Raw genomic sequence first — 487,587 nt, 5'->3', positions numbered from 1 at the left:
CAGGGGCTTGGAGCAACCTGCTCTAGTGGAAGGTGTCCCTGCCCGTGGCAGGGGGTTGGAACTGGATGAGCCAACCCAAACCACCCTGTGATCCTATGAAATTATGGGTATGGGGTTTTTTGTGCAAAAATATTCTTTTCCCTTGTTTGGCAGCAGATAAAGGTACTGCACTGTAAAGGTGAGGCTATTTAGATTTTTATTAGGAAAAAGCATATCGTAAGGAATCTGAAGGCTTATATTTATATTCTTACTTAAAGCCAGGGCTAGAAAAAGATCTTTCAGCAAAAGAGAGAACAAAAGCAGCATTTTGTGACATGTTCTGTTCCTTGCTTGGGTTAATTGTCAGGTCAGAGCACTTCTGAAGCACCAGCCCATCTGCTGTCCTGAAGGGCAGTGTAGCACACTGCAGTCACTACTGAAAGGTCCATTTGTCTGCTCTTCTGACTGCAGGTTTCAATAACCTTGGCTGGGTTTTCTGTCTGGAGAGGTGCTGCTGGAGGATTGAGGGCACAACCTGCTAATGGGCTGCTTGGGCTGGGGGCTAGACACGGTGGTGGGTGCATGTCAGCTCCTAAGGCTGGCATCATTGCTTTGCTTAACGGATCCATTTGAGCAGCAGAGGAAGTGCTGATGTGTTAATACCAGCAGTAACAGAGCATAAATGGTAAAATGACCTGAGAAATATCCTCTTGGTTTAGCCTATCCTGTGGGATAAGCGCAGTATGTGTGGGCTGGTGGATGCAAGGAAAGTGGGAGTTTGCTGAATGACACAAGTCTCCTGCTAAATAAACCAGCTGGAGGACTGAAACAGAAGATGTAATTTGCTTGACAATGTAATTATTTCACTTGACAAGGTAGGGAAGGACTTTGCTACAAAACATCCTAGAGCTCTTCTCTTGATTTCTGTTTTCATTCCGTCAGGAGGATGGAATTGGAAAGGAGTTGAGGAGCTGACGAGGGAGCAAAAGAGTCAATTTTCCAGAATTCTTTAGAGTGTTAAGAAGTTGAGTTATTGCTGATATAACTAAACAATAATGTTCAAAATAAGCTATAACATGGTGAAGCCTCTAAACAAGTTCGGTAACTCTGCTTTATAGTAAAGGAACCTCTTAAAAGCCACAGTACCATCAGGGTGTCGTTGGCTTAGTCCTCATGCAGACACAAGAACAGCAACTCCACCAAAGAGCTTTTCAGCCTAATTAAGTCTCACTCAGACTTGCAGGATCTTGAATTTTTTTGCATTGCTTTAACACTAAAAAAATTCTATTACATGCCCCCAAAAAAACCCCTCTATAAATTGTTAGCCAAAAAATCTTCTCACTTTAAGTTTGCAGTCATAGAGATAGAGGTTTTAGCTGATATACTTGGCTCTGCAGTGCTGTTCTACAGATGAGAGTAAGTTCCCTTGTCTTTCCTCTATTTGCAATAAAGCTGTAGCCAATATGCAGAGTGAGAGCAGTAATTCCATTAAAATCATAATCAGGTCAACAAAAAGGTTATTGGCTAAAAAATCATGGGATTAAGGTAATTATATGTATACAGATGTGTAATAAATGAAGCTGTATCAATTATTTTCTGGGTTGGAGTGTGTAGGATGGATTGATTCGAAAACCCTGGATGTTCAGGCATGACTCTTGGGGCTTGGAACAGGCTTCCATCATGAAACAGAAAAAGGAAACAACAAGAACAGGAAGGCAAAGGACAGAGCAGACTCGCCTGTAGGAGCTCAGCGTTAGGAGCCATCTGCACTTGGCAACACCACATCAGTGCCAGAAAACCACATTATCAAGGGGATGAATTCCTGGTGTCTGCCTGGCTCTGAATGCTTTAAACACTGCTGTTAATGGGAAAGGATGGACCTAAAAAGAATCAGAGTAAAAAACAATTAAACAAACTGGTTATTTTCTGATGGTTTTTATGCCAAATTCTGGATTAATGAGCAAGATTAGCCTACAGGCCCCTGACTTGGTAGAGCACTTGATACCTACACATTTTCAGTTAAATCTGCAGCTCAGTGGATGTGTTTGGTGCTTGTCTCCGAAGGGAAGAATTACTCACTCTTAAAATTACTTGCTGGCTGCTAGCATGGAAAAATGTTCTTTGTATTTCTCTGCCCTGGACAGGAAAGCTTTCAGATGTTTATTTTAGGTACCAATATTTCCCTGTTAAATGATATGTGAACATCTGACAATCTGTTTATGTGTTCCTTTTCAACGATGCTCCTGTGAGATGAGTAAATGTGATTAATCTATTTTACAGGCAGGGAGCTGGAGCAGAGAGAAACCAAGGCTAAGATCCATGGGCGCCTTAAAATGCCCAATGCAAAATTTAGAAATAAAAATACCAACCCCTCAAAAAACCCAACCTCAGTCAATATCTCATTGAAATCTTCCAGCATCCCTCTTGGTAGGTTCATCACTGTCCTAGACAAGGAAGGAGATGAATCTCCCCTGAAAGTCCAACTTGGCATATCTGCTCTAGTATCTAACCAGATAACCCAGAACAACTCCAAAAGAGGCAAATCAGAAATAGAGAACAAAATAGTCTAACCTTTCTCACCTTTAGCATCACCACTGCTGCTGTACCACTTCCCATCTGCCAGGGCCCTGCTGTCAGCAGCACCTACAGCTCCAGAGCAGGCAGATGAAGGCATTTAGTTTTATACTCCTAATTATCAGTGGTACAGCCAAAGAGGTGTTCAGAAACCCAGAACCTCTCTCAAATCAGGGTATATCTCTTATTTTTGGAAAGGTACCCACAGACTTACATTGTTCTGTCCTGACCTACTTTGAAAGACATTTCTAAAATAGCTTATTTTTTATGGCAATAATTGAATAAGCAGACAAAAAAATAATGCTGTGGTGCCCATTTTCCACACAGTTGTGCAAGCACTGTAAAAATGTGCCTATTAATAGGAAAAATTAAATTAATCCTTTGTTCCAGAGGGAGAAAATTGTCAATAAAAGCTAAAGAAAAGGACAACATTTTCTAGTCTGCCATGCAAAAAGCACCGCAGAATACTTTGGATTATGAAATAAGAAGGAAAAGTATAATATAGGAGGAGGAAGCAGCAAGGATTGTCTCTTTGCTGAGTCTTTTGGTGTAGCATGTTCTTTCATGTCAAACTTGCTCATGGGAGAGTAGCTTCCTTCTGCACCCCATTTTGGGAGTAGCTGAGGAGGAACAGAGGGTGCATTGCACCATCTCCCTCGGCTTGTTGTGCCTTTCATGCTGCTTTTTTGCTTCAAAGAGGGTCCTCTGCCTTAGATACTGCAGCCAGAAGAAGCTACAGTGAAATTTTTGCTTTCAGCTGCCTTATTCCTGGTTTTAAGACAGTACACAAAAAAACCCGCCATGAAGTGTAGAAATGCGAAACTGCTATCACTATGGCTAAGCTAATTTAGGTGGAAAAATATCCAACCCAAATTCCAGACAGGATATAAAAACTGCAACTTGACTTGTGAAGATTAAACCGAGGGCTATGTAATGTACCTATTTTCTCACCCACTCCATCAGTTGAATGCATAAAAAGGACTTCAAGGATGGGGCTTTGAACAACCTAGTGGAAAGAGTCCCTGCCTATGGCATGGGGTTGGAACTGGATGAGCTTTAAGCTCGCTTCCCACCCAAGCCATTCCATGATTCCATGACTCATTAAATGCAATGCTTTGCAGGCAGTAGCATGTTCTTGAATTAAGACTTCCTGTTGATAATGCACCTGTATAGATAAGCAGGTAGAAGTGAAGAGGCTCACTCAAGACACACTCCTGACATGCAGACTAAAATCACCACAGAGTTGGAAAAAGAAACCAATGACCAAACCTGAATCTGCTGGTCCTGCTAGTCTTTCTTTAGAAGCTGGATCTATTTGAGCAGCATCTCATGATGAATATAACAACCTGAAAATTATTCTCCAGTTCCCAAGCAACCACTCATTTGGAGGGTGGGGTGTGGCATTTTCCATTGACCTCCGTGAACCAATGGCAGTTGTAAAAAACTAAGAGGAGTCAAGTTTTATTCTATTTCTTCAGTCAGCGATTTTCTACAGTGAACAAAATCAGTACAGCACCGAATCTACATAGGGTTTTGGATGAGTAGACTGTAAAAAAACCCCACTGAAATGTTCAGAAAAGGTCAAGTAAAAGATGAAATGGCAAAACCTCACCAATATCTTCCTTTAACTCTTTGCTCTGCTTTGGTGACTGTAGTACGGTTATGGCTGTAACACTGAAACTGCTTGGCAGAGGCATATCCCATTATGCAAACCTGAGAATCTAGTAGTTTGGGACAGCCATTTGCTCTGCTCCTGATAAAGGTAGATCTACTGGCTTGTGTCTCAGCTGGTTAATTAGTAGTATCTTGCCCCATGAATGATGTGACAAACAGCATCGCATTGGCATAACACAACGTACATAAAATTCCCTAATGGAAAATAAAGAGAGCTCATGTTTTACAAACTGATATTTTTCCTCCCTTGTATAGTGCTAGATAGCAAATGGTAATGGATACAGGTTGAGGAAAATCTAAGGATGTTGCCTACAGCAAAAATGTTGAGACAGGCAAAACATAATAGTAGTTTTCTTCCCCATGCTGCAGATGTGTTATAGAAATACTGCAAAGTATTTAAGTGAGTACTTCTGAAATGTTCAATGTTAGGTTACAGAGAAAAGAGTTGATTTGGAGTTCTTGCTTGCTGTGCTGAAAGGTCACTGCGACCAGCTTAGGTTTAGATGTGCTTAAAAGCTCTGAAACAAAATTGAGGAAACAGCGACTCTGCAGAGGAGGTTGTGGGAGAATCCAGGGACTGGATTTGTGTGGTTGTGATTTTTTAGCAGTATAAAACACTTTGCAGGGAAAGAAGTGCCAGGAGATGGCAACTTGTGCCCCGAACACACATATATCCGTGCACAGGCACCATGGGTGCTGTTTGCAAAGCACTGGTGGGGCTGGAGGTGGTGGGGCAATGGAAGTTACTTCTAAACTCATAAATACAGCAAAACCCCTCTGTTAGTGCAGGATCTACTTTCAGGCAGGACATGAAGAAGAAATTCTTTATAATGAGGGTGATAAAACACCGGCACAGGTTGCCCAGAGAGGTGGTGGATGCGCCATCCGTGGAGACATTCAAGGCCAGGCTGGATGTGGTTCTGGGCAACCTGATCTAGTTGAAGGTGTCCCTGCTCACTACAGGGTTGGACTAGATGAGCTTTGAAGGTCTCTTCCAACCAAAACCATTCTATGATTTACCTGAAAACTGCCATCTTTTGCATTTTAATAAAAGATGATAAACTTGCTGCTGCTGCAACTGATTGGATTTGAGCCAAGCTGGGTTTTTTTCTCCATTCACACCTGAAAGGCTGTGAAGTCAAGTCAGGTCCTGATGATGAGGAGCTTTTCACATCAACTTTAAAATGCCTTTGAAGTCAGTACTGTTAGAGCACAGAAATGAATTGTGGCTATAACCAGACTGGATGAAACACAAGCCAGGACAGTGATTTTACACAAAGCTCTGTGCTGTTCAAACACACACGTGTAGCTCCAGCACACAGCATTTATAGGAGAGGGATTTTTGCCTGTAAGAGATGTCAGGCAGCTGTCAGTTTATTGCTGGAAAAGCTCTTACCCATGTGAAATGAGTATGCCATGTCAATGTGAGGTGAATAACAGGCATGGTGTGGGTACAGCCATTGGAAAAGCCAGCCTGTGTAAAGCAATTCATCTCAGTGCAGCAGCAGCAGCAGCATCTTCCTAAATCCTGATTTACAGTCTGGCCCCCATAGGTTAAAATAAATAAATACCACCTAAATATTAGAGTTGTAAGTGGATGCATAAAGCTGAAATTAAATGCAAGTGCAATGCTTTATTGAAATAATGTTTCATTATCTTGTCCATAAGAAAGAATTTGTGTTTTTTTTAAAGCAAATAAAAGTGAGGGTAGCGGCAAAAACTATGGAGTGACAACATTTTTATTCATTATTTTTAACCTAACAATTCTACCATTTAAATCAGACAAAGGGTATTATTTTTGTGATAAAAGGCAATTGAGAATCTAAATGAGAAATCAAATGCTTTTTCATGCTGATTTATTTTAGATTAGGAAAACTTAAACCAGATGTAAACATGAATTACTGAAGCATGAAAAGGGAATCACAGTGGAGTGATAAATATCTGAGCTGTGTTGTTATAGGTGAAGATGTGCATTAACTAAAATAAATGGATCTGTAAGCTTTCCTAAAACTTAATTAATGCTGCAGAACAAAGCAGAGATCAATTATCAGCTTGATATCTTGGCACAGATAAATGTGAACTAAATTAGCCATCCAAAAATATATGTTATCAATATCATATTGAACTGATTACTGTCATAGGGTAGAAATGGATCCCACAACAGCCTAAACACAGAATCCTCCATTATACCCAGATGTTGGAAATATAAGAAGTATATCCATAAACTCTAACTTTCCCTTTGCAAAATACACATCTACTGAAATAAATGAGGAGCAAGAGACTAGTGATGTACAGATATGGTAAATATGTTTCTAAGCCTACTCAGGAGCAGGCACGACTGTTTTTTTACTAGAATAAGAGGATTTACTGCTGAGCTCGTGGACAACTATCATGAAATTGTTAGTTACTGTCGTAATTTGGTGGCAGTATTGCATCGGTGAGACTAAGATGTAATTTCCTTGGGTCTGGTAACTCTTCAGATACTTTCTTTTTTGCTACTTCTTTCTGCTCCTCTTTAGGCTTAACTTTATTTGCTTGTAAGTCTGCAGTGGAATTGGGATTTTTCATTAGTCATTTTACAGTGCAATGTTGTCTTCATCATGAATGAAAAGCAGATTTCCTGGTTAGGAAGTTCACACGTACAGGTAAAATGTTCAGATGAAAAGTTGTCCTGGAGGACATAGTTTAAATTTCTCTAGATTCATTTATTTACTGCAATCTCAACATTATTTGTAATGAGGGCAAACCAGAAACGTCCTATATCAAAGCATCCCAACTAAGACTTACGACTCCAAGAATGCGTTTATGTATTTATATAAGAAATATAAATTAATAGTGCATTTAATTCATTGCTTCTGAATCTACCTAGATCTTCACATGTTAACATGCTCGATCTGAATTTGCTGTTGTATTTATAAAACAGATTAAAGCTCTTTGCAGTCCAATCAGTGCACAACCTGGTATTCACATGGGGATGGATGGATGAATGGAGAGATAAATGGATGGATGGATGGATGGATGGATGGATGGATGGATGGATGGATGGATGGATGGGTGGATGGATGGATGGGTGGATGGATGAATAGATAATTGAATGGGTGGATAGGTGAGTGGATAGATGAGTAATGGAGAGATGGATGATGGATGGATGGATGGATGGGTGGATGGATGGGTGGATGGATGGATGGATGGATGGTTGGAGAGTTCTGTGTTTTCCTTCTCTTATCTGCCAAATGACATCTTGTGGAAGCTAAAAATACATGAGCTGGGTGTCTTGTCACTGGAATCATCTTCTTCATGATCCCTAATCTTTCTAAAAGCATGACAGGTTGCCGCCCACCTTTCACACAGTTTTATTTAAAGGCAATGGCTCCATTTGAAGGTTTTCTAGTGCTTTTTGTCTCCATTTTAAAAGGGCCCAGCTAATGGTGTAGGAGGCTGTGAGGCGCTCACGCACTGCAACCTCTGCTTAAGCAAGGCATTAAAAAAATTCCAAGGCAGAAATAAAGTATCCGAAGGATGGGTTTAGATCTCTTCAATCAATCCTATTGATCAACCCTAATTTGTTTATAAAAGGGTCTCTTTGAAGATAGTCTTAATTAAGTGGAAGGAAAAATAGCATGTCATTAATGTGAAGAGAGCAATATAGACAGCTAAATAAATATCCCATCACCAAAGACACATGCTGGTGTTAAACCTTTTCAAGAGGATGATTAGGGAATCTCTAAATATAAAGGTGTTTGTCCTTTGATCAAGGACTTCTGCTTGAGTCCCAACCAGATAACAGACAGCTTCCTCATTTGCTGTAGTCACTGAATAGCAACGAGTGTGTGCATGCAGCACACTGGGAAACTCAGCCTCAACAATGTATTTTATACAAATGTTTGCATACTGCCCAGCACCGGGGGACCCATTCCCAGCGGGACCTCAAGCAGCTGCTGTAATCCAGGGAAACCACAGAAGTCCTGCGACTCATGGGGGCTGAGTCAAAAGTTCACTCTGATCCTTTGCCTGTAGCCACAACCCACAGTGAGCTAGATTATAAATTAAGCACAGCATCTCCTGCTGAGCTAATAACTGTGTTAAAAACATGAATAAATAGCATTTCACCTCTCCCATGCTGCTGCATTGTGTTCTGTGGCAATACAACCCTGCTAGCTGCATTACACCTTGTGGTAAAATACCATGGACTCAAAATCATTCTTTCCCCTAGAAGGGTTTTGCTCTGTTGAGGAGTATTTAAGTATGTTGGTTGATCATGGCTTGTTACTTAGTTTTTACAGTTCCTTTGAAGTCATCAATATTCCAGCTTCTTTTTGTGGCAGAGTTAGCTCAGGGGAGAGGAGAAGGAACGTATCACGCATTCAATTCCACAGCTAACTGCTTATTGGGAGTCTGATCCTGTAACCCTTAATCAAGCAAAACTGCTGTCCTTAGCGAGAGCGGGTGAAAATGCTCCAGGATACTTCTTTGACTTGTTTTCATCCTGATACTCATTATTTGAAGATTACATACCCAGTAAGTGCAAAACCGGGGAACTGTTTTTATGTCCCTGCAAGAGAGACATCTCATCTCGTCTCGAAAAGGCAGCTAGCAAACAGAAGCCTTTCCCATAAAGTGCTGTGAATTGCTTCCTAGCTACAAGACCAGCTTGTGGAGCTTTTATTTCCATTTCTCTTATTAACTATTAATAATGATGTATGCTCTTTGAAGTACACTCTGTTTCCACATAAAGAGCATAATGTAATGGCAATGACAAGGCCTAAGGTAAATCTGGATTTCTAAACAAAACATTTTTAAATGGTAAAGCAGTTATAAGCAAAACAACGCAAGAAGAATCTTAGTCACTTGAGGTACTGACTTTTAGGACTATCAGCAGATCTCTGACTAGATCAGATTAAAATCACCATAGCACACAAGTAAATTTTCATGAAAAAAATGAATTTTAAATATTGATGACAAACTTTTCCTACAAACCACTTTAAAAAAATAACTATAGCAGCACACTAACATCACTGAAATAGTCACACAAGAGTTATACAACTAGTAATATCATATAATCATCATAGAATCATAGACTGGTTTGGATTGGAAGGGACCTCAAAGCTCATCCAGCTCCAACCCCCTGCCACGGGCAGGGACACCTTCCACTAGAGCAGGTTGCTCCAAGCCCCTGTGTCCAACCTGGCCTTGAACACTGCCAGGGATGGGGCAGCCACAGCTTCTCTGGGCACCCTGTGCCAATGTCTCATATCCATTCAGTGTGTTAACATAAATCATTTGCAAATCCAGCTCCATTCCTTGAATGAGACCAGTGCCATCTGTGTGGGGCAAACTCCCCAATGTGTGGTCATGATTTGCTATTATATTAAAGGAAAGTTTAAGTTCTAAAGTAGATAGTGTATAAGAAGATACACAGCCAGGACTTGTGTTCTTTTCACTGAGCCAGCCAGGTTGTTGCAGGCAATCCTTGTTACCCTCTGCAGCTTATCTGTTCTGCTCTTCGCCTGACATCTCCCGTACCATATCCTAACTAAGCTTCCAAGGAACATGGTAAAATACGCACAACAGATGAGAGTTATGCAACTTCTTGTTACAATAGAAATCTCTTCCCTGCTGCCGACTGGGGAGTTCGTGCTTTGTAGGTCCATGCTCCCATGCCTTCAGGTCTGCTCAGCCTGGTTTTGCCAAGTTCTGATTCAAAAGGTACAAGAGTGAGTAGATCAGGGGCAGAGAGGTTACATGCAGGGAAGGAACTGCAGGTAGCAATAGCTTTTCTGAGTGCTTTTTCCTTTTTAAACGTCTCAGCAGCTCTGAATGCCTCAAACAGTGGAATTATGTAAGTCCTGCCAGGAAGGCAAGAAAAGCAATGTTACGTTAGCTAGAAGGTAAAATGTGCAAAATAATGCATTTATAGGGTTCTCATATACAATTATTTAGCATGTAATTTAAAAAGTAAACAAGAAACAAAGAGGGGGAAGGCTAGAGAGAAAGAAGGAGAAAAAACCAGAGATGGAGACAGTCCTCTAAGTGGATGCAAAATGATTCCACTGAAGCTAACACTATGCCACCTTCTGCTTTTCATATTTCTCAAAGAGATCCACAGGAATGCGCTCCATGAAAGTCACCAGAACAGGTAAAACTAAATCTTGTGGAAAAATGTACAGGTGGTGGGGATCTGCCAGTGCAACCCCTGCTGCAGCTCTCTCCCAGACAGCTCTCGCATTGGTGGTCTAGTGACCACCTAACACTGGTGATGCTCAAGTGAAGGTTCTAATGCTGAAACCTCTGGGCATCATCCCTTCAATAAAAATCAAAGATGACTGTATCAATGCATTGAGTAATACAACATACTTTCTTTAATATTACCTTAACATCTATGGTAATTCACGGTTTATGTGAATAAAACGCATGCAAAAAACATCTGCATGATTCATCCAATGGCTACTTCAACAGTATTCTTCCCAACGTCTAATCTCAATCTCCCCTCTGGCAGGTTAAAGCCATTCCCCCTTGTCCTGTCCCTACAGGCCCTTGTCCAAAGCCCCTCTCCAGGTTTTCTGGAGCCCTTTTAGGCACTGGAGCTGCTCTAAGATCTCCCCTCAAGAAGCCTTCTCTTCTCCAGGCTGAACTAGCCCAGCTCTCTCAACCTAAGTTCAACCTCTCACCAGCCTGACAATAACTTACTGCCAGCAGCCACATCTGCTGCTGCACCTCCAGGAAATATGCTGGGATGAATAGCACCAGCCTTGTTGTCCATGGTGGCTGCCCTGGCTGCAGCAGCACTGACACATGCTGGGTCGGGACAGAAGCCTGGGACGTGGGTGCAGAGGAACTGAGCTATCTTGGGTAATAGAAAGCGATAAACCTGTCAGCCCCTCCATGCTCTGCCCATCACTCAGAGCTCTCACTCGGCCCACGCCAGCCGGGTTTAGCTGTTTGAAGATGGAGTCACTCAACTGCAAAGGGCTCTGGTTTTGCCCATAACTTTTCTTTGAGGGTCACTGCAGTCATTTATGCTATCCGTGCCAAATAAAGCATTTCCTTTAATACATTAAAAATGAAACCTGGTGAAGTGATGCTGCTTTCTGGATGTGTTCCTGGGCACTCACGTGGGTCTCTGCGTAACCAGAGCACAGAAGGAAAGGTGATGAAACAAATACATCTTCTAGGTCAAATCTTGGCCACCTGAGTTAACATCAGAAAGCTCTTTGACTTTCCTTTTGCTGTTTCAGTGGAGTCAGGATTTAATCAGGAGGAAATGGAACTTTGTAACTCAGGTTTTAGACAACAAAAAAACCAACCAGAGTTGTTCTCTACCACTGCACTCCACTGAAAACAGTGAGAATACTTTGAATAGAGCAATTAACAGAATATGCTATTTAGGTTTTGATTGATGGCTAGGCTGAAGAAAAACACTGGATTTTTTTTTCGTTAAGCTTTACTGTGCCTCATTCAAATAACTTCAAAATAAATAAGCTACCACTGTTCCTTTCTTACGGCAATTTTGTTAGCATTCATTGCAATGGATGGCTAGTTTTTGTTGCTGTTGCTATGGAAGTCTTGTCTTAAGGCTTAGCAGAGAAAATAGTTTGAAAGATGTAAATGGGAGATTGACTCAAAGACATTGATTGTTTGTAATTTCATTCTCTTCTTGCTATATACCTTTTTTATCAGAATAGAAATGTAACTTCAGTTTCAAAGTTATAACAGAATTGTTACATCAGAAAAGAATTCTATCAGTGAATATAAGAGACTTTGTGGGCAATATAGACCTTGAAAATGACAAGGAGACTTGTGAATGATGCACAACTCATCACCTTTTCAATCCAGGGAGTAAAAATATCCAGAGTTTTGGAAAGTCTATTTTTTATTTATGTCCTTTAAAGAGAAAAAGTAAGTCAAATGATGCAAAGAGCTCAGAACTTGTATGTTAGGAATGATACTCAAAAAAAATAGGTTTAAAGCTAAGCCTGTCTTGATTTATACATTCTGGATTCTTGAGAAATAAGTATTATTTCCTATTTGTAGACTCACATATGCAGCTTGGACCAATTACTCTAGAAACTTCATTCTTTACATACTGCATATATGGCTTGGGTTTTGCAGGTTTTTTTTTTTTCCAGGCAGTACATTCCATGAAGAAAAATAATAGAGCACTGAAATTCATAGAATCATAGAATCATGGAATAGTAAGGGTTGGAAAGGACCTTAAGATCATCTAGTTCCAACCCCCCTGCCATGGGCAGGGACACCTCGCACTAAACCATGTGGCCCAAGGCTCTGTCCAACCTGGCCTTGAAATTGACTGTGAAAGTGTATTCTATGAATCTCTGGGACAAATTAGCTATAAATCTTTTTATGCAGTATCTTGGCCATTTAAAGGTAGGTAGGTAGGTAGGTAGGTAGGCAGGCAGCCAGGCAGACGGATTGATAGATCTAACAGGTCTACTCAGGGATTGGAAACCCATTTGGAATATTGTCCTGAGCCGCACTGAAATCACAACAAAACTGCTCAGCCAGAAATGTACAAAGGGACTAAAACTGGATTTTATATTTGAGCAAAGAATGTAAAGACTTTCAGCTCTTGCAGTACATAGACTACTTGTAGCAATTAAACTGCTGTGTTATTCTTGATTACATGAGAAAGCTGGGGCAAACATTTACAAAAACGCAATACTGCAGTCCCTTTGATAATCAGATTTATGTCCTTAAGCTCCTCAGCAACTTTTGAAAATGGATTATAAGCAACTTAGTCACTTAGGTAACATAGCCATTTCTTAGGAAATACCCTGAACCCCCCAAAACCCAGCAATAACTTTAGCCGTTGATAGAAGATGAGAGAAAGAAGAAAAGCCATGCATTCACAGCAATACATTCACTATCTGCTATAGCAACGTGCCCCTGTTGTCCTGGGTGCCTCACAGCCAAGCAGAATGGTGTCAGTAATGCAGCGTGACTTTTTTGCACCAGTGTTGTTAAAACCATGATTCATGAGCTGCTAGTACTTCCTTCAGTTGCCCAGGTTAATAATTCCAAGCCTTCCATGGCACATAGGCATCCTCTGGTACCTCCTGCTTCCCTTCTCTGCTCCCACCTCCATCCTTCACCTGACTTTCAAGCTTACCTATTTCGTTGCTCATCTTTGCTTCTGTTCCCAGCCTGATGGATGGTACTGGTGTTTGCCTCCTAGAGCCATTCCAGCAAAGGAAATCTCTGCTAAAATGCTCTCAAACATGCTCTGACTATAACACAACTTTTGAAGCTACCTAAATTGCAGCTGAGTGCTCCTCTCAGAATCTCTTTGGTTTCTCTTGTTTATTTGGACACGCCATCACGTCTGCAACCTTATTTTGGGCAATCACTAACATAATAAACAAGTTTTTTATGCATGATTTGCTCATTAGTGGCTGCTTCAAACATCCCATCTCCCGGTACATAATCCAATTTTAAAAATAATTGGGAAAATGATGTAGTGTAATTAGCATTCAGAAACCTCTCTTAATCCATATGGCTCTAGGTCAGTTCAGGAGCAGTAATTTCAATTAGTCATTAATTGTGTGGGCTGGGGGGAGCAGGGGAAGTTTGTGTGTTACACAATCCTGCAGCATCACCTCCTCCTGTGGCCGGCTTGGCCACAGCTCCATGCGGCAGGGAATAAGATCTTCCAGAAAACACAGATTTGCCAACGATTCACTTGGCAAAAGCTTTCCTCTTTGATTTATTTCAGATGTAAGGATCTGATCTTGCACCTTTTAAAGTTGGAGCAACTTTTAGCAATTTCCTTCAATGGAAGCAAGAGTGGAGCTTCTATCCTGGGTTAACACAGACTGACACCGCTGTCGGAGCCGGGCTCATTAGAGTTGCTGTGATTGTGTGTATGTGTGCATGCATGTGTGAAAGTGCAGTGCTAATGTTAATACCTTGGCCACATACCAATTTCAGTAATGCCACAGAATTCACCCTGAAGCCTCAGCTGGAAGAGCTCTTCACTGCCAGGCTGGTAATGCTGTTGATAAGTGACTGGTTTGGAGCGCTGCAGGAGTGGCTACTTTCCTATTTAGTTTATCAGGATAAGCACCTGGCAAAAAGGAGTGGACAAAGGAAATTTCCATGCAGACAAGTGCAAGAAGACATTATTCAGGTTAGAGATATCTTTATAAAACTGTCCTGTGCTCATAGATGGAGATGGAGATTTATTGCTGTGCAGATGATTCTTATGTACAAGTCTAACAAGACTGCAGTGGAGATGAATCACTTAACTTAATCACTGCATATTCTGTTAAGAGGTTATCTGCCACTCTCATTCAGTATCACTGCTAATGGTTGACATGTTAGGGACATTGTTTCAAACTCACAAGTCACAAAGTTTACATCTGAGAGAGAAGTAAAACCCTAGAAGCACAGCAGCCTGACTTCTTTATTTTGGATCCTTCATTTAATAAATCCTTGGAGGCAAAGAATGACAGCATGGGGATTTATGTTCTCACTTCAAGGTGTTCCACAATTCATCTTGAGAAACTCTGAGCATTTTCTTAAGCAATTTAAGATAGAATGATTTAGGGTTTGTAAGTATCTCCATTTCTAACCTGCTGCTTGTGTGCTTTTCAATTACGTACATGGGGATGTTATAGTTATCACATTGGGTTCGCCAACATCGTAACACACCTTTTTCATCCACCTTAGTTAATTAAAACATGATTAAACCGTTTTTGATACAGGATTGTGCTGTATAGCTGGATTGCATGCCTTTCTGAGATGTGTGATCCTGGGAATGCTAACTGGCCATTGCTGTGGCACGGTTTAGCTCCCGAGCTGGAGCTCACACCACTGAGAACTCCCACTCACTCCCTTTCCCCGCTCTGTATTACATTTAATTGTACTGGCTAATACAGGGATTTAGTGGATCAGCTTGGGCAGTATTTCTTAATGAAATTATGTGGCATAGGAGGACAGAGCTGGAAGCAGAGGGTGGAATTCTCAGGCTTAATAAGACACCAGGCTTCAGCTTATCTATTCAAGCAGGGATTTTTATAGACAGAAGGAGCCTGAATGCGAGGTTTGGAAATAAAGCAAACACAGCAGCTACCCAGAAGCTTACCCAGACTGCAGGTCCTGTGGTCAGATATCCACTCTGGCCACAGGAGCTGCCAGGAAGCATCTGCATTATCCTCTTCCTCAGTCCAAATCTAAACCCACAAAATTTGGACTCATCCTTCTTATCTACTGCCCTCTAAATATTCTTTTTCCTCCCTCAGTAATTTTCCATGTAGTGGCAGGTTTTCCCCTACACTTGCTCGCTTATCTTGTTGCAATTCATATTGCTTTTATTCAAAATGGACTTGATCTTCCCAGAGCTGCATCACTGGGCCAGCGTGTGCAATGAAGGAATGAGCATATATATGCTTATGAGAATCTTAGCTGCTGTAGATTATATGCATGGGAGAGTATTTTGCAAACTTAGCAGTTTAATGCAGTCTCTCTACCCATATACTTTTATTACTGTCATTATTAGTGAGACTGGTTTGGGCTTGGCAAGCCTTGGAAAGGAGGAAGAGGAGAGCCCCCCACCTCTGCTGCACCCGTCTCTGGGCACAGATGTCAAGGTCTGCAGATGAGATTAGATTTAGATTAGATATTGGGAAAATTTCTAATTTGATTAGCTATTTTCATGTCTAATCTATTTTAATATTAATTATTTGATTATTAATTAGATTAGATATTTGGAAAATATTAGGGAGATTGAGATGAGCTCTTAGGCAGAAGCTCTTCCCCGTGGGGGTGCTGAGGCCCTGGCACAGGGTGCCCAGAGAAGCTGTGGCTGCCCCATCCCTGGCAGTGTTCCAGGCCAGGTTGGACACAGGGGCTTGGAGCAACCTGCTCTAGTGGAAGGTGCCCCTGACCATGGCAGGGGGTTGGAAGTGGATGAGCTTTAAGGTCCCTTCCAACACAAACCAGTCTGAGATTCTATGAACACATCATCCAGTTTTGATGATGGGACAGTGGAATAATTTTAAACAGCATGAAGGTGAAGAACGTGGGAGCAAGGCTTTAAAGCTCAGGCTGTTACAGTGGGGGTCCTGGGGGATGCTGAGCAGCTGCCACCATGATCAGAGGGTTCGAGGCACAGCCCTGAACTCAGCACAGAAGGCAATAAAACTGGTCGCATTCAGGTTTTTATTCCTGGTGATTACACAGCACAGCTTTTAAACCTATCAAGAACTATTCAAGTACTACCACTGCACTTCTTTATGGCTTTAAAACTGATGTAAATTTACATGCAAATGAGGTGCAGCCCTCAAGCTCTTGGCAATTTGCCACTGCAGCCTTTGATATTGCCCCTGAGTAAATCATCTTTTATGAGAAAGCCATCAGTCATCCCACAGTACTGGAGGTGGATAATTTCCCTGCATGAGTTGCATAAAGATGGCACTGCATATTGCTGTACCACCAAAAGTGAAGAGAGGAAACAGTTCTGCTTTCAGGGTTGGGTTGGCTGGTTGGTTTCTTTTCTAAGCTACTGAGCAACAGGCACTGGATTTATATGATTAAAACAACAGTTTTGGGGAGTTGAAATTCAGCATTCTCTGTGCAAGTGATTGGATGCTTGGATAAAAAGTACAATTTAACTGTCTTGTATACATTCCCTCATACAGCTCTTTGCAAATACTGTATTTCTCCACATTTCACTGGCTTACTTGGTTAAATTTACTTGTCTGTAAAGAATGTCATAGATAAAAGTAATTCCTGGGTGGCAAAATCCCAGATCTGATCATTCCTAATAAATATTTAGGGAGAGCAATTACTGCATGAGAGTCATTACAATTGCTTTTTGCTATTATTCATAAAATTATTGCTAAATTCCTACTCCTTGGTTGCTTGTTTTAGTGAAATGTAATAATGCAGCAGTGCATAGGAAGAGTCGATAAGGAGGTAATGTGTATTTATGGCATCTATATCCAAATGATCCTTAGCACATGGTTATTTGAAAAGAGAGAGTGTATAGATTGAAATGGAACAAGATGGTATTTCAACACATGGTGATAGTTGATAATTACTTCAAAGCCTTTTTTGCAGTTGTTAATATATCAACTAGTCTATTTTTAGCACCTTTATATAGAAAGACAAATCCATTTAGGAAAATACAATCATGTTTTGCAGGGGTTTCTGTATCGGTTCGAAAATTCTACCTCTGATGAAAATACAATATTCATACCTATTTCCCATCACAGGGATATCCACATAGTCCCATTTCGACATGGTCAATACCAATTTGAAAGAGTTTTTAAATGGCATTTAATGTAGCCATATTACTAATGCTCCATTAAACCCACATAATCTCCTGCCATGGGAAAAATTAACAGAACCTATTTCCATGAGCTCCATGTAGTAGAAGTTTATACGGTACAAACATCCAATGGTACTCTTAAGTTTTGGGGGTGAATATTTGGGATGTTGGGATGGTTAAGCCAAATATTTGGTATTGATATTTACTAACGAAATGCTAATCTCAAATGTTTGGTATTGACTTTTGTAAAGGGATGTAAATATTGACTTGCAAAGCTGATTTTAGCACTAAGAAGATACTTTGTCTCTCTTTGCTTTGCCTTTCAGTCAACATACACTACAAATACAAACATCATGGTCTACTACTCTGATTTTGCAGTTGGGAACAGTACAGGTTAAAGGAATCTGAGGATGTGTCCACTCTCTGAAGCATGACATATCCAAAATGTAATGCAAAGCCTCCTTTACCTGCCTTTAGTCTTAAGATGCCTTTCAGTTAGGTCGCAGCTAAGAAGAACACAGTATCTTCTACTGTAGGCATTTTTTTAAGTGCCATTAGAGGCATAAAATCTACAGTGATCTGTCCCTTGGCCTCTTTTATAATTCATTGAGTATTTTGTAGTAGCGATCATTTACATTAAGAACTTCCAAACTATCAAAGTTCAATCCCATTTAATTGCCTGCCTGCAGCATCAGAAAGCAAAAAGTTAAACCATTTACTCATTTACAAACCTCCTCGACATAGCACATCCCACTTTGTAGATTTAAGGACAGCTGTCATAATACCTGTTAGTTTAAAATGAAAGTGAGCGTAACACAGAGCCTCATCCCTGGCAGTGTTCAAGGCCAGGTTGGACTCAGCGGCTTGGAGCAACCTGGTCTAGCAGAAGGTGTCCCTGCCCGTGGCAGGGGCTTGGAACTGGATGAGCTTTAAGGTCCCTTCCAACACAAACCATTCCAGGATTCTATAAGCATTTACCAAATGAGGTATTTTTTGCTTTAGGAAGGCAGAAAGCAGCACAGGAATAGGCCATTTTGGTAATTCAAAGGACAGTTAAGGTTTTTTTGCATAGGAAGAGTCAGGGTTATAGGGCATTTGTAGAAGCAGTTGTAAAGCCAACCCAGTTTCTGTAATTGCCAGTACAAGCCTAACAGTGCAGCCCGCAGCAGCCACACCACTACAGCTCTGTTTATTGATCCCTGTGATTCAACATTTTTGCTCATGGGCAAAAGTCAGCACTTTCAGCAGATCAGCACAATGGCTGAAGGATCAATTGTTACTTCCCCCTCCTGATCCATTTTAATTATGATATCAAAGGTGGAGTAATCCTTTCTCAGGTTAGAAGATGTATTTGAGGCTGGGACAAAACTGTGTTATAAAAGGAGAAAGACTCAGGTACATAGATCTGAAAGAAAATCTACTAATTCAGGAACAGCCCAGAAAGAAGCAGGCAGAGATGCTGAGCTTGGTTTAAATTGCTACAACAAACAACTCAATAAATAAAGTGGCTCACTTCCCTCACCTCTCCCTTGGCAGCAGCAGAGAACCAAAAGGCAAACTGTCTCTGTAGGACAATGGTGCTCCAGGGAAATTATTAAGCTCAGACTCAGAGTCTTTAGTTTGACATTCAAGAATAGTCCAGAGTGCAGACATGTTATCAGGCATGTGAGGGATGATCCTATTTGAACTTTAGCTGCCTTTCCTTTCCTTTCCTTTCCTTTCCTTTCCTTTCCTTTCCTTTCCTTTCCTTTCCTTTCCTTTCCTTTCCTTTCCTTTCCTTTCCTTTCCTTTCCTTTCCTTTCCTTTCCTTTCCTTCCTCCCTTCCTCTTTTCCTTCTATCCATCAGTGTTTAACCAATGAGAAATCATTTCTAGGGAAAAAACCAAGCTTCCCAGCACAGCTGCCAGTAGTTGTACTTAATGGAGAAGTATAATTAGAGAGCTGGGGTGGCAGCTTGTCCAAAGGGAGGATTGTTGCCTGTGGTGGGGCTGGGATTTTGGTTTTTTTGCTTAGTGGTTTGTCACTCCTGCCTTCAGCTGTGCAGGGTATTAAGGCTTTCATGCTGTATGTGGAAGATCGTTCTATGGTTTCTGAGTCTTTACTGGCAGCTATCCTACAGAGGGAGCCTGAATGTGACCTACAAGGAGAGGTAGAGAGAGAAAGATTTCTTCAGGACTTCTGCACTGGTAAGCCATTGAGATAATGTGCTCAGGTGGTTTGGAGTGATCTATAATCTCCTGACCTTCTCCCACCTTGACTGGGTTTCTCTCAATCCTCTAGTATGAAGAACTCTTCTAAGGAAGTTAAAGTTGGTAAGTCAGCAAGATCTGCTGTAGGCTTTCTTCCCTCTGAAGAAGACCTCTTGCCTCTGGGATAATGCTGCCCCATCTCTGCAAAAGCAGAGGAAACTTAGAAATGGACCTGCAGAACCAAGAGAGGATTTTTGTCTGGGAAAGAGCTTAAGAAACATTAGGCTGTTCAGCCACTACTCAAGACATATAAGAAAGAAGAAACCACAACTGGTCTTGCTCTCTTTGTTGCAAGTGGGAGATGGAGGATAGCAACTGCGCTAGTGAAGAACCACAATTAAAGGAATTCACTGGAGAGGTGCGGAACTTGCCCCTGAGGTTCTGACCAAGTGAGAAGGACAGATGCTGCCAGCAGGAGGGGTCAGATCCTGGCTGTCTCTACATGGAGGAGACCTGTTAGTAGTTGCAACACCAGACATCTCTGTCCTGCAACTGCTGGAAAGGTGATGTGAGGGCTCCCTGGCCTAATTAATTTAAAGCAGCCTTCATGTAAATCAAGGCTGAAAATACATCGCTTGCCCTAACTTTGAAATGACATTCAAGGCACATAGTTATCTAGTGGCTTTTACACTGGGCTCCAGCAGTGCTATCTTAGGACAAGAGCATGTTCTCCAGGTTCCTATTGAGCTGTCTGGCCCAGGTGGCACATTGGAAGCAGCAGGCTTGGGACCTGCTGCAAGATTAATTCCCTCCTTATTCATCAGAAACTTATCAAGGTGTTTGCGAGAGCCTTTTGGTAGCCTCTCTTAACATCCCTGCACTGACGGGTTGTTGGTTTTCCTTGGACCATTTTCTTCACCAAAAGGGTGCTCACGCATTGGAACAGGCTGCCCAGGGCAGTGGTGGAGTTACCGTCCCTGGAAACATTCACACTCCGTGTAGACGAGGCCCTCAGTGACATGGGTTAGCGGTGGCCTTGGCAGTGCTGGGGGATGGTTGGACTTGATGATCTTAAAGGTCTTTTCCAATGTGGTTGATTCTATCGTTATATAGAATGTGGATGTGGAACCCCAACCTAGGAGTAATGGGCTGTAACATGCACTGTGAGACAGGGCATAATAGGTTAGTGTTTTTATTAATGTATTAAGAAAATACATTAATACAGCCTAAATGTATTTATGTCAGAGTTTCATTTTCTTTGAGAACTGGGAATCACTTCGCATTTTGACCAGTACAATGTAGTTTCATGCTGTGTTGTGGGAACAGAGAGATGCTGACCAGAAGTGAGTTTGTGTTCATAGGTGACCTGTATTGGACCTAGAAACTTCCCACTTAACCCCTAAAGCACCTTTGCACAACAAAGAAAAAGCACAGGTAATTCTGGACAATTAGGCTTGGAGCAACCTGCTCTAGTGGAAGGTGTCCCTGCCCATGGCAGGGGGTTGGAACTGGAGGAGCTTTAAGGTCCCTTCCAACAGAAACCAGTCTGGGATTGATTTAATTTTGCATTTTACTGCAATCACAACAGCTGACTCTTTCATATTAGTGCTTTTAGATTAAAAAGGCTTCTGTCTACATATCCTGCTGCCTTATTACATCCACAAACAGGAAAAACCTCAAGATCTTACATATATTTCAAGTGAAGTTTGAAGAGGTGAATCTGTGACAGAGGTATCGTGAAGATGGAAGCACTGAGTGGGAAAAGTATATGCATAAATAAAATAACCAGGAAAAAAGTGTCAGCATACAAAGTAAGGGAGGGAAAAAATAAGAGAAGCAAAGCAAAATGCGGATTCACTGGGATGGGAACACACAGCAGGTGTTTGGACAGCAAACAGGCATTAGAAGATGATTGTATGGCAACCCTACAGCGAAATGAGGTAGTGCTGCAGGCGAAGGCAAGCTAATGGACAAAGGTAAGGTGCCTTTAAAAATTAAGATGTACAGAAAGAGGTTATTGGAGGTAGAGCTGGCCTAAAACTGCGGAGATGGATGGATGGGTATCAACAAAGGGGGAAATGGTAGGAGAGAAGGAGAGGAAACGTATGCTGTACTCCCTATAGAGGAAATGATTATCACTTTTAGATAACTTTAATAGTCTAAATCCTCAAGATACTGTTATCAGGAGAAGGCGCTTGAAATACAGCACTAGATAAAAGCAAATCGAGGCTCTGACACAACTTCTGTAACAGCATTCCACCTCTGTAAGGCGATGCTAAAGAAGTTCAGATTTTGATCTGCTGCTGCACTGCGCTGGGTGTGATCCAGCGCTCCAGAAGTCAACACAGTTTGATGCTCAGTGTATGGCTTTCACCGCATTTTATGTCTAAAGCAAAGCAACTTTCTGCATTTACTTTTTCTTTCTCTGAAACACAGAAGTTGAGGCAGGTGATCTGCCTGTGGTTTGAGGACAGAATAGAGTGGGGTTTGTTCTGATTTGTTATGCAGTGCTTATTCTTTCTTTTTTCCCCATTTGGGAACCAAACAGTCTGCGAAGGTCTCTTCAAGACTGTTTTCCTCACTTTACATAGTTTGTTTATGTATCTACTCATTGTATATAGGTAAATTAGGTAAATAATACAGATATGACTTTGTAAATATAAATTATACTCCTTTAAACTATACTCTGGTACCTCTGCCCTACCATTTTAGCCTTTGCTTGTCATGCACTTATTTATCTTCCTCTTTCTTTTCTTATGTGTAGGGTGACCCCAGCTATTTTCTTATATAGCATCCATTTCTTCTCCCTTACATAGGGTATTGGAAATCAAACAAGTTATTGTCTGGGAAGCAGTCACAGAAAATGCATTCTATGAGTTAAAGATATGGCTCTGTTATCCCTCCTGTTCTGAGCACTGAGGCAGTATTTAATGTCCTGCAGGTTGTTTCCATTAGGAAGAGATGATGATGACAGTTGTGTGGTCCTCTGATGAGCCCCTGTTTGTTCACAGGTCATGTTCACACTCCTGTTTCCCTGAGTGCAGCAGGGTTCGAGCTGCAGGAGGCCATTTCCTTGCTCACTGCACCAAACCTCCTCTACTCAATGTTCAATACCAGTGATGTTTTCTTAGCTTTATCTCTTGGCAACTCAGCAGATCTCCTGTGGTCCTGAATAATGCTTCCTTCCTGCCTTTTTTTGCTGTTTCTCCATTCCTTCTTTCTTTTCCCTGCAATGCACAAAACACCCCAAAGCAACCTCAGAAATCTTTGCATAGTGGTGCTTCGTGTGGAGGCTGCCGTTGTTCAGGAATTAATCCAGTTACCCCCATTACTGAGAGAGAATGACATCTTGGAAAAGACCTCAAGGATCATCTGGTCCAACCTTTCCAGGCAAAGCATGACCTAGACTAGATGTCCCAGCACCTGAATCTTAGGTGCCCAGTGTTGGGGAGTCCACCACTTCCTTGGGGAGATTATTCCAATGGCTGATTTTCTCAGTGTGAAAAATATTCCTTCTGTGTTCAACCAGAATCTCAACAGGAGTAACTTGTGCCCATCACCCCTTGTCTTTTCCATGTGACTTCTTGTAAGAAGGGAGTCTCATCCCCTTTGGAGTCATCCTTTGAGTACTGGAACTTGTGTGAATTATTTTTCTAAAAGATAGTTGGTTTGGTTTTTTTTTTTAATTATTGAGTTAAACCAGAGTTAATCCAACCTGAATAACTTCTCATTTAACACCTGACTGGGGTTGGCTCCCATTGCACCTTATTACAGGTATGCTCCCAATGATAGTGGGGGGAGGTGGGTGAATATTACTCCTTTAATTTATTATTCCTAGTTTCTATGGTATCAGTCTCACTAGCTGAGAGTAGCTGAAATGTCTTCTGAAAACTAACTCATATTGTGGGATCTTCTCTAAGCAAGGTAGAAAATCCCTCTTGCAAATCACGGTTGAGCATGTAGTAAATGTCAACTCAGTGTTTGCTTTGCAGTAAAAGGGTGCAAACTCACCTATGAAACCATCTACCAGAGCAATCCACCCTGTGGCAAAAGCTCATAATTCACATCAAGGGTATAGCTTAAAATAACACAAAAAGCTGAAGATTTGTGATGGTAGTGGGATGCTGCAAGGTTACAAAGAGAATGGCCAGCTGTTTGTATCTCACAGCCAAATCCACTCTGACACAGGACTGCTCTATATGGTAATCTGTGCTCCAATAGAGACATTGAAACCCTCCTCAGGTATTCAGATAAAGGAAGAATTGTATCTCCCTTCTTCCCAGGTTCTGGCTGAAACAGTTTCATTACTTTGTGGGTTTTGTGCTGTCTTTTGAGAAGGAGTTTGACAGTTTTATTAAGAGAAAACCAATCTGAGGCGGCAGGTGTTGCAGCCAGTTCTGAATGTCATGAGGTCAATGATGAGGTTATCGTCAGCGAATTTTAATGGTGCCATGTTCCTGCCATGGTTTCTGCTGGGGTTGTTCCTGTTCTTGGAGGCCTCCTGATATTCAGCGTCATCTCTTGGGGGGAAAAAAGGAAAAACAAAGGCGGGGGAAAAATCGCTGGAAAAAAGCAGCATTAAGTAGCTAGTCAGAGAAATGCTCATTTTAACTAGTGTTTCATGTTTATTGCATAATGAAGAGGAAAAATAGTCCTTTAATTAATATTAACAATTGAGAGAAGATTAGACCCAAAATATCCTATTACCACTTTCTCTAATCCACCTGTAATTGTGTACCAAGCTATTAGGAAAGCACTTAAAACCTGAAAAAGTCTTAGTAAGAACCAGAAGGCAATTGTCCGCTTCAGCATCTCTAACAGTTGGACATGGATGTAATCCAGCTACTACTGTCTTTTATTCTGTACTTATGATGCTCTTCACAGCCCTGCAACAGTTTGGGCTATTAAACAGAGCCTGTGTGGTGCAGCTGAACACCCAAAATGCAGAAGTTGCCATGGAGGAGGAAATTTATTCTGATGTGACAGGAAGAAGATTGTCCTTCTCTGGATTTTTGGAGTAGAGAGGTATCCTGTTTTCAGAGATCTGCTCCTCTGTATCATTCCAGGGATGAGGCATCCCAGGTGGTGTTCAAGGCCAGGTTGGACACAGGGGCTTGGAGCAACCTGCTCTAGTGGAAGGTGTCCCTGCCTGTGGCAGAGGGTTGGAACTGGATGAGCTTTAAGGTCCCTTCCAACCCAAACCATTCCAGGATTCTACGATAAGAAACAGTACATGTTTCATTGTCATTAAAATAGGTTAGATCACTTTGCCTGGAAAATACGGGTCTGATTACTGGTAGTTTGCATCACTTAAGGTTGGAGAAGGCAAAGCTCTCCAGTGAATTAATTCATTTCACTCAATTTTGACAGACTGCTTAAACCAGCTTAGAAGTGCCACAGCTGAGTAAACCCATCTAGCAGTTTATGATTGCTTCCGTTGGAAGGATCTGCTCAATCCCAACAGCAACTGAAATAGTGCATTAAGGAGAACCACTTAAAGAACTCATTAATTAAAGTGCAGACAACAGTAAAATGCGTACAGTTCCTACAAGAAATTGATAGGAAGTTTGAAAGAGAATAAGGATTTTCGTTGGAAATTCATATGTTTGCCTTCATGACTCAATGGAAGATGTTCTATTGTGCCACAGATCTGACCACCCTTTAGCTTCCCAACTCTCTGGAGTTTGCAGTTGTCTTTTTGCAAGACTAGAAGATATTTTGTTGGTATGTAATTAAAATAACCTGAAATTTTCACAACTTGTAAGTTAATATTTAAGTACTTATCTCACATGTTAGCCTTCTAATATATATATTTTCTCTTGAAAGTCTTTCATGTTACAATCTGGCATGAATCCTGTCCCAACTAAAATGAACATTTAAAATGTACGTACATGTGAGGATGAGCCAGCAGACCTCTAGTCCAAAAGTGGCTTTCTTGGCTTAAGTAGACACAATCTGTGGACCATCTTCAATGGAATAAGGATTTTTTCCTTGCCTGCAGTTAAACTGTTTTAAGTGCAGCGCAATTTTAAGACGGAATCTCACCATAGTTTCTTAAGCTAACAGATCCCTCTGCCTTTAATTTCTGCAGAAGATAATTTCACATGCTTCATTTCTACCATGAGGAATTAAAAAATAAACGGCAGTCACCTACAACTTAAAGATGGGAATTGCATTTGCCTTACCCTTAATCACTGTTGTGTTTTCCCAAGTTCCAGTGCATAATCATAGCCATCAACCTCATTGACCTGTTAAAGTTTTAATTTACTAGAGACCTGCCATTAATGTGACCTCTTGAGAAGTGACACCCTTCCTAGCAACAGTTGCAGTCAGATCAACTTTTGTCATCTCTTCCCTTTTGAATTATTTATGAAGATCATGAATTTTGTACAAAATCAGGCAACAAGACACCAAGAAGAGAAGAAAGCCCTGTGCAAGTTTGTATCTGGGAGTTAATTTACTTACTTGAATTGGGATGTGGGCAAAGGGAAAATGTGAAAGCCCATACGCTACACAATGAGATTACTTGTTGCTCATTGTTTTAGGTCAAGAAGGTCACTGTGCCTGTAAGTTCTTTTATATGAGACCCAGTTCCTGCAGTCAACAAATGAAAACCTGTACACCTTGGGGAGCCTTAGTAGTTTACATGGCACCACAAAGATGATATAGGATTTGTACCTTGTAGCAGCCAATGGGACATTTTCTATCTGCTCCAGCGAGGCTAAGATTTCATCCAGGATGGTTTTGAAGAGATTAGATTCAAATTAGGTATTAGGAAAATTTCTAATTTGATTAGATATTTGCAAAACTAATCTGTTATATCTTAATATTAATTATTAGATTCTTAATTATATTAGATATTGGGAAAATATTAGCAAAATTTAGGTTGGGTATAAGGCAGAAATTCTTCCCCGTGAGGGTGGTGAGGCACTGGCACAGGTTGCCCAAAAAAGTGGTAGATGCTCCATCCCTGGCAGTGTTCAAGGCCAGTTTGGACAGAGCCTTGGGCAGCATGGTCTAGTGTGAGGCATCCCTGCCCATGGCAGGGGAGTTAGAACTGGGTGATCTTAAGGTAATTTCCAACCCAAACTGTTCTATGATCTAATGCTATTCCATTCTTTAAGCAATTCTGAAGTTATAATAGGCAAACAGGGTTTTTTTTCCTCTTTTCTGTCTTTTATCATGTAGATATCTGTCAGAAATCAGCACAGCCTCTTGGACTGCAAATCTGCTTGTTTCTGAGCAAACCAGCTAGATCTGTGGATTAGCCATGATTGAAGGCAGACGAGCCAAGGGACAGGCTCCCTGGGGAGACTGGGCCATCCTCATCCTGAGAACTGTGTGGAGAAGGCAACTTGCTAAATATCAACTGAGAAATGTTATAGGTATATAGGCTTGCTCCTGATTCACATGTACCACTTGTTTTTCTGCTGACCTCTCTCGTAAGCCCTGAATGAACCCATGAAAATACGAAAGGGAAAGCATTAAATTGACCCAGTCTGAAGTGATCTATTTATCCTAGTGTGGCTGCCAAGCTGAGAATCATGGCCCCATCTGTACTGCAGTACTGGCCAGGCGTCTCAGCTCATTGGGATAGACACTTAACAGAAGCTGAAATGTGGTAACGGTGCCAGAGAATTTACTGTCAAAGTAAAAGCTGGGAAATATGGGTGGCTCACAAAAACTGAGAGAAATACATTATTTAGATGAGCTCTCAGGCAGGAGTTCTTCCCTGTGAGGGTGCTGAGGCGCTGGCACAGGGTGCCCAGAGAAGCTGTGGCTGCCCCATCCCTGGCAGTGTTCAAGGCCAGGTTGGACACAGGGGCTTGGAGCAACCTGCTCTAGTGGAAGGTGTCCTTGCCTGTGGCAGGGGGATGGAACTGCATGAGCTTTAAGGTCCTTTCCAACAGAAACCAGCCTATGCTACCATGAGTGTCACAAGCCCCATTCTGGGGCTTTAGTTCCTAGACTGTTATCAAGGTGTTTGGTTTTTTTTATTCTGCAGGAGTCAAAGCAGAGGTGACCTTTAAGGGAGGGTTTGAAAGAGCAAAAGCAGTTCTTGCAGATTTTGTGAGGGGAATTCTTTCAGTCCATTAAGACTGGCATGAAATGCAATTCAGAACTGAGAGGTATGAAACACAGCAGCAGCCAAGCCTGTGTTAGTATCAGAGCAGAGGCAGGGATCAACATCTCTCTAATAGTTTGTGTTTGAAGCAATAAGGAAGAGCAGCCAGTGGAAGGCTGTGAACAGAGGAGTCATTTGGCTGAAGCAATGAGCCAGAAAAATTATCTGCAAAGAAGGATGGCTGTAAGTGAGGTGGTTTGGGATTTGTCAGGGTCAGAGAGATATTTCTAATAGTCCAAGGCAGAGGTTAATCAAGACCAATATGAGCACTTTGCAATGTGCAGTTACAAAGCAAAACTCTTACATTTGTTGTCTAAGAGGCTTTAGAAATGTTGTCAGGAAAAGCACAGGATTTGACTATAACTCCAGTGGAGCTTACATCAAGTTATGTGAACTAATGGTGGGACTTCTCTCTTCATAAACTTGGATAAAGCTGCTTCTGGGAAGAAAAGGCCATATTAAATTGTTGCATCTATGTAAGAGATCTTAGCATCATCTCCATCTCTTTATTCTCATACAAAGAATCTTATGTTTAGGAGATTCTTTAAGACTATTGGTGATGAAGATATTATCCAGGTCCAGCACTACTGCTAATCAGGACTCATGAATACAGACAGTTACTGAATACAGTTCTATTTTACTCCTTGAATCCAATTAATAACAAATTGTTTATTAGCAATTAAATAGCTTATGTTTAAATTTTAAAGATGTTTGGGAGATGTTTGAGGAAATAGAGGTTATTACAGGTGCTTTCTCAGTTTGGATACTTGGCACATCAATTTATTGTTCTCTTTATTGTGAGAAACTAAAATGAGTGAAAAAGCAAATGCTGCTGCTTTGTACAAATTGCCCATGAAGCAAATAAATAAGTGGTGGCTGTATCTGGTGTACAGAAGAGTTGTTCTGTGCAGCTGATTGCTATGGTCCAGGCTGTGCAGTACAGACAGTTCTTCATAACAACCTCTACTGCAATAACAAAGTATAATGAAGAATTTAGGTGGCATTATTTTGTAATAATAAAAAGGAAGGGATGTTTCACTCCAAGTTCTAAGGACACGTTAACAAAGCCGCCTTTTTCTCTCTTGTGTCTGTGAAGATGATCATATCATAGAATATAATCATGTCCTTTAGCACATATTGTCCTTTATCACAGTTCACAGTACACTTAACATGAGACACCCTTCCTTAATCCTTGTCCCCCTCCAGCAGTTCCACTGGGTTTTCGTTGGCCATCAGGGTCTCTGGATGAGGCATTGGTCATGCATGTCTCCCATGCTGCTGATCTCGAGGTCCTACTTCTGCAGCTGAAGGTAACTGCAGCTTCTCTTGCCTCTTATCCACCACCAGCTGTGAAGTCTTGTTCCTTAACTGACATGGTGGTGATTAATGTTTTATTCAGTAAGTATTAAACACAAAATGAGGGGTCATAAGGATGGGCATCGTGGAGAGATTGGAACTAGATGATCTTTCAGGTCCCCTTCAACCCCAAGCATTCTATGGTCTCTTGAGGCGGTTACAAAAGGCTATAGGAATTGAGGCCCTGCAGTTGCATCTAATAATGGGAATTCTGAGCCCATGTTCATCCCTTGAAAACCACTGCCTGAGTCTGGCTGTGATGAAGTGGGTTTGTGAGAGATGCAAGGCTGGATTGCAGCCAAAAGGGCTCTGACCTAGATTGAGAAAAACGCTGGGTCTCTTTGTTTCCCACTGATTTTAGTGTAGTTGAATGTGCTCAGTATTTTGTAATGCCACGTTCTACTACAGGGGAAAACAAAATGTTAATTATACTCCATACAAATATTTAGCCACTTTATGTAAAGCATCTGAAATGTGAGCCAGCAAACTACCCCCTCAGTCCACTTACTAGTGTTTTTCCCTGACTTTCTAACTTCAATTATTTTCTCATCATCGCACTGTTCTTCCTTAATGCATAGATTACATGTCGGAACAGAAAATATGCTCTTGTTTATTCAAGGGAAAAATTACAAAAGTCCTTTTTTTGCATGTCTTTATAAGCAAAGCAACTTGCTTTCTAAACTGTCTTCATATTACAAACACAGACGAATTATACAAAAGCAGTACTGTTGTAATCATTAACAGCTAATATTCTTTCCCTTGACCATGCTGATGCAAAAACATCCTTGCTTTTAGGCTTAGACTGTGCTTCAATCAGGTTGCTATAAAATCACCTGTGACTTTATTAATCTTGCAAAAATAATAGTTGTTTTATGAACATAGTGGATGGAGAACAGTAGTTTATTTAAACTGCGTGTTTTAGAATCATAGAATAGTTAGGGTTAGTTAAATTAAGTGCTTAAACTAATTAAAGATATTTTTGGGGATGTCTCAGCTTTAGCCTAATAAATCAGAGGCACAAGAAGTTACACATAGATACTTCCTTATTGCCCATAAATCTGTACTTATTACAACTGTAAACTCTGGAATGTAGCTTTGATTCTCAGTTCTTTGAAAACTGTATAGGCTCTTACTAATGCTACATATTTGAATAAGAGCAATTTTGAATTTGGGTTTTGATTGCTTCTAATTGTGAATTATGCTAAAGCTGCTATAGTCATTATCTTAAAAACTATTTAATTAAGTGTAAGTATCCAGCTGTGTGTATTTTCAAAGATCCAAACTGCTCTAAGATCTTGAACAGAAGAGCAATATATATGTATGTATGTATCTCATGGTTTGTAAAAAATACCTCCCCTCCTCAGTTTAATTTCCTTACTTTGCGGTGTTTCATCTGCAGCCTTAATGGTGGGTTTAGTCTCTTTCTTATGTGTAACTTGAATTTTTGAAATGATAAACAGAAATTAGGCTGCTTATAGAAAGAAGCCTATATATTTGCTTAGAGAAAATAGACTCAGGTAGCAAGACCAGAATGCAAAGCGTCCTGGGCAGAGATAGGAATAGGGACTTGAATCTGTTCTGCCCTGGCTACCAAAGAGGAATGAATCTAATATGCTGTCACTCTTCTGTCCACTGCCATCAAATGTGAGCTGTTTTTTCCTCTTCATTTTTCTTCTTTACTCTTTAACACTCCTAATTAAATTTCTTCTGCTCTGAGAGATCGCTATCCTCCTTCCATTCTCACTCCAGTCTCTATTTTGGCAGCAGACTGATACTAGTTCTTTATCCAAGTCTCTCTCCTCTCACTCTAGTGTTTTCTCCCCGATTACTCCCTGTCTGTCCTGTCGGAACTTCCTTCTTTCCCTGCCCACCTTTTAACTCATGTCTTCCCTCCTGAGTTTCTCACCTTACTCTTTCCTTTTCTGCCAGTCTCTGGGAAGAGCTTATCTCCCTTCCTCTGCCTAATTACACAGGAAATCTCTCTTGATTGCCTCTCTTTTTCCCCATACCAGTAGTATGCAGCATCTTAACTTGGCCAGTCCCTGTTCCCCTCCCATACTCGTACATGAATCTGTGCCCCCTTGGATATGCGAATCCTCGGTTGGTTACACAAACCAGCAAGAGTTCAGCTAAGGCTTCTGCCCAGAATTCAAGCATGCCTCTGAGTTAATGGTGTGAGTTAAAGCATCAGCATTAACTTGGAATTTTCTGGCTTTTGACTTTTCTTTTCACAGCTTGACATTTTTGTAATGCTTTGTTTTTCTAGGACTTTGAAAAAACCAGATGGGGAATAATGTCACAGCAGAATGCATAACCCTGGCTCTGGCAAGTCTGCCACCCCCCCACCACAGCTCTCCAGGGCTGGTTAATGGTGTTGTCCTTGGTCATCCTGGAGCATTGCCCCTCCTGGTGCCGTATGCCAAAGAAGCCATCAGTCGGTGTCTCATCCTGAAGCCACCTTGGACAGGCGCCACCTTGTGTAGATAAAAGCCATAGACAGGCTGGGGACACGTGGCCTGTCAGTGGTGCCAAGGAACAACAAATTAAAGCCAAATAGTTGAGGTGACAGGCTGAAATACAGCCAACAGGGAAGGGTCAGTCCATGGGCAGAGCAGAGAATCAATTCACTAACCTCCTAGGTGCATCTCACTGATTTTCTGCAATACCTTGACAGAAACCAGATACTACAGAGATACCTCAATTAAAGGTATCAATAGACAGTTGCACTCCAGTCTCCTGAAGCCCAAATCTTTTCTGTATTCACACAATCACCCTGTCCCTCCCCAGCTACTCAATACGCTTGATCTGTGGGATATTATATACATCTTCATTGAGCTGTGACGCGCTGGGTCTGTGCAAACCATTTCCAAGGTAGGATGCAGCTTAGTATATTCTAGGAATGATTTCAAGTAATTACATGGATGCAGCTTTACACAAAGGTAGTTTTTTATGAGCAGTGGAGATTTATTAAACAGATGTAGCTCTGATTCTCACCACTGGATCGCTACACACTGTATCTCAGTCATGGCAAGGCTGCGTAGCTCCCCCATATCCACATCCCATCCCAGCTGCTTAGAGGAAACAAACAGAATTAAATGCTTGTTTTGAACTGAATGCCATCATTTGGATGTTTAAAATGGAACGTAATCAATTTGATCTGAAAAAAATATAATGTAATTGGGAGTTATAGTGTTATTGGGTCCTCCTGAAATGCAATTAGAGAGATACTATTCATGTTGTGATCAGCACACCTCTAATCTTAAACTATTCTAGAAGCTCCATTTGTGTATTTTTTTGCTCTGCATTTGAAGGAAAGTTCCAGCTCGGGTTAATAATATAGTGGCAGTACTTCACAATGCTCTCCAACGTACAGAAGTAGCTATTAAACTGTCAACAGCACTAAAAGATGATATTTTGATGGCAATGGATAGGAACCCCATCTTCCTGCTCAACATTTCTGTAGCTTTCAAGCACAGTCAACCACAATTTGTCACTGACTTGCATACGTGACACAAGCCGAATAGGTAGTCTGAGCTACAACTGTGTCAATCAATTTTTCAGGCAAAACTCGCATAGCATCTAACAGACAGCTATTCTCTTCTCCTCCTCTGTACCTCTTGCAATTGCTCCTGTTCACCATCTACCTAGAGACCTCTAGAGAAGTTGCAGGACATACCAGCTTCATTACTGAAGCTGTTCTGCTGATATCAACCTGCATAATCCCCTTCCACAGCTGCAGCCAGAGATATCATTATATATACAGAATGAAGAGCAAATTTGGTCTCAGTACAACCTGTGGGGAAATGTTTCCAAGGATGGAGTTGGCTGGTATCTGTTTGCTGATCTCCCTTTCCGCCTAACCTTTCCTTTAATATTGCACATATCCTAAAGGACAATTTGAACATTTAGTGCAGGTGAAGAAATAGTGTGATTCCAGGTGAAAACATTTTTTGGACATTGTCAGAAGTCTGCCATAAAAGGCGGTTACCTCGGGAGTGACCTCTGTAATCGCCACCTTGAAGCCCTACCACACCTGCCATGTGGAAGAAATAGCAAACTCTCTTTTGAGCCAAAATCAAGCAGATTATCACAAACTCAGCTGTCCCTGCTGCAGTTTAATGCCGGTGATCAAATTTTACAAGTCATTCAATCCCATCTACATCAAATGCTGAATAACTTTGTGTTTTTCTCAGTCTAAAACAGTCTGGAATGAGAATATTAGAGGCAGAAATAAGTTTTATTTGTAACTTCTCAGGCAAAATCAAATTATTTCATATCCTTGTGCTCCAAATTGTTTTTCCTTCTTGTATTAACTGGAATGATGAGAAAATGGTGGGAGGACAAGTGCATCCACCTGGAAAGTTCTGGAAAGGCTCAGTAGCAACCATTATGAAGTCTGCCATGAAATGTTCAGCAGCCTGATTTGCATCACAAAGTAATGGTTCTCTGAATGAAATCTGGAGTTAAAGATCATCAAAATCACTGTACGCAAGTGATAGGAGATATCAGTGGACTACACGAACACAATACAATGCTAAAAGGATTTTAAGGAGTTTTTCTCCTTATGTTCTCTACATTTTAAGTCTTTAAAACCGTTCTGAGTCCAGTAACTTTTTGTTGTTTGTATGGCAAAAGCATATCGTCTAGAAAGGTATCTGGAAAATGTAGAGGTCACTGGTTTACTCAGTAGATGTCTGTAGTAGGTAATCACCTCCTCCATTAGAAAAATGTACCTCAGAAGTACTTCTAGCCAAGGTATTTTCTCCTTGTAAAGCCCTTTGTATGCTGTAGTCAAGTTAACTCTCTATATCCTTTCTGACGGCAAACCAGCTTGAATCACATGGTTTTAAGACCTTTTTTCTTAGTGAGTTCGAATAATTTCTGCAGCAATTTTCTACACTCCCTTATTTGCCAGGGTCCTATTTAGGATGTGGGTGCCAAAACTAATACAAGATTCCAATGCTGTTTTAGCAGTATCAGATAAAATGATTAAAATCTGTGCATATACATCCCAATAATGCATTATACAAACACATAGGTAATTAATTAATTGAAGATTATAAACTCCTTCATTGTGTTCAATTACTAGTTTTGTGGTCAATTCATCAGAATTATGATTATTGATATTTTCAGTTATTGTAGATTTCTAGATGGTAAACACTGAGGAGGATAACGGTGCTACTGCCAGTTATTTAAATAACTTCAAATAAAAATATCACATTGAAAAATACCACCTTCGAAACCTTCTTTTACGCATAACACTGCACTGGATGACTATTTAACAGCAAATTATAAATTTGCTGGGTTTCATTGCAGATTTTTTCATGTTTTATATTTAAAAGAGGAACATTTTGGGAGCCGAGTGTTAGTTACTTTGCAGTCCAAAAGGTCATTACAGAAATATGTACAAAACCACGTGTGTGCAGTGCACTTGGAGATTTCCTCTTAACTTTGTTCAAGAAGCAGCCAAAGAGCCCGGCGTCACCACTTAAGTCAAGAAAATGAAACATTCATGTGCTGTAGCTAGATATTGTTGCTGTAGCCACACAACCCACGCCTGCAGAAGGTTGAGGATGAACAACTGAATTTGTATGTCGGCCGTAAAACCTGCATTTAAGGGACACACATTCTAACCAATCAGACTAAATAAATCAGCAGGCCCAGGTTTTATCATCACAGATAACCCTCATTAATCCAGCGAGTTTTTTCCTGAAGACAAAGGACAAAATGAATTGCTTCATTGGAGTTGCCTGAGCAGCATGCTAATGCAGGGAGGTGGAAGGCATGAATTATTCATGCCCTTGCAGCCTGAGCAAGCAGATCCTGGCTTTTCCTGTTACCATTGCAACAAGTGGCAGCTGGCCCAGCCGTGCTCGGGCCGTTCCGCATCCCGGGAGAGCACGGAAATGCCTTCTCGAGAGGGAAAACCTCCGTGCCCCCGCTGCGCCCAAAGCAGCCGGGTGGATTTTCAGGTTAAGCCTTATGCAAAATGGACCCGGGAAGCACAATCTTTTGTAACTCGGATGTTCTTGACCATAAACTACTCTTCTTGGAAGAAAACGGGTTGCTTCGGTAAGTTTGTGCAACTTTTTGACATGTTCTGAACCTGCCGTAAAGTATTTTCATTTTACAGTAACTCTAATGTGCAGTCTTTTACCAGGCTTGCTAAAAATAGACTGCTTTCTTTTTGCCTTTAAAATGACTTAAAGAAGCCTAAAAAGGCATGCGATGTCTTTATTTTTAACAGTGTCTACAGAACTGACGCTAAAGTTATGATCGAGCCTTCTTAAATTGTCTCAATTAAATTTTCAAATCCCTGTAGCACACTGCTAAACCAAAATATATTTATGCTCCAAGTCTGATTTCCTGCAGCTGAACCTGAGACTAATGTAATTCAGTGTCAAACTGGAGAACCTGAAAGAGTGTCTGTTATTTTTCATAAGAAATGTTGGTTTCTTGTAAGTGTAAGTTGTGGTGTTGCTCTTTATTCAGGTATTTCTGATTGGGTTGGGAACAGGAACTGAGACCTGCATAACATTCTTACTGTGCATTAACTATTCTAGTATACCAAAAGTGTTGAAAAACATCAGTATCTTACCCAGTTTTTCTAAGGATATGAAGGAGATATATTCTGTATGTGAAGTACATGGCAGTGATGAACTAAGGCTAGACTTACCACTTCTGTATAAGGTGAAAAGAGTCAAAATGTTTTGCTTTTATTCATTGTATTCATTCTACATTATACCTACCTGTACTATTTGTTTCAGTTGTTTGTCTGTGCTATTTTCCAGTAGTGATACTATCAGCATTGCCTGAGAACTCTCAGGTATTTGGCACAGTGAAAAATTGATATAAACAATCAGCTCCCCAGAGCAGAGGCCATGGATAGGAGAGTGAATAGGAAATGAATCATGAATAAGTTTTGATTGTGGATAACAAGCTCTCCCTCTTTTCGTTTGTTTTGTTTTAATTACACAGTCCAGATTCTGCTGCTTCTACTTTGGTTTCTTTGTTTTGATCATAAAAGCGTTTTATTTGAAATCCAAAAGACAGCCAAATTTTGCAGGGATAAAAGTACAGCACAATGATATCTTGTGCTAACAGTAATTAAATGCCCTATGTTTGAAGAAAGAAAACAAGAGGTAAAAATAGGGATATGTAAATAATAGAAGATATGTAAACAATGGATGTAATCCTGCACTCCTTAATCATGGGAGTAATCCTTATTCACGTAAGTAATCCTGGTGGTTTCAATAGACTCGCATCAGTAGGTGCTGTAGCATAAGGCCCATATTTTTCAAGGAGATAACAGTGTCTGTCTTACCTGGGGTTTTTTTGTAATATAATTTTAGCAACAGTTTTTAGTGATGTGTTTGAATGCATTAGTCATAATATTAAATTAGACTTTACCAAATGTCTTTTCTGCTTCTAAAAGTATAAAAGAGAAAAATGGAATGATGCATTAGAAGTGTCACTGGGCAGGTACAAACTCCACGTATTTTATTTGAGATGTGCTTTGCAACAGCACTGCTCACCCTGTTGCCTGTGTTTGTAGATTACTTTTTGGTACACGATGTATATAAACCTTCCTTGTTTTAGGATAGGATGCCACTTGAGCAAAAAATCACTCTGACACCTGATGACTCATAAAGTATATTTGGGTCTCTATAAAAGTGATGTTCATAAATATTGTTCGTTTCTCTGATTTAAATACATGGGGTTTGTGGTAATGTCCTGTGAATGGTTTTTATTGCTGTTATGGTCTCCGATCTTGCCATATAACACCTGTGGTTCTGCCTTGGGAATAACAGATCTGTATAAATGCTGTGGATGTGTTACCCTCCTCATCAGCCCAGCTTGGCGCTTCTGAGCTTTCCCCTCCAAGACCATATAGTGCTGCCCTGTAATCCAGGATGGGGCTTGAAAGCACCTGTGTGCCCTTCCCCAGGCACTGCATCTGTTAATGAGGGAAAACTAATTACTTAAAAGCTTTCGGTGTGATGGGGTTGAGAAGTATAAATAGTCATGATGGTGCTCTGCAAACCATCAACCTGTGTTTATGCTGGATGCCAGTGCTGGTATGAGTGTTACCCTGTAACCACTGCAGTCATAACTATGGTAAGATGCTTCCTCTGTGGAAATATTCTCATGTGCACTCTGAAGGGGACAAAATAGAAATAAAGTAAATAATGCCATAGATGATGGTTCCAGAGGGTATATAAAACTTAGAATTAAGTGCCATTGGTATTAAGTACCTGTTGGCTTTTTGTTGGTTGCATTGAGATATTGAGAATGAATTGATTGTTCTTAATCTGCTTCATTACACAGCAAAGATTTTTGTATTTTGTATTTGCAAATGACCTATACTATATTACTAGTAACTATCTGCACAGAGATATCATATAGAAGCACTTTAATACTGAGGCTACAAGGCTCTTGTGGACACCAGAGTGCTGGAGGCAATAAAAAGACCAGTGCCAAGAGGCTAGAAGGGCAGACTGGCAGCTGCTGCCAGGGGAGGGAATGGGGTGGCTTTTGACAGCCGCATTTTGTTTTGCTTACTCCATGTGTGGTGCCAGCAGAAGCATAAAGTCTCTCTAAGTAAGTCCCTTTCTGTCCCCTGTCCATGCGGTCAGCTCCTAGTGCTTGGAGAACCCCAAAAGCATTGGTTGCACATTAACTCAAACTTTATAACCATAGTTTTAAGGGTATTTTTTTCCTACATTCATTTTCCTTTGTTGAATTACACAAAATAAAACACATGTAGCTATATCTGTTTGAGGATCTCCTCCTGGCAGTGGGCTGAGGTCAGGTGCTTGTTTTAATTTTTACTACCTTTTATGACTTTTAGAGGCTGCTCTTCATGCAAATTTATTGAGATGTCTTTAAAACTTAGCCAAAAAAACTTGCTGTAAAATGGTTCAGCTCATTTTGTACCAAAAATTGTGTGTGTGGTGATTTGGAGTAATCTGGATTTTTCTCTGCGCATACAAACTGCACATGGTAAGAGCTGTTTTCTGTAATCACAGCCATGTCATTCTCATATCTCCCTTCATAAAAGGATGCCCATGTCTCCCTGTTTCCCACCCAAGGGAGAGGGCAGGGGGATGTGCAATCTCCACTGTTTCCCCAGGTTAGAAGCTCTGTAAGAGCAAAGCTATGGGTGTGCATGCTGTGAGCAATGGTAAGAGCAGGTTTTTTATGGTTTGGCAGCATTCCCTCCTTTGTGTGAGAAGTATTTTGCTGCTCTTTGGAGTTGGTGACATAAAGGCAGTGCATTATGGTTGCTCTGTCTGACTGTGGGCATTGCTGCAGATGACAGACTGCTGCATTAATGTGGAAGTGCACTGAGGTTTCGTACTTAAGGTTTCCATTGCAAAGCTTGTATAAACAGTGGTTATGCTAGGCTGAGATATTTGAAATGATACCAACCTGTAGTTCTAAGCCCAAGTAGTATCATAGAATCCCAGACTGGTTTGTGTTGGAAGGGACCTTAAAGCTCATCCAGTTCCAAGCCCCTGCCACGAGCAGGGGCACCTTCCACTAGAGCAGGTTGCTCCAAGCCCCTGTGTCCAACCTGGCCTTGAACACTGCCAGGGATGGGGCAGCCACAGCTTCTCTGGGCACCCTGTGCCAGCGCCTCAGCACCCTCACAGGGAAGAGCTTCTGCCTCAGAGCTCATCTAAATCTGCCCTCTTTCAGTTTAAAATCATTCCTTTGAAACAAATAAACCCATTCCTTCTATACTAAATAAAAGACAAGTTTTAAAGTTCAGGTAGAGGAAATATTCTATCTGCTGTTCTGTCTGGGAGCCAGTGGCAGATAAAGCAGAAAGACTAGAAAAGCCAGCGTGCAGCCCGCACAGTGTGCTACTTGAGCAAGCTCTGGGATGGTGGCCCTGGGAAAGCTGAGAGCTGCCTGAACACCAGCCACTGGCTTTACTGGTGCCCCAGGTCAGAGCCACATAGCAAACTTCAGCTAATGTAGAATGTGGTCACTGCCTATGGAGGAGAGCCTGGAACAGAAGACATGTCCCTTGGTCCAGCATGTCCTTGTGATGGGACTTGCCACATTTATTGTGTGTAGGATCTCAGGGACAGCACTGACACATGAGTGACCAGGTAACAGTGTCCATCAAAAGGGAACCACAAGGCACTGTGGATGACTCAGTTTGGTTTTTACCCTTAACAAAAGACTAAACCAAGATAACCACCTTAATTATATGCTTGTCAGCATCACCTCTCCTATGAAGGCAAAATTGAGAGAGTTGACGTTCAGCCTGGAAAAGAAAAGATTCTGGAGACACCTTAGAGCAGCTCCAGTGCCTAAAGGGGTTACAAGAAATCTGGAGAGGGGCTCTGGAGGGGTGAAGGGACAGGCCAAGGGGGAATGGTTTTAACCTGCCAGAGGGGAGACTGAGATGAGCTCTGAGCCAGAAGCTCTTCCCTGTGAGGGTGCTGAGGCGCTGGCACAGGGTGCCCAGAGAAGCTGTGGCTGCCCCATCCCTGGCAGTGTTCAAGGCCAGGTTGGACACAGGGGCTTGGAGCAACCTGCTCTAGTGGAAGGTGTCCCTGCCCATGGCAGGGGGTTGGAACTGGATGAGCTTTAAGGTCCCTTCCAACAAACCAGTCTGGGATTCTATGATTCTAAGTGGAAAAGGTGAGCTGGTATGAGTATGCATATTAAGTACGATGACAGTACAGATAAAACTGCAATGCAGATGAACTTTAAATAATGATTTTTACTTGTTCTCCATGCCTTCCATTGCTGTAGATCCTGTTCTGTGTCTGAGAGCAGCCAGGCCTGTTGAAGCAGTAGTTCTTATTCTCTTTCTGGACCAGCCAACCCCAAGCTGGTATCTTGCCAGGGCAGGTTTCACAAGTGTTCTTCCTTCATACAACATTGGTCTTTTTTCTGTATCTCTCCAGAGAGGCAGAGGTGAGCAAAGGCACGCTCAATCTGATGTGCATGATCCCAGGCCCAAACCTGTCTCAGATTTCCATCAGTTATATGCAACATGCATTAATCACATTTCTGTGATGGTGCAACACGTCAGTCGCACACCTGAAAATCCACCAGGAGCAACTGGGAAAATTCAGTGTGAACTATGCTGAACAAACTGCATAGGTTGGGTATACAGTGATGACTACTATCTATTTTGAACATGCGTAATCTTTCTTTCACTCCCTGCAAAGTACACCCAGCCTCTCGCTGAGTGTTGCACCCTAGTTGTTGATGGTGTGTTACCATTAATAATTAGGGTCCTGCATAAAGCTATGTGACAAATATCTTTTTTACCTTTATATAAACCTTTCCTGGTGATTAAAGACCATCAGTGAAGGCTTCATAAGGGACAGAGCACATAATGGTGCAGAATATACAATAAACAGTGATTAAATTAGTTATTGACAGTTATTGTGGCCATCTTTTGGAAGATGAAGAATTGAGTGAAGAGAATATAGATACAATTTCATTTCTATCTGTAGTATAGACCAGGACAAACACATGGAAAAAAATAAGTGTTTTTAACAGAAGAAGATCATAGAATCATAGAATCAGCTGGGTTGGAAAAGACCTTTAAGATCATCAACTCCAACTATTCCCCAGCACTGCCAAGTCCACCACTAAACCATATCACTAAGGGTCTCATGATGATGGACCAGAAAACAACTCTAGCTGCAGTCCTCATGGGTGGTGTGAAGCACCTCTGGGACTGTGTTTCAAATCTATATGTTGGAATTTCATTGCTTGCTTTTATTTTTATACTTCTATTGATCTAGACTTCTAGCATCTCTTAGAGCTGCATGCATGTAAAATAAAGTTGGGCGGTCGAGTACACAACAATCAGGCAGTTGGGGAGATATCTTGCACGGCCTGGCGCATAAGTTCCCATGGGGAAATGAGACCAGGGCAGAATCTTGTGAGGTTCTAGTAGGGCTAGTGAAGGCTGTTTCAGAAATTAATTAACTATTTATTTCATTATTTCAATGATATCAGGCTTTAACAGCAAAGTCTTACAGAAAGAGAGTTCTTTTTTCCTTTGTAGTCAGCTTTAGTTAACAGATTACCTTTAGGCTACATTATACTGAAAACAAGGTTTAATCAACTACTATGTGACTGGCTAAAATGTCATTCAACCATGTTTTTGCTCATGTAACTGAGTGGATGAAAATGAGACACCCATTAAATTGAAGGCAGGCACTCGCCCTCATTAATAGCATTGTGCAGCACTGCAAAAGGAAAAGGGCAATCTGCAATGTGATTCTGTGCTAAGCTGTGGATAACAGCACAAAACTTCTCAGTGCACTTTTAAAAAGAAATTGAAGCAATGTGACTTCATTCTCCCTTTCTACATCTAGAATTGGATGGCGGTAATACAATACGTATTGTCACACTGAGTATGATATACCATAGAGTGCGATGTGGAGGTATCTCTCATAGAATCCTTTCTGTACAGAATAGTTGGATGGAGATAGAGAATTTAATGGGAGAAAAGAAAAGCTGCGTACCAGAATGGACAGAGATTGAGGGTTGCTATGGTTTCTTTTATAACAATCTTCCAGCCACAGCGATGGCTCTTGCAAATAACACTATATGGGGGTGCATAGAAACATACCACACGTGTAGCACCAGCCCACGTGTAAGGACCAAGCACACCAGTGAGCGTTCAACACTTGGTGGGTGCTGAACATCGCCACTTCAGCCATTCCCTGTCCTCTCCTTAATACTAAGTTGCCATAATGCAAACTGAGAACTGCCTAGTGGTGACATCCTTTGCTTGGTGAAAAGGTAATCACATATCTAAATCACCCAAACTCTTCTTTTCCTGTTGTATCCTCCTCATTTTGTCATCCCATAATTCTGCATCTCTCAAAGCTGAAATTTTTAGTGCAAATGCTATTTTCTCTGGGTTTTTCTCTTTTTCCTTTCTTTGCCTGCATATTGCCTTGAACAGCTCATGACCTAGTTCTGTCTCTTAATTGCTACTGCAATATGAATATTAATTCCAGCTAGAGTCCAAATGCATTGAGGATACCTAGCACACGTCAGGGCCAGTGCCATTGATCTTACAGGCCAGTGCTTTCCAGCCCTTAACCTTTTGAAAAAAAGTCTTAAACCATCATCATACATTTCACTGTTGTTTGGTGATGGGAAATGGAGATAATAACCGCTAATCTAAATGCTAATATGTATTTTTCTCTCACAGCTTGGTTTGTTTTACTGTTCTTTTAGCTGTGACTAAAAATATTAACAGAGATAAATGTGAGCCTTGTGTCTGTATCCTCCAATGCCCGAGTGAACCTGACCGTGGGCACTGACAATTTCTTGGAACCCGTCTCTGCTTATAGAACCTAATATTTTTTTGTTCTTTTCATGCCCACTTTATGCTCATTGGTGGTAGAAGATGAGTAGGTCATCAGAAACTGTAAATATCATGCATCTGGTGGAGATCGTAACTTGATTAACAAGGTATTAAATTTAGCATGCTCCAAGAGAGTACACTTTTGGAACAATGTAAACTTTGTTCACAAAAAATTATCTTTATTTGCTTTAGAATAAATACTGGCTAATATATATATATATATATACTGGGGCTTTGGACAAGGGCCTGTAGGGACAGGACAAGTGGAATGGCTTTAACCTGCCAGAGGGGAGATTGAGATGAGCTCTGAGGCAGAAGTTCTTCCCTGTGAGGGTGCTGAGGCGCTGGCACAGGGTGCCCAGAGAAGCTGTGGCTGCCCCATCCCTGGCAGTGTTCAAGGCCAGGTTGGACACAGGGGCTTGGAGCAACCTGCTCTAGTGGAAGGTGTCCCTGCCCATGGCAGGGGGTTGGAACTGGATGAGCTTTAAGGTCCCTTCCAACACAGATCAGTCTGGGATTCTATGATTCTGTATTTACTGGGTTTTGAGCATCTCACAGATTTCCATTATTAGTTGACATTTAGCTGTTTTACTTAGCTAAGATTTCCCTCTTTTGCTCCATAGAAATGGGTAGCAAAGGAAAGTTATCAATATGCCTTCTAGTGACTGTTCCAGAAAGGGCTTAATTTTAATCATTCTAAGATTCCAGTGAAAGACACTGGAATCCTTTGGGAGGAGAAGAAAAGCATATATGAAAACATAAGGTGTTTTAGGTTAGATTTGATCCTGAAATGCTGGGATACACTAGTTTTCAATCAGAAGTGTAATTGTTCATATCAAGGAAACTGCAAGATGGGAGAAAAATAGCAGTTTCTGGTTTACACATCTTACCCAAAACAGACTCATACAAAGCATGTGTGAAGAGTTTTTCTTTGTGTTATACTAGTTGATGTAGAAAGCAGAAAAGGAGTCGATAATAGTCTGGAGACCCAGAGGAGGAGCAGAAGGCTGAGGACACAGCCTCACACAAGCACTGGAAATGTGGCTGGGAGCAGAAACCCAGGGAAGGACAACACGTGGACACAGTTGAGTGGAGTGCTTGTAAAAAAGCTGGTAAAAGCTGGACTTGGGAGCAGAGTAGCTGCCTGGGCTGTGGCTCCACAGGCTCCTCCATAGGCAGCCAAGGCTTTGCATCATCTCTGGGAGGGTGCATGGAGGAGGATCCTTGTCTTCATCATTACATCTTTCCTGAGAAGTGCTTGCCAGATCCTGGTGCTTGCTAATCACACTGCCAAGCAAAGTTTTAACAGCACAGCTGCATCAAATTGCTATCACAGTGATAGATTACAGGTAAGATGTATATTACAACTTGTTCTCACACTAGACATAACATTACTGCTTTATATTACTGATATTTGATGTATAATACAACTATACTTAATTAGTGAACTAAAATGCATCTTCTGCTAAAGGTATGGTGAGCAGGAGGGAAAATCACCTTCGTGGAGAAATGCCTCATATCAGGATGACTAAAAAAAAATCAGATAGTACAGTCTGAGAAACAGGAATTCAGTACATTAATCCTAAAAACCACCAAACTGCGGAGCTGAGATTTCAAAACACAAACCAGTAATTCAGCTGCAAAATAAATCTCTTTAGAAGGAAACTGTCATGATATCACTTGCAAACATTTTAGAACAGCAAATTAATCTAAAGGTTATGAGTAAGACAGCAGAAAGTCGTTTCTGTGCTCAAAGAAGTGCTTTTATGCTGCTTCTGGAAAAGAAGCGTAAGGTAAGGAAAAGAGCTGTTCCTTACCCAAAGGGCTGAAGCTTTTGCCTTAAGTGCAAAATTCAGCTATGGCCCAGAGAGTCATTCGTAACACAACCATGTTTATATCGTTTCCTTGATACCCACATTCACAACATGAGATCCTTAAATGAGGTTTCATCTTTTCGTAACCTGCGTGGAGGCAGGAGACCAAGTTTCTTGGCCAGCAAATCTGTATTGGTCTCTCGACTTGTCTTTGTATGCTTGATCGCAATTTCTATGCTGCTGTGCTGCCCAAAGCCAAGCCCTCCTCCCTCAGCAGCATGCAAGGCCTTCCTCCAGCAGCTGGGCTATTAGCAACCACCTTTCACATGCTTCTCCTGTGGGAAATGTGTGCTGACTTTGTTACTGTATATGGGAGGAGGATCAAGAAGGCAAGCCAAACACCACTGCAGGTCCCTTTTCTCTTGCAGGTGGAAAGATAAAAGGGCTTGTAAATGGGTCTCTGAGTCCTCTTCTATAAAACCAGGGGGGCTTTTCTTACTTGGGGCTTCTTAGCGGGCTGAGAAGGGCCCCCTCTTGCATAACTTCTGCTGCTTTCACCATGTGAGGCTGGCATGGGGTACAATGGGACAGGACCACAGCTCCTGCAGCTCCTGTGTGGGGCAAGCTGGTGACTCTGAAACTGGATAGTCAGTTGCAAACCTCTCCCTTAACGATGGGACTGCACAGGGAATGTTTGCAGGAAGCATCCAAGGAAAGAGGACTCAGTATATGGATGATAGGCTTGTGCAGAGTTGAAGCGCTGCTTTGGTGGCTCCTCACAGGAGCTTGCCTAGCTTTGAGAGCAAAATGCTTAGGAACAGCCTAGGGAAGGAACCTGAGGAATAGCTCAGTGAGCTGCAAGGACACTTGTGCTACTGTCTCTGTTCTACCTGCTGGTAAATGAAGTCCTGCTCCGGGTCTGTGAGAAGCAGCAAAGGGAAGAGTGAGCAAAGAGTGTTTTCTCCCATGGTGGGATTTCCTTTCCAACCCTTCCTGGTAGAAGCTGATAGATGATCACGGCAGGTTACTGTGTAATGACTTGGTCTTCATCATCTGTGCTCATTTACTGTCTGGATCTTCAATGAGCTGCCCTGCCTCTTACATTCCCCTTTCTTTCTTTTAATGTTTTTAATCTCCTCCTTCGTGCTCCTCAGGTAGCAACTGAGTTTTAGCTTGAATTCAGAAACCGACAATAATATTTCCAGAGACAATTCACTTCTTTAATTTGTTGTCATTCTGGTGCCTGACAGTTACTGCTAGTGCAGAGCTCTCCCGGGACTCGAGAGTCTCTCTGCAGCACATGGATCTTGAACACAGTTTATTTTAATCAGGGGTCCCAGAATTTGGTAACACTTCAGGCCAATTCCTACAGTAAACCAGAACGCATTCAGCAAAAACATGTGCAGCCAGTGATCAAGCGTAATTGCCAACAATTTCACACCCACAGAATCCTTGCTTGACTCTTAACATTCCTGGAGCCCCATCTTTCCCATCGCTGTTTCCAGCAAGAATCTCACAGTTGCTAGGGGATGGAATTTTTCATGCACTTACATGTGAAATATTTTTAGCATGAAGTGGAGAATTTCCCATACAATTTTCTGGTTGATATTTGCTGTATTAAAGCAGAAGGATAAAATGCAGTGAGAAGCAAATCTCTAGAGGTCCAGGGGCCAGGTTTGATACAGGTACTATCCAGGCATTCAAAATATTACTTAAATTCAAGTCTGCTGAATTTAACTGGAGCTCTGACAATTACAGGCTGTCACAGGAGACTTCCACTTCTACTCCTGACTCAATTACCAAGTCTCATGCTTCTCATAATATTACTGTTGCTGTAAATAAAATTAAGTTCATTCTCCTTTTTCTTTTGTAAAGAAAAGTGGCTTCCTTCTACCACCTAGAATTGAATTGAGCCCAAGTTTCGGAGGAGTTGTTGGTTGAATTTGAGTTCAATATTTTTTCAGTGAAGTTGTGGTTATCGATGCACTGGATTTAAAAGATAAAGCTTCCCGTATTTATTGCCCATTCCCAAATTCTCACTATAAAAGCACCTAGTGCATAAAGGCTAAAAATAATAGATATACAACTTAGGCTCCCGTAAAATTTTAGAGACAAGAATTGGGAGTAGACACAGTACTTTAGCATAACACTAGATTATCTTTAGTGCTACTGTGTTTTCCATAATGCATTCTGTTCCTTATGCAGACTAACACTTGTTTTCCTTGTTGCCTATTCTTGCATGCTGAAAAGATGTTTACATTAAGCTGTTCGTGACTCTTGGTTTTCTTCCTAAGTGATTAGTTGATTGCAGCTCAATAATGTTTGAGTAGCTCAAATTATTTCTTGCACTTCATGTTTGTAGCGCTCCGAGACTGTCTATAGACAACTTCTGAATTGTGTCCAATTCTAAGACTCATTAAATGTGCATGTGTCAGGCTCCGCTTCCCATACAAGTGTTTTTCTTCTCTTGCTGCTCTCTGATTCCAACTGGGGTTGCACAGGCTGACTGCAAGATGGTATCAGCAGAGGATCATCCCTGGAAAGTGCTCTCCTGTTGAAATGAAATTCCTCTAAACCTGGGATTCCCAAAGTGTGAAGTGCGCACCATAGTGCTACTAGAATATTGGATTGCTCCCAAATGCCTTCATAGAAGTACTTAACAGAGCTGCATGAGATAAATGCCTTCTTACAGGCAGTACCTCAGAAAATACCCATACCTTGTAGAGGTCCTTGCTGTACCCCTATGACTCTACCTCTTTTCCAGCTCTGATGAGCTCCCCCTCTGAGACACTCCGTTAGCTGCAAGACATTCAGGCTGATGCCTGAAGAGGTGGGATTGCATTCTGTATGTCTAGGGTGGTGCTGAGGATTGAGATATGTGAGAAGTGGTGGGAGGGTTGGGAGACGGGCAATATTTTGGGGTCCTAGGTAGGTGTGTAAGGATTTGATATGGTTTAATAGAGTAAGAAGCAATTGATGCATGCCTTGAACTTGTGCACACATGCCTCTCTGGTACAAAACATATATCTTTAATCAGTTTAACACAATGTTAAGAAACAGGTGATGGTAGGATGGAAACCCCATGGAAGAGATGCAGTTTAGCAAACAAGGGTGTATTGTGTGTTACAGAGCTTATTGCCAGCTGTGTTGGTTTTACAGCAGCAGAAGAGAATGTCTAGGCTGAAGCTCTTGGTTCTTATTTTTTAATGTACTTTATTACAGTACTTTTTGTAGTGTAAATACATGAACAGTCCCTGGAACAAATAATTCCTTTTAGCAGTGGATTGCTTTCCCTATTCGTTTCTGTGTTTCCTTTTATCCCATGAACCTTCTGTTGTTTTATCTGTCCCACCCTTCAGCCTGTCCAATGGTTTTGTCCTGGGAACTGGGAAAATACACTTCTGAATCTCAGGTTTAGAGTCCATCTCTTGTTTCTTTATCCCTTTAATGAGCCACTTCTTAGTTATACCTAGAAAAACTAGCTGGGATACCTGACGTGAAAGAGTGGGTTTGAGCTGTGGATCTGAGCATGTAGGAAGAACGTGGGAGTTATGTCCTGCACATTGGCCCTCCACCAGGTTTGAGCTCTGTTCCCTCTGCCTCCCCAGTTTAAATCATCAGCCCTCTCAATTTTCTTGTCTCTAAAGTGTGAGACTTTTTCCTTTCGTCAAGCACAGCCCTGGCTCAGACCTGAAGCTGGAACGTGGCCTCTATCATAGTCCATCTCCTTGGCCATGCAACAAAGCACAGGCTTGGAGCAGGCAGAACAGTGCTGCAAATTTGGAGAAAGTCTTTAACACAACACCTTGGATGGAAAACTGAGGGATGGTGGTAAGAGAGGACTGTACCTTCAAGAGGCCACAGAGATGTTCAGAGGGCTGGAGCAGCTCTGCTCTGGAGACAGGCTGAGAGAGCTGGGCTGTTTCAGCATGGAGAAGAGAAGGCTCCTTAAGGGGAGACCTTAGAGCAGCTCCCAGTGCCTAAAGGGGCTACAAGAAATCTGGAGAGGGGCTTTGGAAAAGGGCCTGTAGGGACAGGACAGGTAGGGACTCCTGCCAGAGAGGAGATTGAGATGAGCTCTTAGGCAGAAGTTCTTCCCCGTGAGAGTGCTGAGGCGCTGGCACAGGGTGCCCAGAGAAGCTGTGGCTGCCCCATCCCTGGCAGTGTTCAAGGCCAGGTTGGACACAGGGGCTTGGAGCAACCTGCTCTAGTGGAAGGTGTCCCTGCCCGTGGCAGGGGGTTGGAACTGGATGAGCTTTAGGGTCCCTTCCAACGCAAACTAGTCTGTGATTCTATGAACTGCTACATGAAAATGAAGCTTCTCCAAAACGCGTATCTCTGCACTGACATCCAACCTCTGCCATGCACCACCATGGACTGCACATCCACATACCAAAATACACCAAGACCCACAAAATGTCAACAGAAAGAAAGTGCTGTATTTGCATAGAGATTTCACCCAGATTCTGCTGCTTCCTGGTAGGTGCTGCTGGAGAGAGATGAGGTCTCTGTGTTTGGGCAAATAGGCCCGTCACTCATGCTTTGTGTAAAGAGGGGTCATTAACTCCACAGTGCTGTTTCTGAAGATGAAAAGTTATCTTTTTACAGTGCAGAAGTTTTAAGTGTGCCCTGGCTAAAGATTACCTGAACCTGCTATAAATTGAGATGTTTCACTAATTGGTTTCTTGGTTCATTAGCCAAATTGTGAGTATGAGGGAAATGGGAAAAGCTCAGAATGAATTTCCCTTGCAATCCTTAATTTAAATGGTGAATAATAACTTTAGGTTGAACAAAACTGTGATGTGATTTGCAATGATGGAGTTACTTTTTCACTTTGGGATTATTTGCCACCTTTAAAGCTTTGTGGGGAATATGATCCTCAGGGAAAATGATCCTCAGCTCTGCCTCATTCTGGCATGGTGTGACACCAGGTAAGAAAGCGTAATCGTAGTAGTATAATGTAATAATCACAAATTTTATGCAGGAAACACTTTGTGTTCTTCCTTATCTATTGCTTTAAGTAGTGAGATGACAGGATAAAGAGCAAAAATCTTTAAATGTCAACTTTACTGCAACGGATGCTGTGGATTTGGCTTTACTTCCATTACAGCCGTGTAAGTAACAAAAACATGATGAGTCCCTAGTTTACTCTCTCTGATGCAATGCACTCAGCTTAAAATCAAAGCTTAACTCTGAGAGCTAAAGTGAATAAATTCCTGTAATTCATCAAATAAACACTGTAGAATTTAATCTGTTTTGTGAATTTTCTGCCATTGATTGTTATGGCATGGTTGTAGCACGGGAGGTCATTTGTGAGCACTGAATTGCTAGTTGTGTGACAGGAAAAAAAAGAAGGCTAAAAGAAAGGTTAAATTAAAGAAGCTGCTAGAAGCTATTTTTGTGAGATGAATGTATATTATCTAAATTAATGACAGCAAACCTCCAATTAGCTGGAAGTTGATGCAGAATTACAGCTTTATAAGGTAAATACATGTTTTCTCAAGCTGAAGGGTTGGGAATGTTTAGCCTGGAACTGTAATAGGGTTACAGGTAGATGAATACTTTCTGTGTATTGGGGCACGGTGACCTCACTGCTGTTGCTGACAAATCTTTACCATAAATCTCTCATTGCTTCCTAACAGCAATTCAGACTATGGAACTTAGAGTTCTCTAGAGTATCCTCCCATAATATGGGATGGGCAAAAGCCTTGAATGTGCTGCTTTGTTTTTTGATAAACAGCTTGGCTTTTATTTTAGAGCAGGGATTTCTTCCTCAGCCCAGTGCATGTTGTTGTGCCACAAATAAGTTTGAAGTGGAACCTCTAAACTTGTTTCTTTTTCTGATAATTTATTGATTTCCTCTGTAAATATACATCAAAGAGAACAGCAGCGATGAACTCCCTTTTGTTGTGGTTTTTGCAATTTATATGTACTAAAATAATAGCATAATGGTGTTATTTGAACAATTTACTCATTGGAAAGGTTAAATTACTTCTTGTAAAGGGTAGAATTTTCTAGCAGATTGTCTTTGTGAAAGGTGAGTTAATCTCCTAGGTGTCATCTCACAGTAAAACACTGCAGTTGCTCGCATTCATGAATACGTGCAGTTTACCATTTAGCTGTGTATAGGAGTTACCATCACTATGGCTTTGAATATCAGCAAAGAAAAATATCTGGTTTGTAAAAAAACATAACAAAACCCTCCTAACAAACAAAATCCCACACCAAACCCCCAAACAACAAAAACCTCACCCCAAATCCACCTTTGCATTATTTCTTAAGGTCTTATGTTCCTAAATATTTCTAAAGGATGCCCACAATGTCTTTTTTAGAGGTCCTTTGATGGGAATATAATAGCAACACTGGGCCAGAACAAGGATCCAGTCATATCAGGATTAATGTACATTTTACATTAGGCAGAATTTCTTCCCTGTGAGGGTGCTGAGGCGCTGGCACAGGGTGCCCAGAGAAGCTGTGGCTGCCCTATCCCTGGCAGTGTTCAAGGCCAGGTTGGACTCAGGGGCTTGGAGCAACCTGCTCTAGTGGAAGGTGTCCCTGCCCGTGGCAGGGGGTTGGAGCTGGATGAGCTTTAAGGTCCCTTCCAACCCAAACCAGTCTGTGATGCTAGGATCATTATCCTGATTTAGGTTCACAATTTAACTACATGTTGTGCAGAAAAATGTATCTTCTAAGGTGCGTTTATCTACCTGGTAGTTTCATGTCTCCCCCTACCTCTTCCTATGCATCTTATGAAAGCTGTTCATGATTTTTTTTTTTTTTTGCTTATCTTCACCATATTGCTTCTTTTTGGACTTCTGCTGACAAGTCCCAACTTATTTAGTGCCACTTCTGCTGTTTTAGGGTGGAAATTGAATTTAAGGGGATTTTGAAGTACTGCTGTGGGGGGTGGGGTGGGGGTGTGTTACCTAGTTTACTGTATATTTTCCTTGGTTCTCACTCTGCTCCTTTGTCAGCCTGGTCTTCTATAATTTCTGTATAATTTATACTGGGATTTCATTCATAGTGTGGAACGATTTACATTAATCCCATCATATGTCTGAGATGCCTGTGATACCAATATCCTTTTTTAAAAATAACCAGGTATCCTAGTTTGTTCATTTTTATATTCTGGGTTACTCAGCACTTCTGTGCTATGTACTCTTATTCAAATTTACACAGTTAGTATTGCTTCGGTTGCTATTTTTATGCTCCATGTATAAATGCAATCTTCCTTGTCTTGACTGTCATTTGCCATTGTCTTTTTTTTTTCACCTGAGACTCTCCTTCTCTACTTTCTCTGAAGATACAGATGCTTTTATGGCCATCTTTTCTTCATCTTTTAGTTTGAAAAAAAGCCCAACAAACCAAATATAATAATAAAAAACCCAAAGAAATCTCTCTCAGCTCTTAAAGCCTTAACTGTACTGTTCTATTTTGCTGTTCTATTCTGGTGTAAAGTCTGCCTTCTTTGCAGGCACCCTCCTTAGACCCTGGGGTTTTCCCACTAAAGCTCTCCCTTTCCCTCTGTTGCCTTTTCCTTCACAGGGACTCTACCAGAGTGGGGCTATTTTTCCTGTGAGGGTTGTTCTTTTTTTCCCTGTGTCCACCTCTGTCTTTCCCAGTTTCTGACTATCTGAGGAGAGATTGCTCTCCTTGAAAGCTGAGTGGTATTTCCAACACACGTCATCAAAACCAAATAGTTATGCATGTTCTTGACCCAGATCACCAGCTGGGCACCAATCCACCTTTTCCTTAATTCATTTCCCCTTGCTTTGATCCTGACTGCTGTTTATTTTACATTTCTAGCAAGCTCCACGAGACATTTAGCAAAGGCTTTGGATATAAGACGAATTCCAAAATCCATAGCTTTTCCTCATATTGTATTTTCAAACTGAAATCCTCTCGAAAGGTCACTCAAGGCTTGAAATACTTGAGCATTTAGGTTGTTGTTGATTTTTCTCGGAGTGATTGACTAGCCATCAAGCTTATCATTCTCTTCTACTAAAAACAAAGTTAATTTTCTATTCTTGTAAAGAAAGACCCCATTGAGCTTCTTCCATATAGCTGCTGGTGGAACTGCATTATGCACAGATGATGTACGGATCAGACCAAGTTGTGTAGACCCCACTGCGCTAGAGAAGAGAAACCATTTCATGTGTGTGAGCATGAAAAAACACTACTCCAGTTAGAAATGCTTATGATGGCTGGTTCCTTTTCACAGAGCATAGAGGCAGCCTTTGAGTTCCCGTAGCTCTATACATTCCCAGTGGGATGCCATGGGGACATCTTTATTGTTGGTGGCTAGTTTGTATGGGGCTCTTTTTGTTAAGTGAATGGTCTTGGTCATCATGTTAATAACATGTTTGTAGTTGTTGTACAGTTGTCTATGGATGTGTTGTATGGGATAAGGTATTTAAGGAGGAGGCTTGGTTTGATATCGTCTCACCAAGTCTGGCTTAGATAAAGGTTATTAAGCTTACAGTTCTATGGGCAATGCCAAATAGTGTGTAATTTCACAGACGTTTTATGGTAGATTAAAACTGAATTGACTCAGGAATGGCTGAAGATGGTTCTTTTATAAAATAAATTAATTAAAAATATAGCCCCCCCACATATTTGCAAGGACAAATGTAGAACAAAAATACTGAGGTTTTTGGCTAGATGGTAAATTCTTTCAGCATTGACCTGCCTGCTTATGAGTTAGATGCCATTTTAATTAGTCTTTTTTAAGCAGCATGATGGAGCCCATAAACCTACATGTGTCATCTCAGCACTCTTGTCTCTCTGAGATCAGTGTGTCACTGTTGCTCCGCTCCTAGTTCATGGCCTTAAAATACTCTTCCATGTAGCTTCCAGGCTTTAATGATCCAGCTCTGCATTGACAAAATGCAGAGTATTGAGTTATGGGAGAAAAATGTTAATATCATACAGTGAGGGGTTTTTCTTTTCCTTCTCCTTGGGAGAAGATAGATCATGTAAATGAGGCAATCATTGCTGAGAAGCTAACTGAAGATTTTTCATTTCTCCAGCACAAAGTGCCAAGTCTTTTTAAGAAAATGGAAGATGGTGAGTACTTTATGGAACTCAATAGTAAAAATACAATAGCTCTTTGCATCATTCTTTGAAAAGCTGCAAGTCTGGTTTTGTGTAATGAACGAAAAAGTAAATTGTATATTATTTCTGCAAGAGAATTAGCTTTTATTTACTCAAGGCAATCAGTGCTTATTATAGCTTACGCGTTTGGAGAAACAGATTTAAAAAACCATGCTCTCTTGGATTTAGGTGTGTTTGGTTTTCTCCACAATTAAGTAAAACCTTATCCTTAAAAAAAGAACTATTAAATAGTCTTCAATTCTTATTAATTATTCTTCAATTCTGTATAATCCTGTATCATCTTCTATTTGGCAACCACACAGCTGTTTGCTCACTGTCTTTTGATTAATTCTGTTGCAGAGTGTAATATACCTAGTTTGTTTAGAGAAAGAGAATATGTTTCATGTTTAAAAATCCCTTTTACTGCAGTTACTGCATCTTTGCAGATTTAATTAGGTCTCAGTCCCTTCCAAATCATATAAGTCAAAGGTCCCATCTTACTTGTCCCTAAGGCATCATTACAAAAAGTCCCTAGACGGAGTCTAGTTTCTAACTGATGACTTTACCATACAGGGGCTAATTACTTCTAATCTTACACATTGATGAGACTGTATTTTATATCTCTGAGCCATTGAAACTGTAACTGCCAAATTATCCTCTACTGTAATATGCAGGTTATTTCCCCATTAAATGGACTGGCTTCACAAATGACAATCCCTTCCTGCCAGGCTCTTGCATTTTAAACCATAATTATTTCTGGCACACTGTTCCATCCGATGAGCCCTTGTTAATCCATGTTATGATCTTGGATAAGCTGCTAGTGCCTGGCTGATTTAAACCAGGAAAGGATGAGCAGAGCGAAACAGGGGAGCCAGGAGCTTGACTTGGGTGCTCCTCTCTGGTGCTGCAGCCACTGCCTGGGTTTCATTTAGCCCTGCCTTGAACAGCCAGCTTTTTCTTTTTAAAAGCAATAATCTCATTCAGCTCTTTAAAAGAAATGACTCAACACTTTCACCTTCTGAGAAGGAAAAAACCCTGTATCTAGAAGTCTATAATGCATGAAGGTTTTGGAAGCCTAATCTAGTATAAGCTGCCTTCAGTCAGCTCTCTTAAGCACTGGGGAAGAGAAATGAATATCTAAAAAGCAGCAAATAGCCACAATTGCACTCTGATTTCATGGCTATATGTTATAGAGGTCAGTAACATAAAGCTGTTTATTTCTTCATACAGAGCAGTGGCTGTTATCATAACTTGCTGTAGGCGAAGGTATTGGAAACTCCTCATTCAAGGGAATATTTTATTTTATTACAGCATTACTTCCCACTATATAGGCTTTCTTACCTGCTTCTTTTTCTGTTAGTTTGGACCCAGCTTGATGGAGCTAACCTTGGGACTGGCTCCCCAAAGGAGTTTACTCCAGGAATCCATGTATAAAGGTGTAAGAGTTTGGGTATAGCATATTCGAGATCTTAATCCAGCTCTGACAAAAAGTAACCACTAACTGGAAGCTTTGGTAGAAAAGCAGGGGTTTGGGAGAATACAATTTGGAGATGGTGGATTTCAGGTAAGTGAATAGCACCTTGTTGATTCAGCTATTATTTCTTAAAAGCAACAGAGAACGTTGGCAATGCTGTCTGGGGGGAAAAAAAGCAAAACCAAACCACCAAAACCCAAGACAACAACAAAAACCCCAAATGCCTGACCTTAAAAATTCTGGGAAAATGCCAGTGTTATCACTATGGTGACCACAGCCAGAAACACCAAGTTAGACCCAAGGTGCAGAGACATTTTGTGCTTGGTTTCAGTAGTTTATTTATTAATAAAAAAGGCAACACTCACCACCTAATTGTGGTTTAATAAACTTTCCTTAAATGTTTATTTAAGTATATAAGTCTGCATTAATATATCTATCAGCCTTCATATTCTGGTCAAGGTGTTAATCCCAATATTGCTCTAACTCATGCAGTGATACTTTTAGAGTAACAAGATGGTCCTAAATCAATAGACTGATATTCCAAAAGGATGCTTTCAGTTTAGGTTGTGAGAAACATTTTTGCTCTTTTATTTTAAATAGCATGAATGACTCCTGAAATTTTTGGTTCTTTTTTTTTCTACATCATAGATGATTTCTATTCCACTAAGCATCCAAACAGTATCCTGAATTATGAGGCTATTTTATTTTATTTATTTAAATTTTTGTTTTATTTTATTTTATTATTTTATTTTATTTTTATTTATTTTAAATTTTTTAATTTTTAATTTTTTTATTTTATTTTTAAATTTTATTTTATTTTTTAATTTTATAATTTTAATTTTTTTATTACTTTTAAATTATTTTATTTTATTTTATTTATTTTTAATTTAATTTTAACTTTAGGCACTGTTCTGAAAGTCTGGTTTTTAATCTGTTTAAAGAGACCAAAACCTTTAACCCAAATGAGTGTAAGATTAAGCATGCTGCTGTGCTTGCCTTGCAGGTGTCAATGCAGTGTGTGTCTTTATATAGTATATGTATATGCTTTAGTGTATGCTTTAGTGTTGTGATTACTGGAATATTAAGCTGTGTGCAAAAGAATAGCCCTCAATTTGCTTTTTCTTTCTTACCATTATTTGACGTTAGTCTTTTGAGTGATTAAAGCAGCACATGAATCTTGTGCTAATCTTCTAAAGTTGGCTTCAGTTGGTAGGATTTTAATTTACAGTAAATACTTCTGTTGTTGGGCCTTTTAGTCCCAACTCTTGCATAATGCAGTACTCTCAGGTTCAATACCTGTATGTACACAACACTTTATCATTCTCACTAACCAAATTGCATGTATGTGTCACGGGAAAACAGGAGAATAGATATCCGTGGTTTAAGATAAAATTTTACTGGTTTGTGACCCTGTTTCCCTCCTCATAGTGGGGCAGATGTTGGAGAGCTCTCAGCATGCATTTATATGTGCCCCAGCAATGGCCAAGTGCTTCTCCGTTTCTCCTTCAGCCATAAAAGTCACCAACGTAACTTCTCTGAGTGAATGTAAAAAAACGTCTGTTTACAAACAAAAAAGCAAACAGCAAAACAGCCAAAACCCCCATCCCATCTTAAAAGCTTTTGGAAGTTAATCAAAGTAACTTCAAGTAATCCAATAAAGTAATCTATAATTCAATATATCAAGTAATCAATAAAGACATTGTACACTGTGAGGGTGGTGAGGTGCTGGCACAGGGTGCCCAGAGAAGCTGTGGCTGCCCCATCCCTGGCAGTGTTCAAGGCCAGGTTGGACACAGGGGCTTGGAGCAACCTGCTCTAGTGGAAGGTGTCCCTGCCCATGGCAGGGGTTGGAACTGGATGAGCTTTAAAGTCTCTTCCAACACAAATCATTCCAGGATTCTATGATCTACCTGAGTGTAAGAGTCCAAGAAAATCAGGGGAAAAAGAAGGTGTAGCTGTACTGTGAGAAAGGGGGAGGGAGGGCTCATGCTACTCATGGAGGAAGTGAAATTGTTATTGCTGGAAGAAGGGACAACATAGTTGGTGGAAATGAGGTACTTCACTGGCCTCTCGCCGCTACCTGCAGTGGTTTTGTGGCTGGGAATTTAGCCAGAACACCATCCTAAAATGGGAAAGTGTGGGACCAGCAGCAGAGCAACAGAGAAGTGTGTACCCACAGTAATGTCTTAGTTACCTGAGGTTACCCCAGCAGTATGGGTTTGGGGTGAAGAAGGGTGTGAGCTGTATTTCACAAGGATTCAGAAGCCAGGTAGCACTAAGTATTGTGTTGTGCCAATACACATATTAACGAAGTCACTTGATGTGACTGTCAGTAACTTACTGGCACAGTGTTTGTGCAAGTCCATTGCAAGGAGTTCAGGTTAATAATTACAAGCTATTCCATAAAATGGCAATTGTTTCCAAGTAATCTTTCTTTGGTGCTTTTGCTTGGGTTAGAGAGGGTGAGAGGGGTAGAATCATGTTGCATCATGAGAGAAATCAGCTGAGAGTCACCCTAAAATAGAGAGTGAAGACCTCAAAACACAGCTTTCACAAGGGCCATAGCAATGTAGATAGGCTGTAGAGTTTTATGTCTAAACTAAATTTTCAGCTGAAACTTTCCTAAAGGAGAATTCCACCTGCACTTCTCCTTTGCCAAAGCATCCAGGCTTACACTGGCTCCCTGCAGAAGAACGAATCTCCCCACTCCCAGTACCAAGTTCACGGCTCTTGGCTTCAGACAGATCATCATCTGGTCATGTTCCACCTGAGCATTGGTGCCTCCCGTATGGGGTTGTGAGCTCTTAGAAAACTCCTTGTTAAGCTCGAAAATGCTCGGTAATGTCCTGTAAGTCATTCTGCAGCTTCTAGCTGGGGATTTAATGGTAGTTAATGTTAGAGAGAGTATCGATGATTACCCAAGAGGTTCTTGAAAGCACACTCAGCAGCCTGTCTCCTGTAACTGGTGGACCTGAAGAGACCTTTAGGATCAATTCTCATCCCAAGGCACCAAGAAGAAAGACTGAAATTGAAAGAGGCCAGAATTCGGCCGGGGAAGCTGTGCTGGGTGAGGAGCGCAGCTAAATTATTTAATGCACGAAGTTTTGGCTCTGGATCAGAAATTGTCGAACAGAACAACTGTAGAATGAATAAAATGGTGGTGGTAATCATCCGTAACAACTTAATTTTGCCTTTGATAGAAAGATACTTCAGCATTTTGTTATACTAAGCTGTTCAGCTATTACTTCATACTGCATTATTCCAGGTATTCTGTGTAGTAAAATCTGGCTTCTCAATGCTGTGTCTATCAGAGTAGGCATATTTAGGAAGGTGGCTACTCCAGTAATGATTTGCTATGTGAATTTAAACAGGGCTATGATTATGTCTAAGGTACAGCAATCCCGAGATCAGGCAGTTACAGCATCATTAGATTGGCCTCCAGCACTTTTATTTAAGCCTCTCAATTTCCATAATCTTAGCATGAGATTTCCATATTGTTTTTAGAGAATGAAAACAAGAAGATGAAATTGAAAATACAGACTAACAAGAAAGAGGTAATTTCATGAGCAGCAGAGCTGAGGAAGCCCATGGGCACGTACCCTGAGACACAAGTATTATTCCTCCCTCCTCCTTGCATCTCCTTGTCCATCCGCTCTTCCATCTGCCTCCCTGCGCCTCTTAGCTGCTCCCAAGGACAAGGAGCAGGACTTGCTATGTGCAATGCAGCACTATGTCCTGCATGCATCAAACAGGGGAGACCCAGTGAACTTCCCCCTGTGGCAGACTCTCATTTCTACAAAGCCATTGATTTTTGCAGTAAGCTTGTCAGAGATCTGCTATCGACCCTGCTGTCAAGTTGCTTGAAATAGCCCACAAGCTCAAAAGCCCCAGCTTGGACAAACAGAAAGATAAGGCATAAATCAAATTCTTCCTGGAAATCAGGCTAAAAATTAGGTGCAAGTAGACAGCATAGCGCAAGTGGGTTGTAGGCTGGTTTTTAATGGTTTTTCCTTAATTGTTTCACATGCAATAAATAATAATTAGGAAAAAAACCTGGACTTCTAAACCTCAGGGACAACTTCCCTGCAGGCATAGCTGTGTCATGTTATCCAGCATATTCATGCCCAAGAGAACGTGACCCTTTGTGTTTGACCCTCAATCAGTCTTGGTGACCTCATCACTGAAATGTATAGGTATGTGAATGACTTTATTCATAGAAGTAGCTCCCCAGGGGACAACTATTGTAAAAATAACTATTCACATATTGAAATAGTTTTCAGATTGGTCTTGCATCAAAATGTGTTGAGGGGGTATATATTTAATGAATATAACACTGTAGAGCAAGGAATTCTTGCAGCAAGTAAAGGAAAATGTGTTTTCTTATTCATTTGTTGCAGCTCTGATGTTGCTGAATGCAATAATTTGGGATCAGAGCTTTTAGTTTTGCAGAAGGAATGGAGTATACAAGCAGTCATGAGTTGTGGGTTGTTGCTAGGCAGCAGGTTATTGCATTTTGGAGAAGTGGCCACGGGTGCCTGGTCCAGGGGGGCCAACAGCTCCCAGCCCTGCTTCCCCTCATTCATGCGATATCCACAGCCAAAAGAGAGCTTGCGAGCTCTCAATTTCATTCCTTGCCAACTAGAAGATGCCAAAAGTTAAGGTTTTGAGGGCTTTAACACTTAATTATCAATTCCAAGCTTCTCTGCACCCTCCATTTCTGAATTCAAAGCCTGAGTGATTAAAAAAAAAAGGCAATTACCAATTATCTTCTGTTGAATCTGGTGATAAGCCCAAAATCCACCATGCCCTGTTTTATGTTCATATTACTCCATTTTCATTTTAATCTCTAGCATGATCTGTCTTTCTAAACCTGTTGCAGTGGAATTCAAAAGGGCTAATTCCAAGATCAAACAAATCACAGCCGCGTGATAAAAACATGCTATGAATAGAGATTTGTTTTTCACTTTCCCTTCAAAAGGCAAACTTGGGTAATATTTCACCAAGCAAAAAGTTTTACATGGTAGAAATAATTGTTAAGTTCAGCTATGCGAAGAGTTGTTAGATTTGAGTCAAGGCAAGTCAGTGACAACTGAAATTAGTGGGAGCTGTGTAGTAGTCTTCAATTATGCAAAATAAACCTATTTACTTTGTGATCAAAGTAGTGACTTAGAAACTTTTTAGGCTTCATACTTATTTAAATCTTAGGTATTGCATTTTTATCCTGTGAACAGTGATGTTTTTCTCTTGGTTTTAGCCTACTTCATCCCCTATTATCAAGCAGTTTCTGCTGTCTGTAATCACAGCACTAAAGTGCCTTTCCAGAAAGAAATAATATCCCAAGTATTACACAGAAATGAATGCTTCTATTGTTCAAAAGTGACATGAAAAGTCCATATTAAATCTGGCATGCCTGGTGCTCCACTGAGTTTAGTTCCGTTGTACAAATCATTCAGTGTCAAATTTGGCTCATGTGAACATCCTGTTTCTCTGTTTTGGAAACAGAATTGGACTCATATAGATGTGTGTTGGAATCACTACTTTGATGTCTTGACAAAAACATCTGTACACACAGCACACATTATTTTCTGAAGCCACCACTGTATTAAGAGTATTAAAAGGAAAAAACCAAAAAGAATCAATAAAGCAAATATCATTGCTAAGCAAAAGCATTGTGAAAAATCCCTGCAGCAGGGTATGTACTGAGTCATAAAATGCATGTGTAACAGAGAGCACTCCTCTTGTCCTCTCTATAGTTTCTTGTCTTAAAGTTATGCTCTTATAAAAGCAGATACATGTAAGAAATACTGAATTGCTGACGCCAGATAATTACCTCTAGCTCTTATTATTCATAAGCAGCTTTAGGCAAACGTGGATGTTTTGTAATTACTACCAGTTCTGAGTAACAGGGGTGGAATTTTTATTTACAGAACCCATTTGTACCATCAAATTCTCTGTATGTTGTGACCTTTACATGAATACACGTAATAGCACTAAAATAACTCTTCATAAATATATTTTTTGGCTGCAGAACTGCTTTTCCTTTGTTTGCTTATGCATAGTATTTGTCATGTTTACAGTCACTGAAGAATTTTCTGGCTTTCTCGAATATTCTAGTACTTTCAGAAAAAGACACAGTCACTAAAATGTGGATGTCTTAATAATATGCTATGAGGGGGGCTCTGAGAGTGATGGAGAATCCTTTCCAATAGCTCTTTTGTGTGAAATGTTTCTGTAAGTTACATCTTTATTCTGAGAGTACATTAGCTGCTCAGTGGTCAATAAGCCAAGTAATGGTACAATAGAATGAATCACAGAATCCTGGAATGGTTTGGTTTGGAAAGGACCTTAAAGCTCATCCAGTTCCAAGCCCGTGCCACGGGCAGGGACACCTTCCACTAGAGCAGGTTGCTCCAAGCCCCTGTGTCCAACCCGGCCTTGAACACTGCCAGGGATGGGGCAGCCACAGCTTCTCTGGGCACCCTGTGCCAGCGCCTCAGCACCCTCACAGTTAGAATAGGTAATAATGAATCATAGTGCAAGGATCTGAACCAGGAATAGTATTCAGAATGCATTAAAATTAGAAAGAAGTGGGACCTGAAAAATTTAAATGTGGCTTTGACTCTCCTCCTTTCTTTGTCTCTGTCTCCTGTCTACCTCCTCCTTTGTATAAACTTCTGGCTCATCTAGTGTTCATATTTAAATGTTTTATTCATCTAACCCAAAAGTCAGTGCTATGTATTTCTTACATGAAACAGCCTCCAACAACTGCCTCGCTCTTGGTTTGTATCTCCCAGAATCATGGTGAAATACATGCACAATACTGCATTGCTTTTAGCAGTGCAAAGAGGTGGGGACAAGCCATCCCACAAAAGCGGGGGGTGAACCATGGAGATTCATGACCACCATTCTTTGCTTATTGGTGTTGGGGCACTTGGTGGCTTGCTCCTTATTTCTAGTTCTTCCTCTCACTATCACAGGAATAGGAACCTGTGACATTAATGGCATCTCTTCCAGTTCTGCAATGAAATTACTAAAGAAAAAAAATATGAAAGAGAATGTTTTGGCTATTTAACACTATTATCCCTCATGATCCACCCTTATTCTCCATACCTTACAGATATCCTCCCTCTAATACCCTGGTTTTGAGCTCCCCATTTTGTAAAGGTATCAGCAGAACTCCAACAGGCAACTCCAGTGACAGACCATGTCATTTAGACTGAAGAAATCAAACCTATATCAGTTAAATCTTCCTGTATGCTCCCATTTGATTTCTTTGCCTGCGTTATGTCCACAGAGCTGGGCTTTGGTAGGTTTGGTGAGTTAGTTAGTGCTTCTAGGGACTGAGATTTGTTAGTATAGGCTTATGCTGCCTAGAGAAACCTAGGAATGTGTTCCTCCCCACACCACTGAAAATATAAAAATAGGGAAGAAATAGAAATAACCCTTGGAGGAGGGAGAGAAAAGGAAAAAGGAGAAAGTGAAGAATCTACTTAATTTTGTCTCCGTGTGATGGATATGCTGGAGGTGACTTCCCACTTTATTAAGTGAAGATAAAGAATAATAGCAATGCATAATGAAAATACTATTTTTTCTGTTCTGCATGGGTTTCAAGGTATAATTCCTGTGCTCTTTCTAGCCCCCTGATGAGCACCTTGCTTCTAATGACACGGATAATGAGAGATTTACGACTTCTGGCTTTTTGATAGTAGACCAGAACTCATTTGTCTGTTCCATGGCGGATCCTGTAATCACCCCTGCAGGCAGCCAGCTACAGCTTCAAGGTGTGCAAGCAGGGCAAGATAATTCAGTTAACAAATCTCATGATGCTACTTGTAATAGAAGAAAATCCATCCTGACATCTTAAAAAAACATTTTTCCATTTTGTTTACATAATGAAGCCTGTTCAGACTGAAAAGATTTCAGGCTATTTTGCTTACTCTGATTTGAAAACCTTCCCAGCAAAGCCGCCTTAAAACACTATTATCTTTGTGCAACTGTGTTCAAGTACTTTCTTTTGTGGCAAAGTACTTCTTTGTGTTGGTTTGGCTTTTATTCATGACAAGAAAGATTTCAAGTAAATAGTTGTCAGCTGCTTTCTCCTCCTTTAAACTTGTTTTGCTGTTTGACCCCCGTTGTAAGTAAGTGCATTGCACAGGACTGAGGTACCCTCCATTTGTCATCCTTTCTTAGGTGCCTTCCAGCACCTAAAGGGGGCTGACAAGAGATCTGGAGAGGTACTTTTGACAAGGGCCTGTAGGGACAAGACAAGAGGAATGGCTTTAACCTGCCAGAGGGGAGATTGAGATGAGCTCTTAGGCAGAAGCTCTTCCCTGTGAGGGTGCTGAGGCGCTGGCACAGGGTGCCCAGAGAAGCTGTGGCTGCCCCATCCCTGGCAGTGTTCAAGGCCAGGTTGGACACAGGGGCTTGGAGCAACCTGCTCTAGTGGAAGGTGTCCCTGCCCGTGGAAGGGGCTTGGAACTGGATGAGCTTTAAGGTCCCTTCCAACACAAACCATCCTGGGATTCTATGATGGGTAAGTACAGTATGGTCTCTAACTGTGTTTGAGTTATCAGGATGGCATCATGTGCTCCTCATGTATCTTTAGTGAAAACTGCTGTCTAGTCTTACATGAAGGTTGCTGTTGAATCCTGCAGAGATGATAATAAGGTGTATTTTTATGACACTGTGAGAGAGTAAATTCCACATGTGGCCATGGGGCTGCCTTCATGCCTTGCCTGTGCCCCATCCTCACTGGGATGCTGCCTCTGGACCCTCATCAAGGCAACACCTCATCTCTCCTTGAACTTAACATCATTTCTGAAGGCTCAGGATAATGTCCTTGAAGGATGGCAAGAATGTGCCTGTGCCAAGGCTTTCTGGAGATGCATCACTTTCTCCACTAATAAGTAAACACAACATTCACCAGTAGATTCCCTTTATATCAATTTAATATCAGCAGGAACTTCAGTATAAGGTGGGATTTTCAGAATTTGTCTATCTCTGCTTTTAGTACCAGGCGTGTGAACTTTAGCTTCATTGTTCAGTTTTACTTTAGATGACAACAGTCTCTGCAATTTTATGATATTCTTTCTTTATGACACATGAAGAACACCAGAAGATGTGGATTTGGTTCTGCTGTTCATTCTGACTTGGCTTTCATCTTAGATGTGTCTGTACTGTCCGGATGGCTTTCCTGGATGACTCACTTCAGATCTGAGGATGTGAATTATGATCTTTCCCAGCCCTTACTGAGAGGGAGTGTGGTGAATCTTTAACGATGAAGCTCTTTTCCTAAAGGCTTCCTCAGGTATTTGAATTTAAAAAGTCACAAGATAACTTAAACAAAACTAATGTTTTAAACAGAATAAAGTATAAATTAATTCCTCCAAGTTGATTTTAATGATATGGTTTACCTGTTGATAACTTACAGTAGGAATAATGCCTAGAAGGACAAAAGGGCTTGAAAATAAGTTTTAATTGGTTCCAAAGACATTGTATGGGCTGAGTGGCTGCTCTGATACCTGACCCTGCAGCCAAGCCGCTGATGTCCTTTAGCTCCCAGGTCCCAAGTTAGGAAGTTGAGTACCTTTGGGTAATCAACAGTGTTGACCTGGGGGCTGTAGGGACCCTGGCTGCCGTGGACAGGGAGGGAGTGCAAATCCCCTTACAGGTCTCTTAGATGGTGGTCTAAGGACCAATACAAAAGACAGTATTTTGGTACAGTGGAGAAGTTTCATACTGGTGTATTTGTTCTGCGATGCTGTTTGGTGGTGGTGTGAGGGAAGTTCTTGGAGCCTTCAGAGGAGTTCATTTTGAGGTGATGCTGGTGGCTCAGAGAGGATGGCAGGCCTCATCAGTGTGGGCTTCGAGCAGAGTGGAGGAGATCGGAAGTTTTGACATGCATTCGAAATTTGTCAGCAAGTGAACGCGCAAATTTCATGACAAAAACTGGAGAAAAGACCAGGGCCAATGATCTAAAGTCATTCCAGCTCTGCTCTGTCACTGTGGGTGTCACCAAATAACCTGCCTCAGGGCGGCAGCCTGTATGTGTTCAGCAAAGACCTGAAACTACTCTGCTCTTGAGAAACCTCACTTGGAGTACTGCATACAGTTCTCAACACAGTAAGGACATGGAGTTGTTGGAGTAAGTCCAGAGGAGGCCACAAGGATGATCAGGGCCTGGAGCACCTCCAGTATGAAGACAGGCTGAGAACATTGGGGCTGTTTAGCCTGGAGAAGAGAAGCTGTGTAGAGACCTCAGAGCAGCTTCCAGTGTCTGAAGGGGGCTACAAGGATGCTGGAGAGGGACTCTTCATCAGGGACTGTAGTGATAGGGCAAGGGGTGATGGGTTCAAACTTGAAACAGGGGAGATTTAAGTTAAATATAAGCAAGTTTTTCCTGTGAGGGTGCTGAGGTGCTGGCACAGGGTGCCCAGAGAAGCTGTGGCTGCCCCATCCCTGGCAGTGTTCAAGGCCAGGTTGGACACAGGGGCTTGGAGCAACCTGCTCTAGTGGAAGGTGTCCCTGCCCGTGACAGGGGGTTGGAACTGGATGGGCTTTAAGTTCCCTTCCAACACAAACCAGTCTGGGACTCTATGAAAATAGCATTATCCATGGACTGCTTTAATGTGTCTCAAGTTCTGTGCAAAACCTCAGCTGGCTACAAACTGGTCTGTCCTGTGCATGCCAAATAGTTGCGGTACGCTATTTTTCACCAACACCCTCACCTTTGCAATCTATCTGTGTTTTAGCAAGCTGATTTACAAGCACATCTTTTCTGAATCATTATGTGAGCAGGCTGCCAGTTGGCCCGAGGCAGACATCCAGGCACTCGAGACTGGGAGAATCGATTCCAGCTGCACTCTGTAATTAGGAAAACCCTGGTCTGTAGCCGGATGTCCAGATGCTTTGCCAAGGAGAGTATCATTTGGTTCAACAAACAGTATTTGTGAGGGAAAAACTAAAGAGTGAAGATGTAATAGGACAAAGTTCATATGCCAGCAATTGTTCCTCTATTCCTCATCCCATCTCCTGTTTGTAAGTTGGAGAGGTGGGTCACGGTGGGAAGGGAAGGTCAGGGGAGGTTAAACAAATCCTTGGGATTTCAACTCGGATAGAACCAAGTTTCTCATACTCCCCACAGAGATGGAAAGTACTTGAAATGCCATTTCTTTCATGCTTTTGCACCGGGGAAAAACTGAACTTTGCATTTTGTTGTGTAACAGGAGTTACAGTGTGATGTGTTTTGTCAGCAATGAGAAATTGTATGAAAACTCCTTGAGCGATACATCTCAGCTAAACCTTTATGCTCCTTGAAGTATCTTTATTTCAAACACAGGTTCAAGATCTTTTTAAAGATTTGTTGGTTGTTCTGTTGACATGAATTAACAAATGCGAAGCTTCCAAGAATAGATTTAATAATACCAGGAAAAATACTGGAGCTTTTGCCACCAATGCCATTTAATCTATCTCAGCAGCTAGATTAAATGACTTGTCAAAAGTTTGAGTGTTTTCCAACAGTAGGATTCCTGTAGTAATACGAGAATGCCATTACACAGGATATGGCACAAAACGCAACACAAGACTCCACTCTGGATGATTTAGCAAAGAAGAAAAATATTTCCTCCTCTTCTTCTTCCCACCTCACTTCTTCCTATCTCTCCTGCTCCAGAAACAGCTACTTTTTAAAGCTATGCAAGCAAGAATTAACCAATCCATTCCAAGGGATCTACGGGAAATTGGAAGGTCCTACCTGCAGATTATTGCTGATCACAGGAGGTTACTTTGATAAGAACAATTTACATGTTATATGTAATTAATGGTGTGGACTTTGACAACTTGTTCTTTTTTGACCCTGTAGCACTCAGTCTTTCTCTTGTGCTGAAAACACATAGAATGAAATTCATGAAAGGCCATCTGGCAAAACATGCCTGTCTGGATTTGATTCATCTCTGGCCAGCCTTTTGGATTTCCTTGTGCACTGGTTGACATCCACAAGTCGATGTTCTCCTGTTGTAGCTTTCCAGCTTGATCTGGGACAACTGGTTTTCTTACTGTAAAGCGTTCAAGGAAAATACTGATAACTTAGTGGAAGTTGTCACTTAAATTATGTACTTTTTTTTACCAAACTTTTGGATTTTTTTAGGTCTTGCCTTAACTCTGTCCAAGAATTTCTTCTTTATCCTCTCTGCATGTTATATTCCCTATATAGTTGGTTTAAAAAAGTAAGACAGCATATGTAGCAGTTCTTAACTGTGAAGGTATTCACGTGTAATTCAGTCATCAGAGTAGTGATACACTGAAAATAACCTTCCCATAAGACTCACCCGGCAGTTGCGCCTATCCTACTGCTGGTGGATGCAGGTGGATTGTGTCCTTCACTGAAAGCACAGAAAGCTCCTTCTCGCTGCATACCACAGCAGAGTGAAAAGCATGCTCTAAGGGCATCTCACCCATGTTTTGTGCCAGCAGTTACCATGATCCAGTGCCAGATCAGGTTCATTGAGTTGTCACTGATTGCAACCACAGTTCATTTCTTTGTCAAAAAAACTGTGTAGCAAGCCCTCTGCTCCAGCTATTTTCTGGATTCTCTTTTTTTCCCCACAGTGTGGCTAAAAAGTCTGGTTGTTTTCTCTGTTGCTCAGGACTTTTCTGATGCTCAATGACAAAAGCAAACCTTTTTTGTTTAGTACCAGCTATGAGTATATATATACAGTGGCATTGACATCTTGGAGCTGTGCCACTAAAGTATGCTTTAGCATGCTTTATTACAGCAGAATGTTCATCAAAAATCCTGTTAGTGTTTTGTGATGGCTGTTCTGCAGTGAGACTCAAGGAGAGCTCTTGATGGGGAATAGAGCTGATACTTTCCTTCTCCTCCACTTCTGCTCCTTAGCTGCACTCAAGGAGATGAAACCTGCTATGGTGGATACGCTTTAATGAACGCTTCTTAAAGTGGAGCTGATTTATTTTCCTTTGTTAATATAATGTTATATGTAAAGTGAAATTCTGCTTAGTAAAAGATTAACTTCTATGGCAGGCTGCCTGAGTGAAAGAAAAGAAATACAGAAGGTCTTACCAGTGGTGTGACTTGTTGCTAAAAACCAACAGCGAGTAATGTCAAGAGATTTCAGTCCAAATAGAGAATTTTTGAAAATTAATTTGAGATGCTTAGTACAAAATAGAAAGTAACGTAATTTCTGGCAAAACTGTTGACAGTAGATGGAATGCTTCGTTGCAATAGCCCAGACTCTGTGTTATGTGGAAATCAGCTCTGAGTAAAAAGATGCAGACAAGCTAGTGTTCACAGAACACAAAAGATGACAAAATCAGAGACTGATCATAGAATCACGGAATGGTTTGGGTTGGAAGAGATCTTAAAGCCGTGGGCAGGGACACCTTCCACCAGACCAGGTTGCTACAAGCCCCGTCCAATATACTAATGTAATGGCTATCACTGAACTAGAAAAATTATCATGCAATACAAATTGTGACTATGATTTAAAATTACTATAGTTCTTTAAATGTGAAGGTGACTTAGCTCAAATGAAATCAAACTCGTAGCATCCAGCCCATTAATGTGCTCATTTGTGCTCCCAGTCCTGCAAGCTACAGAAAAGTGACGTTTGTTGAAATCCCCATTTCCCATCTTCCCCAATTCTTCTACACTCATGCCCGAAGCCATGGAAATCAAAAGCAGAGATATTCAAGCTTTGGATCAACCCTAAACACATTGTCAGATTGTCTGTGAGTACATCTCTCCAGCAGCATCCCAAGGGTGTTTCAGGTGCCTCTCCTGGGATGAAGGAGAAATAGGATCCCTCCAATAACCGAATCCCAGGGCAATCAGATCATTTGCAGTAACTCTTTCCCTCCTGCTTGCAGTCAATTTAAACCCACATTTTCTAACTCATCTCCTCCAGGACACTGGAAATAATCTTATTTTCTCTGCGTTTTTTCCCCAGGAGGGACACAAAAGCAATGGAGCACTGATGGTCAGAGGACATGCACAGGCCTTCGGCGTGAGAGAGCTGTGGAGAGCAAATCAAGCTCTACCAAGGTAAAATAAATAAATTTTGTTTAGATAGCAGTCAGCAGAATGCATTCAGGTTTCAAAAACAATCACTGATTGCTGAGCAGTGTGTTTGGACATGGGTTTGTTTAGCTAGGCTTAGCTTAGGCAGCAGAAAAGCTAAATAAAACGAGGGCTAAATGTCACGATTCTGTGTGCTCTTGGTGAGGGGTGAAAGGAATTGCATAGGGGTTCTTCACTGGAGAAAAGTTGTTAAAAACACCCCAGGAGAAGAAATCAAGTAGCATCCCAAATATCAGTACATTCTGTCTTGGATGTTTTCAAGATAAAGCCTGAGGTTTTCAGTTCACCATGATTACTTTGTGTATGTGCCTATTTTTTACACAAGATGCAGTGTAGCTTGAAAGCTCCCAACAAATATAGGATTAAATGATCAAAACTTAAAGATCCATTTCTTTGCCAAAGATTGGAAGGAGGCAATAATACATAGACTAAAGCAGAAAAAGGAAAAGTAAATCATTTTAAAAACTGGTGCATTAGTTTGAAGCTAATCAGGAGCATTCTTTACGTGCCTTTGGACTCTTGCAGGATGTCTCCATCTGTGCAGCCCTTAACAAAATAAATAAATGTCAAATTAACTACTGAAGCATGAGAGATGCATCCAAAATAAAGCATTTCAAGGAACATTCTTCTTTGGTGCCATGTATAAATCTCAGGGAAGTTGAGAGTTTTGGAAGGCATGCAAAGGTCTCAAACCTGTAGGTAGAACTGAAAACGGTGCTGAAAAATATGAGGCAAATGTTGTTACAAACCAGGAAAGAAACAAAGGAAGAAAATGCTTTCCCCGGGGCTGTGAAATAATTGAATTATCAAAAGCACAGGCAGCTGCTTTAAACAGTTGATAAAATTTACTTGGCATTTCACCTCGTTAATAAACTCTTGATCTACCTCTACCTATTTGGGTTCCCAAATCATCCTTCTCAAGTTACAAAGGAACCCATTTTCTGTGCTGTTTCCATGCATGGAAGACAGAAGCACAGGAATGGTTTTCCCCATGGGCTTTGGTGCAGTGTCCCACCTCTGGCACCTGGGAGGTCACAACTCTGTCACTCACAGTCTTCCTTGAGGAAGAAGAACAAGTGCTGGCGTTGATTATCAGATGATAGACACCCAGGCATGACCGAGATGAATTCATAACAAACAGGAGCAGTGCAGCTAGCAAATAGCACCTAAACCCCAAATGAACTTGGATGAACTTTCATTATGAAGCTAATCCTCAGATTTTGTATGCCAATTCAATTGGTTTTTTTCTATTAGGATCAAGAGATCTAGGAACACAGGGCAGGAGCAATCAAATCAGCCAATTCACAGCAGCAGTGAGATTAGGGCAGATGCTTTATTGCATGTGACTTTTGTGACCAGCCATGTGGGTAATAATAGCAGGAGATTTTAAACTCACGTTTCCTCTTTGTCTGATAGCTTTAATGTAAGAGCACCTCCTTTGTCACACCGAGTGAAATAAAGTGCTCCTTATCAAGATAAATGCTTACTGTTATGGTTGGAAAAATGAATCCAGGCCATTGTCAATCAATCTTGGACATGTGTGGGTTTACATCATTGACAGGTGCTACCAAATAATCATAAGCAGGAGGGAACTAATGAATTAACATAGTACCAGAGCACTTGTAGGTAATTACTTCATTTACGGGGAGAGCTCATGGAGCTTTTCCATGCTTACAGCTAGTGAGGTTGTAGAGCAGTCATGTCCCTGGTGTCCATATGTCTTCTGCAGCATCTGATGGCACACATGGACCTTCAGGCTAATGAGCCGTAATATATTCAAATGCATTTCAAATTCCAACAGATGATCATGAAAGAGCAGTTGAGACCCTGAAGTTGGCAATTGCCTTTGAGATGTCCATTTTTAAACAAATAGAGCAGCCACAAATCCGAACTGCAATGATGGGTTAAATACTAAAAATAGTATAGGATACACATTTTTAATGTTAATACTTTTTTGCACCAGAGCAATAAGTTCTTCATTTAATTCTTCCAGACAACTAGAGCTGATTTCAAGAGCATGTGTTTTTAAATGACGAAAAGTTAGTATGAACAGAAACTCGGCAAGAATCTTGGGCAGAACTGTCTGATGTGATAGATGGTAGATGAGAAACTGCTACATACATTATGATAGATTATGTTGATAATTTGAAACTTTTCATTTGCAGGAATCTCTGTCATCACAAAATACAACTATTTCACCAATAGTCATTTCACAGATGATTGATGAGAATAAATCAAAAGAAAACTGGCCAGTTTTGTCTATGTTGTCCATGATCTCCCAGCCCAGTGCTTATCAAGTGAAGCAGTCTTTGGTTAACCATGGTGCAGTCAGCATTAACAGGGCATTTATGGTACTTCCCAGCAGAATAGAAATTCAAGCATCTTTAGATGACACCACGTCTCCATCGGACTCTCCCACTGCAGAGGAAAAACAGTGTCAAAACCAGCACAGAGGGTTTGCCTCCATAACTATTACAGCCAGACGTGTTGCTGTGGGCTTCAGCGACCCAGCACATGGATCTGGGGCAGTACAAGAGCCCAACGCCATGTCCCACACCTCAAGCAAAGTCCCTGTAAGGTCCCTCCATTGCTGGCCTCCACATGGACACACAAACCAACATGTCTCTCCATTAAAGGTATCTGAATCTTGCTCACAATTCAGTGAAGAGCCACGAAAGCAGCTTTTTGACCCTGGAAACAAGGAGAACAGTGTGGGTCTTCAAAGCAGTGATGGGAGAGAGAATGTACCACCTTCATTCATTTCATGTGTCCACCTTCAGGTTTCTCAGCGGTGTCCAAATACCATCTATTATTTAGACAAGTCGCTCAATGTGTGCATTGACCAACCTCAAATTAAATGCCAAAAAATTCATAGATCAGCGTTATCCTTCAATATAAATTGCAGTTTGTCTAGATTAACAGCAGATGGAGTAGATGGCATAGCTAATGGAGAGCCAATTGAGGAGATATTTCAAACAAAGCTCCTAGAAGAAAACAAGATTCCACTCAGATCAAACTCGAGTGCAGATTTAACAGAAAACAATGTAATTAATAAAGAGAAAACAAATGGACGTTATTTGGGTAGCAAATACCCTTTACAAAGTGTCTTTTTCTCAGAGCTTCCAGCATTTGTGGATACACCCAGAGGACCTAATAACATAGTAACAGCAAAGAAAGATGATGGTAAGCAGTCTGGCAGCTATCACACAACATTTTCTCTCCAGCTTCCTAATTCAAGTGAAGAGGCAGGTAAGTAAATTCCATAAATCTCAGTCTGGTGGAGCAGAGGTTCAGGCTGGAACAGACCCACCACGATGGCTTTATGTGAGCAGATAACAGTAATCCTCTGCTGCTGCAAAGGCACAGTGAGTCAGAGCACAAGCCAGACATTTTCAGTTCCAGTGCGACCATGAATATATTTGCCATGCTAGTGATGTGATGCATGCTGCTCGTCAGATGATAGACAAAACTCTGCCTGTGTTTCCTGCATTAAACCTCTATTTTTAACCATTTATAATGATGTTCTTTTCTTCCTGCAACACACAAGTGCTTATCCCCTAAAAATAATTAGGTCTTTCTTTGTATAAGAGCTGAATTTGAAGGTGTGAGATTAAGAAGGAGATGGCTGCACCAAGCTTGGTTTTGTGCTCCTTGCAATTAAAAACGATCTTGTTTTCAGCTTTTATTTAGAAGGCTATAGTAATAAGCCCAGGCTTTTATAATAAATGGCTCCAGGTAAATGGCTTGCAAATCTTTAACACATTCATTTTGGGCATCTCCAAGCATTTTGCAAACATAAAATTGTCTTTGCAACATTGCTTCTTGGGGAAGGGAAGGATACCATGGGGTTGCTTCATGCCCAGAGTGGTAGAGCTTCTGCTGCACTGGGCTGTAGCAGCTATTTTACAGTGCACTTGGATAACCACAGCTGAGTTTATTGACTCTCCGGGAAGGGAGTGTGGATGGGAAGAATGTCAATGAGTGAGTCTGGTTTTTACCAAGAGCACTAAGGTTAAAACTTATCCCCATGTATCCCACGACCTTGGGCTAAGCTGAATTGCAATTGCCCTGTTCTTTTATGGCCTTTTTGATGTAAAGGTCAGTACATGAACATAAGCTACTTTCTAAGATTCATTTGTACCTTCGCCTTCCCAGTGTGCAAATGGAAAAAGAGAAAGGTAAGAATCTGTATGCTGTCTCATGGGCTGGACAAGGTACAAAACCTGGGCTGCACTATCCCTTTCTACCTTGCTGTTAATGCTGCACCCTGTGTTTGAGATCGATGGGACTGCTGTTGCAGTTACCAAGGTGCAGACAGTGAGAAGGCACTGCTTTATTCTGAGGGCTTCTTTAAGAAATTATCTGCAGAGACAGGATTTTCCACTGAGAAACCAGCAGTGCCAGTAATTCCAGAGTCAGGCCCTTAAATGAAAACTGCATGGGTCTGCAGGGTGAAAAAAGCCTGAGATAAAATATGTGTGTTCCAGGTTTTCTGTTGCTGAAGGGGGGATGGTACAGTGAGGAGCAGGAGAGAGAAGACTCCAACCACTGCTAAAGAGTTGGGGGGAGAAATATAAAGGGGCAAAGGTTGGTGAGGACCTTCCACTGGCTGACACAAGCAACATTAAGCATTTTAGCTTTGGACTTCATTGCCTACCATCATAATTTCAAGTAACAACATCCTCCTGAAGTTTCCATAGGAAATACTGCGTATTCAAGGCTTTGTTCAACACCCTCTAAGGTCTAAGGATTGGAATAATATTGAGCCTTCCCCTTGGTGATACAGTGGTAGCCATGAAAGAATCACTTTTACCCGAAGTGATTAGAAAGTGAAATAAGACAGTGCTCATGGTCCCACAGTTTTACTGAAAAGAGGAAATAAGTGAGATAACCAGCTGAGAAATATTGGGTTTTGAAAAAATCACTTCCACCTTTTGTGTACACAAGAATACAGGTGTAAGTAAACATGGGAAGCGTTACCTTTTTAACTGCTTCCACCTTTTGTGTAAGCAATAATGTAGAATGTAAAGCTCTATATTTCTCTCCATCAGACTCTTTGTAATATATAAGAAGGTATTTATCAGCTTACTACAACTTTCCTGTGTGACATTTGTATAAACAGCTAGAATAATGCTTCAAAACAACAGCGTTTCTCACCAGGATCCCCAAAGTAATGGGCTTTTGCATAGCCGTCAGCCATGAAATGTGACAAATCATAAGAAACCCAGTTAAATGTAGGAGACATTCACACTGCTCTTTAAAATGGGAGAAAATTATAAAGGGAGTTCCATTTAGCTCCAAAAATGGGTGAGGTGAGGGAGAGAAGTGATCTCTTAGGTCCAAAACTCCATTCTGGTGGAAATCTGGTACAATTCTACAGCCTGTGTGTTTTTTCTTGGACTAGTTTTAGATATCTAAAGATAGCTATAATGGGACACTGTTGCCTTCCTGCTTTTGGATATGGCACTTCTGTGTGTACAGCTCAAAATTACAAGACCCGTACTGCAAGATGCTGCTTTACCAGCACAGCAAAATAACTACCCTATCAGCAAAGTCCTTTATACCATTACAGATTCCCAATTATTATAGGTATTTTTTCCTCCAGTATTTACTAGTTCAAATCCATTCACCTTGAGCTTTGGTTTGCTCTATCTTTATGCAATTAAATGTCTGTGAAATGAAATGTTTAAAAAGAAGGTCTAGTGAAGAAGGGGCAGTGAACAACTTCTGAAATGGTGTTAATAGTTTATGATAGTGATCTTACAGATGAACTGCAGAGAGTGTTTTGTCTGTCCCATTTCTGATGACCCAGAAAGTTGAGTTTCTGTTAGTTTGCAGCTGTAGGCAATAGCTTCCTGCCAGCAGAAATACAAGCGGTAATAACATCACCATGGTAAAAAAATAAAAAGAAAAGTTACTTTCAAGGCTAGACTTTTCTGTACGAAATCTGTAAATGTAGTTTCCAGGATGTATAGGCTGCCTTATTAGAATCTGAAGTGGAATGAGCACCCAAACACCTATCTGCTTTACAGATACTGGGGCCAGGTTTGTGGTTTCCTCTAGGGCCGGTTGAGTCATGGCCTCTTTGGAGTGTCTTTTTTCTATTTTTTCATGTGACTTCACTAAAGTAATGATGACTCTACTTAGAGTGTTACTTGTACTATTCCATGTTCAAATACAAGTATTCAAGAGTCGGCTTTACATGAACCTGGATAACCTAATCTAAGGCCCTGCTTTCACCTTGGTCCAGATAATCTCCAGAGGTATGTATTTCCACAGTGTGCCACATATGAAAAGGATATTTTAGGAATATTAATGGAATGTAAATCCTGGGCTACGCTTAAGGATAGTAATTATACTTAGAAATCCAAGTCTGTCAGACTTGGCGTTCAAAGCCTTGTTTCATGCTATAGCATCCCCAGATGGAATATGATCTTGTGATTTCACCTCTACGGTCTGTACCTTCTATAGGCTCCAATGCTTTGAGTACTTTACTTCCATTATCTGGCAAGAATTTGGACTGTAAGTGCTGGAAAATCCATGTTACATGTGAAGTCAGACTCGAACTGCAGGAGGACATAGAGTTGTAGGACTTACTGGCGCTTATTTTTAGTGAGTGGCCAGCATTTAAATCCCTTGGGCAGCTTAAGGAATGCGTACCATTAATGTGAAATGGCCCACAGAGAGCCACACAACCCACCTCAGAGATATGACTAAGGATAAGCCCTGGCCAAGCTCCATGAGGTCCTTGTCACGGGGTGATCAATGTGCATCACCCCACCTTCGGTCATGGCTTTTAACAAGCTGTCAGAATTTGCTAACGCTGCTTTTAAGTGAATGCTGCAATTTCCTTTACTGTCTGTAGCTGATGTCTCATAAATAAAAGGTAAGTTAAAAATGAAGCGATTAGTCTTGTTTCTGCTGAAGACAGGATTATTTTTTATCTTAATTTCTCACCTGCCTTTTAACGAATATATTCCACATGAATATCTAGTTTTCCAGCCATCTTTTATAATCTGTTACCTACTGGGCTCTATGCTGAATTATTAAAAAGGGACAAAGAGAAGAAAATGGAACAGCTTTAAATTCATTTTGACCTTTTGATTAAACAATATCATCATTTTGCTGTGAAAGATTGTAAATGCCAACACCTAAATTTATCCATTTAAGCTTAGATAATCGTAAACATCTTGATGCCTGAGCGCCTTCAGAAACCTCAGCTATCTTATAAACTGAAATAATTTCTGCTAACACTTCATCTTTTATAACATCTACACTTTTGGGTTCTTCTTTTTTTGTTGTCATGCCCAAAACTGCTGTGCTGAGTTATTAAGGAAGAAACATAAATCCAGTTCGGATGGTAGGTGCTGGGCTGGCTCCCGCAGCCCTATGTTGAGATACAGAAGATGTGGAGGATGCACAAGAAGGGTGGGGGGAGATGACAAAAGGCATCTTATGAATAGCTACATAGCATCACGCTGCTACATAAATGACCCACAAGTATGGAAGTCAGGATTATGAGGTATATGTGAGTCAGCAATGGAAGGTGAATGTGACACAATGGTGATAGTTTGTGACTGCAGGCACTGGGAACCAGCCCCAGTAAAGGGGGTGTCTGGGGAGGGGGCTGCACTGCTGGCATCTATTCTCCTGTAAAATTCAGGAATGAACATTCAAGAAGGGGAAGACCACATTTAAACCCATGAACAAGACAGATCAGAGAGCTGGTATTGTCATTGCTTATACTTTTTCTCAAAAAGAGCAGGTGATGATTTGAAAACATAATTTACTTAATTAAAACAACCAAAAACAGTGAATAGAGAAAACTGAGATGGGATCTGGCTTTTTTTGGGGTGTTGAATGGCCCCGAATGGTTATAGGCTCTCTTTCCTTCTTAAACAAGTTTTACTAACAACTGCTAAAGCCACCAGCATGATTTCTAAGGGGTAAAGCTAAACTTTAATTTGTTTCAAGAGCTATTTTAATATTTCTATGTAGTATGCATGTATATATATATATATACACACTCTTGTACTGAAGTAAAATCAGAACAGCTGGTGCTGTGGGATTTGATTATGCTGCTACCTGCAATGGAAAAAAAAAAAAAAGGTTTTGTTTTAAATACACATTGAAAAGCTTCTGGCATGTGAGACATTTGTACAGCAAGAAAATATTTGTAGGTCACCTTTAAGCTAGTATATATTCATGGTTATCAGGATGGGCCAATGTAGGCAATTTTAAGACTGAAGATTACTGTTACACTATTAATAGTGTTTACTTTCAGTTATTAAATGGTATTTGAAATGTCGTGATGAATAAATGTGGCCTATCTGCTGTTCTCACCTCCTATTCTGCTTACGAGGAAGTCGCTGTGCAATAACCCAGAGTACAAGATTAGTGTGCATGTTGGGGGGAAATATATATATTTATATGTATGTGTACATATATATATACACATGAACAAGATATAATTAGACAAAAGCTGTTCCATACAATATGGAATTTATTGTTAGCTACAGCTGATGCTAATTGACTCTGCAGCCTGAGAATGTGGATAGCATCACACAGTGGTGATGGTGAAGACAGGAGAAATGTGAAATATGGCACAGGAGATTTTACTTCACCTTGCACCTGCCAAGCACGAGAAGCCAAATCTTCAGCTGATGTCAACCAATAGAAATATCTTCCTTCAGAGGAGTGACACTGATTTACATCAGCTGAGAATCTGGCCAGGGACATTACTGACTTGGCATTATGGCCATAGCAGCTGGTGCTGACTTGTTAAGAACAAAGGACCACATGCCAAAAAGCCCATTAAAAGGAGATCCTTTGATGTTTCACTTCATCTGGTATACATTTCAAATGGAGGAGGCTGTCAATTTTCCTTAGTCTAGATGTTTTGTGTCATTGGGTCTGTGTCACACTGCAATGTGACCTTTATGTACTGTATCAGATGCTGAAAAATTGAGGACTCATTCCTTATGGATGTTGAAAACTCAGGGAGGAATTGGCAGCCCTCCGTTACAAGCAACCCTGGAAGGCTGTCCGGCCTCTGAGACAGACCCCAACCTGTGTGATGGACAATAGTAGTTGCCTTCCCTTACCTTAGAGCTTTTTTTATTCATTTTTAGAAGGAAGGGGATGCCTCTGCTTTTCTGGAAGGCCCTTTCATGTTTATGGAGTACCAAACCCTTCGTTTCAAATGCCTGGTGACAGTTTCCCCTTAATCTGTTGTGATGAAGGAAGGGGTGATGATGTTCATTGGGTGTAAGAGAAGAAGCAATGGATCAGTTTGGAGAGGTATTTTTCTTACTCCTTAAATTTAGAAAACTACGGGACCCAGAGGAGCTACGTGGCCTTCTGCCCTGTGATATGGATGCATAGATACTATTAGAGATCATAGGCAACAGATGCAAGCAAGAGGAACAGATGATGCTCAAGGCTGTGTAAGCCAAAGCTGCCTCTAAGCTGGTTTCCAATGGCAACACTGGTGATTCAGTGGTGCTGTGATGTCACGGTGACCCTGGCTCCAACTAAAGCCATTTTCCTATGAAGTTAGTTGTTCTTTAACAATGTCTCTGCTCTTTTAAGCAACAAGCAGCCATGGATGGTTGGGGTGATGATTGTTTTTCTCTTGGTTTTGGTTTTTTTTTGATGGAGGTTTTTGTTTCTTTGTTTTTTTCACTTGTTTAAGGGCATAACCATAAAACAGTTTGGCTGGAGTTGAAAGATCTCCTCACCTTCAGGAAGCATGCCTTTTGCAGATTACAAGCTTAGTTTTATACCATGAGGCATAGCAATGAACTTGTTGGAAATTGTTTCCCTAGGACACAGAAGGATGTTTTCCCTGTTCATGATGTTATGGTCAACATTTCTATGAGTAAAACTCATAAATTCGAATTATTTTCCCAAAGATGATCATATTGTCTGTTGAAGATCAAAATTTTAGCTCTCCTTGTTTTGCTATGTGAAATTTAAGGGTTTGATTTTTCCACTGTTTTCCACCTTATTCAGGGTGTACATTTCTATCTTGAGCTGTCAGAGTTGGTAAAAATGTGAGACAATTTGAAGTGAAAGACTCTGGAGGGGGCAAAGTCACTCGTTAGCACTCAGGACAAGCAGTGGACAGCTGAATACTAGAATCATTAATGATTAAGAGAAAGAGATGGGCTGTGTGGATTCAGTGACTGCATTATGCCACTGGAGTAAAGGGCCTCATTTTCCCCTTATTCACACTTGGTTTAAAGTAGGAGCAACTCTTCTGCAGTCTGAGTACTTGGCTCAGTCTGGCTGCGGTAAATTATCAGAAAGAACTGAACAAGTAGGTGTCTTGGACATGATGAGAATACCAAGTGGTTGATAGGTTTCTTACCCTGCAAATCACTATTTAAATGTTCTGAATCATCCTGAGCTTTTTCTTTTTTTAAAGCCACACTGCATCAGATTACTCCTTGAGTCACTGAAATAGTGCCTGGTAGCTTCTAGCATGACATCCTTGAAATGAAACCATGGATGTCTAACTGAGATTCTTATTAAGTGAATGTTACAAAGAATGTCTCGAAAGTGTAGCAGCAAATTTCAAAGTATTCTCAATGACCACTTCCATAGTTCTTAACAATACAGAGATCCTCTCTGTCTAAGGACCAGATACCTGGGAGTGTTTGGTTTGTTAAGGACACAGCTTTGGTATCACATGGCCAAAAAGGCATGACAAGAAGACTAGTGATTTGAAGCATGAGTCTAAAATCTAAGATTGGTTATCTTCGATGAGAAAATAATAGAATCCCAGAATGGTTTGGGTTGGAAGGGATGATAAAGTTCCAGTTCCAACCCCCTGGCACACGCAGGGACACCTTCCACTAGAGCAGGTTGCTCCAAGCCCCTGTGTCCAACCTGGCCTTGAACACTGCCAGGGATGGAGCATTCACAATTACCAGGTGCTTGACCAACCTCCAAATTATGAAAGATTTAATAAGAAGGGAATATTTTTTTCTTTCATCCTGTCTCAGCACATAGGAAGAAAAGGGGGAAAATGTTAGCAAAACATACAAATGCTCTTCTCGACCAGCTGGGTATTGGGAACTCACTGGTGCAAAGCAGTCGAATCACATCATGTGGGTGGATTACTACCTGACCACTGAAATATTCTGCAGCAATAACACACTTTCATGATTCAGAGTGTAAGATGATCTCCTGCAGGAGTGTTTCCTTTTTGCTGGTGCAGTCACTGCAAATTACACCCTTGTTCCACCAAAGCTCCCTGCGCGTGGCCAGAGTCGGTGTACCACATCCCATGCCAAGCAGCACGTTGCTACCCGTTAGCTCCCCGAAATTATTTAACACCAAGTGTGAAGATTAATCAATTATTTGCAAAGTGTTTTGAGACAACGAATTGGCAGTCACCACAGAGCAACTTATTGTGAGGTGCTGTTGATTTGCTGCCTTATGCGATTGTTTGCTCTGAAGCCAAGTGTTGGACTACACTAATTTTGCCAAAAGCCTTCTGTAAACAAGCTGTTTCTTGATATCAAGAGGCTTTTCCTCCTTTGGACTGATTATAGGTTGAAGCTTAATAGCTCTTAGGTACACTTGATAAGCTTTCTTTTCTCAATGATTACAACTTTCTACAGTCAAATATTAGCTTTTGCAAAAAGAAGCATCTTCCTTCTGAGAACTGTGTCCACAGCTGTCAACGGCATTTAAAAGACCAAAAGAGCTAGCTAGAAATAGCACAACCTTTTTTGTTAGAGGTGATTTTTTAACCTAAACTTTTAGCTTGAGTTGCTATTGATATAGCTGAAAGAATTAAGCCTTTCCCCACCAGGCAGAGCTGTTTGAAGAAGCATTAGTATAGGTACAATGACATATTCATCAGGAGTAACAGCCTGTCTGATTCAGTTCAAGCTTGCAGAATTGCCTTGACTTTGTGTCTTGACAAATAGAATGGAGCAAATGGACAAACGGGGAACAGAGCTGAGGACATGGCCCAGCCCTTTTTCTCAGGACCCAGACCCAGGTTTTTATTGAAAGGTAAATCCAAGACCTCTTTAAACACTACATTTCAAATAGGGAGCATGGGCAGAGCTGCATTACTCTCAGGATTTTTTGCAATTGGAATAGTTTCCATGGATGCTAATGCTGAAGAGCAGCTGACACTGCCTCTTGGAAAGGAGTCATTTGACAAACATCAGAAGGCAGTTAGGGACATAGGTCTTGTTGCTGGTCCGTGGAAACGTTGGTAAAAGCATCTGAATTTTGTAGCACTCCTTTCCAGCTGCAGCTTGTGCACTGATTAAAAGTGATGCCTTTTCCTCAGCAGTGATCTGAACAATAAATTATCCATCCTATCTTCCATCCCCTGACAAACACTGAAATAACTAATAATATTGTCATTGTTCTCTGTGTTTCCATTATTCTGTGTTACCAGGCTGTTGAGGTGATGTGGTCTGTTTAGTTATATCTGAGATCTGGTGGCTTAGCTGTGGTAATACTTGATTCACGATAGGAATTGAGTCATCAGTCTTTGTCATCAGGAGGTTGGAGTCTTGGTTTTGGATTACAGATTGTTGTTTGAGGCACAAGTGGGCTCTGTACAACCTACACCTACATATCCCTGAGTCTAAACCATGAAGAAGGTGCAGGGTTGTACAGGCTAAGAAAATTGGGGCTGTTCAGGCTGGAGGAGAGAAGCTGCATGGAGACCTCAGAGCAGCTTCCAGTATCTGAAGGGAGCCTACAAACATGCTGAGAGAGACTCTTCATCAGGGGCTGTAGTGGTAGGACAAGGGGGAATGGCTTTAACCTGTCAGAGGGGAGATTGAGATGAGCTCTTAGGCAGAAGTTCTTCCCTGTGAGGGTGCTGAGGCACTGGCACAGGGTGCCCAGAGAAGCTGTGGCTGCCCCATCCCTGGCAGTGTTCAAGGCCAGGTTGGACACAGGGGCTTGGAGCAACCTGCTCTATTGGAAGGTGTCCCTGCCCGTGGCAGGGGGTTGGAACTGGCTGAGCTTTAAGCAACCTTCAACCCAAACCAGTCTGTGATTTTGAGATTCTAAGGTAGAAGTTGCTTACATTTATGGAACATTAATTGCTGGTCCTCTCTGCTTGGGGTATAAGCAGCATCAGTTCTCATCACAGAGGTCTGGAAGAGCTCAGCAGCCCAGGCATAGAGCTTTTATTAAATTAAATTATAAAAAATACCCTGCAGGTGGTCTATAATGTAACCTACCTACAGTGGCGATGTCTGATCCTATTAACGACACACAGTGAATCAACGCTGCGTGTCTCCTTCCCTGGCCCCCTCTTGTCAGGCTTGCTTGGTGGTCTGGGAGGATTTGTAGCACTGCTCATGTTAAAATGAGCTTTGGCCAATTTCAAAGCAGCACTTTGTTATGAATCATCAAAAATCCACACTGAAACACTGGGAAAAGGGTTATGTGAAAGTATGAAAAGCTGCATTATCCTGTTGTAAAGCGAAAAGGGGGGAAAAAAGCAGTAACAATGGAAAAGGGTATGTTCGCCTGAATTGTGCGTCTTTCAAGGAAAGGCAAGTTTAACCTGCTGTAATGCAGGGTCACTTCCTGTTAGCAAAACCCCCTGAAGGGAGAGAGAGGAAAATGTAAAAAGATACTTTACAGTAAAACAATATACTTATTTTACTCAGAGATCAAGGATTCTTTACAAAAAAGAGCTTTTGAAAACCTACCCTTGGTTTTACAGGATAGTTTTAACTTCTCCAATATCATATGGTTTTCACTAAGTCATTATTTAAAACTCAAACTGTTGTCATCTTCTTCCTTGCATAGGGCAAAAATGACTTTTCTCCCAGCACAATTACGATTTTGTTCCTTAACTTCTTCTCCTATAAGCAGCTGAACTTTTACAACTAGGATCTGCATTCACTGAATTTTGTTAATGGAATCATTCTGCTTTCTGTTTCTTTGAGTTTGGTTCTCCCGTATCTCCCAAAGCATTACACTTGCATGTCTTTGTTCATTAGTTTTAAAGTCTTTCTTCAGCTGGGGTAATAGAAAAAACATATATTGCTAGTCATCCAGTTGCAATTCTAGCTAATCTCAGAGGGGCATATATATTTCAAGTTTGATGCCTGGGGATTTAGATATACAATTCCAGATAGCCTTAATGAGAGTAACAGTCCTAATTCCCTATACAGTATATTAAAAATGATCTCAAATGCACAGAGTGAAACTCTGTGATCCTACCTTTAAGCACCTTTGCCTTTTTTTTTCCTATACATCATTTGCATCTGCATTCCTTAGTTAAGGTAATTGACAGCTGCTTTGAGGATGAGGGAGTTGATCTTTGGTGCCCATGTCTGCTTTGCTTTGCTGTGTTTTCCTGGGGACTGGCTGTGCCTGGGTGTACCTTTTGAATGGAAAGGTTAATTCCAGAGGGAGTTAGAGCAAAGAATTCAGCAAATTGGCTCCGTTATTATTCTGATTGCCTCCGATGTTAGACAAGAACAAGGTGCACCTTTTCTTACTGCCTTAATTAACTACCTAAAAAAAAGCCCCACCATACTGTGAATCTAATAAGGATTAAGGTTTAATTTTAATATTAGTACAAAATCCAAGGAAGACACGTTTCATGCAGAAAGGATGCAGCGTTCTTATACCCGAATTGCATAAGGAATCTTGTTTTTTAAATTTTTTCTCAGTCATTCTTTTGTTGGCCTAAAATGCTAAGCAGCAGCCACCACATTTTCCTAATTTTAGACATCATTCCTAGTCTTCTTCATGCCTTTCTTTTCTTTCTCTTCTAATTCACTTCTTTATAGGGATTCCCCAGATCTTATGGGCAGAATGTCACTAGTGGCATTTCTTTTACCAGGGAAGGGGTGTAGTACAGAAGGGAAGGCTGTCTCCATTTGGACTAAATGTAAGAAATTTCCTGGGGCTTAATTCTCAGTTCTTGAAGGTTCCTGTACTTATACTTGGAAGCCAATATCCACAAATAGCTAGTTTAGTAGTTAGGAGTAAATGGAGTGAGAATACTCCAGGCAACTCTTCTTTCTTTTGTGCAGATCATGTTCTAAGATGTTAAGAGATGTGACTTATAGACAACTCATTCAGTCTGGTATCCCTGTTTTATTCTGCTACCTTGCAGCCGATTTTCACCACCCTCACGATTGATTCTGCAGTTTTGGATACTAATGCCCGGCAGCAAAGAGCGGCTCCTGGGGACACCACAGTGGTTGAGCAATCCCACAATCTTGAGGAAGAAGCTGTTTGGCTTCACGACACACACATTTGTTGCACAGACTGTTTCTTGATATGAAGGCAAATTATCTCCTACTGTGATGCTGCCTTGGATGAGCAGAAATTGTTTTCTCCTTTCCACTTTCTTTTCTTCCCCTCTCTGATTTCTGCTGGCCAGTAAACTAATTTAAAGGATGATTTAAAGAGATAATCTGTTTTCCATTCCATTTCTTTCTGTGGTTTAGCTCCCCTCTTTTTTTCCCTTCCTCTATCCTTCTAGTATCTTGGCTGGCTTTGTGAAAAGACTTCCACCTCTGATGCTCTGCAGTTACTTAATGCTACCTGCTGCTTTTTTCATCTTCTCCTACCATGCTGCTTGTTTCTACCTCCTCCCACTAAGACTCTTTGATGCCCATGACCCCATTAATCTGTCCCAATGTTTTTTTCCCCTCTATAAGTCATAAAACATTTGTAGAAACCAGTGTGTAACTGCAGGTATGGGATCAGTCAGGGAATGAAGGAAGAGATCACTGCAAATGCATGAGCTCCAACTGAGTGTATGAGCAGAATCGAGTCTATTCAGTTTGTTGAGAGTATTTGCATCAAAACTATTTTCATCTGAGGAGAGAGCTAAGTTTTGACAAAAGGTAAGGCAAATATTTGCAATGTGCGAAAAGCAAGGAGAAAAATAAGTTATACCAGAGTGAAGAGAGATTGGATGCTAGCCTAGAATTTGAGAGCTCTTATGTGCACTTCCCTGCTTTGACCAGATTTTCTGTATGGCTGTGAAATTGCTTAGGATGGGGTTTATCTCAATGAATTTAATTAGAAAAAAGTTGGGGGGTGGGGCTGGTTTATGTCCATGCTGGTCTTCAGGGATACCTCACCAAAGGATCCCTTGAGAAGGTGACCCCTTCTCCCTGTAGAGGTACTTACTGAAACGAATGGAAGCTGTTAAAAGATTTCTGATCTGCATAATAAGGGAAAAACACTAGATGCTGTACCTTAATTGCCTCAGAAATACAGAAACATGAGCCATTCAGATCACTAAAACATGTAGGAGATCATCATTTTGTGGCAAAGAGTATTTCTCATCTATTATGAGTGGATTAAGGATCGAGAAAGTGAACTGAAAACTTCCCGCACAGCACTGAAGGATCTAATTTTACTTAATGACTAAGAGATAAGGAAGTGTCTAACATGGCTTTGAAGGTCTCTTCCAACCCAAACTATTCTATGATGTGCCATCACACTCTTTCTCATGGATTGAGAAAAAAACAACCTCTAACCTTCCATCTGCCCTCAACTAAGATATTGGTAAGAAGCGTTCACAGAGGTGCAGCTGCTGCAAATGAGTCAGCAGAGAAAAGAATTATATGGCCACTTTTAAAAAAGCTTTTGTCATGAAACACCAGTCATTTATTAAATGTATATGTATATATATGTATATGTCCACAATATAGAACAGGACAATCCCTGCCTAGTTTGAGTTTATGCTTAGGTCTGAAATCAGTTGTTGTTTTTTTCCCTTGTACCTCCCAAATCTCTTGCTTGCCTTCTTTCAGAGATTTTTAACAGCTATTGATCATTTCCATCTACATAAATCTTTAGGTCTTAGGTCAGCCTGTGCCTAGGGTTGCCAATAGGAAGTTTATGCACATGATTGAAAAGAAAGAGCAGGGTCATGGTGTGTGCATGGCCATGGGGGTGCGTGCTTACCAGGGACCACTGTCCAGTGGTTTATAGGGACATGAAATAATCCCATCTCCCCCTTTCTCCCCGCTGTCCCCAATTCTTTGGATTTCATTTCCTGATATTTTGGGGGTTTACTATTCTACCTCTTCTCGCTTCAAAACTCTGCCTAAAATGCTCCTTCCTTGGAAATTGGGACGCTCTTGCTTATTTGCCTGGGTTTTTAGTTTTCCAGGGTTTGGCTGGCAGTAATGGTGGTCAGGCCAACTAGATCTGTCACTTTTGACATGGCAGGGTCCTGCAGTTGTAGGTGCTTTGTAACATCCTTCTCATTGAAACAATTTAATGGGAAAGCATGTCTTGTACAAATTGGACCCTTTTGCTGCTGGATTATGCTGCAGCTGTGCATAGAGGTAGAACAAGGCACTAGAAATGTTGGCTATAGGAGATCCTTCTGAGGCAGCCACTGAATTACAGACAGGTTAAAACCCTGATTCCGAAACCTCTTGGACCTCAGTTTTCATCACAGCCACCATTGAATCCGTAACTATAATTTTGACCAGATCTAACCAATCTAAAATGTTTCTCTCAAATGAATAAGAGACAAGACAAAGACGCATAGGCTACCTTTTTATAGGATATCTCGATTCCTTCCACGCTGCCCATCACAGTGTATATATATTATTTTAAAAGGCAGTGTATTTTCATGAAGAGTATCCTCTTATTTCTTTTGTTGCAGTACATCTGCATGACAGTCGTGATACAATTTCTATCACAACTTTCAGAATATACTACTGAAAGCAGTTTTACAGGAAATAGAAATTATGAGGACTAGAGGGCTGAAAGGAAAATGTTCCCCTGTTATAGAATTTGGGTTTTTTCCCTGTTTTTCACAGGAACACAAATGCTATCGGGAAGCAAGAAGAATCAATGCACCACAGGCTGGAGCAGTGCAATGGACTCTGGCTCCCTTCCAGATACAGCATCCAGAAAGGCAGTTGCTGTTGCTAGTGATGTCTCATTGGGAAAGAGAGATCCCTCCAAAGGCACCTCCAGATCCAAAGAGATCCAAGCACAGGGCATCCTGAAACCAAAAATCTCTGTCTCCAGAAGCTTGTGCAATCTAACAGCTTCATCAAGAACCCTCCTGGAAGAAAATGTTCATAGGGAAAACCAGCTCCTAAAAAGTAAGGTACAAATCCTACTGTGGTTGTTAGGAATATGGTTTCAATAATAAGATGAGATCAGACTCAAAGAAAAAAAAAAGTGAAATAATGGAAATTCAGTCCATTTTAGTCCAGCTTTAAGTGCTGAGCATGAGTCATCTGGTGAGAGATCAATCAACTAATCTGACTGTATACATTGCTATGGTTAATAGAAAACAAGATTAAAAAAAAAGAACGATAGGCTTACTTTGTAAGTAGATTCAAGACAATCTTGAAAAAACATTAGAATTGCAGAGTCAGGCAGTCCCAGCCCAACCAAACACACCAGGAATTAGGTTATTTTCACAACCACCTTCTGATACCTTTCTTTCACTTCTGCAGTCTTTCTCTTTTTTGACACAACAGCATGAACTATGATTATCAACAAGGTTTCAGCATGTAAAGTGTAATTTCTTGCAGTTCAGCACCAGTTGGGATGTCTTACTTTCAACATTATTCATAGAGCTAAAATGAGGATGACACGAGCAGCTGTATTTATGCAGAAGGTATTTTTCCAGGAGACAGCTGAGATATACAGTAGATTAATTTGGCTTTAGTATTAATAGGTTTGTAAGAAATTTACTCCAAAATTACCTTGAAAATGCTTTTCTTCTTAGAGTGCTTTTTCTTACAGATTTTTTCTTAGGCAGGTAGGCAAAACTTCATTATTGACTACAAAGCTACTGAATATAAGACCTATTTCAATGAGAGAAGCCTACGTTCTGCTTTCAGTGCCTAGAGTTAAATCATGCCATTTCCCTAACTGGAAGTGACTTAGATTTACAACAGCAAAGCATCCACTGAGATCTATCAAAGATAAAGTTAATCAGCACCTCTGTAAACCTGGTTTATCGAGGAGTTTAATTTCATGTTCACAGGATTCAAGGGTTTTGGTTTTTTTCCCCAAAATGTTAAGAACAACAGTATTAGGGAGGAAATAGAGTTCAGGCTTTTATAAGGCAAATGTACCCAACACAGATCATTTTAATATGTTTTTTAAGTACAATATAATATGTACAATATGTCATAAAGAGGAAAATATTTTAAGTTTATTGTAACCAAAAATTGAAATAAAACAGTAATGGGCTTTATTCCCAGATATTTAGTTCTAGAAATCAAATTATTTGGCAAGGAAGAAGTACTCCAGTGTGACTTTTCAAAAGAGTTCAGATGGCGCTCTTCCGAAGCTCCTTTGTTATTTTGGATTAATTCTGTCCTCTATATGAAGTCTTGTTAGCTCTGATTTCTGCCTCTTTTGGTCCTAATTTGTGAGGTACTATCAGTCACAGAGCATTAAAGCATAATTATAAGTGTAGAAAATAATCTCTTTTTTTCTCAATGTGAATTGACAGCTTTCATAATAATATGCTATAATGCACATTAACCTTTTGTTTATTATTTGTTTCATGGAGTCCTTCCACTGGCTAATGAATATATAGAAATGATAGGAAGCAAACCGTTTTATCAACAAAGATCAAAATGAGAGTAGTGTTTATGAAATCTCAGTACAGTCAAAAAGAAATGATATGTGATTAAGGTCCATAAGAATATGTTATTTCCTACAGTACGTGCAATAAATCATAATGAACTCAAACTACAAATCGCAGCATGACATCCTTTGCTTTCCATGATAGAACTGTGCACAGAAGCATCTTGCTTTTGGGAAGCAAATACCAGCAAATGAAGCTAAACACCCGAGCAGTTTAATTATGCTTTGATGCCATGTCTGGCTTAATGTGAAAGATACTCTGGGTGTCACAGGGCAGCGAGCAGCACCTATGATTAGATTTGATCTATTCTGCTTAATGAGGCCTATTAATAATACCTTGGCATTCTTATTTCAGAAATTGCTCTCTCTGTCTAATGAGGTGGAGAACCCAATAAAAAATTAACCATGCACTCTTAATGAACTTTTAAATCTCTCCAAGGCGATTATGAATTCTGTGGTTCAAGTGACAAACTGAAAGAGCGTGAGGAGGAGGACGAGCGGGAGGGAGCCAGCAGGGTAACACTATCCACGGCTCACTCGCCAGATGTTACTCATGGGAAAAGCAACGCACTCACCCAGCCAGAAACCAGCTCCCAGGCTGAGAAACATCCACCTACCCCGCGGACACTGCGGGTAAATATCCATTTGTTGGTATTGTTGTTGTTAATATGGGGATTGATTTTGTAATTATTATTATTTTTCCTTTTTTTTTCCTTTTGTTTTTATGGATGGTGTTTGTTTCCCAGGATGTGGCTGAGGGAAGAATCATAGAATAGTTAGGGTTAGAAAGGACCTTAAGATCATCTAGTTCCAACCCCCTGCCACAGGCAGGCCTGCCTCCCACTAGAGGAGGTTGCTCCAAGCCCCTGTGTCCAACCTGGCCTTGAACACTGCCAGGGATGGGGCATTCACAGCTTCTCTGGGCACCCTGTGCCAGCGCCTCAGCACCCTCACAGTGAAAAACTTCCTTATATTTAACCTGAACTTCCCCTGTTTCAGTCTGAACCCATCACCCCTTATCCTATCACTACAGTCCCTGATGAAGAGTCCCTCTCCAGCATCCTTGTAGCCCCCTTCAGACACTGGAAGCTGCTCTGAGGTCTCCACGCAGCTTCTCTTCTCCAGTCTGAATAGCCCCAGCTTTCTCAGCCTGTCTTCATACAGGAGATGCTCCAGCCCCTGATCATCCTTGTGGCCTCCTCTGGACTTACTCTAGCAGCTCCATGTCCTTCTTATGTTGAGGATGCCAAGACTTCATTGGTTGTTTGGTTTCAAAAGCTCCCCATTTCAAGCCCCAGCTGCCATTCCTGCAGAGGAACATGTTAAAAATTCAGGGATTTACAAATTTTCCAAAGACACTTTTGAAATTGTACCTTGAAGCTGCCAATTTCCATGAGTGGCTACCATAGGTGTGGACATGACCCTGGGTTGATACCAAGCCCCAGACGTGCTTTCCTGTCTTCTCCTCTGGAGCATGTTAAAGACCAATCTCCACTCCTCTCTTCTGTCCTAAGACATTCCTAAATGTTGAAGCAGCCTTTGACTGGGAAGTGTTTTCCTTCTGGCTCATCCATGAGTAGATCTGCACGACAATCTAAATAAACTGGAAAGCTTGTGAACTGTCAGTGACAAGCTGCTTTGGCGATGGGGTGAGACAAGGAAATAGGCAAAACATCAAGAACTTGGATTTGGATAACATAAAAATATGTAACTCAAAACATATAAACATATAACAATATGACATATTATGTATAAAAATATGTAAGTCAAAAATATGTAAGTCAAATATGTTTTCTGGAAATTGGGGATTTTTCAAAGGTTCTCCTTTGTCTGATGTGTTAATGTCACACCAAGGCAGCTTTCTAACTGTGAAAGGAAGTAAAGACAGATGGACAGGCAGTTTGCTAACTTTTGTACAGAAGAGGAATCACTTTCATTGATAATCTCTGACTGAAACCAGTTAGATGCATATCACCTTTTCCCTTCCCTTTAATTCTTTTAAATGAAGCGGTTTCTCTGTCTCATGGACATAATAATCTTAAAGGTCTTTTCCAACCTAGTTGATTCTATGATTCCACGTAGGAAGCACTAGAAATCCACAAGCCTCAGTTCATCTGTCGTTCACAAGAAAGGCTGAAGAGACTTGAACAAATGGTCCAGCTGAGGAAAGCCCAGCAGAGCGAAGCTCCTGCAACCAACCAAGTACCACCTCTTCGCAAGTCTGCCTCAACATCCACTTCGAGCAGAAGAAAGCAATTCACTGTTCCTCACCCTCTCAGTGGTAAGTTGGATCGTGACCAGCAACAGGTCTGTAGCTGTCTTTCAAATCTTGACCCATTTATTGTGTTTCCATACTAACTTTGTGACAAAACATGTTCCCATTTCACCCTGCCAGTGCTCCAGCATCTATCCTAATGCTCAAAGCAGAAAGCTTCTGAAGCACAGAGATGGGTTAGTGGTGATAAGATGTTTTCTGTAGCAGTGGAAGGAGATCTCCTTGGTGACTTTCTGTCATTGTCACATGCAGTTGTGTTCAGCATGGTGCAAGTCGCTGCTAGTTGTAAAGGTGATACCAATAAATAGCATTTCATATGTCTCACAGCCCACAGAAGGACCAGTTATGAGGAGAGAAGTGACAGGTAAAGGGGTAAGCGGAATTTGGGAGTAGGAGTCCCAGTCTGGTTTTCTCAGCAGCTTCAGGTGTGGACTTGCCACTTGACTCAGGGAGCCCTCAACAGTGAGCTAGCTGTGAAAGAACACTTGTCTGCCCAGAGCTTTGTGCAAGGCTGCGAAATCAATGCATCTAAACTCTGTGATTTCCTCATTCAAGTTGATTAGGTTGGTTTGTTACCCTAGTGGTAAACAGACTCAATATCCAGCTAGTAAAACAGTTCTCTCTGAGAAGCTCCCTCGCAGCTCCCTCCCAATAACACCTCTGTAAATATTATCAAGGCACAAGATGTTAAATAAATTATTTTTTGTTTTCTTTCCTTTTTTTTTTTTTTTTATTTTAGTTGCCATCTGGCTGTTACTTAATTCAGTTGACTAAAGAAAAAGATTGATCTGATTGGTTGGCATTGCTCTTTATGCTTTGGTTTTAAACCTGTGGCTGTTTGAAGCCACGTTATTCTACTGAAAAGTAAATCAATTGAAAACACTAAGTGAGATGGGCCACCTTGAAGAACCAGGAAAGAAAATCTTTGATATCCTCGGCACTGGGAAACACATATTTGCTTTTTGCTCCCTGAGGGATGAGATTGAGTGCAGGAAAGCTGGGTCTAAGTCCCCATCTTGGGCTCTTTTCCTGCTTTGCATTGCAGAGTACCAATTGCTTTCGCTACAGCTGTGCTGTTTGTTGTGGTACGACAGAGTCTACCTTTCATCAGATAGGAAACAGGTTTTCATAGTGAGAATGAAATAAACACAAGTAAACAAAGCACAAAACACAAATTATATTTTAAAGACTCAATAAAATCCATTCTCCACTTCCATTATCCAAGTTAATTTACCTGGGTTGAGATCTCTCAGGGCCACAAGGCCCTGCAGTGTTGGGGCTCTGCACCAGCACCAGGAAGCTCTCCCACCAGCAGCACAGGCCAGGAGTTTGTCATATATCTTAGGAGAAATGGCAAATATACCCCCCTTCGTTTGTTTGGCTTCAAAAGTCCCTCAAACCGTTCTACAAATACATTATGAAAAAAAAAAAAGAAAGGTTGAACCTATTTCTCCTGAAATTATAATTAAAGATTAATTTTTATGCTTGCTTAATGAGCAATAAAAGCATAATATTGAAATACATTAATTATTCAAGTAAATTACTATTTCCCTCTTTCAGTGGTTAGTCATTAAAGAGAAATTTGTCTAAAGAGAATCTTTAGTTTCTGTAACTCATCTGCCCTCATGTAATTTTCTGTTTGTGAGATCTTAATATTTTTATAATGACAGAAGTGTCACTTTAAGCATAACTCTGATTAATATTGGAAATCCGAGACCCCAACAAAGCACAACTGTGTAGGCTGCAGTTCAGAGGGCTGTGTAGGAGTGTACCAAGCATATTTAATTTGGTCTGACTCCTGACAGTTGGTATTTTAGGACTTCTGGTGGACGCTATTGTGCAGAAGGATTAGTATCATTAACGAGGCCCAGAGTGGAGGATCTTGGTTTCCTACCCATGCTCCCAAGCTTTTCTATCTGCCACCCTTCTTGCAGAAGAGACAAGGGCTTCTCCCTCATGGTCACCAAGTATGTCTGTGTTCTTCTGATGTCTCTGCTGATGACATCCCCATCCCACCAGGTTACAGCCTCTCCGTCCCTTCCTTTATCATCATTATTCTGTATTCTCTGGAAAAGCCATTTTAGCATGTAAAATGTGCTTTTACAGCAATGAAGGTCTTTGTGTCATGTTTCAGAAAACAAAAGGAAAATGGAAGAAAAATAAATGCAGCTGTAGTCCAGGGAGGGGTGCAAGCACAGTTCCATTTACTGAGATGGGAAGTGGATGTCAAAATCCCAGTGATTTAAGGATGCCATTTCACATTACAACCTGGAGCAAGGCAGGCTGTGGGCGCAAGCAGCGGTGTCACTGCCTGTTCTGTCACTGAACGTGGCCCATCCATGCCCCCATATTTCAGTTGGATCAGTGAGCTGATATAGCAGGAGCTGCTTTTTAGCTATTTTAAGTTATTTTTTCTTAGATTTTTAGTTATTTTTTCTTAGGTTTCCCTCTTTGAGGTTGAGATCAAATGACTGGTCCAGCTCATCAAACAGCAGTATGATCAGATGAGCTGACACAGAGGAGGCAGGAGGGAAGGTGGGAGATGGTGAGGGAGGAGAGCAGCATCACCTTCCCTGGCACCCATTTTGATGAATGTAATGAGACTGTACCTTCCCAAAGAAAGCTCCCAGCCTGCTCATGTACAGCACCCATGCACAGATGACACCAAAAGCTGTCGGCCAGCCAAAGCTGGCTGGGCAAAGGAAACATCCAGGGTTTATTTGTGACTCTGTATTTCAAAGCCAGCTTTACAAGTGGTAAAGAGCCTGAGGTTTATGCAGGTGACAAAGTGGCCAGAAGAGGAAAAATATCATCCTACAGTGTGTCAACATGTTGTGGAATCCTGGAATGGTTTGGGTTGGAAGAGACCTTAAAGCTCATCCAGTCCCAACCCCCTGCCACGGGCAGGGACACCTTCCAATAGAGCAGGTGGCTCCAAGCCCCTGTGTCCAACCTGGCCTTGAACACTGCCAGGGATGGGGCAGCCACAGCTTCTCTGGGCACCCTGTGCCAGTGCCTCAGCACCCTCCCAGGGAAGAACTTCTGCCTCAGAGCTCATCTCAATCTCCCCTCTGGCAGGTTAAAGCCATTCCCCTTGTCCTGTCCCTACAGGCCCTTCTCCAAAGCCCCTCTCCAGCTTTCTTGTCAACCCCTTTAGATACTATCCAAACAGAGTAAGTCCTGAATGCCACCTCCATCTCTGGTTGTACCTGGTGGAGTCAGTTGTGGTCCAGCAGCAGATGACTGTGACACCAAAGCTGGGAACAGAGGCTGTGGCTGAGGCTTAATATTGTGTTATCGCAACCATTACTTTCCAGGATATGTACAGTCCAGTTGTCCTGGGTGCCCTGGGCAAAGACCTGCCCTATGTCCTCCCTATGGTGCCATGTACATTCCTGTAGTCATCTGGAAGCTTATGCCTCTTGCAGTCACTTATAAAGGCCAAATCAGTTACTCCACCTTAGTCATCATTAGAAGTCAAGGGAACTGGGCAGTTCTGTACACACAGGACAGTTGCTTTGCCATGTCCCCATAGCCATTGGTATATTATTTGGCTGTTTTCCCTGCTAGTCTTAAGAAATGTCTCCCAGCCATAACCTGCCCACAGGTTTCTTGGTCTCAGGAAGCAGGCAACTCTTCCACAGCAACACACGTTGAAACAACACTTGAAATTAAGAACCCAGGAGAGTAAAATGATGACCTGGAAACTTGCTTAAGTATACAGCACTGTACTGATGGCAACTCTAGGCTTCAGGGTGTGATCTTGTGGTTGCTGTTTTCAGTCTGATGGTTTTCAAACTTTCTTGTTTTTCCTCTTTCCTGATGTCTTTGGGATTTGTGGAGGTAGAGGGCTGAGGCTCTGAAGTTCATAGGGCTCATTGCCAGCACGCCCTCGTACACTTTCAAACGGTCTTTTTCATAAGAACAAGTTGGCTGATGAGTTTAATTTCCACTGACACTGACACAGTGACCCCAGGGATGGATTATAAGCACATTTGTGGCCAGGCAGGAGCAGCATGTGTCTGTACAGCCCCGAGGTGCTCACAGAGCAGGTCACTGCAGCACACTCGCCAGGAGCACTGGCAATAACATTAGTTACCCAATTAGTTTTCCACCACCCAAGGCCGTTCCCTGCCCATTTGCCACATGCACATCCATGCCCATGAGGGAAGGCAGCACAGGAGAGGTGGGATTGTCCCCTTGGGAGGCAGCCTGCTGTTGTGCAGATGTAAATGGGGGTTAAACCACAGCCTGAGGTGTTTCCCTATGCACTTAACAAGTTTGCTGCAATTATATCTCTCTGAAATAAGCTTCTTCCATGTGCTTCACTTTGGGCTCACAGCTTTTATTTCAATAAAATTGTTTTCACCCAGAAATAAGAGCACCGACCTTCAGAGATATTTCTCCACCTGAGATTATTCTATCAGACTGAAGTGTCTTTACTGATAACATTATTAGCTAGGATGGTTTTCCAATGTTTTGACAGTGTTGTTACAACTTTAGTTTCTTGTAGGGAGAAAGAAATAATTGGCATTCAACATAATTTCCATATAAATACCAACATCTGTGCAGTTCCTGTTTACCTTCTCATCCAAAACCCCCCAAATTATTTACCATTTTTAATTGTTAGTCATGGGCAGGATTTTACGAAGCCCTGAAAGTAATTTTAACAAAATGAAAGTGTTTATCCTGCAGAAGGTTTTAGCGTCACAAGAGCACTTTGAAGGCAGAGAACCTGCAACTCTCACACTTGCCTTTGTGCTGTGTAATGTGTGCTTCTGCATTTGGAGAGTGCTAATTAGTCCAAGATAGACTACTCGGCTGTTGACTATGTCGAACAAATTAGAGATCCCACTGTGACGAACTGAATAGAAACAATGTTCAAATAACTGGATTTAAATCTCTAAAACCGTAATGTAATTACTTCGGTGACAGGACTACCAGCTGTTTATAGGCCTTTAAATCTGCATAATGAACAGCCTTGTGATCTTAGTGTACACAAGCATTTTCAGGGCTTTAAAGGAAATTTCTCAGGCACATATGGTTTTTTCATACCTTCCATTTTCCTTTCCTTTGAGAGGGTGGTGGTTCATTGGAAACGGCAATGTAAGTTGAACGTTACCGTTCAACCCCTACCACGGTGCCTGCTGTGTTTTCTCTGGATTTGCTTCCAAATCCTGTATCTTTAGTACTGTTTTGGAAACAAGTTTATACCTCCTCAGTCGTGCGTCTAAACCTTTCCAAAAAGCTTTATTGTAACTGCAAAAAGCCTGGAGGGTGAGGAGTGCTGTTTGTTTGTTGGTGTTTTCAAGGGGTTGGTTTCTTGAGAAGCTCTAAGCAGGGAGGTTTTTATTTGGACTGTGGAGAGAGGAGAGGATTTGCAATAAGTGCACAGCCAGCAAATCCTCTAACATGCATCCTTGTGTTCTTCAGATGCCATTGGCAGCTGAGGAGATGTCTGCAGGCACCAGCCCATCTCTATTCACGTGTGACTTTAGCTGTGTCATTTCTCAGGTTCCTTTTCCTCATCAAAACTCACAGCTAGCAGTAGTGTCCCTGATCCTGCCGGCATCAGGTCCCTTGGTCAAGGCCGGCAGCTCTGAATAAAGACTAAGCAGCAGCCAAGTAATTGAATTAGGAAGAGGAATGACCTATTTTTATGATACTATTCTTCATCACATTGATTAGAGCAGTGCCTATGAGTCAGCTAAGCACGGCAGCACATTGCAGGTCACTGGCAGTGGGTGACACGGTCCCTCAGGAGCCTGATGCTCAAACTCATTATGATGATAGGGGAGAGGTGATGGAGTGAATGGGGTGACAACATGTCCCTTCCATGCCCTCATCCTTGTGAAGGGGGGAGATAGCCAGCCACTGTGCAAGGAAGGTGGAAATAAATTGGAAAATCTTCAAATCTGAAGAGTTTTCTGTGTGATGGTGGCAGCATTGAAATGATGTGCCCTGTAATGGGTGACTCACGAAGTTCAATCAGTGTGCTGGGGAGTAATTTCATTGGAGTCTTGAAGTAGCCAAATAGGAAACTGAATTCTTGATGATGGACATTTTAATTCTGGCGTAAAAGGTCTGATTTCACCTACGATTAGAAAGTGAAACATAAGAAGTCAGGATTAAGAAGCTGGTGCAAGTTTTACCAAGGATTAAATTAATATTTGATGAATTTACTAAGATCTGTCATACCTTCTTCATTAATTGCCATTTTCTGAAGGAAATTTTATGCTTTTCAAGACTATGTGCTCTAATCAAACAAGAATGATTTAGGAAGGCCAGGTGAGATGCTAATTAATTTTTTTGCTGAGTGAAATCCATGAACGTTCAAGTATGATTTGGACAGAGTGGACTGAAATCTCCTGCATGATGCCTCAAATTAGTATGAAAATGGGGGGGTTTATCATTTTTCAAAACAGCCCTTTTAGACATGCTGGTAAGGTTTTCCATTGTTAAGACTGAAATATTAAGGAGGACCAGAACTCTCAATAGGACAGAGAGTTCTGAAAACCTGAAAGCCCATGAACCACCTTCCTATGGGTCCCCTCGGGTAAAGGACCACTTTTGAACTTCAGCATTTCTCTGAGATGAGCAGAAGACTTTACCATCAGACCTTTAACTAATGGATTATTGCACTTCTTATAATACCAAAACCTCATCTGTTGACTGCAGTTGAAGTAATTCATTGCATGAAGTCATGGACATACAATGTGCAGAAGTTTGGGCAGCACCCCTGGGTGTAGGCACAACTTTGTATTCCCTGGATGAATTCCCAGTCCAGTGCTATGGGGATGCTAAGCTGAATGCCACCCTGACATTTATCTTCGCTTCAAGGATAATTTATTTTTTAAGGGACTGTTGATTCTAAAAAGCAGTGTTTAAAATAATATTTTATATCATAGAACTTCTTTGGGTGAATGGGCTTTTGGTGAATTATTTTTCAGTTCAGTAAAAAAGCAGTTTAATAGGGAGCCACCACTATCAGTGCTTTGCTTTTCAGGGTCTGGCAACACATCTTCAAAGGCACATTTTAGCTCATAATAAACACTTATAATTTGCATTTATCTTAGGAGAACATGTTATGTATATTCTGACAGGCAGAGTTTAGCCTTTGATAAATTTTGCTACTCTTTTTTAAGTGTTTCAGTGATTTATTGGTAAATAGGAAGTCAGGGGATGGTTCCAACACAATCATTTTATCTGTTCTCTGTCTAAACATTTACTAACTTCCTGAGCAGGAAAGTTACTCATCCTGTCTGAGGTGCAGTTTAGCATTAGTTAACATATATTACCGTGATGACCCATTTACCTTCATTTGCAAGTTGCTGAAGTGGCTTCTTTCTCCCTCAATGGAGATGTGTTGCACACACTGTTGGTGTAGATACCAGAAGCCCAGTATTTTCACAAGGTTTGAATAAAACACCAGTGAAGTGTTTCGTGCTTATCTGTCAATACCTTTTTTAACTGCAGGGCATCACTGGAAATGTTGAATGTCTGCTTTGAAATCCCTTCTTTTCTAGCCTTTGGAATAGTTTTTTCCAAAAGTAATACAAAGCTATGAGATTTGATAAGGAACTTTGATAAAATGCAATTTAGAAGACTATCAACCTGGGGAATTGTCTGCTTTATAGCCCACTTTGATCTTCGCTTGGTAGGGAAGAATGTTAATTCAGGTCTTTGTGATGTGTTTGGCAGGTTATTATAGCTCTGAACGTGTGCTGCTCTTCCACATTGAGATACACTTTCTTCTAATATTGAAAATTTTAATATTGAATACACTTTCTAATATTGAATACTATTTAAATACACATATGAATTTTTTCTCATTTATACTAGGTTTTATTTATTTTTCAGTTAATTTTTGAATTCTAATCCTAAAACCCATCGAGCATTAGCCTTACTTCTGCTTGATGCTGGCATATGATTTTTTTTCTCATACATAGCAACCTGAGAGTGAGTCAAGAGATACTCCATGGATGTTTAGCCATAAGTGTTAATCTTTTGACTCCAAGCTGCTTCACAAAGGATACTTTTAGAACCAAGGTAGATTTCTATTTTTCTTGGAGGATTTTCCCCGTAGTTTCTTTCTAATCCTTCCTTTCAAAGCCATCTGCACAGCCACATACCTTGTTCCAGACAGAATCACCAGGGTCTGATGCCCTTCAAGACCATTTCTGTGCCATCAGGAGAGGATTATTCTGGAGTTAAAGCTTTATGCTCAAGCACCAGCACAGCTTTCAGCCTCTGTGGTGCCTCCCAGCACTCAAACATAGGGGCCAGCCTGTCTTAGTGACTCACAGGAAAAATAGAGATGAGCTTGTCATGCTGTTTACAAGATAGGTCACTGCCCTGCAGATCCCTGGCTGGGTTTTTCATCCCTTGCATGTTCTGGTGGCTACACACAGAGGTCTGGAAGTGTTAATGTGTCATTAACAGCTTCTATTTAGGAAAAAAGTAGGGGGGAATCCCTAAACCAATTAATTTTGTATCAGAAATCCTATGTCTGAGCACTCCCTGAATAAAAATTCGTACATTTGAGCAGATGTCACTCCCAGTGCATAGGAAATCATATAAAAGCCAAACTCTGTGCTGGTCAGTCATGCTGTTGGATAGTATCTCATTTCAGGAGAGGTCTGCCTTGACTTACTGCGTGAGGGCTTGGTGCAGGTAGTGCAGTTTCTGCTGGGGTGTTATATCCAGTGCCCTCAGCTGCTCTTTTGTGCTCAAGTACAGGGAAGGGTGCAAGGAACTGGTTGTGCTATGAGGGATCTTGTACTGAGGATCACATAGACAAAAAAAGATGCCTGGATTTGCTGTGCAGCATGAAGTGCCTCCTGCTTTTGTTTCAGCACTGCAGGGAACCCATAGGAATGGCTCTGTATGATTTCAGACTGATCCCATGCCATTCTCCAGGTTAGGGGACATGCCTGGAAGGGATCATCCTGCAATGCTGAGCTGTTAGAATGAGGTTGAAAACCTCAAGCAGCAAGGGGCTATGCTGAGGCTGCTCTGAACTGCACTGGGATCCACATTGGTCCCAGAAAATCAATGCCCCTGGACCCTAATCCTTCAGCAGGAACAGCTGGGTCATGGGCAATCTGCTCCCTTAATTTTCAGGCTTATTCAGGCAGTAGCATCCAAGTGTTTATTGCTTTTAAGTTAATCAACATGTAAATGAACATAAACCCACTAATAAATAAAAGACAAATTATATTTTCCTAGCAAATTGGGCATGTTGCTTGTGTGTACTGAGGATTTAATAAGCACGATTAAGTGTAGGCATCTGCTGAGCGGAGAAAAGTTAGTCCTCAGGCAGAGGAGGCTTCCATCCCTTCTCAGTTTGTGTTCAGAATAGGAACTGCTGCAACGTTCCCTTTTATTTCTACATCGAGATACAACAGTGATCTTAAAGGACATATAGTGTTTTCCTGAGAAGTATAGTAATCTGAGTATGACTTTGCCTCTGGGTGTAGCCTTGTAAGCTGCTCGGGGCTGTTTGGTTGCTGAAACATCTCCTATAAACATCCCTGAAACATTTTCTGTGTTAAACAGCAGGGAAGGAAACCTGGTGGGGAAGGGGTCTTTTTTGGGTAGTAGTCGCTGGGTTTGCTCAGGGCCAGTTCTGGAATGAATTATTCTCTGTATTTACTTCTCTGCCTTGATTATTGTATTTTGTCTCTTCGGTGAGACGGCAGCAAGAGGCCGATGTGGTGCCTGCTGTGATATATATTATGTCTTCTAAACTTCCTTGGAAAATGGAAGTGCTTAAAAGTTTGCACGTATATTTATCATATGTCCTGCAAAGATACTGGCAAATACCTTTAATGTTCAGATTCCTGTGACTACTGAGGGGATTTATACCCCTGTGCTCAGCACCCCGGTGAAACCACATGGATGTGGCTGGGTGTAGAGAACTCTCTGGTCATCCTTGTGTTCAGGCACCAGAGTGTAAAACCAGTTCTTCTATGCATCTGAATTTTCTTTCATCATCCTGGTGTACATCTAAATAACATAGCTGTGCAGGCAGCAATATTCTTCTCCCCCCTCTCCCTGAAACACGTGCTTAAACACTTCCTCCTTCATCAAGAATCAGTTCTGATTACTGGCTTCCCTCCTTGTACAAACACCATCCCTTCCCATTTAGAAACCATTTTTGCAAGGAAGGTGTTAAAATTACCTATTCCTGACACTTACCGACTGCTAAGATCAGTAATTATTTTCCTGCATCCAGGGAAATGCTACTTGGAATTATCTCAGATATCTTCATGTTTGATCAGGAAAGAGTAATATAATTTTCCTCCTCCTAAAGCTCAGCATAATTATTCACAGCCCTGCAAAACAGGTGTAAATTGAATCAGAAATAATCACACCAGGCCAGGTCCCAACACACATTAGAATCATAGAATCATAGAATCAAGTAGGTTGGAAAAGACCTTTAAGATCATCAAGTCCAAACATTAGCTGAGGATACTGTCAGTGTGCACATGAGAACGTAGGCAAAGTAGATTACTTGGTAGAGCAGAAATCATTGCTGGTTCTTGATCTGAATAAAGGGCTCACACAGCTGTATGTGACAATGACAAGCCTGCAATGGAGGTGGTTGCTATGGGTCTTATCCATCCTTCCCTTTCTGTAGGGCAGTATTGGGAACCAATCCAGCTCCAGATTAAGTTGTTAAATGCGTTTCCATTGACCTGTGGAGATTTGGATATCCAGCCTTAAGCCATCAAAAGTTTAATCAGAGACAGCATATCATGACTTCATAAAATGTAACATATAAAATCTCAGTAAACATAGATTTCTTCAATGTTAACATTATTTTCCCTCTAGATAACCTCTTCAAACCAAAGGAAAGATTCATTCCTGAGAAGGAGATGCATATGAGATCTAAAAGGTACAAATCACTTTGGTTCTGAGTTCCTTGTGAATCACTGCCATCTCACACCTAAGGCAGAGCATTTCCATGTTATATTCATACACTGAAGGATTGGTCTTTCACACATGCTTGCCATGTGCAATGCCCATGATTTTATTCCACAGTATCAGTTTGATAGATCTGGGGCACCCCTGCCCTTTTCTAGCAGTTTCAGACAGCATGGGGTATTCATGGTGTGAAAACTAAGCTCCTGACAGGTACCTCATAGAATCGTAAAACCATAGAATGGTTTGGGCTGGAAGAGATCTTAGAGATCATCCAGTTCCATCTCATGCTGGACATTCCAAATGTAAGCAGTACAGTCATAGCGGTGGGTTTTTTACTCACTCTGATTATGGCACAGAGTATGGGAATTCCAGCAAACTATTAGGAGCCTGCTGCCTGATGTTTAACTGTACTGTATTTCATGCCATCATTTACAGCAAGGAAAGCTGCAAATGACTACCATGCAGAATTCATCCTGCTTTTAAAAGTGCCCAAGATCTGTCCCATTTCTCTTCTGCAAAATGCAATCTCCAGCCAAAATGGGCTGCTTCAAGAACTCACTCTTGCAAAATATCATAAGGAGAAATCAGAACTAAACAGGCTTAGTACGCATACAGAAAACAGGACTGCGGCGAAGGAAGGTCTGACTTTCATTTCAGCGTCCTGGGAATTTTACCATTGATTTCAGTGGAAAAAGATCAGACCAGAAGTCACCTTTTTGAGGGCAATTTATGCTCTTTATAAGATGGACAGATTATGTTCTCCTTGACGAAAAGAGTTCCTAACGACAGCAAAAAATGTTAACAGTCTACAGTCCTAGAATGACGGTTTTCTTATATTTTAGAAAAATAAGTCAAAATAATTGTTTGGCATAAATTTTGTGACCTAAATACAAAAAAAGTGTACAGGCCAGATTCTGGTTTAAATTATGTTGCTATAAATTGAAACCAACTCCACTGAGCTCATTAGAAGCTGCTCCAGAATGTTGCTGCTGCATTGAGATAACCTGATCCCATCTCTTTCATTTTTAGTCCAGAATTAGAAGTGGTTTTCTACGAGTCAGCTTTTATATAAAAAGCATTATTGTTAATATTTATAGTTAAAAATATTTTATAAATCTAATTCAAGTATTTGGAGGTGCCCATTAATGAGAAGTATTGCATTGAAGGCAAATGTTTCCCATAGGAAAAACAAATGATTTGCAAGTCCCAGGGCTGACACGTGAAGTTAACTTCCAAATTCATTGCAGGATTTATGACAATTTACCTGAAGTGAAAAAGAAACAAGAAGAAAAACAGAAGCGGATCATCATCCAGAGTAATAAGCTGCGTGTCGAGAACTTTAAAAAGGTAAGGATTTATGGTAATGCCAAGTTTTGTAACCCTTCTTTACCTGGGAATGGGGTCTGTAGAGTCAGCACCTTCCTGGGAATCCTGTGCTAAACATGTGCACACCCTGAGAGCAAAGGGTGAGTTTAAGCCTTGTTCTTGGGTTTAGGCACCTCTCTAAACTGGAATTAACAGCTGAACTTTGTGTTGGAATAAGCATCCTAAACTTTGGTGTTTTTTACAAGCAAGTAATTAATTAGTTGTGGTAAAAAGCTGCATTAGCACAGGTAATCCCAGTGCAGCATTGAGGCATTCCCAGATAATCCTGCTCCACATTGTACACAAGTACCAGTTTTGTCTTGTTTCAGTACTCTATTCATCTAATGACACCTTTCCTGTCCAACAAGGAAAAGCTTTCAGTGTTTGGGGTTTTATTTATTATTTTTGAGCAATGTAGGCAGCAGATTTGAAGTCTGAGAATGTTAAAACTGTCTCACCTACAGTATTAGTTACATCTACATCATGTATTTTAACAGTATCTTAAGGTTGTTTTGCACTGTTTTTTTCCCAGCAATTACTGGACCAGCTCCTTCAAAGAAACACGGAGTGACAAAGGATTCTCTTGCCCATTATCCTAATTGGATCTTGAATGCCTTTGACTGCCATAAAATTCACTGTTATCTCAATTACCTGGAGGTGTTGTTCTTATCTTTGGCTCTTTGTATGAAGAAAGAACATTTATATTTCAACTGAAATTTATAGGCATCTTTCAAGTAATCAAAACCAGTCTAAAAGGAGCACAGCTGCTTCAGAGCATCACCTTTTGGTCAGCTTGCCCAGAGGAAATCATTTAAAGAATTTTAAATGCAAATACTGAATTACAGTGGTATTATTTACCTTCATCTTTTGAAAAAGATGCATCTCTGTAGCCATAGAACTGGTTTTATAAGATCTGGACAACTTATTTCACTGAAGTATTCTATTAATTGATTTCCTGTGAGTTAAATCCTTGAAGTAAAGAAAAATGAAAATCATTATTTGTTATGTTTAGAAACTAGCTGAAATAGCATTCCCACATAATCATAGAAGCAGCAGTTTCACATTAATACTTAACATACCAAAAGGGACCAATATTTTAGCTCTCTGGAGAACTCTATTCCTGTTTATGTAGTGAATCTACATAGCAAGCTTACCTGTTAAAGAGCAATACTTTAAAACTTGATTGTAACAGGGTTTTGTGTTTTTCATTGTAATATATATTTTACTCCACTTCTATGATCACTAAGTATTTATAGAAATGGCATATTAAGAAGTGGTGCCAAGAAGTATGTTTGCATCAAAACTGCAGAACTAAAACCATCTGTAATGTTTCCTCCAAAAATATTTAAATCTTTATTTGTACATTTTGGAAGTAAAACCAACCAGCTTACAAACCAATGGAGTTTATTTATGGAATAAAATATGAATACAATATTGATCCAACTGCTATGTTTTTATTTGGTATTGTTAAATATAACACAATTATTGAAACTGCTTGAGAAGCCCTTGCATGCCACAAATCCTATGGTAAAAAATATTGCTCATAAAAAACATAGCAAGTGTTAACCTCTGTTGCACAAACACTCAACTGAGTGTGTTTGAATGAAGCTGGAATTTGGCCTTTGAGATCTATGCTTTATTTTTCTAATCTAGCTCGAGATGTAAGGTCAGGTTTTTTGGAAGAAGGCTGTTTGTGAGCTGGGCTTTGGCCACTGAGATAGCCTCCAGCTGTGTGACCTGTGCTGGACATGGGGAACTTTTAGTTATATTTTGTGTTCTGACTGCCTCTGTTAGATTACTTTGCCTCTTTGTGTTTCAGCTTCCCAGTTTCTAAAGTAGGATTAATGATGTTAATTTCTGCTCACAGAGAAGATATATTGAACAAATATATTGCATTCCAGATAGATACCTTTAAAACCTCATCAATTAGTTCAATACGTTTCAAGAGGACATCTAAGGTAAGGCAATGCTGGTTGTGAGGAAGAAATTGCCAGGGTTCTTCCCCAGAAAAAGTCTTTTTAACCAAGCAAGTAATGCTGTACTGGAAACCAAAGTCAAGGCTGGACCACAACAGCTCCAAGTAGAACTTTCCTGCAGAAGTCAGTGCCAAAATCCCTTTTGATTTCAGTAGTAACCCAGCATTTCTCCCCTTTGGTTTCTTAGTCTCTAGTTTCTTGACTTCAGAGAAACGCAGCTTTGGTTCATCAAGTTTGTACCCTTAAGGAGCATTATTTCCTGCACATATCCATAGAGAAATACTATATATACATTTAAGCCTGCTTGTAATCTTACCCTAGAGCCACAGAGAGACATTTTGGTATGGAGACAAGATATTTGATATTCAGTATCCATGGAGCACACAGCACTATGCTCGCTTCCCTGGTCAGGAATGTCTCCTCGTGTGGGACTGACCCCTAGTCCACCGGGAGAAGAGACCCCCAAAGCTTTTCCCACTTCTTCTCTGGCAGAGTGGAAGAGCCAGAGTCCTCCTCATTAGGAGTGAAAGAGTATTTTATGTTGAGATTGGACATTTGTCCTGCAGGATGCTCAAGAACTGAAGGGAGGTAGCTTAATCTAACTGCCATAATATATCCCTTCTCCATGCCCAAATAATTTTGTATGTATGTAAATATATATGCATATTTGACATTCTTCTCACTGTCTGCCTGGGAATATCAAAGAGAGGAGTTGATCCTCCCTAGAAATCACAGCACCCAGATCCTCATGATGATACGAACCACATAAGCAACAGGAATGAATGGCAGAGGCTTGGTGTGACATGGGTCAGCCAGGTTTCTGCCCCTTGGCACCCCCATTGTCATGCTGACCACTTCTGACCATGCTGACCATGGAAGACACTTCTCAACTGATCCAGGTTCCTCTTGTTTCTGCTGGATATCCCTGGAGACAAGGTACCATACCAGTCTGCTGCATCCTCACCTCCATTGGCTCAAGAGGTACTTGAGCTTCTCAAGGACTTAAAGTCTGTGCACTATCACAAAATCTTTTGTAAAAAGGCTATTTCCAGATGTTTTTATTTTATCTAAATGTAATTTTCAAAATCTGTAGGACAAATCTGTGGTAATTTGAGGTGGAAATTCTCTTGTATAAATAAGCTTGGGAGTAAACCTACTGAGCAAAATGCATGATGCAAATCACTGCCTGGGAATGTTTTATATGATATGAAACCTTTGGTTCAGAAAACCATAAACGATCTCTCTTGCAAACCTAATTTCTCTTTCTGGGCCTTAAAAAAGAAGGTATCTGGTAATGTATCCAGCAAACAATTCTGACATTCATTTCAGCTCTACAATCCAGTCATTGTAATAGGAAATAGACTGTACAGGAAAATGCTATTTCAGAAAAAACATGAGCCTCACAGGCTTAGCCCTACACAAGCAGGCATCAACTTAATGAAGTTTAGAGTTAGGAAAAAAAATAGACATAATTTCACTTTGGACTTGCGGGCATTTCAAAGTAAAGAGTACATTTGCCACTGCATAGTACTCAACATAGAAAATTCCCAACCTAAACTGGAGATCACCCGCACTTGTCAAATACTGCGATTTTTCTTCTTGTTGGATGCTGTTTGAGTTCAGGTTCTCTGGCTGCTGGCCCATGCCCTGTGTCTTCAGCAGGGACACATTTTCCTGCTGGTACAGTTCTATAAGGATTAGCATCTCTGGTAACAGGCACTGCCATTTGTCCCCCATATCCCTCGCTGGGACATCTCTTTCACACCACTGATTTTTACGTGCCCACAGAACAGTATTTATTAATGAATGTTGGTTGAGGTGAGATGCTGAGATGGTTTTGGGGTGTTACAGCACAGAGCCTGCATAGGCTTGTCAACACATGGACTTGGTGTTCTCCTTCCAAAACAGAAAGCCTCTCAGCAGAGTTGACATTTTGCATTATCCAAAATGGAGCCCACATGGGGAATGCAGTGCTTTAGGTGTGCAAGAAGTGGTGTTTGTTTGCTTGCTGGTGCCATTAATTTCATCTGACAGAAATACCTCATCAAGGATTGAAAGTCATTGCAACATAAAGCACTGAGGGTTACAGTATTCCGGGGATTTATTTTAAACCCAAATATTTTCCTGTGTATGTGTATGCGAGTCATTAGTTACTTCTTCAAGTTTACTCAGCTGCTCAGATAGATGAGGAGACTGTCTGGGTAAGACTTTTTAGGAGTTTTGTTGTGGAGGATCTGGGATTGGTCATGTTAGTGTAATGCTTTCTGTGAGAGAGCTGATTCACAAGGAAAACAACACAAAAAGCAGGGATAAAGTTCCTGGCAGCTCTCTCCAGAGGAAACGATTCCCCAATACAGCCATCCCAGTAAGAGCTCCATGGCTAAAAATACCCCAGCTCGCCTTGTCTGTAGAGATGTTTGCCCCTTTGGCTTCATGGACAAAAATGCCTGTGTGCTTTGACGGGTGGGTAATTATCTTTCCAGGAGCATTGACTGGCCACTTGCTCACTGACTGAGCACAAAGTATACAGGGTTGTCCCACAAGGTCATATTTCATCAAAGGCTATGACTTAAGCTTGTGTAGTTTATTACTCAGTCTGCTTCGTGCTGAGCTGGGTTACAGCCGGCTGGATGCCTGCGAGATGCCCTCACTGTGCTCCCCTGATGTCCTGGCCACAGGTCAGCACCAGGCAACAGTGGTTTGAGAAGTTCCAACCCCAGCTGAGACCATTCCCAAGCTGACGTCTTCTGCACAAAAGGTGTCTAGAAAGCAGTGGCACAAAGTAAATGCAAGGACACTTAGACATAAAAATGGACTAGGGTAAAAGAAGATACTGAAAATCTTTCAAATATACTGTAAGTAGAGAAGCTTGATGTATGTATGCAAATATTTATTAAGCCTTGATTTAAATATGATAGCACAATTGGAAAATTCCTTGCCCAAAATCCTTATTCAGTCAGAGGAGCCTGTGTTGCTTGTTGAGTGGTGCACAGACTCTGCCCGTATCAATGAGGTGCTGGGCCCCGGGAGTGAAACTTGTCTCCCAACTGAACTACCTGCAGATGTTTTGGGAGGTTATGATTGCAATATCTGTTTAGCTATGACAAAACTCTTCAAAGCAGCATGTAAGTTGTCCCTGCCCATAGCAAGGGATTGGAACTGGATGATCTTTAAGGTCCCTTCCAGCACAAATCATTTCAGGATTCTATGATTCTGTGATTTCCACAGTGAAGATAAAAAGCATCCTCTTTTTTAAGTCAGGCATCTTACTTTTCCTAGTTCTATTTGGCTTTGTACCAAAGCTGTAGGAGGCAGGATTACTTCATATCCACTTTAGATGACCCATAGAATAAGATAATGAGGTGTATCATCTCCCTACTAGCTGCAGAGTGATTAAAGAAAGGGGAGAAAAAGGAGAAGAAATGGCACAAATGTGGTTATGATACACACAACTATATAAAATTAGTAAATAGGCGAAGTGCAATGAACTGCTTGAGGTTCTTGTTACATAGATGGGAAGATGTAAAAGAGCCCCTAATTGCAGAATTATTTTTGGTTTTTAGAAATTGGTCACAGTAATGTGTTTTTACACTTCATGTTTTAAATACTTTTATCTCCTACAGTATCTTACAATGACTAGACTTTAGTTGATATATAATTATAGGAAGATCCTTATGCAAAAATGTACTACATGTAGGCTGCTCCGTGATTCTAGAGTTACTGCAGGTCTGCAATTGGCTTGAGAAATTGCCAGTAGAAAATGGCAAAGACCCTTTTGAAACCATTTTAGCTTCATGTTCTCACTTGGGCCATCTGTTAATGCAGCATCTAATGTGCTTTTGCAGCTCTTGATGCTGTTCTTGAAGAATGGGGAGACTTCCATTTTTATTTCGTGTTTCTGTGCTTTCTTTAGAACTTTCTGTTGACTGAAGTAAGTGGGACTTCGTATCCCCTTCTGGGGTCATATGGGGAAAGTTAATAAAGATCATGACCAAAGGGTGGTCATGGGAATGGTGTCCAATCTGAACTTGGACTAATTTTCTGATTACCTGATAATGGTGTCTGAAAAAAAGGTCCCTCAGCAATCATTGTAATGAATCGTAATATGTAATTGTGTCAGAATGAGGCAGGGAGTGTTGCATCCAACTCTGGGGCCCCAACACAAGAGGGATGTGGAGCTGCTGGAGCGAGGCCAGAGGAGGCCACGGAGATGTTGTGAGGGCTGGAGCAGCTCTGCTCTGGAGCCAGGATGAGAGAGCTGGGCTGGGGCAGCCTGGAGAAGAGAAGGCTCCTGAAGGGGAGACCTTAGAGCAGCTCCAGGGCCTAAAGGGGCTCCAGGAAACCAGGAGAGGGGCTTTGGACAAGGGCCTGTAGGGACAGGCCAAGAGGAATGGCTTTAACCTGCCAGAGGGGAAATTGAGATGAGCTCTGAGGCAGAAGCTCTTCCCTGTGAGGGTGCTGAGGCGCTGGCACAGGGTGCCCAGAGAAGCTGTGGCTGCCCCATCCCTGGCAGTGTTCAAGGCCAGGTTGGACACAGGGGCTTGGAGCAACCTGCTCTAGCGGAAGGTGTCCCTGCCCATGGCAGGGGGTTGGAACTGGACAAGCTTTAAGGTCTCTTCCAACACAAACCACTCTATGATTCTATGTATTTTGGATATTACCGCAGTGACAGTGGTGTGGTCTTCACCAGCCTTGCAGTGATGTCAAGGACAGGGAATTACCAGTGCATTCTATATTGCTGATTTATAGAGAAATAAACCAGTGCTCAAATATTATATCCACATTAGTTCTTCGTGACTAATGTTGTTACAATGAATACCAGAGGAATTAGTAATGAATACCCACTTACTGTAAAGCGTTGCCAAATATATACTTAACTTGTAATGCTACTGGGAGCACATATATAATTTTTGTGTTTGTTGTTATGTAAAAATATAACTTTGGTCTAAATTTAATTATGTAATGGCATAAGTTAAACTGCATGAAAGATACATAATTACGGGCTGCCTGTTCTATCTAATACTATTAGCTGATGTTACAAACCCAAATTTTACTTCTATTTGTTTTCATTTTGAGAGGTTTCACTTGCTGGGTTTGTGACCCAAAGCAAATGTAAGTTTTGCAATAGAGTCTATCAGAAGAAGCCTGTATTAAAATAAGCTGTTTCACTCTTCCTTTCATGAATAATATGAGATTAAGACCTAATTGATTTCACTCTCCCGTGATGTATGCCACAGGCCTTTTTAATGATTTCTCTCCCATTTCCCAATAGGGATAGTTCTTTTTCTTTAAAAACACCCAAAAATATGCTGTCCTCCTAATATACTGTCCTAGCGTTTATGATGATGGATGTTGCATTGTTTTGTGGTTTGCAGAGGGCTAGACAGGAATATTAAAAATATATGACTTCATAGTTTTTAGTCTGAGTTGGAAACTGTCCTCTGCTGAGACATGTAAAAATCTGTGGCTTCTTTTCTTCCCTTTGTTTTCAGGGAGGCAGTGAAATTTGGAGCAGCAGATCAAAGGGTTTGTTCTCAATGTCTAGTCTGAAGTAGAAAGAAAAAGACGTTTAATGGGTTATTTGTTGTATTTAAAGGGATTTATCACAGGAGACCTTCCTGCCACGCTCTCAGGAATGTCCTGTGTGATAGAAGGATTCTGCTGGAGAATTACCTCTTCTTAGAATTAGTATTGAAATTGGTAGCAAAGCTTAAAATGATGTTTTTTCCACTGTGGAAAAGTAAGCAGCTATTCAGGTCCTCAGGGAGAGGATACAGATGTCCAGAACATAGACTCAAATTACTCTGGTTTGGGTGTTCCAGGATTTTACTGTAGCAGGCTGTTGGGCAGAAGAACATTGGTCCTTCTTCCTACGTAGCAGAATTTCCTTCTCACTGCAGTAAATAGGGGTTGATCAACAGCAGAGCATCAAATGCAGAGAGACCAGCACATTTTTCATTTATTTCTTTATTTTGCAGAGTATTAATCCCTGTCTGACAGCATTAAACAAGCTGGTGTGCCACAGTCCTTGCTGTGCACTGCAAGGGAAAGTGGGGATAAGCAGTTACTGCAATAAGTAAGAAAATGGCAGTGCCAGATTGAAATGAGGAGGTTTAGAGGTGTGCATACACATTGAATAAGATTGTTTATCTATTTATTCATTATTTATGAAGATAAATATTTGGTTATGTGTTACTGTAACACAAGAAGAAGAATATCTAGTTAGCATGCTTTTTTCCTCTTCCTCGTGGAAGGCTGCAAGAGGAAAACGTCAATGGTTCATTTGGTGAGGGGTGAAGCCAGGAGCTGACCCTTCATTCCCCATGGATAGTGAGGCTGTTGGGTCAGGGTGCTGGGGTCAACAGGAGGGTGTCCCAATGTGGGGATGGTGCCCCAAGGGAGGCTCAGCTGCAGGGTGGGAGCACAGGAGGCTCAGCTGCCAGTGGTGGCTGTGCTTATGGAGAGCTCTGTGTTTGCATGACCCAGGGTTTATGCTACAGGAAAAGAATGTAACCAGGGACCGTGTGAAATTTGGGTCTTTTTGTGTTTTAACTGCCCAAGAATTTAGGGGGTTGCTGTTGTTGTTGTTAAGTTCCTGTATCCTTGGAGCGGTGGGTTTCTTTCTTTGCTCTTGCTTGAGCTCCTCTCGGCTTTTTCACCCTTGGCGCTGTTACAGCAGCCTGCAACAGTCTCTGTAGTTTCCCTATAAAGTAGTATATAGAGCTTAATCAGCATTAAAGCTGAGCTTACTCCCCTGCTTTGTTAGAGGAAAGGAGCCCTTTTCCAAAATGATGTTGCAGTGGAGGGGTAGGATGAGCTGGGCAGAGCAGGCAGGGGAAAGGAAGGTGATGGCCATGCACAGCTCTCCGTCAGCCCTGAGATCCTTCCTCCAGGTAGAAATGATGCTAGCAGGCAGTGTTCTCCAAATACAGCTTAATGGGAGGGACTGGCTCCCTCAGATTACATTTTACCCCTGAGACAGACTAAAAATACTCCATCTATCTCATTCATAAATGTATAAATAACTTCAGAGTGGATTGTAAATTTTACTTATATTTGAATATAATGTTAGAACACTTTATCATTCAATCAAAGTAGGGGTTGGTATCTAGAAACATTTCAGTTTTGTGGTTCTGTGATCCATGATAAAAGTAATTCAGTATTATGTCCTGTTGATATGCAGGGTCTGGCCGCTGCAAGGTGCTGGCTGGTTTGCCCTGTGCTTGCTCTCTCAGCTGCACTGGCAAGCTCAAAGCTTCAGGGCAGAAATTTGAGATTAATTCAGTGTTATGGTACCTTTAGGACAGGAGGAGAAAAAGGTCATAAACAAAGCAGAGAGCTACAAGGTGAGTGGAGGGGAAGGTAGGAAAGACTAGGTTGGATGGGGCTTTGAGCAACCTGGTCTAGTGGAAGGTGTCCCTGTCTATGGCAGGGGGTTGGAACTGGATGAGCTTTAAGGTCCCTTCCAACCCAAACCATTCCATGATTCTATGATTCTGTGTATTTACTGATAACAAAAAGGTAAGTCTGCTGACCTTGTACTGCATTTTATGGGCTTAACGACTTGGTTGAGCCTCACTCTGCTGCTCAGCAAGGCGTGCTGGAGTGCACGCTCGCTAAAGATAGGCAGAGTGGAAACTTGACCCAGAAATCTATAGAATGCAACATCTCTCAAGTATGTGCAGTAGACAATATTTACAGCCAGTGTTTTATTTCAGTGTGCAGACCTGATGGATGCTGCTCTCAGGAGCTCGCTATCTTGGTTTGCATGTTCTGACAGAGGTCTATAGCAAAGCTCTGCGGCTAAAGGTCAGGCTGTATCTATGCCTGTTAATTATAGCGGACTGTAATCTACCACTGCAGCCACAATTCAGCCGGATCTTGATTTTGCAGAGAGTTAATGAAGTGAGGGAGGGCTGGAGACACAAAGTCTCAGCAGCTGGCTGGGGGACATGCAGATTTCAAAGGGAAAAGCTTTTTTGTTTTGTTTTGTTTACTCTAAGAGGCAAAAACTTCAGCCTGGAGGCCCCAAAACTGTAGATCCCTGTAGCTAAGCCCAGACAAGTCTTCATGCATTTTGGCACACATGGGAATAAAAGGACTTGGATTTCTGGATAATACTCGATGCTGTGATTACAGTGAGGTTTCCTGGATATCCAAAAGGATATCATGGCTTATCTGGGAAGATGCGAGAGCTGAGGTGTTTTCCCCAACCAGAACCTCTTATCTTGAAATGGTTCAGCTATTTATCTTAGGTGGTTTATCTTTCTCTTCATTTAACTCAGGCTGTAATGAGATATGCAATTCCTGCACTAGCAGAGAAGTGTAGCTGACATAGCTTTCCTTTTTTCCTTTATTCTTTTTCCTTTGTTATTCATTTTTTCATTTTTCTTTTTCCTTTTTTTCTTCTTCCTCTTTTTCCTTCCCCTCCTTCTACCTCTTTTCTCCTTTTTTATTTTCCTTTCCCTTTCTTTTCCTTTTCCCTTTTCTTATACACCATACCCTATATAATACCATAATCCAACTCACAAGTTCCATAGAGCTTGTTACAGTGCCTTTCACCTAATGTCACAAAAGCACGCAATATCACAGTCTGGAGATTTTAAACTTAATATATATCCTCTCCACTGCCGTTTTGTTTTTTCATGTTGTCTCCATCAGTCACTAATTCCTTCTCAAAACTTCTTCCTCTTTAACCAAGGGGAAACTAATGGAGGTTGATGTTTCTCTCAGTGCATCCTCCTCCTTTCTGGTGTCTGCACTAAGCCGTATGTTATGCTTGTTTCCAGGTAAGTTATTCCACTCTGCTCTCTTCCGTACTGTTCTCTTCTGAGTTGACATTTTCAGTGCCATGTGAACTAAAGCTCCTGCAAGAATTAGTAATTCGATAACCAGAGTCCAAGCCAACTGCCTATATTGTCATGCAGTCAAACATTAACTGTTAAAAATCACGGGTGCTCTTTACATCAAATCGTTTTCACACGTAAATGCAACCTGAAGGTTAAGCTACTTCAGCTTGACCTATTCAAGTGACACAGTGACACGAGTCAGAGGCGGGTATGAGAGTTGGAGTGAAAAGGATGCAGTAGCTGTAGCCCTGCTCTGTGAATGACAAGAGGTAAGGATTAATGCAGGACACATTCCTGAGCATTACCAATTCTCACAGTACCCAGCTGAAAGAGGCTGTTAAATGTTTCCAAACCGCTTCAAGAGGAAGCAGAGGCCATGCAGTTGAAAGACATGCCTGCAGAGGGGATCTGATAAGATCGCAGAGATCCTTGTCACTTCATTGCCTGGTTTTCTCTCTAGCCACAGGTGACCCAGAGCCGCAGGGTGAAGTGTTTCAGCCGCACATCTCAAAGTAGAGAGATGCTACAGCAGTGGGGTCTGTGCTCTTCAGTTTGTAGCTGGTGGCTGGCTTACTTTTCCTGCAGAGCAGCGGTTGAGGCTTAAAGCTGAGTGCAAACCAAGCTACCAGCATATGCCAGCCTCTGTCTGTAGTAGTTGAGAAGAAAGGGCAATGTGTTAGGTTTATCTTTCCCAAGAAGATTAAAGAGCAAAATGACTATTTAGCTGTTCATATGCTGTTGGTATTGCAGCATAACTAGGGTTCAGTGCATGCTTTGGAAAGAAAAGCTTGGTTGAAGTAAAGAAAAACTAAATACATAGAGTAAGGAAGATAAGGAGAGCAAAAATGGTGGTGGTGGTTGTGGAGCATAAAGAAGCAGTAGCAAAAGATAGGAAGGTAAAGAAAACCCCAGGAGCAGTGAGACACCTCCACATAACATCACAACAACCCCCCACCACCACCATTCCTATTCCCCTGACAGTGCTAAAGAACAAAGCTGGGAAGGATGGATGGAGAACCAGTGCCCGCGGGAATAAAATGGAGAATCTGGACTGTGCCCCACTTTGAAGCAGCCACACAACCTGGATGCAATTTTCATTTCCTGCAGGGAAACTCGGCCTTGTTCTTTCTGAAGTGGATAAACCAAGCCTCGTAAAACTAATTGTGGGAGGTGGTTTGACACGAGAAACTAAAAGTCAAGGTTTGGCCTCTCTTATACACAGAGCAGTGAGGCAGGGGCATTCCAGATTAACTTCCCTTTTCCTTGAGGTGCTTTCTTTCCAAAGGCTTTTGAATCCGCAGTGATTGTACTGTTGTTCTGCAGAGCCAGAGGTAACTAATTCAGTAGCATTCCTACATGGATGTCATTAGTAGTATATTTGGGGCTGTTTTGTGGTAAACTATCAATTTATCAACTCCGAGCCCATAAAACTAGCGTGGCAAAATGCAAGTGTTCCCTTTGGTTAAGTTTTGGGGGAGGAGGAGGAGGAACTGATAATATCTAGTTCATTCATGCTAGTGAACGACCAAGATATAATTGGCTCCACATTCACTGTTAGCAAATATTGTTACACAAAATAAAAGTACTACCATTTAAGTGAAAAGCCATGTGGGATTACCAAAACTCTATTTAGAAGCCTTTAGTTCCCTCTGATTTTTATTTTTTTTAAATGGGAAAAATACCTTCAAAGGATAAAGATGTCTACATGGCTTTTATGATGGCCTTCCACAAACGAGTCTTCTAATTTTAGCATTATTAACCAATGTCCTGTGTGAAGCACGTATGCCCATAATGAGACAGTCGATAGAGTTCATTAGTTTATATTTTAAGGGAGGAAATATTGCTGACTAGAGCTGTTACAATTGATAAAGATGGGAAAATTTAGCATTTGAGTATTTAAGGCTGAATGCTGCTGAGGTGAGACTTGCAGGGTAACTGTAGGTGGAATATAAGACTCAGAGCAACTGGAGGTGAGTCCATAGGTCTAGTTTTGGGTGGAGGGGTAAGGGAAGAAAATGGCCTTTTTAACTGTGAAGAAAAGCAGCCATTAAGAGGCCTTTTTGCAGATGCTTTGCGATACCAGCTTTTTTCCAGGTTGGTTTGTGCTTAGATGACCTGACATTATCGCTGTGATTCTGGGGATGTGATTGTCCCCCGGGGCAGTTCAGAGATGCCCTCAAAGACCTGCAGCAGGCATGGGGCAGGGCTCCAGTTTGGGAACCGCAGCTTCTTGTACCCATTAAGTTTCTGCTGGTTCATTTGTCCTCTGAGCTGGGGAAATGAATAGTCTGGATTACTGTGAATAGTTACCATCCTTTGCTTCAGGACTGACCCAAGTCATAGAATCACAGAATCCCAGCCTGGTTTGTGTTGGAAGGGACCTTCAAGCTCATCCAGTTCCAACCCCCTGCCACGGGCAGGGACACCTTCCACTAGAGCAGGTTGCTCCAAGCCCCTGTGTCCAACCTGGCCTTGAACACTGCCAGGGATGGGGCAGCCACAGCTTCTCTGGGCACCCTGTGCCAGCACCTCACCACCTTCCAAAATCAATTTTTCAAGTGGGATTGCATAACTACTGTGCATGCTGGTATATAGGCACATATGAGGCCAGTTTTGCCAACTGTTTCACTCATAGAGAGCATGGGGCCAATCTGCAGAATCAAGTATTGCTATCCAAACAGTGACATTTGGGAAGAATCTTAATAAATTAAAAATAAAACTGCCCAATAAAAGTCTGTGAGGATTTACAGGATTAGGTTCTTTCTTTCTACTGCTCGACAGCATTCTGTGCAACATGTGGGCACTAAGCATGTTTTGGTGGTACTTGAAGGAATATATAATCTGCATTTGGTTATTCTCCCAGACTGCCAGTAATAATAATTTGAATGAGGAAGATTTTAAAAAATGCATCTGGCAACTCTGTGGCTGTGTTGGGTTTGGTTTTTATTTTTTTTCTCCAAATCCTCCAAAATATGCCAGTGTTCAAGGCCAGGTTGGACGGGGCTTGGAGCAACCTGCTCTAGTGGAAGGTGTCCCTGTCCGTGGCAGGCAGTTGGAACTGGATGAGCTCTAAGGTCCCTTCCAACACAAACTGCTCTGTGATTCCATGATTATAAAACCAATAAAACCCCCCTGAGCTCTAACACACACAGATAACTTTCCAAAGGAAGCACCGGGGCTGAGTGTGCTGTAGAACCCTTGGCAGCGAGAGGAGGGTTGTGGGGACCCCGGAGTCCCCGGGGAGCCGCTCGGTGCTCGGCGCTGCCTCTGCGGCGGGCGGGCGGTAGGACCCTGCGGAGGGGCGGTTGGGGCTCATTTGTTCCATGGCGAGGAGCGCAGGACGGGCTGCGGCGGTCAGCAAGGCTTTTCTTGCCAAAATACCACAAACCAAACCCAAACTAACCCCCAAACCTCTTTAAAAAGAAAAAAAAACCCTTCAACTCTTCCTTCCTTTTTTTTTCTCCTTCCTAAGAAAGCAGAGCCCAGCTCATCAGCAGGAGGGGTTTTGGAGTTAACTGCATGCAGGAAATCTCTCACATCCTGAGTCCCAGCTCGCTCCTCTCTGTAACTGTATATTATGGGGCTGCTCTCCAGCCCCAGCTGATGAAAGTTTGTCTCCCTCAGCCTGGGCTAAGATGTCAAAGCGCCTCCGCGCCCAGCGCTTCCCCCCTCCGGCGCGGGTGTCCGCGCTGCTGCTCAGCCTCGGCTGCCTCCTTCCAGCATCCCCCGCCGCTCAAGGTAAGCTCACCACGCAGCCCCACCGATTTTTCCTCACACACTTCCTCACCGGACGCTCCATTTTTAAGGGGACAAGCACCGGAGCGAGGATCCAGCCACGCTGCGCTGGTTTTGCGCACCCAGCCGCGCTTCCTCCTTTTCCGGGCCCCCGCCACCCTGCCCTCCGCGCTCCCTGGGACGCGTAAGTCCCACTTCTCTGCGCGGCGTGCGGACTTCCAAGCCCTTCCAGGGAAAACTCCTCTTTGAAGCCCCGGCATTCCTCCCCAGTCGACCTTGCACTCCCTCGGGTGGGGGGAATGGTCCAGGGAACCCCCGATGTGGGGATGTCCTGGGGATCCACAGTGCGCGTGGGGCTCCGCTGCAGAGTCCTAGGGACCCCCGGTGTGTGTGGGGTTGCCCTGCAGGATCCTGGGGACCCGCAGAGTGTGTGGGGGTGCTGGAGACACCCGGTTTAGGGGATGCGTTGAGGGGTCCCCGGGACCCCCTGTATGCGGAATGCCCTGCAAGGTCCCAGGGATCCCCGGTGTGTGGTGGTGCCCTGCTTGTTCCTTGGACACCCAGTGTGGGGGGGTGCTGGGGACCCCCTGTATGGGGTGTGCCCTGTGGGGTCCTGGGGACTCCCAGTGTATGGGGGATGCGTGCGGGGTCCCCGGGACCCCCGGTCTATGTGTACTGGGGATCCCCGGTATGGGGTATGCGCTGCGGGGTCCCTGGGAACCCCCGGTATGGGGGATGCCCTGTGGGTTCCCGGGACCCTCCGGTGTGTGCGTGAGTCCCCATCCCATGGAGCAGTTTTTCCCGGAGGGACCCCATCAAACAGCCACCCGCGGACTGGGGCTGAATTGGAGAGGATTGTCAGAGTTCAGACTTGTTCCCAGCCGGGAAGGATTGCCTGGAAAAGCCAACTGCTGATGGTAAAAGCGTCCTCGCTGGGTAGAAGTTTGCTGGCTGCTGCGCTCATTCAAACAGAGCACAAGGCAGGGATCGGTGGAGTCAGTCTTAAAAGATGTTTTGCAGCACTGGAAAAGTGACTTGTCTCTTTGTATGGCGAGTCAGGGGCTTATTCTGGAATCACTGGAGTGCTCAGGCCCTGTCCTCTTCATTAAGCAGCAGCTGACAATGCATATTTTATGAGAGAGAGGAAGGGAGATTCTCTTGTATAAATATAAGTAACAGCGCTGAAGAGCGCGTGTGTCCCCATGTGTTACTACAAACTTGTCTTGGGGCTTTTTTTTCATCGTAACTTTAAACTTGGCAAATGTTTGCTTGTCTCCAGATTTATTCACAGCAACTTTCACTGGGACTTTGGCTCGGGATTTGCTGAGAGAAAGACGGAGAGATACTTTACCACATGGAAATCCTAGGGTAGACGGAACAAGTTGTTGGCATTTAATGGAGCACCTAGGAGTTATGGGAATTAATTAACAGGAGTTGAAGCTCTGCTTTGCTTTTGTAAGAGGTTTTAATTTCTCTTTGTCACATTTATATATGCACCAAATCAGCATGTTGGTGATAAAGGCTGCAGAAATTCTCAGGCAAATGAGGAGAAATAGGTCCCCAGCTCCGCTGTGGCTGTTCCCTTTGCATAGGTGGAGGGTGGGTTGGTTTGGATTGAGGTAGGACGTTCCCATGCTCAGACCATCAATGGCTGGACTGGATCTTGAAGGTCTTTTCCAACCTAGTTGATTCTATGATGCTGGGGCCCCTCTGTGTTTTGGAGGTGAGCTGGGACAGAGGGCGAACTTGATTACACTTCCACAAAAGTTTGAGGTAAGATGCTTCAAGCATTTACATATGACAGAAATGAAGACATGAATATACCGCTAAGTAGTTGTCCCTGCAATAAAATAAGAGGACAAACTGTAGGTGACTTAGATCTAACATACAGATGAGAGACAATAGTGGGTAGGGGTGGAAATCCTGTTACTTGCGTTTGGGGATTCCCTAAGAGCCAAGCTGAAGCTCTAAGGTTACATTTGCAGTGATGAATTAAGCTCTCTATAAAGTTTGTGTCAGCTGCTCATCCTTATGGTGCCTGTCTTTAGATGTCTAAGCTTGAGCAACAGCAGTGCTTGCTGACCCTCGCAGCTCAGCTGGGTTTTGGGTCTGCTTTGCCGCATCTTCCCCGCTCCTTTCCATAACACGTCTATAACGTGCTCATTTGCATCTGCAGCCAGTGTGCTCAGTGAGCATCCTCTCCTTTCGTTCCATGTTTATTCTCTATGGAAGTAGAGAACAGCTTTAGCTTTGCCAGAGCATGTGCTGCTTTCTTGGTCGCAGAGGTGCTGAAAGTTCCAGTCGCATGCTTCGAGACCCGGCGAGGCTGCCTGGTGATGAAAAGTCCTTGTCGTGCTTGGCACACATCTCCAGAAGCTTTGCAACCTCTACCTCAGCTGGCTGTGGTGCTGCGCCTGCTCTGGGCCCGGTGTCAGGGATTTGAGGTGCTGGCAGGATATCCCAATTTTTACAGAAACACGTGCTTAGTGATTAAGAACAGAAGTCTAAGTTACGATACGATATGGCAAGAGACATGCAGAGTGTGGGACTGCCCTAGTAACAACTCTATGTAAAACAGACATTATCAGGTTATGAGCTAGATGACTTAAAAGTAGCCTTGCCACCCACTTGTAGCATGAGTTTCCTTTCCAGTTCTTATGGTTTTAAAATTGCCCTGGTAGTTTTCAGTATTGCCAGCTCTTAGTTGCTGGCTAAAAGTCCTTATGGACAAAAAGGAAAACTAATTGAAGTACCCGCCTTAATAAAGCAAAATTAGCTTTACTATCCCTGTGGAGGATAATATATAGGAGGGTAAGATCTCATCTTCCAGACTCAGTAGCCTTAAAATCTACATGTGTATAAGCTTTTTGCAGAGTCAAGGCTTTCCTGTATGTGCAGGGCAGACAAAGTGATGGTGTGTAAAGTTAAACCCCAAATTCGTGTGTGTGGGGAAGCTCTTAAATCTCTTTTAGGTATTAGGTGTTAGCTGGAGGAAAAATGACAATCCTAAAATTGCAGTCCAAAATTCTTTACCTTCAATTAAAATAACTTTTCTGTCACCTTTTATTTTCATTACTGATTGCAACTGCATTGGCTGTAATGGAAATAAATGACAGAAGAAATCTTCCATTGTCTCTCCCTTTAAACCTGATGTCTCCAACACTCTCTGTGTTTTAGAGCTCACTTTCAAATACTGTCTTCTCTCAGACTGTTCCTGTATTTGTGGCAGATATTTATGGTCTGTGTATAATCACCTTCTTGTCTGACGATTATCCCTATCGGGTCCCCTGCAGGCAGCCTGGCATGAGCTGTCAGTGTCCATGGGGCTCCGCAGATTCATGCCAAAATACACCAGCTGAGGATATTATGCCCACTCTTCAAATCATGTTCGCGTCGTTAACTCTCCTGCTCACTGGGGAGCTGCCATGTTATTCACTGGTGTTTTGGAAACATCTCCATCCAGCCACAAAGGGCATCCTTGAACTAATGATTGACAGGCTACGTTTTGGGTGGCTTTTCATCCTGCTCGCAGCATGAAGCCTGCCCCAGTGGTGCTTGTCTAATGGCACGTGAGTGAGTGCAGCAGATCAGAGCTGTGTTTATCTGTTACTACCACTGAGGCTGTCAGCTGCTGCCGCCGATGCTAGTGATCACGAAATTCTGTTTTAAAAAAGCTGTATTCATGTAAAAGGCTTATTTGGTCCTCCAACAGCCTGGTTCAGACCTCACATATCCTAATCCTGACAGATTTATCACTGCAGTCGCTATGTTTCTAACATATCTCACGTTGCCAGTGCAAATTGTCTGAGGAGTCCAGCTGGGCTTCGTTTTATCAGTATTTGTGTGCAGCCTTTTGAGCATACCTGTTTAGGCTGTGGAGTTGCATGTGAATGGTGAGCAGCAGGATATGGCCGGCAGAGCAACATGCGCATGTGGCCAAGGTGCTTTAACATCCCAGCTTCTGCTGGGGGTGCTACCAAGCCTCCTGTCGCAGAACCTGGCTTGGAGACTGCATGTTTGAGGGCTGATGGGGTGGGTTTTCTCATGACTTTTGCTATAAGGCTTGTTGTAAACTGAGAATTGATATTTCTAGGGTGTTTGCAATTAGGTCTGAAATACAGTTACACTTATGTATTTGGATATGGGTAGATTGAGATGAGATCTTGGTCAGAAGTTCTTCCCTGTGAGGGTGCTGAGGCGCTGGCGCAGGGTGCCCAGAGAAGCTGTGGCTGCCCCATCCCTGGCAGTGTTCAAGGCCAGGTTGGACACAGGGGCTTGGAGCAACCTGCTCTAGTGGAAGGTGTCCCTGCCCGTGGCAGGGGGCTGGAACTGGATGAGCTTTAAGGTCCTTTCCAGCCCAAACCATTCCACGATTCTATGATATGGCCAGGCTCTGATACACCAGCGGGCTCTCCCCAGCTCTGTATCTCACACAACATCCAGTCCTGCTTAGCATGCCAGGCCCTTCATGCTATTCATACTGGAGGGGTTTTTTTATTTTATCCCTTTTTATGATGGCTTTTTTTCCTCCACAAGTTAGAATCATAGAATAGTTAGGGTTGGAAAGGACCTTAAGATTATCTAGTTCTTGTGTTTTACTCTGTGCCATCTCTGATTTTGCTCTTCCTGCATGCACATTGTACTTGCATTTCAAGTAGCTTTTCAGATTATTCCTAGGACAAAAGCACATCATCTCCAAAATTTTATAGTAGTAAAGGCCTAAATCACACCTGCAGAGGCTTCTCTTAGGTCCTGCTGGGTCTGCAGGGCAAGTCTATGACAAATTAAGCCCTGTTAGGGGGTTGCAGTTGATTCTTGATAGGACATTGCAATCAAAAGGGACAGTGCCTTTTGTTTCTTGCTAATATAGGGCAAAGTGCATCAATTACATTAAATTTTAATCTTTGTGATAAGAGGATCACACTAACTTAGAAAAGGTACTGTTTCTTATGAGATCCCTGCTCTAGGATGTTGACCCTTCTCTTTTTAGTGTCACGTAAGAGTGAGACTATGTTTATATTGAATGTGAGTTGGTTATCGGTGCTTCAGAAAGTGCCTTGATGAACTGCATCATCTAATCAGAAATGCTGACTCCTCAGTTAAATCACTTCATGTTGTATCATTGTTTTTTTACACACCCCATAAAGGAGTTTGCTGCTTTCCACGACTTGGAGCTAGGATGAGAAATACTTGGTTAAATCAGGGGTGGAGGATTGTCCATTCACAAGGTCAACATGATAAACCATTGATTAGATGAACACATGCTTTCTTGTTCAAAATGTATGATCTAATAAGGCAAGAAGTGAAAGGTTTCATGGCCTTTTAGCCATGCTGGATAATACACAGCAAGGCATAAAAAATGGATGCAGAATTTGGCACAAAAGAATCTTTAACTAGTTTATTTTGAGATATTCTTTAACAGGAACTGTGCCAGTCCCTGTAAATTTAGTCTAATAGTATGTGTCATATGCATTAAGTGAAAAGCTGCCTTCTGACAATGGTGAAAGTTTGCTGTTTTCTTGCTTCTTTTTAATGTGTTCTAATTCTGGGAACAGCTGATCGAGCAAAAGAAATAAACCTCATGTGTCACCTTTAAAAGAATATATTGGAATATAAACCTCATGTGTCACCTTGAAAAGAATATATTGGAATATAAACCTCACTGAAACCTGGTGTTTATGGATTTTGTTTTGATATAGTCATGTAAAAAAATGATAAACAAGTTAATCTCGACTTTGTAATGCTACATTTATTAAGGTGAGCATAAAGGCCTGACCATGCGTGGAGCTGAGCATCACCAGTATATTCAACAGCACTCTCTGTATGCAGCAATGGTAGTGTGATGAAGATCCTCTGTTACTTCAACAATGTGAAGACGTGGGGAGGAGAACTATTCGGTCCAAATTATTTGAGTCTTTATTCCTTTTCTGCCATTGAGAGCACTGTGCTGACAGAGCTGAGATGAAAATGTGGCCTCTGCAGCTGATAGGGAAGGATCCAGCATCTCACTTGTGATCCCTATTCCTTTTTGAATTGGAAGTCATAAAACTGTATCGCAGTTAAAAACCACTCTTGCGTTTTGACACAGATTTTAAAGCATGAGGTAAGCACTCCAAGTAAAATAGTGTTTATTTCTTCATCTGTTGCTTCTTGAGTGAGGAAAATGCACCCCACTGAAGATATACTTTGGGTTGAGGGAAAAGTGCAGTGTCATTGTAGAAGATATCTTCACTCTTTAGAAAGAAGCAGCTTGTCTATTTATTTTGTATCGGGTATGCTCCTTGCCTGATCCTCAGTTGGGATAAAATGTCTCACCTCCATGGATCTGTTTCCTTTGTACAACCTGGTGCTGATGTTCTGCACTATTCATTTAAAATCTGCTTGACAGGATCAGAGGATGTGTAGGCTAGATGAACAAAGCTGTGCCAGTGACCTGGGAAGATATTCTGCCCTGAGGAAACAATAAAAGTAAATGTTCATTACTCCTGTAGCTCATCTGAAGAAGCCTGTGAAGTTCTGGACCAATCCAGTGCTTATGGTGACATTTGTTCTGAGGTTGCACACATAAACCTCTGCTCTACTTCAAGAACATTAAGTAACTCTTAAATTTCCATTCATTCATGTTTCAAAATTAGGAAGACAGACTTCAGAGACAGCTTATGTTAGTACAGGTGCAGGTAATTTTTCTCTTTCTGCTGTTGTGTAAGGCGAGTAGCAGGTATTCCCCATACAAACAAAAACGCATGATGGATATTAACTCGCCAGCTCAGTAGCTCATTTGCTAGGCTTGGGAAAGAGTTACAAATTGTTTCCATGCACGTTTACCTAAATTAATACTGCAATTCACTGGAGTTGGACTTGCCATGTTTTCAGTGTGATTTCCTGGAGAATGTCTGAATGAATGATGTATGTGCATGGGATGAGCACAACTCCAGCTCCCACTCGGTAGTTTTTTTCACTGATGATCATATATGGGAAGGAACATCCCTCAATACAAGCTATGGTAAGGATTCCTTGTACTCAGTGAGGATGGCTAGTAAATCATTGGAGAAAAGGATTGTACTGTACCTTGAAAAGAGTGAGAGGAAATTGTAAGTTGGGGAGTAATTTGCAACTTCATTCAATGGAAAGAAGCCTTTCTTGAGGGTTTGGCGGGGGAGAGTAAGGCTGGGTCTGGATTTTCGTGTAATTGTCGTAGAATGATTTGGGTTTGAAGGGATCATCTAGTTCAGTTCCAAGCCCCTGCCACGGGCAGGGACACCTTCCAACAGAGCAGGTTGCTCCAAGCCCCTGTGTCCAACCTGGCCTTGAACACTGCCAGGGATGGGGCAGCCACAGCTTCTCTGGGCACCCTGTGCCAGCGCCTCAGCACCCTCACAGGGAAGAGCTTCTGCCTCAGAGCTCATCTCAATCTCCCCTCTGGCAGGTTAAAGCCATTCCCTCTTGTCCTGTCCCTACAGCCCTTATCAAAAGCTTCAGTAGTGCTTATGCTGGGATGATGTTGGCGTGATGCGGAGTTATGGCATCCTGGAAACAACTGTGGGAAAGGCATTGTGCAACCCTCTATTTTTCACCTGGTTTTAGTCACGTCCTGCTTGTTTTCACACTTTAGAATGACTGGGCCAATTTATGTGGTGTCCATCAGGACTTGGAACAGAAGCAAGCTTAAAACAGGATTTACAGCAAGAGGGCAGAAGTTCTCCTGAGCTGTTATGTCACTTACTTTTCAAAGCTGCTTTGGGTTTGAACCTTGCATTTACAACTTGCCCTCTTCTGTGAACTCCCAGCGCTGAGCTCTTCCACAGGGGGAACCTGGAACCCATACCCATCACCCTGTGCGCCGAAATGCCCTCTGGTTCAATGCTTCGCTGGTTTATTTCTCTCATATTTTGAAACGTTCTCTTCCAGGGAAAAAAGGCAACTTTTTGGACTGCTCCTGAATAGTAATACCTCAGTCAAGCACAACAACATCACAAACGAGGCTGGACAGCTGTTTCCCAAATACAGTATATGTATATATTCTATACATGTGATCAAGCTTGGTTTTCACTGTTTGAAATGTTCTGCAGCCTCCCTGCCCCCTCCTGCAGTCAATGGCAAATGTTGTTCTCAAAACTCCACTTGTCACATTTTGTTCTTGAGAACAGGGAGGATATTGAGATATACTGGCTTCTTTCCTTGAGTGCATTTCAATATGTATTCTGTATAATGAAAGCCCAAATCCTTCTCACATTACTTATGCTTTAATCACACTGTGCTCTCCCAAGATTGCTTTAATCGCATTTGCATCAGCAGGAGTAACTCTGTATGATGAGCAATATTTCATCTGCAAACAGAGGAGACAGATCTTGGGCACGGGAAGAGGAAGGAACTGGCTGTCCTGGATTTGTTACAGCACAGCTCTCTAGCAAGGAATGGTGTAGCATCCTGATTTGAGAAATTGATATTCAAGAATTAGAAGGAACAAAAGCTATTTTCACAGTTTTCTTGAGGACCTGTCAAGTGTGATAGTTTCCTTTTAATTTTCTAGTAAATGGCTTTTTGGCATGTCTTAACTCCTGAGAAGCGCGATGCTGCCTGGTGCAGCAGACATCATTTTGTACTTCAGCCATGACATTACCCTATATGAGAACTGAAAAGTTATATAGATATTACACCAATATATAAACCATGTGTGTTAGAAAGACAAGTTCAGTTTTGAAATATTTGACTTAGCTATGCTTTTCACTTTCAATCTGTGCCAAACATGTGCTTGAATGACTGATGGAGTCATATGGTTCCCTGAATAAAGCACTTTATTGTGTGCAGACTTAGAGCCTTCCAACAGTTGTATTACAGAAGCTTGAAGATTAAGATGATCCAACTGCTTAGGGGGTATGTTCCACAATGAACATTTTATTTTCCTTCTTTTCCCCTCTCTCTGTCTTTTTCTCCTTAATGTGTGTCATTGGTTTGTTCAGCTGGTTGCACGGTGACACTGACCGCAGAGCCCTTGGTGAAGAAGAACAGCGAGTTACCTTCAAATTTAAGCTTTCACTCCCATGTCCATAGTAAAATGTTGAACACATGACTTTTTTCATGGAGTTTATGGAATGTCAAGGGGGAGGGATGCAAGGGCTCTTCCCTCTCGTAGATTATTTCATCAGCAGAATTAGATTTAGGAAGGAAATAGCTCATACAAGAACAAGTGATGACAGGAGATAGCACTTAGAATTATAAAACTGAAATATTAAAAAGCATGTTTTTAATGCTGTTCAGTTAAAGGGGATCAGTGTATCTCTAACTCCTATTTCTCATCTGAGTGGTCAGTGCTCATGAAGCTGCTTAGTGTGAAAGATGAAGTGGGCATCCTGCATAGTCACACATGGATCAGTTCAAAGTTGTCAAGCTGGAGAGGGGATATTTTTCCATTAGAAGCAGCAAGAACACAAAATTAACCTCAGAAATGCATGGAGTTGTCTTGCTGCTGCCTGTCCTCAGGCTCATCAAAGACCTTTGCAGACTTTTGATGTTTTAAAAATGTTGAACATGAGTAGTAATTTTGCGACGTGAAGGAAAAGACACGATTCAAGCTCAAGAAGATCCATGGAATGAGTTGCTTTCTAAAAGTTGCTTGTGCTTAAATGCCTGAGGTCTTGGGTTTGGGAATAGGGGGAGGAATGAGAAAACAAGTAAAACTTTGTGTTTAGTTAGGTGGCTTGCCTTCTTCTTTAATAATTATTTTCCAGGCAGGCCATGAAAGGAGTGATTTTACTAGATTTTTTTTTGTAGAGAGAATCAATGTACTGCTTAGATGTGCAAAGGTTAGTTGGAAAAATAATTTATGGTTTTGAACTCATAAAAACTTTACTGTGAGAGATAAGAGTTTTATTTTATGCACAGCCCAATCTTGCCCAGACTTTTGTGGTTACATACAGCTGAGGGCAGACTCTGCTCTGTGCTGTCTTTTTTAAAGCTGTGGAAGGGCTGTTAGTGGGATAACGAGAAGTGCCTTATCAGTGTGGTGGAGTTCCTGATTTTTGTCCTTTCTCTGGAGAGGGTGTCTGTGTTTTCAGCTGGTGGTTAGAGTAACATTTAAGACGGATGGATGGCTGGCTTTAAGGCAAGCTGTTGCTTACATGACGCTGTGCAAGTTACTGGGCTTTCTTTATCATGGAATCCTAGGATGGTTTGGGTTGGAAGGGAACTTAAAGATACCTAGTTCCAACCCCCCTTTCTTTAACCATTATGCACTTGAAATATTGCATTGGTTTATTTTGCAGCATTTTCATATTTATTACCAGATATTATTATAGTCTACTTTTTTTTTTTTTTTGGTATTAGTAAGTGACAATTCATTATTTTTCCTGTCTCAGTCAGAATGGTACCATTCCATAAGGTGTTTTCAGCAAGATTTGTGCCTGGGTAGTGTTTAGCTTGGGTAATGTTTTGGCTTTTGCTGGAAGATGGAGTGAAATAGAGGTATGGAAGCACACATCTCCACTCCTTGGCCAGATAGTTGGATAGCTGGCACTTATTTATTTTTTGGCATGATGCAGGCTCAGTCCTAATGTTAACAATTTCCATTTAAAGCAAGCTGATTTTTAATTTTCTTTTTCCTTGATGCACAAGAGCTGGATGTGATCTTCTTTGCTCCGAAGTTCTACATTGCATTCCTATCCAACTTTATGTATAGCCACTTTATACTCTTACCACCTATAAATATATCAGCACTGGCAAGATAAATACCAAGAGGTACATAAAGCTAAAGGACAGTCATGGGTCCTGTCATCTTCAGTTTTGTAGATTATGCAAAATAATTCATTTAGTTCCTTTCTTGTACTTCAGTCTTTGCACTTCCCTGCTCACCCTGGCAGCCTTTCCAATCTACCAGCTCCAGGCTGAATTAATCCTTCATGAATGCAGGTGAGGAGAAATGCCCCCAGTATTCCAGATGTGCTTCTATTGCTAGCTTTCAGGAGTAACTTCAATATCTGAACTGGAAACACCTCTTCTGATGCAGCATTTCAGGACCTTCTTTGCTTCATGTGGTATCAGTATACACTGAATAGAATGTATGGGTCTTTCTGGTGTCATTTGCCTTTGAAGACCTCCACTTAGAGCAGAAAACTTACTAGTCCCCAAGGGTACAACCCTCCATTCTGTGCTGCTTGGTTTTATCCCTTTGCTCCAGCCTGCAAGTTATTGGATTCTTCTGTAATATTCCTGTCCTTTTCTGTGCAGACATTTTCTCCAAACTTGTTGGAGCATTGGATATCAAGAGGATACTTGTACACATTGAGTAAAAGTTGCTGATAGAAATACTAAGATTGATCCTAATACTGATCCTTGGCAGAAACCTTCTTTTACCTGGTTGATTAGTGATGTGCTTGGTGGGTAGTCTCTACTCCTTACCCAGTTTCATCCCCTTCTTATATTTCCTAAGTCCACTCCCATCTTGAAGGGCAAATGCTTTGTCCTCCTCTCTGTGTGTAAGTTTGATAACTTTGGATTAAGAAGTTCCCTTTTGAGTCTGGAGATGTTAAAAGAATCCCCAAATAAGACATGGGAGAAAAGCAACTAATTGGAGGGATAAATCTCTTTCCCGTCTGATAGGTGTCCCCACTGGCAGTGGTGGCTCTGCTGGGATTCCTGCCCAGCTTGCTGGGGCTGGTGGCACAGAGCTGACCCGAGGTGTTCTGGGCTACAGCAGAAGCCATCTGGCAGCAGAGCCTGTGGGGATGCTTCAGTGCCCTGCCACAAAACTAATTGCCAATGGTCCAGCGAGTGCTGGATGCGGCCATGGGCATAGCCTGTCCTCCACAGCTGGAAATGACCCATCCAAACAATAGATCCTACTGACTGTGAATCAAGCTGAGGAAGCTGAGGAAAATGAGGAAGGAAATGGATAGAGTACACCCTTTTTGTCTTCCACAGCATTGACAAAGCACTGTGATGCAGAGCAGTGCTGTTAGCTGTTTTCAGTTTGCAGAAAGATTACTCTGTTCTATTATTCTGTTCTATCCTAAGATTATTCCTGTGCATTGTTGTTTTGTGGCAGAGGAAAAAGTAGATAGGCTGCGACTTACAATTCTGAGTCCATTTGTAATATGAAAGGTAACACAAGGATAATATAATTTAATTTAATTTAGCCTTTTTTTTATTCCCCTGCTTTCATTATTTCTATAACCGGCAGTAATTGCAGGGGGTGAGATGATGGGTGTCTGAGTGCAGTGTGGTGGGGAGGAGGTTGTGGTCTGGGTTGATGATGGGCATCCCACAGCATGAGTTTTAAAGCTGGGCTTTAGTGGGGTGCCAGGGCTATAAGAGCCCTTGGGTGCCTTGGGACCCTGATGGGATCATGTTAACATGTATGGGACAAGATGTGCATAAGGAATCGCCATCCCTGGAAGTGTTCATAAACCATGTAGATGAGGCCCTTATATGGGTCTATATCTATGGGTTAGTGGTGGACTTGGAAGTGCTGGCGTAAAAGTTGGACTTGATGAAAAGTCTTTTCCAACCTGGTTGATTCTATGATTCTATGATGAGACTCCCAGAACATGTATGTCCACAACAGGAAGGAAACACAGCCTCATACATTGGCTTTATTGTAAATCTGTATGTTAATAGATGGGTGGTATTTATAAACCACCCCAGGTCAGACTCCTCTCCTGTGGCATGCCAGGCGAGCACAGAGCAAACCCAGCAGAATGGCTGGGGTGTGCAGTTGGGGGGAACGTTTTCTCTTCTTCCTTCTACTTCATCCCATTTTATCCAAACCCGTTCAGCACTGAGAACATTCACTTTTTTATTTATCATAAGGACAAATAAATTGCACTGCTTCAATTGCACTGACTAAAAGCTTATTAATTTTATGTAAAGGCAAATGTGAATTATGTCTGGGCTTCTTCAGGAGGCAGTACCCATTAAACAAAGATGTCATGTTGCAGGCTTGGAGTTTATTTTGCGCAGAGCTCAGAGGAACTGAAATACAAAGCAAAAAGATGAAAACTATTCTGAACTTCTTTGCCAACAAGGTTGTATGATACTGTGCAAAGAAGAAAAGTTGTAGAAGTACATGGCAGATGAAGAATATTTAAGCCACACAAAAGCCACTGACAGATAACATCGACTCATCTCACAATTTGTACAAAGCATCTTTTATATTGCTGAAAAAAAGAAGAATAAGGTATGCTACATCAGCTTGTGGGCTGCTTGTGGATCAAAAGCGTTACCTTCAGTGCAGGCTGAAAATAGAAAACAGATAGACACAACTGTGAAGTTTTTCATGTGAAAAAGTGGGAGACGAGCTTGCATCGGGAAGAACAGGACAGAACTTCACTGAAATGGGCAATAAGTAGGTGAGTAAGTAGGTGCGTGTGACACAAAAGATAGGAAACCTGGCTCTAATAAAAGTTTCTGGTGATACAGATGGCCTGATTTTCATCCCCTCTCTTGACACATTACCAAAATTTAAATTCTCTGATTTCAATTATTACACTATTTATATTGCTGTAACACCAGGAGTCCCTGTAGAGAAGAGGCCCTGTTATTAATGTAATGCAAACAACTCTAATGGTTCCAGCTTCAAAGAAATCGTAACGAAAATGGGTAAAGGAGATGAAGAGTGGCAGAGAGGAAATACCAGCACGTCTGTGTACATGAAGAACTGCAGCACTGGGAGCTCACGGGATGTGATCAAGGTGATGGAAACCCTTTGTTAGTACAGATGTCCAGTCCCTTCCCATCGTGCTGTCATCTTTCCCATTTCAGATGGAGATGTGTGGGTCACTCTTCCATGGCTGTGATTCCTTATTTTCTGTAACGTGTTCTTTGAAGCTTTGCAATCAGGCTGCAGAATCCTATTTAAAGGATTTACCTTTTTATATTCCTCCTTTTTATAGATTTCTTTTTTATATTTAAAGACTGATCTAGAGTTTATCAGTTATACAGGTTTCTTCATTTTGTAGTCCTTCAGAAATATACATAGTTTGAAAATATAATGACCTTAAATCAGAAAAACATTGTTATTTGCTTTACAAAAGTAACTGTAAAGTGCATATATCACACTGAGGACAAGCAAGTGCATAACGTTAAGCATGTGCCCAAGTGCTTATCAGAATGAGGCCGTGTGACTGGGCTGCAGAGCTTTCTCTGCCCTCTGCAGCAAACTGTGATTTCTATCACACCCAATCATTTAAATAAAAACATTCAGATAAGCAGCAAACTATTTGGCTGAAGGAAAGCAACTAGACAGAAATTGATCTTGTGTTTTATAAATGCCATGGCTTCAGAAGACTTTGCAAGCCCTAAAGCTTGTCTGGTTTGTTTCCCCCCAATAAATTATCTTTTCCAATAAAGATATAACTGCTGCCTATAAACCTGTCTTGATGTCTGTCTCCAGACTATCAACACTTCTTCACAATATGCATTTTCAGTGTGCAGATAAATAAGCATGTGTGTAAGATTAAATTTGCTCATTGTAACCATACTTTCTTATGCACCACAGGCATCACTTTGTCCTGATGGAAGAGAAATAGGAGGGGCAAAATTGAACTACATTTTGTGTAGATATTGTTCTCTTTTCCAGTGATATTTTTATAGCAGTTGCACTTTCTGGACCATGCCATATAATGAGGGAATAACACGTAGAATTAGAATTCTAGATGGTTTGTGTTGGAAGGGAGCTGAAAGCTCATCCAGTTCCAATCCCCTGCCATGGATAGGGACACCTTCCACTAGACCAGGTTGCTCCAAGCCCTGTCCGACCTGGCCTTGAACACTGCCCCAGGGAAGGGCAGCCACAACTTCTCTGGGCACCCTGTGCCAGCACCTCACCACCCTCACAGGGAAGAATGTGCAGGAATGCTGATCCCTTCCCCTTCCCTTTTTCTTGTGTTTTGGGAAATGTTGTGATGTTAATGCTTTGAATTAATAAGAAAGGCAACTTGCACAAGTAGGAGTAGGAATACCAGAAAGATTTTGATGCTTCCTACTATCTAGCTGCAGCTCCATGGTGTAAGACTGCGTGGAAGTGATGTAGACAGTTCATCTGTGGGAAGAAAAGGATTCTCGTTGTGCTAGATCTCATGAAACTTTCAGAATGCAAATCCTACAAAATAATAGAAGGGTCTGAGTCATTTAATTCATGTAGTTGAGACTGCTCTAGTGAGCCAAGAGAAAAAAAAGATCAGGGCTAGAGCCAAACTTTTCTCATTTCTTTGAGATATGCTTCATAAATTTCTGTTCTGTGCATGGAGCTTCATGCTTGGTAATCAGAATAAAGAGGTTCTGTCTAGACCCTTGTAGACAGGCGAGATGGTATCTCATACTCCTCCATAGGGGTGAACCCAATTGTGTGCAGGGTTTGGACCATCCCTTCCAAGGGCTGACACTGCATCCTGCCAGACCCCTGTCACTTTGGCTTGGGTTGTGCTGAGCGTTGGGTGAGAACCCTTTTTCTACAAGAAAACCCATATAGCAAGCAACTTTCCTCTCCCCAGTATACGTTATCATTTTATCTTGGTCCTTTTTTCATGTTTTAGGGGAAGTGTCATCTCTCTAAAAGCATGCTGGAAAATACTGAACTTGTTTTCCTTTTATGTTGGCTTAATCATAATGACTGCATAGATGGTTTTCGTTCTAAGAGTGACTAAACGTGGGTCGTTCTGCTCAAAACATAGCTCTGGATCCTGAGCGTGTTAGGTGCCAGATAGGGTATGTCAGGTTGGTGGGGTGGCAGTGCTGAACACTGAGAAGGTTGACTCTACAGCTCTTCTCTCACTCCAATACCTAGTTCAGCCCTGAGCTGTGGTTTAGCTGCTAAAATGCTATGTCATCAATCACCTTCCCTCTGCACCTCCTAGCCCAAAGGCAAAGGGGGGAAGGAGGAAGAAAGGTAACACTGGCCTTTCTACATCTTAGTGGAGGATGGGCACACTAGAACCCCTGCAAAGACTCAGGTCTCATCCTTGGGGGGTCCTAGTGCACCAGAGGGCTCAGTGTGGTGGTAGGTCAAGCACGTGTCAAACTTCACTGGTGTTTTTTGCTGTCCCACGGCACCTGGAAGCCGTCCTTGTCTTCTCTTTAAGGTTTATTCTCAGTACCATTTCCAGCTCTTGTTCCATGACACTATTTTTTAGGACTTTGCTTTGACAGGCACAATACCAGTTGTATGTTTAGTGAGAGGAAAAACACTTGATAAATGTTGCATGCAAATGGCTTTTTGACATTGTGGTATGAATTGAAGTCATCTAACTGTGTAGGAGTAGAGCATTAATTCAATGAGAGTTTATATTCTCTTCCAGACTTTTTTTTCCCCACTAATGACAACGTGCATCCGTGATGTTACGGGATTGTTGGTACTTTGTGACCTCCTTGCATGTCCATGCTGAGGCTGCTAAGTAAATATTCAGTCTTTTGTTGTATACTGTTCAGGCTGCTTAAAATGGAGTACAACCATACACTTCTCTGTTTGGCAGAGCAAGATGGTGCATTAAGGAGTGTTTGGGGCTTCATAAAATACCGAGGATTACACATGGTAAATCTGCTGTGTGTAATAAACCTGGAGCTTTCAGTAGCCCCAGAATGGGTTGTTACACCAGTGCTGTGACTCCAGCTTGTGAAGCATGAGGACCAGCTGACCCCATCATGGGAATGGGAAGGACATAAGGGAAAATCTGGGGTCACTGTTTGTCCCTAGGGAGCCTGTGTCAAGCAACTGTAGGTTTTGTTCACCCCAGGGAGAATAAGGCTCCAATGACACTCCAAGGGCACCGTCCCCCCTCCTACCACCACTCCCGCTTTGAATCTGATCCACTGCGACTGTATCTGGGAAGAGGGATGAGGGGAAGAGGGATTGGGGAGTGGAATGATCAACGCTAATTTCTTACCTTAATTAGAGAAACGTAGTCCTGATAAAATCTTATCTCTTTTAAATCCCTGCAGCTTGCTTACCCTTTTAATGATGACACTGAAAAGACAGACACCCTCTGCATTCCCTCCTGCTATCATCTTCAATGGAGAAAATAAATCCAAACTCTAGTGTGATTTTTAATGTAACACTTCAAATAGTGGTGCCTATACCTTTCCAAATGTTTTTAAGAAGTCTTGCACCCCAATTCCTTATCTTTGCATCCTGTATCTCTACTCCTTATGTGCAGTCTCTGTCTTCTGCTGCTACAGAAGTGCACTATCTAATGAACGTCAACACTTCTCTCCCAGAATCCCATCTCTCTTGGAAATTTGTGTGGGTTTTGACACTGAGAGTATGACCCCACAATGTTTTAATGGCAAATTCTTTTCCTGAAGTATTTCCTTTCGAAATATGCTGCCAGGTCCCTTAAATGACAAGGTTCATGTTGTCAGATGCTGTTCCCAACTAACATGAAGTACTTCTCCCTGTCCTTAGGTGAGAATGTGGACAGCAAATTGGAATTCTCAAGACAGCAGATGCCAAAGGACCAGTCAAAAGATTATGAGATAACAATTCCCTTCCTTTTGAATGGAGAACAGTGGAGACCAGTAAACGGCATTTATTCAAAGGTTAGTCTTCATTTTGCCTGTTATTTTATTCTAAGGTGTATAACAATTGGAAGGCTTTAGGGGAAACTAAATACACTTATTTCATCATGCCGGTTGTAAGAGTGTTTTTTGTAGAGAGTCTGCTGTCTAAAACTGTTACTTACCTAATTGAAGAAATTGGTTGAAATTAATACCTTTTTACTGTAAAGTGGCATTCTTATTGCTGATGGCAGAAATGGAAGCTTAAAGTGAAACAATTCTTCTAAAGAGCTTAACATACATTGCTTGAGATTGTGTCATACAACAGCAAAACAGCCCCAAAACTGAGGGAGGGGCAAATATAACAAACACTAAATACATTTTAACAGCAAAAAATCTAAGGAAAAGTGTAAATAATGTTGCTTTGTTGGCTGCAACGTGAGGCATTATCTGGAGCCTGTCATGGGAGATGACCCCCAAATGCCATCCTGTGTATTGCAGGAGAATTGGGGGTAAGTCTCCATTGAAATCATGGAATCATGGAATGGTTTGGATTGGAAGCGACCTTAAAGATCATTTTGTTCCAACCCCCTGCCTCCCTTCACGCTCTGCTTTTCCTCTGCCTAACAAGGGGATAATATGTCACTGGCTCTGACTAAGCAGAGATTGTTTCCTCCTCTTGACAGGCCCTGATAAGCGTTCCTCCTTTTTTCCCCTCAGACATTGGCAGATAATGTGGGTAGCTGTTTTTAGGAGAGAAGGACTGTTTTCTGTCTCCTTGGTCTCCTGCTTGAAGTATGAAGACAGGTTTTTGTTGTTTAGTATCACCAAAGATGTCATGGGAATCTCTTATCCAACCTTTTTGACTCAGGTCCAGTTTTGTTCCAGCTTTTTTATATTGTTCTGTTAATTGTCAGAATGAGGAGAATAAAGCTAGATTTTCAAATAGGTTAAAAAGAAGAGGAGGGGGATCAAAACCATCAAACACAAGCAATGCAGACAGCCCATTCGAAACAGCTTTCTTTACTACATTGGGAAAGTGTTTCATGGAGAAATCCTACTTGACTATTGCCACCGCTTGCGGGACATGGTTTTGGATCACGTTTCTGATTGACAGAAGTAGGTGTGAAAAGGGATTCCAAAACAAGGGGTCTGACTTTTAAAGAACCTTATCTGGATTAAAATTTTGCTTCCTTTTTCTTTTTCCCTTCCTAAGTGGGAAAGAAGGGCCAATCCTAGTTCTGAATATCTGCAGTGATGAAAGGGATATCATCGTGGGTGTAGAATGGCTTATCTTAGGGAGATAACACAGATGGCTTGGTCCTAGATGCATGTGCAACTCTATTTTTAGATAATTTAATTAGAAACAGGCATTCTCCATATAGAGTTCTTTTAGCTACTCACTGTAGCTTTCTGAAGGAGTTACAACAGAGTATCTTTATGTGAGTAATGATAATGTGATTTATATCATTAATTTGTTTCCCAGAATTACTTTCCGTTTAAGATGAACATTAGAAAAGATTTGTGGTTTGGTAGAAGGTGCTGTCTCAGCACTTTTTTTTCTTTGAATACTTCTTTTCCATGGAAACTGTTATAAATTAAACTCACAAAAGTGCAGATCAGGCTGTGGGAAGAACAACAGCATTAAAGTGGTAGAGGAGAAGAGTAATGAATAGCTTGTCACACAAATATTGATCAAAAGCACAAAAGTTAAATACTGTTGTAGTTGATGGCTAAATAAGACCTATTGTTCTTCCACTCATTTCAAAGTGTTCCTTTTTATTTCAATTTTATATGAAGTAAAAAAAAAGTATGCAGTGCTGTGTACTTGTAACCAGGGGAATGGTATTTCAATAGAATATATAGTAATATAAATAATGTGGTGGCTATAAAAACGCCAAAGTATTAAAGTTATTTGTGTATAGATAATTGCCTCGCAATGATAGCCCCATTCTCCATCCTTTGATCGTAAATACTCCAGCTTAACAATTAGTCTCAGAACCCACACTCATCATTTAGTGCGGCATACTCTTTCTTTCCCATCTTGAAGATAAAACTCTCCTTTTATTTACCCCAGGAGCCACTGCAATATCTATTGGAATATCTCATTTGGAATCTGTCAGGAATTATTATTAAGCTAATGACTTCCTCTTTGAGGGCCATCTATGTAGTACACTGTGCAGAGCAGGAGCGAAAAAGCTGAAACTAGTCTCACTGTCTACTTGCACCAACACATAGGCCTGCTCACCAGCAGCTGGAAAATTACATTTACTGAGAAGGAAATAATATGAAAGTTACTTGGCTATAACTTGGTTTTACTTCAGTACAGTTAGGGTGTACTCTTTCAAGGACATCTAATAACTTAGGTGCTTCCTAAGAATGACGGTTCAAATTAACGGTAGGAAAAATCCAATTTTAAAATCAGACATGTAATCAAATCATATTTAAAGAATTTGGGTTTCCCTAAGTATAAATCTAGTGGTTTGTATCTGGAGAGAACCTCTCATTTACTGGGCAGATGGATTTTCTCCCCACCCTAAGTCAAAGCTGTAAGTAGACCAAGGCTGGGATCTCATTGTGGTAGTATTACAGAAATGCTTTTGCTTCTTTCTTGTTCAAAAAGGGGCATATGCTCATGCAAACACTTCATATAGTGAAGCACGTTTGAAAAAGAAAATAAAGAGAGGTTACTATGCAGGAATTACTATGAGTTACTATGAAGTGCATGTTTTTGCAACCTTATGGTGCTGTTCCTCTAGTTAGTTTTGTTGAATTCAAAAGGTTTAGATCATTTTCAGTTGGACTATTTTAGTAGGGCCCAGTTAAATTCTTGTATTAACTGGATATAATATTCAGTTGCTAATCCTGAGCATGCTGCTAAAATTAGTGGTTACTATTTTGAGGATCCAGTTGTTGCTAGTCAGGGCTACTGATGAGTAACTGTATTTGTGGGTGGGTGATGGTGAAATCAGGAGTCTGAAGTGTGCAACATTGCTCAGTGCTTTCAAACAATAGCTGCCCATACTCGGTGCAGATGTGATTTCCGTCTTCACTGAAATTCTGTGTGCATTATAGAATGTGTTGATAGGTCATTATACATTGTAGCTCCAGTTCTCCTTCTACTTCATTCTCATTCGTTCATCACTTTGCATTCTGTGTTGATTTCTTTTTTTCCTAGTGCTTGGTTTCAACCCAAGAGGGTTGGGTTCTATTTTTCTTAAGTTTTTCTAAGGTTTGAACAAAATTGTTTCATTTTTATATTATGCAAGTGCAAGAAAATTACTCTTTTCCCTGCATGTTTCCAGTTGAATATTTTTCTTCAAACTTGGCTGCAGATGTGCAAATCAAGCCAAGTTTGATGAGAGTTAGGTAAGTGAAGTTTGAGTACACAGAACACTTTAGGGAAGATTTTTCGAAGACCATCTGTTTGGCTTCAGCTTGTATCCTCACACCCTGCTCGGGATGCACACTGGTTAATGTGTGCCAGATCCTGCATCACAGGAGCTGTCGGTCAGGTAACAATTGGTTGTGTTAGACCAGGGCCTGAAGCACATGTCTTCTCTTGGAGAGACAAGCCCCAGGCGGGAAGCATTTCACATGGGCACTAAGGGTTTCTTGGCTCCATTTCTGTGTTTAAAAGGTCATAACTGTAGGGAAACACTGCCTGACAGAGACCATCCAGGGCAGACATGTAACAGCTGTAATGCTGGGGGAGATCCCAGTGTGGCATTGCCCTGAGCTGACATTCATTCTTCCGGAGTGACACACTCCATTAGTTGGCTTTGGATGCAGGGTTTAGTCCAGATCTTAAAATGCATTAAGTTTCTGGGAAATGGAAAACATTTTGTGCATATATGATATGATCAATTATGCAAGTAAACATGAGTCCTCAGGTTGTGGCATCTGTCACTCAGGTATGGGGCTTTTCTTTACTCTTAGCTGTGCAAGATCTGTAAATGCCATTGCTGGCACCTGGAAGGACTTAAATATAATCATGAAGCTGATCAAGTGCTTTGAAAGATTTAATCCTCTGTGGTTTCTGAAAGCATACAAGCAAGTTAGGTGCAACTTTCCTTACTGAGTGATGTTTTGCATCTTTTGATGCTTATGCATATACTTTTGTAATTCTCATCTCTGTACCCATTCGAGTGCAATATTAAACTGCTCCATACATAGGTGTATGCTCCATCAGGCTACGACTGCCATTTGTAAAGACAAATTTTAATGTAGCTAAACCTGGGCAGGTATTGAAGGACCTGAAGCCAGCCAACACATGGAGCTGAGTGTGGTTTCTTCACCATGAGAGCGGTGAGGCGTTGGGGTGGGTTGCCCAGAGAAGCTGTGGCTGCCCCATCCCTGGCAGTGTTCAAGGCCAGGTTGGGCTTGGAGCAACCTGCTCTACTGGTACGTGTCCCTGCCCGTGGCAGGGGGTTGGAACTGGATGAGTTTTAAGGTCCCTTCCAACCCAAAGTGTTCCAGGATGTTATCATTCTATGGCTTCTGAAGCACCGCATGAGGAGCTGGAAGCTCTGAAATGCTTTAGGTTGCTTTGAGTTTGCAAGTTGCCAGTCCAGGTTGCTTTCAAATGATGTTGATAATTTGTTTTTTTAGCATTACATTTGGGTGATGTTTAGAGGACAATGAGCAGATTTTGCTGTGTAACTTCTTAAAAATAAGTAAGTATGAGAAAGTAGATGCACACAATACACCTGTCAATGGATTAGAATCATAGAATCATAGAATCTATTAGGATAGAACCATAAATCTATTAAGGGATATAAATCTATTAAGGGATTAGACCCTTAATGCACTGAAATCACGGTGAGTCTCACCTGGCTCTTTGAAAGTGCTGCCACTGACCTGTATATAAAAAGTATATTGGAAAAGTAATCTCTCTCCAACATTCGGAGAGTTAGACATCTTGTTCGGTGGTGAATGATGGATGGCTTTGCACACACTAGGAGTGTGGATCGGTTGTTGTTGGGGTTAGAGACAAGTGAAGGAAAATAAAGATGCCCATGGTGGGCAGAGAGGACAGGAGGACCTGCAAAGGATTCCCTGAGGAAGAACAGCTATGACTGCAACACCAATGACTTTTAAATCCAAATAAATAAGAAATCTGTTTTTCCTTGGAGGAGAGGGCAATGGATTCAGAGAACATTAAAACTGCTTCACCTAATTTAAGCTTCCAAGGCCAGATTCTGAGCTAGTGTGAATTATTTTCTTTCCTCTGGCTGGGCTGGTATAAATCAAGTTTGCAAATTGAAATCTTAAAGAAATGTTTTCAAAAGAGGAGTAAAGAAAGATGAGACGACAGATTTCCTTTTCTTGTAGCAACACTTCTTTTCCTTTCTTGGTGTGGTGTTATACTTTGAATATAAACTCTAGCAATAAAATGCAAAGATAAAGATGAAGGCCAGCTATAAATATATCCTTAGACCATATTTCTTCTGTTTTTTAAATGTATGCTTGCCACAGCTCAAAAGATTCTGTATGTAAAGTGGCAGAAGATTACCATTTTTTACTGCTTAGCATGCGTTGCATCTCATTGAGCTTGCAAAGAAGTTATGGATGATGTTCATAAACAAACATCAGATTCTTGATTATCTGTATGTCATTCTGGACAATGATTACTTGAATCTCAATATGAAATTCTCCACTATCTGTAAGAGTATCATGTGCTCTGACAGTTGTTAGTTATCTTTATGGTTCTCCAGATTTATCAAATATATCAGATATTACACTGATTCTTTCCCCTTTTTTGCATATTTTTTTTCATTCCTTCACTGTAAGGCCCTAATTCAACCTCCTGAAATAGGGATTTTTGCCATTGCAACAAAGAAGTGCTGGAGGGAACAAGAAATAACTTTAAATTTGTTAAAAGGTCACAAGACTAATGCTGGAGAATCAAGAATATATTCAAGGCTGGCAAGCAGGGCTGAGCCTTACCCATCTGATCTGACCTTTATGCTCTTGCATTGCTGCACTTCTCTTGCAAACTGGCAGAACAGGCACAGTCTATCATAGCCCAGTCTATCATCAGGAGTTATGGTGTGCACACCAGCTTCAATACTGTTATAAAGTTATTGGTGCACCCATTAGAAAGACCCCAATTTAACAAGATTTCATTGCTGCTTCACATTTCCCCCTCCTTTCTGTACCTCTTGGTGTTCTTGTGTGGCTCTCATACCGGGTTTGATGCATGCAGTACAGCTGAGAGGACTGCTATGTCAGATAATTAATGTAGTGCTCTGTGTTTTCAAGAGCAAACCCATTCAAGTTTACTTCATAATTGGCATAGCCTTCCTGCAAGTGATAATTGTTTATATTCCCTTCAACAGAGCCTCCTGCTGTTCTTTTTCATTTGAAATAATTACCAAAGTTTAGACTTCCAGACAATTGTATTAAGGGGAATCATACAGTGCTGCTTAAACAAGTCTTTGAAGGCTGAGAGGACAGCTTTCATAGCTCTTTTACATAGTTGTTTTACATATCTTAAGAGAGAGAGAGGCATAAACAAAATTTATAGGCCTCTCCATATTTTTATGACTCATGAGTATCAAGTGGAAGAGGCAGAGCTGTGCATGCTGCTAAGGCTGTGTCATCAGCTGGGAATGTAACGTGGCACTGACAGCCTCAGCGGTGTGAGAAACTGCACTAATCCTTGGTAAAATTCTCTGGGTGATCTGCTTCTTGAGCCTTTTGTTAGTCACCTGCTAGTCGCTAATTTCATAGCCTAGTGAACAATTTGTTAGTTCTCGTGCTTTTTCTTATACCTGTACTCCTGCCTTGTAGGGCCACTGTGAGGGCTGATCAGTTCAAATATCCTCTGCTGTTTAATATTGCCTCCACAATTCTTTAATTCAGAAATGGCATAATTTTTGCATGGTAGCTCTTAGGAAATGGAGTGTGTCACCTCCTCTGGTACTCTGTTGAATTTCTATGACTATGCTAGTAGGGCTGGATTGCTTCAGTGGGTAAGCAAAAGCAGCTTAAAGCCATCCCTTTCACCTTATCTTGTGCAAGAGGAAGGTCCTCATAGAAGAAGACATGTTCCCTCCTTCTTATCCAGCCCTGTATCCAAGTATAACCAATTGATCAATCTGGTAATTTAATTTCTGAAATGGTTTAGAAATGTCAGTAGGTGTATCCTGGTTCTAGGGACTTGCTGGATCTCACATAGCAGCTACAGGCTTGAGAAATTCCTGGAGCTTGGACCACCAATAAAAACTTTGTATTGGTGATTGAGTAGGGGAAATTCTTTTCTCTGTCTGCACTGAATCAGTGCCCTAGTTTCAACTAGATATACTAGTATTCATTTCCTGCCTGAAACACTTGGGCATACTGGGAAGTGTTAAGCAATTGGGATTCGTCCCAAAAAATGGTCCATTTCATTTTTAGCTTAAGTGATCCAGTGTGTTAAGTTTGTAAAGTTTTGTGCGATAGTTTATGCACAGTATAAATAGCAGATATTATGGAGGGAGATTGCTATTCCAATAAACAGAAAATGTAGAGTTTTATATTAACCATCCACCAGAAACACACAGCTCCCTCCCTTCCCCTTAGCATCTTGGAGCCCTCGATAGGGTGAAAGTCCCTTTCAAGAGTTTGTATCATGCTGAGCTGTTGGAAGGAATTTTGTCATACTTGGCCAGTAAAGATTGCCAGTGATATAATAGTCCTGGGCGAGCTCTGTCTCCCCATACCACCCGGCCTCCCTCTGCCAGCAATTGTATGTGATGGGACTCTGCAGAAGTGCTTTGTTGCATTTGCTGCCTGTGACCCACCAGCTATGAGGTAGTGTCTCAGATTTGAGCTGGAGGAATCCGTTCCTGTGTTCCTCTGTAAGGTGGTGTTCTTTAACATGAGCTTTCAGACTGGTATTTAGTTAAAAAAAACCCAAACAAACAGATCATCCTTTCCGTAATAAAATGTGAAAATATGTTTTGATCTTAATGATGCAGTTAATGCAAGCAATGCTTTAACGTGGTATTAAAATCTAAAACTAACTTCTTGCAATTATGCAGCAGTGTGCAGGGTTTGTAAAGTGCTTGTACTGAGGTATTTTCATATTGAATTAATTTAGCTTATACTTGGCTATTTCATGTCTCTTGCAACAGATCTTGCGAGCGTAAGGTATGAATTTCAGTGTTGGATTAAAATAATACTTTGCTTTCCAGCTAGGAACATGTGATCATTTTTTTACAGGCAAAAGGAGAATCTCCCTTGTTCTTACTCTTAATTCTTACTGTGATTGCCCTGAGACAAACTGAACACAACTCAGTTCCTACTGCAGGCTCTGTGCTCTTGGTGTTCAGCTTCTGCAAGGGGTTGTTTGAGGGCTTGCAGGTAACACCAGAAGAACTTGGGGCCTTCCCAAGGACTAAAGTCCTCTGAGCAGAAGAGCGTGGAAACTAAGAGCTGCTGACATATGCTGTGATGAAGACCTGTATCTCAAGAAGCCAAAGTAAATTGAATTGCACTCAGTGTATATTTTATGGACGAAGAGGTAAATGTAGCTGGTCAATCCCCTGAGTGCTATTGTTAACAAGCCTGATGCCTTTGTTGTTGAATTATAATTCTATTTCGATATGATTTACTCAAACCCCAGTTGATTTACATCTTCTAGAGGAATAGTTCTCATTTCTCAGGATGGTAATGAGAAATCATGGGGGTTATATATGCAGCTTAAAGCTTGATAGGAAAAAAATAATTAGGATCGATCATAAGCCTTTTTAAAATGCAGTGGTAATATCTCAACAGTAAAAGGATTTCAAAGTGTTGCTATTTTTCTAGACATACAAGGACTGCCAAAAGACCTGCCACTTGATTTGAAAAGCTTGTGTGGATGACGTAAAGATGATCTGTATCATTTTGATATCATAGCAGAAAGTTTGTGTTCTGTTTCTATCGTGAGGAAATTTTCTCTTCCTTTTGTGCATTTTCTTTCCTCAAGGACAGTTTTAAAGCACAATTGAGCTCCCGAAGCTTAATTTAATGAAATGATTGTAATTTACAGCATTGTAGACACAGTGGAGGGATGATGCTTAGTGAGACAGGAGGCAAAATGCATTTGACAATAATTTCGGTGATGTATTTTTATTTGCATCGTGTGTGCATGGTGGGGTGCTGCCAGAGTGCAGGTGTTTTACTGGGCTTGATCTCATCCCTGTCCTGCAAGAATGTGTGTGTGATATTTCTGGTCAATGTAATGATAAATCTGTTTGTGTTGGAAAAGACCGTAAAGCTCATCCAGTTCCAACCCCCTGCCACGGGCAGGGACACCTTCCACTAGAGCAGGTTGCTCCAAGCCCCTGTGTCCAACCTGGCCTTGAACACTGCCAGGGATGGGGCAGCCACAGCTTCTCTGGGCACCCTGTGCCAGCGCCTCAGCACCCTCACAGGGAAGAACTTCCTCCTAAGATCTCATCTCAATCTCCCCTCTGGCAGGTTAAAGCCATTCCCCTTGGCCTGTCCCTCCAGGCCCTTGTCCAAAGCCCCTCTCCAGGTTTCCTGTAGCCCCTTTAGGCACTGGAGCTGCTCTAAGGTCTCCCCTTCAGGAGCCTTCTCTTCTCCAGGCTGCCCCAGCCCAGATCTCTCAGCCTGGCTCCAGAGCAGAGCTGCTCCAGCCCTTAGAGCATCTCCAGGGCCTCCTCTGGCCTCGCTCCAGCAGCTCCATGTCCCTCTTGTGCTGTTGCCCCAGAGCTGGATCAGGACTGCAGGGGGGGTCTCCCCAGAGCACAGCAGAGAGGGAGAAACCCCTCCCTGACCTGCTGCTCACGCTCTGGGGGTGCAGCCCAGCACACGGGGGGGTTCTGGGCTCAAGCACACACTGAAGCTGTGTCGTGGGGAGCTTCTCCTCACCCAACACTCCCAAGTCCTTCTCCTCAGAGCTGCTCCATCTAGTCTCTGCCCAGCCTGTGTTTGTACTGGGGATTGCCACAGCTCTGACTTGTCATTGACTTTTCATCCTCTGCACCAAGTTCCAGGATGCTAATATGTTGTTTCCTCTGAAGTTTGAATCACTCAGGAAATGAAGCACTCCTAAGTCCTGCCATCATTCCTTTGCTCTTACTGTGTCTCCTGTGTTAGGATCAGCTTTATTGTGCTTCTGCTGAATGAACTTGTTTCCCCTTCCTCATCTGGCCATCGCCCTCCACCAGGAGCTACTGGGTGGTTTCTTGGCAGGGTGCATCTCCTTGTTTGCTCCTTCTTTTTCCACTGACTGCATCCTTTGAGGAGCACTTCAACACTCCGGCACAAAACCAGTCTTTTGGGGGTGAACCTGCCAAACCCTTCCCAGCCAGTTGTCACTGTCTGGAGTGATTTGCCTCCATCGGAGGCGACAGCGTTTTACATTGTGTGTTTAAAGTGTAGCTTATAGATAATTTTACTATTCAGAAGAATAGTATTTGTTGCTTGAGGCCACTGAAATGGGCACAGGAGCAAGTATTTTCACTCAAAGCTCCTGCCTAGCTATGGGAAGAACAGCTCTTCATTGAGATGCCTAGTTTTTTGCATGCTGGTGGATGCTGTTTTCCGGCACACTTCATTTGTGTGAGTGTTGGAGATGGCAGGCTCCTTCGGGCAGCAATCTTGGATGAAATCCTACCCTGGTGTCTCTCAGAGGACATTATTTACATTAGTTTCACCCATTCCATCATCTTCCCCTAGATGCTTTCACATTAAGTACATCTTGTACTGAAAGAGAAGAGCTGCTGAAGGAGGGTCTGCTTCAACTCCTGGCAAGTGACAATGAGACAAAAGCTCTTAGATGTGTTAATCTAAACAGCCATAGTATCCCTGCCCCAAAAAGGACCGTTTCTTTGGCAGATACTGAATCTGCCTTTTTCAAAGGAGAGGAGAGTTTCTGGAAATGAATCTGTAGCGGGAAAAGCCAATAAGAGGAACTGTGTAACTTTGTCCTCAGAGCAACTTCTAGCACATTACTGTTTTAACAGTGCACACTCCCTCCTGCCCACGCTGACATGTCAAGGGTGGGTTTTCAGCAGCACAAGAAAAAGTGGGATCCCTAAATCGAGTATCTCCAACAGAAACTGTCTTTCTCTTGGTTTCAACAGACAGAATCATTGTTCAAACCAGACTTTTTTTGGCATTTACTGGCATTACTAAGAAAGAGCTGGCAAGGAGAGCTGGCAGAAGGAGATGAGTTGGATAAGCTTTAAAGATTTCTTTTTTTTCCCTATAAAATGAATATCCAGAAGCTGTGTAAATGTATTTTTTCAGTTGAAAGAGTGTATAGAAAGACAGCATATACACATTTTTTGACTGAAATAACATCTAAGCTGGCTGTGCCCTCCAAATTCTTTCGTTCAATTAAAAAGATGGGGGTTGGGGGGGGGTGGGGGGGGGAAGAAAAGACAAAACAAAACAACACCTCAGGAAATCCCTAGAATGTTTATTCGGGAACAGACCAGCCTGTTACAATCATTAGCTTGCAAAGGTATTTCTGTTATAGTCAGAGGGCAAAGTGGATTTTAACCTTTTAATGCCAAGAGACGTTACGTTTGTTAGTGATGCAGCTATTGAGAAACATTGAGGCATGTAAATTACTGTGAATAAGTGAGTGGCATGTGTAAAAAACTAAACCAAACCCCAAAAGTACACCCTGGAGAGAGGAATTTAAATCAATGTAAATGCCCATATTTCAACATACAGTGCTATATTTCATACTTTATTGAGTTTCTATTTATTATTTTAGCATTTCTGGTTGTAAAAGGCATCAATTGCAACAAAAAGATATTTCAAAACATTGACCTCCTTTTTTCATTGCAAGTTTAGTGCAGAATTGCTTACTGCCGTGGTATGTGGATTATAAAGGAAGAAAGGGAATAGGGCTGGACTGATTTAAACTGTGATCTGTGGGAGCCCTCCAGACCAAAGTGGTTGTTTCCCAGGATCCCCATAGGAGGGAGAGAGGAAAGGAAACCACTGCTCTACAGAGTCCAAGCATCAAAAGCCTGAGAACACTGCAAGTTGCAGAGGGCAAATTAAAGATATGGATAGAAACAGTTGGGTTTGGGTTTTTTAAGATGGAAACCTAAACTGTTTGCTTTGTATAGTCAAACATCTCCCCTTGTATTTTCTTGCCCTTTTCCATCTATAAAATGGGACTAAAGTTTAATCCAAGCCATGGGGCATCAATTTGATTTTGGTGATGGCCTTTTCAGATGAGAAGTGTTATTTGTATTTGCGCTCTTGCTGTACAGCTTTTAGGGAGGAAGAATTTGCTGCTCTGGGGGGAAGAGGGATGTCGTGCGCTTGTAGGTAAGTGACGCATGTGCTGTCAGAACAAGGGAACAAAGATTTCCAAGATTTTAGTTCTCAAAGAATTAAGGAGGAGGAGTGTTTGCAATACTGCGGACAAGGATTTCCACTGTCACAGTTGTGGAGGCAATTTAAGAGCAGCTTGTAAGTGCTATGAAGAACATTAATTGAGATTTTTATAGTGTATGACGAGCCATATAAATCAGCCCAAGTTTAGTGTGATCACCTTTCTTTGAGGGAGATTAACATTGACATGAGAACACTTCATTTTAAGGAACATTTTGAGAAATAATATTTTAGTTTATTATGTGGTTTTCTTTCATCTGTTATATTTTTACTGCCCTCAAATATGCAAAGTAATCATCGAGCATCGAATTAGTTTTAAAATTGAATTGATTAGTTTTAACACACTTCCATACATCTTTTATTAACTAATTTAAAAAGAAATCTCTATGTGTGGAATTGAAATCAACTCTAATTGCAGCCTTCACAGAATTAGTATTTAGCAATTTCTCCCAATCGCTGTGTTTGAGATTGAGTGAATGACAGCTGGATTTGAGCCATTTCTTTAAGAGATTCCTGAGGACTCCCCACTTCATTACTGAATTACCCAGTAGGTATATCTGTATTTGTATTGATATAGTAGGTAAATCAATATCTATAGTGCTATCCATTCATTCATTCATTCTGCATTTCTACATGCATACAGATACTCTGTTCCCAACCTGTCTCAGGATTCATCTCTTAAATCATGGTTTGGAAATTTTTTGCATCCATATGTGAGGAAAAAATAACTGAAAAAGTTTATAGCAAAATCGTGCATCAAAATCAAATCATCAAATCCAGTAGTTGAGAGGGTAGATACATACCGTTGAGTGAAATTCCTGTCAGTACTTCTGCTTTGCTAGGACATGTCGTTAGGAAGGAATTACATTTAGAAGCAGAGAGCTTATCAGTGTGTCCTTGTAACATGTCCTTGTAGCGTAACTTGCCAATGTCATAAACCTCGTATATACATAGGTATAGATATAGATAGAATTATTCTAATTTTAGGAGAAGGCACTGAAAAAACCGAAATCATATTGTATAAGAAATAAAACCATTATTCAGACACTGGAAGTGTGGATATTATCTGTGCCATCATTAAAGAGCTTAAAAATTGCAACAGAATCAGCTGCTCCAGGCATTTTGGCTGATGTATATGAAATACTGTCTTGTGGGGCTCCCCCATTATTGTATGTTAGAGCTGAACAATATTTCCTATAATTTTAATAATTTGGGGTGCTTTTTTTTTTGCACAGAAATATCAAACAATTCTTAACAGCCTTCATTACTACATAATTTAGATGAAGAGTCCAGCCTCTGCTTGAAGCCTTCAAAGGCAATGTTGGCTTGTTTTTCAAACAAATCTTTATCTTTCTCAGTGAAAGATGAATCAATATATCACTCTTAAAACACAAAGCTGTGTCTCACCAAGGTATATTACTTTAAGCTGAATGTGAATCCTTACTTCACCAATCACAATCAAGGCAAATGAGTTGGAAATAATTTTTTTTTCAGCAGCCACTGTGCCATTTTACATTCTTACATGCTATATTTTCATATTATATGCATATATTTTCTCGTCTTAGCAGTTGGAGTTTTAAAAGTTCTTCAAGAGCCGTAGAGAAATTGCTTCTATGATCTGTTCTTTGGGTGTGCTGTCTGGAAGCTGACAGTCTATGGTGAGCTAGTGAGAAATTGATTCAGCATAAAATAAAGTCATAAGGCAATTTAGTGCTGTCTTTCCCTATCCCACAAAATCATTTCCTCTGCATCTCTCGGAATGTGCAAATTTGCTTCTTCAATTTTAAGGAGCTGTTTCTTGTTTCTTGCTATGTCACCATCACAGCTTTGATATACGGAGAGAAAATAACTTGTCCCATGTATTTAGCCTAAGGTAAAGTTTGTATGTGCAAGGTGAATTTTGATCTGTGGGGTTTGATTTGCAAACTAAAATTTGATTGAGATGTTTGGGGGGAGGCAGTTGATGGACCTTCTTTGTCAAATGTATCATGAAATTTAGGCTTCTTTAAAAACAGTCTCTATGTAAAAGCAAAGAACTGTTTGAGGGAATAATGCAACATCCCTCAGCTGAGGCAGTTTAGAGTCAGTTGCTCAGGAATCCCTTGGGGGATGAGTACACATATGGCATCTTTGCTCTTCCTAATTCTTTCTCCAAGTGTAAGCAATTTATTCAGTCCTGAAACTTTATTTTCTTGCACATCTCAATAAGTGTCCATCTAAGTTCTTCTCTGAAACTCTTCAGTCTTCTGCTGAGCAAGACTTGTCATTTAAGCTTCGTGATATGGCTCTAAAAGGCTCCTTCTCTCATCATCTCAGGAAGTGAGCACAGTAGGAGGAACCTCTGCAGAGCCCTTCTCTATTTATATGTTGATGAGCGTGGATGAAAAGTTCCAGAAAGACTATATATACTTTTAAATGTGCTAGAAGATGCTGGCTTGCTCCTATGCTTCCAAGTCCTGCTCTAAACATAGTGTTCACTGACAGTTTGTGATACCACAGAGTGGTACCCATATCTGGCAAACGCTTGCTATTTGTAGAGACATTAATGAACCTTTCCAGAAGGCCTTCCTCTATGCATTCTGCTACCATGTATGACTCAGGAGTACAAAAACCAGAAGTCTGGTGAATAATGTAGTGTTTTAACAGGCAAAGTTTCACAAACTCATGTTGTTGAATTTAATTTAAATATACAACATGGTGCAGCATTAAGTTTTGGGGGGATTTTTGCTGTTTGTTTGGGGTTTTTTTAAGGGCTGTAAAGAAGCTTAGGTGCATGCCTCTTTCCTAGTTTTAGGTGGGATAGAGTTCATTTTCATCCTAGTAGCTGGTGCAGTGCTGTGTTTTGGCCTTAGTCTGAGAATAATGCTGATAACACACTGATGTTTTAATTTTTGCTGAATAGTGCTGACCCTGATAAAGCACTTTTCAGTCTCATACTCTGTCAGTGAGGAGGGGAACAAGAAGCTGGAGGGGGAGCAGAGACAGGACACCTGACCCAAACTAGCGAAAGGGGTATTCCATACCATACAGCATCATGCTTGGTATGGAAACTAGGGGAAGTTACCTAGGAGGCATCGATCGCTGCCCAGGTTGGGCTGGGTATTGGTCAGTGGGTGGTGACACTTGTGTTTATTGGGATTTATTCCTCTCTCTTTCCTACTATTACTACTGTAATTATTATTATATTTTAATTTCCATTATTAAACTGTTCTTATCTCAACTCATGGGTTTTACCTTTTCCCAGCTCTCCTCCTCATCCACTGTGGGGAAAGGGGAAATCAGTGCGTGACTGCATGGTACATTGGTTTTGGTTGGGGTTAAACCACCAGAACCTCAATGTAAAGTTGGACTTCTGGCTTTCTGGAAAAGAAGAGGGGGGGTAAAAAAAGTACTGTTATATGGCTCCAGAGCAACAGTGGGGTGCAGACCTGTTCATTTATAATCTAGTGGTTGGAGTACTTGTGAGTATAGGTGGGAAGCTGTGGATCAGACCACTGAGGCAGTGAACTTCACAGGAGATTGCATCCCTGAAGACATGTGTGTTTCACACCAGATCCTCACTGAATAATTACTGGGAAGGAGAACAGCCATTAAAATAAATAAGAGAGGTAAGTCACCTGGGGAAGAACATAGGGGAGAGTGCAGGGAGTGTTTGGAGGTCTGAAACTACAGGCCACGGTGAGGATGAAAAACCAGGACTGTCAGCCTGGGGAGGATGGAGGCTGGACAGAGGCATGATAAATCTTCCAGTAGGTAAATGGCTGCAGGGAAGTAAAGGGGAGTAATTAGTTTCTGTGTCATTTAGATATGCTCCCTGTCAAGCAGGGACAAGAAGAATGGCCTTACCAGGCAGCAAGTAAGAGCTCAGTAATGAAGATAATGAGAAAAGGATGTATTTACATGCATATAGGGAGGAAGGGAAGCTTTGAAGTCTCAGAGTGCACTTGATTTTCTGAAAAAACAGAGAAAAAGATGCTAATGAGAGGTATAACTGATCCTGACATGGATCAGAACCTCTGAGGTCCTATACACCACTTTTTCTATTATTTGATGTGAAGTGGAGACTATTCTTTCTACTTTATAAAACTTGCTTTGCAAGTATTTGCCATCTCTATGTTTCAAAGAATAAGATTTGGATTTTTCTGAGTTTTTAACTACCTAAAACTTCATAGGGAACACTTCTGTTTCTTGCCTAGGATGAAGACTTTGCGCTCCTATAGCTTTTCGTTCTCTTCTAATTATTAGGTTTACAAAACTTAGAACCAGACTCTAAATAAAACATAGGCAACTAAAGCATTAACTATAATCCTGTCTCAACTGGGCAAAGAGAAAATGCCCTGGCAGAAGTTGAGCCTTCTGTTTGTTCTTTTAAATTTTCTTATTTATTCAAGGATGGACACTGAAATCTGAGGCGGATCAGGATACAGTGGAGGTTGGGATATTTATAACCTGAAGAGGTTTGGTAGAGGGAGGAAGTAGTTACAGCTTTGAAAGGACTTATGAAATTTTGTGTTGTGCTTCAGAGTTCCCATGTTATCATGGACAAATCCATTAGCTTTTCCATGCTGTAGTTGCTCATCTGTAAATGGAGATAGTGGGGGCTGACAAGAAATCTGGAGAGGGGTTTTGCAAAAGGGCCTGTAGGGACAGGCCAAGGGGAATGGCTTTAACCTGCCAGAGGGGAGATTGAGATGAGCTCTGAGGCAGAAGCTCTTCCCTGTGAGGGTGCTGAGGCGCTGGCACAGGGTGCCCAGAGAAGCTGTGGCTGCCCCATCCCTGGCAGTGTTCAAGGCCAGGTTGGACACAGGGGCTTGGAGCAACTTGCTCTAGTGGAAGGTGTCCCTGCCCGTGGCAGGGGGTTGGAACTGGGTGAGCTTCAAGGTCCCTTCCAACACAAACCATTCCAGGATTCTATGATCTCTGCCTCAGAGGTGCTTGGTTGCAGCACCAATAGAAGCTTTTATGACCATGCATGATAGTTTTAGCAAATGGTAGTAGACAGCCAGAGGAAATCCTTTCTTTGAGGAGTTTTGGAGATTCAAGAAGTGGTTTATAAGCCATTCTGTTGAGACAGGTTATGAAAAAATACAGTGTCCATGTGAACTGTTGACTGTGTCCTGTAGTAGCACTTTCCTTATTGCCTCTTTCCAAAGTATGTGCTATAAAATATTGTAAACAAAGCTTGCAAGGTGAGATTAATCTTTTGAAAGCTGGGTGCAGTCTCTTTTGTATATGTTTCTGGATTTTATGGTGAACTTGTTACACAGAAATAACCAGGCTTCACCAGAGGCCCTTCAGTGGCTTTCTGGAAGTATAATGCCATAAGCAACGTTTGAGTGGCAGCAGTGGACTCGTATCTGTGTCATCTGTTACTCTGAGAGGCATCAAAGCTTCAAAAGGTTTTCAGGAAGGGGGAAGGGAGGAGAGGATTTAACTGCAGTGGATCATAAATAGACCAAATCCTGAGATGACAATTTCAACTGTTTACAATAAGCACAAAGTAATTCAAAACACGTTTTGGGACACTGGGGTTGTAAAGTCCTGGTAGATCACATGGGCTGTGTTGCAGAGCTGTCTTCTTTTTAATTAGTGGTGAACAGAGACATGGTGATGGGTCTGGAGTTGCTGTCGGGGGGGGGTTGGGTTTGTTTTGAAGGATCATCTGAATGAAAACATGTTCAATCCAGAGCTGGTTGTGGAGGGTTTTTCTTTCCCTTCTAGTATCTTTCCTGCAGTTTTGTGTCAGTAGCTGTGAAGGAAGTCAATGGGATGCAGAGCGTGGTGTGTTTGGGGCAGATAATGCTGCGGTTGGCCTATTGTTAGACATTGTCAGGTGCTCAACAGATTTTTTCACTCAGTGCCCCCCAGTAATACATCTCGTGGTTATTAACTCTTCCCAATGCTTTGCTGGAAAATATGATTTTCCTGTTTTCATTTCATCTTTCCTTTTTTTTTTTTTTTTCTCCTACAACAGATAGTTGGTTTGTAGTTCTAGGACTAAAAGGAAGGATCCTCTGTGTCTGAAAGTGAGAATTTTCCCTCAGAAGACAGTAAATCTCCAAAGCTGATGGGAATTCAGCAGCATATGACACACAATTCATCTAGTGCAAATACTTAAATACTCTGTGTATCATAGCACATCACTAGGGACACTGTTGTGTTGAAATTTCCATTGGGGTTTAATCTTGGGGGGAGGAAGGGGGAAATCTCTGAAAATGAATTAAGAAACAGAAAGTTTCAGACCCTCGGCAACATTAAAATCAACGTGTTGTCAGAGTTTTTTTGAGTTTGAGCAAACCCACATCAAATAGACTGTCTCAGACGATCTTTATTATGGTCTCTTACCTGCGCTAGTTCACTGGCTTCTGGTCTTGGGGAAGGCAGGCAAAAGCAGAGCAGGACTCATACAAATAACGGAGTGACAAAAAGAGGGGGAAACATAAAATAAATACATACTTGAATGAATTGTTAGCATAGAGGCAATGAAAAGCTGTCCAGACAGGCAGATAGACAGTTTTCTCCCATGATGGGATGCTCTGGTAGCCTGGGTTTTGCACAGGCAGATCTTGGAAAGAGGTCCAGTCACATAAAGAACAATTAGAATAGAGTTCGCAGCATATAACTCTACTTGCTCCTCGTCTTTTAGCTGCAGGAATGACTGCTGCTTTCGTCCATTATTCCAGAGCTACCGTCAAGTCTATTTTCCCACAGTCCCTATGGGTATTTGACTGCAGCATCCACTGGCTGAACTGAAAACTAGTCTGGCTTGTTCTGTTGTGCTGCCTTGGTCCATGAGACTGAGGTTGGGTAATTGAAACATTTTACAAGTCTCCTGCAGAACTCTCTTTTTTAGTGTTCTCTAACCCTGTGTAGTCAGTTCAGCAAAGAAACAAGAATATTTCTGTTCATTTACACTGTGTGGTAGAGCAGCTGAAGGTGACAGCGGACTTTTCTTTATACTCCTATCACATGTTGCAAAAGCCTTTGAGATGTTTCTCTGTGTGTTATCTCAGAATACTGTGCTATATTGATTTTTGGTTTTGGGTTGTTTTTCTCTAAGGGGCTGAAAATTTCAGCACTAACCCTGAAGCCAAGTGAAATAATTGATTATCTGTTTTTACCTCCTCTTCAGTTATTTACCTTATGCCCTTCGATGGAGAAAGGGTGTGCTATTTCTAGATGACTTAGTGCAAAGGAGATCTTTGCTGAGCTTAAATATCAATTTATATAACCTCCTTACAGGGTTATTTTTTACACCCACAAGTTTATCTAATATGTCATGAGAGATCTTGCTCGAGAAATATCGTTTTACTCATATTGAACCTACGGGTAATATGAAAAGAAACAGATTTTCCCTATGCTCAGCAATTGAAAATCCTTAAGGAAATTATCTACAGGAGGAATTAGATGCATATTGGCCTTCTATAATCTAGTGAAGTGTCTTTGGAAATGCATTTTGTAATTAAAAGATACATTTTGTTTACTGTTTTTTGTATATATACTAATGGTAATGGCATTTTCATCTGTGTTTTGTCTTTGCCTTTGTGGCAAGAAATATGCTGGTCATTAATACTTTAAATCTGTGGGCATCATTCACAATACAACATAAGTTTTTTTGTTCTAGGGATTGCTGTCTTAGTTTTCTGAGCTTTCCACACTCCTTTGTGTCATTTATTTTCTAAAAGAATGTGAATGTATAGATAGGGTGTCTGTCAGTGAAGTCTAATTAAGCAGAAAAATGTGAGGTGCTGCCCACAGGTTTGCAGTATCATTTGCTTTACTAGGAAATCTTCAGCTCGCTGTTTCTCTTAGGGCACATTCCAGGGTATAAAAGTGATTCATGCGTCTTGGAAATACAGTTTTGGAAAGTTTGTCAAGATATCTCAAGTAGCCCAAGACTGGGGTGAAATTGCCCATTCCATTAGTTTCAGAAATATTAATATCTTCAAAAGATCATCAGAGAGAAATTACAGAGCGGAAATTAAATACCGACTCCTCGCTTCTGGTTTGCATTCAAGTATTTGTGATGCAAAAGGGAACTTGAATCCAGAAGCATATCTGTGATTGCAATAACAAATTAGCGAAGAAGATTTAATCTGAGCCACATAATATGAAAAGATGTTTAGAGAGAACAAAGTCTGAGCTCAGAGGTCTTGGCACAGACCTGATGCAGTGGAGTGGTGTGATTGGAGGGGAGCGGGAGGGATCTGAAAGTGAAGAACAGCCTGTGAATTAAGCCAAATAATTAAGCGATTTAAGCACTAATCCAGCCAACCCTCCAAGTTCATTCAGAGAAGCAAAACATATATCATTGCTTCTCTGGAGATTGTTCCAATGTCAAGGATTCAGTTTAGCCAGGACATTTAGACCTAACCTTGCATTAAAATAAAATCCTTAAATTTCTCATTGTCTGAAACTGATTGTATCTTTTTGCCTTTCAATAAGCTTCATTTAGTTGCAATTACTCTGGCTTCAGAATCTTGAAATCAAATGAATTAATGAAAATGGAAAATCAGAACTCTTTCCTAATTAAGAACGGAGCTTTTCAAGGAATATGAAAGGATCTAATTTAGAGGAAGATGTTTGGAGAGCATGAAATGTGACTTGAAGGAGATACATGTGCATTTAATATAGCTTACTGAGCCCAGCCAGATTTGTATTGAAGGGAAACAAAAAGCATCTGAAATGGTCCTTCAGTGATAGAATAATTTATGGACTTTCTCGAAGCATTCTGAGTTGACTTTCAGTTCAGTCAAATGGGTGGCCATCTCAGCTTGCTCCTCAGTGGACACAGTTACTCCTGTATTTTCTATTGTTTCTCTCCATGTTAGTTAGCTGAACCATGGACACATTGGGAGGGGGCTGGCTGTGGTTTTTGGTTTTGCTCTGAAATGGCTTTGTAACCTTTCTATACGGACCTAGAGGAACCTCCATCCTGGGTCTGCCGCAGTTGCAAGAGGCTCTGAGGATGCAGGTGACACTGAAGGGATGTGAGAAGCAGGCAGGTGGCTCAGATAATGTCCGTAATGGGCACAGTGCAGAATGGACTTAATTTGCTCTTGGTCCTGAATCACAGTTCTCTTGATCTGCTGCCTCCTCAGCATACACAAATACATGGTGCATACAGTCCCTATGCACAATACACAGAGCTCATCTGCTTGTGCCCCTCTCGTGCCAGACAACTCCCACTGTGGAGATACAATCTGGAGGATGTGCCATTTCTTATCATTGGGAACTTAGAAGTAATTATCATCATAATTCTTCTCCCCCACAGTGCACAGCACGTTGTGGGCTCCCCACAATTGTATGCTGCAATAATTACGTGCATAGAGAGAGAGATGTTTCTAAAGAGGGTCAGGCTTGCTGTTCAGCTCTGTTAAAACACAGTGGATGTGTGGGTGGTAAAATCTAGAGCTATTAGATGGGAATGCTCACAGAAAGTAAGGCAGGAAAAAGGGAGTAAGGTGCATAAAACATAATGACAGTGGGCAGCTAATTGAAGTACAGTCTTTAATGCAGTCCATGCTTGACCTTGAGTTTTGAGTACATTGGAAGAATATGGTGATGTAATCAAACTTCTAGTAAAAGGAGGTTACAGTCCCCACTGTCCTTACAAAGAGGAGGAACTTTACTTTCAAAGCTATGCCTAGTTGTAAACCCAAATGGGATCTACTAAATTTACATGGGATAGTCCTCAAAGAAGTTCATGTACATTTTAAATTGGCAGATATCAACAGCTGTTCATTCACATTATAATTACCCAGATTGCAAAGGACCATCTGCAACGAGTTCTGTTCAATAACTAAGACTACCCAACTCCACTGCAATTGCTTCCTAGCTGCCAGCTCTATTAAGTTTTGTTTTGTAACAATTTACTACAGAACAGGCATGTTTGTTTTCTTTGCACAGCCTTCCACGAAGCATTGTTTAAGCAGCACATAATCTATTCCAACAATGAGGTACTTTTTTTCTCCCATCTGTTTGATAGCAAAATGAACAGTTGTGATTCATACGTGCAGTGTAAATACTGTATAATGACTACGGGTTTACTTAGAGCAAATTCCAGGTTATTTCATTCCTGCGCCAGGTTTTAGTCCGTTCTTGAGTCAGGGAAAAAACACTGATGTTGGGGCTGAACTTTTCAGGTGTTTTTCATCCCTCTAACAGTGGCCATCACTGTCCAGAGGTGGTAGTAGAAGGCTGCCATGAGCAGACCTGACAGTGCAACGTGTACAGGGAGGATGAGCTGCCATGTGCTTCTTGCACCTCCAAGGCTGTGTGGTTTCTAGTTGCTTTTTCTGTATATAAAGCCATGTAGACACTCCCCCAGAGACTTACAGGGTTGCGAGTACATCTATTTTAACTTTTTGGGGCTATACAGTAAGGAAAAACAATGTAGGGGATGATTTATGTTTTTTCACCAGACTCTTCAACAAGTTGGGGTTTTTTTACTATTCAAGACCTTTATATTTGCAGGTCTTTCAAAAAGCTAAAATCTGCATTGGTGCAATCAACTTCCTGCCCAACCTCTCTGGCAAGGTCCCAGTGTATCAGAGGGCAGGCAGGGCACGGTCTTTCCAGATACTTTTGAGGATGGGTTATGATAGCAAACTACACACTCTTCCATCAGGCTTGGATTAAGAAGAACTGTTGCCCTTGACCTGCTTCCAAGCTGAGAACCTACCCTTTGTACTGATGCTCTGGGTAGAAAGTCCTGTGCTCCACGAAGCCGGGTCAGTACCTGAATGACAAAATATCGTCAGATATTAGATAGCTTTGTGGAGATAGTCCTTCAAAGTTGATGGGTAGCATTTTGAATGGGGGTTTGTTTGGGATATGTTGCAATAAATCATAGAATCCTGGAATGGGTTGGGTTGAAGGGACCTTAAAGCTCATCCAGTTCCAACCCCCTGCCACAGGCAGGGACACCTTCCACTAGAGCAGGTTGCTCCGAGCCCCTGTGTCCAACCTGGCCTTGAATACTGCCAGGGATGGGGCAGCCACAGCTTCTCTGGGCACCCTGTGCCAGCGCCTCAGCACCCTCACAGGGAAGAGCTTCTGCCTCAGAGCTCATCTCAGTCTCCCCTCTGGCAGGTTAAAGCCATTCCCCTTCTCCTGTCCCTACAGGCCCTTGTCCAAAGCCCCTCTCCAGGTTTCCTGGAGCCCCTTTAGGCACTGGAGCTGCTCTAAGGTCTCCCCTTCAGGAGCCTTCTCTTCTCCAGGCTGAACCAGCCCAGCCCTCTCAGCCTGGCTCCAGAGCAGAGCTGCTCCAGCCCTTGGAGCATCTCAAATGAGAGCTGGATAAAAGCATACGTATTTTTTATTATTTTTATTAGATGTTCTTAATACGAGATTGAGTTCACAGTTTGGTGCAGTCATTTCCATTCAGTCAAACCCATATGTTGTTGCCTTTTCCTTTCTTTCTTCCTTCGTGATTCATGAGTCTAACGAATCACCCTCTCCCAGATGCGGAGCAGACTCCTTGCAGGTCATCAGGCACGCAGAGAAGTGTAATAAATACACACTGAATGCTGGTTTATGTTGGTTTGCATCCATCCTGTTGCAAAGATACAGGAAGGGCTTCAATACCTCACATTGGCTGGTTTGTGTTACAGCATGCATCTTTCTCCCAAACCACATCCTGAAACGGAGGATAGCGGAGCTTGCTCCCAACCGGCTTTTTCAAAGTGTTGGCAACACCAGTCCCCTTTCTCATAACTCATTCCTGTTTGTTCTCTGAACTTGTTTTTAGGAATCTTGAAAGATTTTTGTTTCAAAGTGTGCCTTGAAAGGGGTGTATTGATTTTTGACCTATTTTTAACCAATATAGTTCAGCAGATGATTGGATAGCTGCTTTAAAACCCAAGGCTGCCCAATTTGCACTGCTGAGATTTAATTAAAAAGAAAGGAAGAGCACGTTTCACTTTTCTGTTTCTAATGTAGAAAGTTGTGAACTTTCTGTTCATCCCTGTTCAGCTAGCCAAATGCACATAAATATGTTTAAGTGCAGCTTCAGTGCCTGATAATGAAAATAGGGTGTAAATGTTGAATTCGGTTTCCATGCCTGACTTTTTGCTGGCACCAGATAAATTTGTAGCATAACAATTCAGCCTCAGAAGATGCAGATTTATTTAAAAACATGAAACTTATCTTGGACTTGCTCCTGAAATATTTGATCCTTTATGCTATGACATTTTGAACATGGAAATCAGGAATACCTTGCAAAAAGGATGTAGCTAAATTGTAAGCGTGCTTTCTCTTTCCCAGAGTAGTCATTAGTTTTATATTTCTGCATGGAAAGCAGGAAACTATGAGCTAGAACTGTGTAGTTTTATTGATTTTGGTCTGGCACAATTAACTGCTCAGTTTCCTCTTTCTGGAGTGTTATTTGCTTGGATTTTCAACTCTGGGTAGGGATCCTGGGACAACAATAGGGAGCAAGGAACTGTTAGTTTAAACAGCCCTTTGATTTGCAGGAGCTTCAGCAGATGTTGCCAGATAACAGCTCTGATGGCCAGAGGCTGGGACTGCCAGTGCTATAGAGGCAGCCTAAATATTTGGGGATGGTTTGTCTCATTTGAGTTGAAATTCTTTTTTAACTTATGAAGTTTGCTGAATTTTGGTTAGTCCCAAGGTTGTCCTGTTGCTCCTGTTTTATGGATGTTGCTCCATGGTGAGGTTTTCTATTCCTGTAAAGGAAGGGGCAGAATTGCTGCTGCTGTTGCCCTGTCGCTGTTTTAGGACCTTGTGTGTGTGATGGTTTCTGCTGTGTCTTGTGGTGGGCAGCAGGTTACTTATAGCTGTCTGGCAGCACAGGAAGCAGGAAGAGGGTGGAAAAGCCTGACTATCTCCAAGCAGTAGGTTGATTTGCTATACAAAGAGGAAAGTAAAAGGAAAAAAAGAAATTCAAATTAGAAATTATGCCTTCCAGATAGAAGAATCCTGCATCTATTTGTGCACTCAGCAAGAGAGAGTATGATCATTCTGTTTCTCAAAGAATCCCTTTATTTGAAAATTGAGAGCAAACTTGGAAGTTCTTTGGTTTCTAACATTATTGGAGAGGCTGAGCCAATTTGTTAAGGGGCTGTGATTCTTTGCTATGCCATTATAAAAAAAACCAACTGCAATACACCCTGTTCTCTTTGTTGCTACTCATTATATACAGCCACCTGGATACATACTTGTCATTTGACAGTAAGGAAAGCACAGCTGAATTCTCTGCCCTCAGGAACTTGCAAAACAATATGAATTAAATGTTTATACTTTTCATGTCTGCATGAAATATTGCTTGGTTTTGGAGGTGTTTGCACGAAACATAGCCTCTTGGGTTCGCTTCTAAACTAAAGCCAAAAGAAAAGGAAGAAATATGTATTGATTTAAAAGCAATGCATGCCATTTATAATAGTTGTTGCTGATTGTAATTGTCTTAAATATATATACTTTGTAGACAGCTTATATTTGTTGGATTGAATTCCAGTTATCATGGTAAGATTCCCTAGGTGGCTTTATTTCTTATAGATTTTCCAGCTTTTCCCTCTGTGTATTACAGATACTAGAGGAGTAATGTCAGCCCAAAGATCTGATACTTGTAAATATACCTTTTAGCTTGTGAAGGCGCTAACACAGAACATCAGTGTGTGACAAATAAGGAAGGGGGGAAAGGTATTTTCCTATAAATAGCAGAAACAAACAGAATTTATCCCTTTCCTCAGTTATGCAATTTCTAATTCCTAATGTTAGCTCTTCAGAGACAAGAAAAAGCATCTAGATTTATGTGGAATGTAACTATCTGATATATCTCCGAAGTCCTTAATTTCCAGAATTTCGCTTAAGAGATAACATAAACTTATGACCCTCACTCTTATGTGTTGGAATTTCTGTTTTCAAGAGCATAGAGGAGAAAGTAAATAAGGTCTAATCCTTAGAGTAACTGTTGGTGCTTTTTGCACAGTTTAAGGCCCTGGATTAAAAAAATACTCCCAAATTATCCCCTGGTGGACTACTTTGGCTATCACATCGTTGAGACTGGTTTGACGTGTGTTAGTGCTGGGGGAAACCAGGTAACCAAAAGTCACCAGTCCTTGTTGGCTGTCTTTGGCCAGTTGTGAGTAGGTAATTTCTGCATGAATGAGCTATGTGATTTAATTCCGTTCTAAATACATGCTGATGTTTCAGAAACATATTCTGGTTTCTCCACATTAAGATGTCTCTTCACTGTTCCTCTTGCTGTTTTCGTACACAAACATTGATTTGCTTCTGCATCCAACTGCCTTGTATAACACTGTGTTAAGCTACCATCTACAACCACATACGTATCAGCCAGGCTGGCTTTGCAGTAGCCGGTCAAAATAGATGAGGCTCATCTCTTGCATCTCTGTTCTTTACACATCCTATGGGAAAACTGTGCTTTGTTGCTATGGTCTGATACAGCGATGACAAGCAAGGCTGGAGTGGTTTCCAGAATCTCTTCTCCTGTGCTTGTCACTGACGATGTGATTTCTCTTGCTTCAAACTAAAGCCCAGGCAACTATTAAATGTGACAGCCTGTGAGGTTTTGCTGTGTTTTTCTTTTTGCTCCATGTTGAGTGTCAGAAGCCTTGTTGCATATAACTAACTGCAAACCTTAGTTCTCCTTATAATTACTTCTTTTCCTTGCTATCTTGCCAATTTTGACCCATTTCAGACTAGGAATGTCCCACCAGTGACCTACTGGGACAGTTCATGGAAACTGGTGCCTGGCATGTGACAGGCACTTTGTGGGTCTGCCTATGCAAAACTGACCCTGTTGCAAGGCTGGCTTTAGCAAAGTTAATTGCAGCTCTGGTGGGGTTGGAAGCCACTTCGTTGGATTAAACAAACCTGCCTATTTCAGTCTTCCATGCTAGGATATAATTTAAAACTTTGAAACCAGAGAAGCGAAATCATCCATTTTGGTTTTATTTCTTGTGCTGATCTCTACTCTCAAGTACTGGATTTGGACATCTGGTACAGCTGAAAATGCATTTCTCTTTCTAAATGAATTAATGCTGCTGTTCTGAGTTTATTTACACTCTTTCCTTTGTCTATAGATACTTTATTTCTATTATGTAATTGCTAGAATATATTTTAATTAAAAGTTGTATGTGCTGGTCTAACCCATGTATCTTAATCCAAGAAAATCCTTTATCTTTTAGGGAGAAAGTTGCAAAGATACATGGATTAGGACTGTCCACTTCATCAGTTTCCTGTCTTTTCAAATATAATAAGAAATGACTTGAAATATTCTATCCCAATCTCAACAGTCAGTATCAAGCGAAAAGCTCACAGCACTTGCAGTGTGATCACAGTGCGTGCCAGCTTCACAGCCAAAAGGAAGAGATGATCCAGCAATGATTAAGAGTTTTTCCTAGATTACTGTGCAGGAAAGTATGCTCAGTGACATCCTCTTTGTATTCAAATTCCAGAACGGGCATCCCACCAAGGTGCGCAAATCTACTCCAAATGGAAAGCTACTACTATTTCAGGCATAAAAACTGGTTTTGGGGTGTTTTTTTAGGCTATCTTATTATTATTAGAAAGTAGTCACTGAAAGTATGAAGAGTTCAAAATCTGCTACTGATACTCTGTCTGGGTTTCATAGTGATATGATAAAACATGAGCAACTAAAGGAGAAAAGTGTTACTGCTAATTTTAGCCACTGTTCTTGTATTGTCTTGATGCCTTCACCAGAAGGAAGGTGTCTATCTGCTCACCTCTGTGTTTAGGAAGCATGCCTTTAAAACAGTTTCCATAGTCAAAGAGGAGGATGAAAACTCTTGTCATCTTCTCTTTGCAGAGGCTGGTTGGAGGAAACAGATAGAAAGGGTAAGTGAAGCACAGAAAGAGTTGAGGTGTAACAGGTTAGCTCAGTGGGAGGGTTTTGCTGTTTCCACAATGAAATGCAGTCATCCCAGCCAAGACACAGGTCCATGGTAGAGCCAGGTTCCCAACTAGATCTCCAGGTTCACAAGGGAAGCCCCTAATCCTCTAACCGTTCTTTCTTTTCTCTTTGTATATGAAGGTCTGGAGGTCAATGTCAGTTAAAAGGGAAAATCCTAGAATCCTAGAATAGTTTGGGTTGGAAGGGACCTTAAAGCTCATCCAGTTCCAATCCCCTGCCATGGGCAGGGACACCTTCCGTTAGACCAGGTTGCTCTTTAATTTTAATTGTCATTTTAATTTAATTTTAAATTAATTAAAAAATTAATAGTACTTAAAACCCCATGTCCTAGTTAAACTAGTTTTACTAGTGCATGGTGATTTTAATTCCACTGTAAGAAAACAAGAGAAATTCTCTGACCTAGGAATAGCTACACTCACACCAGCTTCCAGTTGTTTGAGTAGTACTTTATTCATTGGTTTTGTGTGCTATATTCATTGCTTTTATCTGCTTTATCAGAGAGAATTCTTTCTTGGCCTTAAATTATTGTTTCACTAATTTCCTTCAGAATATGAAGTTTCACTTAATATGCCAATTCAAACCAACATCCCTCAGCAAGCAAACAAGCAAGGAACAAATTAATGGGGAAAATGCTTTTCTTTTTCTGGTGATACTATTTGATGTAGATTTTGCAAGTAAATCCCCTAAATACGAGGGGAATGTTAAGGAGAGTACTACTTCAATCATCCTCAAGTTAATTCTGCCTCTTAGGGCATCAGGGAATAGTTTGTGTGCGTTGATGAAATCTTTTATGCCACAAAAAACACTGCCAAAAAGAAAGCAGCAAATTGTAGTTTAAGCATAGAAAGAACTAGAAAACATAAGTCTGCGGAGAAAAGGTAGAACCGTACAAAATTATTCATTATGTTTTAAATAATGCTGTTCTCACAAGGTTCACTTTACATTCACATTTAATAATTTTAAAGGGATCATGTGGGAATAAGCTGTGGTATCAGCATGGAAATTATTTTCTGTGGTTCTTAAGAAAGGCTTATAACAAGTGGTTCTTTCTGAATCTGAGCAGAAGAGTTTCTGCCCTCACAGTGTGCTTTTTTAATTATTCTAAATGGAAAATACAAACCAGCAATCTAATAATCTGTATTCATAGTTTTGAAAATATTGATTGCAAGGGGAGAGTTTTCTGGTGCTTCGCGAGATTCAAAATGAGCTTTGAAGGTCTTGTAGCAGAATCGTGCAAATACTTTTGATGGAGACTCTACCACCGCTGCAAGAAAACTAAAATAAAAGATCTGAGTTCATTTCACAAGTGTGTACATTTAAAACAGGAAGGAAAAAACCCCAAAAATCAAACCTAAAACGCCCTTTCTGAATGATATTTACTTTTCTTGCACATTAGAAATGTATCATGTTAAGTGCTTATGTGTTTGCAATCACTGTACTACCTGAGCAGTGTGAAATTTTTACTGTATTTATGCTTATGACTGCCAGTCAGAATAAAAAGAAGTATCGTTTCATTTCTTCCCAGATGGCAAACAAGGAAATGAGACATTTGCTTGAAAGAAAAATCTATGGTAAAGCAAGAATCTGAACCTGTGTCTCATGCAAAGCAGTCCAGAATCCTAACTGGGGACGTTACTGTGTTCCATACTAAGAAGTTTCAGCTTCAGGAATTCTCTGAGGGATGTTTTTGTCTTGTAGCAGTCTGTTTTATTCTGCAGCTGCTTTTTTAACTTTGCAACTTACTGACATCAGTTGCCTGTCAAATAAGTACCACTGTGAACTCATGAATAAACATAGTTATCATTTACATGTTAACAGAGGCCCTTTAGCTGAAAAGAATCCACTAGTGCTACTGCAATAACTTAATTATTTACTGTGTTATATTGTAATTAATTGTATTTTACTCTCTCAGAACTCTATAGTATGTATATCTTATGGGGTTTGGAACCAGTGCACTAATATTACAGTGGTAATCAACACCGCTTCTAAATATTCACGCCAGTAAATAACTCCCATGTGTTTGCCGAATGCCAAGGATAGTCAGAAGCATTTATTTACCATTCTGGTGGGATCTAGTTCCTGCAAAGTTCACATAGATGCAGAATTTCAATAGTATTGCTGTTGTGCATGAGGAGAGGGAAAATATGTTTTAATTTGCACAAGCAGTGGGACAGGACACTTCGAAGAAAGCGATAGTACCTCAGTCACAATCTGTGCTTAATCATATATGAGAGCACTGGGGAGCTGTCAGCATTTTTTCTTTATTATAGCAAAATCACTATTTTGTTTAGTCTACGACAGCCCTCTCATAAGTTCACTTTTTAATAAATATCTCCAATTTTCCATATCATTTAAAACCCATCGCATTGCATGGGCGGGGTGCTCCGACTGTCACGCAGCCGGGGCTCCAGTAAGGCACCGCTGTAGCAATCACATATTCAGACACGTTTCTCAATAAATCAGTTAAATACTATAACCCTGAAATGATCCTGCCCCAGTTCTGCAATTGGCTGACATAAATCTTGAGGAAAATGCATTGCGTGTACAGAGGAACAACTGAGCTACTGTTGGAATTTCAAAACAAGGAAATAGTGTCTCGCAATCCAGTAAGTTTGTTTAATGAAATGTAAGTTAAGTGAAGTGTAAACAGTCTTAAAAATATATGTGAGTTCAGCCTTTTAGATTAAGGGTAACTAGTATATTGTAAACTGTGCTTTCTTGTTTGAAGAAGAGTTTTAAGAGCCTGTATAGGTGCACTGCCCCTTTCTGCAAACAAGTGTTGGAGCCTCCACTCCCTACTGCCTCTGAGGGTGAGTGGATCATGGAATCCCAGACTGGTTTGGGTTGGAAAGGACCTTAAACCTCATCCAGTTCCAACCCCCTGCCACGGGCAGGGACACCTTCCACTAGAGCAGGTTGCTCCAAGCCCCATCTAACCTGGTCTTGAACACTGCCAGGATCCCAGACCTTTCTGATGCTCTTCCACAGCTTCCAAAACATAAGTGGATTTACCTGCAAATGCATGAGATGAAAAAGAACTTGTTTTATAATCAGGGGAACAGCAATATGAAGATCAAATGCAGTCATGATGGTTATGAAAATGCAATCCGGATGTTCTGATCCCTACTTCATGCTGTCGTTCAACTGGGATTTCTGTGTTCTTCGCTGTTGATGTTTTGTTTAGAAAATTCTCTTAAATCTTCTATATGTGCAAATACTTTGCTTATTGTTCTCATGGAGATAGTTGATAATACCGTTAACCTTACTTCCAATTCCTCCAACACCAGTTCTTTTATTTTAAGCTAAAACTTAATTATACCTTATGAAAAAAAAATATATATATGTTAAAATATTTAGCTGCTTATAGGGAAAAAAATAGTTCAGCATAATTGTACTTTATGTTTACTTTCCATGATGGTCTTAGTTCTACATGCAAGCATTTAGCATACTCAGTCTTAAGGGAAAAAGCATTTCTATTACAGCCACCCTGCTGACTGTGATCACAGCACTACAAGTCTGCTGATGATGCAGGAGGGATTAGCTTTGAGCATGGATAGCTTAAACTGAAAATGGTCATGCAAAGCCCAAAACTGAGTACCTGGGCTTCGCTTAAAATAGATTGAAGAGGAAGACTGAGAATTAATAAGACATTATATTTGTGTTTAATATAGCTTTGCTAAAAGTAGTGGCTAAAGAGCTGTGACGCCACAAACACTTCTCTTTGTGCCTGCTTGCTCCTGCCAAACAGGGCCTCATCCTGCAATGATGATGTGTGCCCAGCGTTCTGGGTGCAGGACGATGGGCTCTGGGTTTGGACTCAGCCAACTCTGTTTTCCTTTTTCAGAATCACCCAGCACTGCTGCAGTTTATAATACAAGCCGAAAGTAAACATCTAGTCATCAATCTGGAGAGGAATGAGTAAGTACCCTTGTTGCATGTTCACTTTGTACTGGAGGTTCTTAGAGAAGGGTTATAATTTTAAAAGTGATGGTTTGAAAGTAGCCTGGGGCCAAGTTTGTTACTCATGGAACAGAGCCCTAACAGTGAGTTCTGTTCCAGTGTGTATTTGCACTTTGTTTATAGGGCAAGAATGTCTATGGTCGTCTGCATTTATGTGGGACTGAAAATGGACATGTTGCCTCTTGGTGTTTCTTGTTGATCATTATTTTTATTTGATTTGGTTTTGTTCTCCTTTCCTGTGGTAAGTCCTTTTATTTACAGTAATGTGGAAAATCCTACAGTCTTTGGCATCGTTTTTTGGAGGACTTACCCCTCCTAGTGCTGCCTGCGACCATGGTTGCCTCTGTGTGTGGCTGTTGGTGTCTGCTCAGGAAAGACAAGTCAAGCATTTGGGCTTAACCCTGTTTTAAACGAGATCTCTCTGGGTTTGCTGGCAAGGGGGTGGTGATGGGGTGATTGTGCTCTTCACAGGACCCATAACCAAAGCTGAGCCTGAACCCTTGTTTGTGGGCTGTAGCTATTGCATCTTCTATGTGCTTGTCACAACTCCCGCTCATACCCGTAAGCTTTCAAAGGAGAATAACAGTAGAGATGATCCCATGTGAAGAAACCCAGCGGAGTTTTTACAAAGAGGTACAGAACCATACAGAAATGAAGTCAATCCTCTAGAAGTACATGACAAAAGGAACCAAAGTCATCAAAGTCTTAGTCTACCTTCTTAAACTGCTTTTCCTCTAAAAGTATCTCAAGAATATATTGTGGGAAACCAGATCGGGACAGCTATGTGGTGCTTGTCAAAGGAAAAGCAAAGATCAACTCAGAGAAAACTTTTTATGAGTGTCAGCCAGGATCTTTGTGTTCTGTAGGTTTCCCTGCTGTGAAATCAAAGCAGCAGAGGGGTTTCTTTTATTGTAATAGAGAGACCATAGACGTAAGTGCTGCAGCTTTATAAGTTAACAGGAAGGAATGTGCGTGTGAAAGCAAATGTCCCAGGGAGGCTGGATACATGCTGCCTTAGGCCAGTGATGGACAACTTCAGTGGAATTCTACAGGGCACCTCTTTAGGCCTCTGTAGCAAAACAACACAAAATGCTTTTTATTTCCAGTTATTTGGATGAACCCCAACGTTACCCAGCTGTGATAAAATCCAGTTCACTTTATTATTCATCACCAGGCCCAAATCTTGAGCTTTCTTTACATTATTTTTAATGCTCCTTAGTTGTTCATTTCCTACTCTTGAAGGGTATGTAGATCCCCCATGCATAGGTTGCTCTGTTTCAGTAACGAGAGGAGTATTTAATTCCTTTAGTAAACAGGGATTTAACTTTATATTCTCTTAATCTTTGTCAAAGGGTGCACCTTCCTTCAGGAATGGGAAGTATGCAGCAATTGAGGAAACTATTTACATTCCATGTCAGCGATTAAAAGAACATAAAACTGCTAATACAGGCCTTGCTGAACATACCAAGCTCTCTTGTACCTGTAATAAAGACAGATTTAGAAAACTGTAAGATGCAGTCTTCGCCTCTTTTAGAAGTAGGACATGGAAGTGCAATAAATTAATTCTACGAGCATCTGTCTGACTAACCAGATTTGGAGATGCTGAGATCTGCTCCTTAAAAAAATATGGTATTTATTAATGATTAGGTTTTAGTTTCTCTGTGGTAGGGGTGTCCACCTGAAGATCTATATTCTAGAAGATTTCTGTATGGTGTTAACAGAATGAGGTTCTTCATCTTAGCAGGAGCTTCTAGGTAGTACTATAAACCAGTATAATTAGCCTTGCCTGTGTTTGGCGTTTGTAGCGTACAAGGCAGTTTATAGATCCCAAATCACAGAAAAAGTTGGTCACTGCAAAATCATTTCTCCCTTCAGTACTACTGAGTTTGATTTTCAGAAAAAATAATGGTCAGTGTTGCAAATCTGTGCAGAAGTTGCTTTTGTGGGTTTGTGTGTAGGATTCTCTATTACCAGTTTCTGTAAATAACCCAGTGCATCAGTCTGCACAACTGGTCTGTGCTCCGCAGGGCAAACAACCTCAAGACCTCTGTGCTTGTCTGTGGAAATTGGTGGTTCATTTCTTCTGCCTGTAATGACGGTGTTGGGCATGTTGTCGCTGGCATGGAGAGGCAAGTGGCAGTAGAGGAGGTGAGATGTTTGTGGCATGTAGCAAGCGGCATGGATGTGCTGCTGCTTCCTGGGTCTGCAGGTTAGTGGAGTGAAAAATAATGTCCAGCTGAGAGGAGAGAATGCATTTCTGCAGAGCAGAGGATAAGGGAATAACAGTGGGTGGCAGCAGGATAGATTGGATCTAAGGTCCAATCTCCAAAGGTGGGTTCCAGAGGTATGAAAAGGCCATCACACATCTGGAGAAGGGAGCAATGCTTCCATGCTGCAGCTCCTAGAGAGGACCAGCAGATGAGCATACAGACCCTGTCTCCTCCAGCCTGCTCCATCTTCCTCATGTTGGCATGAAACATGCAACTCAAATATCTTGAACACATTGATGCTGAGCATTGGAGTAGCCATTAAATCAGCATGCTTCAAGTAGAAGTGCTAAACACAAACATCTTTTCTTGAGTAGTAAGTGACAACACATATGAAAGTCTGATAAATGTGCTGTTATTTTACTGTAGTTTCATGTAAAGCATGTTATTCCTTGGAGAATGGTGGGAGTGGAGGTAGATAGGACCCCTAAAATACATAATTTCTGCATTGGGTCATGCATAAAAAAAACTGGATGTGATTTTCCATGGTTAGTAGAAACAGCTGCTTTGAGTAGTCTTGACATTAAACTCCATTTATTGAAAACCTTAGAGATTTTCCAAACCTTGAGTTATATTTCAAAACATGATTCAGATGCATTAGGCAACCCCAAGTGGGGACTGATGTGTTAAACCATCTGTTATCTATGGAAATATTTAATGTCAGTTTGGTGTTTTCTAATATTTAGACTCACCAAGATGTGTTCATATGTACTGGGCAAGATGTTGTAAGTTAGTTCTGGAAGAGTTGCTGGTACCTAACTTCACAGCTTAGGGTTTAAAGTCTTCTGTATGGTTTCCAGCTGTTACAATTACTTTTGTGCATATTCATTAAATGCTCTAGTGATTAATTTTCAGGCGTTGCACATTTGTAATTGCAAAAACAAAGTTATTTGCCATGAACTCAATTTGTCAATCGTAGAAAACCAGCCAGGGAGCTTCTGTTGCAAGTACATTTCTTACTATGATTTAGTTGCAAAATATGATTGCACTCTTGAGAACCTTACACTCTGTAGTACCTTAAGTGTTTTAGAAACACTTGTCACATGGAGAGCTTTCCAGAACCAGCAAATCATCTATCAGCTGCAGAATAAACCACTCTTCAGAGAAGCTGACCGTACTGGTATGCATTACATCAATACAACTGATGCACTTCTGTTGTGCAAGGGACAGTAATGTATGTACGTAGAAATGCCTTTAAAGTTGTCTGCGGCATGTGGGTCTTACAGGAAAGTAGGCTTACTATTGTGTAAATGACACAAAACCCCTGCAAGATTACATCTGAGTTGGAGAGTGGAACAGTATGTGACTACTGGCCATTCTTCTGCAACTGGAACCATTTTACACTCTTATCAGAAATAGGTCTGTATACAGCAAGTCCTGAAGTGTTCAGTTAACTTTAAACATATGAATAATCCAGGTAAAGCCAGTGGAATGATTTTCAAAATTAATTTCATGCTTAACTGATTTGCTGACAAAGGTCATAATTATGAATGTCAAAGAAATATAACTTTGAACAGACGTTAGAGAGCTTTTTCTGTGCTGACTCCTGTTTATACCTAAGTCTGTGGCAGATACAGGTAAAAAGTGGAGATAAGTTGAGAGCATATGAAGGCAAGTATGGAGGTAGGATGGCTTTGCCCTAAGGACATTGGCATTGGCAGCATCTCAGGTTTGTCCTGGACAGTTTCCTTCTGGTGGGACTTCACTAGCCAGCTTTGCAGAGGGAGCAGTAAGGGTGCAATCAGTGTGGTTGTATCTGACCCACCATTGGCGGTGTCCTGGGGAGCATGGAAACGGAATGGAAAAGCTCAAATATATCAAAGAACTGGAGTTCACTGTTCATTTCCCCATTACTTTGTGCTCTTTTTTGTCAGGTTTATAACACAGCCTTTAAAAAAGCAATATAAAAAAGTGAATATATGAGATTAGGTCGCTGCCTTTTATTCCCTCAGTAAAAATTCTTCCATTTTAGCAGGAGGCAAAATCCACGCCAGGCCATGCATGGTGTAAAAAGTCTCCATCTTATCCTTTAAATCGCCTAGGATCCTAGAGATCTCTACAACTTTAGAGCATCTCTGACTGTCCCCCTTGCATGATTACTACTTCTACATGGAGACATAGTACCAGGGATGTATTGGGATGTAATGGTCTGGTATTGGAGGTCACTTTGCGAGCTTAGCTCCGGGACAGAGGAGTTTCCAGCAGCATTCCCTTGGCCTGAAAAGCAAGCAGTAAGCATCTTCACGCACAGTGCTAATTGTGACCTGTTGCAGTGAGGCTTTGGTGTTCAAAAATCTTTTGTATTCTTTCTTGGTTAAAAGAAAAGTAGTTGCCTCTTCTCTGCTGCCTGACCTTCCTGAATATGAGCACTGATTGGTGTGCAAGTGACATTCTAGCTAGATTAATTTAGCAGGGAAACAACCGATTGCCGGTGCCAAAGAAAATAGCTGACAAAATTTGTTAATGAATTGACATGCTTATATACAATCAATGGCTGGAAATACAGCTAGAGGAAACAAATCTAAACAAACAAATACCAAATAGAGGAACAGGACCTGTCAGAATATATTTGCTATTATAATTGTGTGCTGTAACTTAGCCAAAAAGCTGTGACCCCGGACTGTTTTATCTGTGAATGCTGGAGCTGGCAGCTGTACTGCAGCATTTCAGCATGAGCTGACAGTTGGGATTTCACTTTAATTGAAGTAAAAGTTCCACTTTAATAGAAGTAGCACTTTTTCCCTTCTGTAATAGCAACAGTCAAATGGTCTACACCACATTGAAATGTGAAGATTCAGCTACCACAGCTGCAGTAATGTGGTATTAAACCATGGCTCTAAGGGTACTGGTATTTGCTATAGCTTTGTGGTATAATGATGGCAAATTTAATGTGGGCATTGAGGTACCAAGATTTGTTCTGTAGTTGGGTATTAGCGTAGGATGGTATTAGCAATGGTAGTTGAGGTTGTGGGGTTGAAACTGGATGAGCTTTAAGCTCCCTTCCAACCCAAACCAGTCTGGGATTCACCAATCCCAGGTGGGACAAACCAGGTGGGACAAACCCCAGGTCCGTGGAGTCTATGGGGTCAGGAGGGCCAGTGCTGCTCAGTTCTTGCCTGCAGAATTGGCATGTGTGAAGTGAAGGACTCTGGGAACAATCCCCTTTCTTGGATGGAAAAGCTGAGATATGGGGAAGTTTAACATTTCTGTATGTACTTCAGAACTAAAACCTTGTTCTTATATGAAAAAAAATTAGTCTGATGGGTAGGACAGGTACTGTTTTCTCTGCACAAATGTTTTGCTGAGAATAGTACTTTCCAGAGCTGCATTAGTTGACAGGTTTGAACCAAGTTAACACAAGGTTTTGCTTGTTCAGTGTCTGTCAGTCAGAGCAACCCTCAAGCTGTACCTTCCAATTAAACATATAACAATAATGGAGAGAGAAATATACTTGCTGGTGCAATAAATAAAGAAGTGCCTGCTTTAGATTTCTCTCTCTACATAATATCATACAGCAGTAGGATATTCTATTTTCAGCAATGTGTTTAATCTCCCTTTGTACTGCAGAATGGGAGGTTTCAAGCATTTCACTGCTCAGCAGAGAGGTCGGGGAGGAGAGCTGGCTGTCAGGAGACAGTAGGAATGCATGTTCCCCTCTCTTCCAGGCTGGGGTCAGCATGATCATGGTGATGCTGAACACACAGGCAACATGTAATCATTTAGGACTGTCAAATGAAGAATTAGGGGAGAGACAGGAGAGAAAACTTCCTGGAAACCTCAGAATCTCCCACTGATAGTCATGTGCCAGCCTACGTGGTGCAGGAGAGTTACATGGAAGGAGAAGCACTGAACTTTGCTTTGCATCATCCCGTGCCCCATCATTACCCGGGATGTTTGGTCTCCTTTTCACAACACATGTAAAAGCACCCAAGGCCAAACCCAAGAGGATTCTCCTGCTTTCCAGAAACATTTGTGGATATTGCTTTCTTCAATAAAGAAGAAAGCAATCTGGCTTTAGAAACACGGGGAGGACTTAGTCGTAGGGGTCCAGTGTCTTAGAATAAGAACAGATATGTGACAGTGCATCCAGCATCTCTAGAATTACTCTTTTTGCATCTAGTGCCATTTTGCTGGCACACACTCGGTTCCTAGGATCTCAGCTCCTCCTGAAGGCTTTGCAGGGAGAAGGACAGTGTTGCCTTCATAAAATTCTATAGGGAAAGATGCCAGCCATTTAATTTGCTTACAGTGTTCACTGGTTCATGTGTTTATTTTTAGAGGGTTAGTAAATACCAAGTACACTGAAGTACAGTTCCTCAGATGAATTCTCCATTATTTTATGTTGCACGTGGAAATGAAGTATTCCAAAGGAACAGTTCAGTTCTGCTCATAATCCTTGTCTGGGAACCTGATCAGCAGCATCCCCGCCAGGCCTGGGGGCTGGGCACAGCACGTGCATCCCCAAAGCACAAACTACACATCTGTGAGGAAGGGGTCCACCTTATTGTTTCCATAAAACACCTGTATTTTAATACAGTGGACTATCTATATGTGAGATTGCTGCTGCTATTGGCAGCTATTTGTACCATGGCCCATTCAGGTCATCATCCCTTCTCTGGGCTTGCATTCCTAGGATTGTAGCTGCGTGGTGGATGTAACAGAAGGGAGATAACAGCAAGAGAAGAATGACCATGTCCTGTTAATACATGTCCATGTCAGTACATACTGGAAAGAATCACAACAGTAAAAAAGAAAAAGCAAGATGCAAGTATTTGAGGTTCTTTTTAACCTTCCATTTTGTTGTGATACTTAAGATTCATATCCTTAAGCTTTTCTGCTCTGTTATAATTTAAAAGCAAAAAAACCCCAAACTCAGCCCCCTGATAATATTGTCACAGTCATGGTTAAATCCTAAGGTTTGGCAGCTTTACCATGCTGTGGTCATGGAGTTTAGATACATGAAGGTCCAAGAAGGTTTTTTTTTGCCTTCCCCCCATGCTCTGCCCAAAGTGATTTGTGTTTCAAGGTCCTGGGACATGGTTTTATATCCCTGCAGCCTTAAAAGAACAAACGTTTATGTAGAACTGAGTGTAGGAATTTTTTTTAAGGGGCTGAAGAGAAATTAGTCATCCTGTTCTTGCGGAGAGCTCATACCTCAGTTTCCTTTAAAAATCTCAGCCGGGAATTGAGTGCAGAAACTTTCACATAAATTCTGCTCTAATCTGGCTCTTTTTTCCTTTATTCTTTCTTCCTTCTTTCTTTTGTTCTTTTTCTTTGCTCTTTTTTGCTCTTTTTTGCCCTTTTCCAAAACTACTTTGAGAGCGATTTCCAGGTGTATATAAATTTCCATAGACAAAGTAGGGCAGCCTTGAGCAGTTCAAGCTTTTCTATTCTGCTTTTCCTTTCTGTTCAGAGGTGCAGGTAAAGAGGCCAATGTGCACAGACCCCCTCTCTAAAAATACTGTAGTCCTCCTGTCTCACAAAATACAGGGAAAGAGGAGGAAGAAATGAATGCCCTGAGTCGACAGGAGTAGACTGTGATTCCTGGATATTTCTTTGGGCACGAACTGATTCAACATTACTGATGTAACAGTTTCTCCTACATTTTTTGAGAGAGGCGTATGTGACTCAGGCAGCAGGCATGTCTGCAGAGCTGCTTTGCTGCAACAGCTGTTTCTCTGCATCTACTTAAGGGAGGTTTTCCTCTTTTAAATAAAAGGAAAAGAAAAAGGTAGAAAAAGAGGAAGAAAAAAGAAATTAAGAAAGAAAGAGAGAAAAAGCCAGACGCAAGGTATTTAAGGACAAGAATCTCCTATATAGGGCTGCATTTAGAGGAGAAGCAGATACTTTCCTGGACGCTAAATGTGAGACTCTTTCCAGCAAATGTCAGTTCCTTTCCAAGTGACAGAGCAGTTTCTCAGGGCTTCAGAGGATGGCAGAAAGCACTGCTGAAGGAATAAATACCTGCTTGCAAAGCACAGGAGGTGCTCGCGCCGTGTCCAGCTCTGCAAGCCCCAGGCCAGCTCCATTCACCTCCCCTCCACTGGCTGCCCGGCTGAGAAATAGGGCTCATCCGATTTATTTATTTCATTTCCTTCAAGCGGAGCCTCGAGGATTAATTTGTTCACATTTTGAAGATGAAAAGCAGCGTATGAGCACTAAGTATTGCAATATCGGCCAAGAGGGATGATTCAAAAAGCAGAGTCTATATGAAGAGGCTGAGTGTGGAGGAAATACATATATGGAAACATAAGCTTGGCAATAGGGCTCTTTTTTTTTTTTCTTTTTTCCCCCCTCTTTGATGTCTGGCCTCAGTAATCCAGACAGATTCCTTCAAGAAATTGGTCCAATTTATTTCCGTGCTTTTATCTTACTACCTGCTACTTGTTCATTTGAAGTAGCTATGAAAAAAGATGGAGTACCTGGCTGTGTGTAGAAGTATGCTTTTCGTATGAATAAGGTAATTTGAGTACACTGTAATACTCCCCCTAAATGCGACTGTTCTTGGCAATTTATGCTTCCCGAGTCCTCCCAGGATGAGAGCAGAGCTTGCCTGTTCCTTCATCTGACCCACATATTTGCACTTTCTCAGTGTTGTTCAGTCCAGTAAAAGCACACTGTCCTCTTCCTATCTGATGCTCTTTTTTCCCCCTAAAAAAAAAAAAAAAAAGAGTTCAGTTACAGCTCAAGTTATGGTGCAGTTTCAATGCAGTCTCTATCACATTCCATATTTTATCTGACTAGCGTTCTGATATCCGTGTTTTGCTGGTGCTTATGGGTAGAAAAATCCTATCTTATTATAGGTTTTCTATAAAACAGAATGAGAGGAAGTATGTCTCTCCTATGCTCTGATCAAAATAAGTAAACTTTTGGCTTCAGAAAAGTTGCATATGACATTTAGAAATCAAGTAAAGCAAGATTCCTAGTCATTCCTTCATCAGAAATATATATATTCAGCCTGCCGTGACTTCAGGGGAATGGTTCCCCATTTACATGAGAAAAGAATTTGATAGATATGAATGTTAGTTTTATTCTGGAGATTAGAAAAAGGGGGAAAAAAATGAATCGGTATTAGGAAATGGAAGTAGAGCTATTTTTACAGCTTAGCCTTGTTACATCTCTGAAGACCATGGAAATAATAGCTTTCTTTACATACAGCCTCAAATATAGCCTAGAATTTTTGTCTGCTTCCCTCTGTGACTTGTATTGATGCACTTTACAGGTTCTACCTTTTCTCCTCAACATAGGTCCTTGCTTGCACTTTGTGCTCTCCATCCCTTCCCCTTCCAAGTGATAGGTAAAGCAAACTCCACGTTCTCCCCACTGCCCCCCAGAATCATTTGTTCTTGCTATAATTTAATACTAAGGCAGTGAATGCCTTATCAGTTTAGAAACAGCGGTCTGGATAATTCCAAGCAGATGTCTCCTTTTCTTTAATCACAACATCGGTTATTTCTTGGTCAGTCTTGATTAGCTGATTCTTACATAATGAGAAAGTGTAGTTAATGGCCACTTATATGTGGGTTGAACATGCTGAAAAGAACAGCTTAGCCCCTTGAGAACAAGAGGCTGATGAGCCAGTAAAAATCAAGCTAAATGGAACGAGTCTTCATTATGAGTCATTAGAAAAGATGATGCTTTGGCTAACAGATGAAATATCTTTGATGAAGACCAGTTGTAAAAGCACAGCTTAATGCTTAATAAATATATTGGGGTGACTCATAAATTCAATGTAGACATTTGTTTCTTTGCAGTACGTGTCAAGTCCGGTGCAACACCATTTCCTGCATTAGATGTGTCCCCTGGCTGGATATGGGCTTTAAAAAAGACACTCGTGCAATCACTGCATGAAGGATGACTGTATGATAACTTGGCAGAGGATTCAAAATGAAAATAAGAGTGTTCAGACCCACTGCATTTGGCTAGAAAATGAGCAAATCTTTCCCATTACGGACTAGCTAGTGACTGTTAGGTGTATCACAATTTGATTAGATTTGAAACTGATCTAGTTGGAGATTGGATTGGGTTGGTGGAAGCTACAATAGTTTAACTTGTTCCACAGACCCACTGGATAGCTTATGGACTTTTAGTTGGACAAATAAAAATCTAATTTATGAAACAGCAGGGATTTTGAATGCTACACAAGAAATGAAAATAGAATATGTGTCTTATCCCTACATAAACAAAAAGAACCCCTCAAATATAAAGTAGAAAATGTTACATTATTAGCTGGGTGATAGTGTTGAGATAGCATAAAACCCAGCAATGGCTGCAACAGAAATGCTTCTGAAACAAAAGAATTTAGGGAGGGGAGAAGGAAATGTGGTAGGAAGATGTTTTGGTTTTGTTAAAGAAGTGGGTAGCTATCAGTGTCTTCTGAAGATAAAGCAATCAAAAGCAAGCAGCTACTCTGTTTGCACTTTTGGTTGCATTTGGGTTGAAGAGTAGTATGATCTTTGTTCATAGAGGAGTTGCATAATCTTTAACAGATTTCAGCACTTTATTTTGTGGATGTGAATTAATGTCTTAAAGTGGATGGCAAATTAATGTCTTTCCAGACTATTGTGGGAATAATGCTCACAAAGGGCATCATGCATTTGACTTTCTTTGAACTCAGAGTGATTTGGTTTAATGATCTTAAAAAAAAAAAAAGAGACACAAAACCAGTTCTGTCAAGATATTTTTTTTTATTAGCACCCTTTTGATCTTTTTAAATATAAGTGATGTTAATTTCAAGGACAAAAAATCATAGATTTTTGATACAAATTTAGAGGAGTATCCATCAAAATAACAAGTGATGGTTCCTTGAGACATGTCACAGATGCTTGAATGTAAAGATGAGTTTATCTTGACAAAGTTTGCCCAAGCTGTTCTGCAAGAAACAAGCATTTTCCCTTAGCTTAGCAATTCCTGGCAGAAAAATACTCACCAGTGTCTAGACAGCATCAAAAAGACTGCTTTTTTTTTTTTTGTTTTCCAGGGAGTGAATTCATTTATTTCATTTCCACACCTCCTAATAATTTAATTCAGATAAATGGTGCTGTCTCAAAGACTTTCAGTCCTTCTTGCTGCAGCAAGACTTATGTTATGGACTCAAATCCTTGTAATAATAGCAAGAGATATACTTGAATCTTAAATTTTCTGCCAGGCAGGGCTTGTGCTGCCCACTGCATTGCCTTCTCCTTCCCATCTCAGGATGTGCCTCAAGGACAGCATCACTGCCTCATAAGTGAGCCCCAAGGTGTTGGGGTTCAGAAGTGACTCACTGGGAGCAGAAGAGCCAGCAGCAAATATATACTTTTAATAAGTAATGAATTCACATAGTAGGAAAGGGCAGGGTAGAGAATGAATTGTTTAACAGATTAATGTGAATGTCTTTTATATTTTATAAACCTCTTAAGTCCCTGGTGTGCTGAGCCAGGTTTTGTTTATGTACATGGAAACATGAAATCTTTTCCAGTCCCTGTGCAAATAACACAGAATTGGACTTCATTACATTGGCTAATTTAACAAGTCCTAGGAGGCTTTTTGTTACTCGGCGATAGAGGAGGAGCCACAAACCCCAGAACTGCTGCACCAGCACAATCTCTTTGAATGAAATAATCTTCCTTGCTTTCTAAGCTCTCCATGAAGGCTTTGCCTGCGAGGCCTGAGTTCACCATGAACAAAGGTTTGGGGTGAAACCCAAGTTTCCTCTGGGGCTACCTGAACTGCTGAGCTGCAGGTAAGAGCCCCAGTGGAAAGCTCCAGCCCAAGTGCCTGCTGCAGCCTACTCTAGTAATAGTTTCTCAACAAATAGTTGGAAGCATTAAATTTTAGTGAAGCTATGAGCTTTAATGAAGGGCTTAAAGATCTTTTCTTTGTAATGAAAAGAATTAAGACTCTAAACCTGGGAACTTGTTTCTCTCTCATAACCGGTAGATAATCGTGTGGTGCTGAGAAGCAAGGCATTTTAAACTGCTGATATTATTGCTGCTATGCCCGTTAAATAGAACTAATGCAAGCACTGCATAAATATTTTAATAGCTTTTTACAGTATTTCTTTAGAAAATGTTTAAAGAGCCACCTAATGTCAGCCAGGGATACTTCCTATGTAAACCCTTGTTAATTCTCTTTTAATGGCTTTATTAGCATTATTTAATTGAATATTGATACATTTAGCAGCCCTTTAAGCATCCTATTTTATTGAAGTTCTACACTCACATATTGATAAGTAGCACAGTGTAAGAGCACTGATTAATTGCATCTTTGTTTAATTCTATTTGAACTAGTTCAACATGAAAGATGAAATGTAGGTACAGGAGAGCTCTCTCTTTTATCAACCTTATGTATTTTATATGCATAGTTTGTTCCACTTAATTTAGGTTCATTTTGATTCCCAGTATGCCCAGTTAGTATGATTGCACTCTCAGAGCTGGGGGGGGTGTCTAAATATTTTACTCTGTGAAATGTTCTGTCTTTTATCTCTTCTGTTATGAATAATTTACTGTTGGTACAGCTTCAAAAGTGAATCATGTTCTGCAAAAGCATATATATATTACTGGAGAAAGTAAGTATTACAGTGTTATTAGCTTTCTCCTTGGAAACTGTCCTTAGAATATTAGAAGTCTGCAGAGAGGTGGATGCCTTGTCTTGTGTTACTTGGCTTAACAGCCAGTAGCTTTTCTTGTATACTTCCACAAGAAGCACTGGCATTACCGTATGTATCTAATCATAACACGGTTGCTTTTCTTATTTCAAATGTTCTTCTTTTGCTTCTTTATACACATTTTTTACAAAGTTCAAGCAGGGTGAAAATCACTTCAAGAGCAGAGGGACTGCGGAAAATCATGTAGTGTACTGACACCACATCTCTAGGACTTTGGCCATTGCTGGATTTTGGGGAAGGCTTTCTGCACCGGGGTGGATATTGTAGTTTTTCCTAACATTTACTCATCTATTAAGACAATTGGAGGTGTAGTAGTTTTATTAAGTTAGTTTTTCTGCTTATTTTCATTCACACAATCAGCTGAACCCATAATACCCCTTGTGCTTGAGTAGTCTTACCAGGTTGGTTTCGAATGATCTGTCAAGGTCTGAGAGTTAAAACAGAGCAGGATGTGACCTTGCCTATTTTCAGTTCAGTGGGAAAACATTCTCGTTTTTGGCAGTAGAACTGAAAGGAGAAAATCGTTCTTTTGCTGGCTTTCCTATAGTCCTCTTATTAAAGGAAAGCTATGGATTTTCCACACAGGTATACTATGGGAAGAGTATTCAACCTGCACCACAAAACGTTTTGCAAGAGACTCAGATCCTGAGATGTGAGACAGGGCCTTGAGCAACCTGGTCTGGTGGAAGTTGTCCCTGCCTATGGCAGGGGATTGGAACTGGATGATCTTAAAGTCCTTTCCAACCCAAACCATTCTATGATTCTGTGATTTCTTCATGTTTCCTGAAGGCCATGCAAGGGCAGGTATGTCTGTGAAAATTTGGCAGCTGATAACTGAAATGTCCCAGAACTGCAGATCCCACAAGATTCCAGAATTTTGTATCACTTTATATTTTTGGAGACATCAATGTGTTTTCGCGCTTGCAGTCTACAACCTAAGCCCTTTCTTACCTTAAATTGGAATTAATTTTAAACATCAGCCAGATGCAATTTTCTTTTCTGTACTTTATCTAAAGGGATCACCTAAAAGATCACTACTGCTTGTGACAGTTGCCTTGAGCAGTAGTCTGACATGCTGTGGGATTGTGAAACACAGTGTAGTGCTTGTGCATTAATAGAAGCATTGGAGGACGGATGCAAGAAAGGACTTGAGCATAGGTGACACACGAGCCAGAGTACCAGTTTTTAAGCAAATGTGTAAGATGGGAAATGTGGAATATAGGCAGTCTCTGTAGCTGTGATTATAACTTCGTATCAACACCAAAATGAAACCACTGCCACTGGGAATGAGGCTCTTGACTGACAGTCACTTCTTAGAAATGCCATCCTTGCCTCATGTGTGAAATGTTGGATTCACACTGTTGTGGCACAGGGGAAAAGTGTCCTGATGGTGAAAGAAATAGTCTAAAAGTCAGCTTTTGAGTACTAAAGTGTTTAGGTATTTTCACTTTGGGGAGTGTAAAGCAGCTAGGGAGAAACTGAGCAGAAATGCATCTGCATTTGGATATAAACCCATAATTCACTTTAGACATGGGCTGGATCCGAATCCAGTTAACTCTTCTAGAGCTCTGCACTGTTAGCAGAAATATATTTGATGTAAGTTAACTGATTGGAATATCAGACACAGAGCAGAAACTCAGTAAATGAGACTGTCAGTGTTCTTTGTTTAACAGTTTAGTGAGCAAACGTAGAGAAACAGTGTGGTGGACTAGTGACAAAAAAGCCTGAGTGTGGAACTGGATGCAGACAGAGAGCGCAAAATAGATGTGGGCAGGTCTTTTGTGGAAGAAGGAATAGGACTTTTACAATCATTGATGATTTAGGAGAAAAGGGGAGAAATGGAGACCCCTTTGGTAAAGGTTTAGAACTGAAATGTAAAGAGGGCAGTAGGAGAAAAAAAACCTTGATACTATTGAGATGATAAAAGGGGATGGGGGAAAAAAGAGCATATGAAAGAGAGCTGAAGGTAGTAGAGTAGTTGTGATTAATAGTCTGAAAGACCTGAGGCAGTGCTGACACTATGAGGGTAAGGAACCTGGGGGAATTCAGTCACTCTGATGGGTTTGCTGGTGTCAGAGAGTTAACTCACCTAGCTTTCACACAGGCAGGAAATCATGCAGTGAAGTGGTTCCCAAGAAGGCATGAGAGGAGACTGCGATTGCAACCTGTTTTACGTAACACAGCATATATGCCACATAGTGCTCTGCTCTGCATACCACTTCTAGCTGTTCACAGCAGGCTAAGGAGCACTGGAAAGGCAGACGTGTGTTTTGTGTAGGTGATGGCAGGGAAAAGAGGCTCAGGTAAGCTGTATGCGTAAGAATCTTCTATGGAAAGCCTTTCTTGTGCAGCAAGTTTGCACAGGAACTGCCATTAATGGAAATGGAGTTGCTGCAGTGAGCCCTGGAAGTCAGGAGATCACATATGCACCCCGCTGGACTGCTGAATCTTGTTTTGGTTTTCACTCCTGGAGGGATTCTGAGAACAGAATTTATTAGAAGGGATTATTGCAATCCAGAGATAAGGAAAAATTAAAATAATACCTCAGTCCAAGCAAAGGGTGTCAAGGATGTGATTGACAGTGCAACTATTGATAGGACTAAAATACACAAATTACTTTAATTGTGGAAGTTGCACACCAGGTTCAAGTGCCCAGCTGGGATTGGAAGAGGATGTTGGGAAACTGTCTTTCCCTTTAGGAAATTATGTCAGGAATGAAGTACAAGGAAACCAACATGATGTGATAATCCCTGTCTATAACTTGTACAGGAAGAATAGGCTAGGGTAAGGGGGCACATTACTCATTTAAGGTCATCTTAATTTGTAAAGCTGTTATAGTGTCAACCATGAGTAATTCCTGTGTACTCTTCGTATCAGTATTTTCAGTTGCCTATATAAGAGATGTTTTCAAAGAAGGCAAGAGGTAGAGAGGAAGACAAGAGGTAGCCATGGGAGAGAAAAGCTGGTCACAGGATAAATTCTTTGTTTTACAAAACTTATGTTAAAAAGAAAACTACTGGAAAATATGCCATAGCAGAGAAGTAAAATGAAGCCTAATAGCTTAAAGAGACTTGAAAATATGCTGATTCTATAATAATGTGTAATTTTTAATTTTCTCTGGGATCTTAAAGAAACAATTTTATAGATACCAGAATTCGCTGACTGATTTTTATTGTGGAAGCTTATATAGAAGAGGAAGCAACTCTGTTTTCTATAGTGAAATAGAAAACCTTATATTTAGAAGGGATGGAAACATAGGATTCAGAAGCACAGGAGTTTCTCAAATGGAGCACAGACACAAATCTTTGTGTCCATTAGCAAATGAGCAAGGACTTGGCAATGGTGTTGAGTTGAGGTCAAATTAGGAGCCTTCAGGCTTAGAAAGAGATTTAGGATGTGATTTAAGTATTAAAATAGCCCAGTTTGGAGCTTGGATATGTTTGTGCTTTGTATCAGCTGCGTGCATTTGGTTCAGAGGAGAATGGGAACTCCACTCAGACATGCTTGGAGAAGAGCTAATGTACTATTCAGATATTTTAGCAACAGTCAATTCTAATTTATTTTTGTGTATTACTAATGTCATTGCATGAATCATTGCAAAAAATATGGAGATGGGAATAAGAAAAAGAAAGTAAAATTGGAAAGGCCTAGTATTTTTCATACCTTGTCAGTTATGACATTTAATCTTAATTGTGTCTGAATTTGACTGATTTTCCAATTGCCTGAGTTTAGCAAGACTTATACTGTTGCTAGGACACAGCTACTTCATATGATACGTCTATCATCAATGAAAGAGATTTTTAAAAAGTGAGTCTTATATTTACACTCACAAGTATATTTTGAGCAGCGGTGTCCTAAATGCAGAAGGACAGTAACAAACACCCTTATTCTGAAATAAAGGCATCAAATAAAGGTTAAGAAATGTTTCATTTCTTAATCTCACCATGGATAAAAAGGAATGAGGAGCGTGCTCTACCCTTGTTCTTATTTCCTGTGATTCCTTAGTCATGGTTTGTTTATCGTTTTCATGTTCTCAGTAGTGCATTTGATTTATTCTGTTCTTATTCTGTTGCATGGAAAAGGTATCGTAGTACCATTCATTTCTGCCACTTGGTTTCTTTCCTTGTTTTGAAAATGAATCATTCATTTAAGTCACAGAAACTCTGATAGTTCCACATTCCCTTGCAGGGTATCTCTGAATTTTTTTCTTTTATTGTCATGGCAAAGGGGAATTCACTGCATGTCTTTATACCGACCCTGAACCATACATGTAGCATTTCTACTCTGTATTACAGGTACTAATTATATACTGATCACTTCCAAGGGCAACTTTTGCAACATCTTTATGGATGTTTGAGACTGTGACTTTTCAGTAGGCCCGAATGAGCTGAATGCCTGTATCAGCAATAGTGCGTCCATTTCTGACTCTCTTACCCCGAAAGACCACAAGAGAATTTCTGTAATGATGTAGAATAAGACCTCTGAGGTCCTCGTTGTATTTGATTCATGTCCCTAATGCCCACAGAAGCTCTGCAGGGAGCTTGGATGTAGAATTGCTCCCCATAACTGTTAATTGGTTTGAACTATTTATATCTGAGACCCAACTGTTACAGCATGTCACAGCTCTGGATGCATTTGGGGAAGCAATACCTTGCCCTTGGTGACCAGACGGGTTCTTTTTTAATCCTGTGAAACAAGTAGCATGGAAATGGACTCATTAAGACTCATCTGTTAGGAGCCCAAATCATGGCCATGTTTAGGTCCCAGTAAATTCACATTGCAGCCTGGCTACGTGAACTAGCTCAGACACACTTACTATCACTACACTGTTAGTAAATAAGTAGGGATGGCAGCATGGATATAGGAGTGGAGCTGGGAAATCCTTTGGCTTCCTACCTTTCTGTCCTGAAGACAGACATTTCTGGAAAAAGTCTTTAGAACCTAATTTTTCTCCTGAGAAAATACGTTGAAGGAAACCTTTTAGCCATTCAGTCAGGAAGGAAAAGTAGATAGTGTCATTAGTATAATAAAAATGAGCTAGCTGGACTAAACCCCCAAGTTAACAAATGAATCAAAGTGCAGTGTATGGGGCTCCAAAATAATAATGAATTTGAACTGAGTATGGCACACATTTTTCGCTAGGAAATACAAGAACTATTTAGATCATGTTAAAACATTTAATTTCCTGACTTTATAGAGAATTGTATTTCAGAACTGCTAAAACTGTTCCTTGATATTAGCTTTTTTGTTGGAACTTAGTGTTTCAGCATAGCAATACAGTGCAAGATCAAGACCATAGTAATGTATGATGAGAACAGTTACAATGTCATTCATCTTCAGAGTTCATGAAAAACTGAAAGAAGTTTGAAATTTATGATAGTAGAAGACAATGACTATTTTACTGGGGCCATTTAGGACTGTCATTTGCATGAAATTAAAGATGGTGCCTTATAAATTTATGTATGAAATTCTGACAATCCACATCATTTTAGAGACAAAGATTTAGAATGTGATACTGGAATAACATTTGGTAGATATATTGCTAGATCAAAGTCTGTTGATATTAATATGAAATCTCAGTTTTCTTTATCTTTTACAAGGGACTTTTTTATCATCCCTGGAGCAGTAATCAGTGGTTCAGCAGGATTTTAGCATGCCCTATGCAGGGAAGGGTAGAACACTCTTTTAGCACTCTGCTGCTTGATGTGTTTAAAAGGTTTCTCCAAATGAGCACTTTTGAGGTGAGAATTCAGTGCAGGGGAAAAAGAAAAAAAAAACTCCTTTATCCAATATGAAAGCTCGATGTAGCAAAAGAACAGATAGACATTTAATGATGTACAGAGAAGCTCTCGTGCTTTGAGGGTGGAGTAGCATGTAGGACCATAATATGAACTCACATGCCATGAAAAAATGTAAGCAGTAATGTTGTATGCCAGAAAAGAAGAAATAGATGATGTTCTACTAATAAAATATGCTCATGTTATCACCCTTGGCTCGCATTACTGTCTTAGCTTGGGTTTTGTATTAATTATTGAAAATAGAGGATTTGTGCTCCCCAGAAGAGTGCTTTATTATTACAAATGCAGCTGACATCTTGCAGCTGCCAGCAGCTTTTTTTTTTCTTTTTTAACAAATTCCATCTTCTTACTTCTTCTGTGTTTTAATGTATGCATCAGTTTGCCAGAATGACACTATATTAGAGCATTAGGCAGCATGGCAGGGGCAGACAGAGAAAACAGTGTAAGTTAGGCATAGCTGAAAAATAAGAGTAAAGTAGCTGCTGTATGAGATCTGTCATTGATATAAAATCAATGATCCTACACTAATATATCTGATTTGTGTTGACTTACAGTAGCTGGTGATCTCATACAACAGGTAGTAGAAAAAGCATATTAGAGTAGATGTAATGAGCTAGTGTTCATTGTCAGCTTAATGATTAATTGATGTAATGCTCATCTTAGGTTAATATATTTATAATCATGATTTCCAAAGATGTCCATAATATCATTCATGGTCTGTAGCCATGATAGGCAGTGTCCTCCTGGCTAAGACCTCGCGGTAGGATGGCTTGTATCCTGATGTAGTCAATACAATGTGCTCTAGACATCTAGACTCACTCCTATAGCAATTAGAACAACAATAAGTCACAGGCTGTTTACACAATGGAACCATCTCCATAGTTACAGAATGTAACTATAATGACTGATTTCCAGAACATCTGGATGGATGTGGATAACGATATGCAACTGCAATTTATCTGGATGCAAATGTAACTTATCTGGAAGCCACTGTACTTAATTTATGATTAATATTATATCTAGATGTTCATCTGCAGAAGTATTGTTTGAACATAATGCTATATTTATAATATTTTTAAAATATCTATTTATTTTGATAGTAACGTAGGATTTCCTCTATAATATGGAGGTAGATGAGCAAGTACAAATGTCTCCAGATAATGTGGCTGTCTGGATGTTTTCAAATCTGTTGCTGGTGGAGGGATCTAAGATAGTGTCAATACCTTTGATCTCTTCTGCTGTCTCTTGTGTCACAGCAGAGTTTCATGGCTTCTGGGCTTCTTTTCTGAAGGCTTTTGTTTTATTATGAGATTCTGGGAATTTCTCAACCTCAGGTGGATGGAGCTGATGTTATGTGCACCCTTCCAAAGCAAACACTTATTACTAGGTGATTCTTTCTAGTCCTATGTTCCTGTGATTCTGTTGCAAGCTATTATGTCATTTTATCAAGCAACAGGATAATTTAGTCATTTGAGGATGGAAATACAAGGATTGGGGACTTAGGATATTGGGTGAACTTTTGTGGCCTATCGAATTTGAATGATATCTAAGCATATAAATGTTAGGCTTCCTGAAAACAATCCATTTTTAATGTGTAACAAGGAGCTCTTACCTGCTGAAAAGAAAACAATACTTTAGCAGATACAAATTATCGATAGATGGTGCTATAAAAATACTGTCAATATTAACATTTTTTCAGTGTGTCTTGAACTTAACTTTTCAAAATATCATTTTAGACTTCAATTTCTATTGCAAGAAAACATGCACACAAGATTTGATTGATATTCCATTGTGGATCAGTGCTAATGATGTTAACATGGGAAGATAAGTCAGAATGAACATTAAATGACTTTTGTGTTTGTGCTTCTGTCCGTGCAAGTCTTGTGTAGTGGAGTGACTGATTTCTTCAGGGAAAATATATCTTTGACCATAGTGCTGGATCAGTTCCCTGCAATCTGTCTAAGTCAAGCTTTCAATATAATTTTCAAGCATTTTCCTTTGAGGAAAATATTTGACCTAGTAGATCATCATATTTCAATGTCACAATTATAATTCCCTTGAGAATTAGCTATGTTTATCCAGTTTCAGATGTTCTGTTGTGCTATTTCTCACTGGTAGGAAGTTGATGCTTTGGAAATGTAATTGTGGCAGGGGATTATGTGACCTTGAAGGACAGATGTGCAGTTTATGCCTACTTGCTCTTTCTTCAGAGGCCTCTTCTGGGGTTGACCAAGTAGATGAATTGTCCTTAGTGCAGGACCATCTCCTTCCAGGGGATAGAGTGGGGAATGCAACATATGCATTCCATGGTGTGCAGTAAATCAGAGCCTTGCAGGGTGTGCTGGTCCTTGTCTATGCTGGTGAAGTGTGTAATTAGAGCAGGCACTGAGATTTATGGCATTACCAAAAGGTCGTGGGGATCAGTGTGTCACAGCCTATCAGTGATGCGATGAGCCGGGCCAGAATGGAAAACTTCCATGAAAGCTTTGAAAATAAGGGTCTGATCTCCATGACAGTTTTGTTATGGCTTAGGGAGATTCAGCAATTGCATGTGGTTGCTAACCTAAAGTGGTTTGGATTCCAGTGTTTTAATTTGTTCCTTTAGCTGACAAGTTTGTATAACATAGCTGTAGCTGAACTCTCGAGCATGCAAAAAAGCATAGAGTGAAAAAGGCTTGGAGGAAGCCCCAGCTGTTTAGCAACCAGTCCGAATCATCAGCTGTGAATCCTTTCATTTGCCTACAGAGGAAATAATATCAGATTAATAAATGAAGCATTCAGGGTCTGGGCAGGGAGGTATGCAGGCTCGAATAACACACATTCTAGGCAAAGGCAAACTCCGACTGTAAATGGAGCTAAGAAACCCTCTGAGTCTGAACAGTGCAGGCTGTGTTATAACCTGATTTGGTCAGGGAATTGAGAATTGATCCTTTTAGGGACTGACACTGAATTGTTGACACTCGTATGTGTCCTCCAGAGGGTTTTACATCTATGTGACGCTTGTTACACTGTGCTTTAAAATCTCTTAATCTAAAGCCCTATTAATGTTGGGCTGTTTGGTTTTTTTTTTTAAGGAAACTTGTTACAGTGAGATGGTCTGAAAGACTGGGATAACAGCAAAGATGCTTTTAATATTCATTTGCAAGTGTCACAATTATACTCTTATACTGTAATGGGCTTTTCATGCAAAACCCCATCTAAAGCAGTAAAACTGACTTCCCAGTTTTGCTCGTGGAGATTCAGAATTATTCCTCTTTCTCTGGGGATCACAAGGAATCAGCGACAGAATATAAAGGCTGTGCATGAGATTTTCCAGTACTGACCTACTTCTTCTCTCATTAAAATCAGTTTGAGTTTTACCATTGACTTTTCAGGCAGAGTCAGGCCAATATTGTGTGCTAATGAAATTGCTTTCCAAAAAGCTTCTCCAGTAGTTGTGTCCAACCGTTCCAAGCCATGGGTCACAATATGATTTCAAAAGTACTGAGGAGCCCGGCAGCATTGTGAAACATATTTCCTGGCCCTGGGTGGCTTAAATTTGCAACTTGTAGGTTGTGGCAGGAAGGAGAAACCACACAGAGGGCCCATTGCTGAAGAATCTGCTTGTGCCTTTGCCTCTGTGATCTCCCTCTTCAGGTCTGGTGGAGCAAAAGCATCATGTGGAGGAACCTGGCAGGACTAAGGAGAGGGCTGCTCTACTCTGTTAGCCCTAAGTGCTACACAGGGGTTGCACAAGACAGGTAGTTTCATAGAATTCATTGCTTTACCATTTTTATTATGTGAGATTTAAAGGTTTAGGATGCCTTTCTTGTTTGTCCTATTAATTCTTTTATGATATGCTCCATAGTTCAGTGTTTCACTATTTGGATACTCAACAGCAGAGAGAGCTCTGCCAGATGAGCACAGACATAATGAAAAAGGATTTTCTTTGGGTTCAATGTATATCCTTAAGAAGGAGCTTTACCTGGGTCAGGTTTTTCCTCAAGAATCTAGAGGAAATGCTGAATAAGCATAACAGCCTAAATGGATGGAAGCCTGATTTTCCTAATATTAAGGGTAAAATCAGAGCCAGGGATTTGGTTTTGGTCTAAATGAACTCCAGGATTTAGAGCTGAGACCAAAAGAAAAACAGAATTTTAAACTGTATGCTTTAAAGTTAATGAATAGTTACACTGTCTGGAATGCTACATGGGAAATAAAAACTCTGGGGTTTTTTTGCTTTATATTTTGGGGGGATTTGGGTTTGTTTTTTAGTTTGGATTTTTTTTTTTTTCCCACTATTTAGCAGTCAGATCTATAAAAAGAAGCTGGGTGCATTCAGATAATTTGGGGAGGTAATGATTTTATTTTAAAGGAGAAACAAAAAGATTATCTATCCAAAAATGTTTGAGATGAGCCTGTGGAAGCCTGCGAAAACAGCAGCAGCATGCCCTCCAGTGACAGGAGCTGCTACAGCAACAAGAGTGACAAGCTCCCGCAAGCTCTCTGGGGACTTCTCTACACAGGGAAGCTGGGAATGTTAAGATGAATTAATCAAACATATGAAGTTAATACAAACTAAGTGTATAGATATCTGCATTCCACTCTAGCCACCCTCCCTTCAGCAGATGCTTTCATTCTGATGTGAAGTGCCCTTAATGTGCTGTAATCTTCGTACCCTTGGACATTCACAGAATTGTTTTTGTCTTGTAGGCTAAAATATACCAGGAAAAGAATGCAGTTTCCACATACAGAAGTAGCTGTCAACTGTAACAATTTCATATACTTTGATGGATGGTCTTGCAGGAACAAGGAGCTTTGTGCTATGTGCTACACAGGACCTTGATTTTGCAACTGGATTCTAGAAGGAAACCCATTGGTTTGGGGCAGGGAGCTGTAACTGAGTGTGTTCGTTGCCCTGGAATTACTTCAAGAAGACCCTGAAAGAAAATAGGTTAGGTTGCAAGAGAGGAGAAAGAACCTGGCATTTCCACTGCCCTCAGGCAAAACACTTGTGCTGGGTGGAAACCAAAAAGACCATTGAGGATGGAGGGGTCTGTGCTAAGATACACAATGTTTGGTGGTCGCTTTAGCCCTTCCAACATGATATTTGTTGTTGGGGTATGAGTGTTTCTTGCACAGTGTACAGCTAGTTTGGTTGTTCTTTTCATCAATGTTGTCAACTTGACTGATTTTACGATGAGCATCATTATAATTGTGTTTTCATTTAGGTTTTTAGCAGTTGTGTGCCCTAAGGGCATTGCCAAAAGGCAGGCAGTCAAAAGGTAAAGAGAGGTGTGTTTCTGTATAAATGTAATGACTTCAAAACTGAATCTTGTTCTTCTGCATGGAGGAGATATAACCACAGAGGTGACAGGTCAGAGTTGGCAATTCCTTCTGCACCCTCTTTTATTTTTAGAACTGTGGGTACTGGTGCAAGGCTCTCCTGCTCTCCCTTTCTCTTTTTCTCATGACATACAACTGTATGCAGAGAGAGAGCGAAATCCCAGAACAAATGGGAAACCAAGAAAGGAGCATGAAATCAAGAAAGCATAACAAAAGGCAGTGTTTTTTAAGAGACCTGTGTTTTCTTGATCTGGGTGATGTGAGCAGAGATTTATGGGGTTGCTTGAGCAGAAGTTGAATTATCTTGTCATCTTGCACGCTGAATAATCATATTGCACACCAGGTCTGCCTGCAACATATGAAGAGGGAAATCCTTTCTCTCCAGTGAAGTGAACCGATCATATGGAGAACAGCTGTAATTGAATTAGATCCTGATCTAATAAAATATTATTAGTAGTGACAGTACCTTATACTGTCATGGCAGCCCTTTGGAGCAGCACACAAAGTAGTTGCCAGGTGGGAATCACCAGCTTTTTAACTACTATTTCCTGCCATTTTTTCTGTGCTACTTTTTCTTACAAAGACATCTCAGTCTACATAGGTGAAAGCAGTTACCTTTTGCACAAAAGGAGATATTTTGATAATATATAGACTTTGATCAGATCACTGTAATATGTCAACTTCTTAACTAATATTTTTAGAGCTTTAGACTGCAGCTGTTTGCACATTGTTTCCATACCTTTGTGTAATTTTGAAGATAAATAGTTGGTTTACAGAGCGGAAGAAATTGTTGGTTTGCAGTAACTATGTCGTTGAAGAGAAGATGCAGGTGCACAAAACCACCTTGGGTTCCCACATGGTTGGAATAATAGAGTTCCATTCACTTAAACACTTCTTATAAAATTAAATAATTTTAGTTTTAAAGTAAAGAGTGTGCAAGTTCTCTTTGGTATCTATAATTGGTCTACTTTATAATTGGAGTCTTCTATGACACAGAAATTAAGCTCAGAGATATTGAGTGAAAGCTCTTTAGGACTCTTTGTTTTGGTTTAGTGCCATGGAGAAAATTATTTCACGTGTAGGCCAGGTTCTTTTGATTTTATTTTTCAAAGGAATAATTAGTAGTACTAGACTAACACAAGCAAATTCCTTTAGAACAGAAAACAAGTCAGTATTTTGCTCTTTTACAGTCAACACTACCTTTATCCTGGTCCAAGCCTGCGGCTTGTGCAAACCCTGAATATGTGAATAATGTTGATTTCAGTCCACACACTCATAGTTATGTATACAAGTATCTGATTAGAGAAAGCAGGCCTAGTATGACAAAAAAACATATGTGCAGTCTTCCACAATTGCGTTGATCAATTTTTGGGTTGCTCTCAAGGTGTGTGTGAGGGTGTGAAAGTGGAGGCATCTGCATAGACCTGTAATAGAAATGGGTCTAAAATCTTACAACTTTCTTGTCATCTGAATGGGGCCTACAGGGATGCTGGAGAGGGACTCTTCATCAGGGACTGTAGTGATAGGACAAGGGGTGATGGGTTCAAACTGAAACGAGGGAAGTTCAGGTTGGATATAAGGAAGAAGTTCTTTACTGTGAGGGTGGTGAGGCACTGGAACTGCTAGCCAAAAGAAGTGGTAAATGCTCCATTCCTGGCAGTGTTCAAGGCCAGGTTGGACAGAGTCTTGGGCAACATGGTCTAGGGTGAGGCATCCCTGCCTATGGCAGGGGGATTGGAACTGGATGATCTTAAGGTCCTTTCCAACCCAAACCATTCTGTGATTCTATGACTGGTGAACACATTTGGTTAAGGAAAAGGAATTCCACTGCAGTGGCAGTTCAAAAGCAAACACCTTCATTTCTCTATTTGCTTTAATTTGATTCAGCCCCGGTACAGTTTTTCTCATTTTATTGCCAAAAAATATGCGACTTTTTAAAAAAGGATGCTAAAAGGTAAATGTAAAACTCTGAATAAAAATGTACCAGGCATGATAGAGCTAGTAATTCATGATTAGAAATCACCACCACAGTTCCTGTTGTAGATCAAATTTACAGCTGTCTGAAGGTGTTACATTTAGAACAGTCTCATTTGGGAATCATTATCAAACTTTGAATGCACTTTAGGGTTTTTTCCTTTGGGTTTTTTGGGGGGTTTTTTTTGTTTGGTTTTTTTGGTGTGTTTTTTTTTTTTTTTTTTTTACCTTGTTTACAATCACCATGTTGAAACAGTTCCTATTTCTGTATTTCTTGTTTACTTCCTATTTAGTTATTAGGGCTGCAGGCTTTTAAAAGCAGATTTATTCATTACAGGAGAGGACCACGCATAATATAGGATTCATGCTGTTTATCAAAGCCTGAAAAAGAATTATGGAATTTGTGCATGAAGGAATAGAATTTACACATGTCACAAGGATGATATTGTTGTTTATCCACCAGAAAAAATCTATTTGAGGCCCAAAAAGTGTAGTATTTTGCAAGACTTGCTTATTAGAAGCCTCCTAACTGTATGAATTCTTATGTGGATTTAACTGCCAGCCATGCTCTTTTCTGAAAGAAAAGAAACTAAAATAAGAGCCTTTGGTGATTTTTTTCCAGTGGTTTTGAGGTATTTGGTCTCATTCTGACTTCAAACTGAAACAGGGGAAGTTCAAGTTGGATATAAGGAAGAAGGTCTTCCCTGTGAGGGTGCTGAGGCGCTGGCACAGGTTGCCCAGAGAAGTGGTAAATGCTGCATTCCTGGCAGTGTTCAAGGCCAGGCTGGACAGAGTCTTGGGTGACATTGTCTAGTGTGAGGCGTCCCTGCCCATGGCAGGGGGTTAGAACTGGATGATCTCAAGGTCCTTTCCAGCCCAAACCATGCTATGATGCTATGATTCTGACCTTTCAAATAGTTAGAGATCTTTTCAGAGTACTTTGTCCTAGTGAAGGTGCAGCTCAGCCAGTCTGGGACTGTGCCGAGCAGCTATTCTGGGTATTTTGTCTATCTTGACGAGAAATGACTCTGTGCGTGGGAAAAATTGAAATACATTAGTTAGACTTCACTTAGTTTTCAGTGAAGTTTTTTGTTTTGAAGGTTTAACTACAGCTTTAATTTTATTGTCTCCATGAATCTGTCTACTGAAAGTTGTCGTTTGAAGCCAAGTCATTTTTACTCAGTTACAATTGGGCCCTGCTTTATTTATATTTGTAAATATTTCAGAAACCTAGGGTGTTTCCAATTACTTAAGTCACAAATTATACAGCAGAAGGCTTTAGACCGAATCCTCTTCTCCCCTCAAAACCCCAAGCATTCCCGAACAATAAAGACAACACAACCACAGCCCATTTCTAGCCTCACGTGGGTGTTGTAGACATTGTTTTTCCTTTGTAGGTCAGAATTTCAGTAGTGTTCATTCTGTAGGAAAAAGTAGAGAGAGAGAAGATTGTCATGTGTCCAAATGAAGCCCCTTGCCCTGCAAAACCCCACCTGAACAATTTCCATCTGAATTAAATCTTTGTAGACTTTGGTCATAATAGACGTTATCCCAAATATATCCCTAAAGGCATGCAAATAAAACACCAAAACCTCTCCCTTCAAATATTGTCACCAGCAAGGAGCCTGAAAACTTCAATCCAAATGTTTTTATTTCTTTGAGACAAAATATATAGACACCATCTTCTAGTTGCACAACAGCTAAACTAAAACGAATGCAAAATGGTATTTTATGACTTCTGTAACCTCCGGCTGTTTAACTGAATATATGCTATTTTATGCAATAGCAATTTGGAATGCTATAAAAATAATTACTTTTAAAATCTATACTGCACATATGCAGACGGTTAACAAACTCTGGCTCACTCACCAGATGAAAATGATATTGGGAAAATCCATGCTCTAGAGATAGTGCCATTCCATTAGAAATGTGCAAAGTATGCAAAAACATTGCATCTATATTGTTTTCCAGAACAGACTGTATCTTAACGCCAGATGTTTTATTCTTTGCGTATCTTGTTATAACTTAACAATTACTGTTCTCTGAGTTCGTCCAGACTAGGAAAGGAAGCATGTATTTTGGATGAGCTACCTAAATGCTTGTCTGGTAGAGACAGAGGACGTTCTACCTAGTTAATCTATCTACCAGCTCTCTCCTGGTTATTCATGTTGCCCAAATAACACATAACTAATTTTGCTTCATCCATGCTTGGGTTTAAAGCATGGTATTAGTAACACTGCAAGAATATAACTCTTGTACCAATCAGGACAACCAAGTCCACTGGAATAAATGGGAGTTTCTGTTATCTGGAATGGCTTAGGCACTGTTTAGCTCGGTGAGCCTCTTCTGCTGGCCTCACTAGCCTCATTGATTTGTTTTGTAGCCTTTGCCTGAATGAAAGTTCATCAGTGATACAAAATACCACTTGAAATTTTCCGTAATTTTATAGGTCCAAACTAGGATTTTACTGAACTGAAATTCATAACATTTTAAATTAGTCATTTAGCTGCACTTTTAGAGAAGGTTGGTATCCATGTATTCCACAAAACTACCCTTTATAGACTTCCACAAAACCTTCCTTTTATATGGGATCCTTGCCAAGGGGAGCAATACCATTTCACTCTACCTATAAGTAGCATCACATGTATAAGACATTTATAGCTATCCCAAGTCACATTTTCTGGTGAAATCAAGATCTTTAAAGTCATTTGTTCAGTTAAGAGTGAATCACAAACAGTAAATTTCCCAGTTTTCTTATCGTAAGATAGCTTTTCCCAAAATCTACAAAGCACAAGTATGTTCTGTAGTATACAGAGGGATTTTTATCTTGAATTAGATCGATTTCAGTTGTTATCCTTTATCCTTGTTACTGAGTTACTTACTTAGTAATTTCTGAACGCAGCCATAATAACTGTTACAGATATTATAGGAGAGTCATCAACACTCTGCATGTTAATAAAATTACAGAGTTTTGTTAGTTTTCCAAGTGTTCCTCTTAAGCACCAAATGCTCTTGCCAGTGTTTTGCCCACAGTACTTCATAATTGAAGGAAATCTGTCTTTAAATAAGTATGGACTGCAGTGGTAGGAGTCTTCTCAACTGCACTGCATATTCTGTGTAAGTATGCATTAGGAAAAGAGTCTCAAATATGGTTTAACAAGCATGTGACAATAAATTAAGGAAATACATTTTGATATGTGAGAAAAATTGGTTTCCACAAAAATACTCATCTCCTACTAGTCACAGCTGTGACTTTTGAATATGTATTAAGCTCTGCAAGGATAGCTAAGCTAGGAATTTGGCAGTAATAGTATATTCATAAATATACATGATATGTGAAAAAATAGTTTACAGAATTGAAAGTGAACATTGGAAAGGGGGAGCATACATACCTGGAGATAAAAATTGCAATTCATTGTCAGCACATGAAGCCTTTGCTTTTAACTTATAAATGTTATAGTGTCATTAGATTTTCTCATATATACTGCGTTATTTATAATTGAATAGCGTATTAACAACTGAATGGTTGTTTAAAGGAAGAGAAAGAACGTCCTACTCAGGCAGTTTAGGTTTTAGTATCTTCTCTCCAACAGAAACAACTCATTTAACATTCAGAGAGAGATCTTAGCTTTTTCTCTCAACTCACTTTACCTCAACAAACCAGATGGCAACTGTCTCGCTGAAAGAGCCAGTGAAAACAGTGTCTGCATGTGCCCACCCTCATGGTTTTCTTGCCAGTGTAGGGGAAACTATTAAATTTGGGGTCTTCCATTAAACACTTGCAGCTACATTTCTAGTTTTTCCCATTTTGCATTCTGACACTTCACTGGGCCAAGTACTACAGATTTTACTTATTCTGATGTAGAGCAGGGAATGAAGTGTATTTATTAACAACACATTTCATGTGACATCTTCCAACAATGAGCAAATGCGCCTTTGACCAGTATTTGATATTTTCTTTTAAATTAGAGATCTGTTCATTTCCAAGGGGCTCATCTGTGATTTGAATGCAGTTATCTTGTAAAGGGATGCTTAATATGTATACTTAGAGAAGCCTTGCATAGCACAGATGCTAGCTTGATTTACCAATTTGCAACATTTAAGCTTTCAGATTTAGGGTAGCCAGAAACAGCTGAGATTATTTCTTAGGGGTTTTGTTGCTTGTGTCACCACTGAGAACTTTTGAAATTAGCCTCATGCATTGCCTTCAGATTTCTGGAGGGGTTTTTGCTGCTTGTAAGAATCAGGAAAAATGGAGCATATGGAAATTGTTTTCATATTTCTTCTTGTGAAATCTATTTGGCATTAATATTATCACATTAAGAATTTGATTACTGGCTGATGAAATGAAAAAGGAGGTAATAAATCATATTTTCAATGAGTTCATGTATGAAGAGTAGGTGTGTTTTAAAGGAAACTTTAAATTATGACAAAACTTACAATGGTACAAGTTTCTGGTTCACATCTGGTAAAGGGGAGATCTTTAGAAAGGAAGGATATTGAAAGAGGGAAAGTAACGTATCAAGAAAGTAAATTAAACTATGGAGTCAGATTGTGTTTAGTACGAGCGAGTGCTTGCATGCTACTTGTTTTGTATGGCACATACAGATATTTCCTTCAACTCTTTTTTACTTAACTTGCTCCTTGGTGAATTTTGCAGCTAGAGGTATATACTGCAACCATGGATCAGTGGTTTTAAAATATTCCCCAAACCAGATAACAAATATATTGTCAAAATAAGCATACTTGAAAATCACAAGTGAACTCTGAGCAACAGTAGTGCTTTCAAGGAACTTTTCCTGAAAGCACCACCACTACTTTCAGTAAAGGGTGGGTGAGAGGGAGAAGAGGGAAATAAGATGGTTTTGCTGTTTTTAGATTAAACTTGAGATGGAAAATAGATGTGATCAGTTCAAAGAATCAGGGTGGGTTTTGTTCACATAAACTGTACCTGCTTTACATACTTAACCTTGAAAGACTTCTGTCAAAGCAATACCATTTTGTTAAAGAAGTATCAAGTCTCATGTCATATCAATATCTCATTATACCAGAATACCTTGCGTTCCCAGGCAGCCAGCAGGCCCTCTGAACACTATTATCTGCTACGTGTCCATTTGAGAAGCAGTGTCCCATTTGTTTATCCAGGCAAAAAAATGGTGTTTAGAGAATTCACATTCATTCTGAGCAAAGTCCTTACTGGAAATTAATACATGGACTAACTGGCCAACTGTGTTTTCAGACCACAGCATAATTTAAAAAAATATATTTGTATTTAAAAAACCAAAACAAGTCAAACAAACAAAAAACCAAACCAAAACATAACAAAAAACCCCCACCTTTTCCTAATGTATATTTTAGCATGCATCACAATAACTGGATGGATGTGTAGTGATTACAAGCAACATATACAAGCGGTTGAGAAGGATTCCATTAAATTCCAAGAGGAAGGAGGCCCCCCTTATTTATGAAGCCCCCAGAGCTGTTATTAAGCTGTCTGTCTCTCTTTTTTGCTGTATGGTCAGAAGAAGGACCACAGAGATGCTCCAAGGACTGGAGCAGCTCTGCTCTGGAGGCAGGCTGAGAGACCTGGACATGTTCAGCCTGGAGAAGAGAAGGCTCCAGTGAGACCTTAGAGCAGCTCCCAGTGCCTAAAGGGGCTACAAGAAACCTGGAGAGGGGCTTTGGACAAGGGCCTGTAGGGACAGGACAAGGCGAATGGCTTTAGCCTGCCAGAGGGGAGATTGAGATGAGCTCTTAAGCAGAAGTTCTTCCCTGTGAGGGTGCTGAGGCGCTGGCACAGGGTGCCCAGAGAAGCTGTGGCTGCCCCATCCCTGGCAGTGTTCAAGGCCAGATTGGACACAGGGGCTTGGAGCAACCTGCTCTCGTGGAAGGTGTCCCTGCCCTTGGCATAGGTTGGAACTGGATGAGCTTTAAGGTCCGTTCCAACCCAAACCAGTCTGGGATTCTCTAATTCTTAAAGGTCCTGTAATTACAATTGGAACAACTCACCAAATTGTCTCAATTTGCTGTTACATTGGGGCACTTTTCCTGATCCTCTCAATTTTGGGTCATTCTTTCACTTGGCCAGTTTTCGTCACGTTCAGAGACTTGGATGACTGATGCTGTTATGTATTCGTATACAGGCACTGCTTTCCAAGAAAAAGCTCCCCTGTTCTTTCTCAGTACTCTGTGGGTATATATCCTGCATTCATATTTGCTTAAGAAAATGAAACCCACCACTGATATGGAGATGTTTCTAGTGGATCAATGTCTTTGTATTTTGCTGTACTAATAGAGATCTTCCTTGAAGCAGCCCAATTAATGGCGTAGTCCTTTCTTTCTCATCAGATGAATTCCTTCCAAGTTTGAGTGAGCTGCATATTTTATGTTTACTTCAAAGCTGTTGATTGCAGTGCAGAATAACACAGTGCCTGCTACAAAAGCCTGTGGAATTCCTCCAGGAACTGAATAAGAGCATTCTTCGCTGACACTCATTTTTTGACTTTTCCTGCTTCACTAATCCCTGTTTCATTTAGCATGTCTTATACATGGATCTTTAGCCAGTACACTGCACAGTACTAGGTCAAATGCTTTACAAGAGTTTAAGACATGTAATCATCTTTATAAAACAAAACATGTAATCATATTAATAAATCAAATCACGTTTACTTGACATGACCTATTTTCCTCCAGCAATACTGGCAAAGATTCGGTTACAAAACTTCCCTTTGCTTATAATTGTTTTATAAGTCTGAGCCTTTTTAAAAAGCTAGTTTGGTGGCTTTTGTCCCCAATCCAGGTTAAGCTTTTACATTCTTGATAGGGAGAGCAGTTCAAAGTGTAAACCCTGCAGGCGAAATGTGATACTATCACTCCATAAAATGGGGCAGGTGAGCTGAAATTCACTCTGGGTTTGGTGTCTTCTGCAGCTGTCTGATAAAGGGGGAAGAAAGGAAGGGCAATGAGAGGTATGAAATATGCCTTGATATAAAAACAAAGCACATAAAAGCCTCTGTGATGCTGCTTTAAGAAATATTCTTAAATTAATGAAGTCTGGGGTATTAAACATACTGGATTTAATATAGCCCCATACCAATTTCTCTTGTTTGTTGGATTAGGCTCATGAACATGTTTTCTTGTTTTGATTGATTTGCAATACCATTGTATCATCATCATCATCATTATTTACTTGTAGGTTTTAGCCTGCTTAACATTGCCTCACTAGCTAAGTTTAGGGTTTTAGGTTGTACTCGGCAGTTGGTCAAACTCTGAGCCTTTTGGTATCAATGACAGAACTTCCATCGGGTATTCCCTTTTAAAATCTCAGTTTCCTAATATGCAGAGCAAACGGGTGCCATTCAGGTAGACACAATAGTGAATATATGAGTGAAAGAGAGGCTGGAATACAGCCAGGGAGAGTAAAATGCTGAAGTTACGAGACAGAGTACAATGGGAAGCTGAAGAGGTCTCTTCAGTAAGATGCAGCCAAGACAGTAAGATCACAGAGTCTCCAACTACAAGAACTGCCAAAGTTACTTTCTATAGAATCATTGCAAATTTAGAGTTGGAGAAATAACCATTAAAAATGTCAGAATCCAGGTTTGGCTGCTTTGTATTGCCTTTGTATTACACATTACAAACCCCTTGAAAGCTTTGTCCTCCTGAAAAACAGGTATGATTTTAAACATGTATTAAAATACATAGGATAGGAATGGTGAGCTATAATTTTAACATATTTAGCTGGCAATGCTGAGTTCCTCTCTAGGTTCTCCTTCAACCAAGTAACTGATGTTAAAATTAACAACTTGGAGATTATTTCTTTGAAAAATAAATGACTTTGCAAGATTCTTTTTTGAATGCTTTATGTAAGAATAGTTTTATACTTGAAAGAAGTCGTAATTGTTATCTGCCTGTAACTCATCATGTGAATCTGAGCTTTGTCTTTTGGTGAAAGGAGTCAAACGTGATGGATAATAGCATGAACGTAATAATAACCCTTTTAGATGAGTGCTTGGAAACTTCTGTAACTGAGAGGAAAATAGAGGCCATTAGGTCATTTGCTGCCAGCTTTTCATCTGTGCTCGCACTGTTTCTCATTGTTTCCTACTAACTAAATACCTTTTTTAAAAGGTAATGGATACTAAGTATTTTAATAGAATATCATAGCTGTTGGAGGTAGTCTAAAACTGCTAAAACATGAATACCTGACAGCAGAACCCCACAACATACGTGGTTTGAAGATACATGTGATAGGATTACAGTAAAATTTTAGTGGAAAGGTAAAGATGGAGGTATTGATGCAATTCTAAAATGAATTAACAGTAAGAAGTTATATATTTTATATACAGACAGCAGTAAATAGATTCTGTGAGATACAACCATTATTTAATCCATAATTACATACATAATGGTGGATTATTATACAGAAGTAGTTTTTGCTTGCCCGTTTCTTCTGGATCTTCTCTCACATGATAGTACGATTCTGTTCTCTTCCTGAATTCTTAACAGCTGAACATGTAATGGTCATAAAGTCTTTCTCTGCTGATGATGTGATAATGTGTTTTGTGTGGATAATTAATACTAACCAGGCTAACCACTTGGCTTGAATTTTCTGTCATGAGAATAGTATTGGATGTTGTGTAGTCAGCTCTAATTTGCCTATGGCTGTAGCCAGGATATGTGTATAAATACAAGTGTCCGTCCCTCCTATGACCGGTCCACTCTACTGTCATACCCATGATGCTGCTGTTTGCATCATCCCATTGCCTAGTGCAGTTGTATACCGTGGAACTGTATATGCCATCTAGCACCAGACTCCGTAGGGCTATGGCATATAAATGGTGAAGATTTACAGGTACCACTGTGTAGTCTGAAGTACTGAAGCATGAGAGCGTAACTGCATTTCACAGATGAGGAAACTAAAGAGTTGGACAAATGAAGAGCATTCTTGAAGGTGCTTCAGTATAGAGCAGTTAGGAGTACACCCAAGGGGTTCTTGCTGCTCATTTTTCTCTTTTGTGTTGCTCATTACTGACTACTCTCTAGTATTATTTTAGATGTTTCTCTTTAAGTTGAATGAAAGTATCAGATGTTCTTTTTTCCTTTCTTCATCATACTAAGGAAACTTCAGTGTGTGTTTGAGGGATGATGGATAGTTATTCTTGTAAGGGATAGAAGGGTTAAGTCTATTCTAGCTCTTCCCAGTGTAACCAAACCTCAGCTGGGGACTGACGGTTATGCTTGAAGACATACCCTTCAATTTCCTTAGCAGTCTTCCAGTAAAACAGCAAAACTCATTCACCTTCACATTGTGAGATACAATCATAGTGCAATTCCATAAATGAAAGTCTGCCAGAACCGCTTTATACTTTAACCCTTTTACTTACTCCATTTTATAATGATGGATCAGTACCTTCACAAAAGCCTTTTCCTAGGATGAATGCCCTCCCAGTCTATAGCAGTTAGTCTAATGGCCTTTCTTGCCACTTTCATTTTCCTTCTTTTCTCATGTTTGCATTGAAAATCATGTCCTGTTAGCAGCTCATGTTTTAAATCCGTTTATAGTGACTCAGCACTTTACAAACCCACACAGAAATCTGTGCCACAGTATGATTGAAGCTGGAGATACTAGCATCAGAGTGCAAAGTGGTAAGAAATGGTGAATTAGCTGCATGTTTGATAAGTCATAGCAGTTGGCTTAAACTGTTCATGAACATTTTGGAGACCCCATAGAAAAGATACTTGTATTTTGGAAATTGTATAACCACTGACACGTCGGAGTACCATTTGGACCACTTATCTAGGATAGTGATCCTCCCTTGTACTGTACCACAATTTCTATTACTATTCTGCACTGCTTGGCTAAAGATGCTGGAGGGCCTGAATGTTATGGGGATCACTGGTGCTGCAGGCTGCTGGGTTAGGCAGCACCTGGTGTTGGCTTGGAGAAGGCAGGTGAGAAGCTGTAGAAGCAACCATCAGTTTCCTTGTGCAATCTCCAGACACTCTTAAATTGCTATAAATAAACTGGGAAGGTTGTAAATTGTGCTTTATCTCTGAGGCTTCTGCAGTCTCTTCCATTTGCTCTACATGTACTGAAATTTCTCCAGTGAATTTTACTGGATTTCATTCTGCTTGGAGTATGGAAGTTGCTGATATCAGAACTGTAAATACCATGATGATATCATGATTCAAAGGGACTCTTTTCTATATTTATCCCTTCTTTTATTCTAATGAAGATTTTTGTGGTGTATTCCAAACTTATATGGTACTTAGTGAGATGTGAGGCAGAAAACTTTTTATACTTACGGATGACCATGAATACCTGGGGGAAGCAGAAGCTGGCCTTGCCTCGTGTGCAGCATAAAGACCATTGATGGCAGGAACACCTTCCACTAGAGCAGGTTGCTCCAAGCCCCTGTGTCCAATCTGGCCTTGAGCACTGCCAGGGATGGGGCAGCCACAGCTTCTCTGGGCACCCTGTGCCAGTGCCTCAGCACCCTCCCAGGGAATAACTTCTGCCTCAGAGCTCATCTCAATCTTGCCTCTGGCAGGTTCAAGCCATTCCCCCCTTGTCCTGTCATTACATGCCATTGTAAAAAAAGGATAGAGAGGCACTTGACTTACTCTCTTCTCTTGATGTTTGATTTGCTTTCATGGTCAGAGGAGCCAGCATTCTTCTACCTACTCCTGGATATAAAAGCCATTGCAGTCCAAATTGTGCTCTCACGCCCAACAGGTACACTGAGTGTTAGTGTCCTGTTGTTACTCTTTGTGTCTTACTGTGATTTCTTTGTTTGTTAAATTGGCCACATTTAAGAGTCGTACTTCTGTCTGAGTGTTTCAACAGTTACTGTGCACAAAGGAGGTGAAGGACAATTCATTTTCTTTCTTTCTGTTTGTTGCATGTTGGCTTTCTAGATAGAGAAACATCTTGGCAGAAATTACCCTGAAGAAACCTAGACTTCTATGCTGTCAAGTCCCAGTTAAGACCTGCACACTTGAGCATGGCTTCTCTTCTGAAGGGCCTGGTTACTTCGCATTTACATTTATCAAACAGTTTCAGAAAACCCCACTTCAAAATGCTTCAGCCATGTGCTTAAAGACTTCTCTGAAGAGAGCTGGAAGTAAGCATGTGTTTTTACTTAAATGCGTGCTGAAATCTCTGCTGCATCCTAGCCATAATTCTGCAGTTTCCTATTTAGTTTTGGTAGGTTTTACCCATTGGGAAGAGGAGGAGATGTTTTCAAAACAGGAAAATGAAATTGTACCCCCCACACGATTGACAGGCAAATAAATAGGGAAAAAAGAAAACTTGAAAATACTCTTCACTGCAAGTTGAATTGACTAGACTTCATTTTCTTGGCAGCAGTTCACTGTTAGGATACTTGACGCATGTCTACCTCTGCACAGACAAAATTCATCTCTCATGCCTTATCCTGTATGTTTCTGGATGTCTGTCTTACATTGTATGCTCTCTTACTGGCTTACTCCTTCCTTATTCTACCTACAGATAAACCATATTTGCTGTAATGATTGGAGTGAAATACTGACTCTGATGAAGCCAGCCTGGGTTTTGACTCTAGCAGACAGGTTTTTATCTCGTGTGTCGGAAAACGACCATATAACCTGTAGCAACATCGACACCAACCAAGTGTGAAATCAGCTAGTACATTATAACGAGGAAATAATTTCTCTGTGGAAGCAAAATATTCATGCTATGGCACACCTGTGCTTTTTAACATAGTGAGAAAGAGGATTTGTCAGACTTCTCTCCTTTACTGCTACCCACAGCTGACACCTTACAATAAACACGTGGTAGGTTCAACGCTGTGCTATAGCAAGAGCTGTGTCTTTATGAAAGAACAGGATTCCTAAACTGATGTTTGCATAGGGGAAATGAGGGCTGAATGGTCCAAAGAGATCTGCATCAGTGAATGCAGCCTGACGTGTGATGTGTTCGTTATTTCTGGCAGCCTTTTCTGAATTTGTAGCCCTTAGAATAAGGGTTTCCCTTCCTCTCCCATCTTGAGTGACTTTCTGCAGATGTGTTTAAAACTGTACCACTGGAAATGTATTGTTTCCTTGAAGATTTCTCTGTAAACTGTTATGTTCTTCACATCTGTCATTCAAGGAATAGATAATTGCTAGGAAGTAGCAAAGCTTAAAATTAGCATTGCACATTCCCAATTTGCTGGTGGGCAGGAGCCTGCAGGTAGTTGGTTGGTCTGGACTGCAGGACGTGTCTCTCTGTTACCTTGGCACTGGTGCCATAAGCAAAAGGTTTTCTTCCTTTAGCTGGGAAGTTTTCCATAGCAACTCAGCACGCAAGTGCTGTGATTTAGCAATTTTACATGAATTTGCCTTTCGGATTAATCTTTGACATCTTGAATTTAGTAGTTCTGATACACTGATATAGAGTGAATTAGTTCTACTATTGCACTGACTGCAGTTGAGAAAATCGATTCCTGCCTTTGAGAGACCATACGAGGAATATTCTGGGAAGTAATTTGAACTGATATTGTTGGGAGGGTTAATATTGCTTGACATATCTGTTCTGACAGCTGAAGATATGCTGAAGCATGAAATAGAAAAGGGAAAGGCAGTTGTTAGGCCAACGACAAGATGAAACCATACTACTTATGACAGCTGTTGGCAGCATGATACCAGAGTCCTCGAGCTTTCTACTGATCTGGAGTATTAGAAACTTCAAGATCATGTTCATGTTCATGTTTCTTGAGATCTTGTTAGGAGTAATGCTCCCTGACAGCAGCCAACTGTAATTGGCAATGGGGATTCTTCAAATACAAACAAACATCAACAGATTCTTGCTGATCCTTGCATTGGCCATTGCTTTCCTACTGGAACCATTTAAATCTCAGAAAGTTATAACACTAAACCATCAAATAAGTATATCTATATATGAAGAAATGCAAATGAAATTAAGCTTGGTGGGATACGGAGAAGCATTTTGGGAAGCAGGGGACGCTTTGCCTTCTGTTTGTTGAGGTGTAGAGTCACAAGCCAAGCTGATACGTTTAGAAAAGCTTTCAAGTAAGCAATATCTATAAAACTCTATTGATAACAGCAAACTGTCCAGTGACAGTGAGGTGAAACCTCACTGAAAGCTGGTGTCCCCTCCAGACACAATCCTGGCTATTTTTCTGCCACCGAGGCTTTCCAGGTATTTTTGCTGAGGTTCTGCTACCTTTCCAGCTTTTAACCATCAGGAAGCTGAGACAAGCCAAATAGTCTCTGGATAGGTCTTGTTAAAGTTTAAAATGCCTTTTTGGCAGCACTCACTGTATCTTGGCAGATTTGGGTCTCTGTAGCTGCAGTTACTTTCTTGTTTCAGTGACACTGTACGTTGAGACTCTCGTTATCAGAAAGTATAAGAAAGCTTCCTCTTAGGAGAGCAGATTTCTGGACTTCCAGTGTTGTGATGGGGTTGGTTTTTTCTTCTTTCATAAGCTACAATTACCATCTTGCATTGAGTTCCAAACTCAGCTTCATTTGTTTGCTGCCTGATTTCAAAGGACTTTTGCATTCTATTATTTGCATTATGGTTTTCACTGTCATATCTCTTTCAAATGATCTGAATCACCATAGCTCAGTAGGAAGTAATGAGATTCTGCTGATTTTCACTAATATTGATGAAATATTGCTCCCCGTGTACTTTCTAGGTGTGTCCAAGATATGCCTATGAAACCAAGCATGGACATTCATCAGTTAATGCACATTTTAGCAGTAAAGATTTCTATCACATCAAGGTGAAGAAATGAACTGCTGCACTGAGTCTTCCAAGGCAAACTTCCTCATGCTGAAAAAAGCCAGTATCTTGGGTTGTAGACCAAAGCTCACCTCTCTTGGTGTGTTAGGATACAGGAAAAAAACATGTCTCAGAAGGTCATGCAAATTGCAAGCCATTGCACTTTCTGAAGTACAGCTGGAATATTCATCCTCTGTGGAGCATGACAAATTGGAGCAGATCAAGGGGAAATCCAGGACCAAGCAGTTTGGCCATAAAAGGCAGAATCAAGTAGAGGTATTTCATAACGGCATCTAAAAATGTTAGGGCACTGTTATGATAACAGTGGTTATCATAAAAACTTCTACCTAAAAGCCATGGTGGGTACACATGGTTTGTTGCTGAAAGGAAGGACCTGACTCTTAAGTGAAAAATTAGGACAAAATGTGAATGCAATGAAAGTGGGTGTTTTAAGAAAAAACACCACTTCCCGTAAAAAAATAGTCAGGAAGTGGGGAAGAAAAGCATTCAGAGGAATAGAAGGATACCCCAAAGCATTAATGACACCTGAAAAATGCCTACAAATGTTAAGGAAAAATGCTATATAGTTCTTTGGTGGTTGTTGCTTTGATTTTCCTAGGTGTTTATCTTTATTTCTGCTGGTTTTTTGTTCCTTTTATTGCATTAGTTAGCTGCCTGAGATGCTGGACTAACATCCCTGGAACTGATGAGGTTTGCATGCAGAATATGTAAGCCAGTTTTACTGCACCCTTCTATACCCTGCCCACTTCATTTACCTCAGTTGTGCTCTGCCTCATGTCTCCTAATAGCAAGAGAATAATTGGGAATTTTTACGGTATCTCCTTCCTACTCAGACTGATAACAAAAGAGATAGTTGGCAGGATTGAGGGGGGAAAGGGGAACAGGGCTAGATGGAGTCTGTTGTGCTATGATATCACTGTCTAATCTCAGACCAGCTCATTTTTTGCAATCTACACATCAGCCATCAGTTGTTAAAAACCTTTCCATTATTGTGGACAAGGATCTAATTAAAACCAGAGGTCTGGAGGGGAAAGGCTCAGTATCCTATTACACGTTTCCCAAATTGTTGAATTCCCTGCTATTTTGTTAGTAGCTCTGATTGTGTCTTCTGTTCCCTCACCTAACTGAGCCAGGTTAGAGCTTTTTTGTGCGGTATTATCTGGATCTCCCTGACAACCTGGCATCTCTTCTGTAATGGGTGCTTTCTCTTTAACCTTTGTCGAAAGCGCTGTTGTAGGTTTGTCCGGCTTTGGGTAGCAGACAGACACAGGAATGGTTGAAAGTCTGTGCACCTTCAGTGTGTGCTGCATTGTTTGGCATGGTACTGATAAAATTGCATCTCCTCCTTTTTGCTATGGAAGCACTGTAACAAATTCCTACAGTAAAGCACAGTGCAACATCTCTCATCAAGTAAAACAGCCTCAACATTTCCCTGTCAGTATTGACCTAATAGCACAGCCCAGCTTGAATAAAAACAATACCCTTTATTTTAGGTAGGAAAATCAACAATAAAATATAATATGTATTTTTTGGACATAATTTAAGGAGTAAAAATCAGTGATGCTCAAGAAACCAAACAGAGGGATTTTGTGTTTGCAATGCAGTGGGCAGTTATACATTGAGTCTCTTGTAGTGTCTCAACAATTCTCTGAAGAACTCTTTTGGAGAGACTTCTCTAAAGGCTTCATTGTTTTAGTCCTGTGTTATTAAAAACAGTTTCTTGCCTTATCTGATACTATTCAACACTAAAACATGGAGGAGCATGTTCTGGTTTAAGTGTAACTCATATGAAATAAAGATAGAGTGGTTTGGAAATAACCAGGAGAAAAAGCAACAAAAAAATCATATCCTTTCCTGTAATTAACCTTTCTTTTGGTATTCCAGATGTGAAGGTTGCAAAATTTTCCTTTTGGGTATTGACTGGCATTTAATGTACGTCTCCACATTCCCTGTGTTTAGGCTTCTTCAGTTTGCAATGTGCTGTTCTGGGCAGAGGTTTATTGCACTGCTAGCACAGCCCAGTCCAAGGCACTGCCTTCCCCTCCTGCTGTTAGGAGGAGGCGAATTTAAGGGATAGGATAATATTATAGGATAATATAGTCTCATCTTTTCCATGCCACAGTCTAGTTTCAAGCCTGTTGGCAAAACTTTTACCCTTATGAATTCCTCGGTGATGAGAGCTGTTTGTTTGACTGATATGCACAGGCAGGGGAACATTTCTACATCACTGCCCAAACTTTCTAAAACATCCTTAAATAATTTACATAAAAGCCAAATCTGCATGTGAAATATTCTCATGAGTCAAGGGTTTATTCACTGTGAATTCATTCTGTGAGTGGGAGGAAACCTGAACTGTCTTGGATAAAATGGCCTTTATAAAATATGGATCAATTTCCTAATATTTATGTCAGGTTCTACTCATTAAATTTTTTTTTCCTCTTTCTTACCTCAGTCTGAAAGTACCTCACCAACCCCTTGCTAGCAGTGTTTCACATGGATCTTAATACTAAATCATTAGAGTTTCTTCTGTGCCTGTATGATTAAATAGGCTCTTTCTGATGTACCAGAATGTGGATTATAATAGGGGCATTAAAAAGGCATGTATCTGTAATTGCTTTTTAATGCCATTGCTATTTATGGGTAATTTTAGTTTCAAAGTAACCTGGAAAGTCATGTAAAAACATAAAATATTTGATGATAAAGCTGTGCCAAGAAAAATTCATCATACATGATGGTACTTAATTGAAATACTGTTAAGGATCCTGGAATGCAGCAGGTTTCTAGGTGCAATGTGTTATACTTATGCAAGTCAAACTCAGTGTTGTACTAATTACTGCAAGCTCATAGGTAAAAAAATCATATGGATGTTTTATATGAGCATTATCAACAATTACTGTAGCAGCTCCAGGTATGACAGACATAGCCTGATCCATTAATAGTAGAAAAAAATATCTAAACTGACGGTAATTCAGTGCTGTGTGGAAATGCATGTCCTGCATTCATACAGCAATCCAGCTTTTTAGATGTGAATGACGTAGTTCCTAATGCAGAGGAAGCTGAGTTAGCTCAAAAGTCTCCTAATGGGTTTTACATCATTCAACAAGTTTCAGTATGTCACTTAAATCTCAGCTCAGAAAGGATGGCTCTCCAGAACCCCATCAAACAGTTTCTCAAAAGATTTGTTTCTTCGCTCTGGGCATCTTCTAAGTTAGTACCACCTATGCAAAATGAAGCAGTGTGCTGCCAAAATGTCTCCTCTGATGACTGCAGTAGTAGCATACTTATGCTTTATTTAAGTGTGCAGTGTAAGACGATGGGGCATCAGGTGCATATATTTCATATAGGCAACATATAAATATAAGTGTGACAAACGTTTTCTAAAGGGATTTTGTGTGTCCAACTTAACCAAGTGCCTTAGAGAAGACTGATTTTCAGAGGATGGCTACCCAAGTGTCTGAAACTGTGTATCTGAAGTAACCATTCACTTATAAGAATATTTTATCTAAGTGCAAATGTATATAGTGCTCCAAAGTGTATGTGTGTGTATGCACATACCATTTCTGCATGTTTGACTCATGTTTGTGTATATGAATAGTTTGTATATAATCCTGTGGAGCTTTATTTACTAACAGAGGAGTCTACATTAGTTCCTAAAACCCTGAGCAACTACAGAATTACTCTGCAATGTTAAAGCAGGAAGCATTACAATAAAAATGAAGCATACTTTTAATTATCTGTAGTCATTCAGATGAAATGTATAATGAGCTGGAGAAATGCTGATGCTCCAGGCATCAATTTTTCCAATGACAGTAGAACCAAAAATATCCAGGAATGCATTGTTAGCTTAGACTACACAACAGTTTTGAGGTCTTAGTTAGTAGGAATAATTAAAATGACTTATGTAAGATAAGTGTCATATCTCTGTCAGCAACTAAATGTTAAATGCTATTATAAACTAATTACTTCCTTGAATTGAAAACTGTGATTTTCTGTCTTAACTGCTAAAAGACAGTGTCTGATCCTGCTCTCGCCCAAGCTCTTTACCAGTATATCTTCAGTGCAATGAGATGCCCTCGAAGTGGGTGAAAAGCAAGTCTGGACTCCCGGGCCAGCCAAAAAACTTTCTGTAGCAGGAAGTCAGAATCTGTTTCTGAAATGAATCAATCCCTAAATAGGTAAAAGCAGAAGCAAGTGATGCTGTGGGGTTTTAATTTGTGTTTCTGACCGCAGGCTTGCCATTGGAGCGGGAAGGATCCTCATGCCTCAGCCCTGCTGCCTCGTTTCCTTCTGCAGGAAGGAAACTTCCTGCAGCTCTGCCGCACTTGTATCTGCAGTGAGCCAGCTCACCTAGCTAAAGCCACAGGCATTGATCTGATGGTTTCCTGCAGGCTTCTGCTATTGAGTTAATGTGTTTAATTGGTTCAGAAAGGTTTCTGACACATGGCAGAGACAAGGAATTACATGCAGTGGAAGCGCGCAGCAGAGAGAGGTGAAGAAAACCCCAAAGAAAAAAGCTAAAACCCTAGTTTAGTCTTATCACAGTGTCCTGATTTTGCTGGCCATTCCTCCGTTCCTGCCTGAAAAACATGAACGTAGAGCCTAATCTGACAAACAGGGATGGTGATCTGTGTTATCTCCATTGGAGGTCTCACTGAAGTCGTGTCTCGTGGAGTTGGTCACAATCAGCCTCATACACCATGTTGTGGTAGCCACAGGTTAGAGATTTAAGACAAGCACTAATATGGTTGTGTTGCTTTTTGGTGTACTTGCTTACTAAGTATCTCCGGTTTAACAGTGTAATAATAAACATAAGCATGTAAGAGGAGGTGGTGAAAGGAGGGTGTGGAGGGATAATGTGAAGAAAGGGAGAGGGAATCAAAAGGTGATGAAGAACGGCTAAGGTAAAAAACAAGGAATGTAGAAAAGTAATTAATGGGTAAGAAAGAAGAAAAAGAGAAATATTTCAACACCCATCTTTGTGCTCAAGATGCCTCCTCCCTATAAACTTGCTTGGTGCCTCAGGCCCATGTTTTTTTTCTGCGAACACCTGAATCACCTCATCCCAATTCCAAGTCTTATGTTGAAGCAGAATTAGTTGGAAATGAGCCATCACCCTCTGTGAGTATAGACTAACGTTGCTTGAAAAATCACTCCCGGCTTTCCCAAGTCACTTGAAGTGCCATATGTCAGCAGCAGATGCAGAGTTTGGGATGTGCTCTCCTTTTGCAGTGTGTGAGGCAGTTGGTACAGGGCAGGAGCAGCCCATCATCTTTAAGTCTGAACAGTGGAGGATGTGCTCATTTCAGAAGTGGGTTAGAAAACACGCAGGTAAATCTTCATGCAAGAAATGATGTTTCTAGTAAAGCCAGAGAGTGACTGTATTTTTATTGGATCAGAGTAGTGTTAACAGGAGTCTGTGATGTCATGCAGCTTTGCTTGCTCAGGTGAGAATAACCCTTACACACTTGAAAACCACACAAGCATTCATAGTCAGCCTCCAAGCAAAAGCATACAGGGTATCGAGACAGCGAGTATCTTCCTGGCTGTTTTTCTGTCCCAGTAAAATTGTCCTAAGCATGGAAATCACAGCCTTATCCACAGGAACAGGCTTCAGAGCACACCATGCTGTAATTGCTGCCATTAGCTTTAGCACGTTGCCTGAAATCTGCAGCTGCAGTCTTGTTGTGTTACCAAATTAATTGATCTTCATGGAAGTCACTGCTTTAATTGGAAAGGAAGAGAATGAGAACACCCTTGTGAGCTCTTGTTTAATCTCAGTCTCCACTCCACATTTGTCCCTGGCTCATAAAGGATTTGGAGGCAGAGCAGGAGCAGTATTTTGGGGAAAGGTAGCATGCTTGTCATCTCCATGAGTTATTTCCCTAGTGCTGGCCACTTGGAGACAGAATATAGGACTAGATGCACCTTTGGTCTGACAACCTGGAGCAAATCTTACAGCTTTTGCATCTAGTTAGTTTTAAATGAGGACGCATACCAGATTGGTAGGCTTGATAATTAAACACAGATTTTGCACAGAAATATTCTTCCACATCTCTGCTGTCTACATCCAGAGTTTTAAAAGGTTAGTAAGAAGGACAGGGAAGCATAGAGCAGAATGAAGGCGTATCTGTAAAAGTCGCTGGCATTCTGCAAGTAAAATAAGGAACAAATGGCTCCTTATTGTGGCAAGGAGAAAAACGAGGCTTTAATAAAAAAAAAACACTATTTTATCTTTCAACAAACTGTCAGAAATCGCAAGACAACTTCATTTAAATTAAAATGCAAATGCAAACCTAAAGGCGCGCACTCAAAAGCAAGAATAAGATATGGAGAGGATGTGTTTGTTAGAGTCTAAGAATAAACCTAAGCTCAGTGACTTCATTAACGTAAGAGCCTGGCTTTCTAAAAGCATTGCAGATGCTTGTATATAACCTTCAGTAATCCCACAGCACTATTTACATGTTGTTAGTTAGCTGATTTTTCATTGGAATTACTTACATTTCTCTGTTTATAAATTTTTCATGTTCTGACTAGTTTTCTTGGATGTTTTAAATAGAATTCTGTGCTAGCCTGAAAATATTCAGATGAAAGTACACTTAGAGAGTTTGCCTAATCTCATCTGTTCATTTACTTACCTACAAATGACACGTTTAATTGCATGAAACATTTCAAATAGAATTGGACAGCTTTCCAGCCCAGTATCTCTGAACTAGCTACTTAACAAAAATATGCCATCCTAGAAGTGGTACAGGACTATATATAATTTATTTTATGAAAGGCAATACTATGATGTTAGAAAATAATGCATTAAGGTATTGTCTGGCAGTTATGATATATGTACTTCTTAGCTTCTGCAACATCTCAATGTTTTCTAGTGAATCTTTTGAGCCATGATTTTACAGTACTGTGTTGCCTGCATCTGTAACTCTAATGCTGTATTCTTCGTGCAAGATCAAAATGTTTATGAAAGCCCCTAGATTATCTTGTACAAGTTTTAGTGGAAGCATAGTAACAGGAAGTATGTATTTCATCTGAAACCACAGTATTGTCATCTGAGGAAAAGATCCATGGAAGGGAAGCCAAGTTGTTTGAGCTGTGTTAGTTTTCAGCCTTGGCAAAGCCAATTCAGAACACTGAGTTGTGTAAATTTGTCCGGGTTCAGCCTGCAGCATAGCAGTGCACATGGCTTTTGATCTTTGCCATAGATACTTCAGAGGTGTAGTAGTAGCTCAGTAGTTACTTCCAACATAATGCTATAACTTTTGGCATGTTGCTTCAGTCTGTTTCACAGACACCTCCATTATTCTAAGTTAAAGCTGCTTGATGTAGCTCACGCGGTAAAGTATCTCTAAAGCAGTCAGCCTGCATAGTTTGCCTAAACGTATGGAATCATATTTTTTTCCATCAAAAATCAGTTAGCCAATAAGCACTGTCATCTCTCTGTAGCTGTCAATGGTTTGCGGCTGGTGTCATTCTGGAGCCCTGTACTGAAGGTGTTTGTTTTTCATGACATACTGCCCAGCTGAACCGGTAACATGATTTCTATTATTCCGCTACACAGGGAAGCTCAAGGAGGTAATACTGTGTACAGTTCTGGTGTCCTCAACATAAAAAGGACATGGAGCTGTTGGAGCGAGTCCAGAGGAGGGCCACGAGGATGATAAGAGGGCTGGAGCACCTCCCATATGAAGACAGGTTGAGAGAGTTGGGGCTGTTCAGCCTGGAGAAGAGAAGGCTGCGTGGAGACCTCAGAGCAGCTTCCAGTGTCTGAAGGGGGCCTATAAGGATGCTGGGGAAGGACTCTTCCTTAGGGACTGTAGTGGTAGGACAAGGGGTAATGGGTTCAAACTTAAACAGGGGAAGTTTAGATTAGATATAAGGAAGAAGTTCTTTACAGTGAGGGTGGTGAGGCACTGGAATGGGTTGCCCAGGGAGGGTGTGGATGCTCCATCCCTGGTGGTGTTCAAGGCCAGGTTGGACAGAGCCTTGGACCACGTGGTTTAGGGCAAGGTGTCCCTGCCCATGGCAGGGGGGTTGGAACTAGATGATCTTAAGGTCCTTTCCAACCCTTACTATTCTATGATTCTATGATTCCTCACAAGGAGCTCTCCTAGAACAGTTCTGTGAGAGAGATGCTGAAAACTGTCAGATGCTGCTCTGCTGTGTTGGAGTTGGCTGGTGAAAATCAAAGTCAGAACATCTTTGAGGTTAAGATGGGTGGGATGCAGTTCATAGAATCAGAGAATCCCAGATTGGATTGGGTTGGAAGGGACGTTAAAGCTCATCCAGTTCCAACCCCCTGCCACGGGCAGGGACACCTTCCACTGGAGCAGGTTGCTCCAAGCCCCTGTGTCCAACCTGGCCTTGAACACTGCCAGGGATGGGGCAGCCACAGCTTCTCTGGGCACCCTGTGCCAGCGCCTCAGCACCCTCACGGGGAGGAACTTCTGCCTAAGAGCTCATCTCAATCTCCCCTCTGGCAGGTTAAAGCCATTCCCCTTGTCCTGTCCCTATAGGGCGTTGTCAAAAGTTCTGACTTAGGTTTTCAGTGTGTCAAGATGAGCAGTTTTAGTCAAAGCTCACAGAAGTGGTGCCATTCCTACTTCTGCTGGAGGAGTTTTGCTATGTCTACAAGCTCCCTTGTGAAGAACAGAGCAAACCTCGTTGGTATTCCTTTCATTCCCACACACATGCCGTGTGGGTTGCTTCTTCCCTTAATGACCATCTGAGGTGCAGGGTACCTAATGATGTCCCATCATCAGTGACTACCCTGAGGGGGTTGGCAAAGCTTAAGCCATTTTAGGGAGAGAATTTGTTTTTACCCATCTGCTTTGTTGGGAGACATGTTGTTCATCATTGTCCAGGGGAGAACATGCTTTCACTGCAACACTGGTTAGCAGTAGCCTCTTCATTAATGTTTTGGAATTAGAATGATAAAATAAATGCTACAGCTTTGGCAAGTAAATGTTTGTTATAAGCATTATAATGAGTGATGGAAGCAGGATGTGCACTGAGAGCCTGGAACAGCATGGGAGGCCACTGACGAGCTTAATTTCGTTTCAGTCCTTTTCTGTTGAAGTTTGGGGAGGTGAGGTTTATGGTTTGTTTTCCAAGCAGCCAGGAAACAAGAAAGCTCTCAATCACTCAGTGATTGCCAGTTAGGGAGGTGATTTTCTCCCTTAGTTGTTCAGATTTGTTTGCTTAGGCAGTTCGTTGGTTTTCTGTACGCTGCAACCAGAGGTAGTGACTAGTTGTGAAGACAGGATGCTTGTAGGCTTCAAAAGCTATGCTTGTCCCTCTTGTCTTCCTACTCCCAGCACACCAGAGAGGAGCTATTGATAGAGAACCTGTGTTTCAGCACAACTGTCCAGGAGTAGCTCAAAGCATGGCTTTCGCTTTGACATCGTAGCATGTGTTCATGACATTTACCCTCTTTGTGCCAGATATTGTTCCACCCATGCAAGGGGATGGGAGTGGGATTTCAATGTGGACTCCAGTAGACAGGATTATATAAATTCCAGCAACAAACAAACTGGGTAGAAGTAGAGAGACATACTTCAAAGGTACTGTATGATGTATCAAATTGTCTATCTACAGATGATGTGAAACAGGCCAGAGGCTAATATCATAGAGTTAATATTGAAATTTTGGATGCTTGGTTGATTTCCTAGCTATAATAGTTCTATTTTGCTCCCCTCTTTCCCTCAGAATTGTTGTGCTAATTAAGCTCTGCGATTTTCCATCTTTCTGGTTCTTTAATTATGACATTTCAATCCCTCTATGGCAGCACACTGGAGTGTGGCAGATAGGATATTATGAAGTGGAGACATTCAACAGGAAAATGTCCAAAAGCATTTCAAATCACTTAAGATAATTAAACAAGGGGAAAGAATGGGCCCTGGTTAAAGAATATGTGGTGGTTTTCTGAGCAGGATGATGTTAGCTGCCTGTGCATGGGAAACTCATTACCCATGTTCACTCATTCCTATTGTAATGAGAAAGGAGAATTGAAAAACGCCTCTGTGAATATCACCTTCGTGGGTATCAGGAGGTACTTGCACCCGGACCACCACTGCAGAAGCAGCAGGCTTAGCAGACTTGTTTATTCCTCTAGATATACCTGTGGAGAAATACAGCACTTGAAGAAATAACAACTAGTTCCAATGTAAAGGTCAGAATGACCTGAGTTGGGATGTTTAAGAATTAATGGAGTACGGTGGTGTGAGAAGGCAGAGGTTTAGATAACATTTTTTATCTCTGCTGATATGTCATCCTGTTTCACTCTCCTCACCTCCTCCATTTGTAGGCAAGGTTTGAAATGCATAGCCAGAGGGCTTTTAATAAGAATTTGTATAATAGAGTGAGGCAGTACTTGGATGGGGGAGAAAACAGGCACTTTATAATATGGAAAGACAAGAAAGAGTAACAAGCAACAGTAAAGGTCAGATATCTGTCTGAGCTGCTGGGAAAGAGAAGCACCAAGATCAGATTTCAGTCAGCTTTGCACTACCAATGGCTTATTACGACCAGCGCTCCCACAGAGTGAGTAGGTAGAGCAGCTGACTGTCATCATTTAAGAAGTCATAAGAATACTTAATGTTCTTCCTAAAACCACCAGTTCTTAAAGGAGTGTAACTAGACTGAGATGTTAATCTACAGCAAAGGTAAGCAGAAAAACAAACTTAAAAGCATGAAAAGTTTATGTTCCTCTCCAAAGCTCAACAGGTTCCCAGCACCTTCTATCATTAAAAGCATCCCTGTGAAACCTTCTAACCAAAGAGTGCATTGCTGGGATGCTGGACTCCAGAACTGAGATGTCCATGTGTGACCATATTTGAAACACGATTCAAAGCAAAGGTTAGGGGCTGCATTTCCTAACCATGCCACAGGATAAGAAATTGCAGAAACAAAGATCAGATCATACATCTCAGTGCTGTGAGTCTTGCAGTATATGTGCAGGGTACCCAAGATTCATTCCTGTCAGACCTCAGAATCAAATAGCTGACAAAGAGCAAGCTCAGATTTGAGACTGCTTTACACCTCCAGGAGATTCAAAAGAAAACAGGATGCTGCTGTTAGAAAATTGCTTATGGTGTTTCTATTTCAGGCATGGGATTTTAGCTTAGTGTCCAGTTCCTGCTTCACTTTACTCCATCTCAAAGTCCTAGTTAATGCTTGATGGCAGTAGGCAAATCACGCCACATCCCTGGGATCGTTGGGTGGGTTTGAGTGCCTGCCCAAGTGAAGAAGCCCAGTCCCTGCTCACTCATAACACTAACAATCAGACAGGACTAGCAGAAGCGGGGATTTATTGTTGTAAAAACTTGGGTCTGTTTTGCTGGCCCTGATTCCCTGCTGAAGCAAAGGTCAAGTTTTATGCTCCATGTCATGCCAGAGCAAGGCATAGTCCTTCTGAGATGCGTAACAGTGAGCCGCACACCACCCAGGATGTTGAAGAAACATGTACCAGACTATCCAGACATTATATTGTTTGGCTTTAAAGCAGTGCTGTTGAGTCTCAGTTTCCGGGTGTCACTTCAGATTCACAGAGCAGCTTAGAGAAACTTGTAGGTTCATTTTGATAAATAACAATGTTGGTGTCTTCCCCCTTATATCTGTGTTGCAGCGGGATGACCTGGAACAGGGAAGGCAAACAGGGGAGTTTCATGCTCAAAGACAGATAGAAAAACAAGCTTGTGTGCTGTTAGAAATTTGCTCCTTAGGCTTTTGTCTACCAGTGTCTCCTTTGTCACCAAGGAAAACCCTGGTGTCTGCTCCTGCTATGGTGATGCTTAGGTTATTCCTGAGCAGCACTAACATGAAAAGTACGCAGTTCTTGTTGGGTTTTTTTATAGCCTGATATTCTATACACGGCATGTTAAAGCAGAATTTGATAATAATCTGCACGTAGCTGAATGATATACGTACCAAGAAGCAAAAGCACACTTTTTTTTTTCAGCTAGGAGAAACTAGAAAAGGCTGAGTATCAGGAAATGCATCATGACAGTAACATCTGTTGGATGCAAAGTAATCTCCCCCTGAAAGTGGTGGGATCAGCATTGCTTCTGACATTTGAAGCTCGATGAGACAGACCTAATTTGATCTATAGCATACTTGGCTTCCAGGGAGGTCATCTGTATGATCCACTAGATTTTTTTCCATCTCTAACTTGTGTGACTCTGTCTTTCGGACTCTCCCTAGGTGATGAAATATCATCATAACCTTTTGAAATAATATAGTGCTGCCTGGAGAGCAGAGACTGATTTTCTCATTTGCAAGTGAGAGGCAGTGCATTAAATTACCATTCCTGTCACTGAACGGATTGAGTAAAAAGTTTGATGTGTTTAAAACAGGACATCTTCCCCCTCCCAAACAAACTGGCTGAGACTTCACATTGCAGGCGGCTGGGAAGGTGAGGGTTACAGGTTCAAATAACGTTCATCATATTCCCTGAGGCTTAGGTTAGTGGAAGCTGTTTGACACCTGAAAATGGTTCAGCAAATCTGACAGGTAAGCTTCCTACTGATTTACAGAGGATGAGGAAGCCTGTGCTGTCTGCCATAGATCAGGGGGGATAAAGCTTGTCCTTCTGGGCCACCAAAGCTTCTACTTGTTAATTTGACTCTAGGAAATGTAAAAGAATCCTCAGTGCTGACACACACAGTGACTAAGTACATAAGTAATTTAACTCAAGAATTGCACTTTTGCATCTTTGGAGAATAAATGAGAAAGTTGTGGTGTTGCCTCAACTGATTTTCTTTAATCATATCCAGCAGTTGATGCAGTTCTCAATAACATTGGTTTCTGTCTGTTCATGCAGTGCAAAAACCTGATAATCATCTGGTACTGCTGGGCATTGTAGCTGACAACATTTGAAACTCCAGACATGGTGATGAATTGCACTATGATATATTAAGGTTATTTTGATCCCTGCTCTTCCAGAATTACATTGATCCAATTAGGTTAAGTAGCTTGCCATCTAAATTAATTTACTTTCCTCTATTAATCTCCTTTACTGTGGGTCAAAACCAGAAATGTAAATCAATCTATTACATTGCATATCTTTGTGGGGTGGGGAGGGCTGTAATTAAATTACCTAATAGATACATATGTTGAATTCATTGTTTGGTATGTTAAACATTATTGCCATAATTGGAAAGTGGAGTGGACTTTGGGTGCTTGTTACACTTAGTTTTCATAACCTTTCAAGTAATGCCTTTACATGACTTGCTCTCCCTGGACACTAATGCTGCGTGCTTGTACGGCTGTCCAGCTTTTAAGATATTAGACATGCTGAAAGTGGGGCTAACGACTACTTTCTCTGCCAGAAATTGTTGGACTGCCTGGCAACACGTCTCATAGAGGTCCCCAGCCTCTACAGTGTGGAGAAAACCTTTCCTCTGGCTTGCTCCCAAACTAGCCCTAGCACTGTACGTGGCAGGAAAACAGATGTCTTAGTTACTAAACTGAAGGAGTGTTAATGCAGACTCCTGAAAAGCTTTTTTCTTACAAAGGTGGTACATGAAATTTCCATGATTTGAAATCTTACTCTGGCTTCTACATTGGGGCATACTTTTTATTTTATTAGGTTAGTCCAGCAGTAGGACTCCATCTTCTTGGTTCTCTTACCAGTCTTTTACTACTCACCCTGAGAATTCTCACATTCAGCTGGTATTTTCATCAGGGTAGATAGCCAAAATTCATCCTGGTAGGGACACTGATGACAGCTACACCAGGAATATGTTTACCTGCAATTTGTTTACTTGTCCTAGAGGATTAATTCAAGTCAAACAACCTATGTAATGCGGCAGGTCAGATTGCTGATCACAGCGCTCTCTTCTGGTATTAAAATCCATGAATCTATGAAATGTTTTCTAAATCTGTGCCTGAGGGTAGAATGAACAGAAGCAGAAAGGTCACCTTTATCATCACTGCTGTCAAACCCTTTGGAAATAGCAGAGCACAAAGCAAGTATATTGCTCAATCACTTTGCCCTTATGCTGCATCTGTTCCCTTATCCCTTGCCTGTATTTTGTCCCATCACATAAAAATCACTCCTATGTGAAATCCCCTTTCCAAAAAGTGCACAGCAGAACTCTGTTGGCTTTGACAACGGTGGGATCTTGCCTTTTACAAAGGCAATTAATGCCTGCTTAGCACAGAACTTAGCGGTGTTGCTATATAAATAATAATGATAATTAAGAAAGCAGCTGCTCTTCATGATAATGAGACCGTAGGAATCATGGATACAGCACACGTTTCAGGCAGGCCTTTCTAGAGGTTGCAGGCATAAGAGGTGAGATAAATGTTGGTGTCAAGTGTGTCCTGTGTCACCATGGGGTGGTTTGAAGTGTCCCTGCGGTGCTGGTTGATGAAATATATGGAGTATCTAAATCAACACTAGGTGCTTGGTTGTGCAACCATATCCCACTCTAGGTGTGGTGGGTGAGATCCAGAGCAGTTCCTGTACAACCCACCAAACGTAGTGTTTGAACTTTCAGTAACTATTAATACGCTTTGATTTCCCACAAGCTGAAAAGTGTAAAGTGAGAATATTATGTTGGGGCTTTGCTAACTTCATCTTTTGATGTTGTAGTTTCCTTCTTGCTGTGGTCTTGTTTCATTCATTATTTTTTTTTTTCTTCTACCTTAAGATAGAGGCTTTTAAAGATGGGTTTTCTCTCTAATAACTCTTTGTTCAGTTCCTAGCACAACCAGATCCTGGTCGTGACTGAGCCATTGGATACTAATGTGGTGCAAATAAATCAGTAATGAAAATTAAATGTTTGTTCAGGTTCCAGTTTTAATGTTTATATAAATTGCAAGAAATGTACCAAGACTCTGTACTATTTCACACTAGTATATATGCAAGGGTGCAGCATTAAGCAGCTTTAAATAAAGAGCCTGATTTGTTCAAATGAACATCCCAAGGGCAAAACGCCTCTTTGAAGTGGAACAGAAAGAACATGGTGAAATGCTGTGCCAAAGATTTTCAATAGCCCAAACTCTCCAGTTTTCTGAATATGATGGTGGCATTTATCTCTGGTTTCCTCTGCATTGTGCTTCTGCATTTCACTAGAGTGTTTGTCAAAACTCAAGCATGTTTGTGTTGAGCATGGCTTAAGACCTATGTTGGGAGTAAATGTGAATATGTGTTCTTCCTTCTGGCCTTTTTAAAAATGCTCTTTAGTTGAAAAACAGATCAATAGCAAGACTTCTTTTTTATATATAAAAAAGGCAGATGATGCTTTCCCGATGTTTTTTCTACAAAAATGGTTTTTTCATAGTTGTCACACACATGCCCCTCTCTGGGAGAGTTCTAGAAAATGGCAATTGCATTGTATCATTGCCAAAAGCAGGAGGGAAAGAACGAAAAGCAGGAGAACAGAATGTCTCATCACAGACATTGTCTTTTACCACCTCCTGATGCCATCATTTCAAGTTGTTAGGTTTCCATTCATGAATATCCTTTTCAGATAATCGGAATAAATCCAGTACTCTAACTTCTATAATGTTCTTATAGTGTTTTAACTTGAGTGTCGATGGAAGAAGTCTGTTTCCTTTACCGAGAGCTAAACTAGCCTTTGGGTGGTCACATGCTGATGAACACAACACATTATATAAATAAGTAACACAGGGAGAATATTTTACTTTTCCACAAACCATCATTATTTAACAATACTCCAAATGTCAGATTTAATGCAAAATGTGTTGAAAATTGTGTGGAAGATTCAATACTGAAATGTGCAGTCCTCATTTAGAAGAGAAAGCAGTCTGGAAAATTGTAGTCACAGTTAATGAAGGAAGTGTTCATGTACTGCAATGTCAGTATTTGGAGTTATATCTTTCCTTATTTTGAACACAGCCCTGGTAAGTCATTGTATCCTTAATGCTTGGCTTTGATCGCTATCTTAAACGGAACCACTAAAGGACAAAGTCAAGGTGATGTGGCCTTAATATTACATGTGCTCTATATTTTCCAGAGGCCTGTTAGCCAGCAGCTTCACAGAAACCCACTATTTGAAAGACGGCACTGACGTGGTCCTCGTACGCAATTACACGGTAAGGTTGATGTTTCACGGGTAGATGATGCTTTGTCGTTGAAACCCAAGGTTCTCTCTGCCAGGATCTGAGCTGTGGGCTGAAACAGCTCCATGTGTCATCTTTTCTTACTGCTGCCTTCAGTACCTTTTTGACTGCTGTGATCCTACATGTGAATTTTTAGAGGAAGACTTTAAAGGCAAGCTGTGGGGTTTTAACCAGGTGGCTTTTAAAAGCTGTAAGTTTAATTCAGCTTCTTGGAAATATACCCATTAAAACATTACAATAAATGTAGCCATTGCTGATCAGCTATGGAGGAAAGTCATGGTTCAGTTAGGAAGAAAACCCTACATATCTCTTTTACGTAGTGCAGAAGCTCAGATCAGAGGTTTTGGAGACTTGGGTGTCTTTCTGCATTGGGGAGTTTGGGAGAGGGGGCTAGTTGTTTGGGTTTACTTTTTAAACCAGACCGTAAGCCTGTTATGGATATACATGATACTTTAATATATATGTATATATGTAAGTAGGTAGGTGTGTATGTGTATATTTGTGTGTATGTGTGTATATATATAAAAATAGGGGTAACATGATCCTCGTTAAAATCGGTAGTTAAAATGGCTTTTTATAAATAAAAACACTTTAAAGCAGTAATGTTTTTTCCTCTGACAGTACGAATGCCTTAATTAGAAACAATGCAGTGAGTGATTTTAATTACAAAGTTTATCTTTTCTCTGCCTAAGTCCTATAAAGTATTTGTTACGTTACGTTATTTATTTACTGACACTGTCAGAAGAGGCATCGTGCTGTGTGTTCCCATCCATAACAGGCTTTGCAGGTGTCAGTGAAAGGCATTATTTCTATGCATAACATCTTACTTCTGAAAAAGCGGCTTCATTATAGCTCCAAGTAAAGCAATCATTTTGAAAGCTTTCAGTATTTTCTTTCTTGCTGGATGCTCTTATCTTCTTCCAAATCAGTTTAGTAGTAAATAGTCATTTGTTTTAGAAACTGGAAGGCTGTATAGACTCCTAAAGGAAATGAATGAAAGAAATGAAGCACACAAGTCTTTGACAGATAAACCTATGTTAACATGAATATGTGTACGGCTAATGGTAGCTAGGCTTTCCCTTACTAAAAATTATCTGTTTTCATAAGGCAGTAAGTCATGATTAATATTGACAGTGCATTTTGCTGCCTAAAAGATATTTTTTTTGAGAGAGAGCACTGAATTCATTTTTCATTAAATGCTGCAATATGGTTTCAAAAAGATAAGTCCCTGTGATTTTATTTTTATATCTCTCCTTCACTGAGGACATCAATATAGTCTGTAGTTGTAACCAAATCCAATTTCCTATTGAAAAGTTGCTTAGTCAAATTCTGCTTGGAGGTCAAACCAAGTCAGGGTTGTGGAGCTGTGATTTGGGGGGTTTCTAGCACACGAATCAGTGTCTACATTATTTTTGTGGTTTATAGCACTTGAAAAATCTGCAGTTGTCAAAAGCTGGTGTTTATTAAATGATCTCAAGCAAGGGTAGAGTCCTGCTTTAAATCTGACAAATCAGCCGTGGTAATTATTTGTTTTTAAGGGGTCATCCATTTTATATACCGGTTTACAGGAATAAAAAGCTTTGATAGGAGAGAAAAAAAAGAAATCCCGCAGTTCAGTGGAGTTACTGAGCTAGAAATCAATTTTCTACCAGTCCAATTGCAGGCCATGGTCTGATAAGTTTACGTTTTCGGTATTGAACTTTGGCATTATGTAGCAGGTGGATCTGAGAGAAATTGTGAAATGGGCCACAACAGGGAGCTCAAAGTTAATAAAATGACAAGTTGTATGTGGAGAGGGAAAGAAATCAGGCCCTTTGCCGTAATTCACTCTTTGATAAAGACAGCTAGACTGCAGCAGCAGCCTGTGTGGGACGAGATGTCAGCTTGCCCGCCCCGTTCCACTCACGACTGTGCTAACACTGGTGATGCTAAACCCCAAAGACTGCCTTCTTAAGAGCTCTGCCTTATACTTACTTGAAGTGATGAGAATAATCCTACTTTATATTTGGGTTTAGCTTGTTTCAAGATCACTATATAAGAGTCAGTGCTGAGGTGGGGGGCATTGTTTTTTCTCCTGTCTTATCAACTGGATGCGTGTAACTGATAATATTAAATTAAAGAAAAATAGTATACATTGAAATATACATTGAAAACTTTCACATCCCTGGCAATTGTGGCTGAAGCAATCTTCTCCCAAAAATTCAGTGTATTACTTCCACCCTTCTATTGTCACTTTATCCTTCCTAATGTGTTACTGACTATGAGCACTGATGGTAAAAATACCCAAGACTAAAAGCCTATTACCCTGTTTCTGTTTCTTTCACAGTGAAAAGCTATCAAGATTTAGCAAGTCAGACATTGCTGCCCTGTGTTCAGTTGCTCACGTTGGAAATACAAATGCTCTAAGTCTAAGCAATTATTTTTCATGGTTATAATCTTATTTGCAGAAAATTCATATCTGAATTATTGCATCTCGCCAGCATTTTCATGGCTATTGCTTTCTTTAACAATATCAAGGTGGTCTTTAGAAGTCTGCTATGAGTGAGGTTTGTAAATGAAAGCTATGCCCCAAAACTGAAAAGGTTAATTAATGCAGCTAGATGGATGTGAATGAACCGAGTAATAAAAAGGCGCAGTGAGATGACTGTCAGGTTGAAGCATGAGTGATAACTTTCCTTTGCACTAATAAGAAAGGAACCTTTTACAGCAGCGTTTTCAGTTTCCAGGTGGCATTCAAAGGAGTCATGAGAAAAGAAATGCTGGACGTTGACACAGTCATTGCTTCCAGCCAGTCACATAATTGGGAATGTAATATAACCTTTAGTCAACAATAAAATTAACCTTGATTCCAGACAGATACGTGTGTGTGCTGAGAAGGTATCTCTGTTGTGGGTGCCTTTTGCAAGCAGTGGATTATTAAGGAAATACAATAACCTAGCCACAAAATGAAATTGGATTGTTGCCTCTCAAAATAGAAGACCCTCTTATACTTGGTTGTCCTTAATAACATGCAGCCACTCAGTTGGGTAATTCAATAAAAGGTTTCCTTTCCAACTTGTTTCCCTCCTTCTTCATTTGCTCTGTGAGTTTTTTTCAACCTATAGGGTCAGGATTGTGGTTTTTATACTTCTTTTTATGCAGAGCTGCCTCCTATAGACATACATAGATGTAAGTGACTTTAAATAAAAATATGTGTCTCTATAGAAAGTAGTAACGTGTCAGCTGAGTTGGTAATCTGATTAATTTGATAAAATGTTCCATATGATAGCTTTAAACAAAACAACACAGACAAAGGTGGTCAGACAGGCAATTTAAACACTATTGACCCTCTTTAAAACACCCACAAACAACACAAAACAAAACAAAAGCCTCCCCCAACCCTTTGGGCTTTAAAAACCACCCAAGATTTCCATTTAGGAACTGTCTGAACTGTTAAGTACAGCAGATACTAGTGAATATTATTATTCGGTGGGACAGAAAAGGTGCTATCAATGTTTCTGAATGCTGTAGCCCGAAAACGTTAATCCCTTTGAAATAAGGAGGGTGAAACCTACAAGAAAACTAGAGAGCAAAGGATGTTTCTTACTACCAAAATGTTTTCTCTTTTTCACAATCAGGGTCACTGCTACTACCACGGCCATGTACGAGGGTACCCAGGCTCCTCAGTCAGTCTCAGTACCTGCTCGGGACTCAGGTGAGCCAATACTTCACTAATGCTTGAGCTCCTTAAGAAGCCAACCTAGTACCCATTGAGTTTTTCTTTTGTCTTTTAATAAATGTCTCAATATCCATTTTTCAAATATCTGTTTTTCAAATGTTGGTACAATCTCTGTGAAAACATTTTCTCTTTAGTTGCTCTGAGGATAAAAAGAAGACATAGATAATGCAGTTAGGGTGTTTTCCATGATGTCCCATCTCTCTTGCTGCCCATCCTTCTCTATACCCCTTTGTAACAGTGTGGTGCTTGGCACATATTAGGGCTGGCAGTGCCCGGTGCCCCTCCAGTCCCCCTTGTCCTCAAAGCTGTGTCACCACTGATGGCAAGACTCCTTTGCAGCTGTGAACTCATGCATCGTCCAGCAGCCTCAGCAGTAGGAGAGATTGCTTTATAAATATGGCTGTGGAGCTCCATAAATTGCGTTCATGGTGGGTATGATGCTCAGCATTAGGATTTTAGCTACTTGTTAACACAAGAGTAACAGATTCATACTGCCGAAACCCAAACCTCTTCTGAGCTTGAGAAAGGAACAGGCTGACAACATTTTAAATACACAATGGACATAGTTCAGGAAACAATTATCTTCCTTACTTGGACAATCAGAGACTGGTATTTACTCACAGAGCTGTTCCAAATCACAGTAATTAACTGTAAATTGGCTCTAGTGTTCTCCCTGGAAAACCCAGTTTTCCTGTCAGATTTCCAGCTGTCTCAACCTTTTCTGGGTTTAATTTATCTACAAGCAGCATGAGTAGCTGGAATCTTTTTCCCTTGATTTTGCATTTTGTGCAATAGTGTTATTATCAAGGCTTTAATAACAGAGCTCTGGGATTGACAGCAGCAGAGAGAGCAAAGAGTTTGTTACCAGGACCTTTATCCCTGTTTGAGGGACCCATTTGCTGTAGCAGATGGGATTCTTGTGGCTCATTCCTACATAGAGAGGGGCTTTATGGCATCTTCCACAGGTTTACTCTAATTAACCCCTTGCGTGGACCATGGCAGTCTGCATTCACTACTCATGCTCTCAGACTGTAAAAATATAATGTGATGCTCCCAGTATTTTAATTACAGGGATTGCATTGCTGCAAGCTTCATAGGGGAAATTTGCACCATGTAGGACAGGGTCTGCACTGAAGTCTTGTTCCAGAGCTACCTAAGAAATTACAACTCTCAAGAGAAATCACTCTTCTCCACGTTAAAAGCATTTTCTTCCTTCTCTAATGCGCTGTTATTATCGTTGTTGAGCTCACAGAGTCATTTCCTAGTTTTAGGTAGTCAGGTATGTCAAGACAACATATGCTGGCAGTGACATTTTTCTCTCATCTGGCACTATTACAGATAAATCCCCAAAGTGCAAGCTGAGAGTGTTAAGCTCCTTCACCATAGGAAAAGTGTAGCAGCATCCTTTTCAGAACAAAGTTTCATAAGTTTCCCTGCCAATGCTTGTTTTTCTCTAGCAGGAGGACGTACCTCAGTATCCATGCCTTTAGCTGCTGCGTTCTCTGCTGAGGTTGGTGGAGAGAGTGTTCATGAGCAAGAACAATCAATGATAAGGGTGCCTGTTGACTTACACTACAAAACTCATTTCACAGCCTGATGGCCAATAGTAATAGCTTCCAATTACTACCTATGCTTGGTCTGAGCTAGTGATGTCTATTTGAAAGCCATCATAATGCACTATCAGCAGCTTGAACCGTCCAGGCCTTCTCATTAAAACTGGTTAGGAATCAAAGGCCAGGTGGTGTGAAATCCCAAGTAGCTGCACTGAAGTCCTGAGAGCACCAAACACCTTCCAGAATCACATATACATGTCACTGTATACCTCTGCCACCAAAACATTATTGTGGCAATGCATCCCTTCAGAATTTGGGTGGAAAGATCTAGTTGAAGATGTCCCTGTTCATTGCAAGGGGTTGGAACTAGATGACCTAGATGACCTTAAAGGTCCCTTCCAACCCAAACCATTCTATGATTCTGTGTTTTACTGGACATGATCCAGGCTGAGGATAATATGAGGAGAAATAGAATAGTTCAAAACTACTTCATGGTTTACTTTGCTGGCAACTTTACTAGTATTACAGCTTGATAAGATAGGATAGGATAGGATAGGATGATGTACTTGTCCACCAACTTGCTGGAGTAGGGACTCTTGTTTTCCCATGACATGATGAAGACTGCAGGGACATAGAGACATAAGCCATCATGTGGCCATGGAGCCGTATGGTGCAGTCCCTGGAGCAGCCATTTCACTTGCAGCAGCTGGTGGAAGGAAAGACTGGTCTCATTCTCTCAGGGTCTGTTCCTGGCTTTGTGACAGTTTCTAAGTGAATTGGACAAATCTCTCTGTCTCAGTTTCTCCGTCTGTGAAATTCATTTAATGACTCTTACCTACCTCACACAGCTCTTGCGTGGAGCTGAAGTCTAAGTGCCTGAAAAACATCTAAAAGGAAGTGCAAGCTGCTAGCTTACTGAAATCTCAGAACACTAATATCCTCCCACTCCTACAGACAGGAACCTTGGGCATTGTTCCAGGTGTGGATAGGCAGGGACTGTGTCTTTTCCCCCAGATTAGGAGAGTTCATTAAAAGACGTGAAACTAGTCATAAAGAATAGGTTCCACATTTGGTATGCTCTGAAGCCTGAGTGCTCAGCAGTAGTCAAAGAAGCAAAAAGGATCATAGGAATTACTGAGACAGAAATAGAGGCTAGAACAAAAAAACCTCATTACCACTTTATAAATCCATAGTGCACTCACATCTTGAATTCGGGTCTAGTTTTCCCATCCCCATCTCCAAAATTGAAGCATTAAATCCAGAAAAAGGTACAGAAAAGGGCAAAACTTATGATCAAAGGTATGGAACAGCTTTTAACCAAGGAAAGAAAATAGCCTAGGATTTGTCACTTTTGAAAGGAGATGACTGAGAAAAGGGGTATGATGAAAGGGTTGAATGTCTTGCTGAAGAGGGGACAATTGCTGAATATTTTTCATACCCCAAAATTAGGAGACATCAAATGAAACTTTAGAGCAAAGGGAAAGTACTTTTTTATTCACCACATAATGAAGCTGTGGAGCTCACTGTCACCGGTGGGTATCAATGTAAAATATATCTCTAGATTCAAGAAGATGAGATAATTTGGGATGGGGGAGACCCTCTGTAGGTCTGTCAAACCCAAAGATATCCCTGACACTCATGCTGTCAGAGCTGGGGGTACCAACTTTGGTGTGCTGCTTATGTTCTTGTGTCCTGCATCTAAGTATATGCTGCTGGCCAGGGCCAGAGACAAGATGCTGAGCTGGAGCAACCTTGCTCTGACCTACTGTAATCATACTGTTCTTACAGTGCAGCCGCATGGTTGAGCATTTGAGATGTGTCATTAGCTAGTAAATACAACATGATTACTGTATGATGAGCTACAAGAAGAATCAAGTGTTAAATCTGCAAACTAAGACTGTCTAGGTTTGACTAGTTGACGTTTTTCAGGCAGATAGAGGGGGTGAGATATGAAAATAAGTGAGAAGTAGACTCATCTCTCTTATACACACTCGCATATTCCAGCTATGTTACATCCTCTCGGACATAACATTCGAGTGCCTCACTTCACATAGGTTAGAAATGGCAGAAATGGTTGGATTGACGCTGATAGCTGCCTAAAATGCAGGTTAGAGGAGAATATAATCATGCCGTAATCTGTATCCTGCTGGCTCCTCTGGAGGAGGAAGAGCCAAATGGTGGAGAGGAGACAGTAAATGCTGAATGCATGAAATGGGAACAATGGGTAATCAGGATTTCTGGCACTTCCATCTGGATAAGAAAGCCAATTAGACTGTCAAAGCCTGTGGGAAGGTGAAGGTACGACAAAGTCAAGTCGTTTCCTTCCTGTCCTCAGGAAACACCCTTCTGTTTGTCTAGCTCAGAGGCTCTTCAAGTCTTTAGCAAATAATTTTGGCCTGTAGCCACCAGACACATCTTCTGTGATGAAACTGTGTAGACTGTAATGATTTCTTCCCCTGTTACTTTCTCTGCAAGTGCAGAATCTAGCAAATACACACAAAGAAAAGCAACCTGAAGAAGGGCACAATCTCTATTGTCCAGGGGCTGGCAGAGGGACGTGTAGCTACAAAGGCATGTGTAGTGACTCCTCTGGTGGGTGAAGCTTCTCTCAGAAATGCCTTAGTAGTCTAAGGATACAAATCTCATAGGAAGCCTTTTGGAAACACCAAAATGCTCTTGTAAATCCTAAAAATCCCTTAGAGTTACCCAATAGCTAGATAATAAGCCCCTTCACACATACAAAAAGTATTCCATCATTGTCCAACCCCATCAGTGACTGAAGGATGTTGTGTCCACAGAGACAGAGATGGAGATAAGGCTCCAGAACTGAATAGACAGTTGTTTTTAATGGGATTACATGGTTATGCTACACAAGGCTGCCAGTACTAGAGCCATCCATTTTCCAAATGGTCTGGCTGAACTCACTGTGTCCCAGACACAGTTAGCTGAAGAGGGGGGTTAAATATGACACTCCAGACATCAACTATTTAAAAAAGGAATGGAAGTAGGAAACCAGTGAGAAAAAAACTTAAATTCCTCATGCTCCTCAAGCATGATTTCCCCACAGAAAGAGAGATTTCATCCAAAAACGAGGTTAGGAGAAAATCGCAGCTGAGGAAAGCACCAGCTTGGATATGTGCTTTTCCCCTATACTTTCTGAAGATCTTTTGGTTCATATAAACTTCTCGCATGGTTTGTAAGTTATCTGACCGTGAAACTCCTGGAGGGTTTTGAGCTCTACATTAGAAAGCATTCAGCTTCTGGGGTTTCACAGCTTCTGTATTCCCGCTGTTTGAGTGCTAAACAGCTCCTGGATCACAATCCGTTCTGTGATCTGAGATGAACAGCATGTCCATTCTTTGACAACTCTGTGTACGCTGTCCCTAGGTGCATAGTAATCCCCCAAGAATCACTGCTGCTGCCAGGACAAGCATGACAGATGATGCGTTCCCGGCTGTTTGAGCCTGCCCTTTCTCTATCAAGTCTGTGCCTGACAGCACTTAATTTAAAAACAAACCCCAAAAACCTAGAAAATAAAACTAAATATATTTTTATATTGTGTGACTTGAAAAAGCATCCTACGAGCCTTAATGTGATGTGCAGTTTTGAATCAAGTCGCCTTTTATTGTTATGCCCTTTGCTGCCCAGTGGTAGAAAATGTGCTCACAAAATTGGCACTGGTGCCAATGTCTCTTTCCTTCTTCATTTTTCTCTGCTTTCCTTGGTCTGCCTTGTCATCGTCCCAGTTGAGTTTGCATGTGACACTTTTTCTGATAAAACAATTACTGCTTCTTGCAATACAAATGCCGGACATGAAATTGCATTATCATTTTCAATTCAAGTAACTCCCTGCTTAAATTCCAGGCATCAAAGTTGCAGACCAGTATGCATTCTCTTTGGACAAATCTGTCTTGCACTGAGAAAGGATTAAGTGCGTGCTACAGTAGTCTCTGGGTATGACTGTGTTTTAGACACTGTGCTATAGAATATATTTTCGGCTTAATGAAAGGCACTGGCTGGAATAAAACCTATGTGACTAATGATGTGTCTGCATGAGAACACCTCTACCAGCTACTGCTTTAACCTCCCTTTGAGATGTTGCCCTGTGCTGATTTGGGTCAGACTTGTTATTTTAATGGAATCCTGATGTGCAGTATAGTAGGATAATGGTATGATGTGGGTCTTGTGTGATGGTCTTCATCAATTGATAATTATTGTCTGTGGTTACTAAAATTTACCCCATTTTAAAGGTGGGGAACTGATGCAGAAAGAGGTGAATTGCTTGTCCAAGGCTGTGGTGGGGGCAGGAGCGCTTCTGTCTCTGAAGTCCAAGTGCCATTCTCTGTATTTCCCATTTTTATAAAGTTAAAGAATGACCAAACTATTTGGAAAATATCCAAAGATCACCCAGACCATTAGAAAAACAGTCAATACATCATCTTTTTCATTTATCCCAGTAGTATTCATCTGCAACTATTAACACAGACTAAAAGTGAAGTTTTCAATCACTACTACATTTTTCTTCTCCTTTTGTTTGTTTCCCTGCTTACTTTCCTGGGAATTTCTAATACAAAGTCCTAGGAATGTAGAATGTATAAGAAAAATAAATTAAGATTCCCTGTCACTTTACAGATCACCTTCTGGTATCATGCATGTTGAGAAACACTGCAGTGAGTAACTGCAGTACCTCCATCATGAGCATCACGTGAACAGCTCTTAAGGTCCACAAGACTCCAATTCTGTTATTTATTTGCCTACATCTCATTGCAATCAGTGGTACAGCTGTGGGACCAGACCCTTTACTTTTGCAGCTGTAGCATTAATTATGAAATGAAGGTCCTGTAGGATTTTAGGTGGCACATGAGCACTGCACAGTTATTCACGGTGTCTGAGGGCAGAGGCAGACTTAATGTGAATATGTGGTGTGTAAGGATGACAGCCCTTTATAGTCAATTGGTTTCTTACAAACTGAAAACATCTAGACTCCTCTTCCAGTGGTAATAGAGCTTTTTATTATTATTGTTTAGTAATGAGTATAACTTTGAGCTTCATTAAAACCAAATGTTTAATTGCATTCATGTATATCAGATTTATTGATTTACTTAACTTTCCTTCTATAGTACTGCAGAATAATATATAACAGTTTCATATGATGCTGTCCTAGCCAAGTTTTACTTCAGCATCACAATTTCTCAGACAAGTATGCGGTGATGGTTTATGTTGGCTGGGCCTTTGCTTCTGCTGACAAGCTGGAAAAGAAAAATCCCATTTATATTTTGAGATTTCCTAAAGCCTGTTGATTTATGAAATACAACTGGCCTTGCATTAGGCTTTGTTTTGGGTTTTCTTTTTAATAGAAAAAGGTATCACAATTGAATTTATCGACAATTTAAATAGTGGGATTATTCCATCAAATTGTATTTTCCTAATTGAGAGCTTCTTGGCAAGTTAAATAGCAATTAATAGCAAATTAATTATTTAAGTTATGTTTTAATTTCTTTGAGATATGGAGTTCTCCCATCCTAGACCATCTCATATAAACATTCCCTATGTGTCCATATGGCATATAATGGCATACAGTGGGCAAATACCAAGCAGTCGTTCATGTTTGGAGCTGATAGCAGCAATGTGGATGGGGTTTATTTGGTGCTGACCACCAGACATGAGCAGGAATCAAACCCTGTTGGGAGGTAGAGTAAAATATTAGCTCAGACTCAAGACCACACTGAAGCTGCTTCCAGTTGGCGAAGAGCTTCTGAAGTGATGCCTGGACATGCTGTATGGTATAGATTTTTTTATTCCTCCCTCTTAGTGTTGAAAAGGAGAGCCTGATAGTTCTAGGTAGGGTTTGATTTGTCTCTTGTCTTTCCTGCCCAGCTCATTTGCAAGATCTTTCTGACTTCCCAGCATCAGTACGATTTGCGACTGGGGAAAAATACAGATGCCATGAATTAGATAGCTGGAGACCAAAAAATGTATGCTTTGTATTGCGTTTTCCCAAAATATTTGTAAGCTTGGGAATTCTGGTAGTCTTTTGCCTAGTAGAGGTAATGGTAGAAATCCTGCGGATTTCAGTAGAAACTGGTCTTGAAGAATAGCCACTTCTCAAGTAGTTGCAGAGTTGCTGAAATCACTTTGGGGTTCCTTGTATAATTTTTGGTTGGGGATCTGTAGTTTAGTATACTATTTACCATATCGGAAAGCATTATATTACTTAACGTTAATGCCTCCTGAAAAATGGAAGAGTTGCACCATCTTGTTCTTTGGGGAAATACGCTGGTTCAGGAGTGTGGAGAACCATGCTCAGGAGGAAGACAGAGAGATGGTGCAGGAGTAACAGAAGCTTCTTTGAAACACCTGAAAAAAGGGGAAAAAAAAAAAAGTTATGGATTTGTTTGATTTGCATCAAGTTCTTAGTACTGAATGACTGGTAGGTATCGTTCATCTAATCCTGCCACACCATCAACAGAAAGAAACCATAGTTTCTGATGAGTTACGTTTTTAAGGTGCTGTGCTTCGCACCGATCGATAGTGGGGAAAATGCAATTGTAGGAAAAGAAAATGAGTCAAAAGCAGAGAGCTGGCCAAGAAAATTCATATTTGATATTCATTATCATATTAGAGATGGTAACAAGCCAGGTGCTGATATCCTGGAGGCAGCACTCGAAGGCTAAGTGTGCATTAAAGGAAAAGTATATTTTCCTTTATGCCAAATCTGCAGAATTTTTTTTTACCTTAGGATTGCTTCATATGCAAAGGTGGAACTGTTCTTAAAGGCTTATGCTGGATGGGAGTCTCAGTGCAAGTTGAATAGGCTGCCCTGGCTCTGGTGTGCTCAGTAGAAAACAAAATCAATTGCTCTGGTATCTGATCATTTGCAGCTAAAGAAAATTAGGGGTAAAGAAATGGTTATTTAGTTATTGTAAGCAGTATTTGGGTGTACAAGGGGTACTTTGGAAACCTGGCATTGATGTGACATGTTTTGGCTATGAACTCTTGACAACAAGATGCTGGCTTTAACAATAAAGATAAGAGAGAAATGTACCCAGTAAAAGGATACTACCAAGTCTCTCCCTTTCTAGTGTGAATTATTTAACTCTATTTTTTTTAAGTTAATGTTCTAAGTAGGATAAAGTTTAACATTAAAAATAAAACCCCTCATGGATTTATGTTGTCTGTAAAGCAAGATGGTCAGGGTGGCCCATTTCAAGCAGTGACTAATGGAATTCTGCCTCCATTGCTGGTTCCAGCTGCCTCCCAAGTTAAATGATTAATTGCACAAGGGAAAGACAACAACCCTTATTTGATTGTGCTGATTACAGAGTTGCTGATTATCTGAGTAAAGGGAATATATTGTCCTGTTTTCCTAAATTCTTCAAGGAATAAGTCAGATTGGAAATAATTTAGAGCTGTAGGGTGTAAGGTTACTCAAATCATGGGGCGACCTGCTTGGAGGTCTCTTGTATGTCATGTATGCTATAGCGTACCCTGGCTGTAGCTACAAGGGTTGCTGTGATAAATCAGTTCTGCTTTTCCAACTGTCATCCATCATACACAGCATGCCTGTGCAATGGGTAAATAATATATCTTGCTTGATTTGCCAGGGGTACTGAGGAAGCTACAAATGAATTATCAGACCCTGATTCTTGGTTCTCATCAGTAAAGCAGGCTTTTGCGAATGCTGTTGCACAGCCATTAATATCAAGGGTTTCCAGTCTTTTACTCTTGGACTTCTAGCTATTCTTTTTAACAGTAAAATGGTCATCTCTTGGCTTGGCTGAATTGGTGCTAATGATGTTTTGCAGCAAAACTGTGCAGACAGCTTCAAATGAAAATGTCAGTTAACTGCTTAGGAGGCCGAAGACTGGAGTTTCTTCATAATATCTTGCTAAGAATAGAATAGCTAGGGCAGACTTTTCCTAATAATTTTTCTTTTTATTTTTAAATCAGTCTTTATAGTGTCATTAACTTGCTTCTGGGTCCTTCCTCTTCTTCCTTTTTTACCTTTCTTTAGCTTTCTGCAGAAACATATAGAAACACGTATCAGTCTCACGATAGTTGTAGTGTCTCCCCTTTGTTGTAGTACAGACAAAAATAAAAAGAGCAGACACTTCCTGTACACCAAAAAGACACACTAATAAAATACAGCCAGCCTCAGGCTGAAAATGATTGCTGTTTAATAGCATATATAGGCAGTATAGAGCAATTCAGAGGAGGAATTGAGGAAGAATGCCTTGGTCAATTAAAAGTTTCGTGGAATTCCAGGTAGGTAGGTTGTAATTATTGCTGATGAACCTTTGCCAGTGCTAAAGGATTAATGCCTTCATAATTTAAAGACAGGGAAGAAATTCATAATGCAGTGCACCATTCAGTGTAGTATCTAATTGTTGAATGCTTACAACACCTCATAAGCAAATACTTACCCCTAGTTTAGAAAAGAGAAATGGGTTTTAAAGGGTGCCTTTCCCTGGTTGCACAGTTACCCAACAAAACTTGATATCCAGCTCAATGTAGGAATTATCCAGGACCCTCCTATGTGGTTGGCAATGTGTGCTCAGGATGCAAGTGAGACACAGAATATGAAATTGCTTTCTCTTACAGGAATTTCTATCTGAGCCCTGTCTGTGAACCTACTTCATTCCTTCTTATCCTGTGCCAGTCCTGGTGTAGAGTGTCCTCACTCTGTGATCCTGTAGTTGAACTTATAATTACTAATTGCAGCGGTATTGTTGGAGATCATCCTACTTTATGCCATTTAGTACCAGAAATCCTATTCCATGCCTAGACCATGGACACCCAAACCACGCTGCCTGTATTTCCTCTGCTGAGCTGAAAGAGCAGACTTATGCCAGCAGCTTCCTCAGCAAGAGGGATTGGGAAGATATTCAACTTTTTGCCAACTTTGTTTTGCTGTAGCAGGTCAAAATAACTGGGCAGGACTCAGCACAAGAACTCAAGCAGGGCTTTTATTAAGTGAATTGTCTGGCATCTACATGGAGAGTGCTTTTAGTTAGGAGGCAGCACGTAAAACCCAGAGTTGGCTATGTGTCCTAGGTCTTCTACATGTCTCTTGGAGCAAGGTGTTGTATCTCTTCCTAATCCCCTCTTTCCTCTTTGCGTACTGTAGCTCAAAGTAGTGCAACAAGAGTGCTGTCATTGATGGAAAATCTTTGAGATCCTCAGAGAGCAGGTGGTATTGCTGTAAAAATTATTATTTTTGGTAGCAAAATGAATTAAACAGGAACCCACTGGTTAATATATCTGAGCTTCGTTCTGCTGCACCACTATGCAAGATTTAATAATCCCTTTCGCTACTGCAATGCCTCCTTCATCTGGCAGAATTGATGCTTGCATCAGCATTTGGTTTAAAAGGTATAATGCACACTGCAGATCATAATGAATACTTTCCCTCTGTACCTTTTCTTACAAAAGCATTTCACCATGCTTTTGTTCATTACTGTTTGCCATGGGTCCTCAGAAGCACACACATCGTGACTCCACTCAGCAGTGGTAATGCATCACTGTAAGTATGGAAAACACATAAAACACCAATATAATTTTGCTCTACAGAGCAGCACTTCAGAAACGGCAAATTTTCTTTGAGCCATTGCTTCTTTTAAAGTATAGTGTGCTGCAATAACAAATATACAGCTTTGATGTTTCCTGCTCCCCTCGACCATGACATTGTAAATCAGCGTTTTGCTTTTTCAGACTCCATTGTTATTAAAACTTGTAACTTTGTTGTAGATAAACATATGTTAGCTCTTGAAAACCATGCATCTTACTCTGTTCTTTTCTGTAATAGGGGAATTATTGTATTTGAAAACAAAAGCTACATTCTGGAGCCATTGGAAGGTGCTACAAGTGAACACAAGATCTACCGAGCAGAGAATTTGAAAATAGCCCCAGGATCTTGTGGCCACCAGCTGGACATCTCTGCTATGGGAGCTGATGACAATGACACATCGCACCATTCTCAAGCTGGCAGGGTAGGTGGATGATGCACTTTTATGTTTCTAGTTTGCTGAGCACATCACTGGTAGCATTTCCATTTTACTGCCTATCATAACTCTCTGTTACAAAGAGTCCCTACTGAGCAAAACATTAAACCATATAGTCAACTTCTGTTGACATCATGTGCTAAAGTGCATGCTTAAAATTAAGCATGTACTTACATGATTTGGTAAAGCTTTATTACTTTTTCTTGATCCTGTGTGTATAGCTTGCTTTGTACTTTCATTTTGGTAATTAGATGGCACAGAAAAGTCTATGGTTTTATATTATGGTAATATATTTTGGTTCATGTATGTTTAAAGTTGGAATTTAAGACCCCATAAGGACACTGAGCAATGTCTGGAAATGTTCTTACCCACCCAAGGTGGAAGAGAACATGATAGCTCTGATGCTTTGCTAATATTAGGTTTTGAACCTTTGCATTCTAGTAGGAAAGTATCTTATGCAGACAAAACAAATTCTCTCTGTATTACTTTACAGATATATTAATGGAGGAGGTTTTATGTAGGAAGAAATGCACTTAATGTGAAATGTGTCGAGCTAATGGAAACTGTAGAAAATTAAACGAGGAAGAGGAAATACTATAATAAGTTCATCTGCATATTGGATTTTAGGAAAGACTGGTTTAGATGTTCAGAAATTATACAATGGTACAAATCTGTGCTCAGCATTTATTAGACGTCACATTATGGGATTTATGCTTACATGTACTTTTGCATCAGGTTAATTGTTAAGGAAAGCAACCTAAATGGCTAAATCCCTGGATATTATTTATGTGGTGGAATTAAGTTATTTTACGTTTTAAGAATATTAAATATTACATCTAATACATTAGCCTCTGACTATACCATTTTATGGCCTCAATGTATTTCTAAAACTGTTTGTAGGTTGAAAGCATTGGAAAAGTACTTTTCACAATTTTATTAAACTTTCCTTCAAATCCTTGTGACTTGACTGAATTTCACTGAAGCAATCAATAGAACACTAAGAAACTGAACTAAAATGTGTGCACACAACTAGCTGATACAATCAAAACAATTTTACTGTTACCCTCATGGTTCTCACATCTTGTTGATGGCTTCAACTGTGTGCCAGAATTCACCTCAAATATCTGAATAATATTTTTGCTGTGCTTCAGTGGACATAATTATAAAACCTGTCAACAGACACATCATATGGAGAGGTACAATATATATAATGAGTATGTTGGATACTCTTCTAATGTATAAATCTTAAAAGTTGTCAAATGTAATGTGTGGAGTGAGTTTTCACATTTCAGTGTTGTCATCAGCTAAGTAGATTGTCAGGACATACTGAATAAAGATGACCTGCAAAGTATGGAGACATAAGACTGCTTCAAATTGTATTGGGTGACAGAAGTAAGCAGAAATATAGTCTCAGGTTCAGGGCATGATGAAAACTTGGTTTCTTGACAGGTCTGGGGGGAGCTTTTTGTTTGACTTTTTTTTTTTCCCCTGGCCCTTCACTCAACTGCCTACACTAAATTCTTATTGAGCAGAGCTGAAATGTGGATCAATATATCACAAAGTTAGACTAGCCTTTGGGTTAGATTTAAATATAGGTAAATGGTGGGGCAAACACTGGACTCAGCTTCCCAGATCCAAACATGAGATTTAATAGAGCAAGTCAGGTAATGTAGCAGATGTGTGCAGACACGTTTTGCCCCATTGAAGCTGGGTCTCTATAGATACTGGCTCATTTTATAACTCAGCGAACCCTCAAATTGCAGCAGGGTTTTCCAGTTGAGCTCCATTGAGATGGAATCCTACAGAAAGCAAGCCTGATGTGTAAGACTGCCCCTACAGTGTAGCATTTTCTCTGTAGCCACAAGAAAAAGCCATTTTGCTGTTGCTGGTGGACCACAGATCAGGCTGGTGAGCCGTTTGAGGCAAGTGGATCATGGAGAAAGAGAGAGGCTGCAACACCGCAGTGTGAATTCAAGCCATGCCAATTCCCGACGTACCTATAGAAGCTTTTCTTGTTGTCCCTGGCTAGATTTAATTCTATCAGGGCTTTTGCTTTCCTTGGCTGTATTATTGACTCTTCATTTTAATTCTGAAGGATTAACTTAGGCAATGAACTGTGCATTGATGCAGTTGGCTGCAGAAAGCAAGCTGAAAGAAGTCATAATTAGGTATATATTTTAAATAAATATTGTATCCAATGAAGGCACATAGCCTTTGGGCAAATCACAGGAATAGATTCGTTATGCAAGTCAGTCATGAGAGGCTTACGCTATCATATCCTGCTAGCCAGTTTCTGTCAGGCTAACTCTCTGCAGTCCAAACAGTTTTATTCTTGGTTAAAAGTAAAGGGTTTAAACTCACTGATGTAACAGAGCTTTTCTTATGTCTTTGAACCTGGATTTTCATGTATCATCTGGAAGAAGACTGGAGGCACCTTGTGGGTACACCTCTGATCAGGACCACATAAAGTTCAGATTACTTTAGACTTGTGGTGTCTGAGAGATCACAAAACAATACCCGCACGGCCATTTGCCATATGTGGCATCTCCCTCACGACTGATGTATTTTGCAGGGAGGTAAATTATCTCTGCCAGGGCATTGTAGGTTCCGCTGAAGTCTTCTGAGACATGGCAGGCCCTTTGTATTGCATCTGCTGCTGTTCCAGGAGCTGCAGGAGGGGATATGCTGACTCCTTCATGTCCTGGTTCCCAACCAACATATCACCAGGCACTGCTGATGACCTGTGTGGCAGATAGGGCATGCGCATATGCACCAAGTCTATGCACACACCATGACCCCGTGGTGGTGACAGTTGTCCTCAGTAGAGCACAAGAAGGTGACAGAGAACCCTAATACCAGCAGAAGCTGTAAGAATATCCACCTGAGCTCATTTGCCAGGCACTCTAATAAATGTAATCCCATGAATTATTTGTATCACTGATGTTTAGTTCATTAATTATGGCTTTTATTGCTTTCTCAGTTCATAAATATCATACAAATAGAACTTAATTGTTTCCCAGTTATTGTAGTATGAGGGCTGTGTGACACTATTAAATACAAGTTTGAAAGTCAGTTACTAAAGGTTACATCTGTCACTTTCCTCTAAACACAATGCTGCTTGTAAAACATTCAAAATCATTAATCAGCAGATAATAAAGAGGAACACATTGGTAATGTGAAGAGAACTTTGTGAAAGTTGGCTCAAAGGTGACATCCAGCACCGACTTAGCTTAGGGGATCACACAGTTTGCCTTGGAACAGTTTGCTTTGGAAAGCTTTAGTCATGTTTTAGGTTATAGAGCATTGGTTTACTTCAAGACATCATGGTCATTAATAGGTCATACATCTGCTTAAGCTCCTTAAATTCTGGCATGAAGATCAGATATACTGCTGAGACCTCTTTTCCAGAAACAAGGGAGGAATGATAGAATAGATGCTCAGCTGCTGTAAATCACAGAACTTTTACAGGCATTAATAGGTCACTTAAATTTAGGGTAGCAGAGGAGTTGTGCTATGGTTAGTACTATTACAAAACCATTTCATTTTCTTCAGTGATGTTTTTGCAGCTAAGCATTATGATTATTTTAGACCTGCATTTAGAACTGCAAGCTATTTTATATGAATACACAGATACAAAATGAAGTGTATGCCTTCTGTTTTTGCTTCCCCAGACACTGACAGTTCATTCCTTTTTTTTTCCTGCAGTTTTTGTTCTTGGCTTTTTCTTCCTCCATACTTTACCAATTGACCACTTGATCTCTTCTCTGCTTTACTCGATATCCCTTTATCTCATTTTTCTTATTAGCCACTTTGTCTACTGTGTGAACTGTTTGCTAAAAGTGATCTCATCATTTCTTTAAATGTGCCTTGAAAATAGCAAAGGTCTTTCTGCTAGAGATGATATGCTCCTGCGAGGAAAGATAACTCAAACATTTCAACTGCAGAGAGCTGAAAGGTTGAGAGACTTTGTACCACTTTCCTGCTTGCTGTAATCCTGGGCGGCATTTTGTAAGTGCCACATAGACTATTTGTTTTGTAGTGGATAAAAGGAAAACTTCCACGAGGACAAGGAATACAATAAAAATTTGTATGCAGTGAAATCTTCGGAAGTCTGAGATGTTGTCTATCTCCTCTTGCAAGCTCTTTGTTGGACTGAGACAGAGCTGATTCCAAAGGTCACTTATTGCAGAAACAAAATACTCTTTTCATGTTTTTTTGGCAGTACAAGAGGGAGACCCTGAAGACAACGAAGTATGTGGAGCTTGTTATTGTGGCAGATAATCGTGAGGTAAGAAACTTGAAACTAAAGAGTTATGGGAAGCATAAGTAGGAAACGAGTAGCTCAGTTCAGCTGCCATGGTATTGCCAGTAGTGTGCTTCAGACAGTAATATGATGGTTTTCAAAAGGAAAGCTTCCCTAATTAAGGCTAAGCAATGAAAGGCACTATCAAGATAGGATAACACTGGTAGTCAATTATAGAATTTCTTGCAGTACTTCATAAGGAATTTGACTCTTAAATAACTGGGATATCTGGCAGTAGTTGAAGAAAAGGCAAATATGAATTCACCGCTCAAGATCTCCTTGAGTTAGTTAAGTCTTCATTGCCATTGCCTCTGCGCTCAGTGGGACTGACGCTGTTTGGAAGGCACAGTAGGATCCTGCACTTGCTTTTATAGCAGTACTTTACCATCACATCTTTTACTTTTCTGACGGTTTGCAAAGAGAGCTTCAAAGCAAGTAACCAGAACTGGCTGTAGGAATGTTCCAGTGAGTTGAATGGCAGCCAAAGATCTAAATCTCCATTTGAGTTATTTCCCTACTTACATTTTTTTTGTCTTCTTGAACACTGCTAGTTAGGGAATTATAATCATTCTACTGCAAGAGCCAAAACAGCCAAAGAAGAGCCTTTTCTTCTTCACAAAACATCAGTCCCTGAAAGAACCCTATGTGACACTTAGAGATTTTAAAATCTTTTAATGAGAACCAGAATCCTATCCCATAGCCTGTGTTTATTCTGAGGCAGCCTGTGGTCCCATGAAGCCAACAGGAGCCTGCCAATGGCCTTTGGTGGCACTGTTTAATTCCCAAACTTCACCAACAATTCTGGCAAAGTAAGGTGGCTGTTGGGGGGAAAATATGACATTTGTGCTGCTAGTACATTGATCCTTTACCTTCCAAGTTTCAGAGACAAGGCAAAGATGTGGAAAAAATTAAGCAGAGGCTGATAGAAATTGCAAACTATGTTGATAAGGTAAGAACATGAGCATGATTTCACTTTTCCCAAACTTACTACACTTTCTGAAGGATGTTGCTGTGAAATCTGTGTTTCTACTAGTAAATTAGGAAAGCTGTCATGCTCACATCATCAGCTTTCACAGCCTTTGCCACGTCGCCTTGTCTACCCACCTTTTCAAGGAGCTAACTCTGCTGCTTTCCTAATACTCCGGTATTTCAGAGCAATGCTTCTCTCCAACCAGTAAAACCAAAGAAGTAAACTGAAATCTTTTCTACGTTAAAATCCTTCAACATACTAAGCTGTGAGCTTTGCTCTGTATGTATATGTGGGGTGCCTATATCTGTGGAAGCACTATTCCTAAGGAGATGTAGAATTTAGCTCTAGGATTTTATTAAGCTGGGAAGACAGTGAGGATAATCACATATGGAACAGCCCATAGAAAAAACATTATTATGAGGAGGAATTTGGGGAACAAAGTCCATTGCAGCAGCAAGGGATGGTCCAATTGTAAGGCCAACAAAGGGACTGCGATGTCACAGTCTATAAGATATATAGCCCAAACATGATGGCAGAATTAAAAGTATATAGTGCTTGAGTAAGCAAAAGTTGATGGCTGAGTAAGAGCAATAAGAAAGAGACATACACTGGATGGTTTTGGATTTGAGGTAATTTCTTGACAATAAGCAAGAAATCCTAAGAGTCCTCTATGGTGTTTTTTGAACAAATTAAAGTTTATTTTTGTTGTGCTGTATGGCCAGAAAAGATTAGGTGTCCAGCAGTGAAATTATAACTGAGGGAGCCTTAATTTAGCTGAGAAGTTATCAAGTGATGCTTCAAGGGCAATAACTCAAGAAGAAGCATTCTTGATTAAAAACAAGCTGCCGAAGACACCTCCACCTCTTCTGTAATTGTCGTGCTGACTTATTACTGGAGGACAGGTGTTTATATGTTACCTGCTCAAAATTAATTTTGCATATTATAATACATTTGTGTTTCATGCTTAATTTATGCTCAGCAAATGCCAGCATTATCCAAATGACTATAATGCATATAAACAAGACAGAGATCTAGTACATGCTTTTCTCCGGCTGTCAGCCAAATCTAGACTTGATCAATTCTTGAATCCTTCTTCACATTAGTCTCACATTAGAATTGTTAGCTCTGCTCCATTGCTAATGCTGCAGTGGCTCCCCTCTTGTAGCAACTGTGGCATTTACCAGTGGGATAATAGTGCTAAAATCACTTTTTTATGTGCAAGACTGGATGACTAGCTAATTTTCAGCTATGGGTTTGAACCGCAACTGTAGTACTATAGCAGAGCTGCCTCTACTTCTTCAATTGCATCGGTGCCAGTGATGGAGCGCAGCCATGGAGAGAGTCATCTGCCATAGCAAGTTTGTTCAGAAGTAAAGGTCATCTGAAGGTAGATACATCTTGAAGGAGGATACCAAACTTGGGTGGGACATAGAGAAGTAGTGTATCTCTGGATCTCTTTGAATGCCTTATGGGTATTTAGTTAGGTCAGAACTGTTTTCTGTAAGCCATGGAAATATTTTGTCTGAGTCAGTCCTATCAGATGTTGACTTTCGCCCTGAAGAAGAGACCATTTCAGCCTGTACAAGAAAGGTTCATATGCACATTATGCTTCTTTTGAAATACTCTAATCCAATGTGGTCTAAAATATGTTTTAGAGACATGTTTATATTTTCCTTTTCTCATTAGTTCTATAGGCCACTAAATATTCGAGTAGCCCTGGTCGGAGTGGAAGTATGGAATGACATGGATAAGTGCTCTATTTCTCAAGACCCTTTCACCAGCCTCCATGAGTTCCTGGACTGGAGAAAGCTAAAACTACTACCTCGTAAACCCCATGACAATGCACAGCTGATAAGGTAGACTTGACACTGCATTTAAAACCAGCCGGGATTTCAGTGATTTAGGAATAACTGTACTGAACTCTTTCCCCAGTTGCTAAGCTGTTGGGAGGAACATCTGTGCTCCTAAGGGTTTGTCATTCCTCTCTGCCAATATCAAACATTAAAGCACTTTGCAGAGCCCTTCAGCAGATGTTTCAGATGAATTTCCTTCCACATCTCTGCAATAGCCCTTTTGCCTGTAGACCCTTCCTCAATACAACTCATGTAGAAGTGTAGGTGTGTAAAAAGCTGGTAAGTACTTTAGGGTATGAATATACAAGCAGTCGAAGCTCATCTCAGTCCAAATTGTTGCTGGAAAAGGCAGCCCTGTCCTCACCCCAAATGCAGAGCTAAGGGGGCACTATGTGAAGCCTGTTTCTTAGTAGGAAGACCTCAGTAAACTTTAAAACACAGTCTAAATTGGACAATTCATTTGCATTTGTGACTTAAAAATGAAATCATACACATCATTTACCCTGCTGTTTCCTTAATTGTTTCAATTGTTGTTTCAAGTAATTGAATAAACATGCTCAAAGTAAAAGCACTCTTAATATAGTTAAGAGAAACATCTCTTTCTTGAATCAGGTATCAGTTTGATCAATGAACTATTCTTTATACTATACAGATAATTAATGACTTAGTAATTAAAAGAAGCTCTTTACTCATTACATAGATATTTTTACATTAGCTATTTAAGAATAGAGTCCTTCCAAACAGTCCCTCATGAGATGTTTGGTTATTCTCTATGTATAATACTACTTTGAAATTATTACATTCTAGGCTGTATATTATAGCAAGCAGCATATAAACTTTGCACTGCACTAAAATAACCCTTCTTTGAGCTAGAGACATAATTTTCATGTTTCTATTTCTGTTCCCAACTTCAGTCAGGGAAAAGAAAAAGGAAAGAAGGGTCCTGTTATAGCAGTAAGCCCAAAGGATGATGATCAAATGGATCTTTCTCATAGCAGGGATGCTGTCATTGTCAGTTCAGCAACTTGGCATGACTAATCTGTGCTTTTCATTGTTTTAAACCTGTAAATGTCTGGAGCTGTGACATTTGAAATGGGATCTTTGAGACTGGCAGAAATACAAGGCTGAAAATAATAGGGAGGTATCTTGGCATTGAATGGTGACGCCATGATTATTCTTCTCCTTTCCTCCCTCCTGCAGTGGCGTGTACTTCCAAGGGACTACCATTGGCATGGCACCCATAATGAGCATGTGTACTGCGGAGCAGTCTGGAGGGGTCGTCATGGTAAGTAGTAAAAGCACAGGGCTTGAAACTGGCCCAACTGGTGCGTCACGTTCTCAAGTTTTATAGTACCGTATTCTGTACCAGAACATCAGCCCCACTTGTCCCATTTTCAATCTCATTATCTATATCTACATTCAGATTGCTTGTAAACTATAGTTTCCATAGTGAAAAAAAAAATCAAAATATTACATTAAAATATAGCCTGATCTCTTTGCAAGAATCCTCTACTTCTCATTATGATTAAATCAGGTGCTGAGGTGCTGTAAAGGATGGAAACCAGAAAATGTGTTTGTTATGCACTTGGGTATACTAGTGTTACAGGCAATGTCTATCCTGAATCTTTTATTATATTGATTTTATCCTGTATTTACAATATCTCCTGTGTAAGGCTTTTTTTTTTTTCATATTTGCAGCATGGTGGTGTTACATTGCCAGACAATGAGAACAAGCAATGGCAGCATTTATTCTACCTGAGTCTCTCTCAAAGATTATTACTACTAATGCTGTTGTTAGATGCTGAGTATGATGAACATACAAGCAAACATTTTGGCCAACTTCTGGAAGTAGTTCTGGAGTTTTTTATTTCGTAATTTTTTTCTTTTTCTTAATTTTGAACAGTGCTTTGTGCTAAGGAGAGGAAAGAAGTGTTGCATTAACTAAGATCTGCGAAATACTTTAAATAAAATTAGATGTGGACTCCCAGAGCTTGCAGGCCACTGACAGGCTCAGCTGGTGACCTCAGAGCTTAACTCCAGAACAGAAAGGCAGGGAGCCCTAAAAAACTCTTAGGTAGTCTCGGAGTTCAGCCTGCACGTGCTGAAATCCTTTGTGTTTCCTACAGCAGGTGATATGGTGGTTCTCTCCAGCTCTGCTGGAAACCTCAGTTGCAGATCCTTACATGAATGAGGTGGGAGCTCAGGAACAGAACACTCAGAGTTTGTATGGTCTGAAACCTTCCAGTTCTTTAAAGCTTCATGGAGTTAACCTGCAGCCCAGGATATGTAAGGGTGGTGAGGTGCTGGCACAGGGTGCCCAGAGCTGTGGCTGCCCCATCCCTGGCCGTGTTCAAGGCCAGGTTGGACACAGGGGCTTGGAGCAACCTGCTCTAGTGGAAGGTGTCCCTGCCCGTGGCAGGGGGTTGGAACAGGATGAGCTTTAAGGGCCCTTCCAACCCAAACCATTCCAGGATTCTATGACACTAAGGCTTTTGCCTCAAGACAATCCAAATAGTAAGATAATCCCAGAGACAGTCCCTTGAAGCTCCTGCATTTCCTTCCTTCTTAACTAGAATCCAAGCTGAGCTTGTTCCACAGTGTATGGCCCCTTTGTGGTCTCTTGGACAAGCAGGCAAGAAGCCAAGCTGGGGTCATGTATTCATTCATGGAATATGTTGTATACACTCCAGATGGGGAAAATTTACAAGGTGAGCAAGGAAGCTGAGGTGTAGGAGAGTTGGAAAGAAGAATCAAATGACAGAATTTGGAGAATTCTGTCATACTAAAATTGTAGACAAGATAAAGGCTTCAGTCTCTTGGCAGCTCTAGAAGCTGAGTCTCTCATTGGTGTTTATAACAGCTTTTCGTTGGGTACATGGGCAATAGGTGCAAAAGGAAAAGGAGGAAAAGAGGAAGAAAAAGCTGTAGGAGTCTCCCAGCACACTTCCAAATCTTAGCAAAGACATATATGAATGAGGCAGATGGCCTCATGTTATCCATGTCACCTTCAGGCTAGCAGTCCCTGCTTCGGCTTTATCTGCAGTCAGAGATGCCCTTAACGACAACCTTTTTGTCCTTCTAATTTTTAGCATAAGCTTTAAAACACTCTGCAGTGTGTTTTACTGCAAAGTCAGTGCTCTTCACTCTGGAAACTGTCATTTTAAACAGAAACAGCGCAAAATAGTTCATTCCAGTAACAAAAAAACCCCAAGAATCAGCATTTCTTTAAAGTGCTCTCAAGGCTCTGCCAGAGGAGACATTGATTTGGATGTCCAGAAGAAGCTCAGTGTCAGTGTATGAATCAGGGGCCAGGCTGCAGCTTCAGTTGTGCAGGGGAACATGATGGTTCCCAGAGACTCCCACCTCAATGAACTGAAACTTTTGAGGTGCAAATTAGTTCAAGGCTTCCACAGCATAACTCTTCCAGTTCTTTAAGCCTCAAAAAGGGGCCAAATCCAAAACAAGCAAACACTCACTCCCAAAACCCAAACAGGCAGCTGACCAACCTTCCCCCCAAGTTAGTAAAGGGTAATTCAGGTGTACATAAAAAAGGGTTTTCTATATACCAGTATGCACAGAAGAAAGTTCTAAATTTGGAAGATACACACGTGAAAGAATAACCTGGAGGCTATAGTGCTCAAATGTTTCAACACTGGGCAACTGAACGTTTGGCCATCCTTATAATTCAGTCAGCCTCTTGCCCATCCCACCCTGAACACTCAGTACCAAAAAGCTTCCACACTCTGAAAGAGATAATTAATAGATTGCATGAGAAATAGCATTTGAATACAAAAACTGGAGTCATCCTTGTAATCTGATTTTCCTGACTGGTTTTGCAGTTAGTCAACCCTATAATATGATCTAAATTCTTGTCATGCCTCCCTGAGAGCCTGCCCCTCTCTTCTGTAGGGCTGAATTCTCTCGGTGATAGGTGACATCCTATCTCCCACTAATTTTAAGAAAAACTCAAAACAGGGAGAGTAGTCATCTGATTATGAGAAGCTTTTGGTGCATCAAGAACATTCTAGTTTTACTTTACTGTGATGGTTCTGTTGTGTTGTAGAAAGACCAAACAGAAGTTGACATTACAAGTCTTTGACACATGATTCAATTTTCATTCTTCTGTTTTGAAAGATTGCTCACTGAATTCATGGATTTAAAAGTAAAATATTGCACAGTTGCTGTAATGTAGTATTCTCACTCATGGGAAGTTAGACTAAATGAGAAGTGTGGAACTGAGGCACTTATATTTTGGTGAATTGCTTAAATGAAATAAAAGTATAGTTTAGGAAACTTGTTCCTACCTGCATAGAAAGCACCAGGATTGGGGCATTTGCCTGTTCTAGCTGTAGGTGATAGTATTTTATTATTTACGATTTAATCTGAATCTCAGTGGAATGAAGCAGAGTTCAGTTGAAAGCAGCTGCATGTTTTGTGCAACAGCTTATAATGGCTTAACAGTAGATGGTTGCTTATTCAGTGGTTGTGAAACTGTTTGGTAATGACTTTTACTGCTCAAGTTAACTTTAAAAGACCCTGGTGGGATAAATCAAAGTCACATTGCTATTCGTTTCTTCAGTCTTTGTGATACTTAAATGGTCTCAGTATCAAATGGGACATGTCACGGTTTGTTTTGATAATCTTCGTTTATGCTGTCTTCAAATAACCTCTTTTGCTGAGACACCACATTCCTTGTTTTAAAAACCCTCTCTAGAAACTGATAAAATTGCATTCCAAGGGGATCTGAGCAAGTAATGAGAACCGCATGGGCTGCAATAATTGTTTGCCTAGTAAAGACCCAAATTACATTTCAAATCATTTATTGCTCTAGTTCTGGAGTGGACTGTGTGAATTCTTGGTTTTATTTTTAATTGCCATCTTTAGGGGTGTTCAGATAAAGACATTCTCTGTTCGGTTAGTAGAAGAGATACTGGCAAAGTAAAGACCTGAGTTCAGTTTGTTCTCTGACTAGGTAGCTCAGTGTTTAGAGGAGGTTCTGTCTTGACCACATAGCCCTAATTTCAAGGCATCACTCCAATGTGTCACTGGTGAATTATATGGAATTATTTCATTGTTTTCTTAATCTTTGGTCCTGGATTTATTTCCAGTTGAGTGAGAGGTTGTGCTCTCAATTTCATTGAATTCTCTAAATATTTCATAAATTACTATGAGTACCAAGATAAACCAATCTGTATGTGACTAGTATCTAGATAAGACATCTCCATAGGTAATCATTGTGCAGAACTATGTATTTCTTTGATTATTACAGCTTATTTTGCTGCAGAGATTTACTCTTGTTTCTTTTACTAGGGCAGATTGTACAGCTTCTTTCAGCAAACAGGCATTTTAGAATATAACTGCAAACAAACTGGATGTCACAAGAATTGTATATTAAGATTTTAAAATTCAGGAAAAGCTAAAAAGAGATCCTTTGTTAAAAGATAAAATTCTTTTGAGTTTATTCCCAGTGCAGAAGGAGTAGTTTCTTGTTTTCAGTATGACTGCATTCTCTTTTTGATTTTGTTTTCTGTTTAGGAAGTGATTTATTAAAGACATTAGCACAGACAGATGAAAGAAGAAGCTCTTAAATCTACCCCAAGTCAGGTATTAAGGGCTTCATTAACATATAGCTAGTGTTTTAGACAGTTTTACCTTTCACTTGCTTTTAGTCTGAAGGTTGGCTTAGATGATACTAAAAGAGTTATTTAAACTGAATATATTCATATGTGCTTTTAGAGCAGGCAGTGGTACATAGTCATTCCATTTACTGTCTGATAAATAGTGGATCATGCATTTATATTACATGTTCATACCTTTAGGGGAAGCTTTCATATGAGTACAGTGGATTTTTTTTTCCCCTCAAGGAAAATGATCAATGTGGAAAGGTCTCTTACTTGTGGTTAAGCCAAAACATCAGCCTGTAATGAGATCATGCAGTCAATTTCTCAGAAATAATTGTTCCAAAAATCAGCACTTCAATGCAGATTAATGTTAATATTTCAATTTGACACTTGGAAGATTTAGAATATTCATAGGTGTTGATAAAAGACCATTGAAGATTTCGACTTGCTTTGTCCTCTTCTTGTAAAAAGGTTTTCAAAGGTACTTGGTTTTTTGTACAAGGCTTGTGAAATCTTGGACTTTCTGATATTAAAGAAACAGTCTGAAGAATAATAAAGAGACCAAGTGAAATCTCTTGCTGCATTTTTAATTTACCTTTTGACATGAAGGATCTTCTCACTTTTCCCTCATCACACTCAGCCTTGCCCATAAATGATCATCCTTTCCAACACTCCACAGCCAGGTGACTGGTTTCTGCCACTGCCATGTCCTGGGGGTTTGGGGGATTTGTTGAGCAGGGAAATTTTAAGCCCTAAATAAAGAGGTGGCCCAGATGTTCAAAGCTGCCCAATGGTCTCCAGTGTCTAATGTAGACAAGGCCTTTCGTGATGTGATTTAGTGGTGGACTTGACAGTCCTGGGGTAACGGTTGGACTTGATGATCTTAAAGGTCTTTTCCAACCTAGGTGATTTTATGTGCTGGGGAAACTGGGTGGTCAGGACAGATAAGCTGTCCTGAAATTCCCACTCTGCATTTGGTATATGTGGATGAATTTAAAATTGTGTCCATTTAACAACAGTGCAACTACAGCTGCTAAGTTGATAAAACATTCAAAGGATAAGAAATAGGACTTACTTTAGAGGGAGAATGTGTGTTCTGAATTGTTTTTACGTGTGGATTTGACTAGTTCTTTTGGTATTTTTAAGGATCACTCAGAAAACCCTCTAGGTGCAGCTGTCACACTGGCCCATGAACTGGGACACAACTTCGGGATGAACCACGATACATTGGAGAGGGGCTGTAACTGCAAAGCGTCTACGGATAAAGGGGGTTGCATCATGAACCCCTCTACTGGGTAAGTGCGAGGGTAAACACTGGGAAGTCACAGTTGGAGTGGAAAATTTTTACTTTCATTTTGGGTTTCAGGAGCATTTAAAAGGTAAAAACTAAAAAGCCTTTTCAGTGCCTGTCAAATCTTCTCACAGTTATCCTCCTTGAGGTGAAACAATTAAACTTGTTATCAGAGCACAGCATGTACCGTTGTACCTTTCTATTTCTATGTTACCAGCATGAGAGATAAAAATGCTGTAAGCAACTGGTTAATTAAAAAAAAAAAAAGAGTTCCACAAAACTGCATTGCAAATGTTGAATGAGAATTTCACCTTCTCTCATCTTGCCAACTGAGTATTGGTCATGATAGGAAGCAGCATCCCAAGGCCAAGACTAAGATGAATAGGAAATAAAGTAATGCAGTAAATATATTATTAGACTCTCTGTAAAGCCTTTTTCTTGTGTGGAGGAGGTTTTCAGTTTTGCACAAACTTTTGCATTTCACTCCTTCTTTTAATCATGTAGCAGCTTTAGAACGTGAGCAAATTAAATCTGCAAGGTCACTGGGGTTAGGACTGTTCAGTGGCCAGAGGGAGATCTTCCAAGAAAAGATATAAGGCACCATGGAAAATAAAGCCAGTGAACTCATGATCATCTCCCTAAGTCCGTGCTGAACTGTTACTCTGCTGATGATAAAGGCACTATGCCAATGGAGAAGCACAGTGGTTTTGTAGACACAGAAAGTACAGGCACTGTGACGAGGGTAACTAATTACAGCTTGCTTCTCTGTGTTGTAAAGTGCTGGTAGAAACTGAATGATATATGAATGAATGTGTTCTCCATGTCCATATTCAGACAAGAACAGATAGGATTAAACTGAAGTAAGAGACTCACCAAAGCTGTGTGATGGGAAGTGATGTGCTGGGCCGGACTGCCCACAGAAATGTTACTGACTGTGACTGGAAGCTGGTAAGCAGCAGTGGGACAAATATCTGTCAGCAGTGTCTTGTAGGTACAGCTGGATTTGTCTTAGGGCAAGAGGATGGTCTAGATGATCTTCTGATGTCTCTTCCAGCTCCAGCATTCTCTGTGTGTGCTTAAATTTCATCTGTTGCTTAAAAATCTCTTCTGGGAATTGTGATCAGCTCAACCTCTGCCTTCTCCGAGACTGCATGTTTCTGGGAAAGGAGGAGAGCAATGTGGGAGAGGCCAGGGAGTACTGGGCAGGATTTCTCCCTGCTGGTCAGCCTAACAGCAGCCTTGGCGTTTCTTCAAAGGCATGCTGTCACCCTCCTTAAAGGCAGAAAAAGGGATTCTGGCCAGAGGCCAAGCACAGCAAGTTAAGAGACAAACAAAAGAGAGTTGTGTGTGTGTGGAGGAGAATGAGAGAGACTTCTACACTGTGGAAAAGAAAAATAACGGCTCTTCTGAAACAATAGGTAGTAAATATCCATATGGAATTGCATTCTGCAGCATGTCAGGGCTTGGGTGCACACTGTGAAAACCAGCTGAAGTTGGAAACTGGGCTTTGAGGTGAGGTGATGTGAGAGCTGGTAAGGGGTGGGGAGACAGGTTTAGGCTCTGAGCTCCTGACAGATGTGTGACAGCTTTGGTTGTCTAAGCTGAGTTACTGGTTGGGCATCCAGTTACACCACTTCTGGAAATAAATAGATGCACTCAGGACAGAAATGTCTAGGCACTTCCTGACCTCAACTTGTGAAGATGTCTCTAATGTGAGATTGGATAGTTCTTCCTGCTTCTGCCTTCTGCACCAGAGTCCTTTGGGTGTATCTGAAGCTTCCTCTATGCTGGGTCTGCCAGTCATAGAATCATCATTGAAGCATAGAATGGTCTGGGTTGGAAGGGACCTTAAAGATCAAAGTTGTACCAGCTCAGCATGTTCCTCAGATATGACTCCAAGCAGCTCAGTTCACTTTATGTTGGGGTTTCTGTAGTACCTTACAAGTTAAAGGCTTTGCTTCCTTCAGCAACCCCAGCACCCCATCGGTGGGACAGTTTGGGGAGGGGATCATCAGGTACACTTCAGCTTTGTAATGCTGCCATTGGATTTTTACCAAACTTTATATCAAACTTGTGCCTGAGGAGGAGCTGTGGCATTCACAGGACTGAGTTGGCTGTTTTGTTTGCAGTGATTATTGATTTATAAATGGAAATTTTAACATCAGGTTTCTAGCCTCAGGCTTTACCTTCATACTGTGCTGTCGATCTATAACAAGTATTCTGGGAGAATTCTTTATGCCTTAAGCCAAACTGCATTTTACCAATTAAAAATTAATACTTTGAATATTTACCCAACACCTGACCAATAACAATATTCCTCGGAGCACCACTAGTCAAGGAACTGAAGAGATTTTGGCTCTGGAAGTACACGTCTGTTAAGGGAGGGCCAAGTGAATATTCCCTATCTGAAATGTACTCTTGGAATAGCAAAACAAAGGGCATCCCAGGGTAGGTACAGACATTTAGAGAGATAGCCTGCTCTTTCAGTGTATTCATTGGCACTCACTCTGTGCTCTTCTAATTTCTGTTGGATTAAGGTAGATTTAATAAGTGCAAGGAAGAAAAATCTTTGGGCTGAAGCTGAAGCCCCTGAAAAGTCCTTATCTGATATTTAAAATAATAGGAAATACCTAGGTTGTGGCAGAAAGGCCTCTACAAACATAACTTCGGAGTCATTTGTGTGGTTGTGCAGCAAAAGGGAATGTTTTAAGGCTTTTTACTTAAAAGTGATTTCATTAATTATTGCCGTTTCTTTCAGTTCTTATGTTTCATTCTTTGAAGAGGGCTTGGAAATTACTTCTTGGTAGAAAAAATCTCCAGGGATCAGTGTGGAATTTAAACACTGTTGGTTCTATCCTTTAATGAGCTTCCTATAGGTTTTATTCTTAAAAGATGCCAGGAAGGTGTGTACCACTTGTGTGTGAGCTACAAATGCCTTAAAGATCCTCTACTTTAGGAAAATATATTTTCTATAACATAGAATTAAGCATATAAAACCCCAAAAAATGTGGCACTCCAGGCTTTTTAGAGATTCAAATGTCTGCTATGGAAATCACATAAATCCTATTGTAGAAGTTTGGGAGTTTGCAATAAAAATAGGATCAATAAGGAAATATTTAATCTTAACACATTGTTCCCTTTTTATCCGTATGTCTTAATGATATTCCTCCAGTTCTTTCCAATTGTTTTGACCATAGACTGTTCCAAGTGAAAAAGAAGGATATAAGGAGTCTTAAAGAGACTTGCAAATCTTTTCACTGAGATCACAGTATCTGACAACTAAGGGAGGAGGCTGAGCCAGTGAGGCCATTTCCGTATTCCACTTGTTTTCCAAGTATCACCCTAAAAGTTTCCACTCTTAGGAGTGAAAATACTCTTCCTGACAGCTAGATAAATACCAAAGAGTTCTGGTGAAACCCAAGGCATTAGTCTAGATTTATACCACTGCAAGTAAAAGCAGAATTTAGCACCAACTGCAGAGCAAAATTATGCCCATTAGCACTGCTTGTTTGTTTAGCTACTTTGGAAATGCACACTTTCTGTGTGCTCCTTCCTCAGAATTGAGCACAAGCATCTCTATGGGGGGTTGAAATTGGGTAAGTTTCCCCAAAGTAGCTGAAAGCTTAAGAATTCAATATAGGCTTGAAATTTCTTGCCAGCCTTAAGGGAAGCAAAATCTTTATAGTCAGTCGTTTCCCCTCCTGTAAACCCAAGGGTTTGTACTTCCCCTCACCCACATGTGCATGTCCTTGCCAGTAGCATGCTCTTCTAGTTTATATATAGGTGATTTACACAACTAGCTTGTTATCAGGGAAGCTGAGCATCCTGAGAACATGTTCTTCCTTCCCTATTACAGAAAGTACTCCTTGATGCCTTTCTATCCCACACACAACACACACAAACACACTAGTTTAGGTGTTAATGAGAGACTAGGAATCCTCTAAGGACAGCAAGTTTTACCATTCAGAAGCTGACCCTACTGTCATCTCCATCCCTTTGCTGAGTCCCATGACTTGCTATATTGAAAGCTTCTTTCACAGAAGTGTGTTGCTCTAACCAGGTTCCTTTCTTGTTGCTGAATCATCCTGGCTAATTGAAATGCCAGGCAGGCTCCTAGGGTAGACCTGTTTGTTTTATCTCTCTTTGCACTTTCATAGACAGAAGCAGGTTTTTCACCATGCTGATGGAAAAGAGGATGACGGGAAGAGGGCTGCTTTTTAGTGTCTCCTCCAGTGTCGTTTGCACTGAGCTATGGGAATGACAGAGATGTTTCTCCAGGTCTGTCCTGTTGCCCATGCCCCATTTCTTTCACCATCTATGTATTGTGAGACATAATACCTTTTATTGACCTGGAACAGTGCGTGCTTTAACCACAGCCTAAAAGCTGTCTTTACAGCTGTGAATCATAGGCAGCTTTTACACACTGCTTCAGCAGACCCCACTTGCCCCATAGCATGGAAACTACACATGGAAAAGGCAACCAGCTTGGAGTTTGACCTGGATTTTTTCTGTTCAGTAGTTCCAATGCATATGCTAGTTTGCATCCCAGTGGTGGCACAAAGCTTAGGGACAGAAAGCTAGTTGGTGCCACACAGTAACATAAACAAGGAAGCAGCTTCTCTATAATTTCTCCCCACAATGACTCCTCTTTATCATGTTTTTTAGAGTGATGTTCTTGAAAAGATAAAGAAGGAATGGAACCCCTCTATGCCTGCCTTTATTTTCCTGTTCTCATCCTGAATCTTATGCTACCATTTCGATTTTCGCAGCTACAATTTAAAGTCGGTATATATTTCTCGATTCAGTCAGGTTTTAAATTCAATTTACCCAGAAAGCCAACTGTGTGCTGGGCTGCATCAAAAGGATCATGAGCAGCAGGTTGAGGGAGGGGATTCTCCCCCTCTGCTGCACTCTGGGGAGCCCCCCCTGCAGTCCTGATCCAGCTCTGGGGCAACAGCACCAGAGGGACGTGGAGCTGCTGGAGCGAGGCCAGAGGAGGCCCCGGAGCTGCTGCGAGGGCTGGAGCAGCTCTGCTCTGGAGCCAGGCTGAGAGAGCTGGGCTGGGGCAGCCTGGAGAAGAGAAGGCTCCTGAAGGGGAGACCTTAGAGTAGCTCCAGTGCCTAAAGGGGCTCCAGGAAACCTGGAGAGGGGCTTTGGACAAGGGCCTGTAGGGACAGGTCAAGGGGAATGGCTTTAACCTGCCAGAGGGGAGATTGAGATGAGCTCTGAGGCAGAAGCTCTTCCCTGTGAGGGTGCTGAGGCGCCGGCACAGACTTTTCCCAGAGAAGCTGTGGCTGCCCCATCCCTGGCAGTGTTCAAGGCCAGGTTGGACACAGGGGCTTGGAGCAACCTGCTCTAGTGGAAGGTGTCCCTGCCCGTGGCAGGGGGTTGGAACTGGATGAGCTTTATGACTTCATATGTTACAGGGACGTGGAACTTGGACTGTGACTTTGTGACTTCATGATAGTGGAATTGCCCATGCTGCAGAACACTCTGGGGCTCTGCTCCAACCAGGGGACCAGGTTTTGTATAGTGATCAGAAAGGAAGAAAAAGGAGGCATGGAATTGAAATCAATTCTTTAACCTCTCCACTATTGATCATCGCTTTAGAGGATTTTTGCCTCTCTGTAGAAAATGAGAGCTAATTTTGAGTAATTGCCTTTCAGTACACAATTTCACTTTAATTATTGAAAGGCAGGGTATGGGGGAGGCAAACAATTAGGAGCACAGAAAGAGCATGTAGTAGAAATCTTACCTAGAAAACTAATGGTTCATTTACTGTTAGGATTTGGAGAAGACTTTTTTAAACAATCCAAAAAACACCCACTGTTGTCAGTATGTTTTTAAGTGAAATTATACCCTTATGATAGAATTAAAGCAGCCAATAGGAAGCTGCATATTTGTGAATGAGAATGAGAGCAAAGCATGATCTGTTAAGAGTCAGCTGAGTGACAGGCCCAAATGAAACTAATTGATTTTATCTGTGTACTGCTGAGGAGAAATGGGGAAACACTAAAGATAGGAAGGACCATCAGGTGGGCTTCTAGTAAGTACCACTGGAAAAGAGCGTTGGTACATACTATATTTGAATTCCCTCTAGGAACAATTAGGTATTGTGCACTGAACACTAAGTACATTAGTTACAATTAAGGCTAAATAAAATATTTAAGTGGAAGCATAGCCTTTTTTCCTGAGCAATAGTACCAGATGGCTATGAGTAGCTAAAAAGTGACAATCGGCATAGCATGAATTGCATAGACAAACAGGTCTATCCTAGGAGCCTGCCTGGCATTTCAATTGCATAGAAGACATCATAAATGTGAACATTCCCCTTTGCCCCACTGGTGATGTGCTGGTCCATGGGTTCACCACATGAATGGCCCAGGCATCCAAGGATTAGGTTAGCAAACATTTGTTCTTTGTTGCATGTTACAGGCCAATTCCCAACTGTTTTGAAAGCGTAGTGCTGTATGATGTGGGAGAAGAAGCTATCCTTGAAAGGCAGCTTTCCCACAAGGGAGAAGCAGTTACATTTGATGCTTTCCTTTTCATGCATTAACTTCAGTGGCCAAGGGGAGGTTTGTTACACTTTAGCTTGTGTCACTCATAGCACCAGTTTCTGCTGGCAAAGGAAAACTGTTTGACAGCCTCCTGTGCTTGCAAGAATATTATCAAAAGCATCTAAAATAGCTATTCATTTGCTTTCTCCTCTTCCCTCATCCCCAGTTCATGCTTATTTCTCATTGTTGAAGGTCTTTTTTTGGTTTGTTTCCCAATTTTCCTAGAGTAAACTCTCTGATTTAAATTCTGCGGTACTCCAGTGTTCGTGCTCAATGTAAGGGCAGGGGTTAGGAGAAGGTTTAGCACTCGCATGTAGCTGCTCTTTCAGGAGTCCAGCAATCAGTATGCTCTCTCTTCCCCAAGCTGCTGGGGTCTAAGAGTGCTTCTGGAAATGCTCCCCAGAACCACCGAGGTGTCACAACTTGGATTAGGTATTTGCTGTCTCTGTTAAAATTAAATGGTAGGTCACAGGTATGCGAATTATAGAATCTGAGTACAGGATCTCTGTCCAAAAGCCACCTGATATTTCTGATTATCACGTTACACCCACACCATGAAATATGGGTTTGGGCAGAGAAATTGGCCTGTGGATCTAAACCCCAACCTGGCTTGTTCCTGTGCTGCTGTTCACTTCCACCTCTGGTGAACTGGAGTAGTGTTTTGTGAGGCTATGTGATAGTCCAGGTGATGGAAAACATCCAAGTTAAAGCCAGGCTTGTGGGTGCAGAATGTATATTGATGAGGATTATTTAGTGATCTGCCTGGGAGTTCAGGTGTACATTTATCCAGATGTAGCTGGGATAACTATAAACAGCAGGATTGTGTCAGGGTGAGGAGATTCTCAGCAGCGTCTTCATCTGCCTCCACCACCAAAAGCAGTGACTGGGGGAACAGCACCCTGTCATTAAAGTGTGTTACACAACTGATGTCCTTTGATGGTGCTGAAGGTCTGTTCTTCCCTCGTATGTCACCCATTACCATTAATGAGATTTAGGACTGCACATCAAAAGAAGGCTAGTAATAGTAATGCTGATTTTATAATGCCTAAGTATACATTTACATGATAGATGGGTGGCTGATGTCTCCTGGAGAACTGTTTGCTCAGTAGGGTTGGCTCTCAAAGGCTTTTGTGGGGAGGCATGTTATTTTGTCATGTGCTTTTGTTTGATTTTTGGGTTTAAACAACAACAAAATATAATCAAGTTCATTATAAACATGTAGTTAAATAAATAAAACATAGTTAAAATCTATTAAGGACAAGCTAGGGAATCACTAATCATATGTGTCATTTACTGTGTTAAGTATTAGTTTCAATCCCATTTCTCCTTCTTGAAAAATGATCTCAAGGAAGCAGGATATAAGGTCACCTTGATTTTGGTTATTCAGATTCTGGAATCTACAGAACCAGGCTATATAAACATACACCCTACAGAGGTTTCCAGTACACTAGCTTCAGGATACAGCCACGTATGCCATGAAAACAGCATCTTGGCTTTGGTACCAAAACAACTTGAAGTGAAAAACAATTATTCCAGCACTTCACAAGGTAAAAAAACCCTTTATAATAGTTTTAATAGCTAAAAAAAGGCACAAGTTCATGCTAGAAATGCGACCCCAATCAGAAATACAGTGTGGGAGAAGACACTTGAATTTCCTGACTGGTTTTCTTTCCTTCTTTCTAGACATCTCGCAGCATCCTGTAGCTGCAGAGCTGTTAAACGTTACCTAATCAAACCATTATTAGTTAGCACAGTATATCCTGACCCCTCTCAGTTTGTTTTCAGCTGTGCAGACCTCACTTTGCATTTTTTGGTCTGGCAGCTTAGAGCCATTAAAGTGTGGAGTCAGCAGAACTCTCTGGAATTACCTCTGTTACAAGTTGAAGAAAATGAAATTATCTTTAAGATGTAAACAGTTTCTAATTAAACTCTGAAGCTGTTTATGTTTCCCAACCAGGCTGAGCTGAGCTCTGCACAAAGACAGGCTCCTTTGTTGTCTTTTCCTTTTTTTAATAAAGTTGATATACTGATGTAATAAATTACTTGTGACAGAGCAAGGGCTGTTGTGCCAGCAGTACAACTGCTGCTTAAAAACCTTAAGCAACATATCCCTTTGCTCTAGTAATTTAGCACATTGCATTCTGGTCCTTCCTTTAGTAGGAAACGGCCTTGAGATTACAGAATAGATTTATGTCAGTCTTTCTCTTAACTCCAAGTAGCCCCATGTCTGCAGTGCATTTGGCATTCCTTTTTGTTAATAATTTCCATACATTGCAGATAGATTTAATTGTTGTGGTAAATGAGATCTGCGTTGAAGAATTAGTAGTGTTGGTTGAAATACGTTGCATGTTTCCCAGCCTTTTGCAGGAGTGGGTCACTGTTAGCAATTAGCACACAGAGCTACAAGGCAGGTCTTTAAAAGAATAGATATTGCTTCTTAGTTTAGTTTAGTCTTCCACATTTCAGTGGATGTGCTGTTAGAAGTGCAAATATTTGGCTTTTCTGTGTATTTCAGAGGAGAAACCATACAGATTTACAGTATGCATTTTCTGTAAGTGAAGCTGACAAGGAGAGAGGTTACTTCTCAAATGAAAACACATTTTATTTCTGGTGTGATTATTTATAGCAGATACTTAGGGACAAGTCATGGTTTCTACTATGTGATGTATCCAGAAGGGTACAGTTTTACTGGCTGGGATGCTGGTATGTGAGAGCTTAGCTGCATTTTGTCTTGTTGGTATAATATCCATAGAAAATATAGCTCTGTAAGGGACATTTTTCTCCAGCAGTACTGCTATTGCCATGACCCATGAGGACAAATCATATAAGGACATTCCCCTCTATCTTGGCTTTCTGTTTCATCAAAAAACCTTTTCAACCTGCAGGGATAAATCTGTAGTTCAGTGAATGGAGAATTAAGCACACAATGTCCAGTTTTAATTGGTGTTAATGAATTCCAAATTCCCAGAGTATAAATGGAAACATACCTTAAAGGGCATATTCTTAAGGTCGCATGAATGCTCCGTTTCGAACATGTGTTGTATGCCCTGAAGCACTTAAAGGAATTGATGTTGACTTGGAAGGCTGAATCACTGTAATTAAATGATGCCTACAGCTGCATTTGCCACAGTTGTCATGGGAATCACAGAGTCTTTTGTGCCTGGGATAGATGTGCAAAATGTTTAAAATTCAGAGAGGGAAGATGTCCATTTTACCCCAACAATTGCTTCCTGCAAAGTCATTCTTGTTCTTTTCTAACGTCAAAGCCTATTACAAAGTCCCAGACACATTTACTGTGGGATTCTTGTGGCAGAAATGCAGGTAGGCTCTATTACAGTGTTTAAAACTGAATGGCACTGCTCCACTGGTGAGGTGAAGATAAGCAACCGCCTATTTTAGTGTAAAGGCACTGAAAATAAAGAGATGAAATAACTTTGGTGTCCTAGGGAGCCTTTCTGGCTGCTACTAACATAGCATGGAAGTTGCATTCATCTTTTTGTCGGTGATGTTCTCCTGGCAGGCAACCAGCAGTACATGTGAAATCCAGGCTACCTCCAAGTTGGTAGGAGAGCTCCTGTGGACTTCAATAAGGCCATGATTTCATCAGGATACCTATGGATTCCTTTATATTTCTCAGAAGCCTTTCATTCCTGTGAGTGAGAAAGAAAAGGGAAGCTAGAAAAAGTGATTCATTGTCATCTTATGTTTATGAATTTTGTTTGAAAGAATTCCACTTCCATTTGTCTGAGATGATGTAGGTGATATGGGGTAAACTCTTTTTTTCTCAATGCTTATCTTGTAGCAGAAGAAGGGAAGGTGGAAATGCTGGGAGGGGAATGCAGTCTGATTTCTGGCACTGTTCTGCCTCATTTATCTTTCCTTTGGATCTTCTAAAAAAAGAAAATAAAAACTGAGCCGTGCTGCTTGCAAGTTAGATACTCCTGTCTTAAAGTCCTGATTTATGAGGAGACCAGGTAGTACAGATATTGAATGAAATCAGCACAAGCCTGTACCCCAGGAATATGTTCTTTCCAGCTTTTGCAGGGTTCAGATGTTTTTCTCTAGCACCTACATCTCGCTGACTGGCATTTCCATACCCTTCATTCTCTTACTGCTTGTGCTACCACTTTTCCCAGTGGGCAGCTTCTTCACATGCTTTGGCCAGAGGGCTGCTTCCCAATTCTCTTCTCTCTGGCTTTGGTTCTTCCTGGTGGGGCTTAGGCCTCCTTGGAGTCCTCTTCTCTTAGCATGCTGTTGTTTGATCTGCTCACCTAATATTCAGGCTCATCCATCTGCTGAGGCCAAGTACCCACAGCATGGCAGGTCTTTTAAATCAAGCTGGTCACACTGATCACATCGCCTGGGAGAATAACTCTGTATGCTTCTTTCTTTCTTTAGAAAGAAAGAAAGAAGAAAGTGCAGTAGAAAGTGAGTTGTGTTTAGGATTACACACAGGCAAAACAGGAGTTTGAAAGGGGGAAATGTCCATAAATAAATACCATGGGTTGATTTTTCTGTATTACCATTTGGGTTTGATATTCCCTTTTGTTTGGTCTGCTTCTGTTTCTGAAAACTTATTCTTCTTCCTCACTCAAATACGCTCTCTATAAAGTGATCCTCTCAAAACTGACTTCCCAGATTATTTTTCTTTCTCCTAATCTACTCCTGACCTATTTAAAAGAAGAATTCCAAGGTTTTTCAAGGGAGAAAATCAGAATGTAACTAACTGCCTAAAAAAAAAAAAGAGCTGATTTTAAAATCATGTTGGGAACTAAATGAAGTGTCATCATGATGTAGCACTGCCCTAGCATTTCAAGGCAGGTCAAAAAGTGCCTTTTATCTAAGAAGAAATCAGTAGGAAGCTGATCATCAGCAAGGTATTTTGAACAAGGGGATGGACCGTATGTCCTTATTTGTTTGTGAGTGCTGAGGATGTTGTGTTTTGTGTGACAAATTTAAGCACAGGCCATTCTGGTTGTGCTGCTTATCCACAGTTTCCTTCATTGCTGATGGACACTATGTGCCTGCTGCCCTGCTTTTCTTTAGCCTGGGACCAGCCCTGACCTGGTCTCTTCATCCCTCCCTCTGCTCTGTGTTGCTTTTTCACTTTTACTGTAGTCAGCATTGGATTAACCTCAAATTCTAAGTAGTAGATTGTGAAACTTGAACTCTCAGCAGTCCAGCAAATTTTTATTAATGAGGTAGTGGTCTAAAAGGAAACAGAGCAAAAGATGAGCCAGAGGCAAATTCAAACCGATTATAGCTACTTCCCTTCGCTGTCTGGTTTCCAACAGGAAGAACAGTTGTCTGAGTTCAATTCCCATAGAGCTTTTGCAATGCAGATAACTCCAGCATAGAGTCAGAATACTGTCAGGATTGATAAATTGGTTCAGTATTGCTTCACCCCCAGAACACAGACAGGAAAGTCACAAAAGGCCCCTCAGAAGAAAAAACTTCTCTGACTGTATATTTGTCAAAGTAGAAGTAACTGCTAATAATGTTTTATTTGGCAATTTTGTGACTGCAGAAATATCAAGCCATGACCATGGATACTGTATAAAGCCATTAAGTGTTGTTCCTTTGCAGGAAGTATTTTTCTGAACCAGCCAGGGCTGCTTTCTGCCCTCAGGTCCCACATTCACTATTATAAATCTGCCTTTTTGAATATTTCAGGTAGTTAAATCCTTACCTTCAGTGTAATGGGAGAGGTCAAGTCTCAGGTGGGGCTATGACAATCTAATCTAGACACCTGAAGTCAGATTACTTGAATGCATTCTGGGAGTCTGAACACCCCAGGGCCATATTAAAATGAACCTAAAGCATTTGTGTGTGAAGTTTAATCATTTACTTGGAAATATTTTCTTTTCAATAACCCTGGAAATTTCATTGTAGCACAACAAGCCATTGCCACTACACATCAATTAAATTAACCACTAGTGTGATATATCCACAGTTATTTATTGGATGTGTAAAAACTACCATGTAGTGAACATGACAAAAGCTGTAGGAAAAATCTAGGCTGGTTTTTAAATCACTGACCACGAACTCAGACAGCAAGAGCTTTGATGTCATGTAGAACTACATGGCCCAATTCCGTGCTCTACTTTATTGATGCTCTAGGGATTAAAACTATAAAAGAGGAGCAAGAGAGTGAAAAATAGGCTAGAAAAATAACTGTGAGTTGTCAGACAGCTACTGCCTTTGGAAGCAAACTTCCCATTTCAATACTTACATATATATATAGACATATATATGTGTGTATATGTATAACCACTCCACATTTTTAGCTAAATCCTTCTAATACTGCAGAAAAAGGTGTGCCACATCAGTTCTGAGATTGGTGTCTTGTGCAAAGCCATATCATGTGCTGCTTACAAGGGCCTCCAGGAGCCCAAAGGAATCTCCAGTTTACCCCCTCCTCCCAGCTGTCCTGGGCGTTTGCCATTTGCAAAACCTTGGGGTGGGAGACAACCTGCATGTTACCTTTAGGGTTTCCCTTTGCTGTGGTTGTGGGATCTACTTTAAAACTTCATTTGTGTCTTTCCCGCTCAAAAGTACTTATAAAGGAAGACATTGTTTCAATAATAGATTAAAAAGCCTTTCCATATTATGGCATTTGTCTGATTTTAAACAATTGCTATTGAAACATGAGGTGTATGAAGTAATGTGTAATGACAGAACTTGATACACGAAGGAGGCTGTAGTATTTGAATACCTATTTCAATATCAAAGGAAACTGGATTTTATCTCCTGCTTAATACCTAATTCTGTGAGGTTCTTTATGCTTACTAATTCATTAACATACATGCTGTACAGAACAGCTGAAGTGTCAAAAAATGTCATCTCATAGCAAATTCAGTTTTATTCTAGCAGGCTCATATGTCTTAGATAACCATAAGAAGTTATTTTCAGGAGATGGAGAGCAGTAATAATGTCTAGGAGGTTAAATCCAAGGGGGATGCTTTTTAGTGGGAAAGAATTATGTCAATTAGATCAGGAGTTAGAGGAGGCTGGAGAATTGTCATAGTTCCTTGAAATCAACACCTCACTGGGCCTAGAAACATTCATGTCGCTTGAACTTCCCCCTTCTATTAGGAAGGTTTATTCCTGTGGTACTCTCTATTGCTGACACTTTTTCCCATGGAAAAATCACTTATACCCAAATTAACAAAAGCAACCCTATCTCTATTTTTTAAGTTACAAATCCCCTATTTTTAGGCTCCTATGTAGGACCTGCAATAGAAAACCTACACATTTGTGCGCAAGTCATTCTGCAGAGTCTGAACAAGAGGGAGCTCAAACTCACATCTTCTGCCTCCAGTTAAAGGAGTTGAGTTGCTCTCCTCGTCTCCAGTTGTGAGCCTCTGTGTAGCCAAAAATCAAGAATTATGGGGACTAAGGAGAGAAAGTATTCCTATTTGTGAATCTCCCCGGGTCCTAGGGTCAAGACAGACACAAATAGACGCTGTGGTGTTCGATTCAGACAAGGTGCCATGGAAAGTGTTGCAAATTCAGGTGCTTGACTAGTTAAATTTCTGATTCAGAGGGCTGGGAGATTTCTGATTCAGAGGGCACCCCTCTTTAAGCACCTGCATGCTCCTAAAAAGCACAGCTTGTGCCTTAGCTATTTCCAGATATAGCCTTTCAGGCTTGTTTTTTCAAGCATTCTGGACAAAGACCATTCCCCGTTTTCTGCACCTTTGGAAATGAGCTAGTCAACAATTGTTTCAGTAAGTATGCTCCAGAAAATCAAAATGCCCTTTTAAAATTAATATAATCTCCAATTATCATATTACCTCAGGGAGGAAGGCCTGGTGATACTTAATAGAGCTCTTTGGGGCTGTTGTGCATTTTAATTGAGTGAATAATTGTAGAACACTTCAGGGCCTTTTGGTAAAAAGCTCTGTATAAACATTACCATAATGCTGAATAATCAGGTTGCAACATGAACTGGAATAAATGGATCCTATAAATAGATATATAATTTATATATACATATAATGTATGTGTGTGTATATGCCAACGTTTTAGAGAGAACAGGCAGTTACTTTATAAAAGTCCTACAGTTCTTGAATAAGAAAAAAACACCGAGATTGGATAGTGATAATCAAAATAACAAAAATGTTAGTTTTCAAGATATGGTGAACCTGCAGTTTATCCTCCTGTACAATGCATAGAGAAATGCCAGAAGCATTAATGGAGTTACAGCTTCATTAAAGCTTCTTGAGAAACAGCAAAATATGTTGGTTTATGGTGGAGGAACAGGGAGGAGGCAGATCCAGGTTACTAAATGTTTAGGTGCCTAAGGATGTAGATAGACATGGTTTGGAAGAACCAAGGGAGTTTCACTTCAGATGGCTTCCCCAAGGTATTGCTGCAATGCAGTGGTAGGGTTTGGAATGGAGCAAAGATCTCCTTCAGCCCAAGGCAGTGTGCCTCCAGGCATTCTCCAGATAGAACAGTGGGAAAGACAGTGATGGCGATCATGGCACACCAGCCTCGGTGATGGTATTGGTGCTAGGTCTGTAGCTGATCTCCTGTATTACCTTGCATGAATCAGTAGCCACTCTTTCTCCTGGATGCCTTGGCTGTCTGTTCTCTTAACACTATAATTTTCCGGGGCAGTGACTCTGTTTCTGTGCTTGTACTTTCTTGTTATTCAGCCTATTAGGAAGGGGAGTGCCTCTGAAATGGAGATGATGGAGATAAACTTTTATAGTTTGTGCAAAAAAAAAGCCTATGCTGGGTAACACGGTGCTAGCACAAAGAATTCTCTATTCTGAAAAGAGACTTGACACAGTAATGATGCCACTTCACTTAGTTAATGAAAGGAGCCATCTAATACAGGCTAAATGCAAAACTGCATAAAGGAAACTGGCATTTGAATAGCTTGAGTGCTTGAAATATAAATGAATGGGACAAGACTAGACTCTCCTTCTAAAGGAATCAATTACCAGGCGTCCTCTTACTACTGTGAAGCTCTGATTTGCAGGAGCAGTGAAAGCTATTTTTGCTGGGAACTGGAATATGCGGTGCTTGAGATGAAGCACATCTTTTAATCACCAAGGAGACACTGAGGAATGCTGTGGATTCAAGAGGGGTAGAAAGAATCTGAAATTGTTTTCCTGGCGGTAAACCCACTGAAGAGACTGATGTAGTGCTGGGCACAATATGAGTTCTGTAGAGTTGTACCCACAGCCAGAATGGTTTGACAAAATGATCCATTGTGTATTAAATCTACAGATTCGAACAGTGTAGAAAACGTGGGCTACTCAGCATCCTAGAAGACGAATTAGGTTGGACTAAAGTTTCTATTCCCAGCTGCCTAAAAATAAGGGTCTGTGAAAGAAAATATCTTGAGTGAAGGATAATGGAGTATACTGATTGATAATGAAATTTTTTATCTCTGGAAGCTTCTCCAGTGGCCTATATAAGCTGTTAGCTGAGGGTTTTTCCAATAGGATAAGTGCGTGAGTTACCACAGAAAGCACAAATATCCCTGTTTAGCACGTAACTGAAATCGTGGAGATGTGTCAAGGACTGACTTTACTGTTGAGACCTCATTACGTCTTCCCATCCAAAGGTAGTCCTTCCAGGTGAGGTCTGAAGCCTTTTAACAGAGTAGTGCAAGGAATGAATTTCCTTCACATGACCGTTACTTCATCATTTTGCACAAGCTCCAGATTCACTTAAACATTGTGCTAATGCTGCTGACATCCGATATCTAGAGCTTCCCTTCCCATCTGCCAGGGATTTCATGCTTCTGATGAAGCAGCTTTAAAATTGCAAAGACAGCCAAAATGTAACCTAAAATCAAAATGATCAAATGCAGTGGCTGTTACATGGGATTATTCTTTGTCAAAAAAGATGAAGAATGGTTGTGTGTCAGAATATCACAATATTAAACCTCAATTATGTTTCCAGTGAAATACCAACTGGCATCAGCTGATGTGGGATCTTCTCTTGCATGGTGTGGTTACCCTTTAGTTGCTCTATTTCCACTAGTTGGGTTCATCTCTGGTTTTATATTGCTTTATTTGGGGCTTATTTAGTAAAGAAAGAGTATTTTCATAAAATGTCATCGAATAACAGATGCTGCACTGATGTCAGCTGAGGAAATCGGCGTCAAGAGCAGGAAGAGCCAGAAGATGAATGGATTTCTTAGTTCAAAATAGGAAACAGCTTGAAGTTCCTCTGGGGGGAAACAGAAACCTCATTCATTAACAATGACATTATTTCACCTCTGGTACAGAGTAAGGATTCTCAGTTCTCCCAGTAAGGGACGGACACATCTACATTCATGCAAATGACCCTGAGCATTCATGGATACAAAGAAACACCCTAAAATATTGACAGTTTTGACTGGTGAGCTATTCTTATGATCCATGTGTGGCTGAGACATGTGGCACAGGAAAAAATGCATTAAGTGTGCTCCTGAATTGATTTCAGTCTGTGTGAGGTATGTATGTCTCCCTGTCTCATCTCGGTGGATATCAAAGTAAATCTGTGTCACTGAAGTGAAGGGTCTTGCCTGGATGATGCAGTATTCATTTATTCATACTTTGATATGGGTATCATGTCTGATCAAGCACTCACATATTTTGTGCAGGGTTTATCAGTCAGATGTCTCTGGATTTCTTGCTTTTTCCTGGTGTTTGATAGTAGTGTGCATCCATCTGCTTGTTCATAGTCATGTAGACAAGATTTTGTGGGTTGGTTTTTTTCCAGTCTGACTAAGAGCAGGACATGAGTTTGTGGTGTCCAGTTCAGAACATCTCCAATTACTCAATATAAAATGGTCAGTAGGAGGTTTCCTAAATGCCTCTATTTTCTGTTCCATTACCTCAAGTACCCTCCCTGTTTTCCCCTGGGGCCCAGAGCTGCAGTTAGCAGCCTGACTCCTACCTCATGCCATTCTGAAATTTATTTATTTATCTTAGACTCTGTCATTTTGCCTAAACATTGATATCTTCCAGAAATCAGCTTTTTAAGTGGAGATGCCTATTAACTTTCTGAAGTCATATGTCAGTGAATCACAAAACTGTTTAGTTTAACTAGACAAGCCCTACAGTGATACACAGAAATTATTCTCTTCAGAGTCATGTTTGTGTTCTTTTCCAATGAGCTGGCTGTTTTATCGCAAAAGAATCTGTAAGAGGTAATTTTAAATAGGCACCAAATAAATTCTCTTCTGTAAGGTATCCATAACCTTTCTAGGAGATCCTAATTAACCTCCTTATGTCAGCACAGGAAGTTCTATTGCATTTGTGATTGTCAAACATTTCTCTTTTTTTTTTAATGGAAGTGATTCCTTTCTGATACCTACAGGCATCATCATTCACAAAGCAAGATTTCATTTCGGGATATTAAGAACAACAGTAGATTAATCGAAGTCTGAAGTTCAGCAGTGCAGAACTTCCTTCTATTCTCTTACTTGTCCATAAAGATTATGCTCTAATAGCACATGAATGATATAAAGCATTCAGTGAATAAAGTCCAGTCATTATCAGGTTGGCTTCCTGTGCTGCCATAATGTTGAATTACTGCTGGACCACGGAGCGGCAGTGACCAAGGTACTGAGTCTTAGGGGAGATGCTGTTTTATGATCTGTATCACTTGATTGTGATACAGGTTCATCGTAACCATGTGCACATCTCAGTGCAAAGAGGGTTTAGGACATGAGGCTGATGGCCAGATCCAGGTCACTTTGTGTCGTATCTAAGAGTCAGTCTGAACACATCTATTGGTAAGAATGGAATTAAGTCTGCCAACAAGACCAGGTTGGAGGGAGCTTGGAGCAAGTGGAAGGTGTCCCTGCCCATGGCAGGGGCTTGGAACTGGGTGAGCTTTAAGGGCCCTTCCAACACAAACCAGTCTGGGATTCTATGAACAGAAAAACACAGATTATCTGGTGATATTTGTACTATATCAGATCATTTTGCTAACATTGTCCATTTGTTTTGCAAAAGAAACCAAAGCCACTCGGTGCCTGCACAGCAGGGCCAAATCCTGCTCTCAGAATATGAATTTAAAATATGGTATTTTCATTTGTGTCTTTACAGTCATCCTGATTTAAAATAAGAACTGTATTTGCTTTAGTCATGCAGTTCCCAAGCTTGACTTTGATAAATTGCAGAAGCAGGGTCTTATCAAGTAACATGGTGGGTTTTCTCTTCTTTTTTTTTTTCCCTGAAAAGAGCAGGGATTTTGCCGTACTGCAGCGCGAGATGAATGAATTTGCCATTTGAAGCTGAATTTTTCAAGCAGGATTAGGATGTTCTGCAGTCCTGTAAATGCAGGCATCCTCCTTGCAAGCCCAGCATTTCTTTAGGCTCATGATCAAAACTTGCGTTACAGCTATTTATGCAAAAGAGGGAGAAGGAATTCCAAATGTGAATACTTCCAGTCCTCAACAGCAGCTACAAATTTAAGTGCAAAAAAAGATGGAAATTCCCTTACTCATAGTCAGAAATTATTATAAAGGTCTTTGGCTCAATTTTACGGCAAATTGTTATATCTCAATCCTATGTTGAAGGATTAAAAAAATCAACACAATCTTCTTGTTAGTGCACAGATGTGCTCAAAGGTCACCAGTGTGACAGGAGAGAGATGTTTTCATCTGATAATACTACCTTTCTTTTTATCTCTGTGTATTTTTCTTCTAGCTATCCATTTCCCATGGTATTCAGTAGCTGCAGTAGAAAGGACCTGGAAAACAGCCTGGAAAAAGGAGTGGGAATGTGTCTGTTTAACTTGCCTGAAGTCAAGGAGTCCTTTGGTGGACAGAAGTGTGGGAATGGCTACGTGGAAGATGGAGAGGAGTGCGACTGCGGGGAGCCTGATGTAAGACACCATCTGAGAATTCCTGCTCACCTCCTGTCTGCAGGTTTTTAGCAGTAAAGAATTGGTTTGGCATGTTTAACACTATTTGGTGTAAACCAAAATTCTCCCTTCTCTGCTTCTGTCTTATCAGCTTAAACCTTAGAGTCCTCAGAAATGCAGGGATTTTCTGCTTGGCTTGCATTTGAGTTGCTAAAGTTCAGGCAGGGCTTTAGTTAATAATGTGCTTGATTCTCCACTGGAGAACAAAGTCTCATGGCTTCTCCAACAGACTATCCATTACTAAGTGTCATGTTACTAACAACAGAAATTCTTTTAAGTAGTAGCTACGAAGCAAAACTCAAGATAAATTTCATAGAATCATAGAATGGAGAAATATCCCTACCAACCACCTACATATTCAGATTGATATTTCGTAGAATCCTAGAATGGTTTGGGTTGGAAGGGGCCTTAAAGCTCATCTAGTTCTAACCCCCTGCCTCAGGCAGGGACACCTTCCACTAGAGCAGGTTGCTCCAAGCCCCATCCAAGATATAATTGAAGGTTTGTTTCCATCTGTGTGAAGCCACTCATATAATTAATATAAATATTTGTATAAGTCTTACTATTAGCTAAGTATTTTTTCACTGCAGTCAGCTTCAGTTTTTAGGTCCAAGACCTTTCACTTTTTCGTTATGAGATTTTTCTTTGCTGTCAGCTGGTTAACTTACTAAGAGAAATAGTATTTGCCACCTCCCCAAAAGGTTGCTACTATTTCAGAGATTGTCTCATTTAGTTTAGTGAATGTGTCAGAAGACCACTCAGATCAGGAGGTGATAGGCAAAACCTGGGGGTTCAAATAATGTCTGAGCTGACATCCTTATCCCTTTGGCATCCCATGCTTATTGGCTATATTGAACTTCTCTCAGATGATCTGAATTAAATACACCAGTAGATGAGGATTTGTTTCCTGTGATAAATATGGTTCTGCAGACAAAATAGATCAAGGCAGTTAAAACAGTGAGATATTGCTGTAGCCTTACTATGCAGTGTATTGGATTTACACAAGCCATAAGGATTTCCTGACAGTTCACTCATTCTTCAGGGTAACAAGGTTGGAGGAAGCAGGCTTATCTTGTTTAAAGTCAATAGAGTGCAAGCAGCTTGCAAATGTCTTTCTAACCCAGTTATCTTTCTCTTTTTCATTTTTGAATGCTAGCGATACCTTTTCAAGTCAAAGCCACTTAACATCAGCAAGCACTGACTTGATTTGCCTCTTCTTTCTTTGTTTTTCCTTTTTACTTATACTGGAAAACTGCAGGTTGGGCCCAATTAGAATTAATGTGGAATTTACTGCTATATTCTGAGTGGTACCAGAAACCCAATAAGATTAGTTAATAATTCAGTGCCCAGTCATTTATACCAGCTGAGTTTTGTCAATAGTGTTGCAGTATTTGATGGCATGGAAAGCTGTACAATAAGGCATGCTAGTTGTATTTTATCAGTGATCCGAATTAAATACCTTGTATCAGAACAGAAGAATTAGCAATATTTTCTCCTAAAAATGGCGTCAGACCTCATGGTGTGACTGGGATGATGAGAATACCACATACAGGGAAGGAAGAAAGACATGGAATGGTCTGTAAATGAATCTCTGGTTCCATGATACAGTCAAGGGAGCTTTGCTGCTTATTTAAATGGAGATCTCTGATGGTAAACCTTCCTCTCTTGATATTTAACTTGGATTCATCATTCAAGTGGGGATAAAACACTGGACAGGCAGAGTTGAAGAGAATAGAAAAAAGGACAGAAGTGAGATGTTTGGATATAGCTATTTGCAAGTCATTAGTAACACCAGTGAGGGCTGTCATGCTAGAATGACCAGAAATAAAGCCAGGCTGGGACGCTGAGCAGAGCCACAAAGAATGTGACAGTAATGCAGAGTTATGTCCAGAGCCAGAAACAGCAAGAGGACAGATGTCTGTGTCCTGTGGAGCAAGACCATGGCAAGTCGAAGAGAACATCTTCTGAAAGTAGGAGGAGACAAAGGCCAGGCTGGATGGGGCTTTGAGCAACCTGGTCTAGTGGAAGGTATCTCTGCCCATGGCAGGGAGTTGGAACTGGAGGAGCTTTAAAGTCCCTTCCAACCCAAACCATTCTAGGATTCTATGAAATATCAGTCTGAATATGTAGATGTAGGGTGTTGGTAGGGATCTTTCTCCTTTACTCTAAGTAAAATATTAGCCTTTTGTTGAGGTCTGTGCTCCTTAGTGGTAGGACAGCAATGGATTTATGAGCGTGGAGGGTCATAAGTGTAGCACACCTCCCACCCTTAAGTCAACTAGGGATGCTAATGAAGTAGGGACTGTTTGATCACCTCCATCCACACTATATGGTCTCATATTCATCAACCTCTGGTCATCTCCTTGAGTATAATGATGCCAGCATGCTCACCACGAGGCCAAGAGTGTAAGACCTGCTCAGGATGATATTACCAATTAAGATCCAGCTTCATTTTAGATCATATTACCAGAAACGTCTGATGCGCTACAGTGTCTGTGGAAGGAGGGTTAATAGAAAGATAGGAGAAAGAGAAGAAAACAATTCCTTGGTCCCTGAGAAGTGAAAGGTGACAGATGTGGCTAATCTTATAGTGGGCTGCAAGGGGGACCAGAAAAGTACAAATTGGTAAATCAGAAGTCAGACAAATTACTTCCAAATGTAATTAAGAGCTAGTGCCTGAACAGCTGTGACATGCCAGGGGTGAGTCAATACAGCTTTTGTGCCAGGAAATCTTGTCTTACAAACCTATCACAGTGCTCTGAAGGACTTAACAAGCGGATGGATAGGGCTGACACTGTTAGTGCAGCCTGTTAGGAGTTCAGAGAGGCTTTAGACCAAAACCTTTCACCAAAGCCTCTTTAGGACACTAGGCAGCTGTAGGATGAAAGAATATTGCATGGGCAAAAATTGGGTTAAAAGAAAGGAAATACAATCAGGTGTAAGACACCCATTTCATGCAGTGGAAGATTTGCTGTGATGTATCCGTGAGATGTGTCCTGGGGACTTCGCAATTCAGCCTATTCATAAACAGCCTGGGAAGAGGAATAGACTCGAATTTGTTGATGATATTAGTTAGGTTGGTAGAGGCGAGAGCTGGCTGTGAAGAACTGCAGCAGAACTTTCTGAGGCAGCTGGACTGGGCATTAAGATGACAAATGGGATTCAGTGCGGAGTGATGCGCATTCCAAACATCACATATAAGATGATGGACTCTGAGCTGGCTCTGACCATAGAGGAACAAGACTTTGTATTGCAATAAATAGTCTCATGAAAATGTCAGCTCACTGCTTAAGAGTGGTCTAAAAGGTAAATAGGCTGTTAGAAATTACTAGGAAAGAAATAGGAAAACAAAACAAAGAACCAGTAGACCTCTATAAATCTGCACTGGGCTGCATCTGAAACTGCATGTGCAGTTTTTTCCTACCCCTCCCTGATCTCAGGAAGGATAAAGCAGAATGAAAAAGGCTGAAAGAAAAGCAATAAGGTGGTTGAAAGTTTTGGAGTGGCTCTGGCTTGAAAAGGAAGAAAATGAAGGGAAAAGCAATAGAAGCTGATAAAATCATGAGTAAAATGGAAAGAGCGAGTAAGGAGAGATTGCCCCCAACAGGAACTGTGCAAACGAAGGTAGAAAATGGCAGGTTTCAAACAAGCAGAAGGAGCTGCTCGCCAGACTGTGTGCCAGTTCCTTTCCACTGAATGTTACAGGTGCTAAAAATGCCTGTGGAGCCAAGGAAAGCCAGACTAGGAAGGTATCATGTATGTGTGTTCACATTCTTGTTCTTCAGCATCTTCTGCTGGCTGCTTTCAGGGGGACACAAGGCTAGAAGGGTTATAGGCTGACCCAATGTGGTCTGTCTTGTGTTCTTAGATAAGATGGGGTGAAAACGAGGTGTACCTGGCATTTTTTAGGTGATGCTTGAATTAACGTTGTGTTAGTCTGTTTGAGATGCTCTGATGAGCCCAGGAGACCTACACCAAGAAACCCACTCCCATCATCGCTGTGGTTACCAATAATAACTAATAATAATAAACTGCAACACAGCAGTACTTTCAGGTGTCAGCCTCCAGCCTGCAAAAGCCTTATGAGCTTTTTCTGTTTGCTTCCCTGTTTATATTAAAACCATTCCTGACAATTTAATAGGCCGGGCACAAAAACCTTTTACCGAGCTCATTCCCTACAATGGGTAATAAGTGAGTGAGCGATTGGAAATTTCAGAGGCTGCAGTAACATCATTCAAAGAGCTGTGTCTTTATCCCAATCTGCCTGTGGAATGCCGATCACTCTCCATGGCTGGCTGGTGTAGGGCTAGATGATAGGGTACAGGGGCTGACTGTGTCAGAAGTACATTAGTTGGACTGACATTGCTTTTCTCCACTCTCACATTGCCACTGAGGTGAATTCATAAACTGTGCTTCTGTGCAGAGGAACATTGCTTCTTAAACACAGCAGCTGTACAGAAATACTTGTGTAGCCTGCTGCCTTCCGGCATGATCAAAAATAGGTGCAGGAAGTTGTTCCACTGCTTCAGAGCAGCGCAGTTAGCTTTGTGTATTCAGGCAGATGTTATCTAAGAACACAGTGAAATGCTAAGAATCGTTTTGCTCTTTATTTGTGAGTGCAGTGGTAGCCTTCTCTTCTAGTTGGAAAGCTTTGCAAAAGCCAATAAAGTAACAAGAGGCTGTGAACATCATTCTAACCCACTTATTTCTCCTGTGTTCCCTATATTGTTAGTGATCCCTTGTTAAGTCAAACTGACTTAACACAGCTGAAGAGCAATTTTATCTGCTGCTATTTTTGTTAGAAAGAGATGAGATTCCAGCGCAGCTGATGTAACTTGCAGCTTGTGAGCATAATCTTGGAAAAACAAATCCATTATTTTCTTACTAGCTCGTTCTACTGAGAAAAAAGTTTGCAAAAGCCCACACATGCTACCATCTAATCCATAAGTGTGAAATTGGGATGTATCAGTGAGTGAGAATGCAATTCGTACTCATTTTATTTCTTAAAGCTCTATTACTGGCATACTCTGATAAGAGATTACATGGAGTAGTGTCATCATCTCTTTTTGTGGCAGCTACCAGTCCCCATGCAATACAGAAGTCTGGTGAGCAGCTATCACAGAACAGAGAGCTGTAGTCGTGATGCTCAGTAACTGCAACATAGGTCCTGGATCCTCACTGGGGGCAATGGAATCATTCCACTGATATTTGTGGAAATAAAACACCAATCTACTGTATCAGGATTGGTATCAGCATACTTGAGTTGTTTGTGGTATTTGGGATTAGATCTGTAGCTAGAATAAACCAGCCTTCCTTAACGGCTGCTCTGGGTTTACTACAATTATTGTGCTTGTTGAAGCTAAGGACAGACAAGATTGTTTGGATCAAGTTATAGACTTTCATGCATAATTCATTATTTCATGCTTTGCTTTTCTTGGCGGAGCTATAGGCAGCCTCTTGATTTACAGCTCATTGTGACTCAAAGTTGTCTGCTCTAAATTTATCCTCCATCTAGGAATGTACAAACCGGTGCTGTAATGCAACTACCTGTACTTTGAAACCGGGAGCAGTGTGTGCACATGGACTTTGCTGCGAAGACTGCCAGGTGAACCAGCAGAAATCTTTCTTATCTGTATGGGGCGGGCAGAATTCCATAATCTTCCCAACTGCAGAGCAGTAAGCAAGGATGGAGAACAAGCAAATCGGCATCATTAAGCATTAAGACACTTGCATTTCTTGTAAGCAATTAAAACACTTCTCAAGTTGTAACAGTTATTGAAGGAGTAGATCAACAGACTCTTGTAATGGTGTCTGCTGTTTGTAGCCACTTCACCTGCTCATGCAAAACCTCTTCTTTTCCATGAACTTTTGTATGCTTTGGTTTTCTGTCATGCTTTTCATGTTGTGCTCTAGTGAGCAGTCAGTAAATGCCAGACACTCTTTTGGGGAAGACTCTTAAAATATTAATTCTGTCAACAGCATACGCATTTTTAATGGCAGATCATCAGCTCTTGTGGAGTCCTAACATACTATAAAAGCTAACTTGCTGCAGGCGTTTACCTTCTTGAATTCTCAGCCCATCTCCTGCATATGGGCTAATAAAGCATTCAGCATGTTTCCATTGTGTCAGTGGCAACCATCTGCCTAAAAGCTCAGTAGCAGCAAGCTACCAAAACAGACAGCAAATGCTTTTTAGCAAAATCAATCTTTATATCTTTCTGCCTTTTAACCAAAGGTGCTGTGGTGATGCAGTTAAAATTCAATGCTGCTCCCAGAGCACACCCATCTTTTGTGGTTGTTGTTGATAAGTGAATGTTCAGATTGGCACAAACCACCATTGCCTACTGGTTGCCTTCAGCTCTGAAATAATGTAGTTATCCAGGGAAATAGGACAGACAGGAACAGTTACATGGACTAATTGTATTATTAAGTTGAAGACTATCTTGATGCCCATGACAGAGTGACATGTCCATGAGGAAATGCACCTCCGCCCCAGGAAGCTGAATCCAGAGTGAAGTGGGCTGGTGGCTTCATGAGCCATAACATAAGACATAACATAAGGTTATATGGTCATCTGGCTGCCCTGGTCACTGCAGCGTTGTTACAGCCATAGGGATAAAAAGGTTTCTGCTCTGACTTTTTTGGTCTTTTTTTGCTATAGAACATCCTTGGCAGTACAGCCCAAAATGTCTCTGTGCCCGTATGTTTAGATATGATTGAAGGAGACGTGCTGAAAACTTTGGTTCCTATTTGAAAATGAACAAAACCCTGGGTTTACCTTCTGACCTGAGCCATGTGAGCACTGTTTGCAGCTGCAACTTCAGTTTGGCCCTCCTTCCAGCCAAACCCTTCACAACATGTGTCAAATAGATGTATTTAGATTGCTGCATAATCCTTATACTGTCCTCTGTGGTCAGTTGGTGCAGAGCCAGTGGAAAAAGCTGTTCATGTGCTGCATGGGTTATACCGCTGCAGAAGTCTCATTGATTGGAAGTACCGCAGTTAAAGTTGTTCTTTGTTTTGCAGTTAAAACCAGCAGGGATTTCTTGCAGAGAGTCAAGTAATTCCTGTGACCTGCCAGAGTTCTGCACAGGAGCCAGCCCTCACTGCCCAGCTAACGTGTACCTGCACGACGGGCATGCGTGCCAAAGGGTGGATGGCTACTGCTACAATGGCATATGCCAGACCCACGAGCAGCAGTGCATCACGCTCTGGGGCCAAGGTGAGTCTGAGAACCAGGAGATCTGTTTATGAGCTAGAGTTGGGGACTAAAAACCCATGTGATTTGGAGGAATTTTATACAGTACCAATCTGCATCTATTCTTTTCTGAAAGGGAGAACTGAATAATGAGGGAATCATTTTGCAATTCATTTTAACCTTGATTTGCAGTCATGTTCATTTCTTGCAGCAGGAGGTAGAGAGCAACAGTAACTAAGTTCATTCTGCAGCACTGCAGCAAATGGCAAGGTGAACTTAGACAAATCATTTAACTCTGACTTTGATATGGCCTTATGTCATCTTACAAAGTGCTGAATGGTCTTGACAGGTTGAAATCACATAGCTTTTCTGACTGGTGTGTAAGCTTCCTTCTGTACTCTAAATTGCTCATCTGCAAAACATATGTCTCTCTACATCCCAAAACAGAGTTCAGTATTTGATATTGACATAAAGTTCTTGTATAATGTGTGTATTTTATTAATTGGTGTTACCTGTAAACCTGCCTCCTGACTAGAGTATGCAGAGTATGCTCTGAGGAAGAAAGAGATTTTATTATCCATAGTAATTTGCTTCCTTTTTGCAAAACCCTGATAGCATGAGTTCCTGAGTTATCCTAAACAGATGATATCCCAGGAAATCCGTTCACCTTTCAGTAATGTTCTGTAGCCCTCCTACTGAAGTAGAATCGTAGAATCATAGAAAGGTTAAGGTTGAAAAGGACCTTAAGATCATCTAGAAATGCAAGTATTAACTCAGCATTTTGTTATCACATCCTGCATCTCTGGGGACAAGTCATGTCTCCTTCATCTCACTTACCCCCTCTCTCAAACGGGAAAACCACTTTTACCTCTCCTGAGGAGGAGCGTTATTTAGAGATAGATTTAATTATTTCTTTTAAGCTAACTTTTTCAGCTCCCTTAGCCTCTTTCAAGTCAGTATCTCTCTGCCTTTAACTCTATGCTGAAATAAATGGATCAATATAATGACAAACAGATGCTTCCCTTGGTCAAAACCCTCATCAGAAGTCTATAGAAGAATTTACATTTTATTTAAAAAAGCATTAAAACATGTCAAGAACTAATGCCACTGATGCAGATAGCAGGTTAGCTTGGTCATATGAGCCTAAGAACCTGTTAGAGGAGTTCCAGTTCAAATCAAACTCCCCATGTGGAACAAAACATGCATCTGATACACTCCTCTGAATCTCTGCCGCATCGTAGAGGTAATATGAGCTCATATAGGCATGTACAATTATAGCCTCCAGTCTTAGTCATACTGGGATTTCTAATCCCCCGGATACAGAGACATTTTCTCTTGTAGAAAGCAAAAATGTCCTTATGAACCAGTTTCCCATGCCATGGAAAGCTGCTCAGTCAGGCTGTTAATAATTTCAGTCGCTGAGAAAAATTCAGCTAAAGGTCAGGGAGCTGAATTGCTGCAGCTCCCTTGCCAGGTCTGTTTCCTAATGCAGCAAGTCCTCCAAAACCCCTGGGCTCTCCTAATTCTTTCTTGTCTCCTTTCTTGGGACTATTCAACATGGGCACTGCTGTGCGTGGTGTCTCTAGTGGTTGAGGCTATGGAGGTCTGCTTGTGAGAAAGATGACTTTGTTAAGAACAGAGTTCAAAACCACTTTAACTGGAATACCCTTATTTGTCTTGGGAATACCCAAGGATAAAGATTTTGAAAGGGAGGATGGGACATTACCAAACCTGAACTGAAAGGCTTAATTCTTATCACATTTTTGGAAGCATAAATTAGAAATAATGCCAGTAAAGTAGACCCTCAAACAGTGTAGCAGATAGGGTTCAAGCAAAAACCAAGGCCTCTATTCTGAATTTAAAGACTATGGATGTTAATATCCACTGTTTGATCACACTGAATCTGGTTGGAGTATGAGCAGATGTGGGGAGGAATGGGAACAAGGCTAGTTGGGCCATGCAGTTGGAAAAATATCATGGTAGAGATATAAAATCTTTCATTCCAGCCTTGCTGGCACAAGAAAGAGGGACTTGACATTTGAAGATGTCTCTGGACTTCCTATCAAAAAAATACATTTCAACCTTTTACCATATTGTCATAGTTTATTAGAATTGTTGCTAACAACTCTGTGGAGTGGAGTGAAGGAGGAGTATGGGTTTCTTGAAAAAAATTCTAGATTTAAAGAAAAAACAGATCACAATCATTTACATTAATTCCTTTTTTACTTCTTCCCAGTCGGAGAAAGCCATGCAGAACAAAATACAATAACTTTTCTTAAAATAATATTCAGTATATTAAATTCCTTATCAGTGTCTTCTTTTGTATATCTTTCTTTATTCATTAGGCTACAGATGTCCAGTAGCCCAATAATAAACATCAATCTTCATATTTTTAGATCTAGTTAAAGAGAAATGATGAGCACTGTCAGAGCTTGTTTACTTTAGGCTAAGCAGTAGGAGCCTGTTTCCAGAAAGAAGGACTTGCATTTCCTGGAGGGTTTTTTTGTTACTTTCAACAGATAAATTCAAATCAAATAGAGGAATATGTTTTGTAATTCCCTATCTGCAACAGCATGGAAAGCTTGGTGTGAAAGAAGGGAGAAGCACCTGGGGACCATCTCTGAAAATACAATAAATTCCTCTTAAAGACCAAGTTCATTCCAGTCTGCTCCCAGAACATACAAATTTTTCTACTCTCTCACCTTAATTCATATCCTTAAAGAGCAACATACATGAATTGCTTGTGACCTTCTTTGTTTCATATTCGGAAATACCAAATGGCACTGATCTGACCTATTCGTCGTAGTTGGACTACATCAATAGCAACACATTTGTGTAATGTCTGGGACTCCATTGGCATTTTCAGGGAGCAACTAGATACACAGATAAAGTCACTTAAGAGAGAAATTATTGATTACCAAGGAATAGAAGATTCTCATCTTTAGACTCATATCTTTTTCTGCATTGACAAGAAAATGATTCTTGAGGGAAGGAAAGGAGATGTCTGTCAGTGTGTTCCCCTCTATTTCCCCAAGACAATAAAAAGCAATGATGTTGAGGAGCCAGTGGCAGCCATTGACATAATAATTAGAACATACTTAAATTTGTTGCATAGATATGGCCATTTGTTTAAGCAGTAATGATCTTAATTTTAATGTCAATATTTGTTACAAAGGCCTGTCACTGGGGTAAGAGCTTTGCAGTTTTTTCCCAGGTACAGCCCTATAGGCAAAATAGATGGGCTTCCCGTCTAAGTTAGCTGACCAAACCATCGTTAACTGGTTTTTGCAAAAATACTAATTTACCTGTAAAGATTTTAATTCAGTAAAATCAAACTGTTCTGATAATCACAGATTTATGGCCAAGTCTTTTCTTTTGGAGATGTGAAAGACATTCATATTCTCAGAGGTAGTCAGAGCTACCATACTCCTTAAATGCAAAACTTAACAGCGCAATCCCATCTCATTCTTACACGTACACAACAACAGGGATCACTAAGATGAAGAGAGAGGGGGAGCTTGTGGAAAGTTTGCTTTGCATCATTAAGCTCAGTAAAATGAACTGAATGAGATGTAAAATCCAGGTGCAAATCACATGGCAGAGAACTGTATTTTTATGCTAATATTTATACAGTTGTTCATGGGGCTAGTTGGCATGGCCTGAGCAATAAAACTCCAGGAGACTGGGGGGATTTGCCCGCATAAAAGCTTTATAATTCTTTTAAGTAAGTCTTGAGACAGTGTTTGGAACTGAGCTGCAGTATCTTTCTTTTCCGCTGTCAGCCTGATAATGGGTGTTTCTGTGTTCCTGGAATCAGCACCATGGTCAGAAATTCCTCTCTTCTCTTTCAGGAGCCTGTGGCAGTGTTTTCTCATTGCAGCAGGTCTTGCACTGATCTGCAATGACACAGCATTTCTGTATCCCTTCCAAAAGTGTAGAACATCTTTTTCCTTGCAACTGTAGAGGGAAAGAAACGGGCTCATCAATATACACGTTTGAAGGGAAAAAAAGGTCTCCAGGTTGAAAACTGCAGTGGTGAGCTTTGACCTCCTGCAGTTTCAAACGGCTGATTTAATCCCTTGAATGAGGCTTGGCATGGAAAAGCTGACAGGACCTTAATTATAGGGTCACGATACCATAATTATCAATAGCAAAGTGAAATAAACTCTGTTCATCCCGCTTAAAGCACTTAATAACCACTGGAAATCTTTCACAAATTGTTTTGCCTGTGTCTGTGGAGGTAGGAAAATAGAGAAAGACAGGACTTTCTGCTTCAGTTTATATGGAGCGATCATGATAAATGAGTTTCCTCCAGAAACACAACATTACAATTTTCTTCTTTAAACATCCTTGGAAAACCTCCTTTTTAACTTGGTAGCTCCATCTGTTCAGCTTCTTACACTCTGATATGTTTTCATCTGTAAAAAAGTCCAAATATTGAGAGAAACCAGTCAGGAGAGGGAACAGCCATCTGACTCCCAAGCAGCAACGTGTTTTGGTTTGATACCAAAGACAGGAATTGAAGCTAGATGATGGTTTCCAAGCTGCAGATGATCATCGGGTACCAGGTGTTTTCATACAAACTGCTCCGAGCTGGCAAGGGAGCATATTTTTGTACTCCATGAGATCTTTTTTCTTGTCAAGTGTTATTGGTTGGAGTTAAAACTCACTGTCTGAGCGCTGCAAGGATTTTGCAGATGTGTTCTTCTTCCTGCAGGCTGCTTTCCATCATGCGTAGCACACTTGACTTCATAAAAAACCCAACCAAACAAAAAAGTTCCACCGGGTGAGAGAGGAAGATAAATACCTTCAGATATTTCACTGAGCCCTTTCTCTTTTTAACACCATTTTTTAAATGAGTCTTTGGCACAGGACATGAGCATTCATTTTGCTCTTGGCAGCTTTCGGAGTCACACACCACTCTGGGAAAAGCATGTCTGTGCTCTGTGCTGCTGCTGCCACATCTCCAAGGAAGCCTCCAGTCACTGCAATGGTATGCCATGGGCTGAAGTAGTTGGTGTACAAGGCTCCCAGCCAAGAAAAAATGAGACCCATAGCAATTGTGTATGATCGTGGTAGATGGGTGAGGGCTTTGACTAGGTAGGTCTAAGCAAGACACGTGGGAGAAAAAGCAGTTTTACTTGGCCTCTTGCTTACAGCATGTTTTTCTCCTTCCCTTCTAAAGCTGGCATAGTATATGCACATGTTAATGTTTGTATCAAGCTGAATAGTTAATGTGCCTGCCCTGGAAAGATGAGGAGGAATCAACATGCTGATAATGGAAATTTTACTTTTGCTTTTTGCACAGTGCCCTGTCTAGATGCTTTGGTTGATTTTTTGATTATGGCTTGTGGTTTAATGAAAAGAAGTGAAAGAATCCTGTGTGAGTCCCTTTTAATAGTTCCAGATTTGAGAAATATTCTGAGCTCAGCAAGCTTGATCATAATCTTCCAAAGAATTTCAAGCTCTTGTCCTGCTCTCCAGGGAGCCAACAGCTCGTATTCTGTTCCTTCCGTGCCTGCCTTTCTGAGTTTTCCAGTTTCAGTATGTAAAAATGTTAGAAGGGAAAGAGGTTTCCATCTTAAGCCTCTTCAAGTTGTAATATTTTGTCCTGAATAGCATTAGATTGCTGTTCAGCAGTATATAGTATTAGTCAAGCTTCTGACTGTGAAATGCAGATAATTAATTGAGGCTTTAATCTCTGAGTTATTAGTGAAAAAATCCACACAATCTGGGACTTTTACAATCATATTTGTATTTTCTTCTCTAGGAATTTGACCCCTTTTTAGAAAAAAACCTTGCTCTTTGAAGATTTTCAAATGAAATCTTCGGGATGGTTTAAATAAATGATGTGGTTTACTCTCAGTCAGAGACATGCACACTTGGAAGTGGCTTAATACATTTGGAAAAACGTAACATTAACTCAGATATTCAGTCCCCGATAAAGATCAGGGAACAGGGAATACTGTAGAAATGGTATATTCTCAGCCTTAAGGCTATCACATCATTTGCTGCCAGTTCTTTATGTTCTAGTTTGGCTGATGTATCAAAAGTACAGAGTTGTATCTAGCGAGTATCTGTTCAGAGTTTTAGCTAGTGTATCTCCTTACCATCTTGGGTCCTCAAAGCAAGTCTGGCTATTGGAGTAGTTGAAATAATGGCTTGATTGATTGTGCTATTTGTAATCTTCATGGAAAGAAAATATGGGGTAGTAAAGGACTCTAGCAAAGGGCCTCTTAAGCTTGCAAGAAGCAGTAATTACTGGCTGCAAATAAAAGCCACACTTCACAATAGAACGAAGGGATTAAATTCTAATACATGGACTAATTAATTGTTGCAACTGGAGTAGATCCTCCACCTCTTAGACATTTCAGATGAATGCATGTATCTTCCCCTAGAAGATATTAAATTGTTGGTCATAATCTGGGGAAAAACAGACAGGAGATTGTCTGTATAAGACATTAGAATAGATGTTCTAACAGTACCTTTTGACTTCTATAACGCAGGGATGAGTAATCTGTCTGCACAAACATTTCCAGTAAATTCCCACAAGGGAAGTTCCTTTGCCATTAGGATATGTCTCCATCATAAAAGACTACAGTAGATAACAACCAGATGCTGCCTGTCTTCCCAGATTTCTACTTCTATCACCATGGTAGAAACTACCTTTCTTTCAAGTCAGTCTTTCAGGAGTGGATTTACTGAGGATCAAGGTGGGGACAGTTTCCCTTTCTCTCCCCAGTACATTAGCTTGAGCTAACAGCATCTTATGCTTTTTGCCATGTCATGTGGTCACATTTATACAGACACATAACACTTCGGATTGCAACTGGATTTTTTTGTGGTTTCTTGTTCTGAATTACACTGTAAAAGGTCTTTCTTGAGAAGTTCTTTGGCTTCAGCTCCTCTTGTGGGTCTCACTTAGAACCACGTGGACTCCTGTAAAAAGAAGGGAGTTAACTTACCAGCTGGCCTGTGTCTTTCTTCACCAAACCAGATTTGGCATTTGCTAAAAGTTTTTGTGTCCTAGGAGGATTCGCAGGAGGGATATTATCTGGAGAGATTCTGAAAGAGTTCTGCATTTTCTGTTGCTCAGCATTGCCAAGAGAGACAAAGTGGAAAACCCACACATTCAAGCTCTTCAATCAGCATGCTGATCCAGCACAACTGTTTTGTTGTGCTTCATCAATATGCAGATCACATCCCACCTTCCCCTCAAGCATCAGTGGAGCTCAAAGAAAATTATTAACAACACCTCATATGAGATGAAAGTTCTGATTGGATTTTGTTTCAGGTGCGAAACCTGCTCCTGGGATCTGCTTTGAGAGAGTCAATTCTGCCGGTGATCCTTATGGCAACTGTGGCAAAGATTCCAAGAGCTCCTTTGCCAAATGTGAACCCAGGTAGGGTCTCTCCCCACAAACACAAGAACAGATTCAAGGGTGGTGGGAGAAGGATAAAACATATAAAATTATTTAACTAATCTTTGGTTTCATTTATCTCCTTCAGAGATGCTAAATGTGGAAAAATCCAGTGTCAAGGAGGAGCAAATCGGCCTGTAATTGGTACCAATGCTGTTTCCATAGAAACTAATATCCCACTTCAGGAAGGTGGCAAGATTCTGTGTCGTGGTACCCACGTGTATTTGGGTGATGATATGCCTGATCCTGCTCTTGTGCTGTCAGGAACCAAGTGTGAAGATGGAAAAGTAAGATTCTGAACTACTCCAAGCCAGGAGAACATCACCACCTTCATGCTGCCAAGTTCTTTGTACTAAACTGACCGGGGTTTGCTTTGGGATTTTCTTTCTTTCAACAAAAGAGTTCCTCATGCTCACACTAACTCAGCATTTTACTCTCTCCTTCTGACCACTGTTCTGGATTACAGTTTTGCAGTTGCAATGCAAGTTGCTTAAGTTTAAGACTGTCTTTTTGAGGACAGTCCCAAGTATCTGCCCAAGTAGGCTAAAGGTTTTCTGCAAAATAAGTACAGCAAAACACACTGCAGGTTTACTAATGAATTTCTGAGGAGTTCAATGTACTCACTTTCCAGTCTATGGCATTGCAAAATTGAAATTGACTTCATTTTAGGTCTCCAAATGTGTTATATCTGCTAATTATGGCTCTTCTGCCTTTTATTTTCTTGCAGCAAAAGGTATCTCTGTATGCACTGTTAGAAAAAAGTATGAACCTGTTGATCTTCAGCCACCACTGGTGATTTTTGCAATCGTATTTTACAAACTTTGTGAATTATCCAATGTGAATGAAATCCAAATTTCATATGGCTGTCTCATTCTTAGTTTTTCTTTTGTGAGAAAAGGAATGGAGAAAGATGGGAGACAGCCATGAGTTTATAGGGAGGGAGGAATGGAAAGGAGCCCAAGAACTGTTGAAATGAAGAAGGTTTCCATACCCTCAGTGGATAACTTGCAGAAAGAAAGAAAAATTGCTTTGATAATTTGTGGTAAATTCAAGCAAGCCTTTGAATTTCTGAATGCTTTTGAATTATGTTGGATTATCACAGTGCACTGGGAACAGGTTTAAAATACATCCCTAGTGAAACTACAGTTCTGTTACAGGAAAACAACCCTCACAACATTGCTAAGTCAATCTGTTCAAAAATGTCTTTTCAAAGAAAATTCAATGCTGGGAAAGCACCCGATTATGTTTTACTAATGAGTATTTAATCTTTCTAATCTATCTAATCATACACATACACACTATAGAATACACAGGCTAATACTTATGAAATTGTATGTTTTACTTGGAGGACATTAGTGCATTTGTATTATGGATTAAGAATATGAATTTAAATATTCTTGAGTTTTCTAAGCTGAAGATACCCAATTTGAAATGCAGCCATTTTAATGTGATCAAAATTCTGTGTGCTACTGCACTATGAATATTTGAATTGAGAATGCTGCTGTAATCAGACCATATTCTCTACATGCGTGCATGTTGATGCCAATTCACTCTAATTTCCTTTCCATTTTTCCTTCTCCCCAGGGGATAAGTGCCCTGATTAAGCATCCCTGTCGTCTCCTTCAGCACTATTCCCTGTTTAATGCTAATTATTGTGACTGACTTCTAGTACTACTGAACTGAACTGCATTTAAACATGAGCAAAATTGTGCAATGCTTTTTTTCTCCCCCTTTTTTTGGGGGGAGATGTGTGTCAGCATAACCTAGTATGAGTTATTCCAGTCCTAATCTCTTCTTTTTTCAGTTTTGTGGAGGGTAACATCTCATTGCTGACACCTTCGTCAGCCATTTGATTGTTTAATGGTATTATTAGATGGTACTAATCTTGCTTTAACTCAATTTTCAGCTATATTGGCAGAGTAAAGTTTACCCCTAATAACTGGAAAACAAAACTAATTTTATTACTTTGCATTTGTTATTTCTTTACTTTAGTTTCCTATAAGGTTATTATTACACTTTAAATATGGCCAGTTTATTATTTAACACCAAAAAACTCTTAACAAAGTCTCAGTTTCGTGGAATAACAATGATGAGCCCATATATATCAATGACCTCAGTTGAATATTCAGGGTGTCCTGGGTCTGTACTAGCATAAAAAAGTATTGTACTATTCATATAAACAGAACTTTCCTAATTTACACCATGAGGGGACCTAAACCTTTCCTTGAATCATAGAATCAAGTAGGTTGGAAAAGACCTGTAAGACCATCAAGTCCAAAATCAGGAGAAATCATCTGCTGCTGTCAAGACGTGAATGCAGCCAGATGAGGTCCATGGAGGAAGCTTGCTCAGTGCATTCCTAGTCCTGGAAAAATGCAAATTACTGGGTTATTTAATTGGCTTTAAAAAATCCCCAAACCCCAGCAGCTCACCACTAGTTCCACTTCAGTGACGCTGTGAGTGTTTATTTACACAAGCTCAGCATGTCCACGAAATGTGAACTATGTCTGAAATTCAGTATTGGCCTGGATGCCCATCGAGAGCAGGATTCAGCTTCCACAGATTTGGACCTAAAAGACTTACAAAAGCAGCAGAAGACAACACTTAATGCTGGTGTCCTTATCTTTTTGTCAATAAAACATTGTCAACGCAGCATGCGTATTGGGAAATCTTTAGCTGCTGAAAGAACCATTGATGGATGAGCAGATATATGGAGAGGGACATGACGCTTTGTGAGCACCAGCAGTTCTGTCCCTATTAAAACTTCTTTTCTCTTATCTTGCAGATTTGCCTTAATCGCCGGTGCCAGAATACAAGTGTTTTTGGTGTACATAAATGTGCAACAAAGTGCCATGGACGTGGAGTAAGCCTCATAGGAACACTTTTTTTTACAATCAGTCAATAAGCACTGGACAAGAAATCATTTTGCATAATAGCTTTGGGGTCTATGATTGATCGTAATGTATCAAAGTCACTGCAGTACTTTTTTTTTATGTATTTCTGTTTTCAGTGTCCCTTATAGAACATACAAGCAATGAACTGATTTTTATTTAACGAAATATTTATCAGATTGTCATTATCTTGTTCTTAATTAGTAATCTGTCATAAATAGGAATTTTGTTATCTTAAAGCAATTTGAAGTCTAACATTTCCTTCATGAAGAATTCCCTTTAACATTGCAAAAAATACAGTTTCTGTCTGGATATAGAGAAGTTAAAATATGCATTTGAACTGAGAGTCAAATGAAAAAGCATTTCCAGAAGTATTAAAATAATAAAGTAGAATCCCAGACTGGTTTGTGTTGGAAGGGACCTTAAAGCTCACCCAGTTCCAACCACCTGCCACAGGAAGGGACACCTTCCACTAGAGCAGGTTGCAAAACCATATTGATGAGTTTCATGATATGAAAGTGGTGCAGGATAAAAAATTTGATGATAGCAGTTAATAATATCAAAGCGTTTTCAAACCTAGTTTATGTTATGAAAATGTTAATTATGTCAAGCTATGGCTTGTTACCCGGGATTAGCTGATGATCTCTTTGTTTCTGTGAAAAGCTGTGGCACCCACATTGCAAGAGCCATAGGAAATCCTCTGCTGTGGATTTTAATTTGCCTATTATTTTTAATACAGAACATCTTTGATAACTATTATTGTATCATCCATCCCTCATCTGAAAAACTGAGCAATGTTGATGGTGCTGCATGTTACCATTGTGCTAGAATGAGCATCAGCTTAGACTGGCATCTTTATGTCATTACAATGGAGAACCTCTGGTGACTCCTGAACAGCAAAAGATGACTTTGTGGAATTGCAGATGGGAACTCCTGGAGTGCTTTAATTTAAAAAATAATGTTTAACAAATTATATTTTTCATTATCTTGCTGTCTTTGAGAAGTAAATCTCTTTTTTCATTTTATATGACCATAGCTGGTCTAAGGTATATGAATGATCTTTTAATACTCTGCAGGCACAGGCAGTATAGTCTCTCTGAAAGCCTGCCAGCTGACCTTGCCAGAAAAATGCATATTTTCAAACTCCTGTGAACTAACCAGTGTCTTACTGAGAAACCCATTTATTAACCTATTGTGTGGTTTCTCCATGGTGCTGGTAGATCAGTGATGGTCAGTGTTAGCCCAGAATTAAGGACCATATTGACAACTAGCCTTAAGCCCCAAATCCTTGTTTAAAAATCAATTTGAGCATCTACATGTGACTGTGCCATCTCTGTGCTCTGCAACAAAACTTTTGGACCCATGCAGTTCATGTATTCTGTCGATACAGCACAGAGCTTTAGCCTCTGTGTAAGTCATAGCCACTATTTGGGTGGTAGAAATAAAAAGCAGCCCTTTTGATGGGTGTTTTGAACTGTGGGACCTCCTGAGGGAAAAGTCATGAGTCCTCCAGCTCCTTTTGCTCCATGCAGTGGGAGCAGGCTGATGTTAATGATGGACTCCAGTCCTTTGGAGTTCTCGTATTCCGCAGGGAGCATTTATTAAATCAGGTCTTGCTAGTTGTTCCTTTACTCAGATTAAACCCACCAGAACACTGAGGGCTGTTTCTTTACAGACAGTGCAGATGTGGTATCAAAGGGAGGGTTTCCTCAGCCCTGATTCCAGTTTCACATGTTCTTCCAGCAAATGGAAGAACATCTTAGAACTGGGGGATCTGAGCAGTGGAAAAATCACTATGCAGCCTAGAGCAAGCCCTTGATGAATGGGAGTGTTCAAGTGGGCTGATAAAGCCTTAACAGCATAGAGAGACTCTTGTTCCTGTGAAGGCAGAAGGAACAGAAGTTAGAAAGCAGATAGCGCTGCTGCTGGAGGCAAAGAGAGAGAATAAGACTTAAGAGGTGTATCATTATCCTTATATTACTGAAGTTGTCAGCTGGTGCAATGCAAACGATTACCTGCCAAATAAATAATGCTTTTTTAGGATCCCTCTTACTCCATGGTGTGTACTCAGAGTTGCTTTCTGCCATCTTAGTTGTGCTAATAAGCAGACACTAGTCTTTTCTTCTGTAAGTTTTATTTCATTCAGATGTGTCATTATCTGATTAGGAGGCCTTGTCAGCCAATGCTGCTCTCAGATGCGCAGGGTAATCCTTTTCATGTTAAGCCATCTGTCTTGTTTTGCAGGTCTGCAACAACAAAAAGAACTGTCACTGCGAGGCTGACTGGGCCCCTCCTTTCTGTGACAAGCCGGGTTTTGGTGGCAGTGTGGACAGTGGACCCATTAGGCAAGCAGGTCAGTAATAATTCATGCTTTACCTGTTGTTTCCATGATAAAGAGTGGAAATAACAAAATGTTGCCTTGTAAGCGATGAGCTTGCAAGATTGGGAAATAAGGCAGTAAATCAAATGGCTTAATCCAAACACATTGGCACCAACTTGAAAATTTAGTGTAGCAAAACCAAGGCAGACTGAGCGCATCCATTTTCTTGCACTACAAAAGGCACAGTGGTCCTGGCAGGTTCTTTGTCTTTCTTTGCCTTCTTTGCCTTTCTTTCTTTCTTTGCCTTTCTTTCCTTCTTTGCTTTTCCTTCTTTGCTTTTCCTTCTTTGCTTTTTCTTTGCCTTTCTTTGCCTTTCTTTGCCTTTCTTTGCCTTGCTTTGCCTTGCTTTGCCTTGCTTTGCCTTGCTTTGCCTTGCTTTGCCTGTTTGCCTTGCTTTGCCTTGCTGTGCCTTGCTGTGCCTTTCTTTGCCCTTTTCTTTTTTAAAAGATACATGGTCAAGTTTAGTATCTGACTGCATTAAGTAGGAAATAGTATTGATTTAAGCTGAGGGTGAGGAGCTAACTCCCACACTTGAGCTAATCCTGTTGCCATGGTAGATGAAAACATTGCAGTACTCTTGGATTCACCTTGAGATATGCCAAGCTCCAGTGTTCTCCACTGAGTGCATCAGGATAGAAATACCTTATTGTACACACAACGTATTCCTATAGTTATATGCCTAATGAAGAGTGGATATTACAATGATTATAAATGCATATATCAACAACCAGAAATATATTTTATTTTGTTCTTCCAAGGAGGATCTTTTGTATTGTGGGAAATAGCCGATTTCTGACTGTATCAGATTAAAACTCCATTTTATAGATAGCTTCCACACATTTACCAGAAGTTGCCCTCACATATGATAGTAGTAGGAGATGTGTATTTTCTATAATTTGCATTTCAATTTCCCCTTGTTCAGTCTGCGGAACATTGGCTATAGTATCTTACTTCACCTTTGGCCAACCTCCGAAAGAACTAGCTTCTACACGTTGTGAATTTTATAGGATTTGATAATTATCACATGCCAATTTTCCTCCAGAGTACTGTAACTTTAGTGACTTCCATGGAGATGTTCCTGATTTATGTCTGAGTATGTGACAGGACAAGCCGTCTACTCACATACACATCTATAAACTAAAACGTGCTGGAAAATGATCTGCACGTTTTCGTATGAATAATACTATTCAAAACCAAAATGGATTGTATTCTCTACATGCCAAATCCTGCAGTGAATTGTAATTCTGGATTTATGACATCAGGGCCATTTCCATGACAAAGCTTCACATTATAATTTCACTGTTGAAAAATCTTTTTAAATACCTACCAGTCAGTAAGATAGAAAAGAAACCGTGCTCAGGCACTGAGCAAGTGAGATTACGGGTGTGTTAATGTTTTCTTTTGAGATTTGCTCTAAAGCATTATAGTCTTTTTTCAGTTTACCTGAAAGCTGAATACCTAGGGAGCTACAATATGTATTATAATGATGTGCTGCATAGACAATACTAACTGGAGAAGACAAATATAGGACATCTTTGATAATTCCTGTGTTTTGTATTTCGGAAGCGAACACTTCAATTTAACAGAAAATTATTTTAACAGTAGTTTAATATAGTGGGGTAGTTTCACCATGTTTCTCTAACGACAGTGCTACATTCAATAATACTGGGAATAAACAAATATGGAGATGCTGCGAGGGCTGGAGCAGCTCTGCTCTGGAGACAGGCTGAGAGAGCTGGGTTCAGCTCCCAGTGCTTAAAGGGGCTACAGGAAACCTGGAGAGGGGCTTTGGACAAGGGCCTGTAGGGACAGGTCAAGGGGAATGGCTTTAACCTGCCAGAGGGGAAACTAAGATGAACTCTTAGGCAGAAGTTCTTTCCTGTGAGGGTGCTGAGGCACTGGCACAGGGTGCCCAGAGAAGCTGTGGCTGCCCCATCCCTGGCAGTGTTCAAGGCCAGGTTGGACACAGGGGCTTGGAGCAACCTGCTCTAGTGGAAGGTGTCCCTGCCCGTGGCAGGGGTTGGAACTGGAGGAGCTTTAAGGTCCCTTCCAACACAAACTATTCCAGGATTCTATGATTCCTAAAGGAACCAATTTTCTATAGCTGGCACTTGGACTTTACCTAGCTGACTTAGAATAAACCTGTGTGTTTGACGCTCTGTATTTTTCTTACAAAGCAGCCTTAAATATTTAATAGAGATGTTAATTAATTTAAATTGCATAATCTTAGCTTATAAATTTTATTAATCTTTTAGAGATGGTGGGAGATTTATTATTCTGCAGTGCTACAAGGTAAAAGCACGGCACTCCATGCCCCATCACGCCCCATGTGTAGTTTGTTCAGTCAATGTTGCTGACTGTTCACCAGCATCTGAGTGAGCTTAGGCAAGTAGATGGGAGCCAGCTGGCTGAAAATCAGTCAGGATAAGACTGAGACAGTGATGATAGGTTACCAGAGCAAAGATTAAAGATGTTTCTCTTACTGTGGGAGCATGCATTTTTTAGGTCAGCAGTCCTGAAGAATCACATCCTCTCCTGCAGGCAGCAATCATATCACATAGCCATAATGATCAGAGCTGCTGCTTACTTCTTCCTAAAAATAAGGCTTTCTTTCAGCTGCAAGTCATCTAGTCAGGGTTCATCTCACTATTGTGACTCACTTAGGTCCCAGCAAGGTACTTAAAGCAGCTTTAAGCACTCTGAAAATTGGTGCAAGTACAGAAGGCTGCAGCCTCTCGCTAAGCAGAGCATCCCTCTGTGAGCACACACCACTGCTGAAGGCTTTCCTTCAGCTTGCCTCCAGATTCAACTTAATAGCCATCTGAGCTGGACCATAGTAGTCCAGATTTCAGACTGTTTGCCCAGTGTTAAAGCAGAATAGCACCCTTAAAATCTGTTTATAACAGAGCTAGGGTTACTGCCTGTGTTTAAGGACAGAATATATAAAAGTTTGCTCTTGACCAAACCATGATCTAGGCATTTCTGTCCTTTTTTTGCTCCTTCTTAGCCTTGGTCTCCCTCCCACCCTGGCAGCAGGCAACCCATGAAGAAGGCACCAGTCAGCATTGCTACAGCTATTATCCTGTGGGTGTCTGGATGAGGTTGACAGCCTGCACTCCTTATGGACCCATTTGCAGGTGACAACCTAAGTAGGACCTGAACACAGGTGCAGAGAGAGGACATGGAGATGTTCACATTTGGGTCCAGATATCTAACTAGGATAGTTCAGTTGGAAGGAACCTACAATGTGATATGATAACCATTTTTTTCCCCAATGTTAAAGAAATAACTTTAAACCAGGCCAAAATTGAAGCATCAGTCTAAAAGAAATAACAGTTTATTAGCCTTTAATTCATAGTTTATTCACTTCACCTGCTTTGCAGTTAGAAACCCAGGCCAGGCAGCAACGTCCTGCTCCCTATATACAATACGTTTCAGTGAAGATGGCTCTTGATAGAAATTAAAACCATGTGTTTTGTTGCAGATAATAAGAGTTTAATCATAGGAGTGCTGATAACCATTCTGTGCCTTATCTTTGCTGGATCAATCATGTATGTCAAAAGGAAGACTTTCATGAGATGGTTGTTTACAAGTAAAAAGACAACAATAGAGAAACTAAGGTACGATCATTTTCCCTAGTTATGCTCTAATAGACATTAGTAGAAAGTAGCTGTAACTATGGGTGCTCTCATCTTGACATTCATAGCAGAACAGTGTGAATATATTAGAGACAATCTTCACAAAAATATTCACCAAGTGTTAACAACAGTGTTTTTCCTGGTTTAGTTTAACTTTATTGATGTCAGTAAGTAATGTTGGTTTTGGTTTGACCATATATCTCTTTTCTTTTGTGATAAAAAATGAAGAAGTGAAGGAAGCATTGCCTTCATTTTCATTTGCTTGAAATAGTTTCATTACACCACATGGCCTTTTATCTAAACTCAGTCGAGTGAGCTGAAACTTCCATATTTGAGGTCATTACTGTTTAAATGCTAGATTCATTAGAATAGTCTCTTGGGTGTTACAAAGCTGTATTTCCACAGATTGCAGAAGCTAATTTAACAGACTACTGGTTTCTGAAAAATCAATATTTATTTTTATTCTTGCAGGAGCACTTGACAATTTTTACTTTCCTTGTTTACTATAAAAAGGCAGGAAGTCCTTGCAAAAATCTCATTCTGAAAAGAGGCTCCAGTTTAAAAGAAATGTGATAAAGCAGAATGTTGTGTTCCATAAATATATGTTTGTATTGCAGGTCTGTGAGTCCAGCAAGACCATCCAGTTCATCTGATCCCAATCATCATGTTCATACCACATCTCTCAGTAAAAATCTCATCATCAAGCCACAAAATACAAACACGCAAAAAGTGAGTCTCTAAATAATGTTTTAAAAAAATATATATATAGGATCTCATTCAAGTATCTTATTATATAACACAATTATTACATGATCTTAATATCATGTAGAACTAACAGTATGTAAAGTGAAAGAAGATATAGGTTTCAAAATACTTTTATTATATAGTAAATTTATTATATTTCTTTAAAATATCAAGCTTTAGACAGGTGGAAATGTCAAGTGCAAAATAGAATAGTTTAGTCTCCAGGATAGAGCCAGGAATCTTACACCATAACACTACATCTGAAAGGCAAAGGATTCGTGCTTGAGTAGGACTCGAAGCTGTTAGTTGCTTCTCTGGTTGCAGAGGTCTTGAAGGTAGATAAAAGCAGAACAGAAGAAAAAAGCAAATAAAAGAATTGAAAGTAGCAATGCTTATGTCAGCTCTTGACGTTTATGGCTTTGGTTTGGTGTTTATTTATAGAGAGATGGTCCAAGAAGACCGCTGCCATATCAGATCATCGACATTAGTAACCCTGTGAAGACACACGATTTGCCACCATTAAAAACACCGCAGCGAGTCCTACCACCACTTCCCCAGCCACCATGTCACCAAGCTGTGCCTGAAAGACCCTTGCCAGCTAACCCTTCACTGAGGTTCACCCAGGTAACCATTGATTTTCTTTAAGCTTCTCTTCTATTGAATATCTAGTGTGTGAGTATCTGCATGTGGTGAAGGGGAATGAGGTGTTTTCTCATCTTTAACATTGGCGTTTTCCCACAGTATTTCCTTTATACTTTGTACAAGTTTAGAAATGTGGTGTGGATATATTGGTTTATTCCAACTGAGGCCATGATCCTAAAATGTAGGATCCTGAACTCTCCCTTCACCACTCAAAAGACACAACAGTTATAAACAAGCTCCATATTACAGGCAAAAAGGCTCATCTTGCCAGCTGCCCGAGCGGAGGCGAAACTGTACAGTTTATTAGCAAGGTGCCAAACACAGTGATTTAGTTTAGGAAGTCAAGTTGCAGATGTCTTCTGCAAGAGCAAAAGATATATTAGCTTGATATGCCTCTGTTCTGCCAAATTGAGGTTGTTTCCCCAGAGCACAGATGTGAAAAGCAGGCTTGTAATTACCCACACTACTTCATGTAGATGTACCTTTCATTGCAATGTTTAAACAGAGCTGGTAACCCCTTTTTTTTGTAATGAGACGCACTTGAAGGTGATATTCAGGGTAAATGAAGTTGTCTGTGCAATTTTCTATGTTAAATTGTCCCTTTTCTCATCACTGGCTTCTCTCTTTTGGTTGCATTTGTAGTGTGACTGTGTCTAAGCAAAGGAATCAGGCACCCAGCTATTTCTGTTCCGTAGACGTTGTGCTATTCTGGATATAGCACAAGATTAAAATGAAGTGAATATCTTTATCACCAAGCTATCTTAAATGAGTATCACATTGATTTGGATGCGCATACTGCAATTCAGTACTCAAATAGCTGTGCCTTGAGTGACTCTGCCTATCTAAACCTAGTGAGGATGTCCAAGGACAGAGAACCTTCTTCCTGCAGCAAACTTGTGAGCTACTCTGAGGCACTTCCACAGTGATTTATAGGTAGATATAGCTATGAGAATCAGTTGCTGAAGTGCAGTGCTTTGAAAAGCAGTTGTAAAAATAACACAGGAAGAAAAAGGGATGAGACAGTGCTGAGCTGCCAAGGCAGTGTGCTTACGTATTATGACAGCAGAAAAAGTGGAGCTATGGATCATTTTGTCTAAATCTGAACATGAATCATTCAGGTTAGATCCAACTTCTACAAGTGTAGACAGTTTAATTGCTTTCAAAATATTCAAGCTTTTTCTTCTTCCCTTTTTCATCTTGCCAGTCACTTACTTTCTTTTTCAGGGGAGTCGGAAATACTGATTCTTTCTAAAATCAATTTTATAGGAAAAATGAAGGAGTATTAGTTTGTATTGCTTTTGTCTTTAGAAGAAGAAATTTCTTCTATTCCCTCTTATCTAGCAACTTATAAGCTTACACTCTCTCCCACTAGCAGAAGACAGATGGAGAAGAGGCCTTCCAAGAAAAGTAACCATTTTTCATTCTGATGGTGTGTCTGTATCTGCCCCAGCCTGTCATCGCACATCAAAGCAGCCCAATGCATGACTGCAATTCATGTTCCTAAGTGCCCTCCCCTTCAAACCCCACATAAAGTGCAAGGTAGAATACCAATCTCTAGTACTGTCATCACCAAAGACTGACAGATCTGAAACTGCCAAAAAGCTTTTCGGCTTGGCAGCTTAAATTAATTGTGGCAGTTACTCCGTCAAGCAAAATATGCTGTTTTCAGTTGCTGCATGAAATAGAAGTAGGACAAACAGGATCAACTCAAGGAAACCTACTGAATAAGCCAGAGTGGCTTCTTCCAAAATCATGTCCATAACCTCAATTCAAGATTGTGAGAAACAGCTACTTTTTATATCCCAGAAAACACTGTATGGGAAGGAAATCTTTTCTTCTGAAGACTTTTGCTCACTTAAAGCCTGGAACAAGTAAATTAACTTGAGAATAGTTTTTAAGCTCGTTTACGTAGATACTACTTAATGTACTTCAGCACTCTCTTGGAAGTGCATCCATCAGGTCATCAAGAGGAAGCACTTTAAAAATCATTGCTATATTCATAATATCATCCAGATGCTCGGTACTGCAGTACAGTGCTGAAGAAGAGGATCTGAAGCCATTCACTGGTTTCTATGGCTTCACAGCTGCTTCCTTCTGCTTCTCACTTCCGAGAAGAATATTGAAGCACAAGCTACATTCCCGCTGCCTCTGGGCTTACAGCAGTGGATAGATAAGGCACAACATACTAAGCAGACTATAAGATAACTCTTTTCCTCTCTAGTGCCTGTTGAGACAACAATGAAGGGATTATTATTTTGCTGTAAATATTGCTATAAAATTTCCTTTCTGATGTAAATAGTAAAAAAACACCACAACAAAAATAACCCAAATTAAACACAAATTATCTGTTGCCAAGTTTAATATTTAACAATCTTTTGACTAATAAACAGCTTTTTCTCATTTCAGATGCTCTTACAAGGCAAACTTAATTTATGGGGCAGATTCACATCAGCATAAATCAGCACAGCACCACTGAAATCAAGGAAATAGTGCAGTTTCATACTAACCAAGGGTTCAGTCCATGCATTCTGATTTGATCACTTCCACTTGGTTTTGTTGGTATTCAGTTGCTGCCTCTGATGCTGTCATCATCTTATTCCCAAAATATATCTCATATTTTACAGGTCATCCTTATTACAGGAAATACAGCTTTGTGCTTTTACTTTTCCCCTTAGTAAAACTGAGCTAGGCTCACCTTCTGCTCACTCTGCCACAGTTATTCCTGTGAATATCTCACCTCAAACCGGCTGTAGACACAGAGGGCTAACACGAATTAAGATCCTGTCTAAATAGGTTGAGGAAGACACTACTTCTTGCCCAGTGCATCTCAGGCAAGAGCCTTCTTCCAGTTGCTTATTTAAAAATCAGTGAAAAAAAGTAAACTTTTATGCACCTGATGGCTTCATAGCTGCTCAATAGGAGAAATATGTTTTTCTGCCTAGCAGAGCTGTAAAAGGAGATCATGACAATATTTAGAACAATCCTTCCCCAAATGCAGGCAGAATGAATGCATTAAATGCTAAGTTGTTGATATAAACCTGGACAAAGAAATCTATTCATAAACTCTTTGTACTGAAGAGCTGAAGCTCTGTAGGGGAAAAAACGGGTTGGGAGGAAGGAGAGATGAAGCAGGGAAGCACAGCCATGGTGATGCTATGAACTGTGTTATAGTCTAGCCAGGACATCAGAGGCTACAGCAAGTTTCCACACATTTTAACATACAAACCTGTATCAATTTGGATTCTTCTGTGTCACAGAAAGAATATAAAAGACCATCCTGTAATATGAGTTTGAGGGAGGGGATTTATTTCTTCAATTTTATTTTCCTCTGCTTCTAAGGATGTTTGTTTTCCTGGTACCATTTTCCAGTGCTGGCATCTGTTTTCTATGAAGTGCTCCTCCATTTTGCTTCACCTCAGCCATTACACAATCTCCATATCCATTTTTATCTGAATTCCCTCTCCACTCTTTCTTTGTTTTACCCTTTCTTACCAGCTTGCCACATTAGACTTTCTTTCAAGCCACTTTGCTGCTTCCTCCTTAAGAGTATAAACTCATTTTTACAAGCTCTGGGAAACAACAAAAAAAGAAATCAGAGTTTCATTTATAATACGATTGATGTTTCAACATACTTCCTCTCGTAGATGAGTCTTCTGGAATAAAGGGGCCTAAAGAATTAGTTTGGCTTTGGCATCAAAAATTATCTTAATGCTCAGCTGTGAGAGGATGCTCCCTCTGCTGCTGAAGAACTGTTCTAGATCAGCACATCTGGATTAGCCATTTCAGCCAGCTTCCCCTGCAAAAAAGAGGGGGAAAATGCAACTAGTAGGATTCCATCCATAGGACAGGGTCAATCTTTCCCTACTATGAGGTATTACAAGTGGTGATTAGATGTAGGACATGGCTAATAAACACAAATAAACAAGGACAGTTCCCTCTTTTTGTTCATTCGTCTTTACCAGATCTTAAGCTCTTCAGATCTTTGTTTCTCTAGATTGCTGAGCCTGGATCCGTCCCTCTTCCCAATTATGGTACCTGAACGTTCAGCCAATTGAAGAGTAAATACAAATTATACAATAACGAATAGGGACTGATCAAGCAAACAGCTGAATACTCATGTGATGAGACTGATTCATGAGATTAATCATGCAAAAGGGCTTGAGGGAAAAGGCCACTTCTATGAAAGCAGTCAAGGGAATGAAGGTTTTGGTTGCTGTCTTTATAATGCTGATGTTTGTGTGTTCATTACAACTTTGTTTTATAACTGCTGTCACACGACGTGATGATGCATGTACATATAAGGTAATGAACATTATGACTTTTAACAAAATTATTACAGAAGCAACTTAAATTTATATTTTACTGCAGAGGTAATTCAGTTATTTAAAAAGTGTCAGTTCCTGCTGTGATCTAACTTGTTCTGAAGTGATTTCATAGTGTAAGAAATTTAGTGCACAAAGTAAACTTTGGTTAAGAAATCTTGATGGCAAGAATTCTCCTCTTAAGAGGTTTAAGGTTCTAGTTCTGTATCGTGGGAAATGATTGTGTGTTGAAGAACTTCTTTTGCTAGTGTTTCATTAAACTCTTTCACCGGCCTAGCCCTACTAGATAAAGCTACATGGAGTATTTATAAACATACTGTTTATTTCATCATTTTCCAGGCTTGATTGTTTCAGGAATATTTGGAATTATTTTGACCCCCAAAGACAGAGCTCACGGACAATCTTCTTATAGCAAGATATCTTTACCTTGGTTTATAGTGTGACTTCTTCTGGATGACACTCAGACTGATTTTTATACTGAATATGAGATTTGGTCATAACAAGAAGTTAAAATAAGAAACTTCATGTCGCAATTTCTCATTCACTCAAGAACTAGTACATGTTCTGCCAAGAGTGAAAAAGAAGAGGGACAGAAAAGGGACATTATATACAGCTTTAAAATGTAGTTTGTGATAAATTTGAAATTCTTATATATGAGGTTTACTTAAGCTCCCACATTTTCTTCCTTGTCAAAATGCCTACTGATAGTCAACCTGCATTTCCTTCTTGAAAGAGCAAACCTTTGCCATAAAAAGTAAGAAAACTAAGGGATGCTCAAAACGAATAATGAAAAGTTGTATTTTATTCATGAGAAATTCATGTATCTGCTTGTTTTGATCACATCTTTTAAAGGATCTTTAACTAGATCATGCTTCTAAGCTCTTCTTGTTTCTTTTTGGTCAGCTTTACTATTGACAGTTATGGCAAACTAATAATAAAGATTAAAATAATTTAGAAAAGGCATGACTATGCAGTTCAAATAATAGAAGGATCTGAAGTGAGGTTTTTGATATATCAGAGAGTTTTTGTGTGCCCTGAGCAAGTCGCTTAATCTATCCCAGTTCTTCATAATGAAGACCACAAATAGACATGTTACCATGTTTGCAGTGTTTCAGGGACCACACAGAAGAGACATTAGCTCATGCCTGACAGCAGATGACTTCTGTTCTTTATTAATGAATCATTTAATTCCACAGAATGAAAGCACAGCAGCATTGCTAAAAACATTCCACAGATGCTACCAATTCAAACCGGACTTGAGCAGTTTGTTTTTGTGGTCATCTGAATTTGCATTTTAAAGTCATTTCTAGTATTTCCATCCTTTTGTATAACTATTTTTACAATGTTGTAAAAGACCAGGTTGCACAGGGCCTTGAGCAACTTGGTCTAGTGGAAGGTGTCCATGCCTGTGGCAGGGGGTTGGAACTAGATGAGCTTTAAGGTCCCTTCCAACCCAAACCAGTCTATGATACTCTGAACTTACCTTCAATTTCTCTCAATTGTTGCTATGTTAATTACGCTATGTCAAATCCAAAGATTAATATGCTCTTATGTTTTATAATAGGAAAACCATAAACCAAACCCTCCTCGGAAGCCTCTACCAGCAGACCCTCTGACCAAAGCGCGCTGCAACAGCGCATGCACAGCAGTGCCTGGACACACAAAACCTCTGCCTCACGTTACTCCTGTAAGGTTAGTTCTATTTAAAATGCCTTAATTTATTGCACTTTGTTCAATGGCAGGTCTAAAATGTCTTGAGTAACCATGCTCTATTGTAACTATTGCTGAGAGCTGTGCAACGACCATTTCTTATTTGTCATAAAAATACACAATATCAGGCTGATTCTCACTGGGAGAATATCAGTGCAATTGCACTGACTTCCACAGAAGTATGAGAATTTATACTACACATGAAGGTTTGACTGTAAACATCTGACTACATTTCCAAAACCTGCCCAAGAAATACAATTCCTTACAAAAGAAAGGAGTTAATAAGCACCAATTTAAAGAGAAACAAAGCTCTCACAGAAAACAGATTTCCTACTCAGACCACCTACAGCATTAGGCTGAGAACTGAATGCTGCTAAGTTCAACAACCAATAAAAGCAATTTTCTGTTCACACACTTCACAATGGAACTTCAATTTATATCATCTGAAAATAATACCCAAAACACTCAGAGAGCACACAAATTGTACTCTTAAAGAATAAAGGATGCTAAAAAAAAGTAAAATGGACATGAAATAACTATGCCCAATGTTAATGGGCAAAGTCCATGATATTTTCTCACTCAATATTCTTCAGTTTCCTAAAAATAAAAAGTGAACTCCAAGGAAGATAAAAGTAGTATTTTAAGCATCAAGAATTCTATGACTGAGACACTTAATTGCTCATAAAAAATAAGAATAGGATGAAGTTAATTTCCTAATACTCCTAACAAAAAGACTACGCGGGTGAACTTTGATTAAGCTCCTGGCTGTCCAGAGAAGCTGTGGCTGCCCCATCCCTGGCAGTGTTCAAGGCCAGGTTGGACACAGGGGCTTGGAGCAACCTGCTCTAGTGGAAAGTGTCCCTGCCTGTGGCAGAGGGTTGGAACTGGATGAGCTTTAAGGTCCTTTCCAACCCAAACCATTCTGGGATTCCATGATTTTTCAAGAGGAAGAGGGAGAAATAAAGAGTTTAAAGAACAACACCTGAAACATTGAGCTAGCTTATCCAACTGGCCAGGCAGCAATTAAAACAGGAACTGAGTTTGCTGGTACATTTATGCTTCTTGATGAGGCTTGTGTATAGAGCAATGTCTGATCTCCTCCCCGTACTAGAGTCCCATGCTACATGTCTGAAGTTAAGTTGGATGACTTTAAGAGGTTTTACGATGCCTCAAGTATGATGCACCGAGAACCAACAGAAGCTTAAATAACAATATGTTGTTTTCTTTCTTTCCAACAGACCTGCTCCTAAGCACCCATCACAAGTACCCAGGTCCAGCAACACTGCTAATGTGAAATGACTAGAAAATCTGACACCTTTATTTTAATAAGTGAAGACAGAAGTTTGCACTATCTTTAAACTCCAGCTGGAGTTCATTTTTATGACAATACTTAGGACTTTTAATGTTTAAAACAGCATTATTTTTAAGAATTCTGAGCTACTGCCTCTGGTGCTGTGCTGTGCTATGGTGCTCTGTATACTTGCTCAGGTACTTGTAAATTATTAATTTATGTTGAATATTTATTACAGTGCAGTGCACTGTAGTAGATATTTTTACCATAGCTGAGTTTTCCTAAGAAGGAAGCCTTTTTTTTGTAACATTTCATTGAACTTGAATAATTCTGCTCTATTGGTCCTATGTAGAGTTTTTAGTTTTGATCTGTTCTTTAAGGAGTGCTGATACTCGTGGATAAATCAAAGGAATAAGCAACTCAGTCTCAATGGTTTATAGCAAACTTTTGACTAAATATGTCAGGGTAAAGAAAAAGAAAATCTTCTGGAACATGGTGAAACGCCTGATATCTGCACACAGATGTGTAACATATGTATGTAACCAAAGTACCGCTCAGTGCTAGCAGTCGTACTGTAAGTTCAGTTTTCACATTACTGTTTGAAATTGTCAAGAAATCTGTGCTGAAAGAGGACGTATTCATGTTGGACAAGTTCTCTTACTCAAGAAGTACTGTATATCATAGAACTGTATTTTTGTTAACCTCATTTTCCTCAGCGCAATATGGTTAGCACATACCAGTGCAGATATCTGGCCTCCCAGTGTCATTACCTTCTTGATGCTTTGGTGATTAAATTCAACTACACTGTGTAAGGTACCATCTTGCTATGTTGCATAGCTGTCCTTGTTTAGACTGACAATAAATTACACACAGGGGGTGGGGGAAAGCCAAGCATTACAAATTACATTTTAAGAATCAACTATTATCCTTATTTCTTTTGCCTCATCGCTCTGCTTATCAACTGTATTTTGCATATTTACTACTGTTTTGTATTTAACTTCTAAAATATTGTTGGGGGTTCCTTAATTTTCAAATCAAAAATATATATTTTAATCCATAGACTTTGGTTATCCTAAAACATGGGGGAAAAAGAATCAGCTCTTTACTATGTGGTAGCATTACATCTGATCTGTACTGTCTCAATAGCATTGCTGAATACAGTTGTTTCACCTATGCTGTAATAAAAACAAGTTTCAAATATCAGTTGAAATAGAGGGAGAAGGAACTAATACCTTATATAGGTTAGTTTCCTCATTGCTTGTAGTTTTTGTTTCTTTAAGCAAAAATAAAAGCATTGATAGAAACTTGGATTTCATTTCAGTACATGTAATTGTTTTTCAGTTTCCCAGATATTCCCCCAAAATCAGGTTTCTTGATAACCTGAATGAACCAAAATAAACCATAGTTTAGTTTGTTGCTGAATAGCAAAAGTAAATGCTTCACAAAAAGCATTTCAATTCTTAAAGCAACTCTAATAGCAACAACTCTGCTTCATGTTTGGAGAATCACTACAACAGCAGGATGCTAATTTATCCTAGGCTCAGCAATGCAGTTAAAGCCAAAATTATGCTTTTCATATATTTTACCTATTTTGTATTTAAAACACTAATTTCTTCCTGTCAACTATAGCTTTGTATCTAAAATAGAGGGGAAGAGGGGGGATCTCAATTTGAAACAGATAGATACATTATCTGTTTACTTGTTTGAATACTCCCATTTTTACAACGACAAGTCATCATGCTTTCTCAAAATGTTTCTGATAACTGCTGAAAATCATAAGATGAAACTGTAAGCGGTGAAAGAAGAAGGTGAAATTAAACTACTAAAAAGTTTGCATTATCTACATTGGAAGTTCTAACATCTGAATTTAAAGGCAGCAGCTTAGGTAAGGCTTAGCACATGTATAAACTTAAAGCTTTAAAGTAACCTTTAGGTTTAAACATAAACATGACCCACCTATGCAGTCTTACAAGTATAGAAATATCCATACAAGGCACCCAGTCCTACCTCTGGAATTGCAAGCAGCCATCTCACCCACACTGAGTCCAGAACCATCCACAGACCATCTGTCCTGGGACCTGAGTACACGAAAGCTGGAAAGATGCTCGGGTGATGCTGAGAACCTGTTGGATATACAGGAGATTGCCTCTTTCCTCCTAGAGAAACAATACACATATACTTCTTCACATATGCAGGAAGATGGCAGAAGCATGACAGCAATGACACTTCTAGGTGACCTGGTCCCAGCACAATGGAGTTTTAAGGCTGAAATGCCTGCATGGTCTTACTGGTGTGTATCCCTCAAAAAGCCCATTACGTGGCTGATAGCATACTCCTGAGATGACCAACACCACAAGCATCAACACTCACTACCCAGTATCACATCTGCTGTTGCTAGAAGGAAAGTTCAGCCATTTATTGTGGATGAGGTGAGAGAGGCCATCAGAGACTTCTGCAACTGAGCAGCAGGAGCCCAGGTGCAATGGGGTATCACTCATGTGATACCTTTTACTGCCTTTAACAATTCATCGATACCACAATCTGGGGGAAAAAATACATTTAAACAAGCTGTGATTACTAAGCAGAAACATATATGTCAAATTTATTAACATTTCTGAAACAAGCAGCTGAAGCATATGTATCTGATAACATGGAATGTGGTCTTACAGTTAAGAGTGCATGATTACATGCACATACTAGCTAATGGATTTACTATCTTATGTTAGGCATGCCTAAAGCTAGATGTTTTTAGCTGTTTGGAAAAAAAAAAAAAATCATAGTTCCCTATCTGAAACCAGGACAAGCAAACCCAAATAGCCTGTAAAATATATACTACCATTACTTAAACCAACAAAAGGTAGTTACTGGCATACTATAAGCTGATTTTCCTCATAGCTAAACAAACAGACAAGTAGGTGCAATGTGTATGACAGTCATGTAATCTGGAATCCTTCCAATTAGCAGATATGCAAATATATTGATATATATTCAGATGCAGAAAAGGCTCTGTAGCTTGCAGTAAGGGCTGGACCAAACAGGCTCTCAAATACTTGTTTTGCTTTTGTGCAGTCTTTTCCCCCAGGAGGTGAGTAGTAGCTGGCTGTGGGATGGTTTCATACCAAATTAGTGTCTTTATGATTAGACATGCAGATGTCACATAAATTCCATTGTGAGAAACGGATGAATTGGTTTACATTCTTAAGGACAGAATAAGCAAACAAATTACAGTGGGACACAATAGCACGTGAAATTCAACATTTGCTACTCTGTGGTAGCTGCTCTGCGCATGGACCTGTAGTATCTGCTTTCAAAGAAGGGTTTAAGTGCTGTTGTAATATTTTCATCTCTATGCTCAGCAAACTTTAACTTTTAAATCGCCTTTAACAATTAAGCTACATCATCCCTTCAATCCTCATTATTTTATAGTGTTCAGTTTATTTTGGTGGGAAAGATCTGAACAGACGATGCTGATACCTGCTCTTCCTTTCTATTGTGTTCTTCCATACACATATATTAAAAAAAGCCATTAGCTGCATTGGCTGTCCTGCCAACTGAAATCACAGAAAGAGCTGAGCACAGGAAGAGTGTGTAGTAGACACGTGGAATACAAAGTGAGCAGCATGAAGCAGAAAGTCTCACACAACAGCCTTTGTTCAAGTGATTACAGAGCAGAAGTAGCTTACCTGCTTCTCCATGGGCCAGGATTAGCTTTGGGCAAGCTACACCAGATAGGGCACTTTTCAAGTATATGGCATTGAACGGCTTCACCTGAGCTGAGTGTGAGCACAAAGTTTACAGTGTTCTATCACCTTCTGCGTAGTCCTCCCACCGTGAAAATTTAATGCAATTTATATTAAAATAAAAATATCCTCACCGGTCTATAGCAATTAACCACCATTTCGTCCTTTCTGTGCAATCTAGATAGCCTCCTACTAAAAATATGTTGATATAAAATATCATTTTGTCTAAGGTTTTGTTCAATGACTCTTTCAAGAGTAGGCTACATACAATAATACCCTATGTACAAAAATGCAACAATTAAAGTAAATTATTTAACACCAGGCTAAGTCAAGTCCAAAAATAAAGGGTTTACGTTTAAAGGGAAGAGTACTTTTTTCTGAGTAGAGTTGAACAGTGGCAATTTATTTTTACCTTCTCATCACTGCCACTGTCACACTGGTCTGAAAAGACCTCAAGCCACTTAGATCAGACTATTTCACTATTAAAGTTGTAAATTACTTTTTAATTTTGAAAGCCAAAAGCTAAGTATATTTTTTTTTACAAAGAAGATACATCAGACTACTTATAGCCTAATACCCTTTCCTGAAAGAATATTAAATGCCCCAACACCTTGAGCATATTCTTTACTTACTTCTAGAGCTGAAGATCAATTTGCTGCCCTACCACTGTGCTCATGATCTGAAGTAAAAGAAGCATCTCCTTAGAAAATGTAAAGATGAATATTAACAAGGTTGGATGAAAAATGCCAATTTTTTACTAAAGGGACAGTCATGAAAGTAGAAAAGGTCTTGAAGAAGAGAGGGAAGCAGTAGAGATGAAAAAAACCCAATTAATTCAGCATTTCATTTCCAGCAGCTTAAAGACAGTGTGCAATATCCTCAGGGGAATGCCAAAAAATATGTTTGTTTGTTTGAGTTTCTTGCTTTACATCTAATTCTGCATGCAAGAGGGTTTTGGGTTTGTTATAAGAAAACAGTGACTGTAAACCTTGTAGACAGATAGATACACTTAAATACAGGAGAAAATGCTGAAGAGGAGGCTGAGCTCCATTATTTAATGAGCACCAAGGACCCAGAAACATGAATAATAGAGGTGAAACAGGCATATTACAGCGTTCAACTGAGGTCCAGTATTCATATTTACACTTTCTTGGTGGAAAAAAAACAGTTGTCTGAGTGACCCATCTCTGAGCTGGAAGATAAGGAAATAATAGCAGTTTTTCTCTTCATTTTTCTGTCTTCTAACAAAGTGACCAAGCACCAAACAACTAAAAGTCATAAAAAATGGAGAAGGAAATACATTTTAAAAAAATAAACTCAGAACCAGAAAATCAATATACAGAAATTATTCATATCTGCCTGTAAAAGCTTACAGTCTTACAGGAGTCCTTTATAATATTAGAAGGCAAAACCCATAGCATATTCCTTTTAACAATAACAAAAGAGAGAGAAAGCTACATTTACTTTACCTATCTCATTTTTAACAGCAGTTTCTCCTCTACTTTCCAGCATCAAAAGAACAGGTTTTCTATTCTTGTGTAATACTGACACAGATAAGTTTGATGAAGAGCATTTTGGAAGAGCTGCATTACTTTACCTGCCCTGTGCCAACCTGCATTCATACTGTGCAACCTCAATCATGACTACACTTGAAGGAGAACCATAATGGTCAATATTTCAGAGAATCATCAACATTAGAAATTAGATCCTAAAAACTACCTGAGAAAACAATCTCGACAGCTAGCTGTTGTAGCTGCAGGTCTGGGTATGTTCTCCTGGAGCCCAAGCAGTACATAATTAAACAACAACCCTAAATCCTGTCTGAAAGGTATAATCCACACCCTATACCAATCTAATACAGGGTGCTGGTGGCTGGCATTTAAGTATGGACCAAGGTTTTAAGAAAGCATGGGCAGCAAAGTACTTTCATACCCCTGGTGCCGCTTACAGCCCACGCAAGGATGCAGCACAGGGTCATTAGATTGATATAGAAACTATTCATTTTGGCAGTAAGTAAAGCCTAATAACTCAGAAACTGCATCAAACAGATGGGCTGAAAGAGTTTTTAGGTAATGCCCAAGTAGTCTGCATGAGACTTATGTATTTATATAAAAACATTGGTCAGGAACAGCTGTACAAATCAAACTCCTTGTTTATCACTGCCATGTTTTTAAAGTGCATTAGGAATGTATTAAAGGTAATTCAATGAATACATTCAGTGCTTACAATTCTTCTCCCTAAAATGTATTTTGGATAAATTTTGAACTATTCCTTCCTTTCTAATTATTTTCAACCTATTACGTTAAATTACTAACCTAAATTAAAGAAAAAGAACAGTTCTGAAGACAGAAAGTGCTCTGGATTTTCTACAGCAGAGAGATTACATAGAATTCTGATATTCTCAAGCATTCAGGAAGACATAGCAAGCTACAAGACGCTACCTTTAATATGATTTGGGTGGTTTTAACCTTCTAGAGCTTGTGTTTCCACTTTCAAGTCTGGCTGCCCTACCCATCACCTGAGGGAGTGCACATAGTGAGTTCAGAGGTCCCTCTGTCTTAGCAATACCTGCATAGTGTACATCTACACCTTAGTAGCCCTGCAATAAGCACATCCACACATGCATTTTTCTATTCAGTTCTCTTCAAGAAGGCCTGCGCAATCTTGGCCCTTCCATATCCAGGATACCCTTTCTTCACGTATTCCCTCTTTAGCATTTTGGGGTCTTTTTCTGCCATATGTTTCTTTTGTTGTATCCTCTTTGTGCTCTGTTGTCTTTTTGACAGACTTACGGCTTCCCCAGCCAATTTTATCTAAATCCTCTAGATGAATGAGTTTCTTTTTCCCTTCTTATTTCAGCTGCCTTTTGAGCATTATTTTTGCTTTTCCAAGGCATGCAGACTCAAAACATTCCCACAGCAGCACTGTGCCTGGCTCAGATGGGCACACTTGGTATTTCTGCAAGTGAGGAGAGCCCCAGGTCCCTAAAAGAAGCCTGCTGTGGGTACTGCTCATTTTTTATGCCAGAGCATAAAGCTAAATTTCAGATTTACTACCTGAGTAATTCTCAGTGTCTCTAGTTTCTTCCATGAAGCTTTGCAACCTCAGATGTCCATTAATAATCCCCAGAAGCACTATCATAAATAACAAGAAAGACAGTTAAATTGATCATTGGAATCGATAAATTACACTTGCAATGTGCTCACATTCCAGATTTCTTTTCTCCTACAGCTTTGACTATTCCAGACTGTTGAAATGCCCTGAGACCTTGTTTCTTCATTCAGGCTGCACCTGAACACCCTCTCAGCACTGACTGTTCAGATTCCTCCCATCTGGAACACACTGAAGTTTCTGAAGGCTGTAACCAAAACTTATTTTCCAATGAGAGGCCTGGTTACTGCTGGAACTTTTTAACTTCACTTCTTTCATCACTTCAAGCCAATCATGACTATTAACAATACCCTCTGTCCAAAAAAATCTTTACTATTGCAAAGCCAGTGCTTTTCCCAGCACCTAGTTCTGATCATAGACGCTTTAGATTGTTTTCTGTGTGCATAAGGTCTCCTTGAGGGCTCAGTTATTCATTTCATATCAGAACCTCATCCAAGAAAATATATTCACCATCTGACTCTGTTAGAATGGGTACAGCCACAAGCACTCCACACCAAAAAGGACCAACTTTTCTGTAGAAGTCTATGACATAACCAGAGCCATAACAATCTCTATCCTGAGTGACTGTGTAGTCACTGGAGTCTTGGAATGCTTTAAATACAGATACTACATTGGTTCAGCAATTTTATCACTGGTGACCAGAGCTCATCTCATCAGACAGGAAGCAACTTTAATGCCTTTCATACAGAATGTGCCTATTTCAAGCACTGAGGATGCAGAAACGCAACAATAAAAACATTATGGTTGCAAGAAAGTTATAGAGAATGTGTTGAATTTGGTAATTTTCCAATTGATATTCATCTCCAGTAGCAGCCCTAAGTCAACCACAGTACAAGAAAACAGGCAAAAGCTTAAGGAAGAAAAGCTATTTCCCAGTGCAATGCAGTTCTTGAAGCAGCACTATCCTGCATCTTCAAAGTCTCTTGTCTTTTGAGGAACAAAAAACATTACTGCCCTTTATGCTCTGGAAACAACATGAAAAAAGTCAAGACAAATACCTCTCAGCATTTAGTGCTATAAGGGAAGTTTTCCAGATTTCACCTCTCAGGACATGTTCACCCACATCAGAGCAAGTCCAGGGCAATGCCTCTTGGAGAGCTGCAGTTCCCAGTAAATAACTTCTCCTTCCTTCTTGTCTAAAAGCATCAAACCATAGGCATGAATAGCACATTATACTGTACAGCATTACAAATACATCGAGTAATAAAAATTATACCATTGTAAGCACCTTAGCCATAAAATTACTAGTACAACAAATATCCAGTAGCATTAAAGCTATTAAGACAGAAACTCTGGTAACCTAGTGATGGCTGAGACAGTGATTTTAGATTTAGATTAGATAGATTGAGATGAGCTCTGAGGCAGAAGTTCTTCCCTGTGAGGGTGCTGAGGCGCTGGCACAGGGTGCCCAGAGAAGCTGTGGCTGCCCCATCCCTGGCAGTGTTCAAGGCCAGGTTGGACACAGGGGCTTGGAGCAACCTGCTCTAGTGGAAGGTGTCCCTGCCCGTGGCAGGGGGTTGGAACTGGATGAGCTTTAAGGTCCCTTCCAACCCAAACCATCCTATGCCAGAATTGAGTCACCATATGCTTAGGTTAATGTTGGGAGCAGAGTGATGTGAGCTGAGGGACAGAGAATCTCATCACAACTCACAGCTCCCAAATGAGAGTGCTGGGAAGAAATGGGATTTGCAAGGGGAGAGAAAAAACCAGCCTCACCCTCAAAATACCCAGGAAAGGAATACAAGACTAAATTCTATCCCACAGTAGACAAGTTTTGAGTGACACCTATACTGTTAGAAAACCATTAGGCAAAACTTGAGCTTATCTAACACATACCCGGCCTTCTCTCGCCTCTTGCTCTGTCAGCACTCCTGCAGGAACTTCTATCAACCTGATTTTTCTTCTGAACCTAAACTTATTTTACAGGTCATAAATTTAATTTCTCAGTGCTTTAGGTTATCCACCATTCTCAATTAAAATAACATTATATCCATCAATCCTTATCTCTGAATCTTCAGCTTTTCATTTAGTCGCCCAGCCGTCTTGATCAGAGCTTTTCAACACCTTATCAACTGCAACCATATTGATTAAATTATACCACCCATTTGCTAATATTTACTGAGCCATTACTAAATATGCCCAATTTTGTTTGCTAATGCACATTTGTATCTCTCTTTGATGTGAAACCAAAACCAGGCAATCCTCCCCATCTCCTGCTTCACTGAAACCTGCAAATAAAACAAAATATCATACTTTTATTAAAGTATATACCTATGTTATTAAAAAGGTACAATTATAAGCAAGTAAGGTTCCCTATTATATGCTGTATCAACTACTAATGCGAAAATTTCTTTCCTCCCTGTTCCCTAATAAGGAACTCTTATTTTCCCATTAATTAAATATAGCTAAAGAGGAGAGATCTAATTACAAAACTACTACAATGGAAGCATCACTGTCCTAAAGACTTAGAGGTTATTCTATTTATTGCCATCATATTAGTAGGTTTTATTCATTTCTCCATTTTTCAGCCATTTTCACAGTTCTTCCCTCTTCTGAACCCATGCCATTGTCATCATCCTTTCAGGCAAATAAGGTTCAATTAAGCAGCAGCACTCCTTTGCCAAAAGGATTCAGAAATGTATCAGTGCAGGACTAAATGAGTATTAAAGAATAATCTCTTCACATGTGGGACAATGCTGTCCTCTCTGCAAAATGTATAGATGAAACACCTACATTACAGCTCTCTTCAATCATCTATTCTATAACAAGACAACATCAAGGAATCACAGAATCATAGAATGGTTTGGGTTGGAAAGGACCTTAAGATCCTCTAGTTCCAACCCCTGCCTGCAGCCCAGGGCAAAGCTGTATGGCCTTCCAAAAAGCACCTTGTGATCTCAGGTGCTTCACCATCCCCAGCTGACCAGCAAAAGTAGCTAATGTCAGGCTGTAATATTCAAAATACAGAAGAAAGGGCAATTGACCTGCTGCAAAACCAGGGCATCCTCATCACTATAAGAATGCTACTGTGGAAGCTTCTGATAAATAAGAGGGAAAATATACCCGTGGTAGCCTAACTCTAACGTGATTGAACTGAAAATACTTGATCCTGTGAAGACAAGGAATAACAATATAAATGTATTATAAAAGCTTGATGCACTCCTAAGAGCTTTCTGAAGCCTCTTGGAGGGTCACCTCACTTCAGAGGAGGGTAAGAGGATAGACAAGAGTGCAGAAACAAGCTGGGAAATCCACATTTGAATTGCAACTCTCCTACTGCCTTAATTACCCACTGGTGCAGAAAGGGGATGGTATTACATTGTCTATTTTACATCCAATGTCATTCTTCTTCCTACTGAATTCTCAGTTCCAACTCTGGTGCAAGGGTGCGACCCTTATATTTCCAGATACTGGGTGGAAACTATTGAAACCTAAAGGACCTGGACTTCCAAAAGACACAAAGTGTGGCTCTGAAAATAAGTTTCTTTCTTCTTGGGTAAATTCCTAAAACATCCTTTTCATATTGAAAAGGAAAATGTATTTAAGATGCTTTTATCCTCCAGAGGTTTGTAACTGCATTTTTATACCACCTTTTGCTGGAGGTCAGTGGCACTAACCACTGAAATAAAACCAGCAGGTAGGTTTCTCTGGTAGTTCTTCCGATGCTTCAATACAGTCAAGTGTGTGCGCCTGGAACAGCTTTCAGCAGCTGTTTAACATCCCCATCAGCTCTCTAGTTAAGCATTATCTCCAGCACAAATGGAGATATTAAACTGTGCAGCTTTTCCTCAGTGAATGTCTCGATTTGCCTTAGTCATAGGAATATAAAAGCTGGCAGGGACCTCATGAAGCCTCTAGTCTGACTCATGTTCAAAGCAGGGTCAGCTCTAGGGTCTGACCAGCTTGCTCAGAGACTTATCTAGTTCAGGCTTGAAAACTTCTAAGGGTGAAGATGGGGCACAACCTCTCTTGGCTACCTCTTCCACTGTTCGGCAGCCCTCATGGTGAAGAGCTTTCCAGCCAAAAGCCTCTCTTGCTTGAGTTCACATCTGTTGCCACATCATCAGTGGTCTTTAAGCATCTATAGAATTAGACAGACTGAAGGCATTGGTGAAGTTTAAAACATTAGACTAATGAGTGTTTTTCTTGTATTTTCACTCTTATCCTTTCTCTCTTTTTGTTGAATGCCGTGCCTCAGGTGATCTCAACATCATCAATTGTACTGGCCACACCAGAGGTTTTGGGATGATCCACTTAATTTAGTTTAAAATCATTCTGGTTCTCAAAAGCTGAACCATAGTAGGAAATTAAAATAAAGGCAACAATTCAATAATAAATCAATCAATAAAATAAAATAAAATATCTATGAAAGAACCCTATAATATTGTAGCACTCCAGCTAAAGAAATATCTCAGAGATTATTATTTTCTTAAAAAATTAAAACATTGGATGATTGTGTTGATTTTCAGCTGACATCCTCTGCTACTCCAACTCTTCTCCTCTCCCTCAGTGTGGTTCCATATCACCTCTCATGTGATGCTATATGTCTATATATAGTATTATTATATATGCATATACATGTATGTTAAAATTCATGAATGCAGGACTTACTTACTTAAAAAGATCTTCCAATTCATCAAGTCCAGCCTCCTGCTGCCACAAGCAACCATATTACTCCATGTCTTTCAAAAACTTAGCACACACAGACCTTAATGTAATGAGAAATATTCCTCTGCATAGCTATTCCAAAAATTTCACTATGTGATGTAGAAAACCTGCTTTCTTTACCAAGACAGTTATCTTTTTTCAGTTCTGTGCATTATATTCAGACCGAAATGTGATTGGTGCTCAGTTATTTGCATTTATCCCTTAGAGGGTAGAATTAACAAAACAGAGTCTTCAATGCAGTGCTTGGCCAAATAACATTTGTGTCAATCACATCAAAACCAAGTTCCAGTTACCTACAGATAAATTTTTCTGTTTATATTTTTAATTTCTAAATGAGAAATCATTTATATTTATCACAGCGGTTTTCCAAGCAATACTATATATTTATCCCACTAGTAAGCAGACCAACCACCGTGAAAAGGAATATGCAAAGTGTCATCTACACTATGCTTAAATTCACATTAAAAGGATTGTCGTCTTGGATATAGTAAAGTATGTGATTCAAAATACAATACTATACTGGTTTATCTATAATAAATCTACAACACATCAATACATTTACTAAACATGTAGTAAAAATGTAAATAAAGGAAATTAAGCTGAAAACAGAATGAAGTGTGATCACTGTCCATCATCCTTAAAAAGTCAGCTGTAGAATCACACTCCAGCTGACACTTCAGTGCAATGGACTTGTAGAAAGAATTGTACATGAGGCCCATAGGACTGTGTCGAAAGTATGCCATGTACCTTGCTTAAACAACAAGAGGGTAAATACAATTCAGAAGTCAGAAAATTAGTCTAAAAACATTATCCCAATGAGCAAAATTAACTATCCTGTGTTACAATACACTGTATCCATAAAACGTAGAGTTGCACAGAGATTTTAGGTAGTAAACCTTAAATACTTCGTAAGCTCAGAAAGTTTTCAAACCCTGACTCCTTGGTTGCAAATATGTGCTTTGGCAGAGATGAAAACATGATACAAAGCATTTTTTTCAAGCAAAGAATCACAACACCCACCTCTTCAATGAATGGAGAAGAAATCTCACAAACTTTGGGACAATATTTGTAAGAAAATATACGCAAAACAGTGAGCCCATCAGTTCTTGACATGCTTTAAGCAGTCCAAGAATGATGGACAGGTCATGAAAGAAACCAAGAAACACCATTCCCTCCTGCTCAATTTATCAGATTTCCATGCAGAACAGTGAGCTGCATGTGGGCATAAAGCTGCCCAGTAAAACCAGCACTATTTACTAAAATAATGGAGAAATCAGCACAAGGTAGTTGACAGGTAAATGGATGCTCTAAGGGAAAGACCTACAGAAGTTGTGAAGCTGTACCACCGGGTAAGTAAATATGGAACACTGCAAGAACAGGCACACGGATTACTTACTAAAGAGTATTAAGCTATAGTTAGGAGAAATAACTTCTATGGATGACCAGAGCCCAGGGAAGAAAAAGTTAAGACAGTTAACGAAAATCATCACAAGGAATACAGGTTTTAAGCACAGGATTTCTGGAGGCTAACAACGTTATCAGCCTCTCCACGACCATCAGTTCTGTGATTGCCAACCATCAAGGTTGAATAGGTGTCAAACAATGCAGCAATCAGCACACAAGGATTTTTATGGATCTACAGCTTAACTAAGAAACACCTGCAGAATGCCAAAAGAAGTCTTTAATGCCCTTTAAAACAGAGGATGGAGGCCGTGTTTGGTAACAGCCTAGAAATTAAAGACATAATTACCCACCCACAGAACCCTAGACATAAAATGACATTATTTGGATGGTACCATCTAGTCGACAGAAAATTCCTTGAATTCTGTAAATGAGGAGCAATGCATAATGCAGGTTAATTTAATTTGGAGCTACCTCTCTCTTTCTTCAGCATGATGCTTTTAAGCAGTGCTTCTGCACATCCAGCACACTGAGCTCACCGGCCTGAGCTATTTAACTGCAGCTTTTTAATCCTTCAGCAAAAGGGACTTAAAAACTGACCTACAACAAATAGAAACTGGCATTTGACTACATATTGGACTTCCAGTAAAAACAGCATAATACTTCTTTTGGGATAGAAGTGAAGATGATCAGTAGGACACGCAGCGCAGTGTACAGCAATGTGCATTGAATCTTTGCTTTTGAATATGGAGAAACAGGTTTTCTTCAGAAAATATACAGGGAGAGGTCTGGCAGAAAAAGGTGCCTGCTGATTGTTTGGCAGAGCTCCTGTGTTACGTGGAAGTCTGCTAGAGTTTAGTCTGGGGCAGCCAATTTTAAAGAAAGATATTAATTTTGTTTGATTTCTTTCATTGCAAATCTAAGAATACATATGTGGATGAGTGAAGGGAGAAAAATCACTGATGGTTAGAGCCAAGCACATACAGACCTTCAGTAATACATAAAGAACACAGACAGAAGTTTCCTCTCTTTAGATCCCACCTAAAAGACATCACTTCTGCCCCACAACGTTCAGTGCTCAGAACGGAGCCAAAGGCAGATTATCAAAGCCCCACAGTGAACAACACAGGCACGAAGGCAAAGACACACGGTTCTGCTAGACACAGCCACAGGGCTATTATCCCTCAGCTGCTTGAGACCAATTCTCTAGCTGGAAATCATCACCCCCTCCAGACAGTCTGCAAGCAAACTCTAATCGGCTTCAGTCCAAGTTCAACCAGCTCCAGCCATATTTACTGGATATTCAACTAAGTGGCTTACACCAAGCAGATGAGAACCTGCATCCTATGTGCAGGTGCTAAGGCAATGGTAACCTCCAGCCCTACGCTGAACGAGCACTGAATTGTTTTCACCTTCAACACATACAGCAAAATCTGGAAAAATATCAGAAAACACAAGGCAAAAATTAATAAAATATTTTTTAAACTGTGATCTAAACTAATTACAAATCACAATCTCAAGATATGAAAAAGCAATGACATACAAAGCACTTTAACCTGCCAGAGGGGAGATTGAGATGAGCTCTGAGGCAGAAGCTCTTCCCTGTGAGGGTGCTGAGGCGCTGGCACAGGGTGCCCAGAGAAGCTGTGGCTGCCCCATCCCTGGCAGTGTTCAAGGCCAGGTTGGACACAGGGGCTTGGAGCAACCTGCTCTAGTGGAAGGTGTCCCTGCCCCTGGCAGGGGTTGGAACTGGATGAGCTTTCAGGTCCCTCCCAACACAAACCATTCCAGGATTCTATGATTCTACTTTATATATTTTAATATAGATATTGGCATGATTCTAGATACATACAGCAATGCTTTTATGTTATAGTATCTATGTATCATGAACAAAATAGATTCACACTATACTTTGTCTTTTCCACTTCCATTCTTCCATCCCCTTTTTCTTCAATAATAAATGCTTGCACAGTAAATTTTAGATAAAATTTGCAAATATAACAGCTAAGCTTGATACAAAAGAAGATAGATACAGTGATAATTGAATTTTGAAGCTACAATAGCATGTCACTCATGGTATTTTAACATTATAATAGTAATTATAATGCAAATAACATTTACAGAACATTGTATAACATCATTATTAAAACATTTAAATAACATAATAATGCTATTTAACACTTCTGAATCTGTTCTGTTAGACCAGAACATTTGCTTAGCCTCCTCAAAGAATGTCAGAAGCTACCTTGTGCTTTATTTTCTATAGGAGAACCAATCGTTCATGCTACCAGCCATTGGAATTGTTCTCCATTCATTGGTTCTCCTATAGAAAGTAAAGCACAAAGCACTTTTTCCAAACCATAGTTGGACATATTCATTTTAGTTGTATAGTATTAAGCTACTGCTGGTGGATGATTAATCTTCACGTTTGTAATAGTTCTGGCTGGGATAGAGTTCATTTTCTCCCTGGTAGCTGGTACAGTGCTGTGTTTTGGATTTAGTGTGAGAATAATGTTGATCACACCCGGGTGTTTTTAGTAATTGCTGAGCAGCACTTACACAGTCACGGCCTTTTCTGCTCCTCACCCCACCAGTGAGCAGACTGGGAGTGCACAAGGAGTTGGGGGGGACAGCCAGGACAGCTGACCCTAGGGATATCCCAGACCCATGACTCAGTTCATGTTCAGCATATAAAGCTGGGGAAGAATGAGGAAGGAGGGATGTTGGGTGTGTCTTCCCAAGTCACTGTTACCCATGACGGAGCCCTCCTGTCCTGGGGATGGCTGGACACCTGCCTGACCATGGGAAGTGGAGAATGAATTCCTTGTTTGCTTCACTTCCATGCACAGCTTTTGCTATACCTATTAAGCTGCCTTTTATCTCAACCCACAAGTCTCCTTAGTTTTACCCTTCCAATTCTCTCCTCTATCCCATTGCGTGGAGCAAGCAAGCAGCCACATAGGGCTGAATTGCCATCTGGGGTTAAACCACAACAACATTTCATAATACAGTATTCTGATATCTTTTCATTTCCAGTTTACTCCAACAACAGAACTCATATCACAGTTTTCAGTTAGCTACGTTTCATGTTATGTATTATTCAAAGCTGTGATGAGACCTTATATCATTAATATGACAAAATATTGCAGATGTAGCCTTCATTGGAGGATTTGAAATGGCTTCAGAGTCTGTCTTATATATACCTTCTAAAGGAAACAAGATCAAATGAAGTGTTTTTTTTTAAATAGAGCTTATGTTTGGATTTCGCTTTTTTTGTAGTCCTTTGTGTTTATTAGCTAGGTAACCCAAAGCAAATATTTTTCAGGTAGATAGATAATACTTACATAGTCCCAGAATCACATAGAGAGGCCAAAACGGCCACTGCATGCATGAAGAGGGGAAACAAGGAGAATGAAGGCTCAAAGAATCAAGTTGCAAATCCAAAATATGAAGAACAAACCTAGAGGCAAGGGCAAAACAAAAGATAAGAACATTACGACTGAGCACAGTGACAGTGCTTAGCTGTGAAAATTACTTGCAAGGAGAAGTAAAGGAGATACAGAAGGGAACAAGATGAGAGAAAAGGTATGAAAGAGCAGGAAGGAAAGAAGAAAACACTCAAACTTCTGTTAAGTTGAAGTCTTATATTTCTCTATGTTATACTTCCCTGGAAATCTGCAGCTTCACTGCAGACCTGCAAATGAATAGTCAGAAAGACGGAATAGGGCAAAATCCTAACCCAAAAGAGAAGCTGTAAATTAAAGTATCAGGGAGCTTGTGAGAAATAAATACAGGTAAACGAAGACCTATGGAGAAGAGATAAAAAGAGAGAATGGCTGTCATCAGCTACTGAAGAGAGGGTGCAGAGAAGGTGAAGAGACTCATCCCTGGGTGCACAATGGAAGGATGGGTGGTAACACACTCACCTTGGATGATGGGAGATTCTGACTTGATATCAGGAAACTGATATCGCTTTATTTTTTATCACTAATATCACTTTATTTTACCATGAGGTGGTAAAACACTGGAAACAGAGCACAGAGAAGCTGTGGGATCTCCATCCTTGGAAAGCTTCAAAACTCAACCCAACAAGGCCTTGAGCAACCTGCTGTTGCCAGATCTGATTTGAGCAGAAGGCTGGACAGGATGACCTCTGTGGGCCCCTTCCAACCCACAGGAAGGGGATTCTACACAAGAACCCTTTTTCAGAGTGGGAAATCTTCACAGCCTGGTATAATTTCTAACAAGAAATCCATCTTTTAGCTAGGGAGATTAAATACATTTTTCCCTTGGTTTCACACAAGAGACCTGACCTTTCACAGGAAATGTGATTATTAGATGAAAAAAAAAATGAATCTCTGAGGGTGAAGGTCATAAATTTGTCTTTTGAAATAAATCCTTCATATGTTATCTGCACTGCTCAGTTGCAAATGTGCAGGCAGTCCAATCGCATGGTGATTTGATACCTTTATTTACAGAATTTAAGGCTGGACTGAAAGCAGTGAATAAATGATGAGTTCATTGGTGAAGACATTCACCAATTAACAGGCAGCAGCTGTTTGTCTTCTTAGGGTACAATTGATTAAAATTGCATGCTTCATTTAAGCAGAATTCTCTTGTACTTTAGCAAAAGGAGAGAGAAAACTTCTTTCAAACAGAGTAGGGTTTTTTTCTGATTTATTGAACATCTTTCCAGCTGAATACAAATTAGAAACCTATTCTGGTTTATTGTGCAGAATCATAGAATTATAGAATAGCTGGGGTTGGAAGAGACCTTCAAAGGTCATTTAATCCAACCCCCTGCAATATGCAGACACTAATTTAAGAATCAGAGTTAGAGTATTTTGAATGTTAATCAGAAATAAACTGACAAAAAACACTTGGTGCAACAAGTTATTTCAGACTTAAACTATACTTCCTTTTGTATTTAGTCCAAATGTGTGTATATACATAGATACACACACAAACATATGTATGTTATATATATGTATATTAAATAGTACGAATTGACATGTAGTATTAAGACTTTCTGGATGTTAGATCCAGCTGAGGACTGCAAGGAACCAGCACGGTCTAATCCAAAATACAACCAACCTGCGGCAAAACTACTTAAAGAGATTTCTGCTTTGTGCAAATATGAAAAACAACAGCTTGATTGCAGTTAGAAAGTATCTAAAGAGGGAGCAAAACCTGATGATGACATCACAGCTCTTCAGTGGAGTAGGCAAAGGCAGAGTAAGATGCATTGACTAGAGACTGAAACTAATGAAGTATACACCAGAAACAAGGCGTACCTTTTTAACAGGAGTAATTAATCTCTGCAACAATTCACCTACTACTATAGTGGATTGTCCACGGTTATTCCAGTTCAGCCATGAGCAAGAATGTGAAAAGAAAATCCTATTGTGTAGGTTATGCCAGAGATTACATGTAATGATCTGGGTAACCTATCCAGTAATACTTTTCAACTAAAATAAAATCACTTTGAGCAAGCTCTGTTAACTTGAAAAGCTGCAGGTTTGCTACCAATGCTTGAAGAAATAAATCTCAGCTTTAGAAGATCTTTGAAACAAGTGAATCTGTTTAAGCATACTTCACTGCATCTAAGTCTCTCAAACAGTCCACGCAGCAATTCTTAAAGACTATCAGTTTTAAACATCAAAAGCATCAATAAAAATCTATGTTCACATTTTAGGAGAGCTCTCCTTCACTGTGGAAAAAACATTTGCAATGCCAACTTGGAGCTGTAATGAAAAAGGCTCATGGTAAAAACCTAATTCCTGAAGTCAATCCCCAAATACACACAAAGCTAGAACATCTGAAAAACTTGCAAAGGAGTTGCCTGATTCCAAGCAGATGTTATTCAAGCCTGAGAATGTTTATTAGGAAAAACACTTTTATTATTTTCATCATTAATGATGAAGCTACTCTTGCTTCTGTCTGCTGAAGAACACCCTTTCTGTAGTTGGTCTCATCCCACTGGGCACCTCCAACAGTAGTTTTTAACAACTGCAGATGTACAATGTGTTCAAAGCAAGGTATTCACTGACCAGTGTCACACACACCTGAAATGTAATTTATACTCCCAACTGAAAATGCTGTCTAAGTCACAGGAAGGAACATGCTTCTACACTTTCACTGGTAGAACCATTTCTGGTATCATAATCCTATTCTTCCTAAATCCAGAAGGCATGAGATAGGCTACGTAAAAAGTACACAGCTGCTTTTCGACCTGCTTACCTTGAACAACCAACACTTGGTTAAGGAAAAAAGAGGTTAAAAAGTAGTAAAAAAAAAAGGCGGGGGGAAGAAAAAAAATCACTAAACATTTTATTCTTCAGTTTTAAAATTATGTTAGAGAGCACTCTAGAGACTAGTATAATTTAATCTACAGAGTAACTTTAGTCCGTATTAGTTAATCTGAGTATTAAAGTAAAATCATATGATTTCCCTAATGTCTGCTCAGAAAACACCTTTTTTTAAGCATTCCTTTTCTTCTTTTTTATTTAAATCTGCCAGAGGAGTCCTTGAATTAGTCACTTCATTATCATTTAAAATCTGTACTACTTTCCAGTAGGGAACACAGAGATAACTGGCCTATAAGCAAAAGCTCCTTTAGGGCTACTGACCTTTAATCGACTTCTGTAGGACATTCTTGGCTCACAGCCACCTACGACATGCTGTGTAGCATACCCTCTAAAAACAAATCTCATATGTTCCTTCAAATATTCCAAACATTTCAGCACGTAGCAAGTGGTCAGAGATGTTCTACAATGTTTTCAAAACAAACGCATTATCCCTCGAAATAAAATGTCCTCAAGTTCTGCATCACTGCTCCATGCTGCTGCATCTGTCAGATCTAGGCACCAAGATAAAATCTATACTGGAACACAGTGATTTTTTTCAATACAAGCTAAATCATAAGTTAAAACCAAAATAAAAATGCTACAATCACTGTTTTTCCAATTAGAGCAAAGCTGTTTCAGTTTTGCTTATGTCCCCAATTAAAGAGATTTAAAATTGTCCCACACAGGAAAAACCTAATTTGTAAGTGACCTTAACTGAGCCTGTGAATTAGCTGTTCTCATATGAAAAATGACATTTAGAGGCAAGAAAAGACATTGGGACATAAATACCTCATCTGCGCATGTAGTTAAAGCAATATCTGAATGTTATACATCTTTGGACAACACCAGAGGGGAACAATATGTTTTCATTTATAGACCATCTACAGATTTGAATACTAAAATACTTTTAAAATGTAGGGGTGGGGATTTCAGAAGAAGAGTAGATTTTATCACAAACCCAAAGTCAAGTATTAATCAAATATTCACAGCAATTCCAAAGTCCAGCATGCTATACCTGCTATTAATAAAAAAATTACTCCTTCAAAAGAGATGCATTTATTAAAATTTATTTTAACATTGAGATATTCTTGAATGCTGGGTATAGTCATAGGTATTTATGGAATAGAAAGAAGCCAAGTGGACAAATCATAAAAAATGCTAGTACTAATACAGTCTAATTCTGCCACCTAGTGACAAACTTCCCCACGTAAAATTTCAAAGGACATTACTATGTGTCGCAAGAAAACATTCACCTGTAGGAAAAGCACCAAAGTACCTTTATTACCAACCCAGCAAACTGAAATTTCCTACTACCACCACTTCATATTTAGTTCAAAGGAAAGGGCAACAGAAAGGCTCCCTACTCACCTGTGACAGTACCTAAATCTAAGCATATAGAAAGTATTGGTTTATTACAAGTGGCTCCAGAATGGTCAAGAGCTTATTGGGAGATACCTAACACATAAGCAGGGTTAAAAACCACACAGTCCAGCCCCAGTGAAGTCAATAGAAATTGTGCATGTTATACCTCCATGGACTTACTGTTTCATGTAAGAAATCACACCATGAGAGATCTGAGGAAGGAAGATGTGGCAGATTCCCAGATATATCATAACTCAAACTATTCAGGGCTTGCAATGTCCTCTTCTGAAAAAAAGATTCCGCACACAGCAGAGTAGAATAATATTTCTATATCTACAGTAAAAGTGATATTATTCAAGATATTTATCAACAAATTACTTTAAATGTTATTAATATAATGCACAAATCTATGTTTTACTTTTGCAAAAGATACATTAACAGCAAATATTCAGCATTTCAATCACTTTCAGCTTTAAAATGCTTTACAAATCTGAAAAGAGTACCACACCTACTTTGCACCTACATATATATGACTCCATAAGTATGCAACAGTGGATCTCCTGTCTTCAACTGAATGATATAACCGTTGTTCTTACATTTGCTTCTGTCTGCTGCTTCTTCTGCAGCCCAGAGCAACTGAATATAGTGTAGTGTCACTTCTATAACTGGAGGATGTGATTTACTGATGGTTCTTTTTCCTAAAAATGAATAAATAGTTAAAACCAGTACTTTTATATAGTTTGTATAAATACTTTCACATATGAGATTTGGACATTCAGTAATGAATTATTTTATCATTTCATTTAGCACTTGTACCTATAATAGGCGAAAGAACCACAAGTAACAAGGTGAAGAACCACAAATACACACAAAAACTATGCACGTATTTTGCATCTACATCTAAGTAACAGAATCAGCTGTTAAAATCACTGTTTGATGGAGAAGTTATATATCTGAAGATATATATATATCAATATCTGAAGTTATTGCCTTGGATTACTTTAGAAATCTGGCATGGTTGCCACACTAGCAGACTGAGCCTGTGCATTCAGTTTTAATGTAGTCTCTACTTCTCACTAGAAATCTTTCCATATGCACAGAGCTCCTCTTACCAAATTTCTTTTCAACAAATCTGATATGCCATGATTGCAGGAAGGCTTTGGGCTGCTCTGTACCAACATGCAGCTCATGTCACAAAGCAAGTAAATCTAGGTAACAAAAAAGAAAACAAAATAGGAAAAAAGATCAAAAATTAGGAATAACAATTCGTAAGTCCCTTCTATTTTTCTATTTTCTTCATATATATAAAATTTGAACAAAAGAAACATGTTGGTATTATAATATATAATGTTAAAAAATAATGTAAATCAGCATCAGTTCAACCTCAAACACTGAGTTTCTTGACTGTATAAAAGGAAAATCTCTATCTTTGTGATGACAGCAAAAAGCAGAGATGGCTGCCCTCCTGCTGTTATAGCCTGGATGAGAAAACACATGGTGCCCCAATTGAGACAGCACTGCTTTACACACACATCTCCCCTAAAAAGTGAAGAGAACAATCTGTATGCAGGAAATATAAATTAGGCAAGAGACATTCAGTTAAAGCAAGCAACTTTAAAACCCAACCTGCATTTTTGTTTCTGGTTAAACTGCTTCCAGTAACAAAAACCTGGATATAAGAAAGGGCCTTTAGGGACAGGACAAGGGGGAATGACTTTAACCTGTCAGAGAGGAGACTGAGATGAGCTCTTAGGCAGAAGCTCTTCCCTGTGAGGGTGCTGAGGCGCTGGCACAGGGTGCCCAGAGAAGCTGTGGCTGCCCCATCCCTGGCAGTGTTCAAGGCCAGGTTGGACACAGGGGCTTGGAGCAACCTGCTCTAGTGGAAGGTGTCCCTGCCTGGGGCCGGGGCTTGGAACTGGATGAGCTTTAAGGTCCTTTGGAGCACAAACCATTCTGTGATTCTAAGATAATTTTGAAAACAAAATGTGACTCTGGATAAGGCATTAGTATAATGAGAGAAATACATAAATGAGAAAAAAAAACCACCCTGTGTAAAGGGTGAAATGAGACAAGAAAATTCTTAAAGGAATACAAGATTCCATAAAAATGGCAGAAAAGTGGAAGATGCAGTTACAGTGCTAAAATGAGGAAAACCTTCGATTTTTCAAACAATTAGGGTGTCTGACAAGGTGTTTCTCAAAAAGCCAAGGGATGAAAGAGTTAAACTCTGAAAACACCCCAACACCCCTGGGGAGCTGGGATACCCAAGGACGCCAACATATGCAGTTGACTCTTAAATGTTATTTTTACATGAATTCCCTTTCATAAAGGACAAAACCCAAACTCTGAGGTGTCAGGATCATAAATATTACCTGAGCTCCAGAAAAATATTGCTAGGATTCCTTAAGAAGTTTCCATTTCCAGAGGGTGTGAATGGAATAACCTTAAAAACATTCAGATTGCTCTTGAGTTATACTTTAAAACATTACAAGATATATTTGCTACTATGAGAAAGCCAGAAGTATTTTCTGTGAGCTATACTACGCTGTACCAAAACAGTCTGAATATTGTATTTTTTTAAGCCAATGAGTAACGTAAGTCCTGTTGCACTTTACAAAAACCACTCATTATTAATTCTCCCTCTGATTCACTATTCTGCATTCATTCCACATAAGCCTGTGCAAGCTCAATGTCGACTCAACTACTTCTCTTATGACAAAAATCCCTTACAAATATATTCTGAACATGTTATTAGTTAATTATACCCCTTGGTTGCAAAACTTATATCACTTTTGTACCACATGGTAATCACCAAAACCAGTGGGCTTAGAAAGTTACTAGGTTCTACAACATCCATAGACCATAACTAACTGATTTTATGTTCTCCACCCAGGTGGTATCAATGCTTTGAGCAAGTTTTTACATCTTTTCTGTGTAAGACATCCATTTTCAGGGCACATTCCCTTTCAACATAGAATCTGAATTATTACAGTGTCTAAATTCACTCTTTTTAGAAAGACCTATGCTTGGTGCTTGCTCTTGTGATAAAATGATTTCATTGCCCTGAAGAGAAGTTGTCTCTCATTGCAAAGTTGTGAAGCATCATCTAATTTGAAGGATAGTCATCTAAGCTTCCTGTTCCATTACACTTTTACACACTGTCAACTACAATTTGCGTAGTTTCCAGAAGCATATAATGGAGATTGGTGTATCAGCAAACACAAGCCTTCTAGACTTACTACCAGCCTCATAAATCCTAAAAACCAGAAAAGGTGCAATGTCGTACTAGAGGAACTGAGCTCTCCATCCAGCTATGTTATTTTGGCCAAAGAAGCCTTCAGAAAGAGCTGGGATCACATAACCTCTGTTTTATGGTTATATTTCTGCTGTCAACCTGTCTAGGTAAGTAGGTCCTATTCAAAGGAACTTAAAAACTCAAACATTTCCTAAATGATTTTCAAATCCCATCTTACCTCTGTTGATTTTTGGAGCACAGAGAAACAGTATAAACAAATGATTTATCAGAAGCCTATATCCCCCCCTCACTCCCACTGGTGGTTTTCTTGCAGTTTGGAATAGCGAAGTTTTTGAAGAAAAAATAGTCTCAATGTTGTAGTAAAAGTGAACCTAAAACGTTTACAGCTGTTTGTATATAAGGAATCTATTATACACACAGATACTGAATTTTTATTACCATATACATATTTCTACCATTTCCACCTCATGATTTGCCCTCACTTAAATACTTAAATCTCAAATTCTCTAAAGGAAATTACTGTCTTCATTGGCTAAATCTCTGCCCACTGGTTACATTTGAGGAATAGCAAATACTGTCCATACAGGGCAATAAATACATTATTGCTATGCATAAGACAACTTTAATCACTGATCAAGAATTTGCATGTTGTTAAAAATATTATCTGTAAACAATTAGAAAAAAATCTTTCCATTTTCATCAAGGAAATCACATTTTCTATGGACAACCAAAGTCTCAGCATTTCCTATACTTTAAACCCACTGAATAATAATAAGCACAGGAGAAATAAGTCAATTTCAGTTCATTTTGGGCACTATCTATCAGCAGCCTCACAAGCACAATTTGGATTTTAACCCTAGGCACAGAGCAAAGCAAGTGGGATGCAATGCTGCTGCTCCTGCTCTGGGATCAAAAATCACATGTGAAGATGTGAAGGGTGAAGGGAGGAGGGGTTGAAGGATGACTGTGTGATTTGAGGTTTTTTTACCTCAGATTTTTACATAATTTGGCCCTTGGGCTCCCTACCTAAGAAACCAACTGTTGTCTGCACACAGATTTCAAAGAGTATGATTTTACTGCTTTAACTATCACTTCTGAAAAGCCTTTGCCCACCACCACTTAACTTGAATCACATTTGATTCAATTCACTGTCATTTCATAGAATTATAGAATCACAGACTGGTTTGGGTTTGAAGAGACTTAAAGCTCATCTAGTTCCAGCCCCCTGCCATGGGCAGGGACACCTTCCACTAGACCAGGCTGCTCCAAGCCCCGTCCTATTTCATTAAACATGTATGGCTCTCCATTAAGCAGGAATGCACACACAACACAGTGCTTAGTATTAGAGATATTTAACCTACAGAAGAAACAAAGAAACAAAACCCACCTCCTTCGTACCTTGCTAGAGCCAGGACTGTGTTATATTGCCCCACTTGCATAAGATTGTTCTTAATGATTTATTCAATAGAGGCCACGACTGAAAGTAACCGAAGAGTGTAGAAAAAATCAGTAGGTGAATGTGAATATTCAACAGTTCATTCAAAACTTGTAGTTCTTAAAAATAAACAATACTATTTAATTCAACCAATTATATTCTGATATGTAAAAGAAAATGCCACCTTTACAAAAGACACGATATTTGCCTCCCATTTTAGAGGTTCTATTTTTTTTTAATTGAAGTATATATTATTATAAGAGCTATCAGGTTTCATTACCATGACCATATAGCCCTTCCTAACGTGCTGCAAAAAGGTTCTAGTGCTGCAGTTTGCTTTAGCAGTATAAAAGGAAAAAGTTAAAGTTATCTTTCTGGAAACTTTCAAAGTTAAGGTGACATAAAAGGTGACATTTTCTCAGAAGGAGCAACATAATTACTGAGAATGAAGAAAAATAATAAAGCAGATACATGTGAAATTGTATTTGCTTTCTTCTACAGAGGTAAACAGAAATTCAAGATCAAGAGATCACTCATTATCCAACATTTACTTTTTTGCTTGCATCTGAAAGCTATAACCCCACATAAAGGGTTATTCTATCTTGAGAAAATAAGCTATATTTCCAGAATTCTTTTAACCACACATAATTCTTTTAACTCACAAATATATTAACAACATTTTCTGGAAGAAAATTTGGCTTGATTTATATCTATGGCAAAAATCCCATTAAATTCAAAAGCCAAGCACTTAGTTCTGCATTTGCAATAAAGCAGACATTCATACTAAATATTATCTTCATATACAACAAGAAAGACTTGATTTGGCAGAGTATAGCCATGCCAATTCACACTGACTTCCCTAACATTTTGGCTAGGATAATGACTGTAGGGTAAAAGCCAAAGAATGAAGACTGACTCCATTTATGCCTGCAACACAGCTCCTGCTGACCTGATTTGGGTTGGAATATTGTAATACCTCAGGCAAAATCAGTGCAAAATGGTGGCCAAAGCAATGACATGGGATGTTCTGGATCTCAGGTCGACAGTCACAGCATTACAACAGCTCTGTAATGAAACCCAACAGCAGCCGTGACCAAATGTAGCTGAGAGGCACTGAGCCAGGGCAGTGTCACATGAAAACAATCTCCTGATGTCGAAACAAAACATACTTTTATTTGGGAGCACATTGATCCTTGCCAGTTCCCAGTGGCAGTAACTGTGTGATGAGAGGAAAACAGCCCTGTCAACTTCAGCTCAATTCAAAGAGTACTTGAAGATAAACATTCAGCCCCAGCGAGCAAAGTCAACCCTTCACAAAGGCAAAGTTCTCATCCTGTTGCCTCGGGTTTTATTTGCAGTTCTGCAGCACTGTGTTTTGCAGGAGCACAGTATTCATTTCTCAGAAGACATCCGTAATGTGCACCACTTTCACATCTCATGCTTCATTAAATAAGTTATTAAGTTACAAGTTCTTTAAATGTTAGTAAGGATAAACAAGGAATAGGTACAAGTTACTCCCGGGGAGATTCTGGTTGGACGCTAGAAGAGAATTTTTCACAATGAGAACAATCAGCTACTGGAATGATTTCCCCAAGGAAGTGGTGGACTTCCCAACATTAACACTGTTAAGGTTTGGCTGGACAAGGTGCTGGGACATCTAGTCTAGGTTATGCTTTGCCTAAAAAGTTGGACCAGATGATCTTTGAGATACCTTCCAACCCGGTGTCCTATGACTAATAAATGAAAAATTTTGGAATAAGAAACAAATACATAAAATTCACACCTAAAACACAGCCACAAAATAATTTACCTTTTATAGTAAGAAATAAACTAGATGAATTTATGTATGCTTTTTCTATTCTGCATGATCTAAAGCTATAGAAATCTGTACCTACAGAGAAAGGAATAAACCTCAGTGTAGAGAAAGGCAGACACCTGTGACATAAAAACACTTTGGGGGTGTGTGTGTGTAATATATTTTATGGGGCAAATATAAAACCCAGCCACATTAATCAAATCCTAAAGAGGTGCTTGTAATATCTTAGAATACAGAAGATTAATTCTAGAGTGAAGAGACTTCTCATTCTATCATCCATCTGAGCAGCAATGACCACTCTAAAAGTTTCACACCTGCTGCCAAATGCTATAAAAAAAACTGAAGCCACGAATTCACACAACAGTGGCTCAGCCATACTCTGCTGACACAGCAGCTCTGCTCTTCTCTGCAGTAACCTCTTCTACAGTCGGAAACCTCTTCTGAGTTTGAGGTAGGTAATTTGAATAACCCATATAGCTCCTTCTCCACCTCTTTGGGTTAAATCATGGCTCCTTTTCATCAACTGCAGAAGCCTGCTGACTGCTGGGTGACTACAGGTTTGCCTTCCACTTGATCCCTTGTCAGCTGCCCATAAATCTATCACCATCACTGTTTACCACTGTCTGTAAATGCTTCACCTGGTTCACCTTCTATTACATCACACACCTTCCTCTTTCATCGCTCAACATCCCTTCCATGTGCTCCACTTGATCTCCCCAAAATCCAGAAATCCATATTCCAAGGCCATGAAAATATTTCAGCCTTCTCATTCAATGAAAATATAACCACATCACCAGTATTTTCACAAACACAGTTCCCATCTTGTTCCAAGAGACTTTCCAGAGAATATTTTCATCAGCCTATAACGCAAAAACACTCTGTGACAAACAACCTGATGTTCATCTATTCCCTGCACTGCTACAGCACTAATTTTTGTTGCTGCCCCATCAGACATTCTGGCCTCTACCCAATCTTCTTGTCTGCAGTTCCTTTCATCTGGAACAAACTGTACTAATACTGTCTAGCTGACTCTTCATCTCATTTCAAATCCAAGTTCTAAATATTCTTTATTCTCTTCCATGAGAATTATCTCTATTTCTTCTTGCTCCTGCTGTTCCAGCTCTGGGAAGTGTTAAGACTACAGTATTCACGAATATTATCCTAATGAATTGAAAAGAGAATGCTGGTCTTGCTTTTTTCAAACAACATAAAGAGAATAGAAAACAGATGAAGGTATCCTATTACATTAAAAAACACTAATAAATTAGAATAAAATTCCACTTAGGCCTCCTATCATCTATCTTCTTAAGATGTCTTGGTGTTTAAATAACACTTAAAGCCATTCTCTGAAGCAGCTCGGGGAAAAAAAAGTACTTGCAGTACTTGCAGACAGATACATATGGCTACTACTTTGCTTTTCATATCATCATTCAAACAGTTCTGATGCCTGGCTGACAGTTTTGTGGATAATGTCCTAACACAGCTATAACACAGATGAGATGGCAATGGTTTTATTAAGCAAATGGTGGTGATAAATATGGTAATATACAAGCAAAACTTGGTTTGAGCTGTCTTTTCTTTTAAATTATGAAAGTTAAGGACATTCAGCCTGTGACCCGTACCAAGCCAGTCCTTTCCTGGGGATGACCTTGGGACACAGGGTTCTACAGTAACTTTCCAACCTCTTCCTTCACCACCCCATCCCCTAAGGGGGCCACAAGAAACCTGGAGAGGCGCTTTGGACAAGGGCCTGTGGGGACAGGCCAAGGGGAATGGCTTTAACCTGTCAGAGGGAAGGTTGAAATGAGCTTTTAGGCAGAAGCTCTTCCCTGTGAGGGTGCTGAGGCGCTGGCACAGGGTGCCCAGAGAAGCTGTGGCTGCCCCATCCCTGGCAGCGTTCAAGGCCAGGCTGGACACAGGGGCTTGGAGCAACCTGCTCTAGTGGAAGGTGCCCCTGCCCGTGGCAGGGGGTTGGGACTGGATGAGCTTTAAGGTCCTTTCCAACACAAACCATTATAGGGTTCTCTGATTGTAGCCAGAACTTGCTGGAATTATAAAACAGCTTCTGACCATTAAAGGCTCCACATGAGAAGCGAGTATTTTCTTGATTTGAAACTTGTAGGATTATGCTAATCTGAAACCACCCTATCAGGTCATTAGCTACTAGGCCGCACTTCCTTTTCTTAATAAATCTGACTGGAATTTTAAAATATTTTGATTTTGTTACTATTTTGAGTATTATTTAATTATGTAAACATAAAACAATTACATTGCGATTTTAAGTACATTTCAATTTCAATCCACAATTAACAAACAAGAAAAAAAAAACTGCCAAGAAGTGGTATAGGTACTTTTCCTTCACTTCCACATAAACATGAAAATGATGAATATCAAAACCAAACAAGTATTTTGCTTACGCATGCACAGTTTAAGCTCAAAACGCATAACATTTTCATTCAAAACTGGGCAACCAGTGAGTTAAAAGTTGATTATTTCTTTTTTCACTTGTGGACTTGAAAGCCTTTGTTCTAAACCAATCTACCACTGGCTGTCAGTACTTTTAAGAGCAGCAATGCAAAACTGATAGTATTTTACCAGCCATCAGAAACTGAAGTGCAAATTAAAACACAATAGAAGTGTGAATCCTCCATGCTGCTACAGTCTCTCTTATATGATGGAAACTCTCTATTTTAGTTTTACAGTTTGCTCAATAAACAGTAGTATAGTTACAGTATAACCGAGGTTAAATGTTGTTGTCAGTAGGCTAATGGAGAAGCTGTCTTCAAATGAGAAGGCTTTTTATTTCCCACGTTTGCTGTGTTGGCCAGGAAGCAAGATTTCATATTCATAACAGTACAAAAAGCAACCAGAAAAGGAAAATTCCTGCAGAGACTATTAAAGTGTCATTTTTAGTAATAGAACTCCATAAATCATGGTGATATTCTCACCTCTGGGTTCCACTCGTGCTTGGCACTGCCTCCCCCTGCAATCTGCTGCAGCGGGTTGATGCATACAGGTTATGGTTCAGCATTTATTAGTCACAAGGAGACCTCTGTCTCCATCCCCTGCCCTACTTTTATCAAAGAAAAGCTCTTCAAAGAGGATTCAATGTGCGTCAAAATCTAGCTATTGCCCAACTGTCCTTCTGTCAACACTTGCCTTGGCAGTTGGGCTGCCCTTGGGAATGGCAGCACCACAGTATTGAGGATGGTCCAGGGGCAGCCTGGGTTTCTCTTTGTCATGGACATGTCTGTGGCACTGGAGTCCCACAACTGAGGCCACCAGCCTCGTGCCATGGGAAACCAGAGGCGGCTCAGCAAGATAATCCAGTCCTAGGGAATAAACTAAGCTATCCCTGTAGGTAAAAGAGAAAGATGTCTGCTTTTGGAGGCTGTCTTCTGAACTGCATTGGCTCCACATAACCCTTATTTGGTCTCACGAAGAAAAACAGTTCAAACAGATCATAGCATCCTGTAACGGTTTGTGTTGGGAGGGACCTGAAAGCTCCTCCAGTTCCAACCCCTGCCACGGGCAGGGACACCTTTCACTAGAGCAGGTTGCTCCAAGCCCCTGTGTCCAACCTGGCCTTGAACACTGCCAGGGATGGGGCAGCCACAGCTTCTCTGGGCACCCTGTGCCAGCGCCTCAGCACCCTCACAGGGAAGCTCCTAAGAATGAAGCACCCTCACAGCCCCTCATCTAAAGTGCAGGGGAGAGGAATAATTGGGCTTTGTACAAGGCACACAAATAGAAATATGTTACCAACATACATCTTTATGTTAAAGGGAGAATTATCAAAGACTTCGGGACAAACGTAATTCAAGGTTAGGGACAGCCCCTCCACTTTCAGCTGCAAAGATGCAGTTCTGCATCCCAGTGGACATACCCAAGTGCTGGAAGCATTTGGCATCAAAAGATTTTGTGTTGGAAAATAGGATGGAAAGAGGAACTGTTCTTGACAGCATCTGCTGGTTCTCATCTAACAAGAATAAACTATAATTTTGCTTTTTCAAATGTCATGTATTTCACATTCATATTTCATAAGCTTCATTTGCTTCATTATAAAGCAAATTTAATTTGACATCCTCTATTTAAACAACGTTCTTGGGGAAAAAAAGAAGTGATACCCTTAAATTCCCATTCCTATCGCTGACAAAATGGGGGAAGAAAAATGGAACAGAGAAGAAAGAACTCTGCAATACCATTGATATTACAAATCCAAATTCTGTGTAAATTACCCATAGAAAATCCTCCTCCTTGTAAAGATTTAATAGCAAAGCTGCAAAGAGTACCTATATATTAACAGGGCTTTATTAAAGATACAGAACATGCTATGTGGTATTTACTGCTTTCCTACCGCACATTATCATAAGTACTTGCACAACAACATATAATTTAAATCAATAGCAAAGTTCTCATTGATATCTTTGAAAGCAGCTTCTACCATAATTTACTAAAAGCACTCATTTGCAGTGAGTGTTTCTGTTATTTGTTGGAATTAATTAAATCCTTCTGTATTATGTTAAAATGTATATCTTGTAAATCCTGAAGAGCCTGCTATAATGACAGCAATCAGAAGAGATGATCGAGAAGCCTTATCAGAAAAAGGTACAACACTCCAAAGGGAAGAAGAGATCTTGGTCAATAGCAAAGCCAAAGCCAAGAACAACTGCAGGGGCACTACAGGAGACATTCAACAGAATGGTCAAAAGCAGACGGAGGGACCAGGATAGACAGACACCCTGAGGTCAAAATCAAGGACTAAAGGAGGCAAAATTAGAAGCCAGTAGTCTGGAAGAAAATAGCAGAGGTATAGCAATGAGGTATATTGAGCAGCAAAGGGCTACAGCTTTGATGTCTTAATTTACAAAGGCAATGCTCAATCACACTCCTAACCCAGTGTTTGGCTTAGCTCATTACACTCCTCGACTGCCAGAGAAGCTGCCTGCAGAGAGCTGTTGGGCTGATGCTCCAGGAAGAGGCTCAAAGTACTCAATCACATACCTGGCTGAAGATCAGGATAAAGCTTTAACACAGCTCTTTTTAGCAAAGATAAATAATGTAAATCACTTAACAACCTGTCCTGTTGATTCATTAGCATGGAAGGAATATCAGTTTCATAATATTTAGCTGCCAAATAATGAACATCCTTCTTGATTTGGCTCTCTTCCATTACAGGTACCAAAAGGAAAAACAAAAGAATTGCTGTTGGTATGACCATTCACATTTGTTTAATGAACTAGAAAATACTGCTGTCCAAGTCTTAATGTTTTGAAGACAAGCCTATACCGCAACTGAGGAAAGCAGAGAGTACATACTGCTACTAAGCATATGAAAAACAAGTAGGACACAGGATAATAGCAATTCACCTGTTTGTGTCATGTTATTTTAAGCTGAATTTCACAAAAAAAATCCTTTGTAGGACTGCACTTTCAGTCGCTCATGACATTTATGCCCTGTTGAGGGATTTCAACCATATTTCAGAAAGGCAGAGACCTCAATGGTAGTGAGCTTGCAACAATAAGCCAGGAGGAATGTAACACAGAATCAGATAAACCAGTAGGTATCAAGGGATCCACCAGGGTCACGCAAAAATTAGTTTTCCAAGTTCAGCTAAATGTAACCTAAATCAGTGTTATTGAGCATGAAAACCGGACTCCTGTCATCTTCACAGGTATTATAGAATCCTGGAGTGGTTTGGATTGGAAGAGATCTTAAAACTCATCCAGTTCCAACCCCCTGCCACGGATAGGGACACCTTTCTCTAGACCAGTTTGATCAACCCCCATCAGGTGCATGCCCACTGGTGGTTAATCCAAAGTGTATTTTGCAGTACCATATGGCCAGACAATGGGCAGGTAAGTCCTCTGGTCCTTTTGCCTTTCAGAGATGCCCCTCCAGAAGATCATGTTTGGTTTTGGCCTTCAAACTGGGCAATCTGTCAGTCTTTGCTGCCAGCCACAACTAAGCGCCAAGAACCAGCCTGTTTTGTGAGCACCATGTAATTAGGCTTATCTCGTCTGGATTGAGATATTCAGACTGCTGAACAAAAGATTTTCTCCTACTTCTCTTTGTTGGTTTTCTATGCTGCTGTCATCAGAGACTGCATTAATAGCATTGCAGCCAATATGGTTCAAAGCTATGAAACAAGAAAAATTTGTAAGAAGAGGCAATAACTTTTATTATATTACTTAGTGCAGAAAAAGCTCGATAAAGAAAAAGCACACGAGCATTGTGCTCACAGTCTGTTCATCAAGACACGATCAGAACCACTGTTCAAGAAGACACTTGCCTCTGGAACTAAAACAAAAGATGTTATTTAATACTTGTGTTACAGCACAGATCAGTCAAGATTAGGAAACTATTCTGCTACTTTTGAGTCCTCAGAGTTGCAGTTACTTTATGTCAGTAGTTTTTTATTCCCTCATCTTTCAAGGCCACTTCTGGTGTCCTTGAAGGATTAGAATTGGCATAGCTCTGCTTGTTTTAATGTATTAAGTATATTTCAGGTTTTTAATTGCAGCAGAAGCTGTTAAAAGATTTCCAAGTAGAGTGGATAGAGTATAAAAAATGACTCTTTACCATCCTGACTTTCTAAAGCACTGCAAAGAACTTCAAATAAATAGAGTGGCTGCTCCCGATGGACGCTTTCACGCAGCAGTTACCTCCCACTTTCGCTGCACCCAGGGGGTGAACCCCATTGTGCTGGGATTAGCTGGCCGCGTTAACATCTCTGCAATCACAACAATCACTCCAGAGCCTCCCATTCAGGCAGCCGGGAGTGATAAAGGTCAGGCTCAGTGTGCTCTTTCCCAATTATTCTCCAGCCTGGCCGAGCAGTAGCAGCCAAGAGCAAACACACTGCCCAGTGCTCATGGGCTGGCTTTAACATGCTGCTAAAGTGCAAAAGCTGTTCAGCTTCTATTTAACATCTTTTGGTTTTAATCGTTGCTATTTTTAAGAGTTTGGATGATTTTTTAAAATCTATTTTCTCGAGGCTCATTTTGGTTATTGAAGCACTTGAAGTGTGACAAACAGACCACAAAGGAGGCAGCTGGACCCTGAGACTGAACTTTTAAACTGAAGAGCTGGGAAATACTAATCCTAGAGCAAGCAGAAATGGATTTCTGCAGGTTTAAGGGGCCTGAATGATCAATCAGTGTACAAAGGACTCCTTCCATTACTAATGTGGTTTTGCTGGGAATAATATATGTAAGAAAAATGGAGTTTTTAAGCCCTTCTCCAGAGATCCACTGTTTCTCAGAATTACTGGACTGCAGCGACAGTGATGAAGAGGAAATACTAGTATGTGGAGAAGATTTGGAGCTTAATCCTTTTGATGGCTTGCCTTACTCTTCCCGTTATTATAAACTTCTGAAAGAAAGAGAAGAACTCCCAGTATGGAAAGAGAAACAGACTTTTCTGGAAAGTTTGCTTCATAATCAAATTGTGATTGTGTCAGGAGATGCTAAGACTGGCAAGAGCTCCCAGGTCAGTACAACACACTTGACTGGGGTGTGTGTGTATGTAATTATCTTTAGAACATTTAATGTTGTACATTTATTGTTACTATTTTACTAACATTACATATTTTGAAAACAGCAATATCTTTTTGCTATGAATTTACTATCCACAGCTGTTGTCCTTTACTTGTACCAATATCCAGATTTATATTCTACTAGTATGTGGTTTCGGTTAGTAGGGGGCTGTTGCTATGCTGAGTACAGTAAGGTATTGCCATATAATAACATCCAGTTAAGAGCTCAGCCATGGTGTACGTACACATTGAGTTTAGCAGTTCTCAGTGTAGAAACAGATGCGCAGCCAGTTACAGTAATCTGAGGTATTAAGGCCAAAGAGGGAAAGTGAAATGCAGAAGGTGAATAAAGATTAACGCAGAAAAAACCAGATTTAAAATATGTGCATATAAGCATACATTTAAATAACATTCTGTAAATACTCACCAACAACTGACACTTACTTTATGTTTCTCCCTTACAAGCCATTTTTATTTAGTTGGTGATGTCTTTAGGGCTTCAGGGTAAGCTGAGCAGTGAAGAGTAACACTTCTCAGGCTGTGATTGTCTGACACAGTGCCATAAACAACTAACAAAAGTCTCAAACTACAACTTTTTTAGTACTAAATACTGAACTTACTATATATCGAGCCCTTTCTGAACACTGAAGATCAAATACATTAACTACCATAGTTTAAAACTCAAAACCAAATATAACAAACCAAATATAACATAAAAATCCTGTATAAAATATCATTGCATCTACCAGTATGTGCACTGTAAATTTTTGCTCTGTGCATCACACCACATCTCAACTTGAAAACCTATCAAATACATACTTTCAAATGTAATACAGAATGTATCAGCTGAAATCCTTCCTGACTAAAATTACAGCTGTATTTCCTTCAGAGAGGCCAAGGCTAAGTGCAAAATATTTAGGACTTACTGATAAAATACTAACACGATCTGAAATAAATCTTTCCTTCTACATTTGGCTGGCCACTATTTTGTTCATTTGGAGAATTTCATTGTCTTCTCCTTCATAATGACTAATCACAGAATCCCAGACTGGTTTAGATTGGAAGGGACCTTAAAGCTCATCCAGTTCCAACCCCCTGCCACAGGTAGGGACACCTTCCACCCTCATAGTAAAGAATTTCTTCCTAATGTCTAAACTCCCTAACTCTAAATTTCTTAATTTCTAAGCTTGTCATTTTATCCTCTTTTTGACCACCATTACATTGAATGTCCAGTGGAAATGATAAATTCTGCAATACCTGTCATGGATTCAATACATATTCTTACTTGGAAAGTGTGTTTGGGTTCTGATTAATGTCACATCAGGAAAGAAATACAGTGGATTTGCAGGCAGGTCATAAGAGAAGGTGAAAAAAGTCCTCAGGGAACGAAGGACTGCAAACAGTAGGGCTCCTTCTCAAGGAGAAGTAATGGTCTTTCCTTCACTTCAGCCAAAAGCAAACACCTTTTCTAAGAATACACAACTAATTTACAGAACTCAGGTTAAAAGGCATCGCTGAAGCCAAGATCTCAATTTACTCTAAACACACAAATAGCCACTAGGATTATCAAATTCTGTTGTAACAATATAGAACAACCTAAGTCTGTTACCACAGCAAGCAGAGAATTTTCAAGCGTTATAAGTCAAAATACTGTTTATGTGTGAGATCAGGAGAAAACTACTCTGCAGGTAAAGCTGTAGGATAATTACTGCTGCAGGGCATCTCATATCTGCCAGAGACTTTGTGCTGGACACTGCTAGGGATCCCATGTTGAACTAGAGACATCCTACTTTGGCGAGGGATGTAAAAGATAACAGGAAAGGATTCTATAGATACGTAGCAAATAAAAGACAGGCTAGGGACAATGTAGGCCCTCTCCAGAAGCTATCAGGAGAACTGGCTACCATGGATTTGGAGAAGGCTGAGGTTCTTAATGACTTCTTTGCCTCAGTCTTCACCAGCAAATGCTCTGACCACACAACCCAAGTCTTGGAAAGCAAATGCAGGGACTGTGAGAACGAAGACCTTAGGCCCACTGTAGGAGAGGATCAGGTTCGAGACCATCTTAAGAACCTGAACGTGCACAAGTCCATGGGACCTTATGAAATCCATCCACGGGTCCTGAAGGAGCTGGCGAATGAAGTTGCTAAGCCACTGTCCATCATATTCGAAAAATCCTGGCAGTCAGGTGAAGTTCCCAATGACTGGAAGAAGGGTAATATAACCCCCATTTTCAAGAAGGGGAAGGTGAAAGACCCGGGGAACTACAGACCAGTCAGTCTCACCTCTGTGCCTGGCAAAATCTTGGAACATTTTCTCCTGGAAAACATGCTAAGGCACATGAAAAACAATGAGGTGGTTGGTGACAGCCAACATGGCTTCACTAAGGGGAAATCCTGCCTGACCAATTTGGTGGCCTTCTATGATGGAGCCACGGAACTGATGGACAGCGGCAGAGCAGTTGATGTCATCTACCTGGACTTGTGCAAAGCATTCGACACTGTCCCACATGACATCCTTGTCTCTAAATTGGAGAGACATCAATTTGATAGATGGACCACTCGGTGGATAAAAAACTGGCTCGATGGCCGCACGCAAAGAGTTGTGGTAAATGGCTCGATGTCCAGTTGGAAACCTGTAACGAGTGGTGTCCCTCAGGGATCGGTGTTGGGACCGGTCCTGTTCAACATCTTTGTCGGTGACATGGACAGTGGGATTGAGTGCGCCCTCAGCAAGTTTGCCGATGACACCAAGCTGTGTGGTTCGGTTGATACGCTGGAGTGAAGGGATGCCATCCAGAGGGACCTTGACACGCTTGTGAGGTGGGCCGATGCCAACCTTATGAAGTTTAACCAAGCCAAGTGCAAGGTCCTACACCTGGGTCGGGGCAACCCCAGGCACTGCTACAGGCTGGGCAGAGAAGAGATTCAGAGCAGCCCTGCAGAAAAGGACTTGGGGGTGTTGGTTGACGAAAAGCTTAACATGAGCCGGCAGTGTGCACTTGCAGCCCAGAAAGCCAACCGTATCCTGGGCTGCATCAAAAGAAGCATGACCAGCAGGTCGAAGGAGGTGATCCTGCCCCTCTACTCTGCTCTTGTGAGACCCCACTTGGAGTACTGCGTACAGTTCTGGTGTCCTCAACATAAAAAGGACATGGAGCTGTTGGAGCGAGTCCAGAGGAGGGCCACGAGGATGATAAGAGGGCTGGAGCACCTCCCATATGAAGACAGGCTGAGAAAGTTGGGGCTGTTCAGCCTGGAGAAGAGAAGGCTGCGTGGTGACCTCATAGCAGCCTTCCAGTATCTGAAGGGGGTCTACAAGGATGCTGGGGAGGGACTCTTCCTTAGGGACTGTAGTGGTAGGACAAGGGGTAATGGGTTCAAACTTAAACAGAGGAAGTTTAGATTAGATATAAGGAAGAAGTTCTTTACAGTGAGGGTGGTGAAGCACTGGAATGGGTTGCCCAGGGAGGTTGTGGATGCTCCATCCCTGGCGGTGTTCAAGGCCAGGTTGGACAGAGCCTTGAGCCACATGGTTTAGGGCAAGGTGTCCCTGCCCATGGCAGGGGGGTTGGAACTAGATGATCTTAAGGTCCTTTCCAACCCTTACGATTCTATGATTCTATGATTCTACTTCTCATTGGAAATTCTACATTCCTATAAAATGGATACACACCTACCTGGTGCTGGGAATATTTTTTGGAGTGCAAAGTCTTTACCCCTTGTTATTGATTTTAATTTATACAAAACAAACTTATACATATAAGTATATATATATAGTACATATATAATATATTACAAAGTATAATAACAGACTACTTTCTAAGAAAGGATAGCTTTTTGAATTGTCCTTAAACAAGTTTAATAAGATGTAACACATTGCTGGCTGCTTTTTAAACCTTTTTAGAAACATAAATAACTATACAGAAATAAGTGATATGTGTCTGATGCACCTAGGTTATATATATTGAATAAGTAAAGGATTCGAAACCTAATACTTTCACTACAATGATATTTATAATGTGATTTTATTTTCTCTTGAGAATAACAAATTCATATTTTCTTCTGTGGATTTTCTACTGTAACTATATATATTAGGGAGCTACTGCATACATTTCTGGAACAGCTCAGTTTCAGTGATCTTTGTTTAGAGAGTAATTAATCCAAAATTATGTATATTTACTATAGCATTTCTCAGTTAGAAATCCTCTTCTTCCCAGGACATGTTTCTCATGGTCAAGCACCTGAATATGATACAGCACAGGCAAATTTACTGCTGAGCCAGCTGAGAAGCCCCCGGCAATAACTGCACTAACACTGCTGGATCCATCAGCAGATGCATAAGAATGACACTGCCAGTGTTACCTGCTTCCCAGAGGCCAATTCTGTCCCTTCTCCACTATATTCAAACTAATCTGAGTCCAGTTGAGAAATAAGAAATTCCCAGGTGAACCTCCTTGCCCATGTCACTCCAACTTTCAACTACTGAAGAGATTCTGGGTCTTGACATTTACCAAGGCAGATCATTTCTCTTAGGTGCAGCTCATCCATCAGTAGTCAAGCAGCGGGTGCTCAGGTTGGTTTAGTTCTGTCTGCTTCTTTTGCATTACAGTCTGTGCTAAACATGTCAAATACCAGATACATCTGTTTTCTCCTTTACTCACAGATTCCTCAGTGGTGTGCTGAGTACTGCCTCTCTGTCCGCTACCAACACGGTGTAGTTGTATGCACCCAGGTTCACAAGCAGACAGCGGTGTGGCTGGCACTGCGTGTAGCTGATGAAATGGATGTCAATGTTGGTCATGAAGTGGGGTATTTCATCCCATTTGAAAGCTGCTGTACAACAGAAACTATCCTGAGGTTTGTGTGCTTGGGTTTTAATGCCTTCAAACTAAGATGTAGCTTAGAGTTGTTTGCAGCTGACAGCACTCCAAGCCCTTCATTGCAGTGCTCCACTAACATGGTCAGGACAGGCAACCTAACAACCATGGGGGAACACTGCTACAGCTGCCAAAGACCTTTGCATACAGTATGAAAACAAAAACAAAAAAACCCCAACAAAGCTGCAGATAATACTGTAAAATGCAGATCCTGAAGGTTTAGTGATGAATAATAAGCTGTAAAAGGCTTGAAGGAGGTATTCTGTGCTAAGTTGTAGTAGAGATTTCAGTGGGCAAGGTTATCATCTGTGCAAAAATTCATTAAGCACCTCAGTAACCCCCATATCATTCTACTTGTGATTTCTCTGTGTTCCAGTACAGGAGTGCTCATTGCCATAAGAAAACATGGGATAATCTATCACAAAGTAAAGCTGGAATTTAAAAGCAATCAAAAATTATGGCTAGAGAAGGGTAACAATATTCAGTAACAAGAGGAAAAAAAGGATTTTTAAGAGATAAGAAATGTGCATCATATACTAAATACAGGCAGGTGACAGCAGCAACAGAGGGATTCAGATTTTGAGCCTCTCTGAAAGTTAGGAGATTGATTTTCTCTGGTTCCTTAATATGTCAGGCACAAACTACAAGACCTAGATCATAAACCTTTTTCCCAGCCACTGATTACCAGTGGAGAAGAGGATACTCACCACTTAGGAAAGATCAAGTTCTACTGCTTTTCCTTTTGCATGTCCTTTTTCTCTTTCACGGAGTGCTCTGTAAGCCTCATCCTGCAGCACATCTTCTTGCAGCTGCTCCTGATGCGAAAGGGAAATGAATCCAATCCTCTCACACATGGAAACCTGGTTCAAGAATTCAAAGTCCTGTCAAGCAATACAGCAAGAAATAATAGAATTAAACACTTTCAGTATCAGTGGGAATAATAAAGATAAAAGTCAGGAGGGCCTTACGATGTGAGAATGATTTGGGTTGGAAGGGACCTTAAAGCTCATCTAGTTCTAATCCCCTGCCAATGGCTGGGACATCTTCCACTAGATCAGGTTGCTCGGATTTCAACATGTAGTTGAGACTGTGATACCATCTATAAAATAGACTCCGTTCTTATTAAATCTTTCTTGTTAGAACAGAAAGGACCATGCTGTCTCCAAGACCCTGAATTAATTTCTTACAATCATATCTGAATATTCCAAGCAACTCTACAGAGTTTTCTGTTTGTTTGTTGCAGATACTGTACAGATGATATGCTACAAAGGGAAATGATGTCTACGCCTCTTCTGAACTATTATGGTGTTATCATCTTGGATGATGTGCATGAAAGAACTGTTGCAACAGATGCATTACTTGCCCTCCTTAAAGATGTCTTGTTATCAAGACCAGAACTGAGGCTGGTGATACTTACTGCACCTCACATGTCCAGCAAGCTGCAACAATATTATGGCAGCATCCCCTTCATAAGAGTGGAAAGCAAACACCATGCAGAGGTTGTCTACTCTTGCAGCATTCAGAAAGACCCTTTTCTGTCTGCATTAAGACTGCTCTTTGAGATACACCATACAAAAGAGAAGGGAGATATTGTCATCTTTCTGGCATGCGAACAAGTAAGTTATTAACCAATTTCAGTATTTCTGATTTTAATCAAGAAATTATTTATATCTCTGTTTTTATAGGACCTATAAATATCTTGATGTCAGTATCTAAGACACCAGACACTGCCAGCAGATTTTATTATTTCAGGTTTTTCCTACAAAGGGGTTATGGTATGCATAACAGTGTATTATCTATGTAGCATATATTAATAAAAGAAATTATCAATTTTCTGTAGGCTTAAAGAAACGCCATCATTCTCCTGTGTGATGGTAAAAGTAGCGAAGGCGATATACGGGACAAGGGCCCCACATGCAGAGAGTTAAAACATTGCAATCTATTCTGACACTGGCCATACAGCACTCTATTATCCCTGTCTGCAGAAAGGGCCACAACTCCAGTTTGCATAAATGTCCTTCTGCACAAGAATGTTTTTACCTTAAACCTGCATACGAGGCTTTTCCCATGTGCATTCTCCTTTATGGCTGCAAACTTCCCAGCCATTTGTGTACACAACAGCAGGAGGCAAACATCACTCTGGAGGTGCTACAGATGATCAGGAATCTGCATGGGCTTGGCTGTTCTAAATAGGGGCATCTTTGAATCCCTGAAGACAGCAGTGACACCCTTAATTCACTGCTGTCAGGATTGCACAATCAGGTCCTTTATAGCTGTCAAAGCAATCTGCCCATCAAATAAATATTTTAAGACTTAAAATTATGATAAATTATTATTATTATTTATTTCCTGATAGGGATCTTCAACCTTACACTTTGTATTATTAAATCTGCTTTAGAAGAACAAATTCACCTTCTTACCTCCAGGAGATAATGACTTTTCCAAGCAATGATAAATTACCATAAACTACCCAAATAATCTTGATTTTAGTTGTAAAGAGGGGGGTGGGTATGTAGCACTTTTAATAGTGTTAATAATCAGTTATAAACTTTATAGACACAAATTTTACAAATGATGAATTACTGAATTTTCTGTATCAGTTCCCCTATTTACAATAGCGGTAATGTTAGAGAAAAACCACAGTCTTTCCACTTCAAGGGACTGGGAAGAAAGTTTTATTTCTGCTTAAACTGATGGGCAAATCCCCCACAATACTAAAATAATAACTTCTTTCTTGCTGAGAAAAGATTACGTAGTTTTCTCTCTCATGAAGAATAGAACACTCATTATGAACTGTTACCACACGGTTCACATCCCATGAATTCCTGCTTGACTGTGATTTAAAGTTTCATTTTGCTAATGGTTCACTGTTTCCCAGCACTCAGCTGTCTTTTAAACTGAACAACGATATGAATAAACTAAGAACATGAAGATTTATGCACTGTCTTGGTGCCAGACTTGCTATTGGGTGCCACGGTTGTATCTTCATAAGGATTTGTATAGAATCCTTTTAACCTATAACTAGTGTAAATGCAGTTTCACCCTCAAATAGAAACTCAATCTGGTTTTTCAATTCTGAGAAATGTCTGCTAATAAAAATGCTTTTGCAGAAAACATCCCTTTCAAACTGCACAAGTCTATGAAGGATTTTTGTACGCATTAAAATAAAATCATTCACCACACAAATGATTTTATATTTTATAAAAGACTAAAACAACAAAAAAGAAACCTTTCACAATTCATATTCGACCCGTGAATTGTGTTTTAAAGGCATTGTTCCATTATCATAGTTTAGGGATATTACTAATAATTGGGGGTGAAAGGGGAAACCAACACAAAACAAATTAGAACCTTTGCAATATTTATATCTTCTTAAATATAATAATTAAGGTAAAGTAGGGATGTTTCTGTATACTTTGATCTATGTATTATAATTTGACTAAGGACATAATAGTAGTCTCCAAGTGACCCAAACATGGGCTCTGCCAGTTCAGCCCTTCAGGCATGGGGACCGCAGGGATTGCAGAGGGTTGGAGCAGGGATTTGCTGTGATCTGTTCTGACTCCAGGAGCACCCATGCTCATCACACACTCACCAGCAGAGCGGGTCACCCCATTGCCTCCCCGGGGTACACCATGCACACCTAGAGAGCTGTTTCCCAGTGGACACTGCCACTCAGGTTGCCCCATATACCTAACTTTCGTTCCAGCAGAAGATAAATCACTTTGGGTACACCAGCGTGGCACCTGAGTGCCTGCTACAGCTTTTACCAGCCCTACACACACGACAAATTTGCACCGAACTCTTTGGCACTAAATCACTGATGTGGATGCTTCCTATATTTCTATAAATGTAAAATTTAGTGCCTGTTTCATCATTTCTCAGCCTTGCTATTCCTGCACATCTATCTTCACCTGGAGGTTGGTTTGGATATGATTAAAGCCAGAGAAGACTATTTTTTAACTTGCAGAAGAGAAAAAGACATTTCAAAACCAGTCCAACTTTTCCCTGGTCTATAGCTAGCGAATACAGTCAGTAAATTCTCGTACGATAGTTCTGTTCTCTTTCTTTTTGCCCTTTAATTATTAATCATGTAAGATTTAAATGTTTTTATAGTTTGATACATAGTTAAAATTAATTTTAGAATACAAGAATTGCTTAAAATTAAATATTGATATTTGCTTTTCATACTCATGAGGAAACTAAAAATTAATCTTTCTCCCTATTACAGGAAATTGAAAAAGCTCACCAAATGATCAGACAGGAGCAGTCTAATTTAAACCCTGACCTTGGAGAACTCATCCCAGTTCCTCTGTACCCCACAAAACAAGACCTAATTCCCAAATCACATCAAGACAAGCAGAAATCCTGCAAAAAATACAGAAGGAAAGTGCTGCTCACCACAAGCTTTGGAGAATCATTGATTTGGATTAAAAGTGTAACATTTGTCATTGATGTTGGTGTGGAGAGAAGAAAGGTTAGTTGAGTTAACCAGCATCAGTGTGTCATAAACCAAGCATAAGGTTTGTTTCAGGGTGGGGGAAAGGGAAATGCGCAGCTGATAGACTGATGCAAATGGTTTCTAGAGGGCCAAATATTTTTCTATTCTTTCATAAATCAGATTCTATCATATTTTTAATATTCAAGTCAATAAAATTTAAACAACTTTAATGGACATCTCATGGAAAAGCCAAGCAAGAAATCACAATTACTTCCTAAATTCAGTATGAAAGAAAAATTGTCAAGTTTCTAAACAGAGATGAATGCTCATAGCTGAAACTGCCACTCATTTGGGCACCAAACCAATGACATTTCATTTGCAAACTATATCTCACCTTAGTTTTGGCCTATCAGTCATCATTATCTCTTCAGTATCTTACAGATAGAGCAAAATGCAATCAGTTCTAGGCTAACTATTGGCAGATTACCTGGTTTATTTATTTATTTATTTAGTAGGTTAACCTCACCCCTTGTTTAACACTTTAGTAATCAGTGTAGTGCCACAGCTTGTATAACGCCAAGCGACGCTCACACAGGGAACCACTCTTTTGAATGCTGCTTGTGCTCCTTCTAAATATGTGCTTCCATCCAAATACCTCAAAATGCTGCAATTTATCAAATTAATCATTGACCTCTTACAGTTCATTCTAAGTATGTTCTCAGTTCTTGTTTTCCACTTCATCCCAGGAAGGACTAATGCTGCTGCAAAAAAATATCTCTTGTTTCTTTCATTTATACAAAGCTGATGTCCTAACGAATGAGTAACTATGTAGGAACAAGTCATTACACAAATTAGGAAGCTGCACTGCTACAGGCTTTGTAACTGTCCTATGAGTTTTGCTAGTCAAAATAAATATTCCAGTAATAGGAAAAAGAAAGAATATAATACAGTTTCTTTATATAATCCAGAATGGAATCACCAAAATTGAAGTTAGATCTTCCCAAAATTTTGGATCAGGGATCATTAATCCTGATTAGCCTTGAAAGAAGTTCAGGCAAAGGCTTGGGAACTACCACTAGCTTTCATTTTCACTGCAAAAACCTGTGTCTAACACTGTCATTTTTAAAGGTTCTCATATGGGGGTTATAAACTAACTCAGATTCAAGTCAATGAAAAAGAACTTGTTGTACTTCTGTGCGAAATCAACAAAAGCCTACAAGAGTTTTCAGTTACACCATGCATAACTCCACTTACTTGTGAAATTACAGTTGTCCTGATGATGGAAATGAATCTCACTTCCACAATAATCTGATGGCCAAAGTAAAATTCAGTGCTTCCAGCCTTCTGTGAATCAGAAATATGAACCAATGCGAATAAATCAGTTTCGAGACAGTCCTGATGGCCATCAAATCACTTCTATCAGTTATACAATTTTTATCCCTTAATTCAATTATTGTGTCCTAACAGCTGAAATGTAGTCCTCTAATATTCATTCCTCAGCAGGTCAAATTCACACCCAATCTATATGGATGTGAAAGTCACTTGAACACAGAGGAATCAGGCAAAGTTTTGTGCAGAATGAAATCCTGCATAAGACTTGCAGTTGGGATTTATCATAAAATTACCTGGAGGAAAAGAAATTTGTCCCCTGCACTGAAGCTCATTTTATCTTTCTTATTAAAACCCTGACTAAGGTAGACAAAGTTGATTCTGATGGCATGACTAGAAAGTTGCCTTATCCAGATGTTCTATTTCTATACAGAATCATAGAATTCCAGACTGGCTGGTGTTGGAAGGGACCTTAAAGCTCATCCAGTTCCAACTCCCTGCCATGGGCAGTAACACTTTCCACTAGAGCAGGTTGCTCCAAGCCCCTGTGTCCAACCTGGCCTTGAACACTGCCAGAGATGGGGCAGCCACAGCTTCTCTGGGCAACCTGTTCCAATGTTTCACTTCTGAACACCATCTGGTGGTCAGAACAATGAATGAATCAGCTCCTCAGTTTAATTATAACAAAGTACAATTAAGAAAAGAATAAAACGGGGCATTGTACTTCTTTGATACAGTTCTTGTCTCCTTTAGTGAAGTAACAGATTTCAGTATTAAGACAAAAATCTGTAACAAAATGTTATCAGAATATGGAAGAAATATTTTACCTTTTTTGATGCTATATATTTTGTGCTCTGGTAAGGTACACTTCTCAGAAAAAGACATTTATCTTCGAGTATACTTACAGAGTTATTGCAAAACTTAAGTGTCTGTCAATTGATCAAAGTGCTGACTGCTCTCATTTCCAAGCTGGTGACATATGCAGTATAAAAAGAAATGAACCTGTTACTACGCTATCTGTAAAATGACTTAGACAAAAATTCAGTACAGACCATTATGATTTTTGCAGTCTTCACTTCTTTATCTGATGCTTCATATCTCTTTCATTTAAAGGTGTACAATCCTAGAATCAGAGCAGACTCTGTTATAACGCAGCCTATCAGCAAAAGTCAAGCAGAGATGCATAAACAAATTCTGGGCATGTCTTCATCAGGTAGAATTATTAGCTCAAAATTTACATCCATTAGCTCAAACTATTAATAGAATAAATGCCGTGCAAAAAAAGAAAATAAGATGATTTTCCTGAAATCTCTTCCAGGAAAAATCTTCTGCTTGTATCCTGAAGAATTTACATACAAAGAAATGAAACCACATCTACCAGCCAAAATACAGGAATCAAACCTAACAAGCATGGTGCTTTTCCTGAAGAGGATGGATATAGCAGGCTTTGGACACTGTCACTTCATAAGCAGGCCAGGTAATGATGTTGCACCAACTTTCCATGTTTTTATTATTACTTTTGCAGTTAAAGATGAATTTTATCCTGTCATTTGCAGTCTGCTCTTCACTGAAGCACTTGTAGTAATATTACCACTGCTTTTACCACTTACCTGCTAGAACAGTTCACAATACCATAGTTGCACTTAGAAAAATGGCATGGTGTATGAACTGTTTGCTCAGAAAAAGGCCATAAAGTATCTGAATGGAATTAGAATGAAAAAACACCAAATTTAAGAAAATCAATACTCCAAGTATCTTCTCATCTAGGTTTTGATATTGTTTTCTTTAAACCAGCACAGAAAATTCGTGTCCCATTGTACAAAGCACTGTACAGATATCTAACAAAACACATTCCTTTAATCAAAAGTTTACAACCTAAACAAACTACTGTTGTTACCTAGGAGATACATTTGGAGGAAATCAGTTTTCTTCTTATCCTCCAGCATCTCCCACCTCATATTTACAATAAGCTGTTACTTAAGGACAATATTGCTTATAAAATAAACCCAAATAAATTTCAATGCTAGGCAGTGAATAATATGCTGAATTTTGAGATGAGAGTGTGAAGAAAGTGGTTGCTTATTTGTTTTATTTTTCTGAGTTAATATTTCAGGGCGTTTTCTATAGAAGGATATTCTCTGTTCTGACCTACCACAAAATCCAAGTACCACTGCAAATTCTGCTGTTGATTTGAAGCCCATTAAAGTGAAGGGAATAGCACTGATGTCACTGGTTTCATGTGACCTATTGCTTCCTTCATTTATGATCCTTTTCCAGTGCAAATAGGAATAAGTCTTATACTATCCTCCCTTTCCTCATGTACATACAAGAAATTGGAATGATTGCTTGTCTTTTACATGTTGTGCACTGTAATTAGTCAGTAATAATGAGTTTAATTCCTGATGTTGTGATAGATTGTAAGTGGAATTTTAAAGTAGAATTTATTCCACTTTTCCCTCATCTGCCTGTTTAGCAGAAACATGCCTAAAAGAAATGTGAAAATACATTGCCAGTCTGAGCAGTAACTAATTCATGACTGATGAGGATCAGAGTAAATGGGCCTCGTGAGTGTCACCTCCTGTGTTGAATTTAGGAAACCTTCATGGAAAATGGTTGTGGAATACAGTTGGCTTCTACTCAAATTTATAAAGTGTTTTACTAAACAAAAGAGAAAACATTCTAAAACACTTTAGTGCTTTTACTGGATAAAGAAAGTTGTTCTTCAGAATTAATTAGCAAAGTTACATTAGGAAAACCATTCGGTATTTTTGGATTTAAAGGCACAATGGAGACAGTTGGCATTCAGAGGAAACAAAATGCTAGAGGCACTTAAGGATTTCACAGACGTAGGAATTCTAAGTTCTGTCTGTATTTTTGAGATAATGCAGTTGAAGAAAGCATCTTGCTTATGTGGACAAAACTGTAACGGCATTTGATGAATGCACCAGTTTTACTTGGATGAACATCAGATATGAGAAAGTTTTTGCTAACTAGATCAAAAGTGCGAGGTCAAGGTATTGTGAAGTGTTAGGAATTATTGAAACAGTGTGAGGAATGTTAGACAAAGTGTTTGAACAAAAAATCCCACAAACACTGTAGGGGGGCCACATAAAGGAGATGAGAAAGTACCCAATTTCCTGGTCTTCTCTGCATCTTAAGGCCCCACACCATTAAACATTTGAAATAGTGCTTAGTACAACTCTTCCTTTATCCTACATGGGCTTTCTTTGCCTTGGGGCTTCCTTTTTCCCACTTCCAAGGAGGCAACTTCTTTCCTACTAACGCTGAAGTTATACCCTTACCACAGTTCTCCAGAGATGACTACAAAGCTCACACTGTCAGAATATAGACAGTTTGAAGTACTTGGTGTGAAACATGTTTGTCTGAAAGAAACAGGAATACTGAAGTAAGCAAATTTGTAAGGAGAGTTAGTTATTGTATTAGACCAATTTACGGAACTCAAAACACATATCAAGTTTTCAAGCACATAAAACCTTTTGGACTCTTCATCCTCCCAAGAGCTTTGGGTCAGTGATCTCAGCCCAGGAAAGCCCAAGATTTCTCATTCTGTGCTGAGATAGACCCATCCCGCTGCACACGCTCAATGCCACACTGGTCTCCAGAGGCTAAAGAAGCACAACGTACTTCAGCAGAAGCAGACACTGACACTAAAGTCACACCACGAAGTTCCTGCTGCCCAGCTCCAAATACCTCTGGTACCCAGTTAAAGGGTAGCCCTGAAAATTTTTCTTTGCTAGTCATAAGGTCAAATAGATGATACACCTTTCTGAATTATGTACTGCAGGAGTATTGCAGAGGAAGCAAAGAGAAGAGCTTTCAGAGATGGAAAGCATTCTCTCTTGAGCAGGAGATTTCAGCTTCCCCAAAAGGTTTCATTATTTTTGCTGCAGTCGGCTTAGTTGTACAAGCCTTCTGTAACCTGAAGTGATGAAAAAGGCTGAGGAAGGGTCTCTGAGATGGTATACAGACCTAAGTGAAAGAGATGAGCAACAAAGCTCACAAAACAAGCAGCGTGGCTTTTCTGACCTAAGAAAACTCTTGGGCAAAACAGTTCTTACTCACATTTACTACCAATGTATACAAAGCCAATTTGCCCACTCTCAGCCAAACATGGCACAAGATCAACTGGACCAGGAAAAAACCCCACAAACAAACAAAAAGACATTGCAGTATTTCTGTGCGCTGCCGTTTGACCCGGCCAAATACCAAGTGCTGTTCAGAGCATACAGATACTAAAAAACCACAAATAGCCTTTCTGTTTCTCGCCAGCACAGTTTGTCCTGGGCTTGACTATTCCATACCTCTTTGCCTCCTTGGACTTGCTTTCCCTTTGAGTAGAGGGTGTAAACACATTGCAGCCTCTCCCATGTGCCACACATGCCACACGCTTTCCTATGCCTACACTAATCCAGTATTTAAAGCGTGGCCACAAAGAAGATGAGACTCCCTTTATACTGGGAGTCCTATGGAAAAGACAAGGGGTGATGGGCACAAATTACTGATGGGGAGATTCCAACTGGACACAAGAGGAACATTTTTCCCAATGAGAACAATCAGCCATTGGAATGACTCCCCAGGGAAGTGGTGGATTCCCCAATATCGGACACTGTTAAGATTTGGCTGGACAGGGCGCTGGGACATCTAGTCTAGGTCATGCTTAGCCTAGAAAGGTTGGAGCGGATGATCCTTGAGGTCCCTTTCAACCTGGTTTCTATGATTTTGTGCACCATTTCTGTTCAGCAAACATTCTCAAGTTTTCTTTGCATTGAAACAGATGGAGGCTTTGGGGTTTTCTTTTAACCCAAGTTGAATTTCTCCTAAACAAAATAATGCCTTCACTGAGATGACAGAGTAACATATGGCCATGAAACGGTGAACAAACAAATCTAAGGTACACTGAAATTCACAGCAAGAATTCGAACAGAAATGTACTTTATGGTCCGTTCCCTGCACACGAAGTAGAGAACACACAGCAGATAAGTAGAGAAACAAAAATTACATCAGTAAAACATTTTCTTTCTGCTCAGCAATAATGTGCATGAGGGGGGATTTTCTGATGCTCTTTGAGGAAAAATAAAAGCCTGGATTAACTCTGACTCATTACTGCATTATGAAAGCAACAAACATGTCAGGCTTACAGCTGCTGCATTTAATTCACGCTATAATCAAGATGAGCAAATGCAGCAGACTTGTTCCCCTTTTTAGAATTCATGAGCCATAGGAAAACGTATTTGGCACCGCAGTTCTGAAGTGCATTACTCGAATTCCTGTGCCACTGTAATAGGGATGTGTTTACATTTTTATCAGTTAAGCAGCTACATCTTTACTGTGTGATATAACGGGACAAGAGCTCCTTTCCCCTGGATTGCAGCTACATTGTGGGTTTTTGTAAATCACTGGAAAAATCCTTATTTATGGAAATCAGTATAACGATGAAGCCAGGGAAAAATTCCGTAAGAAATCAAGGTGAAGGCAGTTTGCAGATTCTGCATGTGTGCAGATTTACCATGAGTAATTTTCAGCTTAAAATATCAGTGAATGATCATGGGTACCGTGACGTTTGAGAGCTATGCTATTATAACCCCACTGAGAATAATATCCATAATAACAAGAGTTGTATAAATAGATATAATTTCATATGGTTGCAAAAACAAAATTTGTTTGTGTATTCGTTCATTAGAAACAGACTGCCAAAGACAGAAACTCAATGTGCTGTGTAAGATCTGCTCAACAGAGATCACTTCATGGCAGATTTAGTACCTTAAGTTCACTTGTTGATTCTTTGATGTTTTAATTTCTGAGTTTAATCGATTAAATTGTATGATGTATCTCCTAATGAAAGGCTCTCTAATAGCATGGACATGGACACATACCTCATAGTCTGTACTGCACAAATCAGTGGAAAAGCATAAAAGGAATTGGAGGAGGTAAGGAACAGACACCAAAAACCCCTCAGGAAGCAAAGTATGGACTGGATTGCATGACCCTTAGCAGCAGTCCCTTATCCATGGGACAAGGGGGATTAGGAATGGGAATCGGGGCAGTATGTATAGCACAATAACTGAGCACATACCCCACTGAACGTAGCCTACTGCTTAGAACAGAGTGTTTGTATCACAAAGGGCATCCCAAAAATGAGAAGTGGTAGCCCAGTACTGTTAAAGATGGACTATTTACTAAGAGTAATAAAAGAAACCAAACTGATCAAAAGATTTTTTTATGCCATTTTATAATAATCTTTAAATTTCAAGGCCAGGTTGGACACAGGGGCTTGGAGCAACCTGCTCTAGTGGAAGGTGTGCCTGCCCGTGGCAGGGGGTTGGAACTGGATGAGCTTTAAGGTCCCTTCCAACACAAACCAGTCTGGGATCCTGTGATGAATGGAAAGACTACAAAGAAAAGTAATTTTTAATGATCGACTCTAATCTCAAAATAATGGTTATAGAACTGGTGGCTTCAGAGCATGGCAGACTCATAAAACCCCTCCCTCAGAAGTTACAGGGGGAAAAAGGAGAATTGAGATGAAACCTGCACACAGAAGCTGGTCCTTGCAGAAGAAAAACCTTTGACACTTGATTTCTCCCTATATTCAGTTTGCTATCCAAGGAGCAATGTTAAAACACAGCGATAGAAAAAGCCATTCCCCGGAACTATTCTCCCTGCAGTAATTACTTTGGCAGTTCTTCATGCTGTTAAGCCTAACAGAAGCTGGAAAAACCTGTGTTTTGCCAGGCAGTGAATCAGCTCTTTAAAGACAACATCCTTTCACCTGACATTCATGTCAGCTTGAACTTTATAACGGTTATTTCTCTGGAAAGCAAAGATCTATCATGAAAAAGGTATTTTACAAACTCAACATTTTCACAGAGCAGGAGACCACAACACAGGAACTGTAGACCCTCCAAATAAGCACAATGTAGTGATTAAATGGAGTATTAAAAATCATGGAATTCATGATCTCCAATTCCTATCTCCAATATTCACTTATTACAGAACTTTGGGAAAATCACTAAATCACTTGCTTCCTTATGCACCAAGAATAATACTTCTGTATTTATTTATTTTATGACACCTTAAGTACTTCAGTTTCAGCCATGTAAGATGTGATACTGAAAAGATTAAAGGCACAGCTACCTTTAGGAACATACCTTTGTCATGTCAAAGTTACAAAGACCTGTGAAACGAAGAATATCATTTTAAGTCAGCTTGAAACTCTCAGATAAACTATTTCAGCACTAACAATAATATTTAGGTACGTATTTGCTTTACTAAGCCTCAGTAGGATCAAGAGTAGGATTTGAATATAAAAACTGGTCAGATTTCCCGAAACAAGCCCAGAGCAGCCCAGTCTTAACTAGCCAAAGAACACAGGCAAGGGAAAGAAAATATCAGATGAGAAAACACCTTTTAAACTCCCAGGGATGTAAGAGATTCTTGTCGAAAGCACAGGATACATCTTGAAAGCTTCGTTTTAACTCTGCTCCCATGAAAGCAGCAGTCAATTCGCAAAGCCTCGTGTTCACTTTGGTGGACCCCTAAAAATAATGATGCTTGCTAGAAATCATTATAGGACAATGCGGGTTTCTGTTCTTTAAGGAAGAGCTTTACCTACCTAAATATTTGCACTACTTTTGTTTTATCACAGTTTTGATTTAAATAGGAACCACACCAAAAAGAACTCTCAAATGAGCATTTGCTGTTCTTACAATGGCTTTTTATTGATCTAGTCCCTCAAAACGCAGACGAACATCTGAAAGCTCTATTTCTTTGTTACTGTTCCTTCACCTGCTCTAATCTAGCTTTACTATCTTGTCCTTTCTAGCACAATAAAACACCAGGAGTCTTCTTTTTCTTTTCTTTATAACACTCACAGCAAACTAGGGAAGTAATTTGTGCTTATAAATCTCAAGGCAACTAACTCTAGGGCATAAACATGCAAATTACTGATGCTATCAGGGGATTGAAATTGGCTGCCATATAACCATCTATTTTGTAAGTTCTAGCACAAACCACTTTGTTGATTTCTGGAAATTAGCTTCCCATGATTTCCTAGTAATTACTATATGTCTGAATGACTGTTTTTAATCTCCCTGTATTTTCAATCACTGATATCTATTTCCCATCATTGACTCCTACTCTTCATCAGCTGTTACTTTTAATTTCTTTAAACTTCCTTAGCATTTTCTTCTCAGATACTTTAGCTTTTGCAAGGGCTCATCTTTTATCCCACTAAACCTCATGTGTCTGTTAACGTTCTCTCTCGACAGAAACCCCTGATGCTGTACAGGCAGAGATATAAACTCTAACACTGAAACGAAGCAGATCCACAGTTTAAGCAGGAATTTATAGACTCCTCAGAGAATTTATCTGAAAACTAATAGGAAGTGTTTTAAAATTAAGCAAAGTCACCACACTAACAGATTTACATAGTGGAGAAGTTCTGTAAAAGTTCCTGTAAGGGGAATTAACAAACAATTTTTTCCCTTCACATTAGTACAAGGGCCTGTAGGGACAGAACAAGGGGCAATGGTTTTAACCTGCCAGAGGGGAGCTTGAGATGAGCTCTGAGGCAGAAGTTCTTCCCTGTGAGGGTGCTGAGGCCCTGGCACAGGTTCCCCAGAGAAGCTGTGGCTGCCCCATCCCTGGCAGTGTTCAAGGCCAGGTTGGACACAGGGGCTTGGAGCAACCTGCTCTAGTGGAAGGTGTCCCTGCCCATGGCAGGGGGTTGGAACTGGATGAGCTTCAAAGTCCCTTCCAACACAAACCAATCTGGGATTCTGTGAAAAGGGTTAAAACCAACAGGTGCTTGCCTGCTTCCCATTTTACTTTTTTCTTCATTATAACTAGTTAATTACAGAGTGATGGCAATAAACTACCAGTTCACTGCCAATGAAATAAAAACCCAAACTCAAGATTTTCTTGCAGGAAGGCAGAGTGCCTGAAGCATGGTTTTGTGGCTAAATGTGACCTATCAGCTCCTTATAGGCTTCCTTTGCTTTTAATCTTCGTGATGCTGGCGTAGTCTGCCAATGAGAGGTTCCCTTTCATAATTAGTTCCAGTCAGAACTTATTCCTAGTCATCTACTAATGAAGATACAAGAACAAAAACACACCCTCCCTGGGGGGGGGGGGGGTAGCTGTGCTTGTGTTTTGATTTTTTGTTATTTAGACTTTTTTGGACATTATTATGCAAACTGAAGCAGCCCACAGAAGCCTGTAAGATTGCCAGTGCAGTCATTATTGTCCCCAGTGCTGGGTATGTTTGGCTGGGGAGGAAGCTAAGTCCTGCTCTAGGGGAATTTTTGCCACCAATTTCAATACGACTAGAATTTAACTTGTTATCCATAAAACAGAGCAAAAATATCAAACAGTTCCTGAAACTGGAATAAGGAGAAAGTTGCTGCAGTGATAAGAGAGCAGTTATGAATTTAAACGAGCTGGCACTCATAAAAAATATTGACCACTACAATAAGAACTGGCATAGAAATCTACCTTTGAAAAGAGCTGGGAGGAAAGAGCCTTCACACTTCAAGAGTTCCCAAATTTCCATTAATGTCTTCCATGCTGTAGCTACACTTTGGAGAGTGTAGGCTTGACAATTTCTACTCAGCTTTCAGGTTCACCCTCTCTAGTCCCAGGACTGCAGTTATCATGGTTGCACATAAAGCTCCTCTATGCCTGTTTTGCCAAAACAACCTACTTTCATCAATACACAGTTCATACAGACCTGCTCAAGTTCTCATTTTAAGTACTGATTTGCTTAATCCTGTCCGTTCAGACATGTTTTCTTATCACTGTAACTGTGAAGGTTTGTTCTTTCAGTAGAACAAAGTGTCGCTGAGAAAACACTTCAACTAATTTCTTTTAAAATCTGGAAAAATCATAGAATAAGGCTTCACATTCTTCTGGCACCATTTATCAAAAGAAAAAGCAGTCAATAACACTAAAAGGGCTAGGGGATACATAAGCTGATTCTGTCTGCAACTGCTTCAGATGCAGCAAAGCACAAGTAAAATAGTGGGAAAAAATGGTAAAGGAGAAATTCAGCAAGATGCTTAATGAGAAAGAAGAGTCTTTGTCAAATTCCTTTGTTATCTACTCCCATCCAGCTGAGAGGTTCAGAAGAGCTGGCATTGCAGATGCCATCTTTTGGTCTGTTGAGAAATATCTGATGAGATGTAATGAGAACTGATTAAAAAGGCATATTTGTTTGTGTGCGTATAAGCCATTTTCTTCAAATCTTGTGGGTGGTTGATTTCATTCATCCTCATCCACGAAAGAGGAAGATATACCTATGACTTGTTGACTCATAGGATGAACTTAATATACCATTGATCAAAACTGGATTATGCACAATTAGTAGAGTTAGTTGGTAGTCCAACAGTCTTTAAAAAAGCACATGGACCACTTTAGCCTGAAAGCTCAGTGCTCAACATGCAGGAGAAAACCTCCCTAGTCAACACTCCTGGCAGGCCTCTACTTGGGTGTATCTAACATCTAAGATACAAACCCCATTACTTCAGTCTTCATTCTGCTCTGCTTTCACCACTCAGACCCCCATCTTAAACACTAAACTCTAACTCATGACATCCTCCATGTTTGCCTTTGTTCAGTCTCTCTCATACTCATGCTCCATACTCACCGTATGGTCCAAATTCATTTATTTGCTACTTTTTTTCCCAAATCAGTCTCTCAGCCTACCTAATTATTTTCCTATATTCACTCCTTGTTTTTTCTGCCTCACTGTTCTCACTTCTACTTATGGAGGTTGTAAAGAAGTTATAATAAGGGAAAATAGAACATTTAATTTTGTGCAGTCAGAAAGTACAGCCAATTGCTAGGGAGACATTGTCTTTTACTATGTTCCCTTTTTCTGGTATCATGAGAAACTATGTAAAATAATAACAATAATTACAAAAAGGCAACCAAGAGAACTCCAAATACCTGCAAGAATAAGGCAGCTACAACTTCTGCAAATGGTTGTCTTCTGGTTATAATCCTCTTTCCTAGAGCTGTTGTGTATCCCACAGCCCCCTCTCAAATGTGACCACCCCTCTTTAAAAGGAATGAACATCCACACACAAAAATACCTGGAGACTGCCAATACTGGAAGGAGTTTTTGACATGGGGTGCAAGTATCCAATGCTGTGTCTGGACTTTTGGCAGAACCTGCTCTGACACAAAAAAGATGAACAAAGTTATTTTCAGCCCTGTAATTCTTACCCCTTATTTTCTTCCTCCAAAATGTTCCCAACCTCCTGTTTACCTCATTTATTACTTTTTCTTCTTGCTCAGTGTCAAATGATAGAAGCTGACTTTATCATTTTCACACAGGAAATAATATACAACTGAAAAACTCCAATGAGAATTCAGCCATTCATTTATATGTAGCCATTCTCAAGAACTTAAACGATCTTTCCTTTTCATTAGCTCCTGAAAGCCTGATGCAGGCTCTGGAAGATCTCGATTATCTTGCAGCCCTGGATAATGATGGAAACCTCTCTGAATTGGGAATTATTATGTCAGAATTTCCTCTGGATCCACAAATGTCAAAGTCAATTCTGGCTTCATGTGAATTTGAGTGTGTCAATGAAGTGCTCACCATTGCAGCCATGGTAACAGGTAAATCATGTCTTACTGCTCGGCTTGTGCCCCCTTCATACAAGCGCAACCCAAAGGCAAACTTCTGTTATTCACGTTCTGCTGTTTCAAGTACATTAATATCTTTGGCTTTATATGTCTTGACTTTAAGCATGCATCGAAAAGCAAGTAATGAATTTCTATGTAGCACAGCATTTCCATGCTTTGGCTGCCCCATTAGCTTCCAACCTTCTGCCAGAAAGCACAACATCCCTTCAAAATGAACCTTCTTATCTCATATCCATGTACGTTTGTTACAGACTGGAGCAGCAAATTAGGGGAAGTTCTAATGATAAACAATACTGAACTATCGACCTACAAAGAATTACTTTGTGATCTTGTTTCTTCACATGAAATATTTTATACAACTAACATAAGTATCCATACCATTCCTTCCCGATGGATCCTCTGCTCTTACACTGTGAGACAAACCAGCTGGCCCCAAAGACTGGTCACATGAAGTCTGGAGCAGGAACATTTATATTAGAAGATTGTTAACTATAGAGGTTTTAATTCAATGTGACAGAGCTTTCAAACCAACACATAAACCCCAGATATTTAAAACTTACACACTGTGCAGTTGCTGCTACTGAAATCTTAATATATCAAAGATATACAAAATCAAAGATTTTAGGATAACTGAGAGGGGGGTGACTCCAGAAATTTAAGCAGCAAATAATGATGATGACCCTTTGCAATCCCACCAGATAGTGCAGGACAGTGCAGACAGAACCCTAGACTGGTTTGTGTTGGAAGGAACCTTAAAGCTCCTCCAGTTCCAAGCCCCTGCTGCGGGCAGGAACACCTTCCACTGGACCAGGTTGCTCCAAGCCCCTGTGTCCAACCTGGCCTTGAACACTGCCAGGGATGGGGCAGCCACAGCTTCTCTGGGCACCCTGTGCCAGCGCCTCAGCACCCTCACAGGGAAGAACTTCTTCTTAGTATCTAATGCCTGAGAGCTATTGACTGCTCAACACCCACAGCTTAACCTTGCCTGTATTTTGGTATGACATGACTGTGCTCTACCCACAGGGGATATCCTAGACCCAGAAACCAGTCTTCGGCAGTGAGGACATGAACCCACAGAGCACCAAGCTGCTTTAGTTGTTCTTATGGAACAACTTGGTTCTATGCTCAAGCTGGCTTGATTTTCAACAGTGGGCCAAAATATGTATAAAATTTTTTAAGCACATACAATAAATGTCAATGATTGAGCATAGGCACACTTCAGTTTTTAAAAAGCTCAATCATCTTGAAAGACACAATTATGTAGCACAGTACCACAACATATGTAAAATGCACTGGGAGGCACAAATTTCAACAGACAGAAAACATGAGGAGCAAAGTAAGGCATTATATCCATAGATTTAGTTTCATTCTATATTATAGAAACCACATGCTTGGATTCTGGATAAATTGGATCATACCACTACAAAGCATTTCTGGCACGAGAAAGCTGCTCACCTTCATATGTGTTTAGAGCACATATTAACGAAATTGAAACGACATCCATATAAATTAAACCTTAGTGAATGCAACAGATTCAGTTCTTCTGCAGCAATCCAACACCAAAGACTAAAGAGAACTGAGGAAGGAAAATAAACAAGAATTCCAGTGGAGTTAGTACTTGTGCATGCACCTATGTGTCTTTAATAACCACTTGCTTGATGTTTTTCCTAAGCTCCTAATTGCTTCTTACACGCACCTCCTGGAACAGAAGAGATTGCTCTTACCTGCTGGCGAAAATTCTCCCACCCTGCAGGAGATCACTTTACTCTTATCAATGTCTTCAACGCCTTCAAGGAAGCCAGCGCAAACTCCACGAGCCAATGTAAGTGTACCCAGAGCAGACAAAATGAAGCATGTTGTAACAAAACAAAACAAAACAAAACCCTAAACAGTCATTGTTGGCATTTAGTTCATAAACCCTTTTTGAATGATTCCATCTAGAATTGCTAACTTGCAGGGAGAAACCAAAGATAGTAGCCATAGAATAATAGAACAGTTTGGGCTGGAAGGGATCTTAAAGCTCATCCAGTTCTAACCCCCTGCCATGGGCAGGGACACCTTCCACTAGAGCAGGTTGCTCCAAGCCCCGTCCAACCTGGCCTAACCAGTACAAGTGGATATTAGTTTTAGGTTTTTAACTAACTGAAAATGACTTAGGACATCATACATCATCCGACAAGCATACGTAAGCACTATTACAGTGGTCATTTGAAGTGACATTGTACAAAACCAGAACAATTGTTCCTCCTGTAAGAGCACATAATCCATGTTTAAGACGTAAAGCGACATAAACACAGTTGAGGAGGGACTGGATTCCCTCAGCAGCCTCACAATTCTGATGGTTTTCTGATAGCTTTCAACTAAAAGGAAAGTTTAAAGGACAAAAATTCAAAGTTCAAATTTACAGGAAACCAAATAAAAGCCAGGGGACCAGGGACTGCACAGCAGAGAGAAGCTCTTCACAGCATTTTCCTGTGTGCAAACATCTTGTTCAGGTTCATTTATCCTTAGCTCAGTAATTAGGCAGTGGAGTGATAAATTCGCCTATGCTAAATAAAAGCTTATAGACCAGTAGGGTTCCTTCATGTTCAGTCATGCTGAATGCTGGAGAGGTGCAAGAGAACCTGTCCTTTCCCAGCATGCAGGATCACCACTAGCGCTACAGATGTGATTCCAGTTCCACATCCTGAAAGCCTCAAAAACAGAGTTGTTCCTACTCATTTTACCTTCTACAGACCAAATAAGGGATAGTTTTATTCAGAAAGATACAGCTGCAATTCTGTAAAACTAAGGGCATCAACTATTGTCCCCTCACTTCACAACATCAGTGAGCCCAAGCTATCCATATAACTCTTGCTACCAAAATGTTGACAGCTCTGACACAGCCACTCACTGTTTTTGAGCTATTGCACCAAACAGCATTTCACAGAGCAGTATCTCTATGGATAGTACCTATCAGTAAGACTTTGCTTTAAGTGAAACCTCTTTTTTTCTCCACAGACTACAGCACTGAGAAATGGTGTCGTGATTATTTTCTAAGCAGCTCTGCACTGAGGATGGCAGAAATTATCAGAGCTGAACTAGTGGAGATAATGAAGCGAATTGAACTTCCCATTTCAGAACCGGACTTTGGATCAAAGGAAAATATACTAAACATTAAGAAATCTCTCTTATCGGGTTACTTCATGCACGTAAGAAAAAATAATGCGGTTTCATCTTACTGTATTGTTATGTTATATAGAATGCTTTCAGAGAACTTAAGTTAGGTAATGAAACCTTGCTCAGCAGAAAGGATAAAAGCCATTTTTTCCAGTGTATCAAACACTTGTGCCCATTCCAATCTTCTCTCTGGGGTTCAGCTATCACAGCATGAAGCCCACACACTTCACTGCAAGAGGAAAACTGTCAATATGCCTTTCACTCAAAGAACTATTTTACTTCAAAAACCTCTTTAACTTGTAATATTCTCTCAGGCATTCTTTCTTTTTGAAGATTTTGTTCTGAAAATACCCTGGAAAACAAGAATTGACTTAATATGTTCAGCTACACATAACATACAGCATTCTTCATCTCAACCAAAGAAGATACTCTAACTGTAATTGTATACATAAATAAGAAAGATATTGATTTATTTCCACTTGAAAACATGCTTTCCTTCACATCACTATGCTCCACCTAAATAAAATGACCCCTCCAAACTACAAGGGCTGCACATTGTATTTTAAAGCCTTCCAATTCTTAAAGAATACATCTGTTTTCACACAGACCCTTCAAAGCCAAGTTCAGATACTTACTGTATAAGCCTGCCCTCATTTGTTGCAGTTTCCTTTCAACTATACAGATCAACGATTTCTTAAACTCCAAGCCTCATTTCACAGTACCCAGATATTTATTTCTCACAGGTATTTGGGAAGAATACTGATATTTAGGCTCTCCAGTTCAAAGTATGTGAATGCAAATTTAATTCCTGGTTTTAATATAATAGGCAAACACTGATCTATGCATCTTGTTGATCTAATGAAGTAATGGACAACTCCTTGCATGTTTGTTTTTTAGATTGCTCGTGATGTAGATGGCTCAGGTAACTACTTAATGTTAACACACAGACAAGTGGCTCAGCTTCATCCTTTCTCATCTTATTATAACAGCAGAAGGATTCCTGAGTGGGTTTTATTCCACGAGTTTAGTATATCGGAAGACAATTCCATCAGAGTAGTCTCCGAGATCTCACCCGATCTGTAAGTTAACAATGATTAAACTGTCTCTTCACGCGCACCTCTACCACAAAAGCATAACTTAAGTCACAAACAGAGTAAGGATATGTGTTGTAGATTGAAAGCAATGCTTGGAGAAGTCAACACCTTTATCTCTGTCATAAAAACTACCTAGTCATAGAATCTTGGAATGGTTTGTGTTGGAAAGGACGTTAAAGCTCACCCAGTTCCATTGCCTGCCACGGGCAGGGACACCTTCCACTAGAGCAGGTTGCTCCAAGCCCCTGTGTCCAACCTGGCCTTGAACACTGCCAGCGATGGGGCAGCCACAGCTTCTCTGGGCACCCTGTGCCAGCGCCTCAGCACCCTCACAGGGAAGAGCTTCTGCCTAAGATCTAATAGTCAAGCAGGAGGAGCTTCACCCCTCATCACTGGATGGGCTGAAGAAACTTGCTTCTCGCACTTTTCATATTCACTACTGAATATATGTGGGATAAATTTAATTTGTTTGTTACCAGTACTGTTCTGACACTGTGTGTAGCTTTGCTGGATGTCTGCACTGTCATTCAGAACACTCATTGCATTAGAGCTCACAACTATTAAAAAAGGGAAGAAATGTGATATCACACCATCACTATTCTTTTCATGCAAACCAAAACATCATTTAAGTCAGCCTTCTGTATTTCCTAAAGCGCTGATCTGTACAAGTACTGCCACTGCAACTGTAATCAATGAATCCACTGAAAAAACACCTGACAAGCGGCAAAAGTTTCTTACAAAGATATACAGCAAAAAAAAACCACCAAGGAAGAGTTAACAGAGCAGTGTACTCATAGATTAATCTTACTGGAAATCTCTTTGTTCCCTGAAAACCTATTTTCCAGCAAATCTTTCTCTCAACATATTTCATGTACCCAACCACCTAAATCAGTCCGTATCAACTGTTTATGGATTCAAGAGAAGACTACAGTCTTCCTTCTGCAAAAATCTCTTTACATAAAGAATGTACATTTCATTGTCCCATCTTTTCTATTTCCAATGCTTCTAAGAAAGCTTTTTTCATCATTTTATTGAACCAAAAATATGTCCAAATGCAGGAAAATTACTATTTAATTCAATCTGCAGCATTCAGAACTGAATGACCACCACCTGAAGTGTAGACTGAGTACATTGTGAGTCTACCAAACCCACAAACTACTACTACATCTTGCAGAGGGTTTTGGGTTTGAGTTGAAGTACCAGCTTTGCAGCATGTTGCTGATGTCTTTTATGCAAGCCTGGAAATGGCTATTCAAACATTTCCCATTAAAAGGTATTCATCATGTCTTGTCTTATTTCCTCACCAGGTTTGTGGAGCTGGTACCTCAGTATTATTTTAGCAATCTTCCTCCCAGTGAAAGCAAGGATATTCTGCAGGACATGATCAATCACTTGTCACCTGCTTCAGCCATGAAGGAGGAACAAAAAACTAACGATGACAAAGGAAATGAACAATTCCCCCAAACTCCCACTGAACAAAGATGTATTATTCAGTGATTTCAGACTGAATCATCAGATATTGGACAAATACAAATAAAAGCAGTATATGAAATATCCATCTCCATCTTAACCCATATAATCATTTCAAACTTTTGAAATAAATGTATTTAACAGAAACATATAGAAAAAAGCATTTTTTTCCTTAACAGAAGTAGTTGCATGTGTTATTCTATAACAAAAATACACAATTTAGTTTTGGTTAAAAACATGTTGAGCAGATCTTCAAGTTTTCTTGTTACACTGTTTTTTTATTGACTGCTTAATGATGAGACCAATATATAATAAGACAGAATAATTAAAAATATTAATTTAATAGATATTTTTAATTGTACCATCTACTTGTCTTCTAAATGTACACAGGAAGCATTTGAGCAGTAGAAAACCATTAACTCAACAGCAGCCTTCTGAAAATATTGAAACCATAGCTCTGCATGGCTGCTTTATAAAAACCAGTGTTTATAGGAAAGCTCAGACTGAGAGATAGTCTTTCAGTTTATCCATAATGGCATGAATTCCATCAGCTGCAACTATCATAACAGTCCGCAAGGGTTTCATTGGTACATCATCAAAGGACCATCTGCCACCCAAACAAGTGTCGCTTTCCTCTTGCACAGAGTAGTTGAACTTCAGAAGGGCTTTCTAAACAACAGAAAGAAATGCATTAGAATTCTATTTTGTCATTAGAATGAAGACAATACCTCAAAGTAAAAACAATGACCCTATTATGCACATGCTTATTAAGAAGTTATTTTCTTTCCTCTTAAAAGGCCCATCAAAAAACCCTACAAGAGAATCCACTATTAAGTGTTTTAAACTATTTGCTTTTCACAGGATTTATATCATTCATATTAAACTCTAAAATGATTGCTATCATTATAGTTTGGTATCAGAAGAAAGACCTAAGGGGCAGGGAGGAAGCCTACTTATATGCTTACTCTGCCTCCTTTTAGATGATTTTAAGACAGCATCTCATTCCCTATTATCACATTAAGAAATGCTGACCCTTAGAAGCTATTGTGCCAACTAGCACGTATCCTTAACCAGTAACAGGAATATCAGGCCTTTAACAGACCTTCAGACTCAGAACATGACCAAACCAGTAGCTGGGTAATTTTGAGAACTTGGAGATCAGCCAAAAGCCAGATAAAAAGAACAGTGAGAAAGTGCTGGTGGAGTAGAGCCTGCATTAAAGATGACAGCTTGGTGTGGGTAACGTGGAAGGTCTGTAGCACTGAATAGGCTCTGCTATTTTCATGGCCTACTCTAAAACCGCTCCTAAAATTAATGTATCTGTAAGAATATGTGGTACAGTAATCCCCTCTTTCACACTGCCACTAGAAATTAAGCATTAAGGGAATGGGCACTGACACGAATCCTGAGTGGAATTTCAAAAACCTCTTGTAAAGCCTGTAGATGGCTGGAGCCACCAAAAGACATATTATAAATGATGATGCTTCAAATAGGTAGGTGTCCATAATGTGTATTATTTCCTTCCAGTGATATATCCTGCATACAGATATAACAGTCCTTTTTTATTAGCTTTCCCAGGCAAAATGCCTGATGGAGAAGAAAAACTTATCTAACAAATGTTTCTAGTTCTCACACAAGTCAGATTAAGAAGCATGAGCTGAATTCCTAATTAGAAGAACTTATCTAACCTCTTCCCTTGCAGGGTAAGTTAAGCTCCAGTCTCCTTTTAGGTTTGCCATTTCCTAACAGTATCTCCAGGTTGTAAATTTGATTTTGGAAAAACCATTCCATTAATGGAGTGGCTTTGCTCAAAAACAAACAATTTGAGCAATGGAGGCCCTAAACCTTTAATCAATTCCAGTCTGGTTATAACAGAGCTTTTCTTCTGCTCCCTCAATAACATTTTCACGAACAGAATAAAGCACAGGGAACTGCCAAGTGCAAAAAGGCTTCTCTCTGGTTTATATGGCTCTAAGTGTCTGCCTGACTGCATTTAATACTATTTTATGGCAATCTAATTAACATTATGCATGATCAGGAAGGATATACACACCAACACTAATTTAGCACATATACATTATAAAGTCCAGAGAGCAAATTAATCTACTATCCTCCATAATGTTTAAAATGGATTTGTTAAAAACACTAGAAAGACTGTTTAAAAGAAAAGCATGTTCAGTTTGAGTCTATCCATTTAAGTTGAAAATTATTGCAATTTAGATAAAAGTCTTTAAAATACCACTCAAAATAACAAATTAGATAAATACAAAATAGGCCTCGAGGAACATAAGCCATAAGGACACATGGGCATCACAGGCTTCTCCCCTTTTAGTTCTTCAATAACATGTTTACACAGAGTTCAAGTTCAGCTGGTAAAGCTGCTGTGGCAGGAGCACAAAAAAGCAAACGCCAAACTTGTTACTGCATAGAGGCTACATCAGCATTCCCTACAGCTAACAAGGACTTCACCCACTTCCATTTTTCTTCTTCCCAAGAAATAAAATTACAGCCATATCACAGCCTCTACCAGAGAATGTCATGAATGATCACACAGAGGAAGCTTTGCCATTAACCATGATGCATGTGCAAGTGCTTTATCCTGTAGGCACTGCCAGAAATGAGAAACAACAGTCTCTTGACAAAGCAGTAATATTGTAGAATAATATTTTTAAAGCTTCAGAAAAAAATCAAGAACAATGAAATCTCTCTGCATTTCAAACTACATTTTTGATTTCATTTCCTGCATTTTCCTCTCTCCTGATCTTGGCTCGGGACCTGCTGAAACCTGAGTCTCTTGGCTTGGGACCAGCAGAATTGAGTGGACAGGTTGCCTTAGGAAATAGGAAGTAATATTTTCATCCCAGTATTTTAGCACTTTTTATTAATATATTTGTCCTGAGTAGAATAGAGAAAGAAAAGGAAAGTGACAGCTCCTTCTTTAGAGCTTCAGAAGTTTGTATTCTGAGCATTTTCTGAATGTAACAGGTATCCAAAAGATAAATCATCTTTCCCCAGGCTAAGGAAGTTGGGGCTGTTCAGTCTGAAGAAGAGAAGCTGCGTGGAGACCTCAGAGCAGCTTCCAATATCTGACGGGGGCTACAAGGATGCTGGGGAGGGACTCTTCATCAGGGACTGTAGCGATAGGACAAGGGGTGATGGGTTCAAACTGAAACAGGGGAAGTTCAGGTTGGATATCAGGAAGAAGTTCTTCCCTGTGAGGGTGCTGAGGCGCTGGCACAGGGTGCCCAAAGAAGTGGTAAATGCTCCATCCCTGTCAGTGTTCAAGGCCAGGCTGAACAGAGCCTTGGGTGACATGGTCTGATGTGAGACATCCCTGCCCATGGCATGAGGTTGGAACTGGATGATCTTAAGGTCCTTTCCAACCCAAACCATTCTGTGATTCTATGATAATGACACCACCACCACAAATGCAGAGCTTTGCATCTATTCAGTTTCTTGGGAAGAGATCTCAAGAGAAATGCATTTAACTGCATTACTGAATCTAAATAAAGCCTCAACAGCTGCTTTTTTTCTGATACAGGACTAACTATGAGGGGCAAGCAAAAGAGATCTGTATATTTAAGTATTACCATGCAGTGCAGATGCTGATGGAGATAAACAACAGAGATCCCTCTGCATTTTTTTCAATCTTTGTTCTTCAAAGTGCTTGAAGCTGTGACACGATTAAGTTAGAGCACCCTGGGAAGTTACTACCTGTTGTTTGAGCTGTCACTCTTGAACACTTGTGTTGTAAATCACATTAGCTTGAATCTCAGACAGATACTCAAGCTAACCTGCACTTCCTGTAACTCACACCCCCCCAGTCTTCTCAGTTTAGCTGACACAGCAGTTTAACATATCTTTCACATTTCTTATTATTCAGATTAAAGAAGACAACTGAACAGTTCCCCACAAAAAGGGGATTTCAGGCTTTTGGTAAACTCAGAAAGCCTGGGACATGCTGCTAAATTCAATATCCAGATTTATTAGCATTTGTTCGTTCTAAAAATGTGGATATTCCATTCACAGTATTTCAACAAGTCTGACCATTACATTCAATTCAATCTCTTTAGCACTGCTATGAGTAAAAAGAGATGAAGTTTCTTAATTCTTCATGGCCAAGACACTGGCCTCAAACCAAAGTCAAACATGACCTTTCCCCTCAGGTCTCTGCTTATTCCAGGTATTCTCTGAAATTTTGCACTATCCTCATAGCACTGGAAACTCTGTCATGTAGCAACACTGCCACAGGCAGTCTATGCCACACCATCCCATAGTCAGGTGCATTGTGACCTGATACAAGTAACGTATTAGTAAATTCATGCCAATACAGAGGATTAATTTAATCAGTTGGACTTATGGATGGCATACCTCTCCCTGATTCTCTGAATACAAAAGGTGTTGGGGTCAATACACAAAAATAAGTTGCGTCCTCATCTCTCAACATTACTCTAAAAAAGGATGGATCTAATTGAAGCAAGATGTGACCATGTCTTTTTAAAAGCCCCCCTTGAATTATAAAGTGAAACATCTTTTTTTGTGATATATAAAAAAATCCCTAAACATTTAAAAAGATTCACATATGTTACCTCATAAAAGAACTCTTCTTCTGCATTCGCAAACATTAATTCCTCCTCCTGCTGGTTTCTCCCTCCCTTCTTCTTAGAATTGCTCTTCGTGGCTTCTGTAAAGGTCTTGCTGATAAGGAGATAGTAGTGGCACTTCCCACAAGGTTTGTTTGTTCTCTGTGCCTCTTTCAACTCTTTCCTAAAGACAAATAAATGTTTACACATACAATTTAAAAATACATCTACATATGCAATATATACCCTCAACAAGCGTGTAATTCAACCTTAGAGTGCATTAGAAAGTACATCACACTATCACTTCATGAGGAACTGTAACTGAAGAGCCAGAAAATACTCCTGCCCACCCTTGTGTAAACATGTTGCCACTGCAACACTCGAACCCCTGTAAGACAGAGGGCGAGATCTGAGTTTGAGTTATGACAAGTGCTGTACTAGTGGTAAACCTCAAAGCTAAGCCTTCAAGCACCTCATTTCTTTCTCTAAAAACCTTCCTGACCAACCCTGTATACATGTTTTCTTTCACTATCAATGTATCAATTCCATAAAGGTCTCATTATCAGTATGCTATAAGAAATTTTCATTTTTAAGTTTTCCTAGATCAACAGGAAAATAATCTGCAAGACAAACTACAATACACACAGCTATTTCTGCAGTAGAACAGCACACATTCTTAAATGACTTCCTCTATCTTAAAGAGTTTGAAAAGCCTAAAGATATAAATAATTTTAAGAAATTAACTAAAGACCTTATATGCGAAAATACTTATGTTCATGTCTTATTTATAGCTATAATATCACCTATCTTAACATAGTTCTACATACATAGATTGCTGAAAAAATATGAAGAAATCATGTCAAAATAACCCCAAACAAACTTACTGAAGCTGCTGGTGCATAGGCAGAGCAATCTGTGGTGGTACATTAATGAATCTTTCACTCAGTATAAGACCCACAGGTTTAGTACTGTCATTTAGGAGCTTACTCAGCTGCTCAACTACGTGCTGTTCACAGCTCTTCTCACATCGACTTAGAATCAGCTCTTTGATTTGTTCAACACACTGTGTATCCTGAAAGACAGACATATGTATCTTTATATACCAAAGGGTATATTTTCTTTACTTTATACAACAATTATTTAGACAAGGAAACCTTGAATGTGAACTTCCAGGGAATACTCTACAGACCTACTGGTGATTTCCTTCAGCAGTCTGTACAGGTTCTCTGGAATTATTTACCAACCCTGAAGCTGAGGGCAAACAAAAGTTCTTAACTAACAGGAGAGCAGTGAGGAGCTGCAACACCAGTACACTCACCAGCAAAATTCAAGCTGCAAAAGATGACAGTGAAGAAATACAAGAGGCTGACAGCTCAGTTACACTGGAACTATGGTTAGACCTAGTTTTAACTCTGCTCCATTCCTGGCTTTATGTTTGACCTTCAGCAAGTTATGCAGGACTAGATCTGAAAGCAAGCTATGTGATACGCAACTTTTAAGACCATAGTCCTCCATGGTGGAAATCAAAATCCTGATCCAGCTGCCTAGGCTTGTTGTACAAGGCAGAAAAGCAGGACGCAGCCTCACTTATAACTGTCTAGATGTTAATGAGGAATACCCAACCATAACATACCTTCCTTTCTGTTAAGTTTAAGCAGCTAATGAAACCAAAGACTTCATCATCATCTTCATCATCATCGCTACTGTCTTCTTGGACTTCTGCTTGCTGTTTAATAACAGAAATAGAATGTCAATATGAGTCATTGCTATTTCTACTCTGCAGCAAAAAATGGTTTTCTTTCCAGAAGATGCTCAGCAGATGAGAACCATCCAGGTAATCTCTACAAACACACAACCTACACATTCTGGTTACAGTTATGAAAGTGCCACATCATTGAATCTGTGTATTTAGAGCCAGGTCATGTATTTTCTACAGGAGGATCTTTGGAAAGGCACTAAAATTTGATAGCACACATTTAATAAGCAGCATCTCAGTACAAGGCATGGCAACATCTTAAGCAACAGCAATTTTCTTCAGTTTCTAACATACAGAAGTAAACCTGTAAAGTCTTAAAACCCAGAGAGCAACAGAGCTTTGATAGAGAGTGAAACAAAAAGCTCAACAAAACTCTGCTATGAAAAACTTGGGGAAAGAACTGGGGGTCACAAAGTTGTAATGGAAGGATTGTATTAAGTGTGGGTGGAAAAACTGTTGGCACATGACAAAAAGGGAATGTACAGCAATGGCACCAAGCAACGTGGTACAAAAGCACAACTGTGCCATGGAAGCAGTTTGTTTGGGTTTGAAAGCAACGTGGCCATGACATCTTGAGCACTCTACAGTACTGAACAGCTTCCTTAGCCAGGAGTAACTGAGGAGTCTCCGCAGAGTGCTGCACTGCCTTAGCAGAACTTGTTCAGGACTCATTTTGGAATCCCTTCCTATGTCCAGAGAACTCTGTGCAAAGGGAAATGGCATGCAGGATATTTCTGGTCTATATCGCTGTCCATCCTGAAATCGTAAGGTCCTATTTCCTATAGAGATGGCAACAAACTTCTCCATAGCACTGTCAGCATTATTACTGTATTACACCAAAATTCAGTGAGAAAAGTGAAAAGCTTTCCACGTGTAAAAAGAAACCACAATAAATCAAACTCCTTGTTTGGTTGAAAGCAGACATGGAAAATTTCAGCTCCTAGAGAAGAATTCCTCAAAGCTAAAAAGGAAGAAAGCATACGAGTTACAAATCCAGGGTCCCCTTCTGAACGTCTGTTGTGTCATTTCAACATAAAAAGTATTGTACTTCATTTACAAATGTAAATTCTGTCTTACCTTGATAATACTTCCAATATGATTCTGTTGTATTAATATATCAGTTAATTCAGCAGTGTTAACAGGAGCTTTTAGAAACAACTGGAAAATAGGAAACAAGTATCGACAAGTTTTAGGCATCATGATACATCATGGACCACTCACTAGAAGTTAAAGTCAGAAATTTCCCTAAGTAGAAATACTCCATTCCACTTTTAATTTCCATTTAGTGAGTTTGTTTATTTAACTTCCTTCAATATAATACTGTAAAAACTGCAAATCAGCTTCTTGAAGCTCCTCAACCCTCCACAAGCTGGTATTTTGCATACCTGCTATCCTTCGAATTTGGTATGATCTAAATGCTTGCTGAGCATAGGTTTATAACAGCCAAAAGACGACTGGAAGCTGCCACATTAAGCAGACACATTACTTGTTTGTCTGGTTTTTAAGGGCTGTAATCTACAAAAAGACCTCCAGGAAGCTGATTAACATTGAAGGCTTTCTGGGCAGCAGCTAACACAGTGAAGATGGAAAGATTATACACACTGTGAAATAACAGCTCTACAGTTCATTGGGTAAAGTTCTTGAAACCATGGTTTAGGAGACACATGTAGACTGTGGCTGTAATTTAATCTTCATGAGCTGAAGCACAGTAAAACTATGACACAATACAGATAATGTGAACTGATGACTTTGCATAACTCTTTAGATATTATTTATCAATGGACGTATCAACCAAGCTAACAAGAAGTCAAAGTACCTGTTGTAGTAATTTCTTTATCCCATTATAGTCATTGTCTGATATGGAATGTGCCTCAAATTCAATATTCACTTCCTGTGAAGAAGTAAAATAGAGAATATCAAACACACTTGGCAGGAAGTTATACCAAAACAAAGCTAAACTATAAGAAACCTGAAAACAAGTCATAGTCAACATCATAAATAGAACTTATTTCCATCTTTGAGTAATCTCAGCAACAGTTGGAGTTATCATTTCTTCTGTAATCTTTAGAGAACATCTGTGAAAGTAACTTTCTAAAACCAACTTACAAATTGTGTTGTGAACAAACCTTTAATGCTTTGTTCCTGCAATCTGGTTCACACAATTATGTTGGCTGTAGCCAGTTTAGACTTACTGTAGAGGCTTGATCCAGGCAGTTAAACTCTTGAAACTGCAGGATTGGAGTGTAATGCCTTGGCTAAAGATGAAGAGTGCTGCAGATACCTAAGTAATTGCAGCCAAAATGATGTTTCTGCTGCTTCCTCAAATCCTAATGGCACCGCTAACCCCATTCTGGAAGTCTGCTCAGTAGGTGCATGATGAGACCCAGGCACAGCAAAACCAGAATGTGAACTCCTGCTTCTCCTTCCACAACAAATGCTGTGTGCCTACAAAACATTTTTACTGGTATTCTATACTAAGAGTACTGCCTGCCAAGGCAGCTCTGCCTGCCTGGTCTTCTGAGAACCACTGCTCAAGATCATCCAAATTTTGCCTTAGAGCTGCCAGTTTGTATTCCACTTTCTAAACAATCTGAACAACTGAACCTTACTTTTGTCACCAGTTCAGACTCATAACTCTCTTCAATCCCATATCGAGGTCATGGTCTTTATTGTCCACTGAGAGAACAGCTTTAAAGGCCTGTTTATAGTGTAGAAAACAGGTATACAACCACCTGGGGGGCAAAGGGGGATAATAAGAATCAGGGGACATGCTCAGATATTCTTCCATGGTCTAGCAAAGCAAGGAAGCTCTACGGAAGTGACTGAGAGCACATGATTTACTTATGAAGCTACCTACGTAAGAAAACAGATTATATCTTTGGCATATACAACATTCACTCCTGGCATCTAGGAACTTTCCAAGTACTTTAAAATCCAAGGATCTCACTGAATGATTAAGCCAGTAAATTCTGAACAAAACGAAGCTTACAATGCTTCTGAATACCGTGCAAATCATAGCCATAAAATCAATATACACCATGGGAGCACTAGATTTTCTAACACTGGTCTTTCTTCATGGCTTTTCCCACTACCCAAAATAATAGCTTGGTATGACAGAGTTTATAAACCCTCCATCTTTCATCTATTAAAAAAAAATAGGCAAATAAAAACCCATCATATATTTTGGTGTGTTCAGTCTTGCTACTGTGTGCTTATTTTCTTCCCCCCCTGTTGCAACCAAAGTAAAACCCTGCAAAACAAACAGTAACATGCAACAATACTCTGCCACATACAACGCAAGCTCTGCCTCAGCAACCAGGCCCTGCCTGGCAATCATAGTGTTGCCAGATTGACAGAACTACCACATGTCCCTTTCTATGATGAGAACATCTGCATAAAAGAAGAGATTTTCCTTTTTCCACATGAAGTGATGAAGGGAAAGGCTAATATGGCAAAAATAAAAAGGCTGAGAATTAGAGAGAAACAAATACCCTTTAAGTATATGGCTTTACAAACACCTAAGTTTCTACAGCTATAAATGTTCAGTACACTCCTTAAATATAATTTGGGGCCATGTAGTCTAGGCCATGCTTTGCCGAGAAAGGTTGGACTAGATGATCCCTGAGGTCTCTTCCAAGCTGGTATTCTGTGATTCTATGAATATTAGCAATACACACTTTGATATTTTATACAAGAATTGAGGAAAACTCAATATATCTTCAGAAGCTCTTCCCTGTGAGGGTGCTGAGGCGCTGGCACAGGGTGCCCAGAGAAGCTGTGGCTGCCCCATCCCTGGCAGTGTTCAAGGCCAGGTTGGACACAGGGGCTTGGAGCAACCTGCTCTAGTGGAAGGTGTCCCTGCTCGTGGCAGGCAATGGAACTGGATGAGCTTTAAGCTCTCTTCCCACACAAACCAAGCTGTGATTCTCTGATATATCAAGACTTCCAAACTCAAACAGATGTAACAGTAATACAGCATCCTCAAAAGATGGACTAGTAAATTAAAAGAAGCGTTATACTGCAAATTTCATCCAGTGCACAAACAACTGTAAATGAAACAGTCATGCACACCAATGCAGGACACACAGAAACCCTGCCCAAAAACCATCATTGAAGACTCAAGAAACTTTGTCCACAAACACATTAAAAAACACTATCCTACCTACATTACGCAGGAATGCTGTGCATTTAAAAAGTGTGTGTGTGTGTGTGTGTGTATTATTATTGCCATTAGCTTTTATTTCATAGAGTCATTAACTCAAAGTGAAATCCTAGGGAAAACAATCAAGTTAGCAAAACATTTAAGTTGAAATGTACTGTGTTAAAACTCATAGATAGTTCTACTATAGAATCATAGAATCCCAGACCGGTTTGTGTTGGAAGGAACCTTAAAGCTCATCCAGTTCAACCCCCTGCCATGGGCAGGGACACCTTCCACTAGAGCAGGTTGCTCCAAGCCCCTGTGTCCAACCTGGCCTTGAACACTGCCAGGGATGGGGCAGCCACAGCTTCTCTCTTCTTTGACTCTTTTTAAACCCTGCGAAAAATCACAGATTGCCTTAATCACCCGAACATTTTAATAAGAGTTCAAAGACAGTGCGTGTCTCTTCCTCTCCCAGAAAGGAGGTCTCCTCCCTCAGTGTTGTGCTTCACGGCTAAATAACGCATTTTCCCGTATGTCCAAGAGAGAGAAAGCTTAGAAAAGCTGTGAATTCTGCTGCTTTTTATTCTCTCTCCCCCCCCCCCCCCCCCCCCTTTTTTCCTTCCTCCCTTTTTTCTTACACAAAAAGGAAACTGGACCAAACCCGCTGGGGTGAAAGCACGATGTTCAAGCGTGCCACAAGAGCAGACGGAAGAGCCCAATGTGTGCGACTGCGGCCACGCGGATTCCGAACAGAAAACGAAAATACATCAAAAATAAATAAATAAAACAGCGATTAACCGGAAACACTTCACCCCACTGGCTACCAACATACACCGATGTCCTACCTAGGCTTGAGCATAGGAACCCACGGCCCCATCGCACGGCCGCCTCGAAAGAAGAATCCCCCTCCCCGACACCTCCCAGCCACGGCTGGGAGCGACCCCGGCCGCTTGTTTGTGCCGTTCCACCGCTCACTTCCGCGGCAGCGGCTCAGGAGAGCAGCGGGCGGCTGCGGGGCAGGGCAGGGGCGACCATGACGGGAGGACCCCGCTCACCTCATCGATCGTCTCCTCCTCTTCTTCCTCCTCCTCCGAGCCCGACTCGCTCGACTCCGGCTCGGACTCGGAGCCGCTCTCCGCGGCCGGGGGCTGCGGCTGGGCCCGCCGCTTGGCCGGCGTGGCCATGTTACCGCGGCGCGCAGGCGCTCGGCAGCCGGAAGGCCGCGGCGGAGGCAGGCGCGGTGCCCGCCCGGGGCGGCCCGGCTGCCGGCGCTGAGCGTCCCTACGGCTCCCCGCGGGGCCGGGCTGGAGCAGCGCGGGGTGGGTACATCGCGGCCAGTGTCCGGCACAGCTCTCCAGGCGGGAGTTGGGGTATGTCCGCAGGGAATCCATAGGGAAAGGCTTGGGAAGGGTGTCTGGGGAGCGGGGGGACGCGTCCCGGGCCGGCCCTCTCCTAATCCTAACCTAGTGTAGGTGTGTGTTAGGTGTTGCAGCTCCCTGCCCGCTGAAGCATCGTCTGTTCAAAGGGAGCGGGATAATTGTGTAGTGCAATAAATGTCCTCGGTATATTAAATCCATTCCCATTCCCCCTTGTCCTGTTCCTACAGGCTCTTGTCCAAAGCCGCTCTCCAGGTTTCCTGGAGCCCCTTTAGGCACTGGAGCTGCTCTAAGGTCTCCCCTTCAGGAGCCTTCTCTTCTCCAGGCTGAACCAGCCCAGCGCTCTCAGCCTGTCAGTCTATATCTGAGTTGCAACTTCTTCACTGTTGCAGTGTATATTGGCATGGTTTTGGTTTGAAAATGGGTTCATGTCCCTCTCAGGGATGTTGTCAGCCTTCTCACTGCCTGTTAAGATGTCATTTTGGCTCGATCCGCAGTGATGTGTGAGCAGTGGCAGGGCACACTTGCTAAGAAAGTGTTGGGTGTGAGGACCGGGGTATTGGAAATGGGTTTATTCTACCAGTTTTGATTTGGTCACAGCTGTCACCAAATCTGTGTGAACCTTTCTGAACTCTGTATGTGGAAAGAACAGAACAGTCTGAGAGGTTTATGGCTATGTGAAAAGAGACTGATTTTTTCAGCAGTAAAACCAAAAGCAGTCACAGCGTAGTTGCAGATCAAAATACACATTATTAGTGAATCCACAAACTTCTGTATTCCCTAGATCAAATTTTCTTTGACACTTGCCCTTTTTTGGACTTGAGAAACTCCCCAAATCAAGAGTGTTTTGCCCATGCTGGTATATTGTTGAGTGATCTCTCTCTGTCCTTATCTCGAGCCATGAGACTTTGTGTGTAATTTCTCTCCCCTGTCTAGCTAAGGAGGGGAGTGACACAGCAGCTTTGGGGGCACCAGGTTTTTTTGTCTTATGACATTCTGAGGATTTCAGTGTCATGCAAATGAAGAAAAGATGTTCTGTACGTTTGAATATTCATAATTATTCGTTGTAAAGAGAATTTGACAGTATGTAATCTATAGGAAAGTAACAAGATAATTAAGGTAAATACGCAGTTAGTGGATTTCTATTTGTATTATTGCAGTTGTTTGCTTTGACACTTGATTTGTTTGCTTATGTGTTGTTACAGGCTTTGATTTCAGCACCAAAGTCAACTTTTAAGGAACTGAGAACTATTATCTTCCATTTTAATATATCTTTTATATATATAAAAAAGAACATATATTTTTCAGTCTTGCCTTGTTTCCTATAGATACGTAAAAGAAGGCATATGAATACTGTATATATTACACTCTGATGTATAAATGGGTGTACATATCTACACATACATTTGTATTTTTTTTAAACACTGCCTTGCATGTGTTTTCTCCCTTGAAAAGGGTGAGACCCCAAATGCATCAAATGAAATCACTTGATACATAAGCCCTTACATGCTCGTTATGATGAGCACAGGGTGGAAAATAGCATGGAAATGAATAAATAGAGTAAATTTTTATAGATAGGAGCTTATTAGGTTGCTGACCATGACTGGGGTTGTTAATTCTTTTACAATGTATTCTCCTTGATGACTTTCATTACAGTTTCTCCCTTAAGCAGTATTATCTAAAGGCAGCATGTTATTTGTTGGTCTTATCAGGGTGGATATTCCTGCCCAGAGAATGTACGTTAACTGCTTACTCATTGTGAAGAGAGCAGTGCAACTGTTAGCAGCCCAGTTTCTTTGGAGCTGAGCTATTAAAGTCATTGTTCAGTAGAAAGTCCTCTAGATCTAATTTAGATAATTTCCATTATTGTATTTCAGAGTTCTTCTGCAATTATTTGGTAAACAATGAAGGTTCTGTTGCTGAAGGATCCCAAAGACAAAGAGTCGGGACCAGATCCCTATATTCAAGTGAGTAAACTTTAAAAAAAGTAAACAATGGTGCCACTTGACTATTAAATGATAGCATCATGCATTCAGAGAAATGGATGAATTTAACTGTTTGAAGTGAAAAACGTGCTTGAGCAAAATGAAGACAGTGTCTGAAATGATGATATTTTCTAAGAAAAATAATCAAAATGAGGAGTGCATGTCTGAAATGATGATATTTCATAAGAAAAATAATCAAAATTGGGAGTGCATGTTTAAATTATGCTTAGGAAAAAAGCATGCTAGAGAATTTGATGTTACTGAAAAAATATCTTAGTTATAGGGCATTCACAGTGAATTCACCATTAAAGTTCTCAGCAAAGTACTGATGGAAAACCAATTTAATGAGTTAATATTGATGAAATTTATATGGATAGAATTAAGATTACACAAAATGTTTGTTGACTTACTGGGAATGTAACGTGAAAAAGAGGTTACCTGTTGCTGTGGTTCTTTCTGCTATTGCCTTTAGTCATGGGAGTAAGTCTTACTTGTAAGACTTAAAAGCATTTCAGGGAGGTACAGGAATATTTGCAGGACTGGGTGATCCTTTGTCACTTAGGGACTTCGGAGTTATGTATGTAGTACGTAACTCTAAGCTGTAACTATTCAGTAGCTATGAGGAGGCCTCAGGTCCACAGCTGTTTGTTTAGTATTGTGTTGCAATACTGAATAACTAACAAAACCAACCCAGATTCACTAGTAAAAGCAAATAAGATGCCTTTGTATCTTATTTTAGTAAAAAGGTATATTTGTGCTTAGTTCTTTGAAAAAGAAAAAACTACTGTTTGAAATCTATTTCAAAAGCTTTAAACCTTTTTTTGATAGGAACTAGGATTATACAGATTTGAAGCCACTTTGATTCCAGTTTTGTCATTTGAATTCATATCTCTTGAAAGCTTATTTGAAAAGGTAAGTTTCAAATTATTTCAGTTGTCTTTATTTTCTACAGAATTTAGGCCATGGTTACCAAGATGCTGTGTCTTATCTTGATTGAATAGTGCATTTTGTGGTAGCTCTTTTTGTGTTTCCACACAGTTGTATACAACACAATACTGTATACAACAGAAGGCAGTATTGTATACAACATCAAGTATGCTGCCCATACTTGTTAGAGAATTAAGTTGGTCGGATAGAATTCATGTTTGGGTTGATGGATCATAGACGGTCACAGGTATTGGGGCATTTTGTCACAACAAAACATTAGAAGACTCTAGTGACAACTGAAGGTTACCTGAGGTTCATCCTTACATTGTACTGAAATTGTGTACTGCATCTCCTAGTTACATGCAATAAAATTGCATAATTGGTGTTCTTCAATGTATGTATTTCATTTTAATGTTCAGGTTAGATAGGAGGCAGAAGCTCTTCCCTGTGAGGGTGCTGAGGCGCTGGCACAGGGTGCCCAGAGAAGCTGTGGCTGCCCCATCCCTGGCAGTGTTCAAGGCCAGGATGGACACAGGGGCTTGGAGCAACCTGTTCTAGTGGAAGGTGTCCCTGCCCGTGGCAGGGGGTTGGAGCTGGATGAGTTTTAAGGTCCCTTCCAACACAAACCAGTCTGGGATTCTATGATTTCGTTACTATCTGTAACCAGAGTATTTGTAAGAGAAATGTATAATAAATCCCAAATTCAGAACAAAACTTGGGTGATGGGTGTTTCAGTTTAAATCCATTACCCCTTGTCCTATCACTACAGTCCCTGGTGAAGAGTCCCTTTATATTTGCCCGTTTCAGTTTCAGGCATTTACTGAAGTTGTTCTGTTCTTCACAAGATTATAAAGAATTGATCAACTTGGTTTTTTAATTTATTTACTCCTTTTTTTTAATCTATTTCTTAAATTTACTGTTTATAAGTAGCTTTCTCACCCAGAATCTTATGGAGGCCTAATTTTTACCAGTCCAAGAGCATTAGAGGCCATCAAGATATGTTTAAAAGAGAAGAGTAAAAATGAAGGTAAGCACATGTTTATATTCCTTGGTCTTTCTGTTTCAGCATTTTGTGAAGTTTGTAATTTTATTTCACCCCCAAGTAGGTGTTGGAGTATACCCATATTAAAAAGCTGTATTTCACAGTTCTTTTGGCATCATAAAGGCCTCATGCTCCATTGAGCTTTTAAGAGTTGGGTTTTCTGCCCTTATGCTGCTGTTAAAAATGAAAGGAAAGAGATTTTGGTGCAAATCGCTGATTACTGTGAGCTTTTCCAGTTGTGCTTGTCTCATGCATAAGGACTATTGTGCTGCAGTCCCTAGTTTTGCTTAATGACTACTTTTCTCCCTTAAGGAGAGGAACATGTTCTAGAAACTGGCCACTGCTACTTCTATGCCTAAAAAATTCATATGAAGTCTTACAGAAACAGAGATTTCTCTGTCTTGAATATAACATTTCTCAAGTGAATTAAGTATCAGCTAAAAAAGCAGTGAAGATACAGTGAAACATAAAAGCCAACAGATTGGTTGTAAGAATCCTGCAGAGTGCTAGATAGAAATTACCATACCCATGATCTGTCAAATCTGTCAAACTCTTCTAAATTCTTATGCTAAGTGATAACTTCTGGCCTTGAGTTTCTGTGTACACTTAAATTGTTTTATTACTTCATCTGCTCCATATTTGCGTTGTAGTCATATACAGTAAGGTTATGCTCATGAGTAAGCAGTAAATACACTGAGACTGTTAGCTTACTTCAGCATTTTCAGCAGCAGAGGACTATATTATAGGATTTTGGGTCAAATGTATCTTAGAGTTCATCCCTAATCTTGATTAGGACTCTTGGGAGCTGCCGAAATACGTATTTTAATCAATAAAACTAGGCTTTAGTTCCTGTTTGGATTCCTTTCAAGGGTAATAAATCCTTATCTTTTTCCTTCTTTGGAATAGTTTAATGTCTTTTTTTACTGTGGTAGTTTCTATTTCTATGTCCTCCCCCAAGAATAGTGGAAAGCAGCTCAATGTCCTGTGCTGCACTGTTTTAAAATAAGATCATAAAAGACTTAGTGTATCTGTTTTTGACCCAGTAGGATTTCAGGCCTAGGGATCAGGTAGCTGGAACCAGGAGGTGTAATCCATAACTTACTGCCTGAAGGAGGAAAAACCATTTCCTAGTAATTTTATTTTGGTCTTGGGTACATTTTATTTCTGAGTTGATAACTTACTTTTGGTGTATATATAAAATATAATCAGTTTCTCTTTGGTCTTCTATAGGAAAGAGTTAGTTTATAGAGAACTGTAGTGCATGGATATAGATTTTTACCTTTTTGTTTGTTGTCATAGAATATTATATTTGATTTTTTGCCTCAGCCATCAATTACAAACCACCAGTTTGTACATCTGAATCTCCCTTTATATTATATGCCTTTTTCCCTATGAGTTTTGTTAAGTTCTTAATGCCAAAATAGAAATGAACATTGCAAGTTGCATGGCATCCGCTATAGGGCAAGCGTGCATTAAAAATGCTGCTTAACAAAAGCAGCTAAGAACTGTTTACTCAAATGAAGCTTTTAAAAACATGTTATGGACTGTTTACACAATGAAAAACCACATTAAAAATTCATTTAGTGCATCCAGATTTGCTTGAAAGATGTAGTGGAGTACTAGTTGTTCTTATTTAGCTGTGTTTGTAGATTCAACAGAAGTCCAAATACTCATTTAACGTTCATATTTTGTTGCCACGTGCTTATATTTAATTTCCATTTAATGTTTTTCAGCCTGGTCAAAATCCCTTAAACAAAAGTGGAATACGAAACCAGTGTACGTGGTAGGAAAAGCAACAGCTTCTTTAGGTAAGCTGGGGGCTAAAAAGAGAAGTCTTAGATAAATCTCTTTCGTAAGTAGAATTGTGGGGGTATTTGCTGCTATTCAAGGGTGCTCAGAAAAAATAAAGGTTTTATAAATGGCTAACTTTGAAGACAGGTAATTGTGTACAGATCAGAACTCTACATGCTTACTTCAACTAAGGATCCAGCTTCTGTTTTTCCGCTATTTTTATTGGAATGTGGTGGTAACTACTTTAAAAATTTGGTCAAAAAATGACAGAAACCCCTTTGTTCTTCATTTGTATGTGGTTTTTTTTTCATTCACTTTGGAAATGAAATGGGATGAAAGGGATGAACTCAGATTGTATGCGGTTCGATGCACTGGCCCATCTTTCCCTTAGTGTTCTTTGTGTCTTTACCAAGCAGAAGCCACCAGTCTACTTCCCATTCACTTCTGTCACCTGGACCACTGGTTTTCATCTGGTGCAATACATCTTTTTGGTGCATAGAAAACATGAAACGTGGATTTGACTTTGTGAAAGCCTTTCTTGCTGTAGAATTGCATTGCAGCTTTAGCTTCCACTGAACTACACAGGAAATAGCATGAAAAGATAAGCATTTGAGAACTGGGAAAGTCTTGATGTTTTTCTGCTTCTAGGACAAGAAATGTGGATGTGTACTGACTGGTGTGTTTTCCAGGCAGGCTGGTAACAACACTAGGTCACCAACTAACATGGTGACACCTAACAGCATTTTGAATCAGTCAGGTCCCAAATTAGTTCATTTCTAAGGGATTAATCTTATCTCTACTTATATGCTTAAATAAGAGCAGTATTATCCTCTCAGATTTTCCATTAGGATTTCAGCCTTCTCTAGAAAGAACAGTGGTAATGCTCAGTGGGAAGCTGCAACCAAACCATGCCAGGAACTTCAGCCCATTCATAGCCAGACAGTGCTTCAGGTACAAGAGTTTAAAACCACTCCAAATCAGCTTAGTTATCCCCAGCTTTCCTCATTTGTACTTTTGTCATGTCATGGCTCTAGGACATGTGATTTTGTCCTAGAGCCAAAATCACATTTTTCAGAGCATATTACTACTTCAAGTGCTCTAATTTTTTTTCCTCTTTAAAGAAGTATTTGTGTGTTTGGATCGAGTTGCATCTCTCTGTGTCTCTGTGACAGTAAATGTGAATTGTTCTCATTGATTGCAATGTTTTTCTTTGCTGCTTCTGGTTCTAGTGGAAGAAATTGGCCTTAGTCCACAGGGAGAAAAGTCTGGAAATGCTGAGAAATTAGCTGAATATATCTGCTCGAGTAAGTGTCTAAAATCTTCTACTTAAATGAAGCTCATATACCTTCCATTGGTTCAGAACTGCCTGTAAATAGGATTGAGTGCACACTGAAGCAGAGAAGTACATACTATAAATATATATATGTATGTATGTCTTGTGTGTGGATCCTGTGAATTCAGCTTCTGGGAATGTGGGTGATACCTCTAAAAGATGATAAAAAATACTTTGATATACGTGTACAAAGTATTAATTTACATGAAATCTTAGATTCTGTAAATGGTTACTAATACTGCATGACCCAGTAGACAGACTATTGTTGTACTAAAAGATCAGAGCTGTAAAGATTGGAAATAGCTGCTTAATCATAAGATGTAAATGATCGTGCCAATAGGTGTGCTGGTTCTCTGGGAACTTGAGGCTGACCTGGCTTTCCTTGCTTCAAACCAGTTGGTGCCTGAGATTTTTCACCATGCCATAGCTGAAAGTCAATAAGGGGAACTCCTTTCCTCAGAATTAACATGTGGTTTCAGAGGTACCTATTTTTCAGCACCTTCAAAGTGTACATCTATCTGCTGGGAGGAACAGTTACCAATAGAAATCAGCAGAACAGTCCCCAAGCCCTCTGAAGCTGGCTGTTAAAATAGGCTTTGCACCAGATGAAAATCACACCTAAGGTTCAGTGTTTCTGCAGCAACCTGATAGCTGGCAGATCCTTCTTTGTGCTTTTATATGGCCTGGGGTGCATCTTTGTTCGTGGAGGATTATAGTGGAGCCTCAGAGTGAAATGAGAGGGTAGCTTTCAGTCTGATACACAGATATGTCCTTTGCTGAAGGACTTGCTGCCCCAGATTTAAAAAGGGAAACATCTAGAGCCTGATGCAGGGTCCACTTATTGAAAAGAGAATGACCAGTGCATTGAAAAGCCACAGTATTCAGCCAGTCAGGTAAATAGTCTGCCTTTGGCTCACCCTGGTCAGAGAACAACAGAGACAATTGCAGTTATTCTGGATGTTGGGTGGATGATTCTATCTGCTGGTTTAAAAGCCCTGCTGCTGACCACTTTGTGAACCTGCTGAATGAGGTGCTGGGTGCTTCAGGAGTGGAAATGATGTCAAGAACCCTGACACGTTGTTTTTGGCTATTAGGCGTAACGTTTGATATAGAATCACAGAATGGTGTGGGTTGGAAGAGACCTTTAAAGCTCATCTAGTCCAACCCCCCTGCAATGAGCAAAGACATCTTCAACTAGATCAGGTTGCTCAGAACCACATCCAGCCATATAAAAGACATATAAAAGAGAGTGTTGGTTAGCAAGGTCTGCATAGTAGCAGAGAATTACAAGTAGAAGTAAAATGTGATAGGAGCTGGCAAGTGTTGTTTTTTGTGGGCAGAGTGCTCTGTAACTCATGAGCAAATAAGATATTTTAATTTGATGGAATATTTCAGGCTAAAAGTGATAGTTCCCAACACAAGATTAAATAATAAATTCTGAAAATTAAAAATTAAATTTTCAACACAAAAACGCCATCAGTGAAAAATAACCAAAGTATCCAACAGATACTTTAAACCAAAGAAAGGATTTAGCTGACTTTTTAGTGCTAGGAAATCTACATCTGGTAGTGAATTAGTGTTTGCTGGTTTGCAGATGAAGGTTGGCTGCTTTTTAGAGAAGGAAGATGAGAAAAATACCTGTCTCTTTTGTTGTATGAATGTGAAGAGACCTAAGATCATGTCTGAAGAAGACAATGCCTGTAGTACCAGGGGTGGGAAAACTCCGCTTTGGTGAGCCTGTGGCAGCACAGTTACTGCATTGTAACATCTTCTTGGTTATTTTCTGAGTCTCTTTGAGGACCATCCTGGCTCTTCCTCCTCCTGCGGGAGCTGCTGGGTTCACAGATTCACTACTTCTGGCTGTGTTTGATCCTGAGGCTGTTTCTCTGCTTTGCCTGCAAGTTCCTGCAGTTAGGAGCCGATAGTCACAGAGGGAGCTGGATGGGGAAGAGCACTGTATGGTGAGAGGAGAGGTTCAGTCCAGAGCCGGCAGCAGTTCTGATACCCAGCACAGGGAATCACAGAATCATAGAATAATTAGGGTTGGAAGGGACCTTAAAGCTCACCCAGTTCCAACCCCCTGCCACGGGCAGGGACACCTTCCACTAGAGCAGGTTGCTCCAAGCCCCTGTGTCCAACCTGGCCTTGAACACTGCCAGGGATGGGGCAGCCACAGCTTCTCTGGGCACCCTGTGCCAGCACCTCAGCACCCTCACAGGGAAGAACTTCTGCCTTAGATCCAACCTGAACTTCCCCTGTTTCAGTTTAAACCCAATGCCCCTAAATCCTCGCCTGGTTTGTGTCTCCCTCGACCTGCTGCTCACGCTCTGGGGATGCAGCCCAGCACATGGCGGGGTTCTGGGCTCAAGCACACACTGAAGCTGGGTCATGAGGAGCTTCTCCTCACCCAACACCTCCAAGTCCTCCTCAGGGCTGCTCTCAGAGCTGTGTGTTTTCCAGCCTTTTCCAGAGTGTATCCTGAGGGTGGTTTCATACCAGAACATCAGCAGCTATTTAACACAATGCTGCAACACTTCCATTATCCTTGGAAAAATGCCTGCCTTTGAACACCCTTCAGTTTTGATAAGCAAACAACGAACTTCAATCACTGGGGACTGCTTGTTGTTGATACCTGTAATCACACTCAGTGATTTATTGGATTGTGCATATTTATACGCTCTCCATTTATCACATGGTTTATAACAACCTCTGAAGTACAGATTAAATTACATCATGTTCCCTATTATGCATAAGTTATATTTGTTTATGCATAAAATGATAAGTAAATGAATAGCTCTACATCTTTTATACCATTAGGGTTTATTGTCAAGAGTTAAAATTAAATCTGAAGTCATGATGTTTCTTTTGTTATTCATCTCTTGTGCTTTGGTCCCCACTTCAACTTAAGTGGGGAAAATAAAGGAGTTTATTCCTTAACTATCTACATTTACTCTCTTTTCAAGGCAAATATACTTTAGTTTTATTACAGTGTAGCATTGGTGTGGGTTATGGATTAGGGGATACCACTAGGGCCAATGCTTGTATTGTTCAGGCCTACTAAGGATGACTTCTGTGCTTCATAAACACAAGTTAGAAAGGATTAGTGTTTCCTTACAGGCATCACATTGACACTGCAATTAACTGACATGAGTTGCAGGAGGTTTAAGCTGAAGTATTTAGGTTTTATCTTTGTATTTTAAAATCTCTTTTACATTCTGTCCCAAGTTCATTCTTCCTTCCTATAACTGATTACAAGCATCTCTTATTATAGTTATGGAATACTTGTACATGCTAAATACCTCTGTCCTTTGAGTTGTGGATGCACTGCAAGTGTTTCCAGTTACCTTAGGGCTGTGTCTGTGATGAAACACGTATTATTTACTGCAGTGTTCAACATTTGATACCTTTAAGATGTATTAAATGTATCACGTTTCCTTTTTATTAATGATATAAGTTAATTAAAGTTCTTGTTTTTGTGTTTACAGGAGAGAAATCCAGTTCCTCAGCTCTTCTTTTTCCTTGTGGAGCCCTGAAAAGAGAAGTGCTTCCTACAGTACTTAGAGAAAAAGGTGGAGCTTCCCTTGGAGCCTCATTTTAATTCATCAGTTATGAGAAAAGCTGGATCTAAAGCTTGTGAACCCGATTTGGATGAGTAAAACTTGGATTTGCTGTTATGTTAGCTAGAAGTTAGAGGATGGGAGTAAGAATTGTGAGGTGGGATTGCTGCCCCCAGCTCTGGGGCTGAGCTGTAGCCCTGAGCATGGTTATTTGCCTTGTTCCTCACTTGTGTTCTCATCTGTGGGATGGAAGGTAACTCATTCATGGAAGTGCTGCCAGATTTGCCTGGTTTCCAGTGCGCTTTGGGGTCCTTGGATTACAGATGCTTTGGGATATCTTGCAACTAGGAAGTACCTACAAATCCTTCACAGAATTAGTTTTCCTCTATAGCCTAAAATAATACAGTTAAATGTGATTTATATGTGGAGTGTTTTACTGAAATAATAGAAACTAATGAAGCCCTGTTTAATGATGACTGTGTATCCTGATTGCAGGCATACCTCTGGAAAGCATCACTGTTTATCAAACAACCCAACATGCTCATCTGCAGGAATCTTTGAGCAATTATTTCTCACAACAGGTACTGGACACCGATAATACCTTGAAGTATATTCCTTGTGGGAATGGCTTTAACCTGCCAGAGGGGAGACTGAGATGAGCTCTGAGGCAGAAGCTCTTCCCTGTGAGGGTGCTGAGGCGCTGGCACAGGGTGCCCAGAGAAGCTGTGGCTGCCCCATCCCTGGCAGTGTTCAAGGCCAGGTTGGACACAGGGGCTTGGAGCAACCTGCTCTAGTGGAAGGTGTCCCTGCCCGTGGCAGGGGGTTGGAACTGGAGGAGCTTTAAGGTCCCTTCCAACACAAACCAGTCTGGGATTCTGTGATTCAGGGAAATAACAACTTGCTCAGTTTTCTTGTTGAACAGGAGAATGGGAAGAGCTCCAGAACACTTCAGTACATTTATCTCCAACCACTTGTGTGACAAAGTACTTGGTTAAAGTCACACCTGAATCTCAGTGTTCTGTGGTGGAAGTGGGGGGTTGCTGCCTGCACCACAGGAAACCCTTTCTCTTGGCTTAATTCACTGTGTTTTCTCATCAATAAAAACACTTCACATCCATATAGAGACAGTTGAAGTGATGTATGTGAAAGTAAGTGTAATGGGAAGAGTGAGGAATCCATGCCAACCTGTGGTTATTTCACCCAGGGAATTCCAGCAAGTGTTGTGTTCTTCAGTCCATCTGGTGTCAAATTTTGCCTCCAGCACATTCAGAAGCTTTCGGGGGATTTTATCAGCCATATCAAGGTATTTTCTCTTCAGAAGTGGTGAGATACAACAGGGAGTAAGTTTGGGGTGGGCAAATGAGAGATAGGAAAACTGTTAGACCTCTTACAAACCTTCATTTTCTCTTTTGTTTGTGCTTATTTCTCTGCAAAAAACCAAGGTTATAGCAAATACAGATGTTGTTATATAGCTGAGAACCTTTTTAAAAGAAAGAAAAAGGAATTTCATCTGGAAGTATTTTCTCCAGCTGACTTACCCAGTCTCCACTGATGGGTGGTTTTTAACACTGAGATTCTTCATCCTGAAATGGTTAAAAGCTTTAGTAAGCTTAGCTACGTAGGGTGATACAGTGACACTGCAGCAGGGGAGGGAGGATGCGTACCTCAGTAACTCATCAGAGCTGATGCTGTACCCAACCTCACTGTTGTAAATATCATCATTCCAGTTTGCTGCCATCGGTCCAACGACAGCCGAAGCCATGGAAGCAGCAGGGATCCCTGTGAGCTGCACTGCAGAGAGCCCCACTCCCCAGGACCTCGCCATTGGCATCCAGAAAGCTCTTCACTTACACAACTGCTCTGTACCTAAATGAGCACAGTGTGACTTTGAAGGCGAACTGGGCGCTGCAGAAGGTTTGTTTGCAGACCTGTTGTCCTGCAAGAAAGTGTTTTTCAGGGATATGCAACGCTGTCCTTATCAGAATCTGGTGTGAGAAGCTGGCACCTAAATGTGGAAGAAATCCAGGCTTTGTCCAGCATCCCTAAAAGCATGTGGTTATTCCCCTTCTCTCATGTGTGCAGTGTATATATTTTATGTGGGTGTTCCTTGAAAGCTCCTTGTGAGAGGCTGATCTGCCTCAGAGTAGAGTGAGATGAGTTGAGTGTATCACCTACACACCAGGTAAGGTTTTCATTTCCCTATAGAATCAGTTCTGCACCCATCCTACTCTTTTATAGATGAAAACCATACATACAACAAAGTGGTTCCTGTTGTAAAGCTCACTTGCTCATTGTTCTGCTTTTCCAATATTGATATTAAAATGATGATTGTAGATCCTCAGTGGAATAAGACCATTCTAAGGGTGAAGCTGCACCATGTGGAGCTAAAAGCAGGTCAGCTATTGCTGCTCCATATCCTTCCAGTGCAGGGTCTTACAAATGAGGTTTTGGTTTCTATTCCTGTAAAGGAGGAGGGTTTATTAACAGAGAAATAAACTGACTTATCATAGTTAATAATGGTCTTAGAGGTGTCTGGTTTGGATGTGGTTTATGCTTGAATTGTTTATCTGGGAAAGGGAAAAAATAATCCCATTTAGCACCACCGCTACCTTCTGCTAATGCTGAGGAATTCAGTGCAGATTTAAATCATAATAAACTTAATTATAATCCCCATGAAAGTCATTCAGTGCAGTGCTGAGGTTCGCAGACTAACAGAGAAATCCTCATTTGCTGTAAATTTCTATTAGCTTAATTCTGAGTCTGTGACCTGAATTCCCAATTAGGTGAGATGTTCCATACCCAGAGTAAGACTTAATCTGAGCCCAATTATGTTCCTGTGAACTGAAGTCACGTCAAGTTGCGCGTGTGGATGCATCAGTCAGCCTGGACACGATAAAACAGCCATTTTGCTTTCTAAAGCAGTTCCAGTTCTTAGCATGAAATAGAATCTCAGAAGCAGTATGGACCTCAGAGTATTTATGGAGCTGTTGGAGCAAGTCCAGAACAGGTCACAGAGATGCTGCCAGGGCTGGAGCAGCTCTGCTCTGGAGCCAGGCTGAGAGAGCTGGGCTGGGGCAGCCTGGAGAAGAGAAGGCTCCTGAAGGGGAGACCTTAGAGCAGCTCCAGTGCCTAAAGGGGCTCCAGGAAACCTGGAGAGGGGCTTTGGACAAGGGCCTGTAGGGACAGGCCAAGGGCAATGGCTTTAACCTGCCAGAGGGGAGACTGAGATGAGCTCTGAGGCAGAAGCTCTTCCCCGTGAGGGTGCTGAGGCGCTGGCACAGACTTTTCCCAGAGAAGCTGTGGCTGCCCCATCCCTGGCAGTGTTCAAGGCCAGGTTGGACACAGGGACTCGGAGCAACCTGCTCTAGTGGAAGGTGTCCCTGCCCGTGGCAGGGGCTTGGAGCTGGATGAGCTTTAAGGTCCCTTCCAACACAAACCAGGCTGGGATTCTGGGATTCTCCAAATGACTGATTTTAGACTTTTTTCGAGCCCCTGCTGCCTTTCAAATAGTTTTCACTCTGTTGAGCAGTTGCTGCTCTGATGAGAGCTGTAACCCCAAGGCAGACCCATGCAGCAGTTTATATTTAATAAATAAATTTTATTTAAAAATATGCTCTCATTTATTCACAGTTTCAAGTCTGAAAAACATAATAATACTCTTCTTAATCAATCCCAACACAGCTAAACCCACTCAACTTGCTGGAGTAAAGCCCAGTGATGGCCACTATTTGGCAGTCCTGCAGCACAGCTGAAAAAGCACACATCTCTGTGCAGGAGACTACTACTAGTAGTTAGTATGTCCACATATGCAACAGAAATTTCCTTGTACAGCTTCAGCTGACATTATGGGTTAAAGTGTTTCAATCCAGCCTTGCTTACAAAGTGTATTCCATGAAATACCAACCCAGAGCAACTGTGAGATTACATCTGTATGCAAGACATTGATATCACTGCAAAGCCCCTTATCTGAAAAATAGGGAATTTCTCCAACATGAGAAGTGTTTCTGTTTCTATGCAGAACCCAAATGTGGCACTTCAGACAAAGAAACACCACTGCAGAGGGCTCGTGGGATAAACAGGAATTCCTGCTCTTTCCCACATGTACAACATCATAACGCAGGCGCTATTACCACCTGCAATAGATAGGGATATCACATGGGAAAAGATACAATACCACCAATCCCATGTGGAGCAAGGCACTGTTGGGCTGTTCCAGAGCATGTCTGTCACTGGATTCCTGCATTGCCAGTGTTGGAATTCTGGGTCAGCTGCTCCAGTAAGCTCAGGATCACTTCCACCCGCTCCAGCAGAGTCAGGCTTCGGTTGGCAGTTGCCCGCAGGAGCAGGGAGTAAACCTGCTTGTTGGTTTGAAGAGCAGCTTCTTCTTCATTAATGCCCCTACTAACAAAACAGGTCATACAGGCTGTTAACCTGACCACAGGATTGGATTCTGCACATTATCAAACAGTTACTAAACAGCATTGATGACTATCCCTGTCAAAGCACATAGCTGGTGTTTCCATTGGAGTCTCCCATTTCCTACCATGCCACATTTAACATCCAAGACTGATAAATAAGTGAGCCAAATGAGAAAAAGCCTAGAATACTGGCCTTGATATTATAAATAAAGCATGGATGTGTACATTAATCATACATCAGATTCATTGCAAATGCTTCAGGAATTACCAAGAAATGGTGAAACACACTAAATTCCTAACGCTGGGCAGAAAGCAGAGGGGTTTGTTTATTAAACAGAACAGGTAGTCAATAAAAGCCACTGAGATGCAAAGTACTTCCAGCATAAGTTACAAGAATTCCCAGAACCAAGTATTACTTTCAGTTACTTCTTTCCCCTGATGTACACAGCCAAGTTCAGTTATGCTTATGCTTTTAACCTTTAGAGGGTAAAGCTCTGATTTCATCTGGTTTCAGTGCTAGTCTGCAAGTTTCACTATCCAAACATTTAATTTTACCACATGTTCTCTGCCAAAGTGCATCTGAAACCTGAAATAGCATTTGGGAGCTCAACCTCCTCCCTTTCAGCCTGTTAACTAAACAGGAGGCAGATGTTACCCTCTTCTACAGAGCAGAATGGAGGAAACATGTGAGATGTACATGAGGTACTTAGAAAGGTAAAGCAAAAGGCAGCTTCAAGCTGAGCCTCAATCCACTAGAGTTTAAACAAGCATAACCTGTTGTTACAACAGTCCCATTTCACAGCATTCAAACTGTAACACGTTCCCTGTAGGGAATCTTCAATATAAAACCCCACTTGAGAGACACAACGATGGGAAAGCAACAGAGGGGGGAAACCCCACAAACCAAAAAAGCCTCTTTCTTTGACAACACTTAGGAGGCAAGGGAACTAAAGCAATTTACACAGTTACTTGGGACATCTGCTGGGTTAGGTACAAACCCTACTGGAATTCTCTGCATTCCACATATTCAGATTGCCACCTTGTGGAAGCTGTTTAGAAAGGAAAGCACCCAAATGCTGTGCTAAACCACTGCTCAGGCAGTGCACAGCTTCCTTCTTGTCTCATGTTCTCTATTTACCCATCTCCTACCAGCAGACAACTTCCTGTGCAGAATGATCCCATTTCACACTTTACTGTTGGCAAAACAGCACTTGCATCAGCAGTGCTTTAGTCTGAGACACTCTTAACTTCTAGCAATAAAAGAATTCTCTGGAAGGATACACTAGAACTAATGGCACATTTTCATACATTATCTAACATTAGAAAATGCTTTAAGGCAAGTGAGCATCTTCCCCACGTCCATCCCTCTTTATTTACAGCACTACTGATGTGCCTATGTGTATTCTGATGTATTTTAGTTGCTAAAGTGTGCTGTCTCTGATATATTTTATCATCAAGACATGAAGCAACCAGCAGTACAGAGGAGTTTCTCCTCCACTAACTTTCACATGCTGCCACAGATGAAGACCAATGATAGCCAAGATAAAGGACCCCATATACACATACATACACCTCATAAAAGACCCCATATACACCTCATTCCCTAAACAGTTTGATGAACAAAACCCAGAGAGAAGCAGGCCAGCAAAATTATGGCAGCAGCATAAGTTAAGCTGCTTTGTGTGTGAATTTATACCTATGATGGACACAGGATTTACACTCTCTGAAGGATCAGTTAGATACCACTGAGCATGACAAAGCACCAGTGACTCATAATTGTTCCATGCATTTCAGAGGGTGATTAAACTATGATTTTGTAGTTTGAATACAGCCATTCAAGTCTTACTTTTGTCCTCAGTCCTGGATTGCTATCAGGAAAGAGGAGAAAAAAGCTGCCTAGAGACATGCAGAGATGATGTTTCTTGGTTACTGCCTCAATTACACATAAACCCACAGAAAACATTCACAATTCAGGTAACTGAGGTGTATCGCAGCTCCTTCTCCACACAGGAAAGGCACCTCCGTAAAAGAGTAAATACCACAATTCTAGCAGGCTGAAGAGTCATGGTTTGTATGGATTTATGGATGGGAATCACATCTTCACACACACATCGTGGTTCAACTTACCCAATCTTTTTTTTGGTTGAAGTTAACAACTTAATGGATTGGAGGAGGAGGAATGACATTCTGGACTCAAAAATACTGAGGAGTTTCAACACTTCTTCTTTGTTAAGGCTGGTGGAGGAATCAGTAGGTGACATGTTCTCAGCAGCACTTTTACCCTCACTTATCTATAAGAGAAAAAAGCAAAAACCATGTCACTGGACTCACCATTTAAACCCAGTTCAGGTAAGCCAGAAACTCCCACCAGCAAGTCAGCTTATTCTTTACTGGAGTGGTACCAACATCACAATTGCTGTGGCACCCTCTTTATGAGGCAGTTTAACTCATATCCACACTGTGCACAAGCTACATTGACTGCCTGTGTTGTACATATATACTGGAGTATTTAGTTATAAAAGCATCAGGAAAATATGGACTTGATGACTCCATCTGCTGCTCAAATTGCCAGCAAGGGATGACACACATCAGCATATACTGCAAGTAATTATTTATTTAGGTATCAAGAACCTGATCACACCAGCTACAGATAGCCTTCCACCTTTTAATACTAAATATACTATACAGAGAGGATTCCCATTTATATTGTTCATACCTTAAGTTCTTAAGGGATAATAAAGAACCTTTAAGAGATAATGCAGAGCTGCATAGAACCCTGTTCAGTCAGTCTACATCCATATACAAACATGTTTGATAGGAAGCAGTGACAGGACAAGGGGCTACAACTTGACAGGGGAGATTGAGATGAGCTCTTAGGCAGAAGTTCTTCCCTGTGAGGGTGCTGAGGCGCTGGCACAGGGTGCCCAGAGAAGCTGTGGCTGCCCCATCCCTGGCAGTGTTCAAGGCCAGGTTGGACACAGGGGCTTGGAACAACCTGCTCTAGTGGAAGGTGTCCCTGCCCGCAGCCAGGGGTTAGAACTGGATGAGCTTTGAGGTCCCGTCCAACCCAAACCAGTCTGGGATTCTATGTTCTAATCTATCTCCAGATCATGTTCTAGAGTAATTTTTTAATCTGCTTCCACTTAAAGGCTAGAAGAGAACTGCAACAGGTTTGAACACTGTCCACACTATTTAAGCAGCCAGCTCTACTGAAAAGTAACCAAGCAACATCTTAATTGCCAAATGACCAGTTTGACATGAACACCAGAGATACAAGGAGCAGACAATCACCCCGCTTCACCTGTTCACTTTCTGCCACAAGCGCCTTTCTGATGAGCTGGAATGCACCCTTGGTCTTTGCCATTATATCCAGTGCCCCAAACAGAGTCTTTAATTTCCCAGCACTGCTGTTCTGACCTAAAAAAGAAGTAAAAATGAAGGGCACAAATGGCTTATGTTACAGATTCCACTTTTTCTTCCATCCAAAGATATCAAGCAAGTACTGTCTTACTCAACTGAAAACCAGTAAGATAAAACCATCTCTTCTCTCTCAAAGAAAGTGCTATTCTGAGAAGCAGATTACTCCTGCTCTCATATACGAAGTTATCTACAAATGCAATTAAATAGGTAATGGTAGTTTGGAAAGCTGTTGTAGTAAAGCCAGAGTTAGACTTACTCGCCATCTGGAATTCTGCAAATGCCACTCTTTCCAGCTGCACACGAAGGAACTCGCAGGGCGCATCCTTCAAGAGCTGGAAGAGTCGTACTGCTTTGCTGTAATGGAGATCAGCCAGTACACGGTGTTGCTTCCTCAGATGTTCATCACCAACCTGCAAAGGAGGGGACACAGTAAATCCCAGACAGTTTGTATGTTCATGAGGTAACCATTAGAAATAAACCTGTGTAAGTTGGTACATGAAGTGCCAACAGTCATTTCCCACCTCATTTCATAATGGTTCATCTAAATGTCTGCACTTCTCCAACATCACCATCCTGCCATCTTTGAAGCTATTGTAATTTCATAGCTACTGATAACAAATTTACACCAACTGTAACTAAGTTAACTATAAAGAATAATAATTTGGAGGGGGAGAGGGGGAGGAAATCAGAAAGCAACATGCATGTCTCTACTAAGGCTTTATTAAATTATATGTGAAGTAGAAGGCTGTCTGAAGTGTCAGAAGAGTGGCTTTGACACAAAACCAAACCAAAGAATATATTTATCATCAGTGGCTTCTGTTATGTGAGCACAGAACTACTTAGAATAGAGAGGACCCCAAAGCTCAATACACTCTATAAAGGACAGACTACACTCTTAAAAGTAACATTTTTAAGGCTGAAAGAGCTGGGCTAGTTCAGCCTGGAGAAGAGAAGGCTCCTGAAGGGGAGACCTTAGAGCAGCTCCAGTGCCTGAAGGGGCTACAGGAAACCTGGAGAGGGGCTTTGGACAAGGGCCTGTAGGGACAGGACAAGGGGAATGGCTTTAACCTGTCAGAGGGGAGATTGAGATGAGCTCTGAGGCAGAAGCTCTTCCCCGTGAGGGTGCTGAGGCGCTGGCATAGGGTGCCCAGAGAAGCTGTGGCTGCCCCATCCCTGGCAGTGTTCAAGGCCAGGTTGGATATCAATCTCCATGCACGCTGGACACGTTAAGTATGGAACCTCAACAGTTTGTGCCAATACCTGGTTTCTCAAGCAACTGTGGTACATTGAAGCCAGCCTGTGGTGGATGGTTGCAGCCCGGTACTGGCAGAGAGGCTGTCGTGCAGACACTGTATCAACATCACAATATTTCAAGGACTTCATCATGGCCTCACTAACTTCTTTCTCTATCTACAAAATGAAACAGAAAGCTGTAGTGTGGGTACTTTGAAACTAGAACAGCATTGTGTGCAAGTGTAAGGGTTAAATCTCCGCACTGCTATTGTCTCATCAGGCAAAACTTTATAAAAATACAAGTGATTAAACATTTTGTGGTTTGCAAGAAATACTTCACAGAAGTTTTTTTAAACTAATAAAGGGTTAAAATCCATTCCAGTAGCAATTTTGCTCATGGTTCAGTTTTCCAGGAAGAAAATAGCTTATTTCTTTCAGATGTCACAAACACTCTATTACCTGTTCCTGGGCCTTTCTAGATAACGGAGCATAATCCTGCTGCAGAGTGGCCATAGTGAAGTAGGTAGTAGACAGCTCCCAATTCACAGAGTCCCAGACAGCTGGATGCACATCTCTCGCACCCAATGATCTTAATGCCTTCAGGTAGTAGTCAATAGCCTACAGATGGCAAAGAAATACATGTACATAGCTACTGCCTGGATTTATAGCAACTAGAAATCAACTTCCCTTCACCCATTCTCAAGTAAGCATCTCAAAATATCTGAGCCTTCTTCAGTATTTTATTTACACCCATTTGGGTCATAGCTTTAATCCTGACCATACATTTCCATCTCTCATGTGTGGTACTGCAGTCTGTCCAACACCAGGATCTGAATGTTACAGCACTTTACGTATCAGAGCAACAGAATCAAACCTCAACAACAATACTGAAGCCATTACAGCAAGGATTAGGAAAATATAAAAGGTGGAGAGATATCCTTAGAATGGTTATGTTGGAAGGGACCTTAAAAGCTCATCCTCTTCCAACCCCCTGCCATGGGCAGGGACACCTTCTACTAGAGCAGGTTGCTCCAAGCCACATCCAGCCTGGCCTTGAACACTGCCAGGGATGATCCCATGTTATCACATCAAGACTTACAGATACTTACAAATATTCTACAATAAAAGGCATATTAATGAGCCATTTTAAAAACAGTCTGATGTTACCTTATTATAATAAAGAGCCTCTTCTGGGGAAAACTCTCTTTTGAAGTCCCCTTCAGCTGCACAGTGGGCCTGAGCACAAATCCGCATCAGCCTTCCCGTGTTGCAGAGCAGAAGAGCTGCGTTGGTCGCGTCATCGATCGACTCAAAGTTCTGGATTCCTTCTTCAAAGCAGGAGAAGCTTTTCTTCCAGAGCTGCTGCTCGGTCGTCGATACAGTTTTACTCACTAGGGTTAAGAAACAAGGTATATGATCCCATGCAAGTTCTTCAAAGCTACTGAGTAAACACTCCACTATGCTCCTTATCTTTTAAAGACTTTTTAGGATTTAAGGGCAGTAAATTATTTTGAAGAGCCAAATCATGGAAAATACTATTAAAAACCCAAACACATTAAAATCTTAATAGCTCAAGTGCACTATTACGCATACTGTATTATCAAAAGAATTATGATAACATAACGTACAAAACCCAGGGGAAATTAACAGGATAAACCAGATTTCGCCCCCCCAATAGTAATATTCAGGGTATAGTTACCTCTATAAGCTTACAGTATGAAACAACTAAAAAGTGACTTTTACAGACAAGTGAAATTCAGTATTTGAGCTTTGAGTTCACCTAAAGAGCAGTTCTGCAAAAATATGGAGATGATCCATGGAGATGGATCCAACATGCCAGGTTGGACACAGGGGCTTGGAGCGACCTGCTCTAGTGGAAGGTGTCCCTGCCCGTGGCAGGGGTTGGAACTGGATGAGCTTTAAGGTCCCTTCCAACCCAAACCATTCTATGATTCTGTGATGAAAAATGACATAGTTGGAAGTCCAACCCAAATCCTTCTAATATTAATTGGACAAAGGTCACAGCAATCAGCTGGTGGTCTTGGCAGTTCTGGGGTAATGGTTGGACTCGATCTTAAAGGCCTTTTCCAACCTAGTTGATTCTGTGATATTTGGGAGACTGGAGCTGTTTACACTGAACCACCAGCATCTCTTTTGTTCTAGTTTACATAACTCTTACTTGTAGACGTTACTGGTTTTGCTTTCAAAAGCAAAACCCCAAACACCTTACCCTAAAAGAAGCTTAAGGCAACCTCTATTTCCTCAAGAAAAATACACCAAAAATAAACCAGGAAGCAAAGCGTCCAAGGATTTACTTACCAAAAAGTTTTTCTATGACTTTACTGAAACTACTCTCGTGTTTAAATCAAGCTTACACTTGTTCCTGCTGGGCTAAACCAAACACATCAAGAATGCATCACACCCTCCCTTTTATAACTGAGTAGGCTTAAGTTTCCATCATGTTTTCTGAGGGTATTGTACATACTTCAAGGGAATTTCTCCAAAGCTACAGATTCCCCTATTCAGTTAAGACCCAATTAAGTTCAATGTACAAGCCACAGTAACCTACTGCAGACAAATACTTAAAGCTACATAACATCAATTACAGAAAAGTATTCACTATGAAGTTCTTTAAATGCCTTCTTTATAATCAGGAATACTCAAGATTTCTTGCACTATTAGTGAACATGATCATTTTTGTAGCTCTATGAAGTAAGAAGGGGAATAAAGAATACTTGCCCACTCTCTCGGTCTGCACTGCAGCAGCCTGGTTCATGTAAAACACTCCAATCTCATTCCTGATGTTGCCCATCCTCTTCAGTACCTGTACATGCTGCTCTGGGTTTTGGTTTTTTAAATTGCTGAAAAGTAGAATTTCATAAGCAGCTTCGTAGCATTTACAGCTGACAGAGAGTTGGCATTCCAAGTCTGTGGACAAGTCTGTAGCCCAGGCAAAGACTAGAAAACAAAATGAAAACCTGCTTGTCAAACAGTATTTCCAATCAAACTGAAACCTGTGATAGTCTGAAATGCTGAAAAGATGACCAAGTATAAAATCCATGTCAGAACATCTACCCAGTACTTAAACAATTACTGCCTGGAGCTATTTTACAGCTTCATGCATGTCACGTATCTTGACAACCTCCTTACGTGTGACAGGCATGATAAGCTTTCTCTGAAGAAAGCACAACTGAAGCATAATAAACCCTCCTCCAGCAATGCTACTAGTGCATAGCTTTGAGGAAGCACAATGACATTACTTCTGGCTGTCACATTATAGCAGTTCTTGCATCAGTATCATACCTTGGCACCTGGATTCTCTATGAAGACTGTGTAGTATTTCCTGATCTTCTTTCGTCTGGTAATTATATTCTTCCAGATATGCTGCTCTGTTGTTTGCATTCTGAGCAAGCATTAGTTGGATATCTCCACAAAGGGTTAAGCACTGGCAAAGAAACACCAACACTTCAGGAAGCATGCTGGCACAGAGGCAACAGTACGTATCTATTGGAAAAGAAACCCCATGAATGAGGGAGAGGGAAAGAAAAAGGATTAAACGTCAAAAGGTTTGACACAGGCTGACAATATAATTAGTTTTCATGGTACCTGTCACCATTATTCTCTGTGTGGAGGCAACACATGCTCTTCCTAGAAGAACTAACCTATTTTAAAGTCCTTGTTGCTCTACACAAGCTGATAGTTTTGAAAGAGCAACTCTGTTGTCCAAGATGAGCAGTGAATCTGGTAATTCCAACTGCTCATCTCAGATTTGACTAAAGGAACACTGACTTTCCACAGATTAACTTAAATAAGATACAGCCTGAAATATTAATTTCCAAAAGGTACAGTTTAAACTTGAGTCTCAAGTCTTTGAACCACTGAAAGCTGAAGAATGCTTTGAGTTATCAGTAAGCACGTCGATGCTTTGTATTAAGATCAAGCGTTCTTGCTTTATAAGCCTTCACCCACCCCAAGCCCTACAAACATGGAAGCAAAATAGCAGCACTATAGCACTAAGCTAATGGCATTTTCCAATTAGCTATTCTCATTATAGCAGTAATATTCTAGACAGTATCTAATCCAGCTGATGAACAAGCCGGTATTTCTGAGGGTCAGGAATATATTCAGAGGAAACAGGAAGCACCAAGCATTTCCAGGGACAAACATCTGCTTGCAGGGATAGCACTTAGACCACAGAACAGCATCTTGGTCTTGGGACCAGGACTCACTCTCAACTTCAAGTGCTCTGAGGCTTCAAATGTGCATTTTGAGTTTCCCAATCTACAAAGAGGGGAGCACTTTTCTACCAGGTTCTTCTTACTACAGGCTTCCCTCCTGAGCAACAAACTAGACACTTAGTATACTTAAACACACAGTTGTCAGACTTGTTGCTACACACCACTAGGATAAATCATGCACAGGAGAAGTATTTGCTATCATGCAAGGTATACATGGACAATGGTAGAGGTGAGAAGTATATTCTAGGCACTTACCATGGCACTGCAATGCCAGCTTGATGTATCGTAAGGCTCTCCCATACTTCTGTAGAATCATGGCAGCATCAGACAGGACGTAGTAAGCCTTTGAGGATTTCAGAATGAGCTGGAGTTTCATTTTATATTGCCACGATCCAGGAATCATTCCTGACTGACTGGAATGCTTCCCCTTCTGAAACGAGCCCACTGTAACATGAACAGAGCCTCATCAGTAAATCTCATCTCCATAACATATGTCAGGGGTTGGGCACAACTTCATCAGCGTACAGACAGAATGTAAATTGCCTTATTACAGCTCTGCACAAGTAGAGTTATGCCAACTTGTCTGCCACTACATTTTTCATCTGCAAAGTGGACACATTACTTGGAATTTTTCCATGTACTCCACCTGATAGTGGGATGCTCGAATATAGTGAGAACAGAGATGATGCAGCTGAACTCACATACCTTAAGCAGCTTTTGAAACACAGTGCAGTTGTTCTCCAGCAAAGAAGTAGTTAAGATTTTGTAAAGGACTATGTGTGTGAAAGCTTGGAAATCTTGAGTTTGGAATTCCATGTAGCAAGCTAAAAAACAATGTTTCCTTATAAACTTACAGACCTTGAGGAGAGTTGGAAGACTGATAAATAAAGCATCTGGATCAGAAGAGTAACAACTATCTTCAGAAAGATTAAGAAGGCAGAAGTGCTTTGAAAAGCTCAGCAAAAGAGAAGATAACTGTGTTCCTAAAGGCACTTGGTTCCTTGTAATACTAAAAATCACGCCCCTGGCCCACAGAGACCTTACACACAGAACATGCATAGTGAAATAAATATATACTGTGCCTTTAAACAGAGATGAGAGAATGTAAGAGCCAATGATCGTAGATACAGACTGTTATATATATGAAAACACTGATTTTCACTGTTTGAAATGTATAAAAGTGGATGGCTGGCAGACTGAGGGTGTGCACTGGCTTTGTGGAGTTACCACCCAGCACCCATCTCTGTGCAGACATGGAATAAATTCCTTGACTCTGTATGTTAGTCAGCTCTCTGCACACTGGGTGAAGAATCCTGATTTTGGGACAACATTTCTAACCTCTCATACTTCAACAACTTTTAAAACACGGGTGCAATGGCCAAGACTATTCTGTTAGGTGGCTGTAGAAAAGAACAAAAAAGCCACAGACATCATATGTCATGGTCTACACCAAATCCTTACAATACATGCTCTGTTTCTGAGCAGTCTCAAAGTGAGAAGGCCTCGATGTGTGGGTTTAGCCTCCAGCACAGAAAAAGCTGGATAACCCAGTCCTTCCCACAAGGCAAAACAGTGTCTCTTTCACAGTCATTTCAAGATATCCTCAGCATAAGATTATGAAGGTTCCTTATTTGACTGACAGAGAGTAGATTTAGATTAGACATTAGGCAGAAGCTCTTCCCTGTGAGGGTGCTGAGGCGCTGGCACAGGGTGCCCAGAGAAGCTGTGGCTGCCCCATCCCTGGCAGTGTTCAAGGCCAGGTTGGACACAGGGGCTTGGAGCAACCTGCTCTAGTGGAAGGTGTCCCTGCCCATGGCAGGGGGTTGGAACTGGATGAGCTTTAAGGTCCCTTCCAACACAAACCATTCCAGGATTCTGTGATGCTGCACTGGTCATGGACCCAGAAAGGCCACTGACTTTAGGTGTACCAAAGGACAGAACATTGTTCTGACAATATCTGCACCCAGAAATGTGTCTTGCTTACAGGTGGACCTACAAGGCCTGACTTGCAAGACCACTATCTTTAGTAAGTTCTAGAACTATACATTTACACTAAGATAAAGACAAATCTAACAGAGTAACGACTTGTGCAGTTAAAGCCACAGCGCACACATACACTGTATCCATATACTATTCAGAAGCAGTTCTCTTCAAGTTAGAAATTGAATTAAGACCATTTATTCTTCCTATATGTCTGTCAACATACACATGCAGCACAGAAACTGCATAATCTGCATCACAATAAAAACCACATACTGGAGAAGCAGAAGTTTCTTCCTTATGTCTCAAATGATTTTTTTCTATGTTGCATTCAATCCTTATGACCTAAACAAGTTGCTACTTCAGGGAAGAGTTCCAGCATCGATCCAGAAATCAAATAATTGTTACTTTTTTAAGCTCTGTGCAATATTTCTCTGCCACATCCCCCAGGAAACACTTGTTTCTAAACAGAAGTTAACATGTGAACGCTCTCCTTGCCAGCTGGCAAGCAGCTGCAGTGTGTCATCAGTTTCACATTGTGAAGGGAGAAGACAAGAGCCTGGCTGCAGGAGAGCTGGAATCAGCACATTGTTCCTGCTGAGCTGAGGTGAAATGACTCAGCAGGCCTTGGAAAAAATTAGTCTCACAGCCCATACTAACAGGACCATGCAGAATCTGTGCAAGCTGAACACACTGTAACCTTCTGATGGAGGAGTTAAATTCTGTGGTCACGTAGTTGATAAAGAACTAAAAGTACACAAATATCGCCAGGTCATTGACATCCCAGAGATAACCATAAAACTGGAAAAGAAACATGTGAACACGCAAATGAATAGCTCAAAACTGAATTTGCTTATTATTTAGAGATTTTCAAAGGGAGAGAGAACAAAGTATTGTAAAAATATGCAAGACATGAATTTCTTTCAGGGTTGTGCTTACAGGGCTTCTCACCCTGCAGAGCGCTCTGCTGCTTTCAGAAGAGTCTTTCCTACATCTCTGTATGGCACTCCAGATAAAATATACTATAGTCTGAAACTTCTGCAGTTTAAGTATTAAAACAAACAAAAGCATCTTATCTGCTGCTTCCTTCCACAATTACAGAGGTAAAGAAAGAAGACAAAATCCTAGTTAACACTTTATATGCAATTCAGCAGCAAGCATCATATAGGAGAAAAACCTGCCCAAAGTGAGCTCTGCCACAAAACTTCCAAGTCACAAACCACCCCTCCAAAAAACCCCCAAAACCCACATAAACTACTCGTACAACTCACAGTGCTCCACACACCAAACCCCAAAATATTGAGCCCTCATGGAAGTCACCTTCAAACCACATCTAAATAGGGTCCAGTAAAGTTGTGTGTTTACTAATAGAAGATGCTTTGATATGCAAAATATCCCAAATGAGCTGTTCTCTTCATATTTGAAAAGGAACAGACTGTTGTCTAATCTGAGGTATGCTACTTTTGCCCAGGCAATCGTGTCATTAGTGACTTCAAAGTACATTGTTCTGACAATCAAAGAGTAGCAGCAGTTTGTACTGGCACTGGAAAGGTCTTATTTGCACCACAATACAACTTACTTTTGTCTAAAAATAAAGCCATCTGTTTTTCCAGACACTCGGGACCACCGCTGGTGGATTCATCTTCATATTTCAAGGGGATTGGAGTGCTGGGGTCAGCTGCAGGAAGGTCACTCTCCTTCTTAATACTGCTGTCAACAGACTTCAAGCCCTGCAAAAAGTAGTAGTAATTTAATTCACCTTGACAGGTGAACTTGACAGGGACAAGCGGCACATGGAGCTGTTGGAGTGAGACCAGAGGAGGCCACAGAGCTGCTGCGAGGGCTGGAGCAGCTCTGCTCTGGAGCCAGGCTGAGAGAGCTGGGCTGGGGCAGCCTGGAGAAGAGAAGGCTCCTGAAGGGGAGACCTTAGAGCAGCTCCAGTGCCTAAAGGGGCTCCAGGAAACCTGGAGAGGGGCTTTGGACAAGGGGAACGGCCTTAACCTGCCAGAGGGGAGATTGAGATGAGCTCTTAGGCAGAAGTTCTTCCCCGTGAGGGTGCTGAGGCTCTGGCACAGGGTGCCCAGAGAAGCTGTGGCTGCCCCATCCCTGGCAGTGTTCAAGGCCAGGTTGGACACAGGGGCTTGGAGCAACCTGCTCTAGTGGAAGGTGTCCCTGCCCATGGCAGGGGGTTGGAACTGGAGGAGCTTTAAAGTCCCGTCCAACCCAAACCAGGCTGGGATTCCGTGAAAGCAATATTTAGGAAATACAGCATTCAAGAATTGGGTAGTTGGTGAAATGGCATTAGAAAGTCAACAGTAAACTCACCTCCAGGACATAGTTGAGCACCAGCCTGCAGCGCTCTTCAGTGCCATGGCAGACAGGAAATGCACAGCTCGGCTTCATTGAGGGGCAGCAGGGAAGGAAAAGAATGTGTTCAATACATGAAATATGAAAATCACTGGCTAGAAGATGCAAACGAGAGCTAGCATTAAGAGAATGTGTTAATGGAACATCAGAACTCCGCACTAAAGAGAGTCACAGTATTTCTTTCCTTTATCTCAGTGAGCAATTCACATATCTGGTCATCTATACTTGGTCTCTCCTGTCAATCCCAAAGACAATACAAAGAGGAGAATAGATGATTTTATTCTATAACGGTAATTACAGAAGTATCCACCCATGGTCTGCAATGCAAACCCAGGAAAATAAGCAGATCAACGCCATACAGAAATCATTTCTTCAGCCTATACGTCAAAGTTGCACTTGCATCACATTTGAACAACTCAATGCCTTGGGCTTTTTCTGGGGGAGGGATGGGTGCTTTTGTTTTCTACTGGGGTAAAGTAGAAAAGAAAGAAAGAAAATTGAACCTGCTTTATTGTGCAGTTCAAAGACCTCAAATCTATGAGCAGCCCATGAAAGAAAACACAAGTTTCCTTCCCTACTGTCTCACGCCCCATTTAACCTGAAGACAAATCTAATTTGAGGGACAAACTTTGCTGCATGAAGTGGATCTTTCAAGAACACCCTTAAAAACCCCAGAGCTTCGCTTACACGTATTCGATGAACAGACTTGTACTTCTCTGGTACTGATAACTCTCCAACAGATTTGATTATAGCCACTGCTTTATTGTCATCTGGTGGATCAGAGCTGTTACTGTAAGAGCCATTTTCATCGCTGTCTGGCATTTCTTCCTCTTCCTCACTGTAACTTTCATCAGAATTTCCATTGATAGGGAAGTCTGTACTGTCTTCTTTTTTAGGTTCATCCAACTGAAAAAGCTCTGATAACATGTAGTTTGCTGAAGCAATAATCTTTTTAAAGAAGAGAAAACCAAAATCAGTGAGGTGCATTCAAATTATTGTTTTCTTTGGAGAAGCAACATCAATATAAACGGTTTTAGAATAAGGAGTAAAGAGCACAAGCACATAGGTGTTGGATAACCTGCAGATACAGCCTATATAAACACACACTGTACAACCATATGTTTGAGCATTGAAGTTTTAAGGGTATTTAAGAAGCAAGTATCTGCAGACAGTATGTTGTCAACTATCCACCTTACAAGGTCGTCATCTCTTGTTCTGCAAGTGAAGGGCATAAAGGTAAAATTGGGAATACAGACCACCTTGGACCAAGACAGCTTCAGGGTTTTCTCCTTAAAAGAGGAATAAATACATAAGAGCAGCTCTTGATAACCCCATTTTCTTCTTTTAGCACCACCCTAAGAACCTTCTTGTTTATTTGCACCCTTTGAGTTTTACAGATTCTCTCAAACCACAGCTGCCTTCTAGAGAAGCTTTTGCTTCTCCACTTGTGTTCTAATTCAGGCAAGACAAGTAAAAATCTGCCATGAGATAAAAAAGACCTTGTAGATCACAAGACGCAAAGGAGGAAAAGATCTTATGCAAGCAAAAAATAAATTCCAAGACCTTCTAGTGTAGTTAATACATGCCATGACTCTTCTTGTAAACCATTTTAAACATATTTTTGGGATCAATTTTCAGTTGAAACCAGCTTAGATCTAGAACAGACATGTAAATTGAGTTATACTTTGGATTAGATTTCAGATATTCCTTTTTGAAAGTTAGGATGTGCTGCCTATAAATAGCAGACATGGTAAGCTACTATGTTAGTGCACTATAGCCTGCATAAAGCAGCTCCTTCCCACTCAACTTCCAAGCCTCCTGCAGTAGCCCAGTTTACATTTTGAGTTAAGACATTGATACTCCCTTGTAACCTCTCAATTTCTCAATTTAAAACAACGAATAGACTGTGAAAACCCAATGAGAAAGCTGCACACTCCATCATTTTCTGCAACTAAAAAGGAAGCTAACACATCCAGCAGCAGTAATACTGAAGTTTAAGATACCCACACCTTTACCTCACTAAAGGTTAACAAACTACTTGTCTTTCAGAGCACCTGGATTCCCTTTTTCCTTAGAAAAGAACCAGAATCAAGTATTTGGAATAAAGGAGGTCAACACAGCTTCATCTCCTTCTCATTACTTTTCTTATTGCTGCTGAAAGTGCAGAGCATCTCAAGGTACTCACAACTGATACAATGGTCTCATGAGGAGATCAAGAGTTTGAGGTTGTATTTCCAACTCTTCCACCTACCACAGAATAGTCCCCCCTGGACTTGGGGTCCAACCCCTTGCTCAAAGCAGGTTGCTCAGGACCACGTTTAGTTGGGCTTTGAGCATCTCAAAGGACGGAGATTCTATAACCTCTCTCGTTGACCTGTCCCAACTTTCAGCCACTTTCAGAGTAAAAAGTGTTCTTATATACACATTTAACACTATCTAGCTAAGATCTGCTTCAGTGTCTGTACAGCTTCCAAACACAAAAGGGCTCTTTGAGAATGACAGCAAGAGAGCAAATGTAATGACAAGCTCCTTGTTAGAGCAGGACAGAAAACTCATGCAGCAGTGAGGGTCAGTGAAGGCTAGCAATCAAAAACTACAGACTGGGGCTTCTTGAAGCATAAAAGAATTTCTAGGTCTATAAATAAATCTAAATTCTGTTCCTTGCAAAGGAAGGGGGAAGTACCACACAAAGTATTACCAGGTGACAGCATTTCTACTACATTTACACAAAGCTACAAGAAAACACCTAATTCTTACTTGAGGATGTCTGCCATTGTCCAGTAGCTTCAGACAATTAAGGAGCAATGTTCTGATAGTGCCATAGTGTTTCTTGTTCTGGTTTTTCTTCAACATCATATTGCAAGCAACTCTAAAAGAAAGTTGAACAAAACAGTTAATCCCTGGATAATTTCTTTGTGCTAGAAGGAAAAAAGCTGTAGAAAATCCTACTGCAAATGTAGGTCTCCCAAACTTTATGATGGGTCTACAAGACTTAACTCAGGAAGAGCGTCATTTACATAGAAAAATGGTGAAGAGGAGAAAATCTGTTTTGCTTTAGTGAGACTGAGGCTTACATGCAAAAGATATTCATTTAATCATAGATTTTCATCTGTATTCTTAATACACTTGCACCAAGAACTAAGTATTATAACAAGAAAACAACTCACTTGTATAGAAGAATTGCCACTGGCATTGTAAAAGGGTTTTGGTATTTGTCTTCTGTCTCTTCACAGAGCGTGGTTAGGTCATAGAGCTTTACTATATCACTCCCACTTGCTGAAAGGCAAAACCTTCCATTAATCAACGTGACATTAACACAAATCTTTTCAAAATTATCTAAATCTACTTACCTTTAAACAACCAATATGTATGGCCTTCTTTGGTGCAGTTTGATTTCAGGAAAGATAAGATATTTTGAGCAATATCTTTTATCACTTTGGTAGAAAAATTAGAGTTTTCCAAATTGGGAATATCTTCAGTCTTGATCATTTCATATTTCTGCAAGGAATATATGTTAAAACTCAAAATTAGGAGGGTTTTCTGCTACTTACCCCCCCCCAAATTTATAGACCAGTGTCTCTGTCAACTGCTAAAAGAAACAAAGGCTCTATTATGATAGTGCCATAGTAAATTGAGTTAATTTGTATGATTTACTTTAAAAGCAAGCACATCGTGATTACACTACTCGGTAAGAGCTCTAAAGAGGATTCACTTCTGTGACAAGCATGGTAAATGGAGAACAGAAGGTTAAAAAAGTGCTGAAGGTGCAACATCTTACTGTTACTTCAATGAAACTTAGCCAGCCTAGTAAGCAAATATATGCTACCAGCATATGCTACAGAAAATCATGGAATGATAGAATGGTTTGTGTTGGAAGGGAGCTTAAAGCTCATCCAGTTCCAACCCCCTGCCACGGGCAGGGACACCTTCCACTAGAGCAGGTTGCTCCAAGCCCCTGTATCCAACCTGGCCTTGAACACTGCCAGGGACGGGGCAGCCACAGCTTCTCTGGGCACCCTGTGCCAGCACCTCAGCACCCTCACAGGAAAGAACTTCTGCCTCAGAGCTCATCTCAATCTGCCCTCTGGCAGGTTAAAGCCATTCCCCTTGTCCTGTCCCTAGCTGTCCTTGTGAAAAGCCCCTCTCCAGATTTCTCTGCTGGTATATGTGGTTTACTATAAAACAGTAAAAGCAAAGGTTTAAAAACCATGCATTTATCATGGCAAGTGAACACTACAGATTTTAAGATGCAAGAAACTGATGTATTTCTACTGCTACATTTCTCATTTTTGCCTTTGCTCACACAGAAGAGGGAATTTTGCATGCATGGAAAGGAAGAATAAAAATACAACAGTATTTTGTAACTGCTGTAAGCTGTGTACATGTTTCTCATTCTGCAATAATGAGATTTTTGTAATCTTTTTGTCAGAACAGTGAGATTAGAAAGAGATCTGCTACAGTTGGATCAATTCCAGAAACTGAAGCATGGATTAACTAGGCATAATGCAAAGAGCCAGACTCACCTGAACAATTCCATTTACATGAAAGCACATCACAAGCTCTGGTACGTTGCATATTAAATTGTCCAACCAATAGTCAATTCCTGTTAGCACATTTATTGGCTTGTTGTTATCCCTAAAACCAAATATTGGTGGTGTTATTTAAGTCTTTATATACTCTTCAGAAAATATTAGGGATGTTTTCTAATGGGATTTAGATTTCAGTCATCTGAGAGTGGACAGATACTAAAACAAGTATTTGTAAATTGTTATGATTTATAGCAATAAAGCAGATGTACTGATTTCTCCAATGGAACACACTCAGATTCCCTGAGCAATTTGAATTTTTGCCCACATTTATACCAAAACTTTAACAAGCTTCAGGTATCATACTATTACTTAGATACTAAGCAGTTAAGTTCTAAAGGAAGAGCAGTACTAACTGCAACAAATTCTAGCACAAGCCTTCCCCAAGACCTGCCACAATGCCTTGCAAAGCAAGGTGTTAATTCTTACATGTGTCTTTAAAAGATGACAGATACACCAAATGAGTTTCAAGTTTTGGCTCATTATTTGCCTATGCACAGGCAGGAAAGATTGATAATCAAGTGATCAATATAAAGAATTGGTGAACAGTAGGTCAGAATTCAGAACTACTACAATCACAAGTTTTAAGTACTTATGCCCAACTGGCAGTTATTGAAATTCAGAATCCCTGTAGGAAAAATATTACTGCCCTCTTTTATAAAAACAGCAATAGAATGAAACTAAGAAGTAGATGTACAGGTGTGTTTTAACACTGAATATTCACACTGAAGTCAGGGAAGACTGCAAACCACCACTGTGTTCAAACATTTAGAACCAGGAAAACCAACAGAACAGCTCAAGTCCCAGTGCTGTGGGGAAAATTACATATATATATAAATATACATATATACACATATACACACACATATATATAAAATGTATATGTAAAGTTTGTGCGACAGCTTACTCTTTTTTGTAATAGTGTATACATCTATTAGTGGATAGATACAGTATATATTTATAATATATATATACAATATATATATTTAGCAAAATGCCTGCAGACGAAACTTAGAATAAGAAAGGCAGTGCTGGTATTCAAATTCCACAGGGAGAAAATGAAGGAAGAAACCTGTAAAGATCTAGTATCTTTATTAGGTTTAAAAAACCCCACAGCACTGGGACTGTTTCTGTTTTCCTATGTATCACCCTTTAAGTCTAAAGCATTGATTTTATTTTTTAAACTGCATGTAAAAATTAAGAGTCAACCACACAACAAGCAGAGAGAGAAACAGGAAGCAAATCAACAAGTCAGTCAAGGCTGGCACATTGATTTCATTAAGTTCAAACCTTACCTGAGACGCAGGCTCACAGCAGGGTATCTCCCACCTCCAAATATAGGCATATTTGATCCTACTAACATGTGGATGTCTTCAAAGGTCCACAAGATATTACGGACAAAGTCATTTTTGAGGCCCTTCATTAAGAGAAAAAAATGGTCTATAAATCCCTATAGTATAAATCTTGTTTTCTAGGACATTCTGTGGAATTATGAGAAAGCAAGAAGCAAAAGCAGCAAAGAAAAGACAGCACACGATGAACTACGCTACGCATTCACGTTAACTTAAAAGAGAGATTGCAGATGCCACAAAAGCTACTTCTACAGGGGACTTAGTTTTTCTCTTGGTTCCAATTGAGACCAGATTGTAAAAGGTTTGATTAAATTGGGGGTTCAGTGCTTGAGCTCAAATTTCACAGATAGCATACCTGACTGTTTTCCCCGTCATTGAACAAAGTAGTCAGGTTTTGTTCTTTGGGGGCTGAGGCCACATGCCCCACTATATATGAGGGTTCAAGAGGCACACTTCCCTGTGAAAAGCACAAGGATAAGGAGTGATTCTGCTGCTGAGATAAAGTTAGGCCGTTAAAAATAATCTGAACAACAGAAGCATATCAGGGAAAAGCCTTTACCTCTAACATCTTTAAATAAATACATTTTAACCAACAAAAAGCATCTGGTCAGCGACTAGAACTCTTCTTTTCTACAGCCAGTCCCAAACTTTTGTACTTTATCTTCTCAGAAGCTTTGCAAAGAAATCAGAAAGTTTCTATAAAAATTCTATTACCCCAGGGTCAGCACCAGATTACCAGGCTCCAGAAGTAAAGCCTCTATCTTATAGAATCCTAGAATGGTTTGGGTTGGAAAGGACCTTAAGATCATCCAGTTCCAACCCCCTGCCATGGGCAGGGACACCTCACACTAAACCTTGATGCCTTATTTATAAACTAAAGAAAATGAGGCTGTACAAATACACAAGAGCTTCTTTAGAGTCTGCTGTATTAGGCAATAGCTCCCCAAGAAGGTGGAAAAGAGAAGCAGCCCTTTTTCTGAAAGCTTTCAAGCACTGAAATATTTCTCCACTTTAGAATATTACTACACCACAACACATGCAGTTACCATTTTAGCTCAATTTTATGGATAATGTAGGTTAGAGCCTTCATAAGTTAGCTGACCAAGTCATTTGGCATACAAGTTGATAATACTGTCCAAGCATCGCTATAGCATCATTATTAGTATAGACTGAATGCAACAGATCTGCCAACCCTTCAAAAATGTAATCAATTCTGGTTTATATTACTCAAATAACATAGGAATTAAGAGTTTTCATAAATAAGCTTAGCCACAGGCTGAAACCCTGGATTAGGGCCTAATACTAATTATAGTTTGTTGCATAATTACTATAAGCTTTCCACTTGTGTAATCTCCCAGCAAGTAATTGCTGCTTAACTGTTTTGCAAATGTTTTCATGTATCTTCCATTTTCCTCTTCACCTCATCAATTCAGGGCCACAACAGATTCATTTTAACGGCAGGTTTAAAAAGAAAGGCCAAAACTACAGGCTATACACACCTTCTGAATATCACAGAATCATAGAATCAACTAGGCTGGAAAAGACCTTCAAGATCATCAAGTCCAACCATTATCCCAGATTTTTCTACTTGCAGGTAAAGTCATTGATGACTACTCCAAATGTTTTCTTTCCCAAAACTGCACAGATAAATGTCTTAAGCATTATAGTGACAGAAAAAAATAACTTCTGAAATTTAGAGCTCTGAAACACTGGCATAAGCTGAACTGCACCTACTGCTGAGTTCTTCTAATGCCTTAGTTCATTTCTTTCTGCAAAGACTGCTGCAGCAACAGCTTTGAAAATCTTTCACTATAGATGTCTCTAGAAAAACATAGGTGCCATTTAAAACATTATATACACTAACCTGGTTAGAGGCACCTGGATCTTCAGATAACGAAGAAGGCATTTCAAAAGGAGCCGGCCAGGAGGCCCCTCCTGCTTCATCACTCTCACCTGAAACAGGACCCTCCTGGTGCTGCTTGGAAGTGGAAGGAACAGGCTGTGCAGCTCCATCACCATTAATGCTGACAAAGCAACATGAAGTTTAATTGATGGCATGCAAACAGATCCACTTTAGAACTGTTATACTTGATGCGCTGTTCTTAAAGTATGACTTTGTTAACGCATTAAAAAATTGTTGTGTTGACAAGTTGTTCATTGTGTAACTCTCACAAAAATACAGCCACAAAAACAGTAGCCGCAAAACTACTACAGGTGACACCATCTACCTTATATATTTTAAGCTGTTCTTTCCACAAACCCAGAAATATTGAAACATCCAGTTAAGTCATGCTGCTTATTTTATTCTTTAATTTTACTTTAAAATACTTCAATTTCTGTTAAAACAGTTATTTCCTGATCTCATCCCTCAGTTTCCTCTGTGTAAGGATAAATCGGTAAATAAGACAGACCATAATGGATTTTTAACATCTACTTCAAGACAAGAAACCAGACAAAAATAAGTTGTGCAGAATTAAAGATTCATGCATACATGAGGTTACCTGTAATACAAAAATTTAGAGAGTATAGCCTTCTGGTACCAGTGTTCTTTACTCTTCTTTTTCCGTTGCCACTTCTGATCAATCAGCCTTTGATAAAACTCTTTCAGCCATGTCCAGTCCCCAGTCTAGGCAAGATCATAAATATGAAATTAATATCAAGAAACATCTGCAAAGTTAACCAAGTGCCTTATTAACTTATGAATACTCATCCACAACAATAAAGAAACCCCAGAAAATAAATCCACAGCTAAAAGTCGTGAACTGGTCTCATGTACTGAAATGTGTTTTCTGAAAAAGTTCTTACTGAAAAGTTGATTTCATTAGAAAGTCAGACACATGGTAAGAGGTTACAGAGTAACACACTTGTTAATAATAAAATAGTACAGCAATGCTGAAGTAATTACAGGAAAGTGGAATCTTAACCACAGAATGCTGGAATGGTTTGTGTTGGAAGAGACCTTAAAGCTCATCCAGTTCCAACCCCCTGCCACAGGCAGGGACACCTTCCACTAGAGCAGGTTGCTCCAAGCCCCTGTGTCTAACCTGGCCTTGAACACTGCCAAGGATGGGGCAGCCACAGCTTCTCTGGGCACCCTGTGCCAGCACCTCACCACCCTCACAGGGAAGAACTTCTTCATAATATCCACAATACCATAAATATAGGATATCAGATGCAGTTCATGGATAAACCAAGTGCTGCAGGACAGAGCACCTTCTGGACTCACCTACAATTCTCAGGCATTTTGACACCTAAATGCTTTCTTGGTGACTACACTATTCTTGAAATAATGCATTCTGACCATATGACATACTTAAAGAACAAATGACTCACCTGAGATGATCTCATGAAGAGTTCTTGGATGTCCAGCTCATCCAAGAGCAGCGTCCGCCCAATGCGATGTACTGCCATGCTCACGTGTGACTTGCTGTAAGGGATCTTTAGAAGCTTCTTAATGTTCTAGCAGGAGAAAAGAGAACAGAGATAATCAATAGAATTATACTGCATTGTAAGACAATTCCGAGGAAATTGTAAGCAAAGAATACACTAACACTGGCATGGATATAAAACCTTATAATGCCAGTGATTTTAAGGCCATTCTACAAGAGGTTCCATTTGTTGTGGTCAGAGAACATCAATGACACCAATAAAGAGACCAAGTAGTCTGTATAAAGCACATAATAAAGCACACACATGGTTTAAACTTGATCTCTCTTTGGATCATCACAACCAGGTAATGATCGAAAGTGACAAAAACCAACTCTATGGTTTGGATTTTAAAAGCTTTATAGTCACCACAGGAATACCAACACTTTGTCAGATAACCAGAGGAATCTAAGTCTGAATAAAAATCTGCCACACCTCAACACTGAGACAGTAACTGAATGTGTGTGTTTCCTCTTCTGAATAGTCTCATCTGAGTTCTACAGATATTACCAGCACCAAAAGAGCTGGCAAAAATTGGAGTAAACAAGATTGGAGGGGGGCTTTTTTCTACATAAGGATGGGGGAAAAATAAATCATCTTGAGAGAAGTAATTTACATGGAAAAAAGTAATTTCAAACACACAAGTCAACTACACTGCAAGACTTATGTGTTGCATTCACTCAACTACATATTTTAGCTGAAGATTAACTACGGAAATCCACAGGAAATATGATTTTATCTCTGCATGCCTTATTCAGTGATCACAACTCCCTTAAAATGACAGCGCAGAAGTTCAGTGACCCGTTAGGGGATCTTTTACTTTTCCTCAAAGGACACAAAGATGACAGAAGCCACGGCAGTGATCTTAAAATAAGGTTTATACAACAAAAGAGTTTGAATGATAGAACTGAAGTTACACGTACCTCTGAATCAGATACAACATCCACATCATTTCCAACTGAGTCAATGAAGTCATAGGCCATCCCAAAGCTATTTGGAAAACATTACAAGTTAAGACAAATGTAACATTTAATAGAGAACTGGATGTTTTTAAGCTTATTCAATCTTTGAAAGTCTTTTCTTCACACAAAAGTGTAGATAACATTCCAAGGTATAATAACAGCTAGAGGTAATTAACAAAACAATTCCATTTTTATGTTCTGCAAGTTTTTCAAAGCTCTCTTTGGAATTGCTCAGATCCAGTCTCAAGACATTGAAAAAGGTAGCTTAAGTTTTGTGAAATGAAGAAAAATCAGCAATTTCACAGTGTTTGTTACGACAGTTATGAGAAATCAGTTTTAACTGAGTTTTAATCGTTTTTTAACACTAAAAATAAGAACAGTTTTTTCAAAGAGCTTCTCTTTAAGGCATTAAGTACGATAAATAGTTTAATTTTAGCTGCTGTCATTTCATTTTACCTCTAATTTCTGTCTTCTAAAACTGGCCTACATGTTGTAATAGACACATCCTTGTATCTTCATCCACCCTCATTAAAGCCTCTCTAAATTACAAGCTATTGAAGTTGGATTATTTAAATGTCCAGATTATTCTTTACAATTAAACCAGGTATTACTATAACCTAAACAAATACATGATGTGCAAGTGTCTGAAGTTATACTTTTGCTATTAGCTTTGTAATATTGACACTGGAGACAGAGAGATTAAACTGTCAGCCTCTGTTTGACAAAGAAACGTAGTATCTAAAATAAAGAGGAGAAAATCATAAAGCCCTGAGAAACATATTGCTCTGCTCGAAAGTGTACATCTCCTAAAACAGATGATGAGAATTTAAACACAAACTGTTAAATTTCACTAACTAGTTGACTTAGTTGAATCTGCTTGTTCAGCACAGGATTTAAGCCTCCTGTTTATAAACACTCTGAAGTCAACTCATCCAACTGTTGAGCAAACATCCATACCGAAAGGTAATGCTGCTTTTTGGTTTTGCTCCTTATTTAACCTTCTGTGCTCACTCCTGACATGACTCTTAAACTTCTTTTGCAATCTGTTAGCCAGGTCTGGTTTCTAATGATCCAGAAAAGCTACAAATTGGCTCAGTAACCTTCAAGAGGTTCAATTTTCACCTGTTATCAGAAGCAGAAGGGCTGGCTGAACCAGTCAGTTTGATTTTGGCCAATTGGCAACAGCCAACCAGGGAAGAACATGAAGTCAGCTTGACTGTCTCAGGCAAGGTGTCAACATGCACTTGAAAAGAATAATAATCAACAGCACTACCAGCATCATTAATCATTTATAAAGGCGACAAGGTAACAGCACACACGCAAGAACTAAGGATGGAAAAGTAGAGAGAGAATGGTTAAGAAGAGCAAGTTGCTGAGGTAAAGTCTGCACTTTATACTTTCAATTACACAGGGTCCAAGTTCACTATTAGAATTATTCTTAAAAGCCTGGAAAAAAATAGACCTTGCTGTTACTTACCTTGAAAAGGGTTTACTTTTCTTGTTGTTGCCAAGAATGGTTGTACCTGCTGGTCCCAGCTTAGCGCTTTCACGTAACCAATTGGCAGGTGGAAGTTTCAGGTCTGTCTTCTCCTGAAGACGGGCAAATGCTGCTTGTGGTGGGGCAGAGGAGTACTTCACCACAGCACTGCTTTTCACTTCATTGCCTCCAAGGAACAACACCGACCCCTAGTATTCAAAGAGAAATCAGTCCTTTATTTCATGGAATCATGGAATAGTTTGGGTTGGAAGGGACCTTAAAGCTCATCCAGTTCCAACCCCCTGCCACGGGCAGGGACACCTTCCACTAGAGCAGGCTGCCTTAAGCCCCTGTGTCCAACCATGTCTTGAACACTGCCAGGGATGGGGCAGCCACAGCTTCTCTGGGCACCCTGTGTCAGCACCACACCAGCCTCACAGGGAAGAACTTCTGCCTAATGTCTAATCTAAATCTACCCTAATTAAAACTTCCAGACTTGTCTATGATAAGCTATTTTTAACTTAGTGAGCAAAGCCCAGTCTTAACATTCACTTATAACTTTCTCCTGCATATACTTAATGAGCATTTCAGTCACCCAAATTCCAACACTTGCGTCAAGCATGTGCTCCACTTTATAAGGGTAAAATGTTATTCAAGGCAGCTCCCACGGAATGCAAAATTACTCAGAAAGGCTGAAACTAAAATAGAATTCCCACTAATGCCGCAAAAGCTTGTGAAAGTAAGTGTTCACTAACAAACACCAACACTAAAGCTAAACACATTTCTGCTTTAACAATCATCAAATCCCTGCCTGGTTTGTGTTGGAAGAGACCTTAAAGCTGATCCAGTTCCAACCCCCTGCCACGGGCAAGGACACCTTCCACTGGAGCAGGTTGCTCCAAGCCCCTGTGTCCAACCTGGCCTTGAACACTGTCAGGGATGGGGCAGCCACAACTGAGAAGCGCCTCAGCACCCTCAGAGGGAAGAACTATAAATAAATATGCCTTATGACGGCATATTTCTTTTCAAAACACGCAGCTGCCACACTTGTGTTGAGAGCTTTGAACCGACGCACGTTAAGGGAAAAACAGATCCACAGGACACTGTTTATGTAAATACAACGCAGCACCCTGCACTTAAGCATAACAACAGAAACACCGCTTACAATTAAAGCTTAATCATAATTAGCACACTCCCTACTGCACTCCAGCCCTACAACAGCATTCCCTTACTCACCCAACTGGAAGGTGGATCCACACCTATGAGGCAACCTAAAACGTTACTGTGGGCTGGGTACGCGCCCGCTCCCCGCTGAGGCAGGGGGGAGCAGCCGCACCTGGCAGCTCCGCGGCGGGCCGAGGGCAGCGATGCCCCTTCAGCCGCAGGACCCCCGTCCCGCCGCGGCTGTGGGGCACCGCGGAGAAGCACATCGTGTCCCCCCCACCCTGCCACCGCCGTTACCTGCTTGGGCTCCTCCACGTCTCCCCTCAGGGGCGCGGCGGCCCCAGCCCCACAGATCTCCTCCATGTCCCGCTCGCCTCACGCTGGCGCCGGGGGCGCGGCGGGCCGCTGGCACAGCCCGCTGCCGGCCTGGGGAGGGGGGGGGCACGTCAGTCCCGGAACAGCCAGCTCTCGCGTGGCTCCCCGAGAAGTCCCAGGAGGCGTTGGTGGGCGGGGAAAAGGCGGACTGACCAATAGGAGAGAGAGAGAGGAGGGGAAGGCGCACTCTGACCAATAGGAGAGCGCTGGGGGTGGGGCTTGCGGGAGGGGCGGGGCTCAGGCAGAGGGGAAGGCGGCAGTGGCGGTCAATGGCTGCAGTCTATGGGGCTGTTGGGCTCGTTGCTTTGGGCAGGCTGGATCCATGGGCTGTGGCCAGTGGTATGGGGTTCAGCAAGGCAGAGTGCCGGGTCCTGCACTAGGGCCACAACACCCCCCTGCAACGCTGCAGGTTTGGGGCAGAGTGGCTGGAACCTGCTCATGGAAAAGGACCTGGGGGTGCTGATTGATGGAGCTGAACATGAGCAGCTTGTGCCCAGGCAGCCAAGAAGCCACCAGCATCCTGGCCTGTACCAGCACCAGTGTGGCAGCAGGGCCAGGGCAGTGACTGTCCCCCTGTGCTGGGCACTGCTGAGGCTGCACCTCGAATCCTGTGTCAGTTCTGGGTCCCTCACTGCAAGAGAGACATTGAGGTGCTGGAGCGGGGCCAGAGAAGGGCAATGGAGCTGGTGCAGGGCCTGGAGCACAAGTGTGATGAGGAACGGCTGAGGGACCTGGGGGGGTTTAGTCTGGAGAAGAGAAGGCTCAGGGGGGACCTTATCGCTCTCTCCAACTGCCTGACAGGAGGATGGAGGCAGGAGGGGGCTGGTCTCTGCTCCCAAGGAACAAGGGATGGGACAAGAGGAAACGGCCTCAAGCTGCACCAGGGGAGTTTTAGATGGATATTGGGAAAAAGTTCTTCACCTAAAGGGTGCTCAGGCATTGGAACAGGCTGCCCAGGGCAGTGCTGGAGTCACCACCCCAGGGATATTTAAAAGATACATAGGTACGGCTCTTAGTGACGTGGGTTAGTGATGGCCTTGGCAGTGCTGGGGAGCGGTTGGACTTGTTGAGCTTAAAGGTCTTTTCCGACCTGGTTGATTCTGTGATTCCCCATTTGTAAAAAACATGTTACTAAGTACTATACATAAAAAATACCAGCTACATCCATTTTAGGGACTATGTCTGCAATAGGAGTGACCCCTCTTCAGGTATCACCACTGAGATTGTCAAGTGTCATTGGAGTAGTCGTGCAGAACTAAAACAGAACTCTTATTTCTCCCCTGCTTTGAGACAGCATTCAAGGCTTCGACCGACTTATTTCCCCCTCTCTGCAGCAGGCGGGGAAGGGCGGCGCTGCTCTCGGTGTTGGGGATCCTGCTGGAACACCCGAGTCACTAGTGACGCAGTCAGGGAAGCACTGACGTCACGGGGAATGCCTGACGTCACGGCGATGGGTTCCACGCCCCTCTGTGACCGGCGGCGCTGAAAACCGCAGGGTCGGGGCGGGGAAGGGGCAGAGCAGCGGCGGCAGCGGCCGGAGCCATGCCCGGGGACAGGCGGGTCCATCCCAGCGCGCAGCGCACCGGCAACTGGGTGAGCGCCGGGCCGGAGCCCTGCCGCTTCCTCCCTGTTATCCCTGATCTCTGCGCTAAGGGTGACCGTAGCCTTCGGGCAGGAACGGGGTTCCCCCTTCCTAAGGATGATGGGGAAAAAGTGCCCTCTGCATTCTGAGGGAGTAAAGCAAACTGTGGCAGCGTGTTTTATCCACTCTTCCAACAGTGCTGGGGGTCTTTTACACTTAGCCCTGGCTGATTATCTGCTGGAAAATGCCAGCTGAGGGAACTGGGGGGTTTAGTCTGGAGAAGAGAAGGCTCGGGGAGACCTTATTGCTCTCTACAGCTACCTGAAAGGAGGTTGTAGTGAGGTGGGAGCTGGTCTCTTCTTCCAAGTAACAAGTGACAGGACAAGAGGAAACGGCCTCAAGCTGCACCAGGGGAGGTTTAGATGGAGATGAGGAACAATTCCTTCCCCAAAGGGTGCTCAGGCATTGCAACAGGGTGCCCAGGGCAGTGCTGGAGTCACCGTCCCTGCAAGTGTTCACACACCGTGTAGCCAAGGCCCTCAGTGCCATGGGTTAGTGGTGGCCTTGGTAGTGCTGGGGAATGGTTGGAGTTGATCTTAAAGGTCTTTTCCGAGCTGGCTGATCTTCTCATTCAATGTTTGCCTCAGTTCTTGCTCTCAGAAGTGCCACAGCCCCTGTCAAGGCCCTGGGCTGGGACATCTTAGCATCGCAGGGCACTGCGACCCATGCCTAGCACAGCCCATTCTTCAGCCTCTGAACCCATAGGCCTAACGTTTACCTGCACTGTTCCTCCCCAGTTCTGTGTTTTCAAACCTACAACAGCGGGAGCAACATAGGGAAAAGGAAGTGTTATGGCATAGATGGATTATCACTATATAAACAGTTTTCAGAAGGTTCTTGGAGGAACAATATTCTTGTCTGGTTACGTTGTAAGGTCTTTATTGCAGCAGTTGTGCCGTGTGGTAGAAGCTCCTGTTTTTTCCAGAGACCACTAGGTGCTGCTGCAAGCCAAAGAATAAAAAATACATGGGAAAATGCAATTTTGGCGACATTTCTGATCAGATCTAATTGGGGTTTTGTTGTTGTTTGGGTTTGTTGTTCTAAATGGGTCACAATTGTTGTTATTTTCTAGTTTGCTCACATTGGAGTAGACCAGAATCAGCCCAAGTCAACTACAAGTTCTGCACAAAACCAGGTCCAGAACAAGGGAGCAGCTCAGTACATTGAAGAGGAACTGCCGCTAGCACACAAAGCTCGGGAGCAGGTGGGTTACTGCGGCAATACAACTTACAGAGCTCCTTTTGCAAGATAGCACTCGCTAAGTTAAGTGTGGTAGTTAGTAAAGTAGTTGTAGCAGAGTGGCAGACTTTGTGCCTTAGGGAGTAACGTCATTGCTGCTTGTGCTAAGGCAGAAACATATTTCATTGTTAGTCAGTTCTAATTTTGGGTACTCAAAGTCCTGCTGTAGTTCTTGGTTGCCAGCATCAGTTACTTTACTCTTTTAGTAGCTACTATATCTGCTTGAGACATATTTATATGCCAGAATATATCATAGAATCAATCATGATCTATCTCAGCCCAAAGGCTGCCTATAAAGCCATATAAGACCATTTAAGTGAAATTTGATGATCTGTTTTGAATTGAATGTTAGCAATTCCATGCATTCAGGCAAAGGATTACTTTTTTGATCATTAAAAATGCTTAAAAATGAGCTTAAAAAAGCTTAAAAATGAGGAGATTTGGGACAGTTTTGGAAACAAAATACAGTATTTTAAAACCCTGAGGATTTAAAGTGTTACAGTTTCATAAGCACATTTTTATGTCCTTATTTTATCATCACACTGAGCTTTGCTTTACCCACCCACTTTGTGCACAGAACATTTTCTATTTCCATTTTCTATGAGCATAGCAATTATATTGAATTCATTTCACAGATTTTGCTGTACCAAAGAGCAGGAAGGACTATTTAAAAGGGAAGCTGGGGGCTAGTGAGAGGGAGAAGATTATATTGTACCATGAGTGTACATTGTGTTGATGTTACATATACCTTTCCGTGGAGCATCTGGCCTTAGCCACTGTCTGAAAAGCAGAACCTGGTTAGCTGGACCTTTTATCAACACTGGTAGGACTGTTCACCTGGTTTATGTCTTGCATATACCAGCATGTCACTGTTAGAAGGAAATAGTGGCATTTCTTTCTCTCATAAATCAAGAATTAAAATGAGATCAGCAGTGAGAGTACAAAGATTTTAGCTCTTAAAGGCTAAAATGTGATGTCCCAGGAACAACCTGAGGAAGTCTGTTTCTGTGACAGTTTTAAGAAGTGCTGATAGAGTGTTGGAAGCTCACTGCATATGGAGCTGGATATCTGTTGTATGAGAGGATTTGCTGCCTGTGGGGTTAGTTTTCTCAGAAACACAGCACTGTTTAAGCTTATCTTACCTCCTTTTTCATACTTCCTTTTTTAAACCATTAGTTAATCTGGGGAATCCTTCCAAAAGATGATATTCAGTATTTACCACCTTGGTTTTCAGTTTTCCTGCAGCATATAGGCACTGACAATAAACACTATTCCTAAAATGATAAGATTGATGTGTAACTGCAGTCAGATATTTTAGCGAGTGCCACTTTTTAGTGACTTAGAAGGTGCTTATTTTTAAACGCATGTATGAGAATGTGTCTGTTGGATTTACTTAACCATAGAACTACAGTCTGGGTGAATCTGGATGAGAAAACAAGTGAACGTGTGGCACGTACCTAAAAAAGGCAGAAAATCTGTCTAAGATACCAAATGCCCTCAGATATAATTGTGCAGCTGACTCCACGCAGGCAGATTTAGTGTTTGGTGATGCTGGATCAGGCCTCCTGTTACATTTATCTTTAGAACTGATTCAGCTTCACTTTTGAAACCTATTTTGTTAAATTGCACATTACACATTGAAACTTGCTCCTCCGTTTGGAGGTGAATACCATAGCTGGGAGAGGAAAAACGAATTCCACAATAGAAAAAGTAAAAATTGCTAGAGCATTTGCAGGAAAAATCCATAAAGCTCCCAAGATGAAGCAACAGAATAGTGCTTGGGGAAGAACAGAGGCAATTTAATAGTCCGGAAGAGACTTCAGTGTTTCAGTTGTTATCTATTTCAATAATATTGCAATGATATATAACTATAGAACAGTTTGTGTCGAAGGGACCTTAAAGCTCATCCAGTTCCAACCCCCTGCCACGGGCAGGGACACCTTCCACTAGAGCAGGTTGCTCCAAGCCCCTGTGTCCAACCTGGCCTTGAACACTGCCAGGGATGGGGCAGCCACAGCTTCTCTGGGCACCCTGTGCCAGCGCCTCAGCACCCTCACAGGGAAGAGCTTCTCCCTTATAGCCAATCTAAATCCACCCTCTGTCAGTTCATTTAAACCCAGTTAAATTACTTTTAAAATGGTTCTTTTGCAGTAGTCCCTATTTTCTTCTAAAACACTAGGTTCATTTTGGAAACTGACTTAAACATTATGTTAAAGAATGAGATTATAAATGAGTTATGCAATTAATTCCTCCTCCACTTCCCCTGCAACAAGCAGTGTACATGATGTTCAGTACATAAATCATAGACTAATTCAGTTTCAAGGTCCCTTTTGTAGTTCATTTTAATTAGCTTTAGGCTTACTGGTGAATCAAACAAGGCATGTAGTATTTTGCTGCTTGCAGACAAAAGGTCTCCTTTCTTATTTGAGAAGTCATACTTTTATATTAATTGTGTATATATTCAAGTCAAGGGAGTGCAAATCCTCCTGATGATCCTGTAAATAAAATAAAATACAGAGAGTCTGCAATACCCCTATAAAATTATGTGCAGTTGAAGATGTAATGTGTGAATATAGACTTCAGAGGAGCCTTCCAATATCTGAAGGGGGACTACAAGGATGCTGGAGAGGGACTCTTCATCAGGGACTGTAGCGATAGGACAAGGGGTGATGGTTTAAACTGAAACAGGGGAAGTTCAGGTTGGATAAAAGGAGGAAGTTCTTCCCTGTGAGGGTGCTGAGGCGCTGGCACAGGGTGCCCAGAGAAGCTGTGGCTGCCCCATCCCTGGCAGTGTTCAAGGCCAGGTTGGACACAGGGGCTTGGAGCAACCTGCTCTAGTGGAAGGTGTCCCTGCCCATGGCAGGGGGTTGGAACTGGATGAGCTTTAAGGTCGTTTCCAACCCAAACCATTCTATGATTCTATGTTTCTATGACTTCTGTGTTAGAACATAGGCAGCTGTAATTTCAGCATCCGTTAGAATATAAGTAAAACTCAAGTATACTCCAAACCAGGTGTGTGAAGGTTGATATTAATTTGCTATTGTTTCTTCTTTTCAGACAGCAGTGAAGAACAATTTCCCGTTATCTTTTCATGACAACAAACACTGTTTGCGGAATGTAGGAGAGTATTTTGATTTTGTAAGTACCAGCACTGAGCAAAACCCAGCAAGTTCAGATCTCTCAGCCTGCCAGAGATGAAACACAGGGTTTTCCCTCCCCCCTGCACAAATTACAGATTTGCTAGAAGAGAAAAATGTAACCAGCAAAGAAAACCCCACTTGTTATTAGGACTGGGATGGGACTCCTCTGGGGGTGGCGCAGGGGTGCAACAGCGCACATGGTCATTGAGGGTGGCAGAACTCAAGGAGAACAACCCCCCCCAATGATTTGGGTCTTTGACAGGCATTTCGTAGGGGTCCGAGAAGATGTTTTTCATGTCTTCACATGGTTTTGTAGCTGGTGATATGTCCTATTAGTCTTCTAAAAGGGATTGGCTTTGTGATGAACTTTTGCAGGGGGCTCACCCCCTCATAATTCACAGTCCCACGTATTTGGTTCAAGCTCTTTTTTGTCCTAAATTTAACCAAAATCCATAGGACACCCACCATATCTCTCCAAAATGTATTACTTTCCAATCCGCATCTTTTTATAAAATACCCGTTTAAATGTAAGTTGCAGAAGACACAACTTTGAATAGAATTTATATTGGTTTGGGCTTTTCTCTGTGTATAAGAGTTTCATGGTTTTCCACTTTTCTTAGTTTGTTGACGTATAGAATCACAGAATCCCAGCCTGGTTTGTGTTGGAAGGGACCTTAAAGCTCATCCAGTTCCGACCCCCTGCCACGGGCAGGGACACCTTCCACTAGAGCAGGTTGCTCCAAGCCCCTGTGTCCAACCTGGCCTTGAACACTGCCAGGGATGGGGCAGCCACAGCTTCTCTGGGAAAAGTCTGTGCCAGCGCCTCAGCACCCTCACAGGGAAGAGCTTCTGCCTCAGAGCTCATCTCAATCTCCCCTCTGGCAGGTTAAAGCCATTCCCCCTTGTCTTGTCACTAGCAAAAGCAACCGGGCAGTTCACAAGATAATGAATAGAGAAGGAAGCAGTGAATTGTGATAGTTTGTCTGACTTTCGGCTCTCTTAGACCTACATTTTTGGTATTCATTATTTGGGGAGTAACCTCCATTTTGGTGCATGTTGTGCAGTGTCTCGTAGCTTTAGAGATACTGATCAACCATAATTCCAGATAAATTTCCTGCAAGCTATGGAGTGTGGAAATCAGGCTCTGTCTTTCTGTGTTTGGACACACAGGGGATAGCTTTGAAGATTCAGATTTCATGGTCTGTCTCAGTTTCTTTATTGCAGTCCAAACATAAAATTATTAACCTATTTCTTTGGGTTACTCTGCGGATTAATTTAGCTGAGTAGAGCTAAATAGCCTGGAGTAGTTAGTGTGCTACAGAAATGCGAAGTTGAAGTGGTTTATTAGTACTAAGAGGTGGTAGGTCAGCAGATTTCCCGTTTAATACATGTTCATCCAGGCGAGTCTGACAGTCCTATTTTTAACTTGCTAAAGATGAACCCTGAGTTCTGGGAATCACTGTGGTAACAGCTTCCTTAACTTCCCACTGGGGTAGTGACTGTTACGAGATGAATCTGTGAAACTGTGATTGTAAATCATATGTTTTACATGAATTTGTCTTCCCGTTTTTTCCTTAGGGTTTGGGCCGCAGGAAGGTGGAACCAGAGAGACGGCAGCAGAACTCCCAGAACTTCTTCCTATGGGCTCATGAGCCAGTTCCCAGCAGAGAGGATGGTTTAACTATTTATCAGACCTCATTTATGAACGGTAAAAGCTCTGAGAGCCCAATTTATACGCGGTATCCAAAAGACCACACAGAAAAGCAATGCATTGAGAATCCCATTCCTGAGAAGGAGAGAAACCTGCAGCCAAACAAGTCATCTTAGTTATCAACTCACCTTTGTAGCAGAGATTTATCATCATCATCATCATCAGAGCCTTTTCTTGAGATCTGAACTACTTCTTACTCAAATGGATGATGAAATAAACATATGTGTGAAGTGAATGTGTTGTGCAGTTGAGAGTTCATTGAAATCAACACTCATGTTACTCTGAAGACATACATTACTATAAAAATTGTAATGAAGAGAAAAAGCACAATTGTGCATCATTTCAGCAATACCTCTATTAGGAGAACAGAGGTGGTGATTGTACGTGGGTTGCTTGATACTGGTTGACCCACATCTTGATAGAAAAGCTCCTTCAACTTCAGAATCAGTGGTAGGGCTGTACCTCAAGCAGCTGACAGCATCTGTGTTGACAGAAGTATAGGATGGAACTGGATCCTTGAGGATTTACCACAACAGGGAGTCAAAACTGTGTGTTCAGAAACCTTTTCTGAAAGGCGTCATGGCTGTAGAGGCAGGTTACTGCCCATGTGAGAAACTAGATGAAAAAGAAGCTGCACATTAGGTTGCTGTGCAAAATAACTGTAATGTTTAGTTATAACTCAGCAGTTGTATAAGTAAAGAAAGAAAGGATGTTGTAAGCAGTGTGTGCATTCTTGTGTGTGACTCACAATATTATAAAATTACAGAATCCCAGACTGGTTTGTGTTGGAAGGGACCTTAAAGCTCATCCAGTCCCAGCCCCTGCCACGGGCAGGGACACCTTCCACTAGAGCAGGTTGCTCCAAGCCCCTGTGTCCAACCTGGCCTTGAACACTGCCAGGGATGGGGCAGCCACAGCTTCTCTGGGCACCCTGTGCCAGCGCCTCAGCACCCTCCCAGGGAAGAGCTTCTGCCTCAGAGCTCATCTCAGTCTCCCCTCTGGCAGGTTAAAGCCATTCCCCTTGGCCTGTCCCTACAGGCCCTTGTCCAAAGCCCCTCTCCAGGTTTCCTGGAGCCCCTTTAGGCCCTGGAGCTGCTCTAAGGTCTCCCCTTCAGGAGCCTTCTCTTCTCCAGGCTGCCCCAGCCCAGCTCTCTCAGCCTGGCTCCAGAGCAGAGCTGCTCCAGCCCTCGCAGCAGCTCCGGGGCCTCCTCTGGCCTCGCTCCAGCAGCTCCACGTCCCTCTTGTGCTGTTGCCCCAGAGCTGGATCAGGACTGCAGGGGGGGTCTCCCCAGAGCAGTGTAGAGGGTGATGTGTGTACTTGTGAGTGTTCATATGTGTGTGTCTGTCATGGCACAAGGGGTAAAGCAGCTCAAGCTGACAGTGGAAGCTGCGCGAAGGTTTGAGTTTGAGGTGGGCTGGCTCTGAAAAGAACTCATGATTTTATAGTTATATGGCCCTAAGGAAGGGAATTCAGAACCAATCCTCCAAGCACTCTGCTCCCAGAATTCTTACTGCTTTAGGATATGGAAGGCATTAGATTCAGACCTCCAAATAATGTGTTTTCGTCTTCTGGATCATTTCCATTAATATCAATGAAATAATAAACCAAACTCTGTGTCTCAAAATATACTCGAAATAAACTTATTGCTATGCAAAATAACGTTGACTAAAATAATTTAAGCATAGGTTTATGGGATAATTTCCTTTGTTTACAAGATAAATGGAAAAATAAACTCTCAACCCTTAGAATTCCCTACATTGTAAGAGATGCCGTGGAAATGAGTTATGGTAACAAATGATTTCTGCCTTTCAGTGAACAGATAGATACATCTTTTTGTGTCAGCCTGCACTGGCTGACCTTTTGCGTGCCATCCAAATAGATTACATTAGAATATATCCCCAAACATGTAGCTATTTTATTAGCGCACACTGAAATAATAAACTTCTTTTATGAAGTTCCCCCTATGAAAGTTCTCGGGGTGCTGCACCATCTGTAGATATGCAAAACATTAATGAACAATGTAAAAACAGAGAAAAAGCCAAGTAATATAGTGCTATTTAAAAGAATGATTCTTTCTCAGCCTGACAACTCCAGAGTCAGAGTTTCCAGAGCTTTAGCCAACAACTTCATCTCCAAACTGATTCAAAACTCAAGTGTGTGCCAATCACATGGTAAGTGAAGTACCCCATGCTGTTTGCCATACTCAAGAGGGCAATCTTGGACCTCCATCAGAAGGAAGAAGCACATTCCTGCTCCGTTAGTAATGTTTATCTGTGGTTTAGCATTACAACTGGATATGGGGGAATAAATTGCTGTAGCTTGGTATGCCTTAAAACACCAATAGAAAGGTTCCAGATTTCTCTCCCCCTATATTTTTCCCTTCACATTTTGACTCAAACATGGATTTTTTTGAAGTAATTGTGGATTAATACATGTTTTCAACTACATTGTAATAAACATTCCAGAGAATGAACTATAAAGATCACGAAACCTCTATTCAAACTGAAATACACTGTGCTGGGTTGAACAGAACAGGTGATTCCCACAGATCTCATGCTCTGGGTATGTTTCCCGGGTAAATAACATGAGCTACAATACACTGGATTTTGAAATAAATACTAAACACCCCAGATCAATTCTGGAAAGTCAGAGCTTTGTGTACTTTGGATAGAAACCATCAGGTTTCTTTAATCTTGTGATAATAATGGCTCTGAGAAGAAGGCCCTATTGAGTTAAAGTATTTTTGCAATATGGAGGTTTTGCTTCTTTGGGGCTGGAAAGAAGGGGAGAAGGGCTGATAACTCCCAAAAAGGTGTCCTACTCAGTGCAGGAAGGTGCTCCCAGCTGGTGGGTATTAGGGTCAGATGGATATAGGTAGGCTCAGCATACTGTGGGTTAACTCAGCTGAGTACTATTCTGGAGAAGTGGAAGTTATGCTCTACATGGTGCTGGTAAAGACGGACTTTTCTGTGCCTTCTTTTATTAAAACAGAAAAAACGAAGTGAGTTTGTTGCAAAATATCCTTGAACAGTGTTAACAACAATTTGAACACAGCCAAAACCTCTACTTTGAGGCTTTGTACTACAGTCTTGTTGAATGAGTAGGTAGTGTTGCTCTCTGGTTTTAAGCCTGAGCCAACATCAATTTCACGACTGTCTATACAACTTTCTTAAGTGTATTTCATGTTATTTTGTAAGTGTTTTCAGTATGTTAGCTACAGTCACAGAATTCAAGCAAAATTACTTAAAACCATTAAACCAAGGGGCTGGGCAGATGGCTGCAAGTTCCTTTGGTTTAAAGAGTTGCTATTCATCAGCTGAGCCCTGCAACAAGCTAAGCCTGGTGATTTATGTGGCTGAGCTGAAGAGTTTTTCCATGCCCTGGTTGAAGACAGCTTGCTGCATGGGTTGCATTACTTCAGCTGCATGGGAGCATGGCCTCTGCTGGTGTCTGCATGGTTATGTCCACTTAATGTGTGTGTGGTTTTCCTTCTGCCCCAGTTGCTGAAAACTAGATCTGAGGAAATGGTCTCATTCGAAGCTGCTCTCTCTTGGACCATGTGGCCTCCTGGTAAGCTGGGAATCAGCTTTTATAGCTGTTTCATTTATGAAATGTGACCTAGGAAATGCTTTTAATAGTCATCTTGACTTCAATAGACACTACTGATGTAGTATGATAACAGATTGGGTTTGGTACAGGTTGATGTTGTCTTTTGTTTACTCGGTGTTTGAAGGATCTTAAAGAGATGCTCAAAGCCTTGAAAGGGGAGGGTTGGGTGGAAGGGGGAGTTGCTGAGAGCAGCTCCATGAGTTGCTGCTCTTGGAGCTAGCAATTCAATGGGAATGAAGCAGCTTGATTTCCAAGTCATCTGCTGCTAATCTAATCACTCTGTGTTCATAATCAAATCACTCCGTGTAGCTGAGATGTTGTTTCTTAGCGTGTACTCTCAAGGTTAGGCTGAGTGAAGTAGCTTGGTATAAATGTGCTGAAGATCAGCCCTTTTCCTTCCCTGGGCTCCACAGTTAAGCAGTAGCAATGCTGGTGGAGATGTGGCTATACCCAAAACTGGTGCTGATTTATTTACACTGCTACAGTTCAAATGTGGATACTGTTAAGCTTCTATAAAAGTTTTTGTACTGGTTTAGCTTTTCTCTGGTTGAGCAATCCTGGTGTGATGGTGCTAATGTTGAACTGAAAGTATAGGCCTGTAGCTGACAGAAATGTTGATACAGTGGCCATGCTGGTTGATGAGAAATAACATTTCTGAAATGAAGCAGAAACTTTGGGTTAGACATCTCTGTTAAATCACAGCCTGCAAACCTTTTAAAATCATTCCTTAACCTCCCCCCTGCTGCTGCTCCGTTATCTAAACAGTAGTAGGTGGCAAGTACAGAGTCCTGGTCCAGTCTGGAGCAGGAAAGGACTATATAGAGCTGCCCCATCCCCTGTTTCTTGTTTTATGCTGGCCTCCCCACCAAAGTGATAAAATAACAAGCTGGTAAAACATTATCTTTGGAGTATATAGGTAAAGGGAAGTCTATTCAGCAGGAAAGGAATCCCAACTGACCTAAATATGGATGTTTGGCGATCGTGGGTGTAAGTGAACCGTTAAAGCACCCAGTTTATGATCTAGGCAGGCAGTCTGTGTGGTATTCATGGAAAGCACATTATCAGCTTGCTCTCATCTGGTCATATACTTCATATATTCACTTGAAAGGGAAATACCTCAAATTATCCTTTCTTGAATGGGATACAGAAAGAAATGTAGTTTGAAATAGGTACATTTCAGCCACATAGAATCAAAGCAGTGCTGGTTGGAGGGGCCTCGGGGGCACATCTAGGCCAGCGTCCTGCTTACCACGACTATGGGGTGGAGGAGTCCTGACTCCTACACTTTGCTGTACCCAGCACTTCTCTCCCTGTGCGGAGATTTGCTATAGAGTATTTAGAGCTTCATTAAGGACTTAGTTACCTGCCAGAGGAGTATTTTAAGAAACTAATGGCTGTGTATATGTTTTTATGATCTTTTACATAATTTGTCTCTCATTCCATAGAATATTGAAACTGGAAGCATGCTATTTCTGAAATGGAAATGCTTTTTAAATACATGATGAATATTCACTCTCCTTGTCTCATCCTCCCCCCCTCCCCCCGCAAAATAAGTCATGTTTAGACTGTCCAGTATATTCTAACACCTACAAATGGCAGTGCCTACTGTGCAAAGAGACCAACAGCAGTATCAAGTATGTAAACTCTTGCGGGATCAGGTTCTATAATACTAACCAGCCATCAGACCTCAAATGGCATTTTAGGTATGCATTAATGACCCTCAGCCACAGACCTTCTCATCTTATTGCTTCATTCATCAATGGCCCAGTGGCACATTGGCAGTGCTCTTTCTCAAGCTGTGCCTCCCCTCAGATGGCAATCAAATGGTAGATGGCTCTATCTACTTATGGGAAAGTCAAAGCCCAATAAATAAAGTGTAATTTCCTGATTCCCCTGGGATGCAGTGATTCTTTTTAACAATGCTTCTTCAGTTGAGTTGAAATTAAAACCCAGCGTGATCAACATATTGGGTAATATTTCATGGATGGAGTTAAGTACCAGGTTTAAAGACTTAAATAAAAGCACTGGTGGAGAGAAGGCTGTTGGTACAGAAGCAGAATGTTTTCCATCAAAAATGGGAAAATCCTGGTGGTGTTACTGGGGTTAAACTACATTGTCAGCTTTTAAGCATTACTGCAAAGGTTTTCTGTGCGTGTGTGGTGCTAATTGTCGTTCTAAATGAAGCTGGCAATCATTTGGCATAGAATTCACGTGTAATCTTAAAGCTATTCGGTAACATGCAATACAGTTTGGTGCCATGGGAGGGCAGAGGTGTTGAACAGCTTTATTTTGATACGAGTTACATGAGTGTAAAGAGCTGTCGTGGTGAGTTGAATTATCAGATTTATACTGGTATCAGTGGCCTCTCAATCATGTGAGAGAAACACAACTTGATTCAGACACGAATGGAAATATGTAACTCTCATGGGCTTTATGGATTTAAACATCTTTTCCAGTTGTTAGTTTTTAATGTTTATGCATTTCAGATATTTTTTCAAGCCACAGTTATTTTGTTTTGGCTTTGAGAATCTATAATCTGACTACAGTTACTTATTTAATCACTGACAATACCCAGCACATTAACAAAATGACTTCTTCAGTTTACTACTTTGATTTAATTCAACTTCTTATTTTTCTAACATCAAGCTAATTTATGCTACAGTTGTCTTTATGCTTCAAGTGAAATTCGGGCTTAAATATAAAAGAGCTTTAGCCTCTGGGTGAAATAATTCTTCAGGAAATTTGAAATTCCATTCAATCTATAGTTGCCTTTTCAAATGAGTGGAGAAATGAATTAAACTTGCTGTGTTAGAGGAAGAAATGTGTGCACTTCCATGGCTTAGAGGATCCCTTCTTGCAGAGTAATTGGGAGGGACCCAGGTACAGTGATGGGTTCCTATGCTCTGAGTTTGTGCCAAGGTCCCCACCGACAGCCTGTTACATTCAGAAAGAAGATAGTTGTGATCTCCCCAGTCTGTCCCTTTGGCTCTGTTGCTCCTGACCTGTAAGTATCACAAAAGGGAGATCCCTGCTGGGTTGTTAAGCAGAGGCTGTCCTGCAGCCTGGGCATCCTGCTTTGCTGTAATGGCTGTAGAACGAACCCTTTCAATGAGCAACACTCTTTCTTCTGAAAGTGGAGAAAAATTTCCAGCATCTTGAGCTGAAAGAGTAAGGTGAACGTTTCATCTATCTCCTATAACGAAGTCCCTGAAGTGGAAGAGGGCTTGTTAAGCAGTGAAGGCATTAAGAGGCCCAATTTCTAAGATAAATCCAGCCCTTCAGGTGCAGGAATGACTGTGTGGCAGCCTGACCCTTTCTTGCTGTTCAGCTGACCCCTCTTCTTCCCTCTGAGTCTCTCTCTAAATACACAGGAGCACCTGCAGAAGGGATCCTCCTCACCTCCATTCTCTCCTTTATTCTCTGGTTGCTCTTATATTTAAACTCTCTAGACTCTGATCCTACTGCCAAAGTAGATACGTGGCAGCTGTCATACAGGCAAAGATCCTGCTGAGATCTGTGAAAATAATTCATGTGTCAGAACACAGGCCATCTGATGGTTTTATTTATCTTGATGTGCTGGTGTCTTGTTGGATAGATTCAGAATAATCTCAGCCCACTGCCCAGTGCATGGTCTAAATGCTGGTACCAAAGACAGGAATATAATCTGTCATGACTGTTGATGTCTGAAGTACACTGCCCATAGGAAGTCTGTCTCCATGTTTTCTTTGCACTCTAATAATGAGTCTCTACAGCTTTCTTTAATGAAAGCTTCACCCATTTTCCTCAGTTGTTTGACTGCAGGCTAACATGCCAATATTGCTCTCTTACGGATGCCAAAACTTTTATAGCCAGCTGTGTATAGCCAGCCTTCAATGTGCGCTCGCAGCCCAGAAACCACTCATGTGCTGGGATGCATTAAAAGCAGCGTGACCAGCAGGTGGAAGGAGGTGATCCTGCCCTTCTGCTCTGCTCTCATGAGACCCCACTTGCAGCGCTGTGTGCAGCTCTGTTGTCCTCAACATGAGAAGGACATGGAGCTGTTGGAGCAAGTCCAGAGGAGGCCACGAGGGTGACCTCCCGTATGAAGACAGGCTGAGAGAGTTGGGGCTGGAGAAGAGAAGCTGCGTGGAGACCTCAGAGCAGCTTCCAGTGTCAGAAGGGGGCTATAAGGATGCTGGAGAGGGACTCTTCATCAGGGACTGTAGTGATAGGACAAGGGGTGATGGGTTCAAACTGAAACAGGAGAAGTTCAGGTTAGATCTAAGGCAGAAGTTTTTCCCTGTGAGGGTGCTGAGGCGCTGGCACAGGGTGCCCAGAGAAGCTGTGGCTGCCCCATCCCTGGCAGTGTTCAAGGCCAGGTTGGACACAGGGGCTTGGAGCAACCTGCTCTAGTGGAAGGTGTCCCTGCCCGTGGCAGGGGGTTGGAACTGGATGAGCTTTAAGGTCCCTTCCAACCCAAACCAACCTGGGAATCTATGATTCTATGTTTTGCTATTCCTTCTCTTTCTCTCCCCACTCCCTTTTAACTCCCCCAGCAGGATTTTTGCAGTACATTTCTATGCACTCTGACACAAACCAATATCTTTGGCAGTAATAATAAATTAGGCGCAGTGGGAATTGAAGCTTGTTCTTCTGTCCAAGGTGATATAATAGAAGTCATTCATAATGAAGGAAAAAGTAATTGTTATGCAGCATTTTTGTATTAAACATGCCTCCCCAAATTACCCAGAGTATAAAAGAGAATGTTTTTAGAGCTTTGGTACAACCATGGTTGAGCAAAATGCATGTGAATGTCCTCTTATTTGCATAAATAGGATTTCTGATACTACACCCCATTTGTATTGTGTTAAGCTCCCTCAAGCCTTCCTTCCTCACAAGACGTCTCATAGTTTTAGCATTAATCAAAACAAACCCAAAATCAATAAACATGCATAATCAGGAGCCTCCCATTCCAGTATGCAAATACACCACATATTGATGAAATGTTTCTGAATCTAAAATAGTTTCACTCTTTTTTTTTTTTCCCCTCTCAGAAGTCCCTGAGCCTTTTAATTTTAATATTTTATGCATTGCAGTGCAAACAGCGTAAGAATGAGTTTGTGTATCGGAGATAACAAGTTACAAGATAAATGCTGGATGAATCTCCTCATAGTTTTTATTTACTTTGTTGGCTTTAAAGGCAGTTTATGCCTCTGAGAGGCTGGTAATTACTTGACCTGTAGAGGCTCAGTCCTGCAAAGCAGTGGCTCTGCCATGCGCTTCCCAGCCAGTACCAGAGCACGGGCAGCCAGTCCCTGTGCCCTGTGCCAGGGATGTTTGTTAATGAGTGACAATCGCTTGCTCCTTGTGTGTAGGGCAATGGGAGCATTACATTAGAGTGGGACAGAGACGGTGTTCAGCCAGGAGAAGTTTGTTCCATGGCTAAGACAGCGATCAGTATCTGCAGCTCCACAGAGCAAGGGCACTGTTCGGGGATACGAGCTCAGCTTCTAATAGCGGTCAAACCTCAGCTCTGCTCACACACCAGCAGGTCATGCAGATCATTGCTGATATGTATTTAGTGCTGCTCTCAGTAGTTTTAAATACATAGAATGGTTTGTGTTGGAAGGGACTTTAAAGCTCATCCAATTCCAACCCCCTGCCATGGGCAGGGACACCTTCCACTAGAGCAGGTTGCTCCAAGCCCCTGTGTCCAACCTGGCCTTGCACACTGCCACAGTTCAGACCCTCTATCAGGGCACAGCTCAAATCCATGCTTCAAAGTGCTTTAATCTGAATCCCAATTTCTAACAAGTGAGCTGTGATGGGGTAAATCTTACCACCAGCTATTGCTTCCCTCATTGGGAAGCTGTGCATTTCCATAGTACAAAACACAGACCCACAAAACAGGCACATCAACAACGAGAGGATTAAAATAAAACAAAACTCTACGAAGGCTAAAGATAAAGGAAAAGAAGGATGAAAAAGATCAGTGGTAGAAAAGCCAGGTTGCAATTAAGTTGAAAAAGTTCCTTGTTTGCTAGTCAAATAATAAGTTCTGTCAGAGCTGTAGAATTGGCTATTCCGGCATAATTGCATCTCTTGTGTATCTGTGGGACTCTGCTAACCACAGGCATGAACCTCTCGTGAGAGTCATCCCCTCTGAGCTGATTATTAGCCATGCAGAAAGTTTAAAGGTGTGATCTTTATTTTATATCATAATAAAATAAATGTGGCAGCCGTCATAGATTAGGAAGCACAGTTTCAAACTGTGAGAGTCTTTTAGGCTTATTAATTTGCTGTAGATGGGTTTCGCAATCGGTAGGTCTATGTGCGAAGTCATGCTGCTTTACATTTGCTCAATGCTTGTTTTCACAACCAGGGGGTGTTGAAAAATTCCTATGCCTTTGGTGGGACCGGGTGCTCACCTGAAGAGAAACATAGATCCTGTGTGTAGTTGAACTCCTTAAGAAGTGGAGGGATGCACCAGAGGGACATGGAGCTGTTGGAGCGGGTCCAGAGGAGGCCCCAGAGCAGATGCGAGGGCTGGAGCAGCTCTGCTCTGGAGCCAGGCTGAGAGAGCTGGGCTGGGGCAGCCTGGAGAAGAGAAGGCTCCTGAAGGGGAGACCTTAGAGCAGCTCCAGTGCCTAAAGGGGCTCCAGGAAACCTGGAGAGGGGCTTTGGACAAGGGCCTGTAGGGACAGGACAAGGGGAATGGCTTTAACCTGCCAGAGGGGAGATTGAGATGAGCTCTGAGGCAGAAGCTCTTCCCTGTGAGGGTGCTGAGGCGCTGGCACAGACTTTTCCCAGAGAAGCTGTGGCTGCCCCATCCCTGGCAGTGTTCAAGGCCAGGTTGGACACAGGGGCTTGGAGCAACCTGCTCTAGTGGAAGGTGTCCCTGCCCGGGGCCAGGGCTTGGAACTGGATGAGCTTTAAGGTCCCTTCCAACACAAACCATTCTAGAATTCTGTGATTCAATTTCTCTAACCAGGAAAAAGAGCAAGAACTGTTTATCTTTGTTTCAACCTTTGCTTATACAGTCCAAGGTGGAACTTAACTTCTAACCTTTTGTTTCCTGGTTTTGGTAGTTGTCCTACATTGCTGCTGGATTCCAACAAGCTTATGGTGCTCTATCTGCTTCATCCACTGTCACTTCCAACACTGCATATATGGGGTATAATGTTGAGTCCTCTATGCATGCTTGTTTATTTTAACTGCAATTTGTCATTTTGGTAGGTCTAAGGCTTAAGAGTGATATTTATGACCTGATGTACCTTGTATACAAGTTCTATTTTGCATATTTTTGTACTTAGTATTTTCAAAAAGGAAGAGGAAAAATGCATCAGCCAAACCAGGGGAAACAAACTACAAAGTCTGTCAGGTTTTGGCAAGGATGGTAGAGGAAAATACAACAGAGGCCATTTCCTTATTGCTTGTGGAAGATACTCAAATAAATAAGAAACTAGACAGAATGAGAGTGGTGATGCAAGTGATTCATGCTTTTAAAGCTCTTGGGTTTTTGGCTCAAACTTTCTGCAGGAGGATGGAGTATGAACATTAATCACAAGCAAGAACCTTCAGCCTGCAGGACTGTCAGCCTACAGGACTGTCAGCCTGACCTCCTCTTCTCATTGTTGCATTCAAAAAGGAGGGAATAAAACAAGTTGCAGGAAGATTGCAGAGGTTAACAGGCTGGGGTAGAGGAAAGCGTGATCTTCTCCTCCAGGTGTGAGGGCTGAAAGCTTTAACATCAGTGTGTGCTTCAACTCGGAGCAGTGATACTCACTGGGTTTGTTCACCTCGAGCTGCACGGCCTACCACTTACATTGAGACTCCTACAACATTTTGTGTTTGGAAAATACTTTTCACATGAGCCTTCTGAAGTGCATCAAAGAGAACTAAATGGTCTTCTCTCCACCCTGGAGAGGTATAATTGACTACTTGGCAAAGAGAGGAGTGGAAGCAAAGAAAACCCCCTCGCCTTTATCTCCTTACCCTGCTCAAAACATTGTCATGACCTTTTTTGGGCAAGTTGTTCAAAAGTAATATCAAACAGAGGACTTTTTTCCCCATCTCCTCTGTTTTGTTGCACAGTGTGGTCTGTTTTAAATAAGCTCTCCAGTGCAGTCATTTAAGGAAATGAAGATATTTCATAGCATGCTTTAGCATTTGCATTTGAATATAGGCCACCCTGCTGTGTGATTAAACTGGAGTTTAAGAAAACTCTAAGACTGGAGGTTCATATGCAGTACAGTGCTTCACACTCGCATCGCAAAGGTTGTTGGAGGGGAAAAAAGAATGATCATATCCTTGGAAGTACATGACTAATGAGAATATATATAGCACTTCTGAGACAGCTCAAATATATAATTATTGTGAGGATTTCACAGACACATAAATATAATGATCTTCAGCTAAGTAAATTGCTACCTACCAATGAAATAAATATGGTCCCTTCAGAATTTGCAATAATTCAGTGCTGTAGGTGGTGGGAAATGATTCACCTTAGCTGTTATCTCTGGAACAGTAATATAGAAATATATCTGCCAGGACTGTTACGTTTACATTGTTCTTCATATCCTGTGGAGTTTGTCAGAAGATCTGCGGTCCCTGCTGATTTCCACCCCCTTATTTTGATAAGGCTCCACACAGCATGGCTCAACAATGCCTTGGAGCAGCTAATATTGTTTACCACAGTAGGCATCTCAGCCATAATATTTTTCCAAGAAACACTGATGTGTTTAAAGGTCAGGTTGATAGTGATTTGACTGCTAAGCATGAATTCATTTTTCTAGGAGGAGAAGGGTGTACATGCCTTGGGATAAAGGTTAAACTGTTGTTTATGCACTCGATAGGTGGAAAACACAAGGTTTTAATACACAAATCATAATAGCCTGCTCTGGTCAGTCAGGGAAACGTGGTGCTTTACAGTTACATGGAAGCTTTGAAGCCACAGGCGTTGTCTGACTATCACTGGAGAAGAAAACTCACTGAAAACTTCAGAGCTTGCCTGGATGATTTGGACTTTGCAACCAGTTTAAGCCTTTTTCTGGACACAGGAACTCCTCCAGGTCTTGGTAAAATTGAGTTTTGCTGCCTCTGAGGAGGTGCCAAAGACTGGCCCCTACTGCTATACATTAAGGGGACTGAAAGGAAGGAGGAAGGGAGAGATGGACAGCCCTGTAAGCTTGGATTTGCTATCTTCAGTGGAGTGGAAGTGATGTGGTGGTGTCTGCTTTTGCCAAGAGGAAGGTTCTCTTCTGCTCTTGTAGCTATTCCTGTTCAGGTGCCTCTTTCCATAGCAGTGACATTGTGGTCAGTAGGGCTGGCTTAGCCAAGGATATTGAACAGGCAGCTGCGCTGGACACCTGGATTTAAAGGAAGATGTGGTGTGTTCCAATAGCTTCAGCTGGGCTGGCTGGGCTCCCCAGGAAGGCAGAACTCAGCCAGGACATGCTCAGTTCCTAATTTCTTAGAGGTGACACATAGATGGAAGCATGAACACTCAGTGCTGAGCTGTGTTCTACCTGCAGTTCCCTCTGTGCTCCATCTGTGGTGTTCTCCAGGCAGGGGGAAGGGGGAGTGGCACATCCCAAAGCTGAGAAGGACCCTCAACAACATGAATATAAATAGAGAGCACGGATGCACATGCACATCCCCGTAGGTGTCCATCTCATTGTTCTTTTCTGACTTCCATTTTCCAGGTACTTGTTCTTATTCAAGTATCATTTCTCCAGCCTTTCAGAAATTATGTTGCTCTCAAGAAAGATTTTAACCAGCCCCAATGCTTGATTTTGTGCAGAGTGATTTCTGCTTCCATCAAAGGGTGTTTTTTTTACCCACAGCCTCCTTTCTTTCTTGCACTGTGTCCATGTCAGTCACCCCCTCCTTTACCATTCCTCTCCTTTTCTGTTCTTGCAGCTTCTCAAGGTCTGAGTAACCTCATTTACCCACCCTGTTTATACCTTTCCTTGTCTGTCTTTCTGTAATGAGACAATCCTTAATGTCAGGTTAGGAAGAGGCGACTGGAGGCATGTGGGAGGAAAACAGGCTTTTCAAAGAAATAACCAGTGCTCACTTATCACATTACATATTTTCTTAGCCACATCTTTTGGAATATTGAGATAGGACTTTGGGGCTGTTTAGGTGTGTAGAGTGGACTGTGTCACACACACAGGTATTTGTCTGGTGCTGGTTTCAATACTGTTTCAATACAGTATTCAGCTTCTGTCTTCACTGGGGCAATGAGATGCCTCTGCAGACCAACACCAGCTCTAAAGGTGTATTTTAAGGACTCAAGTTAAGTTATCAGCACTGACAATCTCTGCTTTTAACTTTGCCTGGTAAAAGAATCAGTTCTTTTCACTGTTTGTTTTAACGTTCATCGATTCCTTTGGGTTACAAACTCAGCTTGAAAGCCTCAAAGTCTATCCAGGATTGTTCCTATTGAATTACTGTATAAATGTTTTCTAGATTTGTTATGTTACTCTACTTCTGCAGATTTTGTCTCTGCAGAGGCTCCAGTCCTGGCACAGCAGCTCAGGTCACTTCTTTGATCCAATTTTCAGTGGGATGTTCTGACACCTTGACCATGTTGGCATTTGTTTTGAGAACAGATGGAGAAAACAGTCCATAATATGCCTGCTGGCCTAAAAGCAGAGATTCTCATAGTGCCATGAGTGGCTTCCTGGCTGCCATCAGTACAACACAGGATGCTGTATTTGATTAGCTTTGCTTTCAGAAGAAAGACCCACTGCATTGTTTTGAGGAATGTGTTCAGTTGTTTTAGCAAACTTCAAAATCTCCTGTGGCTGCAGGAATGGAACATTCAAGGGATTAAAAGCCTTGCAAAACATTCTGTCTACACATCGCCCTGGGTCCTGAAGCTCTATCAGTTCAGAAAAGCTTCTGGATATCTTTTTTCCTTTCATCTTCAGTAGACAGATACATCTAGAAACCCCACAGGAGGCTTTCTGACTTAGCAAACAGTGCTTCACTGACTCTTGGTTTGGTATTTCAGCTCAACATTACAAATACTCGTGTCAAAGATCTTGGCTTGAATCCTGGAATTATTTCAGATGCGATCGTGTGATAATAAGAAGAAAAATCCTCCCTAGGCTTTCATGACTGCCTCTTCTTTCTGCCAGGTTGCCATTCCTCCCTTACTAAAGAGGAGAGTTGGAAAGCGAACATTGTATTCCCGAGGTATCTTACGGGAAGATGATTTCCGTGGATGTTGTGTAAGGAAATGTCTTTACTGTTTTAAAAGGGAAACATGGCACGGAAGAGCAAGAAAAGGGTTCACTTGAGGAAAGCCAGCACCGGATGAAAATGAGAACTTCCATTTTCTCCCTGCGGTATGTTTTTCTTCTTCCAGCCCTGCTCTTCATGCCAAGAGTCCCATGCCCTGTTTCCTGTTCTCAGGATTAATCAAACTTCTAATTGCTTTCTTAGAAAGTCATCTCTCTGGCTTCCTTATCAGTGGTGCCTTAGCCCTTAAACATTGAGCAGTTGTGACAGCCACTTGTTAGATTAATTCCAGATATGTATTTCGCAGGGGTGAGTCCATATTCCTTAAATATTTCCATAAGTATTTTAATATACTATTAGCTATTGTATCTAATATCTACTCTTGGTGTACTTTTAAGGCATTTAAGCAAGTGTTTACGTTTGGTTGTTTTAGAAATATAATCCTGCAGATATTTCTAGATATCAGAAACCTGAAAAATATGCGATAAACATAATTCCACATTATGGTTGTTTCAAAGCAGAAAGAAGAAGAAAAGAAAAGTTAGTCTGTTAAAGAGAAGCTAGATTTCGTTTTCTTTTCAACAGTAACATGTATTCACCACAAAGTGTTAGTTTGAGATATTAATTGTATAAGATAGAGGATACAATTTGATTTTCTGCTCACTGGTGAATTTTATATCATCCTCATCACCACAGTGTCTTTGAGTTGCCCTTTAAGTGACATAACTGACATCTGTCACAGTTTTCATGTCTCTTCTTATGGAGATTTGTTTATGCACTTCATACTTTGGATAGGTACAGTCTTGATTAGGTACTTCTCCCTCCTCCAAATGTACTCACCAGGCAAATGAACCACATTCCGTGTACTGAAAGTTGACTGTGAAGTAGGTGATGAAATTTTGGATCCTGAATTGCTCATCCCAGTAAGTTGAGTGATTCTTCGAGTTTGAACACTTCTTAGCTTTCCATCTGGTTTTTACCACAGTGTTTATAATTGCTAGATGAGCTCTATCTTTAATAGAAACATAGTATAAGCATAATGGGTAAGGAAGATGTAAAAATACAATATAATGCCTGGTTGTATACGTTGAGACACAGTATTGCACTACCACATTGAAACTGCCGTGGAAAAGTCCTAGAATTGTTTGCGTTGGAAGGGACCTTAAAGCTCATCCAGTTCCAAGCCCCTGCCACGGGCAGGGACACCTTCCACTAGAGCAGGTTGCTCCAAGCCCCTGTGTCCAACCTGGCCTTGAACACTGCCAGGGATGGGGCAGCCACAGCTTCTCTGGGCACCCTGTGCCAGCCCCTCAGCACCCTCCCAGGGAAGAGCTTCTACCCAAGAGCTCATCTCAATCTCCCCTCTGGCAGGTTAAAGCCATTCCTCCTTGTCCTATCAAGGGAAAGAACTAAAAACAAAGGCACTAAAAAGCCCAATGCTTTCTCAACAATAGCACAGTACAAACCTTTATTTATGAGATGGAGCCTCGGAAGTTTAAGTAAAAGGAAAACAAACAGATTAAAATAAAACTAAAGTGGAAAAGAATGTGGCTGTCATTAATAGTGCAAGGCAAGGGTTGTAGACACCTTCAGATTAAAAAAAGCAATTAATATTTATTTCATATCAAAGAAGATTGCTAATTAGAACTGTGCTCTTCCCATCCCCTAGGGAAATAATCAGATGAGTGAATCTCATCTGGAAAGTTCATGTATGGCAATGAGAAGCAGCAAAGAACCTGGACGACCCGAGGAGATGTTCAGGCTCTCTCATAGACTTTGCTCTCTAATGGGGCTTAAAAGACCAAGTATTAGTGAATTTATTTTACTGGGTTTCTGGTAACACTTTCTAAAAGGCCGTGATTATATATAGCTCACACACTTGTCTGTGTCCTTTCATTAACATGCCTAAAGAACCTTAATTGCTCAATGAGAATAGCAGATATTTCCTCTGCTGGTGAAGTTTAAGAAGTTATTCAAGCCAAACAGAGAAAATGGAAATCCTGCCCAAATGGATCCAATAGAAAGAACAAACTATTACAGGAGAAAGTCAAGCAAGACGAAGAAGGAAATTGAAGAGCAAACAACTGAAGATGGGAAGATAAACAAGAAATTATTCCAAATCCACCAAAAGCAACAGTGGTGTAAGGGACAAAGGCAGTGCTTGATATTGATGTGTCAGGAAATGACAGAGCTGAAATAGGCCAAAAAATGAAAAACAACGCACAAGCTAAAATAGATGGACTTGAGCATTTAAATATCTAAACTATTAAATGAAACCCTAACTATTCTATGATTCTATATGCAGCCTTTCCTATCTGCTGGGTTCAATGCAGGTGTTCAGTATGGATGTTTCAGTATCATAGAATCCCAGGTTGGAAGGGACTTCAAGGATCAGCTGGTCCAACCTTTCCTGGCAAAGCTTGATCTAGACTCGATGTTCCAGCACCCTGTGCAGCCAACTCTTAACAGTGCCCAGCACTGGGGAATCCACCACCTCCAATAGCTGATTGTTCTCATGGTGAAAAGGTTTCTTCTTGTGTTCAGTTGGAATCTCCCCAGAATTAACTTGTACACATCACCCCTCATCTTTTCCATGTGACTTCTTGTCAAAAGGGAGTAGTAGAAATTCCATGTACCTTTAAGTATACACCCAGGTGATTCAATAAATCTGTCTTTGGTACAGGGATATCACATGAAATGAGGAGTAGGAATGATGTAAAATTTCTGTCTTCAGTTTTGACAAAATCTTGTCTGTTTGTGCACAGAAGCAGTTTGGTTTCCATTGGAAAATGTCAACTCTTGCCAGCTTTCCCAATAGCACCACCAGGGTCCTCTCCTTTGAAAATTGGATGTTTGGGGTTTGGGTGCGGAGTTCATACTTCTGCCTTTAAAAAAACTAAAGAAATTCTTGGGGAAAATTCCTGTTTCCAACCAGATCTAATCATAACAGCACTGTAAGGCATTTTGGGAAAACACAGCTGCTTTGAAAATCTGGTCTTTCTGGTCTAGTAGAATCATTTTCTTACAGTGAACTAGTTAAGATAATAAATTTGGACTTTCAGATGTCAATGATAAGCTGGCAGAAGAACTTAAATTGTCAGGAGGGAGCTAATTTTTCTTCAGTTTTGTAACTACTTCTAATCTGGTGAAAAAATCAAAAAACCAGAACATCCATCAACTTCTAGTATGACAGAAATTAGCAGAGCTGTATCCCAAGGATTCAGATTGCACCTCATTCCATCTCTTCACTTTCAGGATAAGGCATGAACAAAAAGATGCTAAAATTTACAGATGAAACAAATGAGTGGCTCAGTGGCAACTAGAGAAGTGATGAAACTTTGAGGGAAACAATACATCAGTGTTTGGGCATCAGAAAAGAAATGAAATTAGGTGTTAAAGTTGCATTAGTTGCAACTTTAATGCCAAACCTGCAAGGTGCTAACGCAACTAGTTGTATTTAAATAAAGTGTGTTTGAAAGAATCATTATAATTAACCACAGGGATAAAACACAGATAGTTTCTAAATGCAGTCCAAACCTTCAGGAGAAAGATCCAGAAGTCCCTGTAAGAAGATTAATGAAAAACCTTTCAGATGTATCACTTTCAGTAGTTAAATCATAGAATCCCAGACTGGTTTGGGTTGGAAGAGACCTTAAAGCTCATCCAGTTCCAACCCCCTGCCATGGACAGGGACACCTTCCACTAAACCAGGTTGCTCCAAGCCCTGTAATGAATAATAAACAACATTAATACAATAATAAATAATACTAATAACCCAATAGTAAATAATAATGATTAATAATAAACCCAAACAAAAAGCCTTGAAAATAATTCAGATTAAAACTGGTAAAATTAGTAAAAGAGCCATGTGGTTTTCATGATGTTTTCATGTCTGGGTGTGTACTTAAACTTCTTCAAATGAATTCTGTGATGTTTTGTAGATGGTGTTATGTGCTTGGAGGTATTTGTGTGAGGAGAGATGAATAGCTGGATTATTTCCTTTCATTAAAAGCCCTGTTCGCTATTTCAGATTTAACTGAAAGATAGAAGCTGTCTCCTAAAGATTAATGTTATTAAATCAGCAGAGATATGTCTGACATGGTTTGCTGTTGTTCTTAAACAATTATTAGAGTGTGTAGTGGAGTCAAGCCCAGTAGAATCCAGGTATATCTGCTTGCTAACCTTTAAGACACGAGCCTTAATGGCACTGTGGCAATAGTCACTTTAGCACTTCAGTCCATTTTGCTGGGTGTTGACATTAGTAAATTATCTCCTGTTCTAAATGCAAAGTAGCTGATTTTTTCCTAAATGCATTTCTTGGCAACCACGAGATAAATTGGTCTAGTTCCATTTTTAAGAAGGGTTTTGTCCTTTAATGGTCCTTAAATTAATCCTGATAATTCCACCTGAGAGGACGGCGCTTCTAGAAAGCATGCATTGCTTGCACACATATACAAATAGTCTGTAGTCTGCTCCTGTTCACACAGGAAAGAGATTTCTATGGTTATTTAACAACCAAGATATAAAGAGATGAATGTCATTAAAGAGCAGCCTTCCTGCCTTTAAATTGAATGCTTGAGCTTTAGGTGAAATGGAGGACAGTTTGTCCTGGAAGAATGCATGTTTGTTTTCAGCAGGATTTGAGCCCTTAAATTAGGTGATAGTGATTAATTTATAGGTCCGCGTCATAAGAACTTTCATACATCCCCAACCCACATTCCTTACGCCATCAGTCTTGATTCTTAGACTGATCCTTTGGAATAAGAGACTGTTAGTAACCTGTTTTACCTAGTAAAACTGTAACGATCAGTGTTTAGGGATCTATATCCTGTTGCCTTTGCTCCTTTACATAAGGCAGTTTTTTAGGCACAGAACTTCAGTGGCTGTTCTGAGATTTAAAGAGAAAAAGTGTGCTTGAGGAGCCAGAGCAAAACCCAAGTCTGTCCCTCATTCCCAAGGTGTCTCTACAGAGAAATCCGTGTTCTCACAGTGTTCTACAAGTATTACTTTGGAGAAAAGTGGATGCTCTGTTTAACAAGAGGGAAGCAGCAGCACAAGAACTCTTAAAGAACCAAACCGGCAAAGTGCTAATGCCAGGCTGAGTGTTCCCACATCACCTGGTCCAGCCATGCTTTCCCTTTTCCTCCGTGAACATACCCATAACACCTCTACCACACCACAGCAGCCTGTCGTTAAAGCAAGGCTTGTCTCTTCACCCTGCATGCAGGGAGAGGACACTGTGTCCCCTCTCTCTTCCTTTCCAGTGACCTGAAGGACCAGGAGTGGGTCCAGTGATGTGCAGCAGCCTGAGAAGAGGTATCTGTGTGTAGCATTGACTTAACGAGGGTCCCTCGGAGCATCACATACGAGAGTGGACAATGTCTACTGCTTGAAACCGTTGCCACGACTTTTTCTTTCATTGCTTTTCGAATACATGGAAGAAATATAAGGTTGTAGTACACAACCAAGGGGCTCCCCGGTAGATGGTGCTGCTGTAAACTTTTCCATAACCCATCACAACTCATCCCTCGGGAGGTACAAAGAGGGCACACGCTGTCTTGTATGTGGATGTGTATCACAAATTTCCCAAACAGGCTTTTCCAGCTGAAAAGACTCCCTAAAATATATCTGCCTTTACTTAACATGGCATAATGAGTTTCGAGCACCATAATTACAGCTACTTATGCCAATTACTAAATAAAACAAGGCAAGAAGTTACTCAGCAATATGCAGCTCCATCATTTAAGGTCAGAAAGCCATCAATCTTTGTGCCTTCAAGGAAAGGCTTCCTTTACTGGACAAGAAAAAGGAACTAAATCTATATGAACAAACTACTAATAAATCTGTTGTAGTGTATCAGAAAAAAGAAGGGAGTATTCATGTGCCCTTTCACTTGGGTTTGGTATCAAAAAATCTTTATTCTGTGGTGTACAAAACAAAGTAGTAGAAGGCTTGAACAGTATCTGCACTGACAATCCTTTTGTCTGTAAAGGTAATTACTTACAACTCAGTGATTCCTGGCTAAGACAAATGGGAAAGTTAACAGCAGTAGTTCAGGCTCGCTTCCCAAATGCCTTTTCTGTGTAATTTTTAATAGTAAATTTCCAACTTGGCCACACAAGTGATGAGGAAGAAGAGAGTTCTTAAGACTTAAATTCTCAATCCTGTACGTGAACCTTTCTCTTAAAATCCAGATAGTCAATGGAAGTGCTAACTCTGTCTTTAGTCAGCAGGATCCTGTTCCTTCTGGAGGCCTCGAAGAATTTAGATTTAAAACAGGGAAGTATTTATCAGTTAGAAGATGAGTGGTAGATTAATGTGTCGCCTGCACCAAACTTCTGCAGTTATTGTAGATCAAGTTAGCAATACGTGCTGCTTTGAAATGAATACAGCTTCGGGTCTCATCATCCCTCACCGTCAGAACCTGAGCTGGACTTTTACCTCTGCTGAAATGCTCATTGCAGTGAGGGCAATTAAGTAAAAAGCAAAAGCCACAGCACTGTTTTCACCTCTGTATTCCTCATTTAGAGTTCTGCATTAATTCCTTCGGGAATGTATGAGTTTATATGGAATGACACCAAGACCTGGGAGCAGAGAGCTGCTTACATGGAATAACACAGACAGGCAGAGCCAGTGCTCCAAAGAGAAACTTGTTAGTGTGTGTTTGTCTTCTTGGTTATCTTTGATGTGATCAGGGCAGTGTTGTAAAGTAGTTAAGGATGTATTTTGCAACTGAATTGGAATGGTTTAAGTCCATGATGCTGCCAAAAGGAGGGTCTGGTCTTTCTCCGGGTTCTCAGGCTCATGGTCCTGGTCTGTTTAGCACTGACAGTGGAGCTGGAGTAATTATGCAGCCATTCGGATCAACAAGCTGATGCTGCTGAAATCACACTCATCTGAGAAAGGAAAAGGGAGTTTAGTTTCTTGCATGGACTACTAAGGCTGAAACACAAGCAGGCAGGCACACTGTACCCACAGGCACCTAAACATTGAGTAAAATTGACTGGCTAACTCCAAAATGGAGTTCCCAGAAACTTTAACTTCCAGGCTGTGTAGACCTGAGGATGCCCAAGTCTTTAAAACCTTCTGTTCTGTACCTGTGTTTGCTAACTGCCTGAGATTCTTCCTTGAGCTGAGCATCAGCTTTGACGAGACCAGGTGAAGAGCTGCAAGCATCACTCAGACCTGATCCCCAGAAAGCTTCAGAGCTGTAGCTGGGGAAGGATGGAGGGACAGCAAAAGGTGGGAAGTGATTACACTTATACAAGTAAATGTAATGTGTTGCATAGAGATGGATGTTCTATTGCTTCTTTTGAATAGTGAAATTAAAATCCCATCTCTCAAGTGAATTGAATTATAGATGGATGGGGCAGGAGCACTACTAATTTTTCCTGTTCAAGATTCATTAGTCCAGTGCACAATAGTAGGAAAAGGAGTCCACAACCCAGTCCATAGGGCACTTCATTTGAAATGGGAAAGGGCTGAACCCTTACAGGGAAGAACTGCCAAAGATCTCATCTCAATTTCCCCTCTGCAGGTTAAAGCCATTCCCCTTGTCCTTTGGCCCTTGTCCAAAGCCGCTTTCTGGGTTCCTTGTAGCCCTTTAGGCACTGGAGCTGCTCTAAGATCTCCCTGGAGCCTTCTCTTCTTCAGGCTGAACAAGCCCAGCTCTCTCAGCTTTGTCTTCTTATGATGCTCTGTGGTGGTATGATCTGACTGAGATTATAGCAAGCCTTTGGACAAAATGAATGCTGTAGTTTAACTTTCTGCTATTGTGTGTGTGAATTGTAGCTGAATTAGCCACTCACCAGGACAGTAGAGAGCTGGAAATCTGGAGTTCAAGGCAATCCCACATGAGAAGTGCACACAAATGGTTTTGGTTCATTCTGCTGAACAATGATTTGGTTCAGCCTGACTTCTTTAAAACCAAATGTGCTTTGGAAGCATTGCTTGAGAGACTGAGGTTAGAGGGTTGGTTGGTTTCATTTATGTGGTGTAAAGATAAGGGAGATTTTAGGAGGAATAGCAGTGTGTGCATAATGATGTTGATTACAGTGCAAACTGAACTCTGCATCTACTCTGGAAGATAACAATAAATGGGACTCTTTTCCTGTAATTGTGGTTAAATAACTGCCCTGTGGCTGCATTTCTGGTGTCAAAATTAGCTAAATGTATTTTACATTGCTTTTATTGCAACTGGCAAGTGAGCAAGTCACTAATAGTAATAGAGCTGTTGTGTAATCAAAACTAATCCTTACTCCTGGTAAGAACCAGAGTCAAAAGCTTATAATCCCACTGTAGGCTACATTCCTCTGTAGGTTTCTTCTTAATATCTTTTATTCATTGCTCCTTGTGAACTATTTTCTGTAGTTTTAGATTAAAATCTTGACCTAAAACTAGTATTTTTTTGCTTTTTAGGTATTTTTTCCATGTTCTTTGAGTTTGCCTCAGTGCCCTCCTCACTGCATAGCACTGCCTTTATAGCTTCTAAGACAATCACAGTCCTGGCAGTGCCTACCCATTTCATTGCAAGCCTTGCTCTATTTGCTGCATTGCTCACATTCCAGATTTTTAAATTCCTTCTTTATTTCTGAGCGTCTCAGCTTTGATTTAATAGAGTAAGAGGAAATAAAGTGTTTGTGGCTGTAGAGAAAGGTTTAACTATAAAAGCCTATAAAAGAGAGAAAACCAAAAGACGTTCAAATTTAGTCCAGTGCTTTTGCAGACTTGATTTAGGAGTTTTAAATGTTTGCAGCTTAATATCTTAACATTTGGTTTACGATGGGTTGTGGCTAAAAGGGACACTGGGCACATGCACATGGGGGTGTTTGCAGAGGCTTTTCCTCTTCTGCTGTTGCTGAACAAGTGCATCGAACTCCTCTGCACTAAACTGCTCATTGGTGAGTGGTTCTAATACCAGTTGCTGGACATTAATTATAACTCTTTAGTGCCTTTATGTGCTGATTTCCTGATGTACTGTGCTTACTAAATCAGTAATTAATAACTAAGATCTGTTATGTGGCTTCTTGCACAGTTATTGTTTTGGAGTAACTTACATCAGTTGTGATCCCCAACTTTAATATATGGTTTCGGTGCCGGTATTGAATGGACTGTAGGTCCATCCTGTTTGCTAACCAGTCGCCAATACCTCAAACAGGAGAACACAGACTGCAGGCAAACCACAGCACTCACAGACTATTCATCTCTGTGCATGGCTGTGTGGGAAAATTCCTCTCCGAGACCTGCTGGTGATCATCTTACGACCTGGAGCATGAGAGTGAATACTTGTTATTGTCTTGATTTGAATGGACCCAGCTCTATAAAAGGTGGAGGAGTCCCCCACCCTCCCTTGCCTGTGTGCCTGACCTGTGGATGAGGGCTCTCTGAGGGCACTCTGCCTCTTTGGGTAATAAATGCCAGGAAACAGAGAACAGCACAGCAAGGCAGCCCAGGCGGGTCTCATTGCACTCTGGTGTGAGTGGATGACTACTGTGCCATAGGTGGTGGTGCTAAAAAGGAGAAAGCCAGAAAAAGTGTTGCTTAAAATAAAATGGAATATTATATGTCAATTTTTTGCTTATTCCTTTCTCTGTCTGTGCCTCTCTGATTGACTGATCCAGGTAATATGAATAATCCAGTCCTGAAGTGGCAGCACTGACCAGCAAAGGGTCATGTAGCAGCCAGCGCAGTAGGTTGCTTTTGTGTTTCTGTGTGTAGAACAGGATCCAGCCATCAGATCCCTGCTCCCCTGCCCATGCAGGCAGCTCTCAGAGGTTATGCTCCAAAGCATGTTGCTGAGGCTCTGCTCTGTTCTGCCCTGCTCTGAGCCCAGTGCTGCTTCAAGCTGGGAAGTAGATCCCTGGACAGGAACCTTTGTGTAGGGGTCACAGTTCCTGCCTCTGCACTGCCTTTGCTGTTACCATTGTTTGGGCTGGATATAACTTGTTCTGAGGGCAGGTGTCATCATGGCTTGTGTGGAAGGGACCTTAAAGCTCATCCAGTTCCAACCCCCTGCCACGGGCAGGGACACCTTCCACTAGAGCAGGTTGCTCCAAGCCCCTGTGTCCAACCTGGCCTTGAACGCTGCCAGGGATGGGGCAGCCACAGCTTCTCTGTGCCGTAGCCATTCTTTAACCTGCAACAATCAACACTTCATTATCGCTTGCCTTATAATCTGGAAACTTGATTACTACTATTAATTACTACCAATGAGCAACAATTTCCCAGCACTTATCCTTCCATAACACAGTAGATGTACTAAACTCCACGCTCAAGGTAGAAATGAAGTGGAAAACTTTCCATGGAGTTTCAGAGAGGTGGTTTTTTCAGAGAGGGGGTTTGTCTGTTCATTACAAGTATCCTGTAATGCTGCGTATTGTTACACGCTGCCTCTTCTGTTTCCAAATAAACTCTGCTAGTGAAGTGTGAAACCAGAAACACTTGATACCCCATGTCTTGAAGTCACGAATTAAAATGAAAAGCTTTATTGTCTAACAAAGAATGCTTATTGCTTGTCATCAGCAACAATAGAGTTTTTTTCCTTGCTTTTAGAGTTTGAAAATCTCTGCCAGGACACAACCATGAATGAAGAGTTTTTCACAGACCAAATTCTTTTTGGTTTTCCCTTTTTTCCTTTAGTTAGTAGGAATTTTGTCTGTCTTGGAATTCAGGACTGCGGTTGAAGCTTTAATTTAATCTAGAGGATTTTAATCTACAGGATGAGAGGTATGCAAAGTGTTGGAATAGATCTTCTAGAGAGGTTGTGTGTCTCTGTCTGTGGAAGCCGGTTGGCCTCAGAAGTCATTAGGGATGATGATCATGTTTGGGATGAACCAAATGACCTCAAAAAGTCCTTCAAAAATCTGTTATTTTGTGATTAAGCAGTAACTTGCCTAAGTTTGCTGTCATATGTATCTTGTATATACTTAGGCTCATGCCACTGGATTTATAGCAGGATGTTTTGGAATCAAATTAGGAAGCCCTGGGAAAATCCAAAGGCGGTTCTTTCTTCTGGCACCACATTTGTTTTTAGACTCCACAGTCCTAAAAGGCAATGAAAAAAAAAAAGAAGACACAGAAGTATAAATACAAAAGCATCAGAGGAGAGACACAGAGATGAGTCTAGTGAATGGCAGAAGATGATTCAACAGGGAGGAAATGTCAGTGTATATTATACATAGGAGACAAATACCTTTTTAATATCAACAGTTTATTTTGCTGAACTTTGTTCATCGCAAACATGTAAAGTAAAGAATCAAAAAGAGTTGGAATTCACTTCATCTCCATTAGCATCTGATAATGAAGATTGAATTGGTGAATATTATGGTGAGTTTCCACCAGGTCAATTCACGGCCTTTTGTATCACATACTTTGGTCACAAAATTGGGATTCTGAGCAAATCCCTTAATGTGAATAGATTTATTTATTTTTAAATATTAAACTGAGTTGCACACCATAGATCTCTTTTGCAAATGGAGGTGCTTTGGGTAGCAATAAACATCCTCTTCCTGCTATCAAGAGTTTGACCTTGCGATCTGCCATCAACTTGTAGCTGTCTTACTCTCATGTAGCAGGTGATAGGAACTGGTATTTACTAACACTGCAGACAAGGTGAAACATTGAGATCCAGCAGAAAATGACAAAAGCTCCACCAGAGACTCTGCAGCACTTTGCAAACACTTTCTGGTGCAGGATGGTGTTCTACTCTATTCAGGCTTTCAAGAACTGACTGAAGAGTAATTTTGTATTTAAACTAAGAAGACATTTTCAACTGGCCAAACCACTTTATCTGTCAACATTTGGGCCTCCTGTCAACTGGCTAAGCCTTGCCCTCCAGTGTACTTGCAATTTCCTTTTAATCAGCATGTGTTTGAGGAAAGTCAATGGCCCATATGCTACTTCCTGCAAACCTGGTGCTTCATTGAAGTCAGAAAGGGTCATTAGATCTCATTTAGTCTTGCATGTAACACATACTCCAGGTTTTCACCTGGCTGTCTTGGATTTGAGTACAATTGTTTTTCATTGAAGAGGAAGAACCTGAGTTCCATTTATTAAATCAGTTTGGTTCTCATGTAGGAGGAGAGTGTAATCAGAGATAATCTTTATCTCCCAGTCTCTTGATATTACAGAGAAGCAGCTATCTTGAGAGCTGGCTTACAAGTAGGGGGGGAAAAATCAGGGTTTTTTCCTAATTAGATTTCATTGTAAATTTTTAAGTCATTGTGAAATATGGACAAAAACAATCAGAGGAGGTTGTGTGTTTGTGATCACTGCAAATAAACTTCAAATAAATTACAGATGGCTTTTTTATTAGCTAAATACTCAAAAAGCCTCAATTGACGAGTGTATTTATCTAAAGTGTATGATAAAGTGATGAGCAAGTCAACAAAGCAAAGCAAAAAGAAGAGATTATTCCCCATGTAGAGAATGCACACAAATGGGAACCGATGATAGAGGAGCAGAGTCATCAGAAACAGCAGATTCATCTGCACATAATGAGGACAAGGCTCAACGCCTGAGGAAAGGTTTCAGTGACAACAATGGGAGCATTGTTGGGAAAACTGGAAGACCCATCTGCTGAAGACATGTCACTGAGTCATACACAGCAATGCAGAGAACTGGGCATCCCAGAGCAATCTGGTCCTCAGCTGAGGGAAGATCTGAGCTGGAGACAGGCTGGACCTTCCTTCTCAACACCTTGATAAAGGGGAAAAAAAGAGGATACTGAAAAGAAATTCCAAATGAAAAGTCCCCACTTGTTCAGTTGATGGAGTGAACTTTCCAGAAACTCCTACAAATTTCCAGCCTCTGAGACTTAGGTTTGAAATATGAATTTAAAAGTAGGGGGGAGAGTATGTAGAAGGGGAGTGTGTCATTTCTTTTGGTATTTTGTTTCCAGCTCTATCCTTTGATCTCTGCAGCAGTGTAGTTCAGACAATCTGTAGAAATATTGCTAAACCAAGTTACTTGGTTATATTTTACTTCAGCCATTTGTCAGCATATGCCATAAAAATTTTAGCTTTCTCTCTTGATCTTTATCAGAGATTGCTGTTTCTCTTTGATGTCTCCCTCCTTATTTGACATTTGGGTCTGGTTTCTCGTTTAATTATCTAACTCTCTATTGCTATTTTAGTTTAAAAGTTCACTGCAATATTTTACTCCTCCTGTTTCTCAAGTCACTTCCTCTCTGTGCTCCAGCTGAGGCACAAGAAAATGATGAGGGTCGTCACCATGTCAGAGATCTTTGAGCCTGAGCCCTCCTGTGACCCACGGGGAGCACAGACCCGATGGTCAGTGGGCTGCAAACGTGAGCTCAAATGCTGGGTCTCCTAAATCACAATTTCCAGGGGCTGTTCTTTAATTAAATGGTAAACTGAGACTGTTTCATGGAGGTTTGGAAGTCTGAAATGTAAACAGGAATGCAGTCGAAATAGCTGTAAAATATGTCATTTAATACAGCCACGGTTCCTACAGACCGTCTTATGAAAATACCATCCTCACTGGCTGGCTGTGTCAGAAAACAGAAGGAATTCCTCTCATATTGTAGCCTAGCCAAGAAGATTTGTACTCAAGAGAGACAAACTGAAGCAGGGCGGACATTTTACCTCCCCTCTGAATTTCTAGGAGTGGACTGAGCTGGTGAGGAGCTGAGACTCAGTGTGACAGTTCAGGGGACGTTAGGTGTCTGTTGTATGCAGTTGTTACAGAAAGATGCCTCCTAAAAGCTGGAAGCTCTTCAGGACAGCTGATTCTTGGGGTTGTTTTGCAAGCTGTAGGCGTTGAACTAGGGGGGGATGACTGAAAAACGAACATTGACTTGATCTAGGTAGTTTATTGCTGCATAGTGTGGCCACATGAATGTGATATATGAAGAGCTCTCTGTCTTCTGGCATGGCTGGAGAAGTGTATGTAAACTAGTGAGATAGCCACGCCATGCCAGTGATGTGATGAAGTCCTGCTAAGCTCCTACAGGGTCAGCAAGTGGAATAGGGAATCATAGAATGGTTTGGGTTGGAAGGGACCTTAAAGCTCCTCCAGTTCCAACTCCCTGCCACGGGCAGGGACACCTTCCACTAGAGCAGGTTGCTCCAAGCCCCTGTGTCCAACCTGGCCTTGAACACTGCCAGGGATGGGGCAGCCACAGCTTCTCTGGGCACCCTGTGCCAGCACCTCAGCACCCTCACAGGGAAGAGCTTCTGCCCAAGAGCTCATCTCAATCTCCCCTCTGGCAGGTTAAAGGCATTCCCCCTTGTCCTGTCCCTACAGGCCCTTGTCCAAAGCCTCTCTGCATCTCTCCTCTATCATCTTCCTAAGTTTTCTTTCTTTTATCATAGGGGAAAAAAGAGAGCCAAGACATTAAGGACTTTACACGCTCAGGACAGCAGCAGAAAACCAAAGGAACTTAATCTGGGATATACAAAGAAGTGGGGAGGAGCGTGGAGTGGCTATAATGAGAAACAGCAGGATTGACATGGAAAAGATGGGACAGGCAGCAGAGTATAAATAGTAGCTGCAGTTTATTTGTAACTTTCATTTTTAGGAAGGGATGATTGACGCATGGATGGACTGGATGAAGGTAACCTCCCTGATCTTTAACTTGCAGGTCACATGGAGAAAACTTGGTGAAAATCCTCCAACATGTAGATGTCAAATTGAGTGACAGCCGCATGTGAGGTGAATTGCATTTACTGGCTTCTTTACATGCATCACTTCACAGAAATGATGGCTGCCATTGGAACAAAAAGACATCCTTCCCGGCTGGGGTCAACAAACTGACAGTGCCCACCCATTAATAGAAAACACTGTCATTTCAAATCAAATGCTGGGGAGAAAACTTCAGAACTCTATTAGCCAACACAGCAGAGAGTATCGGTGTATGCCCAGGAATGGCTGGATACCATTCCAGTGTTAATGTACAGCGCAGTGTGTGGTACAATTTTCATCTGTAACAATATATATAGAATGCCATATGGCTGACAGCATGTACTACACATGTCAGGCTCTTCTGTTTTCTAGCTCTGTACATCTTATTTGCTTCTGTCTAATTATCTTGTTCTGTTGAAGGGAGGGAGAGAAAATAAGGAAAGCCAATGAGGATTCAACTATCAGAGGCAACAAATAGCGCCAGTTACTTAATTCCAGTGTTAATGTGGTTCTGCAGTATATCTTCCGAGATGCAATTGGACATCCTTTGCTGGAGGTGGAATGTGGTGCTGTAATCAAGGCTCTATCTGTTGTATTTCAAACAAAAAGAAGAAAAAAGGCAAATGAGGAGGAACAGCCCTGCTTGACGTTGTCTGCTTATATTATTTAATTCTAGGCATCGTTTTTCCAGCTGGAATGTGCCCATATTGCTTCCTCTCCTTAACTCTCTGTCTAAAAGTAGTATCTGGATTTTTTTTTCCCAGCAAAAAAGAGACAGCACTGAAAAGAATTGCTATAAAATTGGACCCCTGGATGTGCAATGGTCTAAGGAGCTCCTCAGAGGTTTAAGCCCTGAACTTAGGGGTTTTTTTTATTGAGGGATTTTATACTGTTTAAAGGTCAAAGTGCCAAGATTTATCTTCAGAGATTTAGTCCTGGCTCATGTCAGTCACTCTTACCATTGTAAAGGCCAGAGATGAGTGCCAGTGCCCGCCACTCACTGCGCTCCTCTCTTCTTGAACAATTCATCCACTGAGGAATATCTTGTCCTGGACTGGAAGGGAGAAGCTCCCATCTGTCATGGGAACTGGAGATAGAGGAGATAAAACTGGGACTGACACTGACTTTGCAAAGATCCTGAGAGGGGCAGAACTGCTCCCTCCACTCTGCTCCTCGGCAGTGTCTGTGGTGGTGGAGCGGAAGGTTGTCAGGGAGATTGGAGCATGGCCACAGAGCTGCTGAGAGGGGATGGGCTGTGAGAGTGCCAGGGAGCTGCTGTGGTTTTCACCCATTTACAAAGCACGTGTGTGTACTTGCCTTATAGCATCAGGCTGCAAAAATCTGTTTGATTTTGTATATGGATTCTCAGTAAATTCAAAGAATCCTAGAATCGTTTCTGTTGGAAGGAAACTTAAAGCTCATCCAGTTCCAACCCCCTGCCACAGGCAGGGACACCTTCCACTAGAGCAGGTTGCTCCAAGCCCCTGTGTCCAACCTGGCCTTGAACACTGCCAGGGATGGGGCAGCCACAGCTTCTCTGGGCACCCTGTGCCAGCGCCTCAGCACCCTCACAGGGAAGAGCTTCTGCCTCAGAGCTCATCTCAGTCTCCCCTCTGGCAGGTTAAAGCCATTCCCCTTGGCCTGTCCCTACAGGCCCTTGCCCAAAGCCCCTCTCCAGCTTTCCTGGAGCCCCTTTAGGCCCTGGAGCTGCTCTAAGGTCTCCCCTTCAGGAGCCTTCTCTTCTCCAGGCTGCCCCAGCCCAGCTCTCTCAGCCTGGCTCCAGAGCAGAGCTGCTCCAGCCCTCGCAGCAGCTCCGGGGCCTCCTCTGGCCTCGCTCCAGCAGCTCCGCGTCCCTCTTGTGCTGTTGCCCCAGAGCTGGATCAGGACTGCAGGGTGGGTCTCCCCAGAGCGCAGCAGAGGGGCAGGATCCCCTCCCTGACCTGCTGCTGACGCTCTGGGGGTGCAGCCCAGCACACGGGGGGGTCTGGGCACAAGCGCACACTGAAGCCGGGTCATGGAGAGCTTCTCCTCACCCAACACCTCCAAGTCCTTCTCCTCAGGGCTGCCTCACCCATTCTTCACACATCCTGTGTTTGTGCTGGGATTGCCGCAACCCACATGCAGGACATTGCACTTGGTCTTTTGATTCTTGTTGTGTAAATTATTAGGAATTAGTAAATTCCTCGTGATGCCCATGAAGAAGAGCAGGTATTACTTTGCTGGGACTGAAATGAGTTTGTGTTTCACCAGGCGTTTCTAGGCAGTGCTGCCCAATTGGGCATGGAAGGAACCAGTGAGGCTGGGGACATGTGGCTGCTCCAGCCTTCAGGCTTTGTGTTCTTACAGGGCTGTGAAGCAAAACCCTTAACTTCATGGTTAGAAATGATTGGTGGGTCCTCCATGAGCTTAAAATAGTAACATTTTTGGATCATTAACTTTTACTAGCTGCTGCTTTCAAAATGAAGCTTAATGCTATGCTGAAAAGTCAATATAGTTAGAAATGAATTATAAAATTAGTCAGGAAAAGCAAATGACAAACAACTGGCTTGGTGCACCGACAGGCTGACAGATGCTAAATAGTACTAGTTAACATTAGTCTGTGTATAATACGTTCATGACTTAGGGGCATAAAGTGAACTCCTTTTTTAATCCGCCTAGTGTGATCTTCCAAGCAGGAAAACAGACTTAATCCATTAATTTACTCTTCCAATACCTAAAGGAGGCTTACAAGAAACCTAGAGAGTGGCGTTGGGCAAGGGCCTGTAGGGACAGGACAAGGGGAATGGCTTTAACCTGCCGGAGGAGAGATTGAGATGAGCTCTTAGGCAGAAGCTCTTCCCTGTGAGGGTGCTGAGGCGCTGGCACAGGGTGCCCAGAGAAGCTGTGGCTGCCCCATCCCTGGCAGTGTTCAAGGCCAGGTTGGACACAGGGGCTTGGAGCAACCTGCTCTAGTGGAAGGTGTCCCTGCCCATGGCAGGGGTTGGAACTGGAGGAGCTTTAAGGTCCCTTCCCACCCAAATCAGTCTGTGATTCTGTGACTCTATGAATGTGGTGTTCAGAGCTGCCTCAGCACAGTACCAGTGGTCCATGTAATTGGGATGTTCCAAAAGGTGGCATTCTTTGATCACAAGGCAATTTTCCCTTAATGTTTTCAATGGCAAAAAGGTTTTTATAGTAGAAATCTCATTGAAAATTCAGGAAGCAGCCAAAGTCAACAGCACTCTGCTCTGTTGTGTGAGGATCTCTTGCCATATTTTCTCTTAAACCTAATTAAGTATGACTATCCATTTAGGATAAGAACTCCTTAGTATCATTTTCCTAAAGTTTTCTTAGTTCAGCATATTATCACTTTATACCATGACATTTTCCTCGGTGATAGGGCCATTTCTGCTGAACCTACAGCATGATTGCAGCTGGAGTTTCCTGCTCCCAGAAATGTGTGTTCTTCCTATGAGTTGTCGTGATCTTTGTACCGATTCCAAGTACATGATATTTCATTAACACACATTTCTTCTCGTTCATATTTTTGTTGATTGTGTCAGATTCCTTCTGCACAAATTCTCTGGTAATTATGAGGAAGAAGCATGTTCCATGCTCCCATTTTGGTGTGAAACCTGTTCCAGCAAATGGCATATAATTCCTCTCTCCCAGCTTTAAAGAGGAGATTTAATTTTCACACCAGAGGTGTCTGAAGTTCCAAAATAGGGGTGTAGTGAAGCGAAGCAGAAATAAAAAACATTTAACGTAATACAATGAAGACCAAAACCCACTCTGAACAGTGTTTGCTTTCCCCACTGAACATGTCTTTGGGGTGATTCGAGGCTCTCTTGAAGCTTTAGAGACAGTAGCCACAGCCTCAGTGATGGAGAAGCTATGGCAAGACTTTTCTCTCCATCCTGCTCACTGCAGATACTCTGGTATGTGGTTCAGGTGAGGCAAAGAGATGAAGATTTCTTATGGATGGAAGGAGTCTCAGTCCTAGTTTTTAAGTAGTTGCTGCAAATTTGAGAGAGAGATTACAACAGCATTGCAATACTTTGGGGGGAAAAAGGGCCTGGGGCATGAAAGTAGAGGACAGGAGCCCCAGAAGAGAGAAGTGAGCTGTGCTCTCCATGTGTGTGCTCACAAATAAGGTTACCTTTGCTCTACATTCCTATTTTCCCCCTAAGAAAGGGATAACTTAGAAAAATCAAAGTGTCACTACATGTTAGAGCATCTTGCTGAATAAACACATTGTTGTACACATACTTTTGCAAGTGTTATATACAATGAGTTAAATTCAGCTCTTTTGCCCACAGACATGGAGATTCAGCCTTCCCGAAATGGATAGTTGACAAAGATATGGTATGAATGGAAAAAACAGTTCATTTATCCATTGCAAATTACAGGATCAAGTTCTACCCTGTTTCATTAGCGTGATCTGTAGTGCTTCAGTTATTTGAGCATCATTTCTCTGGCTTTCTACCAGGACAGCTTAAGCAGTGGAGTACCCCATGCTCTAGTGTCTGTCACACTGATCGGGCTGAGGAGGATTTTGGTATTGAATAAATTCTGTTTCTGACATCTTGTAAATAACACCGAGGCAGGTTCCCCTCCAGGCTCAGGCAAATGAGGCCATTGCCTGAAGGAGGAGAGTGTAGATGGCCGTGGCCCTTACCCACTGCCTGCTCTGCTACAGTAAAATCCCTGAGTAGCCAGAGCAGCTTCTGCTGCTGAGCAAACCTTGATCCTGGGAGGAAAGGATGACAGGTACAGCTCCTGGGAATAGGATGCAAGGAGCCTCCCAAACAGCAACAGTAAATCTCTTTCTTTTCCATCCCATGCTGGAGCCAGCACATTCCCCGTGGCTTCTGTTCCCCTTCCTGTACCCCAGTTGTCTGTTTCAAATATGCTCTTTGCCCTTTTTCCTTCTCTTTTGCTCCTCATAGGCATGGCCCAGCTGCAGCTCTGCCAAACCTGTGCTCCTGTCTCCAGGATAGGGACACTCAGTACTGCCTGTGATGGTTCTGATGCCTACACAATGTCATTTTGTGACAGTAATATCTCAATAAACTGACCTGCAAGAATAATATCTCCAGTTCCTCTCCTGGAGCTTATATGCATACCTCCTGTAGCTAAAGCTGAATGTTGCCTAGCTAAATATTCCCTCCTTGTTAGCTGGTCACAGTGGGTTTCTCCTTCCCTCCAGTCTATTGCTGTGAAGAGACATTACAGAGCATCTCTGTTTCTGTCTGAGAAAATGACTGTACAGATTGGTGTTTGGTCCAGGTCTGGCTTCTGGGTAATAGTAATCATTAATTCTAATGAAGTTAGTGGTTTGAGTCCCATTTCTGTGTTGCAGTTTTGTAAAGAACACTTATATTCTTAGGATGAAGGGTTCAGAATGAATGTGAGGTGTAATCTGTAGTGGGTATGAATAGCTCACTTATTGAAAACAGCGTGAGTGATTGGCTTTGGCTGCTTGGTCATTAATTTTGGTCAGAGGCACTTACAAGAAAGCAGAAAGCCTGCAGGGAAATCATGCCAGGCCTTTGCGTCTGCCCTTTCCATCAGAAAAGGCATTCCTGCTTCCTCTCCTTTGTGACTACAGGAGCTGTTCCATACCTGGAATGAGTTTCCGTATGGGTAGATTCTATTTATATGATTTGTTATTTGTGTGTATAAAGCACATATAGACTTCACTGGCTTCCTCTGCTGCTGCCACATAACTCAGTACTGACATGGATGGGGAACGGGGAGCCCATGGGACTGTAGGTGTCCGTATCTTCTGCTTCTTGGGAGGAGAAGATCCTTACCCTGTAGATATTGCAACCTGGTCAAGCTATTTCCCGTAAAACCTCTCCAAACAAGGGAGATGCTGTTGCAGAAGGGAGAAATCGCCTGTCTCACAGGATCTGCAAAGTGGGGGAGCCCATAGGAGGGAAGTGGGAGACAGCACCTGAAAGAGTCTGCAGGGGTAGTGTCGGGCCCATGCAGTCTGGAGTCCATGGTCCTTCTCTGGCACTTGATGTGGAACATCCAGAAACTGGATCCTGCCTCAGCCTTTGCTCCAGGTCCAGTGGCTCAGACTTTCAGGAGATGTTCAATTCAGTTCTTTATGTTTCACTCCTTCAGGGCCATGTGTCTGTTCTGGGACAGGAGGCGCATTTGTACTTCTGGTTCTCTCTACCCACATACCACTGTGTTTCTGTTCTTTCCTTTAACTTTTAATCTGCTGTTGGAGCTGCCTAAGCTATGGTAATATTTCCAGCCTTGCGTATCTGGCTACTCAGTGGGAAAGACAGTTCCCAGAGCAACTGCTGCGATAAATGTTTTTTGGCATCCAGATGTGTATCCTCTGGTTCCCCATGCTGTGCATGTGCTGTCTCTCGCATCCATGTGTCAACAAGTGTGGACAGGTAGAGAGGCATCTGGGGGTGTTATTTCATTGCTGACACTGAAGAGGAGCTTTATCATAAGAAAAATACAACTCGGCTCCACCTGAGTTGTTGCAAAGGAGACCGAAGTCTGTTCTTTCCTTCAGTATTGACTGGCTTGCAAGGGGGTAACTTGCCCTTCATTTCAGCCACAGATCGGTCTGGAAGCATCCCACAGAGAGACCGTATGCATGCACTGTGTTGTTTGTTAAGCAGATGATTCCCAGACAGGTACACCAGCATAGGAAGTCAATCTTAATCTGACAAACAGGGTGCCCAGAGAAGCTGTGGCTGCCCCATCCCTGGCAGTGTTCAAGGCCAGGTTGGACACAGGGGCTTGGAGCAACCTGCTCTAGTGGAAGGTGTCCCTGCCTGTGGCAGGGGTTGGAACTGGATGAGCTTTAAGGTCCCTTCCAACACAAACCAGGCTGGGATTCTATGACTCTATTGTTAATCCTGCTCTGTGTTGCGTTGCTCTTCCAGAGTGACCCTGCATTACAGAAAGAGATCTTGGTTCTTGTGGTGCTCTATGCCTCATTCCTAAAACTGCAGAAAACATTTAATCCATTTTATTCCAGCTAAATGAAATTTAGATACATAATTAAGAAAAATGCCTCTCAAGAGGTTTCCTGCAGTCCCGATAGCTGGATTTCCTTTCTGCTGCTGAAACTGTACAAAGGATCTGCAGATTCAGAAGCTGTAATGGGGGACTTTTAGCTCTTTGAGTTACTTTATTATCCTTCCTCTATCTGTACCATATGCTAAATAATGCTGTTAAATTTGGCTTTGATTTTTATTGTTTTACAGTCTTGTAACATTCATAATCTTGGCTAATCCTTGGAGTGTTTGTTTGGGAGCCTTATTCATTATTTAGGCCAAATATTAAAAATAGTCTGTCAGTTCTGAGGCCTTGTTTTTTGTGAGTTTCATTTGGGTTTTCCAGACTTGTATTCTGCAGCAGTGCTGAGCATCCTAGCTCTACTGCCAAGAACAGAGACATCAGAGGAGTGTTCCTGTCTTGGAAAGTGGAGGAGCCCTCTGGGCTGTTCTGTGTACCATGGGCACGATGGGTCTTTTCTGTAGGAGATGTGAAGTGACCTCCTTGGATTGCTAGACACTGAGACACACTTTAACAAAAAAAAATAAATCACAGAATCCCAGCCTGGTTTGTGTTGGAAGGGACCTTAAAGCTCCTCCAGTTCTGACCCCCTGCCACGGGCAGGGACACCTTCCACTAGAGCAGGTTGCTCCAAGCCCCTGTGTCCAACCTGGCCTTGAACACTGCCAGGGATGGGGCAGCCACAGCTTCTCTGGGCACCCTGTGCCAGCGCCTCAGCACCCTCACAGGGAAGAACTTCTGCCTAAGAGCTCATCTCAATCTCCCCTCTGGCAGGTTAAAGCCATTCCCCTTGTCCTGTCCCTACAGGCCCTTGTCCAAAGCCCCTCTCCAGGTTTCTTGTAACTCCTTTAGGCACTGGGAGCTGCTCTAAGGTGTCGCTGGTGCCACCTCTTCTCCAGGATGCACAAAGAGGTTGAATGTGCTTTTCTTCCCCCGTAAAGTACCTCCTGCAGTACACTGTGCAGCCGCGGCTGTGAGATGCTGCCATGTGCACTCAATCTTATAGATGAATAAATCTGAATAATGGAAGTCTCCTGTAATGACAGCAACTTGACTAACCCAACAGCCAGCTTTGGGAAGCAAACTGCATTTACTTCCCATCAGGAAAGTATGGCAATAATCCCGGACACTAAATCTATAGACTGCCACACAGCACACGTACTTGTCCTAGAAAAGGACATCTACTGCAAAACTTGTGCATCACCAAGCCTTCCCATGCTGATGATGAATATTTATGCCATGAATGTAGAGTGGAAGGTGGCATCTTCTGTGATGAATGGGGGGCTAGATGCCATGACTACATTATTTAGACCACTTTATTATAAAGGGGTTACAATTTTTATTGCCTGTTGCAAAGCAGATAGGTACAGTAGATCTTCCCAAAGATCAAAGTGTGTCTCTAGGGCAGCCAGTAAATTAGTGGAGATTGTAAATGAGAGCATAGTCATTGATGTCTTGAGAGCCCGGCTCAAGAGATCAGAGAGTATTCTTTCCCCCTTTCTGTTCATAAGTCTCTTTCTAGAATAGATTACTTTCTTTAAACTTAAAAGCAATATTCATGGACTTCATAAGAACAAGTATTTCGGTAGGACATGCTCTGATCACATCACTCCCTGTTGTATATGGTCTTATTATGGACTGATGCTTCCCTGTAATGGAGAGTCATGGAGACTGATGTCAGTGATGTGCGTTTGGGGAATCGTATCGCTTAACTAATTTCATCATATTTTATAGCAATTACAGCCTCTGTAGGAACTTTTTCAGCAGAATGGGAGCTCTTGGAAGCTCTGAGTGAGCTGCAATGAGTGTATGAAGCAAAATAAAAGCAAATTAGAGAACACTTCATAATCCTGAAAGAAGAGATTGTAGCTATGGTGGGGAAAAGTAAATATAAACCAAATCACACTATGCCAAAAACTGCAAATAAAACCCCCCAGAATAAACATCCATTTCATGAAGGGATTTGAAGTTAACTTTTAATATCCAAGCTGGGAGAGAAGTTGAAATTGTGTCTTTGTGCAGAAGATGGAGCAGAGCTCTCATTTAATATAACAAATCTGGAGCCTGTATATTGTAAGAACAACCTCAATGTGAAACATTTAAAAACTTGTTTTAAAAGTTTTTGTCTATTGCATGAAATAGAAATCAAAAAATAATCCCAAACCAGTTCTCTGGACCACTCAGCTTTAGAGAAATGCTTTGTGTGGAAATTACCACTAAGGAAACAACTAAGTAGGATTATACTATCAATACACACTCTTCCCCAACTTAGTGAGTGAGATACCACCAAGTGACATGTACCACCCTGTCCAGAGAGCATCGCTTTTGCAACATACTTCCTAAGGGCTTAACACTGAAAGCTTCATTTTGGTGAGCATCTTAAACTGTAACATCTGCTCAGAACTGTAGCAAAAATGATGTTGTTAGTTGTTACAGAAGGAAATTCCTACTCCCCATGTGAATTCCTTTGGAATTTGTTTTCCCTCTCTGGATGCAGAGGATTTAATGAGTGACAAAATACCATGTCAAGAACAGGTCTGATTATTGATGCTTTTTCGTATGGAGAGGAGTGGGTTATTCAGGGAATTTCTTTGCTTGAAATGTGGATCCTATTTTCTAAGGTGATTCCAGAGGGGTTAAATTATTGCCATTATGGTGTTGTGCTTTTGCACCTACCCTTACAATTTATTTGTACTGGGTTTTGAGACTTAATGTGATACTTTCTTAAATAAGTTGGTACCAACTTTGATGACATCTTAGGCTGCTTTCTGTCCAACTTAAACTCCGAACCCTTTAATTTCCTCTGTGTCTTTGTTCGGAGGTCTTGATTACCCACTCTGGTTGTTACACAGTGTAGCTGTTTGCTTTATTGTTCAGATCCATCAGAGGACAAGCTAGGTTGAATGGCCAATGCAGTGTAAACATGTGTGACTAATCCGTCTGATATGGTGCCGGTTGGTGTTTAATATTCTGGGCTGAAAGATAATGTCTGAATGCTGTCAGAAGGGGTGGGGAAGGGACAAGAAGCGGCTTCCTTTGGATCTGAGGAATAATCTTGGAAGGCTATCAGGTGGTAAACTGAGATTTGAACCAGGCATTAAAATATGTTTGACTTCAGGGGGGTGATTGTGAGTCAGCCTTCAGGTTTGAGGGTTCTGGATATACTTAAATAGCTAAATTACCCCTTTCATCTTTCTGCACAGGAGAAAAAAAGACACTTAAATGTGCTTTTGAAATATGGGGAAAATATCTGTCCCTGCCTGCTGTAATGGAAATGCGTGGGAATCCTACCTGAATTATCCAACATGACATGTTTGCTCCCTGTCACTGGATTGCTACTCTGGTTTTTAGTTCTTTCTGGGTGAGGAAACATCTCCATGAATCACAGATTGCACATGAATGTTTGTCTTGTGGAAACAGGTGAACTGACTCAGGAAAAGAGCATTTGGCCTCAGAAGTGTAGAAGCTAAGTAGTACTACTTAGGATAGTAACGTGCTGTGAAAAGAGATGGGAAAGAAGTTCTTCCCATCTTGTGAGGGTGCTGAGGCGCCAGCACAGGGTGCCCAGAGAAGCTGTGGCTGCCCCATCCCTGGCAGTGTTCAAGGCCAGGTTGGACACAGGGGCTTGGAGCAACCTTCTCTAGTGGAAGGTGTCCCTGCCCGTGGCAGGGGGTTGGAGCTGGATGAGCTTTAAGGTCCCTTCCAACACAAACCAGGCTGTGATTCTATGATTCCAATAATGAGGCAGTCAAAGTAAAAACTAACAAACACGTGTATCTCAGTTCAGAGCTCCATGCAGGAGGAGAGGCCAGGCTCCAGCACGTCTGCATCACCACAGCCACGGCATCGCATCGTGGCAGCTGATGGGCCGTGAGCTGATCCACATCGATCGGGATGCTGCTGACACCCGCTCCCATCCCCATGGCAACCAAGAGCCCGGATACTTGTCCACATACTTTAGGAACCTCATTAAAGCAGGCAGCAGGACAGCAGCTGTGGTCTCAATGTGTTCCACTGACAGCCGGGGACTGGTTTTATGATGCTCAGGTGATTTTTGGCCTTCTCTAGGCCAAACTGTTGAAAACGTGGGGATAGAGGGACAGATGGCAGCACAAATAAATATTGCCAACGTGGTTGATGTGCACGCATCTTCTGCAAGGTGTAAAGCAGCCGTGCACAGTTTTATCAACTCCAGTAATTTAAAACAAAGCATAAATAAAGGATACAAGAGTACAGCTGAGCAGAGAGGGTTTTAAAAATGTATTTAAGAAGCTGATTCTAAGAGCAAATGGGTTGAACATAAGGCTTGCAGTGGATCTCATAAAATTTTGCACAGATATAACTAATTAAAGTTCTCTTATTTTTATATATAATCATGAAAATTCACCAAAGCAGGGATCACATCAGTAATTTTTACCACTGCCTGCCCTGAGAGGTAAAATCAACAGAATAATAGCTGCTGTTTCTTAGGCAGCTCAACCCCTCCTCAACTGGGGGCTGGTGATTCTCCCCCTCTGCTGTGCCCTGGGGAGCCCCCCCTGCAGTCCTGATCCAGCTCTAGGGCAACAGCACAAGAGGGAGGCCAGAGGAGGCCCCGGAGCTGCTGCGAGGGCTGGAGCAGCTCTGCTCTGGAGCCAGGCTGAGAGAGCTGGGCTGGGGCAGCCTGGAGAAGAGAAGGCTCCTGAAGGGGACACCTTAGAGCAGCTCCAGTGCCTAAAGGGGCTCCAGGAAACCTGGAGAGGGGCTTTGGACAAGGGCCTGTAGGGACAGGCCAAGGGGAATGGCTTTAACCTGCCAGAGGGGAGACTGAGATGCGCTCTGAGGCAGAAGTTCTTCCCTGTGAAGGTGCTGAGGCGCTGGCACAGGGTGCCCAGAGAAGCTGTGGCTGCCCCATCCCTGGCCAGGTTGGACACAGGGGCTTGGAGCAACCTGCTCTAGTGGAAGGTGTCCCTGCCCGTGGCAGGGGGTTAGAACTGAATGAGCTTTATGGTCCCTTCAACCCAAACCATGCTGTGATTCTATGATTATTAGTGTAAATGGGACATTATACCATGGGACTAAGCTAAAGATTGATTTAGCCCAAACCCAGTTTAAAAGCACATACAGTGTATTTTACATGATAATGATTGCATGTTCTCCATAGTTCACATATTTTAACTTAGGGTGTTGGAAAGCAGGAGAGTCAGAATGTAATTGGATGTTTTGTGTCCCACTATATTGCAGAATTTTGAGTTGGTTTGGGCTTTAACTTTACTGCATAAATAAAGTGGAAAAACAGTGGCATAGAGTTCTTATTCTCCTTTTAATGCAAATAAATTGGTTGTAACACTGAGGCATGATTCCTCCTGGTGAAAGGTGATCACCCAAAGGGTATTCATGGTTCTGACCATTTCCAAAAGACCAAAGAAAGAAGGAAAACACTGAGCTATGTAGAATTAGCATGTTACAAACCCTGAGATCTCAGAAGAGCTGAAAAATATCAATACTTTCACCCAGGTGCTATAATTTTCCCTGAAAGGAAATGACAGATGCCTCAGACCCTAAATCATAATTGGTAGATACTAAACAAAGAACCTCAATTAACCACTAGTAAAGCAATTATTAATATTGGCTGGGATCCATTCTGCCCAGGGTCTCAGCCTGCAATCCAGTCCACTTGGCTGCCCAGGACTATCTGACCTGGTAGGCACCTAAATTCCATAGATAATTCCCTATATCATTTGAAATTGCTCTGGGCCCTCAACCCAATAGCCAAGGACTGGGCCCTTCATTTGGAATGTGGAGTTTTTGTAGCCCTTGATGGTGTCATATAAAGCAGACACGTATTGTAGGATATGTGGACCAAATGCAAGGGTTTTGGTGGGAGGGAGATGTTGTCTGAGCTCCTCTCTGGCTGCCTCATGAGCTGTGTGTGCCCACCTGCAGCGCTGGGAAGAAAGACAGAGCCCTCTCAATCTCATTAGGTCCTAGAGAGAGCATTTTCTTGTGAAGTCGATTCAATTGCCCTCAGTGCCCAGGACATAGGGCCACCTTCTTTTGCCCCTATACTAGAATGCAAACACAGAGCCCCACTGCTGCTAAAATGATTGATGAGCACAGTCAGAGATGAGGAGACCTTGAAGACCTGGTTCCACGGTGGGGAATGGAACCTGATGTTTCCTATTGCTTCCCTCTAGCCTCCAAGAGGCAGGCATTCATCTCCTGAAAATGAAACCCACCAAGGGGTTTGTAAATCAATAAAACCCACCTCTTGCTCTTGCTCAAAAATTCCATCCTTTGCAAATGGTGATGGGATTACTGGTCTGGCCGCTCTAGAAGACTGCCTGGGTTGGACCTGTGGTCTCATCTCAAGTATGACCATTCTTATGTTTAACTTCAGTGGGTTGGATTGCTGTCTAGAGGCAATTAAATTTTGTGTATAGCTGTTGGGAAGAAGGAAATACATGCATTAGATTGTGTTGCTCTCTGGGATTCTTCATGTTTTCCTTTAGCTGCATTAAAGATTAAGCAGTTATATGAGATGAACCCACCTGCTTGCTGCTCCCAGTGCAGATACCTGAAATCTGTCAACAATTGAGATAGGTATGGCAGAAGGACTATCAGGATATCCCCCTTAGAACAATATTCTCAGACTACTCCAGCTATTTTAGGAATCTGATCTGTATTAGGCACGGAGAATTGGACCCTTTATTTTCGGTCAGGTTTATTGGCTCATCCCCCACCTTACTTCTTTCGTGTACTTCGAATTCAAAATAAATGCATTGCTTTATATAGTTCCTGATCCAGGGCACTTAATATGCAGCTAATTTTATTCCATCCATTGAAAAGAAATATGATACAAATACCTTTTTTGACTGTGTGAATAAGATGACCAAAAAGAATCTAAATTTAATGACCAGATCTGGGTTGTCTTTCTTTTGCAGTAAACTGGGAATCTATGTACATTAAGCAGCTAACGTGCACAGAACCAGCCTTTAAATGTGGCTGTTTTACCTGAGAGAGCTGAAGGATCAAGTTAATGGCATTTAGCACAAGAGAGAGATCTTGTGCTAAATACACGCACTCCATATGCAGATAATATGTGATCATAAACTGCACGTAACTATGTGATAAAAAGGGCTTTTCGTCACCAGCACAAACTCACAAGAGCCCAAGGAAAGCAACTGGGGCATTTCTGTGGCCAAAGCACTGCACAGCATTGCTGATGAACAGCCTCTCTTAGGCCAAGTGTTGCTTTTCCAAATGAAGCACAAAATGATTCTGACACATGCTTGTCAGCACAGCTCACCTACATGGGTAATTTGTAACTGTGTAGGTGTTGACCATGGGAAAATACATTGGAGTCTTGGCTTTGGTGGGTAGAATTATGCTCTGAGTGAAAGATAAGGTTATTTTAATTGTTAATCTGTACAACAAATATCCAAAATAATATATAAGAGAAGGGAAAATCTTATTTATAATGGCCAAGCATTAGTAACTGACACAATTATGCTAGTGTCAGAGGCAATCCATTCCACAAGTAACTTGTAGTGATGTTTAATAACTGATAATACCTTTATTCCTTTCCTACATTCATTTTATGGTTGCTTGCTTAACATATAAATATTTGTATTGTGTAATTAAAAGGAATTAATGGATTCCCCCCAAAACATGTGTTGATTTAAAATGACTCTTAGTAAAACCAATTAAACAGCACGTAATTGTTTTACTTTGTCTCAGTAGTTTTAAATTGACTTTTTAAATTGAGAAGCAAAATATAGCACAGTGGGTGCACCTGTATTCCTCATCAGGCACTGAAAAAACCAAACAAGAACACCTTAAACCGATAACAAGTGAAATCCAACTCAGTGGACATTTTAGCGTTTGTGGTGCCCAAAGATAATGTCTGGATCACACCAACTTCAACATTTGTAAGATTTCCACATATAATCCCAGACTTCGTGGAAGAGTTGACTTAAGGCCTGTGACAGGCAGTAATTCCATGGGAGTCACCAGAGTTACATTACACAGGAGAAAATAACCCCTCCTAGTAATCTGTAATTTCTTTTCCCAAATTCTGTAACAAATTCCGTTTCATTATGTGCTGTGGAAGCAGTTATCCACATTGATGTAGTGATAGGTTTCAATCTCTGTATTCCAGTGGACTGAGCTGGAAATGTGAGAGTCCACAGCCCATTCGTTTGAGAATTACCTTAAATTCTCCAGACTTGTTCAACCTGGAGAAGGCTCCAGGGAGACCTTAAAGCAGCTCCAGTGCCTAAAGGGGCTCCAGGAAACCTGGAGAGGGGCTTTGGACGAGGGCCTGTGGGGACAGGACAAGAGGGAATGGCTTTAACCTGCCAGAGGGGAGATTGAGATGAGCTCTGAGGCAGAAGTTCTTCCCTGTGAGGGTGCTGAGGCGCTGGCACAGGGTGCCCAGAGAAGCTGTGGCTGCCCCATCCCTGGCAGTGTTCAAGGCCAGGTTGGACACAGGGGCTTGGAGCAACCTGCTCTAGTGGAAGGTGTCCCTGCCCGTGGCAGGGGGCTGGGACTGGATGAGCTTTATGGTCCCTTCCTACCCAAGCCTGTCTGGGATTCTATGATTCTGGGAGATCAGGGTCATGCTGCCAGGACTCTGTCTTGGTGACGTTGCCTTCAAGGGAGGTGTCCTCATCTGTAGGAAGGGATTAAAAGCAGATTCAGGTTGAATTTATTCTTTCCAGAGCTTGTATGAGTGGGAAGATGATGTACGTTTGGTGGCTCTCAGGTGGGCACATCCTGGGGGTAAGGGGTCAGCCACTCGCCAGTGTCCCTTTGTGAGCCAACAGACTCAAATAGACTTTCAAAACCTTGTTAGCAACATCACTTGGACTTATCTGTGTATAAATACTGGTGAATTAGGAGGTGCAAGTATTCCTCAGCAACTGTATCATTTCACAGAGTAATTTTCAAGCACTAGCGTACTTCAAAAATTAATCTCTTTGCAATGAAATGTTCATTTAAAAATGATGTTTAATGAGGTCTAATGCATCCTGAGATGCTGGCAGGAGAAGGTTTGTTCTGCAGCTGATCCTGACAAAGGAGGGTGGGCAGGTAATTAACAAAGACAATCAAACTTTCATTAGGATTAATAAAACCTGCAAGTGAAAATGTTTTGGTGCAAACAGCAGCTATTTGTGTTTCCAAACACCATTCTCTTCTCTCCGTGCATCTTTTCAATATGCTTTATTGTGTGGGTTTCTAGTTGACACCGCTTGTAACAGATTTCTTGGAAATAGAGTTTAACCGTTAAACATGAGGATGTGTGTCATTATTTTCTACAGCTAAATGCCTGAAGGTGAAGCTGAGTGAATTTAATGCATTAAGAAAGGTAATTATCAGATACTCTTGATTGCCAAGATTCTTCCTGCTCCAAGAAAAACTGATGGTGGCATAATCTGTGTACACGAGCGTCTCATTTTTCCTTTATGACTTTGATTTATGTTTGACAGCAGCACACAGCAAGATTTCTATCTTATTTTCCTAGTTTTCTTCTCATATTTCTCCTGCATTTCTCATCTGTTTCCTCGTTCATCCCTATAAATCACACTTCTCCTACCAACCCCTTTTCTTTAAGCAATAATTGTATGGTCAAATGGATCGCAGTGCATTAGGGGCTAGAGGGAAAAAACTGGCAAATTTTCCAGTAACAGCTTTTTTTTCTCCTCCTCTGAAAGCTGAGGTGTAAGTTTGTCACAGCTTTTGCAAATCTTCTTTCTCAGCAGTCATGCATCAAAGGCTTAGAACTGCAAATGAATTATTTTGATTACTGCTGCCCTGGGAAGATCTCCAGGGATGGGAGGTGGCAGGCTTAGCTGCTGTCCATTCCTGCCAGGCCAAATCCTGCTCCCAGGGAAGTGAGGCATTAGGAATTTTGCTGCTGACTTCCACGGGGCTGGGATTTAGCGTGAAGAGCACAGATGTTTTTCTTACAAAAAAGGGAAATAAATCAGGTTCCTGTGTGCTCATGGTGGTCAACTGCCCAAATTCAGTGTAATTTAACATTTTCCTTCCCTGCATCAAGCCAGTGAGGGAAAAGAAGGCAAAATGAGGGGCATCGGAGGAGACAACAAGAAATAAAAGGAAAAACAAATCTTTGCAGATATATTTGCATTACCAAAGGCAGAAACGCCTTTTTCTTCCTCAGATTTTCACTTTTGTCTGGTAGATGGTTACAAGACTGACTCTGCCACCTCACTGTGGGAAAGCCTTAAAGATAATGATAATGGTAAAACTGATGAAGGTTTTAACTCATAGAAAAGAAAGGGAAAGAAAATAGTTGAAACCAGATAGAGTTAATATTTTCTGCAGAATTTTTTAATCAGTTCACAAAACCCCACACTACAAGGAATAGAATCTTGGGATGGTTTGTGTTGGAAGAGACCTTAAAGCTCATCCAGTTCCAACGCCCCTGCCATGGGCAGGGACACCTCACACTAGACCATGTCAGCTAAGACTCTGTCCAGCCTGGCCTTGAACACTGCCAGGGATGGAGCATTTACCACTTCTCTGGGCACCCTGTTCCAGTGCCTCACCACCCTCACAGTGAAGAACTTCTTCCTTTTATCTAATTTGAACTTCCCCTGTTTCATTTTAAACCCATCACCCTTTGTCCTATCATTACAGTCCCTGATGAAGAGTCCCTCCCCAGCATCCTTGTAGCCCCCTTCAGACGCTGGAAGCTGCTCTGGGGTCTCCATGCAGCTTCTCTTCTCCAGGCTGAACAGCCGCAGCAAGCCTTACTGTATTTATACAGCAGCAATAGTGGATTTGCCAGATAACACACAGGCAAAGTTCTTGCCAAGGAGGGCATATAAAATAGTCTCTTATTTTAATTAACGTAATTATTCCTGGGACTCCAGGTGTTTGTAAAGAAAAGCAAGAACAAAACCCTCTCCCTGGCAATGAACAGCAACATGAATTGTCTGAGTTCTCTGTGTCAGAAGGGCAGAATGGATCCACTGATCAATATCTCTCTCCAGTTTTATAAAACAATGTTAATAGCTATTGCTGTCAATACTTACATGAAAGATAATTTAATAGAAGATTATTGTCATTCTATGACTTTAGAAAACCCCCCATTCATTAGAATTATATCATTCTGCAAGTTGTTTGAAAAAACCCAGCTCTGAAAAGGACTCCCTGCTGCACTGATTTCTATAGCTCTTCAGAGGAAATTCCGTACAGCTGTATTACATATCCATAGATTTAATTCCTAGTGATTTCTATGGGGGTTGTTTTCTGGGAGGACATATGGGAGAGACCTAATGCTCTCCTTGTATGTGTTTTACTATTCCATAGTTTTCATCCTTTTTTCGTTTGTGGGCTCCCAAAAGAATTTCCATTAGACCTTGTGGGTTCTGCTGTATTGAATTTAAGCTCCATGACCATAGACTTCACAGGAATCGGAACTCGGCATATTCCAGTGGATCTGTGGACAAAACATTGGGAAGCACTGCTTGATTTCTGTCCTTTACACTGGCCATGGAACAGAGAATATAACCATCACTCCCCGTGTTTGTAAGTGACCAAGGATAGCTGCCTCCACATCCACATGTGGATGATTACACATGGCTGTAATCATCACCAATGTCATTTATTAATTTACACACGTTCACGTGTGCTTTTCCAAAGTGAAGAGCAGGCTGGCGTTATCCCCTGAAGTAGGAAAACAGGAGCAGTTTAAAACCAAAAATGGTACTGCTGTGGTGTTACATTTCAGAGAAGCAGCATTAGGGGAGTGGAGGGAATACTCGAGGAAGAAAATATCCCCAGAGTGAGCAGCTAAGAAAAATATCTCAGCCATAGTACTGACATGCAGCGTGTGTGTTCAAGTGTGTGTGTTCAGTGTCGGGTTCTCACCAATGCTCATTGAAATGTGAGAATCAGTGGATTTATTTTTTCAGAGACCAGCATTTTGGCCCCATTTTGGTGTTGAAATACACAAGAATAACATGTATAATAAAGAAGAAACAGTGTGCTGGGCTGCACCCCCAGAGTGTGAGCAGCAGGTCAGGGAGGGGATTCTGCCCCTCTGCTGCGCTCTGGGGAGACCCCCCCTGCAGTCCTGATCCAGCTCTGGGGCAACAGCACAAGAGGGACGTGGAGCTGCTGGAGCGAGGCCAGAGGAGGCCCCGGAGCTGCTGCGAGGGCTGGAGCAGCTCTGCTCTGGAGCCAGGCTGAGAGAGCTGGGCTGGGGCAGCCTGGAGAAGAGAAGGCTCCTGAAGGGGACACCTTAGAGCAGCTCCAGTGCCTAAAGGGGCTCCAGGAAACCTGGAGAGGGGCTTTGGACAAGGGCCTGTAGGGACAGGCCAAGGGGAATGGCTTTAACCTGCCAGAGGGGAGACTGAGATGTGCTCTGAGGCAGAAGTTCTTCACTGCTACAGGTTGGGCGGAGAAGAGATTCAGAGCAGCCCTGCAGAGAAGGACTTGGGGGTGTTGGTTGATGAGAAGCTTAACATGAGCCGGCAGTGTGCGCTTGCAGCCCAAAAAGCCAACCGTATCCTGGGCTGCATCAAAAGAAGCATGACCAGCAGGTCGAAGGAGATGATCCTGCCCCTCTACTCTGCTCTTGTGAGACCTCACTTGGAGTATTGTGTACAGTTCTGGTGTCCTCAACATAAAAAGGACATGGAGCTGTTGGAGCGAGTCCAGAGGAGGGCCACGAGGATGATGAGAGGGCTGGAGCACCTCCCGTATGAAGACAGGCTGAGAGAGTTGGGGCTGTTCAGCCTGGAGAAGAGAAGGCTGCGTGGAGACCTCAGAGCAGCCTTCCAGTATCTGAAGGGGGCCTATAAGGATGCTGGGGAGGGACTCTTCCTTAGGGACTGTAGTGGTAGGACAAGGGGTAATGGGTTCAAACTTAAACAGGAGAAGTTTAGATTAGATATAAGGAAGAAGTTCTTTACAGTGAGGGTGGTGAAGCACTGGAATGGGTTGCCCAGGGAGGTTGTGGATGCTCCATCCCTGGCGGTGTTCAAGGCCAGGTTGGACAGAGCCTTGGACCACATGGTTTAGTGCGAGGTGTCCCTGCCCATGGCAGGGGGGTTCGAACTAGATAATCTTAAGGTCCTCTCCAACCTTTACTATTCCATGATTCTACGATTCTATGATTCTATGATTCCCTGTGAGGGTGCTGAGGCTCTGGCACAGGGTGCCCAGAGAAGCTGTGGCTGCCCCATCCCTGGCAGTGTTCAAGGCCAGGTTGGACACAGGGGCTTGGAGCAACCTGCTCTAGTGGAAGGTGTCCCTGCCCATGGCAGGGGGTTGGAACTGGATGAGTTTTAAGGTCCCTTCAACCCAAACCAGCCTGGGATTCTGTAATATTGCACATAATTAGATTTTCTTGATTTCTAGACAGTGAGTGTTTGTTGTTGCAACCCTCTCTACAAGCCAGACAAATCATGTATGAAAGTGTTTCTTGCTGGCTCTGAGAAATTGCAGAGATGAAGGAGCAGAAGTTTTAAATTATCCCAATGCAAAACAATTCTTACGGCAGAGTAGACTTTGCTTTTAATGTAGTAGGAACTTTGCAAGTCCCCATGAATCAGTGCTCTTGGAATCTTTTGGAAGAGGTTCAAAACTGTCGAAAAGGTCTATTCAATATTGAATATGCTTGCTCTGTGAATAGCAGAGAAGAAAATTCAATGTCTGCCAAAAAGAATGTAAAAAGGACTGATAAAACAAGCAGAAATCAGTTCTTTCAGCTCCACAACGTTTTGTTTCTTTCTTATTTTTTAAAGTAAAAAGACATAAACACAAAAGCTGCAGTTGACAGTGTCTCTGTGACAGCACTTTTGTAGCCATTTCAGCAAAGCAGCTTTCTGGAGGACGCTGGCAGAACATACTGTAGCTTTCAAACTTCACACAGGCTGCTGAGAAATGAAATGTTTGACTGAGAAGCTGATGTGGGTTTGGCAACATTGCTTAATTGATAGTGTAAAAGGAAAGAGGATTCTGCTTCTACCATCTGCAACAGCAACGGGGACCAGCTCTTTGTCTAATAGCATCTGTAGCCTTTCTTCCACCTCTGCCTCAGCAAAATAAGTTAATTGCAAGGAAACAGTCCAGCGTATGTACCTGGAAGAATCAAAGAATGTGAATATCCTTTCAGGTTTAATTGCTAATGTGAAACTCCTCTTTGGTCTTTCCTTGTTCCTGTTGGAAGAAAGACTGTTTACAAATTGAGTTGGTGAGACAGAGCGCTGAGGTTTCTGCTGTGCTGAAATGGCTCTTCCAAGGCTCATGGCTGGTGTGTACCCCAGCTGAGAGATATGAGGTGCTTTAATGTAGCACTTCCAGGGTTGCTTGTGCCTTTATTTGGCAATGTGATTGGGATTTCCTGCTATTTACCAATTAAAAATGCTTTGCAATCCATTCATGGCTCTCATACTAATCCTTGCTCCTCTTGGGATGCTGTGGCAGAGCCATCTGCAGAAGCGTTCATGTGAGCCCTGGCTAAGTATCTCCAAATACCACAGGGCACGTAAATCAAGCAGTCTTCCCGTGCCTAAAGGGGCTACAAGAAACCTGGAGAGGGGCTTTGGACAAGGGCCTGTAGGGACAGGCCAAGGGGAATGGCTTTAACCTGCCAGAGGGGAGACTGAGATGAGCTCTGAGGCAGAAGCTCTTCCCTGTGAGGGTGGTGAGGCGCTGGCACTGTCTAAGATTCTATGATTCTAGGATCACACTGATTCTACCCAAAATCTACCTGCTTACATCTTGTTCTGTAACAAATCGATCTAATCCCTGAAATTGCTGTCTGCATTTTGACAGTGTGCTCTGTCCTTCTACTTTGAGTAAGAGACTTTTCTTGTCCTTGAGCAAACACAAGAGTTACCCTGATGGACCAGAGCATGGCCTGTTTATTCCAGCATCCTATCTCTGGCAATGGCCAATGCAGGGAAAACACAAGAAATATCCACACAGCCAGTTAATGGATACACCAGATCATTTCATACACTTCTTCTCAGTACTTATCAATTGTGAGCTAAATTAAACCCTATGACAGAAGGTTTTAAATTTCTTAGGAAAAAAACCAAATCCAACATTTATTTTCAGGAGACAAAAGAGTGATCTCTTGTGGAGTTTTCCACACTTCCCTTAGCTCCTTCCTTGTTTTCCTTTTTAACATGGAAAGGGGCTGATCTAACCCTGATGTTCCACAACTTAAACAAAAAGCAGGTTTCCCAATGAAAGCTCTTGAACATCTCTATGACCAGATTCAGGAATAGACCACTTAGTTGTCAGGTTTTGATCTGAAAGAGTTTTGCAGAAAAGAAAAGCATGAAAGTTTATGTCACCAGCATTTCAGTTTCTGTAATGCTCACAAGATAAACTATAGGACAGTTCCTGCTATTGTATAAATCTCATCTGTGAAAAGAATTTCATGTGATGAGAGTGTTTGTGGCTAGGAAGGAGTTGCCATTATTGGCTTAATCCTCCTCTGCGTCCATCCTTTTGAAATCCATTCCCAGTATGCATTCAGGCACGTTATGTGCCATTAATAAATCATCCTTAGCAACTCCATTTTTTTCCATATATGTATTTTTGGCTGAATTCTCCTCAAAAAGGGGGGTGGTCCTATTGTACTAACTGAAAATATTTTTGTATTATGTGTGATATCCAAAGCCTGTATTTCTAATCTCTCATTTATTTAGTAGCAAATACCATGCTGCTCGGATAAAGTTGCAATTCTAATAAATCTTACACAGAAGTAGAGAGCCATGTCTTGGTCTATCAAGGGAGTTATGGTTCAAGTAAGGAACATGCTTGATGTGACAGTGAACGATTCACGAGCAGGAGAAAATGAGTGAAATGTATTGAAAATGTGTTTTCCTGAAGTTTTCCACCCAGCCCTGATTCAGTCCCCTAAGCACAAAGCTTGTCCTCATGTTCTCAGGAGCATTCCCTCACAAGATTCCCTGGTGTTCTTCCACTGCTGCCCTCACTTGGGCTTCAGTCCAATATCGGTGCTAAAATGTCTGATCCCATTTTCCTTCCATTTTAACAGTTAAACCACCTTAGAGAAGGACCAGATTAAATGCTGGTGAAGGCCAGGTTGGATGGGGCTTTGAGCAACCTGGTGCCTTCCAACCCAAATAATTCTGTGATTCTATGAAGTGCCTGTGCTCCAAGTCCATCAGCAACGCTGGAAATGTTGCTTCTCTCTGGGAATGTGGTGGAGATGAGGAAGGAGAGAATCCTGACCAGAGCTGTGCCACAGCTTCAGTGGGGACAGCAAAGTGAGATGCGTGGACAGCCTGAAGGAAGAGTCATATTGTACATCTCCCTCATCTGACCTTCTCTTTGTCTGTCAGCTTGTACCCAAGTTAGGTGGAAGTGGTAGGTTATCATCTTGCAGCTCCCCCCATGACAAGCAGGGCTTTCATTGGGCCAACCCACCAGCTCTCAGCAGGGAAGAAGACAGGACAACAGGTAACGGCCTCAAGCTGTGCCAGGGGAGGTTTAGACTGGATGTTAGGAACAATTCCTTCACAGAGAGGGTGCTCAGGCATTGGAACAGGCTGCCAAGGGCAGTGGTGGAGTCACCGTCCCTGGAAGTGTTCACAAACCACGTAGATGAAGCCCTCAGTGTCATGGGTTTGTGGTGGCCTTGGCCATGCTGGGAATGGTTGGACTTGATGACCTTAAAGGTCTTTTCCAACCTGGTTGACTCTGTGATTCTGTGATCCTAAGGGAGTCAGCTGGACCTGGCCAAAGCCAGAAAGACTTTTCCCTTTAGGAGCATCCTCACTCATGTCGACACCAGAGCAATGCAGTGATGTTATTTTATGTATAGCTCTTCCAGATGTAGTCCTTACATGCTAATAAATATCTCTTCACTTTTACACATACAAGCTACAATTCAGACTGTTCCTAAAATACCAGAGCTGCAGTTATAACTTGCAAAACTCGATACCTTAAAATCTCTGGGGACTCTGTTGACTCTCTTTATTCATTTACTTTTCAAGTCCTAAATAGGCAAATACATTTTTTTGACATGGTGTAACCCAGAGGGAGGCATTGAACTGTCCTGGCCTCAGAGGAGATTACCCCCACTCTTGTGGCTTGTAATGAAGAGCCTCTCATGGGAATTGCCAGGAGTGTGTGTTCATTGTGGCTGTCATTTGGTTTTTCTCCAGCTGGCTAACAAGAAAAAAGCAGTTTTCTTGCAGGTTTTTATTTGCAAAAATCACAACAACCTGTTGTGACACGTATAGATCCGCACGAGAAATTACAGCTATGTTTCAATATGTAGCACTAGTGGTAATAACTTCCGTCATCGACACCCAATGATGAGGACAGTGGTAACTTCACCAGTACAGGAATTAGACAGAGTGATGTGGAATAAATAAATCTGGCCTGGGTTGTAAATCACTTCAGCATTCTTCACAGCATTTTGGCTTCTCACTGGCCTTCAGAGGTTTGGTGTCCTCCCTGTTCTTGACAAGTGCTTGTGTCTCTTCCCTAATGAGCAGTTTGAGGAGGATAGCAGGTGGGAAGGCTCTGAAATCCGAGTTTAGGTTCTGAAAATGGAAGTTTTAGGGGGTTATTTTCTCTTCCCAGAAGCCTAGCAAATATTCTGAGGTTATTGGAAAAGCATCAAGGCTGGAGCAAAGGTTGAAGAAGAAGCAGAGTGTAATTCAAAGGAAAGCTTTCTGAAAACTTTGAATGCTGACTTGAATAAAACAAAGTTTAAAGTTTTGAAAACATCCCACATAAAACTAGATTTTCCTTTTTAGTTTTAGCAGTTTGCTAAAAGCAAACTTACCGAAGTCTGCTGGTGTCACTACTCCTGTATTGTATGTATGTGTTACTTCTTACTACTTCTGTACAATATTTGGAACCAAGCATCACCTTCCCTACCACTTCTTTCTAATAGGAGAGCACCCTGATACAGATAAGAATAATTCACCATATTTTATGTTGTCTTTTTTTTGTCTTGGGACAAGAAATTGTGCTTGAGCACTGGTTCTGAAGAAGTGGTTTGTCTTTTCCTGCTACCCAGCATCTAGTTTGTGAGCAAAAAGCAGCAAAAGCACCACCAGAGGAGTCACGAACCAGCCCATCTGTGCCAGGGGAGGCAGGCTGATGCTGTGGGGAGATGTCCACCTCCTCTAGTATGTGCTGCAGGTCAGTGGGGACACTTCCTGTGGGTCACCTCTCGTTACCTAATGAGATGGTGACTGATCAATGCACCTTTCCTGGCCAGTCTCCTCCATGCCTGGTGCCCTTCTACAGCTTGAGAATACAGCAGCGCCTGCTCCTGCTTCCTGGGACACACCACGGCTCCAGCCACACTTCCCATCACTGGCTGTTGCTTCTTGCTAGGTATCATAGAATCCCAAACTGGTTTGTGTTGGAAGGGACCTTAAAGCTCATCCAGTTCCAAGCCCCTGCCACGGGCAGGGACACCTTCCACTAGAGCAGGTTGCTCCAAGCCCCTGTGTCCAACCTGGCCTTGAACACTGCCAGGGATGGGGCAGCCACAGCTTCTCTGGGCACCCTGTGCCAGCGCCTCAGCACCCTCACAGGGAAGAGCTTCTGCCTGAGAGCTCATCTCAATCTCTTTTCTGGCAGTTTAAAGCTATTCCCCCTTCTCCTATCACTCCATGTCCCTACAAAAAGCCCCTCTCCAGCCTTCTTGTCGGCCTCTTTAGGTACTGGAAGCTGCTAGATTTTATGCTTCACACTTGGCTAAACCTCCCCTGGATACGAGCGTGTCGCTGTACATTTTCAAGCTCCTCATGTGGCGTGCCTTGCAGTTAGCTCATTCTTTCTGCTGGATAGAACCTCAATACATTAAAAAAAGGATTAGTATGTGCAAGCACAAAAAAAATTGGAATACTGTAGAGCACTTAATTGGCCAACTGCCGCCAAGCACTTCAGCACTTGCATCTTCCTGGCTACTTGTACCGTATTGTTAGAGGAGAATAAATCATTTGACACAACTAGGTTTTAGAAAAATATGTGAGAACCATTCAGGCAAAAAATCAGTTGAAATGTATGAAATTTTCCATCCGAGTGCTCTTTGCTAAGAGAAGATATTTCAGCGAGGTGCAATATTTAATCTTGTTTTAAAATAAATAGTTTACTGTATAAAATCATTCGGGGTGTGATTTTGAAAATGCAATGTAGGTTTATTTTAGTTTAGGATGGAGAAAGGCTGGAATATGACAAATAAAGTCTGGGCAAACTCGTGTGTTAGAAGTAATCCTGCTGCAGCTGGGTTTGTGTTAGGCATAGGCAGGGATTTGAATCTATGAAATGCTTGAACTGATAGAAATCTCGCTAACACAGAGCAGAGCCCATGTTGCTTCTGTACAGAGAGAGGCTTTCCCACCTCTGCAATACCTAAGCTGGGTGAGATGGTTTTCCTCATTTATACTGTTGGGTTTGCACTAGCTAAGAGGAGGAGCAGACCAAGGAAACAATGGACTCAAGGTCTGAGCCCAGGTGGCTCTTCCCATGTTCTGCTATGGCATTGCATGGCTCATACTATGTTTGGGACCTCTGGTCCTTGGTTGTTTCATGTTTAGAGTATGTCCTAAAAACATGAAGTTTGGGGAAGATCAGGATGTATAGAGTTTTTATGCCAGACTTTACTTTTGGATAGAGATTTGAATATAAGAAACAGTGTGTCATACTTGAAAGAATCCATTGAAAGTGTCCACTATAGAACATTCTGTTAATTAAGTTATTAAACTATAGGGGGTTTCCAACACATTCATGTCCCCAGCCATGAATGTCCCCATGTCCCCATGTCCCCACTTACGAAGTCATAAGATCATGGAATCCCAGATTGGTTTGTGTTGGAAGGGACCTTAAAGCTCATCCAGTTCCAACCCCCTGCCACGGGCAGGGACACCTTGCACTAGAGCAGGTTGCTCCAAGCCCCTGTGTCCAACCTGGCCTTGAACACTGCCAGGGATGGGACAGCCACAGCTTCTCTGGGCACCCTGTGCCAGCGCCTCAGCACCCACATAGTAAAGTCCTAATGTTGAAAGCTGCTGAGAATAGCAGACATTTCTCTGAACTGTGCCATCTTTTAGTCCCAAGTTTTATGATCTACAGGAAAACAGTATTGCATCCAATGTCGATACATGACCAATACGAACATTAAGTGTCTCCACATGCATTCTCTTAATTGTTAGCTGTCATATTGAGATTAAATTGGGCATTAAATTAAAGTTAAAGAGAGATTAAATTGTGACCTGAGCTGTAGTAAAGTCATATAAGCACTTAAATATAAACCCCGTTGTTTATGGGGAATAAAAAACCTCGACATTGCTTTCTTTGTATAATTCAGTTTCTTCTTCATACAGATTAAGGAAACTTAAAAATAACTTCTGGCTGTGTTTACTCTCACAAAGGCAGAGCAAAAAATGAAAAGCTTTCATGTCCACAAAGCTTTCCCATCACCCTCCAGCTGCTTCTGCAACACACTCCTTCATCCCCAGGTAGTGATAAGAGAATCTCCTTAGGAAATCCTCTGGGCATATTGGGTTCTGTGGATCTTAGATATGGAATTTGACTCATTCTTTCTGAATGTATAAGAGAATGTTTCTTTTCTTTGCCTTCGAGGTTGGAGGGGTTTTTTCTTGTTTTTATCATTACTTTGGTGACTTGAACATCAAATATGGGGTTTGGTCCATTGACAGAAGTATTAGCAACAATCTGGCACTAAGGATGGATGGATGGGGTGGACACCAGGTCTACCCAGGCTGGGGTTTGGGGCCTGCTGCATCTGGAGGAGTCTGTGAATCACAGCCCCATTTCCCATTGCATTAGAGACTGAAGTGGGACAGGCAGCCCTTGTCTCCAGAACAGCAGGGCATTGCCAAGCAGCTGATTGGCAGCATCTTGTTTCTTTGAGAGGTCCCGTCTTCCGACTCCCTCCACATCCCTGCCAGTGCACATCACCTCTAACTGAAAGAAAAGAGATGCAGTCTGGCACACTGCTCCTAAACGCTTGCTGGTCTGTGCATGAATGACCTAATCCTTGGGTTTATTTTGTTCCTGCTGGTGCTGCCAACGAATCATAGAATTATAGAATGGGTTGGGTTGGAAAGGACCTCAAGATAATCTAGTTCCAACCCCCCTGCCATGCCATGTTTTCAGCTCTGCTTGCTACACTCCTCCTTTATGTATTTTGTTATTTCTCCGTGGTTCTTAGTGTATATCAGTCACTGTCCAGCTGAGATTTCCAGTGGTGACTGTGAAGATGGTAACGTACACTCATGCAAAGCACTTTTAGGCCTTTTTGGGAATCCTGGCCCTAAATGACTATGTCTGTGAGTGTCAAGCCTTCGTGCAGAGTATAGACCTGGCACAACTCAGCTGAAAACCCAGTATGCCATTGCCCTGCATGGGCCCTAGGTGAGGCAGGTCTTCTGTTTTCCTTAGTCTTGGACAAATGGGATGGTCCCAGACATAAGAACAGGAGGACCGAGTAAAGCATAGGCTGTGCCTGGGTGAAAGTGGTAGCTGATGATCCAACCCATTGTATTTTCTGTTCTTCTCAGGCTGAAAGTAGTGTTGATGTGAAACGTTGCATAAATGATCAAAACACATAGAGAATTTCAGTCCTCTAAGTATTGACAGGCAGAGAACTGGACAACCTTGGATGAGTTTGATAGCTTGCTTGAGACAATAGGCTGCAGAAGTGTCTAAAGTGGAATAGGTCTTGAAGGTTCCTGTCTGCCTGTCCAGTGCTCAGCTCATTAGACCATCCTTCCTCACCACTTCAAACAAGCAGTTCTACAGTTTGCTCATTTAAAACCCTTTTGTTCCTATTGCTCCATTTCTTATTTATAAGAATGTTAAATTCAGCTTTTGCCTTAATTTAAATCATGCAAGTCTGTGAGATACTTTCCATTTCAGCAAATATTATGAAAGAAACCTTGTCATATAAACAATTAAAACAAAGAGCAAATGCAGATATAGAGCAGTCAACCTTTCCAATGGAATGCAATCGTACTCATAGAAAAATAAATGATGAAATTAGATAATTAAAACCCATACCCAAACAGGGCCATCACATAAAAGCTGATATATAAAAGCTCCATGAGATCACTTCTTCAAACCATAGACCTACAGAGAAGATGATACAATGCCTCTCACAGCAACAACCTCCCACAAAGGGGCATGAGCTCTAGGCGTGAATGACTGTAATTACAATTCATTTAGGAAAATTAGGCTGCGTGTGACTCACAGATTTAAAAATGGTTTGGGCGTTTGAAGAGGAAAGGGGATGATCCCCACACTCGGGAGATTGCAGAAGGTTCTTGGAGTCAGGCAATGGGATCCCAGGGCAGCTCCAGGCCATCAGAGCTCAACTGAGGGCTCCAACATGAGAACCTGGCTTCAGCTTTGTGAGGTTATTCAAGATTTAGATAATATATGTCAGCTTCTAAGCCATATCCTGGGCTAATCTGTACTTTGTGCAAAGCCGTGAGCTCGCAGGGTTGGAAATTAGAGCAAAATGGGATCGATTTGTGCAGAATTAACATGGTAGTGGGTGATGCGTACTTGATGTCTTCTGCCAGTTGTGTTTTCACTGGATCTAAACTTGCTTCACCTTCCACTTCACTGCAATTGTACACTATATGTATTGCCTTGCTCTCGGTTGGTTTCCATAGACTTTGCTAAAGGTATTTTTTCCTTCCCACCTGAAAACTAAATTGCATGCTGGTTTCAT

The 487,587-nt window shown here is 40.9% G+C and overlaps 7 protein-coding genes across 19 annotated transcripts; 5 read left to right on the top strand and 2 right to left on the bottom strand.

Moving 5' to 3' along the window:
* The first annotated feature begins 19,639 nt into the window (after nucleotides 1–19,639).
* Nucleotides 19,640–104,627, top strand: C5H10orf90 (chromosome 5 C10orf90 homolog). 5 transcript variants are annotated; one of them, XM_030488515.1, is made up of 10 exons: nucleotides 19,640–19,701; nucleotides 19,796–19,827; nucleotides 68,894–68,988; nucleotides 71,190–72,207; nucleotides 86,829–87,119; nucleotides 89,066–89,259; nucleotides 90,709–90,907; nucleotides 101,738–101,801; nucleotides 103,078–103,177; nucleotides 103,728–104,627. In XM_030488515.1, exons 2-10 carry the CDS (start codon nucleotides 19,797–19,799, stop codon nucleotides 103,764–103,766), a joined length of 2,031 nt encoding a protein of 676 aa, XP_030344375.1. In that variant the 5' UTR covers nucleotides 19,640–19,701; nucleotide 19,796; the 3' UTR covers nucleotides 103,767–104,627. The 5 variants fall into 5 exon arrangements, with proteins under 5 accessions (XP_030344375.1, XP_030344378.1, XP_030344373.1 ...); XM_030488518.1 differs by lacking the exons at nucleotides 19,640–19,701; nucleotides 19,796–19,827 and adding an exon at nucleotides 20,123–20,267; XM_030488513.1 differs by lacking the exons at nucleotides 19,640–19,701; nucleotides 19,796–19,827 and adding an exon at nucleotides 34,761–35,257.
* A 12,945-nt stretch (nucleotides 104,628–117,572) lies between these two features.
* Nucleotides 117,573–305,661, top strand: ADAM12 (ADAM metallopeptidase domain 12). The gene is made up of 23 exons (XM_030488359.1): nucleotides 117,573–117,758; nucleotides 135,148–135,281; nucleotides 167,357–167,430; nucleotides 223,257–223,335; nucleotides 226,980–227,056; nucleotides 238,439–238,622; nucleotides 242,857–242,922; nucleotides 243,815–243,886; nucleotides 245,594–245,763; nucleotides 246,961–247,045; nucleotides 252,528–252,676; nucleotides 271,898–272,075; nucleotides 277,630–277,719; nucleotides 279,141–279,336; nucleotides 286,607–286,715; nucleotides 286,822–287,020; nucleotides 289,519–289,596; nucleotides 291,869–291,977; nucleotides 295,489–295,624; nucleotides 296,260–296,371; nucleotides 296,828–297,010; nucleotides 302,915–303,042; nucleotides 304,299–305,661. The coding sequence occupies exons 1-23, from the start codon at nucleotides 117,656–117,658 to the stop codon at nucleotides 304,357–304,359; spliced, it is 2,772 nt and encodes a 923-aa protein (XP_030344219.1). The 5' UTR covers nucleotides 117,573–117,655; the 3' UTR covers nucleotides 304,360–305,661.
* Nucleotides 305,662–338,768: 33,107 nt separating this feature from the next.
* DHX32 (DEAH-box helicase 32 (putative)) lies at nucleotides 338,769–367,154 on the top strand. The gene is made up of 11 exons (XM_030485879.1): nucleotides 338,769–339,038; nucleotides 343,750–343,943; nucleotides 345,207–345,579; nucleotides 348,195–348,440; nucleotides 350,847–350,946; nucleotides 351,052–351,210; nucleotides 361,185–361,376; nucleotides 363,076–363,225; nucleotides 364,404–364,594; nucleotides 365,460–365,641; nucleotides 366,964–367,154. Exons 1-11 carry the CDS (start codon nucleotides 338,769–338,771, stop codon nucleotides 367,151–367,153), a joined length of 2,247 nt encoding a protein of 748 aa, XP_030341739.1. The 3' UTR covers nucleotide 367,154.
* Nucleotides 367,123–378,854, bottom strand: BCCIP (BRCA2 and CDKN1A interacting protein). Its single transcript, XM_030485880.1, has 7 exons — nucleotides 378,665–378,854; nucleotides 375,282–375,356; nucleotides 374,543–374,623; nucleotides 373,343–373,435; nucleotides 372,594–372,781; nucleotides 371,716–371,893; nucleotides 367,123–367,795 (listed from the first exon to the last, which is right to left on the bottom strand). The coding sequence occupies exons 1-7, from the start codon at nucleotides 378,791–378,793 to the stop codon at nucleotides 367,625–367,627; spliced, it is 915 nt and encodes a 304-aa protein (XP_030341740.1). The 5' UTR covers nucleotides 378,794–378,854; the 3' UTR covers nucleotides 367,123–367,624.
* On the top strand, nucleotides 378,573–394,265 carry UROS (uroporphyrinogen III synthase). Of its 5 annotated transcripts, none has more exons than XM_030485881.1 (10): nucleotides 378,573–378,979; nucleotides 380,863–380,952; nucleotides 381,799–381,882; nucleotides 382,828–382,924; nucleotides 384,673–384,747; nucleotides 385,960–386,034; nucleotides 389,549–389,632; nucleotides 390,116–390,201; nucleotides 390,825–390,923; nucleotides 391,348–394,265. In XM_030485881.1, the coding sequence occupies exons 2-10, from the start codon at nucleotides 380,890–380,892 to the stop codon at nucleotides 391,492–391,494; spliced, it is 810 nt and encodes a 269-aa protein (XP_030341741.1). In that variant the 5' UTR covers nucleotides 378,573–378,979; nucleotides 380,863–380,889; the 3' UTR covers nucleotides 391,495–394,265. The 5 variants fall into 5 exon arrangements, with proteins under 5 accessions (XP_030341741.1, XP_030341744.1, XP_030341746.1 ...); XM_030485883.1 differs by having other exon boundaries at nucleotides 378,825–378,928; XM_030485884.1 differs by lacking the exon at nucleotides 385,960–386,034 and having other exon boundaries at nucleotides 378,816–378,979.
* EDRF1 (erythroid differentiation regulatory factor 1) lies at nucleotides 391,145–420,768 on the bottom strand. Of its 4 annotated transcripts, none has more exons than XM_030485875.1 (25): nucleotides 420,541–420,768; nucleotides 419,080–419,288; nucleotides 417,564–417,630; nucleotides 416,548–416,673; nucleotides 415,716–415,840; nucleotides 415,079–415,238; nucleotides 413,570–413,671; nucleotides 413,158–413,279; nucleotides 411,800–411,911; nucleotides 410,627–410,774; nucleotides 410,444–410,552; nucleotides 410,034–410,145; nucleotides 407,964–408,224; nucleotides 407,235–407,306; nucleotides 406,489–406,639; nucleotides 403,185–403,373; nucleotides 401,995–402,195; nucleotides 401,431–401,649; nucleotides 399,859–400,082; nucleotides 399,151–399,309; nucleotides 398,719–398,868; nucleotides 397,715–397,868; nucleotides 397,340–397,455; nucleotides 396,166–396,329; nucleotides 391,145–394,021 (listed from the first exon to the last, which is right to left on the bottom strand). In XM_030485875.1, exons 1-25 carry the CDS (start codon nucleotides 420,604–420,606, stop codon nucleotides 393,847–393,849), a joined length of 3,693 nt encoding a protein of 1,230 aa, XP_030341735.1. In that variant the 5' UTR covers nucleotides 420,607–420,768; the 3' UTR covers nucleotides 391,145–393,846. The 4 variants fall into 4 exon arrangements, with proteins under 4 accessions (XP_030341735.1, XP_030341736.1, XP_030341737.1 ...); XM_030485876.1 differs by having other exon boundaries at nucleotides 391,145–394,018; XM_030485877.1 differs by lacking the exon at nucleotides 413,570–413,671.
* Nucleotides 420,769–422,131: 1,363 nt separating this feature from the next.
* On the top strand, nucleotides 422,132–429,068 carry TEX36 (testis expressed 36). 2 transcript variants are annotated; one of them, XM_030487199.1, is made up of 4 exons: nucleotides 422,132–422,211; nucleotides 423,333–423,464; nucleotides 426,557–426,637; nucleotides 428,218–429,068. In XM_030487199.1, exons 1-4 carry the CDS (start codon nucleotides 422,161–422,163, stop codon nucleotides 428,464–428,466), a joined length of 513 nt encoding a protein of 170 aa, XP_030343059.1. In that variant the 5' UTR covers nucleotides 422,132–422,160; the 3' UTR covers nucleotides 428,467–429,068. The 2 variants fall into 2 exon arrangements, with proteins under 2 accessions (XP_030343059.1, XP_030343060.1); XM_030487200.1 differs by lacking the exon at nucleotides 422,132–422,211 and adding an exon at nucleotides 423,010–423,093.
* Nucleotides 429,069–487,587: the final 58,519 nt, after the last annotated feature.

This window comes from Strigops habroptila, chromosome 5, assembly GCF_004027225.2.
Source record: "Strigops habroptila isolate Jane chromosome 5, bStrHab1.2.pri, whole genome shotgun sequence".
Classification (NCBI taxonomy): Eukaryota; Metazoa; Chordata; class Aves; order Psittaciformes; family Psittacidae; genus Strigops; species Strigops habroptila.
The sequence above is the reverse complement of the archived record's forward strand: the minus strand, read 5'-3'. Positions and strand labels throughout refer to the sequence as shown.

Excerpts from the sequence above, each read along its gene's own strand:
- C5H10orf90 (XM_030488513.1), top strand. The coding sequence starts at position 34,945 with ATGCTAATGCAGGGAGGTGGAAGGCATGAATTATTCATGCCCTTGCAG. Across the intron at positions 90,908-101,737 it reads TGTTCCTCACCCTCTCAGTG|ATAACCTCTTCAAACCAAAG; the intron begins GTAAGTTGGATC and ends TTTTCCCTCTAG. Across the intron at positions 101,802-103,077 it reads ATGCATATGAGATCTAAAAG|GATTTATGACAATTTACCTG; the intron begins GTACAAATCACT and ends AATTCATTGCAG.
- ADAM12 (XM_030488359.1), top strand. The coding sequence starts at position 117,656 with ATGTCAAAGCGCCTCCGCGCCCAGCGCTTCCCCCCTCCGGCGCGGGTG. Across the intron at positions 167,431-223,256 it reads ATCAATCTGGAGAGGAATGA|AGGCCTGTTAGCCAGCAGCT; the intron begins GTAAGTACCCTT and ends TATATTTTCCAG. Across the intron at positions 287,021-289,518 it reads CCAAGTGTGAAGATGGAAAA|ATTTGCCTTAATCGCCGGTG; the intron begins GTAAGATTCTGA and ends CTTATCTTGCAG.
- DHX32 (XM_030485879.1), top strand. The coding sequence starts at position 338,769 with ATGGAGTTTTTAAGCCCTTCTCCAGAGATCCACTGTTTCTCAGAATTA. Across the intron at positions 339,039-343,749 it reads AGACTGGCAAGAGCTCCCAG|ATTCCTCAGTGGTGTGCTGA; the intron begins GTCAGTACAACA and ends CTTTACTCACAG. Across the intron at positions 351,211-361,184 it reads TCACTTCATAAGCAGGCCAG|CTCCTGAAAGCCTGATGCAG; the intron begins GTAATGATGTTG and ends CCTTTTCATTAG.
- BCCIP (XM_030485880.1), bottom strand. The coding sequence starts at position 378,793 with ATGGCCACGCCGGCCAAGCGGCGGGCCCAGCCGCAGCCCCCGGCCGCG. Across the intron at positions 375,357-378,664 it reads AGGAGGAGACGATCGATGAG|GAAGTGAATATTGAATTTGA; the intron begins GTGAGCGGGGTC and ends ACTTCTTCACAG. Across the intron at positions 373,436-374,542 it reads ATATTGGAAGTATTATCAAG|CAAGCAGAAGTCCAAGAAGA; the intron begins GTAAGACAGAAT and ends GTTATTAAACAG.
- UROS (XM_030485881.1), top strand. The coding sequence starts at position 380,890 with ATGAAGGTTCTGTTGCTGAAGGATCCCAAAGACAAAGAGTCGGGACCA. Across the intron at positions 380,953-381,798 it reads GACCAGATCCCTATATTCAA|GAACTAGGATTATACAGATT; the intron begins GTGAGTAAACTT and ends TTTTTTTGATAG. Across the intron at positions 381,883-382,827 it reads TTGAAAGCTTATTTGAAAAG|CTTTCTCACCCAGAATCTTA; the intron begins GTAAGTTTCAAA and ends GTTTATAAGTAG.
- EDRF1 (XM_030485875.1), bottom strand. The coding sequence starts at position 420,606 with ATGGAGGAGATCTGTGGGGCTGGGGCCGCCGCGCCCCTGAGGGGAGAC. Across the intron at positions 416,674-417,563 it reads ATGTTGTATCTGATTCAGAG|AACATTAAGAAGCTTCTAAA; the intron begins GTACGTGTAACT and ends TTCTCCTGCTAG. Across the intron at positions 406,640-407,234 it reads TGCTCAACTATGTCCTGGAG|GGCTTGAAGTCTGTTGACAG; the intron begins GTGAGTTTACTG and ends TACTTTTTGCAG.
- TEX36 (XM_030487199.1), top strand. The coding sequence starts at position 422,161 with ATGCCCGGGGACAGGCGGGTCCATCCCAGCGCGCAGCGCACCGGCAAC. Across the intron at positions 422,212-423,332 it reads CGCAGCGCACCGGCAACTGG|TTTGCTCACATTGGAGTAGA; the intron begins GTGAGCGCCGGG and ends GTTATTTTCTAG. Across the intron at positions 426,638-428,217 it reads TAGGAGAGTATTTTGATTTT|GGTTTGGGCCGCAGGAAGGT; the intron begins GTAAGTACCAGC and ends TTTTTTCCTTAG.